We start from the raw sequence: 576,716 nt of genomic DNA, 5'->3' as shown, positions 1-576,716 counted from the left end.
GAGCATAAGCTTTCGTGCAAGTGCATCTGAAGAAGTGAGGTTCTTACCCACGAAAGCTTATGCTCCCAATACTTCTGTTAGTCTTAAAGGTGCCACAGGACCCTCTGTTGCATTTTGGAGAAAGGATTTGTACATAGCTTGGATGTGTGGGGCAGCACAGAGGGAGGAGGCAAAAACAACTCCTAGTTTAAGGTCCTGCATGAGAATGAAGATGGTGTGGTTATCAGTGGTGTGAGAGGACTGGGGAAGTGGACACTTGTGAGAAGGAAGATAAGGAGTTAACGGTGGCCGTGCTTGCATTAATAGAGAGACATAAAAGAGATCAGAGAGGCTGAAATACAATTCATCAGCTTCATGTTGCAAATACACTGTCTATTTATTTCATATATCTCTTGCCTTACCTAGATAGAAGACACCTGTTCCCTCCTTTAACCTGATATTAAACAAGCACTGAAATTAAAATTTCACCTTAAAACATTTTTGTAGAATCAACTTTTCTGTAAATTAGTAGAAAAATGATTTATTTTCAGTGCTATAGGTGATGTTGATAATGCAGTGATGCAGATTACAAGATGTAAGACCATCATTAACTCCAATTAGTATTCATATAGCAGTACTTCCCAAGCCCAGGAAACTCAAAATGTATGTTTGTTTTTATTAAATTATGTATATGCATCTTTAGAAAATTCCCACACAGATGCTGGTCAATTGACAAACTGGGGAGGATTCCCTGTTGAAGAATACCTCACAGACAATGCCTTCAGAAACCAAAACACAGGGATTTCTCATGCTGTTGAAATAGAGTGTTCATACTTATAATAATGGTTAAGATTTTGTCACAGGTATGTTTAGTAAAAGTCACAGACAGGTTACGGGCAATAAGAATTCCTGGAAGCCTGTGACCTGTCCATGACTTTTACTAAAAGTACCCTGGAAGGATTAACAGTCGGAGCACACCGCTGTTCCACATCAGCCACTGCTTCTGCGGCAAGGGCTGACCCAGCCCCGGCCCCAAGCCACTGCTCCAGTCCTGGGGGCAGCCCCAGCCCCAGATGGCTGACCTGGCCCCAGACACTGCTCCTGCAATGGGAGCTGCTGCTCTGGTTCTGGGTGGCTGCTCCAGCCCCGACTGTTGCTCCAATGGTGGCGGCCGCTGCTCCAGCCCCAGAGGTGACCCAGCCCCAGGCTGCGGCTCCTACCCTGACTTTTCAGAATAAGGAAACTAAGATTGAGGATCCATAATGAAGAATGTTGAGATTTATTAGAGCAACCTGGACAGTATATCTGGGAACTGGGTCAGTGGGGATCTTAGTAGCAGATGGTACTGAAGAGCTGAAAATACAATGCCAGGATCAATTTGAAAAAGAATAGCAAGAAAATGTGGTGCTATCAATTTTGTTTCTTACTGTCCCCGTTGCCCTTGCACAGGGATGGGAGTTATGATTGAGTGACATGAAAAAAGAGAAAAAAGGGGACTGACAAGTCATGGGGAAAATAACTGAACATGGCTCAGCACTTGTTGCAAACAGTATTTAGAGCAGTGTTTCTCAATGACCAGTCCGTGGACAGGCTCCAGCCCCTGACACCATTTAGGAAGGCAGCAAGCTGGTGCCTGGTATCAAAAAAGTTGAGAAACACTGATTTAGAGTCTTGAACTTTTGAACTCCTAACTGACTGGGGAATGATGTGTAATAGTAGAATGAAATTAACAACGTAGGGTTCAGGGAGAAATAAGGAAACCAGAAGCCCATTTGTGAAAATTAATGTGTTTAATGTGATTGGGAAAAGGCAGCTGGGATGGAGTATAAGAGCTCTTTAAGTGTTGTGAGGGAAACCCTCCTGGGCTAGCACTATCCCTTTCCAAGTTTGTCTCTATAAATACCTGCAAGACAGGGAACATTGTCCCTCAGAGGAAGGAAGTGATTTGGGGGAAACAGTCTGGAAGTAAAATCGATCCCTTTAGTAGCCAAGAATGGTATTTGGTTAGCAGGATAGGATATAACTCCTCTTTCCCCTCTGTGGCAATGGCTCCAGCTAACCCCTCATAGTTCCAGCCAATCTTTCTTTCTCAGAATCAGGAGAGCAAGGAAGGCTGGGAAATGTAGTCCACCAGGGCAGCCATGGAACAATCCTAGATTGGGAGAAGGCATTCTGGGAAATAAAGGGAATATTTAAATCCTACTCTTTTCAGACATGGTGAGAGAGTTGAACTATGCTGAAAGGTATGTAAACCTTGCTATGTTTTTGATTTTGATAGCAGGCATCTCTGAAAAGTGTCTGAGTTAACTAATTAGACAGTTGTTGTGTTGATATGTCTTTGTTCAGGCCTTAAAAGAAACTAAAATAATCCCAGTTGGGGGATAATTTTGCATACAGGCTTCAAGGACATGCTGTTTGTTAGTTTGGCCTGTAATGCTACTGTCGCCTGTAAAGGTATGGTGAACTTGTAGCTAGCTATAGTTGTAGGTATAGCCAGAAAAATAAGAATGTATCGCTTCTTGCAGCTAGCTAGCTTTCTTTGTTGCTATGAGTTCTGAGCACTCACTTTTTGCTCTCTAAGATTCTAAGAAATTAGATTTTAAAGTTGTGACAATTAGGAATGGGCGACAGGGGATGGATCACTTGATGATTACCTGTTCTGTTCATTCCCTCTGGGACACCTGGCATTGGCCACTGTCAGAAGACAGGATACTGGGCTAGATGGACCTTTGGTCTGACCCAGTATGGCTGTTCTTATGACATTGCTAGATCTAAAAGAGATATTTTATGGCTTTTATGTTTCCCTCCAACTCCTTCACAGTTGGACTCCCAGTAACCTAAGAACCTAGTGGCTTTACAAGCAGACGGATATAAAAAGTTCTATTTTTTTAGTCTCCTTAAAGTATCCCTGTTGTGTCTCCTGCCCTTTTCATAATAATAAGTATGAATAATCCACACAGGCATTGTAGGGTTGAAATAATTTTTACTCAACATACACAAAAATGTACATTGTGCTCTGGTGGGTTTCTAGAATACTAGAACACTGTAAGCACTGCTAGATGGCCCACAAACTATTTAAAGAGATCCTATCCACCCCTACACTGTAGTTCCCTAAATAATCTCCCCCTCTTTTACACACACAGTCTGGTTGTCCTTAAAAATTTACATATTTTGGTTTAAATGTAATTACAGCAGTACTTTCAGTCTTTCCTAAAGCTCCTTATACTTACCATAATTAAGTGAATGTGTACTAGGCATACACATTTACTGGTCACACCTGTTGTTAAGGCTCCATTAATAAATAGCTCAAAGGTTAACCATGTTTTAATAAATGGTTAATCAACTGTTGAAAGCTAGTCCAGCAAATTAATAGGTTTCTTACACCTTCTAATGTTCGTATAGCCATCTGATGCACTCAATCTGTAACATGCTCATGCCATCTATTAACCACTTATAAAGCTTTCTAAACCAGTTATAACTGGAACTAGTTATAAAAGGAACTTACTATGAAGAGTGCCCTGTGTATCATGTTAAATTATTTCTCAATATAAATGTAAAAACATGCAGCAAGAATAATGAGAATACCAAAACAACAAACAGGAAAATAGCTGTGGTGATAAATACATCACTTAAAGCGGACTGCTCCAGGTTCTTCCAGTCATGTGGAGCAGCCTGCAGGACTGGGGCCAAGATAACAAGAAGATGGCAGGGGGGTGAGAGATGTTTTCCTCTCCATTCCTCAGTTGCAAATTTGTATTTTAAATATACATTCCTGCAGGGTGTGGGGTTGCTATCTCCTTTATAAAGCTGATTAACTCTGATTACCATAAACTAAGCTCAGGAACTCTGTCATTTATTTTGGATATTAGAGTCTTATATGAGCCCACTTGGGCTAATTCCCAATACAATATCAAACTTTCATTTTTGGAATGTTGACCCTACTCAGAATCAGTTGCTCCGCAAATTAAAGAACACTTTATTTTAAAATACAGCTTAAAATAGTGCTAACAGTCAGGTAACAATACTTCCTATATAATGCTTTTCAGCAGTAGCTCTCAAAGCACTTTACAATGGAGGTGAGCATCACTGTCTCCATTTTACTCATGCAGGAATAGGCATTCCAATTTATTTTACTTCAGATCAATGCTCTCCCCGTTTTTCCTCACTTTAATATTTTTTGCAGGATGATTCTGTTAAAGACAAATGTATATTTGTATCTATTACGTGTTTGACTGCGTTTTAATCATTCAGTAGATACCAGGAGGATTTGTAGAACCATCTCCCAGGTCTATAATACTCACCTTCCAGTTGCAAGTTACAATTTGTTTTTCTCAAAATGTAGACAGATCCTAAAAGTCTCCAATTGGACATGATACGGGACTTGATCCAACACATATTGAAGTCAATGAACAAACTTCCCCTGACTTCATCAGGCATTAGATCAGGCCTGTACTTTCAACTGCTAAAGATCAGCAATACTATTGCATGCTTAACTCTAGTTCGTTCTTTTGCTCTCCTAGTCATTAACCCTATTGAAACATTAGTCTTCTTTTTGTGTAAGGTTTTTCTTTGACATAATCAGGATACAATCATCGCCATAACATTATATGGTCATTTTAATTATCCTTACAACAATATTACACATCATTTGATTCTAAATCGAATTAGCAACTGGAGTAGAAGATTGGGAGCAGCAAGACTCCTGAATTTTATTCCCAGCTCAGGTGGTCACTGGGCAAGCATGTAAGCATCATGTGCCATAGTTAACTTAGCTTCCCACCCTCATGTCAGATTCCATTCATGCTCGTAAAAAAAAAAGCACTTTGAAAACTTCAGAGGTGTGAAGTAAATAGACCTAAGTGAGGCTGTGATGGGGTGTGCCTCCCCACTGCAGCACCTCCTTCTGGCTGTCTGGGGAATTAGCACTGTGCCCTTTTGTTTCTGTGGTTTGGGGATGTATGTTGCCAGTAAGAGTTGGTACTTCCCAAACTGACAAAAAGGCATGTTTGCCCATGTTTACGGTGGATTAGAACACATTATTAGGATATGCGACTTGTGATCCAGGACTGATTTACTTCAGAGATTTCTGGGGAGGTGCCATTGGGTGGGGCAAACTGGAACTGAAACCCTTAAAGACCCAAGTAAGTGCAGAACAAGGTGTGATCTTTCCATTCAACCACTGTGTGAAGAAGGACTGCTGGTCTTTCTCTCCCCGCAGCCCAGCTGAAGGAGACCAACATAAGAGGCTATGCCACCCACATGCCTGAGCAAGCCAAGCCGCCAGCATAAAGTACCAAAATCAGAGACAACATCACCTGATTCCTTACCTGTGCTCTTGACTCTGCTTTGAAGACCAAGCAAGCTAAAGAGACAAACTCCTTTTCCAAATAACCTCTTTCATTTTTGTTCCTCTTCTTATAACTTACATGGCAAAGATACTTGGCACCTTTATTACTGATTTTCCTCCAACACTTTTTAATGTGTGAATAAAAGTGTGTGTATTTAAAAAAAAATAACATGTGCTGACTCTGATTCTAAAGTAAATCCTACTGTGTAATCAGTTTGTTACCCTGGGTTATCAGAGAGCCTGCATAAAACTAATCTGCCTCTAAAGGGAGACTATGGGTTGCTAATAACTCTGTCAATAGATTGATTAGAAAAGAGTTAACTTTCAGAGGAGTTTCTGTTCTCCTTCATAGGGCTAACAACCAAATCATGTTCTCTTAAATTTCCAGGATTCAATATGCATAAGAATTAATCATGTGCCTTGACTGTGTTCATCCAATGGTTTGTTCAATTGTTGATTTAATTCCTCTCTGACCCTAAGCACCCCTTTATTTACAGTCTACACATTATCGTAGTAATCTTTGTGCAAGATATGCCTTAATTTAAAATCTAATAACGTTCTGGTCAATCAAATCATGGTAAAATGAGTGTAGCAGCATTATATGTAAATGTATAACAACCCCCATTTAGAATGTCACTAACATATGTTCAAGACCAGACACCCTTGCCTAGCTAAAGCTCTTCAACAGGCCTATACCAAAGGAATGTAGTTTCCCCACCTGGGAGTTACTTCCAAAGTACTTTGAAGGACAATGTGAATGTATTTGTAAATCACGTAAACAGGTGCATCAGGCTAACAAGGCAAACCTTACGCTATCACACCAGGGGAGGAGATTGTCAATCGCGTGTAATGTTCATTGAATTGCACCAAAGGGGGCAGCACGAAATAATTTGCATTTTCGCAGACACAACTCCAGCAGGACACTTTCCATGTTGCCTACCTCACAGCTGGAAATAGACTTTGGACTCGAGGTATCTTTCTGAAGAATCCATTGCAAAGATTCATTGGATTAAATCTGCAGTTTCCTTTCCCCTCTTGTAATCTATCTTTCACCTAACAAGACAAAGGTACCAACCCTTGGACTTTTGGATGATGGACCCTGACCCAGCGGTTCAATCAGCTATTTTGATTGAAAACATGTGGTGAGGATTTTACCTTGAATGAAGTCTAGCTTAAGTTTTAGTTATCAGAATGCATTTTATCTTTATTTTTCTTATAACCATTTCTGGGTTTAAACCTTCCTAAGTGAGTAGAAGTGTATATCTGTGAAATGAGGAGAAAAAAACTGTTGTATTTTTAATCTAAACTAATCCAGTGTTCAGTATGAACAAAACTGTTTAGTAAGTCTGGTTAAAGTAACAAACTGTTGGATATTGACTCTTTTAAGGAGTAATAAACCTTAACATTCCTCTGGTTGTTCCAGGACAGGGCCAGACATTTCAGAACTCAAGTTTTTTGGGAAAATTTGGGGTTGGGGGGAGTGGAGTCACCTTAACGGTTGTTAACCAAGGCTGGTGGAGACCAGCTGGTGACTGGTATTGTCAGCAGGCTCCAGGATCCAAAGCATTGGATCAGCGCTGCCCAGTACATAGTGCGTGCTTGTTGCTAACTGTCCCAGGGCAGAGAGCTACAGTAGCAAGGCATTGTGAGACACTCAGGGTTATAAGGTAAGAGGTGACACAACTTTTCAACGGTCTGGATTGCACCCCAGAACATAACCTCCATATTGTCAATGTGACTTATAAATTCAGCCTTTGTTAATTTATAGTAAAGCCCACAAAAATCATACCACTAGTTTTTTCTTTTGAAAATATCAACAAGGGTCATGATATCCTCATCTAGGGTTAAAGTTCAGTGATCAAAAAGGTAATTGTGTAAGGTCTCTCAGTGCCCCTGGCCTCTGTTCATGAATTAATACATTGATCCCTTGCACAAGAAATTCTAAGCCTCGTCTTCTTACTGAAATCAATGGCAGAACTCCCACCAACATCAGTGGAGCAGCATCCAGCCCCGAGTAACAGCAAGAAGTACGAATAATTTGTCATAGGCATAGGGCCCATACTGAAAGATGCTGAAAACTTCACGGGGTGGCGGGGAGTTATGAATGCCCTCAACTACCAGTGCAATCGATGTGTGTTGAGGCCACTCGAAGTCTTTCCGGAAATGTAAGGTACCTTGCAGGATCAAGCCCTAAGTAATGTCTAAATTACTCAAACTGAACTTGATTTAACAATAAACCTGAAAGAGAGCGACTTATTTCTAGCTAAAATGTTGTTGTGACTGCAATTGGAAAGGGAAATACGTAAGGGTTAAAAATGAAGATGGATGAATAAACAAAACATGCTCCTGATAGCAGAGCAATCTGAGACCAGCTGTTGCTGAACAAACATTTATTATTTTAAAGCATCATAGGCCTAGAAGAAAATAGACTTATTGGAATAACACCAAACAGGAATTGCATATGTGATAATCAAATATGCCAAGTTTATGGCTCCCTAGAATTTATTTTTTCCGGGGCAGACCTGAATCTATTTCAGTTGTACACGGAGCACTCAAAACAAATGCTGCAAAAGACCCTGTGCTTTCCTAAAATGTGTTTATACTGGGAGAATGAAGAAAATTGTCAACTAGCATTTGTTATGACATACTGGTGCATGAGAATTCCAAATGACTGCTGAAACTCTGGCCACATCATCACTAGGAAAAAAGAGTGTATGGGTTTAACATGTGTTTAAAAGCCTATGTAGACAAGGCAAGCTGTAGTTCTAACATGTAACAGCTGGTTTACCTCAACCAGTTAACATGTTAAAACCAAAGCTGCATTTTTGCTTAACCTGTGTGTGGAAGAGAGGCTAGAAGGAGGGAATGAGAATGGCTGGGGAAAGCTGGCTGATTGGAAGTAGAGGGTCGCTAGCTAAAGCTATGTCTTCACTGCCAAAAAAACCAATGATCTGTTACCATGAGATAAATAATGTGTCCTCTACCTTGCTGTAAAATCCCAGTGGAGACAAGGCACAGGTAGTTTTTACCACAGTGTGGCTAAGCAAGGTCAAAACTATACACTTCTCCCACCTGGGGTTGACTTCACCTAGGTACACTGCTGTAAGCCACAAAGCCCTGTCTCCATTAGGATATTCCAGTTTGAGATGGCTAATGACCTTTAAAACACACAGGGCCGGCTCCAGGCACCAGCTTAACAAGCAGGTGCTTGGGGCGGCCACTTCGGAGAGGGGCGGCATGTCCAGCTGTTTGGCGGCAATTCGGCGGACGGTCCCTCACTCCTGCTCGGAGCGAAGGACCTCCCTCTGAATTGCCACCGCAGATCGCGATCACAATTGCGATCGCGGCTTTTTTTTTTTTTGGCTGCTTAGGGCGGCCAAAACCCTGGAACCGGCCCTGAAAACACACATCTCTTTTGGCAGTGAACATACAGACTAAGGGCAGAGACTCTTAATCTGTCCTACAAGCCTCTGTTCTCTTGGAAGAGGGTCATACCATCCATCTAGGCCCCCCCCACACACACACACACACATCCATGGGACACATGCTGAAGTTTTCACACAGAGTCTCTTTATGTTACTGCCTTAGCCATAACGCTCACAGCAGGTTTCACTTTCACAACTAATGGAAATTGAAATGACTTCAACCCTGCTTCCAACCTCTAGCCTGACTCCCTAATGAAATCATGAACAAACTGTTAGAGAACTTCTGTAAAGCTTGAGGCAACAGCAAGCCCTGACCCAGCTCCAAGTGATAGCAGTGTTGATTTGTATCTGTTAAACATCCTTTATCGTTGTTTTGAACCCCCTTCCTTGAGTTCTCTCTCAAAGCTCAGCAGTAAGGCTTCCCCTGCATTGTCAGTTAGCACTTCATAGCATCAGGCTGTCACTCCCAAAAACAAATGCTTTTACAGGCCCTGGTTTGGGAATGGCATCCAAAATATGACAGCCCCTGTGCTCTCCAGGAGTATTAGCAGGCACTGAGTAAATATCCCTCCTGAGGGATCCCACCATTTTGTACGTGCTAGAGGGAAACTACTGGATGCTGTCAAGCAGCAAAGGGGAAAAAATAAAATAAACCATTTCCCCCTTGTGCGATAACAAGAAATCTTTGGATGGTGCAAGGGTCAAGCTGAGCTGTTAGCAAGTGGCTTTAGGAAAGGAGCCGAGGATATCACAGATTCATAAAATATGACATTTTAATCAAGTCTCGAGCTGTTTTCTAATTACATTCAGCTACACTTAAAGGGAAAACAGGAGGTGTCAGGTTCTTGTAGAGACAAGCAGAAAATTGTCCTCAGTACATCACTGATTATTATGAATAGCACAGTGTCAAATTACCCAGAAAAGATATAGTAGTAAATCCTTCTAAAAGTCATATTTCCAATTTTCTTTTCAATTTCATCTTGGAGTAAATTTGGCCACTGGTTTATTCAGAAGCTGACTTTTTTTTTAGTATCTTTTCTATATTTAAGTATGTATAATGGATCTGCTAAAAACATCAGAGACCATTAAGCCACAGAAGCATGAAATCAACTAGAAATTATTATTTTAATTCTATGCACTTGTGCATAACAGTATGAGTGAGGTGCCAAATAAACATTCATCAGAACACCAGCTAGTTCTCCAAATACTAATGTGATTTTGAGTTTGGAAACAGAAAGCAGACACTTGCATATATTCCGAGAGAGACACTCAGATGCAAAGGATGGCTTGCACATATTCTGAGAAGCAAAAGAAGATGCCAATGACTAGATAGCTGTATTGTTGTATGCTCTGTTGCTAAGAGCTTCTAAAATTGAGGCACCGAGGTTTGACAGGTGCATAACTCTGAGCTTAACATTTATATTGACCATGTTTGTATTGTGCAAACTTAATGAATGCTGTGTTTACAAGTTCTCTCCCAGTATGCATTGTGGTCAGCGTTTAAATCTAACATTAGTTGTCCAAGGATAATCTCTTTCTTTGCACTAGTCACTGTGGAGGAGTTTATCCCCAGGGTATTACAGACATAGGAAAACACTTCCTGGCGGGTGGGTGTGGTGGGAGAGGGGGATTCTGGATGGGTACATAGGTGTGTATGGATTCTCATCCCCAGTACATCATTAGCCTTAGAAGAGAGAAGGAATAAACTGGGCTGATGCTTATACTTCCTATTCTAAGAAGAAATTGGAGGAAACTGACTAAAGAAGAAGGATAGTCTTTTATCTTCTTCCAACACTGGGACACTTTTTTTTTTTTAATTAACAGAAAATTATTTTCTCTCTCAGTTCAAGGAAATGGGCATAAAGGATATCTAAGTCCTACAAGTGCAGTAATTAATGCAGCCCCAGCAGCGGGACATAAACCACTGAGGGCAATGAGGTCTGGTGGACTCAGGGGAACTCAGTTGCATCCTGCCTTAGCCAGTTGCACAATTCCAAACTGCACAGGGATTTAGATGGTCCTGCAGGTGGTGACAGAGAGTTGTTTGTGTGCAGTGGACTGATCTTGCTCCTTCACAGTCAGGACCCATAAGCAGTAGCTGCAAAGGTCACTGGTCTGTGTTGGATAGGATCATAAAGGTTAAATGGATTCTGTACCTACTGATGTCAATAGAAGTTTAGTCATTGGCTTAAGTGGTACATCGAATATTCATAAATTCTTTCAGTATTTTATACCATCTTGTGACAAAGAGCTGTTATTTTGTATGTGTCACATATAAAAAGATGTGATACGGGAAAAATTATTTCCCCCCTCACAACCTCATATTTCCTAAATTGGTATATTACTGACTTCAGGCAGGTGATGCTAACTTAGGGTTGGTCAAGGAGGTAAGTTGAATAATTTATTTGATTTCATGACTCTCTTCAGTTAAAACTGGTCTGGATTTCCTCCTTCCCCCACCCCTTTCTCAGTCCTATTATCTTTTTAAGATATTTCACTCAGTTCTTGGAATCCAGGATACACTATCATCTTACACCCATGTTCCTCCTAGTGCCCACCGGGTCCCAAAGTAGAGAGACACTATCATGTAAGAATAATTAAAATCTTCAATTCAATTGCCTTGTAATGTAGTATGCAGCCACTGGCTGATGTATATTTATTATTTGTAAACAGGAGCACCCAAAGGCCCACTGTGTTGGGCAGTGCACAGACACCTAGTAAGCCATCTGTTAGTTCCATGGGGCACAATCTAAGGTTCTGATCTTGCAAAGACTTAGACCTGTGCTTAACGCACTGTGAGCATTCTCTTTGCCTTCAGTGGCTTTATTCACAGTGTGTACTACTAAGCATGGGTATGAATCTTTGCAGGATTGAGGCCTAAATGGACAAAACTGACAAAGGGTGGAAGAAAGAATTATTATCCCCACTTCCGAGGTGGGGAACTGAGCTGTAGAGAGCTAAGAAATGAAACCAGGCATGCCATAGTCTCTGATTTCTGCTCCAACTAGTAGGCTGGGGTGGAAACTTGTATTACAATATAAACATTCAAATAACTTGCAACATCACCAAGATTTTTTTTTCCAGCTGCTACCTCTATTATGCTTTCAAATGTTCAGATGTATGTTCTGTAAAATGGCTGTTGGAGTTTTTGCCTCAAGACAAGAGTTTGCTGATCATTAAATTAAGCATATGCAAACACCACTATGCCCCAGCAGCACAATATGACATGACTCTAATGATACTTCTCTATTTCCATCTTGTGAATAAATTGTATGTTAATCTTTTACTCAATGACCCCATTCTTCAGCTCCATCACTCTTATAAAGCAGCTTGCCAAGCAAAACAGACATTCCTTGTAACAACTGCTTGATTGTTGAATATACATAGTTTTAAGTCTATGCACAGAATAGAAGCTGACCTTCAAATGGAGCTGGGGAGCATTTGCATGCTGTTGAATGCGTGTCTCATGCTGCACAGCATGTCTGTGCAAAGGAGGGGCCCCTCTGAAGGTCTTAAGGGAGATGATCTGTCTGAAGGTCTTAAGGGAGATGATCTGTATAGCTAGCAGAGGGTACTGTGACTCCTGCCTAGCTTATAGTCTGTTAAGGTCCTTTTAAAGGAAGACAAATTTTTGTCGAGAGGAACAGCTGCTGCTGGAAATGTAGTGATTTATTCATAATAGAAAATCCCATTCATTAGTCTCTCTGAAGTACTTATATGGTCCCTATTACCCACAATACCTGAATGTATTTATTTAGCCTCACAACACACCTATGAGGTAGGCAAGTGCTATTATCCCCATTTTCCAGATGGGGAACAGAGACTGAGAGAGACTAAGTAACTTGTGCAAGATCACAGAAGTCTATGGTAGAGCAGGAAATTTAACCTGGGTTTCCCAAATACTAGGCTAGTACCCAAGCCACCTAACCATCGTTCTTCTTGTTTCAGTTTTGAAATAAAATTCTTAGTCAAGAGTAAACTTCCATCCTAGAAAATCCCCACTGAACAGGGGCCTGAGAAGGTAGCTAAGGGTACGTCTTCACTACCCGCCATATCGGCGGGTAGCAATCAATTTATCCGGGATCGATATAGCGCGTCTCGTTAAGACGCGATATATCGATCCCCAAACGCGCTCACCGTCAACTCCGGAACTCAACCAGAGTGAGCGGCGGTAGCGCAGTCGACGGGGAGCCGCGGCAGTCGATCCTGCGCCGTGTGGAACCCAGATAATTCGATCCAAGATATTCGCGTAGCTGAAGTTGCGTATCTTAGATTGATCCCCCCGCCAGCGTAGACCAGCCCTAAGACCTAAGCATGCCAACATTATATTTAAAACTTTTTCACCTGTGGAATTCACTAAGAGTCAGCATTTATGCACATAAGGGTAAAAATATTCCTTGGATTTTTACGTCCACCTATGTATATGCCTGAAGAAGACCTTTGGTAAAGAGAAAAATATTCTTGAGAAGAAAGAAGGCTGGAAGCTCTTTCCACCTGTGGAATGCTCTCTGGTGATTTGCTGCCTTCTCATGGCATGCCAGATATTTGGCCAGATTTTTCCAGTCCTTTGTTCCTGTAGAACCCAATGTGGGTGGAACATTAGACTGGAAGAGTTTGCAACAAAAACATTATGTAGCATTCTGGGTTTTTTGAGTACATAAGCCATGGCCTCTCCACTTTGTCACCATTGGGGATTTTGTGCCAGTAATGTGTTGGATGGAAACTTCTATTTTCATTGTCTTTGGGAAACATGAAATTTTTCACTTGTTGTGGCCCATGCAGTACAAGGAAGTCCTTCAGGCTACTGCTCAAGTGGGTCCACAGTCCTGGATCATCTAGACTTAAGGAACTAAACTCAGCAGCGGCTGTTTCTTGCGCCTCCACCACACTCTTCTCTGATCTACACTTTTCTTCAGGAATGTGCATGGTTACATCCATTTGAGAAGGAGATATGGATGCTGCAGTAGCTGCCAGATCACCTGCACTCTGACTAACTGGAAGATCAGGCATCTCCTCACCACTCACGGAAGGCTCACCGTGAACATTTGTGACTGTGTATCTCAGGAGAGCTCCTTCTTTTGCTTTCTTTCTTTTTCTGAATGCTGCCCCAGAGGGGCGTTTTCTTCTTTCACTCATGACTGCTGTTCTGTGCCAGCTATAGTGGCTCTCCACACTCAATTGAAGGGGACAAATAAGCAGGCTGGTAGCAGGGCCTGAGTGAGGGAAGATATCAGCATCTTAAGGGCCTAACTGGCTCTTACTACTTCAGTTGAATGCTTGTTCTCCTCAAGTGGGTTCAGAGAAGCAGCAGGAAACAGGAAGCTCCCTGAGAAACTGGTGTTAATCAGTCCAGGCTCCTGGGGGTGCTGGAGAGGTACATAAGAGGCGCCTCCTCTCTCTGTCTCTCCCTGCAGCTCCTGCTGCTTTCTGTTATTCCCTCTCACCTTTTCTCCTGCCTGCCTGTTATGTCTCTTGTGCCCTCCTTTCTCCAGCACAGCACGCCACCATCTCTGTGCATCTAGAGCAGAGAGAATACATATGCACCAGCAGCAGACACAATTTTCTACACTCTGGGTCCTAGTGGGACCCCCCAAGTGTGGCACCTGAGGCAGACGCCTCAGTTCACCTCATGGTAAGGCCAGCCCTGACAGGAGTTGTGGGATCAAATCAGTGTTCCACTTTGGGAAGAGGGGGGAATTGAACCAGTGGTATCCCACATCTTGGGTGAATGCTCTAATTGCTGGACCAAAGGTTACAGGGGTGAAGAAGTGCCATCACCACTTCATCCTCTGCTTTTGTGCAGGGCTCGGCCTGTTAGGTGCTTTCTGAGAATATGTGCCAGATTAGGCTCTGCAGGTGAGATAAGCAGGGAAAGGCCTAGTTTGAGGATTCCAGCAGGGCTGAGGCATCTAGGTACCCAGGACAGAGGTGGCTGTGAGCATGCTCAATGGCAGATTTTTAGGCTTAATTAATTCCCCTTAGGGAATTAATTGGTGAAAATTTATGTGTCTAGGAGTTTTAGGATTATGTGGCATCTTAGAGGCCGGTTTTAGGAGGCTTGTGGCAGGGTGGTCACCCCGCTCCAGCCCTGAAAGGGTTAAAGGCCCACCCTTGGAGAGGGCTGGGGCTGAGAGCCAATAAGGAGAGGCTGGGAGGCAGCCAATCAGACTAGGCTGGGCTCTATAAAAGAGCTGCAGGGCCAGAAGGCAGGGAGTCTCTCTCTTGCTCTGGAGAGGGAAGGATCTGGCAGTTTGGGAGCTTAGGGTACTGGGAGTAGAGCAGGGCTGTGGAAAGGCAAGAGGAGCTCCAGCCTGGCAAATCCCCAGACTGCTGGCCTTGCTAAAGGCCAAAGCTGGTACAGGGGCTGCAGAGACAGCTGGTCTGACTCCCTTGCCAATGATGAGTGGCCTTTACAGACTGCAGTCCTCCCCAGTGAGCAGGGGTTAGATGATGACTGGCAGTAGCCACTGAGGCAAGGTGGGTTTTGAGGGCTGGGGGTTCCCCTGGGAGGGGAGACCCAGAGTGTGGGGGTACTGGGGAGGGGAGACCCAGAGTGTGGGGGTACTGCTAGGGCAGAAGCCTGAGGAAAAGGGCACCAGGGTCCAGGAGGGACACAGGGCCTGAGGCAGGGGAGACATCAGCCAGCAGAGGGCACTCTGGAGCTGGAAAAGAGCTAATTCCCAGGATGACCAGCAGGAGGCGCCACGCCAGTGAGTCATTGCTTCGCTACAAGACTAAATCCATAATATAGATTCTCAGTGTGGTAGAGCCAGAAAGAGATTTAGGCGCCTAGTCCCAAATATGTAGTCCTAGCTTCCCTTTTGTTTCTGCCTCCATCCTTTGCTGCATCAGTCAAATACATATATCTACTAGAGCCAAAGAGGTAGCTGTGAAAAGATGAGCTCTTGCACCAACTATTCTCTATGAGATGCTGCTTTCTGACTGTTGAGTGCCTTTAAATCCCATTGACTTAAAAAACCTCCTGAAGGATGAAGCTCATGCGGTGAGGACAGCTAGCTATATACATAACTTGACAAATCAGACAAGTTATCTTTGAAACCTGAAGCCTTGTTTTTATCACCCTCCATTGCTAGGTTGATATTGGTCATAGTGTACTGTCCATGAGATAGTCCATTTAAAAACCACCAGGCTGATTTCCTGCTGTCTTAATCAGTCCGGTGAGAAAAAAGCCCCTATAGTTTCTATAGGCAATACCAAATAAAATACCTCAGCTCACAGGCTGCCCGTGAGCACAGGGAATGCGCTGCTGAAAAAGGATGAAAATGAAGTTTCCACACTCTCATTTCTCTCTTGGTTTCCTTCTGTGTTGTGTGTGTGTGTGTATAGGCATGCTCACTACCCTTTGCTCTGTCCGCTCTTTCCCTCACTCTTAGAATAGGGAACTTGCAGCACCCTACTAACGAGCTGAAGCCAGGTAATGAACAGCAAAATGGAGAGTCCATTCTTACATCCTCCTTGGTTTTCAGGGCCCTGATACTGGAGTTCAGGTGAGTGGAAACCTTCAAGATTGCCAAAATTTGAGTAACAATGAGAATTTCAGGAGCAACTGTAAACTGAAATGGAACCCTGTCTGCATCCTAGCTCAAGGTAAGATCTTCCACAAAGCCTAAGGGTAAAATTTTCAAAGATCTCAAACTCCTATTTTCAAAAGTGACTTAGGCATTTGGGAACCTAATTCCCATTGACTTTCCATGGGACTTATGCACCTAAGACAGAGTGGATATTATGAGTGGAATTTCAAAAAGTAACTTGTATCCCTCAGTGCCAATAAAGTTCTCCTTGCTTGCCTCTCATATGTCCAGCTGATCTAAGATTACTCTTGTCTTTATACTAATAAGCAGGGATACTATAAACCTATCAGACATTGTAGTGCCTTTGCTGCAGAAATTCTGCTGATATCGTCTGTTCTGTTCAGTCATGAATCATGCTCGCCTCAGAGTGATGAGACTGCAAAATTCACAATTCAGACTTACTCCTAAGTTAAATGTAAGTCAAACAGTAGATACAAATTTCTATGATTGACAACAGAAACTGTAGCGGGTAGTGGGAATGATTACAGTGTGACAGTATTTTTTTTAAAAAATCTCCTAGGTAAAATATTCAGAAATAATAAGGAAGGGGAAGGCTTATTTAAAGTACTTAAAGGGGGAAGGATAAGTGCCTCAACTGTCTTACCAATGGATAAGACAAAGAAAATGTAATATCATATACTGTTAAACTTTTGTAAGAAATCCTCAATGCCCTTTCTCAATATCATTAATCTAAATAACATGTTTGGATATGATTGTTTGTTTCAATGAAGTATTTATTCATATTCACTTAACACTGCTGGCCATACTGTATTTTACTTCTACCCAGAGGACTCATCCTCCATGCTGCACATCCTTTTTCAGACCCTCTGACTGCTTATCAGTGACCTGAGAAATCTAAACAAAAATCTATACAGCTGGGATGTTCTGTGCATGAGCAACAACACTTTCAACTAACTGGGAGAGGCAGTCATGGACACGATGCCTTGGGGAAAGGTAGGGTTGTTTGGTCATACGGAGGTCTGCAGCCACCCATGGTCACGATGTGTTGAAGCCTCTGTGACTTCAGGGCCACACCACTCTTGCCACCTCCATGCAGCAGGGCTAAGATATGGACAAACAGTAATATGCATTTACTCAACCCCTCTTATCCAATGATCTCAAAGAACTTTACAAGCTAACTTTCAGCAAAAGATGAGAAGAGCCCTCTAACTCCCCTTTTGAGATAATAGTTAAGTAATGTGTAGTGATCACGCTACACATCACTCCATTGCAGCCACCTCTGGGGAGGAATGTGCACAGCAACACTATAGAAGTGCTAGGGAGAGCAAGTAGGGAAGAACCATATCCTAGAATCAAGGCATAAACACTAGAAAATGTACAGAAGGGAACCATCTCGAACTGGTAGGGAGCTGGCCTAGGACACCTAAAAGGTCTTTCTGAACTCCAGTGTTTCTCTTGTGGCGCTCTTAACTCTCATGGATTTACCCAATGAGAGCTAGCTTGCTATCTATCTTAAAAAAAACAACTTGGTGTCATGTCTACATAATATAGACCCCTACAAAATATTTATTGAATCTGCCTGGTAAGCATTGGGCTAGCCTCCTTTGCTCCTTCATAGAGGACATACTGAAGAGAGATGGAGGGGAAGGAGGAGGAGAAAAATGTAATCAAGAAATTAAAAATGTAACTTAATTGGACTTTACATTTCACACATTTTCAAACAGTAGTGAATATTATCTAGTTCCTCCTGAGTTCCTGTGGATTATGGGTTTCTTAGCACTCCCTTTTAATCGGCTTATTAACATTTAGTGGGCTGGGGAGGGACAACGCTAAAGAATTGTTGCATAAGGAATTTTAGTATTGGAGATATTCTGAATGTGTCCAAAAAAATCATTTGGTCCCAAAAGTAACATTCACAAAGTGGGTCACTGATTAGATTGTAACACAAAGCAGGCCAGCAAATCCAAATTCATTGTAAATCTGACTACTTTTCACAGCAAACAAGACCTTCCTGACAACAATGCACTTCCCTTCAAGGGGCTAGTCAGAAAGCACCGAGCCTGTTCACCCCGCTGTCAACAGCTAATCCTCTGCTGCCAAATCACCAGATTATGTAGCAAAGGTTCTGGCCATCAGGTTAATTACAATGAAATGTCTCTGTTTATTTATATTCGAACATTTTTTGAGTGCTTGTTGTCTTTCCTCCACGTTGCTAGCACCAGCACTATCAGATTTATAAATAAATATCACATGATGATGATCAGATTGCAAACTTTTTGGTTTTGTTTGTTGTCCCTGCACTTCTCACCCATTTTCCTTTACAGTTCTTGACCCAGTGGAAAGCACAGTAGAATAAAAAGCAGAGACAATCCTTATCATAATACTTAGCTGTTCAGACCCCAAAGCACTTTACAAAGGAGGCTGGTATCATTATCCCCATGTTATAGATGGGTGGGAGGCAGGTCTCACACTGTGCACTTGGACACACTCCTGGAATTAAAACTAAGCCAGTGCTCACCCACTACTAAAGTCCCAATTCACCAAGGGCTGAGTATATGTGCAGTGTATTCAAATAATTCTTATGTTCTGGTTTTCTCAGCTATCTATAAGAAATCTGCTGAAAGCTTCACAGCTCTTTTGTATTTCCCTAGCTTAGTTCTTTGTAGGGCTTGTAATAGCCATACATTTGAAAAAACAACAACAATGAATGTGAGCCAGTAAATCTATGTATAAATACACTGCAAGAAAAGCTCGTGTAAAAATCCATGGTAGTAGAATCATTTCTATTAATTGCCATTGTTTCCAGAATGCTGTTACCAATGTATTTAAGTGGTTAAATCCTGAAACCAGTCCTTATCCATGTTAAGCTCTCATGGAAGACAAGCTGGTGTTTTGCATGACTAAATATCTGACTTCAGGGTCTGATCCAGTGTGAATATGTTGGGTAGCTAGTATTTTCCCAGACAAAACAGTAGCTACCTCATGGAAAACTTGGTGAGCAAGGGAATGAGAGAAGAAAGCATGATGGTGTACATTTAACACCAGGCCTGACCTCACCACTGTTTCATGCTCATTAACCATCCAGAACACTCAGACCATCACTAAAGACCAAACCTGTGTGCTGAGAATGCCTTCAAATCCCATTGAATCCATTGACTGGCTATGTTATGTAAAGCACTCACACACACGTTTTTTTGTTTGTTTGTTTGTTTGTTTGTTTTTTCTAGTTGTGCCCCAACTGTTATAAGATATGGGGGAACCACTCGATTTATTGATCAAGTTTATTAATATACTTTCTATTGCATTAGCAATTGACCAATTGAGGCATAATTGGGGATCAGGACCCATTGGACTCAACACTGCACAACTGAATAACAATGTTTTTGCCCCATTGTCCAAGAGCTTTCATTGATGTGCAGAGCTATTCTGCTGATTCACCCTGTCATGCAAAGCAGGTGGATCTTGTGAAGAGCACAGAAAGGATGGTGAGTGATGGGTGGACAAGAGGTCCTTCATAGATAACCCTGGAACCACACACATCTGCCTGCCACCCCAACAATGGAAGATAGCTCAGGCTGTGGTTCGAGCTTGCTGTGGCGTTACTGTAAGATGAAAGAACACTGTGAGGAATTTTAGACAATAAGTAGCTGAATTCAGCAAACACAGTAGTGTACATACACAACAGCTCAATTTTCACTTTTCTGTTGCCAAAAAATAAACACCAGGGGAGCTACAAAATTTCTCTTTTTAGACACCAACAAAACCTAATCCAAAATCTTAATTCAGCACAGGGAAAGCCATTTCCTATGAAAGAAAGCTTGTTTGCTCATACAACTGTCCCTACTCAGCAATGACACCAATACCATTAAAGTAGACAGCAGTTATTTACTAATAAAGTACCGAAGAATCATAATCTTATTGCATAAATCATATAAGGATATCTTTAGAATACAATAGGCAACATACCACAAATTTCATAGTCATATTTTAGCCATATAATCTGACAGGCCATAGATTTCACCAGTGATTTCCCCAACATAAAGCATAACAATTTGTGGTTAAACTAGAACGCTTATTTTCTATCTATTTTAGGGTGACTATACTGCCACCCATCACCATAGTATCTGAGTGCCGTACACATACTGTTATAAAGCCCTGCAGACTTGACATAAAGATTCCAAGTGATGGATAATTTACCACATTCCTTGGTAATCTGCTCCAATGGCTAATTACCATGACTATTAAAAATATAGACTTATTTCCAGTTTACCAAGTTTTCTATATATCTTAATTTCAAAGGAGCCTAAGGAAGTTAGGCACCAAAGCAACTACACCATCCAGGCTGTGTTAAGAATCCCAGACAACCCTTAGTCCAATACTGAAAAATTTCTTTGTAACGAAGGTTGGTGGGTTTTTTTTTTTTTCAAATGTAATCTTAGGAAATTTGAGTAGATAAGAAAGGTGATTGATTGTAGTGTTATTAATGATAACACTCTGTGCTAAGTCACACTTTATCTGCCCTGTGTCTTTGTATGTTCTTCTTCTTAAATTTTACAAGTGCTAACAGATTTCCTGGGGAAATTTAAGTAGCTTTGTTCAGTAGTAAAATCCATTGTACAAAATTTAATGTATAGTGATCTTTCAGGTCTAACATTAAAAACTAGTTAATGTGACACCAAGGCTCTGCCTCAAGAATATTTATTTAAAATATACAAAAACAGCATTATCTATCACAATATTGGCTATTTTTAATAAGTACTTGGAAAACTTTTTAATGAACATATGCCACATGAATTGTATCCGATTTGTTTTCTTCCAACTGATATATTACAATTGCCACACTTTCTGATTTTCCATAATTCCCCTGATTGAATGTGGATTTTTAAAGTTTTTGATATGAGCAACTATGGGACTTCAGAAATGTAGATAAACAGACACTATCTGTGTCTCACACATTGTGATGTATTGCTCAGAACACCCAGACTTGTGAGAGACTGCTACTGCTGTCCCTCAGCAGAAGTAAACTTTGCTGCTGCCAAACTGTGTGGCAGCTCCCTGAGACCGGCTTGTCCACCTTACCTGCACACTCTTCACGACTCTGCTAGTCCAAATCTTTCCTTCCTGGTAACAATCAGTGAACCCCAATTTCCCACAGATGACTCCCTGCAGTGTCCTGTTAATGTTGCTTCCTCTAAAGAGAGAGTGTACGTACTAGCTGGTAGGTTGGCTGAGGACTCATCCTCCACTCCTACTACACCGATGGTTTTGTAATAAAACAAGAATGTATTTATGACTAAAGAAGAGATATTGAAGCGTTGCTAAGCAAGAATCAATGAGACAGGTATGGTTACAAACAAAACAAAATGCTTTCTAGTGCTTAAAACTTAATGTTAGTGATATTCTTTGCCTAAGCAGTTTTTTCTCTTACATCAAATTTCCAGGCCAAGAGGATCCAGCTTTCATAGGCTCAAAGAGTCCCATTCTCCATATGTTCCCTAAAGGGCCACAACTCAAATGTCATTTTTTTTCTCCCCGATATTGTTTTTGCCTCAAGAGCCAGGCTTCCTAGTATACAGATCCTGTCCCCGATGTGATTGTTGACAGTCTTCTCCTCCACTCGTTTAGCTTGATGGCTGATATGTGAACACACTTTCATTGTTCTCTGCCTGTAACCAAGCCACGTAAATACACATTCCTTTGCCTAAGGTGGGCTGGTTTCATGCTGTGCCTCTCAAACATTTTAAAAACATATTTCCAGCATACATCTATAACTGACTGCACAACCCATACATACATCATGCAATGATTTTCATGACCATCGTGTGTCACCAGTTTACATATGATACCTTACATGATACCTTTGGGATATATATTAAGACAACAGTGTGTTGGGGCAATAAGTGTGAGTTACAGCATGGGGGGAGGAGGGAGAAACTCGTCCAGGTGGCCTTGACAAGATTCCAGGGTCACAGATACATTGGTAAAAATTATATCAGGTAGCAACATAAATTCTACATGATTTCATACCTTAATTTTATGGCAGCACTTTTGAAAAAAATCACATCAATCACATGAATTCATTTGGTATTCGTTATAAATACCGTAGAATATAATTAATCCACTTAATATATACTAGGCTGTCATATGTAGTTCTATCGGTGTTTCATTTTAATTTAGCAGTACTTAGCAGACACTTAACTCACTGTCATTCTGAGGCACAAAACTATTAAATTTATCTTCATTTTGTGCTTTTTCATAGATTGAAATTAGCTTATGTTAAGGTATGTTGCTACTATTAACCTAAAGATGATTTCTCACCTGCCACTTATTTGTAATGGAGGAAGCTAAAGCCCAGATTTTTCAGAACTCAATCCACTGAGCTCCTTTGAAAATCTGGCCAAGAATGTCCCAATGGGAAGAACCTTAAGGGAGCTGAGAATTTTTGAGAGTTTGACCCTAAAGCATCATTGTACATGAATTCTTATTTTAAAAAGAGATGAAAATATATATAGGGTAAAATCCTGGCCTCCTTGATGTTAATCGGAGTTTTGCCATTGACTTCAATGGGGCAGGATTTCTCCCACAGCCCACCAAATGTAATTATGCCAAAGCAAATTTACATATAGATACAGCACCCCTGCCAGTCCTGTATAATCTGCCTTTCAGTCCATGCTATATATCACAGTTGATATGATACATCATACTTACAAGTGACCCCACTGTGTGCATATATGTGAACATACACTCTACCTGCTCATTCAGGAATTCTGTTAAGAGAACATCCGGGTTGGATGGTTGCAGCCTGAGCAATCAGGAAATAAAGTTAAGGTTGTGCATGGTGGCACAGATGAAGCTGAGCTGTTGATTCATGGAGGAAGTAGAATCTCTCTGGTGCATAGGAGGTGAGGTTCACCTACAAAAGGCCTTCAGTTTGCAGGGATCTTGGGAGAGTTTTACAACACATAGTATTTTTGCATGAATTCTATTTAAAACCATTGTTTAAAGAAATGAGCAATTTTTTTCTTTCTTGTAATTAAAGTGATTCCAAAGTCTCTTTTCTAAATTGTAATTATGATTTAGTAGAAGACCTAATAGGCTTGTTAAGGAGAAAAGCTAAGCATGGACATTGTTGTTTAATAATTTGAGGGCTGTGTCAGAGAAGTCCCAGAACAGGATTATTTATGTCAGTGAGAGACAATGTCAGAGAAGTGGAGGCTCATGCAGTGATTTCCAGAACACTGAAACTAGCATTTTTTATTACTAAAGGTATCAGCGATTGAAGGAGCAGAAAAGAGGGGGGCTGAGAGTGTGATATAAGTGATAAAACATCCACAAATAATTGAATGTTTCATGTTTTGATTTATTCACACTGTGATTCCCACAACATCAGTTTTCCTGGTGCTTTAATTATTTTCTCCATTGACATCTGGTAAAGATCATTCAAGTCTTGTGAACTTGAGAAACATAAAAATAAATAAAAAGCAAGATTGCTTGCTAGACTGATTCTCCCAAGAATTCCAGGGCCCAATGATGACCTTGTAGAGTGAACTGCCACTGATGTCCAGAGCAAAGATTGTCCCAGCACTATACCATACTGGAGTTTGTCTTTAAAAATTTAAGGTTGTTTGAAACTGAAATTGAACTCCCCTCCCTAAATATACTGTTTGTAAGATTCAACACACTTTCAAACAAAGTAATAGCCAGGCCCAGAACATTCCTTGTATTGCACCAGAACATTTTGCAACTGTCTATTAAAGAGTAGAGCTGGCAAAACGTTTTTTTACAGGAAAATGCAGTTTGGTCAATAAACATTTCATGAATTTGCTAAACTGTTTTTTCAGGGAAAGAAAAAGAGAATCCTAAAAACATCAGTTTCATTTGAACATTTTCATACCATTTCAAGTATTTTATTCAAAACACTTTTTTGTTTTGAATTTTTCTTAAATTTAATAAATGTTTAAACCCTCAAAATAAAATGTTTCATTTGGCATGAAACAAGTTTTTCAACTTTTTTGTTTCACCAAAAAAATTCAAAAAATGTTTGTTTGAGGCGACCTTGAAACAAAAATAGTTTTTGAACCAAATCATCACACCACACAGCTCTGTTAAAGAATGATTGTCAACACTTGCCATTAATATGTTCAAAGGTTGCATATGGCCTCCACAAATTTTAATAGGAGTTCTGTGGCATCAAGGGGAGAATAGACTTCATAGCATGCTAATTAAAAAACATTACCCCATTGTACCTTTCCCTACTACCCCACTCTTTTATAACCAATTTACTCTGCAGAACTGATTAGCATATTAATAGCATTCCCTCTAATTCACAAATAGAACTCCAGTTGCGAATAACCATTAAATGTAAATTATATACCCTGTGAGGTTCAATACAGGAAGTACAAACGTGTTTTCTTTAATATCAATAATATTCTAAGATACAACCCTGTACTTTTATTTTAGTTTTTGAACTCTTCCATAAATCACAGATATAGAAGTGTTGTTGTTTTTTCATAACTAATCACCAGAGGGGTGGGTGTATCTTAGAGGTTCTCCATTATGCAACATCTTCTAATTAGATTGTTCTTTCACTTTTAGCTTTCTCTCTCTGTATCTGACACACTTTTCTCTTTTTCCGGTTGAAGTCCTTCTTTTCTTGTCTCTCTCTTTTTTCATCATGTTTTCTTAAGATGTAGAAATATGTCTTTAGATCATTCCCTGCCCATCCTAATGCTTTATTTTCTAATCCTAATTTTGGCAGTTAATTGATCTTTGATTATTAGCAGGTAAATATGCCCAATGGCCTGTGATGAGATGTTAGATTGGGTGGGATCTGAGTTACTACAGAGAATTCTTTCCTGGGTGCTGGCTGGTGAGTCTTGCCCACATGTTCAGGGTTTAGCTGATCGCCATATTTGGGGTCAGGAAGGAATTTTCCTCCAGGGCAGATTGGCAGAGGCTCTGGAGGTCTTTTACCTTCCTCTGCAGCATGAGGCATGGGTCACTTGCTGGAGGATTCTCTGCACCTTGAGGTCTTTAAATCATGATTTAAGGACTTCAGTAACTCAGACATAGGTTAGGGGTTTGTCGCGGGAGTGGGTGGGTGAGATTCTGTGGCCTGCGTTGTGCAGGAGGTCAGACTAGGTGATCATAATGGTCCCTTCTGACCTTAAAGTTTATGAGTAATCTGTGTATTCAGGCACCAAGGCTCTTTCTACCAGTCTAATTCAGTGAATTTAAGCACTGGGCTTGTTCAGACTTCAACTGCCACCATCAAAGTCTGTCACTGTAAAAAGTAAGGCTAGCGTAAAATTTTGACAAGTGACTTATCCAAAAATTGGGGGGTTGTTTACGTGAAATTTTTCAGAAAAAGTGCCTGCTCTGTGTGGAAAATTTGAAAGTGAAATATTTGACCCAAACTCAAATATTTTCATATGCTGCCTCAGTAGGAGGAGGAGGAGTAATTCAGCTGGGGAGCCCTGGTCACAGAGAATGAAATGGGGTGATCAGGCAAACACCTTCCATGATGTATTACTTTCTCTCTCTCCAAGAGGGGAGGCTGTGGTGCATCATGAGATACTGGCTGACCAGGGACCCTAGCCTATAGAGAAGGCTAGGAGCACGAGGCACCACAACAGCAATTCTGTACCAAAATATTTTGGTTTTCAGCTAAAATATTTCAGGTTTTGCCCCACCCCTCCTTTTTTCTGAAAAATGAAATTTCCCAGGAAGCGGAGGGAGACACTTTCCCACCAACTCTGTAAAAGAAGCTTGGTCCCTACCCACCCCCAGTACTCACAGGTTTACACATTTCTTTAAATACTAGAAGTAAATATTTGATTCTAGAACCCACTGAAAGAATTTATGAAATCTAGAGATGGAAAAAGCCCATTGAGTCATCTCTCTGCTGCTGAAGGACTGTTGTGTATTGTGTGAGCTATCCTGCCTGGCTATATCACTACACCAAATGGTAGGTTTTCTCTTGGGATACCATTCCACAGACTAGTAAATAGCCTCCATAGAAGTATGGTTTGATCAGATCAAGTAGCCCCTGTGTTAGTCAGGTTTATTTGCATGAGGGAGAACTAGGGGGGATAAGGCCCTTAAAATACAGGCTTTAATGAAGAGTTTGTAAGGTACCATGTACACTAATGGCACTACAGTACATAAATGAATATTTTTTTTAGTTTTGGGTAGATTTTTCCTGATATTTTCCCTAATTTCATCACGTTTGCACAATGTATACTCCATCCAAAGAATGTTAATCAAAGGTTCTTCAGGAACTCTCGTGTAATACTTGCAGAGCCCATGGATTTAATAGGAAGGCCTCATATGCTACCAGTTGTAAAGGCAGAAGGAACGGAATACCAATTATGGACTGTAGCCCAGGATGCAGACCCATGGGAACCAACAGGGAAGTGCTGAAGACAATGATTGGAGTTACTGGGATCTCTCCAGCTCTTGAGAGTTGAATATCAATGCTCTAGATAACAAGAAGCAAAATAGCAGCACACACAGATGGAAGGAATAAAGCAGTCAGCATAACATAAGGTAATATAGGGAACCATGAGGGAATAACAAGACCATCAGGGTATAAAGAGATCTATCTGCCTTACCAAAAGATACTATGATATTTCTCAATTGCAAAGTACACCTCTACCCTGATATAACGCGTCCCAATATAACACAAATTCGGATATAACGCAGCACTCCACGGGGGTGGGGCTGCGCGCTCTGGCGGATCAAAGCAAGTTAGATATAACATGGTTTCACCTATAATGCGGTAAGATTTTTTGGCTCCTGAGGACAGCATTAAATCGGGGTAGAGGTGTAATTGCTGCAAAATTGATTAAACAGGATTTGGACCTAAGGAAGGCAAATTTCACAAAAAAAAACCTCGTGTTCTTTCAAATAAGCTAGCAAGGTAAGATGGGATTGTCCTATGAGGCAGGGTAAGCAAAATGTTTATTTTCAGATGCCAACCATGAAGAAATAAATCAGAATTCTGACTTTCAGAAACAAAATTATATTTTTTTCAGAGGTGAGGTAGATGGAATCCAGCATGTTTAAAAAAAAAAAGTATTTTTGTTTAAATTGTTCTAGTAGATTTCTGCACCCCTCTCCTAAGTGATAAAAAAGGCATATCACAGGCTCGGGGGAAAATGCTACTGGGAGCCACTTATTAAAACATTAGCATCATATCATTGATACAATGCTTATCACTTCTAGCAAGAGCCTGGATAGTAGGCAAGAATAATAGTCAGATTCCCTATTGGCTGAATAATATAAATAACCACCAATGTTGACAAGTATTTTAAAATGAAATTGAACAAGCATGTATCCTGTTATTATCCCAACTTTTTAAGTAAACCACCTTCTTCACATGAGAACCAATGAGGCAGTGCTTCAGTAAACTCCCGAGGAACTGAATTTTGGTAATCTAGGAATAATCTACCTGTAATTTGAAAAGGATAGATATCTTCCGGTCCAAAGATTGCAAGCTCATTACTTTTCTTGTCTCATGCAAAAAGTAGCATCAACTATAATGTAAAAAAAAAAAATGTAACCCAAAAAACTATCTGAAAAGCAGGTTTTAAAGAAGGACATCCATCAGGAAAAACTGTGCTTATGTGCAAGTCCAGTGCCAAGGTTTACTCTATAGTTCCGAAAGAATGACAGTGCTTTGGATTGATTACAGGGAAACCTGTGATTGTGTTTCCCTGTTTTATAGTTCAGTCCTCGTTCTGCAAAAATTGTTAATAGCTGGCACGCTTCACACTAGGCAAAAGGTGCAATTAGAAAACTATTCAGAATTATATGTTTGAAATGCCTACTGCCTTCTCCTCCTCTATTGCCTTCCCTTATAACCTTGAACTCCCTGATCAAAAGAATTAAACTGAATGAAAGACTCAGAATGGAATTACAGTACTGATTGCTTGCTGTATTGTAAATGGAGGCTAGACAGTGAATCATCTTTAGGTGTGCAAGTCTGGAAAATTTCATGACGTGCTTCCTTTTCTAGAGGCATTCTGAGTAGTGTGAGTTGCACGAATGCCTCAGGACATGACATCTCCTTACTTTCCAATTACTGGCAGGAATTACAGGCAACTTCTTTTTGAAAAAATGTAAGTTACCTACCACATACAGTAAGGACAGTACTACAATAGCTGGACTGCTGAGAATTTTAAAAGTGATAAGGAAAGGCTACAATGATGTTTAGACTTGTGTAAGGCTACGTCTTAAACCAAAGCAGGTAGTACTGATTGGAAAGAGCAGCTTAGACTGATGCAGTCAAGAATTGCAAGCCAGTTAAGGCCTTGTGTGGGCTGGGTGGTTGTTAGAACATGTTAGCTAACATGTTCTAACTAACAAGTTTAAAAAGTGCCTTGTCTACACAAGTCTTAACTCGAACAGCATAGCATGTGTTAAAGGCATCATTAACCCAATATACACACTAGACTTTTAAAGTGTTAGCTAGCATGTGCTAACATCACATCCTTACGTCCTAGTGAGACAAGCCCGAGTGTTCAATTCTTAATCATACAGCATGTTAGCCTCTAAAGTGGGAGGGCAGAAAGTATGCTAAAAATAAAGAGCCTCCAGGTTCCAATAAAAAATGGGGCAGGATTTTTAATTTCAGTATATACTCCCTAGCCAACAACGTGCTTTAGTTAGACTTAGAAAATGCAGGATGTGTATCAAGAAAACAAATCTGCCTTTAATTTAAAGCCTGTTTACCATGGCTCTCAACTCATATAAACACCCTTATGAACTACCACTCTTCATAAGTTTCAATATGCTGGGCTCCCCACAGTAATATGGGTGGGATAGGAGCATCGACAAGTCTGAATTAGATAATGCAGGTTGGAATCAATTGTTATAAGCACTGTGCAGAAGAGCTGAGGCCATACCAACTCAGTTATGAAATCACTGCAGCTTCCTACTTCTTTCACAATAAATTATATTTATTGAGGGTAAAATAGGGTCCATTGCTATATAACATCCGCTGTATAATATTTATTCGGAGAGATGTTAAATAGCCAATATTACAGGGTGCCTTTCTACATTGTACTTCAATAAGCAGGTTTTCGTATGTGCGCCAATCAAATCCATTACATTTCATCACGTTAAGTGGTGTTTAATTTGCACTATTGCAAACCACTCACTCTCTCCATGTTCCTGTCTTCTAACATTCCATCAAAGCAAATTGCTATAAACCTGTGTTACCATGGCAATGAGGGTAGCCTCTATTGTTTTTTGTGCGTCAATCAACTCAGCAGTGTTTGTCTTGAAGGACTGTACAAACCAGTGGGGGGAGGGGAGGGTCAGATCAGCGTACTTTCTGAAAGCTTTGTACTCTGGATCCAGGAAAGGGATGGCTCAGACTAAAAGGCATGTTTCCATGGCAACTGGAGCTGCTCCCATTGTTTCAGTTTGTCACTCATCACAGCAATGTTTGCCTTGGGAGATAGTGCAAAGCTTTTCTAGTAGCCTTTTGTTGTGAATCCAGAAGGCTGGCTACCAATGCTTTGGTGGTAAACAGAGGTTTTGTCTGGGGAGGAGGGAGGAAATCCACTGATTGAGCAATCTGATTGATTGATTGAATTAGGAATTTTAAATTAATTGCACAAAAGGAAAGGCAAGATATCTTGAAATGTGCTGCATGGGGTGAATTATATCAATAACTCTCTGTCTGTACAGAGACGTCTTAAGGGGGGGGAATTGTTTCCTATAACCCTGATAAAGGATGACAAACACAAAATACATTAGAAGAATCTTAACTTTTTTCACCCTGGTTTGCATCCACAACAATATTTTTTTTGCAGGGAGTGGGGGGAAATAACTTAATTGGTACCTCCATATTAATGCAGAGCTCCAGTTTCCTAACTGTTCTCACTTTTTTCTGAAAAAAAATGTGTGATTATATTGTTCATGAAATCTACTGGAGATGCAGTCCTGGAAACTGAAGTCTATGAATGGAACCTTTCCCACATTTGCTCACCTATTGCCTCATCCAAAGCCCATTGAAGTCAATGGGAGTCTTTCCATTGACTTCAGTAAGCTTCAGATGTTGGCCCAAAGAGTCTCATAGCTGAAATTTAATTCTACATGCCTATTCCATGCTTGAGGCAAGGTGGGTGAGGTAATATTGTTTATTGGATCAACTTCTATTGATGAGAGAGACAATCTTTTGAGCAACACAGAGCTCTTCCTCAGACGTAGGAGGGATTTGAGGCGACTTTGCAGACATTTACAGGACTTTGCAGATATTTACTTCCCTACATGATGAACAGCACTGGAGAAAGCGTGAAGGAGTTTGGCAAACTTGACATGCAGACTTGACATACTCTTACTTTGTCCTTGTTCAGGGAATTAAAAACAGAGCCTTCTTTGGATAAAACAAAAGTGGCTTGCAAAGTAATACATTCAACAAAATTTGGAAGACCCCTCCTTGTTGCAAGGTGGTGCATAACATTGTTACTACAGTATTGTCTTATGTGTGTAGTTTGAAATACATATGACTTCCTACTGAACACTGGGTCCTCTATATAGAGAAAAAGAACAACCACCCAAAACATAGCTGGAAGATTCATCCAAGAATGGGAAATTAAATGAGTTAGCATGCTACCAAAGTAAGTGTAATTGAATGTTTCTGTTTAATCCATTCATTGCAAATAGACTGTGTCTTGAAAGATTACATTACAGACCTTTTCTAATTGTTTACATATGTCCTTTAAACATCACTAGTCTACAACTCCATAGAAGTGGTGTGGCACGTGGTAAAGAATTGTATGGGGACTCTTGCCAATTCATCCGCAAAGGATGAGATAGATGTGTGATTGAAAAGTATTTGTCTAACCAGCTGCAGCTGTGTGTAGCTGATACATAAACCCTCATTTAGAAGATATTATCTATCAGGCAGAACAAAGGTGGGTAATTTGAAATGATTTAGCACAATGACTTACCAAATTACCACACTAAAAAAAAAAGTGTTTTAAGTCACATGAAGGTTGTGAGACAAACTCACAACTTCTAGGGCATTCAAAGTTAAAGCTGGTCCATCCTTAATTTATCTTTTCCCTTTTAAAAAGCTGTTTCAATTTAACATGGAAAAAACAAATGACGAGGGATGGGCTAATGATAAATTTACAGACCTTCTTGGTTAATAACTGTTCACCACTGTAAGCTTTTTGGGTCAGGGACTGTCATTTATTGTGCTTATACAACACCCAGCACAATGGAACCCTGACCTGCTAGTCACTACGAAAATATGAATATTATATCATGCTAATTAATAGCAGCAGCATATTATACACACTTCCAGGATAACAAAAGCAAAAACAATGGTTATAGCCATGGAATTGTTTCTTAATCTGTTCTCCAGAAAATGTGTGTTTTATGTACGGGAAAGGGGAAGTGGTCAGACTAAAGGAAAGCAAGAACTAAGTACTGGATAGTCATTGATTTTTAAGGGCCAAAATGACCATTATGATAATCTAATCTGACCTTTGGCATGACATAGGCCTGAGATTTTACCATGTGATTCCTAATCTAGTCCAACAACTTGTGGTTGAACTAGAGTTTATATTTCAGATAGGTATCCAGAGCAAACTCTTGGATCTACTGAAATCAATGGCAAAATTCCTATTGACTTTAGTGAGGCCAGGATTTCACCCCCAGGCTTGATTCAAAGATGACGAGTAATGGAGAATTTACTACATTCTTTCATAATTTGATCCAATACTTAATAGCACTCACTCGTAAATGTACGTTTTATTTCCAATTTGAATTGAAATACAGTGAGTGCATTTAAAATATTTTCTTTAACCTTTTTGCCCTTTGAAATCTATTACTAGTCTGTGAAGGGAATCCTGATAGCACCGCTCAAAAACAATAGCCAGAGAAAAAACAAAAAATCACAGCACCCACCTCAGTGAGTCCAGTTTTCAAAAATGGCCTCTAAAACCTTGATCCTGCAATTAATCATAGAAATATAGGGGCTGGCAGGGACCTCAAGAAGTCATCAGGTCCAGCCTTTTGCATGTTGGCAGGACCAAGTAAACCTAGAGCATCCCTGAGAGCTGTTTGTCCAACCTGTTTTTAAAAATTTCCAATGATTGGGATTCCACAACCTCCGTTGGAATCTTATTCCAGAGTTTAACTCCCCTTAGGAAAAAACTTTTAACTAATATCTAACCTAAATTACCCTGGTTGCAGATTAAGCACATTACTTCTTGTCCTACTTTCAGTGGACATAAAGAACACTTGGTCATCATCCTTTTTATATAGTCCTTAACATATTTGAAGACTGTGATAGCCAGCCCTATGTAATCCATAAATTCAGTATCTCTATTCAGTCCATGATTTTTGGTGTCTAGCAAAGTTATAAATTTTAGCTCCCAGGCACATCTTTTGAAAGTGTTGTGCAGGTTTTCTTTGAGGATGAAGACTGATAGGTCAGAAATAGAGTGATTGCTTTGGAAAAGCATTCACCCATAGGTGATGTGGGGTTTTTGTCTTTTATTATTTTCTTGAGTGAGTTCATTTGAGAGTATAGCGATTGTCTGGTTTCACCCACCTAGTATCTATTGGGGCTTTTAGTGCACTAATGGGTTATAGATTATTACAACAATCTATAAGACACTAACAACCCAACCAACCCCCCCAACTGCTTTCCCCACTCTCCTTTCCTCCCTGTCACTGGAGGGGCATTAAGGGCCACTTCTCCTTAAATGATCACTTGAAGTATGTGTTAATTACTTATGCTAAACAATCTGTTCCACATTTTGACATGTGATGTGACACTCTGAGTAAATTTCCTCTGAAGAAGAGTTCTGTGTAAGCTGGAAAGCTGGTCTCTCTCACCAACAGAAGTTGGTCCAATAAAAGATATTACCTCACCCATCTTGTCTCTCTAATATCCTGGGACCAACAAAGCACTTAGGACAGAAGAATCCCATGCACTGCTACAGACTAGGGACCGAGTGGCTAGGCAGCAGTTCTGCAGAAAAGGACCTAGGGGTTACAGTGGACAAGAAGCTGGGTATGAGTCAACAGTGTGCCCTTGTTGCCAAGAAGGCTAACGGTATTTTGGGCTGTATAAGCATTGCCAGCAGATCGAGGGACGTGATCATTCCCTCTATTCAGAATTGGTGAAGCCTCATCTGGAGTACTGTGTCCAGTTTTGGGCCCCACACTACAAGAAGGATGTGGAAAAATTGGAAAGAGTCCAGTGGAGGGCAACAAAAATGATTAGGGGGCTGGAGTACATGAGTTCTGAGGAGAGGCTGAGGGAACTGGGATTATTTAGTCTGCAGAAGAGAAGACTGAGGCGGGATTTGATAGCTGCTTTCAACAACCTGAAAGGGAGTTCCAAAGAGGATGGATCTAGACTGTTCTCAGTAGTACCAGATGACAGAATGAGGAGTAATGGTCTCAAGTTGCAGTGGGGGAGGTTTAGATTGGATATTAGGAACATCTTTTTCACTAGGATGGTGGTAAAGCACTGGAATGGGCTACCTAGGGAGGTGGTGGAATCTCCTTCTAGAGATTTTTAAGGTCAGGCTTGACAAAGCCCTGGCTGGGATGATTTAGTTGGGGATTGGTCCTGCTCTGAGCAGGGGGTTCGACTAGATGACCTCCTGGACCCCCTTCCAACTCTGATATTCTATGATTCTGTCACAGCACTGTATTTGTATTTCTCTCATCAAGTTTATTTCAGGGATCAACCTCAGCTAACCCACGGTTTTTCTCTCCTCAATTTCAATTTGAAAATAAGCGTTTTCTCACACACACAAGAATGAAAAAATTGAAATTTGTTCCCAGGTATCCTTTTTATATTTTCCTCAACATCTCACATTTACCCTCTGTCTCTTTCTGTTGTGAGCCTGATTACTGCTGATCACATGGATACAATTCATACTGAGACACAAAAGGCTTCATTTTTCTTTTGAGAATTCCCTGCGGAAGGCCATACTGTCTGAAATGTTGGTGCTTGTTTCTTTTAAAGGGGGATGTAAATGAGCTTTCTGGATAGGTGAAACTGATGTGGTTTTTATTATTTTATTTTTAGAGCTGCAATTTATTTTTCTTTTGTGTAAAAAAAAAGAACAAATGCTGTTTATTTCAAACATGCACCCTGTCCAATCTTGCCGAACAATAAAATACTTGAGAAAGCTGATTGAATACTTGTATCTGGAGACAAATATGAAAGCACAATGTACTATAGCTTGTTGCTAAGTGGAATAACATCTGAATACACAAGCAAAATTGGTGTATTATGTTTGATTGTTAATACGAATCCAAATTATTCCAGAGTAACTCTCATATTTCCATCATAGCTCAGAAAGCTCATTGTATACACTTAACGTCATTCACTGGTTTTCTTCTTATCCATACTGCGCTCCTAGCAGGACACTAACCATGAAAGATATAGCTCCATCTACTGAAAAATATAGAAATTCTATTAACCAGGTTTGCCAGCAGTATGATGAAAAGTATCATCTGTATTACAACAGATGGTATTATTCTTAAGGGTGTAATTAATTTTTCACTCTCTTCCGCATAGACATAACATAGAATGTTGCACTCGATTCGTAGGATTTACTTAACTTCATTTTTTTCTATGTCTGTTTCTCTTGAATTTGACTGCTTTCCTACTTCAACCTCGAATTCTGAGCCAAAAAAACCCAAAGCTTATACACTGATATGGAAATGGATTAAAAATAAGCATCTTATATAACATTGATTAGAAAAGCAAAAGCTACAGGTGCAAATAATGTATTGTAATAGTACCTACACCAAGGGGGATAGGTGTATAGACTGAGATTTTTCTACCAAGGCTCAAGTTGAAGCTTAAATAAGCTTGAGTGTAACATTGAAAGATTAAGGTTGAAAATAGCAAAACCTGAATATGCAGGATCCAAAGACCATGATCAGTAATTCTTTTGGATCATATTTAGTCCTGGCCTCATGTTGTAACAACACAAAGGAGGGCATAAAGACTCCATGTGCAGCCTGCGTTAGAGCTACCTGTATGGTGGCATGGAAGCATACAGGATCTGTGCCCAAGATCCTTCCCATTGCGCCTGGTCGGGTAAGAAGAGAAACTGAGGCTCCATTCCAACTATGTTCTGGCCTGCAGAACTGGCTTGCCATGCGGGAGGAGTATTCTGCACTCCATAAAACAATGTGCCATGTTACACACTTTAACACAGCACAAGTGATTACCAAGATAATAGCAGCATGATCTAGCTTTTAGGTTTTTAATCAACTAACTGCCTTCTGACTTTCATGTAATTGAGGTTCACAGAGTAACGGCTTTCTGAGTCTTTTTCTGCTGGAGTGTCTGGGTGTGGGTCACTTGCTGGGATTATTTAGGTATATTTCATGTAATCATTTGATAAATCTTGTAGTACCTTCTGGCCTTAAACTATATGACTTCAGATTAGTTATCTTTACTCCTCCTAGTAAATTCATTAACTCCAACTGTACATCTGACCAGTAACCTCATGAGTAAACCCATACTAATATGGGCACTGCAGAGCATATAGGCAGAGTGGGGCAGATGCACCATCCTTTGGGTTCCATAAGCTAGTGAAAAGGAGGTAGGGATGCTTCCTTGCCCCTAATGATGTGAGCTGGATTGTGACCCAGGGATGCTATGAAGGTAGTCGTCCCTGCATTCGGCAGAGTACAGGAAAAGTGATTGTCCTTAGACATCACTGAGGGAATGCAGTGGGAGATTGAGGCCTCTGGCTCCCATCCCACTCCCCGCTCTTTGGTCGCACCTGTGTAATCTCCAGAAATGGTGACTGGGACGGGACCCCCAGGGTGCAACCTGGAACTGGGATACCAGGGAACCCTCTGGCATACCAGCCAGGGCTCCCATACTCACTGTAATGCTGTGACAAGCTGCAGACCACTCCTGGTCCTGCACTTACGCAAACCTTTACACAGACAGGGACACACCCAGCTGAAGTTATATGAAGACTTCTCCCCCAGCTCCACAGCCTGGGACCCCAGAGCTGTACCATCTTGCCTGGTCAAAAGCCTGACCAGTATAAGTTTATTACCTAGTCCACCCCTCTCTCAAAGTGGAGAGGACAATGCACCAGTTTTTGTTCCCGAGCAGATTCCCCCAGTACTTCAAGCAAAACAGACTGTTTTAGGTAAAAATATAAAACAGATGTATTAACTACAGAAAGATAGATTTTAAGTGATTATAAGTAATGAGCATACAGCTCAAAATAGATTACCTAAAAAAGAAACAAAAATAGAATCTAACCTTTATAAACTAGATAGGATTTGAATCAAGCAGTGTCTCATCCTGTTAGCTAGTACAAGCAGGTTGCAGCTTTTGCATACACAGGCAGGAATTCTTCTGTGCCTGGGACCCCCTTTTCCCCAGTTCAGTTTTTGTTCCTCAGGTGTTGTCAGGTGTTGTGTTGTAGGGGGAGTGAGGCCCTGTGATGATGTCATTTCCCCCTTTTATATCTTCTTTCAGCTTACTGGAAAGATCTTTTGCTGAGACATGAATCAGTCTCCATTAGGTATGTGCTATCTCTGCGAGGTTTCCATTGTTCCTGGGATAATCCTTGGCAGTGTTTTGTATTCTCCTCAATGGGCCATCAACATTGCTTGGCCTTTTTATTGCAGAAAGGCTGCTTGTGGGTGTTCCCAACCTCACAACATGTTTCAGTAGCACATACATAGCAAAACCTTATAACTTCATATACAATGATAGCACAGACAACTTAGCAGGATATTAATGTTCAGCAGATTAATACTTTTAAAATGATACCTCACAGGGCATATTTTTTTTACAAAACATATAATTATATCACCAGGGTAAATAGAGGGTGCCAGGGTGTTGCTTTGGGGTACAGAATGTCAGAGTGACCCTTAGCAATTTATGAAATAAGATCAAGCAATGGGACCCCTGATTTATCTTCCAGAGTGCCACAATAACCCACTGCCATAAAAGTCATTGTAGCTCTCAGGGACACCCATTTTAATCACTATTATTTGTTCTTAGTTGTCATCCTCCTTCTTTCCTTCCAGATTTTGAGACCCTCAAAAGTAAGACACCAATGGCCAAATCCTCCTGGCCTCACATGAACATTAATAATGTTATTCATTTAATACCCTCCCACTGATGGGCCAGTCACTTATGTCTGCAAAGAGAGGTGTAACCCATGACTGCTTGGTATGGTGCTCTGTCCCCCTGTAGTGGCACCTGGCCCATCTAGCGATTGATGAGTCTGCTACAGCCTTGGCTAAGAACCACATGGCTTTTAGCTCATGCAGGAGAGGCTCATATACCAAGCTTCAGAGGTGCCAGGTTCAATCCCACCCGCTGTCGAGTGGCTTCTGTCGGCATTGCAACCGCAGCGTGTGAAGATATATACCCAAGGAAGTTTATAATGGAGCTATCTTGAAAAACAATAGCAGTGAAACTGTGTCAGCGCAGGCTAGCTGCTCAAGTGCATACAAGGGTCCCAGCCAGAGTGTCCAGCCTGTGTTGTTGCCTGGGCTGCTGTGACTTCACTGCTGTTGTTATTCGAGCTAGCTAGAGCAAAGCTAGCTCAGGTATGTCTATATGTGCTACAATCACACCTCTGATTGCAGTGTAGCCAAAGAAAACAGATCCCAGCCCCAATAAGCTTATAACTTAAATAATGAAATGAAGACAAGGGTGGATATAGATTGTGTCAGAAAGGAGAGGGGCAAGGAAAAGTATGGTTAATGATATATGATTGTAGGGTTAGTCAACGGAGTGCATTAAAATCAGAGGCACTGCTTGAGTAAGACAAGCGGGGTTCTTTACATTCAGACACTTACTCTCCAACTACACACCACCAAAATGAAAATATTCATCTCTTTAGCTGAAAATACAGCTGTTGCTAAAATATTACATACAATTATTGCCAAATTTGATTATTGGGAGATGTTTCACACTGAATAATAGTTTATGGAGCTGGGTATTTTTCAGTCTCCCCCAGTTTCTCCCCAAGTCAAATTCTGACATTGGAGTGGGAATTGAAATGGCTCCATGATTAATTAAAATAATACTGGTGCAAACTACTTTCCAATGTCAAGACAAGGAAAATATAAGAATTACCTGACGGTTAGGGCACATATAGCACGTAAAGTGTTAGGTACAGAAAAAGGAACCGAAAGCTCACAGAATGAAGTCAAGAAATAGTGCAAAATTGATGAGAAAAACAAAGGCAGAGAATGAAAGGAAGTTTGCACAAGATGTAGAGATAAATAATAAAACATGTTTCAAGTACATAAGGGGAAAGCAAAGCCTCCAGGAGACAGCAAGGGTAATTTATTGACAGAAGAAGCAGCCCTTAATAAATAATTAAAGGAATTATTTGCTTCATTGTTCACAGGGGACGATGAGGGACAGGTGCCAGCATCTGATACGTGTCTCTATGGATGCTGAAGGAAGTATGTGATCAAGGAGTCCTGATAGCTGAAGGGATGCAGTGGCCGGGGGCGGGGGTGCACGGGGAAGAGAATTACAACCAGACGAATCTCTTGCAACACTTGTGCAAAAGTGGAAAAAAGGATATGGAAGGAAAGAGGGAATAGGAGATGAATGCAAAACCTCTCAGGCTTTTTATAGTTACTGGGTGTTAGTTAACATGAGCTAAAAGCCTAGTGAAGACAAAGGCAGTTTGTAGTTTTAACACAACTCAGTAGGTTGAGGTAAACCCTAGGCTGTCCCTTACACTATGTCTACACTGCATACCTTATAGTGGCACAGCTGTGCCACTACAACTGTGCTGCTGTAAGGTATTCAGTGTAGCCACTCTTTACCAGCAGAAGAGAGCTCTCCTGCCAGCAAAATAAAACCACTGTCAACGAGGGGCGGTAGTTTTGTTGGTGGGAGAGTGTCTCCCACCGCCAAAGCGCTGTCTACACTGGCACTTTTTGTCATTAAAACTTTTGTCGGTCAGGGATGTGGTTTTTTTCACACCCCTAACTGACAAAAGTTTTAACGACAAAAGTGCAATGTAGACATAGCCTTAGTCTTTACCTTTACTTGCTAACTCATGTTAAAATTATAATCTGCCTTGTCTTCACTAGGACTATGCCTCATCGTGATTACCTTGCATTAGATAATATGAGTTAAGAATACACCTTTTTTTCCCCTAGTAAAGACGCAATTGTGGGAGGGGAACTGAGGCATCAACTCTACCAGTTTACATGTTAAAAGTAAAGTCTACAGTGCCCTGGTTGTGCTGGAGGTCTGGAAAGTGTTAGTTAGCAGGTATAGTAAACACCTTCTAACAACATACTTTTTAAAATCCTAGTTTAGACAAAGCCTTAGAAAGATACTTCCCGAGGACTAAAGCCTTGCTTTGAAGATCAGTGAGAAGATTAATTGTATTTGCAGTGTAAATCCGTAAGCATCATTAGCTTTGAAGGAGGAACATGCAGGAGGATACAATTTGTCAGATGAAGTGTCTTAGGTCCCTATTCAGGGAGGTACTTGAGCATATGCCTAACCTCAAACATGTAGGTATTCCCAGTGCAAACAATGAGACTATTCATATGCTTAAATTTAAGCATGTGCTCAAGTACCTTCCTAAAAAAGGGGCTTATTCTCTGCGTTTCAGTCTAGAGATGCACAGTGAGAAGAGGGTGAAAAGAAAAAGGAAGGGGTGAGGTTTCTTTCCCTGCACAAAGATGCTGGATTCCATCTGTGCCTCCTCTTTCAATTCCCTTCTCTTGAAATCCTTTTGCATCACTGCAGTTATACTTGATGGGTATAATTATGATGTTAGATCAGGCAGTCAAGCTCAGATCTGCTAACTCATTAATAGAGTGGATATATAATATTTTATATGCCTATCAATATCTGTGCTTGTCTGTCTATACACACACAGAGAATACATAAGATGGAAGGTGGATTAAATAAATAGCTTTCACTACTCTCGGGTGGCAGAGCAAAGCACTGATCTGAGCCAAGCATGCATGATCATCTTCAACAAGGGGAAATAAATTGATTCCGACCTCTTCACATCATCTCTTATATTTTATGCTGCATCCATCTGACTCTGTTTATAACAGTGAGAATGTTCACATCTTTAGGCCCATACAACAGTGTACTATGGGACCTTGTAGCTCACGAACAGCTAGAACTCCATGCTTAATTTCTCTTCTGCCTCCCATGAATCTGACTTCTGCAGGTTTAACTCCCTACTTCTCCCACTATGTAAGCTGTGCTTTGTCTGAGCCTCCCAACTCATCCCTCCAGCCCATGCGGAGGAGGTGGCTGAGAAGCCACCTGAGAAGGGAAGGTTGGGAGGCAAAAATCATCTAGGGGGAGTTGTAGCTACACAGAAGTGGGAGGAGAGTCACAGGTGATGAGAAAGCTGTAGGAATTAGTTAGACTGAAAGCTCTTTGAGGCAGTGGCCATCTTTTTGTATGTATGTGTCTGGGGCACCTGGCTGCTGCTGTAAGAATCATATCAGAGATCTTACCATAGGACCCTGCAAAATCTAGGACGACCCTGAACATCTTACCATAGGACCCTGCAAAATCTAGGACGACCCTGAACATTCAGACCGCATCCTAGTTAGTTACAAAGCTATTGGGTAAGGATAGTGCCTAAAGGCTCTGAGCAAGATCACAGCTCCTTTATGCTAGTTAATGTTCATACTCATAGTGAGAGACAGTCAGTCCCTGCCCCCAAAGACTTTACCAGTTAAATAGACAAGACTGGCAAAGCATGGGAGAGAGGAAAGATTAATTTCCCAATTTTACAGATGGGGAGCTGAGGTGCAAAGAAAGTGACCTGCCCAGAATCACGCAGGAAATCAGCAACATAGATGGAAACTGAGGGCTGGGCTATACTGAAAAGTGACATGAGCATAGCTACATTGCTCGGGGGTGTGAAAAATTTACACCCCTGAGAGATGTAGTTAAGTGGACCTAGCCCCAGGTGTAGACAATGCTAAATTCTTCTGTCGACCTAACTATGACCTCTCAGGGAGGTAGATTACCCACATCAATAGAAGAACCCCTCCCATCACCATAGGGAGTTTCTACATTGAAGCACTGCAGCTGTGCCACTGTAGTGTTTTTCAAGTGTAGACCCGTAGCCTGAATGCAGATCTTCTGAGACCTAGACCAGTGATTTAAACACAAGACCATCCTCCCTGTTTAATCCTTGCCTGGGTTGTACTTTCATTAGCAGATGCTGAAACTGATAAGACCAGACTTCATAGAAAGACAGTACTGCTTTGCTAAGGGTCTAGGTGTCTTAGCTATAATGCACACAGAAAGCAGTGCATTAGAATGGGGAATGTGCTAACGGATATATTTGCTATAGTGAATTTCAGTACTATAATGCTTCATTTCTCCCGCTCTTCTCTCAGGCATGATCCAACTCTGACTGTAATATGTAACTTTGTAAAGCTTCTTGGGGACACAGATTGTTCAAAGACACAATACTGTAAAGAAAAATATGATTTTGTTGCGCAGCACTGCATTGTATTTATTGTGAGGCAGGAAACAGAAGTGCTCCTTCTTGTCCCTTTCCCCTCTTTTGTCTCTTCCTTCCTGCCCTCCTTCCCACCAACCATACCGCTGGAGAAAAAAGTTGTTCTAAAATAAAGCAACCCTCAAAAAAAACCTATATTGTTAGCTGAAACCACCACTTGCAACAATTCCTCACCCAGAACACAACTTCTCACTTTTGTTTTTTGTTAAGCAAATATCTAGTTTGCAAAGTGTCCAGTTGTCATTCTGATGATGAAAAATGTGAGTTAGAAAAAGCTACACTTTTTTAAAACAGCGACCTATGGGCCAAGGAAAATAGCAAACTCGTACAATGAAAGGTATAATTCACCTCTCTGATATTGCAGGCTTTGCTTTAAAAAAAAATCAGTGCTAGACTAGGACTTTTTATTTTTTGTTAGAATTTCTTTAGCTCCACTCCGTCAATCAACAGTTCAGCTACTCCAGTGATGAGCACAGAATAAAAAAAATGTAGCTAGCGAGAGGAAATAGATGATAGATAGAAGGGCTGGCATCACTGCACTATGTTATACAAGGATTATGACTGCACTCTGCAGAGTTCCTCAGGCAATTAATGGAAAAGTTGTATCTATGGGATGCCTGATTAACAGGGATTTATGTTATAAGAAAAGCATCATTAATGCAGAAAACATGTCTATCTATTGCCATGTCTTTCAATGGTTACTTATTTCTACTAGGCTCTATATTTGACTTCTAGTAGGTCAAATATGTCCTTTGTAAATTAAAAGCAAATGTCCACACAAGGAATGCAACACTTTAAACTGGAACTTTTCAAAACCGTTGATTAAAAAGAAAGAATAGCACTTATGCAGACGTTTTGATCTGAATTTCTGGAGCCTGATCCATGGTATAAACCAGATTCTCTTCAGATTTAGCTCCACTAGTAGGTAATAGTACTGAAGAGCTCCTGCCTGACACATACTCACAGTACCCAGTTTCAACATCAGTCTTAGAAAAGAATTCTCTGAAGTAAAATCAAGAGATGACACAAGGAGCTGGGAACTGTAGCAACCTAGATTAAGACTTTCCTCAGTTCTCTTCGTAGCTCTCACAGACTTAGAGCCATCAGTGAATTTTCAGTGGCATAAAACTGGTGTAACCAAGTAGAGAATCAAGACCTTAGTCTGTCTCTAGAATCCTTCTTCAGCTTTAGAACTCCCCTCCATGCCAGTGTTCCATGGCTCCTGGAACAGCCTCTTAGGATATGTCTACACTTCAATTAAACACCTACAGTTGGCCTACGTCAGCTGACTTGGGCTTTCACAGCTCGGGCTACCGAGCTGTTTAACTGCAGTGTAAACATTCAGGCCTGGGCTCTGGGAGACACTTCCACATGGGGTTCCAGAGCCCAGGCTCCTGCCCGAGTCCAAACATCTACACTGCAATCAGAGGAACTGACTTTCTAATGTGCTGGAGGGGAGAGCTCAATCCCCGCTCTACCTCAGGCCATGCCCCCACTCCACCCCTTCCCACAAGGCTCCACCCCCACCCTGCCTCTTCCCATGCCTGCTCCACCCCTGCCCCTGAGCACACCCTATCCTTGATCCTCCTCCCCCTGGGCAACACAGTTTGGGGAGGAGGTGAGCAGCTCTCAGTGGTGAAAGAACAGGTTAAGACAGGGATCGGCAACCTTTGGCACACAGCTCGCCAGGGTAAGCCCCCTGGCGGGCCAGGCCAGTTTGTTTACCTGACGGTCTTTATCATTATCTTTGAAAACACATGGCAATGGGGGGAGGTTTCAGATGATTGAAAAAAAGGCAAATATAGTGCCCATCTTTAAAAAGGGAAGAAGGAGAATCCGGGGAACTACAGACCGGTCAGCCTCATCTCAGTCCCTGGAAAAATCATGGAGCAGGTCCTCAAGGAAACCATTTTGAAGCACTTGGAGGAGAGAAAGGTGATCAGGAACAGTCAACATGGATTCACCAAGGGCAAGTCATGCCTGACCAACCTGATTGCCTTCTATGATGAGATAACTGGCTCTGTGGATATGGGAAAAGCAGTGGATGTGATATATCTTGACTTTAGCAAAGCTTTTGATATGGTCTCCCATACTATACTTGCCAGCAAGTTAAAAAAGTATGGATTGGATTAATGGACTATACGGTGGATAGAAGGCTGGCTAGATTGTCGGGCTCAACAGGTATTGATCAAAGGCTCAATGTCTAGTTGGCAGCCGGTATCAAGTGGAGTGTCCCAGTGGTCGGTCCTGGAGCCGGTTTTGTTAATGATCTGGATGATGGGCTGTATTGCACCCTCAGCAAATTCACAGATGACAGTAAACTGGGGGGGAGAGGTAGATATGCTGGAGGGTAGAGATAGGGTCCAGAGTGACTTAGATAAATTGGAGGATTGGGCTAAAAGAAATCTGATGACGTTCAACAAGGACAAGTGCAGAGTCCTGCACTTAGGACAGAAGAATCCCATGCACCGCTGCAGGCTGGGGACCAACTGGCTAAGTAGCAGTTCTGCAGAAAAGGACCTGGGGATTACAGTGGATGAGAAGCTGGATAGGAGTCAACAATGTACCCTTGTTGCCAAGAAGGCTAACGGCATATTGGGCTGCATTAGTAGGAGCATTGCCAGCAGATCCAGGGAAGTGATTATTCCCCTCTATTTGGCACTGATGAGACCACACCTGGAGTATTGCATCCAGTTTTGGGCCCCCCACCTCAGAAAGGATGTGGACAAATTGGAGAGAGTTCAGCGGAGGGCAATGAAAATGATCAGGGGGCTGGGGCACATGACTTACAAGGAGAGGCTGAGGGAACTGGGCTTATTTAGTCTGCACAGGAGAAGAATGAGCAGGGAATTTGATAGTAGCCTTCAACTACCTGAAGGGGAGTTCCAAAGAGGATGGAGCTCAGCTGTTCTCAGTTGTGGCAGATGACAGGAGAAAGAGCAATGGTCTCAAGTTGCAGTGGGGGAGGTCTAGGTTGAATATTAGGAAACACTATTTCACTAGGATGGTGGTGAGCACTGGAATGGGTTACCTGGGGAGGTGGTGGAATCTCCATCCTTAGAGGTTTTTAAGGCCAAGCTTGACAAAGCCCTGCCTCGGATGATTTAGTTGTTGTTGGGCCTGCTTTGAGCAGGGGTTTGGACTAGATGACCTCCTGAGGTCTTTTCCAACCCTAATCTTCTATGACTCTACACATTTTACTGATACGGAAAGAGGAATCTGCTTCCATGGCAGTGCTTTTTCAGTCCCTGAGATTGAGATGTGGATCAGTTCAGTCACTATTGCACAGACATGGTTGATATCTGTGGGAGTTTTGCCTGAATAAAGACTTCAGAACTGGTCCCTCTAGTAGCAGAAATGTTTCATTATTCAAGATAGTTACATGGAGTATGAAGAACCCTTCAGTTCAAAGATTGTGGATGCATTTCACACAAAAATGAAATTGAAATATATTTTTCTGGGTGAAATGCATCACCATACACTGAAATAAATAAATTTCATAGTAAATAGAGTTTATAGGGAACTTGGCAAATGACTCACCTGTTAAAACACAGCATATGGAACCAGATATATTACTTTTCAGAACTCAGTGTTCTGAACAGTGAATCACTATCCATGTGAGTCTCCTAAATACAGGGATGGATCATGTCATTTTTGCACAACCAAAACTTTTGAAATAAGTAGAAGTTTTACTTATTTAAGGCCCACAAGTTGGGGCTTATAGTACATCAGAATTGGCAACACAAGATCCTTCTAAGGAAAGATTGTTTATTTAAAGTTTGTTATACATGATTTCTTTAATCAGTTTTGATTTCTGAAGACCATTTTTATGCGAGTCTTGCATAAGCACAGTCTGAGAGAGAGAGAGAGAGAAATGAATTCTTGAACATGCATTGAATTTCCTTGATGATAACTTCTAACAGTTTTTATGTGCTGTCTCAGGCCTATTTTTTAAAAGATGCCTTAACTCAGGGCTTGTCTTCACTACCCGCCGGGATCGGCAGTAGAAAATCGATCTCTCAGGGATCGATTTATCACATCTCGTCGGGATGCAATAAGCGATCCCCGAATCGACGCGCGTACTCCACCAGCCCAGGTAGGAGTAAGCGCTGTCGATGGGGGAGCCGCGGCGGTCGATTTGCCACCGTCCTCACAGCGGGGTAAGTCAGATCAGATACGTCGAATTCAGCTACGCTATTCCCGTCACTGAATTTGTGTATCTGAAATCGATCCCCCCCGTAGTGTAGATGTAGCCTCAGTCTCCCTCTTTGCTCCTGCAGATTTGTGCCTGAAAATAACTGCAGGAACAATTATTTGCAAGTTCAAAAGGGGACCTGTAGGCATCTAAGTACCTGATTTGTGAGTGCAATCAAATATATAGCTACATGTCTTTGTGCCTGAAAAATTATGCTCTTGCAATTATTTATGGGCATGAAAATGGTAACTTAAAAAAAATCCAGCTCTTAGTCCTTTGCTCAAATTCACATATTTCTAAATCTTCTTATTCAGATCTTCAATCATTCTTCTTGAAATACTCTTTAAGAGTACACAATGCATTAATAGCCATTATTTCTTTTAAGTGCCACTTAATCAAGGCCAAGAGCAGTCTAAGGCAAACACTTGATTAAAATGAGTGCATCTCTATCATTCCCAAATTAGTGTGTTTGCAGCATAAGGATACGACATGCTTATTTATCCACATAAGTGGCACAAAGTCTTTTTTTACTAGACAGAGGTGCCTTGCAATATTTTTAATGGCAGAATAAGAAAATGTGATTGTTGTGTTCCCTTCCTTAGGGCTTGAGTCTGATTGTCACCAGACTAAAAGACATGGCTGATAATGGCAGAGACACAGCAGAATTCCCTTTTCTGCAAATAAATGCACAAGGATTCTTCAGAGGAAAACTTCTAGAAAGAACTGCAGACTTATGGCCCAGCAAAGCACTGAAGCATGTGCTTGACTTCAAGTCCATGAGCATTCCCACTGATGTCGAAAGTATTCTCCTTTCCTATCTTAAACTGCAACACATGAGCCAGTACAAAATGTGGTAGCAAAACAAACTCCCATGTCCCAGTACAGATCCTCTGCCGGTGTCAATGGTCAGAGCTCCATTGAAGTCAATAGTTCTATGATAATTAGCACCAGCTGAAAATCTCCACCCCCCCATATCAAAGGCTACATCTACACTACAGGGGGGGGTCGATTTAAGATATGCAAATTCCGCTACGCGAATAGCGTAGCTGAATTCGACGTATCACAGCCGACTTACCCCGCTGTAGGGACGGCGGCAAAATCGACCTCTGTGGCTTCCCGTCGACGGCGCTTACTCCCACCTCCGCTGGTGGAGTAAGAGCGTCGATTCGGGGATCGATTGTCGCGTCCCGTCGGGACGCGATAAATCGATCCCCGAGAGGTCGATTTCTACCCACCGATTCAGGCGTGTAGTGTAGACCCAGCCTAAGGTGAATATTTCAGTAGCGAGTGAAGTAATTCTGATAGTAGGTGGCTCTTTAGTCTAGCAGAAAAGGGCATAACAAAATCCAATGGGTGGAAGCTGAAGCTAGGCAAATTCAGACAAGAAATATGGTGCACATTTTTAACAATGAGGAAAATTAAACATTAGAGCAGCTTATCAAGGGTTGTGATGGATTTTCATTACCTAAAGTCTTGAAATCTACACTGGACATCTTTCTAAAAGATATGCTATAGCTCAGTGATTCCCAAAGTGGGGTCCCCTAGGGGTCCACCATGAGTTATGCAGTGGTCCTCCCTTGAAGCATGGCTGGAACACACTGGAACAGCATTCCAGTACTTTTGCTACATGGAGGACACTCTTTTGTTCTCAACTGGGTGTCCTCCGCACAGCGTGACCTCGCACACGCCATGTGTGAGAGGCCACATCAGTGGGGACATTCCGGTAATACTGGAAATGAAAGGGGTCTGGACATTTAATCAGATGCCAAAGGAGTCCTTGGTGGAAAAACGGTTGGGAACCACTGCTATAGATGAAACTGAAGTTATGAGTTTGATGCAGAAATTAGTGGGTGAGGTTCTTTGGTTTGTGTTATGCAGGAGGTCAGGCTAGATTATTATAGTAGTCCCATCTGGCCTTGAAATGTATGAATCTGTGATTTGTGTACATAGTTTGATAATAAGTTTGGAATGCTTGGGAAGGAATGGTAAGATATTGTTGTTATAGAATAAAAACGATAAAATACTCTGAATATATTACACTTAGTAACCTTCCTTGAGCTATTTTCCTTTGACTGTAATTTAGTTAATGAGCTACTCTGGTATTTATGTAGAATACCATATTTCCCTACTTATATACTTATGAACATAACACTTTACTTTACATAGCTGAATATTACTCTAATGTCATCTTTCAGAGATAGGCACTTCAAGTGCTGTTAAGAAGAGGTCATCCCCTCATGGTGAATTGTGGTTTAATGTGCTAGAATACCCCTTAATAAAGACGATAGCAGACTGCACACACAAAAACAAAGTACTGCAAACTCTAAACAATAAAACCATATCACCTCCCATTTCTATCAAAAGACTCTGTGCAATATATTAACCTAATATTGTGGACGTCACCCCACTGCCCTCATTTCCTTATTCGTATGGTTAATATAATGGCATAAACAATAATAGGGGGCAAATGAACATCCTGGGTCAAATCAATGTTTGTCTCCCCTCAAAAACATTAGAAAACGACCAAGCAGCATTGCAGCCCAGTTAAAGAAGAGAGAGAGATAAATATCTGCAGTTTAGAGGCGTATGAAATTCAGAATGTTTGCATTATGGAATTTCACATGAGTATTTGCTCTTTTATTTCATAAGGTTTTGCCTTCTACTCTCAATTTCATGAGAGTGGAAATTTTTACATTGACAACAAACAAAGATAAGACTTTTACTAATGCCTAACTTAACAAACTATATTAGATTCAAGCAAATTTTCTCACCACATGCTCCAGCAGACTAGTGATCAAACTCTCAGGTCAGGACCCTTCCCCCAGAGTCCAACAACTCCTTCTTTCGTCTTTTTGGGTGCAGCAAATGCAATGGGCAGGGAGAGAGAAAGGGTGCCTTGGGATGTCCATACTTTTTATAGTTTCAGTCCCCCTCTTGAAAAACATTTCCAGCTGAGACCAGGAGCCACGAGTCTATGTGGAAGGATGTTCCCTGCTCTTTTTTAAAACTGTTTCAACTTCATTTGCCTTCCCTTCCTGCCTGATGATTCTGTTTACTGCTTTAATGCAATTGAAGCAAAGCACACATTTCTTTGTTTAGGACAGACCTATTTGCCAACTTCTGTTTGGGCAGGGCTGTGTGGTTTGGAAAACAAGTTAATAATATCATTCAGAGGAATCTTATAATGTCACATTCAATGTTACCACACAGATTTTATCAGGACAACACTGACCAGCAAATTATGACTTTTCAAATGAAAAGTCACACCTTGTACCAACTTTATTACAATGGTATGTAGAGTCTGAATACGGGGGTGTATTCCATCAGACCTGCTAATTCATGTGAAAATTACAAACAGCCTTGTCTTCACTAGAATTTTACCTCATGTTAGTTAACTCATCGTTTTTATGTAGTGAAGACAAGGCCAATCGGACAACCTCATATGTCTGCAGGATCAGGGCATTAGAGAAATGTTCTGCTAGGGCCATTTCTGAGTTGTAACCAAAATGTGAAACCATTTGTAGGTTGAATTATCTTGCGTGAAGTTGACTATTAAGAGATAATTCTGCTTTCCTTTCTTTGCAAAGAGCTTTGAGATCTGCGGATGGAAAAAAAATCTGGTTTTGTCTGATGGAAGTCAATGGGAGTTCTGCCACTAATTTCCGTGGGAGTCGGATTAAAGCTTATTATGAATAATAATCATTTATTTATTGCTACAGCGGGTCTACAGCATTAGTCTTGTAGTAAGCTCCCTAAAATGGCTCAGAAGGGAGGAAAAAATGTGCTGCCTGATATCAATAAAATGCTGTACAAGTGAGAGAGGAACAGAGAAGAATGTAAATTAGGATTTTCATGGTAGAGACTATGTTTATGGATGAAAAATAAAAAGACAATATCTGCATGCCTGGGACTGCCTCTGCTTAAGAGTTGGAAGAAATCATTCAAAAAACAGTCCATCAGAGTGAAAATATAGCTGGTGTAATATGATGTTAGGTTGCTGTAAATTAGACTTTGAATAATCTGCAGTATAATCACTGGTCTCCTAAGTTAAAAATGGTTATTGGCTGCTTTAACTAACACATCCAATTTTTTCCAAGCTTGCTGAAAACATTATGCATGCAGCTCATAAACTTTATACTGGCTCTATTATTTGTTTCCACAACCTTTAGATAGTCATACCATCCATCCTCCCACCTCCTCTTCCCGCTTCCCGCTCCCCAAATGATCACACAGTCCTCCTAAAATGAGCCATTGTAATGTGTAACAACAATTTAATATCTCTTCTGATCTTTGTGTATTTTAAAGATAGGTGGTGCCCTATAATTCTGGCATTTATTCAATGTTGGAGGCTGGATGTTTGCTCAGTACACTGGTGGGAACTCTAGAAGGGTGTAGCAGGGTCTCACAACAACCAGCATCTCAGAAGGAATGCAGGTTGATTAGGTCATAATTCCATATAGTGGGTCCCTGGGAGCCCACCCCAATGTGCCTGCTGCACTACCCTTGAGGTCTCTAGATGAAATAATGACCATTCACTCTCCCTCTCTCCCCTTTTATTACACTATGTGTGCCTTGTCTCTCAAATGTCACACCTTTTGCGTTTCTTTAGAATAATTCAACTCAACAGATCCATGGGGCTATTTAAGGGAGAATCTTCTAGACACATATTTTGTCTGTGTGCACAGAGGGCCTTCAATATTTTGCCACTTAAATTTCACTTTATTATGGGCCTGATCCACCAAAGTACTCCATACTCAACTCCTAGGAGGTACTAGTGGCCTTTCCTCCCAGCTACCTCAATGGAAGCTGAGAGCCCTCAGTACCTACCAAGATCAGGCCCGCTTTCATTTTCTGCAGTTGTGAATTAACAATCCATTGCAATTCATGACTTTAAATTTGGATGATTCTTGGTTTTTGTTAACTTGGAGCCCAAATATTTTCAATCTGCTGTATCTTGGAAATGATTTCTGTTCTGTAGTTGGAATTTTTCTAAGGACCCTACGGAAGTTAGGCATCCAAATCCCATTGGATTTGAATGTGAGATAGACCCTTTTGAAAATCCCATCCAATATTATGAAATAAAAGCTGAAACAGACTGAAAAAATCAAGATTAGAAAAAGACTGTGGATTAGAATCAAGGGTAATAACTACAAAGTCTGAACCCATAGAGTTTTACATCCTCCTACAGCTAGAATTGAAATAGATTGAGAATGTTTTCCAAAATACACAGTGAAAAACACAAGCATATAAACATAATAGTGGCAGTCTATGAAACTGGGAAACACAGCAATGAAAAATTCTTCTCAGATTCACTTCCAGCAACCAGCAAAAGTGTCAAAATAATTTTCCCCGAGTTTTACAAGATTGAATTTTGCAGGTGGCTTTCACAATGTATGGTACTTTGGTTCTAAAGGAATCCTTTATCAAGTGAAAATGACATCTGGATTTACTGGGTTTTTTTTCCATTTGATCTTTTTCTACCTTTTGTTAATGCTGAGTTTAGGTTGAGAAGCATTAGAGACAGAGTCACATCTGGTATCTGGTAATTTAATAAAAAAAGCAACTCTGTCTGAGAATGTTAGGGAAATATTGGCAGGTAAAGAAATAACTCTTCTTAATCAAAATGAAGAGTACAGGAAATGCTGGTTACTTATAAAATGATATATCATGTTTATAGAAAATCAAGGCCTTTAAATGTAGACAGCGGAATTATTTTTCTGTTGATTACACCAGTTTGTCAATAAGGTATCATCCCAGTTTCAAATGTGACAGAACATGTATCTGTGAACAGAAAAGACCTGATTCTTGCTTCCATCAGTTTTATATCATTGGGCAAAATTTGCTGCTTGTGTAACTCTATGGAATCAGCTGAGAATATGGCCCAGTGATTTCAAAGGAGTTACTCCTGCTTTATAGCAATGTAAATGAGAGAAGAATCAGGCCCACACTCTACTTTCGTTGTAAATTAGTTATGAATGTCTGGATATTTTCATTAATTGTGTTTGGAAGAACAACCTGTGTGATAAAACAGCCTGGGAAAGCTTTCCTTACCTGTTCATCTTTTCAGGGCTTGAAAAATAGCCCATTTCTATTTTCAAACAATATGCAGTAGTTCAATGTCAAAGACAAATGCATGCTGCAGTATTTAGACTTGAACGATACCATACTGGAGTCTAGGATGAAAAGAGAACACGCAGCATGTTTCTGAGTCATTTTTGCCATAATCTAGCTTGAATGTATCTATGCTGATTCTCAGATCAGTTTGTGTTCCTTTATCTGGATCAAGCGTGTCTTCTTGGTGCATGAGAATGAGCCATCAAAAAGCAAATGAATGATTTTAATATTGTTTCTTTTAACACCCCAAAGGAATTTTCCCCCGTGTATGTGGTTTTGAAGCTAGGGTCAGAGTATGTGAGCTTTATGGTTTGAAATAAGTTATAGGGCCAAATTTTCAGCTGGTGTAAATTAGCATAGCCCTTTTGATGTCAGCATCGCTATGGCAATTTACATCAGCTGAGGACCTGGCCCCTAATTTTTCCATATGAATGGCAAGAGTCCAGTGAGGTCACCATGCTGCATAGTTTGGCTGTGTAAGTAAACAGGAAAGTTTGTGACCCCTATGGTTCGTGATAACTCAGCTGTTGGAGCCCGAAGTAGGGGCACAGATATGCTGAGTTCCCTCAGGTCCACATAGCTGACGTAGTACCTGTAGGCTGTGGATAGAGCAAGACACTGGGGTCAGGACTGCTGAGTTCCTATTCCTGCCACTGACCTGCTATGTAACGTTGCTCGCTTTTCACAGCTCTGCCCTGCATCTCATCTTCTGTTGTAGCCCACTGTCTCTCCTCTTTTCTACCCACTCTTCTCCCCTTATTGCTTTGTTTGTCTCCTCCTCTCACTCCTGACTTCATGACTTTTCTCACTTGGCTCCCAATGGCTAGAACAACCTCCCCCTTCCTGCAGGCAACGCGTCTTAGTTCCTCACCTTCAAATTCCTCCTCAGAACTCACGATCCAGGCCATCAATATTGACTGCAGTATAGCAGGGTGCAGCAGAAGTCATAGGATAGATAATGCATGCGGTCAAAATGTTATTAAAACTTACTGAATCTGACTCGTGCTAGGGGTAGTGTGGAGCCCTGGCATCCCAGGATACAGAGGCACAATCTCCCAGGCGCTTCTGTATGCACACTGGGGAAGCACAATCTGCTCCTATATCAGGAAGGAGCAAATTCCTTTCCCTTTCTTGGTACACCAGCCCCACTCCTCAGGTTGATGCAGGGGGAAGTGAGGGGACCAGGATCATCCATTCACGTTTTGGTACCCTGCTTCTGGCTATCCCCAGATCGCAGGGACTGCTATTGTGACAGGACACTGCACAAGCACACAAATTGAGGGTGGAGGGGCATTTCTTGCATGCCCTGTGTTGCTGTGCAGAGCCACTCATAATCTGAATCTAAACGTACATCATTGTGCACACAATTCTTTATGGAACAAATTCTCTTGTTGAAGTAAATGGGTGCAGAGATGTGAGGGAGCTCAATACTTCTGAAGAGCAATTAAGCACAAATATGCATATTAAGAAGAGGTAGGAGACTCTTGCTTTATATTTTAAAGATCTAATTACATAAATGACAGATGGTTTCACCCGTTATGTAAAATCCACTAGTCAATGAGATCTCAGGTCTTCTGGATTTTTGTAAAGAGATTTGAACTACCGTTTATCACAGAATCAGTTGTAGGTCACTGTCATGATGAATTGAAGTGTGTAAGCACACTTATCAAAGTGAACTGAGTTTTGTCATCTTACACAAGTGGTGAATTTTTATTCCTGAGGATGTAGAGATCCCAGGCTTCTTAAAATGATGTGGAGGAAATCAGTTCTTTACTTGGAAAATAGGAACAAAGATTCAAATGTGTCTCAGCTGAGAAAGCGGTGGGGTTACTGGTGGAATTTCTACAGGATAACATAAACCTTTGCATTGCATTCCCCATTAAATTCAGTGTCATCCTGATTGTTGCAAACCAGTGTCTTGACTGTCAACAAAAATTTCTTCTGTTGACAGCCTGCTCAGATAAGGACCACTATACAGCTGACCTATAAGAAGTAGTAGCGACTTAACATTCTCTTCTACTTACGCTCCAATTAATGATGATTGCTTGCTTGGATTTACTTTCCATTATTTAAGATACTGCTCTTGTCTCCATGACTTTGATTTAAAAACCTTACTTATCTATCTCCTAAAAATAAACAAAACAAATTATTTAAGGCATCAGCAAATTTTTATGGACAGCAGAATTATAAAACTCGTGTTCTGAATGCATGGACCTCTCTGAATAACTGATATATTTTCATGTTTCTTACTTTAGAGTTGAAATGACTCCTTCCATTTTCATTTGAAATGTGTATTTTCACATGCAAAGAACATCACCTAAAGATGGTTATTTATTTCCATATGCCCTGATCCTGCAAATACTTATGCCTTTGCTTAACTTTATGAACCAATGCGACTACTTGTGTGTAAATTTCAGCGCAGGCATAACTGTTTGTAGGAGCAGAGCCTTAATTTGTGTGTCTCTTGAACTGAACTTTAATTCCACAGAGCATTCTGTATACTTAGAGTAAACTGAGAAACATGTTCCAACATACATGAAGATGAAAAATGGATGTGTAAGTACATGATGGAAAGTTTTGTTATAGTACAGGAGTAAATGTATATCTCACCACTGAACAATGCTGTTCTAACACAGATGTAAGAAGATCAAATAACTGATGTGGTATATGGGAAAGATCATAAGAAGCAGAGCTTAACACATCTAAATTATCCCTATTAGCATTGTTCTGTCTGATATTGTGGAAATAATTCCATATGGGATTTTTTTTAAAACAGTGAAAGAAGATTAAATGAGTAGTTTTCAAATATGGAATGTCAATTTCAGTTAAACTTTGTGTTTGAAAAATAACTCTTCCTCTTTTACGTTAATCTCCAATCAGTCAGGATTGTCTCTGAGTCTGAACTGAATATTAGTCATATTTAATATTAATGGTTAACACTCAGAACTGCAGCTAGGAAACCTAAAATTTACATATGGACACTTCATTTGAACTCGACACAATCTTCAATCACCTTTAGGTAATAGTGGAAGATATTGTAGAATGTGAGCAGAGCAGAATACATTATAGGAAACCCTGGTGCCATGGATTCAACCTTCTGTTGATTTTGACAGAAACTATTTTCCCAAGTGCAATTACAGGGCTATCATTGCATCAGTGATGGGTGTAAGAGTTAGAGGATCACGTCGATTTGGAGAAGCAGCCAATATTTTCTCCAAAGTTTCTTGGGAATATTTTTGACACTCCCTCGCCGCTCTCTAATACTTGCTAATACCTTCCTCCCCCATTACTTTCCAATATGCTTCAGCTTCCAAGGCTACATCTACACTTCACACCAGGGTACAGGTAGTTACACACCTCAGTGAAAAGCAGATTGAGTCCACACTCCAGTGTGTAGCTACTTGTGTCAGTGAAAGGCTTTCCCAGTGACATCCCCCCTGCCAGAGCCGTTTCCCACTCCCACACTGAAGAAGCTTTTCCCTGCAGCAGGGGAGATCTCCAGCAGTGGAGAACTGCCCAAGCCTTGCCCCACTGCCTCTCCCCTGCCAGAGCTATTCCTCACTTAGGGAGTCTTTTTCTGTGGAGGAGAAAGCTTCTAGCAGCAGGGAAACAGCAGGCTATCTTGGGAGAATGGATAGCGCATAAGGTATGTGCTTGCGTACGTACCCGTCCTCTTCAGGAATGTCTTTACTCTTCTTGTCTAAGCCAGGCCTCATTGGCTACACTGCTATTTATACCCACTGCTGTTCATACCCATATGCGCCGAAAGAAGCATGCAGTGTAGACATACCTCAAGAGTCCCCACAACTCCCTTCTTCCACCCAGCACTTCCAGCTTCTAACAGCTTCATCCAGTACCCACTGAAGTCAATGGGACTCTTTCTAATGAATTCACTGGTCTTTGGACTAGGTCCTAACTGCCCCTTCCTTCTCGTCCATGTCTAGTGTGCTTCAGCTCCCCCAGTCTGCCCTCCTCCCATAAACCCAATTGCCCCCACCACAATTTTAAAATTCCCCTTCCAGGGCTTTATTCACCTTTCTGCTAGGATCCCATGCAGTGTTTAATTGAAATATAATTGTTGGAACATCCCCGGTTTAAGGCTTTGCTGCACAATATGGAGTGTTGCATATTAAAAAAAAACATTCCTAGGTTTGCACATTACTGTATAGTAATAGATGTTAGGGGGTTGGAGGGAGGTAATAGGTGCTTTAGACATCTAAGATTTAAACGTGGCTGCATGTCTTTTCAAATGCTACTTTAAAAATTAGAAACACTTAAAGATAAAATCCAAAAGGAAATCGAGCTGAGGCTTATGGAACATTAGCCTTGAATCTAAAATTAAAAGCAAACATTTAAGTCAATGGCATTACTAAATCACATATTCCCAGCCTTAATAAAGCCTCTTTCAGTGCACCAGCAGCGCAAAGAGCCCACACATGTGCCATAACTTGTTGAGGATTCCCCGGCATGAGGAAATACATGGTTGGCCTAGAGCTCTACACTACTGTCTCCTGACCTCCTGGTATGGGGGACACAGCTAAGGGAGTAGAACAGGACCATAGTGCTGCTGGGGGAAGGGCTACTACAAGCTAGTGTATATTATAGCAACCTGAGTTAGACCAGCCATGGGGCTGCTCTAGTTTATGCCAGGGACCAAAGCAACCCATACAATCCCAGATATTTAATGAGTATATAGATGGCAAAGTGCGGTATATTTCGGCCAGAAGAGTACAGCTCAATCAGAACTGAGAATCAGACTTTAAGGTTTTAAATTGGTTTAAACAACATAAAAGCTCTGGCCCTTTTTTCTGAGATGCCTTTAGTAGTATTAAAATGTTCATATTGCACAATAATAGAAATTTTTATAAAATACATCCTGAGCAATTCAAAAGCCTGCTGAAGTCCAGTGAAAGACTCCCGTTGCTTCCAATGGGCTTTTTGGATCAGACCCTTATGAAGTGTTTTACTGGTATAAATTAATATACTTAACTATCTTGATTAATAAAGTTTTTGCTTTGAGCTCAATTCTATATCCTGGTATAGGACACTACACAAGGTATGCAGGATGGAATCCTACATTAAACTTCTCAGCATGTTTAAGCCCCAATTCAGGAAAACACTTAAGCATGTACTTAACATTAGACATGTGCTTTAGTCCCAATGACTGCAATAAGACTTAAGCACGTGCTTAAAGTTAAACACGTGCTTAAGGGATTTCCTGAATAGGAATGCTTTCCTGAATCAAACTCTTAGTGCTGAACTGTAGTTCATTTAAACAAAACTTAAGTTCAACTACAGTTAGTGCCTTATGTCCTGTATTCCTTTTGTATTTTTAAAGCATCAGTACTGACCTAGTATCAGAGGGGTAGCCGTGTTAGTCTGGATCTGTAAAAGCAGCAAAGAGTCCTGTGGCACCTTATAGACTAACAGATGTATTGGAGCATGAGCTTTCGTGGATGCATCCAATGAAGTGGGTATTCACCCACGAAAGCTCATGCTCCAATACGTCTGTTAGTCTATAAGGTGCCACAGGACTCAGTACTGACCTAGCAATTTCATTGTACTTGAATAATACTTTCATCTGTATTTAGTCCTCCTGTCCATTTGTTGACTATTGAGATATGTTCTATTAGATGCAAAACAAGTGTTTACACGTGTACATCATAAGCAAAACAATAGAGACAAAATTAATATATAAAGCAGTTAATGGATGCAGGTGTACATGAGTTATTATACAAAGGTGATATTATCTACTAGAAGACCAAAGGAGAAGAAATACCTCATACAACACCAAAGGAAAAACAATTATATAACATGTCATTATTCTGTAATTAGTAGACAGCCTGAGCCTGGAATTTTTGCATGGGAGATAATCCAGCATTCAACATTCTGTATATGTACTGTGCAGAAAGTAAATCAATTGATTTTTAGCAAGGAAATTACTGTGGGGAACTAGATATCCCAAAATAGAGCCCCTGAGCCCCTGCACCAGCTTGTCCTCTCTATCACTAGATTCCTGAATCCATGAAGGCAAGTTACATTAAGATTCAGAGAGGGCTTTTTTTTTCCTCTCAACTCACAGTAGTCACATAGTGCCTGTCACAAGCAAGGAAACAAGTGGTATAGCTGAGATTTCATACTAAAATAATTATGGTCTATCCACAGATATTCAAATAAAGCTAGGAGTGGACTTTTTCCTGATTTGGGGGAATTGTAAATCTCTGTGTGTTGGTGAAAAACTCCTGGCTAGAAGAAATAAATTCTTTCAGGCTCCATAAACCATGCAAAAGAGACTTCTACCAAGACAGATTTGGAGCAAAATTTACACAAATTTTAACAGGGTTTAGTATAATCTATGGATTGGGGGGGACGACAAGTCAGTTAGCATTCAGGTCAGATATACACTTGTTTCCTTGGTTTATCAATCACCACGTAAATGGCATCACAGATGCTGCAGGGAATGAACTACACACATTTGCCTGCACAACAGGATGGAAGCTTCTCGTAGCTTTGTCTTTGAGGCGAAATGAAAAAACGCACACATACCCCAGCCCCCTCCAAAAAAAAAACCACAAGAAAAACCCAGAAGTTCAAATCCCAGGAACTTCAAAACAGTAACTGCAGACAAGTGTGAATTTGAATCATGCCACGCACTTATACTTGTGTCCAGTCATTTGCTTGACCCAAATACTAAAGGGCTTCATAGCAAATCTTTGAAAGACCAGACCCATAAAAATGACCCAAGCATGTTAAAACAACAAAAGTAACAACAATAACGACAACTGACCCCAGTATGGGCTAAACTATGGCTTTACCAAGAGCTTCAGGTGAGGGACAAAGCACTTGATTGATACCCCAGCAGCAAACAAAGAGCTTGATTGGGACTCAGAAGCCTGGTCTACACAGGGGGGGGATCAATCTATGTTACACAACTTCAGCTACGTGAATAACGTAGCTGAAGTCAACATACTTAGATCTACTTACGGCAGTGTCTTCACTATGGTGAATCGACTGCTGCCGCTCCCCCGTTGACTCTGCCTGCGCCTCTCGCCGAGTTGGAGTACAGGAGTCGACGGGAAAGCACTCGGGGATCGATTTATCATGTATAGAGTAGACATGATAAATCAATCCTTGCTGGATCAATAACTGCCCGCCGATCCGGCCGGTAGTGAGGACATACCCAGAGAGTCACAGTCTGGTCTCTGGTTCTCCTCATGCTCCACGTGTGGAACATAATCTGTGCCAGCCCCCTCCCTGGCACGGATTAATCCCTGGGCGGTGCCATCTCAGCTATGCTGGCCGCTGCACTGAGAATGGAGCCAAGGTTCTGCACGGTGCTTAATTTGTAATGAAACAGGTGTGCGGCTCAAGCAATTTTTTTTTTACTTTCATAGCCTTCACAGCTATCCTACCCTCTCATAAGCACACCCTGATATTGCTCTTATGACTTATAATACAGCAAAGCCAAAAGAGGCTGCATGCTGAATGAGCATATTCTAAAACTTGGTCCCTGCCCCACAGTGCCTACACCAACAAAACCACAACAGTGTTTTCAAACACAAACCTTTCCTCTCCAAACTGGTATCCACAGACTCCGCCCATGCTGCTGTCTCCCCATCTTCTACTTCATTCGTCCTCTGTTGCATCGTAGTGCATCACAATAACCCAGAGGTGAGCAAACTATGGCCCGCGGGCCACATCCGACCCGCGGGACCGTCCTGCCTGGCCCCCGAGCTCCTGGCTGGGGAGGCTATCCACGGCACCTCCCCGCTGTCCCCTCATTCCCCGCAGCCACGCCGCCGCATGTTGAGCAGAGCAGCAGCTTGTCTAACTCCGGCCGGGAGTCCTGGGGGGCAGTCAGGGGACAGAGAGCGGTTGGATGGGGCAGAGGTTCTGCGGGGGGGTGGAGGGGTGGTCAGGGGACAGGGATCAGAAGGTGGTTGCATAGGCGTGGGGTCCAGGGGGAGGCCTGTCAGGAGGCAGGGGGGCAGATAGGAGTCAGGGGACAGAGTGGATTGGATAGGTGTGGAGTCCCGGGGGGGCCTGTCAGGGGGCAGGAGTGTGGATGGGGTTGGGGCAGTCAGGGGACTGGGAGCAGGGGGGTTAAATAGGGGGTGGGATCCTGGGGGGCAGTTAGTGACGGGGGGTCCCGGGAGGGGGCGGTTAGGGGACAAGGAGCAGGGGGGGTTGGATGAGTCGGGGTTCTGAGGGTGCGGGAAGTGGGAGGGGGAAGATAGGGGGAGGGGGCCTGGCTGTTTGAGGAGGCACAACCTTCCCTACCCAGCCCTCCATACAGTTTTGTAACCCCAATGTGGCCCTCGGGCCAATAAGTTTGCCCACCCCTGCAATAACCCTTGGTAATGCTCTTCCCTGCCCTCAATCAGAAAGGAAATTAATTTCCTAAAGGCTGGCCCTTTGGACTCCCAAATGACATCAGTTATGCATATGAATAGTTAATAGAAATTCTCCTGTGAGTAGCTACTCACCAATATGAGTAATCCTTAAACCGAAGAGTGATGGAAAGCTCTTTTATAACAAACTGAGCTTCCCACTCCATGTAAGGTCTGAAGTACATATTCAGAAGCATGTTTAGAATTCTCAGTATCTCCACTTAACCCTTTCAAATGCTAGTGTGTGTCTCCAAACAGCAAGTATGGACTTTTCTTGTGGGAGCTCTACTAAATGTGTGTCACAATAGAGCATACAGAGCAACAAATTCTACTTAACAAATAGTTTGGTTACTGGAAAGTGGAGACTTTGCTTAATTCCTAACATTGTAACTAGAGTTATAATGTCTCTATCAAATAGTTTTGGTGTATCAGCTAGGGACTTAGATGCTAGCTTCCCCTCTTTTCAGGTGGGAAATAATTATATTTTAACAGTTGGAAAAATATCTTCAGATATTAAAACTTCATAGATGCTCTCTGACAGCAGTGGGGATAAAATACACATGAAAGGTCTTTCAGAATTCCAAAGGGTATCTGTCAGGGCCAGCTTTTATTAAATTTAACACCAACTATATTTCATAAGGAATTATTTTCTTCTCCAGGGAAAATTTGTCAGAATCTGACAGGCTATTCATTTCGCCCACCTTGTAAATACCTTGTGTGTTCTCAGTCTGGTCTGATGTGCAGAGGGACTCATAAGAATGAGCAGAATTCTCATTAATAATTAAGGACTATTGGACCCTTCCCCCACCCCTTATTTAGGGGGGGAAAGTTCTGGTTCTCTCTTTCTTTATTTGCCATGCAAAACTTTGTGATGCTTGGTTATCCACTTTATACAACCCAACACTCTAAATCTGTATTCTAGAGGTGGATATTTCTATTTAGGGCTTGCAAACGGTGTAAAACATCGGAGTCCTGACTCGGTAATAGTATGAAAAGTCCCAGCAACTGGATTTAATTTTCTGGATCTTGATGGGATTGACAGCACAACTTCCCAAAGGTTAGAACTAGTGAATGGTCCCATCGTCTTCCATAACACATTCTGGGGATGCCAAGTGTTCCCCGGTCTCCAAGAAAAGCATGTCGTAATTTGATTACTAATTAAACTGACAAATAATGCTCTGCATCTATGTGGTCTTCACCTCTCACATGTTATTATGCTTGACATTGTGTCAGCACTCCATGTTTAAATTCCCAAATTCTCTGCTGATGTCAGTGAATGCAGCTCCATGGACTTCATGGGCTTCTGCCCATTTACACCAGTACAGAAGGTGGCCTGTCAAATGGATTGGTGCATGTCTGGATGTTGTATGGGAGCTGAACTGCTGTTATTTTGGGCTGATCAAAGAAATATATCCGTAAAGCAAAAGTCAAAAACTCATCAGTCCTTTCACATATCCTTTATTTACACTAGACAAAAAGTATTGTACTTCTCACCAGTTGGATTCAAAGCCTACCAAGAATAGTTTCCCTCAAAGTTGTCTATACATTTTGCCATAGGGTTTAGCTAGATCTCTAGAATTCAATGAACAATAGTAAGCAATATCATCTTCGGCCCCAGGCCTGCACTTGTTTAACTTTATGCACTGTGCATGAGTAGTCACTGGGTGAAAATCCTGGCCCAATTGCAGTCGACAGCAAAACTCCCATTGACATCAATGGGGCCAGGATTTCACACCTAGTGTTCAAAGATAAGTCTTTGTAGGATCAGGACCTTTATGGACAAACATAGGGCCTGGTTGTACAGACCATTCTTCACATGTTTAAAACTCTCCATGTGAGCAAGTGTTTGTAAGATCAAGCCCATAACGAGCTGGGGCAAACACAGACTGTAGGAAACAAAAGCTGGAACTTTAGGAAGCAAATCTGACCTAAATGCAGAGATAAAACCTAGTGTATTTCCTTGTACCCTTTTATTTGTATATAGAGCACCATGAAAACCAGTGGCACTATAGAAATAATAAATGATGACAATAATTAATAATTGATATCGCTTGATCTTGCCTTTTCCAGTGACCTCGCTAACTGACCTGCCTAGCCTCTTCTAAGAACAGGAAGATTATCCTTCAGTAAATGTTGTTTAAATGGGCTGCTTTTATCTCCTGTGTACTAGGATACTTGACCCCATCACTATTCTTTAATGTAACTGCAATGTTGCAGATGTGTCTGTGTCTTGCAGAGAACTACAGCCAAGATTCAAAACATCACCAAGACTTGAAAAGGAGATTTATCTGCCTCTATCTTTATTCCCTCAAATAAAAAAAATCAGTTACATGTTTGGTATTCTCTGATTTTTAAAGGTGCTGAGCACCTACAATGCGTATTGCTTTCAATGGTATTTATAGACATTCAGTGTCTGGAAATCAGGCCATGTGTGCTCATAAAAGAGATTGATAAGTTCTGGAACAAATGGGAACATCAAAGAGCGAAGCTGCATAAGGAGCCTGATGCTACCATCATCATCAGGAGTGACCCTAGTGGACAGTGTTTTCAGTGTGCCCCCTAAGAGTCAGAGCAAAAAAAAAGCCAACCAATAGTGTGGCGCAGTGTGATGGTGCCCCCTGGAAATTGGCACCCAGGGCAACTTCCCAGCTTACCTGCCTCTAGAGCTGGTCCTGGCCATCACAGTCACAAGGGTGTGAATCCACAAAGCGCTGTGATGTTGAGCTTTGCAAAGCTTGCCTTTTAGGCACCTAGAAAATCGAAGGACCAAGACAACACTGCAATCTACAATGTGTGTGTTAGGTATCTAGGATCCCTATGCAATGAATGTGATCCACAAAAGCCATCACACTAGGGGGGGAGCCACCTATCCTGGCCAATGGGAGATACTAAAAAGAGGGGCGTGTCCTAAGCCCCACCCCTCTCATGGAGATAGGAGCCAATCTCTGCTTAGCGATCCACAAATGGGACAGCCCTTTCCTGGAGTCAGACAGCTTAGGTGCCTAACTTGTTTCTTGCAAGAGTGACTTAGGCGTCTGTCTCACTCCAGATAAAATGTCCAGAGAATGAGGTGGTGCTTGTGCTCATCTTGCAACTTTTAGCCCAGTGGTTAGTGCACTCCCCTGGGATCTGTGTTTAATTCCCCACTCTGCCTGAGGGGGCAAAAGGATTTGAATAGGGGTCTGCCACCTCTCTGGGGAGTGCTGTAACCACTGGGCTGTGGGATAATCTGATGGGGGTGGGACTCCTTCCATCTCTCTTGTTGAAGCTTTTCCCCTTTGGAGAAATAAAGAGTCACTGGAGCAGAGGTACTGGACCCTGCTGTCTACATGAAAGTTTCATCAAGACGAGCTCTAAATAGTGCAGATTTAATCAGAGAAACCCTCCGCCTTTCCTCCTTTGACTCTTTTATAAAGAGATCTCCAAAGCCCCTTGACAGGAGAAAAAAGCTATTCTGAAATGAAATGATCATCACTAGGAGAGAGACCAAGGCAAAATTGCACAAAGGGAAAAAGAGAGATTGATCCCGCATTCAAAGGGAAACTGGATTTTTATTTATTCTTCTGATGAAAGCCATTTCATTGCTATGGTGGCAGAATTAAAAAAAACAAAAATACAATTAGATGTGAAGGTTAGATTACAAATTCTATAGTGTAAGGTATACTGATGTTGCATGAAGTATGTTTCACCACATTTTGATAGCATGCACAATACGTGTGTATGTGAGCGCGCGTGTATAAATAAATATGTATGTGTGACGGGTGTACAATCCCTGCACCAGAAACGAAGAGGTTAAAAAGCTACTTTGGGCCCCACGGCCTTTCCCCCCCACCCACACCTGCAAAGCATGTATGGGCTGGAGGAGGAGCTTAAAAAGGGACCAGAAGAGCTGGCTTGTAGGTAGACAGGGGGGGGCAATAGAGCTGTGCTCTTAGCTCCTTGGAAAGACCACTGTGGGATGTCCACTTGCTTAGGGGTTCTCGCTATTGGGACTCTATCAAATCTGCTGAGGAGAAAAGGGCTCTGGACCTTCAGAAGGTTTGGGACTCACTGTTGGTTTATTGTCTTCACTTTGCCCTTTTGTAGAAGGGTCCTGGCAGGAAGGCATCCGGGGAAGTGTGTTAGGGATGCACAGGGCCGGCACAACCCATTAGGCAACCTAGGTGGTCGCCTAGGGCATTACAATTTGGGGGGGCAGCGACCGCGGCGGTATTTCGGTGGCGGGACCTTCCACTGCCTCTGTGGGGGGCGGCATTTCGGGGCGGGACCTTCCACTGCCTCTGTGGGGGGCGGTATTTCGGTGGCGGGACCTTCCACTGCCTCTGTGGGGGGCGGCATTTCAGGGCGGGACCTTCCACCGCCTAGGGCAGCAGAAAAGCTGGCAGCGCTCCTGGAGGTGCAGACCTTTGTTGGCTACCACAGTGTCCTGGATTAGAATCTGGTGGAGAGGGTAGGCCTTGGTTTCTCTACCAACCCTTTTGTAGGACATAAGGTGGAAAGCCTGCCCCTGTTATGAGGAATGTAACTAAAAAGTCTCTCAAGCCAGGAGCCACTCATTTGCCTGATGGCAGGGCTATGCTTAGTTGGACTCTTGGCCTACTCCAAAAGGGGCAGATGTAGAATGCGTGACTTGGGCTGAGTCCTGAGAGGGGGTCATTGTAGGGCCACACCAGCTATCAGCAGGAGAGTGGCAAGAAAAAGGACTGCCTGCTATGCCCACCTGGGGGTGTCTGCAGTGAGTTAACTCTTCCATAATGTGTAATACAAATGTGAATGTGTCTGTATGTCTAATGAATAACAACAAATTGTGTGTATATATATATATATATATAAATGTATATATACACACAGTCACACACAAGGATTTATAAAATTATGAATTTTCAGCAGTTCGGTGCAGATATGAAATTTAATAACTTAGTAAATGGCAGTGCCACTTATGGGGCATACAGTGCACAGAGAGAACTGTGGGGGGGACACGGGGGGGCGGAGGGGAGGAACATCCAGAGCTATTTGCTCTGCAGCATCATGGAAACAAAATTAACAAAGCTGTGAGATGGCAGCAATAACATCTAAAGCCAATAGTACCACTAATAGAGATGTGCAAGTAACTGATATTTGGTTCACTGGCTGAACTGAAAAATAATTGTAAAAAAATCATTTTGGGTTGAACAAAAGGATTTGTTTCAATTTTTTTAAAATAAAATTGAAGTAAAATTTGATATGAAAAATTGGTTTCAGAATGGTTTTTGTTTTTAAACCCCCAACGGCTTGGTGAATTGACCAGGAAGTGCTGTTATCTGCATTGTACAGATGAGACCTGAGAGAGGTGAGGTGGTTTGCCAAGCTCACAGAGGAAGTCTGTGGTGGACCAGGGATGTGAACCTGCATCTTTTAAGTCCTAGGCTGGTGTTTGAACTGTGGGCCCTCCTTTCTCCCCACTGTGACACTGCTGAAATCAGGAGGAAACCCACTGGTGTTAATGGAGCTACACCAGCCTGATAGGAGAGTTGGATCTATTTTCTCTTATTCCTATTGGAGTGGCAACCCAACAAAAACCAACCTTTTTTTAGAGCAACAACTTGTTTTGTAACTTTGTAGGTAGAGAAGCAGAGCTGTAATTCAGATGTAATACAGTCTGCCTGACTTGTGTGGTGAAACTGTTCAGCTAGTGCCTGTCCTCTAACTGCTTCTGCAGTCCCCAGAGGAAGGTTCTCCTCCTTTTTCACTAATCAGCTCTGACATGCAGTTGGCAGTCTAATCTCTGTGAATCACTTTGGTGGTGTTCTAAACTGGTCTCATCCCATGCAGGAAAAAACAGATGTGGGACTTGACTTGCCACTGCCTTGAGCATTGTGTTGTCACTTAGAGCTGGATAAAGGGGATGTAAAATGTCCCAGTTCTAATTGGGGTGGAGGGAAGGAGGTATTGGCAGCTCACTTTCATAGAATCATAGAATATCAGGGTTGGAAGGGACCTCAGGAGGTCATCTAGTCCAACCCCCTGCTCAAAGCAGGACCAATTCCCAACTAAATCATCCCAGCCAGGGCCTTGTCAAGACAGGCCTTAAAAACCTCTAAGGAAGGAGATTCCACCACCTCCCTAGGTAACGCATTCCAGTGCTTCACCACCCTCCTAGTGAAATAGTGTTTCCTAATATCCAACCTAGACCTCCCCCACTGCAACTTGAAACCATTGCTCCTTGTTCTGTCATCTGCCACCACTGAGAACAGCCGAGCTCCATCCTCTTTGGAACCCCCCCTCAGGTAGTTGAAAGCAGCTATCAAATCCCCCCTCATTCTTCTCTTCTGGAGACTAAATAATCCCAGTTCCCTCAGCCTCTCCTCATAAGTCATGTGCTCCAGACCCCTAATAATTTTTGTTGCCCTCCGCTGGACTCTTTCCAATTTTTCCACATCCTTCTTGTAGTGTGGGGCCCAAAACTGGACACAGTACTCCAGATGAGGCCTCACCTATGTCGAATAAAGGGGAACGATCACGTTCCTCGATCTGCTGGCAATGCCCCTACTTGTATAGCCCAAAATGCCGTTAGCCTTCTTGGCAACAAGGGCACACCGTTGACTCATATCCAGCTTCTCGTCCACTGTGACCCCGAGGTCCTCTGCACAGGTGTAAATGATTACACAAGGAGTAAAGCAGCAATGAATCACGCCACAAGGGTCTGAATCAGATCTGACTTACACTAATGTAAATCAGGAGCCACTGGTATCAAATGGGTATAAAATTAGTTTGAGATCAGAATTTGGCCCCATGGCAGGAAGCAGGAGTAAGTTGAAGATGGCGTGGGGGTTAGATTTAGTTTTCCACCAATTCACAAATTCTGCAAAATTTCCTTTCTTTGGCTCAGATTCCGCTCATGCAAACTTAAGCAGGGTCTGAATGAGCTCTCCCCTGACATCTAGTGGGGGAAAAGACTTCAGGAACAGACCATGTTTGCACAGACATGCCTACTTTGCTTAGGTTTGCAGCATGATTGAGCAGGTTGCTAAAATGATCACTTTTGGCTGGTTGTGTGTTACAAACCACTCTAGTATTTGGTGCAGGGGTGATGAAGTGTTGTTATCCTTATTGTATGAGTAAAGGGCAGCAGAACTGTAGTGCCCTAATTGAGGGAATCCCCCAAACTGAACCTTACTTAGAATCATAGAATATCAGGGTTGAAAGGGACCTCAGGAGGTCATCTAGTCCAACCCCTTGCTCAAAGCAGGACCAATCCCCAACTAAATCATCCCAGAAAGGGCTTTGTCAAGCCTGACTTTAAAAACTTCTAAGGCAGGATATTCCTCCACCTCCCCAGGGAACCCATTCCAGTGCTTCACCACTGAAGCAAGGGATAGAGAAGCCAAATCCCAGTGACTGAGTGGGTGTGGTACTCCTACTCTGTGGTGTGGCCTCTGCCCAAAGAGTCCTAGGCACTATTTGACCTTCTTTCCAGTGTTTAAAGCCAGAGCTAACTGAGTCTGGTTTTGTTCAGTGATTGCTAGAGCTGAATCGCTGACAAGTAAGTCTAGGGGTTATGCCTTACACCTGGTGTTGAGACAGTGATGAAAGGAAAGATCATGGAGGTTGTACTGGCAGTGAGGTTCCCTGCCACCCAGTGAAATCACTCAGAGATGAAATCACTAAAAACCTGGGTTAAGTAGTGGAGCTTCAGAACAGCGCATCCCAGAAGCAGCAGCACACGACCAGTAGCAGAGATGCACAGCGATCCCAGAGACATTGCTCAATGCCTCCTCCTCCCTGGGATGGGAGGTGAACTCCTAAGAATGCACCTCTGAACTCTGGGTCTTCACTAACCAAGGACAGCCAACTATGAGGAGTGGGGTGCAGTGGAGGGAGAGGGGAGTAATGTGTTTAAGGTACATTCTTTGATCGGACATTCTCTCTGCAAGGTGGGAAACTGAGGCAAAGGACACTGCCCAATAGGGTTATGGTACTTTCATAAAAGGGAAAAGGAACCAAGCATTAGTTTGGGGAAAGTTCTCTTTTGTTATATGCAAACCCGATGCTTAGAGGGGAAATATTGCCTCTTCGAGGCACCCAGGGTGGTGGTGACGTTTTCCCCAGATTACTGGGTGGGAGATCAAACTGCTTCTGTTTTGTATTATAAGAGGAACCCTATATATTGAACTTGGCCCTTCTTGCTGCCAACTCCACCTGACAGAAGGGTTACATCGGTAAATAAGCAGAAACTGGCTCTGTGTGTGTATTTTGTGAATGTGGCTTTGTCCTCATTCAAGAATGGTCTTGATTCAGCTGCTGCACTGAAGGGGTTTGCACCAAATGCAGTGTTTTATGCCTATTTGTTATCAGGGTAAATCGCAACTAATCCAGTTGATGTAAATGCTTGCTTGGCCTTGTCTATGCTTAGGGGTCAGCATCCAGGTGGCTACATAAGTTGCAGGCCAGTAACTACAGATCTGTTGCTACTCTGGAGAGAAGACAAGACCTGCTTGGGAACATTCTGGTGAAGCACCAGGCAGGTGGTTTGCAAAGCTGTGAGTGGGAGGAGGTGTTGCTTGCTGCTTCTGCAGTATCGGACTTGCCTCTGGCTTCTTTCTGTAACCAGTGAAGGCTTTTGTACATTCTGTTTTCTGCTTCCGTTGCTGTCTTATTGCTCCTTTTCATTGTATCACCTTTGTCCCAACCGTGACCAAAACCAAATGTATCAAACAATGATAATGCACACAGGACTTTAAGAAGCACAGGAGGGTGATCTCTGCCTATCCAAGGGGAATTTTAATTAGCATTTCCATTTGATATTTGTACTGATTATGTAAATGCCTGTCTGATTAATCATGCTGAGGTCTCTCTGTGCTAACAGTGAGCTTTGGTGATCTTGTGGGCAAAAGGGACAGACTTGGGGAAGCAAAAATAAATTTGTCTACCAGCAATATGTCCTCTATTTTTTTTCCAGCCTTCTTTTAACAGAATGAAATAGGCTAAACTTTCCAGTGGTGCTGTTCTGTAGATGGAAATAATTTCACAAAGCAATAGAGAATGTGCTATTCCTTTCTAGGAGGAATAGATCTGATGGCATAATTGGGAGACAGGATTCGTAATGGGGAGGGAAGGAAGATATGAACAAACAGTCTAAGCCTGCAGAACCTGATCTTTAAATATTGGAATTTTTTGGTAGCTAGCTAAGATCTGGAAAATAATGGGACAAATCTTAACCATTTTCCACAGATGTGGTCAGCCCCAAATATAACAAATACCACATTTCTATTGTACAGGCTGCTGGACAGCAAGGAATCCTCCACATGACCATACAGAAGTCCCCAATATCTCTGCTCCATAACAGGTGAATGCTAGTAGGCAAGGGGCATGACCGACGAATCTGTTCACAGTACAGATCCATTGTTTGTAATGCCCGCTGTGGATTGGGAGCAGTGGCCCACATCTGCTTCTCATCCCCATATTCAGCAGTAGCAGTTGGGGCCCCTCTGTACAGGTGTTCTCCCCTTCGATCTGGGAAGGCCTGCATTTCCCACAACTCCAGGTAAGTCTGGTGGGCAAACATACAGCCGCAGTAAACGTACCCGCGCTAGCTGTGTTCAAGCTAGCACACTAAAAACAGCAGTGTGGCCACAGTGGCTAGAACTAGCCAGCCAAGTACATACCTAGGATCTCAGATGGGATTGTGTTCATGTGGCTAGTCCTAGCCCTGTCCGGGTCGCTGTGGCCCTGTTGCTACTTCTAGTGAGCTAGCTCAATCAGAGCTAGTGCATGTATGTCTACCAGAGCTTGTCAATTACACCTCCCAGCTGCTGTCTACACATAGCCTTCGTGTGTGTGTGTGTGGTAATTCATGTATGTCTACCAGAGCTTGGCAATTACACCTCACAGCTGCTGTCTACACATAGCCTTTGTGTGTGTGTGGTAATTCATGTATGTCTACCAGAGCTTGGCAATTACACCTCCCAGCTGGTGTCTACACATAGCCTTCGTGTGTGGGGGGGGTGGTAATTCCTATACTGAAGTGCTATAATTTTTTGATATCTCTTGCCTTAGTTTTCACCTACCACACTTGATACTTTTTTACTAATCCCTTGCACCCCTATAGCCAGTTTCTGCTTTATTTAACCCATTAATTTCCCTGGAGTAATATCCTCCTGAGAGGGGGCACACCACAGGAGGGGGGGCCAGGAATCCTCAGTGTTCGTATTATAATTCTCCGTTAAAGTGGTACATTTCCAAAGCCGATATGGTCTGATCCTGCACTGCAGTTTCACAGTTGTTTGTGCTACCGACGGGATAGCTGTAAAACACAGGCATCTGGTATCCTTGACATGATTAATTCTCTTCTTCAACCCACCACTGAGATGTAGAATTTAAAAATATTACCCGGATCTTGAGACCATGCAGAAGACATTTGTTTGCAAGCCCTAAATTATATATTTTCTAAATCTTTTGGCTGTGTCTGACAGTGCAGTAACTAAGGAGAGCAGCTACACGAGCAACTAGTGCAACTGTAGATCATTTTCTTAAGGCATCTGGCTATGCACGCTGCGACTCAAATGAAGCATGTACAAGTATTGTGGTAGGTGAAGTGAATCCTCTCTCCAAGTATTAAGCCACCTGGGAGCCTTTGTGTTGGACAAAGCTATTGATTGTAAAGCCAAGGTGATACATCCTAGGTATGATTGTAAGCTCTTTGGGCAGGGATGATCTTTTTGTTCTTCGTAACGTACATAGGACAATGGGGGTCTTGGGCATGATGGTAATAAGTGTGATAAATATTACAGTTCCTGTGCTGAGAATTCTGGGCCAATTAGTCTGGCAATATTAGACTCACTGAGGATCTAATCTGTCAGGATCCTGGTCTTGAACCCACACCCACTTCTGAGGAAGCAGCTATGGATGTTGCATTGGATTACCATTGAATTCACAGACATGGGTGGGCTAGTTTCCAGGGTTCTGCAGCCTGCTCCTGACTGGCTGGTGACCCAATGTAAACTTCTGGTGTCTTTTCTGGCCTTGTCTGAGCAACAACAATGCTTGCTATTTGGAGCAGTCCTGGAACTGATCTAGAGACACATTGAAAGTCAGAGTTTCTTAGTGGAGCCTCCAGGATCTGTGGAATTTGATGGCACAATCCCTGCTAGTTCCAAGGGAAGGGCAAAGCCTGGGATTTCTGCTTCAGAGGCTTGTGATGTGGGTATTTCTATGGGAGAGTGTGGTCTAATCCAGACCTCTTTATTTCAAAATAAAAATATATGTTCGTGCAGAAAAAGATCAGGCTTGTCTGGGAAATAAGAGCATATGCAACCCACTGGTCAGTGTGTATTATCCTCTGTGCCTGCTCCAGAGAGGATGAATCTGTTACAGCTGCCAGCTACCGAGCCTGGCAGTAAAGACTACAGAATTTAGCTCTGGAGGTCCCTGGCTGGAGTTGTGTCAGTCAAGCTGGCAACCAACACACACATGCCTTGAAGGTTTGTTGCCCACCCCCTTACATCATATAGTTGAACATTTGCAATATATTTACCATTTGTTGCAAACTTTTTCTAAGTATTTTGTGACTCAAATTTGCATTGGTTGAGTTTCTGCTGTAAACACATTAATCATGTTGAATTCTTTTGGTGTTCAATTGTATGCAATACTGTTCTCTAGGATTAATGCACAAGCTGATATAGAGGTGAGGTAAGTATGGAGGGGGGGGAAATCTAACTTGATTAATTAAGCTGTATTAGTTTAACAGATTGTACTTGCTGGGACCAGATGTAGGTTGAGGCTTATGATGATTTAAAGATGGATCCAAGCCACTAACTTTGGATCCGAATGTTTAATCCCCAACAAAAACTGCAGGTTGATTCAGATCTCACTGTTGCTTGTTTTACGCTGAAGGTAACTCCATAGACTGCAGTAGTGCTACACGAATAAAAACATGTCCAGAATGAATTTGACCATGATACTTTCTTTCAGTTCAGATCTCAACCTTCCACAGTTCAGTAATGTTTGGCTCTATAGCTTTGTATTAGGTTGTTGTCTATGAGAAGTTAGGTATAAATTAGAGGTGAAAATGATCACAGCCTGCCTGTGAAACTAGAAAGGATTTTAATATGAGGCTACATTATTTCCTGAGACCACAAAGATACTCAAAACCAGAAGGATCTCCAGAAAGGCCTGTCAAAACTTGAAAGTCTTCAGCTCTTTGACTGATGAAAGTCAGTGCAGACAAATGGAGAGCAACGCACATTGAAAGAAACAAACTGCTCAATATCTGAATTAGCTATAACATCTTTGCAAAAAGAATCAGGTATTATTGTAGTTAGTTTAGTGAAGATGTCTGTTAAATACAAAGCATTGATTATAAGTGGATAAGATGCTATGTTTTAACAGGGAAGAGGAAGAATATGGAGGATATTATAATGCTAAATTGCTGTTGTATTGTCACCTTGACTACTGCATTCATGTCTGGCCACTTCATCTCAGAAAAGACATGGAAGAAAAATAAGGTCCAGAAAAAATATTAAAATGATTGGAGGATGGCATCCATTTGAGGATTAAAAGTCAGACTAGTAATATGAATTCACTCTGAGACGAACCTTTTGAGATTTCAGGGAGACTTTTCATTTAAAATATTGAATTTTGAAAGAAGCAAGATCTTACCTTTACAATCTTTGTTCACGGGTTCCTTTCACAGTCATTAATTTGGCTCTTCATTTAGCTCAGCACCTATGCTAGGGGTGTGAAATGCAATATTTTTACCCCCTAGCATGTCTTTTTGTCTGCTTTTTAATTGTGTCTGATTCTGAAACCGGCTGTGATGGATTTTCCCCAAGTGCACTGTTGCCCTTTTCTTTCTGATGGACCATGCCGTTTCAATGAAAACAACCATATGTCCTAAAACTTACTTTGATTTTTAAACTAGTCCATGTAACTTTTTCTAACATTTACAAGCTCATGTAGGGTTACCTGAGGATCACAGATAATCGAGGCTTACTAGAATAATGAGCTGATACTGCAATACAGAGCAAGATCCCAATCAGTCTCCACTGACACCTGACAATTCCATGCTTCCTGACGTGCTTTTATTTAACAATTGCATCAGGAACATAATGAAGGAACTAGAGGCAGTTGGTGAGATTCTCACACCTGCTCTAGCCCCTTTATGCCACTCTGGCCCTTTTACCTGGCATAAATGAACCCTGAAAGCTCTGGGGCCCTCCAGGGGAGGATTACTCTGGTGCCAGAAAGCTGCCTTCTGAGGATCCCCTTGCAAGCCCTGATATAGGGGGTGAGCCAGGGTCAGGGCTGACAAAGAGGGGGATACGTTGGGAATGGAGCCACAGCATGTACCACTGTAGAGATTTTTACATCACACTGCTGGCCATAGGGCAGTCCAGGGAGATTGATAAAGCTTAGACAAGTTTTAAGGGCTGTCAAGTAATTCCAGGGGCCTCTCCAGAATCGCCTGAGTGGGAGGGTGTAAGCTGGCGCAGACTCACCCTGCAGCGCCTCCTACTGGTCACCTAGGGAATTAGCGCTGCCAGCCTTGGAGCACCCTCTGCAGGCTGGTGATCCACCTTGCCGCTGGCCCCATGTCCCTCCCCGGACCCCGGTGCCCCTTTCTCTGGGTTCCAACTTCCCACTGCCCCCCCCCGCAGTACCCCCACACTCTGGGTCTCCCCTCCCAGGGGAACCCCCACCCACTAACCCCACCTCGCGTCAGTGTAAGACTACTGCCAGTCACCATCTAGCCCCACTCCCTGGGGCAGACTGCAGTGTACGCCACTCACCACAGGAAGGTTGGGTTGGACCTGCTGCCTTTGCCTACACCAGGCCACCCCGTTGTAGCCCCAGTACCTGTCCTGGCCTTTATCAAGGCCTGCAGCCTGGAGGTTCTCCAGGCTGGAGCTCCCCAGCTCCTCTAGCCTTTCCTTTCCCCAGCCCTGCTCCACTCTAGGTACCTTTCCCAGCTTCTAAGCAGCCAGGCCCTTCTCCCTCAACAAGCAGAGGGAGATTGACTGTCTGTCTGCCCCTGGCTTCCCTGCCTTTATAGGGCCAGCTGAGTCTGTTTGGGGCATGGCCCCAGCTGCAGCCACTTCCCCCATTCAGCTCAGCCTAAGAGCTGCTTTCTCCAGCTGCAGCCCCTCCCAGGGCTGTTTTTAACCCCTCTGGACCGGAGTGGGGTGTCCACCCCACTACAGAAGGCACAAACTTGGCTTAAAGCCGCATTCTCTGGGCTGAGAGTTCTGGGCTGTGCCTTGAAGATGCAGCCCAGAATCTCCCCCAGTGTCTGGCTCAGGAAACTCCTAAATTTTTGTCTGTCTCTGTCTCTTTCTCTAATCTGTTTCCCCTGCGTGTCACACAAGAAGACTTACCACAGGTTCCTTTCTATTTAGACAAACCCCTAGCTAGCTAGTAAGAATGACATGAACCTATGTTCTGAGGTTGAACTAAAGGATTTAATGTCAAAGTAGCAAACAGAACTGTCAAAAACGTGTGAGTATCTTACAATCAGCATTTGGCCTTAGCAGTCATTCAGTCAGGGAGCAGAAACAAAGCCATTTGATTTAAATGACCAATCACACAGCATCAATAGCAAATTACAAATTGGAAATACTCCAAAGCAATAGCCACCATGAAATGGTTACTCATAGGCTGAACTATAATCCCATAAACTGTTGTATTGGATAATCCCAAATCAATACATCCATAAAAAGAATTGAATCTGCCTGTACGTAATTCCCAAACACACAAATAGGCTAAATGTAGGGGAGAAACTTATGTTTGGGTTGGTGGTAACCTTCCTCCCTCAGCACTAATAATAGCAGCAGACACATGTATATATGTGTGTGTGTGTATATATATATATAGTCTGCTGCTATCACCTCTCCTCAGTAAGGACCCTGAAAGCTTTAAAAAGTTACTTCACAAAGTTATTCCACACCGGTAATATTCCATACTTTTTTAGAGTAGGAAGGGAGGAAGAAGAATAAATCCACATAAAACTGCTGAGGCTAAAAATAGTCAGGTAAAGGCTTTATGTACATTGGAAAGTCATAGCGATTTAAGTTAAGGTGTGAATTTAAACAAACATTGTCATACTGATATAACTCCTGGACACTCCTGTAAGGTAGGGGGCTGCTTTTTTTTTTTTTTTAATCACTTTGGAAGGGGTTTAAGCTAAACCAAAAAAAGTCACTCTTATTATGGAATAAATGCCCACGCAGGATCTTATCCTGGTATAACTACCTTGGTTGAACTATAGTGATATAACTGGTAAAAACCTTACTGTCTAGACAAGCCCTAAGTATTCAAATTGAAATTTGGTGAGGAGACCAGTTCTGACCCACTTTCAACCTCTCAAATATTGTCCTCTCATAGAAAGGCTGATGATACAATCTCTCCAATAATAGATTTTCTATTGAGCCTTCTGAAGACCTGACCCTCCTATGCTTCAAATCTCTCTCCCTATACCTGACACTCCTAATCAATAATTGTATAGGCTTGCAGTTACTACTTACTTACAGTATCTTATAAGGAAGATGAGAGTTTCACTGAAGATTAGAGGGTAGAGGTGTCTTATTGTTAGGAGAATAAGAATCCTGCCTCTGAGAAAGAATAGGGAATATGTAGGTTAATATGGTCCCCTTTCCTACAATATTCTTAGCATAATTAGACTCTGCAATATTGCCTGTATTCTTATTTTCCCCCTTTATGATTCTAAAAGAGAATTCAATTTATTGTGTCAATAATAAACCATTTGAGTGCTTTACAAAGGGGTAAAATGACATAACCCGTTAAATGAATTGGGTACAGAGACTGCTATATAGAGAGCAAGGGGAAAAACAATGCATCGAGCTAGATGGGAGTAGGAGAAAAGAAAACTATTATGAAAGGAAGATGAATGAATCAACGTGGAGGGAGGGGCAAGAGACTGGATGGTGGCTAGTCCTGATAAAAAGCTAAAGTTGGCTTCTGAGGTAAGATCTGAAATAAGGGAGTGAAACAAGTCTTTGGAGAATCTTTAAAGCTAGTCGGAATATATATATATTTAATAGATAGAAAATTAATGAGCATTATGAAGGCTGGGGGGGGGGGGGGTAATATCCTTCCTGACTTGAAAAAGTAGCCTGGCTTAAGCATTTTGGATCCTCCAAAGCTGAGGTGGACAGTATTTAGGAAAACCACAAAAGAGGGAATTGCAATGGCTGACATTGGAAGTGAATAAGGATTTCTTCAGGGAGAAAAGAAGTCCAGCTGAAATCTGGCAACGTCCTGGAGGTGGTAGTAGACCTGTTAACAGATATATGGTGAACTGGAGAGGGAACATTCAAGATTATTGCATCTGGCCTTAGAAACAAAGTTGAATTCTAGGTCAAAGTGATAACATCAGTCATGGGACTGAGAGCCGCCCTAGGAACCCACTCTCCTGAGGACACAGTTGTGGAAAGACCTGGTGGGCTCGGACTTGGGCATTGGCTCACATTAGCCACTCATGTCACAACATCCACACTGCTATTTTTAGTGCGCTAGCTCAAGCAAAGCATGGACCTGTTTGCCAGGACTGGGAGGTACAGAAAACTATGTGAAGAGGTTCCTTTTTCTCCTACCTTATTATCCCTGTAGGCCTGGGAAACTTGAACCATAGTTCCAGTGAGAATGAGAGGCTTCCTCCCCCATACTGCTCCCTGATGGAGATCCAGACCATAACTAACATTAGTGGAAGCAGAATGGACCAATGAGGAGAATGGACCAATAGCTCCGTAGCTACTATGACTACCAATAACCCGGATGATGTATGTTTCACAGTCTAAACTGCCAACAAATTAAATCAGAGATATCTGTTTGTACAGTAAACTCTTATAATATGTATATATATTGACTTCAAATGTATGATTGTGTGTTTGTTTGTTGTCCAGATAAATTGATTAGTGAAATGCCCAATCAAGCTCAATTTCCAACTCATGGAATTGTTGTGGGTTTTTTTGTTTTTTGTTTTTTTTTTGGCTAATCAGCGTACATGTATTTCTAATAACCTGAGTTAGACATGACTTAGAGTAAAAAATGGGATGATGTTACATAACATATAAGGGAGTTAGTAGGTGTGCATATTTTTAAATCTTAGAAAAAATATATAAAACTTCCTTAGTGTGTATCACCTCTGAATAGGGCAGATAACAAATCTAATTTAAAAAAATCCATCCAATCATACTGGGGAATTATGATTTCTTAAATTTCTCACTCATTCCATGTGATTAGCTAAGATATGCTACATGAATGCCAACTGCTGCAGAGTGGTGATGGTGGCTTCTGTTTTAAAATGCTTGGAAAGCACATACATGCTACAGTGATGAGGGTGCTAATGAGACAATTTTAAGATAATAGGTTTGAAGTATACCTCCTTTGTGCAGTCATCCTGTTTGATCTCCTAAAATAAGCAGAATTGGGCCAGATCAGTAGCTAGGTGGGAGACCTCTAAGAAACACATAGTGTTGTAGGAATTTTTAATTGCTGATTCAATAGGTGTCACTCACCACATGAGTAAACCCTGACATGATTTGCCAGCATGGTGCAGGGAGGCTGATGTTGCCAGGTGCTGCTTGCCATTTGAAGATGTTAAAAATGTCATAGGCTGGTGCTCCAGCCAAATTCCTATTTGGGTAATTACATTTTGCTGACTTAAAATTCATCCTGCAATTTCACACTGATATAAGGTTCTTCTTCACTTCCTGTCCTAAACTGTTGGATAACGTTGTGGTGTGCTTTTTAAATAGCTATTGCATTTTATCCTACAGGCGCCTGCAGTTCAGTCAAAGTGATCCTCAATTTTAGTGATGTGATCATCTCTCTCATAATCTGGGCAAATAATAGGGTGCTTTTTTTTTTTTTTTTTTTTTTAGTTTGGTTCAGCCACCAAAATAAACAGCCACCAAAATAAACTATCTGAAAACAGTTTTGCTTTGGGGTGACTCAAAGGAACTCCTTTCCTCCCCTTCACTGAAACAAACTTCATTTTGTTTATGGGGCTTTATCCTTTTTCGCTTTGTTAAATCAAGTTAAATATCTAAATGATACATTTTGACTTTATCAGAAAAAAATCACTTTTTTTTGGCTGAAACTATTCTCCAAATTTAACCCCACTTCGTGAACAGATATGGTCAACCCAAAACTGCATTTTTTTTCAGTGAATAAACTTCTCCCAGCTCTACTCTATTATTCTTTAAAGGCCTGAATTGGTAGTTCTTCTGCATGGTTCTGGCCTGTTTCCGTTTGTATAGTCTCCATGGTGCAAGATTATACTGAATAGAAATATTCACTGTTTCTCTGTCTTCCCAGCAAAAGTAACTGGCAGTATAGAGGCCTGATTCAGTCCAGTTGTGGATGCTATGAAGAGCTACTTGTGAAAATAAGGCCAGAACATATATTACTTTGATAATAACAGCGATGACATTTACAGTATCCTTTTTTCTGTAGTAACTATTTACCTCACTATAAATCTTGTGTTTTCAAAAGGTTAACAACAGTGTGTGTGTGTGTGTGTGTGTGTATAGATTTGTAGACACTGAATTATCTGCAAAAATGAGATATCAATGATAGTCAAGGTAGAACCTGATATTCCCATTATCATGGTCCTTTCAGAACAGATGTTTGTTATCCACTTTGATAGCATTTCTAAATGTAAAAAAGAGAAATAGGATGGGCAAAAAAAGAGAGAATTCAAAAGCACGAGGAGGGCGGAGAAATGGAGGCAGCATGGCATCTGCTGGTGACAAATATGCAGATAAACGCCCAGCAATAAAAGTATTCCACCTGATTCTATTCTTTCACCTGTGTAATTCAAGAATAATTACCTCAAAGTAAATAGAGTGAAATGCCAATGGTGTTAAATCCAGCGTGAGAGGAGAAGCAGACCAAATAGTCTTCAAATTGATTTAGGCCTTGACTACACTAGTGAGCCTACAGTGGCATTGCTGAACTGATGCAACTATGCCACTGTTAGATCACTCATGTACAGGTTCTGTGCCAATGGGAGGGATAGCTCAGTGGTTTGAGTATTGGCCTGCTAAACCCAGGGTTGTGAGTTCAATCCTTGAGAGGGCTACTGAGGGATCTGGGGCAAAATCAGTACTTGGGCCTGCTAGTGAAGGTAGAGGGCTGGACTCAATGACTTTTCAAGGTCCCTTCCAGTTCTAGGAGATAGGATATCACCATCAATTAGAAGCTCTCCTGTTGACATAGCGCTGTGCACATCAGTACTTCTGTTGGTGCAACTTATGTCACTCAGAGGGATGTTTTTTCACACCCCTGAATGACATAAGTTATACTGATAAAAATGGTAGTATAGACCTGGCCTTAGATTAAAGTACAAAAACAAGCTATCTTCCTGAACAACTCCTGGAATTCACCATCGGGTGAATGTTACTGTGTTAATAAGAAAGCAATTGGAATGATTTCTATGATAACCAGAGGGTGCTCCTTCTTTGAGGCACTGTGCTGTAATGGAACTGTCTCAGTCCCTCAGAGTTCAGAGATGCTGAACAATTACTGAAGCAGAATTGACATTGTACATTTGTTTCTTAGTTATGTAACTGTCAGCACTGGTTGCAGAAATCTGACATGTATAATAACTATTTCTGGTTTGGAGAGAAACTGGAGCAGTTTTACATCAGAAAATATAGATCCATCAAAACTGAAATATTTTGTGACATCATGTTGATTTGGCCAATGTCGAAATGTCCCATGTTGACACTTTTGGAATTAAACTTTTCAACAATTCCTCCTTAAATGACTCTTCATTTAAAAAATTGTGCGCGCTATGTATGATAAAACTAAAAATATTTCAAAATAAAATATTTCAGTTGTCAAAATGAAACATTTTAATTGCTCTGAAATGTGACTTGTTTTGTTTTGGGTTTTTTTGTTGTTGTTGTTGTTGTTTATTTGTTTCACAGAAAGTTTCAAATTTTGGGGGGTTGTGCATAGAAACAAAAACAGAGTTTGAAATCTCCGCAAAACAGAATTTTTTGTTCTCTGCCCAGCTCTAATAATCCAATATTCTAATCGGTGCTACCCTTAGAACTCACAATCCACATTGCCCACATAATATGTCCATTCCTGAGCCACCCTCCAACCCAATAACTTGAATACAGTTATCAAAGGAATTTCACTCTGAGGGAGACAGGGAATGAAGTCTTATCTTGGCTTCTGGATCATTCTTATTAAATCAATGAATGTGCAGGCTCTTAGCTTCAATGTTTAGTCCTCTTGAATCAAAATATGTTCTAAGACTAAAGTTACAAATGGGAAGTCTTTTCTTTTCTTTTCTTTTCCCTGCAGAGGAAAAACTCCTCCTTTATTTCTGCTCGCCCCATAAATAGCCCTCGCCTTAAACCATCACCTCCTCTCTCTATCCCTGTGAAGAACTTTGCCTCCAACTGAATGTATCATGAAAATGACTGCAGTCTGACAGCAGAAATACCAGAGGTTCTGGTGTTGTGCTGTAGCTGAGGAAGCTCCTCTAGCTTAAATAAAGTATGTTCCTTCAATTTTTTTTTTTAAATAGCTATTAGGAAGAGAATCAAAGAAGCATGGTCCTCTGAGACTTTCTCGATGCTCAACCCCACTAAATAGGCCCCACACATGTCTCATCACACAATTATTCACAGAACATTTTTGAGCAGATGTCCACAAAATGAATTATGTGCTGTCTGCCAAAGCGACTTCTGGCAGGCTGCTGAGCAGGTAAATAGAAAGAGAGGTTGAAAACATGAATAGAACTGCTTAAGGCACTTTGATCCTCACATAAATTCAGAATCACCATTCAAATTCTATGTAACTACAGCAGATGGAGCATGATATTGTATGAAAATATGTTGAAGAGAGACAACAGGGAGGGAAAGTTGCTCAGCAGTCTCTGCCTTTCCTTGTGTTAGTAATAGCACCATTGTAGCTAGAGTAACTTGTCTTATCTCTAAAAGTAAGGGGAAATTATGTCCTTTAATGTTTATGGTAGATTACTGAGTCAGAACTTCTCAGTTCTACACCCAGCTCTGCAAGGCACTTTGAATCCCTATAATTAATGAAAGGCGCTAGTACACCACACCTCTGAAAATCAGGCCACTAATTAAGGCGTCCAAATATACATTTAGCTGCCTTACTCTGGAGACCTATATAGAATATATTTGTATCTTAAGCGCTTTGTATATCCTCTACAAATGAGCATGATAATTACTGATGACAGAGATATTGTGTGGGGTGTTACAGATTAATGTTGAAAAAATATTTTGAGATCATTAAAATATAGGAGTTGCATGATATAAGTGCTGAACTTTGCTATTACTAGTATATCTAATTTGATAAGCTTTCAAGATAGTTTTAGAAAGCTAAAATTTCTACTGGTCTGATGTTTCTAACATTTTAGAAACAAACCTAATTATTGGTGGAGGAGCTGTTATCACTGCATACATTTGAGGTTGCCCAAGGTTTTCCATTATAAGACCCTGTTTCCAGATGTTTAACTTTTGCCAAACTTTGCAACCTTAATTGTAGTATTTCCAAACTTCTATTTTAATGTAATCGGTAAAAGTGATTTTTAGCTTCTTTGTTATATATTGTGGTGTTGGCCCTTTGGCCAATGTGCAAATGAGCCTTCTCAATGTGTAGTAGTGTTAGAAAATTGTGTGTGAAAGCATGAAGTTGAATGATCAAAGTCAACTGGTGATTGGCCTTAGCTATGTTAGTCTTCAGCAAGTACAGTGGCTATTCAAGAGTTGATAACACTGAAGTGGCCAGTATTATCTGATGATTTACTGACAGATACAATTATCCAGTGCCATTACCCAGTTCATAATGTTAATTGTAAAATGCAGCATTACAGGAGTGGAAGCAATAGACTTGAAAACTCAATTCCTTATGTCTGTCATCCTCTCCCTTCTCAATTCCCCATGCTTTCCCTCCCATTCTTCCACTGTCACAAGCTGCTCCCCACTCTGAGAAATGCTCTGCTCCACTCCATAAGCTCCCTGTAGCCTGTGCTGATAATGCACCAACGAAGTCAGCAGATCACAAATGTTAGTAAATTCACTTTGTATGATTTTTATGTTACACTCATAATTTTTATATACTAACCAAAAGCCTTTTTATCTTGTGTATTTATATATTTATTGCCCTATACATATTGAAACTAAAAAAGTTCTTTGTCCTTCAGTTGAACCTTATGGGTGAAGGGAAAATGATGGAATATGTAAATTTCTTTTTTACCCCGACCTTACTAATATAGCCCGAACATCCAGGGAAGGGACCCCTCAAAACTGAGAGGTGTCTACAGCTGTATGTTCTAACAAGAATGGGTAATTGATAAGGGGTGCTTATGATCCAATTATATTTTGTGATTGATAAGAGGTGTTTGTTATTACAGATGGGTTCTGTAATGGATGAAATAATTACCCATTGGAAGATGTTTATAACTTATTAAGAACTGTTAGTTGTTACAGCTGTTAGTAATAATGACCTTTTTACTCATCAATCAGGAAAAAAATGAAGACCAGAATAGAAATTCCATCAGTAATTAGGAAAACAACACCTGGTAGATTAATCATGGAAAAATATTTTTTTCTCTCCAAAAAGAAGTCTTTCTGTCTCACACCATATAAAAAAGAAAGAGGACTGGAAAGTTGGAAATGAAATTTGTACAGGTACAGAGGAAGGGATCAAACTACCTTCTCTTCGCTACCTACAGGGAGAGGCAAAGTGTGTCTTCTTTCTGTATAGTGATCCATTACTTTTTGATAATCTTGTCAAATAATAGACTCAAATGAAATTGATTAAATCTCAAATAGTTATTAAATTCCAAAATGCAACACAAAGACACCTGAGACACAGGACTCCATGATGGAGAACTAAACCAAATGCCAGTATGGGACATTTTTCTAAATACACTCAACGCATGAGTCCATAAGGAATCTACCCTACAGATCCATAAAATGTGCAAGATGATATATCTTGTCCAAATTTTATCATGTTGAACAGACAGCACTCTGTAGCTTTCTTTTAATGGCACAAAGTACTGATGTAACACTTCTTTGTCTAGGGTGAAGATAAAAAATCATGTGGCAGATGTTAATCTTAATTTACTACTAGAAGGCAGGCAGACACTACAGTGTTGAGCATGGTGTAAGAATCTATATAGAATAGAATGTACTTCCAATTGACTCCCATACATTCTATATAAATATCAACAAAAATGCTTCCATAGTTTTGGCATATGGATTGGGTGTTACCAAGAAGGGTATTTGAGTACAATAGGAAAAGATGATTTTTCTCTTAAAAAAAAAAGATAGAAAGGTAACTATATAAATAATAGTCCAAATGTATCCAGTACATTGAAAGGATCAGCAAATAATTAGTTCCATCCAGAAGTTTATTTCCTTGCAATAGTTTTCACCTATTCAGTGAAACTACTGTTGCTACTAACTCAAACAGGATTATACAGAATTGGGATGCCCAATTCTAACACTTGACGTTCAGAAATGATAACATTTCCTTTTCTTCGGGGGCCTGTAATTTAGAGAACATCAGCTTTGATTTTTATTGTACAATATGCTAAAATAAAATTGGCAAACTCTTCTAAATCCCTCCTGTCTTTGGTTGGTACTGTATACGCAAAGGAAGCATGTTGAGGGGATTAAAAATCTGGGAGAGAATTACCATTTTAATGCATTTGACTCCACTGTGGGGGGGGGAGAGAATAGAAGGGCTTTCAGCCTCAGTAAATCCAATTTATTATAAGTAAATAGTTGAGACAAGCTAGTTCTATCCAGTTCTCTTTATAAAGGAAATCACAGAGGTACCTGGGTTAGTAAGGTTACATTTAGTTTGCTTAAAAGCAGGAGACCTGGCACAAATACCAACAGTGGTATTTAGGAAGGACAATCTTGTCTTATTTTTTTAGTGAAACTTTATCTTAAATATAGTGGTGGAACAAAATATATAATTTACCATGATATCTTTAACTCCCATTGAACTATGTTCCTGTTTTCCCCTCCAAATGTCTCCATTAGTTGGCTGCAGGAGATTACAATACACTAAATTGGTAAACAGAATAGAACACCGGCATCCGTATTGTTAGAGAAAGACTAAAATAAATCTCCCCGTTATAGGGTCCAGTCCTGCAAACTTGTATATAAGCAATTTTACACATATGAACTGTCCAATTATGTTCACTGGGGCTACTCACATGTGTAAAGATACCCAGGGCTCGTCAACATGGTGAGTTAGCGTATTGGAAGCCAGGGTGTAAATCTACAGCATACTAGTTTGCACTAACTTGCTGTGTGAACCTTGCGACAGCAAACCGAAAGTTTTGGAGTGTGCTATTTGAAACTCACATGTAAACAATCCTTCACATGCACAGGTGTTTGCAGGACTGGGACCTTAAAGGAGGAAGGTAATATAGCTACAATAAAAGAGCTGGGAGACAGCCTGGTACCCTGAGAGTTACGTCTGAAACAAACAAAAATGCTCCCAAATACTTGGTCATAAGCGTGCTGGTGACTGTATGTTCTTACAAACAGGAATAGCATATCAGCATTTTATGCTAGCTTCTGTTCCTTCCCTTCCACTCCACATTAGGCACTAAAAGTCTGGTGTATGGCACAGCATGAAATAGCAGTGCAAGTAGGCAACATCCTTGACACATGGGTGTCCATAGGTTAAAAATATCTGGAGACAAGAGCTTAATAATAATGAAAACCATGCAAAGGCAGAGGTATGTAGATGAGGTCCTTGAATGAACAGGTGTGTTCTTGTATTTCTGAGAAATAAGTCCATGGAATAGACAGTCAGCTGTTAATAGACCTTTAATAGGTGGGCAAAGGAGTTCATCTCATGGGTCAGATTTCAGGACTGTGGTCTTATTTGTCTGTATTTCAGCAGTATACTGCATGTTCTACAGCATCTTTATCTCTGTTCTTTCTTTCAATGTGTGGAAATCTTACAGATTTTAGGGAGGTTCGTCATGTGTGGAAAGGGAGCAACAGAAGCTGTGAAATAAATAAATCTGCACACTAGCAAAAAAACCAATAACAGCGTTTTGTTGCCAACGTTAAAAAAAATATTCATACATCACCAATGATGGCATGTGAATTTTTTTTAGAGTAAAAATGGAGTGACGTCATTGTGCCATGACAAACCAGCAGATCTGCTAGCCCCCACCAATCATAGTAGCTATCTGTGAAAGCACAAAGAAGAACAGGAGTACTTGTGGCACCTTAGAGACTAACAAATTTATTTGAGCATAAGCTTTCGTGGGCTACATCCCACTTCTTCGGATACATAGAATGGAACATATATTGAGGAGATATATATACACATACAGAGAGCATGAAAAGGTGGGAGTTGTCTTACCAACTCTGAGAGGCCAATTAAGTAAGAGAAAAAAATTTTTGAAGTGATAATCAAGATAGCCCACTACAGACAGTTTGATAAATGTGAGGAGATAGATTCAATGTTTGTAATGGCTCAGCCATTCCCAGTCTCTATTCAAGCCTAAGTTGATTGTATCTAGTTTGCATATCAATTCCAGCTCAGCAGTTTCTCGATGGAGTCTGTTTTTGAAGCTTTTCTGTTGCAAAATTGCCACCCGCAGGTCTGTCATTGAATGACTAGACAAGTTAAAGTGTTCTCCTACTGGTTTTTGAATGTTATGATTCCTGATGTCAGATTTGTGTCCATTAATTCTTTTGCGTAGAGACTGTCTGGTTTGGCCAATGTACATGGCAGAGGGGCACTGCTGGCACATGATGGCATATATCACATTGGTAGATGTGCAGGTGAACGAGCCCCTGATGGTATGGCTGATGTGATTAGGTCCTACAATGATGTCACTTGAATAGATATGTGGACAGAGTTGGCATCGGGCTTTGTTGCAAGGATAGGTTCCTGGGTCAGTGCTTTTGTTCAATGATGTGTTATTGCTGGTGAGTATTTGCTTCAGATTGGGAGGTTGTCTGTAAGCGAGGACAGGTCTGTCTCCCAAGATCTGTGTGAGTGAGGGATCATCTTTCAGGATAGGTTGTAGATCTTTGATGATGCACTGGAGAGGTTTTAGTTGGGGGCTGAAGGTGACAGCTAGTGGTGTTCTGTTATTTTCTTTGTTGGGCCTGTCTTGTAGGAGGTGACTTCTGGGTACTCGTCTGGCTCTGTCAATTTGTTTTTTCACTTCAGCAGGTGGGTATTGTAGTTTTAAGAATGCTTGATAGAGGTCTTGTAGGTTCTTGTCTCTGTCTGAGGGATTGGAGCAAATGCGGTTGTATCTTAGAGCTTGGCTGTAGACAATGGATCGTCTGGTGTGTCCTGGATGGAAGCTGGAGGCATGCAGGTAAATGTAGCGGTCAGTAGGTTTCCGGTATAGGGTGGTATTTATGTGACCATCGCTTATTAGCACAGTAGTGTCCAGGAAATGGACCGCTTGTGTGGATTGATCTAGGCTGAGGTTGATGGTGGGATGGAAATTATTGAAATCATGGTGGAATTCCTTTAGGGCTTCTTTTCCATGGGTCCAGATGATGAAGATGTCATCAATGTAGCGCAAGTAGAGTAGGGGCGTTAGGGGATGAGAGCTAAGGAAGCGTTGTTCTAAGTCAGCCATAAAAATGTTGGCATACTGTGGGGCCATGCGGGTACCCATAGCAGTGCCGCTGACTTGAAGGTATATATTGTCCCCAAATGTGAAATAGTTGTGGGTGAGGACAAAGTCACAAAGTTCAGCCACCAAGTTAGCTGTGACATTATTGGGGATACTGTTCCTGATAGCTTGTACTCCATCTTTGTGTGGAATATTGGTGTAGAGGGCTTCTATATCCATAGTGGCCAGGATGGTGTTTTCTGGAAGATCACCGATGGATTGTAGTTTCCTCAGGAAAGTGGTATCTCAAAGATAGCTGAGTGCTGATAGCATAGGGCCTGAGGAGAGAGTCCACATAGCCAGACAATCCTGATATTAGGGTGCCAATGCCTGAGATGATGGGGCATCCAGGATTTCCATGTTTATGGATCTTGGATAGCAAATAGAATACCCCTGGTCGAGGTTCTAGGATGTGTCTGTACAGATTTGTTCCTATGCTTTGTCAGGGAGTTTTTTTAGCAGATGGTGTAGTTTCTTTAGGTAATCCTCAGTGGGATCAGAGGATAATGGCCTGTAGAATGTGGTCCTCTGATCTTTCTTCTGACAGTTTTTTTCCTTTTACTCACTGTATTTTCAGTAAGCCTCAGTACAATCATTATGCATCACTTCTCCGAATACTCTGCTACTCACTGTACTACTGCCTATTAAACTTACACCCAACCCACCTCTGGCTGAAGTCAATAGCAATGTACTTCGTAGTTAAACATGTGCTTAAGTGGGTTGCTGAACCAGGAACCCAGTGTTCATCACCCTGCAGACTCGACCGCTAATGGGTGAGTTCTCCAGATACAGGAGTCCCTCAGATACTATGCTGATTGATGGAGATCAGCTTAATAGAGATGATGTAAATAACTCCTCCTGGGCCTAATCCTCTGCTAATGTGAATGGATTAAGTTCCAATTACACTTTGTCCATTTATACCAAAATAGAATTTGGCCTCTGCCAGCTGGGGACTCTTTAACATATAAATAATGGTTCATTTCCCAAAAAGATTAGTGCTAACTAAAATATTGAGGTAACAGGCAATGTGTCCTAGTGGCTAGGACACTAGTCTGGGAGTCAGGAGACATCTGTTCTCTTTGTTTCTGCCGCTGAGAACTTGGGCAAGTCTCTGCAACTTTGTTTCCCCTCTGTCCTGTCTATTGAGATTGGGAGCTCTTTAAGGTGGGAATTGGTTATATAATATGTAATGCAATGCAGCCCCAATCCTAGTTAGAGTGTCTAGCTGTTGCCCCAATACTACTACTAATAATACATTATCAGGGTGCTGAAAACACTATGGCATGCTGGCCAAAATTCTGCAGCAGGGTCTATTTTAGGTTGTTGCCTACTAGTGCTGGATTCAGCATCAACATGAGATGTTGGCACTGGCATGAGTTGGCTAATGATTTGCATGTTAGAATGGATGACACAATAATATTATACTTAATGCAATTTTTAAAAGTCTTTCCCCCCCTTCACTTTTCTGATGTTTGTAGCAGCCATCGAAGGGATGGGGAGGCCCTGGGCTTTCTTTACTGTGGGGAGCTGGAATGGAGAGATTTACTAAGCCAGTTGGATGGAGATGAAGTATGGTACCAAGAGAAAAGGGTTTGGCTATCTTGTCATGGGGAGATATGAAGCATCTCAAGAGGGGGATTCCTGTGGAAAGGGTGGGCTTGTGTAAGCCTGATTCTTCTCCTTGAGCGTTGTTGGGTCCTCTGTGTGTTTGCTCCCATTTGTGCAGTGCGCCCAACTCCATCTGGTTTAAGATGGGAGTGCTCCTGAGACTGACTGTCAGTACTATCAGCCAACCTCAGCTGGAAGGGTGCCTTCCAAAAAAATCCAAACCCTCCTATGAAATTATCCTAAAGAATTTCATGAACCAGAAGAACAGGAGTACTTGTGGCACCTTAGAGACTAACAAATTTATTAGAGCATAAGCTTTCGTGGACTACAGCCCTCTTCTTCGGATGCATATAGAGTGGAATATATATTGAGGAGATATATATATACACACATACAGAGAGCATGAACAAGAAGTGGGCTGTAGTCCACGAAAGTTTATGCTCTAATAAATTTGTTAGTCTCTAAGGTGCCACAGGTACTCCTGTTCTTTTTGTGAATACAGACTAACACGGCTGCTACTCTGAAAAATGAACCAGAAGGATTCCATAGAAATGTCATAGGGGTAACTCTGAACAGGAGATCTCTTCTATGGGCATTTTTAACCATGCTAGAGAATTAGGGATCATTTTCTCTACTAAAGCCTATAGTTAGTTAGTTCAGAAAGGGAGGAAAAATAGTGTTGTGATAAAATTATTGGACTAAGACCTAGGTGAGATGGTTACTACTCTCATTTTTGCCATAGTTTTCCAATGTGACTTTGGGCAAGTCACTTCTGTGCCTGGATCCTCTAACTGTACAATGGAGATGATAGAACCTTCCTAACATCCAGGGTATTGGGAGAGTAAATGCATTAATATATCCACTCAGCTGTATCAATAATCAAGGAATAAGACAGCCCTGGAGTCACTATGGCAAATTAGTCAGTAGCTATGCTCCGGTGAGTTCTTGCTCACAACAGAGGAGGCTTAAAGGTACATTGCCATGTTCTCTATGTATTGTATGAACAGAAGGTTTTAGTCATTGTACTGTCAGTTTGGCACCTTTTTACCAGCACTAATTTCACTTTCAAAAAAAATAAATTTGAACAAGTCCACAGATAACCTTCAAAGTCAAAAGTGGAATATCTAAATAATTCTGGATGCACAGGCAGCCAAAAAAGTGCAGAGCCCCTAAAAGTCATGAGGTAAAGTATTGTAATGCAGATTACATTGATTTGCTACAAGTTACTGACAGCTAACAGGAAACTTTTAATGATTCTCTACAGTACGTATGGAATAAACAGCCCACTGCCTGAGAAGCAAGTTGTGCTTTCATGCAAAAGACTCAGGGGGAAGAAAAGGGAACTAATATTCTGATCATATTTATAAGGCAAGAAGCAATTTTCTATAAGATTAACATTATTTATCCAGCAAATCATTTAACTGTATGATTAACTTTAAAAAATGTAAGTAGTGCCATTGCTTTTGCTTAAGTACTTTACTGGATGAGGACTTAAATGTGATTAATTTATTGCATAGATTACAGTGGTTCTCAAACTTTTTTACTGGTGACCCCTTTCACCTAGCAAGCCTCTGAGTGCGACCCCCCCTCCCCCAATAAATTAAAAACATTTTTTAAAATATATTTAACACCATTATAAATGCTGGAGGCAAAGCAGGGTTTGGGATGGAGATTGACACTCGCAACCCCCCATGTAATAACCTCACAACCCCCTGAAGGGTCCCGACCCGCAGTTTGAGAACCCCTAGCATAGAAGCAACTTCTATGCCCAGTGCGTTGCTCAAGTAACTCGGCTATACATTAGGGTGAGCCACAGGGGCTAGATGGGTAGTAGTGGTCTCCTCACAAGCCATTGAGTAGAGCCACTCCAGCACTGCTTGTACAGCCACAAGGTTTCAGTAGCCCATGTAGCTCCTGTCCCGCTCCTCATCTGGAGAAGGAACTGTCCAGTGGATCCATGATGCCATAGTTCCACTATGGCTTCCCTTCCATATCCCAAACCCCACCTCTTGCTGAGGTGCAGGTTTGTCCTTTCTGGTATGCAAGGGATGCTGCTCCCCAGTGTAGAGACCAGCAGTACAGTGTTGCCAACCCCAAATGTTCAAAAATCATGAGTCAGGCTCACCAGAAATCATGACTGGCTTTAAAATCATAAGATGATGTAAAAATGTTGGTGTTTTTTATTTGCCTTCTACTTTTTAAGCCTTTAGGGTGCACCAGGGTCTCATTTTGAATCTTTCTCCATAGCCACGAGGGCTAAAAACTTACTTTTTCTTTAAAAACAAAGGTTGAAATCATCACATCTCTACTTGACTCCAGGAGCTGGGGCTTTAAGGAAAACAGTAATTATCATGAGACTCATGACAAAATCATGAGAGCTGGCAACACTGAGTCTACCACATCCATCCCAGAGCAAAACTGCATTGGCTCACTGTGGTCAGGAGAGAGAGAGGCGTTGGATTTATCCCCAAATAATGAAACATTTGAAACAGAAAGAGCAAGTGGTGACTTGCCATATAATGTCACCTGCTGCTGTGATCCTCAACTATCTTGCTGTAGACTTATCTTACAGGTGCAGGACAAGAGTAGACAATCTTCTACAATACATACCGTAAGGACCAAAGCAACAACTACAAAACCATAAAAGAAACATTGTACAGTTCCATAATTCAAAACAGAGTTTTATTTATAAAGAGTGATCGCCACCCATAAAAGAATAATTTTAGTAGGCAAATAAAAGTGTGTTTACGTACAGTGTTTTCATTTACAGAGGTTCAGTTTCTTGCACGCTCTTCCAGAGTCAATGGAATAATTTTAGCTTGCAGTTCAATTCAGTATGGCTATGGCATTCGGGCAAAGGTGAAAGTAACTTAAGGGACTTACCAGTACACAGGGCGGCCGGGGTCCTGAGCAAGGTGGGGAAGGGGCCTCAACCAGAAGGGGTGGGGCCTCAACCAGAAGGGGCGGGGCTGGGGCAACTATCCCTGGGGCTCCAGCAGCTATTTAAAGGGCCGGTGCTTCTGGCCACCACTACCACTACCCCGGGTCTCCAGCTGCTGGCACAGGAGCGATGGCCAGAGCCCCGAGCCCTTTAAATCGCCACCAGAGCCCCAGGGCTTCTGTCCGCTGCTGGTACGGTCGGCTGTGTACCGGCTCTTACCAATACACCATACCCGACTGTACTGGCTTACTTTCACCTCTGCATTCAGGGCACAATACTTATAAGGACCAATTCACGGCTCTGTCTGAAAAAGTGCCCCTGCAATTTGTACACAACCAAGGTGCTGGCCCATACAAACTGCAATGCACATCCACAAGCTCTGATTTGCATGTATCTACATGCATTTGGGGTTATGCACACACTGTGGTTTGTGTGCAAGAACACATTCTCAAAAACCTGGTGTTATGTAGAGAACAAATTGAATTAGATACAGTCCAGTATTTGACACTTCATCTTGCCATCACACTATCATAGCTGTTTTGTTTTTAACTCCAAATCCTTAGTATTTCTCACAGCTTCTAAGTCCTTTGCATCCATGAACTGAACTGTACTGTACAAGTTACCTATAACTAATTCCCTTGGGTATGTGAAAGAGACTCTCCTGTATAGGTTCTCCACAGGCATCCCACATTCTAGTGCTACTACCTGGAGGGAAAAAAAATACAAGGAAATGATGATAGGAGAAGTTATACTTTCTAGTCTGATGCTTCAGCAAACAAAGTGTAAGGATTAAAAGGAAAAGGGGCAAAGTAGCAAACTAACCCACCCTTCCACTGCAAATCTTCCTCTGAACTCCTGATGGGGTTTTGAAATTGCTCTCATCACAAATACCTGTCATAAAAATTGTTACTACAGTACTGCTGATGGCTTTGTTTCTTGTGGCAAGAGCCTTCCTAAGTCAGATGAAAACACTAGCACTGTGGGAAGGCCCTTTTGCTTTCCAGTCTCTGATCCTGAGGCAGAAAGAATAGCTTGCCAGGACTGTAATTGCTGTTGCAGATTTAAGCTGGTCACTTTCTAGTATTATTCCAAGGTAGTTTTATTGGAGATCATTATTAGCTGTCATGTAAGCCTCTGTACCGAGAATGAAGAATGAGTGACATTCCCAAAGCTAAACATGAAAACCTGTCACTGGGAGGAGGCCATAGTTCTCAACATTCAAGGTACCACAACTTCACATAGTGATGAGTGGGATATACTGCCCCTTTAAGTTCATAGTGTCATCCTCATCAAGAGAGGCCATATTCCTGATTGGTTAATGATAAGCTGAAATTTAGGGTATACCATTAATTTGTTGATATTGGTGAAACTGCTCATTTTTCCAACCAATGTAGCAGTTGGCAGAAGGAATGATTATGATTGCAGACTATGTACGACTGACAAGTGTACAATGAGGTAAAGCTAAGAAACAAGAAGTGCTCTGCTTTAGGCAATTCACTGCAATTTGAGGTTCAATTGCAGCTCTGGTACACATACCTGTGCTAGTTTTACCCATACTGACATTGCTTTTGCACTGGATGTTCTGTCATGGGCTTCAGCACAGGCTGTTTCAGCATGCTAGAGACCTATTCGTGTTGCCAGCCCACACTGAAGCCCATGCCCACCACACGTATGCTGTTATTTTAGCAACAGGAGCATGAGTAAAGCTAATGTTGGTATGTCTACCAGAGCTGCAAGCATACCTCGGATTGCAGCGTAGACACATCCAGACATCATGGTCTCATAGATGTCAATAGTACATTTACTATTAATATCAAGGGAATCAATTTTCTATTTTAGGGCTTGTCTCCACTTACCAGTGGATCGATGTTGCGGTGATAGATCCACTGGGGTCGAATTAGCATGTCTAGTGAAGTTCCACTAAATCGACAGCCGATCGCTCTCCGGTACTCCATCGGAACGAGAAGCATAAGGTAAGTCGACCCAGTGGAGGTACATCAACTCCAGCTACGTTATTCATGTAGCTGGAGTTGCGTAACTTAGGTTGACTTAACCCTGTAAAGTAGACCTGTTGGATTCTGCAACCTTCATTGTCATTGAGGAAAAGGTACTTGTATCAAGTATTTTCCTTAGAAAAATTTGGAAAGAAATGAATAATTTTCAGTTTTTTTCTTCAAACATTTTGATGGGTGGAGGGAACCCTTTGGGTTTCAAAAACCACAAACAACCAAATTCCCTCAGATTTTCAATTTTTTTTCAAACCACAATATTTCAAAAGAAATGAGAATTTTTGTTTAAACAAACAAAAGCCATTTCTTTATAAAAAATCAGCCAAAATTTTGCCCAGCTCTAGTCCAAGTGCAGACTATGCAAATGTTTAAAAGCTATGTTGTCAGGTCCTTAATACTTAGGAAGCTCTGTTGCTGGGTTGGCAGAGAGATAACTTCGTTGTACAATTAATCATAATGCATATCATCCCTCCGCCCCTCCCTTTTTTTCCCAAACAGTCTCTGAAATAAGACTAAGAGCACAATCTTGGACTACTTTTAACAGGAGTTTTCCCATTGAATTCCACGTAAGTAAGACCAGATCCTATAAGGTCAAGATTATTTATATCTCCCTGGTTTGGAGAATGATTATCTGGTTTTCTTTTCTTTTGTTGCCTAAAATACTATTTTTTCTTTACTTTCAATTATTCTGTTTAGCTTAGTTTTAGTTAAACTTCTATTTACTGTATTCCCTCTTCTCTCCCTCCCTACCCCCCTCCCCGCCCATAGTACCTGTTACCATGACAGGCAATCCTCTCAGCACCAGCTGGTTAGCCATTGTCAAGATGTTTTGTAAGGAGAACCTTACTGTTTCAAGCTTAGTTTCCAGTCATGCAAGTCCCTCAGCACAAAGAAGCCCCACTGAAGTCAATAGAGGACACAGAGGACTTGTAGGATCAGACCCATAAGTGGGATCGTAGTAGGCTGTGGCTTTGGCAGGGTTTGTCGCATAGTTGCAGCATGAATGGTCTGTGGGTTGGGGACTCACGCAAGCTGTTTGCTTTGGCTTTGAGCAAGTGATGAGTGTTTCATGGCTAAGTGCAGACCATCTTTTTTTCTTTTGAAACTGGTGTTAGAAAGAGGAAAGCCAAATAGCTGAGCTTACAAGAGTTACGCAGAGATCCTTAAGAGCTGATAACAAGGTTTGACAGTCGTGTCGTAATTGTTAACAATAGTATTCGAGACATGCCAACAGCTTAACACTGCCTTGTTGCTTCTCTGGATAGTTAGGAGGAATTTGCTTTTCAGATATAGCAGGCTGGTAACCAATTTTAACAAAAAGGGGCATTGCTCACAGGAGAAAACGCAAAGCAATGTGGCATATTATATTTAGCCACATAATATATTTGATTGTACAAAAGCGTGGCAATAGCAAGTATTTATTCTGTGTCATTGCACTTTATTCTTTTGCTAGATCACATAATAAACCTTGATAAGTTAGTGTTAAAGAACACAGTGCAATAACACTGAATTAATACTTGCTATTTCTGCTCTTTGTACAATCCAATATATGGCTAAATAGGTAGTAAGAAGCACATGATCAAGTGGCACGATGAAAAGGTTTTGGCAGTGTGAATTTTGCATGATCCCATTACTCATAAGTGGCAAAGTGATTTGTACAGGTATGCTAATAAAAACTCTGCACCACCACAAGATATCGCACAGTCTGCACAGCATAGAAAACCTATTTTGTAGATGCCGTAGAGAGGTTTATAAAAGTGATATTAGGACGGAGTCTTGTATTCCTCCACCTGTAAAGCCAGGTATCTTAGTTATTATGAGTGGAGCTGGGCACATCTCAGAGGGAACCATAATAAATATCTTACCTATACCTGTCATGAATTTCCAAGCCCTTTTCTGGACGATTTCAAACCTAACTTGAGTGCTGGGTCCCACTGGGAAATGGAATAAAGTTACTGTTTCTAACCACGAGAGAGTGTAGTGCGGTGTGTCGTATTATTGTAGCACCTAGGATTCTCAGCCATGGAACAAGACCCCTTATCAAAGCCAAAGCCCACTCACAAAGAGGGAGACCCTATGCAGTGCGTGTGTAGATTATTTCAGGCAAGTTCAATGTTATGCACAAAGTCAGAGTAGATGATCATTGAGGTCCCTTCTGGCCTTAAAATCTATTCATCTAGATCTGTATGCAAACATACACACGGGGTCGGAGAAAAACAAACAGATGTAGCTTTGCTGCAAATGGTAGCCAGCACCATGCTGCCACTCAACTACATGCCTTCACAGCTCTTTGCTTTTGCAGAGTTTCAGAAAAGGTGTCCACGCACATTCAAAACTGGCCATAGTATGCATCCTTTGAATAGCCGGCAATTAAAGGACCTAGTCTGATGAATAACTTAGCCAGTGTTTTCTTGTGTGATGGGATTAGCCTTCCAATGAGATGTAATAAGTTTTGGTGAGCAATGGAGCTTAATTAATGAACTATTTTATGTTGGCATGAAGTTACTGCTGCTGTATCTTGGAGCAGACAGATAATTGGAATTGCCCAGTACCATATCAGCGCTATCATGTGAAAAATGTACACTGCTGACTGCCTCACAGCCCCTCTTTCCACTACGCCATTTTGTTGGGACAGATCTTAACATGCCAGTACCCAGAGTAGCTGAAACAGCCTCTTACAAACATGGCAATGTTTCCTCCCAGGATCCCCAAGTGGACAATACTCCATTCCCCCCAATAAAAAAAAAAACATTACATGGCTAGGCTGGGCAAGATTCAGGCTTGGACATTAAACATATCACAGCTTATAATGTCTGATACCTTTGTGCTTTTTCCCATGCTGCCCCTCACGTCTGGGAAAAGCTCCCTGTACACATCTGCAAAACTAACTCACTATCCTCCTCAAAACCCCTCCTTAAAACTCTCCTTTGCAGTGAGCGCTACAAAAACATTGACAACAGCTAGGCTGCTGTTGTGCTCAGACCATGGCCTACCCTGCTGACCATATTGTCTGATTGTTTCCTTGTTCTCCCCCATCTGTCTGTCTCTTGTCTTATATTTAACAGTCTCTGCCCAAGGAGCTTCCTATTTAGCCGGATATAAACCTCTGCTGAAACTTTCCCCCCCCAAGCCAGATTGTGCTTGAGGTTTCCTGCAGGGCCTCAGTGTCTCTGCCACTAGTTCTATCTGAGCAGAAGGTCACGCCCACTTCTCAAATATCACGGGAGTTAATATATCCCCTGCATGCCATGGAGGGTAGGATGCGTGGTGGGGTACCCATCCGAGCTCCAAATAGTCCGGCAAGAAAGGGTCATTGAGGCAGAAAAAGGAGGTGCCTGAGAATTTACACATCTGACTCTGACACATAATCATGCAGCTCCTAGTCTAACCCGTAGTGTATAATAGTGGCTGTGGAATGCCTGCACTGCAGCCCTGTGGCTTGTCTGGAGGGCCAGAGAGTGGATTCATTATCCCCTAACTCCATAAAGCTCCCCAGGAAGGGTTGGGGTTGGGGTGAAGAAACACAGGCTTAGACGGGACCGCAAGGGTCATCTAGTCTAACCCCTTGCTGTAAGTCTATTCGTTGTAGGATAATGGCATCCTCTCCAATGAAAGTGTGACTATTGTTCAGGGTTCTGGATAGTTCCTCCCTTTACTGAAATGTTAGAGGAGGAAGAAAAGGAATTGTGCCAAGACAGGCTAATGCAAAAATGCCATTAAAATGAGCCACTCCCTATAGCCTGGAGGTGCTAACCAGGAAGAACATGAGTTTATGTATTTCAATAGTAAAACTTTTGTTGCCCTATTTGAGAATTCCAGCTGCGGGGAGTGTTGTGATGAGATTTGATAGATAATCTGCCATTTTCCATTCTTGTTGGTCAAATGAATGAAATACAAGATTGCTAATTCTCCATTTGAATTATAAATGACTGTGGCCTAGACTAGCTCTTTAAATGTCATATAACTTCATCAGCTCTACCCTTTACCTACAGTGGTTCCCGCGTCTGTAGTCAAGCAAAGGGAGGGCCTTCAATGGAATACGGGGTTTTGAAAATGCCTATTTGTGGATCATTATCCATGTAATGCACCTGCGTTCTCAATGCCCAGGGAAAGAAAGGAGAGGAAAGAAGGCTAGAAGGATGACTCTTCAGTCCTGACTCAGGGAGTAGTCTGATTTCAAAGGGAACTTTGCCCAGGTAGATTACACAGGAGACGGCCATGTGTCCTTTTCTTGCTTCAGCATCAAGTCAGGCAATCTTGTTCTGAGCCCAGCACCAGCATGAAGAAGAAAAGTATAGAGTGGCTATTGCTATGAACACTTGAACTGCTGAAGGCTTGAACGTGGATTCCGGGTCTTTAAATGCTGCACTAGTGATGGATAAGGAAGGAGGAACATTGTTAACCATCTTTCCACTGAGTTCAATAAGCTTTGAATCAGGCCAATAAGTTCCACATATTGTTGTTTATACAATGATTCTGATCATACCCTCAGTCACACAGAACATTTGCATAGAGCTATAGCCAGATTGCAGCACTGCAGTAGAAGAAAATATCCTAGTGCAGTTTCTGTTGACTTTTTAGGCATTTTAACCCATAAAATAATTTACCTTAAAAGGTTCAAAAGACATCACAGGCTCAGAATATTAAACAACTAAATCCTTCCCTAACTTTAGTTACCATGTAGTGGTAAATGTATTGCCAATCTGGCTACAACATCTGCACAAGGAAATGGCTTGTTAAAGAAAAATGATACTTGTCTTTCTGCCAAAGTTTTGAGAAGCTTAAACAGAAATTAATATCTGCAAGAAATCTTGGCACATTTTGAGAGATTATCTCTATGTGGCTAGTAATACTGTTGCTGTTTCTTTTTAAGTTCAAAAAGAAAAGATATTGTTGAAAGACACATTTCACTATACAAATCAGTTTTGCTCCACAAAGAGGCACGGAATGGTGATGCTTTGACACAATTACCTTTGAATTTTGTTACTGTGAAGTTTAAATTTATGCTAATCAGAATTATTCCCAGTAAAACAGATCTGATATGTACTGTAGAGGAACACAGATCATAATGTGTCAAGAATTCTCCAGTACCTGCCCACAGGTTGACATTAAATAAAAGATGCACCGATAACTCAAATTCCTTTCCCCAGCATAGGTTCATGGGATAGTTTTCTCACTTGGGAAATATAAAGTCTCTCTGCAAAATGTGTCCTGGAGAAATTATTTATTGTTCTTGTGGGAATACTCCAAATGAGATGGCTTGCAAAGCACCACATATGGTGCCCAAATACTGATAAGAAGATTAAAAATATCAAGCATGCAAATGTGTAACAGGGAACGCTGGATTGCCCATACCCACTTGGTCCCTGCTGTGTCCCTGTTCATTGGAAATAATCTTCTTTGGCAAAAAAATTCCTATTATAGACCTCTGTGAGCAGCTATTTCCAACTGTTTAGCAGAGATGGAATCTCTCATCCTGCCATTTTCAGCATGCTGTTTTGGAAATTAAAGACTTTGCTGAAGTCATAAACCTGAGGAAACTTCACAGATCTTCATATCAAAATTTTAATATTGTTTTTTTCCCTAATAAAAAAATTAAATGAATATTATTCCTAGTTTCCTCCATGCCAGCAAGTTAGACTGATCAATCTTAGCTGTCAGATCAACAGAAATGTATTTATAGTTTCTGTCTATATATTTTAATTTACAAGATATTTCTGATTTGTTGAGATCAATGTTGTAACATGGTACGAGTTTCACATAACTGTGAACACAATGTAATGCCTAATGGGTGGACTCATTTACCACAAGTTTGCTGGCACATAATAAGTTATGGGTCCATCCATTATGGATTATGCAACTGGACTTTTCTGAAAAGCTCAAGTACTGTTTAAATTGTTACCTGTAAAACACTAAGGGCCTGGTCCAAAACCGACTGGAGATAATGAAAAGTTTCCTATTGATTCCAGAGGGTTATGAGTGTCCATACATAACATGTTCCAGTTTTAAATTGCCAAATTTTAAACCATAACACATAGCAACAGTTATTAAATCAACTTGATGTTGATTTAAATAACCGAAAAAGAGGATACCTGGCTGAGTACACCTTAGAGTATTTACAACCTTTTTTTCTCCTGACTTTTTGAGAAGCCTTTAGTAAGGCTTTGTCTCATGTGACCTTCTCATAAGTAAACTAGAGAGATACAGCCTAGATGAACCTACTAGCAGGCGGATGCACAACTGGTTGGAAAACCATACTCAATGGTTATTGGAAGGGCATACCAACTGGGATCCTGCAGAGATCTATCCAGGGTCCAATTCTGTTAAATATCTTCATAAATGATATGAATAATAGTATAGAGGTACACTTTTATAAAGTCTGCAGATAGTGTTGCAAGCACTTTAGAGGACAGGATTAGAATTCAAAATGATCTTGACAAACTGGAGAAATGCTCTGAAAGAAACAGGCTGAAATTCAATAATGACAAATGCAAGGTACTACACTTGGGAAGGAATAATCAATTGCACTGATACAAAATGGGAAATGATTGCCTAGGGAGGAATACTGCAGAAAAGTATCTGGGGGTTATAGTGGATCACAAACTAAATATGAGTCAACAATGTGATACTGGTGCAAAAAAGGGAACATTCTAAATGTGGTAGCAGGAGTGTTACAAGCAATCCCGAGAAGTGGTTCTTCCACTCTACTCAGCACTGATAAGGCCTCAGCTGGAATTGAATGTCTAGCTCGGGCCCCATACTTTAGGAAAAATGTGGAGAAATTGCTCTCCTCCAGATTTTCTCCAATAAAAATTATCAAAGGTCTGACCTATGAGGAAAGATTGAAAAAACTGGGTGTGTTTAGTCTGGAGAAGACTGAAGAGGGACATAACAGTCTTCACGTATGAAAAGCTTGTTATACAGAGGTGGATGATAAAATGTTCTCTTTACCCACTGAGGACAGGAAAAGAAGCAGTGGGCTAAAATTGCAGAAAGGGAGATTTAGGTTAGACACTAGGAAAAACTTCCTAACTGTCAGGATAGTTAAGCACTGGAACAAATTACCTAGGCAGGTTGTAGAATCTCCATCATTGAAGATTTTTAAGAACAGGTTAACACTTGATCAAGATAATACAAAGAGTACGTCTATACTTACCTCTGGGTCCGGTGGTAAGCCATCGATCTTCTGGGATCGATTTATCGCGTTTTGTCTAGATGCGATAAATCAATCCCGGATCGATCCCGGAAGCGCTCGCCGTCGATGCCGGTACTCCTTCTCCGCGAGAGGAGTACGCAGAGTTGATGGGGGAGCCTGCCTGCAGTGTGTGGACCCGCGGTAAGTTCGAACTAAGATAGTTCGACTTCAGCTACGTGAATAACGTAGCTGAAGTTGCGTATCTTAGTTCAAAGTTGGGGGTTAGTGTGGACCAGCCCTTAGTCCTGCCTCAGTTCAGGGAACTGGACTAGATGACCTACTGAGATCCTTTCCATTCGTACAGTTCTATGATGTCTATATATCCAGCTGCTTACCATCAAATCTGCTAAGTGTTCTTGGATTTCAAGATCTAGAATCCCATACTTACTATTTCATTTACTATATTATAAGGAACAAGTTGGATCACTTGATGGCATGCTGCTTCTGCTTTTTTTACTGAAATGTGATGCCTGTGGCTACTATTATTTTGATGCTAGACCATGGACAAGGAAATACTCAGCAATGCTTAAACAAAAAAAAATTGAATCTACTGTTCAGCTCTCAAGGCAACTAGCTGAGAATCAGGCCCCGCTGGTTTTTATTTAACTCCAGCAAGAGGTAATGCATTTGATTTATCAAGCAATGTCAGACTTGCTTAGAAAAAGCTTGGGAGTCACGACGAAGGATACAATGGATGTAATGGATATAGCATTTGAAAACTTTGCTTTAAAATTGTAAGAAGCTGAGAGGAAAATTTAAGTCATAACGATAACAATCAATGGTGCGAACTGAGATTTCAACTCACAATACCAGAAGCTGTTAGCTGCTGAGATATTGAACTGATGATCTGGAAATAACCTAAGATTAGGAAATATTAGGTTGGTGGGGCTCCTGAAGGCTTGGAGCCAAGATATTATTTTTTCATTGAATTATAAAAGGTGCCAGGAATGGTTCTCTACTTCTTCAACCATGTACAGATTACTGTATTCTGATTCATATCACACCCATGAGAAGGTCATTGAGACAACACCTTATGCAACTCTTGGTCTGAGAAACAAAGATTTCAAATAATAATACTTTCGTTTTCATTGCACATTGCAGCTGTAGGGCTTAAGAGCACTAATACATTTTAGCCTCACAATACCGTGGGAGGTCATTATTTTCCCTCTTTTACAGGTGGGAAACTGAGTCACCGTCATTGCATCACAGAGGAGAAATTTGGGCTCATAATTGACTGAAAAGTCATGTGACTGGTCGGTAAAGTTCTATTGTTTACCTCTCCAGAGGTGAAAAAGAACAAGGCCTAGAACAATGTTAACCAATCAGATTACATATACGAATTAACATCTCCTGGTTTCACTGAACTTCTCCAAACTATTATTCATCTTTCAACTAATCATATAGCATATGAAAATTTCTGCTTCGCAGCAGGCTTATCAAAGATGAAAAATAAATTTTAGGGATCTTCTAACTTAGTTTAAAGGGACAAAATATTGTATTTTTTTCTGCTATGGACAGATTTTACTGAAGAAGACATTCAGAATATACATAGCATCACAAAATTTGTAGCCAGAGTCACTAGGCAGCACTGTTATACATAGTCTTCCAAGTTCTTAGTATGGGAGAAACCATTCAATCTTGGGAAGACACACCATGCTGTTGTTGGGGAGAGAGAGAGCTCAGTGGTTTGTGCATTGGCCTCCTAAAATCAGGGTGGTGAGTTCAATCCTTGAGGGGGCCATTTAGGGATCTGGGGCAAAATCAGTACTTATTCCTGCTAGTGAAGGCAGGGGACTGGACTCGATGACCTTTCCAGTTCTATGAGATAGATAGGTATATCTCCATATTATATGCAATGACCTGTATACAGGTTTTGGGAGAGAGAACTGTGTGAGCACATGAAGAGTTTGCTGTCTGCCTTGGTCTCTGATTAGAGTTAATTCTTGAGGCGGAGTTGCTTTCTGGGAACCAGGCATTGGTGATGGTCTGAGATTCCTGAAATAAGGGATTGTCGTCTATGCTGCTTGTGACCACATCTGTTCCAGGACCGGTGCATATGTATAAATAAAGCAAGTTACACTAAATAAAGTGCATCACTGACTTCTCCTCCACTGGGAAGTTGACCTTCAAACTACTGACATCTGCTACCATGCATCAGTGTGGCAACACCATTGTCAGAAGAAGGGGCAACCAGATACTGCCTTAATTTGTTGAGTATCAAGATTTATTGTTGGTAATTTATTTTCCTGACTCACAAATGTGGCTCGATATCCACTATATCCGAAGTCTATACCTATCATATTTTACATGAGACTGAAAAGTAGGGGTCTGGAATTTACCTTATTTTTCCTGCTAGATTAAGGTTAAAGAGTGGAGTCCAAACTTACAGTGTACCACTATTTTCCACATGGATGTTGCAGCTATTCTAGATAGCTAAGAACATTATTGCCACTATGTTGGATGGCTTTTATATGATGATATAAATATGTCAATTAGTATTTCAATTAGCATCTGTGACTAATCCTGCCCACGCTGGGAAGTTACAGTATGTGAGTTTCTTACCAGAGGGTATGTTTTTGTTACTTGATTATTCAAGTATAATACCAGTTGACAACTACAATAGCAGGGGATAGGACAGAAAATTACAGGGTTTCTTTTTAATGGAAAATGAAGTATTGGTGGGAAGCATTGCAGTGGAAGGCTAGGTCTTAATTCTCCTGTATTATAGAATTCTACATTCCACTGCACATTATTCATCAACTCCCACACACCTTCTTCTAAGTACTTTAGAATTCCAAAGTTCCTGTGAACTTTGTCAGGGATTTTGTGATATCTATGGTTTTAGACTCATGTTCTATTGCTTTTCTGATGTTGTCCCTACCTAAATATCCAATAAAAATAAAGGGCCTGATTTTCATTTACACTAAAGTCCTATTATGTCACTCTGGCATTAGTTATACCCACTGTAACTACTTCCAGAATGGTGTATAAAGGCCTTTGTATAAATGAGAATCAAACCCAAATATTTTTAAATTACATTTGTGTGAGTTAGTACAATTTACCCCACTGCATCTATACTATGTCTACATGTTCAGATTATATCATTTTCAAATGTACTTACTCCATACTATGTTAACATCAGTGTTACATTTTCCCCCAGACCTATCTTAATGCAAAGTGTAGAAAGAAGGTATCATTTTTCCCCTCATTTTGCATTATTCTCTTTATGCCAGTAGAGGGCACAAATTGTTAAATCCCATTATTATTGTACCTCACATGTGATGCTAAAACAAGTAGCTTTATAAACTTCATCAGGAAAAAAAATCCATCATTGGTAATGAGCATTTCATAAAGTTTGACTGTATTATCAGTGAGTCGCTAATACCAAGAAAGGTTATTTACATAATTTTACATTTCTGAACTGGTTGGGAGTTATTAGGGAGTTAACTACCATAAAGGAATATTTTGGACTCTGGGATTAAAGTAAAGAAAGATAACAGTAAAGAAATGGTAATAGCAACAATTAGAATAATCCCAGTCACATTATGATTATAAAGCGATGATCATGCTTTGCCTGCTTTTAAATACTGTTAGATTTTTTTTAAAAAACGTATTTAAAATGATCTATAGCTGTATAGTTCCCCTGTAAAGGGAAACTGATGCTGGTCTAATTCGTCACTGTGTTACTGGAGTGAGTAAGTGGTGAGCCAGACCCATCGGACTTAAAATTGACAAATAAAATAGCAGTGTGGAATTTTATCAGCAGTGTATATTAGGATGTTGTCTCTATGCTGTTTACTTTTGCTAAGTCTTTAAAGGACACCACATTCAACTGATTCATGATTTAATTGCAGTTGTAAAGGAACCAAGTCATTAACACGAAGAGAAGAACATAAAGTAGCATGGGGTTTTAATGAAATACAGTAAGTACACCAAGAGTTTATTTTCTAGCCAACGTCTATAAACTTTTGAACATAGCTATGTGTGAGATTTCAGTGACTAGAAAACCTACTAATGGATTTATTCTAACCCTCAAACTGGAGACACTGTTCTTAGCCAGCACAGTGCTTGCAAAAAGCGTAATGAAATTATTGAACAATGCATAAAACTGACACCACCAAGGTTGTCCCTCTTTGGGGCTAAGGTCATAAGAGGGATCAACAGAGCTAAAAGTATCAAGACCTTGCCAAATCATACTAAGCAAGATTCTGGCCAAATCATTCTGCATTGTAACAGGAATAGTACCAAGGGACCATTGGCTCGGCTGTGGGCTTAGAAAATAGGGATAAAATACAGAGAGTGAGTGAGTAATGCATGGATTAGAGAATAGCTGGTTCTGGTAGAGTTTAAGACTGTGCAAACTTTTAAAACTAATTTTAGGTTCACATATTTTTAGGCTTCGAAAGATTAGATTTTTCCTTGGTAAATGTGGGTAAATGCCAATTGCACCAGAGAAACACACAAAATGACGACAATATTTCCATTGATAATTGTAATTTACAAATAGGCAAAATAAGAAAAATGCTGCTTGAGAATTTACTAAAGTTTGATCTAAGGTTATTTACTTTATATGTTTTGACATGTGATGTTGGCAGTTTGTTTTTTAACAGTTATCAAGCTTTTTGAATTTCAATGTCTATTGTCATTAAATAATTATTGTCTGATTTCCCCCTCCCCCTGCATAATTTTCAGCATCTGTGAAAATTTATATAGATATGGGGGGGAAGCATACAACCCATAATTTTGTGCAAGTGTGACCCTTTAAATTGATAGAAATTGAAAAAATCCTTTAAAATAAACATCAATATTACCAGTTATATATAAAACAAATTCTGCCAAGCCTAATTATTTTATACGGCTAAGTAATTATGGTGATGTGTAAGTGTTTGTAAATATGTGACTTTCCATGACTGGCACTGATCCTGGCATAAGTTTTACACCAAATACACAGTGCAGGAAGTTGGACACCATACCGAACCAGTGAGTGGATGATGGAAGATATTCATTAATCAGGAATACCTTGAAATCTGTAAGAATCTTTCCATTCATGTCAATCAACTTTTGATCATGACCCAATGGCCTAAATTTCCAAAGAAACAATAAGATGGAAGGCAAATTTTTATGGCCTGACAGCAGGAGAAAAATAAACCAGTCTAAAAGGGAGCATTTAAGTTTGCTCACTCTCCATGAAGAAGTGGAACTTAATGTGCTTTTTTAAAAACCATGTTGTAGAGAGCACTACAGTAAATTGGAATTTGAAGAGTGTTTGTAATTGGGGTTGTGTTGATTATTTAAATATAAAGAGTAAAGTGACATGAAGTTTAAAACAGATATTCATGAATGCTGGTCAGAGTTCAGGGTGCAATTTCCAGTTTGCAGAATTGAGTATGTCCTCCGTAGGGAACATGTATATCTTTTGAGATTTTTCTTGGACAATGTTTGTTCAAGTCTTAATATTAATTCCCTTGTTTCTCAAGGTGTGTGTTTGTTTGTTTTTTAGTGGTAGGGTTGGTTACTTCCTCACAAGGTAGCTTTTTATTTTAATTTCCTAGGGATTTTTTTATTAATTACTTTTTTTGTAATAATTTAGCTCACGATCCACAGCACCAAAACTGCCCTCACACTAGGATGCAATGATGTCCGACACATAGGTCACTAATAACCCACTTTCCTTATTATCTCGGATGAATGAGGGTCTGCATTTCCCTGATGTTGCCTATAAACTCCTTTTGCACCAATGAGGCTATTTATATCGGTTATTACTGGCACAGATTTGTTTTTCTTTTAACCGTATAGTTTTCAGCATTATTAGAGCCTGATTCAGAAAAACCTCCCTAATCAGGACAGACTAAAGTATATGTTTCTATAGGGATGGATTTAAGTACAGGCTTAAACATTTTCCTGAACTGGAAGTCCTGGTTTCCCCTCTTGCATCATTTATTCATAGATTATAGGCCAGAAGGGATCATGGTCATCATCTACTCTGACCTCCTGCATAACACGGGCCACAGAACTTCCCTGAATTGATTCTTGCTCGAACTAGAGCATATCTTAAAAAACATCCAATGTTGATGTAAATATTTCCAATGGTTAATTTAAGCTGCGAATTTCTCAGGCACCCATCTAATTTGGGATTAATGCTGTTTTTCATTTCAGGTGCCCGCTGCTCAGCATTATTTATGCTCATTGTCGGAGTATCATATGTATATGGATGATACAAAGTTTAGATTTAACTATTTTAGGCCTTTTGTTTCAACCTCTTTGGAACACCGGATGTATTTAATAATGACCTTCTTGATGTTAATGCCTGGATTTTCTAATGTTAAGAACTCGGCCACATTGTTGTAGAACCATTCAGTGGCTGCCTGAGAACAAAGATGCTGTTTAATAGGCATCAGTAGTGATTAATTGCTTAATTGGCTGAACTGATGAAGAAATCTCCCCAATGCTTATATCCCCCAGTGACTGCACTGGTGTTGATAAATCACCTGCATGTGATTAATAGTTCTCAACTCACTCTCAAGTCTACTTTTTAATATTTAGCATTTCACATAGAAAGAAGCATTGCACCAGTGCAGAAATACTTATAAAAATAAGGTTCCTGGTAAATGCTTTTTAGTATAATGAGGAGTCAGTGAATATACAAGGGGGGTAAGAAGAAGGGAAGCCATAATCATGCTGAACACAATCACCTGATGACATCGAGAGTGTGTTGCTTTTTAAGAATAATTCTTAACAGATCAGAATTTACTGACCACGCATCTTTGCCTGCAATGGCTGTCCACAGCTTTCCTTTCCTGCTTTCCAGCCCTGCACAATCAGCCCTACAGAAGAATATTTTAGACAGAGAGATATTCTCTGGGTACTCATGCCTTTTTAAAAGAAATGGCGAGGGCAGACGAATACTACATAAAGCAGAAGTTTGTCATACGAACATATGGTATCGCCTCTCTCCTTTTAGAACTTCAGTATATTCCTGTGCCATTGTCAATACCAGCTGCTCTAACAATATGGGCTGCATTTTTGCAGAAATGGAGCCATTAATCCAGAAAAAGTCCTGTATTCAGTAAACTGTTGGATTATTTAACTGTCACTCCACTCGCACAAGAGAAGAATGTAGCGGGGTGGTTACCCCGCTCTTGCCTGAGGGGTTTAAAACAGGCCTGGCAGAGGGCTGGGGCAAAGGGAAAAGCTACTGGGCTGATTGGGGAAGTAGCCACAGCTGGGCCACGCCCCAATCAGGCCCCAGCTGGCCTGCATAAGAAGGCTGGGAGCCAAGAGACTCAGCAGTCTCTTTCTGCATTTAGGGAGAGAAGGGCTTGGCTGCAGGGAGCTAGACATGGGTATCTGTAGTGGAGCAGGGCTGGGGAAAGACTGAGGAGCTGGGGAGCTCCAGTCTGGATAGCCCCAGGCTGTGGCCTAGCAGAAGGCCAAGGGGTACTGGGAGTTGCAGAGGGCAGCCCAGGGCTAGGCCAAGGCAGCAGGTACAAACCCAACCTTACCTGTGATGAGTGGCCTATACTGTAGTATGCCCCAGGGAATGGGGGCTAGATGGTGACTGGCAGTGGCCTTATTCTGAGGTGAGGTAGGGATAGTGGGTGGGGGTTCCCCAGGGAGGGGAGACCCTAGTACTGAGGGGTATGGCCAGGGGGCAGCACCCCAGATACAAGGGCACTGGGGTCCGGGAGGGATACGGGGCCATATGACAGGCGGATCACCAGCCTGCAGGGGGTGCTCCAGGATGCTGGAAAAGCTAATTCCCAAGACGACCAGCAGGAGGCGCTGCAGGGGTGAGTCCACTCTACAAGAATAAAAGAAAAACTGCATTTTGTAATAAAATGTGTTTTACTGGATTAGAAAAGAATCACATGCCCTTTCCTCTAGCTTTTAAGGTAGCTGTAAAATGTCTGTCCCTTTCCTATATACTAAGTTTGTTTCTACTCGAGGTTGCCAATTAAGAGCAAATGCTAAGAACTGATCCCTGCATTTTCATAGATAAGATGATTGCAGCTAGAAGTTCTGATATGTAGAAAATGGATCATATTTTAATGCCTAATGTCTGCTGATCAGATTAACCCCAGATGTTATAAAAATGAGTTTTTGCTAACGTACAAGTAAAAACACACAAGACACCCAAAACTTTATGTGGTTCTCTTTCAGTCACGTATTCCTGATAACAAATGCTATCCTCCTCTCTCTCCCATAGTTACCTGATTGCTTTTAAATTTCCATCTAACTACACGTTAAATCATCCCACCATTTTAATTTTCTCTCTCTATGAGTTCAAGATATTGTATATCAGTTTGCAGTCACTCAGCACTTAACCTTTCTATTACCATTTTCTTTCTCTTCCATGCTCTGCAGTACAATTGCACGTAATTCACACCCTTTCATCGTTTTCCTATTAGTCACCCTGGCCTGATCCAGGCCCTTTCTACATTTGGACCAATTTCCTCCTCTATAACTGATAGTTATTACATTTGTGCAAACCCCTAATGCGGGTATGGTACACCAGGGCAAGGCAGGGCTTATACTATGCAGTTTAATACAGTACCATAATTAATTTCCTTATCGTACTGTACTGACCTTTCATTAGCCTTCCCCTCTTGCTCCCCCACCCCCATTACAATCACCAGTTCAGCTGACCCACTGGTTACAACGATGGAAGCACTAGTGGAGACAAAGTGATAGGATATTTCAAAACTCCTCACCATTGGCCTGATTGCAGAGATGTCAGTCACAGGGTTACCACTAACTTCAGTGGCAGGAGAATTGGGCCATTCATCGCTGAGACTTTGAAAATCCCACCTTGGGTGTCTATGCCCACTGTTGTTTTTAACAAAATATCCCCTAGACCTGTCATGAGCAGGGTTAGATTACATGGTGGTAAAAACAGTGGTGGCAGCAGGCGCTGTATTCACACTAGCGCTCCTGCAGCATTAGCAAGAGCAATGAGGTGAAATGGTTTTGTGGGCAAGAAGTAGCGTGCAACACAGCTGCAGTCATCCTAGCTAGTTCCCAACACTGCCATTACACGAAGCCTACAAGTTCTCCTGTGCTTTGAAACCTATCGTCAAGATGTGTACATTCAACATTCCGATCTTGTTTCCATAGACCCCTGAAGACACTGCTGACAATATGCTCCAATAATATTTGGTTTTGACAAAGAATACATCTTCTTCTTCGAGTGCTTGCTCATATCGATTCCAATGAGGTGTGCGCGCGCTGCGTGCACAATCGTCGGAGAATTTTCTACCCTAGCAACACCCGGTGGGTCGGCTGTGGAGCCCCCTGGAGTGGCGCCTTCATGGCATTGGATATATACCCCAGACGACCTAGCGCCCCCTCAGTTCCTTCTTACCGCCCCTGATGGTCGTTGGAACTGTGGAGCGCGGCATAGCTGTTCTCCACTCTCCCTAGCTTAACTTGTTAGTTCTCATAGATAGTTGTAGTTATATTCTTTAGATTAGTCATTTGTTGTTAATAGTTCACTCACTAGTTTAAATAGTTGTAAATAGTTAGCGGGGGTGAAGGGGGCTATATTTCCCCCCTTTTTCCCCTGGCGCACAGCCGGGCTCATGCCTAAGGCTCCTGGCTTTAAGCCGTGTGCATCCTGTGCTTTAAGCCTATGCCAACGGGAGATCCTCATGACTCGTGTCTGAAGTGCTTAGGAGAGTCTCACCAGACAGATAAGTGTAAAATCTGCAAGGCTTTCAGACCCAGAACCAAAAAGGAGCTCCTCATGGAGGTGGCACTTAGCCCAGATCCTCCCTCGGCGCGCCAAGTCCCGGCACTGAGCGCCTCGGTGCATAGTGCCCCTGCGGCACCCGCCGGTACTGCACCGCAAGTAGATGTGGATAAGGCCACATGGCACCGTCCTCCCTCGGCACCGCGTCCGCCACAAACGCCTCAGTGCCGTTCCCTGTCTCCGGGACATAAAAGACCCCTAAGACACAGGACGCCGCAGTCCTACAGGTACCGGCTCCCCCGGCACCGGTGGTAGAGCCGCGTCCGCCTCTAGAGCGCCAGAAGGCGCAGATATCCTCAACACTGTTGACTCTGGCACCGGGGGTAGGGCCGTTGAGTCCGGTGTGGGCTGGCTCACCACCTCGTTTGGTGGTGGAGCCCTGTCTCCTGTCTACTCCGGAGACCTTCGCGACAGCGAAAGACCTCATCGCCCTCACGGAGCCGGCGCCGTCTCAGCCCGCGGCACTGCCTGCTCTTCGGACCGTGCAATCCAGGGACAAGCCTGCCCTTGTATGCCCGCCATCTCTGAGCGTGGACTCACAGCACTGCTCCCGGTCTCGGAGCAGGTCCCGACAGGGTTCGCAGTCCCAGTGCCGATCTTCATCCAGGCACCGGTCATACTCGCGGCCTAGGTCTTCTTCACGGCACCGATCTACGTCTCGGCACTGTCAGGACCATCGGTACCAATCGGAGTCTAGACGCAGTTCTCGGCACTGGTACGAGTGCCGCTCCAGTTCGAGAGGCCACTCCCAGCACCGAGTCTAGAGGCGGTCTTCGTCATCCCGATCCAGATCCGGATCTCGGCACTGACATGGCCAGTGGCACCGCTCTCGATCATGGTACCGCTCACCGGCACCGCGCAGGGGCCGCTCGCCTACGGACCGGCACCGATCGGCACCGTACCGGACCGAGCCGATGCAGCCACGCTCGGCGCCGCCCTGGCCCTCAAGGTCGGCATCTCGCTCATCCGACGAAGCTTCCCGATCAGCGAACCCTGCTCAGGGTCAGGCTGCCGCTGACTTGGGTCATTGGCAGGAGTGGGCAGAGGACCCTGCACAGGACCCTACACATTGGTCTTTCTGGACCCCGTGGGCGTATCATCAGGCGCAAGGGGCTCCTCCGTCGGCCTCTTGCTCGGTGCAATCTGAGCCCAGAGTCCCGGAGGCCACCATCTCCCGTCCTCCCCCAGGGGGCATGGAGGCTCCCGTGCCTACACCAGCACAGGCCCCAGACCCTGGGGCAGGAGATCCTCCGCATCAGGGACCCTTAGAACTGGACCCTCATTTGGATCACTTGCCCCCTGAGGCATCCTCCTCATCTTCCCCGGATGAGGCGGTGGCGGGCACAACTGCCTCAGGCCCACCCCCACTAGATCTCTGTGCCCACCAAGACCTATTACGTAGGGTGGCACGCAACATGGACCTCCAGGCAGAGGAGATAGTAGAGGTACAGGACCCGGTGGTGAGCATCCTGTTGGCTGATGCCCCATCCCGGGTGGCGTTACCACTGATTCGTATGATTCAGGCTAATGCCAATATCATATGGCCATATGGCAAACCCCTGCCTCCATTCCACTCACTGCCAGAGGTCTAGCGAGAAAGTACTTTGTCCCCTCCAAGGACCATGAGTACCTATATATGCACCCTCCACCGTGTTCACTAGTTGTGTCCTCGGTGAACGCAAGAGAGCGCCATGGTCAGCAGGCGGCAGCGCCCAAATCGAAGGACGCTAAACGCTTCGATTTGTTCGGGCGTAAAGTGTACTCAGCGGTGTGCAGCTCAGAGCCGCGAACCAACAGGCGCTCTTGAGCCGCTACAGTTACAACTCATGGAACTCCATGGGTAAATTCAAAGAGTTGGTTCCCCAGGACTCAAGAGAGGAGTTCAGGGCCTTAGTGGAGGAAGGTAAGAAGGTGGCTAGGACCTCCTTACAAACCTCCCTGGACATAGCGGACTCGGCCGCCAGGACACTAGCATCTGGGATAGCCATGCAACGCGTCTTCTGGCTCCAGGTTTCGGGGTTATCGCCAGAACTGCAGAAGACCCTGCAGGATCTATCGTTCGAGGGCCAGGGGTTGTTCTCGGACAAGACGGACTCTTGATTGCAGAGCCTCAAGGACTCGAGAACCATCATGCGCTCCCTGGGAATGCATGTCCCAGGACCCCAGCGCAGGCCCTTTAGGCCCCAGCCACGAAGGTTCTACCTTCCTCCTCCTCGTCCGAGACAGGACTTCCCCAGAAGAAGGGGACGAGATGGTAGACGGAGATCGACTGGCCCTCAACCCGGTCAGAACCAGGGCCCTCCTAGGCCACCTTCAGGACCTAGGCAAAACTTTTGAAGGTGCGCTCGAGGACGGCACGCCAGCCACTACCCAGGATCCATTTCCTTCCTTTCAGGATCGCCTCTCCCGTTTCCACCGTGCGTGGTCCCTTATAACCTTGGACCGTTGGGTCCTTCGCACGGCAGAGAGGGGATACGCTCTCCAGTTTTCTTCATTTTCCCCCTCCTACTCCCTCTCCCTGTCCCTCTTCAGGGACCCTTCTCACGAGCATCTCCTTACACAGGAGGTTTCTGGGCTCCTCTCTACGGGGGCCATAGAGGAGGTTCCTCCGGAGTTATGGGGCAGGGGGTTCTACTCCTGCTACTTCCTAATCCCCAAGGCAAAAGGGGGTCTGCGACCCATTTTAGACTTACGCGGGCTCAACAAATTCATAGTAAAGTTAAAGTTCTGCATGGTCTCCTTGGGGACCATCATCCCTTCCCTGGATCCTGGAGACTGGTACACCGCCCTCGACATGAAGGACGCATATTTTATATAGTGATCTAACCTCCTCACAGGCGCTTCCTTCGCTTTGTACTAAACAATGAACACTACCAATTTGCTGTCCTTCCCTTCGGATTGTCCGCGGCACCAAGAGTGTTCACCAAATGTATGGCTGTCGTGGCAGCATACCTTCGTCGACAAAGGATACAGGTGTTCCCATATCTAGATGACTGGCTAGTGCGCGCCTGGACCAGGGAGCAAGTTCAGGCGCACGTCCAGATAATACTACAAACATTCCACGAGTTAGGCATTCTACTCAACAAAGAAAAGTCCACTCTGGAGCCAACTCAGAGGACAGAGTTTATCGGGGCAGTTTTAGACTCCAGACTTGCCCGAGCTCTTCTGCCAGACGCCTGATTTCACACCATCGCGAATATCATACAAGGTCTCCGGGTCTTCCCAATTACCACAGTAAGGACGTGCCTCGGCCTGTTGGGTCACATGGCCTCTTGCACTTACGTCACTAGGCATGCCGACTTCAGCTTCGCCCACTTCAGGCCTGGGTATCATCAGTGTACCGTCCTTATCGGGACAACCTAAACATGGTGGTCACGGTTCCGAACTCAGTCTTGACCGCCCTCACCTGGTGGCTGGATCACAGGGCGGTTTGCGAAGGAGTGCCATTTCACGCCCCACAACCCTCCCTGCACCTGGTCATGGATGTTTCATCTCTAGGCTGGGGCGCTCACCTCAGGGAGCACCTTACCCAGGGCCTGTGGACCCCATCCCAACTAGCCCTGCACATCAATGTCCAAGAGCTGATGGCAGTGCGCCTAGCGTGTCAGGCATTTCTCGGTCTCCTACATGGCCGTTGTGTGTCAGTCCTCACAGACAACACCGTGGCCATGTTCTACATCAACAAGCAAGGCAGAGCCCGGTCGTCTCTCCTGTGCCAAGAGGCCATTCGCCTGTGGGAGTTCTGCATTGCCCACTCGATACATCTCATGACATCGTTCCTCCCTGGAGTCCAGAATACTCTAGCGGACCGTCTCAGCAGATCCTTCCAGACGCACGAGTGGTCGATTCGCCCGGATATCATCCATTCCATCTTCCAGAGGTGGGGATTTCCCCAGGGCTACCTGTTCGCCTCACGAGCCAACAGGAAGTGCCACATGTTCTGCTCCCTCCAAGGGTGATCTCCGGGCTCCCTGTTGGACGCTTTCCTCCTATCATGGAGAGACCAGCTGTTCTACGCTTTTCCTCCATTCCCACTGGTCCACAGGGTGCTGCTCAAGCTACGCAGAGACAAGGCACGTATGATTCTAGTCTCTCCAGCTTGGCCAAGACAACACTGGTACACCACGCTTCTGGAGGTATCGGTACAAACTCCGATCACGCTTCCCTTGTGCCCAGACTTGATCTCTCAGGACCACGGCCGACTGTGTCACCCTGACCTGCAATCGCTCCACCTTTCAGCGTGGTTGCGCCATGGCTGAATCGGACAGAGCTACGATGCTCACATCCCGTGCAACAGATTCTGCAGGGAAGTAGAAAGCCCTCTACACGGACCACTTACTTAGCCAAGTGGAAACGGTTCTCCTGTTGGTGCGAGCAGCGGACCACACCCCCCCCTTGCAGGCGTCTATTCCTCTTATACTCGAATATCTCCTATCCCTGAAACAGCAGGGCTTGGCAATATCTTCAATCAGGGTTCACCTGGCCACTATATTGGCATTCCACCCAGGAGAACACGCTTCCTCAGTCTTCTCTAACCCGATGGTCGTCAGATTCCTCAAGGGCTTAGACCGGCTATACCCACAGCAACGCCAACCCGTTCTGGCGTGGGATCTTAACTGGGTTCTCTCCAAGCTCACAGGGCCCCTGTTCGAGCCATTGGCTACCTGCTCACTCCTTTACCTATCTTGGAAGACAGCCTTCCTTGTAGCCATCACTTCAGTAAGGCGTGTTTCTGAAATCAGGGTGCTCACGTCTGAGTCTCCGTACACAGTCTTCCATAAAGACAAGGTGTAGCTTCGCCCCCACCCTGCCTTTCTTCCCAAGGTAGTATCAGCTTTTCATGTGAACCAGGATATATTTCTCCCGGTCTTCCATCCTAAGCTGCACGCCACCCGTCAAGACCAGCGTATGCACTCCTTGGACGTACGCAGGGCCCTGGCTTTCTATATTGAGCGTACGAAACCGTTTAGGAAGACGACACAACTCTTCGTTGCAGTGGCCGACCGGATGAAAGGCTTACCAGTCTCCTCACAACGTCTCTCCTCTTGGATCACGTCATGCATTCGTGCTTGCTACGTCCTGGCCGGTGCCCCGACGCCATGTCTCACCGCCCACTCCACGAGGGCCCAAGCCTCCTCGACTGCCTTCCTGGCTCAAGTCCCGATCCAGGACATTTGTAGAGCTGCGGTTTGGTCATCGGTCCACACTTTCGCCGCTCACTATGCGCTTGTACAGCAGTCCAGAGATGATGCTGCATTTGGATCAGCGATTTTGCACACAGTGATGTCTCACTCCGACCCCACCGTCTAGGTAAGGCTTGGTAGTCACCTAATTGGAATCAATATGAGCAAGCACTCGAAGGAAAAACGGTTACTCACCTTTGTAACTGTTGTTCTTCGAGATGTGTTGCTCATATCCATTCCAAACCCGCCCCCCTTCCCCACTGTCGGAGTAGCCGGCAAGAAGGAACTGAGGGGGCACTAGGTCTTCTGGGGTATATATCCAACGCCATGAAGGCGCCACTCCAGGGGGCTCCATAGCCGACCCACCGGGTGTTGCTAGGGTAGAAAATTCTCCGATGATTGTGCACACGGCGCGCGTGCACACCTAATTGGAATGGATATGACCAACACATCTCTAAGAACAACAGTTACAAAGGTGAGTAACCGTTTTTTTCTCTACTTCGTGCATGATGTTGTAAATACCAGCTGGGTAAGGCTTTGCAAAAATAGGCATCGCTGTGATTTAAGGAGATGAACATTTCTTAAAAATCAGAAGACTTCTAAATGTTCAATATAACACCAAAAACAAACAAACAAACCCAAGGCAGAAAGTGCAAGACTTTCAAACAACATTGGACCGTATTTGGAGCCATTGATTTAACTACAACCGGAGCCTTGTGTATTTTGTGGGTAACGTAGCCCTTTTTATCCACGGGTCTCAAAGAGCTTTACGAAAAGTGTTACCACCCACCATCATGCAGATGGGGAAACTGAGGCATGAGCAGTAGAAGCCCACATTTTCAAAAGTGGCCTTTAATTTTGAGTTGCTCAATGTTTAGCCGTCCATGTGGAAACTAACGGCAATAAATTATTCTGTCTCTGAAGCCACTGTCAGTCCAGTTTTTTCCAGGATCCTCTCATGGATTTTCTGTTTCCATTTTTGCCAATTGATTATATATGATTTTTGTAGGGGCAAAATTAGGTTTGGGCACTGGGAGGGGGAATTAATTAATCATTGCTTCTGTCAATGGAGGAGAGATTGGCAGATGAAAGGGGGAATATGGAAATGACAACTGGAAAAAAAAGGTTGTGAGCAATTTTCACGTGGGGAGTCGTAGCAGCTGTGAACTTTGCACTTCCAGTGACAAAATATCTGAGCGACAATGTACCCCTGAAGACTGAACTAATAGGCTTTGTGGAAAGTGTATGACAGGAGTAGGCAGCATGAATCCAGTGGCTGAGTGCACAGGGGCAGTGCATGTTCTGCTGGTGGTGTTACAGCCTACAGGCTGCAAACCTTGGGAGCGTGGTGGGAGGAGAATCACTTGAAATCAGGAGAGCCAGTCATGATGTTTGGGTGTGTGTGTGTGTGTGTAAAATGGAGTCTATAAACCCCGTAATGGACACACAAAATGGGGAGAGGAGAGTCTCCTGCTTACAAGCAAGCAGCTTGATCACAACTCCTTGCTGCTGCCAATCAGAGGGGCAGAAAGGCCTGAGAGAGCCTTCTGCATCAGGCTGCCTCCAAGGAAACAGGAGACTCAGAGACTGAAAGCCCCAAAAGTGAAGGGCTGACAGGCTTAATTGAAGGTGAGGGTGCAGAATTCCCCCAGGAGCTAAGTTCCCTGTAAGCTGTACAGCCGCGCAGCAGCCTTCTTAGTGCTGCACAGGTGCTCAGGGAACCTGCCTGGGGACCTGCCGGGGGAGGGGTGCCCCTCCCACAGCCACAACCTAGCCTGGCCCCCCAATCTGCCAGGGCGCCCCTCCCCCAGGAACTGACCTGATTGAGACCAAAGTAAGGAAGGTTAGTAAGGAGAAGCTGAGGCCTCTCGAGAGACCGCCCCAAGAGGCAGTGACAGGGGTAAGTGTCATTAAGGAATGCTTTTGCTCAATACATACTGTAGATCTATGCCAATAATAGATGTCAGGGAAGTTATTTTTTTTTTTTTAAGTTTGGTCTCACTAAGCATGAAATTTCAGAATTTCTTGGCTGAGCCGTTAAAATGCTGACACACCCATACCCGTCAACTTTCACCTTGCACTCAGGCTGGCTGTGCTTGTAAATCAAAGCTAATTTTTGTTGCCTGTTTACTTTAATGTTTGGGAAGTATTAATTAGAAAGCACTACAGTAGCAGCATCTCTGCATATGCAGGTTCTAAGATATGTCTAAAGTGACTCTTGAATGATAGGTGGAAATGAAAAATTCATTAGGATGGAAGAGTGCAGGACATTCCATTAAGTTATTGTTATTAAACATTTATATTAAGGGTAGCATTCAGAATGTAGAAAAGCGCCATTGTGTTAGGTGCTGTACAAAACACCCATGAAAACATACTATTCAGCCTCTAAGTGTTCACAGTCTATGAAGTGGTTACTTTCAACAATAGGTAGTACTCTTCCCTCTGCATCAGTACTGAATCAATGCTCTAGTGTTGTGTTAATGGACACTGTGATGTTACCTGAAGGTGCTGTGTTTTTCTAAACTGTAAAACCAAGGCCTGACCACCTGTGGCCATTACAAGATCTCACAGGACTTTGTGCAAGTATAGGAGAGCTAACGCCAGCACGTAGTCCAAAACTCCAAACTAGGTAAACATATTGTGCCCAGGGAAAATTCACACTGAAGCTGTATGGAAAAAATAAAAGTAATTCTTCACTTCCCCTCCTCTATGTGATTGTTGTGGTGTAGTGTTTTCGCTGCATTTCATTCCAGGGGAGCTGCATTTCAGTGCTGGACAGTTCTTACACAGAGATTCTAAACTTGCAATCCGTACTGGTATAAACTCCCATTGAGGTCACAGGGTCAATTTCATTCTTGGTATAACTTCAGCAGAGGTATTTTGGCCCAGATTTACCTTACTGTGCTTTGGGATCCTGCCCAGTGTGTGGGATCATGTAGTGTTCAGTGATCACTCAGTGCCTTAAGGTGCTTGTAAGAGAACTATTTTATGCTGTGCTTGGTTCCAACTGGCTGTCGATAACAAGACATTCATAGTGCCCTGCCCTGGCATGGAAACTTCAGCTCTTAAATCCAGTCACCACAGGGTGAAAAACATCATATAAAAGTTATTACTATTAGTTGTATAACACCCTAAAATAGGATTTCTAATGGAAAGGGCTGCTCACCTATAATTACAGGCAGCATTACTATAAAAGCTTAACCAGCTAGAGCCAGATTCAATAAAACCTCCATCCAGCTCCTACAGTGAGGTGACACACAAACTTGATTTTTTGGGGGTGGGGGAGGGTTACAGCCCAGAAATTAGATGGACTTTTTATTTAATCCTTGATGAGTCAAGTTTTTTGTAAATATCAAGTTTTCTGTTTGGTCCAAGTCTAGGAACAGAGAGTCAAGAATTGAGCCCAACAAGCCAATCTCCTTATGGCACCCGCAGATATTCCCTTCTTGCTTCTGTCCATATTGCACCACGTTGGCTAATGCAATTGATTCATTATTACACCGGTAAATTCTAGCAAAAGCTTCCCTCACGCTGCTGCCACTGGACTTTCAATTGCCTTAAATCCCTCCCAGCACTAATCAGCTTTTACCAGAACATGCAAAGCAAACGAGGGTTGGAATCACCTCATTTTTCACACAGCTTGGGTTTTACTTTTTATCTTGCAGGAGGCAGAGTCTAGTTATTCCCCCTACCCTCTCAAAATGTGTAGCCAGGGGCTCAAAGGAATTGACCCTCATTCTATTTGAAAAGAGATGAGCACTTCTTGTTTAAGTCTCTCTCTGTGCCGAAGGAATACATAGACAAGGCTATTGGGCGTAGAGGCACTGGGTAAGGAAAGACTGTTATGACTGGGGTGCAGAATGATTTGGTAGCTGGAGGGCGGAGAAGGCACCAGGCTGGGACCTGGGCTGTCCCGGTCTCCTGTTTACAAGGGAGAAATCAGCATGTGATTGGCACAGTGCACGGGTGCTTACAATTGCAAGCCAGGAACGGTGATTTCCGTAGGCAGCGAGGCCGGGGGCTCGGATGCAATTGCACGGCTTTCAAAAAAGCAAACGGGCCCTTCAGCAGCGGGCGAGCCGGTGATTGCTGAGTGATGAAACGAACGATTAGTAAAAGCAACGACTCCCCCTCCCCAAGCCCGCCGCAGGCTCGCGGAGAGCAATCCGTGCGAGAGGAGCGCGAGGGCCGAGCGAGACGCATGCACCGGAACGGAGAAACGCCCGCAGCTCAGCCCAGACTGCGACAATAAATAACCCGAGAGACCGAGCTAGCGCAAGGCAGGACTTGAGCAAGTTTCCTGCCGTCTGAAGTCCCCCCTCTCCCCGTTCCCCGAATCAGGGCGAAGTCTCGTCATTGGAGAGCCCCTTGCACCCCCACCTCTCCGCACCCTTCAAGCGGGGTTCAGCCTCCGCGCTGGGAGGGGGGGCAGCTGCAGTTTCCAGGCTCAGCCCCAGCGGAATCCATCCTCTGCCCCCCCCCGCGGCTGCAGCAGCGGCGCCTGGGCGTTTGCCCGTCTTCTCCCCCGACCTCAATCCAGCTTCCCGCACCGGCCCCCAGCGCTTCACCACCCCCCCCCCCCCAAGCTGCCGCGCTGGCCCCTCGCCGCCGCCTCCTCCCCCGCTGCTAGCCTACGTGTGCGGGGTGGCCCCGCGCCGAGCATGGCTCCCCTCGCAGGGGGCCCGGAGCGCCGCGGCGGGGCAGGCGGGCGGGGGCTGCTAGCGCGCAGCCAGCGGCGAGCCCCGTAGCGTGGCTGGCGACCGGGAGGGGGTCGGTGCGGGTTTGATGCGCCCTCGCCCCTCCCCGCTCCCTGCCCCTCCCCGCCTCGCGCGGTGACTGAAGGGCGGCGCTCCGGGCTCCGGAGGAGGCAGCGGGCGCTGCAGGAGCCGCAGGATTACACTCCGCTGCTCCCCGGGACCCGCCAAGGTAGGTGGCTCCGCTGCTGCGGCGGCGGGCAGGGGGTTCCCCGGGGACTCGCTGGGGTTCGGCCGCAGCCCTCTGCCCCCAGCCGCGGGGCGCGCTGGCGCCTGCCCGGGGCAGGAGGGGCCCTTGCGGGGGGGTAAACTTCGGGAAAGAAAAGTTGGGCTGGCCGCGCTCAGCGGCGGGATGCCGGCGAATGTCTCGGGGAAGTTTCATTCCCCCGGGGCGCTCGGGGCGCCCCGGGAACCGGCTTGAAACGAGCCAGGTGAGCGCAGAACCGCGCGCGCTTGCAAAGCAAGTTCTCCGGTCCCGGCGGCTTCTCTCTCCGCCGGATGCGGTGCCTCTGATTTGCCGCTTCTGCAGGGCTGCCTTGATCCGTCGGCTCGTCTCTTTTCTCTCCCGCGGAGCGCAGCCTTCGGGCCCCGCTCGGCAGAAATGAAATCCGCAAATTCCTGAGTGCAAAGCCCACTCTTATTTATTATTCGTTTGTTCCTGTACCCAAACTCAATCCTCAGCAGGGTTGCCAGGTGGATGCTCTCCAAGGCACTGTATGAATGCAGCCTGGGTTTGCTTCTGTCTTCTCATCTTTTTTCCTCCTCCCCTGGTATTAATATCTTTAAAAATGTTAAGTTCCTGCGTTGCTATGGTTAAAGCAGAGCTGGGAGAAGAACATACGTTGCTGAGCCTGGGGTGTATACAACGGCAAATGAAGTTTTAACACAGCTACAGCCTTGTGAGCGTTAAAACCATGAGGAGAAGTTTGTAACAATCAACTTTAAAGGATAAGAATGCGGTCAGAAAATCTGACAGATATAGTGAGTAAATTAATGACAATAAAATAGATTTAAAGAGAATTAAGTGGGTGACCGGTTGAACTGTGGCTGTGTCATCCCAATAGATATTGGTATCACACGTTGACAAAAATTCTAATTTGGATATAGATCAGAATTAGTATTAACCAAAAGAACCAGTGGTTCATAGGCTCTATGTTGTTCATAGGTTTTATTTTTCAATGGCCTTTGAAAGGGTCATGTACCTTTATTTAAAAAAATACTCTGGAGTTATTTTTCCACTGTGCCATGCTAAACACCTTACTGAAAACTAAATAATGACTTTTTTTTACAAAGTATGATGCTGGCAGTTTCATACGTTGTACAGTCGTCTTCTTTAGCAACATGAACTGTGAAATAATGCTGTTGGTCTGGTTGAACTCATCTGTGTTGGTTTCACTAAACAAATCTCTTCACTTTTACTTCTGCATGCACTACAGCAAAGAGGTTTTTCATGTTGTTTTTCTTTCTTTAGCAATTGTGTGCATGGAATGTTTACAAGTTATATTTCCTACAGCACCAAACTACTCCTGTAGGGATAGAAACAAGGGGTAATATTTTCAAAAGTGTCTGGCTGAATTAAGAGCCTAACTTCCATTAACTTTCAATGAGTCTTAGGTTTTTCTGTGCCTAAATCACTTTTGAAAATGTGACTATATAAAGCCCCAGTTCTGCAAAGTCGTTAGCAAAATGCTTAATATTATCCACTGACAGCCCATTCAAAAATACAATAGCAATAAATGTATAGGAAAACATTTAATGTTTATTTGCATTTAATTTAGCTAAAGCTTCTGTTTTGTTTACAACTCATTATACATAATTTCAGTGTATTCAATTACTAAAGTTACATTTCTCTCTCCTATTTTATTAAAAGAACTGCTCAGTCATGTGTTCTGAATTGCAAAGCTTTGTTTCAATTCTTATACTGAATGCTTAAAATCCACTAACAATTGAAGGGGTCCCAGCCTGTGAGTTGCTTAACCCCTATATCTTTCTCATCAATGGGAGATGAGGGTGTTTGGCATTAGAGCTAGTTCAAAATTTTCCAAATTCAAATGAAACTTTTTGCAAAATATCTGTGAAATCTTCCAGACAACGTTCCTTTGGTTTTTGACCAACTTAAAGAATGGCAGAAAATTTTCAAAAATTTGAAATATCAATGATTCCCCCCTCCCCCCTAGAAAATTAGAATGGATTTTCATCCAGCTTTACTTAGCACCCTGAGGAAGATATGTGGTACCTCTCAGTATCAGGTGTTAAATGCAAAATATTGTTCAGTAGATCCTCATTAATTTTTTATTGGATCAAACTTGAACAAATACAAGTTCTTCCCCTCATACAAACTTGCTCGTTATTTCTATCACATGGTTGCAAATATTTTTTTTAAAGACCTCCACCCTCAAACATGGAGAATCATAGGACTCACCCATGTTGCCTAAACATCTTGCAAGATATTATAGTAATTTTACTCAGCATTTTAGCAGTTAGAGACCGAAGACTTTGATTCATTTAGTCCATCTTTCTTCCCATGCAGAGTTGTTCTCCACCATATACTTTAAAGCATTTGATTCAGTTTACTGTAGTTTGGCTGTTCTTTCTTTGCAGTTGTGGACTTGCTGCAATGGTGATGTGGGTAAAGGCTTTTTGAGCTCTCTGCAGTTGAAATTTAGATTCGGATTCATCTACAAGAGCTTGAGCCAGTGGTGAAGTCCCAAGAGATCTGTGCTGTGATCTGCTGCTCATGGTCCAGACCCCAACTCAGAGCTTGTCTACACAGAGCAGCAATGTGCATTATGGGGTAGGGGTATTATTTCTGAAGTGCACTCAAATGTTGCACATTAATTGGTCTGTGCAGACCTTGCTCGTGTGCACGAAAAGTTCCCTAGTGCACTTTAATGTAGTACTGAAACAATACTATATTAAAGTAGATTAGTAAACCTCTAGTGCGCACCAGCAATTTCTGTATAGACCAATTAATGTGCAGCGTGTTAGTGCACTTTAGAAATCACCCTCCCTCATAAGGCATGTTATCCCACCATGTAAACAAGGCCTTAGTTTCAGTTTCCACCTTAGACTATCTGTGATGTTAGCAAGACCTGTAGATATACTGCCCTGCATGTAATCTGGCTGAGACTGGCCCTACTGCCAATGACAGAGGTGGTACCAAATGCACTATATTCAACATATGCTTTTTCACTCAATTTGGAGTGTCCTGGTTGAAGCTTTGTAGATAGCTGAAGTTATACAGGAGCTCAGAAAAACATCAGGAACTTGTATAGATCAAGTAGTTAAATGGATTGGAAACTTGTTACAAGAGAAGTGTGTAAGCTTTGGCTCAAGCTGTGTTCCAAGCTTCAGGCCAGAGTGATTTAACTGATTTCTAATTTTTTTGTTTATAGGCAAGTAGAAACAACAAATAAGGGTTTATAATGGAAGTGCTGACAGAACTTTATAGCATTGCAAATGGTGTTGCTACTCTGCATGCAAACATTGCTAGGAAGTTATTTATTATGCAAGAAGCTTTGTTGCAAAGGAGTTTGGAACAGATACTTTTAAAAGGCATTTTAGAAGGAAATATTTAATAGATATGTATAATTCTTATTGAAGAAATACTATTGAATTGAGAACCTATTTAAGGGGCCCAATTCTGCCCTCGGGCACTTAGGTGTAAGAGAGATTTGCATCTGTGTATTTGAGGGCAGAATTGGGCTTTAGATGAATTACACTGATTCTGTATTAGTTCTGTTCAAAGCTATTAGGAGATACAAATATTATAATTTATTAACTAGTGCATTCACTGTGGGCTAAAACCAGATATGCAGAGTTCATAACCTGGAACAGACTTTATTTTTGCCACTTAAAAATCGTTTGGCTTTCTAATAGGGGTAACAAAGAAAAGCACTTCTTGTTTTTAGATGAATTTGTGCATTCCTATAACTGAAAAACACTTTGATGTGAAGTGTAATGTAGCATCTGATTAGTATAAAAATAAGTCTCTTTTTAAAAATATGGTGTAATAATAATACCTAGCTTTTCTATAGTGCTTTTCATCAGTGTATCTCAAAGCACCTAACAGTCTTTAAATGTCATCTCTCTGAAAATTCTCCTTGAAGTCAATGTAAATGTAAGGACTGCAGACGTTAGCCTAAAGATTTTTACTGTATTGGATGTGAATGTGTGTTGGCGGCTACAGTTAATGGGTTAACTGGATCTCTGACCTCTCCAGGTCTCTGAGTGCATTCCCCTCTGGTACTGTACCTCTAGTTGTCACCTTTCTTTTGGGGTGAAATCGCATGATTTTCCCATTGTCAGACTAGCCCTGGGCTGCATTCCCTGTGATCAACTGTGATTACCTCAGCAGGCTTGACTTCTCTTCAGTGCCTGTGCATCTGTTCCCTCCAAGAGCAATGACAGTGGTAGTCAGTGACCAGACAGCCTTCTTAAAGCAAAATATTATTTATTTAGAGTGACACATAGAGAAAACCGATCTTAACACAACAAACCAATCTGTGCGCCTAGCTGCTTCTCCCCATGGCTTACTGTTCTCTAGGTCGAGGTCTTCAGACACCTTCTGCACAGTCTCTTTGTGGGTCAGTGTGTCCCCCTGGACAGCTCCTGACAGATGACCCCCATCGTCTTCTCCTGAGAGGGCTTTTTAATTGTTTAGTGTCCAGCCCAAAGGGACACAGCTATTTTGCCAGCCTGGGAGCCTGGAAGTATGCCCTTGCTACTAATTGCTCCCCAGTGTTTGTTGGGAGGTTTGTTTATCTATTGTGCATCAGGTCATGTTGCACTGCTGCAGTGCTAATATGGACTGAAAGCTCTAGCATTACAGCTGCAATGGCTCAGTTAGCCCTCTCAGTTCAGTCCCACAAAGTGGGTGGTTTGAATAACTGCTTGTTTGCAGCATAATGCAACCCGATGGCTGCAAAGATTGAATATCTTCAATATTTGTCAGTGTTACATGAACGTGATGTAGACTTGCAGGCACTGGAAACATTAAACTCCAATTTGCACATAAAAATTTCACTTTTCTAAAAAAATTAAAAGGGAAGTGATGAGATTACCACTATTCTTGTTGTGTGTGAGGAACCTATAAACATACAGGGGAAGAGGTAGAGTCATTGGTTATCAAAAGAGGGTGTGGCAAGTGGGTGGAGTAAGCCCATTGGATATCAGAGAGGGAAGTGAGTGGAGTTGTGGACTCATTAGGAGGTGAGGCTTGGTTTATTAGGCACTTCTGGAAGGTGGGAAGGCTAGTATTTGGTTTTATATTAAGCTAGTTTGATTGTCCCCATTTTTCCAGTGTTCCTAGTGCTGGATATACTGGGTGGTAGTTTCTTATTCAAACACTAGTAAGTGTGGAATCTGCTAATTGATATTGCAAATGGGTGATTAGAATTTAATGATTGCCAGATTACAGGATTGTATGTGATTCAATGTGCCTCAAGTTAAAAGAAGAGATAGGAAACAGTTTACTGAATGGAATGATGTAATGAAAATAGATAGCTCTTCTAACATAATGCTTTTGTTGAGAGTTTTTAAGTAGTAAGATAGAACAGATTCATTTTCATTTCAAAACATGTAGAAAACCTGTTTCTTGGGATTCTTCAAGATTTAATGTACTGCTGTAGGAAATTGTCTACTGAAATGGAAAAGCAGAATATGGGTTTTTATGAGTCTGTATCTGAAGTGTTTTCAATGCCACCAAAACATATTTACAATTTAAGTCCCTCTCCCAGACCTTCTAGCAGATCTTCAATATTAATTTCACTCAAGAACAGTCTCCTTCAAATGAGAGAGAGGAAAAAAAGTCAAAGGCCAATTGGTGATTAGGCCACTTAAAAGCAATTAAAAGGCCAAAACTTCAACTTGATAAAACTGAAATGATCTTTATGCCAACACCACCACCTTCATTTGATCATAAAATGTCCAGTCCAATAAATTATTCAAGCACATCACACGGGATATACTTTTTTGGTCAGATTTACACTTTCATGTCCTGTAACAGGTGCTGTAAGTGAATAGAGGGAAAAGTTAAATGAATCATCATTGATGTTAATGCAATACATTTTACTGAACATAAGAAAGGACTAAATAATAGCTACAGCATCCACATGGGAGGAAATCTAATGGTATGGATTCTATGTGCAAAAAGAAAAATGCAGACTATTGTGTGTAAACCATCCAAATCCTGACAAAATATGACAAGGAGGACATTTTGTAGATGATGAGAGAACTCTCAAACTCCAATCATCTTAAACTTATTATGTATAGATATGCAGCAGGTGACTTAATGCTGAGTACCAAGGAATTCCTAACACAGCCCTAAGGCAAGTTTCAGATCTTCAAGGATTCTTTTGCATGCACCAACTACTACCTCACGGTTAGTTCATTGGAAAAAGGAGGAATGATACCCCAACTTCTCAATGACACTTGGTGGAACTCTTAGGTAGATTATTTTTTAAAATCTGGATAATATGAATATGTTGAAATTTGCATTGGGGAGCAGAAGAATTTAGATCAGAACACAGCACAAAATTTGTACCAGGGCTTCCTGAGAGAGCTACTACATTAACACAATGTTTTTGGAAGGACTTGACAGATTACAGGCTGACATGACTTTCACAGTCTCTGTGGCACTCTAGATTGATCTAATTAATGACAGCGGACTGGAACCACACAGGGATAACCTTTTTTAAATAGCAAGCCAATTCAGAGCATTTATATAGCCTTTCTGTTACTTACCCAACATAGAATCATAGAATATCCGGGTTAGAAGGGACCTCAGGAGGTCATCTAGTCCAACCCCTTGCTCAAAGCAGGGCCAATCTCTAGACAAATTTTTGCCCCAGATCCTAAAATGGCCCCCTCAAGGATTGAATTCACAACCCTGGGTTTAGCAAGCCAGTGCTCAAACCACTGAGCTATCCCTCAGTTGGCCATGACTGATCCTAAATAAGAAGCTCATAAGTTGAGCTTAGAACAGGTAGACGAGTTAGAAATGTGGTTATCTTTATTTTTTTAACATTCAGGAATAAAGATCCAGATTTCTAAAAAATCTAAAGCTGAAAAAATGTGTAGTACCATTTAATGTTTTAAGCTATGCACTGTATCTTTAAAAAAAACCTGATGCCCTAGTCTAAAGGAACACAGGTTACATAAAAAGAAATTTTGTTCCTACGGACAATGCATAAGGCTACTGCTCTTTAAACTACTGGTATATGTGTTTAAAAATAAATTACTAACTGATGACATAGTTGTATTGTGCATTGTATCCTCTCTAGTAATTATGATTCCTACCTCATAACGTTTAGAATAAGCCAGAAAGTGTTCTGAACTATAATCTGAATTTTTAAGAAGGATTCACCTTACGTACAACTGGATAATGGTTGATGATGATACATACACTTAACTCGGGGATTACAGAATGTGAGTGGCAAGAAATGACTTTCAGCCGCAAGGCTATGTGTTCCCAGTGTCTGGTATCTTCATGCTTCACAATCAGTGGAATAACTTGTTATGTGAACCTAAGAAAACAGAACATTACAACATGGGATGCAAAAGATCCATGAGTGAGTGTTTCGGAGAAAAAAAGATTTTGGCTAGAGCAGAACAGAAAGTTTATGTGATTTTTATGGGTCTTCCCCTCTCCTTCTTGTGGAAAACTTCAACTTTATGGTGAAAAATAAAAAAAAAATATTTTCAGTTTGGAAATGTTGCTCATGCCTCCATTCTTCATGAGCCAGGCTCCTTGGCTGCCCTATATCACCCATGATGACCAGGGACTCCCTTGATGCACCACAGCGGCCCAGCAAGTGGAAGAAAACCAATCTGCTCTGGTGACTCGACTACACGTCTATCCCGATATAACGCTGTCCTCGGGAGCCGAAAAATCTTACCGCATTATAGGTGAAACCGTGTTATATTGAACTTGCTTTGATCTGCTGGAGCGTGCAGCCCCGGAGCGCTGCTTTAACGCGTTATGTCCAAATTCATGTTATATCGAGTTGCGTTATATCTGGGTAGAGGTGTACTTGGATTAGGAGCTGACCATCTGACTCCCTCCTGTTAGCACCTATTGCCTTCATACAGAAGCTTTCTTCCCCCATTGGGGCACTTAATGCTGCCTGCTGTTCCTGTCTGATTCTTTCCTCTACCTGTCAGTCTGTCCCTACAAACGCACATATAGCCTTTCAAAACTGCTTTTCCCTTTTTTTCCCACAGGCTGCCTTTGCCTTTCTTCACTTCCCCTGCACCAAATGTTTGTCGTTTATTTTAGGAAGACACATACAATCTACGGTTTAAGTGCAGGATGACAGGGACACAGATGATAGGTGGAGGCCCCAACTAAGTGGGTCTTCATTTGGCTCAGGTGTTTTGGAACTTGTCCTGATGTGCTGGAACCGCTATGTAACCTGTTAGCATGAATTCTTGTTTTGACACCTGGATGCCATGTTGTGCACTACCTTCCAGTACACTTCTGTAGAAAGTATTTAGCACGTAAGTCTTGTTTTGCTTCTTTTAGGAACTAATGCAAGTAGATTGATACCTACTGAACTCTAAAAATTATGAGTTGTAATTGATCCAAAATTGAAGAAGGATTTACAAGATAACTTAATGAAATTGCACAGGAATTTTTATGATGTCAAAAATCCATGTTTCCTACAGAGGGAACCATTGTACGCTCCTGAGTAAATAATGCAGATCTGTAAGAATGAGTATGTATTCCAAAATATGCATTTATTCACAACTCCGCTATAGCCTTTGTGTTCTTAAAAGCTAATACATATTCCTAAATGTATTAGTTGCTCTCCGGTTTCTAAACCAACTAAAAATTCAGAATTTTTATTTCATTTGTTTGAGATGATAAACACAAGACAGTATCCATTGTGGTAACCACAACCTTAAACCCCCCAGCAACAATCTGTTTAAATGTGTAGGTTTGTAGCAGAACTTTACATTCCCATGCTTAGTACACAGTTTGATCCTTCTGCTCCAGTTCAGTCATTTTGGGCCAGTTCCAAATCTGCTGTACATTGGCATATGCCAATATGAGGCAATGTATTTATATATTAAAGCAGGGGTGATTAAACTTCTGCTGCACAACTTGCCATGTATCTACAGCTGTTCCATTAACCTGACAGCAGATTCTATAGCAGGGATTGGCAACCTTTGGCATGCGGCTCGCCGGGGTAAGCCCCTTGGTGGGCCGGGCCGGTTTGTTTACCTGCTGCGTCCGCAGGTTCGGCCGATCGCGGCTCTCACTGGCTGTGGTTTGCCGCTCCAGGCCAATGGGGGCGGAGGGAAGAGGCGGCCAGCACATCCTTCGGCCCACGCCGCTTCCCGCCGCCCCCATTGGCCTGGAGTGATGAACCGCGGCCAGTGGGAGCCTCGATCTGCTGAACCTGCGACCGCAGCAGATAAACAAACCGGCCTGACCTGCCAGGGTGCTTACCCTGGTGAGCTGCCTGCCAAAGGTTGCTGATCCATGTTGTATAGAATACAAGTGCTGCAACTTGCATCAATGAAGAGGATGAGGACCCTTTGCCATTAACTTTACATTTTCTTGCTTTTTTAGTCAGGTGATAGCTTTAATATCTTTTCAAAAGACACTGAAAGGAAATAGTGAGGTGTTTAGAGCCAAAGCAATAAGCCAAGCCCCAAGAAGCTTGACTGCCTGGCATAACAAAAGATATTTACAAAGTAAAAGGACTTCTTCCCTCTGCAGTCTTCCAAACACCCGCGTACCTTCTCTTTCCCTCTGACAAGATACTTTCCACAGGTCAGGATTCACTGAGAGCTGCTTTGGACTTTGCACTGGCCATTTGATGCTAAGGTGTGGTCATGAGTCGGTGACAGACGGCTAGAGGCAAATAACACTAAATGAAAAAAACCTCTGATTCTATAATCTGCTGTGTATTTTTAAATTGTTCTTTACAGCAAACTCACCTCAGCTTTCTTAACAAGGAACGCTGATTTCATGGGATCCTACCCAAGATTGCATTATAAATAATGCTGTACAGCAATTCAGATCACAAATATCATTAGTCAGATTTAGGCTTGAAAGAATTAGGTTTTTATCAGTAAATGTTAGTAAATGTTAATTTTTACAATACACACACACACACACACACACACACACAAAATATTGCCACTGATGATCAGATTTACAGATAGGTGTAATAGGCTGGAGAGCTAAGCCCTGGGTTGGAGAGCTAAGCCAGCCCTGATGATGGGATGAGCCATGCCTGGGTTGAATCAGGTGATCCCAGGATAAAAAGTGCAGGAACTTGCAGCAAAGGGGAGGAAGCCCAGGAAACTGCAGCTGGGTCTGTAAATACGATGGGGAGCAAGAAATCTCCTGAGGTGACGAAGGAGGGGAGAGCTCTGCAGTCAGGAAAGCCTGCCCAAGCAGGGAAGAGACTGAGTATGTCTACACTGTCATTAAACACCCGTGGCTGGCCTGTGCCAGCTGACTCAGGTCAGACTACTGGGCTGTAAAATTGCGGTGTAGACATTTGAAAGGAAGAAGAACGTTGGCTGCAGCCCGACCCCTAACGTCGGCACTGCAGTTAAACAGCCCCATAACCCAAGGCCCTTGAGCCCAAGTCAGCTGACATGGGTCACTTGTGGATGTTTAATTGCAGCACAGAAATACCCTATAAAAGCCAACTGGGATGAAAACTCTGTGAGTTTGTGTTTTGTTATTTTGGATTAATCAGAAGAGAGACACTGTAGGGTTGAGGCCCAGAGGTCCAGTATGTATTGGAGGATTCAATAAATTGAACCCCAAGAGGGGATTTGTTGAAGCTACTGTATCTTTTGAACAGCAAGAGTTCCTAAAAGGACTCTACACCAGGGGAAAGCAGAGCAGGGCTATGTCAAGGCACCCCTGGCCAGGAGGGGGCGCTTGGAAGTCAGCTACATGATATTACAATAGGCAGAGTAAGAAAAATGCTGCTTGAGAGCTTATTAGAGTTGAATTTAAGGATATTTACTTTATATATTTTGACAATTTGTGTTTTAACAATGATAAAGCTTTAATTTTTTGAGTCTCAGGGTCATCTGTCGTTAAGTAATTGACCCCCCCCATAATTTCTCTCAACAGTGAAAATGTAAATTGATAAAAATTGAAAAAAACATGCTTAAAATAAACGTGGATGTTATCCATCAAAATTATATACAAAAATTGAATTCTGCCAAGCCTAGTTATACCATATTACAGAAAGCTATACCGTGAGTGGCTCTGAATTGCATTAAACCCACTAATATATATTTCTCTTAGCTAGCATGCTATGAGATATAAGGCACTTTGAATGCACTGTTCTTTGTTTTTTGTTTCTGTTAAACTGGAAATGTGTGAACTGTAACTATACAGGATTAGCTGTGACTATTCAGATCAACAATTATTACTATGAAAAGTGTTCTTACTTTGTGAATTTAGCAATTGGTGAAATTGACATTCTCTCCAGATAGTGTGTAATACTGTTTATTTCTTCTGGCTGTAGGTTTTGCTTTCCTTAATGTGATTCTTAGTGACTAATGCTGAAGTGACTAATGTGGACTTAACATAAATAGGCAGCTGAAGTAAGAGTGCAATAACATATTGGCGTCTGTATACTTTTTTCCTGAAAGAAAGGTTCTTTTGATTGTGCACCTTCTTGAAATATAGATAGTGGATGGTGACTAAGACCTTTTTTCGTATACTGCATATCCTTTACATTTCTCAACTGCAGTTTGAGAAGAGTGCTGCATTTTGCGGCTACACATTTGTACTTCGTAGATTTATAACTGCTTGTCACAGCTTGTAAAACCTTTGTGCAAATGAAGTCTGAATGCCAATACGGTGCCAGTAATTTTCCCACTATCCCAGTGGGCCAATATGCTGCCTGATGCATTGTAATTTTAACAAGGAAGCTGAGAATAGAATACGACTTTTATACTGTATCTGCATAGCAAGGCAAAGCAAAAAGTAATGGAATGCCATTTCTGCTTATTTTACTGTAGATCTATTTCAGCGTTGCCTGGTAGGCAAGGGAACCAAACTCTTCTCTCCCCTCCCGCCTCCCCCGGGTATCCCCCTCAAAAAGCATAAATTGACTCAAACGGAGGCTTTTCATCCACCTTTTCTGAATATTTTCAAAGATGTGCCTCATTCAGTTTTCTTTATTTGCAGTAATAAAGTAGAAAATTAGGAATTCTGTGAAATCAAAAGCCTGTCTGTTTGATGCAACTTGAGTAAAACACATGCAACTGTTCTTAGGCATTACACAGCACAAGTGGCCTCAGATGTATGTGTGGCTCTTCTATTAAAGTCAGTGTGGATCTTTGAGAGAAGTGTGCTTGAAATGCATATTTAAGGCCTGGTCTACACTGGGGGGTGAGGGGGGTGGATCTAAGTTACGCAACTTCAGCTACGTGAATAACATAGCTGAAGTCAACGTACTTAGATCCACTTACCAAGGTGTCTTCACTGTGGTAAGTTGATGGCTGATGCTCTCCCGTTGATTCTTCTGCTCTTTTTAAACGAATCATTGGGGGTGGGGATGTTGCTTACTGTATAAATTAACAAATTACTGCTGCAGGACTTAGGGCACGTCTACACTTACTGGTGGATCGGAACTGCTGCAATCCATACAGCGAGTGTCGATTTAGCAGGTCTGGTGAAGACATGCTAAATCGATGGGAGAGCACTCTTCCATCGATTTGTGTATTCCACCTCCCGAAGAAGCGTAAGGGAAGTCGACGGGAAACGCTCTTCCGTCGACACAGCACAGTGTAGACACTGCGGTAAGTGGATTCAACTACATTGACTTCAGTTATATTATTCACGTAAGTTAGATTGGTTTACTGCAGTAGTGTAGACCAGCCCTTAGTTTGAGATTTTTCTGTATTCTTTATGGAGTCCTGAATAAGTTAAATTTGGAAAGATCCTCATTTCAGGTTTGCTTAGCTGCCATCTTTCTGGGTTACATAAATCACTTCAGGACCATGTTGGTTGGCAGCGAACAAGGATTTCTGTTGAACATAAGTGATGCTTTTCTTCCAATTTCTCCAGGGTTCAAAAGTGCTGACAGTGCACAATTGTCAGCCTCTTCTGAGCTAGGGATGGTTGGTTAAAAATGAATCTCATAATTTTTGTAACCTAGTCTTGCTCAGTGTGGCTGTCTGCTTCCTTCTAGTAGCTGTGCCACACTAGCTTACAGCCAGGAGCGAACTCCTAAACATCTAACAGAGCTTTGTCTTTTAGCTCAGGCAGCAGAGGCTCATGCTTATCTATCCAGACGTCCTTGCTACTGATGACCCACCCGAGGTCATTGTGTTACATTTTGTTTTGTTGATACTGTAGAATTTTATAATTCTACAAAAAAAACACAGGATGAGATCATGGAACCCTTACTCCTGGACTTGAATGGGATTACGTCTGTGAGTAAATGGTCATCAATGTCAGGGGGGAAAAGCTGACTTTCAATGGTCTCGATTACGTCTTGGAGTTTTACTGTGGCTTTTCCCTGTTGGGCTGTCCATAATTGGATCACATCATGGTATAAAATCTACCATTGTTACCAAAAAAAAAAAAACAAACCCAAAACCCCACACCTCCAAAAATTGTACCTCGCTGTAAGAAAATAGGGTTTTTTAAAATGAAAAATGACTTGGGTCGCTTTCTATTAGAATATCATCTTGGCAGCTAACATCTTTCTAGGTGTGAGAGTGGTGCCTCCCAAGTACTTTGGATATTAGCTCCATTCATCTACTCTCTGTGGTCCCATCTACTGTAAAACTCTAAAGTACGTTGGATAAAGATAGAAATTACAGATATGGAGAAACTAGAACATATTACAAGGAACAGCTGGTGCTCTTTGTTTCCTCTAATGTTGCTAACTGTATCTCAGCAAAAGGACAAGGCCAGGGCATGCAAGCAGTAGGGAAGCTGTTCCAGGAAGAGCTGAACTTAGTTGTGACCTCTTGATTTACTTTGTCTTCTTGAATGCTCACGGAGCTGAACAGCAAGCTGGAGGGGTCGTAGAGTGCCCACTTCCAGGTCCAATGCTCAGTCTACAGGGCTGGATAGGAGAACGTTGGGGAGTTGTATTTCTGGTGAAATGGGCCACCCTCTCTTGGACCCTATGTTTCACATCTGAATAACCTCTAGGCTATTTTATGGATTGTCATGGGAGTCGTCTTGCATTATCTCAAGGGCACCTCTGCATAAAGTAACTAAAAACTAGCATTTGCTCTGTCGCTATAATCGTGGAAGGGAATTACAAAGGAGAAAGTACTGACTTTGAAATAGATCCTGCAATGGATAACAGCCAGTGTACTAAAATGAGGATGCAGATGATCTCAGACAGATCAGGGCATAGTTTTCCTTCAATTTGGCATTAAGAATATATTAATTTTAAGAAGTATGGCTTGAACTGAAGGAAAATATGCTTGTGCCAATATAATGGGGAATTTATTCAAGGAGTGTTAAGTTAAAATAAGATAATGACCTTGCCAGCTTTGAAAGGCATGGTCGAGGTTACCTACTATGTAAAGTGTGCATTTGAGACAACGGTCCTGCCCATGGACAGTCTAACTTTATCCATCTGGCTCTTTAGGAAATGTTCTTGTCCATGAATTAGCATTCATCTTTCATGAGTGCTGGCTCCAATTATTTTTCCTTCCCATCTGTCCTAATTTCTGCTTGTTTTGACTAAATATGAAAAGTGTGATTTTTTTTTTAAACGCATTTGTTGTGCACATGAATGTAAATGAACTTACTCCAAGAGGTGTTATGTGAAAGAAGTGCCTTTTCTACCTGTCTCCCTTCCCCTTAGAAGATCAGATTGTTTGTTTGTAAATTTTATATGAATCCTAAGGAATCTTACATTGTCTCTCTAAGGCCATTGCTTAGAAATGTATATTACTTGTTCTTTATTAGGGGTTGAAAGTGGCTTAATATTAGTTTACCTATCTGTAATAGGAGGTTAGGGTGCAGACAAGTTTAAGTGGTTTACTCAACGTCACAGAACAAGCCCATAGCAGAGGGGAATAGAACTTATGTTCCTGACTCATGGTTCCCTCTTCTAACTAAGCCTTCTCACACCTTTTCCCTCAGAGTCAGACTGCCATATGTTGGCCTGATTTTCAGAGGTGCTGCACACATGTAGTTTCCTTAATTTTGGTGGAAGCTGAGGATGTAAAAGACTTTTTTGGAAATGAGACTAGTGCAGGAAGAAAGTCAGTCACATTTAGATTTTCATTAAAAACTGTTAATCTCAGAAGGTTACCGACCTAAAAACAGTGTGGCCTAGTGATTAGAGCAGAGGAGAGGGAATCAGTAGCAAAGTCAGGAATAGAATCCTGGACTCCAGACTTGCTCTTGATGTTTGTTTTTCCCATCTTCATGGCTGAGGATGTTACGGAGATTCCCAAACCTGAGCCGGCTTTTGTAGGTGACAAATCTGAGGAATTGTCACAGATTGAGGTGTCACTAGAAGAGGTTTTGGAATTGATAAACTTAACAGTAACAAGTCACTGGGACCAGATGGCATTCACCCAAGAGTTCTGGAAGAACTCAAATGTGAAATTGCGGAACTACTAACTATGGTCTGTAACCTGTCCTTTAAATCAGCTTCTGTACCCAATGACTGGAAGATAGCTAATGTAACGCCAATATTTAAAAAGGGCTTTAGAGATGATCCCGGCAATTACAGACCGGTAAGTCTAACGTCAGTACCAGGCTGAATTGGTTGAAACAATCGTAAAGAATAAAATTGTCAGACACCTAGAAGAACATAAATTGTTAGGCAAAAGCCAACATGGTTTCTGTAAAGGGAAATCATGTCTTACTAATCTATTAGAGTTCTTTGAAGGGGTCAACAAACATGTAGACAAGGGGGATCCAGTGGACATAGTGTACTTAGGTTTCCAGAAAGCCTTTGCAAGGTCCCTCACCAAAGGCTCTTACATAAATTAAGTTGTCATGGGATAAGAGGGAAGATTCTTTCATGGATTGAGAAGACAGTGAACAAAGGGTAGGAATAAATGGTAAATTTTCAGAATGGAGGGGGATAACTAGTGGTGTTCCCCAAAGGTCAGTCCTAGGACCAGTCCTATTCAACTTACTCATAAATGATCTGGAGAAAGGGGTAAAAAGTGAGGTGGCAAAGTTTGCAGATGATACGAAACTGCTCAAGATAGTTAAGACCAAAGCAGACTGTGAATAACTTCAAAAAGATTTAAGAAAACTAAGTGATTGGGCAACAAAATGCAAATGAAATTTAATGTGGATAAATGTAAAGTAATGCACATTGGGAAAAAATAACCCCAACTATACATACAATACGATGGGGACTAAATTAGCTACAACTAATCAGGAAAAAGATCTTGGAGTCATCGTGGATAGTTCTCTGAAGATGTCCACGCAGTGTGCAGCAGTGGTCAAAAAAGCAAACAGGATTTTAGGAATCATTAAAAAGGAGATGGAGAATATCTTATTGCCCTTTATATAAATCCATGGTACACCCACATCTTGAATACTGCTTACAGATGTGGTCTCTTCATCTCAAGATATACTGGCATTAGAAAAGGTTCAGAAAAGGGCAACTAAAATGATTAGGGGTTTGGAATGGGTCCCATGTGAGGAGAGATTAAAGAGGCTAGGACTTTTCAGCTTGGAAAAGAGGAGACTAAAGAGGATATGATAGAGGTATATAAAATCATGAGTGATGTGCAGAAAGTGAATAAGGAAAAGTTATTTACTTGTTCCCATAATATAGGAACTAGGGGCCACCAAATGAAATTAATGGGCAGCAGGTTTAAACAAATAAAAGGAAGTTCTTCTTCACACAGCGCACAGTCAACTTGTGGAACGTCTTGCCTGAGGAGGTTGTGAAGGCTAGGACTATAACAGGGTTTAAAAGAGAACTGGATAAATCCTGGAGGTTAAGTCCATTAGTGGCTATTAGCCAGGATGGGTAAGGAATGGCGTCCCTAGCCTCTGTTTGTCAGAGGGTGGTGATGGACAGCAGGAGAGAGATCACTTGATCATTACCTGTTAGGTTCACTCCCTTTGGGGCACCTGGCATTGGCCACTGTCGGTAGACAGGATACTGGGCTGGATGGACCTTTGGTCTGACTCAGTACAGCCATTCTTATGTTATGTTCTTATCTGTAAATGGAAGTACTTGCCTATGTGCAGCTTCATCCTTGGTTTGTAAAGTACTCCAGATCATCAGCACCCTCTAAGTGCAAAATATTGCTATTCCCTTACACCCAACACATCTTTGCTGCTTACATAATAAAAAGAAATAGCAGTAAAGCTGAAATGGCAAATAATATCTTGTATCTTCTTGGAAAAAATGTTTTAAAAAGAGTAATTCAGTCGATCACATTAGCCCGGTTCTTCTGTTGAAAGGAAAAGTGGCATAACTGTGAGTTCTGGTAACATTTTGGGCTATGGTTAATAACAACAAATGTCACTGACTTCATAAAGTAATTGGAAATGAGGTCTGGAATATGAGTGTTCTTAAATTAAGGGAGCATAACTGATTGAGTGGGAGTACACGAGTAATAATCATTGCAAATGGGCACAAGTCACTTGGTCTATGAATGAGTGCACAGAGCATGCTGAGTATTAGTAAATATGAATAATTTATAATAACTTAAGGAGATACCAAGTGTTTCTGTATGATGAAATATGCATAACCCAGTGAATGTGTGAATCATCTGATTTTGGTTTGATAAGTGATTATTTTCTGGATTTCTGTTAATACAACAAAACCGGCTCAAGGCTGTTGCTAAGACAAATATGTATCCTAGTCAGTATGAAGATGATAATATTTAGCCCTTAAACAGAACTCTTCATCCAGAGCTCTCAGAATTTACAAAGGAAGGTAAGTATAATTATTCACATTGTACAAATAGGGAAACAGAGGCAGAAGGTCAATGGCAAAGCCAGGAATAAAACTTGTTGATGGCCCACACACAATCCACTAGACCATGTTGGCCAACACACAATCCACTAGACTATGTTATCTCCTTGCGGAAGTTTGGGGGGTGGTGTGGAGAGAGACAGCAACTAGATATTACTGAGATTAACAAACTATTTTAGGCTCACCTGTCCTGTTTTGTTCCTCTGAGGCAGTGCTGATTATCCTCTGGTACTTTACAACAATAGATAAATACAATATTTTTGTGTGAGAGACGTGGACAACAGCATCATTAGGGAGAGCAGTTGTCAGCTTCATCAGTGTTCCAAGAGTAGTTTGACCCCAAATCAGTTCCTCATAATCAGTTCACACTCTTGAATGGGAGCCAGTTCTCCCAGTTGAAGCGGAAGTGGTGCAGCTTTCTGACCCTATGAAAAGGAATATAACCATTCTCCCAGTCTCCTCATTTCACACCCCCTGGAAGAAGCCACATGCTGAAACATGCCTGTGGTGTACGTCTGCTCTTCTCAGTCATGAATTTAAATAATTTAAATTCCCTTTCCCAGCCAGATGAAATCTGAACATATTTTAAATGGAAAAATACTAATTTGATTTCTCACCTGAAAAGAGCTAGTAGATTTGTGTGTGTGTGTGTGTACATTATTTCACCTGGATTTTTTAACTTGATTGAAACAATCAAACAACGCTCTCCCTGCTGTAGTTCTCAGCAGTATGGTTAGATTTTTTTTAAGCTTCCAGCCTTCATCTGTTATCTTCGGGATTCTTTTCTTCCTTTTTTAAACTCTGGAGCTAGCAGTTGAACAATTTCTCAAGGGAATGCAGGTAAGGTAGGTGTGTGTGTGTGTGTGTGTGTGTGTGTGTGTGTGTGTGTGTGTGTGTTCCTCCCTCCCTCCCCCCCCAATGAATTTAAGAAGAAATGAGAGCTCCAGATAGGAATTGGCAAGAGATTATCGAGTTGTGGTGAACAAGTAAGCTTTATCTTTAAACAAACAAACAAACAAAAAAAACAACCAACCTCACTTTATTTTGAAATAATCTCCCAATCATTATTTGCCAAGTTAAGCATAGGACACAAGTAAGTTTGAAGCTACCCTGTATGTATGATTATTTTCAATGATGATTATTGGGGAGGAGGTGTAGTGTAGGAGAGAGTGGGAGCAATTAAACACCCAGAATTGGGGGAAAAACACGTACCTACTGGTAATGTAGATTATTTAAATTGAATATTTCTTCAGGGATTGTTTAATCTCTTGTATAGGTTGAGTGATTTTTAGATGATGGGTAAAATTTTCAAGAGTATCTAAGGCCTTGGCTACACTTACCAGCTAGTTCGACGGCTGGAAATCGAAGTTCTGGGTTCGACTTATCGCGTCTAGTCTGGACGCGATAAGTCGAACCCGGAAGTGCTCGCCGTCGACTGCGGTACTCCAGCTCGGCGAGAGGAGTACTGCGGAGTCGACGGGGGAGCCTGCCTGCCGCGTGTGGACCAAGGTAAGTTCGAACTAAGGTACTTCGACTTCAGCTACGTTATTCACGTAGCTGAAGTTGCGTACCTTAGTTCGAATTAGGGGGGGTAGTGTAGACCAAGCCTAAGTGATTTAGGGCCTTAAGCCCCATTTTGAAATCAAATTTAGACACATAGGAGCTTGTCTCATTGAAATTCACTGGGACATAGGCTGCTGAGTGCTGAACTCACAATTGAAAACGGGACGCTAGCTACTAAATCACTTAGGCAGCCTTGAAAATTTTTCTTGTGGTCATACATTTTTTTTAAAGACCTATCTTCTGTGTGTGAGCGTTTACTCCCATATTTTCAAAAGTGTGCATCTGAAATGGGTGTATGGGTTAGTGTGCAGAGCACCTGAGGTGTGCACGCAGGTCAGGTTTGGCATAAATACCCTGCTATGCATGTACAATCTCCAACTAGCACCTATGTGGTGGGCATTGTGCTTAAGAGAAGTGTACTCTCTCTTCGTAACTGGGGTGTAAAGACTTCTCAACAATTTCTACAAGAGTAAAGTTTGGCCAAGGAAACCCAGGTGAAACTGTCCCCATGCCACCAGACTGTTAGTTGTCTGTCTGATTTCTACTCCCTACAAAAGAGGTGACACATTTGACATGCAAGGTTCTGTATTAATGTAAAACGGAATTAGTTTTTGAGTGTTTTCTCAGAACAGTGGAGTTCCTTTTGCTGCTGTCCCTTGTTTTTCATTTTACTTGCTCTCCAATGTTCTGTTGAAGTTATAAGGGAGTAAGTGAGGAAGTCTTAGAAAGAATGAGCAAATGACTAGGGGAATCAAATAGAATAACTGAAATGGCAGCATATGTGCAGAGTGCTTTTTCTTTTATAAATTTAGCTTAATCTGTTTATAGATGTTGCAGCTTATCAATCGTTCACCATAACTGTTGTAGCTGTATTGGATTTTGAGTTTCATACTGACTATCTTTGCTAATGTATTGTAAAGAAATCCAGCTGCTTCTGGCAAAGGGTTGGGATTCCAATGCTTTAAACACTGAGGTTTGGTCTGTTTGTGCACTTTAACGACTACCTGAGTAAGGCTAAACCACTCTGTTTGGCAAGTCACACAATAGTCAAAGGAGGTGTAATATCAGAGAAGCTGATGTTTTATTTCTTTATACTCTTCTCATGCAGGCTATTATGTGAAGAACACGGTTTTTGTTTTGTTTTTGTTTCGGTTTTTTTCCCTGCCCCTGTGAGAAAAGCACAGAGAGGTTTTCCTGCCCTTGCATTTGAACACCTTCATTTTTGCTATATAGTGTGTGTTCAAACTGTAACTTTAACATTTTGATTTTTCACACACAATCATAAAGGTCACTGGGATGCTGAAACAATTTTTTCGTCCGGGTGCTGATGATGGAAACCATGTATTTGGTGTTCGTTATTACTTCACGTATATACGTATATACTTCAAGCCAGGGGATGCGGCAGCACTCCTCGTTCCAGCACCACTGGTCACAGTAGTTCATTTTGCATAACCATATCCTGGGACTAATGCTTCTGAGCTACCAGGGACCATCCTGCAAATCCCATCTCTTCCTCCCTGTTGAATGAATCCGCAACACCCACAATGGCTATTATCAGAGTTACTGGGTAAACTGCGCCTCTGATCCTTCCTAGTCTTGTTGAGTACACCCTGGTCTCAGATTTTGGACTGCTACCTGGCTGAGGGTGGAATCACTTGATTCTCCTACTCTTAGGCCAGGGATTGGCGTGCTATCCCGTTTATCAGTGAGGTCTGATTTTTAGGCTCAGACCCTGCCATTCTGTTCCCTCTTGGATCAATGACAGTGGTAACGAGGGGTCCAATTACTTCCCCAAAGTAAAGTGTTCAAAGCAAAAGCATTGAAGAAAAAACACACCTTAAAACACAATAAAACAGTCTTAATGCTTGTCTGTCTCTCCCTTTGCCTTACCATTCCTGGATCTGAAGAAAGATCCCACACTTGAACCCCATCTGCAGAGTCTCCATGTGTCATGCTGTTCCCTGGACAGCTTCTGACAATCTACCTCCTCCCTGATTCTCCTGAGAAGAACGTTTTAGCTGTTTTAATGTTTTTTGATATCGGGCCTGATTTTTTTCAAAACAAGACTTGCAGCTTTTTGGCAATGGGATACAGGTTCCTTGAAGACACACAGCTTTCATAGAATCATAGAAGATTAGGGTTGGAAGAGACCTCAGGAGGTCATCTAGTTCAACTCCCTGCTCAAAGCAGGACCAACCCTAACTAAATCATCCCAGACATGGCTTTGTCAAGCCGGGTTTAAAAACCTCTACGGATGGAGATTCCACCACCTCCTTAGGTAACCCATTCCAGTGCTTCACCATCCTCGTAATGAAATAGTTTTTCCTAATATTCAACCTAGACTTCCCCCATTGCTGTCATCTGCCACCACTGAGAACAGCCTAGCTCCATCCTCTTTGGAACCCCCCTTCAGGTAGTTGAAGGCTGCTGTCAAATCCCCCCTCACTCTTCTCTTCTGCAGACTAAATAAGCCCAGTTCCCTCAGTCTCTCCTCATAAGTCATGTGCCCTAGCCCCCTCATCATTTTCGTTGCCCTCCGCTGAACTCTCTCCAATTTGTCCACATCCTTTCTGTAGTGGGGGGCCCAAAACTGGAGGCAGTACTCCAAATGTGGCCTCAGCAGTGCCGAATAGAGGGGAATAAACACTTTCCTTGATCTACTAGCAGTGCTCCTACTAATACAGTGCAATGTGCAGTTAGCCTTCTTGGCAACAGGGTCACATTGTTGACTCATTATCCAGCTTCTCATCCATTGTAATCCCCAGATCCTTTTCTGTAAAATGCCGCTTAGCCAATCAGTCCCCAGCCTGTAGCAGTGCATGGGATTCTTCCTTCCTAAGTGCAGGACTCTGCGCTTATCCTTGTTGAACCTCATCAGATTTCTTTTGGCCCAATCCTCCAATTTGTCTAGGTCACTCTGGACCCTATCCCTACCCTCTAGTGTATCTACCTCTCCCCCTAGCTTAGTGTCATCCGTAAACTTGCTGAGGGTGCAATCCACCCCATCTTTCAGATCATTAATGAAGATGTTGAACAAAACTGGCCCCAGGACCGACCCCTGGGGCACTCTGCATACTGGCTGCCAACTAGACATCGAGCCATCGATCACTACCCATTGAGCCTGACAATCTAGCCAGCTTTCTATCCACCTTATATTCCATTCATCCAATCCGTACTTCTTTAACTTGCTGGCAAGAATACTGTGGGAGGCCGTATCAAAAGCTTTGCTAAAGTCAAGGTAGATCATGTCAACCGCTTTCCCCATATCCACAGAACAAGTTATCTCATCATAGAAGGCAATCGGGTTGGTCAGGCATGACTTGCCCTTGGTGAATCCATGTTGACTATTCTTGATCAGCTTCCTCTCCTCCAAGTACTTCAAAATGGATTCCTTGAAGACCTGCTCCATGATTTTTCTGGGGACAGAGGTGAGGCTGACCAGTCTGTAGTTCCCCGGATTCTCCTTCTTCCCTTTTTTAATGATGGACACTATATTTGCCTTTTTCCAGTTGTCCAGGACCCCCGCCATTGTCATGAGTTTTATGATGTTTAAAGACAATGGCTTTGAAATCACATCAGCCAATTCCCTCAGCACCCTTGGATGCATTGCATCCAGCCCCATGGACATGTGCATGTCCAGCTTTTGTAAATAGTCCTTAATGTGTTCTTTCACCACTGAGGGCTGCTCACCTCCTCCCCATACTGTGCTGCCCAGTGCAACAGTCTGGGACCTGACCTTGTCTGTGAAAATTGAGGCAAAAAAAGTGTTGAGTACTTCATTTTTTTCCACATCATCTGTCACTAGGTTGCCTCCCCCTTTTAGTAAGGGTTCCACAATTTCCCTGATCACCTTCTTGATGCTAACATACCTGTAGAAACCCTTCTTGTTACCCTTCACATCCCTTGCTAGCTGCAACTCCAATTGTGCTTTGGCCTTCCTGATTACATCCCCGCATGCTCGAGCAATATTTTTATACTCTTCCCTAGTCATCTGTCCAAGTTTCCACTTCTAGTAAGCTTCCTTTTTGTGTTTAAGCTCACCAAAGATTTCATTGTTAAGCCAAGCTGGTCGCCTGCCATATTTGCTATTCTTCCTGCACATTGGGATGGTTTGTTCCTGCACCCTCAATAAGTCTTCTTTGAAATAAAATAAGATAAAACCGTGGACTCCTTTCCTCCTCATATTAGCCTCCCAGGGAATCCTGCCCATTAGTTCCCTGAGGGAGTCAAAGTCTGCTTTTTCGAAGTCCAGGGTCCATATTCTGCTGCTCTCCTTTCTTCATTTTGTCAGGATCCTTAACTTGACCATCTCATGGTCACTGCTGCCCAGGTTGCCACCCACTTCTACTTCCCCTACCAATTCTTCCCTGTTTGTGAAGCAGGTCAAGAGGAGCATGGACCCTAGTTGGTTCCTCCAGCACTTGCACCAGGAAGTTGTCCCCAACATTCTCCATAAACTTCTTGGATTGTCTGTGCACTGCTGTATTGCTCTCCCAGCGGATGTCAAGGTGATTGAAGTCCCCCATGAGAACCAGAGCCTGTGATCCGAAGAAAGCCTCATCTTTCTGGTCTTGTGGTTTATAGCAGATGGCCACCAAGATGCTACCCTTGTTGCTCTTGCCTCTAAACCTAACCCAAAGACTCTCAACAGACTTTTCTCCAGTTTCATACTGGAGCTCTGAGCAGTCCTACTGTTCTCTTACATACAGTGCAACTCCTCCACCTTTTCTCCCCTGCTTGTCCTTCCTGAACAGTTTATACCCATCCATGACGGTGCTCCAGTCACGTGAATTACCCCACCAAGTCTGTTATTCCAATCACATCATAGTTCCTTGATTGTGCCAGGACTTCCAATTCTTACGTTCATGTACAGGCACCTAAGATAATTAGCCAATTGCCATGCTTTCTCAGTATGAATCAGGAGGCCTCCCTTGTTGCACCCTCCTCCTTGTGTTTCCTCACGATATCCCACTTACCTCAAGGCCTAGGTCTCCACCTCCCAGCGAGCTGAGTTTAAAGCCCTCCTCACTAGATTAGTAAACTTGCCTGCGAAGATGCTCTTCCCTCTCTTTGTTAGGTGGATCCCATCTCTTCCTAGCAATCCTTCCTGGAACAACATCCCATGGTCGAAGAATCCAAAGCCCTCTCTCCGACACCACCTGCATAGCCATAAATTTACTTCCACAATTCGATGGTCCCTACCTGGGCCTTTTCCTTCAACAGGGAGGATGGACAAGAACACGACTTGTGCCTCAAACTCCTTTATCCTTCTTCCCAGAGCCATGTAGTTTGCAGTGACCCACTCAAGGTCATTCTTGGCAGTATCATTGGTGCCCACGTGGAGAAGTAGGAAGGGGTAGCGGTCCGAAGGCTTGATCAGTCTCAGCAGAGACTCAGTCACATTCTGAATTCTAGCTCCAGGCAAGCAGCACACTTCTCGCATTTCCCAGTGTGGACAGCAGATGGATAACTCAGTCTGCCTTAGAAGGGAGTCTCTGACCACCGCCACCCGTCTCCTCCTGGTGAGTGGTGGTTGTCGAACCCCCATTCCTAGAACAATGCATCCCATGCCTTCCAGTCGATGGAGTCTCCTTCTGATCCCTTCCCTCAGATGACTCTTCCAAACCACTCTCCGCCATAGTACCTGTGCAGAGAGCCAGAAATGGTTTCTTACCTCTGTCTTCATTGGGGATACATGGGTTCTCCTCTTCCTTCTTCTGGAGGTCACATGCTGCCAGTTTTCTTCCCAGTTCTGCATTGCCCTCTCTTACTCTTCAGCATGTTGTGCCTGCAATACCAAACGCTGACTTCTATCCAGAAAGTCCTCTTTTTTTCTGTGATGCAGCACAGGGTTGATATTTGGGTCTCTCTAGTCCTTTAACCTTCTCTTCCAATATGGAGACCAGCTTGAACTTCATACAGACAAAGTCGCTTCTATCTTCTGGGAGAAAGACAAACATGGCATATCCTGTGCAGGTCACAACAGCTGATCGCTCTCTATCCATATTGTCTTCCTTCTAAGAGCCTCTTCAGATGTTGTGTTTACTGCTCACAGAAGCCTGAAAGGCAAAAACTCTGTGGGAACTCCCCCACAGGCAAACTCCCTCTGTTTGCTTCTCCTCTGTTTGCTTCTCCTCGATTCACACTCGGTTTTCTCCATTTTCTTCCAAGTGAACCTGAGACTGCTTGTATAGCTCTGTTGTGTTGCTTTCCTTTCCTGTTCCCATAGCCCCCAATTAATATAGATCAATAATTCCTACAGGATATTCTAATGCCTAATAGCACCACAGTTACCTCGATGACCAGGTCACTTACATTATTCATACCATTATTGCATATCAGTATTCTTTGATTAATCCATAGCAACTCTCATCCGTCGTGGCTAGAATGCACAGTACTTGGTGATCTATACAGCACACAGCTGATTCTGTGGCTTCAACTTTTGGGCATTACTGGCAATACCCCTGGTTCTGTCGTTAAAAGAACAGCCCTCTTTTCTGAGGGAGAAGCCTGAGGATCACGGTAGGGTTAGCATATTGCTTGATTTACTCTCTCTCACACACACACTTACTCTCACACTCACACCCGATGTTGCACTGAATTTTTTTGGTTTTATAAAGCAGGCAGGGAGACTGAGAATCTGGAGGTATCAAGCTTGAGTAAGTTCAGTAGTGAAACTTGCAGAACTTGTTATTTTCATGTTCTACAGTTAACAAACTTGCCATAAGCTCTTTATCAGGAGCTAAGCAGCTAGATGCACTTACAAGTTCCACCATCCTTTGCTCCAAACTATTAAGCTTCTTGACCTTACAATCTCCTGCTCTTTCAGCAGCTGATCTTCTGAATTCCTGTATTGAGAGAGCTGCACTGTTACCCAGTTGTGCATGCACATTACGGTGCAGGTAGAAAAGGCTGCTGTGCTCAGCCATGACATAAGATTTTAAAAATAAATAAATAATTCTTACCATACGCTTGATCAGAGTGAACATGAGAGTTTGGTCACCAGTCCTCTGGCAATCTGTCCTCCCATACGGTCTCTTGCAGGTCAGCTGTAAACCAGGATGATCTGTGAGTGTGAAGAGTGAGAGTGTGTGAATCCATACGTTTTGAAGGTAGACCATGAACACTAGCTTTTCAAACTGCCACGTATGTCACAACATCATACCTCCAGGAGGTAACATTTGATTAAGGACATAAACAATTAGACTATTTTGCTTAGATTCCAATCCGATCCAAGATGAAGAGTGTAACCAGATATGGAAGCGGAACCAGTGACTACTTGGGAGAGTCGCATGGATGTGAATTATGACCTGAACTGAAGGATTTATCATCTGCTAAGTTCTTTCAGCCTTGGTGCGTCCAATACCACCAGGATGAGGAGCTTCATCTGTGCCCAGGGGGACTGCATTTCAGAGGATAGTGGCTACATCTGAAGTGATCCCACCCTGTGACTTGCACTTAAGGTGAATATGCTACATCCAATCCAGGATTCAGATTTGGGTGCACCAAGCACAGCCTCTTCATCTCTCCTAATCTCCTTCAGGTTCATGCTGTACTTAATACCTGGCTGGAACCAGCTGTGCTCCCACCCCCCAAAGAAGTCCAGCAGTATCATCCAATCAGTTTTTGGCAATGATTGGCAAAGACTGGGGGTCTCATTCCAAATAAAATGATGGACAGTTTAAACTTTAACCACAGATTTGTACTTTTGACAGCATAAACCGAAGACTGATCAGCAGGCAAAACCAATGGAATTGAAATTAAATATCTTTAACACGGTTTACTCTGGACAAATGATTCCTTCATGCCTCCCTTTCCCAGCTCACTACCATTGGGATCAAGGAGTCCAAACTTCCATAACTGAATTCTCATCCCCCTTATTCCCAGGAATCTGTCCCCAGCATCCTTCCACCTTAGTTGTTTTAAGGTGTTTTTGGAGCTGGAATTAGAGACCTATCAAAAAGGCCATGTGATGGGCTGTACAAATTCCATTCAGGGCCTAAAGGGTTAAAAATAAAAACTGGGTCCAGGTATCCCCACCCTCCAGACCTGCCAAGCATGCTGCAACTGGAGGAGTGGGTTTAAGGGAGCTCAGAAGCCCAGGCAAAGGGTGATGGTCAGGATGCAGGAGAGAGGAATCCAGACAGAAGAGCAAGCCTGAGACACAGAATGGGTAAGTTTCAGAGTAGCAGCCGTGTTAGTCTGTATCCGCAAAAAGAACAGGAGTACTTGTGGCACCTTAGAGACTAACAAATGTATTAGAGCATAAGCTTGCATCCGAAAAAGTGGGCTGTAGTCCACGAAAGCTTATGCTCTAATAAATTTGTTAGAATGGGTAAGGTTCTCAGGCAGAGCCCTCTCCATCCACCACCCTCTTCAAGCCCTGCTCCTTTGGAATCTTTTGTTGTAAGCTGACTGAATGATTGGTTGGACTATGGGGGCTGTGCCCCAAAGTGGGAGGGCTCTATAGGTAGGAAGTAGCCCAAGGAAGCAACTTAAACTCACTGTAGAGAGAACCCTGCCAGTGTTGCTTCCCACAGTGCCTTGGGCTGGGACCCAGTGGAGAGGGAGGGCCTGCGTCCCCCCATCACATCCTCTTAAGGGCCTAGACCCAGATGTCGCTGGGGAGGGGGGCGGGAAGCTGAAGATTGCTGGCTTAAGGTCAGGAACAGATATCTCTACCATCCTGACTGAGAGGCTCATTAACCACTAGATCTCCTGGCCCTCCGAACCTCTTATCACAGGCCATCTAAGCAGTTTATGAATCCTTTTGCTCCCCAACATGCTTCCCAATCTCCCTATAAATGTCTTAACAAATAAATTAAAACTAATGACAATAATTCTGCCATTCACCCTGCCTCCTTAAACTTTAAATGCAATTTCCCAAATCTCTTCCAAACTCATTAGTTCCCAGACCTCAGGTACTAAGCCCTTCCCCAGCCCTGAACAATATTGAGTGACATGTCCTATAAGATTAACTAAGGTGGTAATTAACACATCAGCATGAGCTGATTTCAGTATAATCTTAGCTGAAGAGTAATATTACATTGGGGATCCTAGCTGTGGAGTACTTAATCTTACTTGCAAAAAAAGGGATGCATTGCTAATTGCATGGAGATATTATAACTATGTAACAACAATATAAATGTGAATTATAAATGGATTTTACTTAGGAAATCTCATCTGAGTTAATGTATATGAAAAAACACGAATTAATACTATTTCTGTCTTGAGACAGCACTGAGGTGCTGTTTTCTCCTTTCTCTTTGGCTGACTGGCAGCTGGAGTAGGAAGGAATTATTTTTAGCACTATCTGTCCTGTACAGGTTGTCATCCTGGACACAGCACCTTTCCACCTTACTCACCTCCAAAGTCCATTGGAATTGTCATACTGGATCAAATCAGGGTCCCTTCTCCAACAGTGGTCAGTACCAACTGCTTCAGAGAAAGGTGCAAGAAACCCCATAATAGACACTAATAGGATAACCTGTCCCCCTACCCGCGGAAAGATTCTTCCTAACCCCCAGTAGTTAGAGGTTGGCTGATGGCCTGAAGCATGAGCATTTATATCCTTCCAACTCTCCTGTTTATTTTTCACGTTTATTATTATTACTCTGGATATGCTCGTTATTCATATTATTGTTCAATCTCTTTCTAAGTCTTGCTAAGATCCTGGCGTCAATGATATATTGTTGCAATGTGGTCAGTATAATAATACCTGCATCTATAATTTTCACTCCATGCGTCTGAAGAAGTGGGTTTTTTACCCACGAAAGCTTATGCCCAAATAAATTTGTTAGTTTTTAAGGTGCCACCGGACTCCTCATTGTTATTGTTGCAATGAGTTTCACAGGCTAGCTGTACATTGTATGTGGGTGGGTGGGGGGAACTCTATGATTTTAAATTTTCTTTTCAGTTTCACAGATTGTCCCCTTATTGTGTATTATGAAAGGGAGTGAATTGAAGGACCCAATATATCTTCTGTATACCTTTATATGTCTTCCTATTGGCTTCGTTCCTAAGGTAAACAGTTTCAGCCCTTTCAGTTGTTTTTCATATGGCAGTTTTTCCATGCCTCAGGTTCCTCTGACTCCGCGAAAAACACACAATTTGGAATAAATGCCCAGGAGGGGATCAACCATAGCAGTCATGTCTTTTTGCACTCTTCTGTAGCGTAAGTACATACACTCTTGCAGTATCACTGGGATCTGTAAGGCAGGCTTTGGAAATCTCCTTTAGGACCAGGCTCTTCAAGGTCCTGCTCTCCAAATTCATTGGGGGTGGGGAATTGGTTTTGAAGCCCTTGTTAGCTATGAAAGAGACAGACAAAGCTCTGAGAGCCTTGAAAGAATTAAGGCAATCCTTTCTGTGCCTGAGACTTTTTATAGCACCCATGGGTCCACGTTTGGTGCCTGCATTAGGCTGCCTGCCAACTCAGACAGGCAACCAAACTATATTGGTTTAAACTAGTTTTTCATTTTCAAATATTTGTCTTTTATTATGGCCAGGTATAATATGGATCCCTCTTCTCCTTTCTGTTTCCTACCAGGTGAGAGAAGTTAATGGTATTCCAAGTTCTTGAGCAATTTAAGTGCCTTTCAGCCCTGAATACCAGGTGTCTGACTATCCAGATTGGTTAGACACTTTAAATCACTTCTCCCGACCAAGAAGAATAAATGCAATCTAAAAACATATGAGGAAGGCTTCTTTCTTTCTTTTTTTCTGTCACCTAAAAGAGAAGTGCTTTCTGACAAAGACCCTGATTCTTGTGACAGTGACAGAAAGATGAAATGCAGAAGGTCTCAATTATTTTTGTAGGCATATTGAAAAACTGTTAAAAGTTGCTTCTCCTAAGTCTTAAGCCAGACTCTGTGGGCACAGAATGATAAATCTCTTTTTGTGGTGTATGTTCTGCCATGCAACTCCTTATTTCAAAGACTTGGTCTAACACCAGTGTTAAATATTCAGGTCCGCTTATATTAGGGAAAATATATTCAGAAATTCAGCTGATAAAGCTCCTATATGGTAGGTTTCATTGTGGCTATGGATGATGCCAAATTATCTTCCTCACAGAGGGAAGTATGTCTGTTTTGGTCCTTGAGCTTGGTAGGGTATTTCACGATGACAGAATACATCCGTTGCATAGACTTTAGACGTGGTTGATATAGAATTAAGGTTGTGGTCCTCAGGCCCTTTATTTGCAATGAAAGTCCTGACTGGCCAAAGGCTTACCCTACCATGATAGGGCAGGATTCTTTTGACCCAAAGATAAATGTTTGAGTGCTTCAAAGAACGTAGTAGACCTTGCTCCTTAGCTTAACATGTACTTGCTAAAACAAACCATTTCTGCATGTAGTCAACTAAGACAGCAATGGCTGGCAGCTCGGGTGTTGTGTTTTTATTATTATTATTATTATTATTATTATTTTAAGAACTGTGGAATCTATTTGAGGATCATTTCTGGACAGGTTACCGGCATTTTGCACTTCCTTTTGGCCTACTACCCGCTACTCAATTTTTGATTAAAAATGAGTGTGAGTGGCACACAGGTACATTTAGAAAGCACAAAGTGAATATTATACCGGGACAGCTGGATAGTAGCAGAAGAAGAGTCTGTCTCTTTCCAAATGTTCCACAGTCTGGAATTTATAGTCACTGAGGAAAGAGCTTGCTACATCCGCCCATCAGACACAAACAGGATAAGTGTTCTCTTCCCTTGAGATTAGAAGATAAAAATGGCTTTGGGGGAGAAGAAATGAAACCTGCCTTGCATAGAAAAGCTTTATCTGGGTAGACTAAAATAATATATAGTCTATTTCAAACTTATTTTAGTGACCATGAATGACTTCAGAACAGGACTGTAATTGGGATGAAATAAAACTCTTGAACCTTGAAAACTAGATTCAGATTTATATTTCTGCAGTGTTTCTTACACCACCAAGTACAAATACCATGCAGTGTGGTGGCTGACTGGCATTTCTGGGCACCTGGTATGCTGCCATCATAATCTGGATGTGGAGTTTGAAGTTATTATCCTGAGTACTTTACTTTACAAATCAAATAAAAAAAAATCCAAACTTTTCCAGCCTTTGTGCCTTTAAGAACCTCTGCCAACTAGATATTTACCAATCTAGGTCAACAATTTTCCGTATCTTTATCACGGGTATCTTTCCCTAGACTAGCTGCATAGCATTCAATGGGTATCTTCATATTTTCAGTTTAGCTCTCAGCTTCTTGCAGTTTTAAACCAAAGCCTTCAAAGTATCAAGCATACCCTGTGTTATCTTTGTCACATGGAACCTTGTACTGATATTTTAAAGCGTTCTCGCTAAGTAATTTCAGCACTTCTTGAACCATCTCCGTGATACGAAAGTCAGGCCTATTTACAATGGGAAAATAAGATATGTTTAGGAGATGGGTTAGCTAACGTGAATAACACTTAGCATTTAATGTAGACAAAGACAGCAGTGTTTTAAAAATGTGTTAGTTAGCTGTTGTTAACACTAGAGGGACATACATTTGAGTGAGATGAAGATTATAACCTTTCATTTATAAAGCCCTCATTGTCCTGTTTAGACCGCCCCAGAGACAAGCCACCTAGCTAGTGGGAGAGAACTTGAGAAGAATATTCATAATCATCAGCTATCCCAAGTTTGTGGCCCTACATCATCTGATGAAACTTCCTGTGGGGAAGCATCAGTAACAATAACACAGTAGAACCAGTGGTGGTTTTGGGGATCTCAAAATGAGGCAATTTCTAAAGCCTGCCATGAAATATATCTCTATAGACTCACCATAAGGATATGGTTGGAGATCAGCCCTGAACAATGATAAAAGGCTATATCTCAAAAACATATTTTTCAGCAGTGAGGAGTTAATTGTGGGAGCCGACTTAGCTCCTTTCCCACTATGCTCACCAGTGACAAATGTGAAAAGGCAATCAGGAGAGAGGGAGCATTTGGAATGAGAAGAGGTGAGTTTGGGGGAGGGGGAGAAATGTAAACATCAGCAAGGGATAGGGGCATTATTCTGTTTACAAAATCACACGACTGTGTGAGGAGCCTCCTCACCAGTAACCATGAAACAGTCTATTTCTGTTATATGGCACACTGGAACGTTCAGCTAATTGACTGAACATCTGTAACTGCTTTAGAATATTCTCAAATGGGTATTAATCTGCCCGCTAGCTCAGTTTAAGTGTCTCTCCTGTTATAGACTCATTTTGGGGGTTTAACTCCTCTGCCATTTTAATTGCATTTAGCTGAAGCTGAGAATTCAAGTTCTTGAGCAAGATAGTTTCCTTTCCTTTTTTCACTCTTATTTAAAAATAAAGCAATTTTGTCTATTTTATTTTAAGCAGAGGAGAGAGAACTCTCAAGGCTTTATAACTTAAAATTGAAATTTCCATAGTCATCGATGTAGAGTAAACCCTCTTGGTGCTTTGTAAAAAGAAAAAAACAGTTGAAATTGACTGAGAGATCCACATTTGTGGATTCATTTCAGCACCGCTTTCTGTTCTCATCAGCATTGTGTATTATGAAGAAAGGTGTTTTATGTATTGTGTACTATAGAAAATGATCTGCCTGTGCATGGATCTCAGTTGAATGAGGTGATCAGAGGCAGGGGTGGATTATGACTTACTGGGTCTGCATTCACTGGTATTCAGTTCAACAATGAACTGATGGACTTCTGAGACCGACAGATTCTACCTCCTACCTGTCTCTCTCCCCAGACTATAGATGTATTAAAATGTAATGAAAATGGTATGGCTGCAGAATTTCTACCAAGTAATACTACTCCTGCTGTCTCCCTTGTTCTTTGCCATCTTCACTTTTCTCTTCCATTCCTATGCATTTTCTTATTTCAGTATTATTTATATAGGAATTGTTCCTTAGTAACTCCATTTTGGTCTGCATTTTCTATGTTCAATATTTTTTTTAAAAAATCCTGAAAATATATGCATCTAGTGTAATGCACAGTTTAGTGCATGGCTTCTCTCTCAGTCAGATCCACAGACAAGTTCTGCTACAGCTTCTAGGTAGCAGGACACAGGCCTTCATTTCAGTTTTTGGCATCTCCTGCTGTTAGCTCTGGATGTCCTAGTGAGGACCAGATAATGCTAGTTATTTTTATATATAAATGCTAGTTATTACATATATATAAATGTTCAACATCTTGACATGTGAAAGGAGACACAACAAAGTTGGTCCAGCAGTAGTGCTTAGCAATGGTATGGAAAAAGAGCCCAATGCGTGAGCGGCAAACCTTCCCACAGTGGTTACAGGTCCACTTGCCAGATGGAAGTTGAAGAATATTCTGTTTTCTGGCTCACCTGTGGGCCTCAGCTTGGGCTCTCTGGCTTTCCGTGCTCACTGCACCAGTCTTAACCCGGCTTCTCCAAACTGAGCGATTGTAGGCAGGATTTTCCCAGTTGTCAATGGGAATGCTGAATTTCTTGAGGCTTTGCTCGACCTTGTCACTGTATCAGAGTTTTGGCCTTCCTCTGTGTCGCAGGCAGTCCTTGAGTTGGTCATAGAGCACAGACTGTGGGAGATTAATTTGAGGCATGCGCTTCATGTGTCCCAACCAACGAAGCCGCATAGACTGTAGGACGGTTCTCTCAAGAATCTCGTTATTGGTGATCCATTGGTACCAAGTAACTCCAAGGATTTTTCTAAGACTGCAAAGTTGGAAACTGTTTAATCCCCATTCCTGCTTGGAGCACATAACCCGGTTTTCACAACTGTAAAGGACTATGGTCACAAGCCTGATAAACAGACACCTTTGTGTTCAGGTTTAGCAACTTGTTGTTCCAGACACATGATGAGGTAAGGTTGACAAAAGTAACAGAAGCTTTGCTGATTCTAGCATCAAGTTCCCTATCAAAGTTAAGTGAGCTGGTGAGAATTGAGCCACGATAGCAGAAGTGATCCATGCTGTCCAGCTTTTCATTATTGACTTAGATTTTAGGAGGATGTTGGTGCCTTGTCACGTGACAAATGTTTTCTTGATACTGATTACCCTGCCAAACTTAGTGGTTGCATCAGAAAACTTTTTCCTCATGACTTCCAGTTCATGGGGTGAACTGGAGACAAATGCAGCACCATCTGCGAAAAGCAGATCCCAAATAGTCAACTGAGTGACATGCCTTTTGCTCTGGAATCATCTGATGTTAAACAAGCTGCTGTCCATCCTCGATTCAGTTAGTATGCGAGATTGATAATGTCCAAAGGGTTACTGACAAAGAATAGAGACGAAGATGCCAAAGCTAGTGGGTGCTAAGATGCAACCTTTCTTCATACCAGTATCAATACAAAACTCAGATGATGTTTCATTTTCAAAGTGGATGGTTACCTTCGTTTTCTTGTGGAACACTTCGACTAGGGAGAGCACCTTTTGTGGACAGCCAATTTTCAACAGAATTTTATAGATGCCATTCCAGCTAACCATGTCAAAGGCCTTTTGTAGGTCAACATATGCTACATAGAGAGGTGCCAGTCCACAACTTTTTTTTTTTTTTTATTGCAACAAACACAATGTCAAGGACATGGCCAGCTCTGAACCCACACTGACTCTCAGGGTAGAGTTTCTCAGAAAGTCTTGAAATCTTTTCAACAGGACACTTGCAAGCACCTTGCTGGCCATGCTGAGCAAAGATGTCCCTCGATAGTTGTTGCAGAATGCTCTGTCCCCTTTATTTTTATATAGAGTAATTATTTCAGATATTGTCTTTAAACCCATTTTTATCTCATTCTCTTGAAGCATTAGAGACTGGTGACATGGATCTATTCCTATGAGCAGGGAACTTAGCTTGGACAGGAACTCTCTAAACCACCAAGGTACTGAGGGGAAGTGACCAAGAGAGTCTAGGTGCAGAGGTTTGATTCTGATAATTACTTAAAGACTTCAGAAGCGTAAGACCTTCAGAAATACATTCCCACTACTACTTGTGACGACCTCCTCCACTCAAAGTAGTGTATGTTTAAATCCTATTGAGAATAAAAAGGAGCTCTACCCTACACCTTTGGTTCTGAGTAGCGCTTTATAATGCACCTAGAGAATGTGATAGTGCACTGAAAACTCACAAGAAATAAATAACACAGTGCCTGTGTTTATTTTGTGCTTGAAATGGCAACAAATACTTGCTCAGCTGCAGAACAAGTGCAGTGCCTTTGTACGCCGGCAGTCCTCCTCCTTTGCCCGTGTAAGCATCAGGTGCAAGACAAGCTGGCTGAAGTTCATTAGTGTGATGGGATGTGCACCCCATATCAGCCCCGATAGGGTTAATGAGGGCCTGAGAGGCCATTTAGGTTATCTGTTGTCACCTGAGAGAAGGAGGACTACAGTTAATGGAGAGTGAAGCCCAACTGGGCTGGGCCAACACTGTACGGTCAGGAAGCTAAAAGCGAAGGGAACTGCAGGAGTAGAAGTCTGCAGTCACTCTGTGGGAGGATGGAGACTGTCAGGGACCAGGAAGAAGTCCAGGGGGAGCATGAGCCCTGGGATTCTGCCCTGGACTAAGGAGTCTAGCAAGAGGCTAGGCGGGGATGAGGTAGCCACAGAGTAGGCTCCTGTGTGAAACCCAGAAACAGGAAAGGGAAGAGAGAGAGGCTGGATAGGAAGGAACCCGGGGAAACAGGGACTGAGCGGAACTGAATTGCTGGTTATAGGGGCCCTGGAATCTGGAGTAGAGGTGGGCCGGGATTCCCCTACCAGCCACTGAGAAAGTGGCACTGGACCTAGACTTGGAACCACTGGACAGCTTGTACAGTGGGACTTTCTTACCCTGGGGGAGGGGGTCTATTTAATGACCTGGATGGAGGGCTGAGTTGCAAAGAATGTGCGTGTTGAGGTGTGTGTCACAGCATGAATAACTGATGGCAGACAGGGCGAGCGCTAATTCCCAAATCTAGCCACAAGGAGGTGCTCGTGTGGTGGGTGGACCTCTTCACACTGAGCAAGGTCTGTTCATGTCTGCCTGCTTGTAGCATATGTCTTCCGCCTCTATCATTGCATAAGGGCTGTATATGGGAGAAAAGAGGGCACGTGCGTGTGCCACAGCTTCTGTGTGAGCCTGATGGAAGAAACTGTCTCCCCTGCTTGCTTTATTTACACAGATTGGTGTAACTCAGCAACGTGCCCATGATATGTTGGGGTTCAGTCAGATTTACATAGATCACGGTGTTTGGTATTGATGAAAGAGGAAGAGAAATTGACACGTAATGGAGAAGCCCTGAAACCATTCTTTTAAAATGTATGTAGTGTCTGTATCAAAGATAACGAAATAATCTGTGGCTATTGAATTAATTAGATATGATAGTTGCTTTCAACCACAGTGACCCTCTGCTCATCTCATCCTCACTTCCCTTGTTGCTCTGTCTCCCACACCTCAGTCTGTCACACCCAGTAACTTCTGGACAGACAGCTCAGTTCCCCAAACGCTGCCTGACCTTGGCCAAAGAATTTCAGCACAAACATTATGCCCTTTCCCGCACCATGGACATGTGCTGTGCCATATGACACTAGCCTGTCTCCTCTGTGGCATCAATGCAGATATGTTGCAATTTGGTGACAGAGGACACAAGGTTTTCCTGGGATTTGGGTAGTGTTTTGGGGATTGGAATCCTTGCTATAAGAAATGGAGATGGGCAAGAAAATCAAGTGATGGGGGAGGAGGAAAGGCAGAGAGGGGGAGGGGGAAAGTAATAGAGAGAAATATCCCTGCTGGAAGTAACCTCCTAGTTAAAGAAAGATTCTTTGGCAGATCCCATTCTTACACCCAGCTTCCTAGGTTATAAAGGTAGCATCACCTCTTTCATACAGGGCCCATATTCTATAATTAGGATTATTATTAAAACTTTTGGGGGATTTTACAAAATACTTTAACTGTTACCCCTTGTCATGATTCCCCTCTGATTTACACAAAAGTGGGGAGTCAACTTAGTACACAAACCGGCAATGAGAATTCTGAACTATAACTCAGGAAAAATTATCCCTTTTTGTATGAGTAAATTGGTAAGAAAAGTCTGCATTAAAGTGTGTTAAATCTTTTAAAATGTATAGTCTGGAGGCCTTTCCCATTTAAAAGTAGTCAAGTCTAAATGGTCATGGAGAGCCTTGAGGGCCCTTAATGGCATTCTGACTGGAGGGGTGTAATTGAAGCTGAAGCACTTCTGTGCTTCATCCTCAAATCATTGTTATGAAATTGGGACTTGTTCCTTTTCCTCCCATGGAAAAAAAAAGTGTGAAATGATTGCTTTTGCCAGCAAATGATGGTTTTTTTGGGGAAATGATTAATACAACATGAAGGTCACATTTTATGTTTGGCGAGCTGTTTCAATTAACCAGAGAAGATGTATTTATGCATTGACAATTTCTTGCACATATTATTTGAATTATGACATCCTTGTCATGTGTAATAAAATGATAGCAATGTGATTTTTCTTCCATGGTTTGCTCAACATAAGTATTAATGTGTTTGGAGGCAGCAGGGGGATCTTTCTTCAAATATAAGCATGTGTTTTATATACACTGTCAATTCCTTGTCATTATCAGATTATTAAATAAAATATTGCTATATATTTTTTAACATTTAACCTAATCAGACTGAAATCAATAAAATCTTTTTGTTTTTAAATCTTTTTTTTAAAACTGTGTCCAGTTTTGTGCCTCCCACTACAGAAAGGGTGTGGACAAATTGGAGACAGTCCAGCAGAGGGCAATTAAAATGATGAGGGGGCTGGGGCACATGACTTACAAGGAGAGGCTGAGGGAACTGGGCTTGTTTAGTCTGCAGAAGAGAAGTGTGAGGGGGGATTTGATAGCAGTCTTCAACTACCTGAAGGGGGGTTCCAAAGAGGATGGAGCTCGGCTGTTCTCAGTGGTGGCAAATGACTGAACAATGAGCAACGGTCTCAAGTTGCATTGGGGAAAGTCTAGGTTGGATACTAGGAAAAACTATTTCACTAGGAGGGTGGTGAAGCACTGGAATGGGTTACCTAGAGAGGTGGTGGAATCTCCATCCTTAGAGGTTTTTAAGACCTGGCTTGACAAAGCCCTGGCAGGGATGATTTAGTTGAGGTTGGTCCTACTTTGAACAGGGGACTAGATGACCTCCTGAGATCTCTTCCAACCCTAATCTTCTGTGATAACTAATATATTTCCCAGAACTCTCACTAAACAGCTCTTTTATGCGTGGTAGAGTGACTACAAAATCTCATACCAGAGTTCGAAATCATTATCCTATCAGCAAATGAGGATTCTTGGTTTTCTCAGGATATAAATCTCCCATTTTTTAGTGTAAATGGGCTTCCAGTTATTGGAACTTAAAGCTCTCATAGGTCCAAGACTAAATATTATGGATTTGTATCTTAGGCCAATGTAATTTTAGGAAGAAATTCTACTTTGTGGGGAAGTGAGGAGACAGATTGGGGTAACTCTGTTAAGAAATCCTATTTGAATTAGGTGGTATTGTGGAGAGTTATGGAATTATTGAAAATATAGCCCCTTTCCGAATTATGATGAACACTGAGCTACTGACAAATTGCTTTAGGTAACCCTCTGAGTCAGGTCAGTAAAAAACTAATTAGCTTTCTAAGGATTTGTCCGCTAGGCGAGGACAGACACCTTGAGGGGAATGCGATCTTAATTCAGGCTGGGAAAAGAAAAGATATACAAATTAACTTCATTCCAGCCACAGAATATCAAAGGGAGATTATGTATGCAATGGAAAATTATGCATTTTGAGTTGGCAACTATGCAAATAAAAGCAACTTTTGAAATGATAGGTTACAGGAGATAAGAACCCAAACTGTCTGCCCAGGGAAGCAAATAAAATATTGTTTGCAGTTGGTCACAGAAGAGCCTGTAAGTAATAAAAGCAAACAGCTTACTCTCCAAATGTTAATCCAAAAGATGCTTGTATGGCTACATTATTTTAACCTGAAGAGCATAATTGATAGACATTCATCCTACTTTCAGAGATGAAAGCTCACTGACCTCACAGGCTGACACTCCAAGTCTGTGGTGCTGAAAGTTATCAAGGATTCTGGCAGCCTAAAAGAGAGAACTCTCATGGTACAAGCATCATATTTACTGATTTTATTTCTGTAACCTCAGGTAAGAGGGCTGTCGAGGATGACGGTACATATGGTATAGTTTAGGTATGATATCGTTGTTGATCTTCTGATTTTTCAAATAACCTTGGTTTTATTTAGCATGCTTTTTGAGTCTTAGCCTGTTTCTGGGATAATTCGTAATATTCTGTCCTTAAGGATGATAAAAAAATATCTCTGGGGATTGTACCTGTGCTGTGGCACTCAGTCAAAGGTGATACCTTATAGGTGTTATCGAAAGGTGGCGTGAAATTGGTAAGTTGCATAGGCAGTGCCTGAGAAGCAGGAGTGATGGGAATAGCGGACTGAAAGTAACCGAGGATATATTTTTGTGGAAGGCTGTTCTTTTGAAAAAAATAAGGCTCTTTTGAGGCTGGTCTGAGGTCTAGAATGTTGGTAGTAATCCCAGAGGAGAGGGTTTAGTGGTCAAGAGCATGGTTATGTGGTCAAAAGGGCATGATGATTTCAGCTGGGATCTGTAACTTCATGTAGATATTACCAAACAAGTCTCTGAATGGAATGTATAGAATGAACTAAACACGTAAGTGTATTGAGGGGTGCAGGTTTGTATCATAATGCATTTTTGGAAGACTATTTAAGGATGTGCTACCCACACAGGTGTTAAGGGGTGTGTGTCTAAATTTATTACTGTTATAAAGTAATATTGGAATACAGCCTTAGAGGTATGTTCTCATATGCCCTATAGTTATCTTTAAAATAAAAAGCTTTTGAATGTGTTTCTCTAGCATCACAGTTCAGTTGTGCTGACACTTCAGTGTAAGAGGATCTTATTTTACAATAGCAGAGTTAGACTTTCAGCTCTTCATTTTTGGGTAGGAGAAGGAGGTGAAGGGCAGTAAGGTCTCAAATATTATTTCAGACTCCTAAAGACTTCTAGTGAATCCACCTATCGAGGTCTATTACAGGAGTGTGTGGGTGAAGTTCTGTGGCCTGTGATATGCAATAGCTCAGACTAGGTGATCATGATGGTCCCGTCTGGTCTTAAAGTTTATGAGTCTGATTGTTTGGATAGTTCCTGAGAATCTGTCAGTGCTATCTTGTCTTACCTTGACTTCATGATGATGTTCTGAATTAAAAAAAAAAACAAACCAATCTCCTGCCTTCGTGCCCTTTGGGGAGAAGGCAGAGAGGAAAGAGAGAGCCTGTCACTTAGAGGAAAGTGCACTGACAGCAAACCTAAGGACCATGTGTTCTAGTAGTCTCAGCTCTTGCACTGACTATTTATATTTAGTTCTCTTCACAGTATTTATAATCCAGGCTTCACACTCCTGCACTCGGAAAAGCACCTGCCACTCACCCATTTTGCAAGTAAGATAACTGATGAGAGCTTGCACAAGGTCACCCCAGGCAAAGCTGAAACTAGAACCCAGATTTCCAACATGAGAACTCTTTCCCACTCTGTCACACTGCCTTTAAGAAGAATTATGCTAAATTAGGTGCGTGTGTGTAGCCCACACTAACATAGTGTGGCTCAGTGTCCCTAGTGGGTAGGGAACATACAGAGGTTTATGATTCTGCTATTGGCAGCATGCTAGGAGACCTAGTTCTTTAGCTCACGTGGCAGACTCATGATTTTGCATCCAGAGTTCATGGTCTGGTCCCTGCAGATGACCTATAGTGGGGAGATGTTGCAGTTGCCTATGTTGTGTCCACATTCTGGTCCCAGAGAACCAGGAATCCTGATGCCCAACGATCCTCTTCTGTGTCTCAAATAGTTGTGTAACCCATTCGCAAAGTGTGTTGCATGTAGGCTAACAGCATTAGAGCTGTGTGAAGAACTGATTTTTCATTTCACTGGCAGTTCTGGAAAATTGAAGACCCATTGTTATTTTAGGTTGAATGAAACATTTTTCCCTAGAATTTTTTTTCTTATTCAGCCAAAACAATGTGGCAAAAGCAACATTAATTTAAATAACCTTTTATGTCACCAAATGTGCATTTTTCGCTGAAAAAGTTTTGGATGAGAAAATTTGCCCAGCACCTAACAATATGCTTCCCCCCTGCTGGTTACTCTTATAGCTCTAAACATTGCAGGTACAGACTCTGCTGATGACCCATGTGAAATATAAAGATGTGAAATATATAAAAGTTAGCATAAGCCACCTGAAAGAATTGTAATTTTTGAATGATTTGTATATTTTGAGTTTTGGTTAATGGGAGCTGTTGCTTCAAAACCAGGGTGTGGCACCTTATTTTAGAGTGTGTTTGAGAGTGTGTGGGGAGTGGAAAATCCTGCCTGTATAAATGTTAACAAGTTCAGAACTTAATTTAATAAGCTTCTAATTTTAGAAAGAGAGCTCCTCTCAAAGGCATGTAACTATTGGCCTGTACCTGCCGTAGGGCAAACAGAGCCTTTCATCCATAGGACACCAGTTAGAATTCAGCCAAATCCTAAAGGGGTCAAAATTTGTTCCCATGTAATAGATGTTTGGCGGTCTCATACAAAATGAGTTTGAAGCGTTCCAGCTCCCACCTCACAATCTCCTCACAAAGCTTTACACTAGATTGTAAATCCTTCTGGGGAAGGGGCACTCTCCTATTATTTGTTTGTCCTGTACCTACCACAGTGGAGTTCTGAGATCTGTTGGGTCCTCTAGTCAGAGCTCTTGCACTAGGGTCAAAATTATGTCACCCATAGATACAGTGGCGTTGGAACAGTTTGTATAGTGGGGGCACTAAGAGCCATTGAATCAAACTGTAAACCCTGTATATGATGGAAACCATTTCAAACAAGGGGTGTGGCAGCACCCCTAGTTCCAGCACCCCTGCATGCATAAATTGGCAAAAGTTAGCAAACATGTTGGAAGTGGGCAGGTGAGTTCAAAAATCAGAAAAGAAAACTAAAAACATAATTTAATCTCTTTAAAAATACGTATTTTTGGCCAATCTCGTGATTTTTTTTTTTTTTTTGGTGTCAAACTCATGATTTTGAGGTTGGCAATATTGTAGTTTAGGCCTGGATGTTTTGTGGTACTGGTTTGGCTTGTCCTCCTGTGACTGGTCGACTAATTTCCTATTTCTGTAATCCGAATAACAGAACAGATGCGAGATTGCCTACTAAATTATTCTGCATAAACCCCAGCACTTCTTAATACCATTTGTGAGAAATTCTGAACTTTCCTTTCTGGAAAGGAGGCTTTTTCTTTGTAAGTAAAACCATTTCTAGTACTGCCACGAGCAACATGACTTTTCTCCTGTTTAAAAAAAGAGAGAAAGAAATACATTGTTTCAGATTTTCAGGTTAATGCACTTTTCTTTTTTCTTGATGAAACCGAAGTGTAATTTTGGCCACCCAGGAGGGAAAAGAAATTTTTTACTTTGAAAAGAGGAAGTGAGCTTGATTCCGACAATGATACAAGACACCAGTTACATAGACCCAAGGAAATAAACATTTGAATGGACCCATCACTTCCCAGAATTTGACAGTAGTCCCTAAAAGCAACAAGGATACAACTTGGATTCCCCCTTTTTCTAAAGCACGGGTATTTCTAATTGAGCTCAAAAAGAAACATCTTCGCTACCATCTGTGCATCTGGGTGAGCTGCAGCAACCCTTGCAAATACCTTATTTGCTGTATGGGTTGTTCTTTTCTCTTCGCAAATTATCTGTCTGTAGAGTTGATTTTTACCAATCTTTTTTTTTCAGTCGAACTTGATGGAACACTTTTATATGAACATGTTTCAAATACTTTTCATGAGCTGTTTTCTATGACTATGTCTTTGACTAATTATTTGTTATTCATGGCATGGAACTGTTTGGCTATGTTTAACAGCATGGTTTCTGTTGCTTGATTGGGAGAGGGAAAATCAAAGAATTTGAAGATGGTGATGTGAAAGCTTCTAGCGTGAACCTATATGCAAGCACTCTTTCTGTTATCGGCGTTTGATCCTTTTGTAAAGATTTCCTTGTGAATTTTGACTGAAAAAGAATAGAAAAGGGTCATAAATATCATGCACGTAATATCCCAGATTTTTAAAATTAAACTGTTACTGCAGATAAATATTAATCTAGATCTAGTTAGCAATCTGATGTCTGTTACACACCAGCTGACCAGCCCCAAAGCATCTGTAACTTAGCTTTCAACTGCTCTAAAGTAACCCAGGTTGTCTTACTTGTTACAATAGTTATGCTCAAAACAATTGTTTTCCACCTATGGTGGATTTGCAGCTGCTTGTAATACTTTATGACTATTCTATGGAGTTTTATTGTATGCATATTCTAATGGAGTGCCAGGTCTGCTTCTGTAATGAAGTTTGAGAAGCCCTTTCTATTGAACAGTCAACTGTGCTACAATGTGCTAAAATCAACACTCAGATTGCCCTGAAGTTTGCTATGTCTCATGGAGGTATGGAGTAGGACTAGTAGTCCAAATATGGGGACATTTGAGCATGGGGTTACCTGTCAGCCTCACATTGCCCCCTCCTGTGTGTATCTGCATCTAATGGCCTGCCGCTCTGGGGAGAAGGGGCCTGAACCCATCTCCCTGATTCCCTGATATGAGTTGGGATGTAGGGGACCTCGTAAACCTCTGGGTGAGTGGGCTGAGCTGTTTCCCTGAACCCCCTCATGTGAGCTGGGATCTGGAGGGGTCTGAGCCCATTTTCCTGCCCCGCTGTCTGTACGCTGGGAGCTGGTAAGGACCTTGCTTCTTTAGTGGGTCTGGTGGAGGGGCTGAGCACAGACCTAGGGGAAGCCATGCTCCAAGCACAGGTTGGTGAGACCAGGGTGACTATTTGAGAACCGGCACTCTCGGTGCATATTGTGCACAAGCACTGTGAGTGGCGAGGGGGATGAGAATGCCCATTGAAATTAGTGGAACAGTTAGCATGTCTCAGAGCTTCTGTTTCAGGCTGTATTCATCTCTGTGGGATAGAAATGTAGGGTTGGAAGAGACCTTGAGAACATCTAGTGCAGCCCCCTATATTGAGGCAGGACCAAGTAAGTCTTGCCCAACTTTTGTAACTGTGCTGGGGTTCTAGATATAGAAAAAGCACTTGCTGCTTCCTAATTTCATACAGTATTTTCACATATTATTATAGTGGAGTGACCTTTATGTTTAAATGTTAACTTTGCAAAGTGCCCTAAATCTGCATGCTTCCTCTTGAAATTTGTCTTGAAATTTGGTAGTTTGGGATAGAACAGGGGTCTGCAGCCTTTGGCACATGGCCCATCAGGGTCATCCGCTGGCGGGCTGCGAGACATTTTGTTGACGTTGACCGTCTGCAGGCAGCTCCCAGTGGCCGCGGTTCGTGCCTGTGGATGGTCAACGTAAACAAAATGTCTCGTGGCCCACCAGCAGATCACCCTGATGGGCCGCGTGCCGAAGGTTGCTGACCCCTGGGGTAGAGAGTGATCCTAAAATGGAGTCATTCTGAGCAAGGAGTTATTCCCTCCCAAAAAAACATCATTTCATAAAGTTCACAGATTCTACCTTTTTATTATTATTATTATTAGTGGTATTTTTGCACACACCTGGGGCTCAAGTCTTGACTCTGATTGTCACCTAACTGGCAGTAGTCACCTGACACTTATCCTAGGAAGTGCATGGCACCACTGCCCCTTGGGGAAGCAATTTTGAAATTGTTAAAGAAAAGTTATGCTTTCAAGATTATATCCTGATATACAATTCTTCGCAGATGCTAGAGAGCCACTGATGCTCTGGCTTGATCACTGTGGGAGCTCACCGAACTGGTTTTAGGCAGCTGGTCCAAGTGCATAGGCTGAGAGAACTAATCTCTTTGGGTGGATTAAAGAGAGCCTCAAGGACAGGGGAGAGAGAGACTATTGGGGAATGAGAGACCCCCAGAGGTTAGAGGCCTGGCGGAAGATAGATAGATAGACATGCATGTAGACCTTTTATTTTTTGAAACTCCTTTTCTTTTCTTTTGTTCCTACTGTTAAGATTAAACAATACTTTGGGTTAGAAGGCAGTTTTTATTCACTTATATTCACCACTAGTCACGAACTTCCGGAGAGAGAAAGTGTAGGTACCGAATCCAGTAGGAACTGTTGGGGGTAAGCGTGGTTTGTACTCAGAGTACTGAAGCCTAGCACTCAGTCTACGCATGGGAGAATCAGGGGTTCCACGCCAGAAATGTAGAGGTACAAGACGTAACACCTGGGGGGGGGTACACTCAGAGACACAAGAGAATGGGTCAGAGGTTCAGCTAGCTCAGTAACCATGACATCATGAATGGAGAGATTGCTACTTAAAGAGGGTGGAAGTTATTACACTCCCACAATAGAAAGAATAGTATCAGGACCAAACAAGGATTGGACCCACCATTGTACTGGGTACTGTACAAACAAATAACCTCCAGCCTGAGAGAGCTCACAGTCTAAGGTTTAGACAGTGCACAAGGGGAGAATAATAGATAAGGCAGGCATGAGCCAAGTTAGCAGCAGTGACAGTAGAGTATATATTAAACAGACAGTAACAAAGCAATAGTGTGAGAGAATTGCTAATCTAATTTTATGTTTAATTTTTACTAGCTCCCTATTGGAGGTTTTTGTTTTTAAACAAATCCAGTCTTGCTGGTGCAAAGCTCTCCTCTGATTTACATTTTGATTAAGTCGCTGCTAATGACACACTGAAGATGATTTTACTCCTGTTTTGTCCTTGCCATTTTTGAAGTCTCTCTTTAAAATTCCGTCCGCCCTTTTTTATGTTTACTGTTCAACTTCATCAAAATGATCTGTCTACAGCAGAGAGCCCTGCTGGGATAGGCTGGCTGAGTAAGCCACAGGCAACCCCACAACTGCTACCTGCTAAGGCTGCTTGCTAATGAGTGAGTCTGTGATGTGGCTGTGGAGTAAAGATCTAATGAGACCCCAAAGGAACCAGAGCATCTAGTATTTCTTTCCCGCAAACCTCCCCCGCCCCCCCCCTTTTTTTTTTTTTTAGTAAACCATTATATTACCTTGTATACTGTTAGTGGTAGTCTTCCTCAATCTGTTGAGATTATAATTGGTTAATTGTCATCGAGTCCCTGTGTTTCAGCTGCATGGGATCTATTTACATTTCTGTCAGTAGCAGGTATGTGAGTTTTTAAATAGTCGGTGGTTCTTTTAAAAATTCTTCCACTTGTTTGTTTTCAAGTCTTTCCCATCTTAAACACCTTCAGTACCTTTATCTCCAGATTTACCTATTTATGGACAAATGTTAGTGCACGGAGTTGAAAATGTACCTGAACTATTTTCCTTCAACCAACAGAACCCCCTTTCGAGAATTCACTTACGTCCATTTTGTGATCTGAAATACTGTCTATTCACTGGAAAGAATGTGAGCGCAATCCACCCTTTCCCACTAATAAAAACTAAACTAGGTAAGCAATCTCTTCCTGGAGAGGAAGACCGAATTAGGGGAAATCATAGCAATAGAAAGAAGAGGGATTGGCTCAGAAAGACATGTTAAAAGAACTAAGTGCACTGGTACGCCAGCTAAGAATCTGGCCCAATATGAATAACTCATAGTGATAACTGAAGGTGGTAGAAAGGTAAGTCTACAAATGTTTGTGTAAATAGCAAGGAGGGAGAAGGAATTATTTAGGATGGTGCAAGGAGCTATAACAAATAGAAATTTCTGGATAAAATCAATAAATTGAAAATCTAGACTGAATACAGAGAAAATGCCGTAATAGTGAGATCTGTTGCACCGTGGACTATCCCACTGTGGGAGGGAATGGAGACACTTAAAACTAGGCAGGACAGAGAAGCAGGAAATATTGTGTGAATAATTCTCCACTGGTGGGGGCATCGGCTAGGCCTCTACTTTCTATTGGTCTATGATTTGGAAGTGCTCTGACAATTTAAAATGTGTTGCGTCTCCAAGATAGAGGACTTGCTTCTCTTGCTATTGTCTGATTTGGATCATGCAAAGTTTATGGAATGAAAGCTGGAATTAAGGGCAGAAATCTAGTTTTATATTTGTAAAATAAAGACCGTACAGTTAATTCTTGCTGATTTACTTTGCAAAGCTTTTCTTCTACAAACCAGATCACTTCTCTACCACCATCTGCCCCCGTTACCTAGTATTTTAGAGAGGTGGTTGGGGTGGGGAGAGGGTGCAACGCGGGGAGGGAAATCTTTTTAATAAACTTGGATTTATTCTAGCCAGAGAAATTTTCAGAACATAATACCGAAAAATAAGTATCTACTGCTTCGAATTTCTGACAGACACCTGGCATTCAGTCATGGAGTCTCATTCTTGTATTGTCCTGTGTATATATTATTTTACCGTTCGGCTGTGAGTTCATCTCATAATTTATCAAGATCAGATTCTAATAATCTCTTCCCTTTGCCAAAGACATGCTGACCTCTAGTGTCAGTCCCTCAATTTATTTTCTGCTTTGTGATTTGTGATCAATATAGAAAAATCAGTTCTTGTTCTGTGTAGCTCTCTTGAGTTCCTGGAGTTTCTGATTAATTTAGACTCAGTGACTCTACAAATTCCTCCGGTACAAGCTGAAAGTTTAACTTGAATTTATCAGCCAGATCTGATATATCAAATAAATACCCAACTATGAGGAACTACTGAGTTTGTATTTGATTTTATTTTTTGCCACCCAAAGTCATATCTTGAGACCCTCCACTAAATTGCTTGTTTCACCTTGAATCTCCCTATGTGCATTCTCTCTCTGTCTTCCACATTGTGGTCCTTTCAGAGTATACAAAATAATTAATAAACGTGGGACTTAGCTTTTGGACAGCTAATTTTAGAGAGAAACATATCAGTCTCTTTTTGTTAAAAGGCTGAAAAATGTATGTGTGTGTATTTTCATAGCACAACATTATCAACAATTCTTTTTGCCCTTTGTTAGTGTTTTCAGAAGAATATTTCTAAACTCCTGAGGATCTGTTTGTCTCCAAAATTATGAGAATATATAGCAACAGAATTAAACGTGGCTTTTCTGTGCATGTAAAATAATTATTCAAAATTCTGAAATGGTTCCGTCCAAAAGGACACATTCTCATTTTCTCCTTCAAGAATTACGTTCAAGTTCTCATTAATGTAAAATCAACAATATTTCTAACCCTTGTATGCTTTTTCCAGTTAAAACCATGTTCTTACTTTCTCCTACCCATTTATATCTCATGTTGTAATGCTACTCTTCTCCTTTTTCTTTAGGGTATTCCCAACCATAGATTTACCTTTAGACTCTTTCCCAAAAAACATGAGAAATATTCTCTCCTTGTCTTAATCGGTGTGTTTTGCACTCAGCAGCAGCCCACTAAAAATATACTCCTATGCTTGTGATAGTGTCACAATTTAGTGTATATCTGTGTGTATCTGTATCAAACTACAAACTCTGTTTGGTTTTGTGAGCAGCATTGGGTTGTAAGACAATCCTATGTCTTCCCTCTTATCCAAGATGGAGTCCAAAAGACTGGCATTCCAAGAGGTGTTCACAGAGGATGAACAATTCAGAGCCATGAAGGCTCGCTAACAGGAAATGAGTTCACCCCGGCAGTTCAGTAGGTATGCTAAAGAGGGTGTCCAAGCTGCAAGAAACCTGTTTTTCTAGTCTGGACTTCAGGTGGGTGGTAATCAAGCAATGACTTACCCAGTGGGAGGAACCTTGATCACCTGAGGGGGAATTTGAGGCTGACCAGGAGGGTTACATGACAGAGGGGACTGGAAATGTATAGAAGGTCTGCTCTTACCCATCAGAACAAGAAGGCAAAACTGGGAAGGAGGAGAGGAGGGTCTTAAGACTCTGGAAAGCCTGACCAAAACTCAGGAGGCTCTCAGAGGGTGAAGACATTGGCAGGAAAGTTTTTTGCATGTAGTTGTTTGTTACTTTTGCAGGGATCAGTAAGTCTTCTGTGCTTTCCCTGGATAAAGAGAGTGTGCGTGTGCATGCACGCGTACAAGAAGTTGCATTGCAAAGCATTTGTGGTCCTTGGTTTATCTGTTACATGTCATAGAATTGTAGGACTAGAAGGGACCTTGAGAGGTCATCTGGTCCAGTCCCCTGCACTCATGACAGGACTATATGTCCCTGAAGCGTTAAACTGTAAACCAGTGTACCCACAAGTGTGAGGTGGAGTGGGAGGGGAGGTTAGCATTGGTTTTTGAGCATAGGGCAGCTCAATTCCCAGGTTCCACTTCCGAGAAGAAGTACCAGACAGGGCGTCTGCACTCCAGGAGTGAGCCAGAGAGGCTAGATTCAGAGACCATGCCTGATACTGCTCAAATCTAGTGGTCTTAGAAACACACAGGATCTAGCCCTTGGATCCAAACATGGCACCCCGGTGAGGTCTGTCAGCTAGTGGTAAGCATTTCCCCATGTGGAAATGGCAGCAGACTCAGACACCAATCTTCAGTAGATCGGCAGGATCTAGGGTCAGTTGCATGGAGGCCTTGTTCAGCTATACTACCTAACGCTCCCCCATCTGTCTCTGCCTCATAATGAACCTTACTGAGATTGGGGGAGGATTGTAGATGGCACAGTGTGAAAATCCACCTAGGTTAATTCTCACTACTGGCCAAGATCAATTAGTGCAATGTGTCTATGGGTTCTGGGCTGATGGGGTTCCCGAGAATTAGAAGAAAGTGAAGAGCAAGATGTGGAGCAAGAATTCTCCTTGTCCACGCACCCTGGATTGGGACACCAGGATTTCAGTCTCCCCTCTACCTATAAGGGTATTCAGAGCATTCTGGGAATCATTGAGTTCTGAAAATCTGTCTAAACAAAGTGATTCCATAGGATACAATAGGTTAGATAAATGAGCGGCAGAGTCGTTGACTTTTCAGGATGTAGTTCAACTTACGTGAAGGAGGGGAAAAATTAGATTTTGTGGAGTGGCTATCTTTTAGAAGCAGAGCAAAATAAAAGTGGGACTCTGGAAGAATTACTTATAGAAAAACTTTTAAAAAAAATGTTGGTCAGAAAACATTAGTCACATTTAAACACAACCCAGTATTTCTCCAGAAAGATCAGAAAATCAAGTGACAAGGAAAAAAAAAAAGGCTATTCAGTTGTTGAACCCTGTATACTGGTGTAAAAGAGTAAAAGCAAGGTTATCAGAAGTTCAAAGAACCCAGCTGGATATTGTCAAGGGAGAGTTCATTGAACAATAGCTAAAATAGAAGAGGAAAAAAATGAGCCCTAGTACTGCAGATGACGTTAAATTATGACTAGAAAAAAGAGAAGAGATGCTGAATAGATTTAAAAGTAAACAAACTAAATGTCATAAATTCTATAAACAGCGAACAACATACAGGACAAAATCAAATAGCGAGAAGAAAAATAAAAATGAATTTTTATGTGACTGCTTATAGTTTTCAACTAGTTAAACACTAAAGATGACAGGTGAAGTCGTGGCTCCATTGAAATCATGGGCATTTTGTCATTGACTTCAGTGGAGCCAGAATTTTACATACCAGATTGCTCTTGTTGTTGTATACTATTCTTTTTGGCGGCAGTAGGAAGTCTGTGTGTGACTGGCTGAATAGGGCCCTAAAGCTACCCTATTGATAGTGAAATAAAAGATATAGCAAAATTATTGGACAAGAAGGCAGAAGAAAATGAGTCCCACAAAGTTCACTGGGTACTGAAGATCCCGTACGACATCAGGCAAGAGGCAAAGAATGGACCAAAGATGTGAGGAATGTGGAGTCTGGCCATTTAACTTAATTCTTTAACACCTGCTGCCTGCCAGCTGGTAACTGGGACATGCAATTTGAGAAACGTGCTTTGAACGGACATGGTTTTGCATCAGTCTTGAAAGCACCAGCCCCCAGAGCATCTGGCATCTGAAAATAGTTTCTTGCAGAGGAAGTGTTTCTGGAAATTGTTGCCTGGCTGGCTCGTCCCTGTTTGTTTGTGTGTGTCTTCAGCTGCACAAATAGCTCTTGGAAAAATTAGGTTAATTATCAGATAAAATAGGCTGAAAAAGAGAAGATGGGTTGAAGAGAGAAATGTGTGTTAGCGTGACAGTTCTGGTTATATACTAAATTGTAAAAGCCCGGAGGAAAGAGATCATGGAAGTGGCAGACATATGTATAACACTCTAGAAAATATATGACAGATGATATTCTCCCTCAAGTGCAATGTTGGAATAATCATGGAATGCTGATGTTAGAGAGAGCCAGCCGATGGAGGCCAGAAGAGGTTGTTTTGGGTGTAGGTTTTTTTTTTTTTTTTAAATTTTACTTGACAGCTCTGTCTGTGCATACACAGACGCAGCATCAAAAAAAGAGATGTTTCGGAGAGTGTCAGCATTATTCTAAATAACACAAAGATAATTACACCGGTAGTTTTGATAGCACACGACTTACTAAGACTAGGGAAGGAATGCAGTCTAATGGTTAAAGCAGGGAGCTTGAAGAACCTCCTGAGTTCAGGCCACTGACCCATTATGGCCCTTATTCAGGAAAACATCCCTATTTAGGACAACACTTAAATGTGCACTCAAATTCTTTTGATGTTAGTGGGACTTCAGCACATGCTTAAAGTTCCACATCTGCTTCAGTGATTTTCTGAATTGGGGCTTAGGTGACATGGGGCAAGTCACTCTTCTCTCTGTGCGTCTGTTTACCTACCTGTAGTTTGGCCTAATAACATTTACCTACCTCACAAAGGGGTTTTGAGAGCCTTAATTCATTAACGTTGGCAAAGCAGGTTTAGATCCTTGACTGAAAGCTGCTAGAAGTGGGCAAAGGATTATTAATTTGCTGTAGATCACCTTATTGCATGGTTACAAAGTCTGCTGTACATCTTGCATCAGGTGCCGTAGGAAGAAATCTGGTTAAATTATTGAGCTTCCAAGACACGCTATCCGGTAAAGCTGGTGTCTTCTACAGACTAATGCTGGACTACCTAAAATTTCCTTTTGGTAGTTTACTGGAGCTTTAAATTACAAACATGTTTATTCTTCCTGTTAAGGATGAAAGAAGCTCGACCTTTTGTAATGTACAGAATCCTCAACTTGTATCAATCAACAGTCTGAGGCAAACTGCTAGTTTTTCATGAGCCGGGTAATCATGCCATATGTAATTGAAAAAAGTGATTTCTCCCTCCCCCGCCCCCCGTATATTTGTAAATCTCTCAGACTTTACCTGTGAACTCAGTGTCATGGTGATGATGCTCCTATTCCTTGAACAAGTAACTAAATAACGATGAAAACATTTTTCACAGCAGAGTGTATCAAAGTGCCACATGTTTCACAAACCTAGAGCACTTCGATTTTCTGAGCAGCCAGCTTATTGTAATGCTGAATGTTTAAATAAAAATATGCGGACAGAGTATGGTGTATCCTCTGTTCTGGCAGAGCTGCTCTCTGTGGAGGACCTGCGAGGGGAAAGGTGATTGTCACCTTTTTGTTCCCCCAATCCTGGGGCTGAGCCAGCGGCAGGCATAATTTAAAAGAGCCCAAGGGATGTTCAGAAGGAATGGCACACTAAAGACCATTCTGCTGGCGGGAGATAGCTATATCTGGCCCTGTCCTCCAACACACTGTCTGCCCCAGAGACAATGGGAGTGTGCGGCATACAGGTGACTGCTGGCTCTGGACCACTCAGGGTAGAGCAGTACAGCCACACAAGGACTGATGATCTGACCCATTGTCTTGCTTTTAACAAAGAAAAATGATTTCTAAATATAAAACTAACTACCCTTCCACCCATCCCCACATATACCCCTTTGTCCTGGATAACTGAAAATAGGGAGGGTCTATCCACAGAAATGTGAACCAACAACACTGCTGGAGGGATACGTATTTATGTCTTTTTCTTTTTAAAAAGCCACCACAGTGTCATCAAGTACATAAAGGACTTATTCTGTTATGTGTATAAGCTTCCCAAACACAATATTGTTTATACCTTTCAATATGGCCAATCCTAAGCAGTCAAAATTCAGGACTCATGAGGTCTCTTTTTAAAAGGATGCATTTTCGATTATCTTTATTTGCTTTCTGGTATTGAGCATTTAGCGGTCACATTTTCAAGCTCCAGAAAAGCAAGAAAGTAGTTGTCCAGTAAATTACAAATTTCTCTGTGAAAGTGTGTTGGTATTTTTTTTTCCCTTTGGTAAGTCACCTAGTATAGTGTCATGTTTACAAACCAATTTTCTATGTCAAATGCAACCTTTATTTTCAAACTCCTTCCTAAACCCGATTCTGGAAACTTTGTTTGAACAAGCTGAAATCCCAAAATGACCACTATTAGATACAAAGAAAAATATTTTGGTAATAAGATTGTGACAAAAAACAAGAAGTTATGAAATACTAATTGAAACACAACACTAATTTCAAGGCAGTGCTGTCCATAATTCCCCTTCCTGCCTTTAGCTATTGCAGAAGAGATTGTATAGTACATGATGCACATATTTCAGACCCCAGCAAACGCTAATAATGGAAGAGAGTTAGAAACAGAGATTCAGCTGTAATTCTGAACATTCTTGGTTTTTATTGGTTTTGGCCAAAGTTGCTTATTGTGGTTTAGTAGAGTCATTAATAAATATTCTCCCATCTTTCCTCAAAAATGCAGATGTACAAATTAATGTCAGTTGCAGGCACAATGTTTCCAGTAGCATCTTAATGATAGGTTTACTTCACTACTTCTCAGTGAGCAAATACTTGTTCAGTAGAATTAATTGAAATGCCAGTAGAGGAAACAATAGCAGGTGAAATGAGATGGCTCTCTAAAAGTGCTTTGGAGCTACACAATCACTGTAAAACTGGGCTAGATTGAACAGGTACCAATGAAAATACCTCAACATATTTAAAACAATAAATACAAGATGCCGTTCAGTTTAATGCCATAAGAATAAACCCTTATTTCAAAGTTTGAATTTGGATGACATGTATTACCTTTTGAGAATAGACTCTATTTTGTTGACAGATGTGGGTGGGGAAAAAGTCCAGATACACGTTCATGATACGCTGTTATCTGTCAATGTCCCACTAAGATCTATTGAGCAAAATTCTGCTTCTGTTAGCATCAGTGAAACCCTTTGACTTGAATTTTGGCCCTGCGGGTGCACTAATGCTAAACCTTCTTAAAGTGTGCTATTCGGGCAAATGGCTCCCTAGAGTTTCCTCATGCAATAGAATTCACATTAAAAGTGTACACAATAGAAAAGAAAAACAACCAATTGGGATTTATGTTTTATGTCGGAATGTTTCTTCTTCATAGAAAGGAGCAGCAAAGAGCATGGAAGCCGGGACAGAGAGATTGAGAGCAAACACACAACAAAGACTTCTGGTATCCTGCTATCTTTAAAAACCTGGTTATTGACAAAGAAGGGGAAGAATTACAATAAGGGTCACACAGACATGAAGTTAAGCAAGGAGAACAAGATAAGGCCTGGGAGAAGGACAATTGCAGCTGTGACTAGTGGAGTGTCCTGTCACTTCTAGGCTTTCCCCCCTTTATCCTTCTTAGGTAATGTACAAAAGACATTTAAGCTAATGCTATTCCCTAGTTGACTTTTCAGGAACATTAAATGAGAACTATGGAGTGAAGAGCAAATAGAGGTGGTGAGGTGGATTCTGTACAGTGTCACAGGTGTACATTTGACATATTCCTGGATAGACCTACTCAGGCCTAAATAAGTAGAATTTGGCCCAAGTTTGTGAAACTTACACTGAAATACATACTAGAATATTCTCCTTCTCCCCTTATTGGTGTCTGCTACTCAGCTGAGGGAAAGAGAATAACTTTATGTGACACATAATAGTGCTGGATTGTTGTTGACCCTTCTCCATATGTGGCCCATGTAGAGGCAGTTGCAGTCCCTCCTAAAAGAAATGCAAGGATGTTTCCTTCTCTATGCCTTGGAGACGACCAGAGCTGCACAAGGGACATGTGGGAGGTATAATGATGTTTACAAAGTACTGTATATCATTTGGCTGAAAGGTCTCGTGTGCTGTTCAGGGTTCCAGATGAGATGTGGCCCCTGGTAAACAAGGAAGACAAAGCTGGAACATGAGTTGTGTGGAAGCCAGTTTGTTGTAGTAATTGTAGCTGCTTTCTTCAGTTAATGCCTCCTGCTTAAGAGAGACTGATTTTCTTTTTGTCATGACAGGAAGTGGGGGCCTCACCTCCCTCCATACTGACCTTCAGATAGGGTTATGTATACTGAGTCTAGCAGGCTATGCTACACACCTCTCCTTGACCTTAAAAGCACAATCCTTCCCCAAGCAACCACTGGGTGGGGTAGTTCTGCTCTGCCTCCAACTCAGGGCTGTGCCTAAAAGGTCTAATCCAGTCTACAGTGTTGTTACATGTTAGTTTGTAGGAACAAAGTGGCTATGTGATGTGCATGCATCTAGAACCCTTTAATATGCAGAACAACAGTGCACTGACTTGGCAAATTTAATAGAGCACAGATTTCTTGAACATCTCTGTTTAAATCTGAAAACTGTTATTTTTGGTGAAATGGAGGAGTTTCAAGAGACTTTTACCATGATGTCTCATTGTTTGTCAAAAGATTTTACTGGGAGGTTATTGCTAAAGGGAAGTAGGCAAGCAAATATATAATGAATGCATATGAAGAAATTATTTTTTAGTAGACATGGATGTACAATTATATGGCAGGAAATTATACCTTGCTACACTATTCAAAGGAGTGCGACATTTTGAATAGCAGAAACACTGGAGAAGTGAACTTTTATGTAATACAGAGATGGCCAAGCTTAGAAAAAAAAATGCTTTTGGGCAGACTGAACAAAGCATGACAATTTCATTTAAGCTCCAAAGGATTAATTAGCTGACAAGCTAGCATACTTTCTACAGGTATTCGTGCAACACTATAGTCAAGGTTTAGAATGAGTCGTCCTTTCTAAAACTCTAATTTCAGTTTCTTAACTTCCTCAAAACAGTCCTTTTGGGACCTCATGCAGTTTTCATGCTTTGCTCTGTCCAGAAGCATTTAAAAAAGTTCTAGAATCCGTGCAACCATTTCCGGGTTATCTAAAAGTTCCCTTTTCCAGTCTGTTAAAAGTGCCATAGCACAGTGGGTTTTTTTTTAGGATAACTGTACAGTGTATAATTTTACATGACTAGTAAAATTATTTCATCATAAGAATGTGTCCCTAATCACTGTTGCTAAATGGAAAAGCAAGTTTTGAAAGTTGAAAGGCACAATCATAATCCCTGTAAGATTTATTAGAAGATGGCTGATACGGTATAAAGCTCTCATCACTCCAGAAAGCAGGGTTCCAGCTTGGATATTATTTCAGCTAAGCAAGTCAGCAAGGACAAAATCCAGTGTGCTAACATGAGCAGTACGCCAATGGGCACACTTACTGTCCCTCCACTCTCTCCACTGGTGCTGTTCTTTTGTCAGGGGAGTGAGTTTTGGAGTTCAGGATTCTTGTAAATTTCAATCTCTCCACTGACGGGCAAGAACAGAGCTAGGAAGCAGAAGAGATACCAATGCACGGTGTCCTACCACCTGCATGCCCCCTCTTGGGCTTTTACATCTCCCAAGGATAGCTGGCATGGTGGGCCTAATTTCAAATCTGCCAGTCTTAAAAGCATTCTTCAACCCCCAAGACAAACGTGAGTGCTTTCATGTTGAGCGGTGGGGACCAAATGAATTATGTTTCTGTCTCTCTGTCCTACACTCAGCCTAATAGGAACCCCATACCCACAGTGTTCACTTTGTCTCCCTTGACCTTTTCTTCCCCATATTTACAAAACAAATAAAGTTTCCCATACCAGGAAGCGTCCCCCATCCTTCCTTTTCTTTGCTTGCTAGCCACCTGCTCTCCCACTTGGCTAACTTTACGCTGGTTCCTCCTTTCTCCCGGCCACAACTGCTGCTGTGATGGGGTCTGTTTTCTAACCACTCAGATGAGGTGCCACCAGGGAGCAGTAGTGAATCAGGATCATTGATATGTATGCTGGAGGAGAAAGCATGGCCTTGACTCAGCTCCGCCTACCAGAACTTCACCCTCTACCCACATGGTCCAACCCAGCCAAAAGCTAGTGCTTCATAGCTCTCATGTTTTTGATGCAAAGGGGGTTCTTCTATAACTTAATGTTTCCAGCGGTATTTGTTTCTTAATCATGGGGCTTGGGGATTTCCTTTATAGACATGAGAAATAGTCAAATGTGTAGTAAATTCTCTTGCCACACAAAATTGCTTCAGGGTTTTGGCTCGCACAAAAAAATATGCTTGTCATGCAGCTGTCACATCAATAGAATTTAAGCAAAGCCTAATCCCTTTGCTCATTTTTACTGGAGATTGCTCTAAGTCAAGTATGCTCAAACGTTTGAGCTGTTGCCCATTCTGAATTTCAAATTCCTTCCATGTCATTACAATTGTGAATGCATTTCAATATATTATGGTAAGTATGCCTTCCCTAGCATAAATTCAGTACGTCATGGTACATGACAAGTACAGAAAGTATCTGCCACAAAAGAACAGGAAGTCCTAAAGCAGCATGGTTGGGATTTTGTGATTTGGTCACCAGTTTTTCAGTTTGCTTGACGTCGGGAAGGATGTGCTTGTCAACATATATATTGAATTTAGGGAATACTTTAAAGGCAAACATGATGCGAATACATTGTTGCAACAAAAGAATAAAAAGTTTTGGTTTTCCTTCTTTCAAGGAGATTCTTTTCTTGGTTTTAAAACTGTAAATATTAATACTGGAATGGATCGCCTCTTTGTGATCATTTATATGGTACCTTCAGTGCCTACATCTGATTTTAATTTTGCAGCTTCAGAGGTAGAAAGAGTTACTAGGTTTTTTTTGTCTTACAAAGAGCCGTATGCATTGGTAATACTTATCTGGCTGCTTTCAGATGCCACAGTGAGGAGCATAGTATAAGGCCTAAAACTTTAGTTGCTTCTCCGTGTGGTAAATAGTTTCCTCATACTTTAGCTTAACCTACACATGGTACCTCCCATAGTTTAGATCAGTGGCTCTCAAACTGTGGTCCATGGATGAGTGGTGGTCCACAGAGAGCTGCTGGGAACATTCCTAACTTCCAACTTCTAAAGTGTTTTAAAAATCATTAAAATGCATTAAATATTTTCCTAAGATAGGACAACATTCTGGTACCTTTACTCATGTTGAGCAGCACCTTGCTCTGTATGTAAAGTCACTGGGACAACCCATGGAGTAAGTTGTTTTCAGTGTCCGAGTATGAGAATGTAGCCCGAACTGCATAACAATCACTATAGTTGCTACACAGATGTTATGCAGTTGTGAATGGGAAGGGAGGTTCTCTGCAGGGATCATATACGGGAGGGCAATTGTTCCACAAGCTTGTCTGGGACTTTGTGCAGAATCCAACCCTTGCTGGAGAATTGTTTGTTAGGATCTAAGCTTATAATAGGTGGGGCTGTTAGCACTGCATATTATTAAGGTTGTTCAACCCTTTCTACTTGACATTTTCAGCTGCTTGTGTAGCTTTGCCAAATTTTAACTATTCGAGTTGAAATTTCCCACGCCAGGTGTCTGCTTCAGGCTAAATTGTCTTGGAACATTTCAGCCAAAATGTTTGAGCTGTTTCTGAGAACAAGGATAGGGGGAAATACTTTGTTTTGCCCTTTTCAAATATGCTGGAAAACTTTTCTTTGAGATGCTCTAGTGCCATATGCTTTAGAGCAGAAATTTGAAATTTGGCGGGGAGTCTTTGTATCAGGGATATGCCTTTTGGTATTCCTGGGAAAATCCACTCAAATACGACCAAGTTATGAGCCTTTGCAAAAAGTCACCATTTGCACATGCTCAGCAGAACTTCTTAGAGTTTCTGAAATCTCTGAAGATTGCATCCTTGCAGAGCCCATTCGAACCTACCTCAGCTCCTACTGCTGACCAAACTGCACATGCATCATTCCCACAGAGTGACCGAGCACACCTGAGCCCAGGGGGTTCAAAGGATTAAACTGGGATAGGGATCCTAGTGAGACAGGGGGTGGGAGGGAAAGTAGAGAGGAACTGGGGGTGGGGGTGGTGGTGTCACGACTGGAACAGGGAGGCAGGGGGACTGAAGCTGGTGAGGGAAACAGTGGGGAGGACTTGGGGCCAGTTGCGGGGGATTAGGGACATCTGAGATTGGCACAGGAGCTGTGGGGAGGGGAAGCAACTGTGACTGGCTGGCCAGAGAGTCTGGGGACAAGGAGTCAGGGTGGATGGGGGAGGGGACAGGACTGGAACTGGCTAGACAAGGAGACTAGGACTGGGAAGAAAAGCCAGGGGTGGGAAAGAGAAAAGACCGGGACACGTTAGCGGGGAGTAGGCAGAAGGGGTAAAGCTTGGGGTGGGGGGAGAGGCAGAAGGGTCTGTGAACCACTAGGCTAGTCCCCTCCAGAGCATGGATTGGAACCCAAGATTCCTGAGCCTCACCATTCGTCTGCTCTCAGCAGATATCTGTGAAAGCCACTGGTGAGGTGTCCCTTCCCCCGCTAGTGCTGGTCCACACAGAGGATGACACCCTACTCCTCTGTCAATTATTCTGCTAGTTCAAGTAGCAGACGTCTGTGTGGTGGATCTAAAGTTCCTGCTGCTGCCCCATGTGGATGTCAATATGATGCCACAGGATGGAATTTCTGTTGTTTTTTTTCCTAAGAAACCTAGGAAGTTACATGAACTATGTTAAAAGAACGTTATTAAGGTTGCACAATCAGGCACAATCAGCCACTCAAGCACCAGTTGCACAGTCAAGCACCATCCTTTCTCCTCTTATAGCCCCCTGCCTCATTTGCTACACACCTTCCAACTTCTGCACCAAATGAAATGGGTCCTACAGACAAGTCTCCTTCACTGTACAACCCTGACTCATACCTAAAGCATCTTCATCCTATGCCCAGAATGAGGGAGGGATCCTGTATCATAATACATGCGCACAAGTGGACCGAATCAGGGTTGCATTTGCAACCTAATATTTGAATGCTTGACTTGGTAACATTAAATTAATGTCCATATTGAACACACTATGTTGCTTATTGCCGCAAACAGTTTTTCCACACTTAAGCAGAGAATAAACTGATGGGATATTGTCTGTCAGAGTGTACAGATATCCTAAAATAATAGTTCTGAGACTTGCAAACTGCCCTGTTCATCTCAGATGGGATGTTGGTGCTGAAACCTGACGAAGACACTATTAAATGTATCTTGCAGTCCCAAACTGCTTGTTGAAGGTACAACAGACCCCAATTGTTTCTTGCTCAATTGCTAAATCTCCAGCTTCCCCTCCACAACCTTTACATAAGTGGTTATGTATCCTTAGTGCAAAATTCTGCAACATAAGCATAAGTAAAACTTTGGCAACATCAGTTTCATTGTTTTTTACATGTGTTACAATGATTACCTGCATAATGGTGACAATACAACTGGAATAAGAGCTGTGCATGTAACAGCAGGTTGGACGCTGGTTCACTTTCACTGCTATTTGCCTCTCGTGCCTCCTTTTCATACTTAGAAATGAAGTAACCTCCGGTAGTACTTAAGACTCCAATGCTAATGAGATCAGCATAGATCAGTGGAGGGTTCTTTCCTTTACCTCTCCTGTGCTCCTCTGAGGCTAGGTCTACACTACCCGCCTGAATCGGCAGGTAGAAATCGACCTCTCGGGGATCGATTTATCGCGTCCCATCGGGACGTGACAATCGATCCCCGAATCGACGCTCTTACTCCACCAGCGGAGGTGGGAGTAAGCGCCGTCGACAGAAAGCCGCAGAAGTCGATTTTGCCGCGGTCCTCACAGCGGGGTAAGTCGGCTGCGATACGTCGAATTCAGCTACGCTATTCACGTAGCTGAATTTGCGTATCTTAAATCGACTCCCCCCTGTAGTGTAGATGTACCCTGAGTTAGGATTAGTTTCCCATTCTTATCACATGAGTCAGACAGAGGTGGGAACGCGTAAAGGTCATACCAACTCTAGGGAGAGGTGTGGTGCTGGTTAGTTTTCACACGTCTCCAGTGGCAGGAATAGCAGGTGGTGAGGAATGAGGAAGTGGAAAGAGAGAAAGGGGTGGAAACAAATTCGGGGGGAGAGAGAATCTCAAACCACCTCTAAAACTGAGCAGCTCTGCTATTCTTTGCACCCCATGTAATCTGTCTCTGTAGTTTTAGGCCCCAATCCAGCAAAGCAGCTAAAGCACATACGGAACTTTGTGCACAAGTAATCCCACTAAACCGGACTGTGATTGGAACTGGGAACGTACTCAACTGCATGGCTGGATTGGGGCCTTATTGTTTTTATATTAGCGTGCTATTTATATGAACACGGGGGGAACAAGCTCACATGCGTGCCCGTGTGCTTTTCTTGATTTCCAATCAACGCTGTGCTATATTGCACTTCTAATTATAGGTTTGTGCTCATCTATGGCTCATGATTGAGCCCTAAATAGAAAAGAGAGTAATTTCTAAGGATTTAAGTGACTCCATCTGCCATTATTAAAAAGTGCTTTCATAAGGAAACGAGGTTTTCATTTGAATCCCGTGATTATACTTTGTGTGTATATATTGTTTTAACAGATTAAAGGCTTTGCGTGGAAGACTGCGGCTGGATAAGAGTTACTAACTTTTGGAATTGAAGATGGTGCTACCGTGGAAACAGTTGTTCCTGCTTTCATTCATTGGCTGCCTTGGAGGTAATGCTATATGATAATCTCTAACTTCTAAATTAGAACTGTACTTCGGTCACTTCTTTAAGGGAAAAAAAAATATTGAAAGTACCAAGCTGAACTATATAGAAATCGAACCTGCATTGTAGAATTTAAAATGTCAATAGCATTCTAAAATAACTGCTCTATTCATTTGTTACATTGGGCCACACTATTCAAACAAGTAAAAGGTTTGATGTTATTGCAGATGTTGTTAGTTACGCTTATATTGTCGCTATGCAAATATTTTGGAAAAAAAAATCTGTGGATATTAAATTTAGATGGGAAATGTTGCAATTCAGTATATTACCGAGGCAGACTGCTTCAGCTTTTGTTACAACTCCATATACTTCAGAATGAGTCTGATCACAAAGGATACTACTGCACTCTCACCATACCAGCTCACAACTAGTAGGTTGGCTTTTTCCACTCTGGCAGCCCAACTCATTCACAGTGCCTGAAGCTTTTGATGCCTTCCAGTTCTGCTCTCCTCCTGTGACCTTAACTTTTCTACCATTTTATTCTTTGCTTCATTGAGGTCAGCAGCGGCAGCAGCTCCTAATTTTGTTTTGTGGTCTTGTGTTCTGTGTGTGTTCTTGTTTACAATCTCTAATCATCTCAGAAAGTGGAAAGGAATAAAGAGCCCTGTCTTGTCCTTTGTAGCTACATCGTGGTAACCACATCCACAGTGACTTCACTGCCTATTTGACTTCCCTGGGATTGCAAAAAGCAGAATTTGCCCACAGTGCTCATAGATGCTCTGCCATCCAACACATACGTTCTTCATCCAACAGTTGTAGTGTCAGTATATTTTTATTGTTCTATCAGTGGTCATCCCAAAGGAGTTCAGTGTTATTTTGAGTCACCTCATTCAATAAAGCTCTTGGATGCACTCGAATCTGTAATGGCAGAAGAGAAAAGACAAATTCCTTTTCAATAAATCACTTGGCAAGTCAAGGCAGAGCACAGGTAACAGACTGACTACAGAACTAGAGAAGAGACCCAAAGTGGCAGGGGGCTATTCTACAGCAAACACATTCCTGCCTGTTGAAAACCCTAAATGGATGTCTCCCTCATAGGCTTTTGCATCTGGACACATGAATGTGGATTTAGAGACGGTTGTCTTGCTAAGCGGGCCTCTAAAGACGATCCCTCTGAAGAGCAAGATCTGGTGATTGACTCTATCGATGCCTGTCGAAGTGAAGGAGGAGAAGCAATCTGTTATTTCTGAAGTAGTGTATTAATTGCAGAAATAATGTCTGCAGGCAAAATTCCTACATGTGGAACAAAAACTCCCTCTAGGAGAAATGCAATTGTTTTTTCTTTAAAACATGAAAGGCTGCTCAAAACACAAAATCTATAAACAGACTATGGGCCAAATTCAAGACCTACACCAAACAGAGGTATTTATTCTCTGCAACAGCACTATTAACATATGCCTATATTCTGGCTGGTGGCAATGTTAATTGGAGTGCAGAAGGGTGTGCTGGATTATGGGTGTTGGCACCTAGATAAATCGGAGCACTTCAGGGCACACGACTGAGAGCCAGGAACCTGTTGTGCTCCTGACTCTGCTGCAGACTTGCAGTGTGACCTCAGGCAAGTCAGGTAACCTCCCTGGGACTCCATTTTTCCCATTTGCAAAGCTGAGGTGCCAGTGTCATGAACACCATGAATTCAAATGTTAGAAGACAGACCAGAAAAATCCCATGATGTTTAGAAATACGAACTGCCTTTCTTTTTAGGGCTGCCTTCTGGTTATGAATTAACGCTCAAGTTAGGGGGCCTTCCCCTCCCTCATCACCTCCAGACCAATTGGCATAACTCTGCCCTTCTCTTTTTCTTCTCCTTAGTTCCCTTCTGGCCGTCAGCGCTGTGTCTCTAGTGCTTCCCCCAGGCACTCTCTTCTTTCCACCTCACGCTCTGTTGCTTCTGGGGCCCTACAACAATCTGACTTCCTCAAGGCCCACAGAAAGTCCTATAGCAGTAGGATAGAAGGGAGAGGGCCGCAGGGAGTCACTTCCATACTGGGGGAAATCTAGGGATGCTGCTGAGAAGGCTGTTGTGTGGATCTCCTTACTGCTTCCCCTGCCTGGTTTGCTGCTCTGCAGCATGTTCAAAGCCTGGAAGATGAGGCTCTGCCCTGGAGGAGCTCATCAAGCTGGGAGCAGTGGCCTGTGGTGGCCAAAGGCTGCATCTACAACCCAAAGCCATCAGTCGAGGGTTCCACCACATCCGCTGATGTGGGGCCTGCATTCTGACTCCCCGCTTGGGGAGGAATTCCCATGTATTAGGGCACCCATGAAAGCTTCAGGGGAACTGGCAGTTACTTTCCTTCCTGCGTAAGATTCATGGAGCCCTACAGATGAAAGCACTGTGTGGGTACTAACTTATTCATAACCAGCATACGGAGCTTGCCCCCTTATCCCTGGGGTCTGCATTAGCTCGTCCCTCTGCAGTTCCCATCTTCAGAGCCTGAAGAACGTCCACCCCAAGGGTTGGGTGGAGGAGCCAGGATATGGATAGCTAATTTTCCATCACAACCCCAAGAGCTGTTTGGAAAGAGGTAAGCATTTATCCATAAAAAATGTCCTTTAAAAAAAAAATTCTATGAAAATGTTCTGATCTTTTTCATTTCCCTCTTTCTCTTTCCCCTTCTTTTCCCCCTTCTCACCCACTTTTCCTCCCCTGGAAAGGTGGGGGAGGCAACACAGAGGAAAAATGAAGGAAGAATCAAGGAACTCTCCCAATTTTTCATTGAGAAACTGGAAAATGTCAAAAGAAATTAAGGGGAGGCCATTTTTCATTGAGTGGGGGAGGGGAAATATGAATAACCTTTTTTGGCTCTCTTTATTCTCCTTCTGCTGTGTTTTTGTCAAAAATGTCAAACCAAAAAGTTTGGGATTTTGACTAACAAAAATTTTGCAGAAAGTGTTTGTTTGTTTTTTTGTGTGTGGAAAACTTAACTTTTTAAATTAAAAACCTTAAAATGGAAAACTTTTCAGCCAGGAATGTTAAGTTTTCAGATTTCTGGCATTTTCAATACAAAGTCAAAAATTTCCCTGCAAAATTTCTACAAAATCAATTTTTTTTCATTTGCCATTTTTTTTCCATAGGGAGAGGTGGGGGGATGGGACGAGACACCTTCTGACCACTTCTCCCCTAGGCATATTACCTGCTAGAATTTGTCTAATCAATGTATGGACAGTTATTTTAAGGTTATAAATATATTTACAATTTAAAACAAAATCAGCTTGTGTTACCCACCTGCCAACTCATTCCAGGATTCTTTTACCTTTGCTACAGTTGGGGAATTACTTGCAGGGTGAAATGCAACAGTACCCGCTGTATTTTGGTAAAAACCTGCAATATGCAGATAATCAGTAACTTGTCTAAGAGGGTTCGCATTCAAAGATGTTACAGATTCTCTATTTAACAGAGTTAATGTTCAAAGGTAGAGTGTTATCTGTTAATTCATATACAAAGTAAACAAAGATTACAATTACCCTGTTTAAATAATCAAGATTTTGTAAAGAGAGAAGTCAATACCAAAACTGTTTCAAAATCTTTATTAGCAATCTAAGCATATTCCAAAGTGGTATTCTATTGTTGTGTTTGAGCCTCATATTCCCAATGGATGTAGATTTTTTTTCATTAGAAATTGTTTCTTATGTAAATACAAACCATGTATAAATGTCTTTCCTGCTACAAATGAGACTTCTTGTGAAACAGAAACGTGTGGTGTTTATAGATAGTATAGTGAATGAATTTGTGTTACTTACAGCATTGCTGTGTGTGACTAGTGGTGCTTTCAGGTCAACTGAGATAGGTTTTTTCCTGTTGTTCCCAGACTACTAGTCATTTTTGGCTTTAAAGTCTTTGTTTGCTGCATTGCTTGTACCTGGATGTCTCTTCTTGTGGTATTAGTGATGCTTATGCTGCTTGATTTTAATGTTAATTAAATGATTAAATTTGATTTTTCTTTTTACATCCTAATTTTCAGGGATATAAATGTTATTGGATTCTGGAGTGACTTGAGAATACCATAGGGATCTCTTGCATGCATTATAATTAATGTTATGCAGTAGAGTGTAGTGTATGGAAAAGCACTGTGTAGGTGCAATGCTGTTGTGTTTAATATGATTAAAGTTGGTCCATGTTTAAATAATTCTATTTAAACTGATACTTCGTGCTCCATAGTAACATACTAATTTGAGATTCATATATATTATGTCACTGGCTGCACCTGTCTAATGATTTATAGATAGGCAGTAAGAATGTTCATAGCCTTGGCTATATTGATTGTCCATTTTAAAGAATTGGATATTGCATTAAAAGGTATTGTGTGCTACTGTCCCAAACTTAGGGAGGAAATAAAGGGGAAAGCAATTAACCTACTAAGAGTGCTGCCTATGGAAAATATCTACTCAGATGCTTTCCTATAGTCGAGTAATGCTTGAAAAAATGCAAGATATTACAGTATGATCAACATATCTATAACATGGGTTGATATATTCAATAGCACCTCAAAGGTTTAAAGGAATTGTCTGTAATGGATAATCCCTTGTTAATATACATAAGTGTGCCCAAATGCAGATCTTGTCGATCAAATATTTATTTAAATATGTCGTAATGTAAGGGTAACTCTTTTACAGATGAGATAATTCACATACTAATGAAGGTTAACACTTTAGAACAATGCTCAGAAGAGGAGAGCACCAGTTTCACAAAGCAAACTGTGTGTGTGTGTGTTTAAAGGGCCTTAGTTATATCTTAAATCATATGGACAAGGGTCATATCTTGTCAGTGTTTGACATGAAAAATGAGGATAATTACAAGGCTCTGAAATCATTGAAACACTTTGGGCCAGGTTGTGCCTGGTCCTTGTACTGATGTTTGGTGGAGAGGGAGATGTACAGGGTCAGTTACAGTCACATTCCCAACCCTTGGTGGAGTACTGGTGTTTTTCCTCCTAGCACCTCTTGGGGATGCCTCAGGAGAAAGTGGGTCTAGCACACCGTGCTGAAGGAGGAGTGTACACTTCTCTGTCTTAAGAGATGTAGAGTGCACACTCCTCCCACCCTGTGCCTCCTGGAACTCTGAGAAGAATTGTTGTAGAACTTTTTCTGGAGTAATGCAAGTCATTTTTATTCTCGTGCAGATGTACATGTCTGTGGTAATGATACAAAAAGAGCTGGTCAGTAATATTCCCATTAGTCTAAGGTTGGTTGCAACGCTGTGGGAAGAACCAAAAATGACTTTGGGCCAAGATTTTTAGAGGTGACTAGCTAGTGATTTTGGGTGCTTCAGGTTTTTGCCAACCAGCATGAGACACCTTTAAAGGGGTCCAATTTTTAGAAAATTCTGAAAATTAAGCCCTTTTAAGGTGACTGGAGCTGGGGCACCCAAAATGAATTTACCCCTAAAAAATTTGTCTTGATCATCCAGAAAGCTGGTAATGGGTACAATCAGTTGGCCTGAAACACTCTTTGTTGATGATTTTATTTGGCTTCATGCAGCTTCAAGATGCAGTAAGTTGCAGAGAAAACCAGCTAAATAGCTTGCACAAATAAGCACTCCAGTAACTATGAAACTCAGTGCCTAATTCTCTACAACTATTCCTTTAGCATCCTCAGCACTACACACTGAGCTTTTTAGCCCTAGAAACTTTGACTTAGACTTAGCCCTAGACTTCAAGAAGTACATGGCCTCTTGATAAAGTGATAGGAGTCCATCTGTTGAAAAATGTTGTGTCCTTTTAAAAAAAAGATTATTTTATGTCATCTTAGCCTTTTGGGTTATTTTTAAAAGTGGCTTATATTTGAAAGCAAGTCTTGGTTTTGCTGTTTATGGAGAACTGTAACTCTCAGGATTCAGCGTAAACTGCAAGGTAATTTGTTCTAATCCATGTTATATAGCAGGGGTGGGCAACCTGTGGCACGCAAGCTGATTTTCAGTGGCACTCACACTGCTTGGGTCCTGGCCACCAGTCTGCCTTTTAATTTAATTTTAAATGAGGCTTCTTAAACATTTAAAAAACCTTATTTACTTTACATACAACAATAGTTTAGTTATATATTATAGACTTATAGAAAGAGACCTTCTAAAAATGTTAAAATGTATTACTATCCCGCGAAACCTTAATTTAGAGTGAATAAATGAAGACTCGGCCCACCGCTTCTGAAAGGCTGCCGACCCCTGTTATATAGCATTCTGAGTCCAAATGGACATACCTACTTACATACTGAATAATTATAGAAATGCACTTTCTAGTTCTGTACAAAGAGAATTTCAGTAAAAGACACAGTATGAGAGGAGCAAGCCAAAATGTGTTATTTATAAGCCAATTTCCTGAATAAAACAATGACTTGCAGAGTTTGTATCAACAGCCATGGACCTTTTTCTATTATTTCACCGAACAATATCCTAGCCACAGACTGCAACATTTAGTTATTAATCAATTAAGTTTTGGTTTGAAATATTTAACTTATAATTTATGATTGCGATGCCAATGATTGAACCACTAGTGCTTGAGGTGCAAGTGATTTAATTTGGAAAATATCATCTCTCTTGCAGACTGTAATTTAAGCTAATGCTTTTTACAAATTATTCATCTTCAGAAACATTTAATGGTATTAATTTATTGTCAACTTTAGCAGCTTTAAACACTGACTTAGAAGAAACTATTGTTGTTTTTTTTAAAGTCATTCAATTCGTTTAGTTTATGCTAGTTCCTAGCTCTAAAGGCATATGAATACCATTGATGACAGATAAAATCAAGTCCTTAATTTTCTATAAGTAATCATTTGGATATGATAAAAAGACTTTTAAATAAGCAATTGCTTTTTATATTCAATTTTAATCCATTGACAATATCAATTTAAAAAAAAAAAAAGCCCAAACCAAAAACCCAGCCCTATCAGCATTCGTGGCATGTACTTGTGTTCCATTCAGATTAGTGGCGCACAGTGGAATTTGTGTTCTCCAATTACATTTGTTCAGATTCTTCCTTAATTTAAACTCTCTTGCTGCAATTGTGAAATCAACAGAGTTATAGCAGGAATGGACTTGGCCCTTTACATCTAAATCAGAGCAATGCAAAATTGACACTTCTTACCTCATTGGTAGTGGAAGCTGAGACGTACAGGGAGGAAGATTTATGTCTGGATTAAGGCATTGACTGAGGAGAGCTAGGTTTAGTTTCTGGTTCTGCCACAGCCTCTCTGTGACCTTGTGCAGTTTACTCAATCTCTGTGATGTAGTGGCCCCCCTGAAAGAGGAGAATAAACTTTCCTTTCACCCACCCTTTGTCTGTGTTGTCCATGTAGGTGGTTACCTCTTCAGAGCAGAGTCTGTGTATTTGTACAGTTCCAAGCACAATGGGGCCTTAAATCCTGAGTGAGGACTATGGGTACCACTGTAATACAAATAACCACCTCAGTGCATGAAACTACTAAAGGATTGATCATACATATGCTATACTCATTAATTGGTCTATACAAATTATATTCTTGTTAGAAAGTGGGGTCCTGAGCTAATGACTTCATAAACTAAGGCAAAATATAGTCCAGACAAAGATGGGGGGAAGAAGGAAAGGTATTCAACATGACACTTAATCCTTTTCCCTCCTCCACTTCCCTGTTCTCCCTTTCTCCTCTTCTTTCCCTCCTCCTGTTGCCCTTAGATTCCCTTCAGTGACCCCTACGCCATGTTTCATTTCCAGTTTTTCCTTCCTTCACCCCTTCTAAAACTGTTACCTACTACAGTTTACTAATTCATCATGTATCCCAACGTGGGTAGTGGAGTCAGCTATGGAGTGTGTCCAGTGAATAACGTCAATTGGATAGTGGTGGGCGTTGGTGGAGTCACTTGAGCCTCTCTTTGGCCTGCAGGTGTACTGCTTTTACATACCATATCCCAAGTGGTTCGGGGAGTGGGTCTGCTGGAATCCTTGAGCATCAGTAGTAAAAGCAGTGGACCCAATGCTGCTAAGAAGCTGTTAGCAGTAATACTGCATCTGTTTATAATCAGTATTTTTGAAGATCTGAGGCAGAGCCAGGCATAATTTGGGAAGGCAGAGTTCAAGCTTCCTTGCACTACCAGAGCTCAACTAAAAGTCCTGGAGTTTGGGCTGCTGTGTGTTAATTCTAACATCACCCTTTTATTTGAACTGTTTGAGAAGACTTGATAGCCTTTAAAGTGAACTTTTAAAAATCTTCTATGTGATGCTGCAATTTAGATTATATACAGCCAGATTTTAATAAAAATGCACTATAAGCATCAAGCAAATGATTAAGCACATTTTTAAAATAGTCCTTTAATTATCATTAAGACAGATCTCAGGGGAATCTGAGTATGTTACTGGAAGAAGCAATTTTAAGTGTTTTGTCCATAAACTGAAATCACTGCAATTTTCCCCCCCAAGATTTTTTGCAATTTAGCATTGTGATAGCATCATTTCTAGAGAAATGAAGAGGTCATTGATCTTGGCTTTATAAATCTTGACATTCTTTGTTTGTACAGATAAACTTATTTCAAATTAGCTCTGCTATTGCAATATCCCTAGTCTTGAATTGCTTTTGGTTTATCCCATTTAAATCTTGACAGTTTATCGAAGTAGCCATGTGAGAATGCCTGAGCGAGAGAAAAGAAGAGTCCTGGGCACTTATTTTCTAAATAAATAGGTATATCAATATCTCATTGGTTATGTGTATTTATTTTTTTGCAGTTTACCTAAGGGAGGGTAGAGATGGTTATTTAGCACTTTAAGGTACAAGATGCTTTACAAAACCAATAAGAGTTGGAAAGAAAAAAAAACCCAAAGCAAAAATCTCCAAAGATAAGACTGAGTTAAAATGTGTAGAGGAGGAGACAGGAGGGGAAGGATGGTCCAGTGGTTAGGGTGCTAGGCTGTGTTTTGAGAGACCTGGGGTCAATTCCATGCTCCACCACAGACTTCCTGCTTAACCTTGGGCATGTCGCTTAGTCTCTCTGTAGCACTGTTCCTTGTCTGTGACATGGGCATGATAGCACTGCTCTACAGAGGTGTTGTGAAGGTAAATACATATGAAGATTGTGATGTGCTAAATAGTACAATGATGGGGACCATGTAAGTATCTAAGACAGTAAAATGAAAGAGGACTTGCTTAGAGAAACACCTATGTTTGTGCTAAGAGTGACTGACTAGATTCGCTGACTTTGCTACCTTTCCGCCGGGCTGTCTTGCTCCCTGGTGTACGGCTACTGGGAGGTTCACTTCAAAATAAAAAGTAAATAGTATTTGACACTAGCGTTCTGCTCTTGTAGCGTTTTTGCAGTGTGTGTGGCAGCTGATTTTCTCCCCTGTTCTTGCTGACTGTTGGCTTCACATCCCTATTCTGTCTCACTGCAGAACAAAAGTGGAGGAGTGGGCACAAGGTGTAAGAAAGGGGAGGAGAATGAGCTTGTGCAGCACCAGACCCTTAAAAGGGAGTGGACAAGATCTGAAACCTGTTTGGAAGGATTAAAGGCTGGGAAGAAGAGGGAGGTGTGGGGGACAGGGAGAAAGCGCCAGAAAGAGAAATTTGAAGAGAGTGAAGGGAAAACTTTTTACAACAAGAAAACACTATCCTGCCAGCATGCCCCAAGACAGCTATGGGGAAACCGCTTCAAGGAGTCAGACAGCTAGCTCAGTCTCCTGTGGGCCGCCACCACAGATGGCCTAATGTTGTAGACACCTCAGGTGAAATCCTGGCCCCTTGAAAATGTCCCATTGACTTCAGTAGCTTTGAGATTTCACCACAGCTCTCCAGGAAACTGCACTCAGAACAGTAAAGAACCATTAAATTGGACTTTCAGCCATTGTTAGCCTGGATCAAATTTGACCCAAGGATATGAAGCTGAAAGGATCTGTGTCCCATTTACAATCCCTTGAGTTATTCAGTTAATTTTTCTGAGGATTACTTTGATTTCCAGAACTTTCAAGCATTCATTTTGACCTCAATTTAAGACTTTTTTAAGGCTGTTGGAATTTTTGTAGAAGGCCCCTGCAGGAGACAACTTTCAGTGTAGTGATGAAGGTATTTTAGGACAACAATGCAGTGAATCCTGTACAAAAGACTACTCTTAGTAAATAGCTTCTGTTTGAAGAGACCAACCCGAACATATTGAAGACTGTTTTATTTCCCGAGTTTTAGAAGGCCCCCTCTGTTTGCCTACCCCCAGCATGGCAAACTACTGTTCACCAGGCCCCACATTGCTAAAGTATTTCCTTGTAACTGAGATTGTCATTACTGGATGGAATCAAGCATTTTGTGCTTGTGGGCAAGAATGATTCATTATCAGTACAAGCTCTGTAAATTGTTAGATTTCCTTCATCATACTTTTTAGATGTTCCGGTTATTTACCTATTAACCTTCCGTTCCACTCTCTGAAGTGCTGCACAGTGTTAGCTGAATTCTGGGTAGGATTCAATAGCCTGTAGCTTAATTGGAAGGAACAACCGCAGCCAAAAGCACAGTTATTACATTTAGCGAATGTAAAACAGCCTGAATACAGAGACCATATGCTACTGTAATAAAACACGAGTACCTAGGAAAGGAATGGTGTTATGAGAAATCTTCTGTGCAGCATGAGTTAAACTACAGTAATGACTGCACTAACTTGAACTATTAAAAAGAGAAACGTGCTTAAAAGAAATTCACATGCAGCAGCATTGGCCAAGCTCTTGGGGGGCGGGGGGTGATACATCCTCTATGTAACTGCATCACAGGCAGAATCAGGGCGAGGAGCCAACATAGTTGGCCATGGGGTGATCATCAAATTGCAGAGTTATCTTCTGGTGGCATACAGCTGGCATTACACGTCATACGACCCTCTCCTCCCTTCGGCCAGTGTACTGATTTGGCCAAGGCTTATCTATGCCCGCTGATTCCTAGCTGCTTTAATGGCCCAGGGTCCCATTTGCAGCTGGTGTAATTGCAGCCTTCTGACGACACAAAATTATCCTGGGAGACAAACCCAGGATCAGGAGAGTTCAAAGGGCACCTTTGTGATTCCTTCTCTGAGCTGCTCTATACCCTTATCTACCTTCTTCAGGGTACTGGGCCATAATCTCTAAATATCGGTTAAATTAGTGAGTTTGTACATTTTCATTGCACTACGCTTCTGATTTTGGTAAGTTTCATGGGCACATCGCTGATTAATTGTTCAATGGTGCCTGACATGAAGTCAGTTCCCGTTACTCTCCATCAAAAATCATGTTACATAGATCATCAGACCCAGATCACAAAACATTTTTGGAAGCAGAAAGATTCACTTTTTAGTTCATTTTCTTTTTAGATGACTCTCTTCAGAGAAGTAGAAAAAGAAGAGCCACACAACTTGAATGTTTCAGTTGAAAGCCATTGTGCTCTGTATAGTCCCAGAAATAAATAAGATGGTACTCTCAGCTCTCATTTTCATTCTGTGTGAAATGTGAGAAATGAAATAAAAGCTGTTTTCGAAAGGAAAAACGTTAGAGTACTGTTTGACTTTACATTTCTGGGCCTTTCTCAATTTGTGGTGCTGCTGCTAACGTGTGTGTGCCCATGCATTGCTAAATATGTCAGCAAAACACTAAAAGCTAAATTGTCTTGAGTGCCTATCATAGGGTGACCAGATAGAAAATGTGGAAAAATTGTGATGGGGTTGGGGGTAATAGGTGCCTATATACCAAAAAGCCCTGAATATCAGGATTGTCCCTAGAAAATCGGGACATCTGGTCACTTCCACCCTTTGTAATACAACTGAAGCCAATGAACAAGAGGCCTGTCAGTAAAGAATTTGATTCCAAGAGCTCCATTCTGGTCTCAGATAATAGTGAGGGTAATTAATTGTCTCAACAATTTATCCACCATTTTGTGGTGGATTCCCCATCACTGGTGATGTTTAAATCAAGATTGGATGTTTTTCTAGAAGATCTGTGCTCTAGTTCAACCACAGCTATTGTATCAGAAGCAGGAATTAATTTAGGGAAGTTATATGGCCTCTGTTAAGCAGGATGATCAGACTGGGTCCCTTTTGGCCTTAGAATCTATGAATGTCAGATCTGTCCATACAGATCAGTGAAAAGTGGAACAGCATAATCAGATTGAGAACATCTTAAAAAAATGTCCTCTATTACTTCACATGTCTTTGTCATTGCTCAAGGACTATCTGGAGGTAAACTAGACTGATGCTGCCTTCTAAACAGTTGGTTAGGATGATGCACTTTTTCCACAAATGATAATGCACTTTTTCCAGATTTGAAGGCTAAAAGAACATGGTTAGACTAAATATTGGGAGTGTGAAACACTGATCATATTTTCCAGAAGCCCAGATAAGAAAATGTTTGCCCACATACCCAAATGCAGATCTGTCAAAATAAACAATATGTAGTAAAATGTGTGATTCCATTCAAGTATAGGATCAGGCCAAATGTCCATTTAATTCAGAATCCATTCTCCTATAGTGAATTATTATGGAATAATCTGTCCTTAAGGAGTGTTTCTTCCTAACGTCATCAGATAGTCACATAAGGGTTTATATTAAATTAAAGTAAATGTAATCCTCTATGCACAACTGTAGATGTTTTCACTATCCATATAAATGTCTATCTAATCCTTTTAAAAATTCTACCCATTGCCTTAAGCATTATCATATGGCAGTAAGTTCCACAGGTTGATAGTGTTCTGTAAAGATTATCCCTTTTTATTAGTATTATATTTATTGCCTTTCAATTTCATAGACAGCAGTGCCTCTTTTATATTTTAATTGTGTTCTTTAAACAAATAACGAATCAAACCTTAAATATTCTTACTGATTTGTAAGGGGATTTCTAACCTTAGCTGCCATTATCTTAGTTAAAAATGTAAATCCAAAACATATCAAAAGAACAATTTTTTTTTTAGTCTTGCTTTTTAATGTAGTTAGCGGTGTCTGCTAAAATGAGTGGTGACCTTTTGCAAATTGCAGAAATTCACATCATGGATTCTGCAAAGAATCTTTGTACTGTAGTTCTGTAGTAAAGCTTTCTGGGCTTCTAAGGGCACAATATAAAAGGCAGTGATTGATCAAGGAAACTCTGCAAAGAATCTCGTAGGCATCCTGGTCTTCAGAGCCGACAGTATCGTATTACTTTGATAATGCCTGCATATCTGTTTTGTTAAGGGGCAGACCTTACACATGGGGTTCATACTGACTAAAATATACTGAAACCAAGACTAGATGAACCATAGAAGTACATTGTATTCCCTTTAAAGGATCTCGTTACAATAACCAAACCCTTGTGTATTGCTTGGATAGAACAGTAAATGTACTAATACTTTGTCAACAAGCCTGTTGATATAAAAAATGTGTTTAGGCACAACCTGATGCAGTCACAAATGTGTTAATCTGTCGACAAATGAATATATGCACACATACAAAATGGGAAATGACTGCCTAGGAAGGAGTACACCAGAAAGTGATCCAGGGGTCCTAGTGGTCACAAGCTAAATAGGAGTCAACAGTGTAACACTGTTGCGAAAAAAGCGAACATCATTCTGGGATGGATTAACAGGAGTGTTACAAGCAAGACATGAGAAGTAATTATTTCATTCTACTCCATGCTGATTGGGTCTCAACTGGAGTAGTGTGTCCAGCTCTGGGCACCACATTTCAGGAAAGATGTGGACAAATTGGAGAAAGTCCAGAGAAGAGCAACAAAAAATGATTAAAGGTCTAGAAAACATGACCTATGAGGGAAGATTGAAAAAATTGGATTTGTTTAATCAGGAGAAGAGAAGACTGAGAAGGGACATAACATTTTTCAAGTACATAAAAGGTTGTTACAAGGGGGAAAGACAAAAATTTCTCTCTTTCACCTCTGAGAATAGGACAAGAAGTTATGCTCTTAATTACGTTTCAGCAAGGATTGTTTAGATTGGACAGTGGAAAAAACTTCCCAACTGTCAGGGTGGTTAAGCACTGGAATAAATTGCCTAGGGAGGTTGTGGAATCTCCATCACTGAAGATTTTTAATAACAGGTTAGACACAAACCTGTCAGGGATGTTTTAGATAATAGTTAGTCCTGCCATGAATGCAGGGGACTGGACTAGATGACCTCTCAAGGTCCCTTCCAGTCCTATGATTCTGCAGTGATTGGAGACTAATCAAACTTTCTTTTCTTGTTAGTGATATGCTAAGCCCTGGAAAGACGAGTGGGGGCTGAGGGCAACTTGTATTTGATTGCGTAACTTCTAATCCTTGTGAAATGGTTATGGTGGTGTTTCATATACAGGGAGCGAGGGATATCTTTGTATTCCAGATAAGAAAGCGAAGGAAGGAAACAGATGTCTAAAAAGACATTAGCAAAATTTGCCAAGTACCATGGTTGGCACGACAACAGATTTGATGGTATTGTTGACATCGTCATTAGTGACAACAGGATGCATCCTGGAATTGAGGAAATTCATCATTTTGGAAAGAGCAGTGAAGCAGCACAAGAAGCAGTAGTGCCAAGAGTCGCCTGATGGGACACTTGTTTCTGAAGAGGAGGCAATCTCACTAATTGCCACCCACTTGCTGGAATGGCCACAAGGTGCCAGTGGGTGGGTAGAGTTTGACACCTCTTCAGGCAGTGTTTATGGATGGATGCTGCTGAAGACTTGCTAGGGGAGCTGGAGAGTGCATTTTTAACTCTTCCCTCTGCAGTCTGCAATGTGTACCCATTTATACATAAACCCATTTGAAAAGGAGCGAACAGCTGGGTCAGTAATATAGGTATTGTGCGAAGAACATAATCTAGCTGTTTCTTTGGTGTGTCGCTTTGGAGTTTTTGCCACATGGCGTATTTAAGACCTACTAACTTCTATGCAAGTGCATCTATCTGTGTTTTTGTTACAATTGCTCCCTTCCCGTGTTTGGTTATTCACTACCTAGGTACTGCCTACATCCTTGGTTCTGAATGATCTGGGTGCAAGGAATCTTTGGTTGGGTTGTTTGTACAGTATCCAGCATAGTTGAGCCTAATTCTTGTTTGGTGACCTGGGGTATGACTTAGGTGCTATCATGGGAGACTTAAACGTTAGCAAGGCTTCCAAGGTGTGAGGAAGGGGTAAGGGGAGTCCACTAATGACATGTCTAGACTAGGACAAAAGGTTTGGGGTGTGTTAAGTGTTACCTAACACATTTTAAGAGACTGATTATAAATTCCTACTTTAGAAAAGGCAAATTGTGTTTTTAATGTGTATCTGTTAGAGGTTAGTGTCAAGCTGTCCTACAGTGGCTCGAGAGTGAGTGACAGCCTCAGGACAGACTGTTAAGAAGCAGGGCATAAATCCCCAAATGGTTGAGAGACCTATGTTTAGATTTCACCGACCAATTATCAGGTATAAACTCCTGATATCAGGCACTACAACCATCTTAACATGGAGTCATAGACAATCCCCATCGGCACTCCGATCGATCTTTCCCCCCAGATAAGCCTGTTTTTGTGATAGATGGTCCTCTATACAAAAAATCACAATAATATTCAGGTTACTCCCAATCCCAAAGGATTGGTCATTTACCTCAGGTGAGCTGCACCTTAGATCTAACAGCCAAGACAATGCTTGTAGCCAATCCTGTAATAATCTATTTAAAGATTTATCAACTAGGAAAAGGAAATAAGAGAGTTCCTTACAAGGTTAAAGCAGGTAAACATATATACATACAAATGAGCTCCAGTCTTAAGTTTTGAAGAAGTAATAAAGCTTCTATATGTCCATTAGGGCTAACCCAGGCCAACCACTGGTGATCTTTTGCTTATGCTTAGTAATCCTTGCCCCCTCAGCCTCCAAGCAGCATAAGAGATACAGTTTCTCCTTGTTAGGCCTTTTTATTCCTTCCCCCATTTTGCTTCTAGTTGTGTGTTCAGCAGAAGCGAGGAATTCTACTCTTCATGGGGAATTGAGAGTGGAGAGCAATCAACGGTCTTTTGTCCTCTGATGTTCTGCAGTGGTTCCTCTGGTGCTGATGGGCCTTTTTTGTTGGGCAGGAGATAACACCTCCTGTTGGAAACTAGTATGGCACACTTTTTAATGCTCCTCTCCTGTCTGGTGATTTACAGTTACAGAGCAAACACTTATCTGTATCCCAAGTTATAAATTTCAGAGTGGTAGTTGTGTTAGTCTGTATTAGCAAAAACAACGAGGAGTAGTTTATATAAGCAAGATAAGTGCATGTAGCAACTTGCCAGCATTCCGTAAAGTCTAAAAATGAAACACATTTTTGTAAAACTCTAATACCTCTTTGAACAATACTGAGATGCAGGTGAGCCAGACTGGTTCTAGCTACGTATTTGTCAGTGTTCAGTTGAGACCTAGGGGCCTTGGCATGAGCTGGCACCTTGTCTGCCAGTGTCCCGGAGAGCCCTACTCTTCTAGTAAGAGAGAAAGGGCCTGTGTTGTGCCTGCCACTTCGCTGGGCATTGTTGTGGATTCAACTAGTATTGCTTAAGGGTGAGATTAATATGAGCTGAGTTAGGCCAACACTGAGTCCTTGAGAAAAATCTAGCTGTAAGTGGTATCTAAGGGAAGGTGTCCAAGTGGCACTAAAAGCACACCGTTATTTTTAAGGCATAAAGGAAAGCGGGGTTCTTTGGGAGCAAAAAAAATATATCTATCCCCAAACTGTGCTACAGTGGACTGAATGCTATAAGGAATTGATAAAATCTTTTCCATTTCTTGTCAGTAATGGTCTCTTCCCTGCTTGCACATATATCCTTCCATTACGTTAGAGGAAGGAAGGAACAGAAGTGGTTTAATAATCTTATATTTTACACAGTACCTCTCCAGGCTGAGGAATAGCAAAACACTTTATAAATGTCACAAACTCGTGCACAAACTACTGAGCAGAATTGCTTCATCCAGGACTTCTCTCGTCCTCTCCTGAGTGAAACGTGGCAGCTGTGTTAACAGCACCCGCTGCACAACAGATTAGAAAAGTAATTGAATAATATTGTCCATTTGAAACTGCCGGGGGATTTGGAGAAGCAGAATTTAATTAACCAAGTATCTAGTAGTTTCTTTAAATTCTGAGTCTCAGATTCCCTGGTATGGCAAGACTAGCGTATGAGCCAAAGTGCCTTCATTAAGCTTTGTAGGATCCCTGATATCAGGGTGTGACCAGTGTTGGTTGGGCTCTTAGAGCAGCCCCACGGCTCTTCTGAACTTCCTCCATTTGCCCACATCAACAAGCAATATCTTTAATAGCTAGCACCATCAGAGTGTAGCAGTGTTTCAGCCACAGCTCTTTTTCTTCATGGACACCCCCTGTGCCAGTTGGCTAGGAGTTGGGGTGTCATGGAGATGCTATACTGGCTCTCTACACCACCAAGAGATTCACCCGACGCAGGGACAAACCTGATAAAGCTGGTTAGTGGAGCCAAGGATCTAGTACTGCCGCTCCAGAATCTCCAGCAGCGCTATGTGGTGTGATGGCAGCTGTGTTGCCTGACACACTGAGGAAGGATGCAGGGTAGAACTGAGAAACAATGGATTCTTTTCAGTTTGGCAGCTGAACTGAAAAATCCAGTTTGATTCTAACCAAATTTCTTGGTCCATTCGAAAAACTCAGGAAAAAATTCATTCAAATCAACTGAAACAGTTGTGGGTCAACTTGAAACACTTTTTTTTTTTTACTAATTTCAGGTTCACTGAGGCTTTTTGGTTAACCCAAAACATTTTTTTTCCCTCAGATTTTTGTTTTAATTCAGTCAATTTTGGGTGTTTTCACTTTTGTTTTTAACTTGGCAAAATTTGAAAACAAAATGTCTTTTAAGTCCAGACAACATGCTTTGAAATAGTCAAAGTGAAACATGTCAACTTTTTTTAAAAATTATTTTTCATTTTTTTCACCCAAAACTATTTATCAGATTTGACCCATATTTATGAACACTTTGAGTCATAAAAATTGAGTTTTTCGGTGAAATGTGTTTGCCATCCCACCCTCCAAAAAAAAAAAAAGTCACTTAGCTCTAATCCAGGGACCTCCAGATCTGAATGCATGAGTCTCTACCTAGAGCTAAAGAGCCAGTTCCTTAGTCTGGGGCCTGTAACAGAGCCAGGTTCTCTGTACACCAAGCGCAGAGCGGGATACGTAACAGGCAGTGATCAGTGGGCTATACTAGGGTTACCATACGTCCGGATTTTCCCGGACATGTCCGGCTTTTGGGGGCTCAAATCCCCGTCCGGGGGGAAATCCCCAAAAGCCGGGCATGTCCGGGAAAATCGGGAGGCTCGGCCGGGGCCTCTTTGTGCGGGGCCGGGGGCATGGTGCCGGGCCGGGCCCGCGGGGCCGGGAGCCGGCCCGTGGGGCTGGGAGCTGGGAGCCAGCCCACGGGGCTGGGAGCCGGGCCGGGGTCGGGGAGCCGGGCCCGCGGGGCTGGGAGCCGGGAGCCGCTGGCCCGCGGGGCGGGGAGCCGGGCCGGGGAGCCGGGAGCCAGCCCGCGGCGCTGGAAGCCGGGAGCCGGCCCGCGGTCGGGGAGCCGGCCCGCAGGGCTGGGAGCCGGGCCGGGGAGCTGGGAGCCGGGCCGGGGTCGGGGAGCTGGGAGCCGGCCCGCGGCGCTGGAAGCCGGGAGCCGGCCCGCGGTTGGGGAGCCGGCCCGCGGGGCTGGGAGCCGGCCCGGGGTCGGGGAGCCGGGAGCCGGCCCGGGGTCGGGGAGCCGGGAGCCGGGCCGGGGTCGGGGAGCCGAGAGCCGGGAGCCGGCCCGCGGCGCTGGGAGCCGGGCCGGGGTCAGGGAGCTGGGAGCCAGGAGCCGGCCCGGGGGGCTGGGAGCCGGGGGTGGTCGGCCAGGGCCCGAGCCGACCCAGGCTGGAGCCGCCGGGGGCCAGCCTGGGCCGCGCCTCCTCCCCCCCACACTCCCCCTTACCTGCTTCAGGCTTCAAGCAGGGGAGGGGGCGGAGACTTTGGGAGGGGGCGGAGTTGGGGCGTGGGCGGGGTTGGGGGCGGGGCCGGGCCCCCCGGGAGTGTCCTCCATTAGGAGGCACAAAATATGGTAACCCTACTATAGGCTTTCTGGAGAATATGGGACAGGGGAAGTTCATCCTGAGTGTCTGAGGCCCACAGCGGTTTGAATTCTGAACAAGCTGCCACTTAAAATGACCACAACCTTGGCTGAGGCTGGAGGAACCCACCAAACCTAAAAGCAGCATTTCTTCAGCCTGAGTAAACAGAGAGTCTCTGCAGCTAGTGGCAGTAACAGGCACATCTGTGAATCAGGCACTGAGGATGACAAACTCTGACCGGTGTTTCCATACTGACTCCGAGGGAAAACAAGAACCAAAGTGCTGAAATAACTGTCATTTCAGTTAGGGAAATAAAGCATGTTAACAAGTTGGTAGGATAAATTTGCAAGTTTTATCTCCTTTAGTAGCGTGTGAGATTAATTTGTTCTGCTTGCTCAATTTCTTGTCATTTATTAATATTTATATGGTGCTTAAAATGTGTTTGGCTGTCTTATAAAACAAATACAGACTCAGTCCCTGCCCAAAGGAACTTAAAATCTAATTTTAGGTCTGAGTCGATAAATAATGATACAAACCGTTGTGGGAGGGAAGGCAGAGAAGCAGGGGTTACACTTACAAAGCAAATACTGCGGTAATGTTTAGTACTTGAAAATAAAAATTGTAAAGATAGTACTGGAGACACACTGTATGCATAATGAAAGCTAAAATGTTACCAAATTTCTTAATTTTCTTGTGGACCATACATCTACCATGCTGTATTACCCGGTTAATGTTGTCAATAAATATTTCTTCTCACTGATTGGGTGTTTGGTTACTAGTGGGAGACCTTCGGCTTTGCCTCTCAAGTTCATGGCTTTATGGTGAGTCTAAGCGAGTGTGTGTGAGGGTGTGTATTGTGCTGGGAGACGTGTGTTGAATTGTATAGGTGATGAATGAGGAGGGTGTACTGCAGTGAGGGGGGCTGTGTGTGTTTGGGGTTATGGCATGTGCTGGCTGTATTAGTGTGCTGAGGGATTTTGTCTTAATTTGTTTGGGGGGTGGGTTGTGTTGGGAGTTTGTGTTGTTGTATGGGTGGCGAATCAATCTTTGAAGAAGTGTGGCTGCTGGGCCAAGTAATCTGTGCAATCTCCATCAGATCACTGACTCATTACAACCAATGAAGTTGGTGCATACAAATTAGCTGTAAAGGTGGTGATTGGTTGTTACTTCTGATATCATAATGTTGTAGGACTTTTGGCAGAGATAGATACTGTTTTATTACTTATAGATACCAGAATAAGGGCCTCCTCCACTTTGTCAAACCCCTGTACCACCATAGAATAACTTGCAAGACTGGGACCTAAGGGATCCTCATTTAGGGCTCCCTTTCTAGTGTCACCAAGAGGTGGTGCTGGCAGGCTGAAATCAGGAAACAAACTGAAAAGGGAAAAAATAATACGTTTTCACTTTCTCATCCCTTTCTATGTGAAGGGATTTAGTTTGCTCTTTACACAAATATTCCCCTTTGGTGAGATACCTAACAGAGAAAATACCTGCCCAAATTACAGGTTTCAGGAAGTAATGGGTATGTGAAAGCAGAGGATTATAATAGAAAGTGTTTTTTTCTAATCTTAGCTAGGGTGATCACTACTGATGCCCATTTGAACACCTTACATGAAAAGACTTAAGTTGAGTCCTGCTACAAACCATAAAATGAGAAATCCTGTTGAAACATTTGAAAGATATGGATGAAAAGAGAGGTTTATAGCGACGATGAATGTAATTTTCTCAGTAAACTTCACAATACCTTTATTGGTTTCCACCTTCTGAACACGCAGGCATCATATAATAATAGGAAGGTAGTTGGAAGACTTTTCTCTTTGAGTAAATAGCTATATTGATTGGGTTTTTTTTATTTTTTCCACACTGTATGTACCGTGAAATTCTTTCTAGAAAAAACAGAATGGAGAAACAGAATCCCATCACTTCTAACCTCCTACTGATGTCGCTATTAAACCAGCTGACAAGGACACTGCAAAGAGTTGTCTTCAAAAGATGTGTGTGTCAAGGAGGGAGTTTAGCTCAGTGACTCTAGAATAAACATTTAAGGAGAGACAATGTAGTGGAGATAATTGCGCTTCTCCTAATACATCACATTATAGCATAAAGCTGAGGAACAAATGCCTCGTGTTTTTAAATGAAATGAGCATTGATTTCCCCGGTTAAAAACTACAAATCCCTGCGTAAGGGCACGTTCAATTAGCTGGAAGGTTACAAACTCAAGTTAAAACTTAGAGCTTATGTCAGGTAGTTTGAAATACATGATGCCATGGCACATACTGTTGTTGGGTAATCTGGGACTTTCCAACATCATATTAAGTAAGAAAGTGTGTAGGCAGTGGCAGCAGAGAGGAATAGAGCTGCCCAGGACAAAACCAGACCTGCTATTTAGTGAGTTACAAGGCGAAAATGCAGCCTGCTCTTTCTGGACATTCACACGGAAAGCACAGGGCAGTGTAAAGCTAGCTGAAACTCGGGATTTATATTTCACAGGAAACTTGAACATTTCAAAATTTGGCTTCATTCTGATTCAGAATGAATCTCCCCCCCACTCCCCCCAAGGTTTCCATAAAATGGAAATCCTGTAAAAGTTTCTTTTGTAAAGGCCAACACCTGGTTCTTCTGAAACGTACTCCCTGAAACCCCTGCAGCTGCTCATTAAAGTTAATATGATTCTTGTCAGTTTCACCACTGCCCATGGTTGAGTAGCAGCTGTGAAACTGAGCAGTTGACCCCCTGCTATTCAGGGGTGAAAGTAGAAGTAGGGATGGGGCTGGGTTGGGGCCGGCTCTGGCCCATGGAAGGGGCTGGGATGGGGGGGGGGTCAGAGCCAGCTCCGGCCCGCCCTGTACTGGTAAGTGCCCTCTCCCGCCAGGGTAGCAGCGGCAGCCGGGGGCTCCGGCAGTGGTTTAAAGGGCCCAGGGCTCAGCCGCCGCTACCGCCCAAGGACCTTTAAACCGCCGCTGGAGTCCCCGGCTGCCACTGCTACCCCAGGGCTCTGGCAGCCGGGCTTTGGGGGCTATTTAAAGGGCCAGGGACATAGAGGCAGCGGGAGCCCCGGGCCCTTTAAATAGCCCCTGGAGCCCCGCCGCTACTCCAGGGCTCTGGGGGCTATTTAAAGGGCCCAGGACTCCCCTGCTTCTACGCCCCAGGCCCTTTAAACTACTGCCGGAGCCCCCGGCTGCCGCTGCTACCCCAGGGCTCCAGCAGTGGGGTTCCGGTGGCTATTTAAAGGGCCCAGGGCAGTAGAGGCAGCGGGAGCCCCGGCCCTTTAAATAACCCCCAGAGCCCTGCCGCTACTCCAGAGCTCCGGCAGCAGGGCTCTGGCAGCAATTTAAAGGGACTGGGGCTCCAGCCGCTGCTGGGAGCCCCAGGCCCTTTAAATTGCCGCCTGGGGAAGCCAGGCCGCCCCGGTATGGTGCACCGGCTCTTGCCAGTATGCCGTACCGGGGCGTACCGGCTTAATTTCACCTCTGGTGGTGGGTAGCCATGAAGCTGACAAAAATCTTGTCAGTTTCAGTCAGCTGGTGCCAGCGCTTTCAGGATTGATGGTTCCAGGGCAACCCTGCCACTTGGATTGCTCTGGGGGCTGGCTGACTCCTCAGGCTGACTGATTCCTCTGGGAAGCCAGCTGGCCAAGGAGCTTTGGCATCCCCGGGAACTCCTAGAGTCTGGGAGTCTGGAAACATTGGGGGCTCTCAAGGCTTCCAGGCAGCAGGGTAGCTTGGCAGCCCTAGGAGCTATGGCTCAACTTAAGCTCTCAGGGTGAAGGCTTCCTGCCGTGGAGACAGGAGTCTGGAAGACCTAGGATGGGCTCTCAAGGTCCACAGCTCCAGGGTAGCCCCACTATTCAGGCTGCCTCAGGCGAGGGACTCCAGGGCTTCCAGACTCCTGGGCCAGCTGATTCCCAGGCCAGCTAGATTCCTAAGCTGTGGGTGTCAAGCGCCCCAAAGAGCAAGCTGGTCCAGGAGTCTTGAAGCTCTGGGGTCCCTGACCCTATGGTAGTCTGCATGGTATGGCGGTCTCAAATCCACAAAGCCTGGGTTCCCCAGAAGCCCACCTGGAGCCCTGCCTCTGGCTTGATGGAGTTTGTTGAACTGTTCAATCCTGTGAAACATTTTGGATTCGAATTGCTGTTTTCTAGTAAAACCCTGTTTTGTTGGAAAATTCCCAACTAGCTCTAAGACAGTTTATTAAAAATTGGTAAGAAAATATGGATAAAGTTGGAGAGCTATTCTTCTTCTTGGAATGTGTAAAATGGGCCTCAGGTGGCACGTGGCCAGGATTCATCACTGAGTTTGGTTCGCAGGTTGGATCATTAGCTTCCCCCACCTGGGCTGGGTACTGACGGAGAGTGTAATGTGAACACTGATCCATGCCCTCTGGAGAGCTATTGAAAACCGGGCAAAGCGTGCTAGTCATCAAAAACTATAATGATTAAATTGTGTGACGTACTTAAATATGTGATTGGACTATGTCACTACCACAGAAGTAGAGTGGAATTGCTAAAAACAAAACAAAAAATCAGCATTGGCCTAACTCTACATCTGTTGATGCTAGTAGAGCGAAGTTAGGGCCAACGCGGAATGCTTTTGAAATTCCCACCCACAGTCAGTATAGGGTACTGTTTGTATTAATTTAGATGAAATATTCGGGTTAAAGATGTTAACATAACCCAGTCACTATCCAACGTTAAACAGTGTTAAACGAGGTTTACAGTTTGGTATAGAGAGACCTCAGCCTGCTTAGGACCATAGCACAAACATCATTGAAATAGCATACCAGGGTTGGAAGGGACCTCAGGAGGTCATCTAGTCCAACCCCTGCTTAAAGCTGGACTAATCCCCAGACAGATTTTTGCCTCAGATCCCTAAATGGCTCCCTCAGGGATTGAACTCAAAACCCTGGTTTTAGCAGGCCAATGCTCAAACTACTGAGTTATTCCTCCTACTTTTAGCAACATTTCTTGTTCACTTTTCCTTTAGCTGGAGAGAGTTTTAAAAGGAAACTGCCCCCTCCTCCCTGTTTGACAGTCTCTTAGATGATATCAGAAATGGTAATAACTGTCCTTTGGGGTAAAAAATAAGTTGTTAATTGAAATAAGTTGCTGCTGTTTAAGTCCAATCCGGTTTCATCCCAGGTGGTTCATGGGATTCAAATAGAGCTGGTTGAGTCTGTTGTTTGAGTCCTTCTGGCCCGGTCAGGTCAGAACATCTCTTAGGAGTTGGATGAAGAAGGTTCACGTTCCCAGGAGATGGTGGGGGTGACAGCCATGATGATAAAGCTTGCTTCAGTAGCCTCACTATGTTCTTCCATATTTCCCCCCTTAGTCTCTCTCTTTCAGGAACCAAAAAGGGGGTGATGGGTGAAATAGCCCATCCCCTCATTATTTTGTTCACCGATTAGTCCTAATATCTGATACACCAACTTTTGGTTCATCAGTTTCCAGTTCCACATCTATCTGTTCGTTTTGTTGTATTTTGGACAGGGGAGCTAAGAGCATGATTTCAAAATATTCTTTCACTCATATCAACGTGGCCTTTTTGACTAATTTAGTCTGGTTTTCTTGCACCTGCTTATAACATTCATTATTGAAAGCAACTGGAACTATTTTCCATTAACATTTGTTGGTATAGGTTTTTATATCATCTTATAAACTTTCAAATGCTTTTTACAATTAAGCTTCCACATAGGGTAAATTTGTAGGCCCAATTATCACAGCAATACCCTTTCAAAATATTGCTCTGGAGGTTCACGGGTACTTAACAATTTTGTGTGTAACTTTTAACGCAATTTTACACAATTAAATATTTTTAACATTTGTTTTAGAATTTATCAGTCTGTAGCTTAAACCACCTTTTGCAGCCTTTGTAATACAGGAAAACACTGATTGGGGGACTATTTGATTTTAAGCTTCTCCATTATTTCCTTTGTTCCCCTGAATCTAAAATTCATTTGCAAACTAAATTTTGCTTATCCAATGCTCTCATTACTCCAAAGTATTGGTTGCTCATTGATGTGTTTGCTAATTGGCGTTTACCTCTACACAAAGCTATGCTTCTGTGACTGGGGATACTCATGAAATACCGTATTAGTCAGTGAATGCATGTGGAACTGTTTGCTTCTCCTGCACACCCTGCAAATTCTCAAAGGAAACCTTTTGGAATATTATCTCCATTTGGCAAAATAATGCAACTGCTGAGGTTCCCATCTCTATTTTTCATTGTCAGACGTCGTAAAAATGGTGTCGAATGCTGCTATTAGAATTGATCTGCCACAGTTTGGTCTTCTATTTGATTTTACCTTAGGACCTCGTAAAGCTTGTACTCGCGTACAAAAGCAACTATTTCTGGTAGCCTCTGGGTATTCAAAACTATTTTTAGAATTGGATTTTTAGATTTTTGTTCTAAAATGTTATATACCTTTTATTTAAAATGGCATTCTGGAACCAGGCTAGCATTTTTTTCCAAAAGGCGCTTGTTCATAAAAGTGTCAGTTTAAGTCTTCTGTACACCATCAGTTTTAGTTAATGTGTTAATGTCATGATCTGCTGGTAGTCAAACAGATCGAGACTCAAGGCATGTGTTATTTCATTTGTGAAAGAGAGTAAATATAGAATGACAGGGATTGAAAATAAAGTACAAGAGTGGAATTTAAAAAGCGATTTTGAGACCAAGATTCATTAGCAAAACCACCAACACATTTTATTTTATGACCATATGCTTGGGGTATCACGCCGGGCTGAGGAATATTCCTGAGCTGGTACCTGAGAAACTGGGACCTCATTGAAATGCAAGTGGCTCTCCTTCTTATACACAAAGACTCAGCTGTTGGCTAGTCAGCCTCCATCATGTTTTAATGCACTCATTATCTGCATAAAGTGGTACCACATTAAAGACGATGTAGTACAGACTGCCATAATAGCTGCTAGCTGTATTTAAGAGGGCCAGCAGTGGCTCCTACTCCTTTTAGAATACTATTTTCCCACCTCATGCAAATGTATGTTAACAGACTGGTGAGTTTCACTGCTGCTGTTTACTGTGGGCAGCAGCAAAATTAAGTCTCTGTTGCTACTTTGGAAGGTTATTAGCCAAGGCAGCAACAGACACTGGAGGTAATATAAGAACAGCCATACCAAAGGTCCGTCCAGCCCAGTATCCTATCTACCGACAGTGGCCAATGCCAGGTGCCCCAGAGGGAGTGAACCTAACAGGTAATGATTGAGTGATCTCTCTCCTGTCATCCCTCACCACCCTCTGACAAACAGAGTCTAGGGAAACCATTCCTTCCCCATCCTGGCTAATTCACAGACGAAGATGATGCGGGGAGTGGGGGAAGTGCAGACCGGCTCCTTCGCACTCAGGATGATGTAACGTGAATGGGGCATGGGAAGAGAGTGAAAGGAATTCTCTGTGCTGGCAGCCAGATCTGAAGGGTGATGGTGGTGGAGGACTTAAGTTTCATTAGGCACTTACTAGCCAGAGGCGGATATCGAAAACAGTCTCCTGAGCAGGGACAGCACAATATTGTATCTAATTCTGACAGAACAAGACATGTATTCATCTGGGGTATCACTGTAGTATCTGATCTCCATAATGAATGCAATCCATATCTATTAATTTCCTTATGGCCTCGGTCACAAAGCTACATGATGTCCTTGAATGCAGCTGGTTATGTATAAAACAATCAATAGAGCTTGTGTAGCAAGATGGTTTCCTCTTTGCTACACCTCTTAAGAGGCACCATAGTCTTGTTTCCTCTAGCATTTCTCTGAAATAAATTAATGCACCAAAAGTCACTTTGGATTCAATATGTGTGAGAGCGCGTCTGTGTTGAGGTAAATTCTCCCTCTTAACTTGAAACTGTGCCCGGTTTTGGGGATACCTGCAATCAAATGTAAATGTAGGAAACATGCAGATTTGTGCTTCCTGGAATATAGCAGAATACTGGTAGCAGCTCCCACAGGGTATTTATAGTATTTCCTTTTTATAGCCAACAGAATAATTATGGTCCCTTTTTCCTTTATCCCTGGTGAAGGGGTTGTTTCTCCATGGGTGAGAGTCTATTAATTAAAAACAAAGTTGTTGGCACTGTCGCTTACTTGAAATTATGTAAAAATTGTCCTGTTAAAACTAAGTTTCCATTAAGAATTAAGTAGTGCAAAGAAATCTGTTCTTTATCATGGTGCATGACAGTTTACAGGCTATTAATATGGCTTTTTGTGTATCATGATAAATACAGAAATATCCTTTATATAAATATGCTAATAGTGAAGTGGCAGCGTATTTATTGGCTTAGATGATGCTCTGTGTATTGAAAGAAGTTATAAATCTAATGCAAATTTTGCTTGTTGGAGCTATACAATGAGCATCCTGTCTCAGAAAATCCATTGGGAATGAAGAACTGTGATGTCTTCATTGCATTACAGCAGTCCAGCTGATAGCACAGTCATTGGACAGAAATGCCAGGTTGCTGTAGTAAATTTGAAAATGCATTTGTTCCAGATGCTCCCCTTCTCCACCCCGGCAAAAAAACCCCAAACCACCACCACCAACTACAAAAAACACAATACATGTACCCCAACAGGTGCCGTTAGAGACCCGTTCCCTTCAAGACTTTTCTTATTCTAAGCGTAGGGGAACCCTGTGGAATCTCAGATACCATTGTGAGGTAACTCTTGGCAAATGCTGACTTTTTTTTTAATACTGAACTTTGTCAAAAAGCCCTCTCTGTTTCCAAGTGGTGCTCTGATTGAAGGGAAACCTTGTCTCCTGAAAAGCAGCTGTTTCCGCTTATAGTTAATGTCCAGTTTTAAAACAGAATACCTCCAAAATGCTTTTACTTTCACTTCAACGTGACAAACACTCCACGTCCCCTTTCATAAATTACACCCCTGGCAGAGGTTTCTGAGGTTTAAATAGAATAAGTTTGGCTAGTGGCAATTTTAGTTTTACATGGGACTATTATGACAAGAACTTGGAATAAAGAATTTACTCCAATAAAACTTTTTGCTTGCAAATGGTATTGAGAAACAAAGCTGTGGATCAGAGTTTACACCATATTTCTCTTCACTGCGGTTTAAAGTACCACAGAGTGTAGACAGTCCATAAATCCAATATATTACTGTAACACATCATAGCAACTGAGGTGTTGATTTCATAATATTTAGTTCATAATAGCCACTAAAGGCAGATCCTTATCAAAGACCTGCTTATGCTTTGGCTTTGAATAGGAAGAGTGGTGATTATCTGTGGCAGTAGGGTTTGATGGATAAGTCACTGGACTGGGAATCAGGCCTTGAGTTTTATTCCTGGCCCTGGCACTGACTCACTGTGTGATTTCAGAGGTGGCTTACGTCCAGTTATATTAGATTCAACAATAAATTTTTATTTTTAAGCCTTCATGGTTCAGGACAAACCCCAACCGGTAACTTATGGGGGGTTAGAAACACACTTTCATTAAAAGCAGACTATTCCATAATTATCTTTTAGGAAGTTTCCTCTGAAGTATCTGGTACTGTCCATGGTTGAAGAGTGGATACTGAACTAGATGGACCAGTGGTCTGATCCAGTATGTGATCATTTCTGTGATCTTCTGTATCTTTAATCACCCTTTTCCAACCTGTGCATTGGGGATATTGCTATGTACCCCTTTATGAAGTGTTTTTAGGGGTGTGTTGATGGAAAGCACTATGTGAGTGCAAGTATAGATTTAACAAAGCACCTTTGCTCCTAGTATGGTCACTTCACTTTCCTCCCAGCATGAGGGTAAACACAAAGATAGTGTCCATTTCCTGGGGAAATGGTGACCTTCAAGACCCTCTAAAGGAAAAATATACCTTAGTGGTGGTGAGTATTTGAGAGGGCCAGGTGTAGTGAAGATGAAAATCTAAGACTAAATAACCTGGCAAATGTGCAGGAAAACCAAGCCCAAAACAAATACAACTTTTCCTACATTGCAAACTTTATCATTTTTATTTCCGTAGCACTTAGGAGCCTGAGTTATGAATTTGTGTTTGTGGATGAGATTACCCAGAGCTAATGTAGAGGGAGAAGAGAATTGGTCCAAGGACAAAGCCTTGTGGGACTCTTACAGAAAGCTGGATGGGCGATGAGGAGGATCTGCCAAAGGACATACTGAAGGAGTAATTAAAGAGGTAGGAGGAAAACCAGGAGATGACAGTCACTGAAGGCAAGGGAGTACAAGTAAGGCATGGTCAACAGCGTCAAAGGCAGCTGACAAGTCCAGGGGAATGAGGATGAGTACTACTTCGGAGCTTTGGCTAGGAAGAAGTCACTTTGGGAGAAACCCATAAACCTTGTTCTGGCTCTTGATAGTCCGTAATGAATGTGATTAGAATACTTTCCTGCTTTTCCATTTTCTGAACAAATTTAGTTAGATATCTCGGTTATATAACTGAAGCTCTTTTGTGCAGTAATTCACTATTTTTATTCTGGTTTAATTATGTATGGGATAATATTACTCTTTAACTGTTTGAAATACAAAACCAGAATGTACAGCATTTATTTCAAGGGCCAGTGTTCATCAGGGAACCAAACAGAATTTTCCCTGCTTGTTCTGATGATAGATAATCCAAGGTTGTATAGCAAAAGGCTACCCTTCATCCCATTACAGGTATGGTATGCGTTTGAAAACCCAAGCAAATAAAGACCCATTTATATTTTGCCAAATGATTAGCACAGCAAGAACTTCTTGCTAGTACAGAGAATTAAACTTCTATATTATTAAACAGAATATTAAAATAATAATTTAGTGTTTCCTGATGGTTTTTCTTCTCCAGATCCAAGAAATCATGCTAACTTTTAAGAACTTTTTAGCAGTCTTCCAACAAGCTAAACTACCTTTCAAATACACATCTTGGCAGGAAAAGAGACCTTTTTCTAGGTAAGCACTACTTGCTGTCATGTAAAAGAAAACAAAACACTATTTTAACATGACAGACTAAGAACAACATATTCACTTCTTATCCATTAGTTTTTCACAAAACTTTAGAGGGTCAAAAGGTTCAATAACAGTGAAGACAGTGGAAAAGAGATTTGAGTGGAATAGGGATGTGATCCAAATTAATCACTGTAGCTATTTGGAATATTTTAATCTAATAGAGATAAAGAACTTTACTGACAAATATGGTGAAGTGATGCTATGGTGGTGATGCAGAAGCAAGGAAGTTTTATGGTTAAGATAATGCCCAAAAGCTGGTCCAAAGGAACTAGTGCATAGGGCATGAGACTGGGAATCAGGAGACCTGGGTTTCCATTGTGACCATAGGCAGGTCATTTGTCATCATTGCAACTCTGTTTCCATATCTGCGTAATTAAAGTGAGATGCATGCCTTTGTGCAGCATCTAGGGTCTACCTGAAAAGAGCTAAGTAAGTAACAAGAATTGTTATTTGGTAAATAAATAAATTCTGTATATTTGGTAAATACAGCTTGCTATGATGAGATGCCACCTTAGGATTGCCCTGAATACATGTGTAGAAATATTCATGTCTGTTATCTTACGATTTCTGCCAGGTGTGCAAAGCATGAAGTGTTGTTGGCTGAGTTCAAAGGACCATTTTTGTTTAGTGGGGTTGTGACAGGGTTGGGACTCACCACCATGGGGCCTCCTGCTGGTTATCTCCAGGAATTAGCTCAGTCCAGTGGAGCGCCCTCTCCTGGTGGTGTCCCGCCCATTGTCTCGCCCTTGGTTGGCGTCTGAGCCCGCGGCGTCCTCTTCAGGACCACTGCCCTCCGTCAGTGCCCTTAGTCCATCCACACCCCCTTCCAGGGGGCGGAGGGGTGTTGATCAGCAGTCTTTCTAGGCCCCAGCCACCATGTTCAACCACACCCCCAAAGTCTAATCCCTCTTGTCAGGGATCTGGCGTAGTCTGTGATGGCCATTCCCCATGGCTGGGTGTACTGCAAGGGGGGAGGGTGTGGAGCCAGGCCCACCCTCTACTCTGGGTCCCGGCCCAGGGACCCTCTGGTGGCAGCCTCGCTGTCCTCCTTCTCTCCCCTTGTCTGTCCACTTCCCTGGGCCGCTTCTCCTACAGCCCCTTGCACCTGCTAGGCCCTTCTTTTCAGGGCCTGCAGCCTGGCAGGCTACGGGCTAGAGCTCCTGGCGCCTGGCCAGCACTGCGCTGTCCATGGTGCTAGTCTCCCAGCTCAGACAGACCTTCCCCTGTCAAAGGTCTGGGACAGACTGCTTGCTCCCTTCCTGGGCAGCCTTTATATAGGGCCAAGCTGGGCCCTGACTGGCTGTCTCCAATCTTGGTTCTGATTGGCCCCCAGTAAGCCCTTTTCTAATTAGCTTCCCGTCTGTGCAGGCGCACTGGCCTGCTCCAGCCCACACTCTCAGGGAGTCTTATTGGAAAACCCAGGAGGTGAGCGGGCCACTACAGGGGTCAACTAAGAAGCATGCTAATAAGTCTTGAAAAATTCACAAGCCCCCGACCCCCTAAATTGGGGAATGCAGCAATGCCATCCTATCCCTTATATTACAAAAGTGACGCCTTATACATAAGGGATATAGTTTGCAAATAATCCATTGCACCTGCCTTGTGCTCTGCAGCTGAGGGAAAATGACAGCACAGAAGAAAAATGCAGCATCAGACACACTCCATTTGTCTTTGACAGTGGCTGTGCCATGAAAGCGTCCAAAATATAAATGATGTCCTTTTCCCCTTTAAATCAAAAATAAAAGTATTTTATTTATAAAGACCAAAGCATCTATTACAAATATTTTATTCTGCTTTCTTATAAATGCAGCTATAATTCTGGAAGCAACAGCAATTTCCACAAGAGTTTGATGTCAGATTACAATTAAGAATGCCCTGGTACTTCAGAGATGGCTGCTAAATGGATTACTATGGCAAATAAGCATTTTTAATACCATAAAATGTGCAATAATTGGTCAAGTTGCAAAGTTAGAATTATTCATAATAATAGACACTTAGGGCCTGATTTTTCAAGCCATCTTTTATGCCAATCTGGCAGTGAAAAGGTGTCTTGAAGTGGAAATATAGTTTACACTCTCATATGGCACCTTTACCTCACGGTAGTGAGGTGAAGGGGCTGAAGTGTAAATGAAAAGCAGGCTTTTCAAATGGCATCACCTCTTTTTGTAATCTGCTAGGTAGGCCAGTCTCCTCCTCTGTTGTTCAGATGTATTTCCAGGGATTGCTCATAGGAAGAGTGATTCTGTGACTTGGACCTTTTTAGTTGTTTGTGTTGCACTCCGCACCTTTTCCAAATTTAGCATGGAGGAAATCATGTGGCTTGATGTGTAATGAATCAAGCCCATCATGGATGTATAGCAAGAAGAAATCAACTTTCCTCATGTTTTCCTGAACAAAAAGAAAAGTCCAACATTCATCCTCCTTTGACATTAGAAATGTAGCACTGTTATCGCTGTACTGGCTGATTAAAAACAAGAAAGATACAGCATTTAACATGCCACTCTGTGCCAACTACTGAGAAATTCCGGCAAGTTCTGATAAGAATACAGCGTTGTTTGAGATAAACTAGTAGCATTAACAATGGCTTGGATTTATTTTTTTAATTCAGCAGTCTATAGACAGCTCATTTTGCATGTTGCCTTTAAAGTAATCAGAATGGCTATTGCTAACTGTAGCTATGGGATAATGAATTTATAATCGGCTGCTTACTAGCTTGTGGCAAACATTGCAGACAGGAGACTCAAGCTTAAATACTATACTTTTCTTTAATTTAAAGTAGTAATCACAGCCATTTGTGTCAAAGCTCCATATGAACCTTCTACCCCCATTCAAGTACATGCCAGTCTTATTGACTTTGGTGGGACCAAGATTTCACTCTGATTATACAAGTGAATTACTGTAGCATGCAACACATGGAAAATATTACCACTTAGTGTAGTTCTTTCTCAGATTGTTGCATCATGCTTTTTAAGTGCAATGCCATTTTGCATTCTTTGATAAATGAGGTCTAAATAGAAAATAAAATCCACTGAGAGAGAGAGAGAGAGAGAGTATATTAGGGAGAGAAAGCAGTTGTTCCTAATCATAACCTTATCTGTTGAAGTGACAGTTTCAATTCCATCTGAGTCCTCTCCAGTTGTCGGGTTTTTTTAATGTTGGATTAAGTAACATTTTTGTCATCTTATTCCCATAGCAACCCTATCTTTTTGATGTAAATCTGCTTGTCTCTTCTTTTATTATCTTTCCAAGCCTGTACATGAATAGCATACACAAGTGAAGAAGAGCATAGTCTGGTGAGGAGAGGGCATAGCTTTTTCTGTAAGAGGAAATAAAGGGAAGAATGTGTTATATGCATAATAAACTCAAGATGGTCTCCACAGATCATTGTTTATTACATCATTTTCTCAGCAGAGTTCCTCACAAGAGTTAGAACATTCTACCTGTTTTAGCAAGATGTTGGAGCAACATTTAAATCTGTTCCAAAGAGCATGGGAGGCCAAAACCCCTACAGAGACTAAAATACAAACTTAATGGCCTGTAATAACATGGTTTATATAACTTATCTTGATGTCAGTTTGAATGAAAAGAAGTCTTAATTGGCCATATAAGTGCTGTAGATGAAATTCAGAGACTCTCAGGTGAAACTTACCTTTTGAGTGCCTTGTTGGCACACTATTTTGTGTGGACATAGCTATTTTGGGTTCCCCAACTCGTGCCCGGAAGCCTGTATTCAGAAGTTAATTAGGACATGGTCTCAGCAGGATGCCAAAGGATGCTAAAGGATGACATCTTGAGTGGAATGCTGCATGAAGCTGGAAGGCATTTCTGTGTGTTAGGAAAAGACGTACGAGTCTCCAAGTTGACCAACTTTTGGTTTCTCTTGTGTGCTTTGAAGTAGAGAGAGGCTGGGCTGCAAACCTTGGATCCAGCTCCAACTCCCTCAGGTAATTTGGTCTAGCACTTTTGCTTTGAAATATTAAGGAGAGAAAGACAACTGCAAGGTATTTGGACCCTGCTTCTGAGTTGCATCTCTCAGAAAGCACAGACCAGGGTGGAGGGAGAAGGTGGCTTTTAACAACTTCTGAACTCTAGGCCCCAAGTGTGACTTTAATTAAATAAATAAATTAATGGAGATATCCTATCTCCTAGAACTGGAAGGGACCTTGAAAGGTCATCGAGTCCAGCCCCCTGCCTTCACTAGCAGGACCAAGTACTGATTTTGCCCCAGATCCCTAAGTGGTCCCCTCAAGGATTGAACTCACAACCCTGGGTTTAGCAGGCCAATGCTCAAACCACTGAGCTATCCCTCCCCCCTCTTAGTCTAGAATTAGTCTACACTAGAAAGGCTTTGCCGATACAGTTATACCAGTATAGCTATACTGGCACACCCCGTAGTGGAGACGTAGATTGGCATAGGGGAGATATTTTGCCTGTATAGTTACATCACCTCCTCAAATGACATATGGTATGTCAGCAAATGGTTTGCGGCCTACCTGCCCTCCACAGGAGGTTTGTATGTAAACATTTTGTTCTCTAGCCATAATGGAATTTGAACTTTATCCACAGTCTATTACCTAACTTCTACAGGCCGCTACTTGCAATAAACCAGAGATGCAGTTTGGTTACCGCAGTATCCATGTTTGAATTAAGAAACGATTATCTTCTCTAACTGAATTTTTGTTTACACATTTTCCAGGTACATATTTTTGTTTGCTGCCTGGTAGCTGGGTATCACCAAAGAATCCACTCTAGCCGTCCTTTGTGTTGTGTGCATGCTAGCTGTTCTATCAGTGAGGGAGGAATGGAATATTTATATAAAACACAGAATCTACAATATAATATGCTCTGTGCCCAGTGTAAGTATGTTCATGATGAAACTTTCTAAAGGGTATCTTCTGAAGTATAGCTTTGCCTCTCTAGATATAAATGTTGTATATACTAAATTTACCACTCAGTTTCTGAGAATTTTAAAGAAATCAGTAGCCATTTTTTGGGCGGGACCTACAAAAAAACCCTGTCTTCTTTTATTAATATGAGCTGTAGCCTTCTCAATGGATTGATGTATTGATTAATCTCTTAGACTGCAATGGTCAGTAAAGGTTTGGTCCCTTGAGGTCTACAGCATCAGGCATATTTGTGTCAGTATCATTAGAATGAGAGAACCGCTAGAAACACACAAGAAAGAATTGCATTGCATCATAAGTTCTTTACTAACCAATCCACTAAGCAGATAATCGCAAACACTGAAATACACAAACACTGAAATACAGAAGCAGATAGAGGGATAGTGAAGTGTTTACACCTGTGACTGGCAACTCTCTCAACTTGTGGAGGGGAACCCCCAGAGTGTCAGTCATTATCTTCCTTCTCAACATCTTCTCTGTTGTCATCATTACCGATGGCTGTCATCCTACCGTCTTCCTGTGTGTTCTCCAAAGCCGCCCAGTACATAGGCAGAGCAATACCATTTTTTCATGAGTTATGCTTACACCCACTAAGACTCATACAGTCGTTCCATCCCCTTTTTCCTTATCCATACTCCCACATTCCACTAATTTTGGGGCACCTGATTTTTCATAGGTTGCCACCTTAGTTCCTGTTTTACTCATTAACATTGCCTCAAATAGTTACTATAATAACATAAAGTGAAAATTTCCTAAGATGTTACCACTGGTCATCTTGGGATAGTAACTGATATTTGCCAAAACATCAGCAATTAACACACCTTTTACTATAATTTTGCTGTTTACAGATACAGGGTGATTACTCAGTGAACTAGTTGTATCAACCTATTTCAGGCCTAAGGGCTTGTGTGATTAAGCTGAATATTTTACAGGCCTGAGGGTTGTGTAGCCCCTATGTTGCAACGTTAATATTTATATTTCACCTTTATGTCCTAAATATACTTGATGTCTTTTATTCTTGGCCACAGAGTATATGATGGAATCTGATTTTAAAGGGAGTTCAGTATTTGTGCCTAAAGAGGAGAATGTTTGTGTTAACTGCTGCCAATACGGCCAGCACAAGAAACCTTCACATTATCGCAAGAGCTGTGCTTATGATGTTGATGATGCAGATACACAGGCAACTGTTTTAGTGGAAGACACGTGGTTGACATTTTCAAATTTGTCTTGAGTGGTGGTGAAGCCCTGTTAGTACCAGGATATTAGACAGACGAGATGAGAAATGCAATATCTTTTATTGGACCAACTTCTGTTGGTGAAAGAGACAAACTTTTTTGTTACGCAGAGCTGTTCTTCAGGCTCAAACTTAGAAGTTAGGTAGCTAAATCAGTGGCTTGACTTCTCACGAGTGCTGAGCACTATTGGCACTCAGTGAAGTCAGTTAGCGCTGTGGGTATCAGGACATTTGAACATCGAGCCATTTTTACTTAGGTGCTTAACTTCAGACACCGAAATTAGGGAATCTCTTCCCTGAAGTAATGAAATGGACACAACTATGTACCAATCAGATGCCGCAGTAATGAATATGATCTAAGCAGCCAAACGAAATAAAGTTCCATCGCATTTAAACATGGAATAGTGGCAGGGAGAGATTAATATTAGAGCAGCAGCAAAGAACAAAATCTGTTTTTGAAAGTGCTCTTTTATTCACTTCTCTGATCTCTGGGTTTTAAAACTATTTTGTTGTTCTTTGACTTTCTATTATAGGGTTCAAATTTTGATTGATGTTAACAACAGCCTTTTATCTTAGAAATCCCAGAAAGCCATGGATATTGGTTTTGGATGAGGCTGATTGCATGAGCAAAAAAAGTGGGCTTGGGATGAAAGCCTTAAACCAGAACTCCATGGCCAAATGTTGGGGAACAAGAGGGTGGTGGAGAGTCTATGTAAACAAGACATTTTATAAATAGCAAATTCCCATTTTTCTTAGTTAAATTGAACACTGCTAAAAATTCAACATTTCAGTGACCAGTTGTGAGAAACCTTGAACTGATGAAGATAAGTGGTTTTCGTGGCCTCTGTGCAAAGAAAACTGAATTAAACTTCTCTCATTTTTTTTTGTTTTCTGCTTTAGAATTTGAGATGGTCTTTTTTGCATTCAAAGCACTAAGCCAAAGAGGCATCGATCCTTTCACTTTGTCATTTCATACTGAGCTCTAGATTTAACCTTATGGTACATTGACAACTGTCTCTGAATAACAACAGTATCTTAAAACGAAATAAGCAGACATGAATGGCCTGCTGTTCATTTCTATCCCCAGGCAGCAGAGTACTTGTCATTCATGGATAATCGTCCACTTCTCCATACATACGCTTCTCCGCTCTCAATTCCAACCTCAAAGCTCAACAAGCACCAAAACTAAAACTAGCCACTTTGTCTTTCCCCTCAACTTAATAGTGCAGCTAAAAACATAAAATGTATCTTTTTGCCTTTGAACATAGTGGCTTTGATGTGATTTTTAAAGCTGCATTTCTTTGACCATCTACAAATACGATTTTTTTTCTTCATTGAACAAGTGCAACTTCATCCTTAAATTCTGTAGCCACAGTTGCCAAAAGAAGGGGGAAAAAGTAACTCTTTAGCTAAATGACTGAGTGTTTTATGTTTAGAGTGAAATGTTGTCCCTGGGCATTGGTAGCATAATGATTTAACTTCCCATCTAAATTGACTTCTGAGATGGTGAGGGAGAAATTGGGAGCACCAGTGTTTGCTTTATTAGAAGCAACTTCCCATTTTGTTTTGGTACACACCAAGTAGCATATATTTAATTATTCTGGTTTGTTCCAGCACAATTACTGTAACTTTGATTTGCTAAAGAAATCTTAAGAAATGGTATTCTTTCTGCTCTCTGTGGACTCTGAAGAGCCCACCCCACTTTTTGCAAGAGTTGGCATGGTTTCTGATATCCTTTGCCAGAATTTCCTCTCTCTACCACCCTGGTGGTGCTACACTGTCTGTTCTTCAAACCAAATCTGGCAGGATTTCAGTGGTGTCACATGTAAAGCATTTGAGATTTTTCAGGATCAAAGTCCCTGTGTACATGTGTGTGATGTGTTGCCAGTATCTTAAGAAGCGCCCCTCTCTGTACATTCTGCCTGGAGCTGCATGGAAAATGGTAAAGGATTTCTGCTGAAACACTTTGAAAGAAAAATACAGATTTTCTTTTCTAATATTTTTGTAACGCTTTTGAAAATGAAAAAAAAATCAGTTTTTCATTGAAAATCTGGAACATTTCTAAAGCAATACATTTTTTTCATTTAGGAACACAAGCCATTTTTCAGCACCTTTCAAGTCACTCTAGTTCTTTCTGCAGCGATCTCTATGTCACAAGGTGAGGGTGTGCACTTAGAGAGGGATGAGGCAATTATAATGAATGAGGGAGGCATTCATTGGGCTAACCAGTGTGTTAACCATTCACTGCTCCTGAAAAAATATGGGTCTTGGTTGTCATTTACACTGAGGCCGCACTACACTGTTCTGGCTGAAAGTGAGAGTTAATTAGTTACTCACTGTGACCTTGCAGTCACTAGGGTAGTGAACATATGGCAACTAACGAGGTAAAATCCTAGGGGAGATGAGGCAGTTTGTAATTTTAACACAAGTTAGCAGCTCAGGCGAAACCTGTAACCTTTATTTCAACCTGCTAACTTGTGTTAAAACTACAGACTTCCTCATCTTCACTCAGATTTTACCTCGTGTTAGCTACCACAAGTTAAGAACACTTTTTTGCACTAGCGAAGACATGACCTTTAAGGCCACTTTACAATGCCAGACCAGTATATAGGGGCCAGAATTTAAAGAGAATCAGGCCCATGGAGTGCATTGGCAATACAGCCCAGTGTAGTTTGAAGTGGGGTTGGAGGGTGGACTGTGTGGAGGGAGTTAGGAGAAGGGAACCGAAAAGTTTTCTATCTGGTGAATGTTTCTTCTTCGAGTGCTTGCTCATGTCCATTCCATTCTAGGTGTGTGCGCGCCCACATGCGCAGTTGTCGGAGATTTTTGCCTTAGCGGTATCCGTAGGGTCGGCTGTGGTGCCGCCAGCCCTACAGTCTCTCAGTTCCTTCTTACCATCCATGGTGGTTAGTCAGAGTGCCTTCTTTGCTTAGCAAGAGCTAGCGGTTTTTTCTCCTATGAACTTCGTGCCTTAGGGCCTTTTGTAAATAATTTGTTCCGGTCGAAGAATTTGAAGACCTTTATTGCCACCCAACCCCAGACTCATTGGTTGTGTCTCTTGCCAATGAGAAGGATAAGCAGGGTCACACTGCCTCAGCTATCAAGAACAAAGAGTCCAAAAGGCTCGATCTCTTTGGGAGCAAAATGTATTCAACTGCCAGCTTACAATTTCGGGTGGTGAATCATCACCTTGTTGGGCAGATATCACTTTAATCTCTGGGACCATCTCAAAAAGTTCCAGGAATCCCTCCCGCAGGGTCTGGCCCAGGAGTTTGGCACCCTGGTGGAGGAGGGCACCGTGGCGGCCAGATGCTCCCTGCAAATGGCATGGGATTCGTAAGCTCTTCCAGCCGCCTCTGCTACCGACGCCCTGGCAGCCCCGTCAGGGCTCTGTGAGAAGAAGGGACACTAGTTTTAGCCGTCAATGCCCTTCTTCCTCCCGCTTGCCTGGGCCTGGGCCTGCCAAACACGTAGGGGGCCAAAAGCGCTTATTTTGAGGGTGAGCTCGAGAGCAATGCCCCCGTCAGCTACCTGGATCCTCCCCGTTTCTTCCTCAACCGTCTCCGCCTCTACCGTTCAGCTTGGCTGTGGGTAACCTTGGACCGCTGGGTCCTGGATGTAATATCTCGGGGCTATACCCTGCAATTTACGGCCACCCCGCCTCCCACTCACCATCTTCCCCATCCCTCTTCAGGGTCCCTTCTCACAAGTATCTCCTCGTTCAGGAGGTTGAAAAGCTCGTTTGCCTGGGGGCTGTGGAGGAGGTTCCTTGGGATATGGAAGGAAGAGGACTCTACTCCCACTACTTCCTAATCCCGAAGACAAAAAGGGGCCTAAGACCCATCCTGGACCTGCGTTGCCTCAACAAGTCTCTCAAGAAGTTGAAGTTCTGCATGGACTCCCTGGCCTCCATCATCCCCTCCCTGTATCCGGTAGACTGGTACATCGCTCTTGCTTACTTTCATGTCTCCGTATTCCTGGGTCAAAGGTATTTCCTGCGTTTTATAGGGGCCAGGCGTGATTTCTAGTTCACAGCGCTGTCCTTTGGCCTGTTCTGAGCATTCAGGGTGTTCACAAAGTGCATGGCACCAGTGGCGGCTTACCTGAGACATCGAGGGGGCCAGATTTTCCTGTATCTCAACGACTTGCTCCTCAAGGGCAGGTCTCCGGGGCAGATGCAGAGGAGCCTTGATCTGGTGCGTTCCACCTGCTGCGACCTGGGCCTGTTGATAAACACAGAAAAGCCCACGTTAACACCAGTTCAACACACAGAGTTTATTGGAGTGGTTCTCGATTCCACGTTCTCGATTCCTTCCAGAAGCGTGTTTTCAGGCCATGTCAGACCTTATCTTCCACGTAAGGAGCCATCCGCTCACCACGGGCTACACCTGCCTGCGACAGATGTGCCACGTGGCTGCATGCATATATGTGGTCAGCCATGCTTGACTTCAGCTGCGGCCTCTGCAAGTGTGGCTGGCCTCCATCTATATCCCCAGCAGGCACGCCCTGGACCGAGGGGTCATGAACCATGTCCTTTTGTCCCTGGACTGGTGGCTGGATCCCAAGTCGGTGCTGCAAGGAGTTCCCTTTGCGATCCAGTCCCCATTGCTTACCCTGGTTTCAGACACGTCAGATCTGGACTGGGGAACCGACTTGGGCAGGCTCAGCACCCGGGACCGTTGGTTTCAACTCGACCTAGCCCTGCATTTCAACATCAGGGAGCTCAGTGTGGCTCACCTGGCCTGCCAGGCTTTCTTGCCCACCTAAAAGGCAAGGTGGTGCAGGTCCTGACGGACAATACCGCTGTGATGTATTACATCAACAGGCAGGGCGGTGCCAGGTTTTTGGCTCTGTGTCAGGAGGTGCTCAGCCTCTGGAACTTGTGTGCGTGGCATGCCATTCATCTGGTAGCCACCCACCTGCCTGGAACCAAAAACGTCTTGGCAGATCGCTTCAGCAGGACCTTCTTGTCTCACCACAAATGGTTGCTCCATCCAGAGGTGGTCAGCCTGATCTTCCATTGGGCAGGGACAAGGACTCCCTGTCAGATGCCTTCTTGATTCCATGGTCAGGAGAGCTAATGTATGCCTTTCCGCCAGTACTGTTGATCCACAAGGTCCTGCTAAAGGTGAAGGCAAATGTCATCTTCATAGCCCCAGCATGGCCTTACCAACACTGGTTCGGCATGCTACTGAGTCTTTCAGCAGCCACCCCACTGCAGCTGCCTCTTCGGCTGGATCTGCTGCCACAGGATCACGGCAATCTGCTGCACCCGAACCTAGCGTCGCTGAACTTGACGGCTTGGCTACTGCGTGGCATCAGAAAACCTTTCACCAGGGCTACCTACATGGCGAAGTGGAAGTGGTTCATGTGTTGGGCCTCAGATTGGCACATTTGGGCTGAAGAGGCCCCTCTGCAGGACATCCTAGACTATCTGCTGCACCTTAAGCTCCAGGACCTGTTGCTCTCTTCGGTCAAGGTGCGCCTGGCACCCATTTTGGTGTTTCGCCCTCCATTTCAAGGCAGGACTGTCTTCGCCCATCCTATGACAGTGTGGTTCTTGAAAGTTCTGGAGCACCTCTGCCTGCATGTCCAGGACCTGGTTCCCCCTTAGGACCTGAATCTTGTGCTGCCAAGACTCGTGGGTCATCCCTTCGACTCCCTGCCTTCCTCCTCCCTCTTGCTTCTCTCCTGGAAGGTTTCTTTCTTGGTCATTATAACCTCAGCCCGGAGGGTGTCCGAGATCAGGGCACTCACCTTGGAGCCACCGTATAAGGTCTTCTACAAGGACAAGGTCCAGTTACGCCCACACCTGGCTTTCCTACCCAAGGTTGTTTCCTAGTTTTATACTAGTCAGAATGTTTACTTACTGGTCTTCTGTCCCAAGCCTCATGTGATGGCTGATGAACGCAGGCTGCATACCCTAGATGTCAAATGGGCGCTGGCCTTCTACATAGATAGAACAGAGTGGTTCCGTAAGTCAGTGCAGTTCGTTGCTGTTGCAGACAGGATGAAGGGTTGCCCAGTATCTACCCAGATAATATCGTCGTGGATCAAGGCCAGTATCCAGTACTGTTATGAGTTGGCCAAGGTGCCCCACCAATGATCATGACAGCCCACTCAACTAGGGTGCAAGCGTCGTCGGCAGCCTTCCTGACGCAGGTGCCGATCCAAGAAATCTGTCGGGCTGCTACCTGGTCGTCTGTCCATACCCCACAAGCTCGGGATGATGCTGGCTTTGGCAGAGCAGTGCTGCAAGGTGTAAGACCATGAACTCTGAGCCTGTCTCCATTGATACTGCTTGAGTCACCTAGAATGGAATCCACATGAACAAGAACTCGAAAAAGAAAAAACAGTCAGCTTTTGTAACTGTTCTTCGAGATATGGTGCTCATGTCCATTCCATTGCCCACCCTCCTGCCCCTTTGCTGGAATTGTCAGCAAGAAGGAACTGAGAGGGCATAAGACCGGCAGCACCGAATATACTGCCGCATGAGCGCGGCACTCCAGAGGGTGCCACAGCCAACCCCATAGTTACCGCTAAGGCAAAAATCTCCGATGACTGCGCATGTGGGTGCGCACACACCTAGAATGGAATGGACATGAGCAGCACATCTTGAAGAACAACAATTATGAAAAGTAGGTAACTGTTGGGTTTTTTTTTAAACACCTGGTGGACTCCAGTCCATTTCAAATATAAGTATTTTGTTCTTCAGAAGAGCCACTGAACCCTAGCAATGGATTAATACCCAAAGGTACCTCTAGCTAAACTAGGGAAATAATTTCAATTTCCATTTTATTGCCAGAATTATATGAATGGGCCCCGGTGCGCCCATCCAGCACACCACAGATAAATATAAGATGGTCATTCAGTGACAGCTATATTAATATACTGTTTAGGGCCTGCTCCAAAGCCCATTGAAGTTAATAGAAGTCTTTCCTTTAAATCCAATAGGCTTTGGAGCAGGCCCCATGGCTACACAGTTACAAATCATAAACTCAACAACATTTTAAATTGCAGCAACAACATATCAACTCATCTCCATTGCATATTCCTCTACGCTTATTCACTCTCCTGCAATTTAAAAGTGGCTGATAGGGATTTGCTCAAACTTTCTAAAACTATTTGCTTTGAACTTTTTTCCAACATGGAAAATATTTCTACAGAAAAGGTGAACGTTACCAAAAATTGTGTCTGTAAAAACAATGACAACTGTTTTGTGTCCCTAACAGTAGCTGTAGGAAGGACTAAGAGTGATTTCCGTTGATGGGTGCACTGTATCTCTTTTGCTTGCCTTATATATGGCTGCTTTGGGATCCTGATTTGCTCCTGACATGCTTTGCTTTATTGTCTCGATGCTTGTTACCTTTCGAACCACTCTATAACCACATAGACATTTTAATACCAAAGAGAGAGAACTCGCAAGACTGTTTTGTTAAATTGGATTGGTCACGTTTTATTTTTATCAACAATGCATAACATAAATGTTAATAGGATTTCCAGTGTAGTGAAAGGAAAAGGAGAACTACTCGCACAGACTCTGAATTGCCAGGAGTGTCATTTAATAAACAAGTGAGCTCTCACTGCTTATGACAGAAGATGCAATACTTGGTGTTTATTTTCCTCTATGTTATTACCTGGCTCAGCACTGTGTACAAAGACATCTTCATTCTTTTTTATGAACCAGTATTTTTTTCAGTTAAATTGTAGATAACAATATACTTTTGAGGCTTAAGCCACCCTACATGGAGCAATTTGGCGAACCCTGGAGATCAATCATTACATACTGCATCCATCACTTAAGATTTCTGTTTAGGTACCAATAGAAAGATTTGAAATCCTATGGGTTTTGTAGTTTGTTTGTTTTCTTATATATATATATCTCAGTCGATTAACTCCTCCTCAATAATGCTGTCTTTAAACTTGGTTTTTGAACAGAATACAAAAGGAACAAATGTGTATTTTTGAACATTTTCCCCCTGCAAGCTTCTGTTTTGGAATGGTTAGATGCTGAAATCTGTGTAGTTGTTTGGTCATGTGTAACCCCAGACTCAGACCCATTTATTCACCCATTGGAGAGTGTGCACGTTGGATACATCGTGGTACATTAAAGGTTTACCAAAGCCTGCCACAGCTGTCATCTCTTTGACCTGTCAGTAAACTAAAAGTCTTCATATAAGTTTGCTTTCATTCAAGTATAATGCTATTACTGCAGAAGTGGGCAGAATACAATTCTCTAAAGAGCTTGTCTCATTCCCTTCTGATCTAAAGAGGTTAATGTGCTCAAATCATCCCATCATTTTGTTTTTCCATTCTCTGTCACTGCAAGAGGAGTAAAGAGAGAAAAATAAATGTATTGAATAATCTGTTACTATCAGCATGGGGGATGAAGGGGAGTGGAGAAAATGACTGACTGCCGGGGTATAAGGCCTGTTTCTCTTCTACCACCCCTATCCCACATAGGTAATTACCCCTCCTCGATTCAGTAGCAGCGGACTGATCTAAATCCTCCCTTCCCCTTCTCCTTCCCACTGTGAACTACCAAAGCAAAGTCTGACTTAAACGGTGTTGTGCATATTAGTGTTCATTAAGCCATGTTTGCACAAAGGATTTCCTAATCACATATATGTGTATATATAAAATGTTCTACTTATGCCTTTAAATAACTGAGAACTCTGCCTTGCATGCACAGATATCTGATTTGTAACACTACTTTGCAGAAAGATTGCTAATCCTGTAAGCGCTCCCCGTTTCGCTGATGCTTAGAAAAGCCTGGTGCAATGGGCACATGACTAAGCCACATGACTTTTATATGCTTCCCTTTTATACGCATTCATGACCCACCATTCCAGGAGAAACCTGTCACAGAAACAGAACTTCTTGCATTACCTCTTGCTGGAATTACTGCTGTGTTGGGACCTTGGAAACCTGAAGAGAAATTGAGAGATTGGAGAGGATAAGAAAGTTTATAGCTGAGGGGCGGGAATTGGCCTCTTGGGCCATCTATCCCAACTCCCTGCATGAAAGAAGGCAGCTATCCTCTTTGTCTAGCGTGATTGCTCTTTATGAACAGATGGTTTTTATTTTACAATGTTGTTCTTTTTCAAGTGCTTATTTATTGATTCCTTGTATTATATGTTTCATTCAGTAATGAAGTTAATCTAACAAGTCAGTCATTCCTTGGGCTTTTCTTTCTAAAGATTGGCTCCGTGGTGCAGTTGCTTTTCACCTACTTTTTTCTCTCTGAATTCTAACACGTGATTGCTAGCAACCCTGCAGATTTCCGCACTAATTTCCGGAGAACCTTAGATCTGTATCATCTGCTCCTTTTTGATTTATGAATATCTAATTTTACCAGGTGTTCTTTTTTCTCCATTCTCTTACCAATCACTTGCCTCGCTTTGCACAAATAATCAATTACATACCATTCCCAAACAATGTTCTTTCTCATTATCCTTTTTATTAACAATAGAACAAAATAGTTATGCAGCTATTCCTAAAGTACTCGCTCCTTAATTAACACACACACCTTCTCCATATATTTTCTTTGATTGCATGTGCTTATGAAGACATTTCTTATTACCCCAGTTTTAATACTACAAAGTTTGCTTTGCTTAGAGCATATGCTACTGCTTATTTGCCCTTCTTAACTTCATGTGTTACTCTTCCTTTCCCTTTCATTTTACAGCTACTGTAACCCTTCTTGAAATTAAATTGCCCTGCTCTTGATCTTCCTGCGTTTTGCTTTTACTTTTGTTTTTTAGGACACCGCAGAATTAATATCCTATTATGTTTTTAATTGGCTGTCCCTCGTGATACCTCCTTATCATTTGGTAATTTTGCCCATAGGACTCTGCCAACTCATTTACGTGATTTTTTTCAAATATGTGACCGGTTGAAGTAGTGCCAGGGCCGGCTCCAGGCACCAGCATTCCAAGCAGGTGCTTGGGGCGGCAATCTGCAAGGGGCGGCAGTCCGTGTGTTTTTGCCGCTCCAAGCAGCGCGCCGAATTGCTGCCACAGACGGCGGGGGCCGTCGGTGTGCCGTTAGGGCGGCATGTGCATTTCCGAGGCGGCGGCAACCTCTATGTTCAGCTGCCCTCGGCGGCTTCTGTCTTCCGGCTGAAGACAGAAGCTGCCGCCAAATTGCCGCCGCAACGGAAACACGCGTGCCGCCCTAACGGCACACGGACTTCCCCCGCCGTCTGCGGTGGCAATTCGGCGCGCTGCTTGGGGTGGCAAAAACAGTAGAACCGGCCCTGAGTAGAGCATCCTCTGTGTGACTGCTTACCACAAGCTCGTTCCTTGGAATTGTAAACTGAATTCAGAGTCAACCTGTTCCCAGGTTCCTCTTTCCTCCTAGGTCCATGGCTAACTCCTTTGGGCCAATACTAGATCCATTTGTCTTCTGTTTTGTTATGCCCCCATCATTGTCATGCTAGAAAAATCAAAATACTTTGCTGTACGTTTTCCCCAACAGTCACCCATATAAAATTTCTCATGAGCCTTAAAGTCTGAACACTCGGGTGCCTTGTGAGCTATTTCATTAGTGCTTCCCTTCACTATCTGCGTAGGGTGCCCTCACTGTACTTTCTGAGCTCGTCCTTGGTACGCAGAGCCATTTAAAAACAAAAGCAATAACCATTTCATGCTTTTGACTTAGATTTTTTTGGGAGGTGGGAATTTGACTAATTAGAAACAGTGTATTGTATTGGTGCTGTATGTGGGCCAGAAGACTATCAGAGCTGATTGAGTGCGAGACAGCCCACTATCAAAACCTGTTTTTTTTTTAAAAAGGTATTGATTATCGAAAAGATCAAGTGTTCGGGAAGAGAAAAAAATATATATATATATATATTTTTATGGTTTATGTGGCCTTGCCTTGTGAATCTTTCCAGACACAGAGCGACAGGTTGATTCATGCTTTTTGTATTTCAATTGGGATTTATCATCCACATAAGTATTACATTGTTTGATTTTAAATGTAACTGGATTGTATCTGGGCTAGAGCAACAGCTATTATTAGGAGGTGGTTTTTGTGACCAGACTGTCTGGAAAGTACATTACAAGGACCAGGCGGCATTTGTATTATTTCCATCTTAAGAGGAGTGGGAGTAGGTATACAGCAGAGGAATTGAAATCCTTGCCCCGTTTAAGTCAATGGGAGCTTCGACATTGACTTCAGTGGAACCTGGATTTCATGTTTCAGGCATTTTCTTACATGCTGTATGTGGAGAAAGGGTACAGTGCAGTTGTTTTAAAGGATAACTTTTACATAGCTGCAGACACCACAAGGAAAGCTCTGCAACAGGTAAGCAACATCATGTCTGTTTTAGATCATGGTTAGTGTCCCTCTGAAAGTGCACCATGGAATCTGTCCTGAGAACTTCAGCAGCCAGATAGGTGTGTCCTAGTCACATAGGGTACCTGTTTGCTTACCCCTATGGCATGTATTCACTCCAAACTAGTGGTTCTCAACCAATTTACCATTGTGGGCCACATCCAATACTACCTGTATGGCCCTGAGGATTTTCACATGGGTGGCAGCTGTGTGCTGATTGGTCCGCAAGCAGCCCATGCGCCGCAGGTTGAGAATCACTGCTCTAAACAAAATGATTTTTACTGACTGCTGTGTTTCTACTGATGAGAGAGAAGCAAACGCAAAATAAAGTTGCTTATAGTAAAATCATATTTTGTCTGGGGTTAGTGGAACAGTTGGTCTGGGTATGAATAAGGCTTGCTGAGTTTGTTAAAAGAAGTGTCAATTTGCAAGGTCCCTGTTTACTAAGTTTGCCGAAATGACCAACCAGGAGATAAAGCCAGTGCTAGGTAAGGATAGCAATGTGTTTACCATCCCTGCAGGAACATACATCTTACACTGAGTATTCAGACTTTTAAAAACCAGTTAGCTACACTCAGCAGCAGGGGAGAAGGGGAAAGTCTCCTGCATCAAACAGAGAACTGCCTGTTCTAGTAGCAGCAGAATATGGTAGGTACAAATCATGAGCTCCCCTTGCTAAGCAGCTACCATCTTTACTAAGTGAAAATGTTAAGCCTTTGTTTTATTTTTTGCAAGATAGTATTTATCAGTCTCATCTATTTTAGCATTCTAGATTAATCATATTTAAGGAGAGTTGTCACTTCTCTGATTTCAGAATTTGTGTTTGAAGCCTTTAACTTGCCAAATGCTTGAGTATTTTGCAACTTTGCTTGAAGGGTCAGCTTATAAACTACCATAGGCGCTGGTAGCCCATGTAACCTTCATTTGGCCCTCTTATGTGTATACATTATGATACAGTCTTTAATTACATAATCACATACTGTACTATTTTTTCCACAGGACCCCTGCCTCATTCACAGGATGGACAGTGCTCACTTAATGAACAGCTATACAATATTTAGTTTTATCCTCATTGGTCAATGTGTGGCTCCATATCTTATTTACTGCACACTATTCAAACCCTGCTCTTAAGACAGAATCATTAATTTCCTTAGTGATCAAACTAGATTATTATTTTACTTTTTTTAAATATGATTTTGATAATTTCTTTTTTTTAACATGTAAATACATGGAGGTAATCCGTGTCACACCTTTGTTTACCAAAGTCGCTTGTTCTGCTCATTTAATGGCATAGATTATCTACGACACATTGTTGGTTATCTGCCAGTTAAATCATGGCAATAAACTCATTTCTGTTCAAAACCCTCTCAGCACACTGCTTTTCTGAAAACTTTGGGGAGAGAAAAGTATTGTGTAGTCCACACGGTGTAGACAACTCACACTACTGGAATGTAAAGGAACAAAAATATATTCTGCCTTTCTTTGATGTGCTCCTCCACTTCTATTAAGTTACAATTTAGCTGTACTACCTTGGTAGAAATAGATCATTTTCCTTATCTAGCCTGTCCTTTTGAGCTTGTTAATGCAGTCTAATTCTAGCTAGTAACCTACGAGATTTAAATTCATAACTGGTTGCTGCTATTTCTCGGACTACATGTTTTATGCTTTTGAGACATCTTCGTAGTCAACTTAGATACAGCAGCATTTATACCAGACCTTCCTATTCCTTTTGTTACGGGAACCTGAAGAGGAAGAGTATTAATTCTCCATCTGAGAAATGCTACATTTTAACATTGTATTAGTGATTACTTTTGTTTCAATACTATATGTTTTTGTACAATATGCTATTTTCAGGTGGTTCAGTGTGTGTTGTGTTTTGTCAAATGTAAAACTCACTTAACATGTTGACAATTGTCATGCAATAGGTAATTAGCAAAACAAAGGTCTTAGACTCCTTCCAAATCAAAGAGGCATGATTCCATAGAAAAAACTATTATACCCAGATGCTAAATGTACTGGCACCTCACACAAGCTTAGACAGAAAATTAAAAGCTCTAATTTGCTTTGAAATCCACTGTGAAATACTTATACTCTTCATAATATTAAATTCTTATTTTCTTGACTCCTGTTTGTAACATACCAGCTGTATAGATTTATTACTTCAAAAATATTCTCTCTTGGGCTTTCTTGTATTTATTACGGTTGAGTAAATAATTTCAATGAATAATTTATCTGACAAATTCATCTTCTTCTAAGGTTGCAGGATATCTCTGAGATGATGATGATTTCCTCAATGTAAAAAAAAATGATTAATTTTAAATGTTTAAGCTCTATAGGTTGATTGCAAGCATTTTATGTGAGCTGCATTACTTAACTATCATTGACAAGGTGGGTGAGGTAATCTTTTTTTATTGGATCAACTGTTGGTGAACGAGACAAACTTTCAAGTTCTATAGAGCTCTTCTTCAGGTCAGGCTTTCTCTACATTACAGTACCAAGTTTTGTTGCCAAAACTGCCTTTTGGTGACAAAACAGTGAGTGTGTACACACTGCGATGCAACTTTTGTTGGGAAAAATGCCCAGTTTCGGCAACAAAATACTTCCACCCCCATGAGAGACTTTTTTTTGCTTCGCTTTATTATCAATGAAGAGCCAGTGTAGACACCACACCTGCTTTAATTGCTTTATTTGGCCTTCAGGAAGTATCCCACAATGCCCATCCTGACTACTCTGATCAGCATCTTGAACTCCGCTGCTCTGCAGTCAGGTAAACAACAATCCACCCCTCCCCCTTGCAAACCCCGGGAATTTTAAATTCCATTTCCTGCTTGTTGGCTCGGCATGGGGAGGTCTCATCGTGTCTTGCCAGGTGACCATGGCTGGCTATTGCACCAAACGCTTTCCTGCCTGGACCACAGCAGTGCTGCTGGATCTGATCAGTATATGGGGAGAGGAGTCTATACAGCCCGAGCTGCTCTGGAACCATAGGAATTGGGATCCCTATGGGCACATTTCTTGAGGCTTGTGTGAAAAGGGCTATGATCGGGACACCCACAGTGCAGATCAAAGATAAAGGAGCTGAGGCAGGCGTACTGTAAGGCAAGGGAGGCAAACCGTTGCTCCGGTACTGCACGTAAGACCTGCCATTTCTGTAAGGAGCTTGACGATATCCTTGGTGGTGACCCCACCTCCACCACCAAGAACCTTGTGGATACTTCAGAGGGAACAGAAGCGGCAGAAAGAGGACCTAACCTGGAGGATGAAGTTATTGATGAAGAGGTGGAGCTAAAGGAGGATGTGGAGGTCCCGGCGGGGTTGACCACTGGGGCAGGCAGCCAGGTACTTTTTTCCACTCCTGAGGTGCCTAGTGAGTCTCAGCAGTTGCTCTCCAGCAAGCAAGAAGCAGGAGATGAGATGCCTGGTAAGTGGCTGTGGCTTGTGTAGTGTGGAGGTTGGTTCAGGGCATAGAAAGGTGGAAGGCTGGCTGTGTTTCTGTGAGCTGGACATTTCCCTGTGTAGCTAATTGGTACAGTGGAACAGGGTGTTGATGCACGCCGAGAGCTCATGGGAATCCTCCAGAGATATCTCCAGGAAAGTTTCCTGGAGGTACTCAGTAATCTTCTACCGCAGGTTGCATGGCAGAGCAGCTTTGTTCCTTCCCTCATTGCAGGACACTGTCCCGTGCCATTCGGTAATCACTTGTGCAGGGACCAAAGCGGCACATAGGTGATCTGCATATAGAGCTGGGCAGAAGCTGCAAGCAGGTAGTAGATGTACCCTCGCTTCCCTGCTTACCCTCAGCAGTGAGATGTCTTCTAGAATCATCCCTGTCTGTGGAAAAGTGTGGGATAATTTTAGAATTATTTCCCTTTAAAACTGCACTGCAACCCTTGCAAAAACTGCATGTTCTTCTGTCCGGGTGCAACACCCTCCCCTCCCCCACCAAAACTCACCATGTTTTGGGTGCTTGCAGAGATGTGTGCCTGGCAAGGGTCAGTGAGGAAGTGATTGGTATGTTGCAAAAGGTGCATATAAGTGAAATGTTTCAATGCCGTGCTTGAATTTAACAATCTTGCTTCTGTGCATCGTCCCCTGTGCTTCACCAGATGTGGCCTTCAGGAACACCCCATGCACCCCTGCTGACCATCTCCAACAGATAAGAAAAAGGCCAAGCCGCAGCAAAGAAGACATGTTCCGGGAGATACTGCAGTGCTCCAGTACTGAGAAAAGGGAACAAAAGGAGTGCTGGGAAGCCGAAAGGCAGGACAGAAAAAAGAATCCAGCGTTTGCTAGGGACACAACTGAGCAAATGATAAAAGTAATGGAGGAGCAAACAGAAATGCTCAAGTCTTTAATAATGCTGCAGAGTGAGCAGGTCTGGGCTCGACCTCCACTGCAGCACATGCACAATTCTTTACCAGCCCCCCTCCCCACTACCCCCACACATTCCTTTCTACTAGGGTTACCATATTTTGTGCCTCCAAATGGAGGACACTCCCCGGGGCCCCGCCCCCAGCCCCGCCCCCAGCCCCGCCCCCAGCCCCGCCCCCGCCCCAACTCCGCCCCCTCTGAAAGTCTCCGCCCCCTCCCCTGCTTCCCGCGACCCCGGCACACTCCCCGGCCCCGGCTCCCCGACCCCGGCGCACTCCCCGGCTCCCCGACCCCGGCGCACTCCCCGGCTCCCCGACCCCGGCGCACTCCCCGGCTCCCCGACCCCGGGGCACTCCCCGGCTCCCCGACCCGGGCTCCCCGACCCTGGCGCACTCCCCGGCTCCCCGACCCCGGCGCACTCCCCGGCTCCCCGACCCCGGCGCACTCCCCGGCTCCCCGACCCCGGCGCACTCCCCGGCTCCCGACCCCGGCGCACTCCCCGGCTCCCCGACCCCGGCGCACTCCCCGGCTCCCCGACCCCGGCGCACTCCCCGGCTCCCCGACCCGGGCTCCCCGACCCCGGCGCACTCCCCGGCTCCCCGACCCCGGCGCACTCCCCGGCTCCCCGACCCGGGCTCCCGGCCCGGCGCAACCCCCGACCCCGGCCCGGCTCCCGGCTCCGCGGGCCCGGCCCGGCTCCCCGACCCGGCTCCGCGGGCCTGGACCGACACCGCGCCCCCGGCTCCCGGCCCGGACCCCGGCCCCGCGCCCCGCCCGGCCCGGCACCATGCCCCCGGCCCCGGACAAAGAGGCCCCGGCCGAGCCTCCCGATTTTCCCGGACATGCCCGGCTTTTGGGGATTTCCCCCCGGACGGGGATTTGAGCCCCCAAAAGCCAGACATGTCCGGGAAAATCCGGACGTATGGTAACCCTATTTCTACTTTCTGGGACTCCTCAGTTACCCCTTCACTCTGCCCCCTCACACAACTTTCAGAATGACAGCTGGACCTACACAGTTGTGAGGGTCTGCCGTTTCCCAGTCCCTCCTTTCCCAACAAGTGTCTGTGTTTTGGTGAGTGTCACTGTGCTTTTTCTTGATCAATAAAGGCAAGGTTTTGTAATGGGTAAATCATCTTTATTTTGTTTTTTACGAATTCACATTGCAATCACTACGAGTACATGTACAGGCATTTTAATCATTTTCTTACTGCGATATGTGGCCCCAAATGTCAACCTAACCTCCTAGGGAAAAAAACATGGAATGCACCATGGAAGCTACTCTAAGAAAGATATATGTTGCTGCTGAAGATTGTCAAAGTGCTTCCTCAAAGCCTCCCTGATTTCAACTGCCGCCCTTGGAGCTCCACTGACAGCCCTGGTATCTGGCTGCTCAAACTCAGCAGCCAAGTGCTCTGCTGCAGCGCTGCACCCCAAGCAAATATTTCACCCTTAGATTCACAGAGATTATGCAAAGTGCATCCTGTGGCTATGACCATGGGAATATTCTCCTCATTAAGGTCTAACCTGCCATAAAGGCAACGCCAGCGCGCCTTTAATCTGCCAGAGGCACATTCAACTGTCATTCGGCACCTACTCAGCCTGTTGTAACGCTCCTTACTGCCGTCCAGGTGTTCCGTATAAGGTTTCATGAGTCAGGGCTGTAAGGGGTAAGCCGGGTCTCCCAGGATCACTATGGGCATTTCCACATCCCCCACTGTAATCTTGTGGCCTGGAAAGAAATTCCCCACTTGCAGCTTTCTGTACAGGCCGGTGTTCCTGAAGATGTGTGCATCATGCACTTTTCCAGACATCCCCATGTTGATGTCTATGAAACACCCACGGTGATCCACAAATTTCTGCAACACCATGGAGAAGTACCCCTTCCTATTGCAAGGTGGTCTGCTGGTAAAATTGTAATGTGTGCCATCTATTGCCCCTCCACAGTTAGGGAAACCCATCTCTGCAAAGCCGTCCACTTTTTAATGTACATTACCTAGAGTCATGGTCCTTTGTAGCAGGATGCAATTTATTGCCCTGCACAGTTGCATTAATGCAGCCCCAATGGAGGTCTTCCCCACTCCAAATTTATTTGTGACCGACTGGTAGCAGTCTGGAGTCACCGGCTTCCAGACAGAGATTGCCACACACTTCTGTACCGAGAGGATGTCCTTTCTGGTGTCCTTGCACCGGACGTCTTGGGCCAGCTCAGCACACAGTTCCAGGAAGGTGGCTTTACGCATCCGAAAGTTCTGTAGCCATTGCTCTTCATCCCACACCTGCATGACAATGCAACCCCACCATTCAGTGCTGGTTTCCTTAGTTCAAAAGGGACGGTCTACACTATGCAGCTGCTCTGTGAATGCCAAAAGCAATGTAAAGTTGCTGCTATCCATATCACGCAGAATGTTGGGCACCAGCGAGTCTTCCTCTGCCAGTAATTTCACGATTAACTGCACTGCCATATGCGATGTCCTCATGACACTTAACAGACCATAGGAGAGAAGTGCAGGATCCATCCCTTCTCACAAAGATGCCGGGTTGCACAGCAGAGAATGGCTGTTGCAAAAATGCCATGAAAGAAAGCCAGAAGCCCATGGAGTGCTGGAACACAAAGCAATGCATCACAGGACATTGAGCCAGATCCCAAGATGCGTCGCGACCCACTCCTCCCTCCCACAACACCTAGCAACAGAAGGTGTCACCCTGCACTGTGGGATACGTACCCACAATCGATGACAGTGCCCCAAGTGTGCATGTGATCTGTTGCCAGAGGGGGCTAGTGTTTACAAGATTTTCCATTTTTTATTCAGTTGACTTTTGGGTTTTGATATAAGTGTAGATGACAAAACTTGGTAGTGTAGACAAAGCCCTAGTGTCACAGCTAAAGACAAGGTGGAACATATTGTTTAGCATAAGTAGTTAATACATCTTAAGAGACCTTTCACGGTGAAGTGACCTTTTAACTCCTCTGCAGTCAAAGGGGGAAAAAAGGGGGGTGAGAAGGTTATTGGGTTACAGATTGTTGTAATAAGCCCTCTAAAGCCAGTGTCTTTATTAAGACCATGATTATTAGTGTCTACCAAAGTTATGAATTGAAGATCCCAGGCTCATCTTTTGAAGGTGTTGTGCAGGCTTCCTTTGAGAACAAGGACTGAGAGGTCAGATATGGAGTGATCACAGGTGATATGGAATTTTTTTGTCTTTTGTCACTTTTCTGTGTGAATTCATTCGAGAATGTAGTGATTGTCTGGTTTCACTCACATAGTTGTTGTTGGGGCATTTATTGCATTAAATGAGGTACACCACATGTTGAGATATGCATGTCCGGGACCCAGGATGTGTCGTGGGAAATATTGATCATTGTAGCAGTGGAGATATGTCTGCAGGTTTTGCATCTGTTATTATGGCAGGGAGTCTGATGCTGCATTGAGTTGGTGTGTCCTGATCTGTGGGAAGTTTGCTTCTGATGATGATTTGTGATTGGTCAGATAAAGCAATATGCTGTTATTACTGTTCTCTGAATGGGAAATTGTGCTAACAATTCAGCATGAATAGTCATGTGCAAACTTACATTTTGAGTTCCACTAATATTTACTCCTCAGGGGTTGAAATTTTTCTTTCCCTGAACTCCATGCCAGTAAAAAGTCATTGTGTGATTTGTTCATCAGAAGCAGTCACAATGTAGGACTAAACACAACAGAAAGAAATTCATTTAAAATTCAATTGAATATTCACAGAACTTTTTTCTGCAATATTTGCCCCAACTTGTTGCTTGTTGAGAAACTCTATATGCAAAACACTCATAGAAGTCCTGATTCAGGAAAACATTTAAGTACATGTGTAAGTCCATTCTCTATTCAGGAAAACTCTTAAGCAATATTTAAAGTGAAGCATGTTCTTAAGTGCTTTCTTGAGTGGGATTGCTTTCCTTATTCAGGGCCTGAACTACTTCTATGTTACTGTGTACATCCTACCAACTGATGATGTTTCCCCACTTCAAGTACATGAAACTATATGGACAGTTATTTAACATAGTTGTCTTAGAGCTAAAATAGATGCATCCATAGGTTTCCGTATTTAGTCACTCTCATCTGTCTTACACAGGAGTAGAACTGGCATATAAACTATAAAGGTAACTCAGCTGGCTCTTCTTCAGCCTAAATGCAATATCTGAAAATATTTTTTTTTTCTTTTTGGATGATTGTATTTGGGTTTGCTGTAGCTAATCAGCACGCAGGGCTGGTTCCACATCCTTGCTGCAGCACCAACTAAATTGGTGCATTTCACACAATTTTCGTAGCCGGCTTTATGATGAGTTTCTCCGAGACTGGAACTATTAATCTTTAAAGCCACCGAACTCAGATCTTTGTTAGCTGTGGAGCAACAGATGTTGTAGGGCTTCTGTTGATAGGATATTTTGTAACACAGGCCTGGTCTACACTACGGGTTTAGGTTGACTTTAGCAGCGTTAAACCGAATTAAGCCTGGACACGTCCACACAACGAGGCCCTTTCTTTCGACTTAAAGGGCCCTTTAAACTGGTTTCTTTACACCACCTCCGACGAGGGGATTAGCGATAAAACCGGCCTTTGCGGGTCGGAATTGGGGTAGTGTGGACGGAATTCGATGTTATTGGCGTCCGGGAGCTATCCCACAGTGCTTCATTGTGACCGCTCTGGACAGCGCTCTCAACTCAGATGCACTGACCAGGTAGACAGGAAAAGACCCGCGAAGGTTTGAATTTCATTTCCTGTTTGCCCAGCGTGGAGAGCACAGGTGACCACGCAGAGCTCATCAGCACAGGTAACCGTCATGGAGTCCTCCCAGGATCGCAAAAGAGCTCCAGCATGGACCAAACGGGAGGTACAAGATCTGCTCGCCATATGGGGAGATGAAGCAGTGATAGCTGAACTCCGTAGCAGTAAAAGAAATGGAAAAGTATTAGAAAAGATCTCCAAGGCCATGAAGGACCGAGGCCATAACAGGGACACACAGCAGTGCCGCGTGAAAATTAAGGAGCTACGGCAAGCCTACCACAAAGCCAGAGAAGCAAACGGAAGGTCCGGGGCAGAGCCGCAAACTTGCCGCTACTACGCGGAGCTGCATGCGATCCTAGGGGGTGCAGCCACCACTACCCCAACCGTGTGCTATGACTCTCTCACTGGAGAAACACACAGGGAAGACGGTTCGGGGAACGAGGAAGATGACGATGGAGGTACTGTAGGTAGCTCACAGCAGCAAGGAAGCGGAGAAACCGGTTTCCCCAACAGCCAGGATATGTTTGTGACCCTGGACCTGGAACCAGTAACCCCCGAACTCACCCAAGACCCTCGGGGCACACAGGAGACCTCTGGTGAGTGTAACTTTGTAAATATTTGTAAACATTACAAAAAAAAAGCAAGCAAGTCTGTTAACGTGTATGGGGATGGAGCGGAAATCCTCCAGGGACATCTCCAGAAAGCTCTCCTGGTTGAAATGGGGTGATTTTATTAAGGGGGACATTCAGAGGCGCCCGTTCCTGCTCTTCTGACCAGAAATGTTCCCCGCTGTTAACCACGTGGTGGGGGGGAGGGGTGAAGTGATCATCCCAGAGAATCGTGTGTGTGTGTGGGGGGGGGGGGTTTACTTGTGTTTGTGCCGCATGTTAACCGGGAAACCGCAGCCCCCTCCTTTTACATTGAAACCCCATTTTAAATGGACAACCCAATTCATCCTTGATATGGGAAATGCGCTGCTGTTTGCAACCTTTCCCGCATGTTAAGAAGGTTAAAAAAGCCAAAACACTGTGGCCTACGATGGCTGCCTGCAAGCCGAAATATGCGACCTTGTAATGAAAGAGTGTACCCATTGTTCCCTAAAATGTGTCTTTTTTAACCACCTCTCCCTTCTCCTCCACCAGCTGCAAATGTTTCTCCTTCGCAGAGGCTCGTGAACATTAGAAAGAGAAAACGTAAGACGAGGGACGAGATGTTCACGGAGCTGCAGATGTCCGCCCAGGCTGATAGAGCACAGCAGAATGCGTGGAGGCAGTCAATGTCGGAGATGAGAAAAGCCCAATATGAACGAGAGGAGAGGTGGCGGGCTGAATCGCGGGAAGAACAGAGCAAGTGGCGGGCTGAAGACGATAGGTGGCGTCAGCTTGCAGACAGACGGCAAGAGGCAATGCTCCGTCTGCTGGAGCATCAAAGTGATATGCTCGAGCGTATGGTTGAGTTGCAGGAAAGGCAGCAGGAGCAGAGACCGCCGCTACAGCCCCTGTGTAACCAACAGCCCTCTTCCCCAAGTTCCATAGCCTCCTCACCAAGACGCCCAAGAACACGGTGGGGGGGCCTCCGTCCACCCAGTCACTCCACCCCAGATGATCGCCAAAGCATCAGAAGGCTGGCCTTCAATAAGAGTTAAAGTTTTAAAATGCAGTGTGTCCTTTTCCATCCCTCCTCCCCCACCCATCCCAGGCTACCTTGGCAATTATCCCCCTACCTCTGTAAGGAACTAATAAAGAATGCATGAATGTGAAAAAACAATGACTTTATTGCCTCTGCAAGCGGGAGGGGAGGGGAGGGTGGGGTGGGGTGGTTGGTTTACAGGGAAGTAGAGTGAACCGGGTCGGGGGGGGGGGTGGAGGGTTCATCAAGGAGAAACAAACAGAAGTTTCACACAGTAGCCTGGCCAGTCACAAAACTCGTTTTCAAAGCTTCTCTGATGCGCACCGCGCCCTGCTGTGCTCCTCTAACCGCCCTGGTGTCTGGCTGCGCGTAATCAGCGGCCAGGCGAGTTGCCTCAACCTCCCACCCCGCCATAAAGGTCTCCCCCTTACTCTCACAGATATTGTGGAGCGCACAGCAAGCAGCAATAACAATGGGGATATTCTTTTCGCTGAGGTCTGAGCGAGTCAGTAAGCTGCGCCAGCGCGCTTTTAAACGTCCAAATGCACATTCCACCACCATTCGGCACTTGCTCAGCCTGTAGTTGAACAGGTCCTGACTCCTGTCCAGGCTGCCTGTGTACGGCTTCATGAGCCATGGCATTAAGGGGTAGGCTGGGTCCCCAAGGATCACGATAGGCATTTCAACATCCCCAATGGTCACTTTCTGGTCCGGGAAGAAAGTCCCTTCCTCCAGCTTTCGAAACAGAGCAGAGTTCCTGAAGACGCGAGCATCATGTACCTTTCCCGGCCATCCCACGTTGATGTTGGTGAAACGTCCCTTGTGATCCACCAGGGCTTGCAGCAGCATTGAAAAGTACCCCTTGCGGTTTACGTAGTCGGTGGCTTGGTGCTCTGGTGACAAGATAGGGATATGGGTTCCGTCTATGGCCCCGCCACAGTTTGGGAATCCCATTTCAGCAAAACCATCCACTATTGACTGCACGTTGCCCAGAGTCACTACCCTTGCTATCACCAGGTCTTTCATTGCCCTGGCAAATTGGATCACAGCAGCCCCCACCGTAGATTTGCCCACTCCAAATTGATTCCCGACTGACCGGTAGCTGTCTGGCGTTGCAAGCTTCCACAGGGCTATCGCCACTCGCTTCTCAACTGTGAGGGCTGCTCTCATCTTGGTATCCTGGCGTTTCAGGGCAGGGGAAAGCAAGTCACAAAGTTCCATGAAAGTGGCCTTACGCATGCGAAAGTTTCGCAGCCACTGGGAATCGTCCCATACCTGCAGCACGATGCGATCCCACCAGTCTGTGCTTGTTTCCCGGGCCCAGAATCGGCGTTCCACGGTATCAACCTGCCCCAGTGACACCATGATTTCCACATTGCTGGGGCCTGTGCCTTGTGAGAGGTCTATGTCCATGTCAATTTCCTCATCACTCTCGTCGCCGCGCTGCAATCGCCTCCTCGCCTGGTCCGGGTTTCGCCTTGGCATGTTCTGGCTCTGCATATACTCCAGGACAATGCGCGTGGTGTTCATAGTGCTCATAATTGCCGCGGTGATCTGAGCGGGCTCCATGATCCCAGTGCTAGCTATGGCGCCTGGTCAGAAAAAAGGCGCGAAAGTAGTATCTGATGGACCAGGAGAAGGAGGGCGGGAGGGAGGGAGGGAGGGCCGAGTGACGACATGGCGTACAGGTACAGGAACAGGGAGAAACACAAACAACTGTCACACAGAATGGTCCCCCCAAAGATTAAACTGGAAACCCTGGGCTTAGCAGGCCGTTGATTTCACGGAGGAAGGGGAAGCAAATGAACACAGAACAAATCTATTTTTTACATCTTAAGGTGGCAGCCGACGCTGCAGCATGAGTGACAGCCATACCAGTACGATGACGATGGGTACCAATCATAATATACCATCATCTGCCAAAAGGCAAGGGGCTGCTGCTGTGTAGCAATGCAGCCCCACGTCTGCCAGCCCCACGTCCGCCAGCACCCAGCATCGCCCTCGGCCTCTTCTGGGTGCTTAGCAGACAATATTGGGCAATTGGCAGAAAATAGTATATTATGACTGGTAACCGTCATCATCAAAACAGTAGCATGTCTGCCCAGGTGGCCATGATTGACAGCCATACCAGTATGACGATGACGGGTACCAGTCATAATATACCATCGCCTGGAAGGGGCTGGTGCAATGCAGCCCTACGGCTGCCAGCCCCACGGCTATCACTCATGCTACACCGTCTACCGCCAAAAGGCAGTTAGCAGCTGCTGCTGTGTAGCAATGCAGTCCCACGTCTGCCGGCACCCAGAGGACATATGGTGACGGTGAGCTCAGCTGAGCTGAGCGGGCTCCATGCTTGCCGTGGTATGTTGTCTGCACAGGTAACCCAGGTAAAAAGGCGCGAATCTATTGTCTGCCGTTGCTGTGACGAGGGGGGAGGGGCCTGACGACATGTACCCAGAACCGCCCGCGACACTGTTTTGCATCATCCGGGCATTGGGATCTCAACCCAGAATTCAAAGAAAAGGCGCGAACCGCTTCTCGGCTCGAGCTGTGGCGCAAACGTAGTATCTGACGGCCTAGGGGAAGGAGGGAGGGGGGCCGAGTGACGACATGGCGTACAGGCACAGGGAATTAAAATAAAGAACGGTGGCTGTGCATCAGGGAGAGACACAAACAACTGTCACAGACTGGTCCCCCCCAAAGATTAAACTGAAAACCCTGGGTTTAGCAGGCCGTTGATTTGACGGAGGGAGGGGGAAGCAAATGAATACAGAGAAAATCTATTTTTTTACATCTTAAGACGACGGTGCAGCGTGACTGATAGCCCTCGGCATCTTTCTGGGTGCTTGGCAGCAAATACGGGGCGGTGTATGACGATGGTCTTCAGGCCTATTGCACGAGCTGCTGCTCAGGGAAGACTCTGCTAACGTGCGATGACCCGACTTGTAATAGGCCGGCTAACAGTCATAATACACCATTTACTGCCAAAAGGCAAGCCCCACGGCTGCCAGCACCCAGATCGCCGATGAAGGCTACCAGTCTACTGCACCGTCTACCGCCAAAAGGCAGTTAGCAGCTGCTGCTGTGTAGCAATGCAGTCCCACGTCTGCCGGCACCAAGAGGACATATGGTGACGGTGAGCTCAGCTGTGCTGAGCGGGCTCCATGTTGTCTGCACAGGTAACCCAGGTAACCCAGGTAAAAAGGCGCGAATCTATTGTCTGCCGTTGCTGTGACGGGGGAGGGAGGGGCCTGACGACATGTACCCAGAACCGCCCGCGACACTGTTTTGCATCATCCGGGCATTGGGATCTCAACCCAGAATTCCAAGGGGCGGCGGAGACTGCGGGAACTGTGGGATAGCTGTGGGATAGCTACCCATAGTGCAATGCTCCGGAAGTCGACGCTAGCCTCGTACTGTGGACGCGGTCTGCCGACTAGAGCACCTAGAGCATTTTATTGTGTGGACATACACAATCGGCTGTATACAACCGATTTCAATAAAACCGGCTTCTATAAATTCGAACTAATTTCGTAGTGTAGACATACCCTGAGATTTGTTATAAATTGTGTGGTACTAGTCAAAGCAGGTTTGCTTTGTATTAGGTGTCCCAAACCAAGGTCCAAACGACACTTTGCTGTATAACTCATTGACAATGTCCTTGCAATGCTCTCTGGTGAATGAGAACCCTATCGCACTGCGAAGTCTGTGGTGTACAGCGTCATTTCACCAGCCTTTAAAGAAGGCAGACTTCTTTGGAAAACTAAGGAATGAAATCCTAGCCCTACTGACGTCTGTGGCAAAACGCCACTTGACTTCAGCAGGACAGGATTTCACTTAGCATGTCCACTTGAAAAATGTCTCATTCTTCACAGCATCTAACAATGAATTTCTCATCCAGAAATAGTATCTCTTGTAAAGACCTTCATATTTATGCCCACATCTAGGAAAGCACGTAGACATGTGCTTCTCTGTATGAAAGTGAGTAGTCCCATGTCCTACTGACAATAACGCCTGCCTTTAGAACATCTGCTATCGAAGTGATATGGATGCTTTCTGTAGGACTTCAAGGACTATTCACATGCTTTGCTGGATAGGAGTCTTAGAGGGCAACAAGTCAAGGAACTCAGTTATAGGGCAATTAATTGCTTTAAGAACCCTTACTATAGTATCTCTTGAACTTTTTAGCCCAAAGCTGTAACCTCAGTATTTGCTGGGAGTAAACGGATAATTCATAGAAAAGATTATCTTTGGGGTGATGTTCCTTTGAAATACTTCTCTTCTTAGGCTCCAGATTGGTTAGGACCATTTTTTAGTATTTCTCTTTCAAGATGTGTTTTTCCTGGCTATTTCCTCTTTCCCTTAATTCCTGCAGTGCACACTTTCCAGCCCCATATGGTCATACAGATCCTTTTCCTGGACCTTATGATTTCTCTCTCCATTCCATCTGGTCATTCTGTGTAGCTAATGCACACTTCTCCCTCCCTCTTCCTTTCTCTTTCTCTCTCCTGATCCCCTTTTCACTGAAAAGTTTTCACTCACTTTGTTGGCATCATGTCTCTCTGCATCTCTGGTGATTTTATGCCAATATGGTTTGCTTTTAGTGTTGTTTGTGTTTTATATCTATTTATATTTTGTTTTGTGATATTTTAATTATTTTCAGTTAATTATTATGATCAGATTTTATTGTTTTTGTCACAACTCAAGTGACATAAAGGAGTTGGAGGGTGAAAGAGCTTTATAAATAACAATTTATTGCTATTATTATTTGTTGTTGTTCACAGCTCCCAGTTCACACCATCTGTTAATCCCTGTGTGAGTCATGTGTGAAACATAATAGAAATTGGTCTGCATGCAACAGAAACAATTCATGGAATCTATTTCTTTTCTTTTGTCTATGGCAATGTTACTTCATTTTGTTAGCAGTAGTGTTCAAAGCCCCGTAGACACGAACGTGATCCCACTGGTTTAAATAGACTTTGTAAGTTAAGAATAACGTAACCCAGTACGGTAATGAATAGAGCAATGTGGTGTCGCGTGAGCAACATTTTAAACTAAAACCAGCCCCATTCGCTGTGCTGAGATTGGACTTGAGGCAACTAAGAAGAGTCGACCTTTCTGTTCCTTCTGGGTCTGCGAGGCTCTGAAATGCTTCCCCGGTATAAGTTAAAGAAATCTAAGGTATTGCCCAGGATGAGTAGAACTCTGAACATTTCATTTCTCCTCTTCCTGGTTCTGGCATGCCCCCTTCACAGGAGAGAGAGTACTAGTAGGGACTACACCAACCAAGAGTTCCCCCCCTCCTCCCTTCAGAGGCTATCCTCAGCTTGATGGACGCTCCGCAGCTGCTTGTGCTGCTAACATAATGCAGAAAACCTTTGTCAAGGATGTGAATTTGGCCAACATAACTGAAAGTGTGCGCACACCCAAATAGCTTCAGCATTAAAGGTACTAACACTTTCTATAACAGCAACTGGGGGACAGCTATGTTTAGTACTGATCTAACCGTGGAAGATTTTTAAACTTTGCATATGTTGTGTAAAAAATTGACTATTAAAGTTTTCCTGATGCTAAACTTGTATGAAAATGCATATCCCACTGAAGTGTGTTAGAAGTTTTGTCATAACCTTGAGGTAGGGTTGCCAACATTGTATATTAAAAATAAGGGACTGTTTTCTTAGCACGCCCGCTCCATCTCTTCTCCCAACATTATCATTATTAGTATTATTAATAATAAGCAGTCACCTACATTCACTAGGAGGTGTTTCTTGCAGCACTCAGCAACTCCAGATCTTGTTGTACAGAGATGAAAAAAGAAGGGAAAATTACATCCCTTGTAATAAGGGACTATTGGCAAACCTACCTTGATGGCATTTTAACATCACTGTTTGCTATTATTAGAGTAATGTGTTGCAAATGAGCATAGAAGATATATAGCTTCCAGTGTTATGTCAAAGTCATCTCACTGTCCACTTAGGTACGTTATTGGTTAGAGCTGTACTTCAGTAAGGTATATATTTAAAGTATCCATGTCCCTCCAGAGCAGATGTTTGCACAGCAGACATTATTGCAAGTGGAAAGTGGCACTCTGAAAAAATGTATTTGGTCTGTTAACTATGTCACTGATATTAAACATGGTAAATAGTGTTGATTTTATGACTAAGGATGCAAAAAGGCAGCATTCATCACTGCATAATAGCCCACTGGTAGTAGACCTTTAATTGCGTGCATAGTTTTTCCTGGTTTTTATAAACACAAAGAAACTGAAATCCTGCTATTTCTGTCTTCTTCTTTTTTAACTTAATTTTCAGTCCCCTATTTGAACATTGTTTTATTGAAAACTTATTCTACATAGACTCTACAATCAGAGCTAAGCAGGAGGAGTAAGGCATGTGTATGTGGGTAGGGAGCTGCTCTCTCTTACTCCCATACATGGCCAAGTGAAGACTCTGACTATCTAGCTTGTAGCAAGCAAAGTGAGTAGCCCTTCTAGTGACCTCCGAATGTTTTGGTTTGAAGGGTTGTTTTAGTTATCCAAGCATTACATCTGAAGTTCATAGTTTAAAATCTGTTGTGTTCTACTATATGCCAGTACATATTTCTTAGATTGTAAACAATACGTAATGAAAATTGCCTTTGCCCCAGACAGACTTGCATACCATTCTCAGAAACACCCACCATGGTCCCATGAGCTACATTCAGTAGAACAGCAATGCTATATCAGATATTTCAGCAGCAGCAATCTTCGCTTTAATATTTTTGATCAATGGATGAGTTTCATTCTCCCTATTTTATTTTATTGTATCCTAGTCTTCAGAGTCATCAATCACATTCTCTGTGGGCATAATGCCACTGTAGTCAGTAAAGTAGTTTATGCCACTGTAGAAACTACCACGAAGGGGATCTTCTGCAGGGACTTAACCTGGGACCTCTGATTCTAAAACACAGCCCACACCCCTCCCTAGGCTCCCTAGTTTATCGACCCAGCCTGGGAGGCTCGCTGCCACGGGCTGTATAGACACACACGAGGAGCGCTAGTCATGGACCTGGATCTCATTGTGCAAGGCACTGTACGAAAACCCAAAGAGCTTACAGTTTAGGTACCCAAGTCCCATTAAAGGTTAGTGGGTTGGTGCCTAACTCCCTTAGGGTCCTTAACAATCCCAGCCTTAAAGTTTTCAAAATCATACTTAAAATCTATTTCATACCAGATGAATTGCTTCCGAGCAAAATGCATGCCAATTTAATGACATAGAATTGTGTCAATGATGGGGCACTTATTGAAGATAAGATCACACTCAAGTTTCCCATCTAGTACAGCTGGTTCAGAAGACGAATTAAGTCTTTGTTCCTGCTGCCTGGACTAGAAATTCAATAAAATGTAGATAAAAAGTAGGCACATTGCCAAGGTCACCAGTCGGATATAAATATTTATATCTGTTATTCAAGTGTATTGATTTGGAGGACAATATTATGAAGGAAAAATAGCATGCCTCAGAGAAGAACTTCTAAGATTGTACAGTGTGTCACTGCACTTATTTTAAAATCTTTTTTTTCATCTTTGTAAAAATGGGAGCACTTGTTATACCTAATTTTCAATATTAGTGGGGGCTGTGATTTAAAATAAATGGAATTCAATAGGAGTTGGATTCTTAACTTTGAAAATCCCAGTCTTAGCTAGTTTCAGTGAGGAGCTATTGTGTATATTGTATGTGGGTTTTTTTTTTTTTAATGAATTCCGCTAGTGGTGGGAGAAGTTAGTGTATCTTCAGTCATCAGTACAATACAATAATCAGCCAGAAATGAACCGCCTAAAAAGTCCTACTGCTGGTATGCAATGGAATTTACATATGGATATATATTTATGGAGAACTATTGGCACATGTGTTTTTCTGCCCGGATAGCGTGGGGATATTGCTTGGTATTCTCAGCCAGTCAGAAAGCTAAACTGAACCAAATTTCTGAAGCTGCTTCATAATTAAAGAGCAAAAGTCTCAGGATTTCTCATGTACAGCATCATCCGGCTTCACTGAACAAAGACAGGATAGTAGGTATGTTATACCATCCATTTGCTCTCTCTCGTAAGCAGAAATTTGTGAAAACCAGAATATTTCAGAAGGTAGCTTAAGGGAACTAGCAGACATTTTTTTCGCAGATTAAAAGCTTTCCCCCTTCCCCTCCTGAACAGATGTCTGTAGCCTTTTATTTTATTTAAAGTGAATTATGTAATGTGGTTTTACACCACAGTGGGTTCAGCTCTGGCGGCTACGGTTTCAAGCTTAACAGAGTGATAGTCACCTCTGCTACTTGCTTCAGAGTTAGAGTCTCTAGGAACACATAAAGACCAAGGGTAGTGACGAGACACACATTCACCAGTACAAAGTCTAGTCTGTTTTATTAAAGTTATGATTGCCCAAGCATATAGAAATTCTATACAGACCTCTGCACAAGTTACAAATATAGTTATATTCACAGTCTTAACAACAGTGTTAGGGTCTGATGGGTCTCTCATGGTTTGATCATCAGTAGAGGGATGGTTCCTGCTGGAGTCTCCTAGAAGGAGCTCAGTTTTCCCATACTGTGATTCTATCTACACCTACATTCTGCATGTGTCCATAAAAGCGTCCACCCTCTTTTCTCTTATTGGTCTGTGTCCCCTGGAAACTTAAGGGACCCCAATTTTCTATAGCCTGTGTAAGTTCCCTTTGTTCTCATTAGCATTGATACAACCTGTATCCCATGATTAAGACACATGTCTGAGACAGGTGCACCTTTACAGTATTTTTATGATCTAATATTAATCTTCTGGGTAATTTTGTGCAATTTTACCAGTTGGTACCTCTTTTCCCATAATCTTAGGGCATCAGGTTATTTCTTGGTCACTTATGTCATCGTTTCTTGTCTCCAAGGCCTAAAATAGTTAAGCTAAAGTCTTGCAGGCCTCAACCTACAGATCTTGCATTTCAGCTTGTCTTACTCATGTCTAATACTTGGTTCCTCTAAATACTGATTAGTTTTATACTTTTATAATCCTACAAATTAACTCTAATTACCATACAATGAATATATGTAACATAACAAATTGATTGCTCATAACATCACACAATAAATGGATACTAAACTAAAATCTTTGACTACATTCCCCGCCTTGACAGGGTGAGTGTTATCTCATTATCATTGGTGATTATATAATAAGAGGCCTGTCACATACATATTACATGACAGTATCCAGCAATGATTAATGCAGTAGTACACATAGTGATAATATTGTGGACAAGCATTCATTTTTTCCATCCAATTTTCATCCCTCTTGGTAGAGTGAATACCTTATATGAGCTGCTACCGCCCAAAATTTCAGACAGTGCTTGGTTTGTCTTATTTATGTCATTCCTAATTTTAATTAATTGTGATTCTTTTCTCTTTAACAATTGTTTTAGCAGTAAAGTTAATGGCATATATGCATGAAGCACTGGAGTACTTTGTTTAATAAGATCCTGGTAATCTGGGTTGCTAAGAATAACAGTTTCATTTTCAAAAACATTGGAGATATTGTTGTATGCCCAGTAACTGTGGGTATTTGTTGTTTCACACACAAATTTGGATTTGTGACCATACATCCAAGATGACCATAATAGAATTACTTGTGATTAGTTACTACACAATATTATTCCTTTACATCATAGGCCACACATTCTGTAAGAGATTTCCATTTGATTAGTAGCACTGGGCAGGATACTAGTGTTGCATTGCTCTTGGTACCTTTCCAGCTGGTCACATGTCAAGGAGAAAAAGAAGAAGGAAAAATAGGCAATATATCTGCTTTTTTCTTGTATAGGATGTTTCATATGTTGTAGTATATTATTGCTTTCCTTCACCCTCCCTCTTCACAAATCAGTGTCATTTAACAATCATGGGTAACCATATCACATGAACTTTTTAATGCTCTACTTTCCAAAGCAGATAAGCAGTTATTCCCCGAGTAAAGGCAATGAAAATGATTGTTATGCTCTTCATAGGTCAACTTGATATTTGGCAACAATTTCTGAGCAATGTACTTAGGACTTAAACTCCTACTTTACTAAATAGAGGGAAGCCAGTGGAATATGTGATCTTATATGCTTACTCTTTATGCTTTATTTTACAAGAACACATTTGATTGATGCATTCCTTTTCATGCAGAGTAAGAAACTCTTCCAAAAAGCTGAATTCCATGTTCTCACACCATTTTATTAAAATGGCATGTGTATTCTAACTGATATAAGTTTAAGTATTGGGTGCTAAAGCAAATGAAAAGTGTATATATTACCATTGAGAAAGAAGGAAAGTGCTGTTTTGGAAGCCAGAAAAGTGTATATCTCTTTCCTTACCTTGATTGTTATTAATTTTAAACTTACTTCAATTTTACAGGCAATAAAAAGGCAATAAAACTGTTCTTTTTATTTGCAAATTATCCAGTTCAAGCACTCTGTTTTTCAACCAAGCATTTTACTTACTTCCTACTCAAAATTGGCTGAACCACTTTCTCTGAAATAAAATATAAAACCCCAAAACATGATTTAGACCGAGACCAAGCCTGGAAAATTTCACTCTGTGAAAGAAAAGTCATCAAGTAACTGAAAAATTAGAATTTCTCTGCTTTTTGCAACATTAAGGTGGTCTCTGCTGCTCTGCGATAATACATAAACAAGGTCAAAGACGATTATATTCCTCCAAGCACAGGTTTAATTTAGAACTGTGTATTTCATTGTATTCCATCAGGAGATGACCATTTCAAAAGTGGTGTATACAAATATACACTTGTTTCTATTTAGTAACAGGTGTACCATCCAAGATGAAACACCGTTTTGGACCTGATCTCATTGTTTAAGAAAAAATCAGGGCTTAGACTTCTGTGAATGACCAATGTTTTTTTTCCTTCCTTTTAGCAAGCCCTTACCCTGCTCTTATCTGTTTGTCAGAGGGCATTGGCAACTGCAGGAGGTGGGCAAGCAGCATGTTACCTGGCTCAGATACAGTGCACTCCAGTCCAATACCTGTAGCTGATAGTGAATGGCACACATGTAAGGTTTTTTTCCCTTATGCCACATTAGTCATTTGGGCCCAAGGTCAGTTAATTTAGTTATTCCTGAGAAATGTATCCCTAAATGATGGGTAACAGCTGGAGTCAAACCATGTCAACCATTATAGGCAGAAATTGTAGTTAAGAGGACCCGACACTTCGCCATTATAAGATCCTGTTTTGAGATGCTTATAACTTGGCCAAATTTTAACTGGGCTGAAATTTCCCGTGCTGGGTGTCTACTTCTGGCTGAATTTGTTGGGAAAATTTTCAGCAAAAAATAATTCTGCAGTTACAGAAAATGAAACTTTTTTCTGCCATGCTGAAAATTTTTTCTGTCTTTTTGTTGAGAAATTTTAGTACCTCCATGCTTTGGAACATGGCCTTAACATTTGGCATGGAGGGGTGGGCTTTGTATCAGGATTGTGCCATTTGTTGGTCTTGTGAAAAAATGCCCAAATTTGGCCAAGTTGTAAGCTGTTGGAAAAAAATCTCAGTTTGCAGTTTGAGAGAGTTTGGCAGCTAAATTTGCCAGAGATTCTGTTTGCAAAGAGCATGCTCCAAGCTGGGAGTGCAAGCACTTAACAGGACTTCCTCTGAAATTGCTCCTACTGGCAGCCAGGAGCTGCTCTGGCATGGGGCAGAGGAACTGAGACTAGGAAAACTGGCTGTGTGTGTGTTCTCAGCTTCTTCCGTTGCTAGTGTCCAGGCAACATGGAGGAGAAAAGAAGAAAAAGTTTGACTGGAATGCAGAGGTAACAAGAACCAGACTGGGAGGGTGGAGGGAGTAGATTGAGGTACAAGAGACTGCTACTGACTAGGTGAGAAGCCCAAGAGGAGACTGGTACTGCGACTGGGAGCTGGGATGAGGGGACATCTGGGACTCCAGAGCAGGAGACTGGGACTGGGGATGAGATGCCACAGATGGGAATGGAGAGAAACAGGGACAGGCAGCAGGGGCCAAGGATAGAAGGAGGCCAAATTAAGGTTGCACAAGTAGCCTTAATTCTGATATTTCCTACTTCTGAATGATCAACTTTGTAGCTTTAAAATTACTTTAACATAGTTTTTGTGTGTAAGAATGGTTAGCAAATCTCTCTTCCTCAGAGCTTGTCAAGAAAGGCTGCCATCAAAGGGTCCTGGACTAGGGGGCCTGGGTAGCTGTATCCACTGCTTCCATGGCACACTGAGAAGGATTAGTAGGCTCTGTGACAGATGCATTTCTGCCCGCTGCTCATCAGTGACATTTCTTCCTTTCACAACTCTGTTCTCCCCGGTAACCACAGGCTTCTCAACTTTTCCTGTCCAGCACTGATAGAGCAGCAGTGTCCAAACAGAGATTCCTGGTCTGAAGGTGACATAATAGTTGGACTCCCAATAGCTGTGGAACAGCTGGCTTGGGATTATAGCATGTGGATTATTTTACTTTTGCCAATATCTCCCTGGATGTATTCACTCTCCACCCACATAGCCCCCCTTTCTCTCAAACGTTGATGCAGCAGGTGAGCAAGTGTGCAGCAACGTGAAGAGGACACGGCTCCAGTGGGTAGCTGACTTGCTCAGAGGAAATGTCAAGTGACTGGTTAGCCTCTGACAACAGTCCTGTGCATTTTAATAGAGGTTCTGGCCCTGTGTATAATGCAATTAATTCTAAACACATATCTTTAGGGCTTTTCCTCAAGTTCTATATCATCTTTAAGATTATTTTTTTTAATTCAAGAATTCTTCTTTTCTGCGAATTTATATTCTCAACACTGACAAAGCCTCTGTTAAGAGAGACTCCCTTACAAAGTAACCTATTTCTGAACATGCAATTCACAATTTAATATAAGAATAATATAATCTCCAACATTCTCCTTATCTGACCCCAGATTTACAAACAATATCTGCATCATAAGGGTATTACTACCAACCCTTGATATGCAATGGTTCATCTGTCCAAAAATATATCCCCTTTTCCAGAAACAAATTATGATTTCAGGAAGGTACATGAAGCTTAAAAATGGCCAGAATGTTGCAATTACAAGACAGCAAAAATAAAGGAGATTATTTTTCCCTCATCTTTTCTGAGTGCTAAAAAGGGTGATTTTTTGATACATTATAATATGTTTAACGTTTGAGAGAGACCAATACTAATGAACTGCATCTTATTTATATATTTTTTTAAATCACATAATAGCCCACTGGGGTTAGGAGTTGTTATAACACTCGCTATTAGAATGATCAGAGATGTTGTCTTTATAGAAACGTATCCTCTTATTCCACAGAACAGGGCCAGATTTTGATCTTGGTTGCACTCTGAACTGATTCTAGTGTAACTGAGATCAGTCTCTCTCATAATCACGGGGAATGTTTCCCAAATTCAGAGATTTGGGCTTTAAGTGCATTACAATAATGGCGAGACAAGGTGGGTGAGGTAATATCTCTTATTGGACCAACTTCTGTTGGTGAGTGAGACAAGCCTGAGAGAGCTCTCTGTCAGGTCTGTGTAGCTCGAAAGTTTGTCTCTCTCACCAACAGAATAAAAGACATTACCTCACCCACCTTGTCTCTCTAATATCCGGGGACTGCCATGGCTACAGCTACACTGCATACATTACAATAATGCTCATTTTAACATTTATTTCATGTGGTAGTTTTTAATTATTACCTGACTTGCACTTTTTGTCTGATGTCAATTTGCAAAGGAGAATCTAAAGATTTATAAAGAAATTCACTGATGCCATTTCTAAGACTAGGTGATTAACTAGTGTTTGTTGTCTAAATCTGAGGTTGAGAATTTCCTGGTATTGAGTGAAAATAGCTTTTCCATTAGAATGTGTGGCTCTTCTGTTTAATTCTTTACTTTATTTAAGAACCTCTCCTGACCAGAAAACCTCTCTTCAGGTATCTTGGCGGGTCAGACACCATGTTTTCAGCTGCTCCTTCTGTTGTCTGTCTCTTTGCCTGTCAGTCTGTCTGTGTCTTCTGTGAATTCTCAATTCTTCTTTGAGTGCTTGCTCACACGCATTCTATTGTAGGTGTGTATGCTCGCCACATGCACCGGTGCTGGAAGTTTTTTTCTCAGCAGTATCCATAGGGGACCGGCTCTGGCACCCTCTGGAGTGGTGCCCGTATGGCGCAATGTAAGGGGTGCTTCCGGCTCCCCCATCCTCAGTTCCTTCTTACCGCCAGTGACAGTGCTGGAACATTTCTTGCGTTAGCAAGCCTTCTCATTCTTAATCCATTGAGATGAACTTTTCTCTGTAAATAGTTAAAAGTTGTTAGTAGTTTCCCTCAGTGTAGTTAGTTAGTTAGTCCCAGATGGGACTCAGCCTAGGGGCGGGGCATACCCCGATCCCCAGGCTTCAAACCCTGTGATCGCTGCAAAAAAAAACTATGCCCATCAATGATCCTCATAGTAACTGTCTGAGGTGCCTGGATGAGACCCGTATCAGTGACAAGTGTCGGGTTTGCAAGGGGTTCAAACCTCGGACAAAGAAGGAGCGAGACCTACATCTCTGGGTGCTCCTTATGGAGTCAGTGCTAGCACCGGCACTGGAGCCGTTCAGGTCGGACTCTGTTCCTAGTACTGGGGATCTGCTCCTAGTATCTGTGATCTCAGCGTGGGGACTCGTCACCCTCAGACAGATTATTAACTCTCACTCCATCTTGTCCCTTCTTTGTGTAAGGAGTAAAGGTGAAGAATGTTAGGGTGGCTAATGAGTTGTGCTGCCACACTGGGGGAAGGCGGGAAAGGGGCAACCAGACAGAAACATTGGAGGATCTGAGATTGAAGGGTTTGGGAGCTTCCTTTGAGCTCCCATTGGAATAAATCAGAGTTATAGGTGCTCAGTACCGCTGAACATCAGGCCCTGTATGAATACAACTGGAGTAACAAAAATTACTTGATTCTTCTGAGAATTTGGGCCTCAGTGACTCATCCACATTCACACACACGTTCTGTGGCAAAGCTGGGAGTACAGCCCAGTTCCTGAGCCCCTCTCATATATCTTAACCACAGGATCTTCCTCCTGAGGACAGTTGTAAAAACACATGGTGATGGGTTCCCCCCAGGGTGCCACCTGCAACTGGGGTACCACAGAGTCCCTCCCGACCCACCAGCCTAGGCTCCATTTACACTGTATTGCTGTGACCAGGCTGCCAAGCCCGATTCCAGGCTCCAGCCTGCACTTCACCAGCACACATACAGGTAGGGACACACCCAGCTGCAGTTACATACAGATGCTGTGATCATCTCTGCATGGGGAGGCACAGTTAGGGCACCTCCCAGTTCCTAAGGCACGCACTCCTCTCTGGAGTGTAAACCCAAAATTATACCGTCTTGCGCTGCACAGAGAAGTGTACAGCGTAAACTCGTGAAATCCCCCCCCCCAATGTAGAGAGGAAATATACAACAGCTTTCTGCCCCAAGTTATGATTTACACACAAACTGGTTTTAGACAAAGCAAAAACAAATTTATTAACTACAAATGGTAGATTTTAAGTGATTATAAGAGATAGCAAACAGATCAAAGCAGATTACCTAGCAAATAAACAAAATATGCAAACTAAGCTTAATATACTACATAGAACAGATATGAATAGCAAATTCTCTCCCTAAATGATGAGGCAAGCAGGCTGCAGACTCCTAAGGGGCACGCTGCACTAATTTACAGCGTGGAATCCCCAGGTGTTTCATTCACAGGCTAGAAATTCCTTTAGCCCGGGTCTAGCACTTCCGTCCACTTCAGTTTTTGTTCCTTCGGTGTTTCCAAGAGTCAGTGTCAGAGTCAGTGGAGAACCCTGATGATGTCACTCCCCTGCCTTATATAGCTTTTGTGTATGGCGGGAACCCTTTGTTTCAAAGCTTGGCTCCCACACCAGTCAGTGGAAAAATACTGGTATCCCAAGATGGAGTCCAGCACCAGGTGACCGGATCACATGTGCCTGTAGTGTCATAGCAGCAATGAGGCAGAGGCTGTTTGTAGCATCCTCAGGAAGCCCCCCCCCCCCCCCCCATTAGGCCCCCACTCCTGGTGAGAGATAAACTACTTCTAAGGCCTATTGTTTTCTCTAATGGCCCTTTAATCTGAATGGGCCCTTCCCAGCCAGCCATCTGGACGGAGTGCATTATGCCTAGTGGGCATTCCCCAGGTGTAAACACATTTGAAATACAGATATATAGTCAATATTCCTAACTTCAGATACAGAAAAGATACATGAATACAAATAGGATAACCATACTCAGTAAATCATAACCTTTCCAATGATATCTCACATGACCTATCTTGTGTGAAGTACATCAGAATTATGCCATAATCATATCATATAATAACATCTCTATGAAGAAAACGGGGTGCAGTGTCACATATGTGTCCATATGTGTTGTGCTCCCAAAGTATCTGAGAGTCACTGGATGAGACCCATATCAGTGACGAGTGTCGGGTCTGGCAAGTATGAGTGAAACCAATCTGCCTGTAAAGTGACTGACTCTGCCCCAGTGAGAATACAATGTCACGCTGATATGAAAAGAGAGAGATGGTCAGGTTCGTACATTAATAGGCCCTTAAGCACTCACAGATGTTTTCTCTTTCAGTTTGATTTTTAGAGTTTTTAAATTGTTTAAAGAATAATAATATGAATAAGGAAAAGTACATTATTACTGTTGCATTAAGCAACAGTTTTTTTAAAAAATGAGGCATTGAAATGCATAATTACTGTAGTTGTGGTCTTATTGGGTGAACATCTGTTGTTGCTTTTTAATGTTACATATAAATTACACTGGAAAATAGCTATTGTTGGTCAACTCACTATTTTTATTATGCTTGGCTGCAAAGATTTTAAACAGTCCTTTGTGCACATCATCGAACATCTGTACATGATAACTTTTGTGCCTGTCCCTTTTCCAAAGTTGTAAACAAATCTTTTTCCCCTCCTAGCTGATTCCACCAATAGCTCTCTGGATTGACTTCTGTTTGGCCTATTAATTTGTAATGGTGTACTTCAGTTCTTCATTATTGTAAATAACACTCAAATGAGTATCTTGAGAGCAGATCTCAGATTGTACTGGAGAAAAACTGCCATCCACTGTGAGCTCTGTTTTCAAAATCCAGTGTTGATGTCTCTGCAAGTTTGCGTTTGAAAGATTTGCTTTAAGATTATTTAGAGTTTACGGGGGAGGACTTCTTTCTTTCTTTTTTATTTTTTTTTAGGATGGAGTACCAAATTGTCAGCTTATATTTACGGCTGTTTCTGGCATCACAGATAGATTTAACAGGGCCTGACTGTCCATTGGACCTTGTGTCATCATTTACACCATTGCAAAGTGGGTATAAAATGTTCTTGATCTGGAATTCTGCATTTATGCACCGAGTTAGCAGCATTTTACACCCACTTTGTACAGATATTTAAATGACTGTACAAGGTACAAGGCAGTGGAGAATCCAGCCCAATATACAGAGACCCAGTTCTGGTGTCCTTACTTAAACAAACTACCATGAACTTCAAAGCTAATTTTGCCTGAGTAAGGTCAGTAGTATCAAAAAGACATCCTCCAGTTCTTCTTCGAGTGATTGCTCATGTGTATTCCACAATAGGTGTGCGTGCTCACCACGTGCACCGGTGCTGGAAGTTTTCCCCCTAGCAGTACCCGAAGGGGGGGAGTGCCCCTGCGACCCCTGGAGTGGCACCTGCCTGGCATGGTATAAGGGAGCTGCGTGCTCCCCCCACCCTCAGTTCCTTCTTGCCGCCAGTGAAGATGCGTTGGAACTGCTCTGCTCCAGCTTTGCTGCAGCTTGTCCCCAGAACTGTTCATTCGTTCGGTGTTAGTACCTGTAGTTAGTTAGCTGTTTAGTTAGTTTAGTTAGCCAGTGAGCCCGGGCCGGGGCATGCCCCGCGCCCTGGGATTTAAGTCGTGCAGCTCTTGTAGGTGTTCTATGCCAAGAAGTGACCCGCGCGCAGACTCTTTGCACTGCTTGGAAGAAACCCATATCAACAAAAGGTGCAAGATTTGCAAGTCGTTTAAGCCTCAGACCAAAAGAGAAAGTGACATTAGGCTCCAAGCCATCCTGATGGAGTCGGCGCTGACCCCGACCTCGGCACACTGTTCTGAACTGGTACCCGGCCCCATGGCATCGGTACGTGGCGACTCTCCGGTACCATCGACCAGAGAAAGAAGTCGATGGGACATACGTACTCGGCATCATGCCCGGAGTCCAACCAAGTGGTGGACCCTCCGGTGCCGGCCGACACCCAGAGCACCGCACTGGCCTCTTTGCCCCACCCGGAGGAGGCGATTGCGGCCCCGCCCCCCTGCGTCCCACAGGAGGACTTTAGGGCCCACCAAGAACTCTTAAAAAAGGTGTCAGCAAGCCTGTGCCTCCAGACAGAAGAGATGTAGCAGCCCTCAGATTCCCTCTTTAACGTGTTGTCTCCATTGGCACCAGGTAGGGTAGCCTTGCCGCTCCATGACGGGTGGCTAAGATTTCAAATGCCCTGTGGCAAACACCGGCCTCGTTGGCCCCCATCTCTAAAAAGGTGGAACGCAAGTACTTTGTACCCGCTAAGGGGCACGAGTACTTGTATACCCACCCAGCGCCCAACTCCTTGGTGGTTGAGTCGGTCTACCATAGGGAATGGCAGGGTCAGCCAGCCCTGACCCCAAAGAACAAAGACTCTCGGAGACTAGACTCTTTCGGAAGGAAAATTTATTCATCTTTGAGCTTCCAGTTAAGAGTGGTGAACCATCAGGTTCTCCTGGTCCAGTACGAATTCAGTCTGTGGGGCTCCCTGCCTAAGTTTGAGGACTCTGTCCAGGAGTGTGATAGGAAAGAGTTTAAGGCACAAGTGGAACAAGGGGCAGCAGCCACTAGGGGGTCCCTGCAGGCAGCCTCGGATGCTGCGGACATGGCCGCATGATCAATAGCCTCTGCGGTGTCCATGAGACGGGCGCCATGGCTCCTGCTTTCTGGGCTGTCCAGCGAGGCGCAGTCTTCCATGCAGGATCTCCCGTTTGATGGGAAAACTCTGTTTGTGGAGGAAACAGATACAAGGCTGCATGAAATGAAAGACTCCCGCACAACCCTCCAGACTCTGGGCCTCTATGTCCCAGCTCTGGCAAAACCTAAATTCAAGCCGCAGCAGACTCCCGCCCAGGCCGCCCTCCCGAAGTACAAGGCCGCCCATAGGAAGCAGTGGGACTATAAGAAACGCCCTCAGAAGCATTCTCAGCCTGCCTCCCAGCCTGGGTCCTCCAAGGGCAAGCAGGCGGGGAAAAGGCGTTTTTGATGGGATGCTCAGGGGCACCCTGCCAGTCCTCATCAGGGATCCATCCCCAATAAAGCTTCCCTTCTCCAACCAGTTGTGTGATTTCCTCCTGGAATGGTCGCGGCTAACCTCGGACCAATGGGTCCTCGACACCATCTCCCGGGGTTATACCTTCCAGTTTACTTCCTCCCCGCCCAACCACCCCCCGCCCCCGTTCCTCCTGGGGGACCTCTCGCACGAAGCTCTGCTTGAGCAGGAGAGACTAGGAGCCATAGAAGCGGTGCCCGAGGAGTTCATGGTCAAGGAGGTATTACTCCCGTTATTTCCTTATCTCAAAGGCCAAAGCGGGGGACTCAGGCCTGTCCTGAACCTCTGAGGTCTGAACCAATACAGGGTGAAGCTCAAGTTCTGCATGGTCTCCCTAGCCTCCATCATCCCCTCCCTGGATCCTGGGGACTGGTATGCTGCCCTCGATCTACATGATGCATACTTCCACATCCACATATTTGAGGGGCACAGACGCTTCCTCTGTTTCATGGTGGGACAGAATCATTATCAACTCACAGTCCTCCCGTTTGGTCTGTCCATTGCCCCCAGGCTGTTTACTAAATGCATGTTGGTGGTAGCGGCCTACCACAGACGGCAGAGCGGCCAGATATTCCCCTGTCTGGATGATTGGCTTGTCGCAGGTAAGGGATCACATGGCGCTTCTCCTGTCCACGTGCACCACCTTGGAATTACCTATTGTGGTATACACATGAACAATCACTCGAAGAAGAAAAGACAGGTACCTTTTCCGTAACTGGTGTTCTTCGAGATGTGTTGCTCATGTCTATTCCACATCCCACCCTCCTTCCCCTCTGTCAGAGTTGTCTGGCAAGAAGGAACTGAGGGTGGGGAGAGCGCGCAGCTCCCCTTATGCTGCGCCAATCAGGCGTCACTCCAGGGGTCGCGGGGGCGGTCCCCCCCTACGGGTATTGCTAGGGGAAAAACTTCCGGCACCGGTGCGCATGGCAAGGACGCACACCTATTGTGGAATAGACATGAGCAGCACATTTCGAAGAAAACCAGTTATGGAAAAGGTAACTGTCTTTTTCTGAACAACTATTGGCTATTGCGTATGAATTTATTGGTGATCAGAGGACATTCAAATCAGATCCTTAATGTTATTCCCAAATATCAAATGCTTCATTTCAGATGAAACTCTAGTTACCAAATAGCAGCAAATTAGAGACCTGATTCTAACCCAAGTTACAGTAGTAACACCATTGGAGTTGACTGAGTTATGCTGGTTTAAACCCAGCATCAGTGAAATCAGATTCAGGTTCGGTATCTATTTAGTCATATATCTGCATAAATAATTCCAATCCTCCTTGTCATCCTTACTCAGTTGCTTATACTGAGTAGTCCACTGAAGTCAGTGCAACTAATTTGTCTAGTAAATTGCTGCTTGTCCTGCACAAGAATCACAGACCTGGGCCCTCTATGAATGTATTCTTCTGTCATTGTATGTGTACTGATACGCACTTCTCTTTTCTTTCAAAAACAGATCTTGAAACCTTTAAAACTAAAAGAATTGCAGTGTCTGTTCGAGAAGGTCAAGGAGTTGTGCTGCTTTGCAGACCACCGCCTCATTCTGGAGGTAAGAAATGTTTGCAGCTCTGTTGTTTGCTGCCATAGTTAAATGATGTCAGGTTGGAGCCCCTCCACTAAAGGTGTCAGCACTGTGGGATCTTAGAGTAACCAACCAGAATTCCCCTGCAGTAGAAGTTTCATATATAAATATGCCACCTGAAATCCCTATTTCCCAAAAAATTGAGGACTAGTCCATGTAAGGATACTCCATGCTAGTAAATGATTCCCCCCAACAATGTTTATCGTATTAGTGCCAGGTGAACAAGCATTTGAAAACCTTAAAGGACCTGAATGCACATCTGAGAACATACACCCTAGTTGACGTTTTTAATATACCTCTCGGCAATAATTTCCATTCTTTATAACTGGTCTTTAGATGCCTGCGATTTTAAAAATCTTTCTCCTATGAGCTAGACGTACTTAGTCAATTATGATTATTATTTTGTGATTATTGTTTGATATGTATATATGTTGCAATGAAGGTTAACCAAGTTAGGGCTCCTACATGCTAGGTGCTCCACAGACATACAGGAAATGCCAGTGCATGTCCCACAGAGCTTATAAGCCAAATCGTGAACATTGTTGGAACTATTAGGAAAGCAATAGATAATAAGACAAAAATATCATAATGCCACTATCTGCATCCATAATACACCCATGCCTTGAATACTGTGTGCAGTTCTGGTTGCCCCATCTGTAAAAAGATCTATAAGAATTGGAGAAGGTGCAGAGAAGGGCAACAAAAATGATTAGTGGTATGGAACAGCTTCCACATGACGAGAGGTTAAAAAGACTGGGACGGCAGCTTAGAAAAGAGAAGACCCAGGGGGAATATGATAGAGGTCTGTAAAATCATGAATGGTGTGGAGAAAGCTTATAGGGTAGCGTTATTTCCCCTTCATGTAACACAAGAACGAGTCACCTGATGACATTAATAGGCAGGAGGTTTAAAACAAACAAAAGGAAGGACTTCTTCAAAAGCCCACAATCAACTTGTAGAACTTGTTGTCTTGGGATGTTGTGAAGGCCAAAAGTATAATTGGGTTCAAAAAAGAATTAGATAAGTTCATGGAGGACAGGTCTATCAATGACTATTAGCCAAGATCGTCAGGGATGCAACCCTATGCTCCAGATGTCCCTAAATCTGCAGCTGCCAGAAGCTGTGATTGGATGACAAGGGATGGATCACTTGAAATTGCCCTGGTCTGTTCATTCCCTTTGATGCATCTGGTATTGTCCTCTTTCAGGATACTGGGCTAAATGGACCATTGATCTGACCCAGAATGGCTGTTCTTATAGGAGTCCATTCCAAGAAGATATTTATTGACTTAACCAGCTATGCCACTAATGTCCTCTCTCCCTCTCTGAACATCTTGGTAGCCAAGTGTCAAGCCCCCTCACTCTTCACCCTCTTCACTTCTGGGAAGGAGATTCTGCTCCCCCTTTTCTCCCACACCTCCACCCCACCAAGCACACGTATCTTTGCTCCCCTACAGCTACTGGACAGAAAGTTCACTTGGCTTTTGACTGCTGGAGAGGAAGGGGCTGTTTAACTTCTCTTCTCTCTCCCTTCCATTCTGCTGGCTTGAGGGTCTGTATGTGTCAACTCCTGTTCTATGTCCTGGCTTGGTGTGTGTGTGTTGGGGGGATAAACCCCACCATGAGAGTGCGGGTACTTGTTAAGTGGTTTCCACGGCTTTGCCTTCCCCACTCACACACTTGACAAGCAGCTCCTTCTCTCTTCTCACCTTGGAGGCCTGCAGTTGCTCCCATGCTTTCAGTATAGAAATGGCACTGACATGCCCAGTTGATTCTCTGCCAAGGCACTGAGTATGTAACGTTTACTGCAGATGTAACACATGCTTGATGCAAAAACAACACGTGAATCAGTCACGAGGATCAGATTTAACCAGATATGAAATTTTGAAATAAAATGGCCTAGTGTCTCCCACTTCTATTCAGTATTGTTTAAATTGCTGCCTGTCAGACAATCAACACCTGCCACATTGACTGGCAGATGACACCCATCTCATAAGACGTAAAATGTGCACTCTTGCTACAGTGAGAAGTCCACAGCCTCAAACATTGTTTATTGCCCTTATTTCTGCTCCTGAACTACCCTCTCATAACACAATAGAAGACTTGGCTGCCTCTTGATTATGTTCTTTGGAAACTTAGAGTAAGTATCATGTTGGCAGCCTTTCCTGGAGACACTACAAATAGCACTAGGCCCATTAATTAGCTGAAAGCAATAGCGTAAAACTCTAACTTTTAGCTTGAATGCAAATTTATTTGTGGGCACACTATTTAGTGGAAGAGTCACTCACCTCTTATTAGAACAAGATCAGTTCCTTTCAGTGATCCCAAGGGCACTGCTAGCGAGAGTCAAATAGTAATTGTTTACCTGGTTGCCTTTCCAGCCTTGCTTATAGACCATGAAAATGTCACTCCATTGAGAGGTGAATGGGAGGGTGCATAGAGAAATTCATTAAAATTCCAGTCTGAGTCACTCTGTGTTGGAACGTAAGAATATAGAATCTGGTATATTTCATTCTGTTTTGAACAACTTGAGAGACAAAGGACCCCCATGTATGAACTGGATGTGGAGGAGAGAAAGAAAAATCACAGAAAGCTGAGGCTGAGGGAAAGGGAAGGGAAAGGTGGATGGATTTACCTGGATTTTGAAGTGTGTTCCAATCTCTAGTTAATTTCTTGGGGCTCAATGGCTTTGATTCTACAGGAATTCTAATAGTTGATTGATAACCCTTACGGTTAATTTCTGCCCTCTGGGCAGCATTGCTGAAGCCTATGTAGTTACGTAGCTGTAATTAGCCTAAGGAGGAGGTTTTGGTCTTAGTTTTGCTAGAATATATCTATTTTCCTGACAAACAAACTAATAAATCTGACTGTCTAAGGAGGAGAAACTGTAATGTGGTGATGCTCAACCAGAGCTAAAACAAATATTCTGATGGACCATGCAATCATAGACATGAAAACAAAGTTCTGTTAGAGGCAAAAGGCTATGTGCATTTTATAATTCATGCTCTATTTTAAAATGTCTTTGACTAATTGGCTTTGGGCCTCCAATAAGATTCTGAAAGAAACTAGTTTTGTTTGCTTGTTTGTTTTAATTATTGATGTGCAATCACATTTCGGAAGTACTGCAATGTTAAATATTGGATGTTATTTCCTAGGCAAGGTGAATATAAACTAGACATGGGTGAATAGCTGGCATTGGTAATGCAGCGATTTAGCTATTATGGCTCTTTGTGTTTGACAGGGCCAAGCAGATGCAGCCTTAAAGGGGCCATTTTACAACTGGCTGAGCTTGCTAAATTTTTCTGTCTTTGAGATGATGTATATTCTGAACTCCTGTTCATACCTCCCACCCAGTTTCCCCTTTCTTGTTGCTGTGGAGATGGCACATTCTCCCAGCTCTCTATAGGAATAGACCAATGAAAACCTATTCCTGCAGATAGACAAATGCTTTTATTACCGACGTCAGTCATTCAATGAGGTCATGTACGTTGGCTTCCAATATTTTACAGCACTGTGGAACTTCAAGAATATGAAAGTCTGAGGTGCCAAACAGAAGGTGATAAAAAAAAAAAACAGATGATTTTGCTAAGAACCTTTGTCTAAAATGACACGTAGAAAAAGTGAGAATTCCTGTCATCATCCACAGATGGGATGTGACTTGCATCCAAACTATAAATGTTATTCACCAAAACGGAGGGAAAGACAGCTGAGTTGCTAGTGAGATACCACAATGGAATGAGGAGTTGCTTCTAACATCCATTTAAGATTCCTAGACTTGTGAAGAACTGACCACTGTCTAAAGCTGTTGGAGGTATGAGAACAAAGTGGAACAGCCATAGGAGTCGGATCAGGGTCCCTTTCTAAGCCCCAGACCACAAACAAACCTGAACATTGGGATGGTCAAGATCTGGGTCTGAGTTTTGCACCTCCAGCAGATCTGTAATGTTACGTGTCTCTGTGAAGCCAGGTTAATGTATTGCACTCCAGTAACCATTATTTTGTGTATGATATAGTTGTGCCAAGATAAATGAATTTTTAAAATAAATATGGTTAAATTCACAGCCAAAGTTAATAATGTTTTACCAAGTGGTCTAATACGCACACATCCAAAAAAGCTATAGAGTGGAAGAAAGCACACAAGCATGAACAGTTTCATTTTCCACCTTTAAATTGGATCCTTACCTTGCAAACACTTATGTACATTTTTAAATATATGAGTCGTTCTATTGGCTCTAACGGCACTGCTCCCAAGAAAGGGTAAGCGCACATTTGCAGCGTTAGGTTCTTGAATTGCCACTCAATCTGCAGTTGTTTACAGTCAGTTGATATAAAATGTATTGTATAAAGCCCAACATGAGGTAGTACTAAAGTCAGGTGAACAATGAAACCATTACCTTTGACTATTTTATTCACACAATGTCATGGTGGTCTGTTATATTTGTGAACATCCATGAATTATTGATCCAGCTCTCCAAGCCAAAAGTTTAATCTCTGTCAGCCAGTTGTGTCAGCATTTCTCTCCCATTGATCTGTCAAATAAATAAACTAATTCTATACAAAACGGTTTAGAAATCTTCTTCAAACATTTCATAATATTGTTTTTTAGGGTTGCTTTCCCCATGTCCCTGCAGAAACTATTCCTGTATTCTTAGTAATTTACTAAAGTGCACAGAGATGTTGAGAGGAGCTTGAGGAAAGAACTCTTAAATCCTGCAAGAGATGAAGGGCAAAACACTATCTGCACTTTGAATAGAGCTCAGGAAGAACTTAACACTCTTACCACCACACAGCCCATGTTAATTTTAAAAAGTATGGGTCATCTTGCAAACTCTTCAGCATGTAAGTAACTTTACTCATAGGAGTAATCTCTTTGAAGTTAATGAGATTACTCATGATCAGAGTTACTTATGTGCTTTCGTATTTGCAAACTGAGCAAGTGCCAAGTGGGAGCAGGAGTGGGCTCACATTCTAGTTTTGTTTGAATTATTTCTATTGGATTACGGTGGGTGGATGGGAGTGATTTACAATAAATGCTCTTAACAGACTCACCGTGGAACACTTATGTTTCTAGACTTAGTTTGCTAGCTAAGCTGTGCCATAAACTGCTAGTGAATTATATACTCACTAGCATTTGTGGGAGGATACTTCATGCCTCTTATAATGGACTAGGAAAAGAGGAGAAGACTGTTTATACTATAGTTATGGTAATTTTGGTGTTTGGCATTTGCCATTTGGGGAGATCAGATTAGACGTTAAATTGAATGGTGGACCTTCAATTTTGATGCATATTGGGGATTTTATTTTTGAGTTTTTGGTCATAGATCCAACTGAATACTTATATTTTTATAATGATTGTATTGGTGCCTAGCAGGTTGAGTTTTATTTGAAATAAATATTTTGCTGATATAACGGTGTACACTTCACATCAAATCTCTTGTAATTATAGTTGATGGTTGTTTTTTGGATAATTAGGATGCCCCATATCAGGTATAATAATTGATTTGCAGATATGGGGAAACATTTCTAGCTGCTATAATTTTCACTGTATCACCAACTGTTCTGCTAAAACATATTGTTTTTCACAAATCATTAGGAAATTCTCCCCAGTATACACATGAGGTGAAATAACATCTGAAGTTTAGATTTACGTGGACTTACAGCTGTCTTTTTCATTAATTTTAACCATTAAGGCCCTCTGAAGTCCTTAAAGGGTGTTTTGATTTTTTGCTATCTTTATACTATGTTTTTGATTTTTTAGAAAGAGAAACAGTATATCAGATCTTTGGCGTGAATGAAACATATTAATGTTTGGCACACATTTCACATGCCCACTTAAAAATATTAATAGGATGTTCGTTTTCTCCTGAAAAGGAAGGAAGGAGCTAGCCATGAGGAGTCGTTAAAAATTATTTTTTTCGGTACTGTTGTCTTTTTTCCAAAACAAGTAATTGCTGAAAGAGTAATATAGGGACAAGGTTCTGTTAAGCAAATCAACTTCCCAAGTTCATGTAGAGCATTGCCTGCCATCACATGTACATATGTATCTTGAGTTTTCATATAATTTACATACAAGATTTCTAATGTGCATGAGTTATATACAGTGATTTCTCCTTAATCTTAATTTTGTCACTGAAGGGAATGTTATCCATCTTTAAGATCTTTTCTGTTAGGCAGGGAAGGGGTCACATTCTCCAAAGGGCATGGAATTAGTCAAACTGACCAACTTTCTATCTCACTCATTCAGTAATGTGGGCAACAGATAAACTGTATTTTTTAAGTTATTTGTGCCTGTGCCCATGACTCCCCTATGATAGGGAGTTTTCTTCTTACAGATAACATTCAAGGTTCAAATCTTCTTTTGAAAGTCAAGAATATGAAGACCTGGGAGAAGGTTTAGAATGTGGGGGGAGCATGGGCTGTTATAGCAGGGGTAAAGGAAAGACAAGACACAACTTGGGACGGAGGGGATCAAATCAGTATCTTAGATGTCTGTATACTAATGCAAGAAGTATGGGGAATAAGCAGGAAGAACTCGAAATGTTGGTAAATAAACAAAACTATGACATATTTGGCATCACAAAGACCTGGTGGGATAATACGCATGACTGGAATATTGGTATAGAAGGGTAATATTGATATAGAAGTGTACAGTTTGCTCAGGAAGGACAGGCAGGGAAAAAAGGGAGGAAGTGTTACCTTATATATTAAAAATGTATACACATGGACTATGGTGATGGAAAATAGAAGACAGACTTGTTGAAAGTCTCTGGGTAAGGATAAAAGGGGAAAAATACATGGGTGATGTCATGGTAGGGGTTTACTACAGACCACTTAATGAGGAGGAAGAAGAGGCGGATGAGGATTTTTTAAAACAGCTAGCAAAATAATCCAAAGCACAGGAGTTGGTGGTGATGGGAGACTTCAGCTACCCAGTTATTTTCTATTGGGAAAATAACACAGCAAGGCACAGATTACCCAGTAAGTTCTTGTAATGTATTGGAGACGATTTTTATTTCAGAATGTGTAGACAGCTAGTAGGGGAGAGGCTGTTCTAGATTTGATTTTGTCAAATAGGGAGGAACTGGTTGAGAATTTGAAAGTGGAAGACAGGTTGGGTGAAGGTGATCATGAAATGGTAGAGTTCATGATTCTAAGCAATGGTAGGAGGGAGAAGAGCAAAATAAAGACAATGAATTTCAAGAAGGCAGACTTTAGCAACTCAGGGAGTTGGTAGGTAAGATCCCATGGGAAGCAAGTCTAAGGGGAAAAACAATAAAGACAGTTGGCAGTTTTTCAAAGAGACATTATTAAGAGCACAAGAGCAAACTATCTCACTGCTTAACCAGGAGATCTTCAATGATCTCAAAATCAAAAAAGAGTCCTACAAAAAGTGGAAACTAGGTCAAATTACAAAAGATTAATATAAACAAATAACACAAGTGTGTAGGGACAAAATTAGAAAGGCCAAGACACAAAATGAGATCAAACTAGCTAGAGACATAAAGGGTAACAAGAAAACATTCTACAAATACCTTAGAAGCTAGAAGATGATCAAGGACAGGGTAGGCCCGTTACTCAATGAGGGAGGAAAAATAACAACAGAAAATGTGGAAATGGCAGATATGCTTAATGACGTTTTTGTTTCGGTTTTCACCAAGAAGGTTGGTGGTGACTGGACATCTAATGTAGTGAGTGCCAGTGAAAATGAGGTAGGCTCAGAAGAGGCTAAAATAGGGAAAGAACAAGTTAAAAATTACTTGGACAAATTAGATGTCTTCAAGTCACCAGAGTCTGATGAAATGCATCCTAGAATACTCAAGGAGCTGACTGAGGAGATATCTGAGCAATTAGCGATTATCTTGGAAAAGTCATGGAAGATGGGAGAGATTCCAGAAGACTGGAAAAGGGCAAATATAGTCCCAATCTATAAAAAGGGAACTAAAGACAACCCAGGGAATTACAGACCAGTCAGCTTAACTTCTGTACCCAGAAAGATAATGGAGCAAATAATCAAGCAATCAATTTGCAAACATCTAGAAGATAAGAAGGTGGTGATAAGTAACAGCATGGATTTGTCAAAAACAAATTGTGTCAAAACACCCTGATAGATTTCTTTGACAGGGTAACAAGCCTTTTGGATGGGGGGAAGTGGTAGACGTGGTATATCTTGACTTTAGTAAAGCTTTTGATACTGTCTCTCATGACCTGCTCATAAAAAAAACTAGGGAAATGCAGCCTAGATGTAGCTACTATAAGGTGGGTGCAAAATTAGTTGGAAAACCATTCCCAGACAGGCATTATCAGTGGTTCGCACTCATGCTGGAAGGGCATAACGAGTGGAGTCCTGCAGGGATCAGTTCTGAATCCGGTTCTGTTCAGTAGCTTCATCAATGCTTTAGATCAGGGGTGGCCAACATGTGGCTCCAGAGCCACATGCGGCTCTTCAGAGGTTAATATGCGGCTCCTTGCATAGGTGCCAACTCCAGGGCTGGAGTGACAGGTGCCAACTTTCCAATGTACTACAGGGTGCTCACGGCTCAACCCCTGGCTCTGCCCCAGCCCCACTCCACTCCTTCCCCCAAGACCCCTGCCCCTTCCTCTGAGTCTGCTGAGCCCTTGCTGCTCCCCCCCCAAGCCTTCTGCACACCACAAAACAGCTGATCATGGCGGAAGGAGGCGCAGGGATGGAGGGTTATGTGCTGATTGGCGGTGCTGCTGGTGGGTGGGAGACACTGGGGGAGAGAGGGGAGCTGACGGGGGGCTGCTGATGTATTACTGTAGCTCTTTGGCAATGCACATTGGTAAATTCTGGCTCCTTCTCGGGCTCAGGTTGGCCACCCCTGATTTAGATAATGGCATACAGAGTATACTTATAAAGTTTGTGGATGATACCAAACTGGTAGGGGTTGCAACTGCTTTGGAGGATAGGATTAAAATTCAAAATAATCTGGACAAACTGGAGAAATGGTCTGAAGTAAATAGGATAAAATTCAATAAGGACAATGCAAAGTAGGAAGGAACAATCAGTTGCACACATACAAAATGGGAAATGACTGCCTAGGAAGGAGTACTGCGGAAAGGGATCTGGGGTCATAGTGGACCACAAGCCAAACATGAATCAACAGTGTAACACTGTTGCAAAAAAAGCTAACATTATTCTCGGATGTATTAGCAGGAGTGTTGTAAGCAAGGCACGAGACATAATTCTTCTGCTCTACTCTGCGCTGAGTAGGCCTCAACTGGAGTATTGTGTCCAGTTCTGGGTGCCACATTTCAGGAAGGACAAATTGAAGAGAATCCAGAGAAGAGTGATAAAAATGATTAAAGGTCTAGAAAACATAACCTATGAGGGAAGATTGAAAAAATTGGGTTTATTTAGTCTGGAAAAGAGAAGACTGAGAGGGGATATAACAGTTTTCAAGTATGTGAAAGTTTGTTACAAGGAGGAGGAAGACATTTTTTTTTAACCTCTGAAGATAGGACAAGAAGCAATGGGTTTAAATTGCAGCAAGGCAGATTTAGGTTGAACATTAGGAAAAACTTCCTAACTGTCAGAGTGGTTAAGCACTGGAATAAATTGCCTAGGGAGGTTGTGGGATCTCCATCATTGGAGATTTTTAAAAGCAGGTTAGACAAACACCTGTTGGCGATGGTCTAGATAACACTTAGTCCTGCCATGAGTACAGGGGACTGGATTAGATGACCTCTCGAGGTCCCTTCCAGTTCTATGATTCTAAATTATATTGTACACAGCACTACAGCTGGTTGGGAAAATGTGATGGTAGCTTGGGGAGCGTTAGAAGCGTTGCTACAGAAAATGTCAGCTTTTTGTCAAACACCTAAAAACTTTAAGATTTTTGGACAAAATTTTTCTGAGAGAAAAACTGAAAATTTTAGAGGAAAGCAGACACTCTCCACAAAAATAAAATAAAATAATTCAAAAAATCCTGTTTTGTTTTGTTTTTTCATTAAAAAAAATTACATGGAAAATTATCAATCAACCTCATACAATACATCTCAAATATACATCATTTGGAGGGATATAATTTGTTTTAGTGCCAGTTTCTCCTATATTTCACACAAATTTGGTATTCCCTCACTGTTATTGTTGCAGTAATAAAGACACACATAACTGAGAATATACAAAGCATTATTAATACTAAAGAAGTGGATCCAACAGCATTTGAAGGCTCCTGCATGTATAATTATTTTTGTCTCTCTCATTTTGAGTGTTTATCACACATTGTGTCCCAAACTTGGTGATTGGAAGATTAAGATTGAGAATTATAAATGCTGACAGTATGTGCCTCGTGCGTATTGTATTTCAGCTTTGCTGTTGCAGTTCCAATTCACTGTATACATGTTACAGATTCAAGAAGTAAACATGTTGGGAATGCAAGAAGGTTGTTTAGACTTTACAGAGATTTTTTTTTTTTTTTTTACTTTGGACAAATCTGACAAAACTGTCCGAGACAAAAGTGTCTGTGTAACAAAATAAACTTGGTTACTCCAATTACATTCTGATGTACTTGTTAGTGTTTTATAGCTGAAGTGTTCACTGATGCCATTCTCCTGAGCACAAGTAGCTCTTCTTCATTGCTCATCTGAGGGGAGGTCAAGCCAAAAATTAGTTGACTAAATAGACTCTTTCTTCAATTTCTCTGCCTCTAAGGATCCAAACAGCCAGCGGATGGTGTCAAAAGGAATCTGGATTTTTATTATATAACATGCTGCTGCATAACACCAGAAAAGCTGGGCATAAATAGTCCCCAAAAAATAAAACACCAGGCTTTTGGTATGGAAGAACACAAGGATACCTGTAATGGATTGATGTTAATCTGTCAATAATACCTACTCGACACAGAGCAGACTAATGATAAAAGGGAATTATAATAAAATATAAACCTTGCCTCTTTTTAAAGGAAGACTATAAGCTCCATTCAACTTGCATCTCCAGCTACAATTACTAACATGCAAAAACATGGTCATTGAGCTAGAACAAAGATCAAATGACCTTTGGAGCGTGCAACACTGATTTGCAAATAAGATGGGAAGGTGGTGATGGGAGACCATTACTGAGCATTGTGACATAGTTCTGAGCCTGTATTGGTGGGTCCCACACTTCTGGGCGGATTCAGTGGCCTCAGAAACTCGACAAGCCCCAATGTGACCTCCCCTTTCTCAGTGTAGTGGCAAGAGTCACAGCCTATTGAGTTACTTTCATCGCCGGCCAGTGTGGGAGATAGGAAGGAGGAATACTCCACAGTCTCTGTTGCTCCGTAGAGCTCAGTAGGCACAGTTTAGCCTCCTGCCTGGACTGAGTCCTGCTTCCCTTCTCCAGGGGATCTCTGTAGAGTATGGGTGGGGGGAAACCCGGGCCCACCCTCTACTCTGGGTTCCAGCCCAGGTACCCTAATGGTAGCAGCTGTTGGTGACTTTCCCTTCACCACTGATGCTGCTTTGATTCCCTGGACCACTTCCCCTGTGGTCCCCTTTTCCTAGCTTCATCCTTAGCTCAGGATTCAACAATGCTTCTTCTCCTCCAACTCCTTTCACCTTGGCTCCCTGGAGGGCACTGGAAGGAGAGCTTTTAAACAATATAAGTGGGACCTTGATTGGTTCCAGCTGTCTCCATTAGCCTAACGGCCTTAATTGGTTAATTGGCCTGGAGTAGCCTTTGTTTGGCTATTCAGGGAACAGGGATCTCCTCATTCTGAAGGCTGATATACCTGCCTTCCGCTACTCTCTTATATCCTTCTGGTCTGAATCTGTCACAGCATATATATATATTTTTTCCAAAGGTTTAAAATTTGTGACTGTGGACAAGGAAAAGGAGGAACTGTAAACTGCCCATCCAAGCAACTACCACAATATTGAATGGATTTGGGAACTGGACAAAGGATGTTTCATGAGAGATGTTCGTTCCACAGAGAATACATCAGTTGAAGTACTTTAGTTGGAAGGTCACAAGGGAGAAGGCCAAAATAATCTGAGAGAGATAACGGAGAAACTTGAATCAGTATAGGTAGAAAGATGATACAAGACATCTTACAGCAGAGGCTGGGTCTCTGATATGTTGCCCTGGCCAAAGGTTTGGGAAATGACTAGCTCTTGTAGAATCATAGAATATTAGGGTTGGAAGAGACCTCAGGAGGTCATCTAGTCCAATCCCCTGCTCAAAGCAGGACCAACGCCAACTAAATCATCCCAGCCAGGGCTTTGTCAAGCAGGGCCTTAAAAACCTCTAAGGATGGAGATTCCACCACCTTCCTAGGTAACCCATTCCAGTGCTTCACCACCCTCCTAGTGAAATAGTGTTTCCTAATATCCAACCTAGACCTCCCTCACTGCAACTTGAGACCATTGCTCTTTGTTCTGTCATCTACGACCACTGAGAACAGCCTAGCTCCATCCTCTTTGGACCCCCCCTTCAGGCAGTTGAAAGCTGTTGTCAAATCCCCCCTCACTCTTCTCTTCTACAGACTAAATAACCCCAGTTCCCTCAGCCTCTCCTCATAAGTCATGTGCACCAGCCTCCTAATCATTTTTGTTGCCCTCCACTGGACTCTCTCCAATTTGTCCACATCCCTTCTGTAGTGGGGAGACCAAAACTGGACGCAATACTCCATGTTTGTGTGAGTCGATATGTTATATGCACTCTCCTTCATTTAAATCTCTCTCTCTCTCTCTCTCTACTTAGCACCTCTTGCTTTACTCCACCTACACATGGGTATAGAGTGTTCTTTAAGAATTTCACACACACCAATGTAACAGAGGGTCCTGTGGCACCTTTAAGACTAACAGAAGTATTGGGAGCATAAGCTTTCTCAGAAGTATTGGGAGCATAAGCTTTCGTGGGTAAGAACCTCACTTCTTCAGATGCAAGGCTGCATCTGAAGAAATGAGGTTCTTACCCACGAAAGCTTATGCTCCCAATACTTCTGTTAGTCTTAAAGGTGCCACAGGACCCTCTGTTGCTTTTTACAGATTCAGACTAACACGGCTACCCCTCTGATACTTGACACACACCAATGCAAAGGAACAGCCTTCAGACCCTAAGGAGAGGTCCTGTAGCAAAGGAAGGGTATTTGGAGTCCATCTGTTTTTGAGATTCTTGGTCAAAAGGGCAAAGACTAATGTCTGGTCTGCACTTAAAAGTTGTGCTGGCATAGTTTGGTCATTTAGGAGTGTGAAAAAATCACACACCCCTAATTTATATAGTTATCTAGACAAAAGCCCTAGTTTAAATGAATTATTCCCACAAAAAAAAGTTCTTTTTCTGATATTGCTTGCTTTGTTCAGGGATCTGGTATAAACTATACTGCAAACCTTTTCTAGTATTGTATAGACAAGCCCTAAGGGAGACATCTCCCATAGGGTGTATTGCTTTCAGTGTTAAGCTTCAGAGAACACATGGAAAATTCCAAATTCTGCAGGTGAGAATTGAGTTAACTTGGCATAAAGTGACTTCCTTGCACCCAAATCCCTGGCCTTTAAATATCTGGGAATTTAACTGCTTTCAGATGTTAAACAGATCTCTTGTCTCTGGCTGCTTACTTGCCATTGAATTCTTTGTTATAAGCTCACCTGTTTAAGAGGGCCTTTTCTAACATGCCACTGTCCAGTAGCTGGCCCTGTTCATCTAGGAGGCACAACCAAGAGCAGCCCTGAAATGGCCATTGTTTGGCCTACAGCAGACATTTGCCTCTATCTTACTTCCTTTCCAGTCAGTAAACAATTGTTTGGGGGTAAAGTCGGGGGGGCTCCTGTTATATTTTCTCCTGGGTTTTCCCTTCTTTTGTCTCTGAGGATATCTTCACATTCCCATTCTCCTTCATTCTTCTCATCTATAATGCCCTGTCACCTGAGGGGCAAGAGCTGTAGATTGTTGGTGTTAGAAAATGTAAAAGACGATGCAAGTCTGACCAGCATCAGATGCCAAAAGACAGTAGTGGGGTAAGAACAGTAGTTGTAATTTCTGCCATTAGTGGCTTCTTCACCCCTAGAAGGTTCCTAGACAGTCTCATCTTCATCCTTACTCTGAGAGCATCTAACCTATAGTCTTTTTTGTGGAGTGGAGAATCACTGGTGCCAACCATTAGGAAGCACATACTGCTGGAAGAACAACCTCACCCTGCCAGGTATGTACAAGAGCAGTGACTCTGTCATAGCTTGGGAGCTAGGATACAGGATGTGACCTCATTGGAGTTACTCCTTGGTCCTGGGAGGTAAGGTAGTCCCTGTAGAATGTGTGCTGCCAGAGCTTTTCTATCTGCTTTTACCATTCTCACTCTCCTCCTCCCCTGCACATATCATCTTTATGCACCAGGAGTTGCATTTTGCCTTTCCCTATGATATTGGTAGTGCTGCTGCAATTTCTTCAGCAGGATCCTTCCATGTTGTCCCAGTCAGATTGGCAGAACTGCTGCGACACAGTCAGAGACCAAGGCAATGTCAACAAACTGAACATACACATCTTGTTTTGTGAAGTTAATTTGTAATTTTTAAAAAGTTTTGTTCCCTGCTTAAATTGTTCTAGGAGTACGTTTGTGTGGAAAAGGCAGACTTTAAGATCTTATGCTGGAGGAGAGGGGAAGGAGTCTCAATAACTCTGCATAACCTTTATATTGCTATAGCTGCACAAATTATCTTTAACATATGGAGGATGCGAGTAACCCAAGACAACTTGAATAAATTACAACAATTGTATACAAGAGACTATTGACAGTTCTGTTCATTAGCCTCGGGGCAGATATGTTTCTGCCTTGCAGGCAATGGCACGAGTAAGAGAGACCTGCTGATACCTCTGGGATCCTGAGGCATTTGATTGCATGTGGTGGGTGGGCGGTTTGTTGATCATGATCTCAAATTAGCATTTCAACAGCAGTTGCTGTTACTTTAATCCACTGGGCTGCTAAATTACTAAAACATTATTATCATTATCAAATACTTTTGTGTGCACAGTTTTAGGGCTAAATTCTGGTTGCCTTACTCACATGATTAGCCCTGTTGACGGCACTGTTCTTAATTCATACTCTGCCAACTGGACTACTCTTGTGAATAAGGCAAGTACGAGTTTGCCCTGTCTCTCACTTCCAGCATCGATAGATGCAGTCTTAATTGATAAATGAATGTATATTGAATGATATTGATCATTCTCGCTCATGGCTCATTATTTTAAAGACTTGGCATGTCGGTTCAAAAAGACGTGAGATTGCTTAAAATAGATAATTTACCGCTCATTAGTTAGTGTGACAAATCGTTCAATGAATAATGTCATGTCTGTTGCAAATTAGTATTTTCACATGCAAATTGATATTGCCATTTGGAGACCCATAAGTTCCAACAAAATACTTCTTCATGAATAAAATAGTGTGAAAACTCTCCTGTGCTGAGTAAGTATGTGTCAGGAATATTTTCAGACCTTTATTTTACCTAACTTTTGAATGCTCAAATACCATTTTGCAACAAAGTATAATCCAGCATATTTTTGTTTAATTTGTTAAACACATCAGACCTTTTTTGTGTGCGCATGTATGCACGTGTGATAGAACTGCAGAATTCAATGCAAATTCTGTTACTGTTATTTGGGCTATAAAGGGTCAAACGTTCAGCTAGCTGCAAATTGGCCTGACTTTGCACAAACCCACTTACACCCTTGTAACCAATTTTTCACACCCAACTGTATGTGCACTTAGAATAAATTGCACTTGGCACATACAAATCATGATATGGGTACCCCCTTGCTCAATTTTTGTACACAAAAAGGCATGCACACCCAGGGTAGTAAATTGAGTAATCAAAGGCCAAGTAAAATCAAAGACCAAAGCCTTAAAAATTGTATTCTGTAGCACTTCTTTAGCAGGTCTGCCTCTGCCATGTAGAAAAATTGTGTTCTACTTAAAAAATATAAATTGCAGTGGCCCTGATAGTATCATGATCATTTGCACAAATTTCAGATGACAGCCTGAAATCAAATGGGACCCAAGAGAAATTTATATTGGCCCATATAAGGTACAATAATACACGTTCACAGCTGGAATTTACATTGATTCTATGTGTCTATTTTTTCTCCTCACCAGCAACAAATCAGTGTTGACAAAGAGAAATAACTCCTCAGACACGCTCTAGCTGTGTTCTTCCCTTGAACTAATGCAGTCCTTCATCTTTTTCTTTTGACAAAACTGTATACTGGGTAGAACTGAAAGTAAATCTGACCAAAATCATCATATCTTTATTTGAGTGACGGTTGCACCCACTAGAGAGACAAGGTGGGTGAGGTAATACTTTTTATTGGACCAACTTCTGTTGGTGAGAGAGAAGAGCTTTTGAGCCAGGCAGAGCTCTGCTTCAGGTCTGGGAAAGGAATTCACAGCTTCAAGCAAAATGCAAGGTGGAAGAGATTGTTTAGCATGAGTGATTAGCACATATTGTAAGGGTCCATTCAAGGTAGAGTGGCGCGTTAACACCTCTGCAATCATGGGACAAAAAGAGGGAGTTAGTGGGTTACGGATTGTTGTAATAAACCATAAATCCAGGGTTTCTGTTCGGGCTATGATTTTTAGTGTCTCACAGAGTAATTAATTTAAGCTGGCAGGCTCATGTTTTGAAAATGTTGTGCAGGTTTCCTTTGAGGGTGGGGACCGATAAGGCAGATATAGAGTGATCACTTTGTGAAAAGTAAAAACAACAAGGAGTCCGTGTGGCACCTTAGAGACTAACAAATGTATTTGGGCATAAGCTTTCGTGGGCTAGAACCCACTTCATCAGATATGGAGTGGAAAATGCAGGAGCAGGTATAAATATTTGAAAAGATGGGAGTTGCCTTACCAAGTGTGAGGTCAGTCTAAGGAGACAATTCAATTCACAGTAGGATACGAAGGGAGGAAACATAACTTTTGTAGTGCTAATTAAAGTGGTCCATTTCGAACAGTTGACAAGAAGGTATGAGTAACAGTAGGGGGAAATTAGGTTTAGGTTTTGTAATGACCCAACCACTCTGTCTTTATTCAGGCCTAATTTGATGATGTCCAGTTTGCAAATTAATTCCCGTTTTGCAGTTTCACGTTGGAGTCTGTTTTTGAAGTTTTTTTGTTGAAGAATTGGTGCCCCCCTTTGTTCCCTCCCAGGAGTCGCCTATGCCCACAGGTGATACAGTGGTTTTGTCTTTTATCATTTTTCTGTGTGAGCTCATTTGAGAGCATAGTGATTGTCTGGTTGCACCCACATAGTTGCTATTGGGGCATTTAGTGCACTGGATAAGGTACACCACATGTTGTGATAGGCAAGCGTAAGACCCAGGGCTCTTTGAAAGGTGAGTAGTGGGGGGTGTTGATCATTGTAGCAGTAGAGATAAGTCTGCAGGTTTTGCATCTATTGTTCTCGCAGGGTCTGGTGCTGCTTTGAGTTGATGTGGCCTGGTGTGTGGGGAGCTTGCTTCTGATGATGAGCTTGGAGAGGTCGGGGGGTTGGTGAAGGCCAGAAGTAGAGGGTCAGGAAAGATTTCTTTCAGGATGGGGTCACCAATGTGTATGGGATGTAATTGTTTAATGACAACCCTTATGGACTCCAGTGTGGAGTGGTAGGTGACAACTAGGAGTGTACAGTCAGGGGGCCTTTATTTCTGTATTGAAGCAGGTTCTCTTGGGGTATTTGGGTGGTCCGTCCCATGATGCAATCTACTTCTCTGGTGGAGTGTCCTTGTTTGGTGAAGGTGGTTTTTAGTGTGCTAAGATATATATATCCCGGACTTCCTTCTCGGAGCATATTCTGTGGTATCTGTGTGCCTGGCAGAATGCAGAGTTCAGTCCTGGATCCGATACTATTCAGTATTTTCATTAATGTCTTGGCTAATGGAGTGGAGAGTATGATTATAACATTTTTGGATGACCCCAAGCCAGTAGGGGTTGTAAGAACTTTGGAGGACAGAATTAGAATTCAAGATGATCATGACAAATTGAAAAATTGGTCTGAAATCAGGAAGATGAAATTCAGTAAAGACATATTCGAAGTACTACACTTAGGAAGGAAAATTCAAATGCAGAACCACATCATGGGGAATCACTGGCTAGGCAATAGTGCTGCTGAAAAGGATCTGAGTGATTATAGTGGTTCACAAATTGAATAAGAGTCAAGAGTGTGATGCAATTGTGAAAAGGCTGATAGCATTCTGGGATCTATTAACAGGAGTGTCCTTTGTAAGACACAGGAGGTAAATGTCCCACTCTACTCGGCGCTGGTGAGGTCTCAGCTTGAGTATTATGTACCATTGTGGGCACCACACTTTAGGAAAGATATGGATAAGTTGGAGAGAGTCTAGGGGAGAGCAACAAAAATAATAAAAGGTTCAAAAAAACCTGATCTATGAGGAAAGGTTTAAAAAAAAAACAAACAACCTGGGTATGTTTAGTCTGGAGAAACGAAGGTTGTGTGGGGACCTAATAAGTCTTCGCATATGTGATGGGGTGTAATAAAAAGGATACTGATCAATTGTTCCCCATGTTCACTGAAGGTAGGACAAAAAGTAATAGGCTTAATCTGCAGCAAGGGAGATTTAGTTTAGATATTAGAAAAATCTTCCTCACTATAAGAATAATTTAAGTTCTGGAATAGGCTTAAATGAGGTTGTGGAATCCCCATTGGTTTTTAAGAACAAACACTTCTTACGGTTGCTCTAGGTAGACCCAGTATAATTGCCTCAATATAATGGGCTGGGTTTGATGACCTCTCAAGGTCCCTTCCAGCCCTACATTTCTATGATCCCATTATTCTACGTGCTAGACACTTTCTACACAGAGATGCATTCCCTGTCCATAAAAGCTTATGACACAGGATGACTATTTCAAGTTTGGGAGAAGAGGGACTAGACGGTAACACTGTTTTGTTTCAAATGCTTCACAAAATTTGAAATTCACAGAGACCGTTTTGTACATTAATATAAAAATGTTTGATGTAAAATCTCTACTCTCGCATTGCACAAAGGACTATGTGACTTATTGGATACCCTACATTCCCATGGTTTTCATAAGACATTGTTTGGACGTTATGCATAGATGGTGAAGGATGTTTTGTGGGTCGATGGGACACTAGAGGTTGATGATGCTAAGACTCACCAATAATGCCCCGTGTTGCCAACTCTCATGATTTTATTGGGAGTCTCACACTATTTGTTGTACTTAAAGCTCCACCTCCTAGAGTCAAATGATTACATGAGAATTTCAGTTTTCATTTAAAAAAAAAAAAAAAAAAAAAAAAAAGCAAGTTTCTAACCTTTGTGTTTGTTGAGAAAAATTGAAAATATAACCTGAGTGCACTCCAGTTGCTAATGCAAACCAAAAAGAATGCAAACCAAAAAGAACCCAAAATGTATTATTGTATGGAAATCTCATTTTTAAGCCCATCTAATGATTTTTGGGCTGCTTGACTCATGATTTTTGAACACTTGAGGTTGTCAGATACGCTGGAGACACTATGTAGTGTGCACTTCGGGGTGTAGTACCACCTGCTGCCATCGGCGGGAGTGCTGGTGGCACTAGAGCTGATTCAGTCAGCAATATACAGGGTTCCAACTAGAGATGAGTAGTGGGAGTCCCAGTAGTACAAGCTGCACAAAGCTGAGGAAGGAGGCAAGGGGCGGGGCTAATTCCGTGGGAGCAGGCATTAGGGGACATGTACAGGGATCCTTGTCGCCACAGCGAGGAAGACCACAGGGTCTCCCTGGCACATGTTGCCTGATGCCTGCTCCCAGAGTCCTTCCCTGCTGGAGCAAGTAGAGATGATTTCTGAGATGTCGGCGTGTGGGGCTCCTGAGGGTGGCAGGTGTGAGGTAGAAGGGTGAAGAGTTCTGAGGCTGTGGGTGAGTTTTCTGAGCTTGGGATGTTTTAGTGGGGGCAGGGTGGGGAAGAATGAGAGGCTGTATAGTAAGAGCTGGGTTGGAGGGGGAGAGGACAGGAATTGGAGAGAACAGTGAAGGGATCACACAAAAGAGAAGTCAACTAAAAACCATTTTCTCCTGCCCTGCCCTTTGCTGTAAAGCATCCCCCCTTTTTTTTTTCTGTTTGAAAAGGGAGAGAACGTGGGAAAAGGTACCCATTTTTCTTCCCACCTTCCCACCAACATCCCTTATCCTCCTGCAGATTGCTTTAGCTTTCCTCACCCCCTTTAAACACTTGGTACAGTGCCCCAGTCTCCTTCTTTCCATACGGAAGTTAGGACAGGATAGCTTACTGCCTGCAGCACTACCAATGATTTTGGGGCATCAGTTACCACTGGTGAGTAAAATAGTGGATACAGTTTGTGTTTTTATTGGGGTTATGCCAAGCAAGTCCTATTAAATCAATACAGGATTATTAAATGACGTTTGCCATGTGAGTCCTATTAAATGCTACAGCAGTACTTTGAAAATTTACCCTTAGATAATTTTCATTTGTTTATACAGCTAACATGTAACATTAATAAGAAATCAGATGTGGTTTAGCTGAGGAATGATCCAAAGCATTGTCTTTTATTATCTTCAAAATTATTATAGTGAGGAAGTAATTTGAAATACTTTCAACCATTGAAAAAGCACAACAGAGTTGTTAAAACAACAACAACAATGCTTGGAGCAATTCAAATATAAAATTGTGGGGAGGTGATTAACAGAACAATTTGTCATTTGAAATGGATCTGGCTAATGGGTATGTGTTTAAATATTGCTTTCCGAAGTGGTTTCTTACCCTAAAAGAATGCACAAAGTAAGAATAATATGCTCACATTTTTGAATGGCATTGCTAGTCTGAAACAATTAGTTCAGAAATGTGATAAAGAGAAACTAATACATCATCCCCTCACAGCTACAGGGTAAATGAAATTGGGTTTTTATTCAGTGGTAAAACCCAAATGTATAAAAGCATTTTGTTAGACCTTTTCATTAGCATTTTAGTTTCTCTCCGAGTGACAAGGAACATTTAACCTGTCAGCCAAGGAGCGCTTTTATGTTACAAGGTCACAAGTTTCATCCCTCTTTGGGATTTTTCACTCCTGGCCTATATCTAAATGACTGCAGTGGAAGCACTGAAAACTCACAGATCTCATTCCTTCTGTTAGAATACAAGGAAAGAACATTGTTGTGGGCATTCAGTTTTAAATAAATGGTAGCTAATTATCAAATCCCCATGTGTCTGAAGAGGCAAAGAAGAACAAGGGGTGCCAAATTGCCAAGTGCTTATGGTGTTTGGAATTTTACTTACCTTGTGTTATATGCATATGGCATTAATACATTTTCTAAATGAATGAAATGACGGTTCTTGAAGATAAATGTGTAATGAGGGTGAGCATAGACATTATTTTTTTTTTTTTTTAATTGCAGCCACATGCTGCTCTTTGAAGGTTTTAAGAAAACTTGGGGGGGGGAACTGCAATATGCTGTTATTACTGAGTGTCGCTCCCCCCCCTCTGTTTTTTCAGCTGCTTTTGCTAAGCAAATGTACCCTTCCAATAGAGCAGACACAGAACTGGTCTTAGAAGGTTTTGCAACAGGGATGAAAGGACACTGATGATGTCATCAGGCTGCTTTCTAGAGATTTCACTGAACGTTCATCTCTTCTGTGCTAATTGGCTGTCTGCTTCAAATGCCTTCCCTCGCAGTCTTTTCAGCTTAGCCTCACTGCACTTGCCCTTCATCCTCTTCCTCCCAGACCTATCCTCCCTCACCCCCTCTTTCTTTCTGTCTTTCTGTGTAGTTAATCCGCTCCCAACAAAACCCAACCTAGAAAATTAAAAAAGGAAATTCAAACAAAAAATCCATGGCACTAACTTAACATTTGCAAACTATCACTTTTATACCCCTTTCCCCTGTCCTCTTTCTGTCTTGTCTATGTAGACTGTGAGCAAATCAGAGAAGGAACTATCTACTGTTCTGTCAAGTATCAGGGGGTAGCTATGTTAGTCTGTATCCGTAAAAACTACAAGGAGTCTGGTGGCACCTTCTTTAAGGTGCCACCGGACTCCTTGTTGTTTTTATCTACTACTCTGTGATTGTACAGCACCAAGCTATTCTACTACTCATACATATCCTCTACAGGCAGCCCTACCAGTGTCTGTTTTGTGAAGGGCTTACGTGGGCACTTGGTCGAATCACATCACAGCCTCTGCATATCCCATGTGCAAGCAGAATCCGGTCTCTGGAAATTACCCATCTCTTCACTGCAATTTGAGTTCAGCCTCCCCATGCCTTTTTCTAACTAGGTTTAAGTCACTTTTGGTGTGAGCTAAAGGCAGTTTCCTAAGTCCTGATCTCTCTTTTACAATGCCTTGGTGGGATGTGTATTGTGCCCAGGCTTTGGCTTTTTTGTTAGTATTTCATTTGGCTTTGATCTTGTCGGATGTCTTAATTGTCCTTGATAGTTTTGTGTTCTAGCTCTTTTTTGGAGCACACTGTGTGCTTGGAGGTGGGGACTGGACACTTTATGAATACAGTTATGATGTTTTATATTATGGCACCTGATTAATACACTGAATGAGCTCTGAAGAGACGAGTGTGGTGTTACCCATTTATGAATGAGTGGGGAGGTGCTAGAGGTCAAATGGGCAGTGTTGCTACTGGAAAATCAAGATCAGCTCCTTCTTTTCCCCAGGATCAGACATGAGGCTAGATTAATTCTTCAATTTCACTTCACATAACACTTTAGTTTGAAGCAAAAGACTCAATTTCAACCAAAACAATGCATTTCAACATTCTTACTAAGAATTTAGGGTTAAACATTCAACAGGTTACATGGGTAATTGCTCACACGACTTTCATTGTTTTGTTTTCTTTTTGTGGGAGTTGCATGCCTAATAATCTGCATAACAGGCTGAAAATTCATCTTTTATATTTTATCTGCAAAACAATTCACTTTTTATGCCAGAAAGATTAATGATTTACATTAGTTTCAAATCAAAACATTTCCTTGGTACTCTGGGGAGTTTCAGTGTACAATTTCCATATTCTGCGTAGTTGGAAACAGAATGATCAGATACGAATTTCCATCATGCAATAGAGGGAAGGGCTACTAAAATGATCAGAGGAATGGAAAATCTATTCTATGAGATAAGACTTAGGGAGCTTGGCTTGTTTTTAGCCTAACAAAACAAAGCCTGAGGGGAGATAGGATGGGGCTCAATAAATACATCAGTGGATAAATACCAGGCAGGCGTGACGGAAATAGAATTAGGAACTCGGGGGAGGGGAGGAGGCACTGGCACCCAAACCGTAGCCCGGCTCCCGAGACCCAACTGCCTGCTCCGCCTCATCCCTCTCATCGCTCGCCCTTAAAAAGTGGAAGGGCATAGCCCTCTGCAGCATGTGGCACGGTCACATACTGGTTTAAAGTAGAGTAAATGGTGGAGTCTTTGTAACTTGAAGTCTTTAAATCATGGTTTGTGGACTTCAGTAACTCAGCCAGAGGTTATGGGATGTATTACAGGAGTGGGTGGGTGAGGTTCTGTGGCCTGTGATGTGCAGGAGGTCAAACTAGATGATCACAGTGGTCCTTTCTGCCCTAAAGTCTAGGAGTCTTAAATCCAAAATGTAAATGAAATCAACCAAAAGAAGAGGGCAGCATAAATAGTGTTGTTAGGCTTTCAAAAGAAAGTCTCCACATTTAATTTGTACAAATGTAATGAGAAGGGGAAAGGACACAATTATTTTATCCACTTAATCTGTGCCCCTTTTGTTCCTAAAAGGGTAAATTTTTTGAAAACACTGCACAGGGGTTTCTATTTGGTAGATGTGAGTGGAGATGGTATCCAGTAATGGTTCCTGTTTCACTTTATTGTTGATAAAATAACTACATGCATGAGCACAATTCTGGAATCCCCACAGAGGTGCTAATTCAGTTTCCAACTGAAAGTAATTGGGTCTGTTTTCCTTTTTCTGTCCTTAAGAGTTATGAGTGCTCAAGGAATGCAGCGTCAGGCCCTGCTTGGAAATACTCTTTATTTGCACTCAGCCTGTTGTGAGTCCTTGTCATATATGCAGTTACACAGGGCATCTCATTTAGGCAAGTGGCAGACATGACCGGTAACCCTTCTACGCACACATCATACATCATTTGAAAGCTTATTATGTCTACTTTAAGATGAGGTATGATGTGGATCTGTCTAGTGGTGCCTTTACCATAGAAATGGGGATAAACAACGACATTATCACTTTGTTAAAATGACTTTTCAATATTTACGTTAGTTTCTGTTAGTTTAATGACTCCGTGTATTATTTTAAGACATAACATTGGTTTATTTGTGACCTCAAAGCACTGCAACAACAATCTTAAAATCTAATAAGAATTTGTACAGGTATCATTGAAATCTAATAGTGCTGGTGACATCATCATTATCTTGTTCATCACTATAATCTCTGGACAGTGTGTGGGTTACTACAGTCTTCACTGCCTTGGTATGTACACAGTTCTGTGCAGGGACCATTGTTCTGACTACAGGCACAGTTGATATTGCAGTAACCCCTACAGGCATAGGCATAATTAAGATCTCGTAGAAGGTCTGATGCCGTTGGGTCCCTGAAGAATACAGGAAATAATTCATCCCTTTTTTTTTTTTTTTTTCATCTATGTTGCAATGATGATCCAATATCTGGTTTATCTATGTGTGAAGACATCCAAATCTTTGTTTGCTAAGATGTTCTTTTGACACGCTCTTCAAAACTGTCCTCGCATGGTGGGAGTTTGGCCGGTGACTTGTCCTTTTTGATGGCTAGATTGTGGTGCAAGCAATTCAGGACTCTGTTGGTCTCCTTTTTTTTCTCACTCAGGTCATACAGCATTGCTACCAAGTTCCTTGCAGCAGAAATTGCAGCTTGTCCGACACTCTTCCCCAATTTGGCAAGATCTCTGAAGCAGTAAGATCCCATTGTTTTGACAACATTAAACACATTTTTTTTCTCAATGCTGGATAGTGATGGCACAGAGTCGAATCTTTGAAATGCACGTACAGCAGGAAGTATGTTGCAGAAGTCAGGAGCGAGTGCATCACAAATTGCATGCATAGGTCTGAAGAGATATTTGTCAGTTGTGCTGGTAATGGTGCCTGTTTCAATCCACATGTTGTCCATGTGTTTCATTTTTGGAAAGTAGTGAACAGCCAGGACTAAACCGTGTATCAGGTGACCTAATTACTATGGATCCTTTGACACCAAGAGACCCCAAAGCCATATTGGCACATACAACATGCAGAAGCATGTGTCTGTTTCCTCTTGAGTATAAAACAAGGCTTGGTCTTCAGCATTTGTGTGGATGAAGAACTTTGCTACTTTACCATTGGAAAAGCCTCCAGCAGGAAGGAATGTTTGTGTTGGGTGTGTTCCTACACACTCAGGTACATTTTGAACCATATATTCATAGAAGAATTTTCAGAGTTGTTGTCAAACATTTTAAGGACTTTGATTATAAAATTAACTTTGTCAGATCCTTTTAGGACCTGTCTCAAATACTCAGCAGCCTATTCATAGAATATGTGGAATTTGTCTCCATCTGTACAAAAGCTGTGGACTCTCTCATGTACAGTGTGGATTCTTTCCTGCAGGCTCTCAACTCATGGATTGTTTCAGTGCAGTGCTGTGATAACTTTGGAACTGTTCAATACTATGCACTCCTCAGCTGAGAAGCACCTTCTCTGAATGTTTTCTTGGGGCACAAAAGTAACTGACCTCTGAAAACTACAATCACCTGGCTTTGGATAATATTCTGAGGCTTTCATTTTGGCTATTTCAGATTGAAGAATGGAAGCAGCATTATATAAAACCGCTTGTTCATTTGAAAGCTGTTTATCAGGCTCACTCAGCAGAAGAACATCCACAAAACATTTGGATGACTTAAGTTCCTGCTTCATTTACTTGCAGCTAGGATAGCATCAGCTAATGTTATTGCACTGCATAGAACAATGGTGGACTTGCCTTGTCCATGCTGTTCATGGAATGAAATTGCAGAACCAGTCTTTTTTTCTAATCTTGCCTGTAATTTGCTACTGGAATTGCTTGCAGTTTCTCTGTCTGAGGGATGTAGGGCATTATAGTTGTGTAGCAGCGTGGACAGGAGAAGAGCCTTCTTGTTGTACATAAGATCATTGTCTACCTCTCCAATCAGCTGATAAAATGCATTGGCATAAGGGGACTGTATTGTTGCAGGGTAACTAGATAGTTTTGCTTTAAGATTTGTTTTACCCGAGTAGGAAAAAAGGCATGTTGAGAGATAAACTGCATGCTTAGCGCTCAAGTTTTCCACAGATATTCTGCGTAACATGTCATCATCTCCTTTTTGAAGTGTTGCCTCCCTTAAATTGGTTGTTCTCTCATATGTTTGTATTTTATGAAGTTTCTTGTCTTTTTGTGTGTTGCTTTTCTCAAGCAAGCAAGCAACGCAACAAGACCAGTCAGTGGAGGACGTGCTTGCTCTGGTGGTTGATCATGATGCTCTCTGATCAGATTGAGTTCAATACAGCTCTGACATGTGCCAAATTCGACTTGCTTGTGTGTTTCTGAGAGCAAACCCTGTGATAGGGTATTGGTGGCACATCAGCTAAACTCATTCAGTAGCTGCCTATACAATTCATCTCTCTTGGCTCCAGCTGACAGCATCACAGAATTCTCTCCAGCACTGGTGGCTATTGATACTTGCATTCTTTTGATTTTCTTGACAAATAACACATTTTTCAAAGTTTGTGGTGAGCCTTTTGCTCTTTGATGTAAGCTTTAAGGGGTTTGTATCCTCCACGTTTTCCTATTCTGTAATTCCCTGTAGAGGTAAAATTCCCAAAGTATATTGGTAACAGCACCATCACTACTGCCATTTTTCATTTTGTACAACTATGCAGATTTGTGCTAAATTAGATTTCAATTTTAGTATCAAAATTGCCATTTTTGTTTAGTGAGCACTTTGACTGAAGCCCAGTATGAAGCTGTGTATTGCCATCTGTAACACTAATACTCACCTGTGCATAAATGTGTCTGAATTAAAAAGCTAGTTTCTAGAATATTTCAAAGACTAGTACTTCATGTATAGGAAATTACAAATTTAAGCCTTCTACCAGACACACTAAATGCTACATTTTTGCCATTTACTAAACAGCTTAATCATTTCTGGAAAAAAAATACTTTCCCAGACCCATACAGATCTTTTAATACATTGTTGTTTGGTAGCTTTGACTAATAAACGCCACATTACGGGATTGAAATTAATGGAAACAATAAAAACTGTAGTCTTAGTCATGTTGCAGTGTTTCTGGAACTGTTCGAAAATGCCACTTTTTCATATTGGGTACCATTGTTTCGCCTACAGGCTTATGGCACCATTTGACAGCTCCTCATCATACCGCATCTAAATATACATAAAATAAGCTTCCAATTGAGATATGATGTGAGAGGTGTGTACAAATGGGTACATTAAACTCCCCTTATATGGCCCTTTTTGGAGAATTGTCACATGCCTACTTGTCATACAATGCTTTCAAGCTGATATGCAGACAAGTTGGTTGTCACCCCTCCAGACCTTCAGGCAATTTTCACACATCCTTAGAAAGGTTGCATGAGAGAGCCTGGCAATGTGTCAGTGGAAGTAGCTGTCGCCTTAACAGGATTTTCAACTGGATTAAAACTGTTTTGAAGTTACCTATAACTACGCTTTACATATCCCATCTATGGTGGTAGGGATCTAATATGAGTTCATTAACACCTTTTCTTCATGCCTGCGAGTAATAGGGTGTTATATTTGGGTCTACAGCTATAATGACTACAGGAAGTGTGCAGGAATTTGCATTGTATTTTACATCAATAATATACTGTCAGCTTTTCTTGAGTCCAGTGACTAAAAATATGAAGGCAGATCATAGAATCATAGAAATGTAAGACTTGGAGGGACTTTGATAGGTCATCTACCTTACACTGAGCAGGGCTAAGTATTATCTAGAACATCCCCGACAGGTGTTTGTCTAACCTGTTCTTAGAAATCTCCAGTAACTGAGATTCCTCAATCTCTGTATGTAATTTGTTTCTTCTGAGCTCTCCATTCCACTTGCATTTGCTGGTTTATGTGGAAAATCTGATGTTTCTCCATTTAACACTGTGATTATGATGCAGTTAGCGTCAGAAAAACATCTGCCAAAATGTAAAAGACAGATGGGTGCATCTGTAGACAGGAAAAAGTGTTGGGTCTGACCTGATTTTTCTGTGGATTTTAGCTTGCTTTCTAATAAATAGTGAAGTCTACTATTCCCTAAGGATTGACTGTTTCTTTACTGTGCATTGTGTCTTCCAAATGCCCCTGTTACAATCCATCTTGTGCTGCATCAAGGATATGTGGGGGTTGCACCTCACAAATCCTTAATCCATCATGAGTCTTTCTCCATATGGTCTTGAAAGCACAGTGTCGTGATATGAACATAGTGGAGGCACCTGGAATAAAAACACAGATGTTGGAAGGGAGATAAAACCTCATGCCAGTCTGCACCTGCAAGGCAGGGGGGAGGGATGGAGTGTAGTGGCAAATTATCCCACATCTGCCTACTCTGGGGTTTCTTGTACTTTCCTCTAAAGCATCTGTTACTGGGCACAAGATGAGTCTGATCCATGATAATTCCTATATTGATGTTAGATAAAGAAACCAATCAGAGACAACATTTAATTTTTTTTAAATAATTTAAAACCCTGGAGATGATTCTCAAAGAAGAGGAAAAGGATGAAAATGAGGAACAGAGGCCCAAAATCTTTCCCTTCATCCCTACTCATGGCGTCAACAACACTTGAAGGATAAAGAAAGCATCATTAGACTGGCTGAAAAGTTTCTAGCTAGTAAGACTGCTAAAGCATATGGCAAGAGAAACCTTTTCTTTGAATTCACTTCGCTTGTTAAATTAGGTATTAACTTGCATTTTACCTTTTTATTTCTTTATAACCAATTCTGACTTTTAAGGCTCATTACTTATAATCACTTAAAAATGTATCTTTCTCTAGTTAATACATTTGTGGTGTTGTTTTATCTAAACCAGTGTGTGTTTGGATTAAGTATTTGGGAAACTTCATTTGAGATAACAAGGTTTGAGCTTATTATTTTCTATTAATGAAATGACAGACTTTATATGAGCTTGCATTGTCCAGGAGGATGCTGGACAGTACAAGATGCACATTTCAGGGGGAAGGTCTGGGACTAAGAATCTGCTGGTGTTACCCTGCAAAGTAATTCATAAGTGGCTGATTATAGCACTTATAAAATATAGCTGAGAATGATTTACATGCTGGAGGCTATGTGTGAGCAGACCAGCAGTGGTTGCTGTCACAGCAAAGCAATGTAAGAGGCACCCAAGGTAAGAGGCACCCATCAGTCCAGATTGCACCCTGGGGAATGTCACAGCCTTAAAACACTGGAATTTCAGTCACTTCCTCAGCTTGCTTTCTTAGTCGTCTGAGCCCAGCTTAGCGTAGGGTTGGCACTTGGAACTCATAACCTTGCTGTACACAGTAGATCAAAGCTTCCGCAATCTCACTTCCTGATGGCTGTATAGACATACCCATCACTTAGGTGCTTTTGAAAATTGTACTCTTAAATTCCTAAGTGACAGAAAATGACAATGCTAGACTAGAAATATTATGCTGATTAAGACAATTTTATCTTTAAATTCTCTAGACTGTATACATTTAAACTTGGAAGCTTTGTAATTGAACTGTTATGTATATGCAGTGCCTAGCACAAAGGGGGACTTGATCCCAGATGGGGTCTCTCGATGCTATTGTAATATGAATAATAATAAAATAGGGATAAATAATGCTGAAAAATTGACTGAAGTAATCATACTTGGAGAAAAACTGTGGAAATAAGCCACGATCTAAACAAATAAAAATTAAAAATTGAGTAGTAGCTATAATTCTCTATGCCTTATGCCCCTTGTAGTCTCAAGAAAGAAAAAACTGTATGGTTGAAAACAGAGCATTGGATCTCTGAGGAAACCTAAAAAAGGCTGCCTTACTTTCATTTATAACAGTAGAAATATAATGGACAGGAAAGAAGAGATTTTATGTCACTAGAGGTACAGTAAGAGCAGCAAAAGGCAAGCAGAGCAAATGTAATAAGTCACAGAACAAGTTATTTAATATGAATTTATTGGGGAAAAATACAGTTTTGTTAGGCAGCGTAAATATAAATGAAATACCAGCTATGGGGTGCTGGGAAAAGGAACGTTGTAGTTCATTTTTAAAAGAATCAATGAAAATTGCTGTTGAAAGGACAGTTAGGATTTATTCATAGTATGTCTATATGTCTGATCAAACTGGGATATACTGGGCCTGACTGTTGTCCTCTGTCACAGGAGTAATTATTGACTTGACTGAAGTTACTCCTGCTTTATGCCAGGGTAATGCGAGCCGAATCAAGCCTCTGCTTTTTACACTAAATATCCAAATACTTATTTTTTGCTTTAGTGTCTTTTTCTGGAGGAAAAATAAAACGGATTTCATTAAAGCAGAGTCAACAGAAAACAGTTTTACAAAAGAATCTGCTTTATAATTTACTTTAAACAACATTTCTTTTAAGGATAGGATGTAGGTGGCTGTGTTTAGTATCTCGAACTGCTGAAGAGAAACAATTACATCTGAAGAGACTATTCAGAATGATTTTACAATGTCATACTAATTATCTAACTTCTGCAGCTTTCAGTATAAAACAAGCTATACTGTGATAATAAAGTTAGTTAACTCGTTGCTTTAACAAAATGAATACTTATGCTTCTATCCTTTATTAAACAGAAATTTCCCCACATTAGAAATTATTCCCTCCCTATTGTGAAAAACATTAGTATTTAACAGGGCTGAAATCAATAGGGCTGTGTGGAAATGAAATAAGATTCTGTAGGAAGTTCTCTGTTTTTATCAGTTTTATGAATCATCCTATAGAATTCTATAGCAATTATATAATTCTTTATAAAATTCTATAGGGTGCTTTTGAAAACTAATTACAGAAATGTCACTATTTCATCTCATCCTATAGGACTTTTGCATACACTCCTGAACACTAGGTAAATTGAAGAGTCTGATCTAAAGTCTGTGTCTCTTGCCCATCTCCAGCATTAAACTATATAAGCGAAGGAACATCAGAGTTTTCTCTGCTGTTTTAAATCAGGATTGGAAGGCAATACACTCAAGACTCTCAGTAAGAAAGGGATGATGTAGCAGATTGGGGAAGAGAGGTAAAGGAAAACAGGGAAGAAAATAATTCAGACCAGAGACAGAAGGAAGGGGAAAGGTGAAAACATGGTATGAGGATAAAAAGGCAGAGCAAAAAGGGAAGCTCAAGCAGGATAAGGAATGAAGAAATCAAATAGGTAAAAGGACATACAGTTTGATTTTTTTCTGTTTTATTATGCTCCCCTGTTGTAAAATCAGAACGGGTTTGGTTTATTTTATTTTAATTTTTTTTAAGCATGTCGGTAGGCAAACTGATGCAACCCTTTGCTTCTGGAAAGGTGCGGATGACCTTGATTCAGCATAGTTTTGGGACCCCTCTTTAGTCCTTTTGGGGGGACCTTAGGTGTAGCTGAGGAAGCTTCACCTTAGGAGCATTGCATTTCACTTCCAAAGGTCGCATTATGCCTAGCTTGAACCCAACAGGAAGCTTGTCAATGTGAAAATATGTCAATGTCAGAGCAGTTTTAAAGAGCCCCGCAGTATCAGAAAGGGAATAAATGTATCAAAGTTCAGTCGCTCACATACAGTGAATGTCTCTTTGTCTTCGAAAGCAGTAGTCTGGGCTCAGTGCTGCCATGTTTACTTATGCTGTGTGGTAGTTGAGCAGGCACAGAGTGAGGCATTCCACAACAGTGGGTTTTATCTAGTCCCCTTTTTCTATAAGATAAGGTGGGGACGCATGGGCTGATTTATAATATTTTGCACCCTCTTTGTAGTTGCGTTCCTTGCTATACCTCCTCCACCCTGCTCTGGTCTCCTGGCCTATCGTGTAAGGTGCACTCATTTTATATGCCTAATGGACACAGGTTACCCTTCTTCCCCACTTCTCATAAAGTTGGATACATGATATTGTAGAACAATTGCTAAGTATACAGAGGGGCACACTTTCAAAGGCGCTCAATGTTGACCTAACTCTGGTCTCTTTGAAGGTAATGATAAAATTCCCATTGCCTTAACCTGGGAGAACTAGGCTCTTTTAGGTAAGTTTTAGCCCATATATAGATTTTAAGGTCGGAAGGGACCATTGTGACTAGCTAGTCTGATCTCCTGCATGACACAGATCATAGAATTTTGCCCACTATATTCTTGCATCAACCTCAGTTAGCTGCCTTCCTCACTTAAGCAAAATTCCCTTTAAAATCAGTAAGACCGTTGCTCCGCCATGCTCCTTTGAATCAGGCTTTAAATCCTTGTCTACAAAGAAGAGTTGTATTATTTATACTGATGTATTATATACATATGGTTATATCAGTATTGTAGCCTGCTATAGGGGGGAGGGGGAGGGCTAGGGCTAGGGCTAGGGCATGGGCCTGCTAAACCCAGGGTTGTGAGTTCAATCCTTGAGGGGGCCACTTAGGGCTCTGGGGTAAAATCAGTACTTGGTCCTGCTAGTGAAGGCAGGGGGCTGGACTCAATGATCTTTCAAGGTCCCTTCCAGTTCTAGGAGATAAGATATCTCCATTAATTTATTTATCTATAGATTATATATTAATTATATTGATTACTTAAGAATTCACAATAATCACACTGAGGTTTGGCAGATTCTTGTCCGAAGATCAGGACCAGTGTTGTTAAAACTACTGTTCAGTTGGGAACCCCGACATGCACAGTTGCAGCATTCACACTTTAAGAACCCTTCTGCATTTACTGTAGTTTATTAATACATTTAGCAAAGTTACAATCACTCTAACCGAGCAAGCTACTTAGAGATAATACCGCATGTAAATCTGAACATCCATCTACAAAGTTCATAGGCCTCAATCCTTATGCTAACTGCTGAAGCCAGTGTCTTACAGGCTAAAGCTCTAAATGCCCCATGGGCTACAGTGTAACTCTTCTGTGTGGGGACACTTACACTGGGATAAATGTCCACATGGGGTTGCGGGGGTATAAATAGTCTGGTTTAAATTCACACCTTAGGTTATACTGAAAAACTTTTCTGTTTAGGCAAGGGATTATCCTCATATAAAGAGACTTATACTAAAAGTTCATTAGGTCTCTTGGGTACATTCTTTCAGTAATGAATGCCTCCTAATATAACAAAACCCTAACACTTGAAAACAACATTCAGGCTCAATAGAAAGCAAAAGGTCTTGCTGTTAACATTGTCTATGACTTTGCTAATGGAGGGAGTTTAAATTTTAATAAAAGAAAATGAAACATAATCCATCCCATTTTGATGTCTGCTTTGTATTACTCAGTACATAAATATTTTAATAATTTGCTTTAGTCCAACTTCTCCCATACATATCATCTCCAGTGTTGTGACATTGTTCTTCTGATTCCCTGTTCTCTTGGAACTCGTTGGGAATATAGTTCTAAGAATTATGTTAAATTTGCACTCTTTCTTTTGATAGCTGCACTGAAAGGATCACTACATGCACATCTATGGATTTCTAATTAGCTGTGTGCAAAGAGGTATAATGTCTATATAAATTGTCCCGGGTAAAATGGCCAATCCTTCCTAGTTGCAGCATAATTAACTACACCCTGATACCAGTATTTGCGAGAATATCGTACCTGCCAGTAAGAAGCCCACTTCTTGTGCTATCAGGCAGACTGTGTGTATTACATTCCTATTTCTTTTCTTTTTTTAAACACAAATTAGAACTGTCATTTGCTTGGATCTTCAATAAATATCCATCATTTGTACAAGAGGACAGTCGCCGATTTGTATCTCAAGAGACCGGGCATCTCTACATAGCTAAAGTGGAGCCATCAGATGTAGGAAATTACACCTGTGTTGTGACCAGCACTGTAACAAACACCAGAATTCTCGGTTCACCAACCCCTCTAGTGCTACGCACAGATGGTATGACTTCAGTCTGAAACTGTATGTTGATTAAAACTGCTATCTACATACACATAGTATCTGGTGCATGCATTTTTCAGATGTAGAGTAATCTTTCATGCATATCAAGAATAGTAGTTTCTAATCAAAAGATTCATGCTGACTTTGAACTACTTTACTGTACACTTAAATTATTTGTCTCATGGGAAGAAAATCCCGAGGCCCACAAGTTTTTTTTTAAAACAGTGTGCATTTGATCAGATGAGATGGATATGTTGAACCTAACTTGCTGTAATGCTAAAGAAAAAGACAGAGCTATACAAATAAAAACTACTGATCTTTGTTCTTCTCATAATTAACAGGTGTTATGGGTGAATATGAACCCAAAATAGAAGTTCAGTTTCCTGAGACACTTCCTGCAGCTAAAGGTTCAACAGTGAAACTGGAATGTTTTGCCCTAGGAAAGTAAGTTCTTATACACTTTATTAAAATTAAAAACATGTATATAGGCAACATAGCAATTTAAATGAGACTTCAAGTTACCTTGAATAAAATCAATATGATGTTATACTGATATTTATTCAAACCATCTGTGGCATGCGAACACACGCAGAATTCTCATTGTACTGTTAACTGATGCTGTCATAATACTTCTTTTCTTTGACATTGTAAATATCCATAAAAACAATTTCTTAGCACATCATCATAGTTCTTTCCTCTTATCCAAACTTAGTCCCTTCTGCTCTTCACAAAAGACTTCACACAGTCTTAATTTCTGCAAATGTATTTGCCAGTTATTCTATGGGTTATTTGATGAGAGCTTTGCCAAGTATTCATGATTTAGGGTGTGAGACTGGCAACCTAAATCACATAGTACTGCTTGTACTTATTCACTAGGTGACTGAAATTTTTAAAATCAGAGAATTAATGAACAGCAACTGAAGAATGCAAATTTCAAAATTGATTAGCCTCATCCTATCTTTCTTCCCATGGAAGTCAATCATAAAACTGCCTTTGACTTTACTGGGAAACCAACACTAAGATTTTTTGAAAATCCTATCCTAAAGTATTTCTGGAGTGAAACTACTGGGATTTGTAGAAAGTTTTACAAACACGAAACAGTCATCCAAATTGGTGTGAATAATGGACAATCTGCCAACACAAATAATAGTGAAACAAACACAATGCATATATTTGCAAATCAGTTTCTTCAGTGTTCCACCATCTCTAATATATGATAAAATTGACTACAAACTTTTTTTCTTTAGTCAGTTTTGAGGTTATAATTTCATATTATGTATATAATGTTGTCAAATGAGTGTTTTTAAGCAAACTTTTTAAAAGTAACTAATCCCATAACTTTCTTTTTAGCCCGGTGCCTCAGATAAACTGGAGAAGAACTGATGGCCTGCCATTTCCAAGTAAAGTAAAGTTGAGGAAATCCAATGGCATGATTGAAATTCCAAATTTCCAGCAGGAGGATGCAGGCCTCTATGAGTGCATTACTGAAAACTCAAGAGGGAAAAACATTGCAAGAGGACGTCTCACCTATTATGGTAGGAACCTTTCATCATTACAAAATAAGAGGCAATTTACGTAGGACAGACTATGGATACATGGTTTAATACAGTATCCTAGAATTCCTGCAGTTGAGAAGAAGAGAATCTCCACATCCAGTTTTGAAGGGTTTTTTTTTTTTTTTGCTTAAACAGGCTTTATTCCAAGAGAAACAATCTTTAAAGCTTCAAAAATAGGAAATGAGGGCTTTCTCCTGCTCAGAACAGTCCATGTTCAAGAGCACTCCTGGAAGTGGTATGGGAAGAATTATATTTAATGAATTGGCTGTTGCAACAGAATAGTTAATTACCTAAAGCGCTCTTTTTTTTTTTTATACCGTCATTGATGAATAGGTCAAAGCTTTCCAATGGCCGTAATTGTTTTGCATACTACATGTGGAAGCCAGACTTCCGTTTAAACAAATAAGCTGATTTTTGAGGATCCTTTTGGGATTATCAAATCATATTTACAGGAAAATTAAATTCCCTCTTGGTTTAGAAAAAATGATTCCCCAATACTCTCAAATCCTTTGCGTTCGAAAGGACCAATTAGGCTTTAAGATGAATAAATAAATTAGGGAATGTACTCTAACTTAGAAAATGAAGAAACGTGGAATTTAATAGCTGGAGAACAGCTACAGTCTCTTGTGCATTTAAAACTATACAGCCTATTGAATATCAACAATGCATATTGGTGTTTTCTTAATGGTAAAGTGATTTACAGGCAAACTGGCAATTGACAATTTTTGTAAAAGTCAAATCTCAGCCAATGTAATTTTCCTTAGGAGTAGCAATTAAACGAATGTTTCACTGTACGCTATGAAGTGTTTACTTCATGTAAGATTATTTTAACAAAGATGCAAAAGTTGTATATACAAGGTTAGAATGTAGACTCAAAGAAGATCACAGAAATATTCTTTTCAGATGTTTATGCTTTGATACAGCACACAAAGCGCTACAGCATAGACTTCCTGAATTTTGATTCAATTTATATAAAGGTGGTTTCACAAATAAGTGGAAAGGCAAATTTTCCTCCATGTGCAATTAAATGAAAAAGGATAGACTGATTGTCCATGTGCAGGTTGCAGCTATAAATCCTACAATAAACATTTATATATATATATATATATATATATATATATATATATATATATATATATATATATAAAAGAAATACAGTACAAAATGGCTAGGATTTATCATCTATGCACTGCTTTTTATAGAGTGACTTTCATTAGCAACTTGCAAAGTCTTAAGTAAGTGACAGTACATCGAGTTTGTCACTTGGTTACAGCAGTTTTACGATAGTGTAATAAACGCATTGATTTATGAGCCACACCACCACAAACCTGGTGTAACACACTGGTTCTAGACAACTGATTTATTGGTTACTTGGCATAATTTAACCTATAGGACACTGTTTTCTATGTTGCATTTGGGTTCCTAGAGGACACCCTGCCTGAATCAAAGAGAGTTTCTGCACAAGAGATGGCACGACTGGGTTGGGGCTACTGAGAACAGAGAGTCCTGACCTGCTTCTGACCTTAGAACCATAAAAGGATGAAAATGCTCACTGCAAACTCTGTATCCACATGGGAATTCGAACTGTCTCAGAGTTAGTATTCAGCTACAGTGTTGGGGATAGGTTCATCCCTATTATTGATGGTTAAGACAAAAACAACAACTATACATATTATAATGGTACAAAAGTTGTACAAGTTGATTCATTTGGTCTGCTTAGTGAAATCCATACCACAGAATCAAATAGTCTTCACCTGGTCTTTCTACTTCGATACTTGCTCTGTTGACATAAGTTGCAAACCAACCAGTCTATATTAAGGAAAGCATATTTGTATAACTTTTTTCTTTTGGCAGCTGGGGGATTGTTTGTAGATTAATACTGTTCTGTAACTGAAGATGCTGTCTTCATGTGACTCTAATATTTAATTGTCACTGACTGATATCACAGCTCAGAAATCTTTCTGGTAAAGAAATGTAAGCTTAAAGTATATGCAATTTAATCATCCAGTAAACTCCTTTGTCACTTATTCTGGAGTTCCTGAAGAAGTTATTCTGAGAACCACAGGGTGAGAAATTTAGTTAAAATTAATGCAATATATTAAGGATTCAGCCATCTGCTAGAAAGCACCAACTCTGGTAAAATACAACTATAAGGCATGGTGGTGATACTAGTGCAGATTGGCTGGTGTTTAAAGGTTTTGTGACTCTGAGATGCTTCTGTTACTTATATGTGGTGAAATATGCACATAACTAATGAAGAATCCAATATGATTCACCAAGGCAGGGGAGGGAGGAGTATATCTTCCTCTCTCACAATCACCACACTATCCTGCCCACTTTCCTCATCAAGAAGTTTGATGTTTTTACTAATTATGGCCCTCATTCAGCAAAGCACTTAGTCTTGTGTTTGACTTTAAGCATGTGCTTAATTCTCATTGACAAATCGGATTTAGAGACATGCTTGAAGTTAATCAGGTGCTTAATGAGGTTGGACTGGGGCTTAAAGTTAAGTATAGTCTAAGTGTTTTTCTGTGTCTGGGCCTATTTTATCTGTAAATACTATATTGGAGGGGTGAGCGTATTTCCTTGTGCTTGTTAAAAATCCCACACACACCAGTGGCACTGTATAAATAATGGAGCAGGTGTTATTCTAATTCAGCACTCATACTTTCGACACTTTTCTGAAGTTGTTAATTAAGATAGATATCTAAAACAAATATTCTTGACTCTTTCATAATGTCACTAAGATCATATTAATCCTCTTAATTATTTCTCTCCTGAAGGAGTTTATTAGGGGATGATCCAACGTCAAGTTAACAACTTATTTTTCTTTCCACGGTTCTAACATGTTTAATACCTGATTTTTCCATGCTACAGTCCTCATCTTTTAAAAATTGAAAACCTGGGTCAGATATTGCTCTAATTTATTATATCATCATGACATAGATAGATTGCTCTCACCTTCAGTATTGTGCTCCATTACGATCACCCCCATCCCATAAAAGATAGAGGAAATTCAGTGAAGATGTTTGGAAACATAGAGATGGTTCCAAATGAGGAGAGGTGAAAAAGATTACCTTTATATAGTTTAGAAATAAATAAGAAGTGACAAGATAAAAGGACCTAAAATAACTATAGATGTCTATGAACTGCTATTTACTCCATCTCTTCATGCAAACAAAGTCGCAAAATAAAATTAGTAGCCAACACATTTTAAAATGATCAGAGGAAATGCATTTTTAAACACAGAATGACCCTGCAAAACTCAACTGATTCAACTATTATTGAGGCAAAGAGCTTAATGGAGGGGCAGAATTCTTTCCCTTTTCCTTTCTTGCTCCTTAGGTTAGTCATTTTTCTGCTGGTCTATAATAGCAATACGTTACTATTGTGCTGGCCAGCATGTTTGCAGCAAAACCAACGCTCTGTCCATTCCCTGATCACTCGCTTAGGAGAGCAGTGGGTGAACAGCAACCCCCGTCTTTCTGCTCACCTAGACCCGAGGTCTGGCGAGTGTAAGGTGAAAGGAGGACTTACACCCTTATGCAAGTGTATAGCCCAAGAGACAGTTAACCCCTTTGGTGAATAAGCTGCTGGTGCTCTGGGTCTGCAGTAATGTAATAGTAAAGCTACATTGAGATTGCAGTATCTTTGAAAATAGATCATTGCTAGAGCAATCAAATTATATACACTCTAAAATATTAGTGCTTTTGTCAGATAACCTCAATCTGTCTTGTTCATAGAGATTTCTTCACAACATTAATTACAAAAATATAAATAAACAAATTAACATTGACGAGTTGCTGAGCTTGATCAACTTGAAACTTAATCATCAACGTTATCTAATGATTTAATTGCTTTGCTACCGAGACAGATTGTTAATCTTTGTATGTACTAACAATTTTCCCAGTTATTAAAAATTACAAAAAATAAGTCTGATTGCTGGAGGTATTGAAGGCAGTTTGTGGTTTTGGGGTGTACTTTTGGTTACAGAGGATGGGGCACCTCAAAACTCCAAAACTCACTTATTTTGCCCACCAAAAAAGGCAAATTAATGCTTAGTCATTTAGTTTTGTATATACAAATAAGCTCATCACTTCCATGGCGGTAAAGTAGCTTGAGTCATAGCCTGAGACTGGAATCTATTCTTCTAGAGAGTTCTTCCTTGAGGGGGTCATCCTGAGCCGAGGCTCAGAGTAAAGGTCTGGTTTGCTCCCAATAGCTGTGGAGACAGACAATAAGCCTCTGTGAAAAATGATATGGAGTGTCCCAGAATGAAAATTTACAGATAAGACAGAACTTTCCCTTTCTCGGGAATACAGAAAATGATGAATTTTATAGCTATGAGCATCAAAGAACTGGGCTACTTTAAACCTACTTTATAGGAATGCTTTCAAATGAGGGTATGTAGCAGATGTGAAATATTGCACATCTATGGATCCATCAATAATGCAAGTACTGTTGCCTGTTTTACATAAATATTTAGGTATGCAAAGTGCAAGAACCATGCAGACATCTATGCTCAGTCTTTCATCCCCCTTGACACACATGGGACAAACATTCCAAAATGATAGTGCAAGAAGTTTTAGCATAAATGGTGGCTCTTTTGGTAACTTCAGTTTAATAATTCAGCTTTTGTGATGTAAATAAATTTGATGATAGTAAGATAATAAGTTTGTGTGACGCAGAGATGAACCTGTGTTATAATTGAGGGATACCTCGATAAAGAGGACAGTTGAAAGTGCATTTCTTAGGGTACAAGAGGTTTGTCAATACAATGGTATCTGCTGAGATAGGGCAGAAACAAGATCTGCAGTTTCTCTGTTCCCAGTAGCAGTTCTCCCTTGGACTCCCCTGGAATCTCATCACTTAAAAGGCCCATTCACTGTTCCTGTCTCCGCCCTTGGGCTTTTCATCTGGGAAACCCCTTACTTCAAGGTTGCTCACCTAACATTGGTCTGGTCATTAACTCTTGTTTGCACAGCTAGTCTGCAAAACAAAGGCACCTCAGAAAGATTTCACAGAGGATGGGACAGAAGAGAGTGGTTTAAACTACATAATCCCCTTAATGACTGCCAGATGTGTACTGCATGTTTAATTTTAACTCTTTACATGAGCGTTTCATCCCATGTGCTTATACATCAGTGACCTATAACCGGTATGATATTAGTACCTATTAGTATAACATTATACTGTATTATTTTAATTATTGTAATGAGTCCAATGTAATACACTGTGACAGCATCATCTTTTGAGGAATATAGTCCTGGAGGTATATTACAGTACAGAAATGGGTAAACTGGTTTGTATAAAAAGATAACCAACCCAAATCTTCATCCAAATGGTAGACTAATGGTCCTGTGGCTAAGGCACTGGGCTGAGAATCAGGAGATCTGGTTTCAGTTCTCAGCTGCCCTATAGACTACCCATGTGACCAAAGGTAAGTCATTAATTTCTCAGAGCTGAATTCATCCCTGGTGTAATTTCACTGTAGTCACCATCTCAATAGGAATTCATTACGCCCTTTCTGCCTCAGTACTAGAGCGAGTTGAAAATTTTTATTAGAATGATTTTTCCAACCCAACGTGCCCTTTTTGAAAAAACTGAAATGTTTTTGTGAGAACATTTCAGTTTTGACTTAAAATGGTGATGTTTCTATTGGGAAAATCTAAGTGATGGCTTCCCACCTGAGAGGCTTGTGTCACTTTTATTTTTCTACAAATGAAACTGCCAAAATCTTTCCCAGAAGGCTGAGCATCTAACTTTCTGACCTGTCGGCCTTCCCACAGCAATGGGGACAGAGAGGCAAAAGGCAGCCAGGAGACCAAAGCATCCCGTTTTGTTTCTCCCAAAAGGGAATTATTTTAGAAAACCCTTCCTGTGAAAAGTTTTGCAATTGTTGATGTTTCAGATCAGTTTAAGATGATTTTTTTCAAAAGCTTGAAATATTTCATAGGAATGGATTTCCGTTTTCCAGCCAGGTGTACTCAGAACCCCATCTATAAAATGTGGATATTTCCCCACCTTGCCAAGTCGTTGTGAGGATAAACGTTTAATGTTTGTGAGGTGCTCAGTTGGGCTCCCAAATCATTTTTGAAAACGGGCGTTAGCCTTCTAGGTCATTCAGCATTTTCAAAAACTTTACCCCAAAGCTTTTTTCAACATTCAAAACATTTTCAGTAACTTTTATTCTTCGTTTCCCCACAACCTGGTATTGTCTGAATGTGGAAAGATGCGTCTGTCTTGAGCTATGTTCTTTTCATAGCATTTCTGATGTGGATGTTTATCTGAACCTTTTCATATTCACCCATCATTATTTTATACTGCGGAATGCAGTAATGCTGGGTTCTCTAGGGGTCTGGGTCAACAAGTAAATAGTGCCTCTGTTTATATGTTCTATGTAAAATGCTCAGAAAAAGGTGTGAGGTACTTTACTTTTTGAAATGCAGCTTTCACCCAATAAAAGGAAGTACATTAAGAAATTAAAAATGAAAGTCGTTTTGATTTATCACTGATACCCATCTTCCAATGGTAAATTACTTATCCCTTTCCTGTTAGCAGTCAATCAAAGCTAGACTCGACAAGTACATAAGGTATCAATTTTGTAAACTCAGTTCTGGCAGAATGTTATAAGAAGGAGAACCAAATTCCAGACAGCCTTCTTTTTTCACAAAAAAATAGCAATTGCAGAAAATCCATAAAATCAAGAAAGTTATGGTTTTGAGCCCTGGCAGTCTTATTTTAGCAAAGTGTTACACAACCTTGCATCTGGTTTCTGCAAATGCAAAGGTCAGGGTTTGTCTGTTGTGAGAGAAATAGCATATATGAGAATACAGACTTAGTACAAACTTTACTTATTTCTGTTTCAAATGGAATTCATATTAATAACCTGTCAAGTAACTTTCTGCTTTTCAGTGGAGAGCTACTAAAGGGCCAGGTTATTATTACCTTTTACCCAGTTAGCTTGTAACTGCCAATTCCCCATTTCCCTTGTTTGCAAAGGAAAGGGGAAACAGCTGTCATATGATATCTAAATTTATTTCAAGAAATGCTGAAGAGGACACAGTATGAATGGTTCCTTTCTTTTGTTAGATAATTGGTTATTTTTATGGTGCTTCTTAAGGCACCTGCTGGGTGGTGTACCATATGTCACCCATGGCCATTTACCCCAGGGGGTTAGGGTAGGGTAATTTCCTCACAACTTGCCTTTAATAGGTAGCATATTTAAAACAAACAGAAGGAAGTACTACTTCACACGACGCGCAGTCAACCTGTGGAACTCCTTGCCAGATGATGTGAAGGCAAAGACTATAACAGGGTTCAAAAAAGAACTAGATAAGTTCATGGAGGATGGGTCCATCAATGGCTATTAGCCAGGATGGACAGGGATGGTGTCCCTAGCCTCTGATTGCCAGAAGCTGGAAATGGGCAAGAGGGAATGAATCACTTAATGATTACCTGTTCTATTCCTTCGCTCTGGGGCACCTGGCACTGCCCACTGTCGGAAGACAGGATACTGGGCTAGATGGACCTCTACTCTGACCCAGTATGGCCGTTCTTATGCCTTGTGTTTTTCCAGTTCTTGATATTTTTGAGGTTCACATTGCATATCATCGTAAAATGGATTTTAAGACAACTACTTGGTCTAAGCAAGATTTTCCAAACTGATATTCAGTTCAAAGCTTGTTCACGACAGTATAGTTGGACCAGGCTGTCTGTATCCAGGTCACAATGCCTGCCTAAGAGCCCCAAATGAGGTGCTGTAAGGTGAAGCAAGCTAGAATTATCAACCATAAAGATGAAGGTAGAAGTGGAAGACCTTGCATTTTGGGTCAGCAAGCCAGCTCAAGAAGCTAAACATTTCCTTACTCTGAGACTGATCAACTCTGAGGAAGAAAGTCATGATGCCAACAGGCTACGTACCCATGACTTGTCTCCCTGTATCTAAAGAAGCTTACAAGCATATAGCATTGTGACAGCAATGTCATCATCTGGTGCTTGACTGCAGTTACAGCTTCCACTCCACGTGAGTGGAACGACTATGAGAACTAGAGAGTTCAGAGCCCTTTGTATCTTACGTATATTGTTTATCCATTTTCTGTTTTTGTCTTTTGTTTTCATTAATTGAGGGACTTCACAGATTTTTATTATTTTAGGGTGTGAATGTGTGGTTATGTGCATGAATGTGTGTATAACCACCCATAAAGACCACATGGGGAGGTGTGAAAGAATAATCTTCTACGTTTAAGTAGCCCTTAAATTTTGCCTGAAAATCATTGCATATATGTGTTCCTAGTTCTGTAAAAGCATCCAGAGAAATTAAATTTTCAGCAATATAATGTTAAGTGAGAGCTGTGAAACTTTTGCTTAGTAGAAAGTTTGATTAAAGTCTGCATTTGTGTTAGTGAGGAGTAAATGGATTGTTCGTCATACATAATAGCGGTGTTTCCCAAACTTGGGACACTACCTGTTCAGGGAAAGCCCCTGGCGGTCCGGGCCGGTTTGTTTACCTGCCGCGTCTGCAGGTCCGGCCGATTGCAGCTCCCACTGGCCGCAGTTCGCTGCTCCAGGCCAATGGGAGCTGCTGGAAGCGGCGCGGGCCAAGGGACATACTGGCCGCAGCTTCCCGCAGCTCCCATTGGCGTGGAGCAGCGAACCGTAGCCAGTGGGAGCCACAAGCGGCCAGACCTGTGGACGCGGCAGGTAAATAAACTGGCCCGGACTGCCAGGGGCTTTCCCTGCACAAGCGGCGGCTCCAGTTTGGGAAACACTGATAATAGAGATATCTGAGAAGAAAGTTTCAATTGGCTTTTGATGTTGTGATTTACATGTAAACAATAATTTGGTTTCTGTATTAAAATATTCACCCAGCTATGTTTTGATTACACTGCCAAAGGAAAAATCCTTCACTTGGAGTTTAGAAATAAACGGACAGCCCTGTCTTTAGATGTTCTGGTTTAAATATATATTAATTTCATGATTTAACTAAACTGATTATTGAATTCCAATATTGGTGCTGATTTGTCTATTTACACTTATTTTGACCTCAATTTCTTACTGTATTGTTTAACACTTAATTAGTGTAGTAATATTTTAGTACTTGGTGATATATTTAGCCTTAGTGATGTATTTATCAGCTTTAATCAAATTTATTTTACAAGGACATCGAGTCATATTTCTTTCAGTAAGCAGCCCAGGTCAGAACCATGGAGAATCTTTGGGCACCAGCTGATCCACCTAGCAGCCTAATATCCTCTTTCTAAATTAACCCTTTTGTTCTCACACTGAACAGTAATTTGCAATTTGTTTGGGCTTTCTTGTTTTGTATTTCTTATGTAGCAAAACCTCACTGGGTCCAGATTATAAAAGATATTGAAGCTGCAGTGGAGGATAGTTTATACTGGGAATGTAGGGCAAGTGGGAAGCCCAAACCATCCTACAGATGGACAAAGAATGGAAACACTCTAGCATTAGAGGTAAAGTGGGTTTTTTTTTTCTTTGTTTGACTTTTTTTAAGTAAAGTCATATGAAATTAAGATCCCTACATATTAACTGCTAAGAGTTCATTGAGGTCCATGGAACTAACCAGTCCAATAGGGTGCCCAACTTTCTAATTTATGAAAACTGGACACTGAGCGCTGGAACCTCCCCCACGCCCTGCTCCGCCTTTCCCCAAGGCCCCAACCCTTGTTCCACCACCCTCCCCCTCCAGCTGAGCAGGGCTCTAGGGGTGGAGGGGTGACTGGGGCAGGACATTGAAGAGAGAGCTAGGCTCCAGGGGTGAGTAACTGGGGCAAGACGGGGAGGGAGAGCCGCACTCTGGGGGCGGGGAGGGTGACTGGAGCCGGGCGCAAGAGGGAGAGGCGTGCTCCCTGGGTGCGGGAAGAGACTGGGGCAGGGTGGAGGAGTCATGCTCCGCGAACAGAGGGGTGAGTGTTACAGGGTGGGGGAGGGGCAGCCATGCTCTGGAGGTGGAGGGGTACTTCATGGACTCCAAATTATTGTAAATTGATGAAGTTAGAGCAAGTGATTACAGACTTTCAGTGATGCCAACTCACACGATTTTATCATAAGTCCCATGATATTTGGTCCGTTTCTTAAAGCGCAGCTCTTGGAGGCAAGTGATTGGGTGAGAATCTCAGCTTTTTAGTAAGTTTCTAATCTTCATGATTACAGAGAAAAATCTCAGGCCTTTAGGACTCAGACTAATAAAAAAGAGCCTAAAATTATTTATTTTTGTAAAAAACAAAAAACAAAAAGACATGATTTGGGGGGGCCTAACTCATAATTTCTGAGTACTTGCCATTGGCAGTAGGGCACTTTGCTAGTCAGAATCACAAGTGACAAAGTTAAGATCCATACCTGGATTTCCTTAGTGTGGGGAGGATTTGGTGTCTGATTCAGGCCTTTTTCTCCTTAGATGGCACCATAAAGCTCTATTTGTCTCACTCAAGCCATCATTGCATCATTCCCAAAGTATGGAGTTCACCCCTGTGCAGAGAGCATATCCCCTACATAAATCCCGCTTAGGGCCTCGTAATGGGACTTACGCAAACTCTCTGCACATTGATGAATTCCACCCTTTTTATTTATTTCCTGTAAAACTTAGTGTACATTAAAGGTATTTTTCTTAATATCCAGGGAAGGATCCAGACTGAAGGTGGTACACTTATAATAACAAATCTAAATCTGACAGATTCTGGCATATACCAGTGCATAGCTGAAAACAAACATGGAATGATATATTCCAGTGCAGAGCTCAGAGTTGTAGGTAAGATTAATTTTCCTTTCTACTGGGGGGCGGGGGGGAGATAACTTTTTGCCGTTACTGCTGCAGCTAGTAACATGCACATGATCTCAAAGTTTTAACCCACTCAGATGCTTTCAACAAAATAAACATTTGTATTACAGCAGATAACTTCTTATCCACAGTTCTGAGGAGTTTACCCACCTGGTTCGAAAGGATTTGCTGGAAATAGCCACCATATTTACAGCCCAATCATTCACTGCTTTAACCCGAGGACACAGAGATAAATTAGTAATTAGGGGGAGAGCAGAGACAAAGGCTTGGATGCAAACCCAAAGATTAAAACTAATCACACAATCTGGAAGCCGCATTGGCTCAGCACATTAGTCAGTAGCACTGACCTTCTGCATCCTGACTTCACTATTCCCAAGAGAGAAATGTCATTTCAAAGCAATAAGCTGGTTGTATGTGCTACTTTCCTTGATCGTCGGGATAAGGGTCTGTTATGTTATGGTTCAGGTGATCTGTGCTCATTTTAAAAACAAATGACAATCACTTACTAGAATGAAACCTTGAACTTGCAAAGTGTCATGTGAATTCAAATGCTTTCATGCTTTTAACTTTTAAGGCGAGGGAGAGTGATTTGGAAAATTAATTGGAATGAGGCCTATGTAAAACAAACTAGTTCCCTTCCAGTGATAAGGTTCAGATTCAATCACTGAACCATTAACCCAGCCTCGTCTTCCTAAAAATTGGATTTCCATTCAAAGTTCAGTGATTGGCATTCTTCTCTGTCATGCCCATTTGTTGAACTGTTAATACGGAATATACTTCTACAGTCCAAGCGGTTTCATAATCCTGAGGCCCAGACCAGTGATCTGACACAAGACGAGGAGTCAGGAAATTCTCTGAGTTCTAATACAGGTCCTGGTGCTGAGTCCAAGTGATCGTGGGAAAATCCCTTCAGGCCAGATTCATCAAAGCTCTTGAGCATATACTTAAACTTATGCATGTGCTTAAACACGACCAACTTCAGTAGGACTTAACCATATGTTTAAATCCCAGTCAAGTCAGTGGGACCTTAAACCCATGCTTAAACCTCAGCGTGTGCTTAAGTGCTTTGCAGAATCAAGGCCTTAACTTTTGTGTCCCAGTACCTCAAGTTGTAAAAAGGAGAAATATTATTTCCCTTACCGGAGTACTGTTTGAGTTAACTACTGTACTTAATTAATATTTGTAAATACACTTAGAAGCTGAGAAGTGCCATATAAATGCTCAGTACTAGCATCATTAATATAATGTCAATCAGTTTTATTTCACTGTTAACATTCCCTCTGTTTTAGCTTCTGCTCCAGATTTCTCCAAGAACCCAATGAAGAAACTGATTCAGGTTCAGATAGGAAGCACAGTAAATTTTGAGTGCAAGCCAAAAGCTTCCCCTAAGGCAACTTGCTCCTGGAAGAAGGGAGGCGAGCTGCTACAGGAAAATGAAAGGTATTATAATTGTTTTAATCTTATTAAAAGATTATTTGTTTATAACCTGCAAATTCCTTTTTAAGGACAGCTATATAATGGTATCACTTTCAAATCCAAATAGTAACTGGGCAAAATCTTATCTAATATCTGTCTAGATTTTAATAATTGAAAATAACAATATCTAGCTTTTATATAGCCTTTATACCGTGTGTATTGCCATTCTATCTGAGAATGTTCTGCTCTGAGATACAAGCATACAGCATTCATTGAAGTCAGTGGGCCAGCTTCTGCTTTCTGGTTCACAGGAGTAACGGAGAGCAGACTTTAGCCCAGGGCAGTGGCACCTTGGCAAATCTATGTGAGACTTGGAAATATACTGCAATTACAAAACCTGTAATATAACATGCAAATACTTGTACTTGCAAAATCCTTTAGACAAAATCCTTCACAAGTGGAGGGTAAGAAAAGAGGTTTGGGATAAGAAATGTAAAGTAGTGCTACAGTGAGAATTTGGCTCAGAAACAAAAAACAGAATAGGAATAAATGGTCGATTTTCATCATAGCAAAAGGTTAACAGTGGGGTGGTCTGGGGTCCTGCACTTAAGACAGCTGTTGTTTAATGTATTTATTAATAATCTGGAAAAGGGAGTGACCAGTATGGTTCAAATTTACAGATGACACAAAATTAGTCAGGTTAGTCCATTGTACTCCAGAGGGAGCTAATAACGCCAGGCAGTTGGGTTGAACAGGAGCAGATGAAAATCACTGTTAAGTAATGCAGGCTAATATACATTGGAACAGAAAACTCAAATTGCTCATACACAATGTTGTGTTGTAAATTTTAACTATAACTACGTAGAGAAAAGATGGGGACATCACTGTTTACAGCTCAATGAAAAAAATTTGCTCAATGTGCACCATCAATCAAAAAAAAAACCAGCCCACAGAATTATGATGTGTAAAGAATGGGATAGAAAATATTATAATGTTGTTACATAAACTGATGATGTTCCCTTACCTTGAATACCGTGTTCGGTTCTGATCACCTTTTCATAAAAATATACCACAGAAATAGAAGTGGATGAGAGATGGCTGATGAAAATGATTAGAAGCATGGAAAGGCTTTCATATGAGCAGAGACTGAAAAGATTAGGACTGCTTGATTTAGAGAAGAGCTAAATAAAATGGGTCAGAATAGAAGTATATGATGTAATAAATGGTGAGCAGAGGATTATCAGGCACTTGTGTATACCCTTTCTCATAATATTATGAAATAGAATAGCAACAAATGGAAAACTAATAAAAGGAAATACTTTACTAACGTAGCACATGACAAGCCTGTGGAGGTCCCTGCCACAGAATATCATTGAGATCTAGCAGATTTCAAATAAAAATTAGGGGTGTGATTTTTCAGATGCGATTAACATTGACCTAACTCTGCTCCCCTCGAAGTCCACAGTAATTTGCTTCAAGGGGGACAGAGTAAGACCAATGCTAAATGCTTTGAAAAATCCCACTGTAGCATAAATGTCTAATGAGAACATCCATAGTTACCTTTTTTTTTATCCTATCTAATGTATAAAGAATGTGAACCCTCATGCTTTTGGGTATAAGCCAACTAATGAATGGAGTTTCTGTGGGGGCAAGTAATTCCATAATGTCCTTATGGCATTCTTTTCACAAGCAACTGGCACTGGTCATGGTTGAGGGTGGGATACTGGACTGGATGCAGCACTGGTCTGATCCAGTGTGGCAGTTCTTATGTAAACGTCCCCGTTTCCTGAAGACAGAATTTAGCCTTAATTGGTAGTTATATTTGACTCAGTGGTAGAGGTCCAGTCTGTCTGTCATACTGTGGGGGAGACAGAGCCCTCACCTCTGTTTGCCCTTTCAATCCTTCGGTGGGTGTGGAGAGAATTGAAATATATTTTTGGAATTTTAAGTTTTCAAGGTCTCTCACCACTCCCATGCCATCCCTGCTGAATGAGTAATTAAAGAGGCAGCATTTTTTCAGTGTGTGACAAGTGGCTCTGCTTACTACATTCAGGCGTAACCTAGTCAAGAACCACCAGTCTGGAAGCAACAGACACTCTTGTAAATACTTGATATCTAACTAGTTTCGGAGGATGCACTGAAATATTCCAAAGACCAGATACATTTCCTGGGCAAACGATCTTCCTGCCTTACATATTTCAGCCTCTCCTGTTAAAACCGAATATTGCATGCTGAGATACTAAAAATTGTCCATGCATGTGCTGAATTCCATATGCACATAATCTGCATTTTAAAAAGAAAATCTGAAAAAATGTACACAGCTGTTTTACATATATAAATTAGTACATGGGCTTAAATTTACCACTGACATAAGTGATTGAAACTTTGCCCAATTATAACAGCACTGAATATGGCCTGGTGTTCTCAAAGTGCTGTGCAGTATAGATGCTGTGAAAAATGGAACAAAAGCATGTCCAAAACAATGAGAAAAGTCAATGTGCCCCCTTGTACAAGATTATACAGACACCAAATGATTAACAATAAGCAGAGGCAGCTAAGTAACTAAATGTGGGGCAGGGGGAGGGAGTTTTTATACTTTCTTGTTGATAGTTTGTGGTTCATTTATACTTTGTTAAGAAAATAGACCGCTTCCTACAATAGTTAAATAAAGACCCCACCTAAGAACAGGTATTGAAAAATTGTCAAATCAGTTTGCATTTGCCAGATCTTGTATGTGTTCAGTTAAAAATCGCACACGCTCAGTGGTTCAGTTCCACTGACTCAGAGTACAGGAGAATACAGCTCTTTCTACCCTGGAAGAGTAGTAGCAGAGGTACATTTGCTTTGTGTTTCTTAAGCCTTGGGGGAGCACTGCTGTCCTCAGCATTCTCCCTTACACTTCACCATTTGCATGGAGCAGGTGCCCCAATATGTGATCACAGGCAGGAAGAAATCCTTTGTGGGACACTGAGTGACAAGCAGAAAGAATCCTGAGGATGGCTGAGAGCCATGAAAACGGGTGGGCTGCAGAATGTGTTTGTTGTAACATTCTGGCATCAAACGTCTTCTATCAAGTGAGAGAGGGGATGTGACTCTAGGTGGAGGTGCACTTGAGAGGCCTGAGATGAGCATAGGGAAGCTGTGCTGACTGCTTTGATTTGATGGTGTGGTTCAGAATGCTGATTCTAATTTCTTCTACATATGCTTCCATGGAACCTTGTTTACTGTGTTAGATTTTGCAGAGCTTGACTTGCTCCTGGCAAGGTATTCTAGTTCAGGAGAAAATCACTTGGTCTTATTCCCATAAAACATTGCTAGTACTGTCACTTTTTTGTTGTGAAATTAATTAAATATTTTTAAATGCAGAAAATTGGACAAGGTGTTTCATAGATATTTTGTGGACATGGTTCAGAGATGTTACCTTTATTATTTGTTACATACATCAAACTAGAGATGGACCAGAACCAAAACCCCAACACCCCTGAACTTTGAAGAGTCAGCAGCTTTTTGGTCTGTGCAATTCTCACTCCTCTCTTCACATCAAACACTATTCTGATTTGTGGTCAAGTCTAATGCTGACAAGTATAGGAGTATGGCATGATGTTGGGCACACACCCTTACACAGCTTCATACAGCCCCATAAATTTGCTTAGCTGGCTGCAGACCCACCTGGGATCATTAACTCCTTTCAAACCAGTCTCTTTCCTTGTTGCTTCTGCTTTCCACATGCAATTTCCCATCATCTTGAAATGTCACAACATCTCATTGTCCTGTGAGTTTGTAACCTAGTACCTCAATATCCACCAAAATTTGTGAGATCCCCTTCATAATTTGGTGTATTTCAACTATTGCATGTTTTCTATACCTCCTTCTTGCTCATTTTTGTAAAGCACAGCTTTGCATGCAGAAACTCAGGGCCTCATGCTGTTCTTGTGAGAAAAAGTCCCATTGATTTTATTGGGGGGAAAAGACCAGGTCTATATTGAACATACAAATGTCCCATCACCAACAAATATTTTGTGTACAAAGTACTACCTGATAGATTTATGCACCTACTTGAAAACTAGGGTGACCAAATGTCCCGATGTTATAGGGACAGTCCCAATTTTTGGGTCTTTTTCTTATATAGGTTCCTATTACCCCACACCCCCTTCCCGATTTTTCACACTTGCTGTCTGGTCACCCTACTTGAAAACGCAAATCATGGCTCTTAGATGTGAAAACTGAGTTCAGTTGTTTTTAAAATGTGGCCCAGAGTATCTACAGCCTTATTTTCAATAGCATGCTATAAATGGCTTACAGAATAAATGTAATAACAAGCCAATAACCCTGGATTAATCTAATGAACTTGCCTTCAGAGTAGAGTGGAATTGTGAATCTTTGCAGGAGACACTCTAGTTCATTACTGTCTCCTGTGAATAATTGCAATTCATGAATCTATTGCAATTCATGAAAGGTTTGTCACTATATACAAATCGCAATTCAGGAAAGGTTTGCAATTAGTGGAACTTTTTTTCATTCACTCTCTTCAAATGAAGAAGTCTTTATTAAAGCAAACAAGCAAAAAATATGATGCTAATATCCGGACTAGATTCTGCTCTTTGCCAAGCTGGTGAACGTAGGGGAGGCAGGCAGGACAAGCCAACCTGGATTTTGGGCCCAGGTCTAGTGCAGAGTGCAGCCCTTGTTCTTCAAATACTCTCCACTAGGTGCATGTTGGGAGGGGAAAGAGAAGGCAGGAAGTAGACAGAACTTTAGCTGTGTCCCCTGTCCATATCCCCCTGCTGGCCAAATTAGTTGGCAAGGTGCAAGCTGGTAAGTAAGCTGGATACTTCCCAGGGACGCAGTAAATTATTTTCCCTACCTGAAGCTGCCTGGGGGGTAGGGGGGGAGGACAACTCTGCACTACCCCCCTACATGATGCTGAGCGTAAAGGCTCATTATAACCCTATATTGGTAAAGAAGGCAAATAATCTTTCCACCCTCATCAGTTGAATAGAACCTTACCCATATTAATTTCAGTGGGTCTTCTTGTGGAAAGGGGGCCGCTCAGCTTGAGTGCAGGTGGCAGAACCTTGCCTGGTGTTAAACATATATTGGTCTAAATTCTATTCTGTTACGCTTGGGTAAATCTGGAGTGACACGATTAGAGTGAATACGTTTTAATAAAGTTTATACTTGAATAATTAAAAAATACGGTGATACTGTTTCAAAGTGTTCTCAGAATTTTGTTGTTTAATAATTTATATTTGTTTGGATGTTGTAGCCACATTCCTTCTAAACATGTACGATTTTCACTTTGATGTCATTGTTGCTTATATTTTTTGAATATTTGTTGCTGCATTTTCAGCTCATGGGAGATTTGGAGAACAACTCATAGGTTTAATTAAAAGAGCTAAAAATGTCTTGGAGAAAAAGCATACAATTTAAAAATGAATTCATATCTTCTGTACTGAAAAACCACTCAAAACGGGTGGAAAAAATAAATTCTTGTGAGCCCCTAAAAAGGTGTCACTTTTTAGAGTGACTTGAATAAGGAATGCAGGGGCTTGGAGTGCTGGATTGGGAAAAGTGTTAAAGGGACAGGGGTCTGCATGGAAAATGCATCAGGATGGGATGGGAAGAATTAAATGACTTGAGTCATTGAAGCAGGTGTTATTATCAGAGTATAGAGGTTAGTAGAGAGATAGGTGGAGGCAAAGCTTTGAGGGATATTGAAGGCAAGTTTGAGCGGTTCCAAATGGATCCAGTGCTTAAGGGGGATCCCGGTGTGGGATCAGAAGAGGAGTGTGATACCTAGTAGTGATCCTCGCATATAGCTGTAGTTAATCATTTAAACCTTATGCTCCTTCTCCTTTTTAAAGCGAATTTTTCCTCCGCAGTAAATTTTGTAATCCTTTTAAGGGTTACACAATGAGTTACACAATGGGCATAAAAATTTTGATCTTGTTCTCATTTAAGTCAAAAGCAAGACTCCTATTGACATCAGTGGTGCAGAATCAGGCCCTAGGAAAGGAGGAGTCTGGTTGATTTTGTGGTTATCTGGCATAACAGCACAGGTCAGTTCGTATTCCCCATTGCAGCCATCATTGGGCCCCAGCCTGCTATGGGGAGCCAAGAGCTAGTTAATCTGTTATTTGCCAGTCATCTCATGTTACAAGCAATGTTGCCAATTTGTGTGATTTTTATCGCAAGTCTTCTGATGTGTGGTGTTAACTGGAGAAGTTGGAAGCTCCAGATCATTTGGTGGCACTTCGTACAAATAGTGCAATTTGACTTCAGTTGGGTCTTCTAGTGAGAACTCCAGCAGTGCGTGACAAAATCACCTTAATCTATACATTTAGTATGGGGCAACTTTGGTTACAAGGCCTGCAAAGACTTCTTTAGAGATAGTTTTATCAGCAGGTCAGTCATAAAGCAATAGATTTGGCCGCTTTGATTCCAAGTTAAACATAGTTACAAATAAAAAGTCTGGCTCTTCTTTTGGTTGCATTGGAGCCACTTCAACTGATGATGGCAGATCAGTGATTTATCCACAGTGGAACTGCTTCAACAGGAGAGACTGGGGGAGCCCCACATCAGAATATCCCATAACCGAGTGGTTAGAGCACTAATCTGAGAGATAGCTGGTCCTTGTTTAAATCCCTTCTCCCCTTCAGGTGGTGGGAGGACTTGAACTGGGGGCTTCTACATCCCAAGTACCTGAAACAGCAGTCTAAAACTTATGAGGGAAGTCCTCTCCTCCGCTTCCCCCTGCCTTCTTGCAAAAAACCTATTGGGTGCCTAACTCCAAAGAAGGTTCACAGCTGAGAATCGCTAACAGAGGTAGGTGATTCCCCTCAGCCTGGAGTTAGGCATCTATCTCCATGAGAGGGGCTGGGCCTAGCACGCACCCCTCTTGTTGGCATCTCCTATTGGCTAGGTTAGGTGGCTTCCCGCTTAGTATGCTGGCATTTGTCAATTGCAATCTAAGGAGCCTCTCTCTCTCCCCATACATTGTATAGGGAGTCTAAGTCCCTAACTGAGGCTTTGTGAATCACATTGAGTTCCTGTGGTTTTCTGGGTGCCTAAACCTTAGGCCTTGTGATGCTAAGCACCACGAAGCCAAAGTTTCTTTGTGAATCTAAGTATAAGAGAACAGTAGTGCAAATTATTTTCACCCATCAGTCTTCCAAAGAAAACAGACAGAGCATAATGCTGGTGGAGATGCCATGGAATAAGAAACCGTCCTCGTATGTTATTGATTCATCCCCAGATGAATGTCTTCTACTCAGATGTTAGAAAACTCATGCAAGTTACTCCAGGTTTACACTCTTTCTTTCCAACCATCCCACACTCCACGCCGCCCCCCCCCCCCCCCCCCCCCCCGTGGAAATCTAATTATTATGGAACATATCCTGAATTGTTGAATTTTTAAACGGATAAATAACCATTTGGAATGTTAGTGACTGCTGCCAATAAATGGCTACAAAAAATTCTCCCCTCTTAAGAAATGTAGTCAATCAGCATAAAAAAAGAGAAATGGATTGATTTACTGTCTCTGTTAGATTAACAACTGAACTATCTGGGAAGCAGTGACTCTGAAAAAGACTTGGGGTCATGGTGAATAATCAGCTGAACATGAGCTCCCAGTGCAATGTTATGGCTAAAAGGTCTAATGCAATCCTCGGATATAGAAACAGGAATACTGAGTAAGAATAGGGAAATTACATTTCAGAGGTATTTGACACTGATGTGACCACTGTTGGAATACTGTATCCAGGTCTGGTGTTCCCACATTCTTATGATCATTCTAGAATCAGTACTACTAGCTGGTTCTAAGCCTCTGGCTTCACTGTTTATTGCAAACTTTGATTTATCTTTCGATTGGGAAAGGGTTAATATTGGTGGTTTTGAGGGGGAAAAAGAGCATAGTCATAACAGTAAACAAATCTATCTTCTTCGAGTGCTTGCTCATGTCGATTCCATTCCATGATCGCACACATATCTTGACGACTGGCTCATCGAGAGCAGGTCTCGGGAGCAAGTGCAGAGGAGCCTCGATCTGGTGCGTTCCACTTGCCGCGACCTGGGCCTGTTAATAAACGAGAAAAAATCCACCTTACTGCCCATCCAGTGAATAGAGTTCATTGGGGTGGTTCTCAACTCCACGCAAGCCAGAGTCTTCCTTCAGGAAGCATGTTTTCAGGCCATGTCGGACTGATCTCCCATGTAAAGAACCACTCGCTCACCATGACTCACACATGCCTGTGTCTATTGGGCCACATAGCTGTTTGTACATATGTGGTCAGCCATGCTCAGCTCCATCTCTGGCCCCTGCAAGTGTGGCTGGCGATGGTCTACATTCCCAACAGGCATGACCTGGACTGGGTAGTCAGGGTGCCAGACCACATGGGGTTGTCCATGGATTGGTGGTTGGACCCTGGGTCAGTGTTGGAGGGAGTCCCCTTCATGACCCTGTCCCTGGTCTCCGATGCTTCGGACCTGGCCTGGGGAGCCCAGCTGGGTGAGCTGAGCACCCATGGCCACTGGTTGCAGGATGATCTGGCCCTCCACATCAACGTCATGGAGCTCAGAGCAGTTTGCCTGGTCTGCCCAGCATTCTTGTCCTGCCTGAAAGGCGAAGTGCAGGTCCTGACGGACAATACCACCACCATGTATTACATCAACAGGCAGGGCAGTGCCAGGTCTTCAGCGCTTTGTCAAGAAACTCTCCGCCTGTGGGATTTTTGAGTGCAACATGCCATTCATCTGATAGCCGCTCGCCTGCCTGGCACCAGGAATGTCCTAGAGGATCACCTCAACAGGACTTTCTCCTCTCACCACAAGTGGTCATTCCATCTGGAGGCGGTCAGCATAATCTTCCAGACGTGGGGGACTCCCCAGGTGGACTTGTATCAGAGGGGTAGTTGTGTTAGTTTGGATCTGTAAACAGCAACAAAGAGACCTGCGGCACCTTATAGACTAACAAGTATATTGGAGCATAAGCTTTCGTGGGTGAATACCATGAAAGCTTATGCTCCAATACGTCTGTTAGTCTATAAGGTGCCGCAGGACTCTTTGTTCCAGGTGGACTTGTTCGCGTCCAGGCAGAACAGAAAATGTCACATGTTCTGTTGGATCCAGGAGTGGACAAGAGCTCCCGGTCAGATGCCTTTTTCATTCCATGGTCTGGGGCGCTGATGTATGCCTTCCCGCCAGTGCCGCTGATTCACAGAGTCCTTGTGAAGATCAGGCAAGACAGGGTGAAAGTTATCCTAATAGCCCACGCGTGGCCTCATCAGCACTGGTTCGGCATGTTGCTGAACCTTTTGGTAGCCGCCCCACTGAAGCTGCCCCTCTGGCTAGATCTGCTGTCACAGAACCATGGGAGCCAAACCTGGTGGTACTGCACTTGACAGCTTGGCTACTTCATGGCTAAGCAAAGATGAACGGGCATGCTCGGCCCATGTCTTGCAGGGTAGCAGGAAACCCTTCACCAGAGTGACTTACCTGGCCAAATGGCTGTCTCGGCTTTCCATCCTGCGTGCCAAGGCAGCTCAAACATGATGGCATGGTTTTTGAAAGGTCTGGAGCATCTCTACCCACACGACCGGGATCCCATCCCCCCTGGGACCTGAATCTCGTGCTGTCGAGGCTCCATTTGAGCCACTGGCTTCTTGCTCTCTCCTGCTACTCTCCTGGAAAGTTTCATTCCTGGTCATGATAATGTCGGCCTACAGGGTGTCAGAGATCAGGACGCTTACTTCGGAGCCTCCCTATACAGTCTTCTACAAGGATAAGGTCCAGCTGTGACCGCACCCAGCATTTCTGCCCAAAGTCATTTCCCAGTTTCATACTGGCCAGGATATATACTTACGTGTCTTCTTTCCAAAGCCTCATGCGTCAGGTGAGGAGCGCAGGCTACACACCCTGGACGTCAAGAGGACGCTGGCCTTCTACGTAGGTAGAATAAGGCCGTGCCGTAAGTCGACGCAATTGTTCGTTTTGGTGGCAGAGGATTTCGTCCTTGATCACGACCTGCATCCACTACTGCTATGAGCTGGCGAAAGTGCCTTCACCGGCGATTGTGACAACGCACTCGACTAGGGCACAAGCGTCATCAGTGGCCTTCTTGGCACAGGTATCAATCCAAGAGATCTGTAGAGCTGCTACCTGGTCGTCTGTCCACACGTTTGTGTCTCATTATGTGCTTACCCAGCAAGCTCAAGACGACACTGGCTTTGGCAGAGCAGTGCTGCAAGTTGCAAGACCATGAACTCTGAGTCTGCGTCCATTGATACTGCTTGTGAGTCACCTAGAATGGAATCAACATGAGCAAGCACTCGAAGAAGAAAAAACGGTTACCCACCTTTTTTAGTCTTAAAGGTGCCACAGGATCCTCTGTTGCTTTTTACAGATTCAGCCTAACATGGCTACCCCTCTGATACTTGCCACCTTTTTCGTAATTGTTCTTCGAGATGTGTTGCTCATGTCCATTCCATTGCCTGCCCCCTTTCCCCTCTGTGGAAGTTGTCAGTAAGAAGGAAATGAGACGGGTGTAGGGCTGGTGGTGTCTGATATACCGACGCATAAGCGTGGCAGTCAAGGGGGCACCACAGTTGGCCCTATGGATACCACTAAGGCAAAAATCTCCAACGACTGTGCATGTGAGCGGGTGCACACACCTCGAATGGAATGGACGGGAGCAACACACCTCGAAGAACAACAGTTGTGAAAAATATGGTTAACCGTTTTTTTTCTCCAGATATTTCTAGGCTCTTCCAGACTAGAAGAAGGGGATTAAAAACCACAACAAATAAAAGATGCTAAAAATTGTGTCTTACATTTGTGATGAAGTGGTGTCAAATTAAGGGAGATAAGATGATTGCTGATTAAAAAGTTGAATGAGTCTGATGAGGATTCATCTTGACTAGAATTTTAATTAAGTAACTTTTACTTACGTTTGGTCTATGGTTTGAAACTGTGTGTGATCTGGAAAGGTAATGTATTTGCATTTACTTACCAGGACATCAATATAAATTTAATGATGCTAGCTTTCTTGTTGAGTAATCTGGTTCAATTTAGCTGGAATTTGACTGATATATAAAAAATCAGTGTTGACCTAGTTTCCTACTGAGCCTTTGTATTGAAGTGTTGTGTAGTGGGAAAGTAATACATTTGTGTTTATTATCATATCAATAGGGGCCTAATTTTGTTGCTTTTATGCTGAATAATCTGATAAATACAAAAAAGCAGTTGGGATGTAGCTTTGTTGTTATTTTAGTAATAAAATGTTGTGATCTGAAGAGTAACAAGCTTGTATTCACTTACTGTCTCATTATTGGGTCCTGATTTCATGCTACAGTCCTGTCTGGGACTGAATAAACAGGGTCCCCAGTAGCAAATACTGAGGTGGGATCAGGGCTTTAATCTTGTGTGTATATGCGGGGGGAGGGTGGTGTTCTATGAATAATCAGATCTAATTTAACTTGACTTTGATGGGTAAAATATGCAGTTTTTACCTAGTTTTATAGTATGGGCCAGATTCCCTAAGCAAGCCACACTGGTCCTAGGGGAAAGGAGGGTGGACACAAAAGTGGCTTCAGCTGGTGCTGAAGTCAATAAAAAGACTCCCATCGACTTAATCTTGGGCATGGTTTATTTTTGAGCAGCCTGATGAGCTAGAAATGCCCTGGCCCTAGCTGCTTTCTGCCAGGAATGCCCCCAGTGCCAGGGGCTGGACAGTCTGTTGTCAGAGCTGTTATAAGAACTCCATGCTACCCAAGGATTACACAGGGGGAATCCTCAGATGGATGAATCAACAGGCTTTAGAGATGGGTTGTGTTGCCATAGCCCTGGTCAGGCTGAGGATCGGGCCCTATGTGTTGAATTCTTATATGCTGTAATGAAATTCTCATGCATGATTAGCCACCTGATTTTTATCTAATGGATACTGAACTACTTAGGGCGTCTTGAGGAGTTGGCGATGAGCTTATATTTATTGCATTGTCCATTATTGTCCTGACCTGATTATTATTTTATTGAAACCCTTTAAATTATACCTATTGTGACATACCGGGGCACAATCCAGACTAATGAGTAGCTGTTTCACCTCTGCCCTGCAACCTGTCATGCCCTTCACAACGCCTTGTTGCTTAGCCTACAACCTGGACTGCTCACAAACAGCCTTCAGCATGTAAGTCACGCCCAGCTATGACTGTGTGTATTGCAGCCAGCCAGCCACACCTTGGCTCTTGCCAGCCTGGGTTAAGCTGCTGTGACCCCAACACACTCCCAGTCCCAGATCTTCCCCAGAAATATACGTCCTGTACTTCCCAGCCCTTTCCTGGACAATACAAATGTATTAAGTGTGTTATTCCTTTAAGGGGATTACAAAATACATCTTATTATTTTAAATAGTTATCCAGACACTTCAACTTAAACACATTGGATTAGCTAAAATAATAAAACAGGTTTATGAACTGCACAGAGAGAGATTTTAAGTGAGTACAAGAAATGAAGCATAAAAGTCAGAAACGGTTACAAGAAAAATCAGGATAAAATGCTTATTGGTGCCTAACTTCACAAAGGATATTAGGTTCAAAACAAAGATTTCCCACCAGATGCTTTTGGCTGTCTGAGGGCAGGTCTACACTTAAAATGCTGCAGCAGCACAGGTGACCCTAAGCAGCTGCGCCATTGTAGCGCTTAAGTGAAGGCGCTCCTACACTGACGGGAGAGCCTCTCCCATTGGCGTAGTTACGCCACCTCTGTGAGAGGTGGTAGCTATGTCGACATGAGAAGCTCTCCCATCGACATGGCACTGTCCGCCGCGGGGGTTAAGTCGATATAACTACGTTGCTCAGGGGTGTGGATTTTTCACACTCCTGAGCGACGTAGTCATACCAATATAGGTCTGTTGTGTGCCTCACTGACCAAACTCTTTGGGTTAGAACCCCTCCTCCAGAGTCTGATGCCTGCTTCCTTTTTCTTTTTGGATGCGGAGAATATGATGGGCAAGGAGAGAAAGAGGGGTGTCTTGCAGTGTCTGCCCCTTCTTCCTATAGTTCTTTCCCCCTTTTGCAAAGCGTTTCCAGCTGGGAGCAAGATGACAGGCAGTCTGTCCATGCTGTTTCTTTGCTAAGATGAAGATTTTTGCCCCAACCCCTTTTCCTGCCAAAGAATAGCCATTTAGCAGGTAATGGTCCATCAGCCTTGTTTACCCCTCTGCAGCTGCACTGCTGTAAGATCTCCTGTGTAGCCGCTCTTTGCCTGCGGGAGACGAAAATTTGTTGAGTCCAGGAACTTAGCAAGATTTAAAAATCTTGTGTGAATATCGAGAGTGATCATAATGAATTTTGGAAGCGATATTTAACCTCGTGCTTCATGGCATAAGCCAGTCTCTAACTATTGGAGATCAGGTTGACAACTAATGTTAGGGATAGATCTGAAGCCTCTGGAGACACAATAATGGACTACATGGACTGATGCAGTGTGGTAATTCCTGTGTTCCCACCCTACCTTCCTATCTCCTGACTTATTGCCAAATTTTTCCATACAAAGCCATGCCTCAGATTGTCTAATAAAGGGCATGGGGCTAGCAGCCATGTCAGTGTATTTTCTCCTTCCTTCCCTGATACTTGGAGGAGAGATTACTAGCAACGAGCCATTTCTTCTGTATCTATGGAGGTAGGAAGAGCTGTCATTTTTTTGTTTTTGTGTAAAAAAAAAATAAATCAACCCTAATATTTTAACACCTTGGGCTTGATTATCAGTGAGACCTCAAATTAGCCTCCATGTATGTACAAGTGCACACATTTTTACTGCACTCTTTCCTGTTCACTTGCAAAGGCAGAATGTTAATGCACCAAAAGTGCACGTGCGGGTATTTGAAAATGGAATCTAGTCTCTGAAAATTAGGATCGAGTCTTTCTCTATTGTGATGTATTGAAATATACTATAAATATGCTAGAAAGCAGTCTCATTTTTATGTATTATAAGCTAATAAGTAGAAATCTAGGTCACTTCTTGAAAGCCAGCCTGCTGGAAAGATATTTGCTTTTTTAGAAAGTGTAGATTTCTGACTCTTCATATATATAAGTTTAGATTGTCTAGAATTACAGGGAGATGGTGGTGAAGGTTAGCAGATACTTCAGGGACAATTCTCTTCATCAGCTGAGCTGTATTTGCTGCTTTAGTAATTGAAAAAGTAAAGAGCTCGGTTTTTAATTTACCAATAAAGATTTTATTTTGACCATACAGTTTTTTAAGAATTGATTTGTTTTGTTTAATTCTGAAAAATAATGTGATGCTTAAATATATCCAGTTTTAATAAGCTTGTTCCTTCATTATTTCAGACAAGCTCGACTTGCAAATAGCTCAAAGCACTCTAAATGTCATTTGTTTTAATTAAACAATAGATTTTTTTTAACACAATGATCCAATTTTCTCTTTTGCTTGATCTAAGGCCTTGTCAACACTGGATTTTTTTGCACTGAGATATCTACATCAATGTAGCTACACTAATGCAAACCCCTTGTGCAGACGACACAGATTGTTATAGAGTCCAATAGTTCAATAAATTGCTTCTAACCATGATTGATAACATTCTAATAACACTTTCTCTTGAAGTGCTTATTACTATCTATAAAACCAATGAATCATGTCTGCAACATGCTTAAACGTCTATTAATCATTTATTAACCTTTAATAACTATATATGTGCCATCTAATATACAGTGTGACCAAAAGGTACTTGTAATGGTGCAGCTCACTCCAGTTTCACACCAAATTAAGCCACACTAGTGAAAATAACTTTTTACCCAGGAGCAGTACCCACCTCCCACAGCTGTTTGGTGGCTCCCCCAATTAGCTGATATGGGGTGCTGCCAAAGAGCTGATATGGGGCGTCGCCAATGAGCTGATAGGGAGCTCAGGGAAGGGATTGTGGGAGGGCAAAGACCAGAGAGCGCTGGGAAGGTGGGGGCCTCGGAGGGGGTGGATTGGGGGTGGGAAGAGGCAGAGTGAAGGCGGGGCTTTGGGGAAGGAACAGAGTGGGGTGGGGCCGCAGGGTGGAGCGGGAGGTGGAGCACCCCTGGGCAGAAGTAAAAGTCGGCGCCTATGGTCCCAATCCACCCCCCCAACACACAAATATGTAGTCAAGAATCTAGATATATCTAGTGATACTGTTTTTGCCAGATAAAATGTTCTAAATCTAAGTGAACATCTTAGAAATCTGAATCTACATAAATTTGTTTAATATATGCTTTCTCCTTCCCTTTAACATCCTCTTATTACATTCCCCTCTGTATATTTTTCTACAAATTAATAAGTTATTTTTCTCTTTCCAATTTTTGTTGACATTTTTTTTTGGGCTCTGTTCATCAGCTCTGTAAAGGGTTACATAAGGATTTAAATGCAAGGGATTTGTAAATAATACGGAAATATCATTTGCATACTGGTGTAGTTCATTGTGTTTATTACTGTGTTCTAAATCCCCTAATTGGAGTTGCGGTGAGGAGGGTATGCAGACAGGAAAAGAGGTCTGGCTTATGTAAATAGGGGCAGGAGTAGTGAAAGGGAAACTATCCCAAATGTCCAAATTAAAGCATCTTTGCCACCCATTTTCACCCTTGTATGTGAATATTTTTGGACTGATGCAGTATCTAGACTAGCTCAGATATGCCATGTTACACTGCAACCCTGCTCTCGCAACAGCCATTATGCAAGCGTGATATAGGGTAATATTTTTTTCTCACAATAAGGTGGAAACTAAAGTTGATTAGGAAATGATTTTTGTCTTCCACAAAAAAAGGTGAATGAAATGTTCATTATTTAGTTTTCATTATTATTTTTTCTTTGTAAGGTTGGTTTTTGAAGGGGTGGGGATAAGGGGCTGTTGAGATGCTGAAAAACCAAAACCAAAAATAATTGGTTTAAAACCTATTTTTCTTTGGTTGCCAAAAAAAATACTAGTTTTTTATTTTAAGTTTTTCGATGAACATTTGAAAAATTTCAACAAAAACTGAGATTTTTCCATTAAAATTTCAATTTTTGCTAAAAAAAACAAAACAAAACTCCTTTTCCAGGAGTGGGGATGAGGGAAATTGACAACATTTTTAACCAGTTCTATTAGCAACACACACGGCCTACAAAACAGGGCCAGCAGTGATCCTTCAGTTCCTTCCTCTCCCTCCCCTTTCCTATCGCTCCAAGGATGCCAGGTGTCTACTGTGGTTGACCAGTGTCGTCGTCCTATATCCTCTGGCTGCATAAACATACATATGCATCTTTCCGCAGCCCTCAGAGTGACACTCTTCTTGCATGGCTGCGTGACATTTGCCACAGTGGAAGGGTACCTTAACTGTATCTTCACTGTGCGGGTACATTAACCAAATCAGGTCCCAGCCAGCCAGACTGCCTCTGGCATATTATACTGCCGGTGAGCACCACGCACGCTATGTGGCTGAGAGCATCTCTCACAGTAATAAAGGAGCTCCTGTCTGAGTAGGTGAGTATTATTGTTTAAAATTGAGAGTAGACCCTGAGTAAAGCTAAATGATAAAATTAGTAATGGGGATGCATGTCAGCTCGTTGGAGTTCGAAATAAATTTGAATTTTTTATCTTCTCAGATGCATTTGAACATTTTTCATGTTATTACAAGAGAATGGTAAAGTGATAAATTTAGGCTCTAATTTTTGCAGGCATGTATTTCCTTATGCATTATCATCACACTTGCCTTTTAAACTGTCATGCATTAGTCATAAGTACTTTTCTTATTCTTTACCCTGAACATCTGTCCATATGTATCCTCAAATTAACAATGCAAAGTGTCTCTTGTAACCTAAAGCTGCTTCGTTATTTATTGTACTAGTGGATAAACCTGTTAGTTTAATTGTTTGCATCTTGGTGTATTTAAATATTCTCTCCTTTCAGCTAGTCTAAAAGAAGAGCATTCCTGAAACACATACAGCCGCTGTATGTGGTTTTAATGGTTAGGTGGGCAATTGTTCCACCTTAACCTTAAGAGCAGTGTGGCAATAGTATGGAGTCTGGCTACAGTACCTTAGTCGTGATCTGTTGGTTTTATACAATCATAGTAGAGATGAAGGTCGCTGACTCCATCAAACCACAAGAATAAGTTGTTGTCTGGAAATGCTACATTTATTCACTGTATAGCAAATATTACCCTGAAACATGAGTGTGTGTTGCGCCTAGAAAACAAAACATTTTTATTTATTTATTTACAGACTAGCTAAATCCCATGTACACTATTAATGACGGTGCAACCCACTGAAACAAGCACCTTCTAAGAGACCAGTTTTGTTTCCAGTACACAGCTGAAGCAACCAGACGGTGCCCTCAGCTCTTTCCTTCACATCTGTCATGCAGATCTTCTCTCTCCAAGCCAAAGAGTGGCAGCAGAGTGACTACTGTTGCAGTTTCAGGGCTGCACTACCCCTGGCAGCCATCTTGCCTCCTTTTGTGGGGCCCCAAATTAACAACCAAACACCTAGGCAGAGAACATCCACTGAGCTGTGCTCTGCAGTATAGGGGAGGGCTAAGAAAGAACCTTTTATGCAGACAACAGGAAACCTGCCTCTCCCAGGCTCTGGAACCAGTTTTAGGGAGAGGAGCAAGGTTCTGGATTTTCCCCAAGTTGAACAGACTTTTCTATAGCCTTCGATCACACAGTGGGCCAGACTCCTCTGCTGCATATCATCACTCTATAGCAGTTAAATTTTAAAACATCAGTTTGGAGATTGATCCATTGTGCAGTGATGTAATAAGGTGAATGTTCATTTATGCCTTCTGCAAACCTGTGATGCATTTTTCATCTCTCCATCCCTTTTTTTAGAATAACGTTATTAAAAGATGGAGGCCTAAGCCTAGCTAATGTGACTAAATTAGATGCTGGAAGTTACTCTTGCCTGGCAGAGAATCAGTTTGGAACAGCTAGTAGCACAACAAGCTTAATAGTTACAGGTATGTTTTTTAATAAAATTATTTGAAATGGCTCTGAATTGCAATAAGTCCAGCAAGTAGAACCCACAAGAAGCATAGGAGTTCAACATTTGGGCTGTAGTGCGTTTATTGTGTGTGAATGGAGGTAAAGGGTCTGAGGAGTTGTATGTTTAAAAATACTTAAATAAAAAGAGATAAGTTCTGGTTCTTTTTTAAATTTAATGGGGAAATCTCTCATCAATATTGTGAAATAGTTCCTAGACCAGGGCACTTGGAGTCAGGTCATCTGGATACTACTACTGGCTTGCACACTGACTCACTGTATAATCTAGGGCAAAAAATTAAACCATGCTTCCTCAGTTTGGCTATCTGTAAAATGGGTCTATTTTTACTTTCAGAGTTAACTGGTGTTTGTAAAGCACTTTGAGATTGACAGATTAATGGCTAAAATTACCACATTCTGTACTTACTTGACACATAGATCTTCCACTAATAATACAAAAAGCATGCAGAAAAATCCAACAGAAATCCACAGTATGGATCAGAGAGGAAGATTTTTCCTTTAATTATTAGCAATATTAGATTTTCTATAGAACTGTACTTTTTTGTGTGCCTTGCAATTTGTTGAGCACTATAAACTACGCAGCAGGTCACAGTCTACTCGGAGCCACAAGGAACTCCTATTGAGGCTAATAAGCTCTCACAATACTTCAGGAACAGAATTCGATCAATAATATTTACAATATAGAATTTGACTAACCTAAAGTGACTGCCACTGGTCAAGTGCATCTTATAGAATGTGAATGTTTAAAGAAAGCTCAGTAACACAGAAAGGTGGGATAACTGCTGAGATGGCTAAAATGACTATTTCTGCTCTCCATAGAGCCAACAAGGATAACTCTGGCACCTTCAAACATGGATGTGACTGTTGGAGAGAGTGTAATCTTGCCGTGCCAAGTTCAGCACGATCCATTGCTAGACATTGGCTTTGCGTGGTATTTTAATGGAACGCTCACCGATTTCAAAAGAGATGCTTCTCATTTTGAGAAAGTAGGTGGGGTAAGTTGTGAACATTTGTTTCTCTGATTGTAAGTGCATGTATCTTAAAGACAAGGTTGACTTAAAAGAGCAAAAATGTTGCACGCTTTGTGACTTCAGTTTTTTGTTTTGTTTTTGTTTTTTTTAATTTAACATGGTAGCCAAAATACAACCAGATCTTCTCTTCTTATGGTACGTCTACACTGCAGCTGGGTGTATGCTTCCCACCTTGGGTAGACAGATGCATGCTAGTTCTGCTTAAGCCAGCACACTAAAAATAGTAGGGTAACTATGGGTTGCAGTTGCCAGCTCAGGCTAGCCAGCTGAGAACAAACCCACCTGGGCTCCTTGGACGCATACTTGGTTGGCTAGCCTGAGTCCCCATCTGTGCTGCCCCCAGCTACGCTGCTATTTTTAGCATCCTAGCTTGAGCAGAGCTAACGTGTCCGTCTACCCCAGCTGGGAAGTCCACTCCCAGCTGCAGGGTAAACATACCCGTAGTATTGTAGAATTGCCTTCCCCAAAGGAGATCAGTTGTTCAGGATTACAGACACAGCGCTTGCTGCTATACATATTCCATAATACAGATATTAGATACCTGAAGCCCAATAATACAAAAGGATTATAAATGAAAGAAAGTTATTTACACCTCATAACCACAATAGCTCTTTGAACCACAGGTGAGGATCCCGATAAATTGAAAATAAGTTGTTTGCTGCCACGCAGAAATCTGTTTAAATAGGTACTTCATGAGATGTATCCCATATTCTTCGCAGTGTTTGCATTCCTCAATGGTGCACAACGTTGATGTTTTAGTCTCTGCCACAGTCAACCACAAATTGACTTAACCATCAAATATGTTTTTTCTAAACAATATCACTTTGATTCATACCTATAAATACTGAAGTCTCCATTAATAAGCATCAGAGAGGGCTCCTTTTATCCTGACCGTACGCTGTCCGCTTAAGAGAGAGCAATATCTGAGTTAGATGTGTCAACTGTGCAGTTCTACAAAGTAAGACTGGTAAGAAGTTTGTGTGAACCTTGTGTCGAGTTTGTCTGTGTAGATTTGTACCACCCCAAATTTCACTCCGAGGTTTGGGTTTAAACCCACACAAAGTTTTAACATAACTGTTACAAGAGATCTCTATACCTGTATATAGGTAAATAATTAGGGTGCTAGAAGAGAGATGTAGCAGAGGTCCTGCATTTTGTAGGACTGTTAAAATTTGCTGTGCACTGCGAATGGCTTCCTCTGTGTAGCTCTCTACATCAGCTCTTAATAAAAATTGCTGAGCGTCACCTGGTTTTGCATCCAAACACTATGCAATGGCATTACATAGTTTCAAAGGAAAATTCATACATGGGTTCAAGATGATTGGAAGGTTTCTGTAAGCCTTGGAGACCCCTTTGATCAATCTGAAAGGCATTTCGAATTTGTAACTGTCAAATCTTCATATCCCCAAAAGAACTAAAAGGGGATTTAAACCCCTCTCCATCCCAGGCAAAGGCAACAGTCATCAGCTTGAGGTCCCTTCAAGACTAAAGCTGGAATGTGCAAATTACTGCCCCAGTATCTGGTGTAGGGGAGGACCATTCATTCCTTCATCAGTACAGACTAAAGCATGACATAAATCCAGGATGATCTTTTCAAAGCTATGTCTATGCTGGGCCATGTTATAAACATAGCAGACAGTATAAGACCCCATGTCATCTGAATATTTTGGCCTAATTTGAAATCATTTATTTGAATGATACAGGTATGTAAATAAGAAAATAGATTAAAAGTTTGAGGCCAGATCCTCGGCTGGTATAAATTGGCATAGCTTCATGGTAGTCCATGGTGCTATACTGATTTACACCAGCTGAGTATCTGGCCCGTGTAAGCTGTTTCTAAGGACTCAATGTAGTTAATTGGCTGAGCGCTCATGTTCTCCAGTGCTCCTCCTAACGTATGGTTCTTCAGCACTCCCTGCTCAGGGCTGTGTCACCAAAGCCGCAATCTGGGCTTCTAATTAAGACATTTGGCTCTTGTAAAATACTTGTCTGTATTTTCAGACACTCGCTGAATTGTGTCAGTCTCTGAACGTCATGCTTTCTGTCTAGTTAGCAAAATGGTTGGTTGATTACAGTGAATGAGCAAACTTGGCTTCTAAAATGTTAAGCTTCTAGACTCTACAAAACAAAAGAGGATTGCTTCATTTTTGGATGACTTCTATATAAAATCAGGTGTTTTATTTAGTTTTTAGTCACACACATGGGAAAAGCTCCAGGTTTTCCCTTTCACTGCTCGAAGCTTACTATTCTGTTAGCCAGCATGCTAGGCACCTTCCCCGAGAAGGGCAGGGCTTAGGAAACACCCCTTGCCTTGGCATCTCCCATTGGCTATTTTAGGCGGGGAGCTGTCTAGCATGCTGGCTTTTGTGAATCCCATTCTGAGTCCTCTATCCCTCCTCATTCATTGTATAGAGCGCGTAGATGCTCTAGCATGCTGGCTTTTGTGAATCCCAGTGATATTCTAGGCGCCCAAGGCGTCTACATAGCATTTAAACATCTGCAGGTGGTTCGTGTCAGCTGACTTGAGCTTGTGGGGTTTGGGCTGCAGTGTTGTAAAATTGCAGTCTAGCGGTTCGGGATCTGGAGCCCGGGATCTGGAACTCTCCCCTCTCACAGAGTCACAGAGCCCATCCCCAGCCTGAGCCCAAATGTCTAGACTGTGATTTTACAGCCCCATAGCCTGATCCCTGCGAGCCCGAGTCAACTGACACGGGCCAGCTGTGGGCGTATAACTGCACTGTAGACATACCCAGAGTGACTTGCCAGAGGTCACACATGCAGCCTGTGGCAGAGCCAGGAACTGAACTCAGATCTCCTGAGTCTCAGTCCATTGCCAAGGTCATCCTTCCTCCCTTATTTTTCCTATGCCTGTTTGTCTAATGTATTTATAGTGTGGCCATCACCATACCATCAAGATCTTTATGTGTGAAGGAGAGTGGTTGTGTCCATTAGTAAATATTTGTATAATAAATGCTATTTAAGACAATGCAATGCATTTAAAAGGTTGTTGTTTTTAAATACTCTTTGGAATTATCCATTTAATCCAAGCATAAAAGGTAAAGTTTGCTATAACTGCCAAAGCCAGGTGGTTGTAGACAGCCCACTTAGCCTTAGCAGGTAACATTGGCCTCTCGGTAGGTTTATTAACGTTCCGTTTCCTACAGCTCTGCCTTCTTGCTGATGAAACCAATGACCAGTTAGGTGTCCGACTCCCACTGAAAGCTAATGGAATTTAGGTGCTAACTGCCCTTCTGTGCCTTTGAAAATCTTCTCAAGAGGCATAGCATTTAATCAGTGGAATGAAAGAGGATCCATATACAGATTGGCACATGATTAAATGCAATTGCCTTCAAGAGAAATTAGGTTTCTTTTGGAGAGCAAAGAGACTTTTGTAGATCTTATAATTTTTTAGAAAAATCTTTCTGGAAATTTGAGCTGACCATCTGTCATGTCCCAATGTGAATCCTCTGATTTCACAGCCTGTTACCTTGCCATGTTGCTGCATATTTACTACGTTTCAAATAAAGTACCTAAACAGGCTCTACATAAACATAATAAAATTACAAGGGAAAGGTTAACGATCATTGATAAAAGGATCTCTTCCAATATACATGACTTCAGTGGTAGATATGAACTGGGTGGAAAACTGATTTTTTTTTCCAGTGAAAATTTCAACGTTTCATCAAAAAAGATAAATCAAGAACCCAAAGTTTTTGATCAAAAAAACAGCTGAAAAGTTTTTGCTTTTCAGGAAAAAGTCAAAATTTTCAGTGGAAGGCAACTTCCTTTATGTTTTTTTCACTGTATTGAACATCCAGTTTTCCATCAAAAAGCAGTTTCGATGGAAAATTTTCAGTCAGCCCTATTCAACACCTCTCAGGACTCATCCCAGTGATTCTTCATTGGCTAACCCATAAGTCTAAAGGATATAGCTTTTTATTGGAATATTTGCCATAAAGAAACAACAGCTGAGGGTATGTATAGGAAACAGGAGCCTTGTCATTAATGTTTGGACAAGGTGGGGTACTGGTGCTCTGCTAACTGGAGACTACAGAAGTTAACCACAAGACAAACTAAAATACCTCAGGGGCCCAATCCAGCTCCCACTGAATTCAATGGAAAGACTTCAGAGGGAGTTGGATAGGGCCCTTAGTGAGCAAATGAGTCAGAATACTGATTTATAAAGTGTCTGATGGCGTATTCGTACACTTGAAGTTCATATTCCCCAATAATAATAGGGGATTTCATCTGGGAACACGTCACCTCAGATTGGTATGCAGAGATAAAATTTCAATACAACATTAATGACTGCCTCTTGGAGCAGCTAATCCCGGAGAGGCAATTTTTTATTTAATCCTAAGTGGCACATAGGATCTGGTCTAGCTGAACTACTCAGTAATAGGGACCATAAAGGAATGAAATTGAACATCCTTGTAGGGGGTAAAATACCAAGGAAACCCATTCTGGTAGCATTTAATTTCAGAAAGGGGGGTGACACAAAAACAAGGAGGCTAGTTAGATGGACATTACAAGGAACAGTCATAGGAGTGAAATGTTTGCAAGCTACATGGACATTTTTTTAAAACACCATAATAGAGGCTCAAACTCTATGCATAGCTCAAATAAAAAAAAAGTAAGCTTACCAAAAAAATGCCACCCTGGCTTAACAGAGTAAAAGAGGCAGTTACAGACAAAAAGACACCTTTTAAAAATTGGAAGTCAGATCCTACTGAGGAAAATAAAAAGGAACATAAAGTCTGGTAAGTCAAGTGTAAAAGGGATAATTAGGCAGGCCAAAAATTTTTTGAAGAGCAAATAGCAAAAGACACAAAAGCAAAAAGCAATTTTTTAAAGTACATCAGAAGCAGGAAGCCTGCCAAACAATCAGTGGGGCTACTGGACAATCAAGGTGATCAAGGTGCTAAAGGATTACTCAAGGAAGACAAGGCCTATGTGGAGAAGCTGAATGAGTTTAGTGCAGAGATGTGAGGGGAGATTCCCACACCTGAGCTATTCTTTTTAGATGACAAATCTAAGGAACTGGGCCAGACTGAGGTGTCAGTAGAGGAGGTTTTGGAACAAATTGATATGTCACCAGGACTGAACCAGATGACTGGAGGGTAGCTAATGTATCACCGAGCTTTAAAAAAGCCTACAGAGGCAATCCTGGCAATTAAAGCCACTAAGCTTAACTTCAGTATCAGGCAACTTGATTGAAAGTGTAGTAAAGAACAGAATTATCAGACACATTAACACAATGTGTTGGGGAAGAGTCAACATGGCTTTTGTAAAGAGAAATTACGCCTCACCAGTTTGTTAGAATTCTTTCAGGGGGCCAACAAACATATGGACTATGTTGATCCAGTGGATATAGTGTACTTGGACTTTCAGAAAGCCTTTGGCAAGGTCCCTCACCAAAGGCTCGTAAGCAAAGTAGGCAGTCATGGAATAAGAGGGAAGGTCCTCTTACGGATCAGTAACTGATTAAAAGACAAGAAACAAAGGGTAGAAATAAATGGTCAGTTTTCAGAATGGAGAGAGAGGTAAATAGCGGTGTCCCCCAGGTTTCTGTACTGGGACCAGTGCTGTTCAGTACGTTCATAAATGATCTGGAAAAAGGGGTATACAGTAAGATGGCAAAGTTTTCAGATGGTACAAAACTACTCAAGATAGTTTATGTGCAAAGTTGAGTGTGAAGTTACAAAGGGATCTCACACAACTGGGTGCCTGGGAAACAAAATGGCAGATGAAATTCAATGTTGATAAATGCAAAATAATGCACACTGGAAAACATAAGCCCGGCTAAACATACAGAATGATGGGTGTAAATTAGCTGTTACTACTCAAGAAAGATCTTGGCGTCGTTGTGAATCATTCTCTGAAAACATCTGTTCAATGTGCAGCAGAAGTCAAAAAAGCTAACCATGTTAGGCACCATTAGGAAAGGTTTAGATAATAGGACAGTAAATATCATAATGCCACCATATAAATCCATGGTACACCCACACCTTGAATATCACGTGCCATTCTGGTCGCCCATCTCAAAAAAAGATATATTAGTACTGGAAAAAGTACAGAGAAGCACAGCAAAATGGTTAAGGGTATAGAACACCTTTTGTGGGAGGACAGATTAAAAAGACTGGGATTCTTCAATTTAGAAAACATGTGACTAAAGGGGGATATGATAGAGAGCTATGAAACCATGAATGGCGTGGAGAAAGTGAATGAGGAAGTATTATTTACTCCTTCACGTGACACAAGAGCGAGGGGTCACCCAAGGAAATTAATAGGCAGTAGGTTTAAATCAAACATAAGGAAGCACTTCCTCACACAACACTCAGTTAAGCTGTGGAACTCATTGCTGGGGATGTCATGAAGGCCAAAATTATAACTGGATTCAAAAAAGTGTTAGATAAGTTCATGAAAAATAGGTCCATCAATGGCTGTTAGCCAAGATGGTCAGGGATGCAACCCCATGCTCTGGGTGTCCCTAAACCTCTGACTACCAGAATCTGGGACTGGAACATAGGGGAATGATCATTCAGTAAGTTTCCCTCTTCTGTTCATTCCCTCTGAAGGATCTGGCACCAGCCACTGTTGGAAGAGAGGATGCTGGGCTAGATGGACGTTGGCCTGACCCCGTGTGGCTATTCATATGTTCTTATTTCACTTATGAAAAATTTGCTAGAGACCCCAGTTTTGATGGTGGCTGGCAGTGACTGTGGCAAATGCAAAGTAACTTTTCAATTGATATTTTCTCTTTGAGATGAGCAATAATGTAGTGGGAGTTCCTGGAACATTCTTGAGGGAAGTGGCATGCCTTCAATCTTTGACATATAGCAGCTCTTAGAAATGTTGTGGTAGCACCTGTTATGCAACATACAGCTCTTCCATATGGACCCCAAAAATGCCAGGATAGAACATTGTTTTACATCTCTTTTTGGTTAGGAAGATGAGTCATAGGAGCAGCACGGCAAATCAAGCAGTTTTTGAAATTGTGAACAGATTGCCTGTAAACTGCTTCAGATATCACCTGTTCAGACAGTCCAGCAGCAGTTGAAATTGTCTTCCAGCCAGCAAAATGAAATGCAAGGATGGATATAGTTTATGTTTTCAGTCCAATTCCATCCAGTAGCAGTAAGAACAGATGCACACTTGCAGACATACACAGAGCAAAGTGCAGCGTGGATTTCCTTTTAACACTGACCATGTTGGTTCACTCCACGCTGGCCTTAGTTTGTAAGTTCTGTGGAGCACAATGCCGTTACAGGGGCTCATATAGTATGGGCTGCCAATTTGTGTTGCATAGGTTAGGGTCGTATGCAGCGGAGAAGGTGACCTTCCTATCACCGTAACTTGTCCACACTAGCAAAGATTTAATTGTGCTGGCCAGAGATGCCAATGAAACTTACTCTGTTGCGAACTCTCTAATGATCAATGACAGTAGAGAGCACCAGCTATGTTGCAGCAGTATTGGCCAAGTATTTTCAAGGGTTCCCAGAATGATTTATGTGAAACTTCAGGACTTTGAGAGCACCATATTATTTGGGATGTAATGTATGAAAAATATTGGAACTTATTCTACAGCACTCTATTGTTTACCGCAACTAAAAAGGGGATTTGGTTTAGCCCATTCTAACTTGTCATCCAAGGAGCAGTCAGACTTTTATTTAAAGTAACATTATTTTATTTGACAATCCTCTGGGTAAATTTATGGGTAGAAGGCTTAGTACAAGATTAGTTTGTGCTGATAAATTGCAATGTTGAGAATATGTGCTGAATGTGCACTTCCCGTCAGGTAGTTTCTGTACTCCAGGTTGCCTTTGCATTGCTCAGTCTTAGGGTATGTCTAATCTGCTATTGGTGATGTGATTACAGCACATGTAGAGATACACAAATTAGCTTTAATCTAGCTAGGTCAAGTACCAATAGCAGTGAAGTCACAGCAGCATTCACTTCAGTGATAGCCACCTAAGTACATCTGCAGGGTCCCAGCTGGGCTTATACAGCCCATTTTGAAGCCTTTTGTTGCCATCCCTTCACTGTTTTTGGTTCCCAAGCTGACTAGGTTAAAGCTACCTTGGATATGTCTATACATATTGCAGTCATGCGTCCTGATTTGCAGTGTAGACATATCCTCAGTATATTGTGGGGTATTGCAGCCAGTGTTAGCATTGTCTTGTAAATTCTTTTCCTGTAATTATTTACATCTGCATTATATTAGTGAACATAACATTACATTTATTTATTCCTATACAGTAAGGAGAGCTGTTAAAAACATGCTTTTAGGTTGTGTTACACAAAGAGGTTGTGGGTAGTATTGCTGGGACCAGCACTTAAAAAAATCAAAAGTAAAAGCTTGATTTTGCTCTCATTCAAGTCAGCAGTGAAATTTCTTTTGACTTGAATGAAGCAGGAATAATGCCTGAGAGACAAGCCGGTAACAATATTGCAAGTTTATGTAAAATTTATTTTAGAGCCTTGTATTTTAATAATGGGCAGTCTCTCTGGAAACAAATGATCCTTGAAATATTAGGATCAAAATACAAGTGCTAATGGTTGTGAACATAAAACAAACACCCCAAAGAGTTTCAATGTTTATTCATTCAGATTGCAGTCTCAAAGAAACCCTTAGCAAAGAGTGCCCACGTACATTTCTGAGTGACTTTGGCATACGTTTGTAAGTGCAATAAGGGTTATAAAACAGCAATCATCCAAAGCAGTGTCGCTTCTCCTTTCTCCCACACCTCGTCAAGTGTATGACTTGCCCAGAGTCACTCAGAAGATCAGAAGCAGCACCATAATTATGACTCCCAGTCCAGTGTCCTGTCCATTAGACTACATGACCTCTCTAGACAATGCTGCCTCTCCTGTAATAACCCTTGAATAGAGGGCCTCAAATAGTGAACCTTTCTACCAACTAAATGATCCATAGATGGCTTGTTTAAAATTCTTCTGCGAGTGGCAGGATTTCCAGGCTATAATCAGGCTGAGTAAGGGGGACCAGGTTCTGATTTTGGCTCCATGAGTGTAAATCTAGCATAGTTCCTTTGGAGTCAGTTTGTCCCCAGATTTACCCCAGTATAACTGAGTTTATAACAGGGGTAGGCAACCTTTCAGAAGTGGTGTGCCGAGTCTTCATTTATTCACTCTAATTTAAGGTTTCGCGTGCCGGTAATACATTTTAACATTTTAGAAGGTCTCTTTCTATAAGTCTATATTATATAACTAAAAGGTTTTCAAAATGTTTAAGAAGCATCATTTAAAATTAAATTAAAATGCTGATCTTATGCAACCAGCCTGCTCAGCTCGCTGCCAGCCTGGGGTTCTGTTCACCTACGTGGGCAGCGGGCTGAGTAGGGCCTGCGGCCGGGACCCCAGACCAGGGGGTGGGTGTTTCAGGGGTCAGGGCAGAGGGCTGGGGGAGGGGGTTCAGGGCAGAAGGCTGGGGTGTGTGGGGGGGAGTTCAGGGATCAGGGCAGAGAGCTGGGGTGTGGGGGGGCGTAGGGCAGAAGGCTGGGTGTGTGGGGGGGGGTTCAAGGATCGGGTCAGAGGACTGGGGACTGTGAGGGGTGCAGGGTAGAAGGCTGGGTGTGTGTTGGGGTATGGGGGGTTCAAGGCAGAGGGCTGGCGGTGTGTGGGAGTGTGTGTTGGGGTTCAGGGCAGAGGGATGGAGCTGTGGGGGTGCAGGGCAGAAGGCTGGGTGTGTGTTGGGGTGTCAGGGGTTCAGAGCAGAGGGCTGGAGGGTGTGGGGGGTGCAGGGCAGAAGGCTGGGGTGCTCGGCTTGTGGGAGGTGCAGGACATACCCCTTCCAGCCCCTGAGAGGCTCATGGCAGGGGGCTGGAAGGGGTATACCCTGTTCCACCCCCTTCCCTCTGTCTCCGTCCCTACCTTTCTCTGCCTCCTGTATGGAGCTGTGTGCATCCTGCCGCTCTTCCCCCTCCCCCTCGCTAGGGCCATCAGCTGATTGGCGCAGGGAAGGAGAGGGGGAGGGGCAGGAAAGCACCGCTGGGGGAAGAAGAGGGGGAGGGGGGAAGCTTGGCTGCTGCAGAACCAAGCTTCTGCCTCCTGCCCCTGCAGGGGAGAGCGATGGGTGGGGGGGCTGAGTGGGGCTGGGAGCCGGGACCGCGTCAGGGGAGCTGCGTGCCACTCAAAATCGGCTCGCGTGCCGTGTTTGGCACGCGTGCCGTAGGTTGCCAACCCCTGGTTTAGAAACTGACTTAGAGACTCATCTCTTGGGAAGATGGGATATGAAATGCCTTAGGAGTTACTCAGCAGCTAGAAAGAGGGGATATCCCTTCTTCTGAAGAATCTTCCTCTGTGGCTGTACAAAGAGAAAGAGTGTATCCAATGCAGGATCAAACCCTAAAGCAGTACTGCAGAAATAAATGTTAAGTTGCAAACCTAACACTTCCCGGTGCATTTTGAAATTACAGCTATCAGTCAAGACTCACGTCTACCCTCTCCACACACAGGAGGAAATCAATGTAAAGCAAGTGCATACAGTGCAGTCTGAGGAAAGAAGAATACACTATGCATGAAATGCTCAGTTAAAAACCAAAAATAACATCAAGGGAATCTTAAAATCGTGTGAATTCAGCCAAAGAGTTACAAATGTACAACTCCTTTTAAAGAAAGGTATTCATGTGACATTAAATATGGAACACCTACCATGGAAAGTCTGCAGAAGGAAAAAAATTAATGTTGTGATTCTCACCTACAATTTTATCTCATGTAAGGACACAACAGTTTGATTGGGGATGGGGGCAGCAAAATTGACTCTCTAAAACCAATCCAATCTTGCATTGTCACATTCTATTTTACTCACACACCTACAGAAGAAGCTGAATTTTTTCATACCAATTTCACATGGCTACCTTTTCTAAAAGTCTTTTATATCTGGACTATACTAGGAGGCTGCTTAAGAGTGTACCCTTCTATTTAGAATGCAAACTCCACAAGTGACTAATAAAAGGTCCTTTGAGTCAGGCAACTACATTAATGTATTATAGGAGATGAGGTTAGTGCATCACAAGTAAAATCATGGGAGTGACTGAGCAGGGCTGTGACAGTGGAGTTGCAGAGGGCTTACTGTGCTGTTGCAGGGCTGATGACACCTAATCCTTGCAGGTGCAAAGGGCGAGGAAGGGGAGTCTAGGCTTCTGGTGGGGCAGGACTGCAAGAAGGAGGAGGAGCCTCTGGTTGCGGGAAAGGGCACCCCACTGCTCAATGGCTTCTGTCTTCTCGATTGTCTGAACTCCCAATTATCCAAATAAAAGCAGTGTCCCCCCTGCTATTCAGACAATCAGCAGTATGCTGTATACCAAAACAACCCCCTGCATTGTGCATACTCACAACCTTATGGAGATCACCAGATGTATCAGAAGAGAAGATGGAAGGAAAAGTAAGTGGAGAACCACTGTAAGTGGATGACATTGAAGCTTCCACAATCCTGTCATCCTGACGTCCCAATTAGGGATTGAGCATACACTTCCATTCTTGACCTTACAACCCTACAATTCCAGGACCGTATTTGACTTAAGTTTCATCCCCTTTTTGCATATATGTCATTCCAAGGAACCATAATTGGCATTCTGATTGCTAACATAAGCTATTTGTGTCAAGACATTCGCTAATATTTCCAGCATATTAATGTGGTTAACCTGAAGCGTACATATTCCAGAAATCCCCTAGAAATCTGTTATTTCAAGCGTAAACAGACCTTTTGTGGATTACTTGTATATCACAAGATACATATTGCTAAGTCATATAACCCTAAGCCAAGAACTGTAGGCTAACTAGGTAGGCCTCATACTTTTGCAGAGCCTGTAACAAATATTTTTATAAATTTTCTGTTTCCCCCTATTTACATTACAGCTTTACTTGCTTTCCTTATTGGCATTTTTAATATTTCTTAACATATAAATTAGATAAGCTCGTTAGATACAGACCTACCAAAATCAGTTCAGGAGGTCAGAGGTCAACAGAAGCATATTAGTTATAACATGTGGTGAGCACATTTTCTCCTCCTTACAGAGCAGCTGTACTTTGGAAACATTGGACATTTTGGACTGCTTGTTTATTAGTTAATAGAACATGAACCTTGCATTATATTAACAACTAAATATATAACAAGTTTATGTATTCAACAGAGTGCATCAGGAGACTTAATGATTAGAAACATCCAGCTGAAACACAGTGGAAAATACGTTTGCATGGTAAAGACAGAAGTGGATAGTGTATCATCGGCAGCAGATCTGATAGTACGAGGTAAACTTTGGCTATTTTGCTGATCTTATTTTTTAATGACTTTCCTAGCTGACATTGTGAAACATAGAAGATTGTCACTTGAACTATACACACATGTAAGTGAGGAATGGAGAGTATGAATACTCTCTCCTCTCCCCAGTCCCCCCGCCTGCCATGTGCATGTACACACAGCCCTGCTTGGGCCCTGCATGCCCACTTACACTCTCCTTGGAATCTGGAGGAGCAGGCAGTGGAAGGAGCACTGGCTTCACACCTGTTCTCATGGCTAGTTTAGCTAGTGGGGGGAGGGCAGGGGTGTAGACACTTGCTGCTAGTAGAAATGCAGTTGTGAATGACCTCCACCAAAGGAGCAGATAGGCAATTGTGGCCCCCTCATACACCTGCCACTCCTGAGATAGTCCAAATTATGGAATCTGATGGTATTTATTTTCACTCAAGATTTATTTTAGCTGTTAGAGATTAAACTGTAGCTCCAAATAAACTCTCATTATTGATTAGCCAGCTGAACTTATTGCAAGAAAAACAGCTATAATACAGTGACAAAAATTCCAAAATCTACATTCATTCAGTGTATTTTAAAATGCACTTGACATTTTACAGTGGTGGCTGAACTGTTGAGCATTTCATCACTACCACCACCCCTGGGGCAAGGCCAGTTTTCATCTTCTGTTTGTGCATCGCCTAGCACAATGGTCCATGACTAGGGCTCAGAAGTGCTACCACCATAATAATAATTTCCTCTCCTGTTGTGTGTGAGGCAAAAGCAGCATCTTTTGCAGGGTCTCACAGAATCAGGATTTTCCAGCATGCTGCAGGAAGCTTGCCTGAGTGAATTGCTGTCCAGGGTGCTGATCTGATGTTGTGCTGAAAAATTACTGCAGTGCATCATACAGAAAACAGCTTTAGATAACAAATTGGAGGACTGCAGAACTGTATTAGTAAATTAAAGGAGGACATCAAAGACTAAAGGAAAAGACATTGCTTTTGGAAAGGTAGAGGAATCCTGCTGAACAAAAGTCCCTGAAAGAACCTATCATCTGTGTTATAGTTTTGGAATTACCATTTCAGAACTTGGTTTTCACAGCTATAAAATACCAGACAGAAGTTCAGGAAATGTGAAAACTGGTATTTTTATTGCAAGCTAAATTGTTTTATTCCCCCCACAGTGCTGGTAAAATAGGAATCAGTTGGGGCTGTATTTGTGGGTTTTGCTACCTTCACAACATACCACCAACTTCTCAGTCTGCTTTCTGATTGCATTAGGCTCCCCTGGCCCCCCTGAACACGTGAAAGTGGATGAAATCACGGATACCACAGCTCAGCTCTCTTGGCAAGAGGGCGCAGATAATCACAGCCCAGTCACTACTTACGCCATTCAGGCGAGAACACCATTTTCAGTGGGTTGGCAGAGAGTCACAACAGGTAAAACAAGAAATCTTGTTACAGTGTCTATATCCAGTTGAAATGGTTGTTTAAGGGGAGGGAGAAGTTCCTAATGCCCCACAATTTTATTGACTAGTTCCTGATGTCATCGATGGAAACACTTACACGGCCACAGTAGTGGATTTAAACCCTTGGGTTGAATATGAATTTCGTGTCGTTGCCAATAACAAAATTGGAGGTGGAGAACCTAGTTTACCCTCAGAAAAAGTAAGAACTGAAGAGGCAGGTTAGTGGGTTTTTCTATTTGTTTGTTTATAATTAAAATGCCTTGGCTACAGAACAGCATTCAGACCTATGATCCTTTTCATACCAGTTTTGAACTACGGTCCAATATAAAGGCACCAGACCTAATTTGTTTGTGATTTTTCCATGCAGCTAGATGAGTGGCCTTGCTCCACTGCTATCATCAACAAAACATCCCAATACATGCTACAGCATGCTGAGATCTCATTGTGTTCAGTCAGCTATGTAGAGGCTACAGATTTCAGTGGATGTAGAGGGGATTTCTTTATTTCATTAAATAAAGGAGGACAACAGTGCAAGTTTCAACATGGGATTGCTTCACATTTGCACTTAGTTCAACCAGAAGAAAGCATCATTTGTACTAGACAGTAACAAGTTTTCATAGTACGGCATGGGAGCGCTGCCTTCCTCACACATTTAATGTTCTGCCATTAGTGCTATTGAACGCTCATAGGTGATGGATAACGAAGCACACACTCTAGTGCTCACATGCTAAGATAAGGAAAACCAATTTTAATCACTACAGGATGGAATTACTAGAGAAGGTCACTAAATAGTTGCATTTTCTCTGAAGCACTGAAGTATTAAAGGACTCTTTAAAAAAAAAGGCAAAGCACAGGGCTAGAAAATTACTCTATTGAACAAGCCCTGTTTTTAATGCTTGAGAAACACAAGGGGACTTGAGTATAAGTGAAGATTGGGATTTTCTTTGTAATCAGCATCATAAAGGTTTATAGAGTATACAAAGAGTTGGAGCATAAAGTATGCATGTGTGATTATCTAACAGTAATATTTTTCTGCTCAGGACACGGGAGGGAATTATTCAATAATCATCTTTCTCATTAAAATCTAATGCTGTCATGCTGGCAAGGTTACTGCTAATTTGTTTATCCTGAGGTTAGGTTTAGATTGTTATTTTTTTTTCATTCATAGATCAAGTTAGTTTGGTTAGTTTTGCCACTTTTGCTTTTCTTCTCCTCTTTTGATCTTGGTGCACCTGGTACATATAAGACATGTGTCCCAAGAGAATATATTGATGAATTCCAATAAGGTGGTAGTTACACTGAGTAAGAGCATTGCACAAGTGATCTGTGTAGCGTACCCAGCATGACACAGCATGTCTCAAGTTGTTCGGGGGCTCTTAAATTTTAAACCAGGGTGCAATCCTGCAAATCAGTGAGTTCCTCCTGTAAGTTCTGTGCCAAGCACAGCAAGTGCACAAGCAAAATGAGTGCAGGAAGTGCTTGGTGCTTCCAAGGATTGGGCCCACACAACAGTGTAGAAACAACTGCCCTGTTTCGAGCAACAAATTGAGTAAAACTCTGAGTTCCCTTCAAAGCATAGATTAGTGTCATACAAAGTCATCTGTTTAGTATGTATCTATATGTTTACCTAAACTATGCGTTTCTTCTTCACAGTTCCTGAAATACCCCCATCTGAAGTGAGTGGGGGAGGAGGCAGCAGATCTGAACTGGTCATAACATGGGATGTAAGTTTTCTGGCAAGAGATAATCTTCCAAGAATAACTCTTTTCATTCAAATTCCCGCTCAGAGATCAAACCCCTTGCATTCAGCAGCATCTCATCTAGGACATATGAGTGTGCTAACATTCTATAATGTGAGCTATGCATATTTCCTTCCCGCTTTCACTTCCATTAGTTACTGTCCTAGAACAGAATCAACAGAAAATATAGTTGACATGCCTGAGATTGCTCCTGGCTTAGCACAAATGTTAAGAGAAGTGTAGAAACATTGAAGAGTCAAGCAGAAGAGTTATGCCTTTAATTTTGTCCACTCCCAGTGGCACTCTGGAGTTTCTCCTTGATTCTGCTAGTTTTGGACATAGGAGTAAAGAAGACAGTTTGGTAACACTTTATATTAAGGGTTTTATTTATAAATTGTTTATAAAAGGTTAGTAAATGTTATAAACATGTTACATTCATGTTACATTACATCCCTAGCCTCTGTTTGTCAGAGGGTGGAGATGGATGGCAGGAGAGAGAGAGATCACTTGATCATTACCTGTTAGGTTCACTCCCTCTGGAGCACCTGGCATTGGCCACTGTCGGTAGACAGGATACTGGGCTGGATGGACCTTTGGTCTAACCCAGTATGGCCGTTCTTATGTTCTGATAAGTACTGTGTGTTTATAGATGGTTGTCACTTCAGTAGGTGTTAAATAGTTATAACCCATAGTAGTAAGCAATGCGGTGTCCTGATGAACTTTTCGTACACATATCAATTAAGCACTTTTTAATCTTTTATAAACAATTTATAAATGGAACCTTAATATAAAATGTGACCAACATTTTAAAAAATATTTAATCAGTGTCTGTCAATCCAATTTACTTAGTGAAAAGCAAGCAACGTTCCTAACAATTTATTCTGTTGTTAAAGGCAATCTTCCTGTACAAATCGTGAGGTAGCCTGAGGGGAGCACACTTTAATATACCGTACATAACCCATGAACTTGTATCCTTGTTTTTGCACAGCCTGTTCCTGAAGAATTACAAAATGGTGAAGGATTTGGATATGTTGTTGCTTTCCGACCTCTTGGCGTTACGACATGGATACAGACTGTAGTCACATCTCCTGATACACCAAGATATGTCTTTAGAAATGAAAGCATCCTGCCATTTTCACCGTATGAAGTCAAAGTTGGTGTATATAATAATAAAGGAGAAGGGCCATTTAGCCCAGTAACCACAGTCTTTTCTGCTGAAGAGGGTATGCGTTTGAATCATCTCTTGAATGGTTTTTTAATGCCTGTTTGATATGATAATATTACAACAGCTGAATGAATATTTGCTTAGCAGATATCACTGAGGCCATTTTCAACTAAAAGCCATGCTGACATTTTTATTTTCCTCTTTACCATTTACCATTCCTGTTTACTATTGTTCTCTTTTTATTTCCAAATACAGAGCCTACAATAGCACCTTCTGGTGTCTCTGCAAAAAGCTTGTCATCTTCAGTAATTGAAGTTGCCTGGAATGCCATTCCTTGGAAAATGAGTAGTGGACGGTTACTGGGTTATGAGGTAACTATGCACCCTCCAGTAAGGTAGCATGACCATAATTATGTTTTATTTCCTGATCATTTATTTGTGAGTTAGCAGTCATGCAGTATGTTCAAATAACAATAAGAACATAGCAGTAGGAATATATTACCAACCACCTGACCAGGATGGTGATTGTGCAGTGCTCGGGAAGATTAAATAGGGTCTAAAAATAGAAAACTCAATAATAATGGGGGGTGGGGGGTGGGATTTCAGCTATATGGACTAGGTCAGGGTGGGATGCAGACATACATTTTGTAGACACCATTAATGACTAATACTTGGAGCAGCTAGACCTGGAACCCACAAGGGGAAAAGCAATGCTGATTTAGTCCTAAGTGGAGTACAGGATCTGGTCCAAGAGGTGTATATAGCTGAAAAACTTGGTAATAGTGACCACAATGTAATGAAATGTATCATCCTTGTAGTGGTAGGAACTAAAGAAGCCCATTACAATAGCATTTAACTTTAGAAAGGGGAACTACACAAAAATAAGGAAGTTAGTTAAACAGAACCGAAAAGGAACAGTCACGCGTGAAATGCCTGCAAGCTGAATGGAACCTTTTTAAAACCACCATAATAGAGGCTCAAATTAAATGTATACCCCACATTTTAAAAAATAGTAAGAGGACCAAAAAAATGCCACCATGGCTAAACAGACTAAAAGAGGCAAAAAGGTTAGAGGCAAAAAGAAATCCTTTGAAAATTGAAAGTCAGATCCTACTGAGGAAAATAGAGAGGAGCGTAAACTCTTGCAAGTCAAGTGTAAAAGTATAATTACCCAGGCCAAAGGAGAATTTGAAGAGCAACTAGCAAGACTCAAAAACTAATAACAAAAAAAAATGTAAATACTTCCAAAGCAGGAAGCCTGCCAAACAAGCGGTGGGGCCACTGGATGATCAAGGTGCTAAAGGCACACACAAAGAAGACAAGGCCATTGTGGAGAAGCTAAATGAATTCTTGCATTGGTTATCACTGAGTGGGATGTGAGGGAGATTCCCACACCTGAGCTTATTCTTTTTAGGTGACAAATCTGAGGAATTGGCCCAGATTCAGGTGCTGATAGAGGAGGTTTTAAAAAGTAATAAGTCACCAGGACCAGATGGTATTCAGCCAAGAGTTCTGAAGGAAATCAAATATGAAATTGAAGATCCACTAACCATAGTATGTAACCTATCACTGAAATCAGCTTCTGTACCAGATGACTAGAGGATAGCTAATGTGATGCCAGCTTTTTAAAAAGGCCGTAGAGGCGATCCTGGCAATTATAGGCCGGTAAATCTAACTTCAATCCCAGGAAAATAGGTTGAAATTATAGTAAAGAACAGAATTATCAGACACAGGTAAACACGATTTGTTGGAGAAGAGTCAACATGGCTTTCTCAAAGGGAAATCATGCCTCACCCATCTATTAGAATTCTTTGAGGGGGACAACAAAGATGTGGACATGGATGATCCAGTGGATATAGTGTACTTGGACTTTCAAAAAGCCTTTGACACGGTCGCTCAACAAAGGCTCTTAAGCAAAGTCAGTAGTCATGGGATAAGAGGAAATGTCCTCTCATGGTTAAGTAGCTGATTAAAGAAAAGGAAATAAAGGGTTGGAATAAATAGTCAGAATGGAAAGAGGTAAATAGTGGTGTCCCTCAGGGATCTGTAGTGAGACCAGTGCTGTTCAACACGTTCGTAAATGATCTGGAAAAAGGAGTAAACAGTGATGTGGCCAAATTTGAAGATGATACAAAATTACTCTATAGTAAAGCAGACTGCGAAGAGCTACAAAAAGATCTCACAAAACTGGGCGACAGGGCAACAAAATGGCAGGTGAAATTCAATGTTGATAAATGCAAAGTAGTGCACATTGGAAAACATAATCCAAACTATGCATACAAAATAACTGGGTCTAAATTAGCTGTTACCACTCAAGAAAGAGATCTTGGCATCATTGTGGATGGTTCTCTGAAAACATCCGCTGAATGTGCAGCGGCAGTCAAAAAAGCGAACAGAATGTTATGAGCTATTAGGAAAGGTTTAGATAATAAGATAGTAAATATCATAATGCCATAACGCCCATACCTTCAATACTTCATGCAATTCTGGTCACCCCATCTCAAATATTATATTTCAGAAATGGAAAAGGTACAGAGAAGGGCAGCAAAAATGATTAAGGGTATGGAAATGCTTCCATATGAGGAGAGGATAAGAATACTGGGGCTATTCAGCTTGGAAAATAAACTAAGGGAGGGGGTCCATCTAGCCCAGTATCCTGTCTTCCAACAGTGGCCAATGCCAGGTGTACCAGAGGGAATGAACAGAACAGGTAATCATCAAGGGATCCATCCCCTGTTGCCCATTCCCAGCTTCTGGCAAACAGAGGCTAGGGTCACTGATGTCCAATGTATAGGTTCTATATAGTAGAGAATTTTCTTTTCTCTCTCTCTCTCTCTCTCTCTTTCTCTGACTAAGTGTGGTGTCTCTTTCCAAATATCTTTGAGAACCCACCAGAATGGGCGTGTATTGTATAGCGATCCCTGTGATGGCAGTCATGGCTCTATCTGTCTGCCTCAAGCTGATATTTTTTGAATGACAGCTTTAATTTCCATGGGAACTGTTTTATAAGATAGTGTTCTAATGAGTTTAGTGTGTGTTGTATTATTATTTGTTTATTATTGTTAAGCGTGTTTGTTACAATACTGCCTAAGGACCAAGAATGGGGTCCCATTGTGATAGGTGTTGTACAAACACCAAATAGTAGACAGCCCCTGCATGGAAATGCTTACAGTCTAAATAGATGAGGCAGACACTGGGTGGGAGAAGGGGTAGAACACACAAACAGTGTGAACGATATGTTGGCAGCAAATGTCATGTTAGTTCTATGATTTTGGGGGATGGAGGGCCTAGTTAAGAGGGTATCAGCTACATGGAAAGAAAAGTGAGGGGAGAGGTGACATTGAAGAGAAAGGAAGGTTAGGGAGACAGGGCAGGAAGACGAGGATGAGAGGGGCATGTATGGTGGGAAGTTGAGGTGAAGAGGCTGTAAGGGAGGGAGAGGGTTGAAGCAAACAGCCAATCAGAGCAGGGCAGAGAATGTAATGATGAATTAATGCTTTTCCTCTGTCATCATTTCCATTCAAATAGTCTCTAACATTTTAGTTTCCTTTTTTTCTATAGCCACACTAAGAAAGAAATATTAGTATGAAAAGTAAAGCCAGATAGGCAGTAGGGATGGTATTTTCATAGGATATGTATTATTTCTGAAACTTTAAGGTAATTCCACCATTTTCAAGAGAGAAAAAAGCACTTACAGGAATCAGAGATAATACTGCATATGAACATTTTGTCATGAAAACATTTTAACTCGTTATGTTTTGTATCATAGGTCACATACTGGAATAATGGTGGAAAAGAAGAATCTTCAAATAGAGTAAAAGCTACAGGGAATGAGACATCAGTAAGAATAACAGGCTTGAAGAGCAACTTAGCATATTACACAACTGTCCGGGCATATAACAGTGCTGGGTCAGGACCCTTTAGTGCCACCGTCAATGCCACCACAAAAAAGACACGTGGGTATCATCAGTCTAAATAAATGAGGGCAGGGCCATCATGGGTTTTCATCACTTGCAGGCAAAAGGGAGAAAGTGTGCATTATTGGGAATGATGAGAGGAACAAATGAACCAGACTTTCATATAAAATAGAACCCTCACACTTTTACAAATTCAAGCCCAGAGCCAACACCCACAACTAGATGTTGTTCATGCTCATGGTTATGCAAAAATCAAACATGTTCATGGACCCGACTAGCTGAAAGTCACCACCACTGATTTCCAAATGTTTGTGAATCTGGACTACTAAATTCTTTTTACTGACGAAGAGTTTTTAAAAGTCAGGTTTGATTTTATGATATTGAAAAACAATCTTCTGCTATATGGAACTAAGTGACTCACTGAATATTTCATGGCTTTATAATATAAGTTCTCTAGATCACTTTTGTTGACTCTTGTGTTCTCTTGCCCAGATTACTCACAAGATACCACTTTACTCCAGAGAACACACAAATACTCAGAAAGGCTGTGATAATTTCCACAGAACAGGAAATGTTTTGCATGTGTTCTGATGTTTAAACACAGTTCAGAATCAATGCCATAAATTTTGAAGCATTGCTTTTTAACTAACATAAATCCACAAGTAAATCTGAATAAAAGGCCAAATATATCTCTACCCCGATATAACGCTGTCCTCGGGAGCCAAAAAATCTTACCACGTTATAGGTGAAACCGTGTTATATAGAACTTGCTTTGATCTGCCGGAGTGTGCAGCTCCACTCCCCGGAGCGCTGCTTTACCGCGTTATATCCGAATTCGGGTTATATCAGGTTGCGTTATATTGGGGTAGAGGTGTATATACACAGAGACCCAGACTCTGATATATTTACTAATGCAATTCTATCTTGAGTAGTCCCATAGCCAATCCCAATATGTGAGTCAGTTTATCAGACTCTGGCCTTTGAAGAATAGCCCCAATAAAGTTAACGTCATTGTGGCTACTCACGTGAGTAAGGCAGGCAGGATTTTTCCCATTAAAATTTTAAAAGTGTTCCATAGAAATGCTAAATATTGTTTTGTTAGAATTGTTACCTTATAGTATTTTACTATATCCCGTATCAAAAAGTGTTAGTTAAACTGGCAGTGGTGTTTGTACTTATCATTTTACTGAGCCTTCTTGCTCATATTTTTGTATAAATGCAAGTTTTCTTCCCTAAGTCCACTGATTACTGTCTGACCCATTCATTGATGCTGCAGTCCTAATTTTGTGACATCGTGGTGTCTTGGACAAATATACAAAACCAAGTGCGACAAAACCACTTGACTGTGGTAGTTATTGAATTAAGGCCTCATGCCATTGACTTCAGTGGGCTTTGAATTTGGCCCTGAATGAATACATCTGATAGATGGAACAGGCTGATTAAAAAGTTTCTAGCTACACATCAATATTTTGGTAGTGAGTAATGAAGGTAAATAGATTATGGTTCAACAGAAGTGTGTGGCGATTTGAAACTTTTTTGTATCCCTCATATTAAGTGAAAGTAAACAGCTTTCTGCACAACTTTAGTACTCATGCAAAGAATTTTAATGTTTCAAGTCTTCTCATCTTCTCTAAGGAAAACTTTAATTCAAACACGGCTTTTTCAGAATTCCTCCAAACTTTCCACTCATGAAACATTCCTCACCATCTCATTCCTTTCTTTTCATTCTCTACTTTCTTTTGAGTAGAACTGTTCGAAGAATTTGAAAATTCACAATTTTCAGTGAAACGTGGACACATTTTTCATTAAAAGTTGTTGAAAATAAGTGTCCCTTTCTTCCATCAGCTCACATTTTAAGCTTTTTAATTCCCACCAATACCCCCTCAGATCTTTTTGAATGATGCCCTTCTTATTGTGCATATGATTATATATGTTACAATTGCACTTTCCACATTTTTGCATGCAACCCATACGATAATAGTTAATATTAACCACTAACATGGAACATACAAGTCACATACCATAGTCATGGATCATGAGGGTTCAGTGGTCAACGTTCTCGTCATAATCAATGCATTATGGCTAAAGCCAACGTTTCTCAACCTTTTCAGGCTGGCAAGTCCTTTTTCAATGGGAAAAAAATGTGCTCCCCCCCCCGTCCTTCATATCTTATAAAAGTAAGAGTAAAAAAATAGTGTTTCAGTGCTAAGCCTATTTAAATGTATTTGTGGGGGTGTTTTGAGAGGTTGACAGAAAACCTGATTTGCATGGGTAAGGGTGTTCAGAGAGGGGGGAAAGCAAGATTTTCTTTGCATTAGATTGTTACAAAATTTGCCTCACAACCCCAGTGATTGCTTCTCATTACACACACCATGAGACTGGGGGATCTGAAAGCACCAGTTGAAAAACACTGCTGTAAGCCATACTAAATTGTTTCCATTGCAGGTTCTGTATCAACCACCTTGGAAACAGTGTTTCCCCCTGTTAAATATTATGCGCATTTTCATATTTCTAAGAGAGTATCACCACATTTGTTTTAACCTTGTAAGAGTATCACTGAAGGTGACCTCCTAGCAAAGGCTGTTAAAACTTGCCCTAATAGCTTCATTGTTTTCAATCCCATCAGGCAGAAGTAAAAGCAGAGGTGCAATATATTGATCCATCAGAGCAACTCCCCTATTTTAATTCCCATAAATCTAATGGTAAAATTCATTTTGTGTCACCATGACAGGAATAAACCTAATTAGAACTCTCTGAGGGAAAGTCAACCAGTCACATTTCATTTTTAATAGGCTTCAGTTCAGCATGGGACTCATAATTCCCATCATGCTCAATTATCTCACAGTTGGTCTATAATGATTAGATGCTCTCTCTTAATTGAAACTTCTTGATGTGGTGTAGAGAGATGCAAATATAAGTGTCTGCATAGGTTTGGCAACTGGTAAAGAAGATCCTGAAATGAAGCAAGAAGGAGCCAGTTATTGTAATATCTCCTGCAGCAGAATACTCCCATTTAGGTTATCATGTTACTGTCGTCATCATTGGAGAGGCAAAGATCATTTTCAAATGACCATAGTTCTATTAATTATAAACTTAATATAAAGCTAGTACACTGTGAATTCAGCTTATAGAGGTTGGGTTAAGTCAAGGCCATTGTGCAAGAGAACTTTTTAGTTAATTGCATAGGAGAGAAGTCAGTGGAATGGTGGACTGAAACTATCGCATTCCAAACACTGGCTGTAGTATGTTAACTGTTTTGGGAAGAATAAATTTTTCTTCAGAAAAAAAGGGCTTTGAATTCAGTTATATTCTGTTTATCCCAAATATTTGACAGAATATTTTTGCAGCATATTTTAGGTTTAAACATTACATTGTGCCTTTATCTTTATGCAAATTAATATTTTTAAACCAAAAATCAAGAATTACTGTTCTGCCTTAAAAACCTTGAATTAGGCAAAAGCTCAGATAAACAACTGTGCAAGTCTTCATATGATAAACCATATGCTAAAACAATTTAACATTTATGAGTACTTGCAATATATATAAAATTCGTTAGAACATATGTTCTGCACTGAAGGCCTAATTCAGCAAGGTACTTAAGCATGTAACTAACTTTAAGTATATCAGTGGTCCCAGTGAAGTCAGTGGAATTATTCACATGCTTAGAGTTGGGCAAAATTTGACATGCAATTTTTTTGTGTGTGCACACAAAATGCAGGTTCCAGTGCTTTCAGGTCATGAAATAATTCATCCATTTGGGTCAGTTTTGGCAAATTGTTTTGGTCAAATAAAAAAAATGAGAACTATCAAAACATTTCATATTGGCATTTCTGAAACAAAATATTTTGATTTTTGTTTTGGAAACATTTAAAAGGTTAAAAACCTCAAAAATGAACTGGAATGTTCTGTTTTGAGTCAAACATTTCATTTGATCTGAAGTGATAATTTTTTTTTACTTTTCAAATGTCAGTGAAATTTTTTTAATTGTTTCTCTTGATCCAATTCAGCCAATTTTTTTTTGTTCATCCACTGAACCAAAAAATTGATTATTTGCACATCTATACTTGTGAGTTACTTCTGTAAGTCAAGTGGTAGAGGCCTATGATTTATGCATAATTATTGTGCATTTTCCCACTTTTTTGCAGATGTCATATTACTATTTTGCTATGGGTTTAAAAGAATGATTTATTAATTCTCAAACCCAATCTTAATATCAGTGTGTAAGAACTACTAAAATACGCTATAACACTCAGCTCTCGAGTATAAAAAACTTTATTTGACAAACTCCTTTTATATATATAGAAATTGGATATTAGTTCATCACGGTAAATCCTACTTAGTAATCAGAGCAAGGAATATACTGGAAAAAGATATTTGCTTTTGTGTCTGCTTGGTATGAACATATGTGAATCCAGTTTTACTGACATGCATGTTCATAGAAAAATTACGAAGTTTCATATGTGAAACAATTTTAGTTTTGTTCCAGTGAGTACTTGCACTCAAAATGCTCATACTACCGATTCCACCAAAGGTCATTACCACAGTTTGATATTGACCGTTCTGCTCCAAAGCTTAGACTTATGCTCCTTGAGCAATAGCTAACTCTATTAGCTGACAGCATTAGTAGGCTGTTATACTTTTCAAGTGTGTTATGTGCTCAGGACAAGATTTTCAGAAATGACTGGTGACTCTAGATGCCTCATTCTCTAAATACACAACTTGAGACACTTTAAGGGATCGTGATTTTCAGAGGTTGGGAGCTTGTTTTTGAATATCTGGCCCCTTCGAGTTGTATCAAAAATTTTGGGCACCCAACATTTACTAGTCTGTTTTGAAAACCTTGGCCTTATCCTGTCACGGAACAGAAAGAATACTACGTGGTTTATCTGACCAGTGACAGTCTGACTGCAGCTCTAATGGGAATTACTGAAAACTTACAGATAACGCTTCATAATCATACCAGAGTTTAAAAAAAAAAGGAACAAAAGAAATGTCAAATACTTTTGCCGTAACCAATAAATTCAAATGAAGAAAGACTAAATTTGTGAAAGAAGTTATTCATTGCAAAATATTTTCAGTCTTAACAGAATGTTAAAGATATAAAAGGTCTGTATCATCATTCCTCTTATTATAATTTGTTCTAATTCATCATTTTTATATCTTGATACAAAAGCTTTTATCTGGCCATGTTCAATGAAGGACCATAGACTGATAAGTCAGAAATAACATCTCTATTTATCTCCTCTTCTGTTTTTCCAATTTAGTCTCTGAACCATACAGTCTACAAGCGATGATGCTCTATTTGAGTTGCTTTTACATCTAACATGTAATGACAGTCAATTACTTGAACTATTATTTGCTGCTGTATAATAAATCACTAATGCCAAGTAAATTAAAATTATGCTTTCATTATGTCTTTCAAGCACCCAGTCAGCCTCCAGGAAACGTTATATGGAATGTTACAGACTCCAAGGTAGTACTGAACTGGGAGCAAGTGAAAGCAATGGAGAATGAATCCGAAGTAACTGGATATAAGGTAGGTAAAAACAGTATAGCTAGAGTACTTTACGGCAATAAACACTTTCATTTTAAGCTTTTTTCATGTTTATTTCCAAGGCAGCAAATTTAGAGTTTAAAATGCTTGCAGATGCAGCCATTTTGCAGAACTCCTGAATGTGGGGTGCACGATACCACTCCCAAAACATCTTTACTGCACCCCTTTTTTATAGCCATTGTTTATATTATTTCATTTGAAACAAAAGAAAGTGAGCCAGAACCTCGGCTGGTGGAAATCTGCACAACTACAATGTTGGCCCAATTTATCAAACTGATTGCCATGTGTCAAACTGATAATTTCATGGCTTTTTAACAACTGTGGGAAAACTTCCGCTGCCTTGATAAAACTGCCATTGTTAATAGTATTCTAGCGGCAAACAAATGTTCAGAGCGTTCTATAAATCTATATGTGCCCTATACAATTGCTATCTCTTAGTTAATTACAGAGGATGCTTCTACAGAGCTACATTGATTTTCACTCCTAGATGTTATTACTGTAAACAGTATTTACATCACAAATCTGAATACTGGCAGCATTTTTGAGCCATTCTGGGTTGTGTTAACAAGAGACTGATGGTTGGTTACAGCCTATGCAAGACACCTGGCAAGTTAGGTCATTGGGCTTGCAGGGCATAGTTGAAATGCAAATATACCTAGTCACAGATTCAGCACTATCTCTTTTGCAGTATTTGGCACAGCATTAGGTTGCCTTGGCTGTAGCTTCAATAAATACAATACAATCGCCTACTACTGAAGTCTTGTTACACTGGGTAAAGTTTTCAAAAGCACCTAAAACCCATTTTCAAAAGTGATTTAGGCACTTAGAGGAAAAAGAAGAACAGGAATACTTGTGGCACCTTAGAGACTAACAAATTTAAGGTGCCACAAGTACTCCTGTTCTTCTTTTTGCGGATACAGACTAACACGGCTGCTACTCTGAAACCTGCACTTAGAGGAGAGATCATTACCCCTGCTTCAGACCATTTATGCCAAGTAAAAGGGCCTTGGAGCAGCATCAAGAGCCGTAAAAGCCCCACATTTGCCAGGAGAGGATTCTCCCAGCACAGCCATTATAAAGGAAGAAAGCCATAAAATTGTTCTCCGAGGTCTCACACGAGCCGTGGTTTCAGGGGCATGTCTTGGCTCAGAGGTGGGGCTGAGAGTGGGTGGGGGTGTGCCGAGGGCGGGGTTGGATCATGTAATGCTATAAAGATTCTGAGCAGCACTGCAACCTATAGGGCAATGCAGGAGGCTGTCATAACGTAGATATGTTGTTGTAGCTGCGTTGCTCCCAGGAAATCAGAGACACAAGGTGAGTGAGGTAATATCTTTTATTGGGCTGACTTCTTTTGTTGGCAAGTATTCAAGCTACATCAAGCTCTCCTTCCCAGACCTGAAGAAGAGTTCTATGTAGCTCAGAAGCTTTCACCAACTAAATTCAATTTGGCCCAATAAACTTGTCCCTGTAATGTAGATATGCATTGACACCTTGTCTCTGTAATGTAGATGGGCATTGACAACTTATGGTGGGATGTCATGCCTACATTTCCAGTGGACTTCTGCTATTTTTTCACTCCATTCCCACCGATACCATTGGGATATTGTGTTATTCTTGTGCAATTACCCCCATCTTCCAAGGACGACTCTGAGTGCAAGAATTGCCCTGATGGATGCTATTCTGGGGGATGCATTGGATCAACACATTCTCTGGGCTTCCAGCCGTGCTATCTTCCCAATCAAGCCACCCACTCTGGAACCTGTGCTGGCCAAATCCAGACCTTATGGGAGAAAGGGGGATGTGGGCACATTGGCCTACTGTGACACCACCACCAATACCCTTTCTCCTCCAAGGACAATTTTTTAACACTGTGGGCTGCAACCCTGGGTTACTCAATGGAAGCTGACATAACCCAGGGCTCGATATAGCTCCCAGTGTTTAAAATGCAGCAGGACACATACAGTTAATTTCCATGACAGAATAATTGTTCAATACTTGCAGAACTTCTTCCAGTATAGCCCATAATTTCCACATTTTTATTAACTCCCTTCTCTGTGTCCCCTTGCTATTTATTGCTTGAAGTGTTTGATCTAGATAATGACAGGTTCCAAGCGGAGGGATAATTTATACAACAATACATTACTAAGAAACTCAAGAGAATATATTATTCATTTGTTATCATTATATATTGTGCCATTTTAGATTAAAGCTGGGATAAAAGAGCTTGATTAATGTTATCTGCTTTTATTGCCTTTCTAGATATTGAGTATAATTCTGCTACATGAAGTCAACCAAAACTGAGACTGTTTTTCCCCTGTATTTTTTTAGAATTTAACCCTTTTTCAAAGAACAAAATTCGGAGCAGTACATGGTAGAAGGAAAACTGCATGCAACATCGCCAAAAATTCTGTTTTTTTGTTGTTGTTGCAGGTTTTGTACAGGACTAGCAGTCAAAACCATGTGAATGAACTGAACACAAATACGACATCAGCAGAACTTTTACTCCCGTTCAATGAGGATTACATCATAGAAGTAAAAGCAACAACTGATGGTGGAGATGGCACTAGCAGTGATGAGATCCGGATTCCCAAACTGACTAGTATGTAGTCACTGATATGAGGTGTCATTATTTTGTCTTACCGTAATGCCTAGAAGCCTACCGATATCAGAACCCCACAGCACTAGGCACCATACATACAGCTTAGTAAGAGATGATGCATGCCATGAAGAGCTTACATTCTAAACAGGCAAAGCGTGAGGAGGAAACAGAAGTATGGAGAGGTGGAGTGATTTGCACAAGACCATACAGCTTGTCAGTGGCAGAGCTGGGAAAATAAATATATGGAGATATACCTATCACACAGAACTGGAAGGGACCCTGAAAGGTCATCGAGTCCAGCCCCCTGCCTTCACTAGCAGGACCAAGTACTGATTTTTTGCCCCAGATCCCTAAGTAGCCCCCTCAAGGATTGAACTCACAACCCTGGGTTTAGCAGGCAAAAAGCTCAAACCGCTGAGCTATCCCTCCCCCCAAGAGAACCCAAATCATCAGACTACCAGATCAGTGCCCTGTCAAAACTGTGGGGGTTCCTCTGTTGACATAGTGTCTGACATTTCATTCCAAAACTTAGTGGAAAAGCAGATGCACAAGGAGCATAAATTCTGATCTTTTGTTGCTCCAGGTTGTGAGAGTCCAAGTAAGTAATGTGCTGATGCTCTACTCAGGGTGATGTCATCTTGTTACACAAGTACCCACTATAGGTTGATCAAAGGACTGAAGAGAGCAAGTCACTTGTATTCCGGGCTAGATAACCTTAACTTGAACTCCCTGGACATCTAGAAAGAAGGCAGATAGTGACAATGTTCGGAAAAGGAATTCTCTTAAGTAACGCTAATATAGTACTCTGGGAATGCTCAGGCTTTAGAGTTTCTCAACATGAAGTTAATGGGGCTTCAGTGATTTACCCCAGCTGAGGATTTGGCCAAGTGTGTGCCTTCTGAAAAAAATCTATGAAAGGTTTTGCTCTGCTAATGTTTTATAGAAGTTCTATACCCCAGTGACAGGATACAAGACAGACATAATAGCATAAGGATCATGAACTTGACTTGAGCTTAGTTTAATTAAGTTTCAGAATGCAAAGTAATGCTAACTAGCATCTGAAATTAACAGAGAAATTGTTGATCATTTATACATCTGGGATTAAAGTGCTTCAGCAATAGGCATTAAATGGCACCACTTTATATATATATATATATATATATATATATATATATATTCCCTGTACTTTGTAACGCCACCTATTTTGTTTTAGTTGACTGAATCATGACTAGACTTTACTCCTAACATCCACAGCCAGCAGTTGTAGGAGCCAGTCTTAATATGAATGGATTCTTTATTGACTAAAAGGGGGAAAAAACATGCTTGTATGCTGTATGGTAATAAGTTAATAAAAAGGAAACCAATTAACATTCACATGTCCTTACTCATGATAAACTTCCTTCTTTTGGTTTGGTAAATTACCATGTAGATTAGACAGTCTGTGTGTGAGTGAGAGAGAGAGATTTTATATATATATACATAAGTGTGTGTGTGTGTGTGTGTGTGTGTGTGTGTGTGTGTGTGTGTGTGTGTGTGTGAAAATCAGATTTTCACTTTTCATATGGCTCTCTTTTTTTATTTATAACCTTAAAGATGAAGACAGTTCTGTGAATCCTCCTGAAATGTGAATGTATTTCAATTCTTTATAAATATTTAGAATTATTTGGTAAACCTTGCATTGATTAGCTGAAATGAAGAACTGTAATAAATCTTATCTGGAAAATAACAGAGGCTGAGATACTCAAAGGTGTCTAGGTTTCTAACTCCCACTGCTTTTAATTGGAGTTGGGGCCTAAATAGATTTGAGGATCTGTGCCAGAGTCCTTATTGGTTACATGTTTTGAGACATCATATATATTGCATTAATTTAATCCCAAATTTTTCATTTGTCACAGGTATGGATGCAAGAGGTTCTGGTGCATCAGTCGTGAACATCTACAGCTTATCCAGCTTCATACGGATAGTACCTTTCTTGACTTTTAATGCAGTGTTGTGGTGATACATTGTCATTCATTGGATACATTAAATCAGTTACAAAAGTGCTTTTTTAAAAAAAATGCAGTGGTTATGCATGGGTTTTTTTTTTCAACTCTGTGTTTTTAAATACTTCATATTCCATTGTAGGTTAAATTTAAAAAAAAAAAACCCACCATATAAAAATTCAGTAAATCCTTTTAAAGGAATCTAAAATGCCTTAATACTTGAACCAAAGGAGTTTACATAATACATTTCTCAAATCTGATGTAAATGAGAGTAAGAGTATTATGCTACGGTTTGAGAGCTTCACAGAGTCTCAGATACACCTTAGCTCTATGATGAACTCCATTTTTTTTGCAGTGACACTGAATTGTTTTGAGTATATCCCGTGTCATTGTGATAGAATAATTCTAATCCACACAAACAGATGAAAATGGATGCATATTTAACTGGAATCTAATGACAAATCTTGGACCAGTGAGATCTTTTAAAAGCAGTATGTTTACCAAGTATGTTCAGATAAGCTTGCATACTGTCCTTTTACGTAATCTACTCTAAATCTATCAGATAATCATAGGTATTAGAGATGGAAAAGACCTTGTCCATCTCCTGTCAGTGTTTTGTCCCATTTACCTTTGAAAGTCCAAGAGACAGGGTTTCCAGCACTTCTCTTGAGAGCCGCACTTCAAAGGTTTTCTCTTTTTCCTCATAGTCAGCATACATTTGTATACTCCCTTCGAGAACACAAGTCCTTTCTCTCCATTTATAGGTATTTGAATTAATTTTAGATTTTTTTTTTCTCATTCCCCTACTTCATCCATCTCTTTGCCAGGTTATCACATACATATTTAGCACTATATTCTGTCTTCATAACCTGATCCCTCCCGCTCCCAGCTCATTTTTGTTGCCCTTCTCTGAATTCCCACACCCCAACATGTTTTGGAAAATGCAGTGCCCAGAACTGAGCACTGTATTTTAGGTGCAGATGCACCATGGCCTTATAGAAAGGGACCGTTGCCTCCCTGCTCTGTGATGTGTTTCTTCTGAACATTCAGCCCAAAATTACATTGGCCCTTTGTCTACCACATCACATTGCAAACTATGCCTGATTCAATATATGCTGTTACTCCTCTGCTCCCTTTTAGCATTGCTGCTACCCAGATTTCTCCTTTTGGTTGCTGAAAGGGACCTCTGTGTCTAAGCACCTCCATCTCTCTCAGCTGGGCTGGCATTCTGTAATAAATCCCATGAACATCATATAATTCTTGGTATGACTATGGCAATATACTATAGCTTTTACTACTTATATAGAAATATATATATATATAAACAAAGACTTTTTGTCCTTGTTATTACGGAGATTGTTCTAAATCTATATGTTCCATAGCAATATATAAAAGAGATGCCAAACCTGGTACATTTGATTTTCTATATTTGCAAAGCTTAGACAAATCATACGTTATTCTATCCTTTCAGACTGCTTTCAATCGAATAGCAAATTACACAATGTCAAATGTTCATGTGACATAAAACTGATATTCTGTTTTTTCAGTTTAATCTGAAAGTATTATTACAACACAAAAAAAATCAAAAATATCAACCTCGAGTGAACTAAGATCAGTAAAATTCTGACATCACTGTAGTAATGTTTTAATATGCATTCAGATATCAAATTCACATTAATATAACACACAAACTATCTTGTTAGCTATCCAAGCAAGATCTGTATATACTGTACATACATAGTAAAAAAATCATAAATGGCTAGTTGTTTTTTCAATATGGCTAACCATTGACATTTCTAAACAGTCACAAATGGGGGGAAACAGACATGCCTAGTAAATATATAGTTCAGTTTCATGCAATGAAAGGTGAATCTTTCTATTCTTGTTTGAGAAATTCTGCAGTGTCATTTTCATGATTGTTCTATTGCATTATTTAACTTTGTTATATATCTCCATGAGATATGTACTGAGTATCTTGTTTCATATTGAAAAGTATGAAATTTATCCTTAAACTTCCAGTTGTGTGCGTATCCTATGGTTATCTGTATGTATTTTTTTCTATTATTCTAATAAAATATTTATAACATTGAGGAATATTGGAATATTTCAGAATATGTTGCCCTCTCAATATCACATATTTGTACTCAGAAGAGCACATTGTAGAGATGTCCAACCACAACACTTGCCTATATTCTTAACAGCATTCCTGCTAACTGCCAATTCTCTATTTTTCCCCCATCTCTGCTCTCATGAGGCCTGATCCAAAGTCTACATAAGTCAACAGAAAGATTCTCATTGACTTTACTAGGTTCACGTACTCTTTTCAAATGTTTCTTATACTGTAACATAAATCTGCCTGGGCCCATTTCCTTAAACATTTGTTCGTTTTTGATGACTCTCCGCTTCCCTTCCTAATATTTTATTTTCAAGGGAGGCAGTGTTGCCTAGAAGATAGAGCAATAGATTGGCACTCAGGACACCTGAGTTTTTTCCAGCCCTGCTATTGCTTGGTGAATGACCTTGAGCAAGTCACATCACCTAGTTGTGCCTCAGTTTACCCATCTGTAAAATTGAAATGATACCTCCTTTGTAAAGCACTTTGAGATCACCATATAGACTGTATTATGGAAGAGCTAAGAATTTATTATTACACATTATTATTATTAAAAGGTATGGAATGTGTATTGAAATGCAAAGAAGTGACCGCCCTTTTATGTTCCTAAGTGCCACTAGTAACAAAGCATGCATTTTTGGCATGCAAGACATGCAGGGTTGGGACACAGAAGCTAGATTCACCGTTTTAAGGCTCCGATCCTGTAAACATGGATGTGAATAGCTTTACTGTCCCACTAAGTTCATAAATGTGTTTTCATTCTTTTCCATTCCCTTCTTTAGTTTCTTATCTTCCCTACCCAAGCTGCATTTGCTCATATTTTGATTCTTCTCCCTATCTCAGGAATAGCAAGACCTGTTTGGTCTGGCTACTGCTCAAAAAATTCAGCTGCTCCTTCTCAAGCCAAACTAAAGGAAAATCCAACCTGGGCTTTTCTGCCATTTAAACCTTATGTTTAAAATGGCATTTGGCACAGCGAGGCAATGTTACTAAGAAGAACGCATGGCCTTCATGTCCTGCCAGTTGCTTCTAAATCCAGCATATTCTGAGTCTACTAAAAGAGTCAATTATGAACCAAATAAGACTACGTGACCTCTACCCATGTAGTATAGAGCTGTTCCAAATGTTGCAATCCCAACATGTTTTACAAGCTTGCATGACAGGAAATCAAAAGGCAATGTATAGGCCATTTTCTTGGCTGAGCAAGTTTTGGAATTCTGTTCCTAGGATTGTGAATTGGCAAGTACATTTGTGATGAAACGAGATCCAAAAGAGCATTTGCACTGTGGTTTCCCAAAGGCTTGGATGAATCTCTGTTTAAGCTGAACTCCATTTGTGAAACTGCACCTTAGCTTAAGAGTCTGGCACGGTTAATATTTATTTATCAAAGCAGGACTCACTTCGATATGCAAAGTGAAGTAGGAAAATAGCACTCGTTGGGGTCTCCGGGAAAGTAGTGCAGAGAAAAAGAAATGGTCAGTGATGGTAAATGTAACAATACACCTCTACCCCGATATAACGCTGTCCTCGGGAGCCAAAAATCTTACCGTGTTATAGGTGAAACTGCGTTATATCGAACTTGCTTTGATCCACCGGAGTGCGCAGCCCCGCCCCCCCGGAGCGCTGCTTTACCGCGTTATATCCGAATTTGTGTTATATCGGGTCACATTATATCGGGGTAGTGGTGTATCTGAAAAAAAGCCACGTCTATTTTGAAATATTTCATATAGTCGGCCAAATTGCTATCCCGACTTTAACCAGGCCGCTTCCTGCACACCTTCCACGTTGAGGACCACTGTTTAAAAAATCTATCCCATAGGAATTACATGAAAGAACATTGAAAATTATTCGTATGATTAATGTAAAATGGTGGATATCACTGTGTGACTACGCAGTGTGACTGCAAAAGCGTTTCTGCTTTTTTACTGGTAAGAGGGAAAAAAGCATTTACAATGAAACTAACCAATTCTACATTATATCAATAATTCCAAGATGATGCAAATGATGATGAATCATTTGAAGCCCCATTAATGGAGCATAGTTAGTTTGAGTGTGAGCAGTCTATTATAAATAGCATTGTTTAAACATTAATTAGTATTCATTTAGGCAGCATGTAGCATAGTTGGGGAGCAGGGGGAATCTGTCCATCCTGTTGTATCCTTCTAATATATTTAATGATTCCAAAACTTTATACCGAAGCCAAAAGAAGCATTGAAAAATAGAGTGCCCAGTGCAATGGGGTTCAGACCCATGACTGGTCCATACTCTATCCATTAGGCCGCACTGCCTCCCTAAAACGCTATGGTAATATAAATCAATAATAATAAAGGTGGTGGGGAGGTTGGCCAAAGCTCTGAAAGATAAATCCAAGTCTTTATTACAGTCTCCAAAACAGAGACTCGAAGACAAGTCCTGAAACAAAGACCACTGAGCAGCAACAGATCAACTTTGACGTCACAAACACAGGCTCTGGGAGTTATTTCAACGTTGCCAAAGAAACACGTCAGCTCTTAAGCCCTACTACTCATGCCCATGCTTTGATATGCAGGTGTTCTAAGCATTAAAGCAAATCTGTATTGTAACCATGGAGTCACAGAGCCAACAATCATTATGCCGTGCTTGAAGTGCTTAGATTGCATGGCTTGCAGGACAGCGGTAACATTAGCCATTGAAATACAGCATCTATGTTAGGTGTCCGAATAGTGTCCCTTTCTTTAGAAACTGTTAATGAAGTACGGTAGCAAGGGGCTCTGCTGGAAAGTCTTAATTCATTAGTTTTTAGGCTTGAGACTTTTGATGGAATGTGATTTAAGTTGTCGTTATATAAAATGTGCTGTAGCTCTGTGTAAATGACACATACAAAATAGGGATGGAAAAAACTCCAAGTTCCCAGTTCAGATTTAATTGAAAACAAATATTTAAATGGACCACTTCTCCCAGTTCACAGCCGTGTGAATCTGGCATAATTCCCTTGAAATCAATTAGTGTAGTTACTACATATTTACACAGGTGCGACACAGGAGACTTTGGTCCAAAATTTCTAAGCCCTGCACCTATGTCCTACCAAGGTTATCCTAGTCAACTCTATTCCTGCTCAGTCTAAGGGCCTTGTTCGTGGGTTCTGGCTAAGCTCTGATTTATCTGTGGGAACGGATGAGACTTGCGATTCTGAAGTGTGACTTTCTCAGATGTGGCTGGTATCGAAATTAAATCCCACATTTCATTCTCGGACAGTTTGCTCTGTCAGATGTGTGGTTGGAATGTTGGGCTCTTTCTGAATACAAAATAAGTTGAAAACTAATATCGCGTTAGCCTTAAGAAATATTGGAGATCTACATTTTCAACTTAAACTTTAATTTGCCTTTAACTGGGGAAATGCAGAAGTGGGCAGTCCCTGTCAGTATTTTCATATACATGTTACATCTTAATAACAGGCAATAAAACAAGCCAGCCTGCATAAGGGAGTACATTAATCTGACAATTTTCTGTCTAAAATAAATAACAATGGAATATTGGGAAAATAAAAGGAGTTTGTAAGCGGGCACGCTCTCAGAAAAACAAATTCCTCTGTTGTTTTATGCAAATTCTCTGCAGTACTGAGAACAATATAAAGGCTACATTTAGCACAGATATAACTGAATGTGCATTATGGCTGTACATTATAGAGACAATTCTTTTCTGTTAATCTGATACCATATGCTACTAAATAAGCAAAAAGACCTTATAAGAACTAAATGTATTGCTTTCTTTAAAATCCACTTGCATGGCTTTTCCTCTCTTAGTGGAGAGCTCTCCCAAGGTGGGGTTTATGGTTCATGTTTTCCCTTTTTGACCTGCATTCAGACACCTCACACCACTTTGGTCTCATCGGGAAAGTGGAGGCGCAGCATATAAAGATGTGTCTAAGACATTTGTGCTTCTGAGATTATTCCTATTTCAACATCTTTATTGGGTGTACCCTAGAGCTACCTACACTCAGGCTGCCTGAGTTCAGCTTCTAACACCTGTCAGCTCTGGGAGCTAATTCTTCGAGCGCCAGTTACTGCATCACCTTTGACTTGCTGGATGAGATTTTCAAAGCTGCCATAGGCAATTGGGTGCCCAACTCTCATTAACGTCATGGGGGATGGACATCCGAACCCCTTAGTGGGCATTCCCCTATGTATATCGATGGAGACTATCAAAGCCACCAGACACATTGCTGTGACATTCCCTAGGAATGGATTGCAAACGAAAGGGCCTCCCTCTCAAGGATGTAACCATGGTCTCATGGATAGCAGTGCAGCCACCGGCTCACCAGGCCAACACGGGATTGTTTTGTAGCAGTAGTTTTCATTTTACGGGCTTAGCCAGTCAGTGCAGCAGATTCACGCCAACTGACATTTGTTCTCTCTTCTTTGCCAAAGGAACAAGTTCAGACACATCCACACTGTGAGTTCTGTCTATTCGAGAGGGAGAAATTGAGTGTGTTTGTGAAATTCCCTGATAAACAGAAGTAATGGATGCCTGAAATATCCTGAATCTTTTCTCCTGACCGTCTTTTAGGGCCTGATCTAAACCTAACAGAAAGACTCACATTGACCTCTGGGCTTTGGATCAGGCCCTTGCAGGATAATGGCTGAGTGTGTTTTTTACATTAACGAACCAATTTGCCTGTTTATTTACCTACTGAGTGAAAAGGGGCGTCTTTTCCCCCATATCCAGATTGGCAAATTGTGTTTATGAAACCTTCAGTCAAAGCAATTACATTTTTCAAAAGCTAAGCCATGATCCCTTAGTAATTTCAGTGGGGCTTCACATAAGATTAGGGCCTTTGTGTTTGAGTTCCCATTTAATTTCTCTCTTTTTATTAGTGTTTTGCTATCACCCACCCTCTGACTGACCCCTGTACTGTATGTTTACATAGAACAGTTGACATTTCCTGTCCCCATTGTCTTGTGTTAGTTTTTCTTCCTTTTGCCTCACAATCAATAAAATCTCCTTCCCTGCAAAAGAGAATCATTAGTTCTTTCTTTAAAATTTGCTCTTCATTTGGTTTGTGTGGTCTAGAATGTACTCCCTCTCCCACCCCCACCCACCTTCCCTACATCTCTCACTTAAGAAACAATTATTTTTCCTAACTCAAAATATCTGCTCTGGTTTTGTTGTTGTTGTTTGTTGACTTCTCTTTTATTGAGACTACTTTTGTTGTAAGAATACACTACCAAAGGCCTTGCATGGGGAGGATTTCTTTTCGTTTTTCACATCACAAAGAATCAGGAAAATTTGGCCAAACTCACTTTGAATTAAATTCCTTTTCTCTCTGTGCACTCAACAGTCTCCTAACCACCCTACATTTTGTAAACGTGACTGGAACTGTCTCTGCATGACCATGACGTCATTTCATTGGGAATCTCCCCATTATTAATTTAGCTCCACCAGTATGTTCAGCACTGCCCAGTACAAAGAGTAGACATGGCTCCTGCCCTCCTGGGCTCAGTATGGTTTTAAGGACTGTATCCTACAAGCTGCTCAGTACCCTTCATTCCCACTGACGTTTGAGAGCATGAACCAGGATGGATTGGAATGATGGATTTTACAAATCCTGAATCAAAAGGACCTGTCAAGAGCCAGAACATGGATAGGAATGGAGGGACAAGTGCAAGTGACAAAAAATAGAATAGCTGCAGTGATGGTGGAAGAGAAAGGAAAGAGTTTAGGGGAGGAAATATAGTGGCAACTAACTGGCCTGGGTATCAGTGGCTAACAAAACGGTATATTTTAAACAATTCACAACAACATGAGCCTAGTGGCAACATGGTATTTTTTTCTAAGTATCAATCCACAGATACTTCCACCAAATCAATTTTCAGTTTTACAGGATTTATGAATCGCTTGGTTTGAAAGACTTACCATTCCACTTTTTCTGCAGGGATGATCTTTTTCTATTTAACTTTGATTTTCCAGTGGAATTCAATCTGTAGAGAAAGAAAGCTCCTTCAGAACAGACGAGCTAGTTTATAGAGCCTGCGTTAAGACAAGGGTAGGGTAATGCACCTGGAAGAACTGTCTGAAGTTGTATCCGGTGCTTTGATTGGGGGAGATTTGCCTGTCAGTCATAACACAGGTTCACCAACCCGAGGACCCTGCTGTATATCCATCTCCTTCATCATGCCCAAGATACATGTTTACATGTGTGCTTGGCCAGAAGATTGTATCCTTTCCTTTTAGTTGTGGATACTGACAAAATGCTCCATGCTTTTGTCACCCTGCTTTTGGAGTACTGCAGAGCAGTCTGTATGGGGAAAATACCATTCAGGAACTTCTCCCAAGTTATTAAGAAGATCTTATGGGGAACAGAGGCATTATTTCTGTTTAACCTTGCCTGGCTGAATGTGAGAGGAGGAGTTTACTATTTAATTGGTGAGTCATGCCGGTGTGTTTAGTGCATGTGTGCTTGGAATGATGGTGAAATGCAGTTAATTATAGTGTAAGTCAATACATTTACCCAAGGAACGGGTGCAATACGGGTTGCACCAGTGTAGGCTTCCTTATGCCATTCCACCATTGCACCTCAATCCGGGTCTGGAGAGGACATCTCAGGGGACAAGAAGGAAGTTTGGTCACCTCTGTTCTGACACAGCCAGGAAAGGTATTCATTACGGTCAAATCCTTGGTGAGCCTTTCATTACTGAATTTCATGTTCTTTTATTTTACATCAGAACATGAGTAAGGACACATTATATCCGGAAATGTCATAAAAATTAAACCAAATTGAGAAAAAATAAGGGAAAACCTCTTTTCTTTTCCCTTTTATTATACACATAATGCAATTTCCCAGTTCAAGTCCTTGAAAGAGGAAGATCTGTCAAAAGGGGCATTGTGCATTTAACAAAAACTGTACCACCTGCAATCCAAGAAAAACCATGGTAAAAGCCAACAAATACAGTTACATTTTTTGTCATTAACACTTCCTAACATTGCTACTAAAATGAGGCATTTAAAGTTGCACTTGTCATAACACTAATTATCTATTTGATCACTAGAGTTCTCAGCTGATTGAATTAGTTCCTCTGGAGTGAGAATAGATGATTACTGCAGCCTTGAATCTGTTACCTGGTGTAAATCAGGAATAACTATTGAAAACAGTTCAGAGAATCAAACCCTTTTGTATGGAATAGAAAGAGTTTCAAGTTGTCTTAACCTTGTCTTTAGGAAAGATTATTCACTTATTCTTTCAATATAACAGAACACTTGCTAAAACTCTCACAACAAAATTGTTCCAAGGGAAAATTTGAGGAGGGGAGGGAACTTCTGTAAAAAAGAACTGTAACTCGGTAAAAGCCTCTGAATTTCCTTAAGAACTTATGCTAATTTATGGACTACACAATTTGTTCCTTGTCTTAAAATTTCTGTTGGCTGGTTACGATGTACATTAATCTTTATTTCCATCCTAAGCATAATTTTTAGCACACCTTCCACTCATTAATATTCAGAAAGCTGTCCATCGTCCCTGTAAAAAACTACTTATCTAGCTTGGAATTCCAGCTACATTTTGATACCCATATTCACATTGAATAATTCTGTATGCCACAAAGAGCACACTGGACTATATGGGGCCATGTGTGGATTAAGATGTCACTCAGCATACCCATGGCAGGGGTGTGCACAAGGGGGAGAAGCACTTTTGGAGGAGCTCTCCCCACCACAGCCCCCGGAGGAGGAGCGCTCTCAGTCTCCACGCCGTGACCCCCGGGGATGGAGGAGCTCTGTGACCCCACTGCCTTCAAGTACTTGTGGATACATGTATTCAGATAGCTCCATGGCTCATGGATTTTCATTGAAATGGTGAGCGTACAGCTGTTTATTTCTATGCATATGTTGCATGTGCGTGTGGTGATAGGATTTAATGTGGATAACTCGTGTGTGTTTAATGGATCCCTCCAAAAGTGGTCACATTTAAATTCCGGTGCATGCCCCTGCCCATGGGTATCAGAATCTAGAAGAATATTTGAGAAAAATTAGATACCATTTTAAATTGATATGTGCTTGGACTCTGGAAGCAACCCCCTGTAATGAAATGAGCTTACGCATGTGGGGCAAGGTATCTCAAGATGCCAAAGTCAAACTCTCCATCTGGAGTTCCTTTAGCTTCTAGGATTCCATCCCCTTTGAACAGACAAGGCAGCATTGTACTTCCTGCATCCAGGGCATACAGAAACTCCTCTCTCCCTACTCCCCTGGGAGCTGTGGTGCTCCACATAGAACTGGGAGGAAGCAGGAGCAAGATTCTTACCTTACACACTGGCCAGCATAGAATCATAGAATCGTAGGACTGGAAGACACCTCGAGAGGTCATCTAGTTCAGTCCGCTGCATTCAAGGTTGGAGTAAGTATTATCTAGACCATCCCTGACAGGTGTTTGTCTAACCTGCCCTTAAAAATCTCCAATGATGGAGATTCCACAACCTCCCTACACAATTTATTCCAGTGCTTAACTATCCCCAACACTTAGGAAGTTTTTTCTAATGTCCAACCTAAACCGTCCTTGCTGCAATTTAAGGCCATTACTTCTTGTCCCAGAGTTAGAGAACAATTTTTCTCCCTCTGCCTTGTAGCAACCTTTTATGTACTTGAAAGTTATGTCCCCTCTCAGTCTTGTCTTCTCCAAACTAAACAAACCCAATTTTTTCAATCTTACCCTCATTGGTCATGTTTTCTAGACCTTTCATCATTTTTGTTGCTCTTCTCTTGACTTTCTCCACTTTGTTCACATTTTTCCTGAAATGTGGCACCCAGAACTAGACACAATACTCCAGTTGAGGCCTAATCAGTGTGAAGTGAAGCAGAAGAATTACTTCTCGTGTCTTGCTTACAACACTCCTGCTAATACATTCCAGAATGATGTTTACTTTTTTTGCAACAGTGTTACACTGATGACTCAGATTTAGCTTGTGATCCATTATAACCCCCAAATCCCTTTCTGCAGTACTCCTTCCTGGGCAGTCATTTCCCATTTTGTATGTGTGCAAATGACTGTTCCTTCCTAAGTGGAGTACTTTGCATTTGTCCTCACTGAATTTCATCTTATTTACTTCAGACATTTTCTCCAGTTTGTCCAGATCATTTTGAATTTTAATCCTATCCTGAAAAGCACTTGCAACCCCTCCCAGCTTGGTGGTATCCACAAACTTTATAAGTACACTCTATGCCATTATCTAAACCACTGCTGAACATATTGAAAAAAACGGGACCCAGAACTGATCCCTGCAGGACCCGCCTTAATATGCCCTTCCAGCTTGACTGTGAACCGCTGATAACTACTCTCTGGGAATGGTTTTCCAGTCATTATGCACCCACCTTATAGTATTGTAGGTTGTATTTCCCTAGCTGGTTTATGAGAAGGTCATGTTAGACAGAATTAAAAGCCTTAGTGAAGTCAAGATATACCACATCTACCGCTTCCCCCCATCCACAAATGGGATTAATGTGCAGGAGAGATGCCACAGCCTGTAAAGGGATGTAATAGTGATCTAGGCAGCTTCAGGAAGCTTTCCCCTTTTATGTCCTTTGTGCTTCCACAGGGTGCTGTGACTCTATTCTGCCCCTTACAATGGGTTGTGCCAAGCTGGCACAATCTAGTCTACTGCAAAACAGCGACTTTACCACTTAATCCAGACTTCTCCCATTCCAAATGCCAATAGCACAGCATCTCCATTGTGTGCGTGGGCCCTTATAATGGAATCTCTCCGCTGAACGTTGGCATTATTATATATGAATTTCAAGTGTCCTTACTGAGGTTTTAGGCTAAATGCATCATACAATATTTCAAATGTTTTTACATAAAAGGGTAATGAGGAATAAAAAGTGCTGGACACTGATTTCTGTCTAATCTCTCTCCTCTCCATTCTCACCACCTAAGCTGCTTTTGCTGTTGGCATTATTCTACAGAAGAATAATTAACATTTTAAGACGAGTAACTCATTGGCAACATCATTTCATTAGAAGAGTCACTGATAACCAGTCTAATTCAAATTATTCCTTTTCTATGCTGAAACTGTTCTGCGATTATGCTTGAAAAGGATCGTGTTAGATACTGAAGAGTGAAACTGGTGGTATGACTGGGATGTTAAACAAAATGCCTTTGCTCAATGGTCGTGCTATTTAAACAAGAGGGGAAAAGATAGCAGGGCTGATTCTTCAGCCACCTCCTGCTATTGAAGAATATGTAATAATGCCCTTATCTGTCAACCTAATGAATCTTGGAATTAGTGAATTCATTGGGAAACCTATCCAGTGTGCTGGGTTACTCATTTATGAGTATGTTTGGGCATAATCAACTATCAGAAAAATTTCAATGTAGGGAATTTTTCTGAAATACTTCCTTCTATAATGGCATATGAACTTATTGTCCTGTTTGATACCATGTTATTTTATACAGTCAAGATCACTTAAAAAAGACAAAGCAAAGCAAATTCTGCTTTCAGTTATATGATGCAAATCCAGAATCACTCCCGGTTACAATAAAACATGTTACCTCACCCACCTTCTCACTCTAATATCCTGGGACCGACATTAGTCATACATACAAGTCTGCCAATGTCTAAATAATGAATACCTGAGTCTAAAAGCACATCAGAGATGCCTTTATCTTTCTGAAAGGAAGGGAAGCGCTGAAGGGATAAAAACCGAGTCCATCTACAACAGCACACTTACTCCTTCAAAAACACTGAGGAGTAAAGCATTAATATGGATTTTTACATGTAACAGAATGATTCCAAATCCCAAATAAATATACATTCTGTAACTTGACTTAAATGTCCCGCGGTACCATAAGATATATGATGGCTGATCCTGCACCATTATAGGACCGGATCCCGCAATTGATAGCATGTGAGTGAACAGCTGTGCCTGTTTAGAGTCCCATTGACTTTGGGTTAGCCTCACAATGCCAATTTTCCTCTTTTCAAGCACTATGGACGTTATCTCCTGAACTATTCAGTGCATTTTTTTCAGATAGATTCCATATGCTCTTTGGAGTTCCATTGAGCTACCCTCCGGTCACAGGTTTCTCACCTAGATAATTATAATTAATGTTTTGAAAGGTCAGTGGCTTTAACTTTATAACTGTTGAGGAGTAGCAGTTACTGAGGAAAACTTGGTGCTATTTTAATGAGAAAATACACACACACACGTGCAAAAGTCACTAATTTTGGATGACTCCATTTTGGAGTGCTCGTCCTGAACCACTTAAAAGGGACCTGATTTTCAGAGTGTAAGTGCTCCACATTCTGAAAGTCAGGCTCCTTCAAGGTGGGTATCCAAAATTATTGATCACTTTTAAAACAATTTTCCCACATATAAAAACTTACCAGAAATTGTTTTGTAGCCATTGCCAAGCAACCATAAATGTTCATATTGATTATGCAATTCTTTCCACCTATAAATTACCATAATTCTTGTGCAAATTGAATTGTTTACACTGGAAATTTGGATTCTCTTTTCTCCATCCAAGTTTCCATTGGAATAATTGCCATGGGTGTTTTTAGTAAGTATCTTCTTACTCTTTTTGAAGGATAAACTGATTGGCTCTTAGAGGAAAGTTTGATCAAACAAAAATCCTAGATGCACAGAGAAACTTTACAATAAAACAAGATAAGCTAGAAGTTCACATTTCTACCACATGGATATGCTTGTAAAGGAGCTGTTAAAAGATGGGACATTTTTAATTTGATCTTGGAGTCTTTTTATAGCTAGTAGAAGAGAAAAGAGACAAGATTGGCAATCAAGTTAACTTGTAATGTATTTAATTTAAAGTTCCAGAGTTTTCAAGATTTTCTGCCTGCAGGGGAAGCTTCTGTTGAAACCATTTTCAAGTACGAGAGAAAAAAGAATAAAGTATCTCCAGATAGCCCTGGGATAGCCCTTCCATGAAAGCAGCAGAACAGGTGAGATTCCAAGCAGCTGCTATTAACTAAGCTGAGGATTCAAATCAAAGCTTGCTAGCACAAATCTGAGCACTGGTGGTGTTTTTTCTCCCCTTCACTTTGATACATTACAATTGGTAGAATTATATTAGTTTAGAACTAGCGAGGAGCCAGCCTGAGATTAGAACTGTCCCAACTTACTTCTCCTTGCCAGGTCCTCACAGGGCTCCTGAGGAAGAAGCAGCCAAAATTAAGCAGCCAGCACTGTCTGAAAGCAAGAAGCTCTTACAAGCCCCCCATGTGAGTCCTTCTGTATGTTCCTCAGCTGTAACTGAGGAACTACTATAACATTCTGATAGGATTCATAAAAACTTTGATTGACCTAAATGGTAAATATGAGAGCTGGATGTAAAATTTCAAACAGTGAAAGAAGGGAAACATTTTCCAAACAACATTTCACAAAAAAGTGCCTCTTTTTGTTTGGACTGGTTCTAGTAAGTATTGACTAACTCAGAGCTAAGTTCTACACATACATTTATGCCTGACAACCTGTTGCTGAGGCAAGATCACATACCATTTATATTCCAGCATCAAACAGCCCTCAACAAGGAGGACTGCTGTCCATGAATTAGTTGTCCAACCAAAAAGCTGTAAGAAAAGACAACGCCTAAATGTAGACCTGTTTGGTAAAGGCTTGGTGGAAAAAATGAGGCTTGCACCATATTTTAAAAGCTAACCAACTCAGACTTCTCTAGTGAATTCCCTCCACCATGAATACTCTGCTGCCAGTCCTTAGGAGTACATATTTAGGGGCTGTCAACAAAAGCACCTCAGCCAGGTGGTGATGATTGTTTATTTGGCAAGAGGTGGTCTCTAAAGTCCAGAGCCTCCAAGGTATTTAGGCACCTACCTCCCATTGAAAACAGTTGAAAACAATGGGAGCGAGGTGCCCAAATACCTTTGAGGATTTGGGCCTAAGATCTCAAAACCATAGAGGGCTTTACAGAGTCAAAGCAATTTCACACACATCAAACCAGTCTCCTTTTCCTGCACTCGCTGAAGCTCCCAAGTGGTCTAACCTTGGAAGACGAACATCAGTCTTGATGGTACCTTAAACCAGAAGCTAGTATTTGAGATGTGCCTGAACCAACCCCTCTGATCTGAACATCGAGTCTGGAATCAGATCCATATCTAGTGGATGGGATAATTTATTCTATGCATATAGCATGTATTAGTTTACCCTGTGCTATGAACTATAGTCACTTGTTTAAAAAAAAAACCAGCTAAAGAGGCATACTTATGGTAATTTTTCATTCCCGAAGCATACCTCTTATCTGGACAGCACAGGGCTGGTCTAGCGTCTGTAAGTAGAGGAATTGCTTACATAATTTATGAAGTCCATTTCTTGTCAAAACAGCTAGAGAAGCTTAAAAATGAAATGTACACTGTATCAATGGTATGTTCAAAATGCTGATTTAAAGGTTTTTGATGGAGGATGGGAAATGCTTAACATTAGAAGAGGATAACCAGTTCAGTTGCAGGACTGACATCAAATGTGTTTCATGTTCTACCCAGAGAGCTTTTAAACATGTGGTACCAATAATGCTTGTGCTTTGCTCCAGAGATAGAAAACTAAGTTTTCTGAGGTGGCCCAAAGGAAATGTTTGATGTACTAAGCAAACATTGCTGTAATTGTTGGCCTCAGAAGGTATTGATATGTCACGTGACAGTTCGCAGCCACTGAGGGCCACTTCATAAAGTGAAGCCCAAGGTTCCTGTGAATTTTTGCACCTATTTTACATGTGTGATAGGCATGAAAATTTGGGTTTTGTTTGCACAAGTGGGCAGTTAGGCATCTAAATATCTATCTGTGTGTGCAAAAGGCCTAATTTGTGCACCCAGCGTTAGTAAGTGCACATACATTAGGCATGCCTACTTTTGTGTGCCACTATCAAGATACTGAGCTAGATGGACCCTTTGTCTGACCCACTATGGCCATTCTTATGAAACCTTGTGACATTTGATGAGATGGCAGAGAATTCAGGGTTAACTAGGTCAGTTGGACGGTACCACCCATCATTAGAGCTATTCTTAATTCTCTATAATATACAAATACATTCCTCTTGGGTCTCGCTATAACATCCTTCAGCATAGCACATAAGCACTGGTGATATTATTGCTTGCACAGCAAAGAGGAATAAAAGGTGAAATTCTGTGGCCTGTATTATGCAGCAGTCAGACTACATGATCATAGAGATTCCTTCTGGCTTTAGTCTAGAAATCATAACTATATGCTAGAATACTATTAGAGGTGCATCAGCACAAAAATATTCATTAAATAACCTCCAACTGCCAAACCCATCTACAAACACTCTGAAATGGTGAGTGGGGGAGTAAAGAGAAGTGGCTGCCTGCCTGTTCTCCTCAAGTGGGTTCAGAGAAGCAGCAGGAAACAGGAAGCTCTCTGAGAAGCTGGTGTTAATCAGTCCAGGCTCCTGGGGGTGCTAGAGAGGTACATAAGAGGCTCCTCCTCCTCACCCTGTAGCTCCTGCTGCTTTCTGTTATTCCATCTCACCTTTTCTCCTGCCTGCCTGTTATGTCTCGTGCCCTCTTTCCTCCAGCACTGCACTCCACCATCTCTGTGCATCTAGAGCAGAGAGAATACATATGCACCAGCAGCAGACACAATTTTCTACACTCTGGGTCCTAGTGGCACTCCCCCTCCCCCCAGTCTGGCACCTGAGGCGGCCGCCTCAGTTCGCCTCATGGTAAGGCCAGCCCTGCAAATACATGTTCTAAAGAACCTTCCAAGTAAATATTCAGTGGTGTATATTTATTATTATTCATTTATTATGGAGGTTCAGTATTGCATTTGGCACTATAGAATGGCGAAATATAAAGACCCAAAGTGCTCACAGTCTGTTATAAATAAAAAACAAATTGCAGATTTATACTGAAACACGTTCGATGCCCAAGATAGAGAGAAATTCATTTAAAAACATGTTTGCACATCTTTAGTAAATTTCCTATGAGGTTTTGTCTCATCAGCTTAAAACATTACATATTTTGCCAACACAGCGGATCAAGCCTTCTGAAATGAAATACAGTGGCAGGAAAACACCAAGATCCACTAACCCTTATCAAGGCCCTTCTAAACCTTAGGTTGAAAATAATTCTTTAGATGCAGGGATGCTCTGTACCTGAGCCAAGATTCTCCAGCCTATACAAATAAATCTGCCATGTGTGACTTTTTCCTGAGAAAGGGTTTAGTTCTGAAACCACGTAAGGAAACTATGGTAAAATCACTCAACCAGATTCTCCCCTCATTTACAGTGTTATATATAAATTAGGAGTAATTATAAATTAAGAGCAACTCCACAGCAGTCAAAGGAGAGAGAGATGAGTGTAAAATTGGTGTAGGTGAGAAGACAATCAGGCCTTTGATATCTAGATAAAAATTGTGTAAGTCCAAAAGCTCATGTTGTAGGTGGTGTTATCTGGTCATTGTAATGTGGCAACAATTTGGAATTTTGCTTTTCAATAATAATCCAAGAATGCAAAGCAGACGGAGTTAATATTTTAGATTATCTTTTATAAACAAAGCATTAAAAATATCCAATTGTCTCTTCTTAATGCAAGTTTTAAACAATGCCCACAAATAAAGTTTTGGTCGATCACAGAATTCTGAGTAAACCATTTTTATAATTATTATTATTTATTACCATCATCTCATGTTTTTTCTGCTAAGTGCCCTAAATTTGTTTTCAGGGTTATAATGCAATTATATACATAATGAAGAAAAAGAACTAGCCGAGGGGTTCTTCAACTTCATTGCACCATGGCCCCCTTCTGACAACAAAAATTACTATACGAGCCCAGGAAGGAAGACCAAAGCCTGAGCCCACCCAAGCTCCTCTGCCCTGGCCTGGGGGACAAAGCCCAAGCCCCATAGTTCCAGGCAGGGAGGCCAAAGCCCAAGGGCCTCAGCCCCAGTCGGAGGGCTTGTAATCTGAGTCCTGCCACCTGGGGCTGAAACCCTTGAGCTTTTGGCTTTGGCCCCAGCCCCAGCAAGTCTAACATAGCCCTGGCAACCCCGTTAAAACGGGATCGTGACCCACTTTGGAGTCTCAACCCAGTTTGAGAACCGCTGAATTAGAACCAACTAAAATGTATGGGAGCTCTTATTGTATGTAGATTCATATTACATTGGAAGAATGGGAGAATTCAAAATATAACACTAAATGTAAAGGATGACATTATTTCTTGATGGACAATTTTTAATGGTCTCCAAAAAATGGGGTGGGAAAAGAACCATAAATCAGCAATAAACAGCTGTTGGAGCTATACTATAGAAAATGCTAGCTTAATACATATGCAAGAGAATTGTTTACAACAAGAGTTCTCGCCCTGGTGGTTGTGATGCCTTTGTGTGGTCACAACGAAGTCTGATGTGGGAGGGAACACAACCACATGCCCTTTCTTTTCGCTAGACAGGTAGGAATCTCAGAGACCAGCTCAGCCAATGGGAAGGAGCTACTTAATGGCTAGCTAAATCTATCTCAGTTTGTTTGTATGTGAGGGAAAATATCCTGGTTTTGAACACGTATAAGAGCTTGAGAGCAAAAGTGCATGCTGACCTGTACTGGGTTTTATTCATTATTTAATATTAACTCTGTCTTCTAACCATGCATGCATTGTTAAATGAAGTAACACATGGGGTTGAAAATTAACAAGCAGGTGTTTAAAAGATATCTCTAAGCAGTTCTGCTGTAGACTAATCAGTGTTCTAATATATTGTGCAGTGCACAGTCATCATTATTTCCTCTTCATTAGCAGCTGATATATAATGCATCTTTTTATTTAAAGAAAGTCTATCCCCTTTTTAAAAACAGTTGTTTCTTCCATGAGCACAACAAAGGAACGAGGAATATGATTAATGGATGCCATCTAAACTATGTGCATTAAACATTAAAAACCAATGTGCCATCTCAGCTTAATGTTCACTTGCAAATTATAAAATATACTTGTCGATGTTAACACTTGTGCCAGTTGATATGCTGTTTTGGAAAAGAAATTAGCAGAATGATAAACCTGTTCTTAGAGCTATCATTATACTAGGAGTGGGACTGCTTAGTCCATCCAAATGCAGCTATTGCATAGTTATTGCAGGTGTGGACTGATTGGATGCATAAAAGACTGAGACCAGGATTTTCAAAAGTTTCACTGGGAGTTGGTCACCTAACGCCCCATGCTCCTTTGCGAATCTGAATGCCCTTTGCCTCCCTCCATAGATCTAAGTAAGTCAGATATTCTGTGAGTTTGTATACCAAGGTTCTTCCCAGTTCTGATTCGGGGCAGGGTTTTCTCCACACCACAGAAATGGAAGAAATCTGCCAGAGGCCAGGGCGGTCCATGAGAAAACCCTATGCTTCTACAATAGCCCTAGAACACCTCTGGTCTCTTGACAGCATGGCTTGGATAGAACTCTAATTTGGTCCTTAGTGGAAATTCCAGTTGAAAAATGTTCCCTGATTGTGGTTAGTTTTGGCAGAGAACAATGGTGTGGTCCTCCAGTCAAAAAACAATTGTAACCAGCTGAAGGAGTCTAATGGAGTGTATGAGATGTTCAATGCACTTTAGACACATTGGGCAATCTAGCTAAGCAACGACTAAGGAGTTTGGTGTGAGGGTGTGCGGAAGGGTACAGCAGAAAGGGTGGCAGAGGGTGGTCAACCACCCATCCCACTCCCTCCTCCTGCCGGCACATTCCCCATAGAGGGGATCCTGACAGATTGGGGGACGAGGGGGAAGAAAGAACAAATATGCCTTGGAACTGTCATGCCCTACATCCATGCCCACTCAAGCCAGGTTCACAATCCCTACTGCACTAGTAAGCAGACAGCAGCATTTGGGCCTAGCATCTTAGTGACCTACTCACAGCATATAATACAGGACTAGTGCTTTGCCCTATCAAATATATCCTTTCAATTAAAAAATAATTAAAACAAATTAAGAATAAAGACCACCCAGATGGGACTGCTGTCAACATAGATATAGTTTATTTCCTACTCACTTTGCCGGTGTCCCTTTAATTACAGCACACTGTGAGTCTGTCACAGTTTGCCAATTCCCTTTTATCCCCAAAACTCAACTTTCAGTGTCTCCCAAACTCATTCTCTCTCCGCCCTCACTGACAGAGCAATGACATATGTTTCACAAGCTGATGTCTGATGGACTATAAGACCAGAGCTGTCTTGTGGAATCCTCCAACAACAGTCCTCCTTAGAGAGCTATAGAATCCAGGCAATTTTTAAAAACAGGAATTACACATTGATGGTGAGGAAGATGTTGGGTAGAAACCTTAACTTGAGCCTTTGGGATTAGAGAAAGTTGACACATTTTGTCTCCAATCCTACAATTGAGCCAGGCAAGCAGACCCCTTAGGTCTGTGTGGAGCCCCAGGCCTGCGTTGATCTGATTGTAGCTTGGTTCTCTCAGTGGATTTGGAATTTTAATTGAAAATAATGGGTGAAATCCTGCCCCACTGAAATCAATAGGGGTTTTGCCACTGACTCTAATGGGCCCAGAATTCCACTCATTGTATCACCTTTGCTGATGAGCCATAACAATCAGCTTCATAATATTGAAAAACTGCCTGGAACTAATCCCAGAATTTCTGGTGCATGTAGCTGTGTAACTGAAAAGAAACACTATTATTCTGTTTTCTGTGCCTTTAACTGTAGAGCAGTCTCTCTCCCTGATGCAATGACAGATGTAGAACAGCTGATATTCTCTGTAATAGCTCACATAGAAGATAGCAGAGTGAGTGTATGGGTACAGCTACATGGTTTAAAAACTCCATGATACGTTTCAGAGCTCTGGCTTGCGGGGCTCATGCTATGGGGCTAAAAATAGCCATGTAGACATTCCTGTTTGGTAAGTGTCCAGCCTCTGAGACCCTCCTCCCTTTTCCAGATATCAGAGCCCAGCCTCCAGCCCAAACCAGACCATCTACACTGTTATTTTTAGCTTTGTAGCATGAGCCCTACCACCAATTGACCCAGGCTCTGAGACTCACTGCCATTTTGCAATGTACATGTATCCATGTGTGTTCTCAAAATCATGGAGCCTTTATATTCATTCTTTAGTTTGTGTGTTTTGTTATTGCTGTTTTCCTTACTTTGAAATAAATTAACCTAGAGTGAAGAATATTGATGCTGACATGCAGATATGAGAAATATAAAAAAAATTCATGCTAAATTGTTATCACATTAAGCTGAAAATAAACATGGTCCCATTTTATCGTAAGGGTGCTGTCATTACAGGGCAGTTACAGGGCAATTACAATGTGGCTATGCTTTCAGGGACCAGGAATTACTACTAAGTCAGATACTGGGGAAGATCATGTCATGACTGGGAACAATCGCACTATAAATACAATGTAGTTAATATAGCTAGATTCCAATAGCACGTGTATTAAGAAGAATGCCAACAAGGTAATAGGAAGTAAATCATGTGACTTAATTGTAATTACACTTTGAAAAAAGAAACAACAGCGTTATTACATAGTAACGATGGGCCAGATTCACAAAGGGATTTAGGCGCTTAACTGCCACTTCAGCCACCCAAATCTCACAATCAGGCCCCACTGGGATTCACAAAACACCTGCTCCGCTGCACCTGAACCCTGTAGGTGCCTACGCTCCCTTAGTGCTTAGGTTTCTGCAGTACAAGTTCCCTATGGGCCCATGTTTCTGTCTCTGGTCATGCACACGGCTGCCTCCCTCTAGACATCTGAAGGCCTAAGAACCAGGGGAAGGCCAGCGTTCCTCCACCTAACTCCAGCTGCAAGGCCTGATCCAGTTTGTGTGCTCCTCTTCCTCCTCTCCCTGCCCTGTCTTCTTGCAAAAGACGCCTGAGGTGCTTAACTCTAACAGAAGGCTCACAGCTCAGAATCCCAGGCAGAGATAGGTGCCTCCCTCCAGCTTGGACTTGAGCCTCCTGAAAGGGGCAGGGCTGAACACATTCCCTGGCATCTCCTATTATCTAGTTTAGGTCGGGAAGCCACCTAGCCTACTAGCTTTGTGCATCTCATTCTATCTCTCCCCTTTCATTGGATAGGAAGCCTGAGCACCCAAGTTGGACTTTGTTACCCTGTGATGTTTAGGTGCTCACAAGTGAGGTGTCAGGATGTTCATCATCCCGACACCTAAGTACCCAGGCCGGCCCGGTAACTGGAGTACCTTTATTGCAAAGTGTGATCACAAACACTCATCACAGAGCTGATCTTAAGCCTTCTCCCATTGTTTCTTCCCACCCATTGCATGCCGCTCATTTTAGGTGGTAAGTTCTCCTGGCACGGACTGTGTCTTTCACTGTATTTGTACTGCTCCTAGTATAATAGAGCCCTTTGTAGGCCACAGTAATAGGAATACTCTGTAATAATAGTGATGGTAATTATTAAAGCTTTGCCCTTTTCTAACATTAACTCGGTGTACAGTTCTACAATTAAAATGCCATTCTGTGCTCCTGCTCCATCTGAATGTTGGTTAGTTTAATTAGTACGAGTTGGTGACATGTGAATCCAAAGAAACTAATAATAATGACTAATGTTAATATGGAACACCTAGATCTTAGGATCACCTGGGCTCTCAGATACTGCGGTGATGTGTGGTATAAAAACCTATATAGAATAGAATAGAACCTATAGTAATATTTTCCATTTGCCAGGGATTAAAGCTATTATACGTAGGATACAAATAGTCTTGATAACAAGCAAAGATCCAGAGGAACAAGCAGTGACTATCGCTTACCGATAGACTCTAATTTTGTTGGGACAGGAGAGCATTCGATCATTCCTTGCACTTCCTTTGAGGTAAGTGACTCCAGTTTGTAATGATGCTGATAGGACTTTCCATGTTGAAATCACTGAACATATAACAACTAATGAACCCTCAGAAGGATTCTTTGGGATAGGTAAAGAAGCATTATTACCTCCATTTCACAGATAGGAAAATGGAGGCAGAGAAGTTAAGTAATTTATCAAATGCCACCCAACAAATCAGTGACAGAGCCAAGATTAGAATATGGAATTCCTGACTCCCAATTGTGTGCTTCAAACCACATTGACTCAACTCAGCTGGAGGCACCTTCATCATTTTCTTGTGGCATTGCATGTAACAAGTCAGCACAGCAAATGGTATAAACTTGTGTGTCACGTTTAAGAAAAGCTTGATAGGATTTTGTTTCCTTTGCTCTGAATAGCCAGCACAAAGAGCCAAAATGGCTGGTATTAGACTGTGGGCCAGTTTTCGTTCTTTAATTTTTTTGTTAGCTAAGAATAGTCTGCAGTTTCAAAATGAAAGGTTAATGGTGTCAACAAAATTGGACATGTGTTCTCGATAAATTCAATGCAGCTTTAGGTGTGTTTTCTTTGTAAAGACACGTTTACATCGCAGCTTGACGAAACTACTGAACCACGTTGAGCTGAAGTGGTGTGCTACACCCTCAAACAGCCAAAAAGCAGAGTCGGTTGATAACATTTTAATGCACCATGGATACTGCATTTGATTTCACAGTATTGATCATTCTACACACAATTTGTTGAGCAAGTGCACGTTTACAATTTGTGCTGCTCCTGCTCCGGTTTGTTATAGTGAATGAAGCTGATTGAACTATAAGCATAGGAAAGCAATTGTGCTTTATGACCTTAGAATTTATGCCATCCACATTAATGAAGCATGAAGGTTTTTAAATCCCGTAAAACAGCAATTCATTGAATATCTGAGTTATGCTGACTGGCATACCTTATACATTTTAAGGACTTTTAAAGTGACACTTACAGTAACCTGATCTTGGATGATAAAGGACTTCTGAATTAATGTTATACTACAGCTATGTTGAAGTGGGAGGAAAAATGGTAATTGTTTTAATCTTATCTGCTTTCAATTCCAGGCACTGATATATTTTATAAACCAAAATCACATAATGTTCAAGGTATGTAAAGTCTACAATGTTGATTTTTCTCTTTCTTCTGTTAAAATGAATTTTGGTAAATCTAAATTACCAGGAGCACATATCATTTTTATCACTCTAGCTATTTACATTATATGCTAACTGTTGCTCGCTCAGTGACTGTGCTAAATGTCATGTAGTGATGAGCTATTCAGAGGACCCTCAATCCTGTTCTTCTTACTCCAGCCAGCTCTCATTGAATCCACAAGAATGTGACTACAATGTCTATGCTTTGCATGATTATTTCTGTAGTCTAAACTGTAATTACCTACTTAGCCTATAGAAATTATTTTTCAATACACAATCAGCTCATCAGTCAGGACAATCTTCACTTTACTGCATACACAAAACACAAAAGTCATTAAGGGTATGTCTACACTGCAATGTAAGCCCAGGGCTCAAACTCAGGCTGAACTCTAGCGCCCCCCTCCCACCCCCACCCCCGTCTACATACAAATCATGCTAACCTAGGGCTCAGACCCAAGACCCCACGGGGGTGGAGAATCTAAGCCTGAGTCAAGCTGGGACTCAGGGTTCAAGCCCTGTTGCTTTGAAGTGTAGATGCAGCCCCACTGGATGTGTGCTCTGGGAATTCACCAAAAGTATCCCACAATCCCATGGGCTGACTTTCTTTGTCCTCTGGACAGTCAAGTTTTCCCACACTGCACCACAAACGAAGGGCTAGAGTGGCCACATTTCGGGAGGGTGCTAGGAAGTCTGGGGTTATGAGTGGTTGCACTCAGGCCCACATAATGCAGCGTAGACGCTGGAGCGTCAGGTTGGGAACCAGGGTTCAACAATTCCTAACCTGGAGTTATAGAGGAGTGTAGATGCTCAAGCCATAGATTAACAAACCCAGGGTCTGCTAACTCAACTTCTACTAACCCTGGGCTTACCCTGCATTGCAGACATAATCTATGGGTATGTGTAACTGCACACTAAGCCCAAGTTCTGACTCAGGTTTGAGCCCAAGCCCCCCTTCCATCCACACACAAATCAGGCTAACTCTAGTCAGCAAGCACTTAAGACCTGGATCCTAGGACCCAGGTCACACTGCAATTCAGGTCCAAGCCCTGTCATTCTGCAATGTGGATGTAGCTCAAACCACAGACCTGAGTCAGAAGGTCTGCATAGTGCAGTATGGCACATTAGCATGGCTGTGAGACCCAGGTCCAGTAATTGTAAACCAGGCTCACAATGCAGTGTGGGCACTCAAGAGTTAGCTTAGAAAGACGAAGTCCACAAGCTCAAGTCCCACAGACCTGGGTTTACGCTGCATTGTAACCATATCCTATTGGAGATCACAGTATGCGAGAGTGGAGGTGGCAGGATCTGTTTAGCTAGCTCCCAGCAATGCAGAAGATGTCTCTCCCTGGAACAACCCCTACAAATCCCTTCTCCTCCCCATTGCACGTGTTCCTGGCACAGCAGAATATCATCGCTTCTGCTCCTGTGGAGGAGGAGGTCCCTATGAGCTTTAGTGAATTGCAACCCTGACCAACGTATTCCAAACTTGGATCTTTTTGGCAGTCTCAGGAATAAAATTCTTCTTTCTCTCATCAGTGTCATCTGGCCATTCCATGTCAAACTCACTGTTCAAAACCCATTAATGGCATAAAGTTAGGCCAGATTTTCAAAAATGCTCAGCCCTCCATCTGCTTCCATTGTGACTCTTCAGAGGAGCCCAGCATCCAACAGATTGGGCTATTTTGAAAATCTAGCTCCAGTTGTGGGTTCAGGGACCTTGTGAAAAATCTAGCCATAATGACCAGCTTAAATAGTTAAAACTCTAAAATCTACCCTTTTTACTATGAAAGTATTTAGGCTGCATGACTTTATGATACTCTCTTTTTAGTCCTGGCTATGTAAAACAAGCAGCAGTCATATAATCCTTAGAATCTAATAAAGATTCCATCAATGTAAAATCATTATCCTGAGGCAAGAAGGAAACCAATTCAATTATGATGCTGGATGAAGAATAGAGGATGAAAAGTTGTAGTACATATTAAACTTGAGGGTGAAAAAGTTGTAGTACATATTAAAATGGTTACTACAAAATTTGTGCATCCAGGCTAACAAATGCTAATATGTTCTTTTGTTACCCTCTAATTTTAATGATTCATGTACGCCTGCAGCCAGAGAAACTTGTACTAAATTTCATCTACATTAAAAAATAGTAACGCAATGAATTGCAAAGTTATTAACATTCATGTCTAGTTGCATTATTAAGCTGTACACATCAAATCTGGTAGTACAAGTAGAGAAATGTCATAATGAAGTAGAACAGCATTTAATCAGAAGGATTTCTAAAGGTCATCAGAGCATCATATAAATCCATCCATGCATGACAGCAGTGTGAAATAAACAACTGAAAGGACCACAATAAGAATAAATGCATTGAGTATTATTTGTAGTAGTAAAAGAATCAAACTCTCCTGTTAAGAGAACAGCTAACAAAATCCTGGGTTTTGCCGCCTTAATTAATCAAAGACTAATGAGAAGCACATAAGGAATATTTAACATGAAGGGGACTTATGAGCTATGTATATTGATACTTTGCAATGAGAAGATCTAAAATGTCTGTACAGAACTAAAGAAGAAATTTTGAGTTTGGCTGTGTTTTCCTCATTGGCCAGAAGAGACATAAACGATACAATTGAAATAATCCATTATTTGTTAATATTTTCTTAGTTGTAATAGCTGTTTGGATGCCTCAGGACGTGTCTATTACTTGGCAAATCCAAACATTTGAGCCCTTTACGTATTTCAGATTAATGATGTGAAAAGTTTCCTTCCTGAGCACTTTGCACAACTGTAACGGTCACTTAGAGCCAGATACTCCTATTCATACCTTGTTCCGTGAGCAATCTAATTTATTTCGCTGGGACTCTTCCAAGAATAAAGCACTATTCAAAGTGATTAAGAGTATCCGAATCTGACTCATATTGTGTATTCATATTGGTCTATGAATGTAATGTGGGGCAGACAAGCTAGACGACTAATTCACCAAAGCCATTTTCTGATGCGCCAACACAGGGAGCCCATTCTCCAGCTAACTAGTTCACATCAACAGAAACAGGTTTGGGCCATTTGTTTAGGCACTTTCACAAACTGAATACAGTTTACATGCATCGTTTTTATAAGCCTATAACCACTGCTCTAAATGAAAGAGAAATTATAACTCCAATCAGGATTCTTAGGAATGTATCCTAGCAAGTTTACTAACACAGCAGTGGGTGGGGGATGGGAATAGACAAACAGAAATCACAGAAAACAAAAGTTTTCTACAGGAAGGATATGGAAGCTGAGAAGGATCAGACGATTATGATCTCAAATTAAAACTACAATGAGGGGTAATATAAAAGATATTTTAATTGCCACATCTTATTAAGAAGAACAATTAAAACAAGTTAAGTGCCTTAACTATTACAATAATTAAGAATCAAACAGAAATCAAGCATCTTTGAAAGACTGATGATGTGCATTAGGGGATGAACAGGGAATGAAGCTCTCCACTTAAATGCACAGAAATGGCAGGAAGCAAAGGTGGAGCGGTCTCCCCTTGGCAACGAGCAACAGTTCTGCATGGTGTTCCCACTCTATAAAATCATTCCTCTTCCACTTGCCCCTAAGGTAGCCCTTTCAGAAGGTTCAGACTCTGCATGGACCATTGTCAGTCGCTTTTCTACAATCATTCCTTCATCCCATGAGAATCCTGGTGTATGTGGGTCACACAATGAGCCTATTTCCTACCCACCCACACTCATCATTGCTTTGGAGGGTAATAGACAATAGGGAAGCTTATGACAGTGGAACTACAGCAGAGGAACAGGGAACAGAGAGCAGGCACAGGGCCTTATTGTGGATGGTGCTGGTTTGGAGGAGATCTGTGGCTTTTAGGGAGCAAACCCGCCTGTCATTTTGAGTTGGAGGGGAAGGAAGCTACATCCACCTTTCATTTAGGGAATGTGGGATGGAGGGGGAGGAATGTTCAAATGGAAAATCTGAGGGGATGTCACACAGGTAGGGGAGCATCTGGCACACTGATGATCATGCAAATGGCTGAAATAATATACGAACTCAGTCAAAAGACCGGATCTTTAGCAGACAAATTTGCCAAAGGTCCCTTGGAAGTCCATTAAGTTCAATGACGCAATAGTGATCTACACCAGCCGAGGGTCAGGATCTAGCACAGAAAATTCATTCGTCTCATATATTGCCTTTCATCTATCAAAAATATACTGAAAACCCATAATCTCTCCAGTTAAAACTATTTCAATCTGGGTTGTCAACAGTGTGAGCTACATTCACAAAGCAAATTTAGGCTTAAAAGTTCGAAAATCTAATTTTAGGCACCCTGCCACCTAGTGGAGTACACAGCCCAAGCTGAGTTAGCTGCCCAAGCTCCCTATACAATGCATGGGGAGGGTTAGGCACCTGAGAATGAGATTCGCAGAAGCCAGCAAGCTGAGCAGAGAGTCACCTAAAGTAGCCAGTAGGAAACACTATGGAGAGGGTCGTGACCTAAACCCCACCCATCAAAGGGACTTAGGCACCTAACTCTGGGCTAGAGGGAGGCACCTATTTCTGTTCAGGATTCATCGCTGGGAATTCTCTCTTGGAATTCGGCACCTAAGCCAGGTGACACCCTACCCATTGGTATTCTGCTCAGTCGCTCCTGTTGAAGCTGTTCCACATTGTATAAAATACTTAAATATTTCATTGGGCCAGAGAGAAATCTAGGCAAGACTCTAGAGACTGGTGGTTGGCACATTCACCTGGGAGAGCCAGGTTCCAGTCCTTGCTCCGAACCAGGCAAAGTGAGCATTTAAACCTCAGGCTCCCACATTCCGGTTGAGTGCTCAAACCACTGGGCTATTGGATATGTGTGGGGAGAGGGCAGCACCATTACCTCAGCTGTGTTTGGTGCAGAGCCCAATCTGGTAGACAGCCTCTGGGAATCCTACCAGATTAGGCTCTGCAGGCAAGACAGACGGGGGAACGCATAGGTTGAAGCACCTGCCAAGGCTGAGACACCTAAAAGTTCAGGCCCTGGAGAGAGATAATTAATCCAACCTCAGCCCCAGTATAGACAACGCTAGGTCAACAGAAAAATTCTTCTCTCCACCTCTTGAGGGGGTGGATTTACTACAACAGTGGAAAAACCCCTTCCTCTGCTGTAGACAGTGTCTTCACTACAGCCATGTAGCTGCAGTGCGTTACGGCTGTAGCACTTGTGATGTAGATACAGCCTCCGGCAGCTTTGCTCATGTCCAACAAGAGAAGTGTATGGGGCTTTACGTGTGGAGACTTAGGTAGGTACCACGGGGCTTCAGTCACCTACATGGATACGTGGCAGCTGCACAGGGATTCAGAGGATCTAAATTTGGGACTTAGACCCTGTAAATGGCTGTCTTTGTGGCTCTAGCCCCGCTGGTTCAAAGGCAAATAAGTAGATTATGTCCGTCAAATGTAGAACGTTATCCTATAGCTCATAGATTGGTGCATACGTCTGCATTGATGGCCTACAACAATTGTATTGTTCTCTGAACTTATCCAAGCTTATATACAGTCATTGTTTCCCCACCCTCCTTTGATAGTGCAAAAACAACATTCTGATCACAATCCAGTGTTACAGTACAAGAAGAACATTTGAACAAGAAGCTATAATTTAAATGCAACCCATTATTAAATTAAACCCACTTCAATCCTCCACTTTACATTAGTCCAAGTTTGTGAATTGGTAATAGATGTTTTAATTAGCCAAATTAGGAACCGAGAAGCATAGTCCAGATAGGGGATTTATCTCCAAATGATAGTTTACAGTTGCAGAAGATCTATAACCTTCCTGATCAGCACAAGGGAAGTATGATAAACTGAGATAATGTTTGTCTAATAGCAGTGGCATATGTCTGTTGACTTAATCTCTTTCTAAAATTGCCATTGCCTGATATACAGTAGCATCAGGGGCAGCTCTATGTTTTTTGCCGTCCCAAGCATGGCAGTCAGGCGGCCTTCTGCGGCATGCCTGTGGGTGGTCCGCTGGTAACGCGGATTTGGCAGCATGTCTGCGGGTGATCTGCTGGTCCCACGCCTTCGGCCGAATTGCCACCAAAGCCGTGGGACCGGTGGACCTCCCGCAGGCATGCCGCTGAAGACTGGCTGACTGCCGCCCTCACAGCGACCGGCAGGCTGCCCCGCGGCTTGCCGCCCCAGGCACATGCTTGCTGCGCTGGTGCCTGGAGCCACCCCTGAGTAGCATAATCTCACAGTGGATGTTTCCAAAGTCTGGTTATAATTAGATTTAAGTCATTCCTGAAACGTTTGACTCGTGAATATACGCCTTACTCATATACATAGTTTCATATAAGTCAAAGGGACTACTCAGTCTCCTTGGAGTAAAGACCATTTGCATGAGAAAAGGTTTGTAATATATGGTTCTTCCTTTCAAGAGATTGAGCGCCCCTGGCGGTGGAGGGACTGAACTTCATTAACTCTCATTCAGTAGGACTTCACCCCGCTGAAGGTGCTCAGCACCTTTCCCAGTCTGAGGTTACATGTACTGATTCTGTAAAACTGAAGTAAAAGGCCAGTTTAGTCAAGATATAGAGGGAGAAACTAGAATGCACTTGTATTCCAAGGGGATAGTTTCAGACAGGCTAAGGGTGAACCATATGGCCAATCCTGAATGATCCAAAATCATGTCTCCGCCCCCCAGAAATCATGAGACTGATTGAAAAATCATCAGTTTTTTTTTTTTAAATAATGAATGGTAGGTTCTTTTTATTTGCCTTCTGGATTTTGAGCCTTTTGGGTGCGCTTGGTTTGCACTTCTCCCATGACAGTGAGGAACTACAAATGTATCTTCTTAAAAAAGGTCAAAGCTGAGGTTCTCGCAGAGTCACACAGCGCTGAGGCTGCAAGAAAGCCACCAAATATTTCAAGAGTTGGCAGAATCCAGAGAGGTCAGTAGCTGGGTGGGGCCAAGGTCAGATGAAGCCCTTGGAAGATCAGAGTAGATTAAAGACAGAGCTAGTGACAGGAAAAAGAAGAAAGGGTGTTAGAGAGGATGAAAGGCAGGAGGACAAGTGGGAAGGCAGGGATGGAAAAGGGAGCTCCCAGCAGGAAATTTATTGTGCACTTGAAATGGTCAAAGAGGTTAATTTATTAGCTATTTGCAATAGATGTCTAACATTACCCTAGTGTATCATTATCAATAAGATGACCCATTTCCTTATTCAGTATGGCCCTGACTCAGCCGCTTATTCCTATTCAGTAAAGCACTTAAGATCCTGCTTACCTTTAGACATGTGCTTAAGTCCCACAGATTTAAAGTTAAACACCTTCTTAAGTGCATTGCTGTACAGAGATGGAGTTAAGGCTGAATTGGGGCCTATGAAATGAAGGTTTTGGTTTGGTTGCACTTGTGTTGGATTATAAATGGTTATTGGGGTTTATTAAATTAGAGCAGTCTGTATTTTAAGGAAGGAAAACATTCTCTGAAATGCTGTACACCTAATTTTTTGTACTGCTTGTATCTGATTACTTCATCCAATTGTCCCTTTTCTCCGTATTTTACACATTTCTTTTGTCGTGAAAGTGTTCTATAAATATTATAGTCACTAAGAAGAAACTAAAGAAAAGAAAGGAGAAAATGGTTGAAGTGAGTTTGTCCAATTCTCATTCTTATTTGCTCTCATTGTAAAGCAAATGTATTCAAGTGCTCAATTTGGCCTTTTTATGTTACCATTTTATCTCCTACACTACACTATGTGAAAAAGAACAAAATACTGTATAAATGTAATTTTTTTCACCCTTACCATTTTTTTATTGCAGGTAGGTAAATGCAATTATACATTCTGCACAAAAGTACATGTCCAAATATATCCAAATAGTTGCAGTGTATTTAACTTAGATGCAGTCTTTTGTATGAGATGGATAATACATCCATAAGGCAAAGAAAAGAGAACTATTATAGTATTACGTTTTACCTGGCTGTTTTACAGCAAGAAAAAGCTCATATAGAAATACAGCAATTTTCAAATTGCAACAGGCCAGTTCCCTGCTGAGTCAATGCCAAATGCTTCATCAGAAAGACTACACCCTGCCCTCTTTCCCCGCATTCTGCAATTGCATTTGTAATACTACGTCAGAGATGTACATTTTTCCTGACCCCAGCTGATAATCAGTTTATGCTTTGAAATCCTAAGCATTGATAATTGCTTATAATATTAACCTAATTATTATAATTGCATATGCTGTTTTTATTTATTTTAATGTTTGATCCCTGAATTTTCCAGTATACTTCTTGAAGAGTACGTACCTTGTTTAAATCCCAATCCTGACAGGTGCTGAAAGCTTTCAACTCTTCAATAGGGGCTACACGGAAACTATTAATTAGTATCCAGATTTTAAATCCCGTAATGCCATTGGGGAGCAGTTACACACATATATAGTTTCTTGGGCTGTCCCACTGACAGTAAGGTGGTTACAATCTAGCCCAACATAACCAGTCCTTATTCATCTGAGTCAGCCGGATTCCCTTACCACCTTGCATTGTCATTTATACCTGATGCAAAATGAGGGTAAAACACTATAAATCCGATTTGATAGCATATTGCCCTCACTTTGCTCAGGGGTAGCTAATGACACATGGTGAAGGCCCTGGAGAATCAGGTCCAGTAGAGTTGGGTGAAGAAGAACTTGATTGGACTGAGCCATTAGTGAGGACCTTAGTGGATTGAGCTTTAGTTTTAGACCTTGCCTTGACTAGAAAAAAGACTGAGTTTAGGCTGAGCTTAATTAACACACACTAGCTGAACCCAAACTTATACTGGACCATTTTTCCTAGTGGAGATGCAGATTTAACACCTATAGCTCCAGTTTTAGCAGGCCAAGTAGTAGTCTGGGCCCTGCCCCTCATAACATATCAATCTATAATATTATCCCAGTACAGAGTGCTATAGTTAAAGTAGTCTATAATTTAACAATCTTAATCCCAAAAGCCTCAACAGAACAATCCCTTCTTAATAGGTACTTTTTATCCATAATCCAATTTAAAGTATCAAACTTTGTGAATTTTAGCACAAATGACTCTCTGATACATTAGAAAAACAGGCTGTGTTCGAAGATCCTCTGCCTTGCATTTCAGTCGTTGTGCTGTGCTGGGCTAAGGTTAGCCCATATCGCTCTATAATATTAAACTTGCATAGTAAGAATATGGATTAAAGCTTTGGGGCCAGATTCTCATCTGGTATAAATTGGGGCTTTAGCCCTTGATCTTGCTCAGCTGACTCAGGAGAGCTATGCGGATTTACATAGGCTGAGAAGCTCATTCAAACTTTCACTATTGATGACTCTTGTCTGTGTTCCTTTCTCTTCTACTGTTATAAGGAATGGTCTTTTAAAAGGGATAAAATACATTTTTAAAATGCTAGAACTGAAACTTGGAGCCTCCCACCTTGCATTGACTCAGTGCCGGTGTACATCAGAAGAACAGCTGGGAAAGAACATCAGAAGAACAGCTGGGGAAAAAAAGTGTGTTCCCATATGCATTGCCAAATGCATTATATATTTAAGATCATCTCCTGGCTCTGGATACACACAGAAACAACTCCCACTGAAGTCAGTGGGAGCTCTCCTCATGTGTCTGAAGCCAGAATGTTGTCCTTAGCTATTTTTTTTTATATGCAGTTACACTATGAGACACCTAAACAAGTGAGCTGCTTTTCATTCCCCTCCCCTCCCAGATGCCACTGGGATTGATTGTACTAACTGAAATAGGAATTTTGGGGGTTTTTAAATGTTGCACCTATGGAGGTGCCCTGATTACCTGTGGTTACTCCAGGAACTGTGGCAGTTAGCCAAAGCGATGCTTCCATTCAGACTAACACAGCTACCCCTCTGATACTTGCTTCCATCTTTGTCCATCTATTGGCCATCACACACTGATAGCTACCATTGCAGTAGGAGCAGTAGCCCACACTGATTGTGGTCTGCTTTGAACTTTCTCCCGCAGTGCTAGTGTTTTTCTCTTTGATCAATCCTGAGGGGACCCCCTCCTAAGACCTACCTTTTTGATACTATCTATATCCTGTAGGTCTTAGAATCTTTTCCTGGAGATTTAGCCAGCTTCCCTGATCAATCAAAGAGTTTTTCAGCTAAGAGTCTCTGGTTGTACTTTATCTTTCACCTGCACAAAGGCTGGATTTTCCTTGTTTGAATTTTAGTCTGTTTTATTCTACCTTTGAATATATCTCACAGTCTTTTATAGTTCCCAGTTATTGTTATGCACTTAAAGAGGTGTCCCTCAAAGTGTGACCTTATGTGTAGGTATTACAGCTCTACATTTTTCATCCCTTCTTTTACTGTACTATTGGATTGTTGCTGAGAGATGTGGTGGGGTGGGGGTAGTCCTTAATAGAAAATAAGAGACCCAGTAAATATCTATTGAGATTTCCCTATGCAGCTTTAACCATTTCTGTAGCATCCACTTGCTGCATAACTTTAGACAATTTAATATGTTCATACTCTGCCAAAATGTTCATGAGAAAAAGAAAATTTCTGCATCTCTGATGACTGTTTAGGGGGCATGCTGTTTAGTTTAATAAATCTTCTGTTTTTGAGAATTTCAAAATATAGGAATAGCCAGAGTGGATCAAAACACTGGCCTGCCTACTTGAATGGCCTCTCTCTGAAAATGGCCAATACCAAATTGCTTCACCTGAAGATGCAAAAACCGATAAGGGGGCACAAAAGGGGTTTCCCATCCCCCACCGTAAGAGGCTGACCTATGCGCAGAAGCATGAAGGTTTACATCCCTTTCAAACTTTGGGGTCTTTTAAAAATTCTTTATTAATGTAACTGTGGACATTCTCATTATCCATTCTCCTTTTAATCTTCTTAAGTTGTCTGTCTTACTACTATCTTTTGGCAATTAGTCCCACAGGCTATGTGTCTATTATGCAACAAAGTATTTCCTTGTGTTGGTTTTCAAATTTAGAAAAATCACCATATTTATACTGGAAATTCAAGAACCAGCACAAGGCAAAAGGGACTATTGCTTTTCTAAAAGTCCAGGAGAAGTTGTTTTTACTCATCATGAAAGCATATTAATCCTTTAATTGGATTGTTGTATACTCTGTTCATGGCAACTGATCAATATTTCTAATATTATTACTAGAAATAACCAACTTCCTTGGTATAATCCAATACGCACATGTCAATTCCAGCAAAAAAGGCAAGCATCCTGCTCCCCCTTTTGCTCCCTTATGAACTAGAAATTCATGGTTGTGTGCTCCTGGCATGTAAGTTTCTTCCAAATAGATGTAGAGACACCACAGTACTGCAGAACTAGCAATTTTGATTGGCATTGTTTTCCTCAAAACTAACTAGGGCTGTCAAGCGATTAAAAAAATTAATTCTGATTAATCGTGCAATGTAAAAAAATTGTGATTAATCGTGCACTTAATCACACTGTTAAACAATAATAGAATACCATTTATATAAATATTTTGCATGTTTTTCACATTTTCGATTATATTGATTTCAATTACAACACAGAATACAAAGTGTACAGTGCACACTTTATTTTTATTTTTATTATAAATATTTGCACTGTAAAAATATAAGAAATAGTATTTTTCAATTTACTTAATACAAGTACAATAGTGCAATTTCTTTATCATGAAAGTTGAACGTACAAATGTAGAGTTATGTACAAAAAATAGCTGCATTCAAAAATAAAACAATGTAAAACTTTAGCGCCTACAAGTCCACTCAGTCCTATTTTTTGTTCAGCCAATTGCTCAGACAAACAAGTTTGTTTACATTTGCAGTAGATAACACTGCCTGCTTCTTGTTTACAATGTCACCTGAAAATGAGAACAGGCGTTCGCATGGCACTGTTGTAGTCGGTGTTGCAAGATATTTACGTGCGAGATGCACTAAAGATTCACATGTCTTTTCATGCTTCAACCACCAATCCAGAGGATGTGTGTCCATGCTGATGATGGATTCTGCTCGATAACTATCCAAAGCAGTGCAGACCAATGCGTGTTCATTTTCATCATCTGAGTCAGATGTCACCAGCAGAAGGTTGATTTTCTTTTTTGGTGGTTCGGGTTCTGTGGTTTCCGCATTGGAATGTTGCTCTTTTAAGATTTCTGAAAGCTTGTTCCACACCCTGTCCCTCTCAGATTTTGGAAGGCACTTCAGATTCTTAAACCTTGGATCGAGTGCTATAGCTATCTTTAGAAGTCTCACATTGGTACCTTCTTTGCATTTTGTCAAATCTGCAGTGAAAGTGTTCTTAAAATGAACAACATACTGGGTCATCATCTGGGACTGCTATAACATGAAATATATGGTAGAATGTGGGTAAAACACAGAGCAGGAGACATTCAATTCTCCCCCAAGGGTTCAGTTACAAATTTAATTAACACATTATTTTTTAACAAGCATCATCAGCATGGAATCGTGGCCAAAGCATGAAGTGGCATACAAATGTTTAGCATATCTGGCACGTAAATACCATGCAATGCTGGCTACAAAACTGCCATGAGAACATCTGTTCTCACTTTCAGGTGACATTGTAAATAAGAAGCGGGCAGCAGTATCTTCTGTAAATGTAAACAAACTTGTTTCTCTTAGCAATTGGCTGCACAAGAAGTAGGACTGAGTGGACTTGTAGGCTCTAAAGTTTTACGTTGTTTTGTTTTTGAGGGCAGTTCTGTAACAAAAAAAAATCTACATTTGTAAGTTGCGCTGTCATGATAAAGAGATTGCACTATGGTACCTGTATGAGGCGAATTGAAAAATACTATTTTTTATCATTTTTACAGTGCACATATTTGTAATAAAAATAATATAAAGTGAGCACTGTATACTTTGTATTCTGTGTTGTAATTGAAATCAATATATTTTAAAATGTAGAAAAACATCCAAAATATTTAATCAATTTTAATTGGTATTCTATTATTTAACAGTGCAATTAAAACTGTGAATAATTGTGATTAATTTTTTAATCACAATTATTTTTTGAGTTAATCATGTGAATTAACTGCGATTAATCGACAGCCCTAAAACTAACACATTTCTGGTGTGGGTAGGAGCACTACGCTGTACAAAACTTCATGCTGATGATATTGGCCAGGATGACTGGAGGTGATGTTCTTCCCTCTGAAGCAATATCAATCCAGTGTCCCAGCATGGAGATACTACCAGCAGACGTGCCATTTTTGAGATGAAATATTAAAACTAAGGCCTTAACTACCAGTGGTCATTCATGGCCTTGTTTTTCAGAAAGTTAAAGGGTGAGGCGGATATGTGTTTGTATATGTGCAACTGAATGACTATTTGCATATGCAAATGAGGTATTAGTATGTGCGAATGGATCTATTAACTCTTCTCATTATAAGGTATTACTAGCCAGGATTAATGTCATTCACCTTTACAGACACTTTTTGAAAAATGATGCAAATATATGCAGGATTAAAGTTGCTGAGCCAAAAAGCTTTATATTGTTTGATCAATGAAAACCTTTTACTTAGAACTGATATTAGTTTGGGTTTCTATGGAGACGGGAAACTTTTTCATCTATTTTGTTTACATACTTGAATAGTTCATTGCATGTAGGAAGACTGTTAATGGAATTCTCTCAAGATACTTTATTGACTGGATTCTTACTCTTAGCTCTCTTTCATGTGAGGCAAGACTCACATAGCCCACCAAGGTTTTGGTTCTTGGGGCACTAGTTGTTCAACTCCATTTCATCTCAGCGCTGAGGAAGGGGTGCAACATTTCCTATAATTGCTTTGTTCCTGATGGTCTTGTTCTAATATGTAAGTATTCTTTGGGCATCTATTAGACCTGCCAAAGTCCTCTGTTTCTTACGCACCCATGAGCTTAAAGAGGATGGTCTAGACGGGGCTACCAAGGCACTAATGGTTGGTGTAAGAAAGGTGTAAACAGTGTGCCAATTTCAAATCTGAAATCTAATTCATTAGTCATGGACCACCGGCACAATAGTCGGATCTTGATTTCAACTGCACAACAATTGGGATATTGTTCCTAGTAGGGTCCAGTCCTTTATAGCCACCAGGTCCTGCTGTGAAATTCAGATCTGGATCCAGGTTTGGATTCCAAACAACTGTGGAAACCCTATGGCCTTTCAGAACAAAGAGCTCGCCACTGTCACCTATTGGTGAAATGGGAGAAGAGCAGCCCAGGGCTGCAGATGGGCAGGAGCACACTGGGGAGGGAACTCTCTACCAGCTTCTGTTGGTGAGCATGAGGCATTGAATGGATGGACCACGCCTCAACTGCATTTTAGTTATGTGACAGTTTGGGGCATTTTTGCTAAAATACAGCCATATTGTGAGTTTGGGGACAATACACTACAATTGACTTTGTTGGGAAATACAAGGACAAGACATTGACATTGAATATGCCAGGGGTCACCCTGATCTAGACTTCTGTCAGACAGAGCTGGGCAAGGGAGCCTAGAAAAAAAACTAAAAGACGGGGCAAAAAGTGCCAGCTTTCTGCTGGGAGTGCTTTGCTGGTCGTAAAAATAGTCTTGAGGGTCCTGGGTACTAATGATCTTTCTCTACAGAACTGATCTGAGACTTGATGAAAACCCCTAGCAAACTGAACCCAGGTGACATCAGCTGGCAGAAGGGTTTGTTTTATTGCAGCACTTTGCTTCTAGCTCATCTCTATATGTAGCACTTCCCTCTGAGCCCTCTTCCACAAGCCTTCCGGCCTCCAAGTTATCCTGGGCCCTCCAAGCAAAAATAGCATTTTATGTGGAGGGTTTGTAAAGTCTCATCTTCCCAGATTTCTATTTCTAGCTATTCCACAGGCTCAAGAAACACTCAACATTAGGTTGTAAAACTGAGATTCCATGGCTTGGTCACTCTGAGACCTCAGTTTGGCACCTGTCCCAAAACACTGCCGGGCTATACCCCGTTAAAATACCTTATGACACAACATCAGAAAATTAGTGTTGGAGCCACATGATACAGTTGAAAAACATTAGCGTCAGGATGGGCTTTTATTTCCCTGAGCATTTGCTTTTAGGCTTCTTAGTTAAATCTCTGTTAGGTAAAATAGCCTTCATTCAGAAGGCACGCTAGTTGTGACATTTAAGGAGGCAAATAAAAAAGATAAATCTGAGAGTGGAAGAAATAAATGGAAATGTTAGAGAATTGCTGTTCAGATGCTGTGCTAATACCCAGAGGCACGGAATGCTACAATTCTTTGTCATAAACACATCAATTACAGTGCTTATGTCAAAGCTCTCCATAAATTACACCACTGATATCAAACTGACAGCTACAATGCAAAATAGATCGCTGTGGTGTTGGTTCTAAACCTACTACAAAAAAAACCATAGAACCTGATCCTGCAAAACTGTAGTCCTTAGGCAATCTGTCCATTGAATTTAGGGGATACTCATCTGGAGTAGGTCTACTCACCTGAGTAAGGGGCCTCAAAACCAGTTCCATAGCTTGTAGGCGATGCAGTATGAGTGTGTTGTTCTCAATTTGTATCCAAGCAACTCAGATAGTTCGGAAAATGATAATATTGAATCATTCAGTTATAAATATGAGGAGTTTTTTTTTTTTATAATAGTTACAGTAGTTGAGTCTCTGTAGAGCACTTGGTACCCAGGTGTAGTTTGGGCAACTCCTAGTGTAAGTTAGATACTGCGGGTTAGTCTCGTTGACTTCAGTTCCCTTAACACTTAGGACCAAATTTTCAAAACAACTCAGCTCCCATGTAGGTACTTAATGAAGAGTGAGCTGGAAGATTCCTCACATGACTAACAGTTAGCAGTTTCAAGACTATAGGAATTACAGCAGCCATTGCCTATTGTGAGCAAACGCTAGAAATTGTTAATGTTGCCTGTTGATTTGAATAGCACTGCAGTTGAGGCTTACTAATTTGCATAATACTATAGAAGCATTGCACCATAGGGGGAAAACCCAACTGGTATTTAGTTTCTTTCTCCATGTGTTCATGATCTCAGGCAACCATGTATATAAATAAGGCACTTTCTGCTGAGTTTTATAGGTAAACTGGCATCTCCCAAGACTGGCAACCAGGGTGGAGGCTGAAGCTCTTTGCAAGGAGGAAAAGGTTTCAAGCATCAGGAAAATTCAGAGAAACGGGAGAACTAGAGCATGATTCTCTTCTGATGCTGATATAAATCAGGAGTAACTACACTAAAGTCAATGGAGTTATACTGGTGTAAGCGAGGGTAGAATCAGACCTGTAAGAAAGAGTTTGGAATCCAGCAAATACTTACCATTAATCTCAGGGAAAACAGCAGACAAGTAAATTTCAAACGTAACTCTTTGGAGCAGGGACCATCTTTTGGTTACATGTGTAACCAAAACACAAACACTAAATATTCATTACAATGTATGTACATAGCTCAGTAATGTATGTACAGTAACACAGAGTCCAGGAATGAGATTCCAGCCATGGTTTCTTTGAGTCTATTACAGAGGATAGCTAATTATGAGCTATAATTGTTATTCCTAAAGTGGTTTGAGGCAATTTAATTGAAAAGGATGAACTCTGTTGCTCTGTATCTTATGATAAGCCATACCCTGACAGTGAACAGAAAAAGAAACTGTATTATATACTGATTTATTTTAAAAATAAGGGGATATCTATAAGTGGAAATATATTTTTTCATTAAAGTACACAAATAGGCTAGCAAAAATATTGCCTTTTCTTACACTGAGTAGTACCTTACTCTGTAAGTAGGCTAACTGAAATGAATGGGACGACTCAGATTCAGATTCTGGGCTTTCTCAGTTAGAGTGGTAAAATCGGGCCCATACTTTGTGGCATTTCTTTATGAAATGAAATAGATAATACAGCTGTAATAAAGTGGGGAGAGGGGTCAGAGGACTCCATTCTGCACCTAGTCCCTAGAAGTGAATTCGAGCCCACTACAAAAAAAAAGAAATTGGAAAATATAATTTGCTTATTTTTATTATATCATAGCTTCTAAATTAGATACCATAAACAGGGACAGAAATGCTGAATAATTCATCCATATTTCACATCTAAGACAAATTTCTTAGTATGATATTTGCTATAGTCATTTATTATTCCTTGTTTAGAAATCCACATTATAAATGCAATTATGAATATGAATATCCACTTGAGCATCTATATTTACCTCCATGGGTGTGATGACACTCTTGACAAGCTGCCTAGGAGACAGTGAAAAGTTTGGAGAATGAAAGTTCCTGCCTGGGATTTCATTTCAGAACAGGCTCCTAACTGGCCAGCTGTTGCTTACAAGGCTGTTTGTCTAAGGCTCAAAAAATAATGCAATATTTTACATTTACATGTTCACTTGAACAACCCCTACTGGCTGGAAGGTTGCTTGTGACATAGCAAAGCAAAAATGGTAAAATATTTGTGCGCTAGTTTTATTATGAGCGTGATATATTTAAAGGGAAAAAAATAGAAATCCAGAACTCATTCTCCACAGGCCAGACCCTAAGGTTCTTAGTCGGTTTATGACAATTTATCTCCACCAGATTATAACACAGTTCAGAGAGGGAGATCAAATTCACTACCTAAGCCGCTTGGCAGTGTCCCTTTTGAATGACTCAGTGGGAAGAGAGATGAAGTTGTCGCTTATCTAGAGAACTGATCTAGTTAATTTTGTGGCATCTTTTTTCTCTAGCTTGCAGTTGGCTTTTTTTTAAATGTTGCTTCCATTGCTTCTGTCAGTCAAGACAATGTACAGCATATGAGGGCACAAGCAGCCTTCCTTACCCCTTCATTAGGGGCCAGACACCTGTTTGCTCTCCTAACTGCAGACACTGCTCCCTCCCAATGTCTGCCGGGATACTAGGCACCTATGGAGCGTAGGGATGGACAGATGGGCCATGCCCCCACAGGATGATGGTCAGTGAACTGGAGTCAGAGGACCCACACGCCCTGGAAGGACTGTTATTTCAGGAAAACAGGGAATGTGCAGGGTTAGGCTGGAAGCAACACAGCCACATGGTTTTAATACAGTTCCACTTGTTCAACTTAACCTGCATTCAGTTTCACTCATTGCTAATGAAACACTTGCTACATGCCGGCAGGGCACTTGGAAGAGCGTTCTAAGAAGCAGAGCAGTGGGTGTGCTTCTCTATGCCTGGGAGATCCTGAAGTAATTGGCCTCCTTGAGCTCCCCCTTCCTACCCCAGGCTGTGCAGCCACATGGCAGGGAGCATGTGGCACCCTCATATAAGGGATAGTGCAGCAAGGCATGGCCTCCTTGCCACCCTGGGAACTATTCTACGGCTTCATCCAGTCCCTATTGCAGGCTGGTGTGTATCAGATGTAACACGGCCCTTAATTTCTTTCTCCTTCAAAGCCATTCAGTAAAATCTGGCCTTAGATTGATGCTTCAATTCTGTTTTTAAGCAGTAGAATCAGGGCCGGCTCTAGGATTTTTGCCGCCCCAAGCAAAAACAATTTTGGCCGCCCCCCCCCCCCCCATTTTTTTCTTACCCCACCCCCGGCCCTGCCTCAACTCCGCCCCTTCCCCAAATCCCCAGCCCTGCCTCCTCCTCCCAGGCTCTCAAGCCTAGTAGGGAGGGAGGGAGAGGGAGAAGCAGCCAGTGCGCCATGGCCACTCGGGGTCTCCCCCTCCCTCCCAGGCTCTCAAACCTGGGAGGGAGGGGGAGCAGCGGCGCGTGAATCAGCTGAGGTGAGTTAGGGCGGCCGGGGCACATTTTTAGGGGCGGCATGGCCCGCACCAGAATGCCGCTCCTAAAAATGTGCCGCCCCAAGCACCAGCTTGTTTTGCTGGTGCCTAGAGCCGGCCCTGAGTAGAATGAAATGTCCCCACAAAGGGCCTGAACTAACAGAAAGGTCTTCAAGTTACTCCTGGGTGAAATTGTTCCCATATCCAATCTGCTTTCTGGTTCTGTTTTGTCTTGTGCTGCCTGCAGCATCACTTGCTGGAAGGCTGAACAGAAACAGTAGAGGCAGCCCTGCACCACCATGCTATTGTCTGCCACTTACTTGGAATTTCAGGGGATAATAGGATTTAAATGTATTTATGGGCACCAATTTGTTTCCTGTGTGTAAGTGTGTTGCTTGTCATTATCCTTAGGCCAATGTAAGAATGGCAGCTCTTTTGATGGGGGCCTAACAGGTGTTTGTTCTAGCAGACTTTGGCAGGAGTAACTCTTGCTTTGAATCATCTGTGGCCATGATTGAATATGCATTTATGTTGTATGCTGGGATTATCTCCAGCAGATTAGGGATTAGGTTTTGTGGGGCTTTTTTTAAACACACAAAGAACAGAGTTATTTCTGTGGGGGGTAACTGTGTGTTTTACTCCCCTGGCCTTTGCTACAGTCCCTGCTTCCAGTTTCAAATCTACACGCTCATTTTCAGTCACACAGCTATTAATGAAGCCCGGGTCTGCACCCGTTATTGACAGTTAGGTCCCATTGTATTCAAAATGATCAATGGAAACATTAAAATAAACTGCCTGATTCTGCAAATCCTTACTCATGTGAGTCAGACTCCTATGAAGTCCAGTGGCCTGTTTCTTGCTGGCAGAGCTCTGGAGAGGGTAGGGGGGAGAGACTTGACTTGAAGATCAGGGTTCAAGGCTTTGCATGATTAGGCTCCAAATCTTTCCTAAAATCAGAACACTGCAAAGGCTAAATCAGCCCCAGTGGGAAAACGTGCAGGGAGGTGGCTGAGGGGGAAAGAAAACTGCTATGAGGTTTGCCATTTGGAATTTCTGCTCTGCCCACAGTTGCTCCCTTCTATGGAATGGGCAAGAGATTGGTGCCCCCAATCCACTGATAGCTCCATGTGGATTACCTTGGCTCTTTTGCCTCTGCACCAGTGCTGGTGCCCTCTGGCCTCCTCTGGCCCCTAGAAACACGGGGCCAGTAAAGACATGTTAGCAGGAACTCCTCCCCTTTCTCTTCCCCCTGGAAATGCTGCCTCAAGTACAGCTGCACAACATGGAGGAGATGCTCAGGCTGCATTAGCCTTCCAGCAGATTCCCTGCAGGGTTGTGGAAGCAGGGTTGAATGCCCTCTCCCATCTGGTGCTCACTTTACACCGCTCCCACGTGCGGATCCACAACCCCACCAGTGACTTTACATGGGGCTTTTGGAGTAAAAGAAGGGAGCTGTATGAGCAGCTAACCCTCCCTGTTACACCCGGGCAGGGGGAGATCAGTGTATGGAGAGCTCTTGTGTGCCGGTCAGGGGACGTGGGAATGTGAAAGGGGACACAACTAAAGCCAGTGTAAAGAGAGAATATTTTAAATGCCGTAGTGCATTGTACAGGTGGAGTGCTCAGAGCTGTATGTTCTGCAGTAACCGAATTCAGGCGATTAGTTGGTCCACTGTAAATGTGATCTAATCATAACGACTCCTGATACTGCCGATTACTAGAGCTGGTTTCTGGTTATACGATACTTACATAAATGTATGAGGCTATTAAACGCTTGCACCCAATTAAAATCTGAATGATTCACTGGATAATTCAGACACTGACCAAGCTGCTCCACTCACGAGTTGGCAAACTCGTTGGACTGTAACTAAGACACTTGCCACAACAATTATGTTTTCATTACAGCTGGGGAAGGAATTGATAGTGCCTTTCCCAGCTGGAACAAGCTGGGTATAGCATTGAATTTTCAGATCTAAGATAGTGTTCTCTCATTCCAGTGCTGCTCATTGTTAAATTGTTTTACACCCCATAAATTAGACAATGTGCCAAAATAAAGAAATGCCAACTGTCTATCATTTTAAATGATATACAGTGAATTTCAGCTGGTGAAGCTGCTAACAGTTACTACAGTCCCTTTCCCAGAAAACAATTCTATGTCGTCCAGGCGGCAAGTACAGTGTGTGGCATTCATGCAAAATTGGATTCAGTCCAGGTGGGACCAAATTAGGATGTGGTGTAAATGATAGCGATGGAGTCACCCCCAGTTCACACAGGGTCTGATTTGGGCTCTTGGGACCGTTCTGTGCAGGTTAGTCTGTCAGAATGAAATAAAATCAGGAAGCCGGGTGATGTAAAGGGCTAGTCTAGATAGCACTTCCCATTTTTTCCTAAATAAATTAATATGTGGCCAGCATATGTAAGCTTAATAGTCTATACTGTTAGCGTGCATTGCCTAGCTGGAGCCAGGTGAATAACTCTGCACATGAGTACAACTGGCATTTGGGCTGGTCTTCTTTTGGGTTAAACCATCATTTCCTGCTGGCGCTGTTTCCTTCTATTCACCATAAGTATTATGTGCATTGAGGACATTTAAAGCGTCTCTTCCAAGGAGGGACTGGAGTGTGTAAAATCCACTCTTTGTGATGGTTTCACATGTGAATCTCATGATCGACTGAGGGGGCAGGGACAAATGTACAGCACAACGAGGCTGGCACTCTCCCACAGCGGTGCTTGGTGTGGGTGCGCGTGGTATCCCATGCCTCAGTCCCATTCCAGGGAGGGAGCGCTCAAAACAGTACAGCTTCATTAGCAGACACACACATCCCCTGCAGAAGAATGGGAGACAGTCCCCAAGTCCTCTGGATCCCACAGATCTTGAGAGGTCAACCAGATTCACAGGACCAGCCAGGGAGAGGACCTCTCCCCTTGAATTGGCTCTGAACAAGGCCCCAGCCCTGGCCCTCTTGGACTCTGCCTGATCTCCCAGTGGCTCCAATGCGTTAAGGCAGTTAAAGGCTCCTCAGTGGGGAAATCTTGCTTCAGCATTTTCACTGGGGGGCAGGGAGAGATGATGCATGCCTCAGCCCTCTCACTCCCACCCCCTCCCCAACTGTGGAGCTCTGAGCCTACAGAAAGTCCTGAATATAAATTCATGAACTTTAAGGCCAGAAGGGACTATCATGATCATCTTGTTTGACTGCTGCACACCACAGGCCACAGAACCTCACCCACCCACTCCTGAAATAGGCCCCAAACCTCTGTCTGAATTACGAAGTCTTCAAATCTTGATTTAAAGACTTCAAGTTACAAAGAATCTGCCATTTACTCTAGTTCAAATTAGCAAGTGACCTGTGCTCCATGCTGTAGAGGAAGGCAAAAACAAACAGACAAACAAATAAACAAAACAGGGTCTCTGCCAATCTGACCTGGAAGAGAATTTCTTCCCAACCCCAAATATGATGATCAGTTAGACCCTGAGCACATGGGTAAGACTCACCAGCCAGCTACCTGGGAAAGAATTATCTGTAGTAATTCAGAGGCCTCCCCATCTAGTATCCCATCTTCAGCTTTTAAAGATATGTGCTAATAGCAGTCATGGATGGGCAATATGCTATTGTAGGCAATCTCATTGTACCATCCCCTCCATAAATTTATCAAGCTCAGTCTTGAAACAAGTTAGGTTTTTTTGCCCCCTACTCCTCTTGAAGGCTGTTTCAGAACATCACTCCTCTGATGTTTAGAAACCTTCATCTAATTTCAAGTCTAAACTGGTTTAGTCTGGCCAAATGGCCAGTTTATATCTGTTTGTTCTTGTGCCAACATTGGCCTTTAACATAAATAACTCCTCATCCTCCCTGGTGTTTATCCCTCTGATGTATTTATAGAGAACAATCATATCTCCCCTCATCCTTCATTTTGGTAGGCTAAAGAAGCCAAGCTCCTTAAGTCTCCTCTCATAAGATGGGATCTGCCGATTATGCTAGTAGCCCTTCTCTGCACCTGTTCCAGTTTGCATTCATCTTTCTTAACCATGGGAGACCAGAATTGCACACAGTATTCCAGATGATGTCTCATGAGTGCATTGTACAATGGCAGTAACACTTCCTTATCTGTACTGGAAATACCTCGCCTGATGCATCCTAGGATTACATTAGCGTTTTTCACAGCCGCATAACATTGGCAGCTCACAATCATCCTGTGATTGGCCAGGTCTTTCTCCTCCTCTGTTGCTTCCAACTGTTAAGTCCCTAGCTTATAACAAAAATTCCTGTTGTTAGTCCCTAAATGCATGACTTTGTACTATTAAATTAATCCCATTTCTATTACTCCAGTTTTCAAGGTCATCCAAACCTTCTTGTACGATATTCTGTCCTTCACCATATTACCAATATCTCCCCACTTCGTGTCAATTGCAAATTTTATTAGCACACTCCCACTTTTTTGTGCCAAAGTCATTTATGAAAATGTTAAACACAATTGGTCCCAAGACTGATCCCTGAGGAATGCCACTAGTAATCTCCCTCCAGCCAGACAGCTCACCTTTCAGTATGACCCGTTGTAGTCTCCCCTTCAACCAGTTCCTTACTCACCTTTCAATTCTCTTACTAAGCCCCATCTTCTCCAATTTAACTAATGATTTCCCACGTGGAACTGTATCAAATACTTTACTGAAATTCAGATAGATCAGATCTACTGCATTTCCTTTGTCTGGAAAATCCGTGATCTTCTCAAAGAAAGAGATCAGGTTAGCCTGGTATGATCTACCTTTTGTAAAACCATGTTGTATTTTATCCCAATACCGTTTACCTCTATGTCATTAATTACTCTCTCTTTCAAAATTGCTCTAAGACCTTGCATACAATGAGGACAAACTAATGGGTCTGTAGTTTGCCGGATCACATTTTTTCTTTTCTTAAATAGAGGTAATATATTTGCAACTCTCCAATTACAGGGTAAGACCCCCAAGTTTACAGATTTATTAAGAACCATTGTTATTGGACTTGCAATCTCGTGCCAGTTCCTTTAATATTCTTGGCTGGAGATGGCCTCAGCTGGCATAGTGAGGAAGGGAATGGTTCTGTGGGAGTATCTGATGCTCCAGTATGCACAGATCTAGTGGGTATGTTTCCCCACTGCCCCAATAACTGTTATCCTGCTAGTGGGTTTCTCTGTTATTATCCTTCTCTGGGATAGTCATTTTATTTGGTTTTGCTCTGATGAACCTCTCCTTGCAATTCACTTTTATATCTTTCCTGACTAACTTGGACGCCAATTTATTTCTATAAGTTCATTGAACTGTAAATTACTTTACAGTAAAATGTTTCCTTTGCAAGCTAATGTCTCCCATGTGTTTAGGTATTTAAAAGCACTTTCAAGCATGCCTCACTGTCTTTCTTTAGTGCACAGAGTGGAGCTCCCTGCACAGTGTTCCTGGCATGGAGAGGAGCAGAGTTTAAAATGCTAAATACGGAAATATTGCCACCACAAACATTCACAATGGAGACATGCCAGCCCTGCTGCTGTGTGTTCAATCTTTGGGTTAGCCCCAGCAACCCCATTATGGGAGATCCTCCGAATGGAGAGATTGTGGATGGTAGTTTGATGCAGAATTTATTTATTTTTTTTAAAATTAACTGTAATAAAAGGATCACACTTTTTTTGTAATTAGTTGCAATTCATAAAGATGACAGAACTGAAAACATACACTAAACTAGTGCACAAAATGGGTGAATTCCAGGCCCTGAACAGCTTACACTAAAACAGACAAAAAGTAAAAAACCCTTATTCTTCCTACAATTTCATTTTGCTGTCCCTATGGAGCGAATCTTCCACTTGGCAGCAAACCCAAGGAAAAGTGTTTATAAGAGAGGCTGCAGGGGTAGCAACTTGGAATCTTCCATCTTGAGTTTCTGAGCAGTAATGCTTCTCAGCCATTTCTGGGCAGCAGCAGCATAGTGAGCCCAGCTCTGTGGCAGCTTTCTACCCATGTTTATAGCTTCACTGTCTCCAGGGTGTCATCTGGACGGCCTAAATAGGGTGCCAGCATCACCACATACGCTGTGGTGTGATCCACAACATGAAATGAGCTGAGAGTAAGTTCAGCATGGTCTCCACCCCAAATATAACCCCATGCAGCATGGAATGAAAGAAAGAGTGTGTTGTGGAGGAAGGACGTGATTCTATACCAAATAACAGTCACTGTGTCCATTCTGGAAACACGTCAAAATTGCCTAGGGGCGGAATAAACGTAACCATTCTGTGCTGACATTTGTAGCTGTTTGGATGCCAATTGCTCTGGGTACTTAATTTAATATAAAACAAGTCGCCCCAGAGCAAAGAACAGAAAATCAGCTAGTAAACAAGACAGCTCTAATTATATAACAGCAGAGTCCAGAATAATTAAGCCAGAGTATTCAGATTCCAGAGCAGCTACTAGTTATTTAAGCCTAGTATCCAAAACTATATCAACCACCTTATGAAAAAAAATATAGAAACAGCAATTTAATTTTAAGAACAGAGAGTTGTTAGCATACCAAAAGACATGCCTCTACCGCCACGTCTTCGCCCTTACCTTTGGCTGTCTGGGATTTGGAAGTCTTCACAGGAGATGATTGGCTCATTGTTACCCAAAGGAGCAACTGGTCTCCTTTTAGGTTGACTGCTGGCAAACTCACAGCAGTGACTCCTACGTTCCTGTCCTCAGTTTCTCCCTGAAACGCTGCCCACGTCCATCCTGCAGTGCTTGAAAGATTGGCGGCTTTCCCAAGGGGCTATACCTTTGTTGGTGCTCAGGCTCCCAAAGTTAGATGCCAGAGCTCTGAAGGCACAAAGCTTTGACCATGGGATGTTATAGACCTGTGGGCATTTAGTCTTCTGGGAGAAGGAGAGGATATTGCTAGATAATGATTCCTGTCACTGGGAGGAGCAGTGAAGGTTTTTGGCAGGCAACTGGTGCAGTGGGGTCCATGTTATGGGTGGAGGTGGTTTGGGAGATGAGGGGGCGTAGTGACTTTTAAGGTAGAACAAGGACATTTTTGGCAATTTGAGAGGCAGTTGGAGGAGCGACCAAGAACATTTTGGCTGCTGGGAGAGGTCAGAGCTGTTGTCATTGAAGAAGGGTGTTTTGCCATTGGTGATCAAGGGGCAAAAGGGCCATTTTTCTTGATGTCCATACACATGCCACCAAATATCACATGGCTCAAACATGCCGGAATCACCAGTTCTTTGACACTGAATGGAGCTCTAGGGAGGCCAATCAGAAATTATGATACTGTCATGTGCTTTCCTCCACACTGTGTACTTGTGATAAGGTTGACTATGGAGCATCCTAGGGCCTAGTGCCTCAATTCTGGGTTGTTAAATACTCCGCCATTCATATTTCAATTATCCAGTCATCAGGAATGGCCACCGTTCAGCCGATGATGGCCATTTCATTTCAGCATTGTGTCTTGATGGACGGAGTCAGTCTCTGAACTGTTATCCTGTCAGCACAGCAGGAGCACTCAGTTGGGTACCACAAAGCTTCCTGAAATTCAGTAACTCAGAGGCAGTGCTGTTGCTAATAAACGCACCTATTTCTAGAGCTGCCATCCCTTCCTGTGACACACTGAACAATGGTGATCACATCAGGTTTGCGAATGTTTTTAGGAACTTGGGCATAATACCAAAGCCACTTATTTGCCTTTGAACAACAGATATGTGGCCATGCTCAGAGCATTAATCTATAGTGAATTGGTTAGGCTCAGAAGTGATGACTCAGGTTCTGTGTCCCTTCAGTCTTCATTATTGCAAGGTCATCACGCGGGATTAAAAGACCCAGAATGCAGTCAGCAGGGGCTTTATGAATATCGAGCACTTTCAATATCTGTCATCAATTCTTTGATCATTTCACTGACTGCAGATTGACCCTAGTATTGCATTCAAAGTTCCTCTTACCAAACTAGTGTTCAGGTGGGTGTGCATGGAAGCTAAGCTTCATAACTATGGTTAACATCAATGGAAATTGTATGGTTAAAACGCTGCACAGTTTTAAAAATGTAGGGGTGAAATCCAACTCTTGATATCAGTAGTATGAAAACTTAATGTCTACACTACCCGCCGGATCGGCGGAGAGCGATCCCCGAGCCCTCTCCCGTCGACTCCTGTAAGCTATTCATGTAGCTGAAGTTGCGTAACTTAGATCGATTTCCCCCCCTCCCAGGGTAGACCAGGGCTAAGGGCTTAACTATGAGAAGAGTCACCAACTCCCACCCTCGTCTTCTCAAATCTCAGTTCTACCTTGGCTTCTGTGACTCGATACAGTTCTGGCTCGTCCTCTGTCTCACCAACCACATGCCAACAGCTTCTCTTCCTCCTCTGCCAACCCTGGTGCCCCCAGGAGGTTTCTCCCTTGTCCCCTTATTTTCTCCCTCTATAACTCCCCAGCTGACTGTATCCACTCCCACATTTTTGGCCACCATTTTGAAGCTAGTTATCTCCCCCTCAAACTCTTCTGTTTTGTCCTTTCTCCAATATTGCCTCCCGAATATCCCAACACTTTCTTTAACTAGGCACATTAAAGTTAAATGCTCATCATCTCCTCTCCTCTCCTCTGCGTCTCTAGCATTGTCAGTATTGCCAATACAAAGTATTCAAAATTACAAGTCACGGCCCCCAAAATTATGAGACTGGGTTAAAAACCATGAGGTTTTTTTTAAATACATTTTTGGTTTTCATTTGCCTTCTGGTTTTGGAGCCTTTGGGGCTCACTTTTTCAGGTTTTTCTCTGCAACCAAGAGGGCTAGGAACTTACTTTTTCCTTTACGTGAAAGCTGGATTCTCACATACTCATGTGATTTCAAGAGCTGGGGTTTGAGAAAATCACAAGACTGATAAATTTATGATTGTTGGCAACACTGCACTATTGACAATTCCATAATCTCTGTCACTCGGGCCAACAACCCAGGGTCATATTTGACTCCTTTCTGTTTATCTTCGACCACATTCCGATTTTCACCAAATCCGTTGGAGCCATGAAATTGACAAGAAAGCCGGGCTGCTGCTGGGTCTCCTGTTCCAAGCCAGGCTGCCACCTGGGCTCCCCACTGGGACCCCTGCTGCCCGCCGGAGTCCCGGCTCCCTGCTAGGAGAATGGCAGCCAACAGGACTCTGGCATGGATTTCCCTGCCAGAGATGAGAATCCCCAGGTGGTTTCCGCCCTGCTCCCAGCAGGATCACGGAGGCGAGAAGCTCTGAGGGGCTGCTGGGCTCCTGGTGGGGAGCTGCACACAGCTGAGAGCCCTGGCTTCCCCCCTCACCACATACACTGTCCCTCATCAGTCGATGGAAGTGCTTCTGGTGAGGAGGCACACCACCAACAGAAGAAGTGTGGACATCAGCCACCATGGTAATTAATGTGGTGGCTGTAAGTCGATCTAACATAGGTCGATTTAAGACTGCAGTGTAGCCATAGCCTTAGCGATCACATTCCGGCTGAAAGCTCACTTGTTTGACCTCACTTACTTATTAGTTGGGCTGTTAATTTTAGTGTTTTATAAAGTGACTTTGGATGAATACCATAAATGGCCTGGTAGTTGGGTTGACTGAATGATGGACTTTTACACAGTCATCTTCCTCCTAGGCACCTTACTACTTTTATTGGTGATTAACAAACCTTATCATTTTCGTCTTTCCACTTCATAGTCCCTCAGCACATTTTCAGCTTCTCGTTCAATGTGTTATTTATGGGGCAGGACCCTGCTTAACTATGTTTTAGACTACAAGCTTCTGCCCTCCCACCCAAAAGCAGAATAAAGGTCTAAGTGCAAGTTTAGCAGTTGTAAATGGTGCCAAAGGGAGATTCCTGGAAGCAGGGTAGTTTTGAAGAAGGATCCTTTTCTCTTCAACTTGCCTCCTGCCTTCATTCAGCAAAGTCTTGATTTAAGCCCAGATCCTCAAAGGTATTTAGGCACTTAACTCTCAGTGATTTCCATGGGAGTTAAATGCCTTTAAAGTTCTGGCCCTAAGTGACCTAAGGACATGTTATCCATTTTCCCAGGCTTTTCTTGGATTGGGACATAGAGGATGGGACAGTGGCAGCTATTTAGCTGTCAGCATGGAGTTTTATTTGGGGGTGGAGATTGCTTTGGGGGGACGTGTAATTTTTTAGGAGGTCTGTCTTTCTAACAGTTGCCCAAGGGCACACCAGATGTTGTTGGTAGACCTGGGAACTGAACCTAGAACTCCTGGATTCTAGCCCAACGACCTTGTCAGTCTGTGTTGTAACTGTGCATGCAGTATGAATCAGGTGCAACTGAAACAAAACAAATCTTGAGCTGAATGTCTTTGTATAATCTCACTGGTAGGGCCTACCAGTTCTGGTCTGCCGTTGTCACCTAGAACCTCAACGTTGTTTCTAGGACCTAATATATCATCACAACACCATGGCAGCAACTGAAATACAAATCAAAAACTTTGATAGAATTTTATTCTTTTTTTACATATTGCAGATATAAATTAAAGTCAAGGAAAATAAAGCAGACAACTACTTTGTAAACTAGCAGGTCCCGTTCAGAAACATGCAACTAGCTCCAAACTAAAAGGTGTTTGAAAATTAACGGGTAGGTTGAGAATTTTCATTTCCCAACCCTCAGGAACTCTGACCTGGTGGTTCTGCCATCTTGACTTGGATTGTTTGTGCAGCTAGCCTGCACATGGAGCTGGGTGTCATTCTGTAACCATCAGCTCACCAGGTAAGGCATTGATTGTCAGTACCTCAGGCAGTTGAGTGGCTAGACTGCTTTAATATTTTACATGTTAATGATGTCCCCTGTTAGTTAGTTAGTTATTGGCCAAGTGAAGCACAGCCTAATACTCAACCTAATGGCAATTATCTGTTTGTCTGTAACATAACTTTTGAATGCTGCATCTGATCAATTTCAAAATGCCAGGGAATGTTCTAAGCATCAGTGGGCAGAATCCTATTGAGTTTGGTGAAAAATGGAAAAACCCAGTAGGGGAAATCGGAACACACACAACCCCTGGCAGCTGGTTAGCAGAGCCAGCAGTTTAACTCCTTCTGGAGCTGACTATAGATCAAAGAACTGGTTGATATCAAATATTTACACAGTCCAGTATAACTATATCCCCATCTCAGCTCTGCCCTTCCTCCCCTCCCAGAACAGTTTGAAATGTTTGAAAGATGTCTCTCTCAGAAAGGAAATGAGAAAGGTAGAGGTAAGGGTGAGGGATAGAACCCAGGACATGCAGGGGAGGAATGGGGGCTATACAGAGCCACTAGCATGTGGAGGAGGAGGAGAGAATGGAAAACCCTGGTATGGTTTGGGAGGGGCTGCAGGGGGTCCCTGAAATAAAGGGGGATGGGAGGGTTGCACACAGGGCGCTTGTGGGGGGTGGATGGAGGACTGTAAGGAGCCCCTGATGTGTGAGCTTGTTCCTCTTTTTGGCAAATGTGCAGAGAGCGATTTAGGGTTTTTGCTGGAAAACTTTAAACCACTCAAAAAAAAAAAAAGAACAATTGTGAACAAAATTTCCCTTGAGTCCTCAGAGATTCTGAGACAGAGGAATGAAAGTGGGACTGTTGGATTGAGCCAAAGAAGACCATTTTAGAGTGCTTTTCATGTTGACGATCATAGAGCCTGAGGGGGGGGGGGGGTAGAACATGAAGTGGACAGAAGATCAGAATGGAGCTTAAAACCTGGAAGGTGGGTTTTCAAAGCAACGTGTGTGGTTTCAGCCACATGCCTCCCATTAACTAAGGGAAAAAATCACATGCCAGAAATTCTTTGCTCACCACTGCATTGCAAATTTAAAGCAACAAAACCATTACTATGCGACAAGAAAGGAAGATGATATTTTGTTTAAGGGGGCCAGATTCTTAAAGGAATTGAGGCATCTAAAGATGCAGGTAGGCATCTAGTGAGATTTTCAAAAGCACGGAGGTACCTAACTCCCATGAATTTAAATGGGAGTGGGGCAGCTAGGCACATTGAAAATTCTACTATCTGCCAACCTGCACATACTGGTGCCCCGGTCCCTTTAAAGATCAGGTCCTAAGGCACTGGACTGGGATTTAAGAGATCTGGTTTCAGTCCCTACAGATTTCCTGTGTGATCTTGGTTCATAGAAGGGCCCCATTCTAGTTTCTCAAGGTGCTCCTGTGATACCATGAATAATATTAATAATACCCAGTGGTTCTAATCAGGGTAAAGACTCCATTGTGCTTACAATATAATCTGAAATGAGATGCAACAGCTGAGTATAGTAGCCAATAGAAGGGAAAGAAGACAGGAGAATGGGTCCCATGATCCTATTCAGCCAGGTACCGAGCACGTGCCTATGAAACCCATGGGACTACTCACATACTTCTTGCAGGCATCACAGCAGGTGTGGGCTTTAAGGAGGGTGAGGATTTGAAGGAGGAAGGAACCATATGTATTAGTTCAAGGAAGCAAAAAGGGCCACATTGAAGAGAGCATAGAGATAGTTGAGGGTGAAGCTGATACATGGTGATTAAGATCAGCTTTGTTAACGCTACAGAGGAGATGGGCCATGGGGAGGGCAGGAAGAGAAAGAGTTTTAACGGCCTTTGAAGGTGAGCACAAGAAACTTGAATTTGTTGGAGTGGAAAACATGAGTAGGTGGTAGGAGGCAAAGAAGTGTGGAAGTTGCCTTAACTGATCTATTTAGTATAGACTGGAGTGTGGTGAGGTGGGTGTTAGGAGGAGGTGGTCACAGTCATCCAAACAGGTTTTAGTGGTGTGGACAGAAAGAAATGGTGAGACGTTAGGTTGTTATTCAAGGAGAAGAGTCAGGATGTGGACAGTGCCTGGACATGTGGCCCAATGGAAAGGAAGGAGTTGGATGACCCCTTCCCCTCCCCACACAGGTTATAGACCTCAGAGACAGGAAGAATCGCAGTGACACAAAGAATGCAGGCAGACACTGGTCAGAAAGGCAGGAGTTCAGCTTTGGCACCATTACCTTTATGACAATGGCAAGCTAGCCAGGAGGAGACCAGAGAGAGCCAGGCCAAAATATGATATTAGATGGATTCAGCTTAATCTGCTTTAAGGTTGCAAGTCTGATGGGGTTATAGTTTTAAAGTGAGCTTGTGCTGCTGGCAGACTTTTTATCCTCACTGTGCTAATCCTGCTTTCACAGAATCATCTTTTCACATCTCCCGATTAAACTCCAAATGTGATAAATCCCACCCGCTCCATGAATGCTAATCTTCTAATAAGCAGTAGTTATTACTAACAATAGATTATTTTGCGACACACTACAAGAATGAATGTTGCAATAATTGTACTTTAAACAGAGCCTGAGCTACTTGAACAAAAATCCCTGTACTCAGCTGCAAATATAGGTACCAGTTACTGCTCAAACGTTTGCGGTATAAAAGCAACTCTGGCAAAAATTTGAGTTGTGGAAACAAATCTATTTTTGCCCTTTTTGCAACTCTCACGGTAGATTCAACAACTCTACTTTGGCCTCCTAGAAGCCATCGCTTTTTGTTTAGCAACAAACATACAGTCAAGTCACAGCTAAGGCGAGAGCATGATATCCACCTGCTGAGATATTGTTCTCAAGATGATTAGCCTCTTGATTTGTAGCGCTCCCATTCACAACAGGGAGTGCTCAGAGAGAAGGGAGCCTGGATTGGAGGGGCAATGAGAAACGCTCAAAAATGGTCAAATTAGCAATGTTGGATTCAGTTTACAGCAGGGTTTCTCAAACTGGGGTCGCCGCTTGTGTAGGGAAAGCCCCTGGCGGGCCGGGCCGATTTGTTTACCTGCCCTGTCCGCAGGTCCGGCTGATCGCAGCTCCCACTGGCCGTGGATTGCTGCTCCGGGCCAATGGGAGCTGCTGGGAGCAGCGGCCAGTACGTCCCTCGGCCCACGCCACTTCCAGCAGCTCCCATTGGCCCGGAGCAGCGAACCGCAGCCAGTGGGAGCCGCAGTTGGCCGGACCTGCGGACGGGGCAGGTAAGCAAACCGGTCCAGCCCGCCAGTTGCTTTCCCTACACAAGCGGCGACCCCAGTTTGAGAAACCCTGGTTTACAGTCTCATTTGGAAAAAAGAGTTCTCTAATGTCATTGTTTCAGGCTATATTTATCAGTGTTTGGTTCAAAGGAGTAGATTGGTGGTGGTGGGCAGAAATTGTGTGCGTATGTACATATTATAGTGGTACAGGAACACCATGGTTGTGGAAGCTGCATCATGATATCCGTTTAAAGGTCGCTCAGGCCATGTCCTCTAAAATTGGCATGCATTGTTGGATCGCTTTGAAATTTGGCATGCCGCGGGATGATTCAGTGTACGGTTAGTGACCTACATTTGAGTCCTTTGAGCATGAGGTTCCCAAATTACAGGCCCCCCCGGGCCCTGCCCCACCAAAAAGCAGTTTCCTCAGCAGCCTTGTAATGCTAAACTGAAAGGTACTACACACACTTCCCCCCGAAGACAAACAGAGTTTTGGACTAAGTGGCTGGAGGTTGTTGGCTGGCAATTTCATTTTGGGTGGAATGTAATCAAAGTCTCTGGGGAAAAATTAGCTGCGCAAACGTTTCATAAGAGGGGAGAGGTCTGAGGGGGTGGTGGAGTGGGAGAATAAGGGGAGAGGGGCTTGGGGGGCTATGGGTAGGGTGATGGATGGTAGGGGAGGTGAGACAGGTTGGGGACTCAGGTGAGGGAGGCAGAGCATCCCCCAACTCTGCTAGTGAACCCCAACCCCCAGCCGCACAGCACCCTGTTCCCCTAGAGCCAGCAATAGCTAATGGGACTGATTTGCACACATGCCAGTTGCCGTCAGTGCCTTAGGTGTTAGGCCTACAGACACTAAATGGTGGAGGCAGTCTTTGGGCCTGTTTGGTAACCCTGTGTCTGTGATATGAGGACAGGGGTGAGTTACTTTGAGGTGTCAGTAGGATATGAGGAGGGCTATATTTTGCACCTGTCAGTATGAATGAGCAAAGGGAAGAGCTGCATGTGTGCCCTCGGGTTCCGGTATGCATCATTTCAATGCAGAATTGTGTATGTTACATAATTAGCAGGGCACTGGGGCTTTATTACCAAGCAGGGGTTGTCAGCCGCAAGCTGGCATATGAGAGCAGGCTAAGCATGTCTCTGCATGCACTCTAGATAAAATGACCATGGTCACTGTCAGACTTAGCTGTACTGAACGGTGACGGCAGTCGTTAGCTCAGCTTGGTAGAGGTGTACGTGTGAGATCCATGGATTATTTTGAGGGCTGTGACAGAGCTGTGGCTGTGACAGGAGGAGATCTAGGTTTTCTACCCTCCCGTGTGTGAGGAAAGGAAAGAGGCGTGCGTGTGCCTTCAGGATGCAGTGCGCTTCATTTCTGTCCCAACTGTGTAGGTTATGTCAATAGCAGGGCATAGGGCTTTTATTCGAGAGGATACTCTCAGCAGAGAGGATTCTAATGCTTTAATGCTGGTTTAGAGACGGTGAGATGGTATCCACTGAGTAAGTATATGGGAAAGGTTCTTAAACTGTGCATATGTGATAGTCTTTCTGGGGTGCTGGCTATGCACGTGAGTGTATGCCAGAATCTTGAACCTCCTGAATCTTAGTGTCAAAAGCCTGTGTGGAATATGTGCCGGGGTGATGGAACAGGGGGGCCAAAGGGCCACGGCCCTCCCACTTTCTGTCATGGCCCTGGCCCCCTACCCCTCCTCTTTCCCCGGGACCCAAACCCCCTGGCCAGGCCAGAAACTGGAGCTTGACCTGGGTAAGAGTGGCCGAGGGAGCCCAGGCACCTGTGGGGAGCCACAGACCCTCTACCTGCCTGAGGTGGCAGACAACCCAGGGGAGAGAGATGCCACCCCAGAGCCTGGGAAGTGTATAGTTCAAATTCAAAGTTTATTATTACAGTAATGGGAGGGATTTCAGTTTTAAGAAGCAATGGAAAAATGGTTCTATCCTGGCTACCAGTGTTTGGCCACTAATGGCAGACTGTATCATAGCGTGTAGGCGTCTCCCCACCCGCCCACCGTGTGTAGTTTAAAACGGCAACACGGAATTTCAGACTTTCATACACAGCTGCAAAGGTTATTTTAACTGGTAAATCACAGAGATTTGCTACAGTCATTCTTGTTTTCCTTGCAGTAATTAGAAATTTGCCACTCTAATTGCTCCTCCTGGGTCTATGCGGCTGCCTGTGAATGTTTGTGCGTGTTTGGGAAACAGTGTTCTATATTTTCAAATCTAGTCCCACTTCAGTGTATTTTCCAGGCCCCTCTGTATCGTTGACTAGTCCACCCCACTTACAAATGTGCTGTTTGGTCACTATTCATTTGAATACTTCTGCTCATACACTGCAAGTTTCTCTTCAGCAGCTTGGAATAACGTGTCCCTCTGCCAATAGGGCACCATAAGAGCTGTTATGTCTTCCAAAATATGAACAGCCTGAAATAACAGAAAAAGCCTTTTGCAGCCAGGGTGCTATACACCCCTCCACCCCCTAGATTGCAATTAGTTATGAAATTTGTATGAAGCAGAGTAAAGGTTTTAATTTTAAACTTACCATTAGCTCTGCGCTTCTATAACTACGGTTAACAAGGCTGTGCCAAGAGTCAGTGTGAGCACTGAAGTCCCCCCTTCACAATATGCGCAGGTTCACTTTAGAGCTGTTACATTTTTAAGTCCTTGAGATTCCAGACGTACTATGTCTGTGTTCCTCCACGTAGCTACGTTACACAATAAGCCTCTGTTTCTTGCCGTTTCAGGCCATGCAACCCGTACTACCTGCTGTTCTTTGGGAACTCAATCCCTAGCCCAACGTCCCCTCCTGGACTGCTCCAGAAGGAAGGATTTCCATGATGAAGTTATGGTCGATGCTCTTGAGAGGGTGGACCAGCAGGTCCAGCATCAGAAGAAGAGGAGCAAACCACTGGACCCAGGTGGAGGGGGTGTGTTTCAGCGAGGGGGAGCTGGCACTTGCAAAGCAGTTCCTGGAACAGGAATGGTGGCTAAGGGGAGGGTGACCAGATGACCCCTTTTTTAAAGAGACAGGCCCGTATTTTAAGCCCTCCTGAAGGTGTCCCGACTTTTTCTTTAAAATGGGCATATTGTCCCGTATTTTCTGTCTCCCCCCCACCCCATAAGTACTGGCAGATGCTGCTGCTGGATGGATCCCTGTTCACCAGCCACCTGCCCACCGGTGGTGAGTGTGGGGAGGGTCCACTGGCCAATGATGGGGCTGGTAGCGGGGCGAAGATGCAGCAGTGGGGCCAGGCCGCTCTCCCTGCTGGTCCATCAGCACAGCCCCCGATGCGTGTGGGCTCTTGGCCAGCAGGGTTCCGCCCCCTCGCCCCCATCCCATTTCCAACCAGTGCTGGCTGCATGCTGTGAGCTGCGGTGGCTGGTGAGTGCGGGCAGGCGGCAGCCAGTTCTATGTCGCCTCTCCTGCCCACCCATCGTCCCTTTACATGCTCCCCTTCTTACTGTCCTCTCCCTGCTTTGCCTTTCCCACCCCCTCCAACCCCGCTGCTCCTCCATATCCCCACCGGCTGGCCGCATCCTCCTCCTCATGCTGTGTGGAGAACCAGCCCCTGGTTGGAGCGCTTAGCTCACCAACAGCCGGGCCTGCAGGCTCCTTCCTTCCCCCACTGCCTCTGGCTGGGCTGGTGCCCTGGGAGAGCCCAAGACCCTCTGGCCCGGGGCGCTGGCCAGGAGGATCCGAGCCCTGCATGTTTCAAAGCCCTGCACAGCGCTGTCACGGGGAAGCCTCTCTGCCCCTCAGCTAAGCTCTGGAGTAGGGCGAGAAGCAATTTCCAGCCTGTTCCCGCCCCGAACCTGCAGGCTTCACATCAGCCTCTGGGGCAGGGGCTTAGCACCCTCTTCACACACACAGCGTCCGCCCTGGGTCTTGCCCCCAGGGAGCCCGGGGCTGCTCCGTTCCCTAGGCACCCTGCCCTTCTGATCCATCTCTCTGGCTGGGTTCGCTGAAGCCCCTGCAGTCAGGTTCCCTGGGCCCTGGTGCACAATGCATCCTTAGGGCTTAACCCCTTCCTGCCCGCGCTGTAGCCAGTGGACAGGAAACAGATGGGTTATGTCGGTGGCCAGCAGCAGACCTGGAGGTGTTAGCTGGCTTTCAACACTGTGCGGACAGGAAGAGACAAGATGCTTCCAGCTACGAGGAGTGGATGGGGGGAAGAGATGAGCTCTGCAAAGACAGGAGCCAGGTCATCCCTTCCCCTCCCCCCTTCCCTGCAGCTGAAAGCAGTTCCTATCCCTTCCCTCCCGCGCAGTGCCGAAAGGCTGCTGCTGGCCACATTCTGGTGTGAACCCTGGCAGAACTCTGGGGGCATGTGACCCTGTGGTTCCCCCCGCCCATGTGTTGCCTCGGGAAGACGCGGTGCCAGGTACCAGGAGAGGTAGGTCCATCCCAGGGGCCCAGCCAGGCATGGAGGGCAGAGAGTGCCAAGCAGGGAGGGTCCAGTCGGTCAGTCACCCCCTCTGTGTGAGAGAGGTGTATGGGAGTGTGTGTGTGTCACCTCTCCCCATGTGTGTGGGAGGGGTAGGGCTATGTGTGTCACCCCTCCCTGTGTGAACCCTAAAGCCTTAAAGAAGGTAAATACAAAGAATCCAACTAGGCAGTATTTCTTTTTAACAGGGACTCAGTCAACTTGATGTTAATTTGAACGTTTGTACTGCCTAGTTCTGGTTGATTGCCATTGAACTCGCTTGAATACGAGTAATTTTACCAGGTGTCCCATGTTCAGCACAGGGAAATGTGGTCACCCTAGCTAAGAGAGGAGGACAGAGCTCAACAGAGAGAGCTGTTTTCACAACTCCGGTCTAGAATGGCTGCAAAAACACCGGCCCCTGCTGCCTCTCCCACATGATGCCACAGCAACGTAACCTCAGCCCAGCAGTAGTTTGGACAACTCCACATCAGGGCAGTCCAAGTATTCGGGACTCACGAGCAGTTGGGCAAGGCAACTAAACCCTCTGCAGCCTTCCTTTTTCCCCCCTTCTCAGCTGAAAACCTCCACCCCCCTCTCCTCCACCACCAAGTGAGGGCTAAACATATAAAGAAGGGAAAGGAGAACTTGGGGCAAGAGGACATGCAGCGATCGGAGGACTGTGTTGAGTATTAGCTAATTCCTTCCCTTTCTTTGGGGGTTTGTGGTTTTATCATGGCAGCTGCTGGCCTGCCCAAGAGTGTGTGAGTGATTTTCTGTTTTAAGACCTGTTTACAAATAAAGCATGTTATGTTTGCAAGAAAGTTTCTTGCTATCAGTTTCTTGCTATCATACAATCATGATTTGAGATAAGCTAAAAACATGTTAAGCATGACAAAGCAAACGGTATTGCTCTGTTTACCTAGATCCAGCCATTCATTTTTCAATCAATTCCATCTGTACAGCCCTTGTGTCCCTTCCTCCCACCACAAACAAATTCATTTTTCATCACGGCATTCTGACGTACATTGCATGGCAATCAAGATGACTCTCTTCCCAAGCACTGCCCCCCACAATGAGCCAGGTTCCTCCCCACAAGCACATTTGTACAGGTATTACTCCCCCTTTTCCAAGTCCATAATGTGAGCACACAAAACATCCCTTACTTCTGCTGCCCAGGTGCAAGCAGCTCCTGCAGTGATAGCTGCACTTTCTGCCTGCGGGTACCGAACCAGCATCTCTTCACTGTCACTGGTCCATTCAGGGGGAAATGGCTCATCTCTGGCTTCACAAAGGTAGTGGAAAGCACAGCAAGCCACAGGAATGTGGACAGCATTAATGACACTGGCTCCAAAAGGGCTTTGTAAACACCTCCAACATGATTTTCATCTACCTAAAGCACATTCAACAACCATTCTACACCTGCCAGGGTCGCTGAAATCAGGGTATTGTTTCATAAGCCAAGGCAAAAGAGGGCACATGGGGGCCCCAGAATAACAGTGGGAACAGTAACACCATTTATAGTAATGTCATTTGGTGGGAACAGCATCCCAGCCTGTCCATGAATATAGACTCCCAAGTGGCAAAAAACTCTGGCCGCGTGAACTTTTCAAGTACAGCCCATATTGACATTTAGAAATCTGCCTCTGTGGTCCTCTAGCGCCAGCATAACAATGGAGTGGTACCCTTTGCAGTTTATGTACTCAGTTGCTCCTTGAGGAGGGCAAACTATGGGCACACACGTCCCATCAATAGCACTGCCACAGCTAGGACACGCCATTCTGTCAAAGCCAGCAATTACCTCTGGAATAGCTTTAATACCTGCCACCGAGGGGAAAAACCACCCGCCTGCTTGCCTCAGTTACCGTGGCCATCACTTTATCCGTAGGCATCTTTCCAACCCCAGACTGGTTGGCTATGGACCTGTAGTAGTCTGGGATAGCCAGCTTCCAGATGGTTATAGTAACTTGCTTCTGCACGAGCAAGGATGACCTCATATGTGTCTCTCTATGCTGGAGGCCAGGGGCAAGCTGCTCACAAAGCTCCAGAAATGGTGTTTTCTTCATGCAAAAGTTCTGGACCTACAGCTGGTCATCCCAGGTCTGCATGATGATGTGGTCCTACTAGTCTGCGCTGGTGGCCCTACTACCGAAACTGATGGGTTACATAGGGGCATCAGCAGCTATGCCAATTATACTGAGCAACATCTGCCAGTATAATTGCAGGAGTACCTGCAATGCTAGGGTACTCCTCCTCCTCCCGCAGATCCATCAGGAAATCAGGGACAGAAAATGGTCCACCAGCGCCTCATGAGTGCTCTGCCAGTTCCCTGACAAAGGAGTGAAAACTCAAGCAAGAGAAGTTTGTCAAAAGGTGCCTCCTCCATGTTGCTGGCTCCGGTAGCTGGGAGTGCACAGAACTAAATGAGTGCTCAGCAGGCTTTGTTGGCGGGCAGTTCAAACTTCCTGTATTGTGCAAGGTGGGCAGCAGAATTTTCCCATAGTGCACCACGATCCTAGGGCTAGAGCAGTAAGAGTGCACATTACAGGAGGTTGCTAGGTACTCCGGGATATGGTTACTTTGACTCAGGTCTCTGCATTGCAGTGTGGACAACAGAGCCCCAGCTTCGAGCAGGGTCAGAAAATTCTTAACCTAAGGTTAAAATGCAATGTAGATGCTCAAGCCCAGGGTTTCCTAACACAGGTCATCTGACTCGCGTCCCACTAAGCCTGGGCTTATATTGCAGTGTAGATGTACTCCAAGCAGACAGACAATTTGTAGCGACGTCATCCAGGTTGGCAAATCATGACACGTACAGTCTGGTGCCCATAACTCTCATGCAAAACTACAGGAAAATGTATTCATACTCACACAGCAGTTTGCTGAAGTGTCAAAGCTCCACCTGCCAGCATGCAGACACACCGAAACACAGCTGGAACTCGCTGTGCAGAATTAATTATATCGTGTCGGCCTTGTAATAAGCCGCCACCTAGGGACAGTGGTCTCAGACACTGTCACATGCTGTGTACGAGGGACCCCACACAGTGTGACAGACGCGATCAATGCAATGTTCAGTCCCCTATGTAGCCAGGAGATCGTCATGGGGCCCTGCCTCCCTTTGGCGCCATGGGCTTGATTTTCCTTTCATCCACATGGGTATAAATCTGTGGTTCCCCTGAACTCAATGGCCTTATGCCAATGTAAAGCTGGTGAGTCTTTCCATCAGCTTCCCTTAAGCTCGCGCAGCACATGGCTATGTCTAAATGGAACATCTAATCCTAATTATGATAACATACAGCACAGCCTAAACACACGATCACTATGAAATAAGTATGCTTTACAATTAACAACCTGGTTACTAAGACAGCATCCACCAACCATGTTTATATAGTAAACATAGTCCTACAATGATTGCAGAGGCCTTATTACTTTATTGCTTGCGGCGTATATTTTAACCAAGGCTCTAAAAAGCAATTCTTATTTTCATGCAGCTTTTATATAAGCCCTTTTGAGCTCTGATTACTTAATGGTTACCTTGCAACAACTGATTTAGTACCTGCCCTACTTTGCTGCATTGTATTCTGCCACAAAACAATCTGAAGTCTAACAGCACCATTTGAAACATAATGGTGCATAAAAAAATCCCTCTTAAATCAGCCCATGATTATGTACAAAAGCTAAGTCCCAGCACCCCGCCCAAGAGCATTATTGTATATAATTTGTATTATGTGTATTACAGCAGTGCCTACGGGCATCAACTGAAGTCAGGGCTTCACTGTGCTAACCAAACAGAGTACGAGGCAGGCCCTGCTCCGAAAATCATGATAGGCAAGACTGACAAAAGGTCAAGGTGAAAGGGATCCAACATACCCGCAGATGCCTGGGAATTGAGGCACAGAGAGATGAAGTGACTTGCACAAAGTCCAGGACCGGCTCTAACTTTTTTGCCGCCCCAAGCAGCCAAAAAAAGCGCCGCCCCGCTATAACACATCCCCCCTCCAGCGCTGCCCTGCCCCGCCGAACCGCCCCCACCAAGCGCCGCGCTGCCGAACCCCGCCCCGCCGAGCGCCGCCGAACAGCCCCCACCAAGCGCTGCGCTGCTGATCCCCCCTGCGTGGAGGGCCACCGAACACCCCCCCGCCGAGCACCGCGCCACCGAACATCCCCGAGTGCCCCGCTGCCGAACACCCCCCGCCCCCCACGGAGCGCCGCGCTGCCAAACCTCCCTCCCCCCACGCGGAGCGCTGCTGAACACCCCCCGCTGAGCGCTGCACCGCCGAACCCCTCCCCGCCGAGCGCCACACCGCCGGAACCCCTCCCACCAAACACTGCGCTGCCCCCTGCCCCCCAAGATTGTCCGCCCCTTACCAGGTGCCGCCCCAACCGCATGCTTGGTTTTCTGGTGCCTGGAGCCGGCCCTGACAAAGTCACACACAAAGTCTATGACGGGGTCAGGAATTGAATGCTGATCATCTATGGCCCAGTCCACCGCCTTCACTCTAAGATCATTGTCTCCTTCCTCATATTAGATTTGACTATATCAATATTGGGCCCCGCAAAACACTGTCTTTTAACAACACATTACACCAGATTGCATCTTGTCATAATGAATTACAAGTCCAACAATGAATGTAATATTGTATTTCACAAACTGATCTATGTTTTAATCATTAAATAATTATGCTTTCATCTAGCAGCACCCCACCATCAGTGTCCAATCCCTGGGCCTGAGCTTGTAAGATGCTGAGCATCCTATCACTCCTATTGATGTCAGTAGAGGTTGAAGGTACGCAGCACCTCTTTGTAGCAGGGCTTTAATTAAGTATCCAGCAGTTTTCAGTTTACTTTAATTTGAACCTAATTAGAATACTTTTGTATCAGGTAAGAAAGGTGATTGCATCAGCATACATATAGGAAATTCTACATCTGTCTTCCAACTGGTTTCATTCTTTACAAGCCAGTTCCAAGAGAGCTTCCTTCATCTTCCTTTGTTGGTCATTGTATATATGAAGGGGGTTATTGATCCAGAAGAGCTAGTCAAACGAAATGGAGGGCTCTCATCAACTCTTATGTTCATAGTCATGCACACACACTTTCTTTTGAAGCCACTGGGACATTAGCATGTTTATGAATGGCAAGATCATACATCTGGGGTGCCAAATATTCTCTTAATTTTCATATGTTCCCACCCTCCCCCCACACACACACACATACACCACCTCCCTTCTCTGAAGTCAACCTCTCCATAGTTCAGCAACATTCTATTCTATTCAGTTTCTTATACCATGCCCATCACCATGATATCTGAAGCCTTGATCCTGCCATTTGTTCCATATGGGCAGACTCCATCTCCCCTCTGGAGCCCCTTTACATAGTGTTGCCATTGGGGTTATGTTGTAAACCCCGCTTTGCCTCTACAAATTAATTATTTTGTGACATTTTTATGACCCCTTGAGAATCCAAGCCCATTGATCTGGTCATTCATGTCACCGTAATGCTGCTACTCAGGTTCCAGTCACTATTACGTTCTCATAAGGGTCCAGTCTGTTTAACTTCGTACTTCTTGCTGAAATTTTCCCCTAGCTTACTCACATACAAAAATACCCAAAGCGTCAAAAATCAGGGGCATAACAAAAAAAAAAAAACATTAAAATTCATGTAATCTGTGACACATCTGACAGCTGTGACAGAAGTCCAGACTAAATTATAATGCTTCAACCCTTACTGGTGTCCTTAATGAGGAAGACCAGGGGATACACTCAAATTGAGGTTTCCCCACATGGTAGCCCATAGAAACCCCAGGCTGATCTGTTACCTGCGGTATAGATGCTCATTAAGTATGACATAGATTTGAGTTACATTGCTGAGCTGGCTGTAAATTGAACTTGTCATACTGAAGTGTGTGTGCTCCAGTTCTTCATTTCGCTAGTTCCTGTTGCTATAGTGACCATCAGAAATCAGAGCAAAAAAGGCAAAGAGAAAGAAGAACCTTTCTCCATTTAAATATCGGCTTCCATCTATAGGACTTGCAGCACTATTCCTCTTTCAATTTCACCTTACCAGGCTAATGACACAAAGGATTTTAGCTCTTCCAACAACATTCAGATTTTAAGGTGTGATTCAAATGTACTGACGTCAATGGGAGTCTTTTTGTTGATTTCAGTGGGATTTGGATCAGGTCCATATTCCCTATGGAGGGAACTGAGTCCAAACCTCTTTCTAGCCAGCGGTTGATAGAATGACTCTGACATGGATACATGACAGTGCCACACTTAATGCAAAGGCAGAAACTAAGAAAGAAAGAAAAAAGTACATGGATCAAACTCATCCTCATAGCAAACCTCACTTCCAATTTATGGTATGCATCCTCATCACCTTCTGCCTTTGATGCACCAATAGTTTGTATAAGGGAAAATAAAAGTTTTGCTGGATCTGAGCTTCACAAGTCCTAGCAAGGTAATATTGGGACACCTTCCATGCAATGGTACATCTTTAAAGTACAGGTCTTAACCATTATGGCCCAGACCTTCAAAAGTATTTAGGCACTTAACTCCTATGGGAGTTAAGTGCCTAAGTAGCTTTGAGGATCTGGGCCTGATTGACATGAAGAAGTATTAAAATACCCATTAGTGTATCAGTAAAATAACCTGTATTCTTCTGGCGTTAGGCTGAGTTACTTGTGGGTATGTGTTTAACACAACCCGTAATCGTTGCATGAAAGACACTAAGAGCCAGACTTTGCTCTCTCAGCTCTGTAAATCTCCAGTGAAGTCAATGTCCACAGGTGCATAGTGCATAACATGAACAGGTGACCCTGTGACTTTGATAACTGTTCTTTACACATAATATTGTACCCCGTTTAAATAGTGCTGTCTCCCCAGTGACTATCTGTGCAGGTCACATGCCCATTGTAAGCCATTGCTTTCAGCTATGTAATATTAACAAATTTCTAGCATTTGTAAAAAGCCAGTTTAGTTTTACAAACAATGGAGTCCTCTTGTATTATTATTACCCAGCATGCAGTTCATGAAACATGGTGGTAGTGGTCAGACTGGTGAGACCCTGCAGCAAAAAGAGAAAGTGACTGACAGGAAAACAAAGCAGCACCTAGACACAGAGCAAACAGGAAACACGAAAGGACTCAGACCACCAGGAATGCAGGATTTCAAGAGAAAAAACCTTGCCCAAGTATGGAAAAAGTGGATGCAAAAATTGGCTCTGTATAAAGAGCAGACCACAGGGGACAAAGATGAGAAAATGAAGGTAAAGCTGTTTAGTATATTTGGGGGGGGGGAGAAGGAGGACAAGAAATGAATGAACAATGTTGCCAGGAATAATGCTTGGAATACTGGAACAGCTGATAAAAGGTTTTGATGTGTACTCTGACCCCAGACTAGGGAGACCAGAGGTCCCAATTTTATAGGGACAGTCTCGATTTTGGGGTCTTTTTCTTATATAAGCTCCTATTACCCCCCACCCCATCCCGATTTTTCACACTTGCTGTCTGGTTACCCTACCCCAGACAGAATGAGACTGTAGAGACATATTGTTTGGACTTTTTTTACTCAAACCAAGAAGCAACTGAGAGAATAGATACTTACAATACAGAGCTGAGAAGTGACATACACATATAACTTTGGAAACATTAAAAATTCCCTAATTAAAGGAAGGATTGTTTGTGGAAAAAAGGATTGTTTGTAATTCCAGCTTATGGGATCTGTTGAGAGATCTAGCCATAGAGAAATGTCTCCAAATAACAAGGGTGGCCAAACTGTCCAGGGAAAGGATCAAAATAATAAGAGTCACTAGTGCAGAAGCAGCATACATGCTCAAGGAAGCAGGACAGAGATAGACTGACTGAAAATGCAGACATCATGGTCCAGTGCATGTACTGTGTAAAGAACCATGAAAGGCAGATGGAAGAATGCCCAGCTTATGGGCAACAGTGCAAGCGGTATGGGAAACAGAAGCACTTTGTAACAATATCACAGCTACCCCAGGAAGAACAAAGCAGCCATACATGCAGTGATTGACAGGGGTGGCTCTATGTTTTTTGCTGCCCCAAGCACGGCAGTCAGGCAGCCGCCGGCGGCATGCCTGCGGGAGGTCCGCTGGTCACACGGATTCGGCGGCGTTTCTATGGGTGATCTGCCAGTCCCGCGCCTTCGGCGTACCCACTGCCGAACCCGCAGGACCGGCGGACCTCCCGCAGGCATGCTGCCGAAAGCTGCCTGTCTGCCGCCCTCACGGGGACCGGCTCGCCGCCCCCCGCGGCATGCCGCCCCAGGCACACGCTTGCTGCGCTGGTGCCTGGAGCCGCTCCTGGTGATTGAGGAGGAGGAGATTGGCAGTGTGACTTCAGCAGATCCAGAGCCTCTCAATAGACAAGCACCATAGAAGGCTGCCAGCTATTCTATCGCCATATTTGCAACTGTGCCGTTCTAATGGGCAGTCCAATTCCAGCTGGATCGTGAGGCCCCCTGCAATGCAATCCCAGCAACATGGCTAAGCAGCAAAATGCAGAATATACACTGATCCCAAACCATTCAGTGGAGCCCTGAAAATAAGTCACTGCTCCAAAGTGATCCCTGTCTGTGATGTCACAAATGGGCTCTGACCTCTTGAGCAAGAGGAGCCATCCAGACACCTCACACCCTTTGCCACCCCTTTTGGCAGGTACCATTAGCAATGAATGCCTGTGGGCATCAGCCTGGCCCCAGAAGTGACCCAGTTACAGTGACCATACGTTCTGTTTTGCCTGGGCCAGTCCCCTTTTTCAGCTCTGTCCCAGCCAGCTCTACTTTTTCACCCAAACTGGGCATTTGTCCCCCCTGCAAGGCAGAGCGGAGAGTGGTGCTGCTTCCCTTGGGGTCACAGTTGAAGGCAGCGCTGCCTGCCAAGTGCAGTGGAGAAATGTGCTGCTGGTGGGCAGTGCTGCCTTCAGAGCTGACCCCCGGGGCAATGCAGAGCTCAGTGGGTCAGCCCCAGTTGTGGATGACTCGGGTGCAAAGCCCCAGCCCCATCGGCCCCCCGAACCCCTATGCAGGGTGGGCAGCTCAAAGGGAGGTCAAGGAAGAGGCAATCCAGGATCATGACACCAAACTGTGACAACTCCTAAACAAGTGCCAGAAGCAGAATACTAGGCTGAATGCAGACAGGCTGAAGCTGAGGGAACTGAAGTCCCCTGTATCAGACATCAGTTGACTTCTGAGGGACTATGACTAGATCCTGAAAAACTCAGAGTCATTAAGAAAATGCCCAGATCAAAGGATGTGGAGGGAGTCCAGCAATTTATACGGATGATCAACTATCTTGCCAGGCACTGCACACATCTGGCAGAACCTGTGAATCCTTGAGACAGTTAACAAGCAATGATGAAGCAGGGGAATGGTCAGAGATCCAGGAATGGGCATTTGGAAGAGTAAAGAAAATCGTAAGTGAGGCACCAGTCCTGAAGCACTACAACCCTGCAGAGTAGCTAGGGCTACTGTGTGATGCCTCAGAAGGAGACCTGGGAACAGCACTCATGCAATGCCAGCAACCCACAGCATTTACTAGCAGAGCCCTGACAGACACAGAAAGAGATATGCTCAGGTAGAAAAAGAACTATTGGCTGTGCGATTTGGAAGGGAACTATTCCATCAGTTAAACCTTTGGATGTAAAGTGTATGTGCAATCTGATCACAGGTCATTTACCAAACATCATGAAGAAGACACTGCTGAATGAAGCTCAATGATTACAATGCACTTTACTGAGACTCCAGCACTATGATGTAAGGATAAAGTATTGTCCAGGAAAGTTGCGACTGGTGGCAGTTACACTGAGCAGGGCATACCTTCCACAGTGCAACACAGGTGGCTCTCTGAAACAGGAGGAAGAGTCTATCAACATGATACAATACCGTTGCATCTCTGATGGAGGCACCAGGCAATCCAGCAAAGCACCAAATGGAATGGGGTGGGTGCTACAGGTGGTGAAACGGTTCATACTCCAGGACTGGCCAGATCGCAAGGATCAAGTGTCACAGCAGGTTACCTCTCTACCACCAGCTAAGGGATGAGCTGTCAGTCCAAGATGAGATTTTGTTTAAAGGGGATGAACAGTAATCCAGCAGATTTCAGAGCTGATAACATGAAATGGATACATGCATCACCCCTGAGGACAGAGGCATGCCTGAGACAGCCCAGGAAGCCTATTTACTGACCAGGCAGCCCAGATGACAGTGTACACAGAACAGTGCAAGATGCGCAAATGGTGTAGCAATCAACAACAGGAGACTACAGCCGCATGAAACCCTAACCCAAGCCTGGGGAAAGATTGGAGCAGACCTGTTCACTCTTAATGACCAGAACTGCATGGACACAGTAGATCACTACTCCAATTTCTAGGAGGTGGATTATCTGGAGAACACTGAGGCAAGAACTGTGATCAGGAAACTGAAGGCACATTTTGCAAGCTATGGCACACCGGACACACTATGATCAGACACAGCAGCAAAAGTCAAAAGATTCAGCATCAAAAGGGAATTTGAGTGCAAGACATCTTCCCCCAGTTACCCACAAAACAATGGAAATACCGGACCCGATGTAAAGACAGCGAAGACACTGATGACAAAGGCAAAACAGACAGCAAGAGATCCATACCTGTCAATATAGGATCATCGCAATACTCTCTTCCAGGGACTAGACAGCAGCCCAACACAGGGACTGATGGTCTGGAGAGCCAAGACTCTGCTTTCCATGAGGGATGGTCTGCTGCAAACCACTGGAAGAATGACTGACAGGACACAGAAGCAGGTAAGAGAATGCCAAACTAGGCAGGCGGCCCACTACAATAAAGGAGCCAAACAACTGAGGACAGCCTGCACAGGTGAGAAGGTCTGGGCCCAACCATCAAGTAGCCACACCAAGTAATGGCAAAAAGCAACAACAATGCAAGTAGAAGTTGGACACAGGTCTTAAGAAGTAGCTACAGACTCAGGACAGCAGGGGAGAGAAAACTGAAAACATCTGTGGAGTAGCGGCAAACAGCTAACAAACCCAGACAGACACAGTGAAGGCCAGGAGGACTTCAGCCATCAGCTGGCCTGATGTAGGGAAGCCAGAAGAAACAAGGTATATAAGCAACACAGAGGGCTGGCAGGATGCCACCCAACAGAATGAAGGCAGCAACAGGGTAGAATCAAGTGCTCTGCCACCAGGAATAACACAAAGAAGTGGAAGACTGGTTAGAAGAGCGGAACTTAAGAATTATGAGGCCTCATTGGCCACAATAGGCTGATGACAAAGGCTGTGTCTCTATGCTGGGCCATGTACAAATAATCTCTGGCCCCAGCAAGTCAGCAAACGCTGGCATGAGACACAACAACAACAATTGTTAAAAAGGAAAGATGTAGCAACCTACCATAGAAAGTGGAGGGAGGAGCAGAAGTGGCAGAAGGGAAGAGTTTGGGAGAGGCACTGGGAAATCAGCTATCATGCACATAGCATGAATGTTAGCTGCAGTTGCAGCAGCTCTGTAAATCATTCTCTTAGTACAGTTTTAGAGACATGGAGTTCTCTTATATTGATACCCAGCACACAGTTCATTTAAACTGTATGGTTTCCCCACTTTTCAAAAAACCCAATTCACTTTGTTTTGAACAGTTATGTTAATATCAATAGAACTTTCAGAACATAAAGCTCAAAAACAGTTTATGTAGCTAGCTGCTAGCAGCTCATTAAATAGCTAATTAAAAGTCTAGGGACCCCAGTGTTTAGAGATCTCAGAACTAGTTTGAGCTAGCTTTACATCTCAAACAAGGCAGACATTTTTAATGGTAATGAAACTCACAGATTCCCAGTCCTCTGAATCAAGAACCTAAACTCAGAATGAACTAGTCCATCGTTCACAGTCTTTACATCAAGATCTTTCCAATAGATCTGATCTAGCTCAACCAGAAGTTATGTTCTTGATGTGGAAATTACGAGTGAGGTTCTTTGGCCTGTGTTAGTCAGGAGGTCAGACTAGATGATCATAGTGGTCCCTTATGGCCTTAAATTCTATGAATCAATTTGCAATTAGTGCCCATTCCCTTTTAAAAGCCAACGCCACTTCTTCCTCCCCTCCTCCCCCCCCGCATAAAACAAGTTTATTCTAGACCCAGGAGAGCAGGAAGTAACGTAAAACCTCCTTCATGTTCCTGGGGCAGCAAATGGCTATGCTAGACCTTCATTACATTTTTTTGTTGATAGCAAACAACAGCTAAGAGGTCATTAAGAAAAGCTTATACCCTACCACAACTTTTTCTGTGTGAACGGAAGCACTACTTTCTTCTCCAGGAAATGCAGTCTGTGCCAGTTCTTGTTGTGCTAAGTCTGATATTGGTGATTCAGGGATAGCACTCTCCTCCCACAGTTACCACCCAACAAATACTCCAGTGTTAGAGGCTTTATAAAGCTGAAGGCAGCATATGAACAATTTGTAATCATTTAGGGCAAACGACTGGCTCCACTGGAATCAGTGGGAATAGTGTCTATGGCAATGTTGGAGTTAGAACTAGGGCTGGTTGAAAATGTTCCGTCAAAACTGTTTTTTCATGGAAAAGTGGATTTTTGACTAAATTTCCCATGGATTGTGTCTGCTTCCCAAACAAACTTTCTGGTTTTGACACCTTTCCAGTTTTTTCAATAAAATGTAAAACTTTTCCATCGGGGGAACCAAGCGTGCAGTTATATATGTATAAGAGTGCTTACACCAGTTTAAATTATGCCAATTCAGGCATTTACAATAGGAGTGTTGTGCCAGTTTGACTGTACTATAAAATTAAACCAGTAAAACTTTTAAGGGGATGCAAGGCCTGGGTCTCTTAAGTCACCTTTGTAAATGGACCTTAGACACCTAAGTTACTTAGGCACTGCGACACTTTTACCCCTTAGCTCTTGTTAAAGAAGCTCATGCTTTTTCCACCCAGAGAACCCAGGTTCAATCCCACAGCTGACCTAGCTTGTCATTACACAATCAGAGAGATTTTTTTAAAGTCGTGGTTGAAGTGCTTCATCTATATAAATAGATGTTAAAGTCCATTTATAAAATGCTTTGGGGGAGGGATAGCGCAGTGTTTGAGCATTAGCCTGCTAAACCCAGGGTTGTGAATTCAGTCCTTGAGGGGACCATTTAGGGATCTGGGGCAAAAATTGGTCCTGCTGTGAAGGCTGGGGACTGGACTTGATGATCTTTCAAGGTTCCTTCCAGGTCTATGAGATGGGTACATAAAAAGACCCTGAGCTGATCTCAGCTGGCAATGGGCCCTTAGGGCCTCACAAGATTAGCCTGACAATAAATGCAAGACATCATCAACATAGGAACATACAATTCATCAACTTTTATTTTGATGGAAATATTGAAAAATACTCTAAACCGATGCCCAACAGACCTATTATTATAAGAAAACAAATTAGAAAAAGAAGCCACAATGCTAATGTCTTCCTGTGGGAGAAAAGGGAGAGAACTTGAATCTTGCTGACTGGAAAATGTAAGAATTTGAAAATAAAATAATTTAAACATTTTAAAAGTAGGTTAGAGTCATAGCCACTCTGTGCCACAAAGAAAGAGAAACAGCTGCCAGGGTCCAGCTTCTTGAGTGGCACCAGGTGCCAGCAGCATTCCCACTATAAGGTAGGAAGTTGGGATGCATGTTCCATACATAATGCTTGACTAAGCCACTTTATGCCTTAAGGTTGCATGGTGCGTGGATTGCACAAGGGCAACCCCACTGAGCTGCTGTTATGTTATGAGCCAACAGAGGTTTAAAATGCAAATTGAAGTCACTTTTGGCATTTGCATTCATAGGAAATACATCATGGTCTCACGGCAAGCTCAATGTTTGCTCAGTCAAGACTCGAGCGAGAATCAGAACTCCGTTTAGATAGGCTGGACCTAGCTGGAAAAAGAGGAAGTAATATACAGGGAAAAAATAAGGCTGAAAGTAATAGCCAAGCAGCTATTTGTGGGGATGCTGAGACAGTGTGGGAAATGTACCAGCTTTGGGAGATCTTAGGGCCTAATCCAAAGCTCACTGAAGTCAGTGGGAGCAATCATGGCCCTTGAATCAGGCTGAATCTGGAAAGAGAAAGTCAAAACTAAATATCAGGTGTCTTTGGGAACATTCCTCCAGTCAAAGGATTCACAATTAAACCTGCTATGTTTTTACTTTTTCACACTATACCTTTTATCTACAGGCTGTAAAGTGTGTTCTTCCTGCACCTGGAGTTGCGCACACATCCTACTCACACACCGGAATCATTTTGTAAAAGGAGCATCTTCTCAATTACTGCAAAGGAGATATTAAGTTTGAACTTGGAACATGATTATATTCACATTTTAGCAAATTAGGCAGGCTAGGTTACTGTTACTCTGCCATGTTTTTCCACAGTAACATATTGATTTGTTTGCTGGATCATTTCTGCTTGAAGCTCTTCTTTTGAAGTTCAGTCCATGCTCCCAATTGCTCTAAAATTCAAGAGTAGTGAATGCTTTATGGGGCTCTGTGCTGCTTCCAGTTGTTAGCGGGAGTTTGCCCACTGACGTCAATGGGAGACAGAGAAGCCCAAAATAGAAGATTTTTTTGGATGCTTTACTCTCCTCCCTTCCACTAAGTCTGACACTTAGGCTGTGGCTCACACATATTTAGAAAAAAATCATTTAGAAAGAGAGCATGAGGCAGTTATCCCACTCTGAATGTTATCTCATGGTCTCAGCAGCTGTAGTGACTCCCGTGCTGGGAACAGTTTGAACTTTCCGGCTGCTTGGTGGTTTGATTGTTGGCAGATTTTACTCAAATGGGCAAATGGGATGGATCTTAGCTAGGAGAAACTGTCTCTGAAATGCAGCTCCATTGATAATACATATAAAAAACATGACATAGTTATGTTACACTACGAAGGGCGGCTTTACAGTTCTGATATTTATAATCTGTACCCCACACCTTCAACTTCTCTGCTCTTGTATATATTTATGGAAACTTTCGCAGCAAAAATTTAGAGTTACTTAAGTCAAAGAAGAATGGATCTATTTTTGATATTTGTTTGCACTTATAAATAAAAGAAAAATTCTGTCAAGGTGAGAGAGGCAATTTTTTTCTCCCACTAGTCACTTACTATTAAAAGATGAGGTATCAGTCCTCAATATCTCTGTGACTTAGCAATACATTTACACAGTTTTACTGCTTTGGACATAACACAGCTGAGTTCCTAGCTTGATGAAATATTGTTATCCACATAATTCATTTTGTGCTCTTCAACGAGGTATTCAGATTTGTGGCTGTTTCCATTTGAGGTTAAAATTGGATTGAAAATTCACGTGTAAGCTCCACAGATGAGGCAAGTCTGAGTATCAGGAAAGTGTCAATTAAATTCACCTTCTAGTCTATGGCATAAAAATCTGCTCTGAAAACCTTGAAACATGCTCCCATTATCATATCAATTGAAGGCAGCAGAAATAACTCAAGTCGGAGGTGAATACAAGCTCATTTCAAGATCTTTATAATAAACTTCTAGTCTGTTTTATTAAGAGTAAGAATGTTGATTGCTGTACATAGTAATGGGCTACAGAGTAGTGATTCATTGTTTTTTCTTTGATAATATGCACTCGTTAATGATGTTATTGATTAAACTTAAATTAGCAGTTCACTGATTAACTCATCCTTCATCTTTTTATTTCTGTCATAAAATGTAGCAAAGGCCACATAAGCAATGTATTAATTCAGAAGTGGTTACAAACTTGTAAGAAACAATAACAGATGTTCTCTCTTGGGGATCACCTGTCCCTCAGCCTCTCCCTAGGGAGGACTTGAAGGAAAAGTGCTCCTATTTACAGAAACTACATTTAAAAAAAATATTTTTAATTGGAACACTTTGGGGTATTTTCACTGAGATAAATATGAAGAAGCATGTCTCAATAAACAAGCAGGTAGCCCTTCATTAGCAATGAATGATCTCATCAGGTTTGCAGTTTGGAACACCACCTGAAAGTGTTTATGCTTCTCTTTACTTCTTTAGTATGCAAAATTTAGCTAGATATTTCTTTCTTGTAAGAATTCCGGTACTTCCTGTTTCCAGGAAGACCAAGATGCCACAAACATAGCCTGACTTCTGGTTCTCATACCCGCTGGAATGTGACAGTGCAAGCATGTGTGACTATAAAAATAATTCATAACAAGTTAAAGGGGATCTATCAAGTTAAAAAACAATTATTTTTGAAAATAATCCTTCATGTGTTATCAATAACCCCCTAAAAAGGATTATATCTGAAATAATTTTAAATATCAAATTTACTTTGCACCTTTTGTGCAATTTGTTTACTTTTTCAAAAAAAAAAAAAAAAGTCATCCAGCCTGGTCAATAAAAACAGACTAGTCACTTTCACTTTGTGTCTAGTCAATTTCAGTGTCTTGGTCTAATGCACTAGCACCATGCTGCCCTGTCCGAGTTGCAAAGCCGGGCTACAATTCGCAATCTGATCCTTGCAGGCAGTCTCCTGTGACTCTATTGAAAGATCAGGACCCCTGAAGGGAAATCCCTTAAATACAAAGTTTAAACAATCTGTCTGCACTGAAATTTTCAAGGAGGGGAGGAAAGGGGAGGGGAGAATCATAACAATGCTCCTGTGGTTATTGCCTTTCCAAATCCCTTTTTACAATACTACATTTGGTGTAAACCTATGTATAGTAGCTCGTTAAGTGAATATTTCTTAATGTTTCTGTTCAGATAGCCCCCAGGGCTATTGCCCTTTTCTACTGTCAGTTTGGAAGCTGTTTTTCTTTTGGGAACTGATTTACTCCACTCTAGTCTTAATGAAACTCCGAAGGAAAGGAAAACTATATAAAGACCTGACCCATTTGTTGCTTTTTGGGAAAAACTGCCCAGCAATCAGAAAGAGTTTCTTTCACTACTGCCTGGCTAAGGTAGCAGCATGGAGAAAGTGAGCCTGTATACAAGGAATTAGAAATAATGAAAGTTCAGGAACCTGGTGGGAAAACCGATATGGTTTTGCCCTTATCAAGGCAAAAGTCTCTCTGTATTACCCTTACAAAAATCCATCCGGCAACAATATGCTTTTAAGCAAAAGTCAGGTGAGGGAAAGAAATTTATACATTCAGTTAATTGATTCTCTATTCAATTTAATTAATTAAGGGCCCAGTTGTGCATCTCTTATACAGGAGCCCATTGGATTTAATGAGACTAGTCCCATGTGTAAGTGATCAAGTGAGTAGGGGTTAGAGACTCACACCCCAATTAACTGAGCTCTTGTCTAGCAGGAGAATCTCTCTGCTGCTGTGTGCACAGGAGAGCCAGATCAGGTGAAGCTGGGGGAAGGAGCCACTCCATGCCAAGTTCCCCCTTACCCAGTCCTGCTGCCTCCTCACTGCCAGTTACAGGTCTATGCTTTTGTAGACTCCCAGGCTGAGAGATGGGCATTCTCCTCTCAGCTAAATTCGGCTGTGTATTTAGTAGCCATTGGATCCATATCACAGGCTGAATTAAGGGCGATAATTGTGCTGAGAACCGTGCCCACCCTGCTAAACCGGAGTCTACATGTTTGAGATTTCAAAACTTGAATTAAACCAATGGACAAAAGGCCCTTCAAAGGCAGGAGATGATCAGGTCCAGGGGAAGTGGTGAAGCCAAGGGCTCGCTTGGACCTATATATATATTTATATATTATCAATTCCTGCGAAAGATTGTTTATACTGAAAGGAGGAGGAAAGGGGGAGGGAGCTTAGGATATACATGTACTGTCAGTCTGAATTTGTACCAGGAAGCCAGGCAAGAGGGAGGCTGGGAAAGGTCTAGCAGCAGCCATACAATGAGACAGAGCAGTTTTAGAGGGTGATTCTGTTTTCTTCTGTAATCAAGTGTTGTGTTCAGTGTTAGTAAAGAGCAACTCTGTGATTCATTCCTTTTTTATCAGGTGACCGGGATGGCATGGGAGAATAGCTCCTAAGGAAGCCAGGCTATCATAGGAGAAGTTCCTTGCCTGAAGAAATGTGTGGAGGCACTGTCCCTTCTCTTTATGAAAGTCCTATGATTGAAGGGACTAGAGGACCAAGCAGGGATGAAAGTAACTTAAAGGACTTACCGGTATGCCGGAGTCCTGAGCTGGGCATGGCCTCAACCGGAAAAGGGGGGCCTTTCAAGATTTAAAGGCCCTGGGGCTCCAGATGTGGCTGGGAGCCCCAGGGCCTTTAAATCACCCCGGAGCTACCAGCTGCAGAGGCGGCTGGGAGCCCTGGGACTCGGGCGAATTGAAGAACCTGGGGCTCCGGCCGCCATGGAGCTCTGGGCCCTTTAAATCACAACGGGAGCCTTGCTGCCACTACCCCGGGGCAGCGGGGCTCGGGCTAGGGCTGGGGTAGCTGCAGCAGGGCTCCGACTGTGATTTAAAGGGACCAGGGCTCGAGCCAGCGTGGCAGCGGGGTTCTTGCCGGTACGCCGTACCGTACCGGCTTACTTTCACCTCTGGGACCAAGTCATATCAGGGGGAGAAAAACCCTCCTTCCTCCTCGATGAAACAATTAGGTGGAAACTCCACGAGCTGAAAGTAATTGTCTCCTACTCCCATTGTGGGGCTTTTCCTGAGTAGGCGATCACCTTTCTCTAACAAAACAGAAGGCAACAAAGGGGAAACCTTTGTATGGGGCATCTTGGTCTGGGCTGGGTGGGATTGACCTCACAGGAAGATGGGGATTCCAGTCAATGATGATATAGTTGATAATCACAGATCTTAAGCAGAATCATATAGACTCAGACTCATAGACTTTAAGGTCAGAAGGGACCAATATGATTGTCTAGTCTGACCTCCTGCACAACGCAGGCCGCAGAATCTCACCCACCCACCCACTCCCGCAACAAACCCCTAACCTATGTCTGAGCCACTGAAGTCCTCAAATCATGGTTTAAAGACTTCAAGGTGCAGATAATCCTCCAGCAAGTGACCCGTGCCCCACGCTACAGAGGAAGGCGAAAAAACCCCGGGCCTCTGCCAATCTGCCCTGGAGGAAAATTCCTTCCCGACCCCAAATATGGCGATCAGCTAAACCCTGGGCATGTGGGCAAGACTCACCAGCCAGACACCCAGGAAAGAATTTTCTGTAGTAACTCAGATTCCACCGCATCTAACATCCCATCACAGGCCATTGGGCATATTTACCGCTAATAGATAAAGATCAATTAATTGCCAAAATTAGGCTATCCCATCATACCATCCCCTCCATAAACTTATCAAGCTTAGTCTTGAAGCCAGATATGTCTTTTGCCCCCACTACTCCTCTTGGAAGGCTGTTCCAGAACTTCAGTCCCTTGATGGTTAGAAACCTTCGTCTAATTTCAAGTCTAAACTTCCTGATGGCCAGTTTATATCCATTTGTTCTTGTGTCCACATTGGTACTGAGCTTAAATAATTCCTCTCCCTCCCTGGTATTTATCCCTCTGATATATTTATAGAGAACAATCATATCTCCCCTCAGCCTTCTTTTGGTTAGGCTAAACAAGCTGAGCTCTTTGAGTCTCCTTTCATAAGACAGGTTTTCCATTCCTCAGATCATCCTAGTAGCCCTTCTCTGTACCTGTTTCAGTTTGAATTCATCCTTCTTAAACACGGGAGACCAGAACTGCACACAGTATTCCAGATGAGGTCTCACCAGTGCCTTGTATAATGGTACTAACACCTCCTTATCTCTACTGGAAATACCTCGCCTCATGCATCCCAAGACTGCATTAGCCTTTTTCACAGCCATATTACATTGGCGGCTCATAGTCATCCTGTAATCAACCAATACTCTGAGGTCCTTCTCCTCCTCTGTTACTTCCAACTGATGCGTTCCCCAGCTTATAACAAAAATTCTTGTTATTAATCCCTAATGCATGACCTTGCACTTTTCACTATTAAATTTCATCCTAGTACTATTACTCCAGTTTACAAGGTCATCCAGCTCTTCCTGTATGATATCCCGGTCCTTTTCTGTATTGGCAATACCTCCCAGCTTTGTGTCATCCACCAGCTTTATTAGCACACTCCTCATTTTTGTGCCAAGGTCAGTAATAAAAAGATAAGTGATAAGATTGGTCCCAAAACCGATCCCTGAAGAACTCCACTAGTAACCTCCCTCCAGCCTGACAGTTCAACTTTCAGTGTCACCCGTTGTAGTCTCCTCTTTAACCAGTTCCTTATCCACCTTTCAATTTTCATATTGATCCTCATCTTTTCCAATTTAACTAATAATTTAGGTAAATTAGATTCACTGTGTTTCCTTTATCTAAAAAATCTGTTACCTTCTCAAAGAAGGAGATCAGGTTGGTTTGGCACGATCTACCTTTTGTAAAACCATGTTGTATTTTATCCCAATTACCATTGACCTCAATATCCTTAACTACTTTCTCCTTCAAAAATTTTTCCAAGACCTTGCATACTACAGATGTCAAACTGCCAGGCCTGTAGTTACCCAGATCACTTTTTTTTCCTTTCTTAAAAATAGGAACTATGTTAGCAATTCTCCAGTCATACAGTACAACCCCTGAGTTTACAGATTCATTAAAATTTCTTGCTAATGGGCTTGCAATTTCATGTGCCAGTTTCTTTAATATTCTTGGCTGAAGATTATCTCAGCCCCCACAATTTAGTCCCATTAAGCTGTTCGAGTTTGGCTTCTACCTCAGATCTGGTAATATCTACCTCCATAGCCTCATTCTCATTTGTCATCCTGCCATTATCCCTAAGCTCCTCATTAGCCTCATTAAAGACTGAGGCAAAGTATTTGTTTAGCTATTTGGCCATAGATTATCTTTAACTTCCACTCCATCCTCAGAGTTCAGCGGTCCCACTTCTTCTTTCCTTGTTTTCTTCTTATTTATATGGCTATAGAATCTTTTACTATTTGTTTTAATTCCCTTTGCAAGGTCCAACTCTACATGGTTTTTGGCCTTTCTCACTTTATTCCTACATGTTTTGACCTCAATGAGGTAGCTTTCCTTGCTGATCCCTCCCATCTTCCACTCCTTATAGGCTTTCTGCTTTTTCTTAATCGCCTCTCTGAGATGCTTGCTCATCCAGCTTGGTCTACAACTCCTGCCTATGAATGTTTTCCCCTTTCTTGGGATGCAGGTTTCTGGTAGTTTCTGCAACTTTGACTTGAAGTAATTCCAGGCCTCCTCCGCCTTTAGATCCACAAGTTCTTCAGTCCAATCCACTTTCCTAACTAATTTCCTTAATTTTTTAAAGTTAGCCCTTTTGAAATCAAAAACCCCTAGTTGCAGATCTATTTTTGTTTATCCTTCCATTTAGTTTGAACTGAAATAGCTCATGATTGCTTGAACCAAGGGGTCCCTCATTAAAAGCTTGGTCTAAATCCAGTGGATCAGGCCCTAAAAGTGGGTGGAAGATCGGGGCACTCACATCACACAAGGCAGGTGTGAATCACAAGCTTTATTTGGAGTTGGATGTCCTGCCCAAATGGACTGATCTGCCCTCTACAAAGGTCACCAGAATACATTTGTATGGGAGACATTGGTAAACATTGCTGGCTTCCTGTATCACCCTCTGTTGGGTAAATAAAACCTGCAGGGATTTTTCCCCTTCCCATAATAGTGTCAGATATTGGAAAGCAGGTGGGAGGCTGAGGAGATGAAAGGAAATTTACCGGCACTAGAGAAGGGCTAAGAACAGTTAAAGAGAAAGAACAAGACTGCTGTCCCTAGACAGCTGTTTAAAATGCAGCCTCAGAGGCTGCTAGCCCTTTCCATGAAGAGGACACAGACAGGTCAAAGAGACAGCAAAAGAAGCAAATCACTGAGGTGGGGGCAAAAGATAAGGGATTTTTACTCCAAGAAGAAGCAGCAGAGATGCACATGCTAGTGTTTTGCAGGTACAATATTATTCCAGCTGCTTTGCTCCCTTTTCAAAACCAGTAAGTCCTGTGCCATTTGATGTACACAGCATGGAAAATGCTTGGAAATCACCATGTAAAGAAGACAACATATTCTCCCTGTTGATCCCAGGTTTGCCTTCAGTTCCATTGCTCTATTGCTCATAGAAAATCTAAAGGGGGAGGGGCAGGATGGAAAACAAAATTGCCTGTTTATCCCAGAGAACTGAATTTGTTTTCTGATCTTCTCTGCCCTTCTCAGCAGGGATACAGTGACAAAGGTGCCCTTTGACCAGGGGTCCAGGAGGGACACGGGGGCCAGCGGCAGGCGAGACACCAGCCTGCAGGGGCGCTCTGGGCTGGAAGAGCTAATTCCTGAGACAACCAGCAAGAGGCACCGTGCCGGTGAGTCATCGCCCCACCACAAGTTACCTTTACATCAGGGTTCTGCCCCCAGCAGTAACCCAGAATCTGGGTCTCCCCAGGGGAACCCCCAATCCACTATCCCCATCTAGCCTCAGTAGCTACTGCCAGTCACCATCTAGCCCCCACTCACTGGGGCAGACTACAGTCTGTAAACCACTCATCATCGGCAAGGGGGGTTAGGACCTGCTGCCTTTGCCTGTCTCTGGGCTGCCCCCTTGCAGCCCCAGTACCTTTTTGGCCCTTTTAGCAAGGCCTGAGCCTGGGGATTTACTAGGCTGGAGCCACCCAGCTCCCTCTGCCCTTCCCCATCATTACTCCACCTCAGGTACCCTTCTCAGCTCCCAGGCAGCCCAGTCCTTCTCTCTCTAGGAAGCTAGACAGTGTGTGTGTCTGTCTCTGGCCCTCAGCTCTCTTATAGGGCCAGCCGTGGCCCCAGCTGCATCTGCTTCCCCCAATCAGCCTAGCTTTTCCCAGCTGCGGCCCTCTCCATTAACCCCTTCAGGGCCGGAGCAGGGTGACCACCTGGCTACAAGCCCTCCTGGCTATGGACAAAGCTTCAAAATGTGACCCCAGTGCACCCTAAAGGCAAATAAAAAGGACACCAAATCTATTAATTTTACATAATCTCATTATTTTAAAGCCAGTCTCATGATTTTTGACCATTTGGGGTTGGCAATACTCTTGTTAGTAAGGTCACAGAAAGAAGACCCGGAAGACTCAGGCTCACATAAGGCTGAGAGAACAGTCACACTTCCAATGCTAATCTGAACTGAGCCTTTTGAGGTTCACCCAGTGCTAACCTGGAGTTCGAGCCATTTTCACTGAAGATAAGTAATCTTGACAGGCAGTATCAGACACTCATTTCCAGCAGCATCAATCTGAAAGTAGCACCTGCTACTTCGCAGGGCCCTCTCCAACTTGCCTCTGGACCTGCTTTAAACAAGGAAATGGACTCTCCCTACTGTTGCCCTGCTATACTTTTCTGACTCTTAATCAGGGGTGAAAGTAACTCAGAACATTTACCAGTACGGGACCGGGGCAGCTCTGGCCCCTGGAAGGGGCGGGGCCTCAGGCAGAAAGGGCGGGACTGGGGGGTCAGCATCCCCCAGTCAGCCCTTCCAGGCCACCTATCCTGCGCCGCCCAGGGCTCCTGTGGTGATTTAAAGGGCCTGAGGCTCCGGACGCCGCTGCTGCTAGTCCTGGGCCCTTTTAAATTGCCGGACCCGGGGCAGCTGCTCCCTTTGCCCCCCTGCACCGTCGGCAGCCGACAGGGGGCAAAAGGGACAGGGACCTTAAAGCGTTGCAGGGTCCTTAAAGCACTGCCACAACAGCGCTTTAAGGTCTCTGCCCCTTTTGCCTCCCCTGTTGGCCTCCCTGCCGGTACGGACCTTACCAGCAGGGCCGCCGACAGGGGAGGCAAAAGGGGCAGGGACATTAAAGTGCTGCCACCATAGGCTGGAGCACCCACGGGGAAAATTTGGTGGGTGCGGAGCACCCACTGGCAGCTCCCCGACCGCCCCCCCGCCCCAGCTCACCTCTGCCTCCACTCCGCCTCCTCCCCTGAGCAGGCCGCTGTGTCCTGCTTCTCCCCTCTCCCTCCCTCCCAGCGCTTGCACCGCGAAACAGCTGGAAGGGACGGGGGAGGAGGAGGAATGCAGCACGGTTGGGGAAGAGGTGGGGCCAGGGTGGGGATTTGGGGAGGGATACAATTGGGGCAGGGAGGGGGCAGAGTCGGGGCGGGGGCTGGGAGGGGGCGCGAGCTCCCACCGGCGCCAACAAAAGTTGGCACCTGTGGCTGCCATGGCAGCACTTTAATGTTGGCTGGGTACCGGCTGGTGCAGGTTCTTACCAGTATGCCGTACCAGCCCGTACCATCTCACTTTCACCCCGGCTCTGAATAAAGAAAAGGCGGGAAAAACCCAGACTCTCGTAACACAACCCATGTGCCACCCAACCACTCTCCCTCTCCATGCTACATTCCCTCTCAATCTCTCTCAGCATGGGGGGAAGGTGCAGTGGTGTTCGGGATGCTAAACTGGCAGGAGGCAAGGATTTTCATTGACCATTTCTCTCTCCACTCATGGCTTTACTGTGCAAATCTAGTCTCTCACTCATACATACATAATTTATTATTATATGTATTGGTGCATAGAGGCCCCAGTCATGGGTCAGCATCCCATTGTCCTAGGTGCTGTACCAACACACAAGATGGCAACTGCCCCAAAGAACTTACACTCTAAATAAACACACAAAGTCTTTTAATAAAACCAGTAACATCAAATCAAAAAGATTCAGCAGCTTTTACTTTTCGTCTGAAACAATCCAAACAGCTTTATGGCTCAGTTCTGGTAGAAAAACCTTTTCAGCACAAAGCCATAAGGCAAATAAAACAGAAGTGCCTGTCTTAGCTTAATGCAGATCAGTTCTACGTGGGTAATGAGACGGTGAACCAGAATAGCTGGACACAACTTACAGGATTTTTCAAATCATAGTGTTAAGTGAGACGCTACTTAGAATTTGTTCATTGCAAGCCCGATTCTGTTCTCACATCCACTGGTGGGACTCAGGAATAACCCTGTTGAAGTCAATGGAGTGACAGCAGTTTAAAAGACAGGAGACTCCAGTCCTTATTTAGCCCATTGCTACTATACTTTATTGAACAAAGAGTTCTACCTCTCACCCACAGACTGAATAAGAAAGCCAAGTGACTTCCTTATCGCTTACTGCCTCTTCAGGGTTGATTTGAAAGCAGGAAAGGTAGCTAGTATTAGCATAATCCTCCTATAATATCCCCCCACTCTGAGACATAACAGTCTTTGTTTACATTTCCCCACAGAAATGTGATAATAAATCAAGTGCCTTATTTCAGCTGTAGTGCTCAGCCATCTGGTCACTTTGCTGTCTATGGACATTATTTTGTTTCTATCAAGACTTGTTGAACTGGTTCTGATATACATAGGTGCCGACTCTGTGGGTACTTCGGGGCTGGAGCATCCATGGGGAAAAATTAGTGGGTGCTCCGCACCCACTGGCAGCCAATCTTCCCCTGTCCCCACCCCTTCCTCCCCACCTCCCCGTGTGCCGCGTCCCCACTCCTCCCAGTGCTTCCTGTCCCCCCTGTCATCTAACAGCTGTTTGGTGGCGCTTAGGACTTTCCAGGAGGGAGGGGGAGGAGTGGGGACGTGGAAGGCTCAGGGGATGGGGCGGAGACTTGGGGAAGGGAGTGGAATGGGGGCAGGAAGGGGGCGGGGCTTGGGTGGGAAAACGTGGGGTGGGGCAGGGACTTTGGGGAAGGGGTGGAATGGGGGTGGGGCGAGGGCGGTGCAGGGGTGGGAAGAGGCGAGGCCAGGAGTGGGGGTGGGGGTGGGAGTTGAGCACCCACCGGGCAGAGGGGAAGTCGGCGCCTATGCTGATATATTGAACAGGTATTTGTCATCATGCTTCAAATGTTCTTCTAATTTCCTCCAAAGGCAAATCTGGTCCCGCGGGACAAACCAAGTAACCAGCAAGTGTGCAAAGAAATAAGCTAAGGGCATAGTGTGGCCAGAATATGCCTTGCAATCCCCACACAGCCACTATTGCACTCAGCTCCATGGTCACGGACACAGTGGCTCCATCCCCCTACCCCCAAATCTCACTCTATTGGCCTGTTACACAGGCTGCCATGGAGTTGTACTCCAAGTTGTGAGAAAGGCAAGGCATTCAGGGGTGCCACATTGAATCTATTGCAATCAATATCTTTCACAGTCTACTTAGCTCTAGAATGTTACTCCTAAAGTAAATAAGATGCAAGCTAACATATGAGTGGGGAAAATAACCCCAAACCCAGATTTCAATTCAATATGAAGGTGGAACCTGGATATCAATATTCCTGAAGAAGATTTTGGAGGTAGTATGAAGTTTGCAATTTGCCGTGGCAGCAAAAGAGGCACATGTCTTGGTGTCAGCAGCCCAAACCAGCATCACATCATGGTATGGGCAGATCGTTGTATCTCTACACATAGCAGTTGGAATTTTGGTTCACTTCTGAGCACCACCAAACCAGAAAGGCATTCCCAAACAGGAGGGAGATCAGAGAAGTGCAGCTAATGCAATTAGAGGGGTTGATGGATTGATGTAGGAGGAGAAGTAAAGAGTTAGTCATGTACAGCTGGGTTAAGCAACTAACAAGATGGCAATTTAGTCTACAAATATTTAAAGTTCGTACAGGCCAAGGATGAAGCGGAATTATTTAGGTTTCCATGCAACTCAGAGCAATGAGATGAAACAGAGAGAAAAAAAAATTAATGAATTGCAGGAAGTCTGCCTGATCTTGAGATAGATTACAATGGGCCCTGAGTGAGGGGCAATGCATGGCACCTTAGGAGCAGACTGGAGAACATACTGTGGCTTTGGGAGTCCATAGTTCCTCTCCTGTGCCCCCTTTGCCCAGGGGGAAGCATAATTTACATATACCTTTTGGTGGAGCAGCTTACTCCTGTCCACTGCCACACGCCCAGCCACTCTAGCCAGAGAGGAAATGGGGAGGAGCCAGGGCTGCGATTAGCCCCCGCCCTCCTGACCACAGGGAAGTCAGAGTCTGAACAGAGGAGTAACAGAGACTTGCATGTAGGAGTTGTGATAAGTTGAGTGAAGTGAATGTCACATAGAACCTGTGAGATAATGGGTTGGCTGTATGCATCCCTTAAAACTCATGGGGCAGTAAGGGCTTATTTCATATCCTACCAATAATACAAAATCAAATAGATTCACCTAAAACCAGCATTTCTGCACCAATGTTGACAGTTTCACCTTCCCAGACGGTACCATTTCATTGCTCCTAACGTCTATGAGTCCAGGAATATCTGGGGAACCTTAGAGCAGAACTGTCAAGTCCCAGCAGTGTCTTCCTCTCCCTAGGATGATGCAGGGAAAGAGGCGGCTGGCTCCCTCTTACCAAGTCAGTCAGTTCCTGGAACGGCTGGCACTGGCACAGGCTGGCCCAGCTGCCACTGGGTCTAGAACGCCCACCCAGGTGCAGCAATAGGGAGCCAAAGAAACAATTTCTCTTCCTTGTGTGTGTGTGTGTGTGTTTGTGTATGCGTGCTTTCTCACTTTAGCCCCAGACTGCAGAAAGATGAGACAGCCGTAAAGAGAGACACATATTTTTGCAATTGTCCTTTGAATAGTATCCTGCTAATGAATAAGTCATGTATGCTGTAGTATGTTCACGTTTTATTGTAATTTTGCCTTACTAAAAAGTTCAAACTCCTCCCCCCAAAAAACCCAACACCACCCATATAGCACAGCAGCCTATTTTCTGCTGCATGGAGGAACCTCATAGGAAGACAGCAACACCTATTTAAAATGGTTAACAATAAGCTGCTCGCTTATTTATTTCAAACAGCTTTTGCCAGGCACAATCCTAACACCGTGAGGGATCAGTGACATGCTACCTACCGATAGCGCTACGTGGCTTTAACACTGCAGTACGCACCTAGAGAATGGTACAGAATATTGAAGGAAATAGAGTCCTTCCCACACGCTCTCCAGGAGATCATTCGGTACCCCGAGGAATGAAGATCCATCTCTCCTGTCAGAGTCTTATCTTTCAGCCTCACGTGTAAAGCAAAAATTTCCCCGTGCATCAGAATTATAGAGACCTAGGGCCTGCTCCAGTGCCCATTGAAGTCAATGCAAAGACTCTCATTGATTTCAACAAGCTTTGGATCAGGCCCTTTGGCACAGCAGTTGGGCCTTTGGGCTGCAGGGAAGCAAGTGCCTTTAAAACAAACAAACAAAAAAAACCCCAAACCAGAAACTAATACTATTCAACAGAATCCACTCACCACCGAGGAAAAAATATCTCCTGGCAGACAGATTTTAAAGTTCCAGCACTGTAGATACAAATTAACATAGTTCCCATCCACCATGAACATGTATGTAGGTTTCACTAGCTACCAGCATTATGGCTACCACAAACAAAATGCTGGAGCAGCAGTTTTAAAAGGAAGAAAGGTTTATATGTGTATTCTAAAAGCAGCAGCTATTAAAAGCTGTGTTTCAATCATGATTTGCCTACACCTATTTTGCTTTATTTATAATGTATTTTTTCTTCTGCTTTCCTATTTACAACACTTAACCCGATATTTTCTTATGCCAGTAAAAGCACAACCCATATAAATACAGCGGTTGCCTTTTTGGGTAACAGTAAGAATTGAACCAGGGAACTCTAAAGCTAAAACCAGGCGTGGCTACAGCTTGAGCTAAAGAGTCAATCTATAGTTAAGAGTGTAATAGACTTACATCCCCTGCCGATCAGGCACAACGTGGACAAATATGCTGAGATCAGTGGGTTGCACTAACGCTCAGAGAAACACTTTCCTATTAATCTAAATTTGAGCTGGGAAAAAGTCACACAAATGTTTCCCAATGAGAATTTAGGGCCTGATTTTTTTAAAACTTCCACTGCAATTAAAAACCCGCAGCTGGCCCATGCCAGCTGACTTGGGCTCGCTGTGCTAGGGCTAAGGGGCTGGTTAATTGCAGTGGAGACCTTCAGGCTTCACCCTGCAAGGTGGGACAGTCCCCTGAGCTCTGGGACTGTCCCACCTTGCAGGGTGAAGCCTGAAGGTCTCCACTGCAGTTAAACAGCCCCTTAGTCTGAGCCCCAGGAATGTGAGTCAGCTGGCACAAGTATCTAATTGCAGTGCAGACATACCTCGAGAGTCCAGTTTTTCAGGGGCAATTTTGTGGCTCAGCCAGAATTTAGCACTTGCAATTAACTACAGCTCCAAAGGACGGTCGTAGACACATCTAAAGAACTGATTGAACCCACATGTAAGTACCATTTACAGGCACAGAATTGCTCTGGCAAAACTGGAATCCAGGATAATGGTTTTAGCCCCTTGATCCCGCCATGAACTCCAAAAGAGGAACCTGAAACTTGTACCAAATCCCACGGAAGTCAATGGTGTTCAGCACAGATGCAGGAGTCCACCCACATGGTTTTCTTTGCAGGATCAGAATTTGGCTTATACTGTTTTAAATACTGGTACCAAACTTCCTACCAGAACGTTCCAGAAGTTTGAAATACACATAATAAAAAACAGTGTGATTTGGGTTGGAGCTGGTATTTTTGTTACTTCAACTGGGACAGATTGCAAAAGTGACCTTCAACTTGTCATTGGAATTTGCTTCTCGCTGAACAAAGTGCCATATGTAAAATTTACACTTGAATTGATCAGTGACAACAGCAGTGACAGTGTTAATGACCTACCAAAAAAAAAAAAAAAAAGCCAATCTGAAAAGAGGGTGGGGGATGGGGACTCAAGCAACTGTGGAGTGAGGTTAGCATCTTGAAATGGTGTATGACACACTGAGTTGGAGTTTGACATTAAACATTTATAGAAGACGAGTTGATCATAGTAAATGTAGCTGTACACATAGCATAGAATGAAAGCAAAATAACATTACAGTGAAACTGACAATATTAAATAGAAATCCCTGACCTAAAGATAAAACATCTGGTGTGATAAAGAGAAGCTGGACTATATTAAGAGTGTGAGCAAGAAGAAGGACAGCGGAGAGCAGTAACGAAAATACAGTGGTTTGGGGAAGGCAAGAAAGTCACAAAACCCAGCCCATGCTACAGGGCATGAGGGAAAAAAAAGATGGCAAAGGAAGCAGGATGGGAGGACGGGTCAGTTCTAAAGGGTTTATTTGAACTTGCAAAAAATGGCCAGAACCCCAATTCTACTCCCATGTAAGTCACTGGCAAAATTCCCACAAACTTCAAGGAAAGCAGGTTGAAGGCCTGAGACACCGCAGGGCAGTTTTGCCAGCTGTTGGGAGGGGAGCAGTGGAGGGAAAGATGTAAAAGCAGCACCAGGGAAATCCAAAGGATTTTATGTGGGGAAGAGGGCTCTGCCACCTCATCTTACCCCCCCCACCCCCGCTGCTCTTACCTTGTAGCTTTCCTAACAAAGTAAGAGTGGGTAAAGTCCCAGTGAGCTTCTGTCGCTTCCTGCTGTGGCAGGGGGAGGCAGCTGCACCATGGGGCTGGGCCACATGGCCCGGCTGAAGCCCCTGGCAGAAGGCGACCCTGGCTGCAGACCCCGTCAAGCCCTGAGTGCCGCGGGGATGGGGTGCACAACCCTGGCAGAAGGTGGCCCTGGCTGCAGGCCCTGCCAAGCCCAGGACTGCCGGCAGAGCCTGCGGGGTCCTCCTGGTTCAAGCCCCAGTTGCAGTGCAGGGGCGCAGTCCCGCAGCCGCAGTCCTGCAGCCCTAGAAGTCACAGAGGTCCTGCAGTCCTGCAGAAGTCACAGAGGTAATCTTATGGGAGCAGTTCTGTGGCATCCTGCTGGCAAACTGCAAGTTCTGTGACTTAATGATGCACCTTCCAAAGCAAAGAAGATCTTTGCTAATGTAGGGGACCTCCTCCACACGTGGCTGCGTCCTCACCAGGAAAAAAGGTGTATTTTTAACCCAAGTTAACTCACCTGTGTTACAAGGCAACTGTAATTTTTAGGACTCCCCGCTGTGATTTATCTGCTTACCTCAACCAGCTAATAGGGGTTAACACTACACTGGCACTGTAACACAGGTTAAAAAGACACCTTTTTCCTAGTGAAGAGACCCCCCCTCCCCCGTGGACAGAGCTGTGCACCCCTGTCCTGCAGCTGTGGCCAGATCCAGAGCGGGGCTGTGCCCGCCCTCCCCCCCCCCCGCCATGGCGGGGGGCTCAATCTGTCAGTCTCTCCCCATGGGACTCCATTCCTTCCCCTTACCTAGCTCTGCACCCCTGTTATTTTTAGTAAAGTCACAGAGAGGTCAGGGGCTCCATGAATTTTTCTTTATTGTCCCGTGACCCATCCGTGCTAAAAACTTAGCCTTAGTCACGATTCCTCCTGGTGGGAAGCAAGGTGGGGACAAAGAAGGAGAGAGAAAGCAACAAACGAATAGTGGTGGGATTTTCTGCTATTACGGTGTGACCCTTGTGATGTCATATCAAGACACAATGAAGCACAGTTATAAAGCTGCCATTTCGTGACCCTCTAAGACTCCATTCAAGGTGGATGTGGTCCTCAGGCTCTTCAGTGCTGAATATCACCAGCCTATGGTACACTGCAGCTCTGTGAAGGGGACCCTTTTAAGCTGGATGGACAAGGAATGAAAATTCATGTTCCCATCTGTTTTCCCTAAGGGAGTCTGTCCCCTTGTCTGAAACTCTGGTTCAATGGGAATTTCTTGTGCAGAGCTTACAGGAAAAGGTGGTCTTCACCCACGCACACAGGACCTCTACCATCTTTCATGCCATGCTCTAAACATGGAATAGCTTCAGACTTAACGGACTTCCAAAATTTCTGAAGACCCAGCTATTCTGTGACATGTTCCAGATCCAATGCAGTCACAGATGTCTGCGATTGCTTGTTCTGATATTTTATTGTGCCTTCAGATTATAAGCTCCTCAGGGCATCACCTGTTTTTGTCACTTGAATCTACTGCACTGCAGAGGGCTATGTACAGTGACATCCAAGTACCCATAAAAACAAGGAGTCTGGTGGCACCTTAAAGACTAACAGATTTATTTGGGCATAAGCTTTCGTGAGTAAAAACCTCACTTCATTACACACAAAAATGACATTAAAAGAACATGGTTTGCAAAATCAAGCACTCAGAAGTTAGGAAATGCAATCTTAATTTATCCCCATTGTACATATGCATTATGCTATAGTCTAATCACATAATGTTTTTTTCTGAAGGACTCCCTGCCTCATTCAGCGCACAGGACGGCCAGTGCTGACTACATGATTAGCTAGTCAATATTTATTTTTATCCTTCTCATTCAAGTATGTGATTGTTGGATGTTATGTCAAGGAATCAGAAAATATCTCATAAACACTCAGCTGGGACTTTCTTTCTGGGGGTACTACCAATGAGACCAACAGATACGAGCCATTTCAAATACAAGGAAAAAGCAAATGAGATGTGAATTTCAGGGTTGCAAAGCTTGTGCGGAGTCTCATTTGCGTAACAGTCTGAACGGTGTACTTTAGGCATTAAATGAACTCGATGCCGTTGAACACAAATTTCTAAGGGTATGTCCACACTGGCAAATTTCAGCGCCACAAGTTGTACCACTTTTATTAAAATGCTGGAATGAAAACCGCTGTTGCGTGTCTACACTGTGTCCACACCGCTGGGACCGCATCCACAGTAGCAGCTCTTGCAACGGCAAAGACAGCAGTGCATTGTGGTAGCTATCCCACTGTGCAACTGGCCACAGCATGCTTTGGGAAGGGTTTGCAATGCCTCATGGGACAGGCACAGCGTCACATGATGCAGGTTTTCCAAGCCCATTGTTCCATGGGCATCCTACTACATTGCCAGCTGCTTTTCAACTGAAGTGGGGGAGGGGGAGTGTGTGACAGGGAGTGTGTGTGTGTATGGGGGGGAGAGACAGTGTGTTTTGAGGGACACAGAGTGTGTCAGCATGCTGTCTTGAAAGTTCAGACAGCAGCAGGAAGAGACTAGTCCTGAGGCAGGGGGAGGGGAAACCCTGACATCAGCCCCTGCCTCCCTCCCTGGGCTCTTTGCACAGCAATCTCGCTCTCTCACACACACAACCACATCCACACACACAGACATCTGCCTCTATGTTCAACAGCACGAGCATTCCACATTAATGGTTTGCTTTGTGTCCTGGACCAGATCAGCACAGCACGCAATGGCTGTCAGAAATGGTGCTTTGAAACGGGAGGGGCACATGTCTCCAAGGCAGCCGAGTTCAAAACAATGAGCAGAGCAGTCACTTGAGGCATTATGGGACAGCTCCGGAGGCCAATTACAGCGCAGAACGCAATCAAGTGCCTACCCTGGGAATAGAGCGCTGGAGCCTCTGCGGAAATACCCTTACGACTCTCGTCGAGGTGGGTTTTTTTGCAACGCTGCAACTCAGGCGTTTCTGCGCACAAAGTGGCTCGTCAGTGTGTACACGTCAGCAGTTTGAGTGCAAAAAGCTGCTTTACTGCATTGAAACTTGCCAGTGTAGACAAGCCTTGAGTCACACAGCCATGTGGTTTAATGAAATAGGTCTGGCTGATTGGCCCCAGCAACATCCACCCTCTTGAACCTAGCATAGCTCACTTAGCCATTTTATGGTACTATGAAGAAAAATGTTCTGAGGATCATGACCATGGCACATCAGGGCATATGATCTGTCCATTAGTAATTTGGCAAATTTCCAGCAGGATTTCTTTCAAGGAAGGATTTGTAGCTGCCAGTGAAAACTGGCTGTGATGCATGATGTTGGTTGGAGGTGAACCAAATTTAGGCCTCAGTCAAGTAAGACATTTGAGCATGTATATAACTTTGAAGTGTGTTCATAGGCACTGACTTCGTGGGTGCTCTGGAGTTGGAGCAACAAGGGGGAAAAAATGGTGGGTGCTAAGCACCCACCAGCAGCCTCTCTATCAGTTCCCCCAAACGCCCCCCCCAGTGCCTCCCACCTGCCAGTGGGCCCTGTGGATCAGCACCTCACCCTCCCTCCCCGCACTTCCCGACTGCCATTGATCAGCTGTTTTGTGGCGTTCAGGAGGCTGTGGGGGGTAGGGGAGAGGAGCAAGGACGCAGTGCACTCGGGGAAGGGGGTGGAACTGGGCGGGAAGAGGTGGGGTGGGGGTGGAGCAGGGGCGGGAAGAGGCAGGGCAGGGTGGGGCTTTGGGGAAGGAGTGGAGTGGGGGCAGGGCCTGGGGCAGAGCGGGGGGTTGAGTAACCCCCAGTACTTTGGAAAGTCGGCGCCTGTGAGTGCATTAGTAGTCCTGTTGTCTTTGCCAGGTCTCTTCAAATGCTTAATGTTACACACATGCTTCCTGGATCAAGACTTTAAAGTGCATGATAGATTTGAGAAACTAACTATATCAGGGGTCGGCAATGTTTGGCACGCGGCTTGCCAGGGTAAGCACCCTAGCGGGCCGGGCCAGTTTATTTACCTGCTGACGCGGCAGGTTCGGCCGATCGCGGCCCCCACTGGCTGCGGTTCGCTGTCCCGGGCCAATTGGGGCGGCGAGAAGCTGCGGCCAGCACATCCCTCGCCCGCGCCACTTCCCGCCGCCCCCATTGGCCCGGGACGGTGAACCGCGGTGAGTGGAGGCTGCGATCGGCAGAACCTGCCGCGTCAGCAGGTAAATAAACTGGCCCGGCCCGCTAGGGTGCTTACCCTGGCGAGCCACATGCCAAACATTGCCGACCCGTGAACTATATAAACATGTCACCAACTTATTCCATAGATCTGCTTTCTGTATATATAATTACATTCTGAGTTGTACGCTGAGTAGAGCTGGGGGAGAATTAGATTTTCTATTTAGTGGGAAATTCTATTATTTCTAATTTTTTTTCCCATTCTGAAACAGAATTAAACCAAAAAAATCTTGACATTTACCAGGAAATTCTGAATTTTTTTCAGGTCAATTGAAACATTTTCTTTTGATAAAAAATGAAATGATTTGTTCTGATTTCAACGCCTCTATTTTATAAACTAAAAAATTGCAAAGTCATTTCAAAAGGGAATATTGAAATGTTATTCTCCAAACGGTCAAAATGGAGTGTTTTGCCCTTAACAAAATGGTGTGGTTTGTTTTCAATTTTTATTTCAAAACAAAATTTCAACAAGCTACACATTTCTATAAAACATTTTTTGCTTTTGATGAATCGGTGTTTTCTGATGGAAAAATCTTCAGCTGGAAATTTTCCAGCTAACTCTATAGCTAAATTCTTTCACAAGAAGATTTTTTTTTTTTACTCCTGCTAGTTTTGCAGCAGCATCCTACCTATGGAAAAGTGAGATGGATTCTGCTCTGGCTTGTGTATCACCCACAATTGTTCACATTACAGACTTAATTATCATGGATGAAATAATTTGGATTACCTTTCAGGTCACAGGCTGACTTTGACAAGCAGTTTGAAGGGCTGGCCCTGATTCTGAGGTCCCGCAGTCCTGCAGCCCTAGAAGTCACAGAGGTCCAGTAAAGTCACGGAATCCATGACTGCCGTGACCTCCTTGACTAAATCGTAGCCTTAATCATGACCGCTCTGGTCAGTTAGCTCAGCACTCTGCACCCGCTTTTGACATCAGGCCCCACGGGGCACACTCCTGTGACAGGTGCTCTGTTCATGTTGCCTAAGAACAGGTAGATGTAATGATGTTCCAACCAAGCCTTGGGCTCCACTAGAGCCAGATCTCTGTAGTCTGGAGTCACATTATCACTGATCTAAACCCTTCCACTTTTAGGCTAGCTAAAATGTAGGTTTCTTCCCAATAACAGAAGTCAAGATCCACACTGTACTTAGTCTTCACGTAACTGTTTTATTTATCTAGTCAATGTATACAGTGCATATCAATCACAATTTCTCAAGGGCTACAAAATATCTATTTTAAAAATATATATTCTCTATCCTGTCTAGCAGTTTCTTTCCGTATATTTTATTACAGGCATCTTAAAACCTCCATACACTGATATGTTGTGCTCTTCAGATTAACTGTGTACTATAATGGTAGCTGAAATTTTATTACAAAACAAACTGCTATCCCAGCAACCTTCTGGTGGTATAAATCCTGTAACATCATCTTGAGGTGAGTTAATTGCAGGATTGAATTTAAAATGCCTACTTCATGTTCTTATCTTCTCTGAGACAATAATTCCTTTAGACTGCACACTGTCTTATCATTTAGTTAGGTTGGCAGCTAGATGTATGACAGAGCCCCCATTTTCAGCAAACCTTTTGCCTTACAGTAGGAATAATTTAATACTTGAATATTTGTGTTAATTTGCACAGGCTGACCTGCAGCAATGGAAATATTCGATCACACTGGCAGAAGCTGCATATGTAAAGAATATTTTTGTACTGATTTAATGTATGCTGGTAACGAAATCTATGCCAGAATTTTCCCCAAGAGTTCTTTTTTTTAAATCAGTCACCTTCATCTTCCCAGCAAGAGTGATATTATGCAGACATATTATGAGGTGTTTTTTTCAATAGCATTTGCACTCATTCCGAGCCTCTGGGAATAGGGAGGTGTTTTTCTGGTTTTAAGTCTCACTATAATGTATGTTAAATTCTACAAGAGGGGCAGGAAGGTGGTAATACTCAGCATTTAACTAATTAATCCTCAAAGCCTCCAAGTGAGGCAGGGAGGTTAGTAGGGTTTTAAAGATGAGGAAATTAAAACGGAAAGTTGAAGTGACTTGGCCAAGGTCACACAAAGCGTCAGGATGTTAAGCAAGGTGAAAACGTTTGGAAACGGTGGAATAGATTGTAACACTGTAACTGCTTCCCCCCACCCCACCACCAATAGGTACTCCATAGCACCCAAACGTGTCTGGTGTCAATCTCTTCTTTTTTAATGCCACTGCAACTTCTCCCAATTATTTTCCTCATCCACCATTTCTGCTGGAGTCTTATCTCTGGAAAAGCCACAGAAGTATTGTAGGTCACATTGTCAAACTGTGCTATGGTTCTGTAGAAGGCACCGTACTGTGTAATCCAGAGGGCTCGCTGAATAGTTTTCTCCAAAACCCTTCATGATTACTAGTTGGTGAAACTGGTACTTACAGAATAACCCTAGCAATATTGGCAAAATAACATTGGCAGAGGCAAAGTCAAAAGAAATTAAAAGTGGTACTTATTGCAAACACAAGAAGTTATTGGTACAAAAGAGATACTTGCTCTCTCTATCAATCAGTGATTAGTTACCACAATTTCTTGGTTATACCTGTAAAGATCTCTGGTTCTTAAGGGTTTTGCTCTTGGAAATTGTTAGTATCTAGCTTTTATCAGTTTCCTGGCCTTTTTTTAAAAAAAAGAAAACACATAGTATTTTTTCAATATATTTCAAATTCAGCTTGTCCACCAAAAATGCCCCACTTCCCGCCACATTCAACAAATCTTTTTTGGTCAGAATGAATTCAGCGAAAGAGATTGTGAATAATTTTTTTTCCTGTTTCTCCATTTCCCCCACATCCCTGGCATATGGGCACTTTAAGAGTGCATGGAGGAGAAGCTAAAAGTTTGCAAGGGAAGCGTGGAGGACTGTGTCTTGATTTCACATGGAGGAGGTATGAGCAAACAAATGGGGATGAGAGATAAATCAAGGTTTTCTTAAAGGCTGTAAAGATGACAATGTGGCAATCGACCGATTCTGATTTAATAAGAACAGAATAGAGACGGGGAACACACCTGAAGGAGACTATAAATGGATAGTAAATATAACAAAGACCACCAGACAAGACAGAATTATTTGGCCTAATACAGTGCAATGGTGTTACCCCCTATTTGAATCCACAGCAATGACATATTGAGGATTTTCACTTTGATTAGAACAGGTGATTTCTCTGGAAGACTCCTGATTTGTACATATTTATGCATGTATGTCAGGGAAGGAATATAAAATCATTGCGAAATATCCGATTGTCGTTACTTTCTCATTGCCTCATGCAGAGTAACTTCCAGGCCCGTAATTGTTGTTGCAAGAAAAGTCCACAGACACCTATTATTTTTAAAACAAGCTGTGTTTCAGCCATGTGTACAGGTTTTTTTCAGCTGCTCTGTTAGCATGTATCAAGATATTCTGGTTAAAATTCTATAATCTTTCATTAAATGCTGGCTGTGTCATGCAAACACAGTAGTAGTGATGGCTCCTTTCACACCTGGAAGTAGTTAAACTATGTGGTTTACAGAAATTTGTTGTGAAAACAAAAATAAACAAAACACTTACCTCTATATTCGGGACCAGCCTATAATTTGAAGATTGCACAGAGAATGGATCAATTTTGTATCACTAACCTATGGGAGTAGCATTTGTTACTAGAGTGACTTGATTTTATACCAATTTTCTTAACTAATTATAATCTGCCAAGAGTAAAGCAAATTATAGCACTATGATCAACAAAGTAACCTTTTCATCTTTTCTGAACTTTAGTTAACTCGCAACAGCCACCAAATTCTGAAGGAAGTAACTGAGAAGTAATCTTTCTTGTGATAAACATCAGGAGAGTAGGGGAAATGATGGGATGGTACTTTTTTCTCTACATTGCAGCTTTAAGACTGCAGTCTGATTCTCTGCTAAAGCCTCAGTCTGCTAAATTAGGTAGAGGTTTGGAAAAGAGTGTTCTGATTGTTAATCATGAAATGTACTATAATCTTCTGTAAGGCAGTTCTAACCTTCTCAATCAGCAGCCTTTTCTTACTTAATTATATGATTTTAAGCACATCTAAGGAGGTGCTGTCAGATTTACATTGGAATTATTTTAAATGTTACCACTGTAGTCATGGTGATGATATATATAAATGGACAAAATGCCAGAGACCTGAGAAAATGTCAGATTTATGGTACACCCACAGTTGCTCTCTGACTGGGAGTTCGTTCAGCACTTCTCAATTGCTTTGAAACAGGAGATGGTTTCATTTGGTATATTAAAATAAGTGAAACAAAACAGCAAGATTAATCCTATGTAGCTAATCTTATTACTTAACACGTGTACCTTCAACATTCTTTATATATAGCAGCTAATTAATCGTTACACTGATCTGTCTGTAAGGTAGATAAGTATTATTACCTCCATATTTAGAGCTGGTTGGAAAATAATCTGGGCAGAGGAAAGAAAATTACAAAACAAAAAGTGTTATGATATTTTGCTATGTTTTTTCCAACATATCAGTTTCCTCACCAGCCCTATCTATCTTATCTGACTTTGCAACCCTTGCTCCTGTTGAGTAGTGCATACTCAGCTATATCTCTGAATCCATTACTACTTGCCCAAGTACATGCTAAACATATGGGTTGCAGAATCAGGCTCCACATTTCTTGCCATAAGAGACTCTTTAGCCATGCATGGTAATGATGTGGTTTTATGAAACAGACCATCTGTTGTCTAATATAGAAGATCTCTCCAAGCACAAGTACTAAAGCCTGACTTCTTAACATGAGGGCCTGGTCTACATTATAGAGTTAGGTCGACATGAGGCAGTTTACGTAAGCTGCCTCGTGTCGACCTAACTCTGTAAGCAACTACACTAAAATGTAGTGCCCACCAATGTAACTCGCCATTACACCGACTTAATAACTCCATCTCCACAAGAGGCATAGCACTTAAGTTGATGCAGTTAGGTTGACGCAGTGTCAATGTAGACACTGTGAGGCTTACATTGATTGTTGCTGCCTTTCAGACACTGCCCCACACTGGCAGTTAAATTGGTGCAAGAGGACACACCCCACTGACACAAGGAGCGTAGTGTGGACGTGTAAAACCGATTCAATTGCTGTGGTGGCTGTATGTCGACATAACTTAGTCGACTTAATTTTGCAGTGCAGATTTTCCTGAGGCCACATGGGAATAAGTGAGAACAGAACTGAGTTCCTGTCTTATTCTGGCTGGTTTAAAGTAGTATTTGTTAAATCCCCAGGGGAAGATCCAAGCTGATTTAAATTGTCATGTGGTGTCAATGGAGACAATTTACACCACCTCCCTAAATTATCCAAGTGAGATAAGTAGTTGACTAACCACTAGCCCTGTTTGGCTAGTTCTGTACTGGGTTCTTGCATGTACCCAGTATCACCTGGTAGTTCTCTTTAACAAAGCCAGCAGTTCATTTGTGGGATGTGTACGCATTTCACGTTTTGCAGATGTAGTTATACTCACTGTATTATGGTAGCACCTGAAAGTGGTATCGGACCCCATTGTGCTAGGCATTATACAGTGCGGTTTCTTATTACAGTTATGTGGATTATGTGCACATTATACAGCACAGCACATTAATACGTAATTCAGATGAACCTCACATCTTTATTAATAGAGTACACAAAGTCTATCTTCATCATTATATGCATGGCTAGTGCATAGCCCTACAGGCATACTTTACCGTACATGCTGTTAGTAAGCTTTACATGCGATCAGCAGTGTGGTTCAGAATTAGACTTTGTCACCATTTGGTTGGTCAGGTAGACAATATTTCTTATGCTGTTTCAAATAGGTTTTGGGTTCTCCTCCCCCCCCTATTTTTGCAACCGGTGTAATTGTAGAATGCCCCAAGGAAATACGAAACTGGAAGCAATCAAGACTTGAATTCAAGGGGTAGCTAACTCATTTGTGCTTCTGGAATAAAATAAAAGGATATGAATCAAGGGCAGCTCTAAGAATTAGGAAAGTCCCAAGTCAACTGGGGGTTGGGGGAGAGTGGAAGACAGAGAGATCCTATAAGCATTGTGGGAATGATTACACAAGATAGAGCATTTCTAGATAATAATGTCTGGTCCATTTACCTTTATCACAACACAGAGGTAGTCCAGAATAGAAAGTACCTACCTGAGCCCAAGCTAGTGAGTGTGTAGTACAAAATGATGAACATAATATGTGGCGTTCACATAATGGACCTTATGGGAGTAAGAATTGAAATTCTGTTTCCTGATTGTGGCGCAGTTCCCTTCATTTGTTGGTCCTGATGTCTCTTTCCTTCATCCTGCTGATCGCTGATAAGTATTTGCTTATTACAACCATCTTGTCAGTCACAAAGGCCATCAGTGCAAGTTAATAATGTACTATTCTGCTGGATCGATATCTTTACAGATTTCGCCTGTCCCAAAGAGAGAAAAGTTATTAGAAAGATTAGACGGCTTGAGCTAAATTCATTCATTGTGTAACTCCAGCGGCTTCGGGGGGCTTACTCCAGGGAGAAATCTGGTCTCTTGTGCGTAGTCACTAGAAGAAATAACCCGAGTACAGGATTATGGCAAAAATGAGAAAAGATGCTGGCTTTTTCTTTCAGAGCAAAATTAACACTGAAGCAGAAGCAGCCCTGTAACAATTAGAGGACACCATTACCCTGCAGCAAATTTCATACAAAAACAACCCCTTGGAGTGTTCTCTGTTACAATACATTTTATACATGTAGGATTTCTGGCCACATTCTCACTTTCCTCCACCCATGCACTAGCATGGCTGTTATGACCAAAGGGGCTTGAGTTAAAAGCTCTCTGATTTATTTAGGAGGGGGCTGGCAGAAGTAGGGTGGCCTTGGTAACAGCGTCGGGTTTGGGCACTTATTTAGCATCTTGGATCATCAAAGTCTGGATCTGCTCACTTTTCAGGGCATACCTGTTCTTCCAAACTTTTCTTGGGTGGGGCAGATGGATGGATAAAGTTAAATTGAGGACCTACAGGAGACTGTGCCGATGGCAGGGTGGTTAAAGGCAGCATGGGCTGATGAACACAGCTCTGAAACAGGAGTCCAGAGACGCAAGTTCTATTGCAGACTAGGCCACTGACTTGCTGTTAGAACTTGTGCAAGTCATTTCCCATTTCTGTGCCTCCATTTCCCATACAGCTTTTTGTCTCGTCTATTATGGACTGTCAGGAAAGGACTGTCTTGTATTAGTTTAGTGCAGTGGTTCCCAAACTTGTTCCACCGCTTGTGCAGGGAAAGCCCCTGGCGGGGCGGGACGGTTTGTGTACCTGCCGCGTCCGCAGGTTTGGCCGATTGCAGCTCCCAGTGGCCGCGGTTCACTGCTCCAGGCCAATGGGAGCTGCGGGAAGTTGCGGCCAGTACGTCCCTCGGCCCGCGCCGCTTCCAGCAGCTCCCATTGGCCTGGAGTGGAGAACCGCGGCCACTGGGAGCCATGATCGGCCAAATCTGCGGACACGGCAGGTACACAAACCGGCCCGGCCCACCAGGGGCTTTCCCTGAACAAGCGGCGAAACAAGTTTGGGAACCACTGGTTTAGTGCTTAGCAAAATGGAGTCCATTCTCACCTAGGGTCTCTAGGTGCTACTGTGACAGAGGGGGGCCATTGGGTTATAACACTATTACTACAAAATACATAAAATACCAACCAAGCTCCTCCTCCTGCAGAGGTCCCCTCCCCCAGTGTAATTGCAGTGGGTCATCCACTACCTCAGATAAAAGGCATGAGAAGCTCTGGAGGAAGGGGTAGTATCTTTTTTAGCATTTTCATGTAGAATCTAACACGTTTAGCATCTTTTTCAGAGTTTTCTGCAAGACAAACAGGGATTAAAAGTTGAACAGGCAATGAGAAGGAACATTTGGGAAAAAACCATAGCATTCTAATGTATTTAGAATGCCTTCACTTTTGGGGGGGCTTGGGGATAGAATAGGAAGATGCCCCCTTTTTCAGCAAAAGCATTGGGCCAAATTCTTCATCTACTACACAGATGCAACCCCATTGATTCCTCAATGTAACCAAGAGAAGAATTTATCTCAATGCATGTTGAAAAAATTCATCCCACCAATGACATGTTTAATTGTCACTGACTGATAGCCTGCTTTATTTAAAGTATTTGCTTCACTTAGGACAAAAAAAGAAGACATGAAGCACTTATTCACAGCCTCTCTATTGGCTGTCTATATAATGCTCCATTATATGCACACATGAAAACAACAAGACACACTATATAATATATTATGTTGTATTATACACATATAATATAGTGATGAGCACCAAAGGGAAATCCAAAATAGAGTTTTAAATGGGAAATCAATCAATGTGGTCAGTTCAAACCAATCCAGCCACAACTGGCAAGAGTTAGGAACATATGACAAGGATTCTTAGAATTCTTATAGCTCATGTAATAAATCATGCAGGAGAAAACCCCACTGTTAGTGGTTCAGGTTAATAAAGATGGACTAGTTCTAAGAGCCAGCCAAATTCCTTGTACATTAGGGTAAATCTTCTATATAGAACTCAAGGATACAGCCACACATCCTCAATTCAGAACGTGTGGGATGTTAGCCACTCATCACTCATTAATGTCAAGTGATATTACTGTCAGCATGATATACTGATGCCCCCTGCTATATGTGACCAGAACATTCAGCAAAAATGTAAAATTGGGATGGGGAAAGGATTTGTCATATTTACCAGGCTGATCTAAGAAGGGACCTTCTTATATAGGTACCTTCTTAGATCAGCCTGGTAAATGTGGCAAATCCCCCTTTTTTATGTGGTGCGACAGAATGAAGTCTGAAAAGATGAGAACTTTGTAGTCCTCATAAGAAAGTATAATAAGAAAAGTGAAATAATATTAACAGACATTACACTTAATCTGAGTACCAAGTTCATTTACCAATAGTTCCATAACAAATGCCCAACAGTGCTCTCTAGTGTTTCCCAGAGTTTAGTGATCTATCTCCCCAGCGTTATCCTCTGATGCTAATGAATAGATTACCTATTATTGACACGACTGGATTAATTAAAGGAGGCTAGGCAGTATTAAATGTCTCCAGAGGCTTTTCTTTTTCCTGTCTAAACATGCAATGCTCTCATTTAAGGAAGTCTTTGTTGCATTTTGTTTCCTGGTCTCTTTGCATACTTGTAGTAATAACAATAATAACCACCAACAGTATTGAACATGTTGATAAGTACTTTTCCTTTGAAACTTCAGAGTATGGTACGTTTTCAGAAACTAGAGCAAATACCCTGGAAATAAGAGCACTATTGTCAGCAAAGTAAGTCTCATTGATCTGGGTCTCAAAATCTCTCAGGAAGCGTCACAAATCCACTGAGTGCTACCATTTCCATTTAGATTTCTGATCTAGCAGACACCTGCCTGAAATCACATGTAACTAATGAACTTCCTGTTGTCTATACATCTAAAGAAACACTATTTAAATATTCCAGGTATTATTTACATTAAAAGGTTACCTGAAAGCCAGGTGAAAATGAGGTTTGTGCCCTCCCGCTCCCCTTGATGTATGAAGAAAGCATGTTATTTTTTATTGTTTTTATTTTAGAAATATATCGGGAATAGTAAGTTTAATCTTCCCTGTTTTTGTTAGAGAACTTTTTGGAGGACCAGAGACCTCACGTGGGAGCTTTTTCAGCTTTTAAATAAATGGGAAAGGGTTGCTGAATCTTTCAGAGAGAGAGAGTTTGCATTAACACCCATTTAACAAAATCAACAGTTTTAAAGACTGATTAAACATTGCTCTCAATTGCTCAGATTTAAGTCCCTTCTGAGGTCATAATACCACTACATCTCCTGTCCTTTAGCAGACAAAAGACCTGATATTTTGCATGTAAAAAAAGTATAAATTATCCATTAAAAAGTCAAACTCTTTTAAGCGATTCTTATACATCAAGAAGCAAAAAAGCTCAAAGCAGTTCTTTATCTTTTGCAAAGCAACTCTTATTTAAGATCAGTTTCCCCTCCAGATCCTTCAATTTCACATGTTATTAGTCAACTCAATGTTTGTTCCTTGATAATTCTACCCACCCTAGATCCAGCCATATCCCTAACACTAAAACAGAAAACATATGATGTAGCAGTCAACCTTCATGGGGCATCACAGAATCTTCTACCTTCTCCAACTAAATGAGGACAGTCCCATAAAGTTAAAAAGCATCCACACTCCAGAAACCCACAGTGCAGAGTTCATGCCAGAGTATCCTTAAAAGCTTTACAATTAAATTTCATTAAAAAGCAAGACTAAAAAGTCTGAGGGCTTTATTTTAAATTAATTAACTTATTTGGTGTTTCTAATATAGGGAGGGTTATCAAGAGAACGAGTATTCCACAACCCCAAGGCATAGCAGGTAAAAACCCTCGTGTCTAAAGACGTTAACTTAAATAAGAAGTTCATTATCAGAAGAACTTAATGGTTAAGGAAACAATAGGCAAACTGGAAATACAAAAGGGAACTTGATCATGACTTAGCTTTCAATATGAAAATATTTAAAAGCCAGAAACAAAACAAATTATGATGATGAACAATGTAAAGCAATGCACATTGGAAAAAATAACCCCAACTATACATACAATATGATGGGGGCTAATTTAGCTACAACAAGTCAGGAAAAAGATTTTGGAGTCATCGTGGATAGTTCTCTGAAAATGTCCACGCAGTGTGCAGAGGCGGTCAAAAAAGCAAACAGGATGTTAGGAATCATTAAAAAGGGGATAGAGAATAAGACTGAGAATATATTATTGCCCTTATATAAATCGATGGTACGGCCTCATCTCGAATACTGCATACAGATGTGGTCTCCTCATCTCAAAAAAGATATACTGGCACTAGAAAAGGTTCAGAAAAGGGCAACTAAAATGATTAAGGGTTTGGAACGGGTCCCATATGAGGAGAGATTAAAGAGGCTAGGACTCTTCAGCTTGGAAAAGAGGACACTAAGGGGGGATATGATAGAGGTATATAAAATCATGAGTGATGTGGAGAAAGTGGATAAGGAAAAGTTATTTACTTATTCCCATAATACAAGAACTAGGGGTCATCAAATGAAATTAATAGGCAGCAGGTTTAAAACAAATAAAAGGAAGTTCTTCTTCACGCAGCGCACAGTCAACTTGTGGAACTCCTTATCTGAGGAGGTTGTGAAGGCTAGTACTATAACAGAGTTTAAAAGAGAACTGGATAAATTCATGGTGATTAAGTCCATTAATGGCTATTAGCCAGGACGGGTAAGGAATGGTGTCCCTAGCCTCTGTCTGTCAGAGGGTGGAGATGGATGGCAAGAGAGAGAACACTTGATCATTGCCTGTTAGGTTCACTCCTTCTGGGGCACCTGGCATTGGCTACTGTCAGTAGACAGGATACTGGGCTAGATGGACCTTTGGTCTGACCCAGTATGGCCTTTTTTATGTTCTTATGTTCTTAACCATCAGCAATCAATCTGCAAATTAGAAGCATTTGTGTTGATCAGACTGTGTCAACAAGAAACACAGAATAAAAACTACAGGCTATTGGAAGAACTTTCCTCGTGCTAAATTATTGCCTCCAAGCCATCTATATTCAACAGGCCACAATATCTTAATGTGGAATCAATATTCTATTAAATTTTCCTCATTTAAGAAGTTATTATGCAGGATCTATTCTAAAAATCTTGTTACCGGTTTCATCTCATGGAAAGCCAGTTAGGCATTGCACCCGCATAAAACTGAAAACAGTTACTGCCCATGCTGATGTATCTTAATAGCCAGCAGAAAGGACTGAAAGAAAAATACTCTTGTAATAAACTTAGGGCCAATCCAATGCCCTCTGAAGTAAATAGCCTTTCCACTGGTTTTGATGGGCCCTGGATCAGGCCCTTAATTTCTGCAAACAAGTTGCCTGGAAACCAGTTCTGTTTAAAATGTCTAATTCATGTACTACTGTGTCACGTCAGCACAGAATTAATTAGTGACAGCTGATGCTACAATATGTAACCTGCATTGCAGGCATGTGACATATATGTTACACAATGTGTTAGACTACAATACATTTTCGGTAAGTAGCCAAAACAAAGAGCAAGCACCACAGTGTTGACTTAGGGAGGCATTCAAAAGTGAAATTCCCTGCTGGTGTTAACAGACAACTCCATAGCTCATCAAGTCCCAAGTACACTTATGTAATACCCCCAGTGCTCCTATGCTTTGCAGTGCATCCTTGAATCCAGCAATCAGGCTCCTCTCTTTCATGTTCTCCCAGCACTGATTCTGCAGCAGTTATTGTGCCAATTGCCCCTTCTACATTTGTTTCTCACCCTTTGATGTTTCATGTATCTCTGTGACGCTCCTCTGGCTCTCTACAACGCCTCCTAGTCTTTGATTCTCTTCCAGTTCGCTCGTATTCTTCTGGCCCCTTTCCATGCTTCTGCAACCCTTTGATGCTCCTTCAGCCATCTTCCCTTCTTGGCCCTTTTAATTATTCTGCAGGTTTTTGCCTCTCTGCTGCTATTCTGTCAGGAATTCCTGAATATAAATGTGTCTACTTATCCATGAGTTATTTGCAAATGCCATCATTCACTTCCCATGGGGGATCTTTCCAGGCTATAAAATCTTACCAAATAACACCTCAACATCTTTGTGCTGAGAATGCCAGTTTCTGAGCACCAAAGTGCTATTCATAATAATATTTTAGTAAGTAGTTGTAGGCATGATTTTACTTGGATCTCTTTGGGGCAAGGACTATCTTTTCGTTCTGTGTTTGTACAGTTCCTAGCACAATGGGATCGTGGTCCATGACTAGGACTCCAAAGTACTACTGCAAATAATACAGGTCATCGCAGCAGTGGATAATCATAGAGCTGGTCAAATTGTAAATTGCATTTGATTTGACCAGCTTCATATTATTTTTTATTTGTTTTCTGAAATTTTCATGTGAGCGAGATTTGCTGATACGAATGTTCAGGGAAAAGCTCATTTGTATGCACATGTATTTCCATGCAAATGCGTGTGTCCACACAACTTTGCTAATCTGCACTGAAAGTAATTGTGCAGCCATCTGAGGCATCCAGACAGTTAATCAAATGATCAAGTCATTTTTGAGAAAATCTATATTAATAGGCACATGTTTACAACAACGTAACAGTGTGTTAGTGCAACAAGAGAAAAAAACTGGGTGTAAAGTTTGCTGTAAACAACCCGTAAATCTAATTCTTAGTGGTTTATTGATTTCTTTCTCCCTTCTTCAATCAAAATGGAACTAATGTAAAGCCTGTGATGCATGTATGTAGCTTAATATAATGCTCTGTTTTGAGGGGAAAAGGAAAGGAAGAGACTTGGCATTTCTTAAAAATCCTTAGCCTGCTAATCTCTTCCGACCCCTTTATCCTAGCAGTGCTCCAATCACCTCAACTCCTCCAGTTATTCAGACCCTACTCTGGTTTATTAATGTTACAGTTATCCAGTCAGGGAACAGGAAATAAAACAGCATGCAATTTAGCTGGCGAATCACAAAGCTTCATTATCCAATAGCAATTTCTCAATATCTACAGTGAACAGTTTGTGCCTGATCCAAAAACCACTGAAGTCAAGTGAAACAGAGATTTCAATGGGATCTGAGTGAGGCCCACAGCAAGCAATGCATAGACTGTAACATTCATCCCACTGATGTGAACCTCAAACAGGTTAGCGGACGTTGTCATTTATCTGCAGAACACAAAGAAGAGTTGAATTCAACTCCCAAGTGGATGGCTACATAAAATTCTCCCAGCTCCTGCTCAGCAGTCACAATACCATCAGTCACCGGCCAAATTCTCAGCTGGTGCTGATGACACTCCATTCGTTTCAATGCAGGTGTGCCAATTTACACCGATAGAGAATTTGGCTCATTATCTCCACTGCAAATAGTGAGCCCAGTTCCGCACGCCTTACTTGCTATCAGGATCAGACTTCGGCCCCAGTGACATGCGACAAAAGAAACATGAAGAGCACTTTGTTATCTTAGGGAGTACATGCTTAGTACTATGCTTTATAACTGCATACAATGAATGGGGAGATATATGCTCCTTAGACTGTCATTCATTAAAGCCAGCGCACTAGTCAGGGAGCTGCCTAACCTAGCCAATGGGAGATGCCAATAAGAGGGGTGTGTGCTAAGCCCTATCCCTGTCACGGAGATAGGCACCTAAATCCAAGCTGCAGGGAGGCACTGATTCACAGCTGGAAGCCCTCTTTGGAGTTAGATGCCTATGCTATTTTTGCAGGAAGCCTGGGGAAGGAGGGAAGAACAACGACCTCCCACATACCCCTTAGACTAGGGGTTAGGCGAGAGATGTGAGAGACCCCCCAGTTCAAGTTCCCCCTCCAATGGAAGGGATTTGAACAGGGATCTGCCACCTCTCAGGTGAGCTCTCTAACCATTGCGCCAGTGGGTATTCTGATGGGGGCGCTTCCTCAATCTCTCCTGTTGAAGCATTTCCACCGCAGAGAGTGTCACTGGAGCAGGGGCACTGGACCAGGGGTCTCCCAGGTCCTGGGTGAGTGCTCTGACCACTAGGCTGCAGAGTCATTCTCATGACTGTGCTCGCTCATGCTCTCTGGCCCAAATGACTCTTTAAGAGAGCACAATCTGGTAGGCTCAATCCAATAGGCTTGGTCAGAGGGCACCTGCCCTGCCCAGGATATAGGTGGGCCAACACCTATCTTCCCCAGGTTTGTGCCTAGCTCGGGAGAGAGGTGTCCAGCTGCCTAGAGGGAGGCAGAAGTACGCATCCTCAGAGGCAGAAATATAGGCACTGGGCAACTTTGGCTGCAAAAACTTTTGTGCTGAGTTTAGGCTCCAACAGTGTTCAGCAGGCATTTTGTGCAGCACGGTGGAGCCTAAAACTGGGACATAGGCACTTGAAACAGGGACTTACGCATGTAACTCTAAATGAGCATCTCTAAAATGGGGATACTCCTACTCTCATTCTCTCACCCATTGTCTGCCTTGTCTATGTAGCTTGTATTCCCTTTGGGGCACAGCCTGTCTCTTACCAAGTGTTTGTACATCACCTTGCACAATGATCTAGGTGTTACTTGAACACAAATATACCACAGCCACATAGATGGACAACACAAAGTGTACCAGGAGTCCCGGAGACAAATCAGACCTCCCTTTGAGACTGCACAAGTACAGTATTGGGTCGCATCATTCATTAAAAATGAAAAGCCCGAGGATCATTTTAAAACTACAGAAGGGACAAGTACAGGCGAATACCCAATCAATCTTCATAATTGCCCTGCTCTTTAGAAGTTTGTAAATAAATGTGATAATCCTTCGTTCATGGTCTATTGATTGAGAGTAGCCAAAGCAGTTGTGATTTGGTTTGTAAATATCCCTGGCAGAAGTGACAGGGCTGCAGAAATAATGAGCATAACAGTGAAGCAAAGCAGGTAATTCTTCCCTTTAAGGATGATCAAAAATCTCCAGCTAAGTTATTTAAATGCTGACATATGAAAAGCTGATGTACTGGAGCCTTGCACAGAAGCCAGCTGCTTCAGAGATTTTATATACAAGCTTTATACGATCCGTCGCTAATCACCAAAGAACCAAAAGGACTGCAGACGCTATTGGACTTAGAAACATATATGATGAAAATTGGCAGGCTATTCAGTGAGATGCGCTTCCAGCTTCAAAGCAGCTCACCGTATGTGGAATTTCATTACCAGCTGTAAGATTATGAAAGATATGATTAAAAATGTATTAAAAGATCCATGCTTGCTGAATAGCCCTAAACAAACAGGTTCTATTAATAAAAACGACTGAGCCCATGTACTCAAGAAAACTACAAAGGACTTTCTGAACCTTCCAGGCACATAGCATAGACCCAAAGCAAAGGGTCTCTTTGTTGCCAAAAGAGACGCCAACAAACCTCACTTCCAGCAAACACGCAAGGAGAGGGCCTATAGCTGGGGTATGAGTGTGCAGCTTACCTGTCAAGTGAACAGCCATTGTCTCAGTTTCCCTCTTCAGGAGACGTTGCTAAGGTGAGTAGGGTCTTTTGGTTCTTCAACAAACCAAGTCCTTTGCTGGCTGGCTCACTAGTCTTTTGCCCTTCTGGGCTGCATAGACCTTCACTCCTCAACACAGATTCTTCCCAGCGCTGCCTAGTTCCCCCTAACAAGGCAGCAATGAGCAGAAGGCAGATTCTCTACTCCTGCTGTCATATGAGCCTTCACAGTCATGTGATTTAACAGGAAAATAGACTCGTAGACTCATAGACTTTAAGGTCAGAAGGGACCATTATGATCATCTAGTCTGACCTCCCGCATGACGCAGGCCACAAAGCCGTCCCAACCCTTTCCCTTGACTCTGCTGTTGAAGTCCCCAAATCCTGTGGTTTGGAGACTTCAATTAGCAGAGAATCCTCCAGCTAGCGATCCCCGCCCCATGCTGCGGAGGAAGGCGAAAAACCTCCAGGGCCTCTGCCAATCTACCCTGGAGGAAAATTCCTTCCCGACCCCAAATATGGCGATCAGTAGAACCCCGAGCATGTAGGCAAGATTCTCCAGCCAGACCCTCATTGGCCATTACACTACTTACCAGCGATGGCACGCTGTTCCTTTGACTAAAATCATGTTCCCATTAAAATCAAGCAGAAGTTGTTGGTAGGCCTGAATACCGCTTAAAGGCCAGTTCACCCTGTGCCAGGTATAATTACTTGAATCCATAGGAGGCTACAGATTAAAGTCATGTTTCTCCTACTCCACAGCCCCAATATTAAAGCTACATCCAGTTCCCTTGGCATTTTTCTTCTATCTTCAATCGGGAACAGGACCTTAAGGTCTACTATTAAGTCTGTGTTTATGTAGGCTCCCAAGGCAGAAAGTCTACCAAGGAGATTGCAATAGCAGAAAGTGGCTGCAACCTCATCTCTAGAAGTCCTACAAAAGCCAACACAGTAAAAATAAAGAAATGGTACTGACTAGGGAGGGGGCATGGCTAGGACAGGGGGGGAATATTCCAATTCTCAGGCATTGCAGTTGGTAGAGTACCTCTAGAGTCCCCAGCAGATTTCAAAGTTGCCTCTGCCAGGCAGAAAACCTTAAGGGAAAGCAGCAGTCATGGCACTGCCATTCTCCTTGAGGGCAAATTCTCCACCAACGCAGGGGACCAGGTTGACACAGGCAACTTTCTGTGCCAGCTTGGGTGAATTAAGAGGCAGTGTGGTCTAATGGTTAGGGCACTGAACTGGGCGTCGGGGTCTCTTGATTCAATTCTTGGCTCAGCTACAGACTTTCTCTGTAACTTTAGGCCAGTCACTTCATGTACTCTGTGCCTCAATTCCCCATCTGTGAAATAGGGATAACATTGCTCTACCTCACAGGGACGCTGTGAAGATAAAATCTATTAATGATTAGGAGGTGCTTAGTTGCCGTGGTGATGAGGGCCAGATAAACACCTAGAGAAATAGAATCAGAGACAAAGGTTTGCTTAAGAGTTTTACTGTGCTATATATTCTTCACCCCCGAACAAGGGGTACGTCTACACTACCCGCCGGATCGGCAGGTAGTGATCAATCTATCGGGGATCGATGTATCGCGTGTAGTGTAGATGCAATAAATCGATCCCCAATCACTCTCCCATTGACTGTTGAACTCCAGCTCGGCGAAAGGCAGAAGCAAAATCGACGGGGGAGTGGTGGCAATTGATCCCACGCCAGGAGGACGCGAGGTAAGTCAAACTCAGATACATCGACTTCAGCTATGCTATTCTCGTAGCTGAAGCTGCGTATCTTAGGTTGATCCATCTCCCGTAGTGTAGACCAGGCCAAAGTGTGTTCCTAGATTATAAGACCTACATAAACCAGTTATTATCTAGTCTGACCTCCTGCATAACACAGGCCATAAGACTTCCCTGAATTAATTCCTGTTTGACCTAGAGAACATCTTTTCAAAAAACATCCAATCTTGCTTTAAAAATTGCCGGTGATGGATAATCCACCACAACACCTGGTAAATGGTTCCAATGGTTAATTGTCCTTATTGTTAAAAATGTGTACCTTAGTGTTAGCAGTCCAGGTATTAACTATCCCCTACCTATCAACACTAAGCATCTAAAATAAATAAATAAAATCAAAACTATACAGCTAATCAAAACAAACAATAAAACAAATTGGTAAAAAACAAAAAAGATAACTCAGCCATTCCGAAAAGCACGAGACAAGCAGATGGCAGATGCAGAGAGAACAGCAAGTTAAAGCAACGCTACATCAGCTTTGCACATCACAGCAGTCTCATAGTCACAGTGGTGAGAAACACTTCTCACTATGTGCAAACTGTGAACAATGAAAGTTTCAGGTTCCTACTGATCCCTGCCTTCAAGCCTCTTGCAGATAGCAGTGATGTTATTAGACAGTCACATCATTTGAGAATTCAATATAAGAGATTACAAACTGGTTTTAGTCCCACATTTTAATAGCGATTTAGGCCCCAATTCAGCAAAGTACTTAAGCACATGCATAACATTAAGCACGGGAACTGTCCCATCTATATTCAGAAAAGCACTTAAGCATGTGCTTAGCTTCAAGAAATGTGCTTAACTCCCATTGACTTCAAGACCCTACAGCAGTGGGTGTTAAACATACCGCTCTTGGACTGGATCTGACCTAGCTGAAGAATTTAAAGATGTGACATATTCAGATTCTGCACAATCTACGGTGTCATTTTAAAAGCAAAATGTTTCTAGTCCTCATGGCTGAAGAAGACATTCCAAATATGAACCAAATGTTATGGATCAAGCGATGTCTGCCTGAGTCTGCCGACAGCCTGAAACAATGACTTAGGGAAGAGGAGGGTTCACACCTCTGTCAGTCTGATTGAAGCATAAATAGTTAATCACTAACAATTTCAATAGATGGGATGACATAGGGGTGGGAGTGAAGCACACTGGGTTGGGAGTTGCTGCAGGGAAGGAACAGGGATGAGTCACAAGGGCAGGAAAGTGGGAGAGAAAGAGAGAAAGGAGAGTGAGGAAGGAAGGGAAACCAAGGGCAAAACAGCACTGGTCTAAAGAGGAAAAGATTTTATCACTGAGTGATGAATGAAACCATAAGGTACTGAACAAATTAATAAATAATAGCTAAAGATTTAGTTACTACATAAAGGTCATTTTCTCCCATCAGTGCAAACCTCCTATTAACATCAATGGGCATTGCACTGTGCTTTCTAGGGAGCATAATTTGAACTCCAGTGCACATGCCACAGTTAAATATGGAATTCAGACTCCACATCTGGAAAAGTTTGACATCTTGCCGTAGAGATTGGAAATCTTCATTGGCCGAAGTTAAGGCTACGATTTAGTCATGGGTATTTTTAATAAAAGTCACAGTCAGGTCATGGGCAGTAAACAAAAATTCACAGCTCGTAACCTATGCATGACTTGTACTATATACTCCTGACTAAATCTTGGGTGCTCTGGAGGGGGGACTCTGGGGAAGGGGGTTACCCGGGGCACTGCTGGTGCTGGGGGCATGTGGCACGGAACCAACGTGGGAAGGGCAGAGGGCGTGGCCTGAGACCGCCACTGCTGCTTGGGGGAGGGGGCACGTGGTGGCCCAAGACTGTCCCAGCAGCAGCCAGTGCGGCTGGCTCGGAGGCCGCCTGAGCTGCTCGGGCGGCTCTGGGGTCAGTCGAACCAGTCACTGCAGAAGTCATAGAGGTCCTGGAGAGTCACAGAATCCATGACATCTGTGAGCTCCGTGACAGACTCGCAGCCTTAGCCTTAGTTCACTGTTTTGTCGAAGGAAAGCTAAAAAGGGAGAGTTGCAAGAAACTTTCAGAATCAAAACCCGGAACCGGAGATACTCATCTGGAATCATTTTAATTTAGAAACACAAACTTCAGCCCCAGTTTGCCAAAAAGGTTTGTTGACTTTCAAGAATTTGGGTAAAATTGAGGGTGAATCACCTCCATTCTCATCAGTGCAAGAGATGGCTTATATTTTTGTATGAAACCATCTGAAAACTTTTCAGTTTTGCAAAGGTTTATAATCCTGAGGCATATAAAATTCAAATGATTTCAACTAAGTTTCATTTTCATTCACATGAACTGATGCTAAAAATAAGATTCGCACAACCCCCTGCAAAATGAGGCCCCAATTCACAAAAAGCATTCCCTATTCAAGACAAGCACAAAGCACATGTTTAGGTATAGCTCAGTGGTTTGAGCATTGGCCTGCTAAAGCCAGGGTTAGGAGCTCAATCCTTGAGGGGGCCATTGAGGGATCTGGGGCAAAAATCTGTCTGGGGATTGGCCTTGCAGGGGGTTAAAATAGATGACCTCCTGAGGTCCCTGATATTCTATGATTATGCAGTGGATTGACAGGCAGTGATCAATCCAGCAGGGGTTGATTTATTGCATCTAGTCTAGACATGATAAATCGACTGCCAAGCACTCTCCCATCAACTCCAATACTCCACTGGCGCGAGAAGCATAGGTGGAGTCAATGGGGGAGCATCAGCAGTTGACTTACTGCAGTTCAGACACCACAATAAGTCGATCTAAGTATGTTGACTTCAGTTACATTATTCACGTAGCTGAAGTTGTGTAACTTAGATCAATCCACCTTCCCACCCCCAGTGTAGACCAGGCTTCAGTGTGACCCTTTGTTGTACAACACAAAAAGCTGACATCATACTGGTAATTATTGCTTAAGGATTTCATTTTGGTTTCCTTTATGTTACTAAATATAGGGAGGAAAGTGTTAGCATTTTAACTATGGAAAATCTTTAAACATTTTTAAAATTTTAAACATTTTCATTGACTTTCCCAGGTAGAAACTCTTAAAATAGTCTGCATGTATTTTAAATATCCTCCTTATTTATTTACTCATTGTTAGACCTTTGATTTACATTGCAGAACGTGTAGTAAAACAGTTGTAGTAAAAACAGACCATATTCCGGTTGTCGAAGATAAATCTTATGGGAGAAGAATTGCTATGAGCTATAAATATAGGCTGCAAACAACATAAATAATTCCATATATCTGCTTAAACTAACATGGGAATTGTGCTACCCACACACCAATACTTGAACCTACTTTGACTCTCATTCATGCAAATGCCTTCCTCTCACCTCCTCCCATTGAACCACTGTTACGCACTGTTCTGCTTCTGGTTTTTGGACTGCTGAGCAATTTCTGGTTGTCACTTGGCCTATTTGTTCTTCTGCTAAACTTCGTGTTCCCTTTCATAGCTCAGCCTCTTTTTGAGCGGTCAGCACTTTCCTTTAGTCCACTATTACATCTCACTTTTGCGGTTTTCCTATCGTATCTTTACTGTATGTAACATTTCCTGCCTGATGCTTCACAATAGTCTGCCCCACAATAGTCCGTTGCATAGTTTCCATATAAGCGCCATAATATATCTATATAACTCCTGTTACACAAGCAATTGCCTTTAATGCTGTCTGTGGATTCCCCATCCAAAGAGAGAAGGTGGAGATTTTCCAAATCCTATAGGTAGCTTTAAAAACCTCAGCTGTAAAACTATGTCGTGGAGGCTCCAAAGGTCATAAATGTATGTTTTCAAAATGCTTAAAAATGCAGCGATAATTGTAATGGTCATACTGGTAGCACACTATGCTATTTCATTTAGATTTGATAACCAACCCCTTCAATGGGTTGTGTGTATATGACACATACACAGAAAGAAAGCCTTCAGTAGTCTTATTAATCTGTTTTGTAAAATGGATCCATCTAGAAAGTAGTCATGTAGGAAGAGATTAGAGAGCAGTTCTGAGTCTCTTTATAGAATCAAGGAAGCTTGTATTATGATGCATTGCTGCAGTTTTATCCAGAGAGAGATATTACAGAAGATGCTATGCTATGCATTCATTTTTACTGTACATCCTGGTCATATGATTCTTTCCAAAATGGGTGCCATCCTAGAAGCATAAATGATAGAGCAATCTGGGTGTTTGTCACAACCTTATTTCTGTTTTCCATATATGTATATTGGCTCATGTAAGTTCAGGGTAATGGACCAATGGAGAGTGACCAATTAAAACAATTTTATTGCTATTTTTAACCATTTTTTCTACATTAGAATTAGACTAGGAAAATGGCTGATCATGTGCCATATTGTGCATTATGAAATCAATATGACATACTCTGACCAGACATCCCTTATTTTCCTGGAGATGAGAACTACCACCAGCTAGCGCTCCCACGGAGTTGGTGTCTATGTTCCAGTTAGAGCTCTGAGAGATGCTACAGTTTTGCTTCACAAGAGTTCATGCATACACATATACCTTACAACGTACACAGTGTCAAGCAGGAAGACAGTGAAGTCATAGAGATGATAGATACAGATGACTAGAGACAAGTTAGGTCAAACCAATTCTGTCATCACTGGCAATCTGCCTTTCTGTTTCTAGTTGAGTATCATATGTTCAGCACGGAACATCTCAGTTTTCTCAGTCTTGTGAAAAGGATCAGAGTTAAGATAAAGAGTGAGCGAGCAGGGGAACTAGGTTTTAAGTGCATTTAGGAATGACAGATGCAAATGCACTCTCTGGCCTCATTTGTACAGCAGAGCCTTCCTTGTCCCATGTGTTCAATCGCCTGGGTTGGTGTAGAGGGGAATGAGGTTCATTCAGACATTACCTCTTTTAGAAAAAAAAAATAAGTAATCACCGCATTAGCTTTCCTTTCTACTTCATTGTCTGGAGTGATTGGCATCAGTCAGATGACAGGGCATGACAAATCACCCTAAGCATTATATTCACTTTCCCATAACCAAAGACATCAAGATTAATTTCATGTGCTAGTAAGAGTCTCTGCTACAGGAAAACTTATCGCTAAGCATAAGCAGTGTGCACCTTTCTTGCTTGCTTATTTAAACGAGAAGTTATAGCAAAATTCCAAATATTGCTGTAGTGTGACTGTGCTTGCTATCTGTGACTTTGAGCCAGGCTTGCAGCCTGCTGTGAGGTTTTTATAAAATCGTAGTCTACAGAATGTACCACTGAAGTTAAGAATTTGAATAGACGGTATACTAGCGAAACCAAAATGGGGCAAATTCACTTCTGGTGTCAGTGGAGTTATACCAAGGGAGAAGGACAACATGCAACAAACCTCGATGCCAACTCTGCCCACATATCTACACCAGCAACACCATCACTGGACCTAATCAGATCAGCTACAACATCACCGGCTCATTCACCTGCACATCCACCAATGTTATATATGCCATCATATGCCAGCAATGCCCCTCTGCTATGTACATTGGCCAAACTGGACAGTCACTACGCAAGAGGATAAATGGACACAAGTCAGATATCAGGAATGGCAATATACAAAAACCTGTAGGAGAACACTTCAACCTCCCTGGCCACACAATAGCAGATGTAAAGGTAGCCATCTTACAGCAAAAAAACTTCAGGACCAGACTCCAAAGAGAAACTGCTGAGCTCCAATTCATTTGCAAATTTGACACCATCAGATCAGGATTAAACAAAGACTGTGAATGGCTATCCAACTACAGAAACAGTTTCTCCTCCCTTGGTGTTCACACCTCAACTGCTAGCAGAGCACCTCACCCACCCTGACTGAACTAACCTCGTTATCTCCACACTGATATATACCTGCCTCTGGAGATTTCCATTACTTGCATCTGAAGAAGTGAGGTTCTTACCCACGAAAGCTTATGCTCCCAGTACTTCTGTTAGTCTCAAAGGTGCCACGGGACCCTCTGTTGCTTTTTACAGATTCAGACTAACACGGCTACCCCTCTGATACTTGACATCCATTACCATTATACTTCCATTGCCTAGAGCTAGTTTCAGCACTCAGCAGTCTTCCACAAAACAAAAGGCCATCAGTGAATCATCAGGCTCAACTAAGTACCTTTTTTCCCACTGATGTAGAACTACTGCTCTTCCTTTTAGGCTTTGAACATTGTATTCACTTATCTATGTTGAAACAAGGAGGAGTCCTTGTGACACCTTAGAGACTAACAAATTTATTTGGGAATAAGCTTATTACATTAAAAGCAACAGAGGGTCCTGTGGCACCTTTAAGACTAACAGAAGTATTGGGAGCATAAGCTTTCGTGGGTAAGAACCTCACTTCTTCAGATGCAAGTGGATCTTGCATCTGAAGAAGTGAGGGTCTTACCCACGAAAGCTTATGCTCCCAATACTTCTGTTAGTCTTAAAGGTGCCACAGGACCCTCTGTTGCTTTTTACAGATTCAGACTAACATGGCTACCCCTCTGATACTTATTATGTTAGTCTCTAAGGTGCTACAAGGACTCCTCATTGTTTTTGCTGATACAGACTAACACGGCTGCCACTCTGAAACTTATCTATGTTGGTGGCACAATTATTATCTCTACTACTAACAGTTTTGAGTCACCATCGAGGGCAAAGTTAACTGAGAAACCATACACCCAAATTAACGTCTTCACACCAGTATGACATTCTGGATATAGTACCTTGGACAAAATGCACCTGCAGTCCAGACCTGTGTACTATATAAGGTACTTCTCATCTTTCTACTGTGATTTCAATAGGATGGTAAGAAGGTTTCTGCAGCACAGATTGTCGACTGAAGGACCAGGAGTTAAATAGTTAAAAGCAGCAGCTAACAATAACAATTAAAAAAAGATTGTTAATGAACAGTTTGAGTGCTTCCTCCTGGAGACTAACAGAAGAAAGTCTATGTCCTGTTTTGCGCAGGACGTCAGCCTTGATGACTGTAATAGTCCCTTCTGGCCTTAACGTGTAGGACTCCGTAAAAGAGACATACCTGGTGCTGGTGGCTGACTAAACAAAACTGTGTCAAGCAAATGAGATTTTCTTTTTGATTCCTTCTAATCTCTCTAGTGGAAAAAAAACCCACATTCACCTACAGAACCAAAATTCACAAGACTATACCTGCAGAGAGCAATTTTCCTACCAAAGATTTAATTTCCATGACCTTGCTGTACAAACATGTGTGGGTGTGTGCATGCTCGTACACAGATGACTCAATAAAATAAATAACTTTCCTGGTACTGGTCATTAGTTCTTCCTGATGGTGGAGAAAACAAATGAATCAGAAGCTCTCCACTGTGGTGTGTGAAGATCTAGCAGACCACATGGTGCTGCCTCCTTCTTCTTTGCTTGCACAGTGTCCAGGCTCTTCACTTCAATAAAAAGAGTTAAAAATACACAATTACTTTCCTACTATTACATCACCATGTAAGCAATTTCTGTAGTTGCCACAGAGGAGTTGTGGGATTGTGAATAGGAAGAAAGGTAGCAATATGTGGAGGAAGTAGCGTTCCTGAGACAATCTCTCTATTATTAGGTGTCCTACACTATATGAATGTTTGAGAATCCTTGAGTTAATTACCACACTGGAATTTTTGCAAGGAACCAGAACATAGAACAAACCATTCCCACCTCCCTTTAATCCACTGGCTGAAATCTAGGCCATATCCGAATTTCAGTCAATATGATTATGCAAAAGCCCTTCCTTGTCTGGAAATGGAGCAGTGGTGGAAGCGCCTTGTTTATGGGCTTAATGAATCACATGAAGCCCTTTCCTGGTGCTGTCAGATGCTAATTGTCCTTTAATGAAGCCTACTTATTGGTGTAAAAATGCCTTGATGTGTGTTTCCAGGCAAAAAGCCAGTGCTGTAGCTAATACCTTGCAATTGCCACTGATTAATGATATTGGTTTGAAGCTATTGCATAAAGATCTTTTACTTGATTTTTTTCTAAAAATCAGGGAGATGTGTTGCTCTCATTTGTATAGGAAGCTCTATCCTCTGCTAATGCTTCTTTTAAAAAGAGTGTGAATTACATTTAACTCTTGGGCTTAGGAAAAACACCGCATCCCACCGTGACTAGAGGCCTTCAGCGGGAACAGAATAATCTTTAACGTCTCTGAACATCTCCAACTGATTTGGAGCAGATTGTGAATTTCCCTCTCGTCTTGTGTTAGTTAGCAGAATGCTATATTCTGCAAGAAAGTGTATTCATTTCCGCTTAATGGGAGTGGATTGGGACAAACAGATATTTTTAAATGCTTCAAACCCCTAATTTATGTTATTTTTCACTTCTTGAAGTTTTAGAGGGAGATAGTACAACTAAAAACCACATTAAGCAACAATTTAAAGTCTATGGTCTAAACATTTAAAGAGATAACCTACTGCTAAACCCTTTGAGTAGTGAGATTGCACTCTGGTAACAGAGTTACAAATAGTTTTGTATCTTGGCACAAAAGTTGTAAAACTACCCTGGTTTAGAGCTTAGTTAGAAACTCAAAGTTCAGCCCAGATTCATCAGAAATTTCACTAGAGCTGCATGCACATTTAAAGAGAACGTACCTTGATTTATGATTTAGCATCTAAACCGTGCAAAATGTTCTACTCAAAATCAGATGACACTTGGCTATCTCAATTCAAGCTTGATTTGCATTTTGGGTTCATTCAAGCATGGAAGTTCCTTAGATTGTAAGCTCTTTAGGACAGGGACTATCTTTGTGTTCTGTGTTTGGTACATAGCCTAACACAATGGGATCCTGCTCCATGACTCAGGTTCCTAAGCACTACTGCAGTACAAATAATAACCTCCAGCAATTCTGTGTTCAATTGGTCCTATCAGCCCACCAGAAGCCCAAAACCTTGCTTGTGTGATAGTACTTCCTGTATGTGCATATCTACATTCACTATGCAATAGCTGAAACACATGGGTATTTTTCCAAGTTCTCTGGTCTTCTGTTAACTGTAATTTTATGCCTGACACATAAGCAGGTAGGCTCCTGATGTGAAATAATGCTCTCCTTAATATCGGGGGAGATTTTCAAAGGTGCAAAGGATAGTTAGGCACCCAACTCCCACTGGATTTCAATGGGAGTTAGACCCTTGGCTCCTAATATGCCTTTCACACTCCTATTCACAATAAAAGGAACAGCAACAAATGCCGCCCTCTCTTTGCAAAAAATAACAGATGCCATCAGCAGCTCTTGCCTTTGAAATCTTTGAGCTGTCTCTGGGAGTCACTCTCAGCTTAGAGAAGTTTTGAAAATAGACGTCCAATCTGTTTACAGCCAGACTCCATGAGCAGAAAATCTATTTTCCATACGTCCACCTTCTCCCCAGCATTGTCAGCTTCAACACCAGCTGTAAGAACTTCAGCATTTGAGATGTCACTGGAGACATGGGGCTCCTTAGAGTCCTGGGGCTCCTGCAGCAGATTATTCACTATTGATGAACAAACTGAAACAAATAGTAGCGGCTATTGTTCCCTTTGGAATATGGAACTGAAGAATCTGGTGTATTTAACAGATTTTCTTTTACGTATAGCAGGATTTATGCTGTAGTCCTTACTTAGGCAAAACTTGCATTGACCAAAATGAGCTTTGCATATATAAGGACAGCAGAATCAGGTCCCAGTTGCCCACCTGTAGCACAAGGCCTAACCAATCCGTTAGGTTCCATTTTTTCAGTCCATTTTGTAACATGTGACATTTGATTTATGCTGATGAACATGTCCCGTAGTCAGGGCCGGCTCTAGCTTTTTTGCTGCCCCAGCAAAAAAAAGCGCCGCCTCCTGAGCCCCCCCCCCCCCGCCGAGCGCCGCGCCGCCCCCCCACCGAGCGCCACCGGAACCCCCTCCAGAGCGCTGCCCCCCCGCGTCGCCCCCCCCGCGCCGAGCCCCGAGCCGCCCCCCCCATCGAGCGCCGCGCCGCCGGAGCCCGCCCCCGCCCCCTGCTGAGCGCCGCCGGAACCCCCCTCCAGCACCGCACCCGCACCGCCCCCCCTGCGCCGAGCACCGCCGGAACCCCTCCCCCCCGAGCCACCCCCCCACCGAGTGCCGCGCCGCCGGAGCCCGCCCCCTGCCGAGCGCAGCCAGAACCCCCCTCCAGCACCGTGCCCACGCTGCCCCCCTCCCGCCGAGCGCTGCGCCACCGGAGCGCGCCCCCCCCCCCCGCGGAATGCCGCGCTCCCCCCGCCGCCCCTTACCAGGTGCCGCCCCAAGCATGTGCTTGGGTGCCTGGTGCCTGGAGCCGGCCCTGTCCGTGGTGGTGTTTTGGCAACATTGCTTCTTTGAGATTTCAATCCTGCATAGCAGTGGTACCAGTGTTACTTATGTAAATGCAAGGCCAAGCGCGATGAGCAGAACAGAAGGGAAGCTGGATCCTGTGCTAAGGAGAGAACGGTTGCCAAGTTACACCTACCTATTCAGTAGCAGAAGTCAGGCCTGTGAGGGAAATAGGTAGCTAAGGATTTCATTAACATGCTAAGAATTTCATTTAAGACCATGCTCATTCTCTGACCCCTGTTTAAACCTACATTCTTCAGAGACAGGAACAGGATGCACATGGGGTTAGAGACTTAATTCAGCTCAGTGCAGAAGACTGTGTCCAGCACTTCAACTGAGCGTGACCTCTGCTCACACCTGCACTAGAACCCTACTGCTCACTGTGCTAGGATTTGCACAATCAAGGCCTCACTGTTAACCTTCCATGATCCCACTTACCAACAGCAGGAAGCAAATATACCCATGTGGGGCCTACAATTTGTCCTGACATTCCAAGAAGTTGAGTCTGTCACAAGCTACATATGAGCTATTTCCGATGGAAGAAGACTGGCACCCGCCCACAAACCTTCTCTCCCTTACATTTAGATAGACATATGAAGAGCAGTAATAAAGGCAAAATAAAATCCTGGTTCTACGTGAGCATTGAAGAATTCGGAGAAACCAGTTTAATAGAAATAAAAAATTGACTTAGGCCTTGTCTATACTTAAAAGGTTTGGTGGTATAGTTAGACTGGCAAACCCTCCTAGTGTAGAACATGATTTATACCAGCAAAAAAATATTTTTTTGCTGGGTATAATTGCATCTACATTGGGGTTTTGGCTGGAACCAAAAATATCATGCTCCTAGCTGACATATCTAGGCCAGCAAAACTTTTAAGTGCAGACCAGGCACTACTTATAATGCAATACCTTCTATGGGTTGCTCTCTATATCATATTATTACAACTTGTTAGCCCATCAAGCAATACAAATGCCAATATATATGTACTCATTCTTAGATGTTTTTAACAAAACTACAAAACCTTAAAGCTTTATAATTCTTGTACCTTATTAACAGCTTCAAAGTGACTAGAATGAAGGGAAAACTATCTTCAGTTATAGAAAATACCTATACAGTGCTCTAAACTCAGCAAGTAACTGGCAAGCCTGGTTTCTTTGCCTGGACACTTTGAACACAGTGTTTATGCTACGTGTGGTACCGTCCTTAGAGAAAAGTTTATAATTCCCTGACATTCCATATGAAAACACCAGACGGGCAGTGTGAGAGGGGCTAATGATTCAATCAGTTCTTTGGTTTTCCTGACCTTCTAGTAGGCTTATTGAAAATGTAACTTCATATGATAAACACCCTGGATGAATGTTCTCACCTTCCTTATGCTTTTCCAGTCTCATAGTTGCTCACTGAGCGGCAAAGAGCTTTCACTTACAGACTCCATACATCCGCCTCCATCCTATACCATGTTCTGATCCCCTGCAGGATCCATATGAATATCTTAGCTTTGCAGAAATGGATTTCCACAGGGGTTGAGGATATGTGTACTGGTAGGTTTACAAGTAGGCGCTTCGGTGGCCCTCCAGCACTTCAGAATGTAGAAAAGAACAGTCTTCTCTGAGTACCTTTCAATATGCTAATTCTCTAGGCTTGGGAACACCTGATTTTGGAATAGGCAAAATGTGTATCGGTGTGGTTGGATACTGTAGCTGGCAGGTTTTTCAGGACAACCCTCTGACCTGAGATGTTTGGAAGTGTTTCCAATTGACTGTACAGTGAAGACCTTTGCAACCCTTTCCCATTGCAGTCAGGCACAGCATTACCACTCTAGTACGGGGCTAGACTCTCTGGCTTCTCAGAGGGTTTTCAGTGACCCTTCATGAGTGTGTCAGATCCTACTGGCAACTTACCAGAAAGAACCCCAATGCTTCAAGACAAAAGCCCCAAATAAACAGTTTCACACCATTTTCATAGATGCTAAAACACCAATACTAATATGAACACTGTATTTCAGTATTGCCATTCAGATTTGCTTCTGAGAAATAATCCAAGAGCCAGGACTTTTTTCAAAAATTGACAATATAACAAGAAAATGTTCTTTTCCATTGTGTATCTAAAGTGAGGCTGGCATTACACCTCCATAGTAATATCGAATGGATTGTTTTTGAGAAAATTGTGTGATCATTTTAGCTTTGGTGTCTAACTTCATGTCATTCAGACATTCAACAATTTGGCATTGATCCTCAGAATATGCTGAGCACCCACAAATCTTGCTAGAATCAACAAATTTTGTAGGCTGTGTACCACCCTGACTATCAGATGGCAGATTCCCGCAATACAAGGAAATGTCATAGTGTTGGCTAGTTCCTCAAAATATTTCTTTCTTCCCAGCAACATCACTTCCATATTATCCAGATTTAGTTCCAGCCAGCTTCTCTTCATCCAAGCCCTCTGTTGCCCAGGCACTGGAATAATTAGAGAGAGAGTGCTGTGTGTATCAGATATAAAGGCGATACAGATATGATCATCCTCTGTGAACTATTGCCCAGGGACTCACTGGGGGTGATGAGCGCTCAGCATACTTTTAGGATCAAGTCTTTGAGCACTGTAGAGCAATCATTGCCAGAACACTTGAATATTCCCTCTCTTCTCTTGTAGTAGGAAGAACCATAGACCATGTCAAAGAAGTTTGCTGTGGGCAAGGTGATAAACATTACTCTTTGCAGGAGTCACTGCAATGATCTGATCATGGCTGATGCTGGATTGTTGTTATAATTTGGTTAAGTAAATAAAGCTGTGGCCTTTTCATTTCTGCTATTGGGATGCGAGTGGGCTGATTATGTAGAAAATGAGAGTGTGTAGGAGTATGCTAATGCTAATGTTAAAGGTCACTTTTATCTTGAAGCTTTAAAGAGCACTGAACAGAACGACTGTACAGGCTGCTCTGAGCTCAGAAAAAAGCTTGGGCTTTTTTTTGATGAATTGTCATGACTTTGAAAGTTTGTGACATGCTACAGTGTTCACGATGGACAACCCTCAAAAATTCAATTACACAGTACAGCAACAGCGAAAGCTTAAAACTCTTGAGAGAGGCAATTGAGAATTCAGTCATAACGCAGTACAGAGGTTCTGACTCTCATTTACCCTAAGGCCCCTTTATTGCTCTCTGGCAACTCTGCACATGGTATGTCTACACGGCAAGCAGAAACCTACAGCAGTGAGTCCAGAGTCTTGGGCTACAGATTCGGGCTGGCACTACAGTGCTAATAATAGCTGTGCAGATGTTCAGGCTTGGACCCGAGGTCAGGCTGTGAAACCCAGAGAGAAGGGGCAGGCTTCAGGGCTGGAGCACCAGCCCAAGTCTGAATGTCTACACTGCTGTTTTTATTCCCATAGGGTGAGCCTGTAGATCCAGGCTCTGAGACTCTCTGTGTGGGTTTCTGCTTGCTGTGTAGATGTACCCCAAGAGAGCATAGAATACATTTATATTCAATGTAAGACTCTTTTATAGTGCCAGAATGGTGTAAATGGAGCCTTGGTGTGAATAGGAATCAGGCCCAATATCTGGGGCTGTGAACCCCAACATTCACAATGTATTCCTTTCATTCCAACCAAAATCAAGCAATTTGCAAAAATGAAAAAAATAAAATAAAAAATAAAAATCAAAGAGTTGGCAACACTTCCTGATTCACACTAGGGTAAGTGAGATCAGAAATCAGACCCATCATTTAATCTCCCATGTTCCTAATTCAACATGCCCATCTGCTCTAAATAGTGTCCCCCCTAGAAAAGGCAAGGAACACATTTCTGGCTTCAGCGATAGTAGTGTATGTCCAGAGTCTTAGCCTCACGGAAGCAGCGGGACTACATATAATGCAAAATAATAATAATAATGGAGATATCCCATCTCCTAGAACTGGAAGGGACCTTGAAAGGTCATTGAGTCCAGCCCCCTGCCTTCACTAGCAGGACCAAGTACTGATTTTGCCCCAGATCCCCAAGTGGCCCCCTCAAGGATTGAACTCACAACCCTGGGTTTAGCAGGCCAATGCTCAAACCACTGAGCTATCCCTCCCCCCTAAATGAAGTAGTGTTTGCAGGATCTGAGCATAAATCCATTTCCATTAGATGACCTTTAAAGAGAGCTGTGTAAAATATTTGCAATGAATTCCAAACTCCCTACTACTGAAGATATTCACATTTCATTGTAAAAACATTTTAAAAAGGGGTTGTGTTTTCCTGAAAAAAATCAACACTTTCCAATTTCCAGCAAAAATACCAACAGTTCCAAAATGCTGAATTTTAAAATTTCAAATTGTTTGGCCACAGATCAACTTTTTCACCTAAAACAAGTAAAATTTATTTTCCTCCCACATTTTATTGCAACGTTTGCAATAACCATCCACAGAGCACCAGGTCCCCAACTGCCTTCCCCAACCCCAGACCACATTGTGTAGCTGCACCCCAAAGGAATTTTTCAAAGTCAAGCTCCAACGAGTTGAAGGTGCAGCTGAACATTGTTTGGGCCAGATCGACTGACTTCAGGTGCTTTGTGCTGCTCTGATGATGCAAAGCCATCCATCATAATGCTGGTTTAATTGGCCAGCAAAGGATGGCTTATGGCTGCTCTGGTCTGTGGAGCAGTACAAAGCAGTCAGAGTGTACTGGAGACCTTTGTTTCTTTTCTAGGGGATTACAGATGTCATTGTGTGTTATGGTAACATTGAACCCTGCTGTGGTGAAGGGAGGGAACCTCCTTTTCAATGGGACAATTTGATATACATCTACCACTCTGGCCCTGACGACACTGACTACAATACACACACACACACACACACATCTGCCAACATGGGCAGAATCATGTCCTCAACCATCATGTTATATACATAACTCTAAACTCCTATTGCTATCAGATACTCTTTGGTGGAAGATTTGGCTGCATATCCTATGTAAGGATGAGGGTCATAATATAATTTGCTGACATCCAGAAAAAATGTGCAATAATTTAGTTTTAGGTGAAAAGTTCCTAATTGTCAGGGTGGTTAAACACTGGAATAAATTGCCTAGGGAGGTTGTGGAATCTCCATCTCTGGAGATATTTAAGAGTAGGTTAGATAAATGTCTATCAGGGATGGTCTAGACAGTATTTGGTCCTGCCATGCAGGCAGGGGACTGGACTCGATGACCTCTCGAGGTCCCTTCCAGTCCTAGAATTTATGAATCTATGAATCTATTTGTGATTATTATTATTAATATTCTGGTAAATTTATCTGGCCTGTGTTATGCAGGAGGTCAGGCTAGATGATCACAATGGTCCCTTCAGGACTTGGAATCTGTGTATCTAGGATTGTACAAAACAATTGTTTTGGTAAAACATACCAGATTTGGTCATCTATAATTTATCTCACCTTCATTGTCAACATTTTTGAGCTAGCACCCATCTGGAGAAGGGTGTTTATTTTAAAGTTCAGGAAGACAAAAGACAAAATATTTAAGTAACTCCCAATGCCATCTGTTTGTCAATGCAATCTTGCTAGCATAAAGGAAAGGAGAGCTCTATTTTACAGCTATTTCCTGCCACTGAAAGTTACCTGGTTCAGCTGCTTCTTAACAAATTAATGTTCTGCTGGTGGTGAAGCTTTGGAAAAACAATTACATTATTTCCATCAGTGGGTATTTCAATGCTGGAGATTTGGTTTTGGTTTTAATTTTCTCTAACCAATTTGACAAGTAAGATGTGATATGATATTCCAAAAACAGATGTAAACTAGCAAAGAGATCACACAAAGGAAAAAACTAATCTGGTTCCTACGAATCAAAATGCTCAGTTTATATTGGTGGAGATGAAAGTTAAGGATTACAAGAAACCCACAAAAACTACAGGGAGTCCGGTGGCACCTTAAAGACTAACAGATTTACATGTAAAAAGAACAGGAGTACTTGTGGCACCTTAGAGACTAACAAATTTATTAGAGCATAAGCTTTCGTGGGCTACTGCCCACTTCTTCGATATATGCATCCGAAGAAGTGGGCTGTAGCTCACAAAAGCTTATGTTCTAATAAATTTGTTAGTCTCTAAGGTGCCACAAGTACTCCTGTTCTTTTTGCGGATACAGACTAACACGGCTGCTACTCTGAGATTTACATGAGTCAGTAAAATAATGCCTGCTTCTGTAATTTTCACTCTGTGCATCTGAAGAACTGGGTTTTTTACTCACGAAAGCTTATGCCCAAATAAATCTGTTAGTTAAGGTGCCACCGGACTCCCTGTGGTTTTTGTGGCTACAGACTAACTCGGCTACCCCCGATACAAGAAATCCACAGAGTCTTAAAAAAATGTTTAATAAAGGACATACCAAAAAGCAAACAAAGGACATATTAAATGAAGAGCTAAAAGTGAAATGCACAGTTTGTTTGGGAAAGCACTCTCCAGTGATGGGATGAGTCATAAAAGACTTTTACTCAAGCAGTGTAAATAAACCACAAGATTTAGCATTTTGCACCTGCTGTTCTCCATGCACCCATTGTCAGCAAAAAAAATGTACTGCAACTCATTCATTCAAACTTAAGACAGCATTCTGTGCTGCTAACCCTGACCCAAAGCCCAATGACGTCAATTGGAGTCTTTTCATTTACTTCATTGGGGTTTGGATCAGGCCATTGGCAGGTATGCAAATGTACTATCAACATGTATTTCTCACTTTAAAAAAATCTGCTTTACTTTTCACTTACATCATTTAGAAAATTACAAGAAAATGAACAATCTCAGACTCACTGACACTGGAGGCATCTCCTGAGGATGAATCCCTCAGCAATATGTTTTGCCTTTCATCATACTACATCTTTATCTTCCCACAAACCTTCCCTTCTTTCCCTTTGTAGTTCTTTTCACTTGCTTCTTTTCCTGCTCGTCTACATCCATGACGCTACGTACAAACCTTTCCTCCAATTTTCATTGGGTGGATTCACTTGAATTTCAGATTTGAACAAACCTGAAAATGCAAAGAAGAGATAAAAGAAAGAAGTAAAAACTGCAGAATTTCACCTGGTTTCATGCTGACACCACAAAGCAACCCACATTCATTCAGAACCAAGTTCACACAGAAGATCTGAAACTTCAACCAACCGTCCAACTTACTTGGACTGAGTATCAAGTGTTTAAGGAAACCCCAACATAGGAGAATTTTATGTTGCTCTAGAAATCATAGCAAAAGGGTCATAGAAGTTCTCCACTTCTCCTGGCCCTCTCCAGCACAGCACATGGGTCCCTCCTCTCTCCCATCCCCATCTGCCTTTTCAAAGGTCAAGATGGTTAACAAAAAACATATATATTTGAAATCAGTTCATTTCTTTAGACAATAAAGTGCTTTTTTGATTTAGGGTCTCTCTCTATCATATCAATACTAAGCTGAAAATTACAACTATATCAATGCAAACATTAAACCTGGCATTTTTAAGGCCCTGGTGGGAGTTAAGTACACCTCTACCTCGATATAACGCTGTCCTCGGGAGCCAAAAAATCTTAACGCATTATAGGTGAAACCGTCTTATATCAAACTTGCTTTGATCCGTCGGAGTGCGCAGCCCACCCACCCCCGGAGCGCTGCTTTACCGTATTGTATCTGAATTCATGTTATATCGGGTCGTATTATATCGGGGTATTCAATTCCCAGGGATTTTCAACTAGCCCCCTTATGCGCCATTGGAAATCCCACCCAACAGGACTGTGCGCTAAGACACATGAAGTAATTTTAAATGAAAGATCTGACTCTCCTGTAATCCAGGAGCCGCGGCTTTAAGAAATATCAAGCAATTTGCAAAAATAAAAAAAATAAAATAAAAATCAAAGAGTTGGCAACACTTCCTGATTCACACTAGGGTAAGTGAGATCAGAAATCAGACCCATCATTTAATCTCCCATGTTCCTAATTCAACATGCCCATCTGCTCTAAATAGTGTCCCCCCTAGAAAAGGTAAGGAACACATTTCTGGCTTCAGCGATAGTAGTGTATCCACAGCCTGTGCCCTCTTTCCAAGAGATTTCTCTGTGTGAGCGCCAGTCCTCCTGTGCAGTCACTCCCCGAATGTTTTTTCCTTTCCAACACCTCTCAGCAAGGGCAGCCCGATTTCTCACCTATTGGCCAGTGCTTATCAGCAAGCGACATGTTGCATATGCAGCTTTGAGAAAACTTACACTGCAGAAGCAGATTGCAGACACTGCCTGCCAAGCTTGCCAAGCTTTTCCCATTGCTCATGTCTTCCCTGGTGCTTTCCATCTCTGACAAGGGGGCAGACGAGGTGCTTCCAGGAAGCACCAAGTTCAAGCAGATCAGAAAAGTAAATGAAAGTTAATAGTTGCCTTTATTTCTTAATTAAAATTGGACAGAGTGACAAAGGGAGCAAAGAGCTAACAAATTGGCTATATAATCCCCTAGAACAGGACAAAACCCTGCACTGTTACATAGGGTACAATATTAACAGCCTATTAACATCTGACCTCAAGGAAACATGGTTGGCTAGTTTGGGGTCATGGCCTGTTTCCCCAACGACTGCCATTGGCTGCCAGGATAGGGTGTGGAGCAGCAGATCGGAGCACTTATGGGGAGGTGGGGTGTTGATCCAAGCTTCCTTTACTCAGCCTGCTTGCTTCCTCCCACAACTGATGCTCAACAACTCCTGATCCAATTCTCCACTCCCGGTGCACCTCTGCTTAGTTAACTGGCAAGCGACTATACAAATCATTTACCTCCTCCACTTGATTGATATGACAGCCAATCAGCTAGTGAGGTCATGCCATGCTTTATGTCTACAGGCCATACAGATTGAAGGTTGCAATAAAATGATGACGCACAGGCGTGCTGGCAGGCGTCTGAACTTTATTTCCTGGCCTCCATTGCTCCACATGGGGCAGGGTTATAAAAAGTTGCTCCCCTGTTACATAGCAGGAGTCAGGATCCACACCCTGCAGTCATTAGTGTAAACGACCCTGGAAGGCTATAGTTTTTGGCTGCTGTTGTTCGTTCTTTATACTTGTTTACTCACCTCACCAGGGTGTTCTAGAGATTAATTAGTTAATGTTGGTTCAGAGCTTGGAGACTGAAAGGCGTTTTCACTGACCAATGTTCAAGCAGTGTTATTAATCGCTTATTCCTCCTTATGCAAGAATAAAAATCCAGGGCCAGATCTTCAGCTGGGGTAAACCAGGGCTGGTCGTCTAACATCAATAGAGTTGTGTCAATATACACCAGTGGAGGATTTGTCCCATTGATTCTGGATGTGTTCTGATGTTTGGTCTCACGCTGTTCTGCATCCCACAAAGCACTTTGCTGTTGGTGGAATTTAGTCTACTGAATAGACAAGCAGGCAATTGTTCTCTCTTTCATCCACATGGGTTTACAAAAAAGATTTGCCAAGTAACAAAAGCAACGTTGGCCTGATTCTTCCCTTGCTTACACCACGTCACACTGCTGTAACAACAATGGAGTTCCTCCTGATTTACACTCGTGTGAATGGAGAATTAACCCTGATGTGTGGTTTCGAACGGCCATTTGTTAGATACAAATGAGTGTTTTAGGGCTATATTCGGGCTTTGTGATCATCAAATATGTTATTAAAATATTTAAAATATTTAAAATATTCAAATATTTCTCACCAAAATATAGAACAATGGTGCCATTTTGAGATTAAAAAAACTGAAACAAAACAAATAAAAATGAGTAATTCTCAAGTATCCAAATACCTCTGAGTCATCAAGGCCACATTTGTGGAGAATATAATATAATTCACCTGCCTGCCTCTATGTGAACTTTCACATTTACAAGGAATACATCAGGTGAAAAATTCAATACTGTATTTTACTTGGAAAAAACTGAAGAGAAGGTCATTTATTGGTCTTTTTTATGATTAACATCTGCCATACAAAGATCCTTGAAGCTGCAATCTAGATTCCTGGTTGCTAAGCAATTTTACAAGTGATCTTCAGTATGTGTTTTAAGCTAAAAACAAATCTTACCACTGGGCGTTATTCATTTTAGAGTAGCAGAAGCACATACATTTTTTTTGATCTTTTTGCAGAAAAAAGATGATGATATAGTTATACTCTGCTGCTTTAATGTAACTCCATCTATACCTTAAATGAGTCAGACTGAAATGACTTAGATAGCAGTGGAGGGCCATAAATAAAAAAAATATGATGTAGAACGTTATCAAGGACTTCACACAGCCCTTGAAATGTCACTGTCGCAAACTGCACTATACTTTCAACAAGGTACAATACATGTCAATAATGTCAATGCGGAATCCACTGCTACTTCTTAGTGTATGCACAACATGCCTCAGGTGGCACATGATCAGGATTCCTCACCAAATTTTGGCCCGCTGGTTGGATCATTAACTTCCCTGGCTTGGGCCGGGCAGGGACAGGGAGAGCAACATGAACGCTGATCTGTGAAATCCACTGACTAATGCAATAGAAGAACTTTGAACTCATATTACAAAAAATGAGCCTTTGAAAAACTTCATTACAAATTGTCCTAGTTCACATTTTTAAAATTAAGGCCTGGTCCTTTCAAGAATATGATGGAGAAAATCCTCTCTCCTCTGGCTGCCATCTGCCTTACATTGAGTATCACTCATAGACTTTTAGATCAGGATAGAGCGTTGTGATCATCTAGTCTGACCTCCTGCACATTGCAGGACAGAGAACCTCACCCACCCACTCCTGAAGTAGATCCCTAACCTTTGGCTGAATTCTGAAGTCCTCAGATCATGGTTTAAAGATTTCAAGATACAGAGAAAAAAAAACAGGAGTATTTGTGGCACCTTAGAGACTAACAAAATTATTTGGGCATAAGCTTTCATGGGCTAAAACCCACTACATGCAGTAGAAAATACAGTAGGAAGATATATATGCACAGAGAACATGAAAAAATGGATGTTGCCATACCAACTCTAACGCGACTAATCAATTAAGGTGGGGTATTATCAGCAGAAGAAAAAAAACTTTTGTAGCGATAATCAGGATGGCCTATTTCAAACAGTTGACAAGAAGGTGTGAATAACAGTAGGGGGAAAATTAGCATGGGGAAATAGTTTTTACTATATGTAATGACCCATCCACTCCCAGTCTTTATTCAAGCCTAATTTAATAGTGTCCAGTTCGCAAATTAATTCCAGTTCTGCAGTTTCTCTTTGGAGTCTGCTTTTGAAATTTTTTGTTGAAGAATTGTGATTTTTAGGTCTGTATTTGAGTGACCAGGGAGATTGAAGTGTTCTCCGACTGGTTTATTTATTCTCTATGCAAAAGAATGGACACAAATCAGACACAAATGAAATGGACACAAATCAGACATCAAGAATTATAACATTCAAAAACCAGTCGGAGAACACTTCAACCTCCCTGGTCACTCAATTATAGACCATTTGGTATGTTGGAGACGCTGGTGTTTCATACAAGGGGGTGTTTGAAAATCCCAGACATAGGAGTGGGATTTGACCAAAAAAAAAAACAAAAAGGTGGAATGGGAATGGCAAATACACATAGTTTCTTATGGTAAAAGAAAAAAAGCCCACCTAAAATCTGTTGCTTATGTTAAAGAAATGACCACAGGTCAGTTTTATCTATGTGATCATAACTTATATCAGATGCTATCTGAAGAATTCCTTATCTAATATCAAAAAGCAATTCTGTCAGCCAGTCAGTTCATCCATCATAATCAAGTCCCACAAAACATACGTACATATATTCCAAAATGAAACAATGTATAAAATAACTATGGATTATTAGGCTCTTTGTTGGTCTGACAGAGCCCCAGGCATAAAGTAACCAACTCAAGAATTTTTCCTGTCACACAGCTTGTATGGTGATTATTTATTTTTTGGTCAGACACATTCAGATCTGTGATTTCCAAAGAACAGGCTGATAGTTTCATTGACTAACATGGAAAGAGAATGGACCTATTCTAATTTATATAACTACTGAATATTAGAACATTATGTATGGTTCCCATTGAAAGCAGAACCACTATCCACTTTTAGAAATTTATACCATGTTCATTTATGGGCTGAACTAATATAACTCAAAATTAATTTCAAGTTATATTATGACAATAAATCAAATTTCAGATAACAAATATGGATTCAAATAGAACTTGGCAGTTTTAGATTTGGACAAGTATTTGTGAAGATAGATACCTCAATCTTATCTAGTGGGTGACAAGATATGACAAAGACAGGCATAACTTTGGGACTGTTGTATCTACCTTACAAATGTTATCTGCATTTTTGTGAGCCAGACCTCGGAAACATGAAAACTTCAAAAACTACTATATTGAGATGTACCAGATGATATGGGCCCAAAAATATCCCCATTGATCTTTGTATGAATGTTATATTTATTTGCATTTTCCTGGCTCACTAGCTGGGTTTCCTGTGGAATCTGGAACCCAGGGTTTGATCACTAGGGGTAATCAATGCAAAATCCCAGTGCTGGTCATGCAGAGATCCAGCCTTGCAACCTTTGCTGTCTGGAGACTTGTATAGAATCAAGCCCTAAAACCTTTTCTTGAAGTCCAAATCCATTCAAGACATGGGGAATCTTGGGTATATAAGGATTCCTGGAAAAGACCCCTTATTTTGACACAGATTGATGAAAGAAGATCTGTAATTCTAGGGATTCTAATACCCTTATTCATTTTGTGTATTACCTTAAATAATTCCACTGAAATAAATGGGACTGTTTATGGCATAAAGCACTACTCCATGTGAATAAGGGGATCAAATCTATCCCTTCTGTAATAGAGATCTGGCTCAGGGCTATGTATCTCATAAGGTATTTTGCTTAGCGAGATCAAATCATCTATAGATTTAATATTTTTTGTTCATTGCGTGTCTTCTTTTATAGTCAATCAATTCTGGTAATAGTACAAAAAAAATCTAATCATTATCCATATGAGTTCCTCGTTATCAGGCCATTTGATGATATGCTGCCTCAATGGATCTCAATTAGAACGTCTTCTGTTACTCTTTTAATGCCCAGATTCATGACTAACTTGACTAAATGTTCAGTATTCATAGTTAGCAGAAGTCAATGTACCAAAACTATTCTCAGGTAAATTGAAGAGCCGGTACCTGTACACTATTTGCTTGATGAACATCACGAATGAAACCATTAGTGCTGCTATTATCTGCTACACTACTGGAAACTTAAGTCAAGTTCCAGACTCATTTGGAATGCCAAACACCTTTCTGATGGCAGTGTGCCAATGGCAGAAAATCAGCATATCTCATCCTAGCTTTTTTTTAATAGTACCATCCAGGAAAGCAATAATATTGAGTACCACTCAGTGAAGAATTCACAATCAATAATTGATTTAACCATATTTTTCTTTTTTCCCCCATTCATGAATTGTCCCATGAACAGTTTGCAATAGTCTCAGCTGTATTTATTATTCAGAATGATTTGCTAATTTCCTCAGTGAATAATTCTTGGTCTAGAGGTATTTCTCAAATTAAGAATATTCACAATTTGCAAGTCTGTGCTGTGCTCATAAGGTACATAGGTCACATGGTACTTTCTCTTTGACCTCACTGGATGGCTTAAGTAACTAACCAACACAATGAAAAATAGCCAATCAAATTTAAAATTCTCACTTTGTTCATGGGCTTGGAACCTTACAATTGCACTTAGCCTCCAGGAGCAGAGGGCGTGACATATAAGGCCTATATGTCAGAGTAACACTCACATCACTCCAACCCACCAAACTGGAAGGAGAATTTCTTCCTCCAACTCCTCCGAGATCCTCTATATCTTGCCTGCATAGAGCCTGACCCCATGCCATTGGACACACACCGAGTTTTGGTATTGACTTCACGGGCAATGGGATCACATGAAATATTTGGGCCTCTGCATCTATTTTAGGTGGACATCTCTTTGAGGACTTCCTTGTATTTTTGCTGTCTAATCAGGTACCATTGACTGCAGCATCTCCCTGGGCTGCTACATTTTGAAGGCTTCTTTATGTGCTGTGCTATAAATACCTGCAATATAACTTTCTTTGAGCATTTCTGGGGACAAAGCCCATTAAAAAACATACAACTAAAGTAGTTTGTCAGTTTATTTAGCCAGTGGTATTGCTCCTTTCCTTGTCCAGCTGTGCAGAACTTATTCAATAATGTACCGTTTCACATCTAATAAAGGACATTTTCATGAGGAGACACCCTTCACTCACTTTTGAATGGGAGTTTCTTTAAAAGGGAAGATTATATTACCCAGAACTTAACTCTGATATTAAAAAAGCTCTTCATGTGCACCTGATATTGCATAGCCTATTTTCAATTTACCACCAAGATTATCCGCTTTCCATAAATATTCCCAGGGGAAGAGTTCCCCAACCTCTTATTTTAATGCCTTTTTATCTTTGCATTTAGAAAATCAGTCTTTCCACGTCTTTCCCCCCGTCTACACATGGCCCTGATAAATACTTGTAATTTCAAGATTTAATTTTGCGTCGCTCCTCTCCTAACAAAAATGTTAATGTCATCTTTCCCCATGGGGAGAAGATTTTTGCAGTAGTGTTATCTCTTTCCTTTCTGAAGTGAAAAGACTGCTAACAGATTGATAGCTGATTCTGTTTAGTATTATTTTATTATGCATAATGTAGAAAATATTAAATAGATCAACAGAAAAATGAAGCTGTTACAAGCTGATCTCCATGGAATCAGAAAATGGAGGGGAAAATAAGAATTATTTATAGGGGGGAAAAGCAAATTAAATTTACACATTTGAGATAATAAAGCATGTGGTTTATCTTCTTTGGGTTCTCTAATCTAGCTTTACTTAATTGCGTTCTTTGTAAGACATATTGTTTTAGTTTTTTCCAATGGAATGTTTTTGTTGGGAGAGTATCTGGTGTAATTACTTGGCTCCCAGCATTATCTTCATTTTTATTATAAAATGTCATGATTTTGAAAAGAAAAAATTTCATGCACTATATAATGTCAATCATCTGTCTTTATGAGATGGAACAGCATTCATTCTGTTCTAAATGGTTTTTAAGGGAGCAAAGAAACTTTCTTTCATGTACAGCCATTCTTAAAGCTATATTTCAACCTACTTTGCATAAGAGCATAGTCACAATTATGATCATCCATTTGAAAATATATTTATGGTGTCAATTATAACAGCTTTTTGTTTCTCTTTTATGTCCAGAATTATAGACAAAGTTGTGTCCAATAAATAAAAGTAGAGCAAATAGTAATATTTCCCCAAATTTCAAAGATCTATTCTAGTTTTAGAATCTTTAATTAAATATATTAATATTAATATTAATATTTTAATTGGAAATTAGTGTGGAAAACTCGACACATCTATCAAGTCATTCTGGGGGGAAAAGTTAACACCTGTTATTAACTCTGACACTTTTTAACCTTGAAAGCTAACAAAGATTTATTATGCTTATAGATGGCTGTGACCATCTATAATATTATTCATCAGATTACATAGAATATAATAGATGACACCAGAGTGACAGCAACACTATTATTTAGCCCAGAGCCAGTGCTATCATCCAAAATCAAGAGACCTGGCTTCACTTCAAAGTTCTCCATTGTTTAATAAATATTCTTCAGAAGTACTGTTCACTTTTAAGTGGCCTGATCCTGCATTCTATGCTCAGCTACAACACCTCCTTAACATTTTGTAATAAAAATTAATCAATCAATGGGTGTTCCTATTTGTTAGTGTGAGTCAAACAAGTGTCATTGTAAGTAGAAGAACCTCTCACGCCAAAAGATGGCAGATCATAAAGACTGATGCTAGAGTCAAAAAAAGTTTTGGACCTGATTCTAATCTTATTTAAACCACATAAAACGCCTGTAAATTTAATTAAGTCAATAAAATTACACTGACCTTGTGATTCTTAACAGAGCGTCAGGTTTACTTCACTATACTATTTTAGCTACAAATTATTTTGGGGCGTGTTTTGGTGTGGTTTGGATTTGATTGTCAGGTCCAAAATCAAAGCCCATTGAAGTCAACAAGAGTCCTTCTATTGACTTCAAATCATTATGGATTGGGTCCTCAAATCTGCATCATACTGTATGTTTAAGATTGCAAACATGGCAAAGGTATTGCATGATGCAAAGAGTGTGATTTGGAAATTGATGAGGAGCTGTTCTCCAGTTTGAAATCCCTCACAAAATTTTACTGCAGTGTCCTCAATCTGACAATTTCAGGCTCTTTACTACATAGTATTATGGAAAACTACTCCATTTTAACAAATCTCTGGGACTTTTTTATTTCTCAACTGATGCCATTTTGTGCCCATGAAAATCTCTCTGCCTATCATCTTTGTCTTGACTCTAGATGCACTGTAGAGCTAAGTTAATACATCAGAGTGAATAATTTATTCAACAAATGTCTCTATTTTGACACGTTGTCATACTGGATCAGACAGCAGACCATGTAGTCTAGTATTCTTCTCTGCGAGTGGTCAATATGAGATGCTTCCGAGAAGGGTGCAAGAAATCCTGTTATAGGCAGTTCTAGGATAAACTACAAACAGGAAAGCATCCACCTAAACTCCAAATTGTTTGAAAGTTTCCTGCAAGTAGTTTACCATTTTCAAAAATGTGAATTTGCCAAATAATACTAATGACTTTGTTGCCATTGGGCACAAGCAATTCATTGCAAATATCCAGGAGCCAAAATTCAATGTCTGATCAGACACTTATAGTGGTTGTCAACTCTCAGGATTTTATCATGAAGCTTGCCCCAGCTGAGGTTTTACTTAACGTTCCAGTTCCTGGAGACTGGTGATTGACCCAGAATCTCAGCTTATTTTAAAAGGAAGTTTCCAGCCCTCCTGGCTGTATAGAAAAGCGTGAAAATGTGACCAAAGTAAACTCTAAAGTTGAAAAAACAGAAGGCAAAGTAAAAGAGTCCTCTTTAAAAATAACAATAATACATTTTTTTAAACTCATGATTTTTAAGCCAGTCTCATGATTCTTTGAAGCCTGACTCACCGTTTTTTAATGCATGGTGGTACCGCATTTAGATCACATGATACTGTTTTTCTTCTCTGATTGGATAATTGTAATTTTTAGAATTAGGTCTCCATAGTGAGTGTGCTGCTGTACGAAAAGGAAGATGACCGTTAATATCATTGTTGCTACCACTATTGCACAATTGCACTAAATTTGATACAAAGTATATCATGTAAGGTGTCAATGGAAAAATTACAATCTGGCAAGTATGATTATGCTGGTTAAATCCATGCATCAACACTGTATCTGAATTTATGAATATTGACTATGTATTTGTATCGCAAATGTGTTTGTTCTTGGGGTGACACCCACAAGGTAGTTTACATCCAGTCTCACCAGCACAATGTGAATGAACTATACAAGCTTGATTGGCCAATAAGAAGAATCAACTCTCCAGATAGCTCTTCCTCAGGACGCCTTGGACAACAAGGAGCCAATGCCTTGCCCCCGGGGTTCAGCAAAGCATGTAAGGGCATGTGATGTGATCATGTGACCTCGGACTCCATCTTTATCAATAACTTTCCATCCACAGGGGCTCTGGGCTTTGATTGGGACAATAACTTTCCATGCACATGGCAGAACATATAAATGGCACCCAAGACATCTCCGTTTTGCCTTATTCCTGCTCCAATTCTCTGGACTTTGGATTTACAACTAAAAGGAGTATTTTGAATTATGGACTGAGGACCTTCCAATCTTTTGGAAGTTACCAGAGAGACTTTTACAAGCCGAAGTCCTATTCCACCACTGCTATGATCCTGATTTATGAACACTGAAAATCACTTGTATGTATACGATTCTTTAGCCATGCCATAAGTCTCTTTTATTAATAAAATCTTTAGTTAGTTTACCAAGGATTGGCTGACAGTGTGATATTTGGGTAAGATCTGAAATATATTAGTGACCTGGGGGTAAGTGTCTGATCCCTTGATTTTGGTAGAACCTCATATATGGTGAATTGGGTTTTCAGTAATCTCTCACTATATTAGACCTGTTTGTCTGGATGGGAGCCAAGGGCTGGAGTGCATAAAGGAGACTGTGTTTATCTTTTTGTTAACTAGTGTGGTGCTACAGAAGCGCCTTGTTAATGGTTTGGTGAATCTAATCATAGAATAAACCACCACTCTGGAGGGATTGTCTGCCCTATTTTTTGCAATCTGCCCTGAGTGTGGCATCCTCAGTGTGGTCCATTCCAGGCACAGTGAGTACTCATGTTCACCAATTCAAAATTCATTTCTCACTAATGTTCTTTAATATTTACTTACTATGTGCTGACTCTGCCAACTTTGTTGGTAGCAGTCTGCTTCACTAGGATATGTGCAGACAGGCAACCCTAAAGGGATGCTGTAAGATTGTGGAGTGACTCAGCAGAAATATCACACACCAATAATCAGAAAGCTCTTTCTGTCAGAAATTCTCTAGAGGATTGATCCAAAGTCCATTAAAGTGAAGACTCCCACTGACTTCAGTGGGCTTTCGATCAAGCTTTGTAACCAGGAATCAAAGCAGGTTACCCTAAGCAAAAACAAACATAAGAATAAACCTCACCCAAGCTGGCATTTAACTCAGTCCTTGGAAGCTGTGTGTGGAAATCTACTTCCCACCGATGTTCTCCTTCTCCTAGCTCCTTACCACTCTCACTGCCCATGTGCATAGGGAGAGAGAAGTGTACAGGCCCACCAACAGGAATTCCAGTTCCCAGGGTCAGGGCTGTCCTTAGGGGGGATGGGGCCTGGGGTGGAAGTGACGAATCCGTCACTTCTGGGACCAACCCCGTGGGGCCTGGCCCTGGAGCAGTAGCACATGCCTGGGAGCTCTGCGGCCCACCCTGGCAATTTAAAAGGACTCGGGGCTCCCAGCCGCTGCTACCGCCTGGGGCCCTGCGCAATTGCCCCCTTTGCCCACCCCTATTGGCGGGCCTGGAAGTGTACCTAGAATAAACCTGTTACTTCAAGGAGACTTGGTTTTGCCCATCCCATCACAGGTGCAAACATGTCTGAAGTGAATTCATTAAAAAAAAAAAAATCAAACATTATGGTTTTTTTTGGGGGGGGGGGTTGTTTTTGCCTTTTGCATATCTTTAATGGATTCTTTCCACATCATGGATGTATTCAGCAGTGATTTTTTTTAAAACTCTCTGTAAAGACCCTGTAAAAGGATTCCAGTCGCTTACTACGCATCTGAATGGAAGGATAGACAAAGGCAAAAGCTAGTGTAAAGTGCACATCTGATAAAATCAGAGGGTTTCTTTTTAACAATTATAAATTCATACTAATAACAGCCATAGAAAGTCAGTCTTCAAAGCAAGATGTCTTCAAAGAATTCTCTTTGCAGGAGGGTATTGTCTAAGAGTTCATATACCCAAAGCGATTGTTTCCTTTTAAATTATTGCTATTGAGGGGTGGAGGAATTATTGAAACCCTGTAGCAGTTAACATTGCTTGGGAGAATCTTTTGAGAGGTCTGATAGTCATTTCCTGTCCAGCCTAGAGTATGAGGGTATGCCTACACTGCAATTAAACACCACTGGCTGGTCCGGGTCAGCTGATTGGCTGACTACAGCCGTGTCAGGCTACAGGGCTGTTTAATTGCAGTGAAGATGTTCAGGTTCAGGCTGGACCCCAGGTTCTAGGACCCCACAAAGGTCCCAGAGCCTGGGCTCCAGTCTGAGCCTCAAATCTACAATTCACATTCACCATTCATTCGTTTTCTGTGTGGAAGACACAGCAATTTAACTGATCCAAGTTTGAAATCTTATTTAGTGTGTATGGTTTTTGAGTGCACATACAATGGTTTACATTACCACAATTAAACAGCCTACTAGCCCGAGCCCTGCAAGTCCATGTCAGTTGACATGGGCCAGACACAGGTGTTTAATTGCAGTGTAGACATACCCCGAGAGATCTTCCGTGACTCATGACTAGGACCCCACCAAATTCATGGTTCATTTTGGTCAAGTTCCTGGTCATTGGATTTTTTAAATCATCATTTTCATGATTTCAGCTATTTAAATCTGAAATTTCATGGTGTTGTAATTGCAGGGGGGTGGAAGGGATATGCCCTGCTCCACCCCTTCCCCAAGGCCCCATTCCTACCTCTTCTCTGCCTCCTCTACGGAGCAGCGAGTATGCTGCCACTCGTCCCCCTCCCCGTCCCCCTCACAAGGGCCATCAGCTGATCGGTGCAGGGAAGGAGGAGGGGCAGGAAAGCACCATGCTGGAGGAAGAAGCGGGGGAGGGGGGAGCTTGGCTACCGCAGGACCAAGCTTCTGCCTCCTGCACCTGCAGGGGAGAGTGGTGGGCAGGGGGGCTGAGTGGGGCTGGGGGCCTGGACCGTGGAAGGCAGCAGCGTGCCACTCAAAATCAGCTTGCGTGCCGTGTTTGGCATGCGTGCCGTAGATTGCCTACCCCTGCTGTATAGCATAGGGTAAAACCACACAAAAGGCCAGATTTCATGTGGGGAGACCAGATTTCATGGTCCATGACACGTTTTTCATGGTTGTGAATTTGGTAGGGCCCTGCTCATGTAGTGTAGACACACTTTTCTAGAGGTTAGAACTGCTCCCCATGTACAGTCACCGCACACTGTTATATTAATTAATGGCACAGTAACTTTTTTTTAAAACTCTTCAATGTGATAAATGCTTCTTGCTTGCTCAGATCTATTTCTGGCTGTAAGAAATATATATATGAAACACAAAACTGTACCAATGGGCCTGGACCCATTGGAACTCCTGCCCATTTCAACAGGTCAGTGCTTCGCTGAAAATGAACTAAGATTATACTACATTTGTGTGTCCTCGGGGACAATTTCTTCTCAGTTTTTACATAGCTTTGGTAAACTTTCAGAATGATTTAATGAAAGTTCATGCTGTCACTCCTTTAAGGACCCAATCATAGGAGCTTTGTCTATGAAAGGATTGCAGAATTGTGCTGAAAACTAATGTAGGAATAAATAAATATACTAAGATAATCAAGTAGGGTGACCAAATGCCCCGATTTTATAGGGACAGTACAGATGTTGGGGTCTTTTTCTTATATAGGTTTCTATTACCCCCCCCCACATCCCCTGTCCCGATTTTTCACACTTGCTGTCTCGACACCCAATAATCAAGAAGCACAGACTACAAGGAAGTGTTATTTACTTCTTCTCATAACACAAGAACTAGGGGCCACCAAATGAAATTAATAGGCAGTAAGTTTAAAACAAACAAAAGGAAGTATTTCTTCACACAATGCACAGTCAACCTGTGGAACTTTTTGCCAGAGTATGTTGTAAAGGCCAAGACTATAACAGAGTTCAAAAAAGAACTGGATAAATTCATGGAGAATAGGTCTACCAATGGCTATTAGCCAGAATGGGAAGAGATGGTGTCCCTAGCATCCATTTGCCAGAAGCTGAGAAGGAGCAACAGGAGATGGGTCACTTGATGATTACCTATTCTGTTCATTCCCTCTGGGGCACCAGGCATTGGCCACTATCGGGAGACAGGATACTGGGCTAGATGGACCTTTGGTCTGACCCAGTATGGCCGTTCTTATGTTCAAGAAAATATCAACTTCCACTGGATACAAAACAGATTTTGACTTTGGTTTGTATCTGGATACTGAAGTTCCAATCTCCATCCTCAATTCTCTGAGCCACCCAATCACTTCTGGTGGAATGAGACCTGGCAACCCCAAATACGCTGGTTTATGAGCCTGATCCTGAGAGGTGCTGAACACCCATAGTCTAATTTTACTTCAGTGATGTGACAGATTTTTGTTACGAATCAGCCTGGAGCATCAGGTGATCAGGCTGATGCCGCAGGATCATTTGTGGAGGAGATGACGTAACACACCAAGTGTTTAAATTTTAAAGCTTTAATAATAAAATAATAAAATAATAAAATACAGCAGAGAGTGCTGGGAATGCTCCCACATCACTCAGGGGAAGAAAGAAAGCATTAGAGCCCCAAGCCCTAACCCACTTTCATACTCACACACACACTATCCAAGCCTGGCCAAGCCTGGGTGTAACGTAAGAAGAAGAGGGGGAGGGGTGGATGAGAGTTCTGGTCCTGGGCCCAGGTCATCCGGGGAATCCACTGTAATCTCCAAATTGGTCCAGCTCTCAGGAAAGTTTTTAAGTCCTGGGTTCCTTTGGGAGTATCGTCATCCAGGGCCCTCTTTGCCTAGTGCTCTTTGTACCAGTCCCAATCAGCTTGCTGTGGCCTTCTTGGCTGCCCAAAACACACTGGCTCCGGAGAATTTGTTTTCCCTTCTGTTGGCCTTCACTGTCACCACCTCATTCGCTCTGTTTTCACTGCTATCTTTGCAGCTCTGCTCCACTTAGTTCTCCTCTCCTCATGACTGGGCAACTGTAGATTTCTCATCTGTAGATTTCTCGTCAAGCCTATGACCTTGGTGTGGTGACGACACAGGAAAGGAAACAGAACACCAGGTTTCTGGTAGCTAGAGAGCTTCAAAAGCCTCAAGCAAAAAGCCTCCCAGGAAAACTTTCCTGGGGTTTTTATTTCTCTCCTTACTTTGTTTACAACACTTCTTAGTGGTTACATTCCTGCGCATAGAAAAGCCAGGCAGTATACGTGCACATAAGATAACGAACCCATCTCTTGAGCGCGTGAACACCAGCTGCGAGGAAACAATCAAATCAGCCAAATAAGTTTCCCAAACACAAACGCTGGATTGAAGGTCACTCCTGCCTCGTAGCCAGGGGAGCAGTTTGCTGCGCCCGTGGGCTGGCGATTCGGGAGCTATGCATTCCTACACCTTGGGCTGGGGCCAGCATCTTATCTTCACCCGGAGCTAGCTAAAGTGCCGAGTTAACCCGTTCTCTCCTTTTTTCTCCCCTCCTCCCCTTGGCCTCTCTTACTCCTGCAAAGGAATCTTCCATACCCCACTCACACACCTTTGACCCTCCCCAAAATGATTTGCGATGCTTGCAACAGCGTTCGCCACATACAATGCTGATCTGCCTTCCCTGGGGACTCCGTGAGGGAAGGGGCCTTTGGGGTGTGACAGTGGGAGTTGTGAGTGATCAGCACCTCAAAAATCAGGGCCTATGCTTGACAAATCAATGCTAACAAAAATCTGAGGATTTCACACAGCCCACAGCTGTGAGGGTTAATTAAATTTGAAAAGCAACCTGAGATCTGCAAATCAAAGGTGCTGTCTTGGTGAAAGTTATTATAACTTTAAAAAAAATCAATTTCCAGAAATCTGCAGCTAGAGCTTTTCGTCTCTTTCCCTAGTAATAGCTTGCATGTGTCCCTCTGAAGGATAGACAATTTCTTGGTTGATTCTGCCTCAGCCCAATTAATGAGTCTTCCAGCTACAGCTTGGAGAATTTGCCCTGGCCCCTTCTCTAGCAACAGTATTGCTAATGTAATTAATTTGATTTTGCCACAGTAATAGAATGACATTTCAGGAATACATATTCTAATGCATTAGTCTGATCACATCTTCTTTCCTTTGGCCACTTAAGTATATTCTTTCTCTGAATGTTTGACTATCTTGAATCTTTTATGCAGTCTTATATAGTTTGGTACATACTAGTACATAATTATATATACTCTTTTCTCACAGCTGAAAGCCCTTCGGAAGTATTCTTCTATCATCTCTGGTAAGAATATGATTTTTTCAAAAAGATTTGTATTAATCATGCTATTAAACGGAGATTTTTTCCACTGTGAAATATTCTAGTTAACATGCTTTCCCCCTCATATAAATAATTAGTCAAGAGGAGTGCGGATGTTTGTCGACATATGACAGAATATATAGTATTAATTTGGCAGACAGAGTGAAGATATTGTTGAACTTATATAATTTACATCTGGGAGTTCCTTGTTTTTTATGCATCACTGCTAAATTTGGGTAGAGTGTTAGTGACCGATTACTAATTACTCTTGAAGTTCAAATGAGAGCAAGTGTTTTTCCCAACGAGCTATCAAACACAATCCATACACTGTGTTGAGTGCAGTCCCCTTCTTGGATCTGGCTTTATTAACACAAATAAAAAATAATGTAATGTGATGGCTTGCCTGCTGTGACGGTTCCTCTCTCAGGATAGCTTAGTCCAAACCCTAGATCCTCTCCATTATATCTGGTTGAGGTAATGAGTCACTTTCCTGATTTAGCAAGCAATTAATTATTCGTGGAGAGATCAATACCTGGTAACAGGGTGGGGTGTTTGGAGCAAACACTACCAAACTGTTACAGTCAAATAGGAGAACCCCATTGAAGACAACTGGAAGGGTTTTTGTATGTGAAACAGCTGCAGTATCAGGCCTAGATATTCCAAAGAGTCATTTTATACAATTGTGACCAACCAAGATACATTCATTTTAATCTAACAATAATTAGTAGCAAAGAATTTCAAAACTATATGAATGAAATATTATGATTGCGAATTTAAACACACCACTGTCAGGAAACTAAAAAGTGACCGTGTTTCCACAGCAAGTGGGTAACGTTGTACATAAAATGTCAGATATTAATCTGGGCTAAATTGGTATAGATCCACTAAAGTCAATGGAGTTATGACAATTTACATCAACTCAGACTCGCCCAGTATTTGATATTAACTTTTATGCCTTAATATGTATGTCCTGCAGCTGAGTTACAATGCATTATTGAGGCAGCAGGTTACATTGGCAATGCAATCCACACTACCTATCCATTGTGCCTCACTCTTCTATTGACAATACAGTCTCTGTGTCTTTGTCTCTGCTGAGATTACTAATGGCGATGGCCATTTTTTGTAATAGACACCTGTACACAAAGATCAGGATTGAAACCACCAGTTCATTGCCCACCGGCTGTCTACTACTAACACTTAAGAACAAGCTGGGCTGAATTTGAAAAATGGAGATGGAGTATGGTCTTGTAGCTGAGGTGCTTGACTGGAACTGAGGAGATCTGCATTCAGTTTCTGACTCTGCCACAGACTTCCTGCTTGACCTTGGGCAAGTCACTTAATGTCTCTGTGCTTCTGGTCCCCCATCTGTAAAATGAGGATAACACTTCGTGTCCCACCCATTGTTTGTCTTGACTATTTAGATTGCAATCTCTTCAGAATAGGGATATTTTCTTACTCTGTATTTATACAGCACCTGGCACAATGGGACCTTGATCTTGGCTAGGGCCTCTAGCCATGACCGTAATACAAGAGTGAAGAAGTGATACTTTATGAAAAGTCTTGTTCAAACTTGACTTTTACCTTGAGTATCCAGTATATGAAATAGGACCAAGAAAACCATTATCTTGTCTCAGAAATGAATTGTAATTTCCAATTACATAAAATTCCATTTGCAGCATGTGCAACAAAAATAAAATGTAATGCAAACAAATATGTATTTATTAATGCATCTTCAGGAAGGGTTTTATTGAAGGCCAGAAGTTAAACTGCTTCCTTATTGGCACTAATGGCTGCAATATATTACAATTTCTGACAATATTGGCTTACATTTTGACACACAGTTAAGGTAACCTTCCATTTCTTTTCTTTCATATATGAGAGGCCATTGAAAATACTAGAGAATAAAAGAGACTGTCATTAGTTGTCATACTGTGTCTATAATTACTTACTTTGTTCCAGAAGCCATCACTATGATAAATTTGCAGTTTTTCCCATCTGCCAGGACTAGTAATGTGCAATACATTTAACAACTGAATTTGCATATAGAAAGTATCATTGACCTTTGAATTTAAAAAGGACAAAGATTTACAAGGACACCCTTTTGAAACAAACTGCTTGGTTTAGGTGAAGCAGGATTGTGCTGTGGGGAGTGGAGGGGGTGGAAACCCCCTTGCGTCTTTCAAATAAAGAAGTAGTTGCACCGTCTAATGGAAAGGGAGCCCTTTTGAAATAGCTCTCTCACTAGCGCCCACATGTCATGAGAAAAGAAACAATTGTCCAGGTATGGGAAAATACTAAGACTGGGATTAGCAAACGTGCTCAGGACTGGCCAAACGCTGAATCTATTGAAGTCAATGGGAATTTTGCCAGTGACGCCAATAAGAGCAGTCAATCAGTGCTGAGTGCTTTTGAAAATCCCATCCTAAATCTTCTCAGAACTGTCTAGGCACTCCAGGGTGAGATTCTGATGCAGCACAGAATTCACAGACAAAGGCAGGGGTGGGGAGTGCAGCTAACAAGCTGTAAGCCACCTTTGCCTCCTCCCAATGCTGGGCTGTTCTGAGGACTGGATAAGCACCCGGCGTAACTTGACAGATTTGGGGGCCTACCTAAATTACAGCAGCTTCCCTGGACTGCCCTATGGAATGCAGTGCTGCCCAGAATCTCCATAGCGCTGCAGTCCGCAGCCTAGATTGCCAACTTTCTAATTGCACAAAACTGAACACCCCTTTCCTGCCCCTTCCCTGAGGCCCTGCCCCTTCTCTGAGGCCACGTCCCCGCTCTCTACATCCCCCACTCCTTCCGTTGCTCACTCTCTCCCACCCTCACTCACTTTCACCGTGCTGGGGCAGGGGGTTGGGGTCTGAGAAGGGGGGGTGGGCTCTGGGGTGGGGCCAGGGATGAGGGGTTTGTGGTACAGGACAGGGCTCTGGGTTGGGGCACGAGGTTGGGGTCTGGGGGGGAATTGAGCTATGGGCTGGGGGTGCGGGCTCTGGGGTGGGGCCAGGAATGAGGGGTTTGGGGTGCAGGAGGGGGCTCCGGTCTGGGGCAGGGGGTTGGAATGCAATGGGGGAGGGCTGTGGGCTCTGGTTGGGGCAGGGTTGAGGGGTTTGGGATGAAGGAGGGGAGCCTGGGCTGGGGCAGGAGATGAGGGTGCGGGAGGGGGTTCAGGGTTTTGGTGGAGCTTGCTACTTCCTGGGAGCTGCAGTCACCAGGTCCCTGCAGCCCCTAGGCCCATGGACGGCCAGGGAGGCTCTGCACGCTGCACTCTCACCCGGGCTGCAAGGACCTTGCAGCAGCTTCCAGGACCCACAGGGATCCTGCCTTAGACCTGAGCCCCCACTGTGCCACCGACCGGACTTTTAACAGCCCGGTCGGCAGTGCCAAGAGGAGCTGCCAGGGTTCCTTTTTCACCAAGCATTCCAATTGAAAACCCAATGCCTGGCAACCCTACCGCAGCACTGCCCTGATACACTCCTACTGCCCCCACCCCTAGCCCTGGCTTACTCCTTACAAAGAGATTCACAGAAGACAGCCTTATAGCTGTGTTCCACTGGGCCCACGCAGGGAAATTGTCCCTTGGCAGGACTATCAGACCCTCTTTGCATGCTCCAGCCCCTTTATTTACACTACTTAAGAGGGCTGGAGCAGGGAGGAGGATTTTACTTCAAACTTCCATTGCCTTTGTGAGGAGGTTTGAGCCCTGGTTCAGGAAGGTACATACGCGTGTGCAACTTTAAGCAGAGGAGTGATCTCTTTGAAGTCAATCCTGAACCAAGGCCTCGGCGCACAATAAATATAATAGCGGCCAGCTCTTATACAGTGCTTTTCATCAGATCACGAAGCACTTCAGTTTTGTGTTCATCCTCACAAAACAGCACAGCAGGATAGGGGAGTGCTGTTACCACAGATGGGAAACTGAGGCACTGAGAAGCTAAACGACTCGCCCAAAGTCACACAGGCAATCTGTGGTAGTCCCGGGAATTGAACCCAGCTCTTCCAAGTACTAGGCTAGCACCCAAACCACCCTCATTCCACTACTTATCTCACTAGATACTGTCACAGTTCGGGACAACTCAGTCCCACGAGAGGCTATGTCCAGTGGATTACCCATAGTTATATGTTACCACACAACTCTGTATAAGCAAGCACAATAATTCTTAAGGTGAAAGCATTAAAAACAATAAAAAGAACATACATGAATGATAGAAAGCTTACCACAGATCACCACCTTAACTCCAACCTCATGCTCCAGTAGGTTTCAGCCCTTCAAAACCCACTACAGGGTTTTCCCCATAGTTACAAGTTCATAATTATCTTTGCTTCAGAACCAGAACTCAGTCTGGGCAGGTCAGAATGTTTGGTTATACAGCTTGGGCCTTTGATCTCCAACCTCTGGGATCACCCTCTCCTCAGGGCACAGCTTCAAAAGGCTGCATTTTTGCATAACCAGAGGTGGGGAATTTGCATTAACCTCTCGCAGGAAATCCACTTCACATTACTGTCCCAAAAGGCTATTCTTGTCTGGCACAATTTCACTATAGTGCTTTGAACTCCCATGCCTCACATCACATCTTCCCCCTACAGAGATTACATACAATCCCGACCCACAATAATACATAAACTTTGCATTTAGTACAATAAGGTTTTCCAAGGATATTGCAGGAAACTGCCGTATCTGACAGATACATTTTGTGAAGGAAAAGAGATAAACACTGCTTCAGTGGCAAGTGTACCATCCAGTCACGTGTGAAGTAATGTGATGGGAAAATGGAACCATGAAAAAATGTAAAAGCAGCTGTCTCTTGACAAACCTAGCTTTGTGAGTTCAGCAAATGTATAGTCTGTAAACTTGAGTTATTGAGAACATTTCTCTCTAGCATTACCTAAGAGAGTGTAAAACTCTTTGGTTCAAATTCTTCCCCCTCTTGCACCTGTGCAATTCCATCGACTTCATTTACACATGGGCAAACTGCACAGAGAAGTATCCCCAGAGCATACAGTGAATTAATGGCGGAGCCAGGAACCGAAACCTGCAGATCCAGCTCTCAGAACCCTGTTCTAACTACATAATCTCTCCTGGCTGGTTACTTCAGTGCCCACCCATCAGTACAAATGAGTGTAAGAAATAGAAGAAATAAAAATAGAGGAATAATGCCAATTAATATAAACAATCTAAATTAAGAATGAGATAACAAAAGTACTCCAGCGAATGGAAACAGTAAAAGCAGGCTAAGGCGTGTGCTCATGAGAAGAAACAGGAAGAGGCATAAAATAAATGTTTCAATGTGTGTGTGTGTGTGAAATCCTGCTTTTACTATTCAACCTACGATACTTCTATGGCCCCTTATCTGAGCACCTCTTTTAATGTATTTATCTTCACAATTCCCAATAATAATAATATGATCCTCTTTTACAATGGGGGAAAGGAGGTACAGAGAGATTAAGTCTGTGGCAGACTAGGAAAGTGAACCCCCGTCTCCCAAATAAGCCCTCTAACTACTGTGCAATCCTTCCTCTCTTCCCTTCTGAGTGAGTGGACATGGTGGAGAGCATTGGCTGAGGGAGATCCAGAGCCAAACTGTAGACTAATTTGGCTCACAAGGCCCCAATTCTGCATGGGTGTGCTAAGGGAAGAGCGTAGGAGACACCTTGTAATTGCTTACATAATCTTCCCTCCTAGGGTATGTCTACATACCAACTAGACTCCATGGGTCATGGTGTATAATCAGCTGAACATGAGCGTCTAGTGCGACGCTGTGGCCAAAATTGGTAATGTCATCCTTGGATGTATAAAAGGGGACTCGAATAGGAGTAGGGAGGTTATATTTCTTCTGTATTTGGCACTGGTGCAATCACTACGGGAATAATGGGTCCATTTCTAGGATTCACAGTTCAAGAAGGATATTGATAAATTGGAAAGGGTTCAGAGAAGAACCATAAGAATGACTAAAGGACTGGAAAATTTGAGAGACTTTAGGTGTTCAAACTATTTAGCTGAACAAAGAGAAGGTTAAAGGGTGATCAGCACCATTTATAAATAAATACTACATGTGGGGGGGAAAATTGATAATGGGATCTTCAGACAATGTATAACAAGATCCAATGGCTGGAAGTTGAAGCTAGACAAATTCAGACTGGAAATAAGGTGCAAATTTTTAACAATTAGGGTAATTAGCCCCTGGAACAATTTACAAGGATTGTAGTGGAGTATCAATCATTGGCAATTTTTACATGGAGATTAAGTGTTTGTCTAAAAAACATATGTTCTAGTTCAAAGAAGAAATAATTCAGAGAAGTCCTATGGCCTATGCCTGGGATAGTCAATAGGCAGACCCGGGGCCAAATGTGGACGCTTTTGAATGGACCACAAAATATTTTTATTATTATTCTCACTGTTATTATTTTTGTATTATTTTCTCTGGACCTTGACTATCCCTTGACCAAGAAATTTGGACCTTGACAAAAAATAAAATTGATTACCCCAGGCCTATGCTAGTGGTCAGAATACATGATCATAGTGGTCTCTTCTGGCCCTATAATCTATTAATCTCTTTGTCATCTCCCCATCACTTTGCTTTGACCATGATTGTAGCACCTCTTTCCCCCTGGCTTAAAGAACATACTATAGAGCAGGGGTAGGCAACCTATGGCACGCGTGCCAAAGGCGGCACGTGAGCTGATTTTCGGGTGTACTCACACTGCCGGGGTCCTGGCCACCGGTCCAGGGGGCTCTGCATTTTAATTTAATTTTAAATGAAATATTTAAAAACCTTTATTTACTTTACATACAACAATAGATTAGTTCTATACTATAGACTTACAGAAGAGACCTTCTAAAAATGTTACAATGTATTACTGGCATGCGACACCTTAAATTAGAGTGAATAAATGAAGGCTTGGCACACCACGTCTGAAAGGTTGCCGACCCCTGCTATAGAGATTTCCTCTGAGGCAACAGAAAACACAATTCAATCTGTCAGCAAGGGGCACTTGAACATTAGCATGGCCAAGTCAGACATGAAACGCAACATAGCTTTCTATTTCCTAAAAAAAAAAAAGCTTTACATATATTTGTATAATTTTATATTCCTGACAATATTCTAATTTACCAAAGTAAGAAAAACGATCAGTGCTGACAGATTTTCCCAAAAGACTGTACATTGACGTCTATCTTCAGTCCTGTCTCTGCTGCTGTCCTTTTGTTAACATCAGTTTTTGTATTGTCAAAAGCTCTCCCATATAACTCTTGGGAAGAAATTGCTGTAGTTCAGTTTACCGTGTCTTGAATGAATTATTCATAAATGTCATCCGGACTCATGAAAAGTTAAGATATTAGTTCAGAACATCATCACAAATATAATTTTAACACATACTACGCAGCCCTTAACTCCTACACCACAATGCTTTCCCAGTAAGCTATGATGATTCAAGATGAAATGACACTTACAAGACAAGTTAAAAAGCAATAACTTAGGAAGTGTTGCATTTTGAAGATCTCTAAAAACTGGTTGTTTGCTCATTCTTAAAAAGGTTTGTATAGTCTTGGTACAGCATCCTTTCAAAGATGTTTTTGCAGTTCTCCCCAGAATGGTGTGTGTTATCACTTGAATGCACTCAAGTGAATTTTTTCTCTCTGATTACACCACAGGAAAAAAAAACAAGAAGAGATTTTCCTCTAACCACACTCCCTTGCCATTGAAATTTTACACACATTCTCTCCTGTGTACATTAATAAAGTCTTACTTGCGTCCCACCAGCTATTAATAAACTGAATTGCAACACAGTCCTGAATAAGAGATGACAAAAGAGAAAGTTAATAATGGCACTGTTACTAATACAGCAACATATTCTGTTCCCATTGCTGTTTAAATATCAGTCTAATCTATTTTGGGGATGTATGAAGTTTCCCAGACTTCTTTTGTGGCTGTAGAATATCACCAGCAAATGGGCCTGCAAAAGAACTCCTCCTGCAAACAGAAAATCATTAGTAAAAAATGACAACCTGAGAGGGAAAAGACCAGTGATATTGTTAAACAACACCTTGGACATGCTGTCCTCTCCTCCTACACTGAACAAGCTGTCAGGAGAAAGAGCTCTTGCAGAGATGATATGCACTGAAAGACTGGCTGAAGATGTTGCATTTGGAAGGACTCAGCATTATTGTACTATCTGTGCCCAATAAATTCATACCAAGCGAATCTCCTAGCTACAGTAGCTGTGGAAAAGAATAGACAATGCTAAGTGAAGAGTAGACAGTTCATAATTTTTCCAATGCCTTTTCCTTTGCTTGTCCTTTGTGACTTGTGATTTTCTCCCTTATTATAATTTATTAGATAAATGCCTTTAGCAAAGAATTCTTAGTTTGTAAAGCCTCAGTCCACCAAATATGTAGAAGCAGGTTTAACGTTAAGCATGTGAGTCACCCCATTTAATTTAAAATACTTGATTGCGTAAAATTAAACACATACTTAGGTCCTTGGCTGGATTATTGCAAATATTTAGGCCATCGTGTTCTTTATATTTAAGTACTTTATATTTAATATCTGAGAGGTGTTGTTTCAATTTGATAGGCCATGTAGCACCTATGGTATTACGTCTGTTCCTTGATTGGTTGAGCTTAGCGCTTAATATCAGCCTTCTGATGTGGAGAATCAATTTTGAAATTCACTTTCCATGTATATTCTCCATCAGTCTCTGCGTCACCAAACTTTTCTGTTGTTGAGCATGTTTTCTGGAAACCAAACAAAAAAGGCATGAATTTGTGATGGGTAAATATTCATCAACAAATTTTGCTGAACACAAGTAAGCAATATTGGACTATTGGGCAATGATTTAGGGTCAATGGGTCACATTATGGGTATAATTCCATTACTTTAGCTTAAAGCAGATCTGAATTTGGCCCAGTGATTCGAAGGCCCAAGTGTGGTGGCTCAGGCTCAAGCGCTGACCATATGGTGAAGTTAAATTAGGAGCAGTCAGAGAAACTCTCTTGCCCTGTCTCTGTACAATAACTGGGGTTGATCTTCCCTCAATCTGCCTGCCATTGGCTTGCTAACAAAAACAAAATGAAACACCTGTGTACCAGAAATAGAGTTGTTTGAGTGTCAGCACTGACCCATCTGCAGAACATATCATTAGCCAGCTTCTTTTCTTTGGGTGAGCTGGGAGGCAGATTCATTAGAGAGAGAGTCCACAGCATAATTAAAGAAACAATATGTTTTCTCATTTTACTGTTCTCCTTTAATTTCATGTTCCCTTTCAGGCTACAACAGTGGTGCTGAATACAGATAAAGTACTGCATCCTTTAACCCACCCCAGAGTAATTCTCAGGTATTGGATGCAACCTGACATGCACATTGTGAGTACCTTTTCTATATCATCCTGTCTTCTAGGTTGGCCCACTTAGAGGGCAGGTTTTTCAAGCGTGCAATCCCACCCACTCTGTTTTTTCCTGCCACACTCCAGGCCCACTCATACAGTCAAACCTACTTAAATACTACAATGATGGGGCTATTTTAGAATGACAGATAAAAGCCTAAGGAGAATCACACATTGATAATGCAGAAATCAACTATTCTAGGCTGAATCCAAGGAACATGCCTAGTTCAGGATATTTGCATAATCCTTGTATCGTGTGTCTGTGTGGGGGGTTCCACTTGTGTTTTCGACTCTAGTGGCAGATGACTTTGAGATCATGGGGTCTGCAGTCTCCTGTGCTCTGGGAACTGACCGACTCAGAGCATGGGGTATTCAGGATCTGAGCACATATTTTTGAGGACTGCTTCTCTCTCCTATTTGGGACCTGACATAGGATTTCAGGTCCTTCATTCCTTCTCCCCACTCTATCTCCCACACTCTGGGAACCATACTAGAATCACGGAGTAAGTGAGAAGTCCTCAGGCCCTACATTGCTTCTCATGCTACAATAACTGACTTATTTAGGAAATGGTTTGCTTAGGACTTCAGTTTCTCTGTTTCCCATTCTATGGGACCTGACCCACAACATCTATCAGTGGCCATTCTGTACTGTCATTTGCAGGGGCACTACTCCAAGATCACAGTAAGCAGATGCATATTAGAAGCTAGCACCGTATATCCAGTGACATATACTCAACAGAAATGGTCATATCTAAAAATGCAACTGACATGAATGCAGGGAGGTGCAACAAGGAACTGAATGTGGCTTAGAGAAGTTGTATAGTGTTGATAAAGGCATTATTATCCTTAAGTCTTTCATTGGCTGAGATCTGGTTCGTTTGCCGGTGTGCACACAGTGGCATAAGCAAGAAAGTATGAACAAGTAATAGGCACAAATTGGGCAGGAAAGAATGTTAATTTGTGAGATGAAGACACAACATATTCATCCCATCAATTACATCTTAAAATATCTGCCCCAGTGGCCAGTCGCAAAGATTCAGAGCACTTCAGAAAGAGAAGACAGCTTCTAGCTGCTGAATAAAAACATATGTTACATGGATATTTCAGTCAACCTCCAAATTCTAGAGCTATGACTCCCACACAGCAATACTCAAATAATATGATTAATTGGCTGGGATAGCGCTGCTTAGTTGTGATTTAGGGCCTGACCCAATTCTCATGAGCGAGTCAGCGGGAGTCTGTGGCCTGGTGCCGAAGAGGAGGTCCCCTGGGGGGCATGCTCACTGCTACACTCCATCAGGGGATGCGGATCGGCTCGCCACTGTATATGGGGCACAGGAACATGTCCTGCCCTCACTCCATTCCCTTTCCACCCCTCTCCTGCACCCCAGGAGGCACACAGGGGAGGAGTTCCTGTGCTCCAAGTAGGGCAGCGACTGTCAATGTGCCAGGCTCCTAGAGCCTCCCCATTACACACCCCTGGAGCGGTCGGGGATAAACAGGCTCTTCATTCTTACACAGGCTAAACTCTCCCTAAAACAATGGGGCCCTTACTCCATATTTACTCTGCTTTTGCTCAGTCCTTGCACAGCAAAACAGTTATTTGCCCTGCATTAACAAGTGTTTCCTTTTACCTGTTTCTAATGTACTTCCCATAGCTTCAGTCAGGTAAGCCTTTTATTATCTTACTATGGCAGAGTCTGAAAAGCAAGGCTAAGCAGTGTCTACTGCACCCTTCATAGTCTTCAATACCTCAATTACCTCTTCATCTTATAATGCTAAATCAACTTGTCAGCTTAGCTACTTGCTCACACATCTGCCAACTAGCCCAAGTAAAAGCATCCTGCTCTGTCCTCTTAAAGTGTAACATCCGAGTCCTTTATTGCATCTAACATTCCCCCTCATCCAAAGAAGTGCCATAATATTTGGATGTATAAAATACTACCAGAAATTAAGCAATATGTAGAAAGCTACATTTCAAATCTCTGTGCATACATAAAATAGTAGGATGGGTCCAGATTCATGGAAGGGGAAAATAACCAGATATTTCCAGGGTTTGTTTTTTTAGTATTAAGATTTCAGCCAATTTTATTTCAGAAGCATTGCATGGCAGTATGTATTTTCTACTCCCCTCCCTGTTCCCCTTCTTCTAGTCACATGTAAGTTCCACAGAGTCTGGGGCATCTGTATACACACTTTTTACCTTTAGTCTGGTTAGCAGATGCTTGACCCTTTTATGAACAAATGGCTGATAGTTTGCTTTTTTACCTACTTTGGGGATATAATTAAAGTTGGTTTAGTGACAGTTACTCCATTTTTATCTTTCTATATAAATACCCAGCACTTCATTCATGTGTAATTGTGCTGTTATTGATACTACAGCCTATTTTCCATGTGAATAGCCATGAATTTCTGAGGTAGGAGAAAGCAACCAGTAGAATATCAGCAGGATGAAATAAGCACCCAGGAAATTTCCTTTACATGGGCTTTCTTTAATGCCCATTGAAGTCAATACAAATCTTTCCAATGGGCTAGGGTAGAGGTAGGGTTTGGAGACATGGCACACAGAGGCCAGACTGCAAACATGTCCAGCACTCGATGTACATGGGAACGACACAGCACACAGGAAGACAGAAGGAGAGTCTGGGAGGGGAGAGGCAGAGACAGGGCCAGTGGATCCAGAGCCTTGCATATCGGTCATTCTTTCTCTGTGAAGACATGGAGGGGAATAGGATAGAGCCTTCCCCCCTCTCCTTCAAACCACTTCTCAGTTCACCGCCTGACCACTCTAGCTGTTATTCAATTCATTTCTAGATGAGCCAATTTCACTCTGCTCAACTGGTAGAAGAACAAACACTGAAGAGCATGTGCTGTGAGATAGCAAAGGACATTTTGTTAAAGACTAGGACGACTTGGTAACAAATCCGTTTGAGTGCACACAACTGTATGGCAATGAGTCTAGAGAGAGGAAATCCCCATTAAATGTAGCAGGATACTGATGAGAAAAGAGATTTAGATTTATTGTGAACAAATAACCCAAGGTTTAAGGTTATTACACTACTTCAGTGTAAAAGCCTTCCTTGTGCTGCTGGAGGAACCCAATCTCCTGGAAATTAAAGGAGGTTGTATTCCTACCGTACCTATTGATTATGGTATTTTTGTATAGCCTGTTCAGTGCTGGTAACCAGTTAAGCACTCTCCACATGGTACAGAACTGAGCATTCAGATTAATTTCAGACCTCATATTTAAATTATAATACCAAGCTAAGAATGAAGGGCATATTTTCACATAAAGAAGAAACTTCATAGTAAACTAATATACACAATGAAGGAGATCTACAACACTTATATAAGCAAATAGTTTAGATTTCCAAACATTTTGGTTTGGCACTCATAGCACACTTTGTAAGCAATGTACAAACGCTAACTCCATTAATTAACTCTCAAGACACATGTTATATAGGTACATGTTATTATCTCCATTTTACCGTTGGAGAAACTGAGGCAGAGAGGTGACGTGACTTACCCAAGGTCATATTTAGTGACAGATGGAAATTGAATGCAGGACTCTTAGCCCTCTGCTAGCTCCTCAACTCTTTCCACACCATGACCCTCTTTTCCATACCAGTACCACCAGGAGACCCCATTCTGCCGCCAGGACCCTCACCCCATTTTCATCCTCCTTTCCCCTGACACCTGTAAATGACTCTTAGACTGAGAATCCCTGCAGAAAATGATGATATCTCAGAGGGTGTGATTTTAAATTTAAGAATGGGGGAACAAAATCAAGCTTACCAAAAACCGCTATACTTGGATAATAATGTGGATGCAGTAATGGCCAAATCCTCTCAGCCATGCCTGGATTCATGGGCCAGGCACAGGGGGCTCTGTAAAGGGCAGAGTGTGAAACTCTCCAGGCAGGGGATGATTGTAGCTTCTAACATGGCCTCAGGATGGCAGCAGCCTTTGCAGTCTGCACCCCTCTATTTAATTAAAACGCCTCATCCCACCTTCCCAGTGGTTGTGATGGCTACCGTATGCCCACAACCTGTACCGCTCCTCCCTTTCTCCTGCAGGGGAGCTTGGCCTGTAGAGGCAGACAGTGTCTTGTGTGCATAGCCATAAGACCTGCCCTCTCCTACTCTTGCGCTCTTCCTACATAAATGCAAAAGGGCACACACTCAAAGAGCCATGGCACAGGAGCATGAGCTGGGTATTCTATAAGTGTTGTGCAACTTCTGGAATGTTTATCTTCCAAAAGAGATCCACGATATTCTAAGGGCTATGTGCACAACTGCCATGAAAAATAAAAGTAGGCCATCAGGATCAGGGAAACACATCTCCCTTTGCACCGTAGTCTACAAAGGCAATAGAACAAAATGCCACCTTTTGCTTGGCTGTTAATAAGTGCTTTTCAGCACCATGCATTACTTTCCTGTAAAGTAATGATGAGATAATTGCATGCAGTCTTTTTTCCATATTAATTGCCATGCAAACTCTTCAAGAAGGTTTGCTAACTCACAACTCCCACACAGGAAAGCCAAGTTGAAGACACCAGTAGGTGATGCTTGGTGGCCAAGGTAACACCAATCAACAAGAGGTGTCTTAAAGCAATGGGCCGGAAATAGCCTGCTATTTAAAATATACCAGTCATTGCCTGCTATCTGAACACAATGTGCCAGCACTGCTATCTGAAGTTTAAAATACTTTTAGAATTGTAGACACACAAATCAATCAATCACCTGTCATTTGAATTCATAGAGCAACCCCCACGTGAATAGTTCTTTACCAAACACCGGAACACAATCACTAAAGGCTACCACAGACAAACTGGTCTTTAAGATGGATTTAATGTCTGTTAGGGGCTTGGAGAGATTTATTTCAGAAGAATAGAATTAAACAAGTTAGGGTCATATCATGCCAAAAAACCCACAACTTTTCTATGACACTATCAAAATTGCTAGGGTCCTCCTGGAAGGAATGGGTTAAAAATATAATGACGGGCCATTTGTCTATTTCCCTGTATCTAGATTCTTCTATAGTGCCCATCTTTGTGGTATCTAAGTGGTGTCAGTCACACCAGTGCATTCCATTATCCCCCAGGGGGTTGCAGAGATGTAACTGAAGGCAGAATTTGGTCTTCATGTAGGAATGGACAAAACAACGCAGAACGTTTGTACATGAGAAGAGCATAAGAGTTCTGAAAATCTGTTTTCTTATAGGAAACCAAATGAGCCCACTTAGCAAAAGATATGATCTTGGATATAAGAATTACAGGGCAGGATTTAAGATACACTGAAGAATGATTAGCAACCAGAAGTTCAACAAGAGTAGGAGAGACAACACTATTGAAACCAAGGGTGAAATGGATGTGGAAGAGTTGAATAATGTTACAATTATGGTAAGGATAGAAGAACCACAAGAAGGCAGCCAGACATGATACCAGCAGCAAGGAATTCATGAATTAGAAGATTAAGTGACAAAGAAAAGAGTGATAATAGTAGTTGTGCCAGTGTTCAAGACTGGACTCCCAAAACTAAGAGTGCCAGGTATTTTACTGGTGACATAACTAGGAAGAAAACAGGCTGAGACCCCAGTGATGGACCAAGAGAAGACGGTGGAACTCGGAGGTAGTGAACTTTTCATATCCCAAACCTTCATCTCCCTCTCACAGTTTTGGAAATTGCTGGTTTTCATTCACTGATTAAGATCATACCTAAAGGGTTGCATTTTCAAAGGCCAATGGGTGAGCCATGCAAACTGAGAACGCATCTGCTGAACCCACCTAACCCACACTGCATACTTGTGTGCACAATTCGATATTTGCATGATGGCTTATCCAGTGACCAGACTTGCATGTGCAAATGCAGAATTTTCCAGGCATGTACATTTCACATGACTCACCCGTTTATGTGAGCAGGCCTCAGAAATTTGGCCTCTTTCTTTTCTCATTCAGCACGATATTTCACAGCGCCTGCAACTTCTTACAAAATACGTTCACATGGAATATAGTTAACATGGACAAATGACTTTTGATTCAGCAGACAAATGAGTGTTTCAAAGCACTTGAACAGGGAGGAAGATGCCTGTAATTTTGACTCATCTAGCTGACTTTTCTGTGACCCTAATTTGCAATCAACAGTTCTGTGAATTTATAATCACCTCAGACTCTCACTGTGCTAAAACTGTCAGCTAGGTTACAAACCTTTACACATGCAGTGCGTTGCCTTCCAGGTGTTCAGCATGCCAGAAGGCTTGCAATCTGTTCCTGCACACACAGACAAACTGAGAACACTCCAGTGAACCACATCACACAAGAAAGAAGACTCAGAGGGCCAAATTGACTCAAATTTATATTACAATGGCTTGACGATGGAGTTATAGCAGGGATGAATTTGACCCATACAGATTGCAGCAGGTTGCAATGCAATTGTCTCAGTAGAAAGACATGTCTTCACTACCACTAATAATAATGTATCAAACTGTGTAAGAGGAACGAGAGAGGCAAAAACAACAAGGAGTCTGGTGGCACCTTAAAGACTAACAGATTTATTTGGGCATAAGCTTTCGTGGGTAAAAACCTCACTTCTTCAGATGCATAGAGTGAAAGTTACAGATGCAGGCATTATATACTGACACATGGAGAGCAGGGAGTTACTTCGCAAGTGGAGAACCAGTGTTGACAGGGCCAATTCAATCAGGGTGGATGTAGTCCATTCCCAATAATAGATGAGGAGGTGTCAATTCCAGGATAGGAAAAGCTGCTTCTGTAATGAGCCAGCCACTCCCAGTCCCTATTAATGGTGTTAAATTTGCAAATGAATTTTAGTTCTGCTGTTTCTCTTTGAAGTCTGTTTCTGAAGTTTTTTTGTTCAATGATAGTGACTTTTAAATCTGTAATAGAATGACCAGGGAGATTGAAGTGTTCACTTACTGGCTTATGTATGTTACCGTTCCTGATGTCCGATTTGTGTCCATTTATTCTTTTGCGGAGGGACTGTCCAGTTTGGCCAATGTACATGGCAGAGGGGCATTGCTGGCACATGATGGCATTTATAACATTAGTGGATGTGCAGGTGAATGAGCCCTTGATCAAGGGCCAGCAATGCCCCTCTGCCATGTACATTGGCCAAACTGGACAGTCCCTCCCTCCGCAAAAGAATAAATGGATACAAATCGGACATCAGGAATGGTAACATACAGAAGCCAGTAAGTGAACACTTCAATCTCCCTGGTCATTCTATTACAGATTTAAAAGTCACTATCATTGAACAAAAAAACTAAACTTCAGAAACAGACTTCAAAGAGAAACAGCAGAACTAAAATTCATTTGCAAATTCAACACCATTAATCTGGGCTTGAATAGGGACTGGGAGTGGCTGGCTCATTACAGAAGCAGCTTTTCCTATCCTGGAATTGACACCTCCTCATCTATTATTGGGAGTCAAAAAGTTCTGCAAGACAAATCTCCAGGGAATATCTTTAACATGACAATGAATGCATTGCTTGAAACAATATTTTGCTACCTGAATCTAAAGGGAAACACTTTATTGTTGATGGGGTCCAGCATTACGGAATATAAAGAACTTAAGCTGTCAACTTAACGCACAGTATTTATTTGAATTAAATCACATTAGAAAGTCCCCTTATTATTTAAATGGAATTGACTGCTGAAATTAGAAGTTACGGGTTGGAGCAGATGTAGGGTGATCATATTTCCCTCTGCTGAATATGGGACACCTGGTAAAATTACTCGTATTCAAGTGAGTTCAATGGCAATCAACCAGGACTATGCAGTACAAACGTTCAAATTAACATCAAGTTGACTGAGCCCCTGTTAAAAAGAAATACTGCCTAGTTGGATTCATTTATTTACCTTTGTATCTTTAAGGCATTAGGGTTCACACAGGGAGGGGTAACACACACACCCTACACCACCACCCCCCCACACACACACACACTAGGAGAGGTGACAAACATACACTCCCGTACACCTCTCTCACACAGATATTGTGACCAACCGACCCTCCCCTCCCTGCCAGGCATTCTCCACCCTCCATGGCTGGCTGGGCCCCCAGGGAATGCAGGGTCACATGTGTCCCTCTCCCCCCCCGATTTCTGCCAGGGTTCACACCAGAATGTGGCCAGCAGCAGCCTTTCGACATTGTGTAGGAGGGACGGGATAGGAACTGCTACCAGCCACCATGGAGTAGGGGAGGGGAGGGGACGGGACGGGATGGATGACCTGGCCCGTGTCTTTGCAGAGCTCATCTTTCCCCACCCCTCGTAGCTGGAAGCAGCTAGTCTCTTCCTGCCCGCACAGTGTCGAAAGGCAGCTAACACCCCCAGGCTGCTGCTGGCCACCAACATAACCCAGCTGCTTCCTGTCCCTGGCTACAGCGCGGGCAGGAAGGGGTTAAGCCCTAAGGATGCATTGTGCACCAGGGCCCAGGGAACCTAACTGTAGGGGCTTCAGCGAACCCAGCCAGAGAGGTGGATCAGCAGGGCAGGGTGCCTAGGGGACAGAGCAACCCCGGGCTCCCTGGGGGCAAGACCCAGGATGGGCGCTGTGTGTGTGAAGAGGGTGCTAAGCCCCTGCCCCAGAGGCTGATGTAGAGCCTGCAGGTTTGCAGCAGGAAATACACTGGAAATCGCTTTCCCCCCTCCCTTACTCCAGAGCTTAGCTGAGGGGCAGAGAGGCTTCCCCGTGCCAGCACTGTGCAGATCTTTGAAACATGCAGGGCTCGGATCCTCCTGGCCAGCGCCCCAGGCCAGAGGGTCTTGGGCTCTGCCAGGGCACCAGCCCAGCCAGAGGCAGTAGGGGAAGGAAGGAGCCTGTGGGCCAAGCTATTGGTGAGCTAAGCGCTCCAACCAGGGGCTGGTTCTCCACTTCCTATGCCCCTCTCCTCATCAAACCCCCTACACACATACTCATTATCTGATCTAATCTTCTGTCCAGTGTCTGTTCTCTTATCAAACCTACTTTGTCAGCAGTTGCACATAAGAAGTTCTCTGTTGTAGGATAAAATCTGAAAGGAAAGTATAACTGCTGACAGAAGATATTCTTCATCTAACCATTGACCATAAACTTTCAGTTCTGTTGAATAATGGATAAAAATTACCGTAAATCCTAAATAATTTCTTTTAGGAAACTACCTGTTGCACCAGATCTACTCAAAATTAATCTCTTCCCATTTTTATGTAGACAGAGAACATTAAAAAAAAAAGAGAGAGAGATCAGTCAACAAAAAATAGACTATCGGGGATATATTTCTGCTACAGTTCAGTTAAGTGCTGGTCAGGAAATTGTTTTTTTTCCTGTGAAAAATGTTGCTGAAAACTCTTCATTTTTGTCCAAACTTGTCTTTGAAATTTTGGGGGGTCAAAAAAATGTGTCAGAAACCTGACAACCAATTTATTTTTTCAGCAGCTGAAAACTGTAAATCTGACCAAACTGAAGTTTTTATGAAGATTCCTGTTTTGTCAATAAGCCATTTTCCATCCAAAAATGTCTCAGAATTTTCTCCCGTTCTAACTCAATTAAAAGAAACAAAGTCTACACAGAAAATTCAGTGCTGATAGAAAAAAAATCCTATATGAAATATCACATGGACAGATCACTTATTTTAGAGAAAAACAAATGTATGCCCCATTTTAAACCCATTTCATCGTGCAACTTTCAATATGGAGCCACAGATAACCTCTCCATAATATTCAAAACAAATCAGATTCAAAAGTCATTCAGCTTAATTACAACTTAATTTCTTCAAAATGTAGCCCATGCATGAGATTGCAATATTTTAAGCACATTAAAAGTTTGGCACGTGTGTTATTGTATTAAGACAATTCAAGACAAAAAAACTGACAGCAGAATACTAAACTCATTAAAGGGCTCACTTTTAAATTAATTTTAACTCAAACTAGTTACATTCTCAAAGAGTAAGTATGTTTGGGGAGGATACTCTGTATTCATCATACATCACAGAGGAGATATCCCTGCTGTAAGTGCAAATCTCAACACCACTTTGGTTGTATATTACAGATCAGGGGTCGGCAACCTTTCAGAAGTGGTGTGCCGAGTCTTTATTTATTGACTCGAATTTAAGGTTTCATGTGCCAGTAATACATTTTAACATTTTTAGAAGGTCTCTTTCTATAAGTCTATAACATATAACTGAACTATTGTTGTATGTAAAGTAAATAAGGTTTTTAAAATGTTTAAGAAGCTTCATTTAAAATTAAATTAAAATGCAGAGCCGCCCGGACCGGTGGCCAGGACCTGGGCAGTGTGAGTGCCACTGAAAATCAGCTCGCGTGCCGCCTTCGGCACCCGTGCCATAGGTTGCCTACCCCGGTACAGATTTATATTTAGAGTTCCCATAATTAAACCACGAGCTTTCCCATACAGTAGACAAATCACGGTATTTAGTAAGCACTAGGTTGTGCCCTTGATTGCAATGAGGGGACTCACTGCAGCGAGTGTTCTTAATATGAATTCTAGCTGACTCAGCCAGAATTATTCTTGGTGGCTTCTGGGCAGTGCACACCAGGAGCGATAGCCTAATCTGGCCCCTTTATGACAGTAAAAGGGCCAGAGTGGCATAAACAGCCCCTAAAAGTACTAGTTGTGGATGAGAGAGGCGCTGTGCAAAACATCCATAATGCTGCCTTCAGAGGCCCCATCACATTGGTGTAGGGAATGTATTGCAGGCTAGGTTGCAGCACCACAGAGATTCTGGTAGTGCTGCAGCCTATAGGACAGTCTGGGGAGACTGATGTAACTCAGAGAGACCCTCAGGGTTGTCTAAGTTACACCAGAGGCCTTTCTAGACCCTGAAGCAGCCCAGAATCAAAAAGCCACAATAGCAGTTTAAAGCCACTTTAGTCCCTCTCCTCCTAGACCAGTGTCCTCAACCTTTTTTGGCTGGCGGGCGCCAGACGACGAGCCACGGAGGACTGTGGAGGTGGACGAGCATCTGCCAAAATGCCGCTGATAATTGGCAACGTCAATAGGCGTCACTGCCGAAATGCCGCCGACAAGCAGCGTCATCCAGTGGCGTCACTGCCAAAATGCCACTGAAAATCGGCAGCATTTCGGCGGCGACGCCTCTGGATGACGCTGCTTCTCGGTGGCATTTCGGCGGATGCTCGTCTGCCGTCCAGTACGTGGGCACACTTAGATGTCCCGGCGGGTGCCATGGCACTCGCGGGCACCGCGTTGGGGACCCCTGTCCTAGACCATGAGTTCTGTGCTGCACCTCTTAGAGACTCAGCAAGAACGTCACCATAGGAGGCAGCTACACCCCCTTCATCCCATCTGCAGTATTGACAATTGTCACTGGCAGTGTTTTAAATTGAATTCGAGACGGACATATGAAAGAGTGCCTCGAAGGGCCAGGGACAATATGCACGCAAATAGATACTACTCTGTAAAGTCGATTCCTTAGCTTGTCCCAGAGATGAACAGCACCTAGGTACTGGTGAGAGATGCTGTGTAAATGAATAAATAATACAAATAATTAACAAGGCACAATATTTCGTGAATGGCCAGATGGTGAATTTGTGCTGTGCAGCGGAACTAAACAAGCCATGTACAATATCCTCATGATTAAGTTACAGAACAATCCAGGGCATAGGAGAGAGAAGGGAGGATATGGTGATAGAAGGCAGCAGCTGAGGCACATGGAGAATTTGTGGTGAGGGCAAATGAAGAAATCATTTTTCAAGAGGAAAACTAACTAGAGATTATTTCTCTTCTCCTAATTTACAGATACAGCATCTGATCCTTCTCCCATTGAAGTGGTGCTGACAAGAGCTGGACAGACCAATAAGATTTTATTGGATTTATTCCCCACATTAGAATGTTTTATGTTTTCTTAAATGAACAAGTGAGAATCTCAGTAATATTCTAATATTGTTCATCTCATCTTATGAAAATCTCGGGGGGGGCGGAGTTTGAAGGTAATAACTTCTAATAACATAATTGTATTTAATAATGGATAATTTGGTGAGCAATAGGCTGTACTTTTAAAAAAACAGATTTCAAATGTCCTCATTAAGATAATATGGTGATGGGATCAATAGATAAATGCAAAGTAAACATGACAAACATTAGTTCTAAAAAAAGAAGAACAGGGGTACTTGTGGCACCTTAGAGACTAACAAATTTATTAGAGCATAAGCTTTCGTGGACTACAGCCCACTTCTTCGGATGCATATAGAATGGAACATATATTAGTGCTCTGATGGGGCCCAATTTGTATTTAAACATGAACTGAACATGACAAAACAGTTTTAGGTATGAAAGTGAAAAGTGCTACAGAAAAGTGCTACAGAAATACTATTATAAATGAACAACCACAAAAATAATGAACACATTCCAGCTCTATAAAGATTTGGATATGGGAAAGAATTCTAGCAACATCATTACCAGGAAGATAGCAGGAAATAAGCAGGAAGAACTAGAAATACTAGTTAATAAAACACAACTATGACATAGCTGTCATATCAGAGACTTGGTGGGATAATACAATTACTTGAATATTGGTATAGAAGGGTACAGCTTGCTCAGGAAGGACAGGCAGGGAAAAAAGGGAGGAAGTGTTGCCTTATATATCAAAAATGTGTACACTTGGACTGAGGTTGAGATGGAAATAGGAGACAGACTTGTTGAAAGTCTCTGGGTAAGGATAAAAAGAGGTAAAAAAATAAGGGTGATGTCCGAATGGGATCAACTACGGACCACCTAACCAGGAAGAAGAGGCGAAGGAGGCTTTTTTAAAACAACTATCAAAATCATCCAAAGCACAGGACTTGGTGGTGATGGGGGACTTCAACTACCCGGGCTTCTGTTGGCAAAATAACACAGCAGGGCAGAGATTATCCAACAAGTTCTTGGAATGTATTGGAGACCATTTTTTATTTCAGAAGGTGGAGAAAGCTACAAGGAGGAAGGGGGGAAATTGTTCTTGTTAACCTCTGAGGATAGTACAAGAAGCAATGGGTTTAAATTTCAGCGAGGTCAGTTTAGGTTGGACACTAGGAAAAACTTCCTAACTGTCAGGGTAGTTAACTGGTGAAATAAATTCCCTAGGAAGGTTGTGGAGTCTCCATCATTGGAGATTTTTAAGAGCTGGTTAGACAAACACCTGCCAGGGATGGCCTAGATAATACTTAGTCCTGCCTTAAGTGCAGGGGACTGAATTAGAAGACTATTTGAGGTCCCTTCCAGTTATATGATGAGTCCTGTGCAGTCTCACTATTTCAGAAATGCAACCCCCATTTTATTTTATAAGCATCTGGGCTTGATTCACACCCTGTAGCCGAGAGTATGAAAATGCCTCAAGACAAGTAAGGAAAGCTACATTGCAGGGAAGGATTCACTCCCAGTAAGGGAAATGTGTAATCTGCACCGCTGCCCTCTGGTGGTGATTCCAGAGGGAGAGGACACTGGAGCAGCAGGATAGGACTCCACAGAGCATCCTTCAGTTGCCCTGGCTAACCCACCTAGACAGCCAGCACCACCATATATTTTTGGGGTCAGTTGACCAGCTCTGACCTGAGGTATATTGGGCACCCTACACTTACAAGCCACTTCACCTCACTCTCATAATCTGGTGTGCTCCCTGCTGCTCTTGGATTTCAATGTAATTCTACCGATCCTGGTTTATTATGCTTTCAGTTAAAGTAAAACAGATATTATTTCAAGCAACCCAGACTCAGTCGCATTCATTCATTAGAAGTCATTTGTATCAGTACAATATGAGTCCTGTTCCTATTAAAGGAAATGGAAGTTTTGCCTTTCTTAAATTAAATGTGACATGCATTCTTGATCATTGGTTTAATAAATTCACTGCTTAGGACACTAGGTGGCAATGGTTTCTTGGTCTACAATATGTAAGAAGAAAGCACTGGCTGTTTTACAATAAAAAGGTACTGTGCTAGAAAAGTGAGTATATTCCAGGGTATTCTTCTTCAACATTTGGCTACTGCCTGCCAGGCCTGCTGAGGTTCTGCCAGCCACATTGTTAAAGCACAGATGTAATTCTGCATGAACTGCTTCCGGTTGTCACTGCTCCTGGTTAAGCATAGCCAACATGGTACAATTAAAATGAGATCTGAATAATTATTTAAGATGGCCAACAATTATTTAAGATCCCATGCCATTAACACAAAGACCACATGAACAGGCTTTAAAATTACAACATGGTGCACACAAGCCCAGAAACAAAGAAACATCTGAAGTCACTTATGAATGTTTTTTCACTTAGGGGAATTTTTTTTTTTTTTTTTTTTTTTTTTTTTTTGCTGCAGGAGACATGGTTGGTACCTTTTCCTCCCCATTCCCTTGTAATTTCTGTAGAGTGACCACTATATTTGATATGTTTTTGTGACTATTAGTAGATAATTTTTCTATATTTGATGTGTTTTGGGGAATAAAGCACCATGCTTTCAGTGACTTATTTAAATGCATGTGGCAGGGCCAAGCAGAGGATTCGGGGGCCTGGGGCAAAGCAATTTCGGGGGCCCCTTCCATACAAAATAGTTGCAATACTATAAAATACTATATTCTCTTGGGGGCCCCTGCGGGGCCCGGGGCCAATTGCCCCACCTCCCCCCCACCCCACCCCCCACGCAGCCCTGGCATGTGGTTAACTCCCCTCCCACTCATCACAGGCCAATCTCTGGCAGATCTATGCTTTTGTCCCCCAAATAATAATGCTTTGCACTTTTAGGGCCTGATCCAACATCCATTGAAGTCAATGGAAAAGAGTCCAGTGCATGGTGGATAAGGCTCTCATAGAAATTTCTATCAAAAGATTTCAAAGCATATTACAAACATTAATGGATAAAGCCACCTCACAGCACACCTGTGAGGTTGGTAACTATTATACCCATTTTATAGACCAAGGAACTTGAAGCACCTAAAGTCTTACAGGAAGTGTGTTGAAAAGCTGATAAAAGAAGCCAGTTCTTTCCTAGAAAAGCAAGCCAGAGAGTTTCTTTCACTGCCATAGTTGTCTCACTGTAAAATCTTAAGTGGGGACAGGGTAGTAGTGTTTCCCACTTGGTATATAAGCAAGGTCAGCACTATGCTTCATACTTATGCTTGACTTTAGTTAATTTATCTCAGGGTAAAACTACAGTGAGCATCTCCACTCTGTTTTTACAGCAGAATAGCTCACACACATTAGTTATCCTATAGGGAAAACACCCCTTTTTTCGCAATAAAGACAAAGCCTTAGTCTTACCCACAGGGTCCCCTCCTCTGTCATGGTATAAAACTGCATGTCATCCTAGTGTCCCTCAGGGGTGGGGCAGACAGGCGTCTATTGGAGGGCGGGTACACTAATCTGTGCCCACGTCCCAACCTAATATTGTGGACACTGCCCTCTGCCTGCTTTCTATTCTTCTGCAGCAGACACCATGCTCCCAGCTTCATCTCTAACCACGGTAAGGCAGTAAAAATTCCCTATCAAAGGGAAACTCCAGGCCCCAGCTGGGGTTTTACAGCACAGATTGCTGCAAAGTGTTGGGGCAAAAATGGTAAGAGCAACACTTTAAATGATTTTTTCCAGAAGCACCCCAAAGACAGAGGCCAGGAAAAGACGTGAGCTGGACTGAACACCCAATCCTGTTCTTGTTGGAGTAAATCTTTGATTGGGAACAGGAACCAGTGTCATGTTTCCAAAGAACCCTCATGGATGTGACTGAGAACCCCAGGAAAGCCAGTGGGAACCACGCTGCTAAACTATAGCACACAGAGTCCTAAATTTGCATGCATTATAAGGAAGGAGTGCGGAGTAGCTCCCAGCACAGTATGGGTTTAGTAACAGGCAAGAGATGGGAGACGGAACATCAAATGATAGTGTTCACTAAACAAGCCACCAAGGAGTGAGGAATTCAGACTTCAATCCATTTGATTTTAGCGACTGACTGTGAATTAACACTGAGTATTTCATTACCTTCTCAATTGAAACTCTGCCTCCACTCCCCATGCCTAAGGCCCCCATACAGCAAGCCATCATATTTAGGACAGCACATGAGCAAACGTGTAAATATTTTGCCAGGTGCTGTTGACAGGAAGAACGGCCAGTTTCAAATAGCTAAGGGTCTCTCTTAAAACTAATAACCACCATTCATAGAGTCATAGACTTTAAGGTCAGAAGGGACCATTATGATCATCTAGTCTGACCTCCTGCACAACGCAGGCCACAGAATCTCACCCACCCACTCCTGTAACAAACCCCTGACCTATGTCTGAGCTATTAAAGTCCTCAAATCATGGTTTAAAGATTTCAAGGTGCAGAGAATCCTCCAGCAAGTGACCCTTGCCCCACGCTGCAGAGGAAGGTGAAAAACTCCCAGGGCCTCTGCCAATCTGCCCTGGAGGAAAATTCCTTCCCGACCCCAAATATGAGGATCAGCTAAACCCTGAGCATGTGGGCAAGACTCACCAGCGAGACACCCAGGAAAGAACTCTCTGTAGTAACTCAGATCCCACCCCATCTAACATCCCGTCACCGGCCATTGGGCATATTTACCGCTAATAGTTAAAGATCAATTAATTGCCAAAATTAGGCTATCCCGTCATACCATCCCCTCCATAAACTTATCAAGCTTAGTCTTGAAGCCAGATAGGTCTTTTTCCCCCCACTGCTCCCCTTGGAAGGCTGTTCCAGAACTTCACTCCTCTGATGGTTAGAAACCTTCATCTAATTTCAAGTCTAAACTTCCTGATGGCCAGTTTATATCCATTTGTTCTTGTGTCCCCATTGGTACTGAGCTTAAATAGTTCCTCTCCCTCCCTGGTATTTATCCCTCTGACATATTTATAGAGAGCAATCATATCTCCCCTCAGCCTTCTTTTGGTTAGGCTAAACAAGCCAAGCTCTGAGTCTCCTTTCATAAGACAGGTTTTCCATTCCTCGGATCATTCTAATCAGGGCCGGCTCTGGCTTTTTTTGCCTCCCCAGGCAAAAAAGCCTCCCGCCGCCCCCCACTGGGGAGCGTGGCAAGGGAGGGCGCCGAGCCGTGGCCCCGCTCTCCCTGACCGGCCGGATCGCCGGGAGGAGGGCGGCGAGGCTGGCCGCGGGCCCGCTCTTCCTGGCCGGCTGGAGCACCGGGGGGAGGGCGGCGAGCCCGGCCGTGGCCCCGCTCTCCCCGACCGGCCAGGGCGCCGGGAGGAGGGCGGCGAGCCCACCGCGGCCCTGCTCTTCCCTGGTGAGCGCCGCCCCCCCTCCAGATGCCACCCGAAGCACATGCTTGGAGGGCTGGTGCCTGGAGCCGGCCCTGATTCTAGTAGCCCTTCTCTGTACCTGTTCCAGTTTGAAGAGCCCTTCTCTGTACCTGTTCATCCTTCTTAAACATGGGAGACCAGAACTGCACACAGTATTCCAGATGAGGTCTCACGAGTGCCCTGTATAAAGGTACTAACACCTCCTTATCTCTACTGGAAATACCTCGCCTGAGGCATCCCAAGACTGCATTAGCTTTTTTCACGGCCATATCACATTGGCGGCTCATAGTCATCCTGTGATCAACCAATACACCGAGATCCTTCTCCTCCTCTGTTACTTCTAACTGATGAGTCCTCAGCTTATAACAAAAAATTTTGTTATTAATCCCTAAATGCATGACCTTGCACTTTTCACTATTAAATTTCATCCTAGTACTATTACTCCAGTTTACAAGGTCATCCAGATCTTCCTGTATGATATCCCGGTCCTTCTCTGTATTGGCAATACCTCCCAGCTTTGTGTCAACTGGCAAACTTTATTAGCACACTCCCACTTTTTGTGCCAATTTCAGTAATAAAAAGATTAAATAAGATTGGTCCCTAAACTGATTCCTGAGGAACTCCACTAGTAACCTCTCTCCAGCCTGACAGTTCACCTTTCAGGATGACCCATTGTAGTCTCCCCTTTAACCAGTTCTGAATTCTATAGATTCTAACAGCATGAGAGAAAAACTCTCTCTCTCTCTGCTGCTGCAAGTTACCCCATGCTCTGGTAAGCCTCTGAGAATCTGGTAGCAAACCAGACACAATGCTTAGAGACCAACGATGGGAAAAGGCTTCTAATGCAAACATTCAGGAGAGACTGCTGCTTCAGCCTAATTTTAGACTAGAAAAATGCTAGTGTTCTAGTATTGCAAATTGAGTCAGTTATAAATAATGTAAAAATGCTTGCTGTGAGAGATACTGTATGCCGTTGCCAGCAGTGATTCTCAGAAAACAAGAAATCAGGATGCTGATAAGCTGATTACAACTTAATTTTCCTAAAAAGGCCTTATTGCTGCATATCAGCAAAAGCCCTGGTGAAAGCACACACGGTTTTACTGAAATCAGCAGTACTTGCTCCCAGACTGACTCTGGCCCATTGACATAAATTAATGTTCTCAATAATGCTGTGGATTTTATCGGACATCGTCATACTTGTTACCAATCCCAGAGATATAAATATTCGGGTATCTAAATTGCATCATGTGCCTGGAGAAGGCACAGAATTATTTCAACAAGTTTCTTCCCACAATGCTCATCAAGGAGAGGAAGCACTGATCTGATTCAGGATAGTAGGGAAGTAGTGAAAACTGCAATGGGTCTGTCATGGGGTGGCTGCCTGCCCCTCACTGGCAGAAAAGGGATTAAATGCAGCCTTTGGGAGGCTACGCAGGAGACAGCCAGATAGGGGCTGCAAGGAGCAGCCAATAAGGGCCTGCTGGCCCATATAAGAAGGGCTGCAGAGCAGGTTCAGTGACCCTTGAACTCAAGTAGAGAGGACTGGCTTCCTTTCAACCAGTACGAAGCTAGCACCCTGGACAGAGCAGTGTTGGGCAGGAACAGGGAAGTGAGAGAGGGCTCCTGGCTGGCCGCTAAGCCCAACATGCTGAGACAAGGACAAAGAGGGTGCAGGGAAGTGGCCCATGGAGATACAGAAGAGTCAGAGGGAACGCAGCAAGTTGCGGCCATCTACAGGGTCTCTGGGCCAGGACCTGGAGTAGTGGGTGGGCCGTGGTTCCACCCCCCCCAATCCTCTTCCTCGCTACTGAGGAAGTAGCCAGACAATTGGCTGTGGCTGACATTGCAAGAAGTGGCTGGACAGTGGACTGCAGGTCCCCGGAAGTGGGGAGCACAGAGTGCGGCACAACCAGAGGGCTGTGTCCTGAAAAGGATGCTGCAGTCCTTGGAGTGACGTGGGTCCTGGAGCAGAGACACAACCAGAAGAGGGTGCAGAGCTAATTGCCGAGAGGCGCCGCGGTGGTGAGTCAAACCCCATCACAATGTCAAAGGTCAAAGTCTGAATAGTCAACAAGCTCTCCACCTACCTCCATCCCCAGAGATAAGTCAGCAATAGCAGCACAGGTCATCTTCCTTGAGTGAAAAGGGATCAGATAAGCTATGTACTTTGTTTATTCATTCAACCTACAGCACCTATTGCACTGGTGCCCATATGCTGCGATATAAAATATTAAAAACATACACATGAAACAACACTTCTCTTCAGGCTCAGCCCTGAATTCCCTTCTTACATAGCAAGGTAACGGAACTACTCACATGAGTGAAGCGAGCAGGATTTGGCCCACAGAGATTAGCACAGAAATTAGCACTGTAAACCCAGTATAGGCCCCATCAGATTCTCAGTCAAATTTAAACCAATGCTAAACTGAATAAATATGTCTTACAATGGGAAAGTCCAGCATCCAGGCTGAAATATAATTTCCTAAGTAACAATTTCCAGAATTATGGCCTGATTCTGTAAGGAACTGAGCACCCTCAACTCCCATGGAGAGTTTAACACTCCAAGAACTGAACCCTTGAAATGCTGAAATGGTTGAATCATGATTATGGGACGCACAAGTCCCAAAAGGACTACAGCAAAATAAGTGGTAAGGAGTGAGCAGCCGCTCTTGTACAATAGATCAGCTGGCTGGTAGCCAAGTGGCGCTAGGACAGTAGGTAGCAAGATCTTCCTAGAACTACAGTCTTAAATGGTCTAGCACAATGCTTAAGACGAGAGTTTTATAAAATGGATGGAAATTAAATACATTAACAAAAGTGAAACTTTTGTGGGCTTGTTCAGCCAATACTCAATGAATGCTTCTATCTTGGATACTTATATGACCCACATTACCAAAGGATCTGACCACTCGCAATCTTATCCTCATAACACACCTGGGAGGTAGGGAAGTGCAGTTATCACCATTTTACAGATGGGGAACAGAAAGACTAAGTGACTTGCCTCAAAAAAATATCACATAGGAAGACAGTGGCTCAGCAGGTAATTGACTCCAAGTTTTCTGAATCCCAGGCTAGTGCCCTAACCACTGTACCAACCTTCCTCTCAAGTAGCCAGCATCTTTTTTGTGCTTTCACCAATGAGGACACATGGCTAAAGTCCATCCAGAGCTGGGGAGAAAAGGAAAGGAACGACTATCCGAGAAGTTCTGGAGTAACAGTGTGCGGTACAGCTAAGTCCAAGATGGCTATTTTCTTAAAAATGTCTGATAGTTTAAAAGTTTTACCCTCTTGTCACACTCCTGAAGGAAGACATATAAATGCCTTTAAACTGGAAGTTCTACTACCTATAGCTAGTTTCCCTTGGTACCTTTTGGAAGCCCATGCATCATGCTGTTTTTAACTAGGAGTTTGTTACTTCAGCCTTTAATGGTTCCTTTGTGAAAATACCAAATTACTGCAACAGAACACAAACCGTTTTCAATTATTATAGCTACAGTTAACTCACTCCACACCTCAGAAATACTAATCAGGCAGTCAAGTATCAGAGGGGTAGCCGTGTTAGTCTGAATCTGTAAAAAGCAACAGCGGGTCTTGTGGCACCTTTGAGACTAACAGAAGTATTGGGAGCATAAGCTTTCGTGGGTAAGAACCTCACTTCTTCAGATGCAAGACTTCTTCCCTTGCATCTGAAGAAGTGAGGTTCTTATCCACAAAAGCTTATGCTCCCAATACTTCTGTTAGTCTCAAAGGTGCCACAAGACCCGCTGTTGCCTTTAATCAGGCAGTGAATGCTATGTGCTCATAAAGGCAAGCAGCGAAGAGAAGAGTAGAGACGTAGTGCAGGCAAATTAAGAAGGGATGAAAATCAGACTGACTCTGGATGTGGAAAGAGACAGGCATGGGCTCTTTTTACAAGTTTATTGCAGCCTTAGCTCTACACAGGATAGAATTGTCACCCTGCTGCCACAAATCATGAACAATCATTCTCAGGAGAATCAGTACTCTCTCGTGCATGGTCTCCACCAATGAAAACAAAGTAGTCAAGATTCAATTCCCCTGATTATAATACGCTCCGGTGAGTTCTGAAACAGCAGGCAAAGCAGATGTTGTGCTAACTTCCAGGCATTCATATGTGACAGCCACCTTTATTGCCCTTTTCCAGCCATTTAATTTAGTTATTTGGGGAAGCAATGACATTGATACATTTGCTAGCTCTGTGTGCACCTATACATCAGTCATTTATATTTTATTTTTTTCCTGGGAAAAACCTAAATCCAATTTGGAAGACGTTTAATGAAACAGCACTACACAAGAGTTGCCAGCTGGTGTGATCCCAGGCTTCCTTGAAGGCTCCAGAACAGATGAGCATTCTAGTAAAGTATATCATTTGTACACATGATTGTCAGAGTCACATCACTAAGGGGAAAACGGAAACTTTAACTCAAACAAGTTCCAACAGGAGTCACTGAAACAATGCTCTTTGGAACAAAGTCACAAAACCAAGGGGGCAGATCATGCTGGTGTCGTCATCATATCTCCATTGACTTCAATGGGTTTAGTGGTGGAGGTGTCCCATCACTATTCATTGGGTGTGTCCCTTCAAGGAAGAACTCAACCCATTTTAATACATTACCTTGGACCCCTGCCACCTCTCAGGTGAGACATGATCAAGAAATGCTGAATGCTGCAGAAAGGTCCAGAAGGATGAGGATGGATGTCTGTCTTGTACCTATTGGCAGGATAAGAGCATCCATCAGTGCCACCAAAGTAGTCTCAGTTCTGTGACCAGCCCTGAATCCAGATTGTGCCAGGTCTAGAGTGCTGGCGTCAGTTAGATGAGCTTGTAGTTGGTCTTTTGCTAGCTTGTCTATGTGCTTGCTCAGGAATGGGAGGTTTAACACTGGGTGGTAGCTGACTAGGACTGAAGTATCCAGGGTGGGTTTCTTCACTGTTGGTCAGACAATTGCATGTTCAGAGGAGGAAGGGAAGATTTCTTCTCTGAAATGATGCTTGGCTATTTCACCAGAAGTGGCACCAGTTGTTCTTGATTCTCTTTCACAAGCCAGGAAGGACCTGGGTTAGATTCACTTCTTGATGAGTGAAAGTACTCAATTCTAGGCGTGCAGGTGGATTGTTAGTTGGTGGTGCAGAAAGACAGGGCCCTTGCCGTTTGAGAAGGCTTCCCAAATATGCATGTTGTTTTCAGCGAAGTAGGATGATAGATCTCTGCAGCACTTGGTGTGGCTCTGGTGAAGACTGTAGACATTCAGGCTTAATGGAGCAGTTTACCACCTTGGATAACTCCTTGAGGAGCTATTTGGCAGCTTCAACAGAGGCTGATAGGAAGGTTCCCTTGGCCTGTAATGCCACCTCAGCATAGGCTCTGCGGAATTTGTTATGTTTCATCCTGTCTGAATCAGCCTTTGTTTTCCACCATCAGTGCTTGAGTTTCTGCCCCTCTCTCTTCATCCATCACAGTATGTCAGAAAACCAAGGAGATCTGTGTGGGCAATGGGGAGGAAGGGGTCATTTGGGGGCAACATGTCAGTGGCCAAGGCCAGGGTAGAATGGTAATGATTTAGCAGATCCTCAACACCTCATGGGATGGGGTCCTATAGAGGGAAACTGGAGTCCATGAGTCTTTGTGATCAAATCAGGATCACTGGTCTTTCTTGTTTCCTGGGTCCTGGAAGGTCTCTGAGCACAGCCCTAATGAGGTGATGGTCTGTCAAAGACAGAGGACATCACAACCCAGCCACTATCTTGACATATAGGCGGGAAAAAAATAAATAAAAACCAGGCCAGAGGCAGTCTGAGACTACTATTAAGATCAGCAATACCATGTTCCAGGTGTGGATATGTTCTTTTTTCCATAGGCTGCAAAAATAGCCTCAAGTTTAACTAGCTGTTTGTATCATAACAATTACTAGCAAGTTGTGCATATGAGTGTAAAGGGGATGAAGCAATTTGATGAGTGGACCCTCTGGGCAATTGTAGATCACAAAGGTCTCTGACTGCCACTGGCCGTTCTTAAAACTCCCTCCTTTTACCCAGTGTGAACAGCACTCTGTACTCTTGTCCAGAAACAACTTTCCTTGTCTGATCATCATTATTTACATTACCATATTGCCTAGGAGACTTAGTCATGGACTAGGACCTCATTGCGGTAGGTGCTGTACAAACACATCACATCACTGTAAGTATTAACATATTAAAATAAAGACAAGCATAAATGTGGAATGCAATATAGAAAAGCCATAACTAATTTAAGGTGAGTGAGTAGAATTATAAAGAATTCCCAAGAATCAGCTTTGTCCCTCTTTAATGTAAATCAAGTTGGTTGAAAATATTCAAAATTTTATCATTTCAATTAAGCTTGTTGTTGACGTTTCAATGAAAGTTTCATCCCACTTTTTTCAACCAGCTGTGCGGAGAGATTTCAAATTTTGTTGGAAAAAACTGGGATGAACTTTGTGAAAATTTTCACAAAATGCTTTACTGTTTTTTGACAAGCTCCAAGAATAATCATTCAGAGAGATTCCCCTGAATTAGAACTGAAGTTTGGTTTAGTTGGAACTGTGAAACAGACACAGTGGCAGCTATCAAATAAAACTGAAAATGCTATTGGCCCAGATTTTGCCATCCTTATGCTGGGTAGCCCCTTACTCCATGAGTTTGAAATCTGTGCAGCTGACAGCAGAGGGGAAGATGATCACTTACATCAATGGTAAGATAATTTGCAGCAAAAAAAGGGATAAATCACAACTTTCTCTGAAATAGAGAATAGAGAAGTCCAATCACAGCAACAAATAGTTCAAATGTTGGTGTGTGAAAAGGCCTGTTAAAAACAATGGTGTTGGGCATCTAAAAAAATATGTGGGCCACTAAATGATCTGAAGTTGTATCTATAGCTCAAATGATATATATGAATTGGCTGGAGTCTATGTGCCAAAAAACAAATATAGGCTGCCTCTAAATTCTGTCAAAGAACATCACTTTCAATTAGAATATTGTGCTCATTCTAAGTCAAATCATGCTTATGTTACTCACATGAGTATTCCCATTGAAGCCAATGAGACTACTCATATGATCTAGGCAAGCGGGATTTAACCCTTTATCTATTTCCATCTTATTGTCACAGTGCTACATCTAGTTGTTCTGGTATTCACAATATAGAGCAATTTCATCCACTATATCATATCGTTCAGCATCTTCCATTAAAACATTTGGGGGCTTCCCAGAGTGTATGTAAGAATTTTCCACTAGAAAAGTCATAGCAGCAAAATAGAATATGGAAGTAATTGTAAGTCTGATTTTTTTGGGAGGGGGTGGCATTCTTTTTCATGGTGAGAAACTCATGAGACAAAACATGTGCTTCTAATCAGACACATGTATTATGCGATACTGCTGCTGAAGTTCAAAAACTAGGGGAATCCATTCTGTCAGATACTTTCCATGAACATTTCAGGCTGTGATAAGTTGCACTAAAAAGTGCTTAATTCAACATTTATGAAACTACTGAAGACAGATGAAAGTTGCAGAAATAGGAATCTTGCCAATCAATCAATCATTCTGTCGAGAATGAGGGCCCAAGATGAGAAGAATGAAGATAGGCTTTTCATGTACGTATGGTCTATTAGATGGAATAATTGAATATTCTTGCATTTTTAATCAGAATGTTCTTACTATCGTGCTATTACTTTCAAATTATTTTCTTCCATCAGCACTGGAGACTAGAGCTTTCTCCTCTGCATAAAGATGCTGGCAATATTTTCAATGAGAAAGAAAAACACACACACACACACACACACTTTCTGCACAACGGTGCTTGCTGCAACATTAAGTGAAAAAGAAAAAATATTTTTGCTATTTTTAAAAATCGGGTGACCAGAAGCGTAGGACAGCTTTGCAGCTAATATCGGGACTGACGACACAGGAATTATGCCAGTTTACATCAACTGAGGGTCAAGCTACTTGGATTGTAAACTCTATGGGGCAAGGATCAGCTTTTTATTGTGTGTTGTACAGCACCTCGCACAATGTGGCCCTGGTCTGTGACTGGAGCTCCTAGGTGCTACCTCAAAGCAAATAATAAATAAATTAATAATAATCTCAGTAGTCCAGGTAAGTACTTATAATGTGTATAATCGCTTGATAATATCTGCAATATTATTTTACATTCCAGTCCTTATACATCCATACATTTTGCTTGCATTTTCATTTAGAGCCTCACAAAGAAATGTTTTCAGGCTCCTGAAAGGAAAACATTAAATATAGCTCATCGGATTTTCATTTTAAGCTAGTTCGCTCTCATTGACGATTTTGAGACTGAATTATTGTGTAAGGCCTAAATGTAGAACATTAATTGTTATACGAATTAATACTAATATCCTTAATGAGTTGTTGCAAATACCCAGCCAGGTTAATCTTTCTACCAAAAATGAAATGTTTTCAATTGTGCTGAATAACCCAAAATGGAATGTAGATTGATACTTATTTTGTATGTGGAAGCATTTATCATGGTGAAGTTTCTATTGATTTTTGTCAGCTAATACACTGTAAATACTAACGTATCTCTCCATGCTTGGAATAGCTAGCCACAAAGAATCTGATATCCTAAACATTCTGATTGTGCATCTTTGATCAGCAGGACACATGAATTCATGATTTTTAAATAGCTTAAGTTGAAGCTATAGCAATGGTGAAATTCTTATCTACTCTTCATACCTATCAGCTTTTATAAGTCCTACAGAAATCTGTTATGAATATTTATGGTGTGTATAATTCCTTTGCTCCTTCGGCACTAATGGATGAACATCCCCCCGTCCCCCAACCACACACAGCAGAGAAAAGGAAACTTGACTTGCCACTATTCAGAGGTCTTCTAACATTTTGCATACTGTGGCACTTGGATGTATAAATACTGCAGCCTTTTGTTTGTTTTGAATACATAGAGCCTGATTCTCCACTTTGTTGTGCTGGTATAACTCCAGATATAAAACTGGTCTAAAGAAGTGAAAACCTAGACCCACTGAGTTCAGGTCATAAACCTTGAAACCTTTAACTGATCAGTATTCACATTGGGATGACACTAAAAACAAATATACTACTGGCAATTTAAAAGAAAAAAAAACTGCACTTGCTCTCACTGACTCTAGTGCTAACTCCCATTGCACAAAAGAGGGCGGGTGGAAAGGCAGATGAACACAGATCAGAAAAGGAGCAGAAGGAGAAAGGAATTTCTCCTTCAAGGCACTCAGTCTACAAAATAACAGACAGAAGGAGCTGCTCATTCAGGCCTGATCTAAAGCCCACTGAAGTCAATAGATGGCTTCTGAATGGAAAGGCTTCTATCAATGGGCTTTGGATCAAACTTTCAGCTAGTGCAAGAGCTTAAATAAAATCATAGGAACTCTTTTGTTGATGCTTTTCTCCACCTAAAGAAATAATTACCTGTATGTGTACCTATTTCACTGAGATTCCATTCCACTATTTCAAGAAGCCACCAAAAAATTCTACAAAGGGCCTTTTTCTCTCAAAACCAGTAGTTACTGCAATACAATCACTTCAGTGGTCTCTCATCAAGGCATCTAAGAGGTTTTATGTAAAGTATAACATCACCTAGAAGGCTCACTGAACCCAATCTCAAATATATGGAAGGCAAAACATCAGCAGGGTGCGCCAGTAGATAGGGCACCAGATTGGGACTTGGGATGCATTTACACTTCAGCTGCAGGTGTAGTTTCCATTTTGGGTAGATGAACATGCATGAGCTTTGATTGAACTAGTGCTCTTAAAACAGAAGTGGGGAAGCAGTGGCAAGGAGAGTGGGCTAGGCCCCCCTCATCCATAGCTAGGTTCTCAGTCTTGTACCCTGGCAGCTAGACTGTGACGCTAACCATGCTGCTATTTTAAGCACAATAGCTGCAGCAAAACTATCGTATGTACATCTCTCCAAACCGGTAATTACACTGCCTGTTGCACTGTATATATACACCCTTAGAAGCCCAAAGTTCTGTTCCCAACTGTGCCACTAACCTGCTATGTGAACCTGTGCAAATCACTTCACTTCTGTGTCCCTGTTTTCCCTTCCAACTTCTGGCTGTTGTGTCTATTGATAGTCTTGGGGGGGTGGGGGGAGACTGTCTCTTCATAGGTGTTTGACCAGTGCCTAGCACAACTGATAAGACCGCCAGGAAAGGGTTAAGGGCTGCCTGCCTGTCGCATGGCCCAACAAGGGATTGAAGGGAAGGGTGTCCTCTTTCCAGGCAGGAGAAAGGCCTCTGTGAACTGCTTTGGGTCAGGGGAATTGCTTTGTGTTTCAACAGTAAATTGTGACCTGAGGCAGGGGCCTGTAATGGCACTTCTGCAGTATTAATAATAAAAGAAATGACTGGCCCATCCTGACCACTTTGCCAGTACTTTTGCACACAGAAAGCATGCGTAGATTTGGTCTCTGTAAGGTGCAGCCCCGGGGGGGGGGGCGCGCACTTACCATCACATGCCATCTCCACAAGATATTAAAATCTTCTCCACCTTTTCTCTTCTCCAGTCCCACTGAGTCTCTGCTCCTTCACACACGTGGTGTAATGGAGCAGGACTTGACTGAAAGGGAACTGTCCTGTAACACCCAGAAAGTCTGTAGCAGAGGTGGGGGGGACTAGAACCCCCATTAGTTCTCTTAGACTTTAACCAAGAGTCTGGCAGCCCTTCCTCTCTGTATCAGTGAAATGTCAAACTGGTGTGTTCCTTCTGTCATTTCCCCATCAGCTAGAAACAACTTTAAAAAAAAATCCAATCTGATTATTGTCAAGAGGACAAAACCCAGCCGAGGCGTAGTAGGTATAATTGTTAGCCAACTTCACAAGTCTTTCCTACAGAGTTATTCAAACGTTTGAGCTCGCTGCTAGGAACATCATAAACAAAGTTATTATGAAACTATCCTATCTCCCAGCCAAAAGTCCAGTGAATCATTTATGAATGTATACATAAATAAAACTCCTCTGATCTGTTTTCTCTTTTCCTTCAGAAACTGAAGATAGTTTCTTTCATTTTTTTTCCAAAGCTGCGACTTTTATTTCCTAAAACAACCTGAAAGGAATAAAATATTGAAATGAGCATAAATACAAAATAATGGTTGCGATACTGTAATTCTCTGAAATGTTGAAGGAAAACATAAAAATGTATGCTCTGTAAGTTTCCAACTGAACTTGGCATGACAGTCTATCTATTATTAAACAGACGCTGAAGCTCAATTTATGAATTATTAAATTCTTGTTACATTTAGTTCCCAAGCAAAAAAAAAAATTACAATTTCATTCACTGTAGGAATTTCAACATGTTCTATAGTATTTCTTAAAAACATAGCATCTAAAGAATGAGAAAATACTAAAGCTATTTTGGAAATGACTACATATGTTCATCTTTATCCATTTAAAGCTACATCCACTTTTGTAGAGATTACTACACTGTGAGAAGTTAAACACCTGCTACTCATTATCCCCTAGGAGTTTCATATCTGCGCTGCATAGTTCCTGTATTTGGAATAACTTGGAATACAAGAGTGGGATTCTGTGCTAAACCCATGATCCCCCAAATCACTTCAGTTTCCAAAAGCAAGCACACACCTGTGTAGCCTCAGAGCAGCTTGTCTTCTATATTTGTTTCTGAATCCATCCCACAGCATCAAATAAGGGCACAAACAAGGAATTAGCATCCCCGACTATCCTAGGCCATTTTTTGCTTGTTCTCTATGTTGGCATGTCCCATAAGTTTTCCCTTTTGAATAGTATTCAATGGTGGTATTCTTTAAGTAGGCCCTTTGTGCGAGTGTCCAGTTTATATTCAGGTACAGACATAAATTGTTCTAGGATATGGTCTGAAACAAGTAGATCTTGAGCTGACATAAGCTGCTTTAGCCAACTGAAAATATCTATGGCCTACTCGGGCAACTTCATAAGTCTACGAATATTGGTTAGAAACAAGATGATTTCCTGAGAAGGCAGATGTTACTGAGCCCCCATGAACTAGGGTAGCTCCAGGGCTGGACAAATCTCTTTTGTTTTCATAACATCAGGAGAGGGAGATGGAAATGCATGAAGAGTGCATGTGGTCCACCTTTCGCTATGCCCAGACCAGCAGCTCTTCTGAAATATAGAGCCAGCACTCTTCTCTAGGAGCCAGATTCTGCTCTCAGCTACACCATTGTAAATCTGGTGTAACTTCACTGACTTCTTGCAGGCGCCATCCATTCTAACAGCCAGGCATCACCAGGGCGTAAGGTAGCCCCGGCCACAAGCTGCTTTCCCTGGCCACACTGCCTGCGTCAGCTGCAAAAAGCATCCTGGCCATGCAAAGATTCCCCCATGCAGGGAGAATCATCCAATGGCTGGCTAAGCTGGCCCTAGAGCAGAAATGCAAACCTGGACTGATGCAAAAGGAGCCCTGACATACCAGAATAGGGCTATACTAAACTAATATACATCCTAATTTATCCAACGGCATCAGTTTCTATGTTTTATAATGGTCTTGTGTTATATTTTGCTAAGTACAAAATAGGATTGTGGGTTCTATTCTAAGGAGGGATGTTTCAGTAACTATAGGGATTTAAAGATGAGTAACTAACCTGGCTTAATAAAAAACGAGAAAGGAAACAAACTGACACCACTTATAATCCCTAATAAAGTTATTTTACTGTGCCCTGGAGAAAAGCGATTCATTTGGCTTCTGAAATCTGTGCCAATGTTCTTTAAGGGCTTAAAACAATAAACTGAAACAGGTGCAATGGTTACTTCACATGAGGAGTATTTCAAAGACAGCTACTCAAATGTGTGATCCCAATTGTAGAAAACATAATAAAAGTGCGTTATTATGAAACTGCCATAACTGTCAGCCAAAATTACAGTGACTAGCTGAGTTGTTACAGAGATAAATATTCAGAGATCTGGTGAGGTATTTTTCCTAGTCAGAAAATAAACAGAGTTAGTTTGTTACATTTTTCAAAGTAATGGTTTAAATTCTAGTTCTTAAATAACCCAAAAGAAATAAATAGCCTTTAACAAAAATCTTCTATAAAAATCATCATCAGGGTCAAAACCAAACCAAGTTAAACTAATTCTTCCTGCAGCCACTAGATAATGAAGATCTTTCATCAAAGCAGATTTTAAACAGCAGTCATTATAAATGCAAAGTGCTATAGGAATGCTAATAATTATTTTCTTAAAGTGCTTGTTAACAAAATTAAGCCTCACAAAAGGGAAGGGCTAATTGTATCTCAATTTCAGACTGTATAGAGAAGGACTGATATTAAGTGTCTTTCCCAAAGCCACCCTGTGAGTCATTAGTAGATCCAGGGCAGAGAGGAATTCAAGAGGTCCTTTCCCTGCCCACTGCTCTTACCATTCATTAACACTGCTTCTTCTAAACAGGCCTATTAAAATCTTTTACCTCCACCTTTGGGCCTGATCTTGCATCAGGATCTGCAGCATAGTCAATAGGGTTCCTTTGAGCACAGGGCCTGGCCTTCATGGAGCTCTGGGCTTCTGGGAGAGCCAGATAATTCAGAGGAAAAAGGATAATATGGAGCAAGATCAGATTATTTAGCATTTTGCAATTCTGAGAGAAGTGGGAACGGGAACTGATTTACCTTCTAACTAAAAACTTGAAGCTCATCACCTTTGAAAAAAAATATCAAAAGTCCTGGTACATTAAACTATAGGAAAACCCAGCTAAGAGAGAGACAGAGGGACACCTGAAAAACCAAACCTGAAAGTCTCCTGGACTTTCTCCTGCATTCAAATGATGAGTGACACTTCCTGTTTCCCCGATTACATCAGACTGTCAAGGATGGAGCATCCTGTTCGGCTCTTATTCTTGTTATTGTGATACGTGATATCACTCTCAATGAACAGTGAGGTGCTCTTCTTTGTAATTAGAGTTCCCGATTGGAATACATTTTACACGGCACTGCAGTCTGCCATTAATAGCTCTTTTAACACACTTCCTATAGCCACGCCATGAAAAATGATGAGGCATTTTTGCCCTGAGGCTTTTGTGAAGATTCCTGGCAAAGGCTGATTTTTTTAGTTGCTTTCCCTCTGAAATGTGTTGAAAAGAAATAAATGACACATCAAACATACAAAGCAAGTTTCCCCCCCCCCTTTGAATTCTTTGCATTAGTGTCCAAATTCTCCCATCCAGCACACAGCCTATATGCAGAGAGCTGTGCTGTGGGCACATTGGCACTGGAGGAAGGAATCCTCACTCCACGCTGCAAAGACCTGAGCTGAAGCAATAATAGACTCACTGTAAGACCCCAACATACCAGTAACCAGTGGATCCTCTAGCCTCAGACCAGATGTTCTCTCCACTCTTAAGGCATGGCTACACTTGCCAGTTACAGTGCATTAAAGCAGCCCTGTGCACTCTAACTCACGACGCGTCTACACTGGCAAGGCACGTAGAGCGCTATGACTCCGCGGCTACAGCACGGCTGGTACTCCACCTCGGCGAGAGGAATAACGTTTGATGCACCCCCGCTGGAGCGCCGCTAGTGTGGATGCCCTGGTCTGTTAATGCGCTCTGATCGGCCTCCAGAAATGTCCCACAATGCCTGTTCTAGTCACTCTGGTCATCACTTTGAACTCTATTGCCCTGCCCTCACAAGACCAACCGTCAGACCCGCCCTTTAAATTCTCTGGGAATTTTGAAAATCCCCTACCTGTTTGCTCAGCCAGGCGTGGAGTGCTCTCAGCAAATCTTTCCAGGTGACCATACCTCCACGCGCCAGTGCGATCCCCAGTACGGAGCAATGGCGAGGTGCTGGACCTCATCAGTGTTTGGTGGGAGGAAACTGCGTTCCAGCCGTAGGAATTACGATACCTTCGGGCAGATATCAAGGTACATGATGGAAAGGGGCCATGACTGGGATGCTCTGCAGTGCAGGGTTAAAGTGAAGGAGCTGCGGAGTGCCTACCGCAAAGCCCGCAAGGCAATCAGCCACTCCGGTGCTGCCCCCGCGACCTGCCATTTTTACAAAGAGCTGGATGCGATACTTGGGGGCAACCCCACCTCCACTCTGAGTACCACCATGGACACTTCAGAGCCCAGTTCAACAAGGCAGGAGGAGGAGGAGCAGCAGCAAAGTGGGAGCGAGGATGCTGAGGAGGAGGAAGACACCCCGGCATCCCTAGATGCATGCAGCCAGGAGCTGTTCTCAAACCAGGAGGAAGGTAGCCAGTCACAGTGGCCAGTGCTTGGGGAAGGACAAACACCTGAGGAGGTTCCCGGTAAGCGGCTTTTATTTTGGGAAGGAAATTATTCAGTGCGGGCTCTTGGGACGAGGAGGGTTAGGGCCTCATGCATGCCTAGATGTGGAATAGGGCATTGATGTGCTCTCTCACATCGTGGTAATCGGCCTCAGTGATCTCTTCAAAGGTCTCATCCAGAACTTGGGCAATGCGCTTGCACAGGTTTCGTGGGAGAGTCACTGTGGTCCTTGTCCCAGTCAGGCTAATATGTCCATGCCACTGTGCCGTGAGGGGCAGGGGGACCATTGCTGCACACAGGTAAGCTGCATATGGGCCAGGGCGGAAGCTACATTGTAGTAGAAGACCCTCCTTTGCTTCTCAGGTCACCCTCAGCAGCGAGATATCTTCCAGGACAAACTCCTGTGGAAAATGTGGGGACAGTGTTCAGTATATAGGGCCCCCCTGCAGCTGTTGGCTCTCCCCAAGGCACAGAAACCCAGAGGACAGTACAGCCATGAAATAATCAGTCCCCCTTTACCCTGTGCTTACCCATGATTTTGGGGCTGCCGGGGGTTATGTGTGCTCACTTTGGGACGGGCAAATTATGCTATTGTGTACACTGTGCTTGCCTTCCTTAAGTACGGGGGAATCATTGCTCTGTCTGGTGTGAACAATGCTGCCTCTGTTAAGTGTTGCATTTTGCCTTTACAGATGCAACCTTGAGATCTCAGCCGCCCGTGTTATCACCGGCCGAGAGGCTACAAGGAATCAGGAAGAGGCTATGTAGAAGCAAAAGGGACCCTTAATGAAAAATCAAAAAGTGCAGGAGTGGTGGGAGAGTGAAAGGAGGGTCTGCCAGCAGAATGCAGATCGCCGGCACCAAAGCACGGAGCGGCTGATAAGCATCATGGAGCGCCAAGCCGACTCGATCCAGTTGCTCATAGCAATGCAGGCAGAGCACTACCGCCCCCGCCCGCCCCCTGCAGCCCTTGTCCCAAAACTCTTTCCCTTGTGCCCCCATGTCACCTCCAACCCACTTTCCCCAACATCTGGGTTCTTATCACCACCAGCCTCCAACACCTGTAGCTTCACCACCCAGCCCTGAAAACTATGACCCTTACTCACTGCACTCAACCACCATCACCATGCAGTATAACCACCCTGAAGTGCAGCGCTCATTGCACAGCACTCCAAACAGGAAGGCTGAGTACGATAACAGGACATACGCAAATCGGTGATTGTACCGTTCCCCACCCCACCCCCTGGCCCTTTCTGTTTCCCAAGCAGTTGTGTTTGTTTTCAATAAATGCATTTTCATTTCAATACATGGATTTTTTTGCTTTCAAAACATTTATTATTGCATAAAGTAAAAGATATCTTAGCCCAGGAAAGCAATAGGCACTGCAAGTCAGTGTATCATATGTAGCAAACAGATTACTACTCACATTGGAACCATTTCACTTCACTCCTGTGCAGGGCATCAGACGTTACTGGTGGCTTTCAGCCTCAAATTGCTCCCTCAAGGCATCCCTAATCCTTGCAGCCCCACGCTAGGCCCCTCTAATAGCCCTGCTCTCTGGCTGTTCAAATTCAGCCTCCAGGTGTTGAACCTCCGAGTTCCATGCCTGAGTGAATCTTTCTCCCTTCCCTTCACAAATGTTATGGAGGGTACAGCACATGGATATAACCACAGGGATGCTGTTATCGGCCAGGTCCAGCTTCCCATACAGAGAGCGCCAGTGGCCCTCAAAATGGCCAAAAGCACACTCCACTGTCATTCTGCACCAGTTCAGCCTGTTGAACCGCTCCTTGCTGCTGTGTAGGGTTTCATGAGCCAGGGCATTAAAGGGTAAGCAGGGTGTCCAAGAATCACAATGGGCATTTCGACTTCCCCTACAGTGATCTTCTGGTCTGGGGAAAAAAGTCCCGGCTTGCAGCTTCCTGAACAGGCCTGTGTTCTGAAAGATGCGTGCATCATGCACCGTTCTGGGCCAGCCTGCGTTAATGTCAATGAAACGCCCACGGTGATCCACAAGCACCTGGAGAACCATAGAGAAATAGCCCTTCCGATTAACGTACTCGGAGGCTAGGTGGGCTGGTGCCAGAATTGGAATATGCATCCCATCTATCGCTCCTCCACAGTTAGGGAAACCCATTTGTGCAAAGCCATCCACTATTTTCTGCACGTTACCCGGAGTCACGGTTCTTCTGAGCAGGATGCGATTAATGGCCTTGCAAACTTGCATCAACACGATTCCAAAGGTCAACTTCCCCACTCCAAACTGGTTAGCGACCGATCGGTAGCTGTCTGGAGTTGCCAGCTTCCGGATTGCAATAGCCACCCACTTCTCCACCATCAGGGCAGCTCTCAATCTCATGTCCTTGCGCCGCAGGGTGGGGGCAAGCTCTTCACACAGTCCCATGGAAGTGGCTTTTCTCATGCAAAAGTTCTGCAGCCACTGCTCATCATCCCAGACTTGCAGGACAATGTGATCCCACCACTCAGTGCTTGTTTCTTGAGTCCAAAAGTGTTGTTACACAGTGGTGAGCATGTCCATGAATGCCACAAGCAATCTCCTGTCGTATGCATTACTCGAGTCAATATCATTGTCGGAGTCCTCGCTGTCACTTTGGATCTTAAGGAATAACTTGACTGCCAAACGTGATGTGCTGACGAGACTCATCAGCATATTCCTCAGCAGTTCGGGCTCCATTCCCGCAGACTGAAAGGGAAGATAGAATGCACAGTACAAAAAACGTTGAAAGATGGTGCCAATTGTGGACGGAGGCAGAGGGATTGCTAGGATGTGAACAGACGCATCACAGGGTGTTGGGACAGGACCCACAATGTCCTGCACCTCCCGCCCCCTTCCCACAAGCCACAGCACCAGAATGAGAAGAAGTGCTCTGTGGGATAGCTGCCCACAATGCACCACTCCCAATGCCACTGCAAGTGCCACAAATGTGGCCACGCCAGTGCGCTTGCAGCTGTCAGTGTGGACAGACTGCAGCGCTCCCCTTACTGCTCTCTACCAAGGCTGGTTTAACTCAAAGCGCTCTACATCTGCAAGTGTAGCCATGCCCTTAGAGCCACTTCATTGCTAAGCACCAGGTAAGGGTTGTGTACCCCTTATATAATTCATTTACACCCTCCCACCCAGTGAACAGCAGAACCATATCAGTTCTGCTGCCAGGGCTGTGGTGAGCAGGATTTCAACCAGGGGCAAAACCTAACCTCCCTTTCAAGTGTGCTGAGGAACCTGGTTCAGATTCTGAAGCGGGATCAGAGGGGTCAGAGTGCAAACCGTGCATGTTGCATGGATATGAGCTGCCCTGTTTATGTTGTTCGGCTTGGAGCTAGAGACAATTAAGATGCATGATGGGATTGTGGCCTTTGGAGTAGGTACACAACAGCCAACTCCAGCTCTGAGCATCTGCTGATGCTCTGTGACCTGTCAATCCTGTGTCCTGTTTCTTCCACAAAGTTCCCAAGGGTGAAATCCTGGTTCCACTAAAATCAATGGCAAAACTCTCATTGACTTCAGTTGGGGTTGGATTTCATCCAAAGTGCCGACTCAGTTACTCAGACTCCGCACTAGAATCAGGTGATGGGCAAAGCAGAATAACCTAGACATCTTGTTAGTCTCTACCTGCTTTTTTGGTGCGTCCTTGGACACATTGAAAAGACCTCAGTTAAGGGAAAACAGACTTTCTAGGATGAACCTGGAGTTAGGTAAATTAAGGCTTGGCACATCTTGACTCCTGTCTTCATAAACTTACACAAAAGCACTGGAGTTTTTGCTCATTTTGCAAAATGCCAAAACAAAAATAATTTTAGCATGACACAAGAACGGCCCCAGCTGCAGTAAGCACAGGATGATTTTAAATTCTTTTGAGAGTGAAACACCTGCCAATAGCTTCTAGAAAGCCAAGTGTTTTAGAGAGATTATAAATGTAGGGTATAGTTTGAACAGCTAGAGAGATTTCACAGCAGTCCCAGGTTAGGCAGAAAAAGAAAAAAAAAAAGCTCATGTTAAAAGAACAATATTTATGTTGAGAAAAAAAAATCAAGCACTCACCCTGTCACCGAAAGTCATAGAACCCCTCTTAAAGGGTTTTACAATTGGGGTAGGCCTGTCAAGCCCCAATTGTTACAACAGGTCTAAGACTAAACAGCGTCAGCTGTATCTGATTCTTTCAGTCTGCAGCCTTCTCATTGGGGACTTGGAACCTCTGCTGGGATTTAATTCTGAAAGTCTCAAGCTACTGTCTGACTTAGTGGTGATTCATTTGAGGGGCACCACTGGGCGGATTGTGACATGGCATTAATGTAGGATCAGGCCCTTGTGGTGACCTATTAGATTAGCACAAGCAAAAAGCTTGTTTGGTTGGACAGTAACGATTTCATCAGGACATACACCATCTAGCCAAATCCTTGCCAAACGTGGAAATGAGAAGTTAAAGGAAAAATCCCCAGTATTTCTTGTCACCTTCACGTCTTCTCAATGCTGTCATTACCACACTCCATTTGCCTCAGTCAGAAAGCAATACATACCACCACTTCATGAAACTCTCACACTACTGCAAAACTTTAATAGCAACCTCATCTTCCCTTATATAAAAAGATGGGCAGATCTGATAGTGCACTTGCATGAACAGGTGTTCGGCCTTAGCATTACTGAGTTTCTTGTGATTGTTACAAGCACCAAAGCAAAGCTTGAATCTCCACAGCAGCAAAATCAGCTTTCTAACAGCGGAAAAACATTTTCAGGCTCTGGCTTTCTCTTCCTGTCTGTGTTTATACAGCCCATACCTATGTACCATGTAAAATTATTTACTGTAAGGAGCCAACATCGTCTAGTGGATAAGGCAGTGCACTGGGAATGAGTTAAAAGACCTGCCTCTACCTCTTCTCTGATTCACTTAACCTCACTGTGCCTCAGTTTCTCTACCTGTAAAATGGAGATAAAGATCCTTTCTTTTGAAGAGTGATTAGAGATCAATGGATGAAAAGAGTTAATTAAACTAGATAGAATGAGAGTAAGTGTTAACAAGATGTAAGTAGTGCAAAACATGGTGCTAAGATTCTCACTGGCACTAGGAAATTCAGTTGCACTGGTCACTTGTGAAGTGGGTCCAAAGCTGTGAAATGCACCACCAGTCAAAACCATATCGTGCATTTAATTCTCAAAACTATATGCATGTTTCTCATTTATGAAATTAAACCATTTTTCTATGTCAAATGATAACATATTGTTCAGTCTGGTTCAAAGTGTAAAAGAAGCACAGTTAGATACATTTTGACTGTCTGGCTTTGTGCATCATTGACGTATTTGTCAATAAAACAGAAATGGTGGCTCTATAGGATATTAATACAAAGCTGGTGCCAGGAGTCAGGCTGGAGAGCAACTTTGGGAGTTATTTTTAAGTATCAGGATATAATTCTTGAAGCAGAACCTCCCCTTTCCTCTCTCCCTCCCAGTAGGAGACCAAATTGTCTACTGCTGCTCCCTTCATCTCATACCTTGGAAGGTGTGCAATACATAGTATCAGACAGAAAATCAAATCTATCCCAGTGTAAACCTAATGAAATTGAAGAGCTCACCCCTTCGATTCCTTCAACTCCAAAATGGTCTGCAGCTCCAGAGTAATAATGTTTTTTTTTTCCCCTGTAGCTCTTATAAGAGCCACAAATCCCCAGTTACTTTTGATTTACAAGAGAAGCAAGGTCATCCTTCTAATGAAAAAAAACAAGGTCTATATTTTCAGATACTGAGATTCAATTTATCATAGAGATCAATGACACTTTTATGCTCTATAGAGATGAACTATCCATTTTGCAGTAAAATTATCACATTTTTTAAGACCTAAGGTAGTTGCTACATAGTTTGGAAGCCCGTCTTGCAACTGAACTTTTTAGCATTAAGAAGCCTTAAATTTCCCACCTCCCTAGCACCAAGGACATATTTTACCAGTCTCACATTTGCGGCAGGGGGAAAGAAAAGAAAAGAAAAGAAAAATTAAAGGCCACGTACACGTTGTCAACAACATAAGCCTTGTAGGGATGGTAAAAGGCTATGCTATCAATGAATCCATTCTTGAAAATAATTCCTCTTCATTGTTCTAAAGCTGTACACCCATCTATACATTCTCCAGGAGATTCACATAAATCTGTCCTGCATAGATGGAGAGGCAGTAGTCTGTCTGCTGAGTATTCTAGTTGATTGCCCATCATTTGTTTTTTCTGCACTCCTATCTGAAATTCTTCAGTCTTGCATTCCTGACACACCTAGAATTGCCTTGACCAGGGGGAGTAGCTGGTGTGGAAGGAATGCAGGATCAGAACTTTTAATGATACAACTAGTTGCGAGCCTAAAACTTGGGAGTCTGTTCGGGGAATTGTTCAGATGAGTGCCACTCATCCCAGTTTTGCGGCATCCTCCCATGGCAGCAGATATTATATTCAAGTCAAATGCTGTGCAAACATCAGACTGTATCTACTTTACACCACCCAGTCAACAAATGTCATGTGCCATTAGTAACAGTGACTATAAACCTTTAAAGTGAAAATGATGTGTGTGTAACCTACACTGTCAGAGTGCCTGTCTTTGCCCCCCTTTGGTTGCTGCTCCACCTAAGAGAATAAGAGTCTAGTAAGAGAGCTGAAAGAATTGCTCCTTTATCTCAAGCAGCAGAAACTCATGCTGTTAGTGCTGTGGAGTTAGGGTTCAAACCCCACTGATAGGCCAAACTAGGGCTGGAAGGGGGCATTATATATGCTTCCAATAAGCCTAAATTTTATGGTTACATTTAATAAAGGGTATTACAATTTTATTGCTGATTTTGTGTTGGTTCATTCAGAATGGGTGATATTTACAATCCAATACTTGTTCAACATGTTCTCCTTTGATAGTCTTATAATATTTGAATTCCAAACCTCTTAAATGGCGATTTTCTGCCTACTGCACCGTAATGCTGTATAAGCAATGTCGGATTTTGCATCCAGCTGCGTATAGTACTTAGTTGATTCGGCTACATATATTTCTAGTCAGATAGCTACAGACAACACTATGTTCAGGGAGAGTGCTATATACAAAGTGACATTATTTCATCAGGATTACTTGACTTTGATTAATTCCTGAGTAAAAAAAAAAATTAGAGCTAAAAGCGTGTCTTTGTGTTCTCTATATAGTGCTGCCAATTGACCATAATTACCTCCAAAAATGGACCACTGGTATTCTTAGTGGCTTTTATTTTGGCCTTGTCTTAAACTATTTTAGTTTACAGTTATCACAACATTGTCTCAAGACAGCAAGAAAAATGATTAATGTGATTATTACAATGTATTATACTTTCCCTCCAGCTATTCAGCCAACTACTCTATGCACATCAAGTAGAATGATTGGAGAAAGACACTCTGCTTCATATTATTTCCCTGACATTTAGGCCTAACTCATGATTGCTCAGCCTTAGATGTGCTGGCCCCTAAATGCATCAACAAGGTCCAAATTATGTATCCAGCATGTAAAAAGCGAATGTATAATATGCACCAGCATCTAGCAGATGACAAGGAGACAGACCTCTTACATTTGTTGATGCTTAATAAATAAATCACATTGCTGTTGGTGGGATTTCTACTTTCAAAATAACACTAACAAGGAGTTTTATATAGAATAGTTCTAGTGGAAATCTTTGATCTCCAAGACACTATTTAAAAACCTCATACTACAAAAATAGTATTTGACCTGCATTCAGTAATAAGTTTTCTATGAATGACACAAAACTAGAATCCTTTAATAAATTGCACATTTGAGGCCTGATGGAACACTGCCTTGTGCCGTCATTCACAGCTGTGCAAAGCGAGTACAAAACAGATGTAAAGTGCTACCAAAGCACAACTCTCCACTCGCTTACCCTGCTGGTAGTGTTTTGTATTCACTTTGCGTGACAACACAAGGTGCACCGGGTGAAAATGGCTGCACACGGTGCAAGACAGTGGGCAGTCAGGGAAATGTAGATGAATAAATGATATCGCTATTTATTATTTATCAAGGGCCCAATCCAGCAAGGCGCTGAGCACTGTTAAGTCCTAGGCCCAGACATATTTGTAGGATTGACTCTAATCTCTACAAATCCAAAAAGCCAACCTATTTTCCCTTCCACCTAAGGATCCCATGCTCTTACTGCTAGGTGGTTTTATTTCATAATTTAATCAAGAGAGAAAATAAAAGCTACTGAAATTCACAACACACTCGGAATGTACAGGAACAGAGCCGCCTATTTGGTTCTTGCTCTCCTGGGGCTTGAGTCTGCAAGGTTCAGAGAAGCCTCTACTTCTATTGATTTCATTGGACATTGAAAGTGGTCAGCAACATTCTAGCTGATATAAAAGATATGCAACAAACCCTGGAAGCTCACACATACATGAGAAAGGGTTGTAGGGTAAGCCCCTAAAATGAATGGTTTGATTTCCTCTCATATTCTTTCATGGCCAGTGAGGTGCATTGCTGAAGACAGCAATGCATAATTTAGCACATTTTAACACATTTGTCATTCTCTGCCAAGATATACCACAAGATTGAAACAGCCTGCACTCTGGATCCAAGCAAAGGAAATCTTGAAGCTTTCTCTTCTTACAAAAATAAACTTCAGGTTAGAAAGTTAGTCAGTTTCAAAAAGAACAGGAGTATTTGTGGCACCTTAGAGACTAACAAATTTATTTGAGCATAAGCTTTCGTGGGCTACAGCCCACTTCTTCGGATGCACGAAAAGCCCACGAAAGCTTATGCTCAAATAAATTTGTTAGTCTCTAAGGTGCCACAAGTACTCCTGTTCTTTTTGCGGATACAGACTAACACGGCTGCTACTCTGAAACCTGTCAGTTTCAAGGTTGTTTGCTGGATCAGAGCCTAAATTGGGAGCTGTTTAATATTCCAAATTTAGGGGAATGGGGCTGAAATTTCAGCAATAGATTTTATGAAATAAAGTAAGTTGGTGGACCAGCAACTGCTGCAAAAATGCCTATGAAGCTTCTGGGTACAGGAGATGGACTGAGGGGACCAAAAAACAAACCTTAAAAAATAAAGTAAGTTTTATTTAGAAAAAAATAAATACATTTAACATATTAATATATATATTTAAAAAATCATTCTTTTATCATTTTCATAGTGGAAGGATATGATGCATAAAACCTCACAAAATTGATTTTTGGTTTGTTGTGTTTTTGTCTGTTTTAAGCTGAACTAATAGCCCATACACTAATAGAATCCAATCTTTTCATTAATAAGCTATGGGCATACTTCTCCTGAAGGCACTGGACTTTTGAACTTGTGCACCAGAACATACCATGGCATGTACCAATAGTCTTCTAATACACCCCTGGGAGCAGGTTATTGTTATCAAACTATGCTGAGAGTGAGATTGCAATAATAATAAGGCACATAGATAGCACTTCTGTGAAAAAATTGCATAGTGCTTTAAAAAACTGGATGTGTGTCATTATTGGAGGTGGTCAGGCATTTATTAGTGAAACTTTTTTTTTTTGTTGGAAAATTGACAGTTTGCGGGAATGTATCAGTGTTGATTAAACTTTCATTGGGAAGTGCTCTCAGATATAGGATAATTTCTGCTCCAAACAAGAGAAAGAAGGAACAAAAAAAACAAAGGGTGAATTCCCTATACCCCAGAACAGCCAATAGCCCAGCGGTTCAGCTACTCACCTGGGATGTGGGAAACCTAGGTTTCTGTCCTTGGTCTGCCTGATTCAGAGAAGGGACTCTCACATCCCAGGGGAGTGCCCTAATGAACAGGCTTTTGGCTATTTTGGGGAGAGCCCTCCGCCCTCTATTTTTTCATCATGATACAGAATGGGGGAAAAAATGAAATCTGGAAAAAAATTCCCATCCCACTTTAGTCAATCACTATTTTGTTGATGGGGAAACTGAGGCGACAATTATTTGAGAGACTTGCCCACTGTCATTCAGCGACTCAGTGGCAGACTTTAGATCTTCTGATTCTTACTGCCATTCCTTAACCACCAGACTAAGAATCTGCTAGCAAAACCAATCTGAAATAAATTAATACAGCATGATCTATTTTTGCATAGGCTAGTAGAAAAGATTTTTTACAAATCATTTATGTTTTCTTTTTACTCTTTGACCTTACTAAACCTCCCGTTTACATATTTCATGAGTATTCTTGCGCAATAGGGTCAACCTATGAGAAATAAGACCGGCATTTCAAACAATACAGCCTCCTAGTATTTCAGTATTGAGTAGATAGTGTTAAATTAATCAGAGGTAGAAGCAGATGGGAAAACATCTTAGGCCTGGTCTACACTAACCCCCCAATTCGAACAAAGGTACACAACTTCAGCTACGTGAATAACGTAGCTGAAGTCGACGTACCTTAGTTCGAACTTACCGCGGTCCAGACGCGGCCGGAAGTCTCCCCCCGTCGACTCCGCGTACTCCTCGCACCGAGCAGGATTACTGGAGTCAACGGCGAGCACTTCTGGGTTCAATTTATCGCGTTCAGACAAGACGTGATAAATCGAACCCAGAAGTTCGATTGCCTGCCGCCGAACCAGCGCGGTAAGTATAGACAAGCCCATAGAAAGTATACAGCCTAATTCACAAACCATATCTGATGATGCAGTGCACTAGGGTGGTGTAATTTTTTTTTTTAATTTGACTTACAAGAGGAAAACAAATTTCTTACATTGGATTCTGATTTCTGTTCATATGTTTCAAATTATAGAAGGTTTGCTATGTTTTCTGTTGAGGATCATTTGAAAACAAATAATTAGAACACATGAAGTGGACTGGAGGGACATCTCTGGGCTCTGGTTTTAGAACAGCAAGTTTTAAGTGCTGCCCTAGCCCTGGTGAGAAAAAAAGCCCTGGAGATGTAGTAAAATCTGTCAGAAGCCATAGGCTACCAAATCAATATGGGGAGAGCAGTCTAATGGGTCTTTGTTTTAGAACACGGACCCCAAGTAATTCTTGTCATTCCCTTCTGCCAGCCTGGACACCAGCAGGCAGATCGCATCTCCCACCTGCTTTGATTCAAAGACCACAGCTAACCAACAAGCACTCACACAACTTCTACAGGCTATCAGGAATAGTTTACATTCCTATGCTGCTTATGGTTCCAGGTGCTAGAAATTGAAACTAGAAAAGAATCCTGCGGTAGCTCCTAGCGTGCAAGTCCAGAACTCCAAATTCTAGGACTTCAAATCCTGATGATCACCTACAGGTTTGACTAGACACTGTATTATGCATCCTAAAACACAGCTCAGAAAGCACAGCCCAGGATGACGTGGGAGCAAAATTTCCATCACCTGATTCCGGGCTGTAGAGTAGAGCAGCCCCAAGGGCTCTACTAACTTAAGAATAGCTTTATCAAGGCCACCTTTGGGCTTCCCGGCAGCTCTGAAACCCCATAGCACCGAATACTGAATGCCCACTTCCTCCCCCATGTCTCCCTCCCCTTTTATAAGGGCCCATGAGATGGGGCAGTATAGAGCCACTTCTGAAGACACTATGCTGCTCCTGCCCTGTGGGCATTCTCCCCTACCTGTTGGAGGCTGGAGTGGGAGGCCAGAGGCCCCTCCTCAATGCTTGCTTGAAGTAACTGATGCTATTAATAGGGCTGGCTTTACATCTCGGGGACTCTGGGTGCATTTTGCAGGTGCCACATGTTTTACAGACTCTTTAAAACCTTCAAGCAGGATTTTTAGATTAATTCTATTGATTTTACCAACGATTTATCGTCTCTAGATTTTTAAAAACCTTCTTCCCCCATTACATGGCCCAAAAATTAGGTGGTAAAGCGCTTCAGAGAACAGATTAGACGCAGCAATAAATAGGAGACAAAATTCATCCCATCTCGCCTTAGCAAGTTTCCCCTAAAGAGAGGAAAAGGAAACTCCTGACGAATGAGGGCTAACGGGCTACTACATTAAGGTAGAGGAGTACAATGGAGACCACTATCGTTGCTAAATTATCTTTCTGGGAATGAGCTGTGCAATTTAACAACATCCAAAACTGCCAGAACATAGCGGATTAAAAGTATGTTGAACTAAATACAAGCATTTGGCAGATCTTCTGTATTTTGTAATTTCTGCCAGCCCTAAAAGAAAGAAATTTGAGAGAAAAAATAGGAAACTATGTGACTAGAGGGCTCTTGGTACAAAATTCTGTACCATGGTTGTGGGTAAAAGACAGGGACTGGAGCAATATCAGTTGATTAGTGGGTCCAGAAACTATTCTGCCAGTGCAAAACAAGGCAACTAAAATTGATCCACAGTCAACAAAACATATTACTCTTTCTCAAGAACTGAGCAATGTTAGTCAATCCCCAAAACATTTGGTGCTGCTAACATCATTCATGCATCTTTATAGTGGGTGTAGGTCAAATAGGGTGACCAGATGTTCCGATTTTATAGGGACAGTTCAGATTTTTGGGTCTTTTTCTTATATAGGCTCCTATTACCCCCTGCCTTCTGTCCCGATTTTTCACATGTGCTGTCTGGTCACCCTAGGGTCAAACTATGCCCCAGTCTATATTAAACAGATATGTTAAACAGGCCTCCAACAGGTACACTAAAGAGAAGCTGCCTTAGGACTGGGACAGTATTCCCATTGACTGTGCTTGCTTTTTTGTAATATGTTTAGATTTCAACTGTGTTTGATTTATGATTTAACCTATATGCGTCTCATGTTTTAATAGCTCCCCTTAGTTCATCTTCATTTTGGCAACTATTATGCACATACTAGTTTTGTGCCTTTGTTCTCTTTTACTAGTTAAATCCTCTTATTGTATCACGCCAGCAGATCGGTAAAATAAAGACCCATCAAAATCATCATTCTGTGCACTGAAATTTGTCATTTGTCTTTCTGCTCCTCATTTTTCATTAATGATGCAAAGACTTATCTTTCACTTTTCTAAATCCTTTACCCTTCTTTCTCCTTTATAGTTTGTGATATACATGGACTTGTGTTGTAAACTCAAAGACATCATTATTCTTTGTATTTTTATGCACTGAACTCTTTGTAATCTGTGATCAAAGCCCAGCTATATCTGGCTGCATTCATTTTCTTTACTTACTCTTCCTCTATCAACCATTGTTGATTTGTACTATTTTTTTACTACCATATTGTGTCTTCTGAGCCATCAAGATTGGCCTGGCCTTTCAAATAAAAATCACATTAGCCAGACTGCTGGTGACTTGATAGTCATGCAATACATCGCTATGCCAAAGACCAGAGATCAGTCAGTGGAGAGTCGGTGAATCCCCATTAACACAACCAATTGCCACACACTGTGGGTCCTTAGTGGGCACTGAACCAGGATCCCCTCACGCTAATAATATAAGACTCACCTGCTTGAGCTAAAAGACTAAGGGTTTGTCTACACAGAGTTATTCCTGGTAAGCTGTCCCCGAGTACCTCGGTGTGTGGAGGCACTTATTCAGGGAGAACAGTGCCTTGTTCTGTTTAGGAAAGAGTGCCTTTTCCTTTTCGAAAGCAGGTTAAGCTAAACAGGAACAAGGCATTCATATTCTGGAATAAGTGTGTCTGCAAATGAAGTTAATCAGGAGTAACTCCATGTTATTCAAGCCCCAAGATGGCAGATATAGCAGCTTCAATGTCTTCTATAGACTAGCAACTAGGGGTACATCTGTACTGCATAAAAGACCCACGACTGGCCTCGATCAGTTGACTCAGGTTGATGGGCTCAGGCCGCCGGTCCATACAATTGCAGTGTATATGTTTGGGCTCAGGTTGGAGCCCCGGTTCTGAGAACCCCTGAGGGGGGAGGGTCTCAAAGCTTTGGCTCCAGCCTGAGCCTGGACATCCACACTGCAATGTTTAGCCCCAGAACGTGAGCCCCAAAAGGCCTCATGAGCTGACCTGGGTTCTGAGACTCCATGCCATGGATTTATCATCACGGCGTAGACACACCCTAGAGGGGTCCAAGTTGTGGTACTGTTCAAAGCCTTGATATGGGCTTGGACAGATGAGTCCTGGAAAGTGTAAAGAGTTCAAGACACTATATTGAGATGTTCCAGACAGGCATGGACTTTTGTGACAATAAGTGTTAACTGGGAGAAGCCCTGGGGAGTGGTAAATGCAAATTCCACAATGATGGTTATGAAAAAAAACAACCTTTTGGGCAGAGGGCCATTGACTGTTCCGAGAGAGGAGATCAAAGGCCCAAACTGTACAAAGGAGCCACTGAACTGTCCAATTGGGTTCTTGTTCCCAATTTAAAAACTGAGTAAACCCTGTTGTACAGTTTGAAAGACACACACCTACCACAGCCCTAGGTTGAAGGTGGGGTGACCTCTGGTAAGCTTTTAAGCGTATGTGTAGGTTCTTTTGTTTGTCTAGGTTCTCTCTAATGCTTTTACTCTAAGAATAAATGCAGTTTGCTTTGTGAGGGCTGGTTGGTAACTGCTGTACATTGTTATAGCTCCTGGAGAGAGGTTAAGCACAGGTACTGAACTTGTGTCAGACCTGCTAGGGAAATCACAGTGAGGTGCAGAAGGACTGAAAGCCTAAACCCCAGATCTGGCAGAAGAGAGATGCAGATCTTAGGTCTAAGAGAGGTGATGGCTGGAACTAGAAACCTTCAGCAGCTGCCCTCAAGGAAGGTGAGGGGGTGTAATTTCAAAGGTGAGGTTAACCCTTGAACCGGACCTGAGTAAATCCCAAATTAATTGGAGAGAGAAACTTTGCAATTTCTTTGGGAAATTTCACGCCAAGCCAGTTCTGAGGAGGTGGAAATGGGAATTTTTGCCAGTTTTGCTAAAGATACTTGCTTCTTTAGCTACAGACATTAAAGCATATGCAGAGAACAAGCATGAATCCAGGAGAGAAGGGTTCTGCCCACTCAGTTTTTAAGCACCAAAAATTATATTACACTAGATTGGTAACTTTAGAAAGGCCAATCTGGCCCGTGTCACTTAAGCAGTTGATTAGTCTCATGTCTTCAATGGACCTATTCATGTGCCTGAAGTTCCATATGCTTGCACTCCTGGCTGAACAGGAGCCTTCTCTAAAGCCCATTTAAGCCAATGGAAAGATTTCTAGTGATCCCACTCAGCTTTTGGATCAGGCCCATACTGTGTGTTGACTAAAACACACTTGTTTTTATTGTTATTGAGCATCTAGTACTGATTGAACCATCTATTGGCTTATGCTGAGAGACAGAGCAAATCCTGAGATCATTGCTCAGGTAAAATTCCCAGTGAAGGCATGGAAGTTTGTAGTTGGTCTGTATCCAGGCAAAATAAGGACCTGGGCATTTGGTCCAATAGAATATGTGGGTGGTCAGTATATCTCCCTCGCTAGCCCATTCATTCTAGAGGAAGTAGAATGTGACCCTCGGTTATTTTCTTAGCCATTACAATATTCACCTCCTTTTATATCTCGAATCAGTCTACATTCTTTTTCATTTAGTAATATTTATGTTCTTCTGTCATCCATTTCTGACCATTTCTCCTCTTTTCTTTATTTCCTTAGCCTTTCATTTTACAAGCTGAAATTTCCACTTATTTTATGATTGCCTCGGCATTGATGCATTAAGCTCAGATGTTGAACTTGGTTATAAATGTTTTCTGAATCCAGCTTTCATCCAAGATGTACATCTGTGCTCTGAAACATTTTAGTTTTTCAAGGTTACATTATTTAGCCATTTGATTTCAGTGTGCTACTTTGATGTCTTCTGCACCAACTTGGTTGGGCAGCAGACTTCTGATCTTTGTTTTCACAGGTGATCAGCACTGTAATTTGATCTATCAAGAGGTATTTTTATAAAGGATAGCTGACATTAATTAAAGTACTATTTAACTACAACTAGCAATGATTTTTTTTAAAAAAAGCCAATATATGAGGGGGGAAAAAAGCACCCATTTAACTAGAACTAAAGTATCAAAATTAAGGATATGGGGAAGTGGGAAATGAAGAAAATGCCTAATGCACAAACAGTAACATATTTGATTTTAAAGAAAATATGCATGCAAATGTTTTCAAACCAGAAAAGAAAAAGAACAAACAAACAGAACAAACAAACAAACACTATGCACCATGGAGCTTCCCATTACATATCTGAATCAAAGTGCAAGTCTTTTGAGGAACCCCTATTACTAACTTGTGGGTTCAATAGCCACTGATGGTGGAACAAATGTTGCTACATCCTTTAGGACATTGTTTTGACAGTGATTCCATGTGTTCTGCAAAAGAACAGCAGTGAATAGTATGCACCACATTCGCCCTTTGCTTCATTACAGTGCATTATTTAGTGCAAAAAAAGGGAGAGATGCAAAGGTCATTTTATGCCACTTTTGAGCCTTCCATGTTCTGGGCCTGCCCCCCAGCACAAATTAGAGCAGGCTTGGGGCTGCTGTGAGCTATGTTAAGCTGTTATGGCTGTTCCACAGCTGAGAATAACCCAAGTACTGTCAGTTCCAACCATGCCCCATCTCCCTTGACAGTCTGCTATAGGCTTAGAGGAGAGTGACATAGATCTATTGCAAGAGACTATGCTTGTCAGGAAATCTCTTTACAGAGTGTATATTCTAGCGGGGGCAGAGCTGGTCCTGTCCTCTGTATTCCACTGAAATGGCATAAAGGGGCACAGTGCACTGCAGAATCCATCTGTGTGTTCACTGGAAGCATTCAGGAATTCCTCTAGGGGTATTCCAAGTAACCACCCCTGATTTAAACATCGCAGATTAAAAACGCCATTTAGTTACCAATGACTAATAAAAAGCTATTTAATAGTCCTTTTTGCTTTGGTACAGTCGATGCTACTAAAATGCAGGTAATTCCTGGGCTGAATAGAAAATAAGGCAAAATGCCGTAGTCAATTAAACTACCACAATGGGCAGGTTTGAATGGTGCCCATCATCTGCAGTTCTAAAAAAACAAACCACTCTGCAAACAAAATAAATTAAGTCTGGCAACACCACTCTCAAGTAGGTGAAAGTGGCTGATTCTGGGCTGGTGCAGGGGCTGAAATGGCCTTCCAATGTAATTTAGACAGATTGGGCCTACTCTGCCTTACAGCAGCCAGGCCTCATGTAGTGTGGCTACTTAAGGTGGCCCAAAGGAGCACCTGCACAGGGGGAATTCTCCCTCAGCCTCATTGTAAGGGGTTCACTGCCTCTATACATCTCTAGAGCAATAGATTATGGCTGGAATGGTGGGCAGAATCCCTCCTAGAAAATTTAAGGACTACAATTTCAGCCCTACTTTAAGCCTGTTTCCACCTTGGGGGAAGGGGGAGGAAATTTTGTGTGGGCAACTAACTGTGCTTACAAGGAATCAGAACAGCATTTGTTTGTAAGCATGTAGATATCAAACTATTGGATCTGCCAGTGAACCTGCAAAAACAACCCCGCCCCCCACCATAAGGTATCTCAGAAAAGCAGGCCACAGAGGGACCTCCCATGGTCTCACAGAGGGATAGCTCAGTGGTTTGAGCATTGAGCCTGCTAAACCCAGGGTTGGGAGTTCAATCCTTGAGGAGGCCATTTAGGGATCTGGGGCAAAAATCTGTCTGGGGATTGGTCTTGCTTTGAGCAGGGGGTTGGACTAGATGACCACCTGAGGTCCCTTCCAACCCTGATATTCTATGATTCTAGTGTCTCACAGAGAGACACAGGACAAGAATCCAGACCTTCCAGAAAGGCTGGGCCCAAGGTAGATGTCACAGACACCTATGTGAAGTCAATAAGGACATCTAGGCACAATAGAGGGAGTTATAGATAGAGGGTCAAATCTGCCTTGCCTGACACATGCAAGTAGCTCTATTGACTTTAGTTGGACCATCAGCATGAATAAAGACAAAAAAATGTTTAGCCAGGCCTCTAATCTGTAATATTTCCTTCAGTCACTTTGTGTCACAACTATAGCATAATACACAAGAATAGCATGTGTAGTTCTTAAGTGTGTTAAAAAATGCAACAATACTCACAAAAGTTTCAGAGGGGTAGCCGTGTTAGTCTGAATCTGTAAAAAGCAACAGAGGGTCCGGTGGCACCTTTGAGACTAAGAGAAGTATTGGGAGCATAAGCTTTCATGGGTAAGAACCTCACTTCTTCAGATGCAAGTCATCTGAAGAAGTGAGGTTCTTACCCGCGAAAGCTTATGCTCCCAATACTTCTGTTAGTCTCAAAGGTGCCACCGGACCCTCTGTTGCTTTTCACAAAAGTTTGAAATCTATAATCTAGGATTAGAACAGTGAAGGGACTAATATCATTTTAAAGCAGATTGCACTGCTATTTAAAGTGTCAACCTTTGGCGCGACATGCCAAGAGCCAAATTCTGCATTTGAAGAGATGGGGTTAATTACAATGGGAAACCTACAGGGCCATTTTAGGGTAGAAAATTAGCTCTAAAGAAGGGCAGATTTAACTAGTTGTCCCTGATGTTGGACCAAAAAAGCTTTCGGCCATTAGCGTTCTTCCCAGCAAGGCCCCAGATGTCCGTAGAGTCTTCATTATTGCACACAGTTCGTTTTATTTGAATCACTGCATGGGTGCAATCTGAAAAACTAATTAAAGATATAAAACTTCCCTTAGATTGGATTAAGAGTTATCATTTCTCTCCCTCGGGGCAAATATATTTATATTTATATTTTTACAGTTCAAAGTGAAGTTACATATTTCCAAGAGACAATGCAGAATGAAAAAAGGGAAACAAAGAAATACACGCTTTACTAAAAGCCCATAAAAAGGGGACAGATTAGCTTTCAGTCAACCTGAAGCATGCCAAAGAAATAAATCTAACTTTGCAGATCTGGAGAGGAGAGATCCATCTTTGTCTCTGTGCTTTAAATAAAATTTTGACAAGAAACTTAATAATGTGAAAGAGGAAATAGGATTTATACAGAACATTTTATAAAAAAAAATTGAAGCAACCCATAAACCTCAGATGTTATAGTTGTGTTTCAAGCTAAAAATAAATACTAATGGTTAAATCCAGCAGCCGGTTCTATTGCAGAAAGCACAGAAAGATGCCAGCATTTCAAAAGTTTAGCTAGGATGAGAATGATGTTATTTTAGAAGCTTGCATAATCTTATAGAAGGGGCTTTATTCTCCATTGCCTCACACAAGTTTTATGCCTGTGCACTTGCATAAAGCTAGGGTAAAATGGTGGAAAATATTCTGCAAACACCAGGCTCCAAACCCAATCATGTGAATCACTACCCAAGTGTCTCTCCTACACCTTGGAGTTTTTGAACCGCACAATGTACACTCAGATGCACATCTAAACCCCGAAGGGACCTGCTTCAAAGTTGGGTCGCAGAGAGGGGGAGAGTTCAGGACATGTTTGGGAGTCATGACTTGCACCTCTTGCGTGAGAAGCCTCATGGAGACATTCTGAGGAGCAAGGTTTAGCAAAAATAAACTGGACTTTCACTGCTTAAAGAGGTGAATTTCACACAGCTGGAATTGCTAGAGGTCAGTTCCTTTTGCTGTTGGGTAAGTGGTCCAGAAATATTCACTAATGGGCCCTGTGGCTGAGACAATTCCCATAGGAGCTTTTAAGAATTTATTCAATTTTCCCACTGATTCACTTCAATGCTATCAACATCCAAACTTTTGGTTTACAGATGAAGTTCTGAACCTTGCTTGGGTTCTCCTGAGCAAGACTTTGCACACTCCTAATTTGCTAGCAGGATGATGTACATTAGCATTCCTGCATTACGAGGGGCTAACAAAACATCCCAGGTTCTTCTGTTGGAGTTTTACTTCTCCTTTTTAGGTAATGGGGTCTTGTCTTCTCAATCCTTCTTGGCATGAGGTCTGACTCCCTGGCAACCCAAGCTGCCATGCAGAGATGATCACAGCTAATCTAGCCTGTCTAGTTGTCAGTTTTTGAAAGCTAATCTAGGATGAAGTCTATATCCCATACCTTTATATGTGGTTTTAACTAAGGCTGTAGTTTCAAACATCTGATTATATTCCCTCATCTGATAAACTCAAGAGAAACAAAATAAGTGATTAAGACACATGTTTAATTGCGGGAGAAGAAAGCACCTCTAGAATTTAATCAGAAAAAGTCCACTATGTATGTAAATTTTATAAAGGGTATGGTCATGTCATTGAGAATTTGCTAATGAGAATGGTTGAATATCTTCATAACAAGTGCTTTCAGTCCAGCTGAGAAGTCACTAATACATGCGTGAAGAATTGAAACAAGACTGACAAAGAATTATGGTGAAAGAAGTCCCACTCTGGCCAACTTTTTTAAAAAAGAAAAAAAAATTGGGATGAAGAGGAGGAACGGAAATATATGCAATCTACATGTGTCACTATTTCTGCAGACATCAGCCTCAACTGACATACATTGGGGTAATTTCAGTTTTAGAAGCTATTCCTGAAGAGTTACAGTTTAAATGCATTGAAAACTTGCAACGTGGTATTTAAAAGATCTATCTTTGCTAAAGAGTCCCCTTGAAACACGCTAACCTTTAAATCTTTTAGCTGTCCACCCTGAAAGATAAGTACATTTGCAAAAACTAAGGTTTAACTTTAAACACAGGTCAATAATCACCAGAAGATTTCTGGGCAGCAAATGAGTTTAACCAACCTGTTGAATAATCTAAACGCGAGATCATTTCCAGAGTACTTATTGACAAGGCCTTCAAAATCTTCTTCTTTAATGCCTGATTGACTACCTCAGCTTTCACCTTTAATATAAGGAGACGGCTCCAGTGAACTAGGATTGTGATAAATGGAATTTTCAGCCCTTCTAAAATTCAGTTCATACCCGTAAGAAGATTTAGTATCTTTGCAATAAAAGATTCTCTCCACTTGTGGGAGAGATTTCTCTAAGGCCTTGTCTACACTACGAGAGTAGTTCGATTTTACTTAAATCGAATTTTTGGAATCGATATTGCAAAGTCGAACGTGTGTGTCCACACTAAGGACAGTAATTCGACTTTGTGAGTCCACACTAACGGGGAAAGCGTCGACATTGGAAGTGGTGCACTGTGGTCAGCTATCCCACAGTTCCCGGAGTCCCCGCTGCCCATTGGAATTCTGGGTGGAGCCGCAAATGCCTTCTGGGTAAAAAAAATGTGTCCAGGGTGCTTTTGGGTAACTGTCGTCATCCGTCCATCACTCCCGCCCTCCCTCCCTGAAAGCGCCGGCGGGAAATCAGTTCGCGCACTTTTCTAGTCAGTGACAGCGCGGACGCCACAGCACTGCGAGCATGGAGCCTGCTGCAACCATCACTGCAGTTGTGGCCGCTCTCAACGCCTCGCAACTTATCATACACCTTTCCCTGAGGCAGATGCAGAAAAGTCAGGCGAGGAGGCTACGTCAACGCGGTGATGGCCTGAAGTCTGAGAGTAGCACAGACCTCTCAGAAAGCAGGGGACCCAGCGCCGAGAACATCACGGTGGCAATGGGTCATGTTGATGCCGTGGAAAGGAGATTCTGGGCACGGGAAACAAGCACTGAGTGGTGGGACCGCATAGTGCTGCAGGTCTGGGATGAATCCCAGTGGCTGCGAAACTTTCGCATGCGGAAGGGAACTTTCCTGGAACTTTGTGAGTTGCTGTCCCCTGCCCTGAAGCGCAATGACACCCGGATGCGAGCAGCCCTGACTGTCCAGAAGCGAGTGGCCATAGCCCTGTGGAAGCTTGCAACGCCAGACAGCTACCGGTCAGTCGCGAACCAGTTTGGGGTGGGCAAATCTACCGTGGGGGTTGTTGTGACGCAAGTAGCCAAGGCAATCGTTGATGTACTGCTGCCAAAGGTAGTGACCCTGGGAAACGTGGAGGCCATCATAGATGGCTTCGCAGCGATGGGATTCCCAAACTGCGGTGGGGCCATAGATGGAACTCACATCCCTATCCTGGCACCGGAACACCAGGCCAGCCAGTACATTAACAGAAAGGGATACTTTTCCATGGTGCTGCAAGCACTGGTGGACCACAGGGGACGTTTTACCAACATCTACGTGGGATGGCCGGGCAAGGTTCATGACGCTCGTGTTTTCAGGAACTCTGGTCTGTTTAGACGGCTGCAGCAAGGTATTTACTTCCCGGACCACAAAATAACTCTTGGGGATGTGGAGATGCCTATAGTCATCCTCGGGGACCCAGCCTACCCGCTAATGCCCTGGCTCATGAAGCCCTATACTGGCGCCCTGGACACTGAAAAAGAACTCTTCAACTACCGGCTGAGCAAGTGCAGAATGGTGGTAGAGTGTGCTTTTGGACGTCTCAAGGGGAGATGGAGAAGCTTACTGACTCGCTGTGATCTCAGCGAAACCAATATCCCCATTGTTATTGCAGCTTGCTGTGTGCTCCACAATCTCTGTGAGAGCAAGGGGGAGACCTTTATGGCGGGGTGGGAGGTTGAGGAAAATAGCCTGGCTGCTGATTACTCACAGCCAGACAGCCGGGCGATTAGAAGAGACCAGCGGGAAGCGCTGTGCATCCGGAAGGCTTTGAAAGCAAAGTTCCTGAGTGAGCAGGGTAACCTGTGACTTTAAAGTTTGTGTATTGAGAAGCTAAACCTGCCCCCGTTTCTTTACCCAGTTAATGTTGACTATCCTATCCAGTTACATACCCCCTTCACCCCACTTCCAACACACGTTTCAAAATAAAAATAGTTCTACTTTGTTAAAGCACACCGTTTTCTTTAATACTGTATTCGCGGGAATTTTTTAAAACTGGGACGCAGACTGTGGTGCGGAGCGGGTGTAGTGTAGTGGCGCGAATGCAGCTTCTAAACTCAAGGATTGACAGGCTCCGCTGCGGTGGGATGGTTGTTTCAACGGAGCCTGTCACCCCTCCTGATAGGGACTGTGTGTATGGGGGGGTCTATGTGACTTTGTGGCAGGGGGAGGACGGTTACAGATCCCCTGCTGTGTGGCTCTGTGATCCTGCCTAAGGACCGCCGCTTAAGATCTGTAACTGCCCTCCCCTGCCACAAAGTCACAGAGCAACCCACCCCCCACCACATAACATGAAAACAACCTCCCAGACTAACCAGGGTAACTAGTCACTGCATCACTGCACTATGTATGTGCCCTGCTGCTGTGCCTGCCCCCGACTATATACCCTGCCAAAGGTGACTGTCCTGTCGAATTACCAACCCCCTATCCCCCCCTCCTCCAAAAGAACATGATGGAAACAGTAGTTAACAGAAACGTATTTTTTATTATCAACCAAACATGGAACTGGGAAAGTGAAACTTGGACGGGGGCTTGTGTCAGGCGGGAAGGAAAGAACTTGTCAAATTTTGGGGAATGAGAGCCTTCTGCTGCTCGAGCTCTCTGCAGGGGTGGAGTGAGAGTTAGCAGGGACTCTGCCACCTCTCCTTCTGTGCACTTTGGGTGAGGGGAGTATGGGACTTGGTGGCGGGGGAGGGCGGTTAGAGATGGACTGCAGCGGGGCTCTGTCCTCCTGCCTCCGTTCCTGCAGAACATCCACAAGGCGCCGGAGCGTGTCCGTTTGCTCCCTCATTAGTCCAAGCAGGGTTTGAGTCGCCTGCTGGTCTTCCTGACGCCACCTCTCCTCCCGATCCATGTTGGCTTGGTGCATTCGGGTCAAGTTCTCCCGCCACTGGGTCTGCTGTGCTGCCTGGGCTCTGGAGCAGGCTATAAGCTCCGAGAACATGTCCTCCCGTGTCCTCTTCTTCTTATGCCTAATCCGCGCTAGCCTCTGGGAGTGTGATGACAGGCTAGGTTGTGAGACAGTCGCAGATGGGGCTGTGGGAATGGGAAAAAGGGAGTGAATTCCTCAGAAAGATAAATGTAATTGTGAACAAAGAACATAGTCTTTCTCTGTGAACAAGACCATGCACAGCACCTATCACATGCGCACTCAGCACAAGGTCGAATTCTCGGCCTTCGCATTCAGTGCCTGGGGTCTTCTACAGCACATTTGAGAAGCCTCTCAGGAGAACGGAATTTCTGTTGCTGGCAGACATGGTAAGCCGTAGACTTGTGGCAGCTTAAAACTTTAATATTAGCAATGGCCTCATTTCACATTGAAATCAATGTCGGTCCCTGCTGCCAGCAATTCGGCAAGCAGGAAGTCTGCTCCTGTCCCACACCCTCGCGGCTGTCCCCGGGAACGATCCCTTTCGGCTGCCCCTCTCCCGCCTCCACCGCGTGGCTGCAAACCAGCGGTTACAGTTCTGTAAAGGAACGGCAAAGCAGTCCCAACACTAACATTCCCCTACCTCATTCAAAGCAGGTCATCATGAGCGACATCACCCTCATGAGGATCTCTGACAGCGAGAAAGAGCGAATGCTCCGGGAAAGCCTCCAAAGACCAGGGCCGTATGCCGCCATGCTGTGCAGAGCAATGATTCCAGAGTACTTGCTTGTCTCGTGGCGTGGCAACGTGTCCTACTACGGAGGACCCAATAAGGCCGCTCTCCCCAAGAACCTAATGCAGCGGATTTCCAATTACCTCCAGGAGAGCTTCCTCGAGATGTCACAGGAGGATTTCTGCTCCATCCCCGGACATATAGACCGCATTTTACTGTAGCTGCTGTAGCAGTGACTAACCAGTAGAGCGGCTTGGGCAGGACAATCATGCAAAACCGGACATTGCTAGATTTTTTTTCAATAGTTGCACTGCCCATGACTGAACCGTTAAGCTAATCAAACTAATCATGAGAAACCCATTTTTTAAATTGTTAATATTCCTGTTCTGTTACAAATAAATGTTTAGATTTTTACAACACTTACTGGCTGATCCTTCCCCAGATTCTGTGTCCGGGGTAACGGCTGGGGAGGGTTGGTAGGGGATCTCTGTAAGGGTGATGAAGAGATCCTGGCTGTCGGGGAAATCAGCGTTGTGAGCGCTGTCGACTGCCTCGTCCTCCTCATCTCCTTCCTCATCTTCCCCGTCCGCTAACATGTCCGAGGATCCAGCCGTGGACACTATCCCATCCTCAGAGTCCACGGTCACTGGTGGGGTAGTGGTGGCGGCCGCACCGAGGATGGAATGCAGTGCCTCGTAGAAACGGGATGTCTGGGGATGGGATCCGGAGCGTCCGTTTGCCTCTTTGGTCTTCTGGTAGCCTTGTCTCAGCTCCTTGATTTTCACGCGGCACTGCGTTACATCCCGGCTGTATCCTCTCTCTGCCATGTCTTTAGAGATCTTCTCGTAGATCTTTGCATTCCGTCTTTTGGATCGCAGCTCGGAAAGCACGGACTCATCGCCCCACACAGCGATGAGATCCAAGACTTCCCGATCAGTCCATGCTGGGGCCCTCTTTCTATTCTGAGATTGCACGGCCATCACTGCTGGAGAGCTCTGCATCGTTGCCAGTGCTGCTGAGCTCGCCACGATGTCCAGACAGGAAATGAGATTCAAACTGGCCAGACAGGAAAAGGAATTCAAATTCAAATTTTCCCGGGGCTTTTCCTGTGTGGCAGTTCAGAGCATCCGAGCTCGTACTGCTGTCCAGAGCGTCAACAGAGTGGTGCACTGTGGGATAGCTCCCGGAGCTATTAGCGTCGATTTCCATCCACACCTAGCCTAATTCGACATGGCCATGTCGAATTTAGCGCTACTCCCCTCGTCGGGGAGGAGTACAGAAGTCGAATTAAAGAGACCTCTATGTCGAACTAAATACCTTCGCGGTGTGGACGGGTGCAGGGTTAATTCGATGTAACGGCGCTAACTTCGACATAAACGCCTAGTGTAGACCAGGCCTAAGAGATATAATGTTAGAAATGCTTGCAATGACATTGGAGGAGCTATATGCCCTGTGATTCTTGTCCTGTCTATACTTTGAATACCTGTGTGTCATGCACATGTGCAATTCAAACTCCAGTAATAAGACTCTTGAAAGCAGGAAAGAAGCTTTTTTTTTCCCCAGTGGTTCCTATACATATTCAATACATCAATGCTCCCCATGCTTTGAGAGGCATCCTACTTTGATTATTCATAGGGTGACTGAGTTTTGACTATACACTACAGCTGAAACTAACTCGTGCAGAAATATCATGGAAGGACCTCAGTGTAGTTGAATCAAAGCTGTTCTGCTGTGCAGAAGTTGTCAGCTGCAAAACTAGAACACATAGGAATTCACACCTCCAGTGCACTGCACAGCTGGGCTCTATGCCAGCTCTACATAGACCAGTATGGGGTGAGAGTGATGGCAGAAGAGGGCCAAGGGAGTGGTGGAGTAGTAAATGCTGTCGATCTTTGATCTGCAATTATGCAAATCCTAGTGGTCACAAGTCTTGTGTTATGGTCTAGAGGTTGCAATAGTGGCTGCATCATTGTTCTGCATCCACGTGCTGATTGTTTGGGGGTAGATTCTGTCCCTGTGCCCTCAAACAAAGATCATTTACTCAAGACTAGTCAGTTTCCCTAGGAATCTATTTAGAATTCAATCCATTTTGCTCATTCATTGTATTCATCTCGATCTCATGTTAATAATGTTGCTGTTCTATCAATCAAGAGATGGATACAAGTCTCATCTTAATTGGGTGATGGATCAAAACAGTCCCTATTTGTGGTCTCCAACCGGGGACATCAGTCTCCTGACATATGCTTCAAAAAGGGGGCCTTGAAAAATCCAATATTTGATCTCTTTGTAGTACATTCCTTTGATTCCTCTTTATGACTGAAAGGAACATCTCACCTTGTATGCTCAGCAACACATTGTATTACCCAGACATTTAAAATGAAGCATCTAAGAGCTTATACTAATGTTTCTTCACAATACATCCGTGTTCTGGGTAAGTTATCAGAGAAGTGAATTTTGAACCAGCAAAAGCATTTTCCTTTTCTACTCCAGTACTTGGATTGTTAACTCTTTGGAGAGGGCCATCTTTTATTATGTGTTATTATAGTACCTGGCATGGTGAGGTCCTAATATGGATTGGATCCCCTGGGCTCTACTGCACTACAAAATAAATAGCATTTATAGTGATTACAGAATACTCTTTCCATGAATCCAGGACTATTCATCACTTACTAGCAGCTTTTTTGAAAGTTGCATCCTCAGCCTTCCAAGATAATGCTGTTATATCCCTTCTGACACCAACATCTGTAACGGAAAAAGCACAATTACCTAAAACTTGTCATTATTGGTAAAAAAGTACTACCAATTCCCTGGGGCTTTAGAGCAAGCCTTTGCATGTCAGTTTTACCTTCCCAGTTTCAGAGGTCATTGGCCTCTCCAGGTAAAGAAAACAGGCCATGGAAATTCCACTAATAACTGTCCAGCTCATACTTATAAATGTTGGGGATTGGAAATAAGCAGCAGGCGGTAATAAGATTAAGAAGCAGAAGTCTACCTAAATATCAACAATAATAAAAGGATAAGGAAAGCAATACAGAAAATATAGGATATAGGTGTAGCAATTAATTGCTACTTACCGGGTTTTCTATGAAGTGTCAGGAGCTTTTTCTGAGTTTCAACTGAGCTAACAAAACAAGAATTCAGACGTAAGAGCATGAAGTAAGGACTGAGTTTTATGAGATAATGAGGTCTTGTGTAGAAGCATTGGCTAAAGATGTGGCGCAGCAACTGTCACTTGCCTCAGAGCCTTGTTAAGACTAATGAGCATCTCACTGAAGCCAAAAGATGTCAGATACATGCACTCTCCATTCCACATTGGAACTTTACACCTTGTTTTCCCCTACCCTCCTCGGGGCAAAGGCCTAGCTTTCCTGAGGCTCTGTGGACCAAAGACTGTCTATGGAGTTGAAGAATGGCAGATTGCATAGAGGCTTTATGATGCAGATGAAGGAGACTAACCTGAGACCTGCAAACAAGGAGTGAGATAAGCAGGATTTGTACCTCAGCTCATCCACTGAACTGAGTCACTTCACTTGTTGTTTATTTTTATATTTTC

General features: G+C 42.4%; 1 protein-coding gene and 1 long non-coding RNA gene across 2 annotated transcripts; one reads left to right on the top strand and one right to left on the bottom strand.

Moving 5' to 3' along the window:
• Window positions 1-120,719: 120,719 nt before the first annotated feature.
• Window positions 120,720-361,608, top strand: LOC128839936 (contactin-3-like). Its single transcript, XM_054033283.1, has 21 exons — window positions 120,720-120,792; window positions 182,684-182,799; window positions 261,890-261,982; window positions 295,824-296,027; window positions 296,369-296,471; window positions 297,378-297,562; window positions 306,923-307,059; window positions 308,225-308,354; window positions 309,674-309,824; window positions 327,641-327,768; window positions 328,631-328,806; window positions 340,995-341,112; window positions 342,376-342,534; window positions 342,632-342,781; window positions 344,217-344,287; window positions 345,291-345,525; window positions 345,723-345,838; window positions 349,236-349,422; window positions 354,807-354,919; window positions 357,368-357,536; window positions 359,432-361,608. Exons 2-21 carry the CDS (start codon window positions 182,745-182,747, stop codon window positions 359,533-359,535), a joined length of 2,784 nt encoding a protein of 927 aa, XP_053889258.1. The 5' UTR covers window positions 120,720-120,792; window positions 182,684-182,744; the 3' UTR covers window positions 359,536-361,608.
• A 153,813-nt stretch (window positions 361,609-515,421) lies between these two features.
• Window positions 515,422-576,284, bottom strand: LOC128841129 (uncharacterized). Its single transcript, XR_008445777.1, has 3 exons — window positions 576,238-576,284; window positions 575,834-575,905; window positions 515,422-515,721 (listed from the first exon to the last, which is right to left on the bottom strand). It is a non-coding gene; the product is annotated as an uncharacterized LOC128841129 (long non-coding RNA).
• Window positions 576,285-576,716: the final 432 nt, after the last annotated feature.

The sequence above is a fragment of the Malaclemys terrapin genome, chromosome 7 (genome assembly GCF_027887155.1).
Source record: "Malaclemys terrapin pileata isolate rMalTer1 chromosome 7, rMalTer1.hap1, whole genome shotgun sequence".
In the NCBI taxonomy this organism is placed as follows: Eukaryota; Metazoa; Chordata; order Testudines; family Emydidae; genus Malaclemys; species Malaclemys terrapin.
This window is presented reverse-complemented; position numbering and strand designations above follow the sequence as displayed.

What these genes read in the sequence shown, in the direction of transcription:
- LOC128839936 (XM_054033283.1), top strand. Translation starts at nt 182,745, where the DNA reads ATGGTGCTACCGTGGAAACAGTTGTTCCTGCTTTCATTCATTGGCTGC. An exon ending in TGCAGAGCTCAGAGTTGTAG is followed by an intron (nt 308,355 to 309,673) that starts GTAAGATTAATT and finishes CCTCTGTTTTAG; the next exon opens with CTTCTGCTCCAGATTTCTCC. An exon ending in AACAAGCTTAATAGTTACAG is followed by an intron (nt 327,769 to 328,630) that starts GTATGTTTTTTA and finishes TGCTCTCCATAG; the next exon opens with AGCCAACAAGGATAACTCTG.